Raw genomic sequence first — 576716 nt, 5'->3', positions numbered from 1 at the left:
CCCAATCCATCGCGCCTTCGAGCTGGAAGAAAGAAGGTATTTTATGCACGTCACCTCGCCTGCTGCAGCGCCACGCTGAACTCACCGGTCTTCGCAGCATCTTCACATTGCACCGCATCCTCCTGCATTTTCTCCGCCGCACTCTGGTACCTAAGGAGAAGACAAGAACAGCAAGGTGAGCCAAGGGAATACACAGAGGAATATCAGTTACCCCCCCATAGACTTACCTGATTTTACCACCGGGGTACTATTCCTCTTCACGGGTCGGCGCAGCTTCCACTGCATCTTTGCCAAACCCCGGCCCCTAAGGGGAAACAAAAGGACAGCAAGGTGAAACAAAGGGACGAACAAGGGGAACCCTCCTCACCACAATAGACCTACCTGATTTTCTGCCGGAGGTATTATTCCCCGAGACTTCATACTTTCTCCCAGCGCCTGAATAAGGGAGAAAGCAACAGGTTACATATTGACATTATTTTATCGAACTGTGTTGGAAAATACAAATCCTTACCAGAATACTACCGGTAGCCACAAGGAACTCTTCATTAGAGTCAAGCTGAAACCTGCAAGAATCGGACAAGAATGAAAGTCAGGCATTTGAACTCTTACAAACTTTATACTTACGGCGTCTTGCTGGGAATCTCGGAGTCAATATTGTTCTGGAACTCCTTCGAGCCAGTGAAGCAACTGGTTATCAACGCGCCCCTGCGCTCAATGCAGGATGGAGAGCTCATCTTTTCAAACCATCAGAAGAATATTCCTACCGGCCAAGCAAACGAAGCTAGGTGGGCCAGTCCAGTCCGTCATCTCGGCCCTACGCGTCACATTGGTGGAGACCGCAGCTGTCCAGTTCCGATCGACGCCTCTGTGGGAGCCAGGAGAGTGTAAAACATGTCTTATCTAGACAATTATACAAGACATACTCATCAATTCAATGTCTTGTATTTTTATGTGATCAATTCACAACTGAGTACTCTTGTACCGTCCATTGTTGGCCATCCATTTAGCTTAACTGACTCCGAGCGACCATTTTTGTCTGGTAAATGCAGCTTTGAATAGACTGAGCATGTACAATTACCATCTAGATGATTTAAATACTGTACTTCTGCAATAAGCATTAATTGTCTAATCGGCAAATTGGGTTCATCAGTCGCTTGATGACATTCCTTACGGGTCGGCCTCCAGAAGCTGCCCCTCAATAACCCACAGCGTAATCCAATCTGCATAGAATAGGTTCTTTCACAATGAGCGGTGATTTATTTTTCATGTCTAGTGTGTCTACTGACGCTAACCTGGCACCATCTGCAGGTTAGTACTGCATGGTGCCTCAATATATTTTGATTCAATACACCACAGATCCTATACCACATATATATATATTATTCGTGGTTCCGCACATGCAAATTTCTTTCCATAAATTCGGTCAGTCTAATTCTGGTTCTCATCTTCAGTCAATTTTGTTATTTAAATATATTTGACCTATACAAGCGCTCCCCGATCGAACGTGTTGCAATACGCAATCTAACATTGAATAATCTGTGTCCTTAGTGACTCATAGTACACCTAAGATGGTGGCCAGTATGGGCCGCGTTGCCGGTTCTAATACCGGCACCATGTATCCCTTCTTAATACTCAGACTGAGCTGCCGTCGGCTGGCTCCAGTGGCTAACTCGCAGTGGAAACAGTGGTAAGGATAGTTACATTGCACAGACCCCTAGCTTGGTCAGAGGGTCCTTACGAATGCACTTGACTGTCTAGACGGGCTCATTTAATGTTCTAATTAGTGCTCTTGTCCCCTGCATGGTCCGGATGACCATCCACCTTTTGAACACATCATCCAACTTGGATTTTCAGCCATATTCTGTAAATTCCAAAAGAATGGCTAACTTCCAACAGCAATAATATAGGTACGTGTTTTCTTACTAATTAGTAATTTTTGAACTCATGTACTAACTAGCATGGACTACACGATCGGCTCCAAATTAATACAGTGCTAATGCAACCTATTCAATTTGCAGTGGAGCCTGTAAATTCTGTCATCACCTAACCAAATCTCACAACAATTGGTAAGAGAGTTAAGCCTTTTCACTCACATGTTATAAATTAAACACTCCTATTTCACTGTGAACTGACTTTAGATATACCCAAAATCAGACGCTTTCAGATTTATTCCTTGTCCCCTTCAGTGACTTGTACAGAGAGTTCAAGATTGCAAGGTATAACTAAATGCTTTTATTTGAATACATGCCTAGCTGTATGGCCAACAATGGTATAACTGCTAATTCACCTGTTCTTTAATTTTTCCCAATCCATGGTAATGATTGCGAATTGGACAACATGCATATCCTTTTTTCGTGGTTTTTCTAAAAATTGGTTCACTTTCCACATATGTATTTCTTATGTATATTCCTTATAACAATATTATTTCCAAATGTTTTAAACTACGGGTCTGAATCTACCACCTCTTTTGCCCTTTTGTATGCTTGGATGTTCAATAAGTTGTATGATTCTCCGATTAAAATTCAAAATAATTTTTTGTGTGCGCAGTGTGATTGTCAAACAACCAGATTTCTGCTTAACCTACCAAGTGGGAACTTGGCAGGTCACCACTACTGCCTTCACCTGCATCCCAATCAAACTAATCAAAATTTCTAGTCTTTGCGCTGAACCTCGCGCGTCCTTTCTGCCACCCCTTTTCTACTGTCTTTTTTACAATGTTACTGGTGGTGCTGAATGTCGTCATGCAAACCAGTCTATTCAATGGTTCCTTCACCTGGCTTGTAAGGCATGCTTCTCTTGTGGTATTGGCTGCACGTATACGAGTGTGTTCGACTGCTTTTTTGGATAACATCTTTGAAGGAGAAGTTGTTGTAGGCCTTCTGAGTGTTTCTTGAGTGTTTCCTGTTCTGTACAATTTCTCTGAATTCGGAGGAATTGTCCATAAGGAAGATTTTGCTACAGTCCTGGAGATGGATGTGGATGCAGATTTTATTTGTACATCAATAATCAAGATGACACAAATAGTTTGGCAAAGTTTGTCTGTTTTAAAGTCAAGTATCTAAAACAGGGAGTACAACGAAGATCAGCAATCGCTCAATACTGTGACTCTACTTACTTCATAAACAATTGGGTTCTTATACCCATAACTGGCGTTTTGACCTGCGTTATTACCAACGTCATCCTACGTGGCAAACTACAAAAACCTAACTGTAGAACAGATTGGTTGTAAGTGATTAACTATGTATAAGTTCTATATCTATGTGGAGTAACAAAAGAAGGTGGTAGTATAATTAACATCAGGTGGGGAAACTAAGCCCTCTCCTAAAATGGCCACTATGAACATCACAAAAAGTACGACGTCCCATTGGCTACACAAGCAATAGGACCCCCAACTACGTGGTCCCCTACAATTGGTTGGCTTCTAACCCCTGTCAGTACTTTTCCACCTACGTTAGCAGCATGCAGACTGAACAACCAATACCAGCTTCCCACCAATTAGTCATATCATCCGTCATCCCCTCAATGGTCCAGTGTCAATTAGTGCTTCTATCACGTGACCGGACACCATGAAATTGAGCCTTTTCGTGTATTTGATTTTATTCTTCAATAGTCCTCTGACGTCTTTTGTTTTGCTTGAACTCTCTGAACAGGAGCTTCTGTTCTTTTATGTTAATTGTATCCAATGTTAGCCAATTCCAGTTTGATAAGACAATCCCTGACTTGTCTATATGTTTCTATAGAGGTATATATGTGTATATATATTTAGGCACTTGCTAAGGTCGAATCTATTCAAAAGCATGTGGCTAGCTTCATGATTGCTTTGCTGCTTGCATTTCATTGCATCTGTACACATTTAAACTAAGTATCTTCATCTATTTTGTTGCATAAGTCTCTTCATCTTGATCCCGAGATGTCACTTATCCTTGGTAATTCTTTGTTGTTATAAATCGTTTGCCTCTCTGGTCTGGTAATCTTTCTATATGGGTGTTAGTTCACTTTGTATGATGTCACTATTCATCTTTGCCATTTAGTTTCTCTGCTTCTTCAGGAATCTTGTTTAAATGGCCATCATATTGTCTTGTATGCAGGTATGGTTTCCTCAATGGGTACTTTACCTTCCATATTCTCTTAGGTATAGGTATTCTAATGGGTACTGCACAAAGTCCTCGCTGTTCTCGCTCTTCTCTTTGCTGGTTTAATCGTTCAGTATACGTCACATACTTTGGTTCATACATTTCAGGTAATGTAGGCAGGGCAGTTGGAGTGGGGTACTTGGCTCCTCCTATACAATTCAGTTTTGAGCACAACCCCCAATTTGTAAATGTGTATGTCCAAAACGTCTATAGCTTAGTGATCCCATGTCATGGTGAATTTTATTTGGCTGTTGCATAGATTAAACCACTTCACAAAAGTCATGAGTTGCTCTTCAGCTCCCATCCAGATGAGGAATATATCATCGATGTACCGTTGCCAGATTTGAATACATGCTTTGTGTGGGTTGGTATCTGCATAAATATGATTGGTCTCAGAATCTGCCATATAAAGGTTGGCCACATCAAGTGCAAAGGTGGCACCCATGCACACATCTCTGATTTGTTTTTATAATTTGTTCTTGAATAGGAAGAAATTCTCTATTATAGCTAATACACTGCATTCTAAAATGAAGTCAGTATGAACACTATTTGGGTACTCATTATTTTGTTGTAAAAACCAATACCAATAAATTTTCCCCTGTTCCCAATCCTAACCGGATGTACCAAAGAGATACTTGATAATCTGAACATATACTATGTATCTGTAACGCTCACCTGGCATGCACGGGGACATCACTCAGCCTGTTCTGACCTCTTACGACCTTGAACCCTTTCCTGGAGTCTACTCGACTGGAGACTGGGCCTGAAACACGGGATTGGTAGAGCGTAACTCCCTATTGTCTCTGTGTGCTTAAACCCCTTCTTCATCAGGGTCCAACCCTTCCCTTTGATCCACAGCTCACCTTGTTTTCTTGGAAAGTGTGCTCTCCATTCTGCTTTCAGCGCAGGGGCGCGTTGATTGATGCAGGCTCGTTGCTGCCTAGTTACTTCACTGGCAAGAGTCCGACAGGTAAGTATAATGAGTCTTTTGAACAGTTCTCTAACTTCATTCCTTTCCTTCCTGAGATGATGGCCGGGGTCCGGGGATGGCGACGTGCTGCTGAGATGAGTAGCGTTGAAGGTGAGTGAGAGCGCGATGTAACCCTTTCGTATTTGTATTGAACTGAGTTCTTTTTCTGTGTCTTTTAGGTGCCGCGATGTTTTCAGCGTGTGTGCCGGCTATGAAGAAGAAATGCGGTGAGTAAGCGTGGTATGCGGCGCCTCTAGATGTTTCCACGCTAACCTGGAGTGTCTTTACCCTCTTGCAGACGGATGAGAAGTTTCAGAGACAGAGTTCCCCCAGAGCGGCTGGGATTCAGGTAAGCGTTTGAAGCTCGTACAGTCTTTAAAAATAAGCGAAGATTTTCTGAATGCTTACTAATGCCTTTTTTCTGTTCTTTTCCCTTTTCCTTAGGAAGCAGCGTGCCGGGATGGGAATGACACCGCCGAAGATGCCCGCAGAACAGAAGAAGCGATGAATGATGGGCAGAAGCGCCGCAAGGTAAGGCTGTTCCTAACAGTGTTCTTGTTCTTGCAGGAGCTGAGCGCAGAAGAAAGATGCAGGCCTATTGAAGACCGATCCGAACACAGTGAACATGTTTCTCAGCCTGGCCGTGGTTTAAATAGTCTCTGGGTATCCCAGGTGTCTCTGGGCTGAACCACACCCAAAAGACTAGACTGCACATGCAGTTCTGGGAACCGAAATATGTGGGGGCCTCCATCTTGTCCCCATCAATGCACTACAAGTCCAATCCACAATGTTATCCTTTGGTAGTGAATGAGTCTGGTGCCACAAGCGCCAAGTCTGACTCCAAGTGGGTCTTTGGAGTGATGGAGAGGCCCTTGAGGGCCATGTAGGTGATCATGGCCTGGCTCCAGCCTGACATCTTGGGGGGCTGAGGACATGAGGGGCAGGAATCATGACAGCACTCTCCCTCAAGGCCCCTCTCAAGGTGGCTCTTCTGTCTGGTTTGTTTGGATGGTTTTGATGAAATCGTCTAAGCAAGAGTGGTTCATGTATGTACTCACAAGGCTCCAATGTCCTGTCTTGTGGACCATACCCTTTCCAGTCTACTAAATAGTATAATTTGGATCTGACGTACTTTGAATCCAGGATGTCCTTGACTTCGAATTCTGGCTCGCCGGCGACTACTACTGGCTGCGGTGGCGTTGCTACCCGGGTCCCAGGTTAAACAGGTTTAAGGAGAGACACGTGCAACACAGGATGAATCTGCATGTTTGACAGAAAAGCTAGTCTGACCGCCACAGGATTTATCACGGCGGTGACGGTGAATGGACCCAGGTATCTTGGACGGAAAGTTTGGGTTCCTTTAATGGACACGTGTTTAGACGCCAGCCAGACTTTGTCTCCCACTTGGTAGTTGGGGGCCTTTGCTCGTTGTTGATCAGCAAACTTCTTTTGGCGATTCTTAGCTTGAAGTAGGTGTTCAGCTGCCCTTTTAAAGGTTTGAGAAATGGTTGTGTGCAAGGTTTTAACTGCTGGCATTTCCAGGGTTGTAGGAACGTCCAACTCAGAAGTACGTGGGTGCCTGCCATACATGGTATAAAAGGGTGTCTGCCCGGTGCTGGTGTGTAGGGAATTATTATAAGCATATTCAGCTATCCATAATAGGTCGAACCAGCTTCCTTCAGCTTGGTGTAACATGCAACGCAGATACTGCTCGAGCGTCTGATTTGTCCTCTCAGTTTGACCATCCGTTTGGGGATGGTGACTGGTGGATAGCCGGATGTCGATCTGCGCCATAGAGCAGCATTTTCTCCAGAAGTTAGATAGGAATTGAGTACCTCAGTCTGAGACTAAAACTGAAGGAAACCCTTGGAGCCATACGATGCCTTCAAGAAATACCTTTTCCAGAGTGGAAGCATTTGGGAGCCCCTTAAGAGGAATGAAATGTGCCTTTTTTGAAAATAGGTCCACAACCACAAGAATAGTGTTAAACCCTTGACTGGGTGGTAAGTCAGTAATAAAATTGAGGGACAACGTGTGCCAGGGTGCTGGTGGGATTTCCAATGGTTGTAAAAGCCCAGCCAGTTTCTGCTTGGATGACTTGTTTTGAGCACACACTCCACAAGATAGGATGAATTGAATAATGTCTTTACGCCACGTGGGCCACCAATAATTTCGTTTTACCTTGGGTAGGGTTTTAGCGATTCCGGGGTGGCCCTCGATCAAGGAATCATGATAACCGGACATGACTTGTTCTCGTAGTTCTTGGTTTGGTAAGAATACACGATTCCTGAAGTAGGGCAACTGATCTTTTATCATGTAATGTTCTCCTTGTGCTTGTAATTGCTCCGGACTCATCAGTTTTTGGATTTCTTCATGTAATTCTTTCTGAGTTATGGTTGCTGTGATTTCTAGGAGCTTGTCACTCGGGACAATTGCTATTGGGTCAGGGGTCTGATACCCTTGCTCTTCCACCCCCATACAGGAAAGGGCATCGGCCTTCCCGTTTTTCACCCCTGGTCGAAATGTAATCACGTAATCATATTCAGCAAAAAAAAGAGCCCAACGTAGTTGTCGTGAGGATTGGGCCTTTGCCGTTTTTAGGTACTGGAGGTTCTGGTGGTCAGTTATTACGGTGATTGTGTGTCTGGCGCCCAAGAGATAGTGCCGCCATGCCTTAAAGGCTGACTTAATGGCCAGGAGTTCTTTGTCTGTGATAGCGTGATTGAGTTCAGAGGGTGTGAATTTACGCGACCAGAAGGCACAGGGTGTAACTGGCCCATTTCGGGGTCCTTTTGTGTGAGGACGGCTCCCATAGCCATGCTTGAGGCATCCGTTTCCACCAGGTATGGGAGATCAGGGCGAGGGTGCCTTAAGATTGGGGCAGATGTGAATCTTGCTTTGAGTTCCTGGAAAGCCTCCTCGGCTTCTGTTGTCCACTGGAACTTTTTGTTGCTTTTCCTTAGCAATGACGTGATGGGATGCACAATTTGCGAAAATCCTGGGATAAACCGGCAGTAGAAGTTTGCAAAACCCAGCATACTTTGAACCCCCTTGAATGAATTTGGGAATGGCCAGTTCAGGATAGCATATACCTTGTGTACATCCATTCGGATTCCATTCGGGCTGAGAATAAAACCCAGGAATTCCACCTCAGAGACGTGGAATGAGCACTTTTCGAGCTTGGCGTAAAGCTGGTGTTGACAGAGTTTCTCCAATACGGATCGGACGTGTTTATCGTGGTCCTGGTTTGATGCGGAATATACTAGAATATCGTCGATGTACACTAGAGCACAGACATCAATCAATTCCCGTAGGACATCGTTCATGAAGTATTGAAATGCTGCAGGCGCATTGCAAAAGCCAAAGGGCATTACTTGATATTTGTACAAGCTGTATTTCGTCCGAAAAGCAGTTTTCTATTCGTCCCCCTGTTTTACGCGAACAAGGTGATATGCCCCCCTCAGGTCTAGTTTTCTGTAGATTTGGGCATCTTTGACTTGATCAAGCATTCAGGGATCAGTGGCAGGGGGTAGCGTTTTTTTACGGTAATCTGGTTCAGTGCGCGATAGTCGATGCATGTTCTCAAGTCCCCCTCCTGTTTCAGAACGTAAAATAGAGGATTGGCTGCTGGAGACTTTGAGGGACGGATGAACCCGTTGGCCAGGTATTGGTCAAGATAGGCCTTCAGGTGCTGGTTTTCTGGTTCTGTGAGTGCGTAAATTTGCACACAAGGGATTTGTGCACCGGGTATCAGGTCGATTTGGCAATCGTATGTCTACGCGGTGGCCTGTTCTTTCTGAAAGACATCTTGAAAGTCCAGGTATTCACTTGGTAGGGTGCCGATTGCAACAGTCGCAAGCGTGGAGGTTCTGGTGTCTATTGGTTGTTTTTCTTGGTGATAACATGTGTGGGCACAAGTCTCGGGAAAGGCCAATTCTTTTGCTCGCCAATCGATTCGAGGATTGTGAGCTACCAACCATGGCATTCCTAAAATCAACCGGAACTGTATTGCCTTAATGAGGTCGAAAACGATAGATTCTTGGTGTCCATCCTGGCACAGAACGGTTAAAGCTGCAGTGCATTGGGATACTGGACCAGAAGCTATTTCCGTGCCATCGACAGTGATAACAGTGTCGGTGGTTGATTTAGGGCCTAACGGAAGCCCCATCTTTGCAGTAAGATCCTGGTCGATGTAATTCCCAACGGCTCCACCGTCAATGTACGCTCTTACTGCGTACATCCGAGATGGTTGTTGGTGATTGATCAAGACCACAGTGCAAAATGGGAGGTCTGTAGTTCAATTTATTCGCTCGACAAGTGGACCCCTACACTTGCCAGGCTATGGAGTTTTCCGATTCCTTGGTGGTATCTTCCTTGTCCGTGGCCCCTACCGTCCTCCTCAGTGGCTTCACAGGGCACTCTTTAAGGAAATGACCTGACCTTCCACAGTACAGACATAACTGCTGCTGTCTCCTTTTATCCCTTTCCGCTTTAGTCAAGGGGGATCTGACACCCCCGATTTGCATTGGTTCTCCTAAACTTTCCGTTGTGCGGGCAATATTGTCCTTTGAACGCACATACACAGGGCGAGGGTCCGGTCTGGTTCGATCTGCTCATCGGTCCTGCAACCTATGATCCAGTTGAACAACAAAGTCAATGAATTCTGAGCAGTCTTTCGGGGGGTTCACTACTTGTGCAAGAACATCCTTGAGGTCCCCCGCAACCCCTGATGAAATAAAGTGGTTATCTTCTCCACTGACCATGCTGCTTCAACTATCAGTCTATTGAACGTGGCTATGTATGTTAATAGGTCTTGAGTCCCTTGGCGTAGGGACAGAAGTTCGTTGTCTAAAGCCTGCCCATGAGTAGGACAAGCAAACAGCTTTTCCATCTCCTGCTGAAAGCCCCTGAAGTCATGCAGTAAAGGATCGTCTTGGGCCACAAAGGGTACAGACCAGTCCGCGGAGCTACCACTCAGGTAGGATAGCACAAAAGTGACCCGTGATCGGTCATTTGGAAAGGCCCCTGGTCTACAAAGGAAGTGCAGGTGGCACTGGTTCATGAGCATTGCAAACCTCTTGGGATCCCCCGTAAATCGTTCTGGCAGGGCCAAGAGAACTGCCCCAGGAAGGGTTATCTGAACGGGATTGGCTGTTGGTGCTGGCATCGTGGACATGCTTCCCGGCAATGGTGCATGCCCTGCTTGTGACTGGAGAAGTTGCTGGCTTAAATCATCATTGCGTTCTTTGGCTACTATCAGCTCTCTCCTCAGGGAGTTGGTCTCCTGCCTGGCTGCATGTACTTCGGAAAGTAGCTGCCCCAACATGTGGGCTAACTGGTCAGTTTCTGACGTTTCCATGATGCCTAGGTGGATTTTGATGTGAGGCTTTGTGTTCTGCAACGCTCACTTGGTATCCACGGGGACATCACACAGCCTGTTCTGACCTCTTACGACCTCGAACCCTTCCCTGGAGTCTACTCGACTGGAGACTGGCAAACACAGGATTGGTAGAGTTTAACTCCCTATTGTCTCTGTGTGCTTGAACCCCTTCTTCCCGGGATCCAACCCTTCCCTTTGATCCACAGCTCACCTTGTTTTCTTGGAAAGTGTGCTCTCTGTCCTGCTTTCAGCGCAGGGGCGCGTTGATTGATGCGGGCTCGTTGCTGCCTAGTTACTTCACTGGCAAGAATCTGACAGGTAAGTATAATGAGTCTTTTGAGCAGTTCTCTAACTTCGTTCCTTTCCTTCCTGAGATGATGGCCGGCTCCGGGGATGGCGACGTGCTGCTGAGATGAGTAGCGCTGAAGGAGAGCGCGATGCGACCCTTTCATATTTGTAATGAACTGAGTTCTTTTTCTGTGTCTTTTAGGTGCCGTGATGTTTTCAGCGTGGATGCCGGTTATGAAGAAGAAAAGCGGTGAGTATGCACGGTATGCATCGCCTCTAGATGTTTTCACGCTAACCTGGAGTGTCTTTTCCCTCTTGCAGATGGATGAGAAGTTCCGGAGACAGAGTTCCCCCAGAGCGGCTGGGATTCAGGTAAGCGTTTGAAGCTCGTACAGTCTTTAAAAATAAGCGAAGATTTGCTGAATGCTTACTAAGGCCTTTTTTCTTGTTCTTTTCCCTTTTCCTTAGGAAGCGGCGTGCCGGGATGGGAATGACACCGCCGAAGATGCCCGCAGAACAGAAGAAGCGATGAATGATGGGCAGAAGCGCCGCAAGGTAAGGCTGTTCCTAACGGTGTTCTTGTAGGAGCTGAGCGCAGAAGAAAGATGCAGGCCTACTGGAGACCGATCCGAACACGGTGAGTGTCACGCTGCAGGTGCAGAAAACACAAAGCATGTTTCTCAGCCTGGGCGTGACTTAAATAGTCTCTGGGTATCCCAGGTTTCTCTGGGCTGAACCACACCCAAAAGACTAGACTGCACATGCAGTTCTGGGAACCGAAATATGTGGGGGCATCCATCTTGTCCCCATCAATGCACTACAAGTCCAATCCCCAATGTTATCCTATGGGAGTGAGTGAGTCTGGTGCCACAAGTCTGACTCCAAGTGGGTCTTTGGAGGGATTGAGAGGCCCTTGAGGGCCATGTAGGTGATCGCGGCCTGGCTCCAGCCTGACATCTTGGAGGGCTGGGGACATGAGGGGCAGGAATCATTACAGTATCACTATTATTATGAATTACAGTGTACTAGGTTCACATGTGCATGTCTCGTCATTGTGACTTGTCATTTTGCTTTCACTTGTGAGACTGCATTCATTCTGATTTCAGGGCATGGGTCTGTGTGTGTGAGGCAATTGATTGTTGTCTCATGCTGACTGCATGTTACTGTTACTATTGAGGAGGCTACACATGCATTGGCACTGATGACTGATAGCTATGTTCTTTGTTCCCTTTTCCACAGTTACTGTGGCTGGAGAAGCGGGTTCAAGCTGTGACGTGGAGCTGCAACCCAGTGCCAAGACCTCCAGCCGTGCCCAGTTGTTTCCATATCTTCTGAGAGCTTTGTGGCAGGGGAGTGTACCATACATCTGGCAATGCTGCTGAGGGGGAGTCCCATGATTCCATCATTGTGGGACAGGGTAGTGGTGACATTGACACAAAGGGGACCCAAACCGTAGAGACCTCATTAGAGGTATCTGGGTTGATGGAGGAGAAGGAGAAGAAGGCCATTGCAGGTCTGCCCATGGTGTCAGGAGGAGGTACAGAGGGGAATGTGCAGTCTGCACACCTCGCCCTGAGACAGGAGGATGTGTAGTCCACTCTGGAGGGGCACAAATGTGTCCTCCAGGGCCATTTGCTGCAGCACTACTCACCTTCATCAATGCCTCCACCTAGACAGAGGAGGGACCTTTAGCTAATGTGGCCATCTGGAAGGAGGTGCTGCCCCTGCTGATGGGTAGCTTAAAAGCATCATATGCAGCTGGGCCACCTCTTGTAACAACACGCAGCAGCACTTCTTTCCGGTGGTCTCTCTGGACAGAGACTGAGGAATCCATGCCAGCTACCACCATGGCCTCCTGTGACCTGTCCAACCATTTCTCAGTCTGGATGTTCCTGGTGGAGGTGGAAGACCATTTGATGGCAGATGAGTTGGTCACTGACCCTGCCCAGGAGCCTACAAGGGAAAAGGCTTTGGAGGAAAACCAGGCACTTGAGGGCAGTACAGGTGCTGTACTCCCCAGACGCAGACTGTCGTCCAGTAGGAGGGAGTACATGTGCTGCAGACTTATTTCCAGGCAGCAGGAGATGTTACATTGAGAAGGCAAATCCTGGATGGCATTGCCAGAAGGTGGAGGTAAGGAGGCATAAATATGGTACAAGCTAGGCAGGAGGCACAACAACACCTGCAGGCTCTGGTGTTGATCCAGGTGCCCCTTGTGAGGCAACAGGAGGAAGAGAGACAAGATGCAGCAATAGCCAAGGCCAAAGCAGAGGTTGAGGAGAGGATGTCAGGGTCTGCCACCCTGGAGGAATCTTGCAGGGCAGCAAAGGGGATTGAGCATGGGATGATGGAGACCCTACAAGCCATCCATGAGACAACAGAGTCCCGTCTGCAGGAGGCGGCCGTGGAGGGAGAATTGTTCTTTGCTGAGGCACTGTCAGAGATCTGCATAAACTAGCCTGCTGATTCTTGTATATAGTTCAGTAGTAGAAGATTTCCGTTTTTATATGTATTTTTTCTAGGACTATTTATTTGTTGGCATTCTTACACAGTTTTTATTCAACGCTACCATTTGCCGGCTCGTTTGTCCATGTGCAAATTTTGTTTGTACATGATCTCCAACTAAGTATGTCCTTATGCTCTCATGTGGGTTTAGGTCACACTCTGTGGGTCATGTTGGTACTGGCATATTTGATTGGGGACATGTGTGCATGCTTCATTTGAGTTTGATGTTTACTATGATGCCTTCATGACTACTGCACATATGTGGACAATGGTAGATGTTGGGAGATGACATGTTTGGAGTTGCATGTTTTTGACGTCTTTGTCATTCACATCTGTCTGTTGGCTATTTCTTTGCTTTGCAGTACATGCATGTTGGTCATTATTGTGCATGGTGTGCGTGAGTGTGTCTGACATGTATGCTGGAGTTGGCATGGCACTTCCTTTTTACATGTGTTCATGGGTGTTGGGTCATGTTGGCGGTTGTCTGAGGTAGGACTGGTGCCATTGCTTTAATTGACTTACAGGCATATGTCCATGTGGACATCTGTTTCACACGTGTTTTCACTTGTGTATAGGCACCATACAAAATGTCTAATAAAAAAAAGAAAAAAGTAGCAAAGGGGGCATCTCAAGTGTAGAGGTAGCAAGAGATGGTTGCCTGATGCCATTTTTGGTGCTCTCGCATTGCATGCTTGTTGTTTGGCTATCAGTGTTCGTTGAGTATGTTTGGATTGTGTGTCTAATGGTGGTGATGTAGGCAGACATTTCAAGATGGGAGGTATGTTTCATGATGCTGTTTTGTGTCTGTATTGAGGATGGATGCTCATTTTCAAACATAATGAAACGTCTACTCCAAAAAACAGGCGCTCAAGTACATAGATTGATCATTATTAACATTGCAATTTATTATACTTGAATGTGATGCATGGAACCATTATAAGCATGTATTCATAAGTAGAGTGATGTTAGTAAGTAATGAGTGAATTACAATAAGAACTGCCAACTGCATGGCCATTAGTTTCTCCCTATGGGCTTTATCAAGGCAATTTAAGGACTTTGAATTATAAGATGTTTTCTAATCTCAAAATTACCATATGTCATTGAGGCCATTCTAATCACATGTCATAACATTTTTCAAAAGACTTTTCCAAAGTTGTAGAAATATAGGCACCAAAGTGATTTGAGGAAGGGGGTACAGGGAATGGAACACAAATAGAGAAAACAATAAGACAAAAAAGAAATAGGACATTATATTGTCACGATACATGAATGTGTAACCAGATAAATATAGTAAACTTATCAACATGATACATTGGATTTGTAATGGGCTTGCTGTGTGTGTGATGCGGTATGTAGAATGTTTACATGAGGGCGGTTCAGAAATGCAAGAAGAGGATGAGAGAGTGAGAAGATGGTTGGAGGAGCTGAGAGAGAATGGTCTTTAAGTAAACTAGACTTTAATAAAAGCTTATGGAAGCTAAGCATCTACTGTGTGTGCGTCCTACTTCATTTTGGCGTCCAGGACCCTTTAGCAAAACAACGTGCGTAATTCTTAGGCAATCCTGCTTTCACCTAAGTTTTTCAAATTACTGCTTGCCACTTCAGCCACACTGGTAAGAGCCTGCAGCACTATCTATTAGAAACATATTAATAAAGCAAGTATTAAAGTTAATGTTAAATGTTAAAGTTATTTGTACCGCGCACCGTCACCACCAGAGTGATCCACAGGCGCTCTGGTGAATCTGAATAGGAGCGTGTGAAAAAGGGGCTACTTGGGGTGTTAGTAGGGTGCAATGGGAATAGGAAAGTGAGAGTTGTCATGTCTGTTGGCAGCTTCAATTTGGTTTGCACTGTTCGCTGAGCTTAAGTGCCGTTTTCGGGTCGGTGCAAAATCCCATGTGCTGTTGTGCCGGGTTATGTGTTGTTACACTGTTGCTGCAATGTGGTGAAGATTGTTGTGCAGAGAAGTAGTTGTGTGAGTTTCTGTATGAGAAGTGTATGCATGAAGTTGAGGTTTAGAGTTGGGTTAGCAGATTTTGCTTACCTCTTTCTCTGTGCTTAACATCTATGATTATCCTGTGTGAGTGCAATTGATGTTTTTACCACCTATTTGGGAGGAATGTTCTGGAGTGGCAGTTACCTCTCCATTACTCTACTAGTGTTATGTGTACTTGGATGATGCAGGCGTGTTTCCCCACCCTCAGGTTAGCGAAGTTTAGGTTAGAGGATTCTGGTTCCACCCTGGCCCTCCCGTGTGGGAAACTTACCTACCTAAGTTTCCTCCCTATATTTACTTTGTGGCCTAGTGGTATGTGGGCACGGATGGTGGGGTGTCCCCCCACCCGCTGGTTAGGGAAAATTAAGTAGGGGTCATGGGTTCCTCCCTGGGATTCTTGTCTCCCGATGGGTCTATGCTTCCTAGTCATTTTCCATTGGTTCTCAAAGTGGTAGACAATGAGAAACAGCTATACTTGAGAATTCCTAGATAGTGAGAGAAAAGGGCTAGGTTTCACAAAATGGTAGACTGTAACAATTTTACAATTCTATCTCGATGTGACACCTGCCAAACTTCACAACTCCATCTAGATGTGACACCTGCTAAACTTCACAGTTCTATCTAGGTGTGACGTATGCTAAATCTCACAATTCTATCTAGATATGGTACATGCTAAACCTCACAATGCTATCTAGATGTGACACATGCTAAACTTCACAATTCTATCTATATGTGATGCATGCTAAAATTCACAAATCTATCTAGAAGTGGATCAGAAAAGAAAGAAATAGCAGCCGTTACCTGAAATCATCTTCCGGATTGAAGTGCATTATTCGTGCAAGCGCCACTGCGGCCTCCTTAGAAGAATGGTTCCTCCAGCATCGCAACGTTGCGTAGCCTCATCATTGTGCTTACATAATGTTCCTAAGCAACTAGTAAACACAGTATCAGTGACTCCGACGTGCACTCCAAAACACGTTGCATCAAAGCCTTACAAAATAAGAGGTTCCCTCTGTTTAAGAAAACAACATTCTAACTCTTAATCTTTCCTTTCTGCTATGAGAGGAAAGCCATAATAACAAAAAATAAAACACAATAACTATCACAAAAAAAGGGGAGGCCACAATGGAACCTTGACCAAATATATATACTTACAGAATTGCATGTGGTAATCCAGGAAGAGTGGCTGAATGTATGCCTCTCACATTTCTTCCAAATCCAGGGAATTCTCTGAATCCCTAGAAAAGGTGGAAGAAATGTTTTGAACATCATGCTGCAGCAGTATGCGGAACCAACTTCAGTGCTGAAATAAATAAATCCCTATTGATGCATTGCAAGATGAGGAAGCTGATGACTCAAAGAATATGAGAAATGTACACTAAAATTTGATAAACATTATCAAACAAAAATCAGCATAATTCTTGAAAGATGGAAATTCATGAAAAGATTGCAAAAAGAAGAGGAACCTGTGGAAGTTTACATCACAGCACTTAGAGGGTAGGCTAGAACCTGAAACTTTGGCCTGCAGTCTGGGGAGCGTTTAAGGGATCAGTTTATGTTAGAGTGTTGGGATAGCAAGATAGGACAGAAACTATGGGAAAAGAATTACCCTCCTCTGGATGAAGTCCTTAAGTTGGCCAAAAAAGCTAAACACACTACCAAGTATGTAAGGGCTCTCGAGAAGAAAGGCAAATTAAACAAGATGACAGAAGTACCCAACGTAAATGTGTTGACCATCATCAACAACTCATTTCGGAGTGAAGTCGAAAACCATAACCAATGTACCCAAACCATCGAAAGCACCCACCCAGAGACGTTGTTACAGATGTGATGCTGTGGGACACCTTGCAAGTAAAACGTTGTGTCCAGCTAGGGAAGTAAAATGTACAAGATGCAAACAAAAGTGTCATTCCACCAGCATCATTGAATAATGGTATAATCAAGCTGGGAATTCTGTGATGACTGTGGTGGAAGAAGATAAAGAGGATCTAGAGGTCCCTAATGATGTAGTTTGCATCAAAGACACCATGTTCGGATTATGATAGATTCAGGAGCAAAATACACACTTATGCAAAAGGATATCTGGAAGAAAGATTTCCCAAACTGCTCAATGCTGATGCAGACTTAAAACCACAGGCCTATTGAGCTGTAAACATAAAGACTCTAAGGTGATTCATGGCACAGTTCCAATTCATAGGGAGGACCACGTCAGGGAAGGTGTACTTGACTTAGCAGTCCATTATTGAGCTGGCTACAAAAAAAAGTCTAACTAGCAAGTTAAACCCCAATGAAGAAGAATATATTCTACTTTGCGATACAGAGACACTGCATCCACAGCTATTTAGCAATACAATTGGGTGTTTGAATGGTTTCATACATAAAATAAGGCTGACCGAATCCTGTGGTGCATAAAGTAAGATCTATCCCCATAGCTTGGCGTGAACAAGTGAAAAATTACTTAAGGAAGCTGAAACAAGAAGGAATAAAAGAGAGAATCGAATCGTCAAATGGGTATCACCCCTGGTTGTAGTGGCAAACCCCAATGGCAAATTAAGGCTCTGTGTTGATGTAAGGTCTGTGATGCCTGATTGTCATCCTCTTCCCAACATAGCTGAGACACTCTCAATGCTAGGTGAGGCATGTAGATTGTCCTCCTTAGAACTCACATCTGCTTACCATCGATAAAACTACACAATTCAAAACAATAGTCTGCTTTCATCACTCCAGAGGGTCTCTTTCAATTGGTTAGGATGCCATTCAGACTGGTGTCGGCAGAGTCTGTTTTCCAGAGAGTGATGCACCAAATATTTCAGGACAAAGCAGGGGTGATTTGCTTCCAGGATGACGTGCTTGTATTTGGTCCAGACCAAGCCACACATGACAATAGTCTAAAACAAGTAATGGCCAAGCACACACATAAATTCGATTTTAGATAGCAGAAAACAATGCAAGATGAGCACACACCTAAATCTGATTTTAGTTAGCAGCAAAAAACAGCGCAACATGGTATTGCAGTACCAGAAGTACAAAGGTGTCGGCTGTGGAAATGTGATCACAGGAAAGTTAGACAGAGTTAGTGTGAATGTCCATGTGGAGCTGGGAGAAAATGCCATTAGAGATAGGTTAGAGAGAAAGTCGGGAGTGGCACAGGCACAGAGTCAGGAGAGATGTGGCCGGAAACCAGAGTAGCACTCAATACTCACGTGATAGCCAAAGGGGGATCCCATAGACCCTGGGTGCATGGATGGGGTACCAAGCCTCTAAGCGCATGTTGCAGATTGTAGAATGAAAAGGGGCCCCCAAAGCTCAGCAAGGATCCAACAGGCACAGACAGGGCCACGATGTGGGCCTTTGGTGAAGGGGCCAGCACCTCCCCTTGGCCCTGATTGGCTATTGAGGTGATGAGGCAGCCAATCACAGATGCCCAGGCTCACATCAGGAGCATGGATTCAGTGCCCAAGAAAGGGCGGCCATCTTGGAGAGTAGCCTTGCAGCAGGTCAAAGCAAGATTCAAGTTGAAATCAACCTTTCTTGTAGATTATAAGTCACACAGAGGCATTTGTGACTAATGTTGTGGTGTGCACTTCATTCAGAATTAATTTTATAAAATGTTGCAAGCATCTCACACACACAGAGAAATTAAATGTGTAAAGTCCATAATTCGATCCAGGTAATATATGATTACGTGCCCAGACAATTATCAGTGCCCAGTTGAACTTACCTCAAGAATTAATGCACTGGATGAGCGCAGAGGTGAGAGATAAGCAGAGGAGTTGGAGGGAGCTGGATTGGCTGTTCCTTTCCAGCTGGGAGATGAGGAAAGAGACTTCCTCCATGGCCTCGGTGTGGGCCTTTGGGGAATGGGACGGCTCCCGCCTCCTGGTGGCCCTTATTGGTTACTGAGGTTGTGAGGGAGCCAATCACAGGGATCATCTCAACAGGTTTGTCATTGATTATCCATGGTAATAGAGAGATTCAGTAGCATTGATGTGATAACGCTATTGTGGCAGATCATTGTCATGTGAGAAAAAGAATTTGTAAGTGAACTCACCACTGTTCTGAGTTAAAAGTCTCCTGAAATAGGATTCAAGCTTCGAATAAACCTGTCATTTGATTTGTGTGAGCATACATGTTAAAATAGAAAGGATTTGTGAGGAAACATGGCTCACGAGAGCTCGACTCCTGATATTTATCATGCCATTCCTGAAGCCTACTTCATTCTACATAGGGACAGTAACACCACTCACCATGGGGGTGGTGTTGCTCTGGCTTTTAAGAAATCCCTAAAATGTTCTTCCATACCTATTAAGCATAACTTGAAGATGAAGTTGCTGTTTGTACGGCTCTGTTTCTCTTCCACTGTGACCATTTATATATTAATAATCTACTGTCCCCCTTCCTACAGCATTACAACTTCAATATCCTCAGTTGGTTGTCCTAAGGGATTATAACCTTCAGGTTGATGACTCATCCAACTTGCTTGCTGCCAATCTTTTGGCTCTAATGTCCGACATTCCTTTAGAACAAATGGTATCTACTTCTACCCATTCCCATGGCCATACTTTGGACTTAATCATTTTGAATGATAGGAGTGTTACTACCTACTACTCTACAGTGGCATGCTTTGACCACTATATTGTGGCATTTATGCTTATTTTAGTGTTTATTTCTCCTAGGAAAAAGCATCTTTGCTTTCCCTCTGAGGACTGGAAGCAGGTTGATTTTTCTACTTTGTCTGCCTCCATGAGTATTATGATCAGAGCACGTTGGATCCTGATATGGACCCGTTATTTGATTTTCAGACTGCCTGTGGGTGAGCTGCGGACGACTTGGCACCTGAAAAGAATCATACTAAGCCATCGAGGAGATTTGCCTCTTGGTTCTCTCTTGAGCAGCATTATTTGAAACGTCAATACAAACAGGCAGATCACCATTGGCTTCAAGCCTAAATGGATGAGGACAAAGTGCACCTAAAAACACTGAGAATTAAATGTCACAAAGCCATAAAAAATGCTAAAAGTGTATTGTTTTCAAACTCTATTTCTTCCTAAAGAACTTTTTGCTGTAGTTTCCGAACTCTCCTCCCCAGCAGCTGCTGCTTCTGTCATACCCGGTGGTCAGTCAAAATATCGAAGAAAAAAATCTCGACTAACAATAATCTCGAAAAAAAAGACCAAAACAAAAAAAAAGTTGAATTTCTCTTTTTTTAATTATATATTTATTTTGTGGTTCAGGATTAAAAAGAAAATGGTCAAAAAAAAAGGGGGGGGCTCGATTTCCTGTTTCTGTTGGTACAACCTCTCCATTTTTGGTTTTCTCATCAGCTCTTAATTTTTCTATGTCTACTGGGTTCATCTCTCCCATAATGAAGTGTCCCGTGGTCTCTCCTCTCTAAAAAACCTACCCTTGATCCTGCTCTGTCTGCACATTTTCGGCCTATCTCTCTACTGGGTTTTCCTATGAAAGTGCCGGAGGTGATAGTAACTCCCGAATTGAGAGATTTTTTGGAACAGTTACCAATTCTAGAAGCTTTTCAGTCCAGCTTCCACCCTGCAATGGGAAAAGGGTCAGCATTAATCTCGGTTTTGGATGATCTGTCTCTGATCCTTGATCAGGGAGTTGTAGGGATGCTTATTATGTTGAATCTCTCAGCAGTACTTGCCATATTGTGTCAATGCCTAAGAGAGATTGGGATTGGCAAGGCTATTCTCGAATGGTTTGGGAAGTTTCTGGATGACAGAATGCAAAATCCTTAACTTTTCCACTTTATCTGCTGTCCCGACCAATGCAGCGTGTGAGATGCCAAAGGGTTTGCTATTTCTCCTTTTTTTAATGTCCATGTCATTCCTTTAGTAAAACTCATTGATTCCCACGGCTGTCACCTTTATGCATATGCAGATGACACACAGGTGATCGTTCGTATTAATCGGGATTGCAATTTAGTGTCATCTAGTCTTAGAAACTGTCTCACTGCCATTGGGAATTGGATGATTGCTGATTGGCTCAAGTTAAACTCAGAGAAGACAGACATCATGATTTTTGGCAAATCTCCTACTGTGTCTTCTCTATGGTCAAAAAACTTCTGGCTCCTTGTGCCCTCTGCCGACCCTGCTTTCGATTGTCAAAAACCTGGGAGTGAAAATCTTCTCATCTCTTTCTAGGATTCTTGAGGTCAGTGGCAGGTGTAGCGCAAGCTATTCCTAACTTCGAACAGTGAGTAAAATGTTGAGTAAAATGTTGCCTTACATTCCAGTGAGTCTGAGATGCCAGGTGTTCTGTGCCACCATATCCGGCATTCTAGATTACTGTAATGCACTGTTTCTCTTATCCCAAATATTTCATTCAACATCTACAGGTTCTGCAAAACTCTGCTGCCCGCCTGGCTGTGGGCCTGTCCACATTTGCCCACACATCTCAGGTGGTACGTGAACTTCATTGGCACCAACTGGAAGGGAGAGTTACATTTTAATCTATCTTCATTGTTCATAGGGCTTTCTTGTAACATTTGCTCAGCAGACCTTTTGCTCCTTCATGTTCCTCGAGTGGCTAGGAGCACTTTTTGTGGCCAGGCATTTTCAGTGGCTGTTGTGTTCTTTTGGCACACCCTTCTGCTTTCTTTGAGGGCCACGGTTTTTCATTTGGCTTTCAGAAAAAGACGCAATACCTTTTTATTTGTTTAGTTAGTGGTTCGGTGGCCCCTCTAGTTGTGGGTACCTACCAGCGGACAGTGGATTTCTAATGCTAAGATGCACTCAGGTCTTTGTTGCTCTTTAGTAAATGCCCTTAGCATAACATAACATGCGGCATAAAGGGGTCATGTGCAACTAATGTGAAGAAAGTTACATACAGTTAGCCCAGCCATTAAGCCAGAAGTTAACTTACCGCAGTGGGACCACTATAACGTGCAACACCGGGTTCGGCTTGGATGTAATGTCTTTTGTGGCTGCTAGCCGCCATTTGGAAATCTTGTATAATATATGCGCTGCCAGTAACGTGCCATCATCATACATGCCTACATGTGTTAGACATGCCCGCGAGATGAAGTCAGTGATAAATAATAGGTCTGACTCATTATTCTTCAAGGTTTCATATGTCATTCAACGTCTACAGTTTCTGCAAAACTCTTCTGCCCGCCTGGCTGTGTGCCTGCCCACATTTGCCCACACCTCTCAGGTGTTACGTGAGCTTTACTGCTCCCAGTGAAAGGAGAGTTTCTTTTAAATCTATCTTCATTGTTCATAGGACTTTCTCGTAAGATTTGCTCAGTAGACCTTTTGCTCCTTCATGTTCCTCATGTAGCTAGGAGCACTATTTGTGTCCAGGCATTTTCAGTGGCTGTTGCGGTCCTTTGGGACTCCCGCCTGCTTTCTTTGAGGGCCACAGTTGACCATTTGTCTTTCAGAAACAAACTCAAGACCTTTCTATTTGTTTACTTAGTGGTTCTGTGGCCCCTCTAGTTGTGGGTACCTTCCGGTGAACAGTGGATTTCTAACGCCAAGATGCACTCAGGTCTTTGTTGCTCTTTAGTAGATGTCCTTAACATACCATAACATGCAGCATAAAGGGGGCATGTGCAACTAATGTGAAGAACGTTACATATATTTAGCCCAGCCATTAAGCCAGAAGTTAATTTACCGCAGTGGGACCATTATAAAGTTCAACGCCGGGTTCAGCTTGAATGTAATATCTTTTGTGGCCGCTAGGCACCATTTTGAAATCTTGCATAATATATGTGCTGCCAGTAATGCACCATCATCAGACATGCTTACATGTGTTAGACATGCCGCGAGATGAAGTCAGTGAAAAACAAAGGTCTGACTCATTATTCTTCAAGGTTTCACCGTAATAAGACATAGAGCATTGTTGGGAAGTCTGACTATCCTAATATTTACAACCCAATGGTACAGTTAATTGCAAATAGCAAAAGGCCACCATTGTGGTTGAACACTACAATTTATTTTTAAATGTTGCAATTGCTATACACAATAAAAAAAAAATATAATGCAATTGTATGTGATTTATGTATGTGGTGACATTATTTTGATCAGATCGAAGAGGTAAATGTTGTAGTATGAACACATCTGTTTATCTGATACAAAAAGAGACGGATGAGTGAATAATACCAATGGTAACTCACATTGAAGCCTGCTGACACAGACCAAAAGACATTTTAAGAGAAATCAAAAGTAATATCTTACCATATTTTAGAGAAAGACCTCTTTCTCATTCTGTGTATTGAGACCATGTGTACTGGAGCACAGTTTACATATATATTTGCCTTCTTTTCTTTGCAATGTGGTCTCCATGTCTCCTACTCTCATGGCAGCTTTCACATGATAATCGCCAAAAACCATACATCTTTCTTGTCAGCTATATGATGATTTTCATCCCAATGTTGTGCCAGTGGATAGTTGGGATCCTGGCTGACGATGGTGTTGAGATACTCCCAGATGTGTGTTCTTAACTCCCAAATGGTTCTGTCTACAAAATATGTTTTACAGACACAAAAAATAATGTACACAACACATTTACTGCAAAATTCAAAAATTAATTTATATGAATATCGGGCAAAGCTGGTTTCCCCAATTTGTGAATGTTGTTCCATGTATAAGTACACACAGAACATGGCCCACATTTGTAAAATCGTGAGACTGGATGTGACAGTGAGAGTGAATTACCATATTGTTTCAAGGGTGGCAAAATGTTCAGGCATAATTTAGTTAGTATGGTCAATGCTTTTGTATTTTCCATCTGAGGTTTAGCACCCAGGTAAGATTTGAGACATTCGCCTGAAATCAATAAATGCCAATGTTTTTTGGAGAATACTAAACAATTGTGTACTGTTCGAGTGATGAAACTGTTTTGATTCGGTACATCATATGATGTTGACTTCTTATCTCCCTTAGTAATTAGCTTATCCCTTGGTTTAATTCTAGCTTTGAATTCAGCCAATGCTAGATAATGATCGATGTAACATCTTTGTCTAAATCTCTAACACACTTTCTGAATCTCTTCATCTGTGAAAAGTGCATCACTACAATTTGAAACACAATGCTGTTGTATAAAGCACCTTACAAATGCACAATAAAATTACATTTTGTATAGCATGAATAAGTTCACCAACCGGAATATTTTTGATTGCATGTTTCTTGTTTTTTTTTCAAGCTGGTTGAAAAAAAAGTTGAGTTGACCTCTTTTGGTTTGTGAAAGGTCCCGGTGTGAATCCTATCATCCCTGATATAGTCAGATCAAGAAATGATATCTCAGTTGCATATATGTGTCTAACAAATTCCAAGCCAAATGTGTTTGTATTAAGGTGTAGTCTGAGCACCCCTGTTGGGTTCCGTCCCATAGAAATATAATGATGCCATTTATGTACCTGTCGAGAAAGTGTGTCATGTAGGAAAGTATGCGCATGCTCAAAATATGCTATAAATAAGTTGGCAAGCAAAGGGGCAAAAGCAACACCCATCGCTACACCTCTAGTCTGACAATAGTATTTTCCATCAAAAATAAACACATTGTTAGTTATAGAGAACTTAGTAATTCCTCTATGAATTCCATAAGTAAGTAAAATGTTGCTGATAGGGTCGAGACATGATAGTCTAGTGATTTAATAGCTAAATGATGCTCTATTGATGTATGTAATGATTTAACATCAAAACTGGCCAAATAAAATGTGTTTTACAATGTAATTTGATTAAGTAACTTGATAATGTGAGTAGAGTCTGGTGTGATGGATTTCAGCTTCAACACCATCGGTGCAGGTATTGGTCGATATCTTTAGGTGCGTTCTCTTTCATTGAACCAATCCCACTTAAAGTATGCCTAACTTTCGGTAAGTCCACACATTTCTTATTGACTTTGGGAAGGAAACCAATTGTTGGAAAATACAGGTGACTGTTAATACAGGAATGATCTATCTTCATCCAATAGGATGCCATTTTGTAATAATCTGATTGTATTCTCTCAGTATTGTAGGTAGTGGATTATGTGTAAGTTTCAAATAGCACCCTGGTGTCTCAAGTTGATTGTGTCCCATAGCAATATAGTTCAATCTGTCAAAAATGACAATATTTCTGCCCGTGTCTAATTCTTTAATTACAATGGATTCATGATTTGATAAATCCACCAATGCCTCACATTGCTCATATGTCACACTGTCAGTTGATGTTTGTTGACGTCTCTTGAAAGACCAGTCCTATATTCATGCAGGTCAAAAAGAACAGCTTCATGAAATGTCTCAATTGAACTTTCAGGTGCTCTTGCTGGATACGAACTTAGATTTATTTTTAAAACTGGAATGAGCCAAAGTATCTGAAGGCATTTGCAGAACTTCTGTAATTTGGGCACCATCAATGTGTGTTTTTTCATCTAAGGATAGAAGTAATTTTGTGTCTTCAATGTACTGTATTCTAAAAGTACTAGGTATGATCCTTTCTGGTCGATCGTCAACCAATAAGCCTTTGTCATGAAGGAATCTAGTAAATCTAGTACATTTGAAAAGGTCAATTTCTGTGTCAACCGGATCAAATCATTGTTTTGGTGCAAATGAAAGTCCTCTTTTCAATACCTGCACTTCAATCAGTTTTAAAGGTCTGTGGAATAGGTTCATGGTCAAATTTAACTGGGTCGTGTCTGATATTTTTTGTGTTCTGCCCTTGCCCGTGGGTGTCTTGTATATGAATCTTCCTCTTCTTCCCACTCTACCACTCCCCCTTCTTCCTCTGAACTTGTGCTGTTTGTTCTTTGATGTTTTAAAATGGGATCTGCAAATCATACATGTTATTGTTTTATCACAGATATGGCACTGGTCTCTGATCCAGTCAATGTGGTAGTGGTTGCACTAGGTCTTTCCCCTTCTCTCCCGATGTCTGAGCTTGTAGGGATGTATTGGGTGTACTGTCATATAAACATGCTGGTTTGGAAGTGTCATTGTATTTGGGCTGAAAGGTATGGACTCGGTTATCTCTATAGTACCTCTTGTCCACAAATGTATTTTCTTGTTTTTTGCAATTTGACTTCATTATGATGTTTATGTCAAATGTCATTTAGAGTTTTGCAATTTTTGGTTTTAGTGGCTTCTGGGCTTGACATGTCCCTGATTTCTTGTTTGAGTAACTCTATTTTTGCCTCAGTGCATCTATGATCCTTGTTGGCTTGTTCAATTAAAAGTTTAATCCAATTAGTAGCACTCATGTTCAAATTATCATCCGATTTCTCAGCAAGATCTAAGTCATTTGTTTCGGTGTCTGGCCAGATTTTACACTGAGGAGGGATGTCTGAGGTAAGTGTTGGCAGTGCATTCACCTCTCTGCCCATTCAATTCTCAGGATTTCTGTTTCTTGGACGTTGTGTTCCTTTATGCTTCCACAGCAGTTTGTGTGTCCCTTTGGCACTTGCTTGTCCGTGTGAATGTGCTCACACTTCATGTATGGATTGTGCTTATTGGCATTGGGGAGGGGGTAGGGATGTGGTCGCACTCTGATTCACTGAGCTACACACCTCCCATGTGGACTATGTCATTTGACCATCAATGGACCCAAGTGTAGCTGCTGTGACATCTTTGTTGGCTGTCGTGCAGCTCAGTGTGATCCAAGGTGAAGCTGTTTACGGGATGCCTGTCACGGATTCTCCAGCAGTACTTCCAAGAGATCATGTTGGAGGAGAATATCTGGCAGGTGTAGTTCATGGAAGACACAGGCCAAAGGAGTTGTGGAACGTAAGTGTTCTACAGTGAACTGGGCAATGGGTGCTCATGATGCATGGCTGCCAAGTGTTGTTGGCGTTACAATGATTATAAGGTTAATGCCACAATTGTACTGAACAGGGCCTGCAAGCCTAATTTCCCCTTGTAGGGACATTGTACGGGTGGGGGAATCCATTGCTGTTGGGTATGTGATAGTACCCTTTCCCCAACAGATCATGGGTTTGTGCCAGCATGCTGTTTCATCTACTCAGTAGCAAAAGGATCAGTGCATCTGTGGGAGTGCCATTGTTGTGTCCAAACATGCAAAGGGTAAGGGTGGGGGCATCCGGTGAGCTGTTGTCAAGCTAGTGTTGTGGCCAAATTACATGGGAGTGTTTGTGGTCTACTTAGGTGCTCTAGGGAATTTACATGGACCTCTGTAAGCAGGATGGTTCAATGGATGTTCTGTCAGACATGTCACATTTCATCCAACCCCTGGGGTCAGTAGTGTGCACTATATGAATTAATGTGGGCATTGGTGTGATGTGTGTTTGAGGTGCTTGATTATAATGTGGCACCTTGTTGGGACAAATACTGTGTGGGTGAGGAGTGGTCCTGGAGTGATGTGGATTGGGGTGCAATTTAGCTGTGGTATGTGGGTGTTGCCTTAAGTTAGAGGGCTGAGGTACAGTTTTGTAGGGGTATGTGGGTGCTTCCTTCAGTTAAGGGGTGCAGTTTAATAGGGTTACTGGGATTAGACTTGTCAGTCGGTTACTTTTTTCCATGGGTCGGGCACAAAGGTTGTTCGACACTGCTATGTACTGTTTGTAGTGCAGGGGTTTTGGAGGAGTTCGGGGTGCAACTCATCATTCTTTGCGCTGCAAGTTTCTGCATGCATTTAATTTAGCTCCCACAGCAATTATTTTCGTCCATGCAATGTTCTTTTTTGAGCTAACAACGTTGCATTCACTTAGCGCATTTTTTTGTAAATTAGACACTGTATCTTCGAATTGATGTTTTCTTTCACATTCCTATACATGCTGTGACATCAAAGTTGTTTGGTAATTTATTTTGGTGGGGAAGATTAGATATCTAGCACCGTGAGTGCTATACAAAAGCCCTAAACCACTCAACTTGTAAATACATGATCTTCTGGTTCTAACAAGGGCAGTGACATAATTTCTGGATTTTTATTTTCTTTTAAGAACAAGGATGTCAATTTTGAACAGAAATGACTTAAAATAACATATTTACAGATAGTGGAAGCATAGCGGAGGCATTTCCAAGAAGGGTGCCTGTACAATAGCAGAAAGATATATTTATTTATATTAAACTAATGTGACTTATAAAGCTAATGAGGAAAGTGCTACAAACTAAAGAGGAATACTATTTAAATAATATACAAAGTTACATTATTAAGCGTCATTGAGGTGGTGGGGTCAGGTAGGGAGGACGGGGGAGCTCCTACTTTAGTAAGAAAGTTACGTTTAAGCTGAGCTTCAAGGAGATGCACAGATGGGTTGGGTTTTATTGTTGGATGGGTAGTGGGTTCCAGTGGAGTAGGGCTATTAGTGAGAAAGAGAGAATGTGTGAGGAAGCACAGGGAGGGTATGGGATGGTGCCATTGAGTGCAGAGGAGGATCCGCCAAAGGGAACAAGATGGCAAGTAAACTGAGGTACAATCAGACAGGTTCTGAGGAGAAAGTCCATTGATATATTTGTAGACTAGAGAAGGAACTTGAAAAGAGAGTGGCTGGGTATGGAGAGCCAACTAGCATGTTTTAGTTTGTAGAAGTGGGAGAGGATCTGGGTAGTTTTGAGAGAGTGCTTGTAGTAAATGTGAGGGTTTTGTCTGAATGAAAGGAAGAACAAGGAGAAGGCTTCAACAGTAGTCCAGATTGCTGAGCACAAAAGTGGATATTAAACTCCAGCCATGTAATAATACTAGAATCTTTGTTCCCGACTGCCCTACATCTTTCTGTCCCACTACTGTCACCAGGTACTGGACATTCCTCAGGGGGCTCAACTATTAAAAGGTGTATCGTATATTCCTTCTCATTCACTTGCAGTGCCACATCTATCTTCTGTACAAATAAAAATAAAAACAGAGGAACACTGACTTCTGTGTAGATTATGTGGCCCAATGTCTTTTGTTTTTAAATTATTTTGTAATTGAGTACAATGAAGTATATCATCTAAGTAACCTATGAACAAATCCATTATTTCAGGGCAGTTTTCTAGTTACACATGATCTGAGAAACTCTGTTAGACCAATGGCCTGATGCGTCTCTTCCCTTTGTAATCATGGTATACGTTTCCTGAGGTTCCATTCAAAAAAGGCAAAGTTATGGGGAGTTTCAAAAATTGCATTTTAAGTCAAATTCAAATATGGAAAGCATCGCTCAGAACTACAGAAAAAATCGCTCGATTGATTTACAATACTGTTTGAGTAATGCCCTGATTTCACTGTAGACTCATCCATTCAGAGACTGGTAGGGGTGGAACTCACTCAAGTTGATTTACAGACAAATGACATAATTAGTCATGAGATTCGAGTGCCGTATGAAGATCAGGGACTGCAATCTGGGCTGAGTGGAGTTTGGAGTACAGAGCTGTGTGGTGTGCTATTTGAACTTCCACTGTTAAACGTTTGATCCACAAACTCAAAGAACTGCTCAGTGCAACAGAGCGGCTTGTGGAGCAGCTACAGAGTTAATGTTAATGTTAAAGGATATTTGTACCGTGCACTATCACCACCAGAGTGGTCCCCTGGTGCTCTGGCGGCTCTGAAAGAGGGAGAGGGGGGTGGGTTAGTGGGAATGAGGTGGAAAAGTGCAAGATAGCAGTGATGTGCTGTTGGCGGCCTCAGCCCGGTGGGTCCGTTGGCTAGGCTTTGGGTGTTTTGCGGGCGGTAGTCGTTGTCTGCTGTTGTGCAAGTCTATGTGTGGTTTGTTTTGTTGTTGCAGTGTAGTGAAGTTTGTGCAGATTGCTGCATTTTAGGCTTGTGGTTGTGTTTGGTTAGAGTTCGAGAGGTGTATGCAGAGGGAAGAAATTGTTAGTGGATTGGTTAGTTGTCATTGCTGTCCTTGCAATTATGTCCAGATGTGATGCTTGCTGCCATTCACTATTCCATCGGAGTGTGATGGTTGCTAATTTTTAATATTTTGTCTGGATGTGAGGCAGGCCAGTGATCGCGATTCCATTCAAGTACTGCACTTGGCATCATTCACAGTTTCATTTAAGTGCTTTTACATTCGCATTCCTGTCTAGATGCGACGCAGGCCAATGTTAAGAATTTCATCTAAGTGTGGCACATGCTAACATTCACATTTTTATCTAGATATGACACAAGCTAAGGTCAAGAATTCCATCTAAATGTGGCACATGCTAACATTCATAATCCTGCCAGGAAGTGACAAGTGGAGCAAGCAGTCTGGGCAGTCCAAGTGGTCCTGGTAGACCAGGCCGATGGGCTGGTGAAGTACCCTGGCCTAGCTTTGGCATCTTCCACATATGGGCATCTGGTGTCATCTGGTGTCATTGGACTCTGTGTTCACCGCATGGCTGTTCAATTCAAAATCATTTTTTTTTAATCATAAATTACATGTCAGTGTATATTATGCACTGGTGAGGCTATAATCCTGCTGGATGGCTGTTGTTGGCAAGTACGTTCCATTCAGATCAATACATCATGGGCCTCATTACGGATCCGGTGGTAACCCTGCCTGTGCTACTGGTGGGTTGCCGCCAGACCCAGAATAATTTACCGGCACATGACCTCCCGGTGCAACTGGCTCATTACGAGTCCGGCGGCTGGGAAGTCAGGTGCCTGTATGTTTGTTAATCCCCATTCCCATAGAGTCCTAGAGAACACTATGGGAGTGGAGATGTGGAAGCACCAGCACAGTTGCTAATGGTGCCAGTGCTTCCATGAAGGGTTTGCCTACCATGACCACTGCACCCAGCAGGGTCAGACCTGTCGGGCACAGAAGCTCTGGCACGCAACCACGTAGTTTGGCAGTCCAGAAACAAAGGTACTTGTGAGCTTACCGGCACCCTTTTTTCGGGACCGGCAATATTGTAATGAGGCCCATGTAATGCTTCCTGCGTTCGTTGTAATGCATAAAGTTTGTGTGTTTATTATATCACAACTGCTATGAACTATATATTCATCATTTGCAAAATCAAATTTGAAATGTTTTGTAAAGGATTCCAATCAGGCATCACTCACCAGATCAGGACCCTTGCCCTTAGCCTAGGATATAGCGCTCAATTATTAATTTTTTATTTATACAAATTCGGATTGAGCTGGCACCCAACCCGCCTCACACCCCTTTTTACAAATACCCTGGATCGCAATGGAACATGAACCAGGCTGGTAGGTGGGAAAACAATATTTATTTATTTTAAAAACAAATGAGATCACACCATTTTAATATTGGGCAGCAATCACCAATGGGGTGATAATTACAGAATAAGGATTTTAAACCCTTTGCAATTGCATAAAATGACACTCGAAATTTGTAATAATTAATTTAAATGTGGGGTTGAATAAATGAGGTAAATATGATTTATCACAGTATCGGTAAAGTAGTATCACTAGCAACTACAAGGCAAGGTATCAACAAAGGGCACACAGTTCAGAAAGGAACTTGAGAGTAAGAACACAGTGCAGCCAAAATCACACATTGAAAAGTTGCATTTTCCACTTTTTGCAGTTTTAAATGTCAAAACGTTTTTTTAAAAAAAATGGGTGAAATAGCTAGAATCTGAATGCAGTTTTTAGGCTGGGTGATAGATACACATCACAGGAATAATATAGAAGTGAAAGAGTGGCTCTAGCTGAATACCTGGATGAGATTTTCAATGTGGAAGGTTTTGTGAAAATAAACGCAGTTAACAGAGAAAGTTGGTTTGGAAAGAAAGGACAAGTTTTACTTAAACTAGATTATCAAGACTAGATTGTTAAAGAAAGACACGGAACGCCCCAAGGTTAATTTGCAATGTTAACCTTTTCACCCCGCTTTCAGCTCTATGTGGGAATTACTTAAATTATTCAAAATATGACTAAGGATCTATGCAAGACGGAGATGAATAGAAGAATGGCGCTGACGCTTAGAGATCAAGGACCGGATGCTCAGAGAATTCATACAGTTTTAAACAAGTTATGAGGGTATGGATAGGATTAATTAGAGAGTGGAAATAAGACAAAGTATCAAGATGTGGTATGCTATGTGTGGCTATGGGATGGGGAAATACTCACAATCAGAACTTGACTTTGGATTTTGGGGCAGCCAACCAGGTTCTGGACTCAAAGGCATTGGTCACAGCACGGCGGGCTCTCCTAACAGCAAACAGCTGGGCCTGTCTGGTCACTGGATAGCAAGGATACAGTTGGCATGCAGGTAGTGGGGCAAAAAGACAGTCTGGTCACAGGATACCCCCAAAAGGGTACCACAGCTTTCTGCCCCCTGGATATTGGGATTTTTTTGTGGGGTTTCAATGGTCCTGCCGGGATAGGGTCAGGTATGCTCTGGCCTGCCAGTAGAGTCTGGAATATTTGCAAAGTGAAGGTGGAATTGCTGGATACGCAAGTGCTGGAAAATTCAGAAGAGAGTCTGCTGTCCCCGTGAGCTTACATAAGGCGGGTGACCTCACAGGTCGTTGGGCAGAACTAAGCTAGACCTACCCCTAAGAACCGGATAGGTCAGCCTATGTTGGTCACCTCCTCCAGGAGGCGACTCCATTTAATGGGGTTGTGTTTTCTGAAGAGGAGAGGTCTCTGGTTAGAGTACTGACCTGGACAGAGGGTTTCAGGTAGGAGAGGCAGTCATTGTGGACCTGGAATAACACCTCATCCTGCCTGATGTCACAAGTCACCTCTTCCTCCCCGTAAGGGCAGGAAGAGTACACCAGGAAATTCCCCCTTGGCTGGTGAAGATCATGTCTGGTGGTATGTCATTGTCACTGTCATTGTCAAAGCAGTCATTGGGGATTGGTCCTATCAGTTTGTTTCCTAGATACATGGAAAAATGTTGGTCATCAACCGCCATTCCAATAATGGTACCTGCACACAGAGTGATACTCCTAGGGTCGATGTTATCCATCAATATTGGAATGGTGTTGTGTTCTATTTTGACTAATGATGTAGAGTTTAACCCCAACCCCTGCTGTTGGAGATGGGCATTGAGATGTACATAGGTGTCAGGATTTTGCAGTTTCTGTCCTCTTTTAATTTTTAATTCAAGTAGGAATTGTCGGGTCCATCCTGGGATGGTGACCTCCTCTCCAATTTGAACTACGGCAGCAATTGGGCTGACCGAAATGCTTTTCTGAATCATCAACGCCCATGGGATTGCCCCCTACTCGGGACCAGGCCGTGTAATTTATCAGGTCCAAATTAATTGCAAACCGATTGAAAATGTCACTGCCTAAATAGAATGCAACAGGGACATCTTGCACAACCCAACAATTATGTTCTATGTTTTTGTCACCTATAGACATTTTGAGCACACACATGCTAGGCAGGAGATGTTTGGAATTGGGAGTCTCCAGGCCCATTTTCCACTTATCAATTAATTTAAATGTGGGAATGGCTGGTTCTTTTGGGAGCTTTCTGAACATGGCTTTGCTGATTAAGCTCTTTTCGTTGTTCACGCACACTCGGGTGAGAACAGACTCCTTTCCCTCATTTAACTGAATAGGGAGGAACAGCTTTTCTCTAATTTTCTGAACGTCAGCTAAACTTTGAGCTGGTTTTTCATCACTTTTGACTGTAGAATTGGGATTTTCAGATTGTGAATCAGTATAACATTTCAAAGTATTTTCTTCCAGTGAGGAATGCCACTTGAAACTGGAAGGAAGTTTAATTTTCAGGAATGGAGAGGAGTTCCCATCACCAGTTTGTTGTCCTACAGCAATCACTATAACGTTGGGTATTTGATTATTCTGGCAATGAAACTCAATATGATCCTATTTTTGTTCAACCATGTGTCATGTGCCATTTAAACTAACTTGGTTGACACTCTGTTTTAATTTTACTCGCCTGTTAGTCCAGAGTACCTTGTTCACACAGTCTGTTAAGGGAGACAACCTGCAAAGGAAGTCACGACTATGACCAGGTGTTTCACCTTATGTCACCCAATTTTTATTTCCTAATCTGCTGTCCCCTCGACAGGAATTTAATTCCCATCAAAGTCCAGGAAGAGGGGTGAGATGGATTTGGTGTCTCTCCCCCCTTCCTGAATCGAGCTGCTCAAAGGCCCTTTTTGACAGAAGAGTGGTTTGGGATCCAGTATCCACCAGTGCAGAAAATGAATATTGCCCTTGCACTCGCACTGGGGCATAAAATCTCCCCTCCTTCTCCTCAAGCGGACAAAGGTAATGGCATTTTGGGCAAGCTGGGTGGTCAATTTCTTTATTTTGTTCTCCGACACGGTGGAGCTTTGGGCAATTTTCTGTGCTGGAGTCTTGGAACCTGTAATAAAAATGTGGCATTCTGAAATAGATGGGATTTTGGAATCCCTTTTTTTCCCTAGCTCTGTGCTGCCCCCTTTTACCTGGAGGCAGTCACTAGAACCAGTTTGTGGGGAGGATCCCTCCTTTACTATTTTTTTCTCAGAATGGCAATTCTGGGGTCCAGGGATGGGTGACTCCGAATCAGTCCCCACACTCACCCAGTCTTCAGTTAGATCTCTTGAGACCCATTTTCCTTTTGGAGGAATGCCCCCATCCCTGAAGGAGAAGATTTTGTTCCCAGAATCCTCTAAGGATTCTTCCTCTTCAAACTGGAGGACACTAACTTCCTCCACAAAATGGGCCTTTTTGATGTCTTTATTTCTCCTACCCACCCTCTGTTCCCTGGGTTGTAGATTTCCGGGGGCAAGAGATTTTAGTTCCTGTCCCGGGGTGTCCAGGGGCTGTCCACAGGTGAGGAAGGAAGCTCCCTCCAGGGCTTCACACAAACCCTCCCCCTGTGCCTCCTCCTCGGGTACCAGTGAATTATCAGGGCTCTCTCCCAGTCATTGTTCTGGGGTGCCAGATCCTTGGTTTGAGGGGTTCTGAGCCACCATTATCATCTGAGGGTACTGCTGAGCCCTCAACATGCGACCCAGATACTGGGTGAGGTTCTGTACCTGGTGCTACAGTTGGGACACCCGTTAGGACTGTTACAGTGGTCTTTGTTCATAATTAGGGGTTTTATAGGAAGGGTAACTATCACTTCTCCTGGGGTAACCTGGGTAGGGTATTGGGGATTTTGGTAACCCTCCACCCTTGGCCGCCCCTCTCCCGGATTGGGTAGTCTGGGCTCCTGAAAGCGCGGAAAGAAAGGAGGGCTGTCCTGCAGATTTGGGTTTTGTGGATACCGGGGAAAGAAACATAATCGAGGATTAGAGGGATTACTGCCCTGCTGAGGGAGAGAAGTTTCCTGGGGCGGTACTTACCTGGGTCAGGAGAGTCCATACATACCCCAAGATAGGCTTGTTGCCCTTGTATCTGGTACTTATATAATCAGGAGAGTTAGGGGTCCCATTGGTGGGGTTACCTCCCTGACTGCCACCTGTTGCTGATTGATTGGAAGGCCTTCTTTGCCACTGATTTTCTTAGATTTGGGTAGGTGCATTTTTAGACCCACATCCATTTCTAGGTCCAAAATGGGGACAACCTTCACCTCTGCCACCTTACCAGCAGCAGAGGTGTCGGTTGGTTTGAGGTTTTTTACTTGATTTTTATTTTCTGCAGGTTTTTGGACCTCATATATCTGGGTAGCCTGCTCTATTACCCAGTGCAGGGATATTTCATCATGAAAATCCCTCACCAGCTGGGTCATGAAGTACTATGGGAGCACATGGAAGTAGGTAGTTATAAACTCTCGGGTGGTTTGTGCAAAGGTGCATTTGAGCTCCTGCACAAATTCTCGTGGGGCCTGATCTTCTCTGCATTGTAAATTGTAGGCCACTTTGCAAGCCTCTTGGAGGTTTCTGTGGGTGGAAAAGTGCTTCAAGATGGCCGCCTTGTAGGTGGACCATCTTGAAAGGTTTTGGTCTTACAGTCTAGCAAAGAAGCTGGAGAACTCCGGAGAGAACGTCCATTTGGCATAATCTATGCAATTCTGTTATCTTTAAGTTTGCAAGTGTGCATCATTTGTTCATAGAGTTCCAATTGCTCCCAGACAGAATATTTTGCGTTTTTATGATACAGTGTTATGAAATTCCTAATAGCCTTGATCTGCCTAATGGGGTCTTTCACCAATGCTCTCTTTTGTTTGCTTGCCTTCTTTTTCTGCGTCATCTGATTCCACTCACCCTCAGACTCAGAGGCGCTACTGTTGGAGGATCCCTCATGATCTTCTAGGTGCTCCCTGATTCTGTGAGCTTGAGAGGGGCTCGGAGAATGGTGTGGCCTAGGTCCTTCTCCCCTGTGGTGTGCAGGAGAGTATTCTTCTGACTCCTCTCTGCTTCCAGGGTTGGCATGGGATCCCCCCGACTTTCCAGATTGGGTGGAGGTCTTCAGAATGCCCTTTTGGGGCCTTATTTCATGCTGTTTTTCTGCAAATGGAACCAACTGGTCCCTTTGGAGGTATTATTTCTGCAGATCTAATTCCCTGACTTTCTCCGCATAGGAGGCTTCCTTGTCAGAGACATCAGCCATAATATTGTGTTATCTATACAAGTTTGAGTCCCTTAGTCCAGAGGTTATCATACTATGATCAGGGGTGGCCCGGTCCCACTCTACTTGTTCTGGGTCCCTCCAGTTAGGATTAAATTTAGCATACTCTTTCTCCAACCTCTTTCCTTCTCAGCCACTACTTCTTGATAATAGGCGAAGGTCTGAGCCTTTTGCTCAGCTATCAGGGCTTTACTGGACTATATGACCCGCTCTTGAGCTGCCACCTGCTGGTGGAGCCCATCTTTCTCCTCACAGAGGGCCTCATTGTCTCTTTGTGCTGCCGGTATGGTTTGGGGACAATGAGACAATTTCGACAGATTTGCCTCCTAAATTTGCACATTTTTAGTTTGGGTGTTCTCTTCCAGAGAACCTTCTACCCGTCTGGTGTGCTCCAATAACTTTCCATATTCTATTTTTAGTTCATTTAGTTTTTCGAGGCCCAACTCTCTTTCCTGTAAATCTGTTTTTAAGTTGCTAACTTCCTGACATAGGGCATATTTCTCCTGATTTAGGGTGCCCCTCAGTTCAGCCAGGTCATTGCTGTGTTGCTTGATAGCATTTAATTTCTGGCATTCTTGATCAAATTCTGCTTGCGAGTGGAGTTCTTTTATGATGAATTTGCTATTCTCCTCTTCCAATTTTTTTATCTGATTTTGTAAAATGGTTATTTGTTCTGAGCAAGTTCTGTTACATTTTAGTTGTTGATACAGCTTCTGCAACCGTTTCCTGACACTACACTTTTAATGCATCTAATTGGCCGCCTTGTTGTATAGGCAAATCCGCATTTAGCTGTTTAATGTAATTTCCAGATTCTCCCTCAGCATCTTGGCTCTTTTCCAATTTTTCTTCCACTAAGTTCAGATTGATTTTGCGCAAGAGATCTATTTTTTTCATGCTTTGCCCGCATCTCTCCCATATGGAGATACATGTAGGCCATGATTCTGACAATATTAATTTGCTCCTCTTTAATTTTCAGAGTCATGTACAACTCGCACAAAGCTTGATATAATAGGCCACCGTCCTGCCACATGTCCGTGTCCATGGCCATGGCGGTGACCTGTTGCATCATTTCGTCTAGTCAGACTTTCTCATCTTGCTATGCCCACTCCCCTCTGACAAATAACTTATGCAGAAGGTGCTCCCGAGCCATGTTGATCTCTACTGTGGCCATTTTAAGAAAGTGTTCTTTCTTTATTACTTTATTTCTATGAGGGTAACCTGTATTCTGTTGCTTTTTGTCTAGTTTGGGTTTGATTTAGCTTTAATTTTATACACAGGCCTGATACTTAGGGTCTTTGATTTGGGGAGGTGCTTTCTATAGCGTGACACAGTGTTCCAACCACACAAAGTATCACTACCTTGAAGGTTACCCTGCTATGTTAAGCTGTCATGGGAGAATACACAATCCCAGATCCCGGGCGAGCCCCCAAGCTGTAAAGGATTTCATTTGGGCGTCAAACACCAGGCCAGAACCCTTGCCCTTAGCCTAGGATGCAGCGCTCAATTAGAATGCTTTTTCACTATGTTCTATGAATTCGGATTAAGCTGGCACCCAACCCGTCTCACACCCCCTTTTATAAATACCCCGTGTCACAATGGCCGGTAGGTGGAAATACAATATTTATTTATTATAAAATTCAAATGAGATCACACAATTTTAATATTGGGCAGCAATCACCAATGAGGTGCTAATTACAGAATAAATGAGGAAATACTCTTAGTTTGACCTTCTGTTATAACATATCCAACGCACAGATGAATAGCAGCAATGTTACTGTTCGGGTAGAAAGCACCCGAGTTAAGATTTCCCCCGGAAATTCTCCCTCAAACCGCAATTAATTTGAGGGGATAAAAGGGAGCAGCAAGGCATCAGGGGTAATAGGCAGCAAACAGAATTAAAATCCGACATTCCCTCACAAAATAAGAGGCAAAAAAGTTAAACCCTTTGCAATTGCATAAAATGACACTCGGAATTGGTAATAATTAATTTAAATGTGCGGTTGAATAAATGAGCTAAATATGATTTATCACAGTGTCGGGAATGTAATATCACTAGCAACTACAAGGCAAGGTATCAACAAAGGCCATACAGTTCAGAAATCAACATGAGAGTAAGAACAAAGTGCAGCCAAAATCACACATTGAAAAGTTGCATTTTCGACTTTTGCAGTTTTAAATGTCAAAACTATTTTTTTTTTTTTTAATGTGTGAAATACCCAGAATCGGAATTTCGTTTTTAGGCTGGGTGATAGGTGCACATCACAGGGATAATATAGAAGTGAAAGTGTGGCTCGAGCTGAGTACCTGGATGAGATTTTCAATCTGGAAGGAGATTCGGTTTTGGGAAAATAAACGCAGTTAACAGAGAAATTTGGTTTGGAAAGAAAGGACAAGTTTTACTTAACCTAGATTATCAGGACTAGATTGTTAAAGAAAGACACAGTACGCTCCAAGGTTAATTTGCAACGTTAAACTTTTCACCTCGCGTTCAGCTCTATGTGGGAATTATTTAAATTATTCAAAATATGACTAAGGATCTATGCAAGACAGAGATGAATAGAAGAATGGCGCTGATGCTTAGAGATCAAGGACATGATGCACAGACAATTCAGATAGTTTTCTACAAGTTACCAGGGTATAGATAGGATTACTTAGAGAGTAGAATAAAGACAAAGTAGCAAGATGGGGTATGCTATGTGTGGCTATCGGATGGGGAAATACTCACTATCAGCACTTGAGTTTGGAATTTGGGCAGCCAACCGGGTTTCTGGACCCAAAGGCTCTGGTCACAGCACGGCTGGCTGTCCTAAAAGCAAACAGATGGGCCTGTCTGGTCACTGGATAGCAAGGGTACAGTTGGCATGCAGGTAGTGGGGCAAAAAGCCGGTCTGGTCACAGGATAATCCCAAAAGGGTACCACAGTTCTTTCCCTCTGGTTATTGGGTTTTTAGTGGGGTACCTGGATCAATGGTCCTGCCTGGACAGGGTCAGCTATGCTCTGGCCTGGAAGTAGAGTCTGGAATCTTGCAAAGTGAATGTGGAATATCTGGATACACAGGCACTGGAAAATTCAGAAGAGAGTCTCCTGTCCCTGTGAGCTTTGTAAGTGATTTCAATCCGGCACTCCACCTAGCTCAAAACACCTAGCGTGACAGCGCAGCTGAAATCCATATTTATTTGTGTCTAAAATGTCTTTTATTCTGAACAATGTACCTCTCATATCACGCCCCTCTCTTGGATCCCCCCCCCCGGTCACACTGAACCAGGAATCAGGCTGGTTTGCAAAGTTAAAATATTTATTTATGTAGTTATAAATTAATCACACTATGTTTAATGGGTATACAATAATCACCAATGGGTGATGTTACACTAAGAAATCTCTTTAATGCACAAGGAGCAATAGTGGGAAAAACAATTCAGTACAGAAATAATACTTTTGCGTGGGTTCAGAACAGATAGCAGTGTGGTTACAATTTCCCCCTTCACACCCCTCAACCCACCAATAGACAATGTAAAGAGATAGGAGGAGAGAACGGGTTTCGGGAATGGCAGAATTCAAATAATTATCAATCCCACTTTCCCCCCAGCAACACAAGAGAAAACAGAATTGATTGGTAAACTGTCAAAAATGGTTTTTAAAGTTATCTTGGGAATGGATTGGGTAAAACACAAAATATGGTTTAAATTGCAGAAATTGTTTAAATTCTTATGGGAGCCACTTTCGATAGTTACAGACAAACACTAGCAATGATTTAATACTAAGAACCAATGTGAAGTCTTAAAACTGAGGTCGGGAGCAATCAAAAGCTGTTTTACACGTGTCCGAAATTCCCCAAAATGAAATTTGCAGCAAACTTTTCAGGGCATGGTAATTGTGATTACTGGAGAACTATATGGATTTGGAATGCGTTTAAGATGTGGATTAAAGCTGTGTATGTTAGCTACAAGCAGAAGTTGAAATTTTGTTTCTAGCACAACAATTGAAGGAGTTATGGACGATTTAGTGGAGGGTGTTTTTCTGAGATAGGCGCAAGAATTGGGAAACAGGAAAGCACTTTTAAAAGACAAATGGGATTTCTTACCCTAGATTATGACTATAGAAAAAGAGAATGCCACACATGAATCTCCATCAGTTCCTGGCTATGGAACCCTTCACGTGGTGGATACTCAATTTCTTTCTGGGATTCACTTTAGTTATTCACAACACTAATAACACTTATGATTTTAGAAAACAAATGAGAGAAACTCAGCGCAAGAAAAGTTCTGACAATACTATGATTCTGAATTTGCAGATAGGATGAATTGATATTGGGATGAGACTATGCAAAGTACATATGCTATGTGACACAGTTCTTTCTATAGATACTCACTAGATTTTTTAAACAGAACCGTCAGGATTCTGGTCAGGGATTCTGGTCAAGACAGACAGCTGAGCACACCGGATTGGACTGGGTCTGTTCACAGCACAGCACGGGACTGGATGAGGTCTGCAATGGCTCTGCTCACAGCTCGGCACAGGACTGGATTGGATCTCTTGGTTCTAATGATAATTCTTTTAGCAGGCAGCAGTACAGTACAGCCCGGCTGTTTGTTTGATGTTCCCCTTAGGTTGTGGGATTCTGCTTCTGGAATTTTAAGGCCTAGCTGAGAATGGTTCAGCTAATGGAATGGGCCTTTCTGCTTTGCCAAGTTTCTGGAGTCTGGAGCAAGGAACATGGATGGTTCTGCTCCAGGGTGCTCCGTCAGCAATCGGTTAGTGGGTGAATCTGTCTGTCCTGAGTGCTGAGCTGTCTCTATGTATGCTTATGATAAAGGGGTGTGTGTGCTGGTTTATCCTAAGTGTGCCCCTTTGCCAGGGATTGGGCAGGGTCTCCCATCTTCCTTGATAGGAGGAGAAGAACAGGGTGTCACCATGATGATGTGTGTTCATGAGGCCTAGAGTCCACCCCTAACCTATTGAACACGAAATCTTCTTTTGGTAAAATACATATTTCCATGTGTGCAACCTCTATAATAATCACATATATAGATTACATATTTTGTGTAGAAGATACTCTTCCAAACCCCTTCGCTGTAAGATCTTGTGTCTGATTTTTACAGAATTTTGCCCTTTTTATCCAGAACACAATGTCCAATTTCGGAGCAAATTTCTACAAATGTGTGCAATAAACATGGGCATAAGTGTATGAAGTTTCATGCTTCTATCTAAAATACATTTTGTGTAATATCACATTTTCCGCTGTTTCTGCCTAGAACATGTCACAGAGTTCTGGTGCCTTTTAAAACGTGCAGTCAATATTTACATTAACAATGCTGTTATTTTGTGTTTTTAACAATTTTACACAGTAAGTCATCAGTCTTTTTAAAATGTATCTTTGGTCCTTGTTAAGCAACAAATGGTTGTTTGTCTTCGCCTCCTCCTGTCTTCATGCAGTTCAGAAGCAGTCTCCTCCCAGTTGCTCCTAGGCACAGGCCATTTTATGACAATTCACACTTGGCAGTTCCTGTAGCTAGGGAATGTCCACTGTCTCCTTCCCCCTGCAGCCCAAACTCTCCTCCCACCGTATAATCATCACTTAGGTGTGATTTTGTGGTGGAGGGAAGCAGAAGGGAGAGGCCCTTGCCTCTGTGGGGGAAGCTGTTATACTGGTTTGGTAGCTTTTAGTCAGGCTTAAATTCAAATGTTATTCTGTTGCAATTTTTCTTTGCTTTAAACAAACTTCAAAACAAGCAGCTAGAACACTTATTCCAGATTCTAAACCATGGGATTAAACAGTTACAACATAGGTTACTCTCAGTAACAGGCCACTAAGTTTTCAACCATTTGATTTCAGTTGTACAAGTTCAAATTCTATCATGCAGGCTTCTGACAGCTGTCATCCAGGCGGCCGAGGGTACTGCGCCCAGATTTTGACAGATTCCACAGGCAGGCAACTTTTGCTGTGGATGTTTTTATGACAAATTCAGCTTTTCAGGACATTGTAAATCCACCATGATTTCTTGAACTAAGTGAACGGTAACACCCAGCAAGAATATTGGAGGTTTGAGGGTGTTTTTTACCGGCATTCGGCAGTTTCAGCAACTAAGAAAAAAGGATTTAGAGGCAAGATTTTGGATTTCTTTCAGCAAAGCACTGCTTTTCCTTCTGTGCCCCATTTTCACTTGTTGTGAAGCCCAGTGACATGTTTCAGGAGTGAGATCGTAGATGGTAGATTTGGCAGCCATCTTTTGTGTTACAAAGCATGATTTTCATAGGTTTTGGCACGCACAAAGGTTTGTGGCCATTTTTATGTTTCTGGCACCATCAGATCATATGGATGCCGCATGGCAGAGCTAAAGTGGGTTAAGACATCCCACAGAGCTGCCCCAGCCGACTTAAGTTTGACCGTCCGTCAAGGGGAAGTCAGGAGATTGGGATGTTCTTTCTTTCTTTGGTCCAGATTGAGAAAGTCATCTGCTTCTCCCATCAGTGCTGGATCGACTGGTTCTCCTCGCCGGTTCCGGATGGGAGTATGGAGCGATACTCCAGACCCCTTGTGTCTTTCCTCCCGGTCCCTGAATGGTCCTCCTTGGTACTTAGAATCCATGATTTCAGTACTATAAGACAGAACAGAGCGTAGTTATGGACATTTCCCCACCACTATTCATGTAGCGGGCAGATGCATACATTTGACAATCTTTCCCGCCTGTAATTCCTAATGATTTTGACAGGTGGAATGGTTTTAACAGTTGGAATTTTCTAGGGATCCGGAATGTCCCCTTCTGGGTTTCTGGAGGGCTCCTCTATTTGCCGCACAGTATGCCTAGGATGGCAACACTTCAGCTGGTTGATGTGGACCCACTTGTCTTCCCCCTCTGCCAAACTGCCTTTGGGTATGCAGATTTTGTAGGTGACTGGTGAGATTCTGTCTACAATTTCAAAAGGACCCCACCAAGAAGGGAGAAATCTGCGCTGTTTGGCTTGGTTCCTTTGGATATTGTACAAGTAGACCTGGTCTCCTACTTGGTATTCTTTTTTAGTTGTCTTTTGGTCATAGTGGGTCTACATACTGCCTGCAGATCTTTCTAGATTCTGCTGAGCATAGGCAAAAGCATGTTGAAGGTGTTTTCTCAGATTCTCAACATACTCATGAGTTGTGGAGGCATTTATCAATGTCTGCTCTTGGGTTCTGTAGAGCAGATGCTGGCGAAGCACCATCCTTCGTCCAGTCATCAGCTCAAACAGAGACAATTTTGTTGCAGAAGAAGGGGTAGATCTGATGGCCATCAGGACAAGAGATATTCGAATGGCCCAGAATTTGCCACAGCATTTTTTAATATGCTCACAATTGTCTTGTTGTATCTCTCAACTCCACCACTAGAGGCTTACCAGTAGGCAATGTATACTTTCCTTTTGACCCCAAGAATCTCCCGCAACTTTGTCATCACTTCGCTAGTGAAGTGGCTACCTCGGTCTGAATCAATCCTTTTGGGTAGTCCAAAACGTGAGAAGATGTGATTGATCATCAGGTCAGCTGCTGTTCTGCCTTGCAATTTGGGGCCGGGAAACATTCCACCCATTTAGTGAACAAGCATGTTACGGTCAACATGTACTTTCCCCCTAGAGGAGCGAATCACGGGCCTGATAAAATCGACTTGTAAATCTGACCAAGGCAGTGTAATCCCCCTCTTTTGGAGGGGAGCATGGTGCATGAGTGATGTTGGCTGAAATTGTACACACACAAGACCCCCCCTTCAAGTATTGGTCGAGGTCCTGCTCCATGTGTGGCCAGTATGCAACCTCTCACAAGATTTCTAGTGTTTTATGAAACCGCCAATGACCGGCTGTGGTTGCATCATGGGCGTGACTTAGCATCAGGCTTCAGAAGGAGGCGGGGTCCACCCGCTGGTCATGGCCAGCTATGGATCTCCTTACCAAAAAACCGTCTTGGATTCTGAACATTTTTGGACATTTCATCAACACTCTGAGGTCCTCTGTCCCTATGTAATCGGTATCCATCAGGGGGAAGTTCTCAGGGTCCTCAATGTGTTGATAAAACTTACCAATTATTGGATCCCCTTTTTGAGCCATAATTGAATCAGCATTTGGGGTCTCCTTACTCCATTGTGCCGCTGAGAGTTCATTGATAGCATTTGTCTGGGACCTAGTGATAGCAGTGACCTGGATTTCCCCCAACAGGGACACGATCTCAAGTAGATCCCCTTGGATGGCTCCGGTTTTGGCCAGCTGATCAGCTAGTTCATTTCCAGTTTTGTCTGGTCCCTCTACTTTAGAATGACCCTTGATCTTTTTCCAGCAGATGGTCATCCCATTCGAGGTGACCAGATCAACAATATTTTGTATACATTTTCCATGTTTCAATGGTTTATTGTTAGCACATGGCATGCCTCTGGTTTTCCAGTTAACCAGGTGCTCCACGAACCCGTTCCGTACATAATCTAAATCAGTGATTATAACCAGTTTGTGGAGTTGGTGTTGGCCAGCAGTGAGGATGGCTTGATGTACAGCCATCTGCCCTGCCACTTGACTACTTCAGGGACAGATTTTGTACCCAGCAGAGGGTTCTGGGGCAACATTCACCCATGCATTCCCTACGCCGGCCACAAGTTCCTTTTCTCCATTGTGGGCAACATGGTAGGAGCACCCAGCCGCATAGACAGTGGGCATTCCCTCACACTGGTCTTCTTCATAGACTTTGTGTGGGGAATTAAGGTATGCCTCCATGTTGTCCTTGATTTTAAGACTTTTGTCCTCGAGACAGTTGTCTCTGGCACAATCATGCAAGTCAGCCAGACCATGCGCGAGGGGACTTTTCTTGTTTTGACCATATCTGACCTCCACAGGAAAGCCTTGCATTGACAGAATCCAGGAAGTAATTTGGGAATTACTCACATTTCCGGGCCAGATTCTGTCACTTTGAAGATATTGCAAAGGTTGGTGTGGAGTCTGCACTCTGATGTGTTCCCCCTGGATGAATGGGTGGTCATTCTACAATGCCCACACCCTTGCCAGGAGTGCCTTCTGACAATCGTTGAATTTTTCCTCCACAGAGGATAAAGTCTTACTTGCATAGGAGATTACTTTATTGACCTTGTCATGCTTTTGATATAATACTGCAGTCAAACATGTATTTGAGAACCCTGTCTCCAAGAAGAACTCCTTGTTTTTGACAGGGTAAGCTAGGCAAGGCACTTGTGAGAGGCTTCTTTTGAGTTGTCTTAATGCCTCGGCTTGTTCTGGACCCCACTCCCACTTAACCCCCCACTCTTCAAAAGATGAATCAGGGTTCTTGTGATCTGTGCCTAGTCCTCAATGATCTTTCTGCTGTATTTAGTTAGTCCAAGGAGGCTCCTTAGTTCCCGCAGAGTTGTGGGGTCTTTTAATTTCTGGAATGCTTCCACTTTCTTTTCCTGAGGACAGAGACCCTGTGGAGTTATATCATGCCCCAAGAAATTTACACAGGTTTTGCACCACTGTGCCTTTTGAAAGGAGAGTTTTGCTCTGGCAGCCCTCAACTGTGTAAGGACATAACAGATCTCTGCTTTGTCTTCCTCCATAGTTGAGCTTTTTACTAGAACATTATCTACATAGGCCAGGTTACTCCTTTCACCCAGGTCGGGCATGGCCTTGTGTAGGAAGATGTTAAATTCATTGCGGGAGTTGATGTATCCGAAGGGAGTCCGGATCCAAGTGTACTGCTGCCTCCCGAAGGTAAAAGCTAGCTTGTATTTGTCCTCCCTACTGACAGGTACAGTCCAGTACCCATTAGTCAGGTCAATGCAGTGAATACCTTTGACCCCTGGATCTGGGCCAGCCTTTGGTCAATGTAGGGAAGAGGCCATCAGGAAGTATTGACCCTTTTGTTGAGCTCCCTTAGGTCAGCACAGAGTCTCCACTGGCCGTTAGGTTTCAAAATCCCCAGCACCGGATTATTGAAGGTGCTGTGGATTGGACAAATTATCCCACAGGACTCAAGGTTCTTAATTATTTCAGTAAGAGACTCCGTTGATCCGAGAGGCAAGAGATATTGCCTCACAAGCACTGGAGTCATGCCAGGGTCCGTGGGAATGGTTGTTGTGTGGATGTCAGTGCGACCACAGTCGTACGAGTCCACCGCAAAGAGATCTTGAAAATCTAAGAAACCTGTGTCAATTTTGCTTTTGCTCCAGAGTCTCACAGGCATCAGCTAGGTTGACTCTCTCTTCAACCAGCTGCCTGAAGCCTGGAAAGACGTCCTGTTGGCCTATCTCAGGGGCCTCCTCCAGCTGGGTGGAGAAGTCCCTGATCAAAGTGCTGATTTGGACTGATGGCTTTAGGTGGGGGAGGCAGTACTTGTGTACTTGAAAGATCACCTCATCCCACCTGAAGTCACAGGTTACATCTTCCTTACCATAAGGGCAGGAAGAGTACACCTGGAAACTCCCCCCATGACGGGCGAAGATCCTGTCTGGTATTGTGTCATTGTCGCTATCACGGTCAAAACAGTCCTTGTGGATTGGTCCTAACAGTTCATTACCTAAATCTATGGAAAAATGTCAGTCATCAACCGCCATTCCAATAATGGTGCCTGCGGCCAGAATGATACTCTTTAGGTCGCTGTCATCCACCTCTATTGGAATGGTGTTGTGTTCTATGTTGACTAGTGGTGTTGGGTTTACCCCCAACCCTTGCTGTTGGAAATGAGCATTGAGATGGACATAGGCTTCAGGGTTTTTCAGTTTCTGTCCTCTTTAGATTTTTACTTTCAGTGAGAATTGTCGGGTCCGTTCTGGGATAATGACTTGCTCTCCAATCTGAATTTCAACTGCATATGGCAGCAATTGAGCTGACAGAAATGCTTTCTCTGTGTCATCAAAGTCCATGGGATTACCCACTAATCGGGACCACGCTTTGAAGTTTATTAGGTCCAAACTTGGGAATGGATTGGGTAAAACACTAAGGGCCTCATTACAACCCAGGCGTTAAGGGGTTAACGGCGTCGTAAAAGGTGTCGGCGCCGTTAAACCCTTAACGCCTGATTACGAGGTCCCTTTGCGGATTGCACTTTAACGCCTGCTTTCAGCAGGCGTTAAAAAAACCAACCCGCAAAGGGACCTAGGAGCTAATTACGGCACTGTAATTTAGGGTGCCGTAATTAGCGCCTTCCCCATTCCCATTGAGCCCTATGGGCCAAAAATGGGAATGGGGAAGGGGCCATGGTGAATGGGAAATTACCGCCCCGCCAACCTTGGAATGGGGTGGTAATTCCGCCATTCACCATGGCGGACCCCGGCATGGACCATGGTGCTAATAGCACCATGGTTTAGCGCCGGGGTCGTAATGAGGCCCTAAATATGGTTTACATTGCCGGAATTGTTTAAATTCTTATGGGAGCTGCTTTGGATATTTAAAGACACTAGCAATGATTTAATACTAAGAAGCAATGTGAAATCTTAAAACTGAGGTCGGGAGCAATTGAAGAAGTTATTAACGTTTTAGTGGAGGTCATTTTTTCTGAGATAGGCGCAAGAATGGGAAAGAGGAATGCACTTTTAAAAGACAAATGGGATTTCTTACACTAGATTATGACTATAGAAAAAGAGAATGCCACACATGAATCTCCATCAGTTCCTGGCCAGGGAACCCTTCACATGGTGGATACTCAATTTCTTTCTGGGATTCACTTTAGTTATTCACAACACTAATGACTTATGATTTTAGAAATCAAATGAAAGAAACTCAGCACAAGAAAAGTTCTGACAATACTATGATTCTGAATTTGCAGATAGGATGAATTGAGATTGGGATGAGACTATGCAAAGTACATATGCTATGTGACACAGTTCTTTCTATAGATACTCATTAAAACGGAACCGTCAGGATTCTGGTCAGGGATTCTGGTTAGGGATTCTGGTCAAGACAGATAGCTGGGTACACCGGACTGGACTGGGTCTGTTCACAGCATGGCACAGGACTGGATCGGGTCTGCAATGGCTCTGGTCACAGCTCGGCACAGGACTGGATCTCTTGGTTGTGATAATAATTCTTTTAGCAGGCAGCAGTACAGCACAGCCCGGCTGTTTGTTTGATGTTCCCCTTAGGTTGTGGGATTCTGGTTCTGTAATTTTAAGGTCTAGCTGAGAATGGTTCAGCTATGGAATGGGCCTTTCTGCTTTGCCAAGTTTCTGGAGTCTGGAGCAAGGAACATGGATGGTTCTGCTCCAGGGTGCTCCGCCAGCAATCGGTTAGTGGGTGAATCTGTGTGTCCTGAGTGCTGAGCTGTTTAATTTATGCTTATGATAAAGGGGTGTGTGTGCTGTTTTATCCTAAGTGTGCCCTTTTGCCAAGGATTGGTCAGGGTCTCCCCTCTTCCTTGATAGGAGGAGAAGGACAGGGTGTCACTGTGATGATGTGGGTTTATGAGGCCTAGAGTCCACCCCTAGCCTCTTTAACACAAAATCTACTTTTGGTACAATATATATTTCCATGTGTGCAACCTCTATAATAATAACATATATAGATTACATTTGTTTGTGTAGCAGATACTCCTCCAAACCCCTTCGCTGTTAGATCTTGTGTCTGCTTTTTACAGAATGTTGCCCTTTTTGTCTGGAACACAATGTCCAATTTCAGAGCAAATTTCTACGGATGTGCGCATTAAACATGGGCATAAGTGTATGAAGTTTCATGCTTCTATCTAAAATACATTTTGTGTAATATCACATTTTCCGCCGTTTCTTCTTAGAACATGTCAGAGTTCTGGGACCTTTTAAAATGTGCAGTCAATATTTACATTAACAATGCTGTTATCTTTGTGTTTTTAACAATTTTACACAATAAGTTGTCAGTCTTTTTAAAATGTGTCTTTGGTCCTTGTTAAGCAACAAATGGTTGTTACGACCCTTCACACTTGGCAGTTCCTGTAGCTGGAGGATGTCCATTGTCTCCTTCCCCCTGCAGCCCAAACTCTCCTCCCGCCTTATAATCATCACTTAGGTGTGATTTCCTGGTTGAGGGAAGCAGAAGGGTGAAGCCCTTGCCTCTGTGGGGGAAGCTGTTATACTGGTTTGGTTGCTTTTAGTCAGGCTTAAATTCAAATGTTATTCTGTTGCAATTTTTCTTTGCTTAAAACAAACTTGTAATTTCAAAATCAGCAGCTAGAACACTTATTCCAGATTCTATGGCAGTTTGTCTTTGGAGCTCCTTACTTTGAGTGGATGGGAGGTGTCACTTCCAAAAGTAGCATGTAGGTTTCCCAGAATCTATTGTAGCAGGCTAGAGTCCAGACAGAAAGTCTGGACGAGCGTGTTACATTCTCCCCTTGTTCCATTCAGAGCTTCCAGATGCTGATCCCCGTGTGGGGATGCAATGTCCTTTGAAACCAGGGCAGAAAAACCTGTTTGGCTCGTTCCCCAGTACAGCCAATGCATTTTATTTATTTATTCATTTATTTAGTTTTCCTGAGCCCAAAAGGCAAGGCTGTTGGAATAAAACTTTATATTAGATAGGGGTTTTTCTTAAGCATTTATTTTTGACATTTTGTAGCATAAAAGTCAAGTGTTTTTTATGTACGGCTGAGAGTAAAGTTTCTGTTGATTTCCCAGATCTTGCCAGACACAGCTGATTTCAGTGAGAAATGCTTTCTTTTGATAAAGCACAACTTTAGTATGGCTGGGCATAGTTGGGCTTTACTGGATCAGAACTGTATATTGTTTAACAGATGAAAAGAGCATCATGACGAAATCATTTTAAATGTAAAGTATTTCCTTTTTCAAAGGGACATTTTTATCTAGCAGCAAAGCAGCACTGTATTGCAATTCTCTTCTTGGGTGCCCCTAAGAAAACATACTGGCAGCCTTTCTCGGTGTGCTCCCTGTTCCATCTTGCCCAATAGGTGCTTGTGAAAACAGTGCAGCCATCATTTGGTAGCTGCAAAATGCAGTTTTACTGCTAGGCAATGGTGCTCAAGGGAGCCAGCGCTGCCATTCTGCTGGTAACTGCTGAAGTGCAGCTTGGTGATGGAGGGGGATTCTGCTGAGTAGGTTAATTTACCCCACAATTTGAGTACCAATACGGTGTGGACAATTGCTCAGTGTTTTAAGCACTTGTTACAGAGATCTTTGATCATATTCCAGATCACAGTACCACCTTGCTGCAGGGTCTACTTTACTTTATGTGTGGTGGGTAAACTTTTGGGGAAAGTTACACCTACTGTGTACTTGTACAAGATCCCATTAGCTATTAAAATGAATATTGCATTGCTTTTTTGCACTTTGAGAGCTCTGTTCCTCCTGAAGAAAGTTGTAATGATTTGGACGGCATCCCACAGTGAGAGGTGAGAACGTAGTCATATTCAAGGCTGTGCAACCAAAGTGTTGAGGCTCATTTTCCAGCTTTATCGCCAAACAATACAATGAACATGGACAATTCATCTTATCTCACTGTGTCGTACTGTGCTGTGTTCTGTGAAAAGGTTTTACCCTCTCACATTTTGTGAATTTCTGTATCTTTTGCCTGCTCGTTCCTGTTATGTAGGCCATTCATTAGAAGAGATCGTCGACAGGTCTGTTGCAAGGTGCCTGTTTGTCGCTAAAACGGTTTGCTTTTTTGACACATTTCAGATATTCTTTTGCACCTGATGAATAACAACCCACAGGTCTATGCATTGGGTCTAGTTAAAGGTTTAAAATACAATGCAATGGAAAATCCCTGATCATATGTTTTAGGCCTGCATCACTTAGTTTTCTTGTGAAAAGGTCCCTTGATAATGGAGACAAATAGACTAAAATCATTCACATTTAGCAGAACATTTTTCTATAAAGTTTTTTTTTAATGTGCTTTGTATACTCTCCAAGTCAGGTCAAAAATATAGGGTTTTGTTTGAGTTTGGGAAAGTCAAGCACTCACAATTATGTCAACCTTGCTATACGACAAGTGAAACAGAGTTTGGTCAAGTGCAGAAATATTGCACACCGGACCCAAATCCCAATTTTACCACTTAATTAAAGTGTGTCATTCTGGGCAACTCCATTAACCTGTAACATTTACCAGTTCCTATGCATATCAAAGTTGTCTGCCCCCAAGAGGGACATACTTCTCAAGGCACTCTTAAAATAAACTTCACTCATAGTTTAACTGGTTATACTGTTGTTTCATATATAAAAAATAGTGACCATTGGTATACTGAACACCATTCATTTCTTTGTTCACTAACAGCAATACAACTTGAAATTTACAGCCCTCTTTGTATCTTCTTATCTCAACCGAAGTGCCGATATGTGTGCCTTCTGGTATTTTCAATCTGTATCCTCTATCTATGCTATGGTAATTGTTCCCTCCTCTTGGCTTCCGATGGATCTCCTTTATGCATACTTCAGAACGATAGGTTGCTAATCCAAGTTTGGTTTGTTTGCTGGAGTATGTGTTTATTTTGCATGCAGTCGCTGATCTGTTTCCTGCACTTATACTGTGCTGGTACTACTACCGCATGGCTATTGTTAAAGAGAGCCCTCTTCAAGTGACCAATCTCTGCACGGCTAATGTTTCCTTTGAAATACTTGTTTATTTTTCTCAGTTGAATAAGGAAGAAGAGGGCAAGAGAACTTAAAAGAAGGACCCTTGTTCCCTGCGTGGCTAGGGATTCTGGATCTCTTAATTTATTTAGTTTGAGGGGGGTCCTGAAGGTGTGTCCCCCCATGCCCCAAAGTTCCTTACGATTAACCGGTCTCTATTAGATATTGTTGGAATTACAACAGCTCAGTTACATCATATGACATCGTGCATGCAAGTTGATCTACACGTGTGTGAAGGTGCGTGTGAACCGTGCACTCTGTGTATTTCACTTTGGGACTTTGATAATTGGGACTGTGAAAAACATTAAAACATGGTTAGGAAATTGCAACTAGTAGGCTTTGCTGACTTTCTGATCTGCATTTGACCACAACGTTTTCGAGATTTGTATGTTCTGTACCACAACATAACAGTGGATGATTCTGCATTTGGCATTCTGCTTAGATCTGGAATTGTATTAGTGAATGGAAAATCAAATAATCATTATGCCGATATTTAATGTAATGTAATTCGTCATTTGTATAGCGCGTTTTCCCATTGGCATTGCCTCAAAGCATTGTAGGCCTTTGGGAACCGAAGTGCAAGTTATGGCAAATTCATCAGACAAGTTCAAAGTGAGAGTGTGCATTTTACCCAATACGAAGGTCGGTAGCAGTGGCCAAGTCCCTGTTAGCTATCAATGTCAAACTGGCATGTGGATGGGAGCTGTGAGGTAGTCTGGAGAGTATGTGAGTGTAGGAGACTCATTATGTGTCAAGCTAGACCGAATTTCTGTCGTGGGGGAAAGCTGCATTCTTAGGCACAGGTGTTGTGCAATGTGTATTAAACTAGTGTATGATAGCAGAGGCATGCGGATGGGTGGCCATGCCTTCGACCATCTTCCACCACCATCGAGTGTGATAGGTACCCGTTTGTCTTGGCTGGTTTTGTAGAAATAGTGTGAATGGTGTCCTGTGGCCTACAGGCAGTTCTTCTCTCATTGGCTCAGTACATTTCATGGCAGGTTCATTGCTGCCTCGGCCTATCTGAGAGGTGATTTAATAACCTGAAGTGTGGCATGGGTTAGTCAGGATGCGGGGGAGGGAGCCAGGTCTCGAGGGCCCTCTGGAAGGCAAGGTAATCCTCTATGCGGTGAATGCTAAGGGGAATGGTGTTCCAGATTGAGGGGGCTTGGATGGAGAAGGATGATCCCCCTGTGCTTGTCGATTTCAAGGGAGGATCACAGTGAGGAATGCAGTGTCTGATCCCAGGTTTCTATTAGGCTGGTAATGGGTGAGTTTCTGTTGAAGGTATTCTAGGCCTGTCTTTTGGACAAAGTCCTGGGAGTTTTAGGGATTCGCATAAAACCACTCATATTTAGAGGCTAGGTAAGAACAAAATAGTGGATCAGATTTCTGAACTTAATTTTAATGAGATAAGTTATTGTATCATCATTGTTGTCTTTCCAGAATTAACCTGGGGCATTTAGACACTCAAATATTTGGACACATGTCATAAAACCAATGAAGCATCATCTCATAAATACATATTAAAAATGTGAATATTCTCTAAAGAGAGCATTACTTATACATACCATCAATCTAAAAACATACCATGAATATCTATATTTGCAGCTAGAAATACCTTGTGTTAGTGCATCAAATATATAGTGGCTTCAAATCTATAGTGGCATAGTATTTCTAAAGTGCTTATTGCTTAATAACTTCAAATTGAGGTGTCAGTAGTTTTGCTTAGGTCCCTATACATCATTTGTAAAGACTACAGTGCCAAAACAGTTCTAGCATACATACAAACTAACAACCTCCAAATCATAAATCAATGCACTGTTACTAGCCAAGCCCTATACAAACCTTTCGCAAGTGCAAAAATGGCATTCCTTTTGTGAGCCACTTTACAAAACAGGAGTGCATTTTGAACCTGTCTCACGTTGTGCTCCCTTAGAATGGGCTTCAGCAAAGCTGATCCCACCTGAGCATAGTTTGGCTAAAGAATAGAAAATGCTCAACTGATTCTCTTTCCAGGGAGCATAAGAGACCCATATCAGAGTCACTTACATTCCATACGGTTATTAGCTAACGGTAAGATACCAAACCGTAATTTCAAGAACAGTGTGTGCATAATCACAGGGGCCATCTCATCAAGATAGACTTCATATCCAAAATGTGGTTTGCAACATATATAAAGACTAGCAAGGCTTCGGTTACTGCAATATGCAGAAGCTTTGTCACGCTAAAAAGTGAAGTGTGCTTAATTAAGCGTAGCCTTCTCGTCTGCTACAATACTATAGGGATTGTGCCACAGAGGCAGAAACCCAAGCACACTAAGTATGCACCAGGGTAAATCCTGTGATAGGAGGTCACATAAAGCACCCTTATATTTTCCCAAGATAGGTGAAGACCACAACCTTACCCAATAAAGGACAGGCCTAAAGGTGACATTATCACTTGGCTTTGGTCTACCTCAAGCAGTATGATGTTATTAGCCGTAATAGACGCATGGTGTAGCAGCTTTTTTAGAAATGTGTTGTCCGTTGTATCAAGTTGTATACATCTGACAAGAATCGAGATTTCTGAACTAAATATTGCTGCGGCTTTTGCCTTCATGTTCTAAATAGTGCAGGTGTGATTGCTCCTTTAACATGTGAGCTGTACAATTTAAGAATGCCAATGCTATTCCTTTCAAGAGTAAGGTTTGCTTTCTCCACCTGCTTAGACCATTTTGTGTTCCCTGTAAAACAAATGCTTAAATACTCATAATTATAGACCTGTTCTAGACTGCCACCATCTAGGGTCAGATCCAGGCGAGGTGGTTTTTTATGAGGTAGATGGAACACCATAGATTTACACTTCCCCATATTAATGGTTAGACCACTGTTTACATTCTTTGGCAAAGGCTATACGTTGTTTCCTGATGGCAACTGGAGTTAAGGATATTAAAACTGCATCATCCCCGAGCAGTGGAAGGTGAATCCTGGCGCCACACAATTTTGGGGTATCAGTTTCCAAGGCTGTGATAAGTCATACCGTGCCTGACACTTGTTTTTTTTTTTTTTTAAACTGTGTTTATTGGTTTTACTGAAACAAGGCAGGTAAAATTACATTTAACATTAAAACTTTCCCTCCTCCCACCCCCTCCCTCCCCTCTGGTCGGGTGAAATCTTAAAGACCATTGTTCCACTTATGCATTGAAGATGTCTGAAACCTTAACATTATGAGGGCACCATTGACCCATAAAGTCTGACTGCAGGTATTGCAATATCCCTTCCCATTCCTTTCCGAATGTGTCTCCAGTTCCTTGGATCTTATGTGTAATTTTTTCCATAGTTATGTGGGCCCACACTTTCCGAAGCCAAGTGCAGGTCAGTGGAGTATTTTTATTCTTCCAGTTCTGCGCTATAGTGGTCCATGCCGCTATAAGTAGGCCCATACAGCTTCTCCATTGTGATTTGCTGTATTGCATTGCTGTATCGTCTCTGATTCCACAGAGCCACACTCCCTCCCCCAGCAAACCCACATCCGGGAATATTTTACCCATTTCGCTTTTCACCTCTTCCCAGAAGGGTTTAACACCTTTGCAGTCCCACCAAATGTGTCTCCAAGTGCCCACTTCTTCACACCCCCTCCAGCATTGGTTAGATGAGTTTGGATACATTGAGTGGAGCCTCTCTGGGGTAAAGTGCCATTGAGTCATAATTTTTACCCACATTTCCCTTGTTTGTGCCGAGCGGGTCATTCTGGGGATTTGCTTCCATAGGTCTTCCCACTGCTTATCCGTTGGTTCTACCTCCAGCGTTCTACCCCATTTTATTCTATATGACCATTTAATGTCTTCTCCTTGTGTGTTTATGAATTTATATAGTATGGATACCCACTTTTTCTCCCCCGTATTGGAGATGATATATGTCTCGAACCCTGTGAGATCTCTGGTTGCTGCTTCGGTGATTTCCGGGGAGTTCAGCCAGTGTTTTAGCTGTTCATATCTATATCTATTACTTTTGGGGTTTTTTTCGTCTGTACTGCAGGATTCCAGTGATCTAATTTCTTTACCAATGAACATCTCGCCTATTTTGGTTATGCCCCCCTCCTCCCAGCTATCGTATGCCCCTTGTTCCATTCCCGGGGGAACTGTGGATTTCTGCATATGGGGGTAAAGGGTCCCAGTGCGGTGGTCATTATTCCTTTTCGTGTCTGGGTATCCCATACTTTCAATGTGGTCCTCATAATTTCACTGATCCCTACATTCTTATGCCTATGCTGTTTTTGCTTCCAGAGAAGTTCTACCAACGGGGTCCTTGCCACTGCTCTATCCTGTTTGGCCCAAATTTGTTGTGGGTTCTCCCCAACCCATTCCCTTAGGACTCTAAGCTGTGCCGCCTGAAAGTATTTTTTGAAATGGGGGAGCGCCATCCCCCCTTCCCTGGTTGGAGCGGTGAGGACCATTCTCGCTATCCTAGGCGATTTCCCTTTCCACGCAAAAGATGATACTATTTTTGCTAGGGTTTTGAAGAACGAGTCGGGGACACTCACCGGGAGAGCCTGGAAGTAGTATAACACCCTTGGGAGAATAGTCATCTTTACTGATTGTATTCTACCCCACCATGATATCTGCAAGGGATTCCATCTGCTCAATTCCTTACGGATGTTTGTGAGTAGCGACGGATAGTTTTCCCCATAAAATTGTTCTATTTTCTGAGGGATCACTATTCCCAGATATCTTATGCCTCCCTCTACAATCGTAAGGTCTAGTTTCTTTGCTTCCCTTTCTATATTTGCTCTGTCCCCTGCCAATATTAGGATCTCTGATTTTTTTCTATTAATCTTAAGACCGGATATGGCCCCATAGGTTTCTAGCTCTCGCACCGCGGCTGGAAGGGTGGATTCGGGGTTTTCTAAGGTAATTAGCATGTCGTCCGCATATGCTATAACTTTATGTTCCTGTCCAGCCATGTTGATCCCTTTAATATTTATTGATTCTCGTATTTTTATAAGAAGAGGTTCCAGGAATAGGGCGTACAGCAGTGGTGAAAGGGGGCATCCCTGTTTCGTTCCTCTTGAGATTATAATCTTATCCGTAACCTCACCGTTAATGACTATTCTGCTGGATGGTGAGTTGTAGTTTGCTTTAATGCGCGCGATATATTGTTCTCCAAATCCCATGTGCTGCAGTACTTTAAATAACAAGGACCACTCCACCCGATCGAACGCCTTCTCTGCGTCTACCGACAATAGTATCGCTGGGGTGTGGGAGATGCCGATTTTCTCTACTAGATGTGCGAGCCTCCTAGTGTTATCGTGGGTTTGCCTACCTGGGATAAATCCCGACTGATCCTTACTAATTAGGTTTGGAAGTAGTGGGGATAGCCTAGTCGCCAGGATTTTTGTATAAATTTTTGCGTCTAGATTAATCAGGGATATTGGCCTATATGATGCTGGGTTAGTTGGGTCTTTACCTGGTTTGTGGAACACCAGAACTTTTGCTTCATTCATTGTGGGGGTCACATTACCGCTATCCTTAAATGAGTTCAAGAGTCTTGTTAGTATCGGGGTCAATATATCTGAGTATTTTTTATAAAATGGGGCTGTAAAACCATCAGGGCCCGGGGCTTTGTTACTTGGGAGTCCTTTTATTGCTTTGCTAACTTCTTCTTCCCTAATGGGGGCTTCTAATGTTTGTTTATCCTCTTCTGCTATTTTTGGTATCTGTAGGGTCATTAGATATGCTTCTTGGGCGTTTATGTTAGGGCTTTCGGTGGAGTAGAGATCTTGATAGTATTGCCTCAGTGCTTCCCCCATTTCGTGTGTGCGAGTTTGGACATCCCCCTTCGCATCGCACATGGCCTTGATCGTCGTTTCTTTCTTTTTGGCCCTTAGCTGTCTCGCCAGTAATCTGTCTGCCTTGTTCGCCTTAATGTAATATCTCTGTTTCAGATATAGTAAATTACGTTCTGCACCCTTTGTACGTAACATCTCTAATTGCCCTTGTGTATGTCTTAGTGATTTTTTTAAAAGCCTGGTGGGGCGTGTCAGTACTTTTTCTTGTATATCTTCTATTGTTCTTTCCAATTCCTTTTCCCATTGAAACTTTTGTTTATCTCTTGTGATTTTCAACGCTATCATCTTCCCCCGCAGCACTGCTTTAAATGCATCCCAGACTGTACTTACTGCCACCTCCCCGGTGTCGTTCTGTGTAAAGTATTCCTCTATTATTTCCCTTATTGTCTCCCCTGTTGCTGGGTCCTGGATCAACTCCTGCGGGAGCTTCCACCTCCAGAGCCCGTTCTTTCTCCCTGGGAATGCCACATCTAGCCACAGTGGGGCATGATCCGATAGGGCGATCGTGCCCTTTTCCACCCCTTGTATTTTTCCCAGTAGTCCCACTGATGCCCATAAATAGTCTATCCTGGACATAGTATTATGGACATGTGAGAAATATGTGTACCCCCTCTGTTCGCCCTTCAATTCCCTCCAAACGTCATTCAGGGCCAAGTGGTCCATTCTTTGCCTCAGGTTCTTCGATGGCGCCCCTTGTCCCTGAGTATTCCCCGTGCTCCTATCCAAATGTGGATTCCATGCCAAATTAAAGTCCCCTCCCATGATCACTTCCCCTTTTGCAAATTCTTCCAACTTTGATAGCATATCTTTAATAAACCCATCCTGTCCTTGGTTAGGGGCGTAGATTGAGGCCAGTGTAATGTTATAGCCTTCCACTTCTATATTGGCGAAGGCGTATCTTCCATCTTTATCTACTTTTGTGTCCCGCATTTTATAGACCTTTCCTTCTTTTACCGCTATCAATACCCCCGCCTTTTTTTCCCACTGTCGTTGCTTGAGCCCAGATTGTGTATCCTTTTAGCCTTATTTTCTGCTTATCCCTTGTTCTTATATGGGTTTCTTGGAGAAGCAGTATATCAGCATTTCCTCTTTTAAACTGCCTCTCTAATTTCGCTCTTTTTGTTGGGTGGTTCATGCCTCTAATATTGTAGGTTAATATGCGTACCATCTCCATTTTGTTGTATTAGTGTGTCGATGCATCCTGTCTTCTTCTTTGCGTTTCTTGCCTCCTAGATTTCTCCGATCCATTCTCCTCCCCCCAACTTCCCCCCTCCCCCAACTTGTAACTTTAAACTCAACAAACTGTCCCCCGAGTAGGGTTAGGGTTCCTATTGATGCTGAGGCGTTGCGCCTCTCGCTCCCTGCCCTCCATACCCTCGGGGGGTATGCCATGGGGAGTCCTAAACCCCAGTAATCCACTTGTTATTTCCGACTACCACCCTGCCTGGGCTCGCCCGGGCCACCAACCGTGGATTGTCCCTTGGGTGCCGCTCCCCCGCCTCCCCCCCGTCCATACTCAGCATCCGGTTTCCATGTTGTCCCCCAGTTATGCGATCTTTCTATTTTTCTCATGGTACCTTCCTTCGGGTTTCCCTCCCTGTGCTTGTCTTTTTCTTCTTACTGGATTCCCAGCCCATTGGGTTTCTTGTACGATCTCTCCTGTATGAGGCTTTTCCTCGTTCCACCTCTTCCTCTTGTAGTCCCAGAGTGCTGAGGCCTTCTTCCAGTGTGGTGACCCTTCTCTGTTTTCCTTCCCAGGTGAATAGCAGCCCAAATGGGAAGGTCCATTTGTAGCGGATCTGTTTTTCAATTAATACTTTCACTAGTGGGGCCATTGCTCTTCTTTTTTGGAGGGTGACCATGGCCAAGTCTTGATACAATTGGATGTCTTGCCCGTTCATTTTGATATGTTCCATTTCCCTCGCCCTTCTTAGAATCTGTTCTTTCTGCGGATAAGAAGAGAGGGCCACCAGGACATCGCGTGGTCTTTCCCCTGGGGCTCCAGATCTTTTGGGTCCAACCCTGTGTATTCTGTCGATTCCGATAGCTTCAGCATCTTGCGTCCCCAATATGTCTCTAAACACTTCTTTTACCGCTTCTTTCAAGTCTTTATCTAGTACTGATTCCACCATGTTTTTGATTCTAATGTTCGAGCGTCTGGAGCGATTCTCCAGATCCTCACATTGTATTTCCAGGTTTTGAGTGAGAGATACCAACCGTTCCTGTGCTTCGCCTATTTGGCTCGTATCTTCTTCAAGACTTTGCACTGATTTTTCCACCATATCCGTTCTCTCTTCGAGGTTGTTTATATCCAGTCTTATGTCTTGGACCGCTTGTTTCATTTCGCTCTTCATGGTTGCAAATTGCTCTTGAACTGTAGACATGAACTTCTCTTGAAAATCCATGAACCATGATTGCATATCTTCCCTGGTCAATGGATGCTGTTTCTGGGAGAGTGTTTCTGCCTCGCCATCGGTTCCTTCCTGGGTTCTCCCTTTCGGTTGTGATGCTCCCTCCGTAGTCCACATTTGTAATATATCTGCGCCTTGTTTTATCGATTGGGGTGTCTGTTGGGAGGGGTTGCCCTTCCCTTTTGCTCTTGACATGGCGGAGTGTTTTATTGGAGGGTCTATGGGGTTCTGTACCCTTTTGTAGCCTTCCAGTAGTGTTTTCCCCTGTTCGGTTCCTCCGGCGTACTCCTGTGAGTGTAGGGGAGGGGGGAAGCTCTTGTTTTTCTGGACGTGGTGTCCCCTATTCCTCTTCTTTCCTAGTCGTCTCGTCCTCACCCCTGTGGCTATGAGGCTTATTCTTGCGTTCCCCCACTCCGCTATCCCCCCCCTTATGGGGGAGGCGACTCCAGCGGTGGACTCCCTTGTGCCCTGGTCGTGCCGTGCAGGGGGAGAGATCCCCAGCCGGTCCAATGCCTGGGTGCCGTTTCTAGCTGGGAATTCTTATGGAAGACCCTCTTCCGCGTGTCTTCCCGAGACAGTCTCGATCTCCGTTAGTGCGCCGCTCCCACCTCTCCCAATCCCTCCTGTTCCGTGTCTTCACAGCATTATGGAGGTGGGTGCTGGGTCACATTGTGCTGCCTCGGTGGATGATGGCTCATCTGCCGCCTCCCCCCCCCGGCTGGCTCACCTTTTCTGCTGCCGGTGTTCTGCTTCCCTTCTTCCGCGGGCGGCTCCGCTCCCTCCCCCGTGCCGCTCCTCCTCCTCGCCGCTGACACGATCGCGGGCGGATCCCTGATCCTCGGGACCGCCTGTCAGGGCTTGCCGAGGGGGGGGGGTGTCCAGCGGAGCTCCCGATCCTGCTCCCACGCTGGGCTATCCCCGCCGCACCGCCCTCTTCCGAAGCGCTGGTCTGCGCGGTGAAGTCCCGTACGGCTCCGATGGGGGAGGGGCCGGACCTGTTCTCCCGCTGTTCGCGTTCGATTTTCCTGCCGCGCCGCCGCCCCCACGCCAGGGGGGGGGGGACCTCAGCTGTCGGGGGGGCCGAGGAACGGGCCCTTACTGCCTTATGCGTGCTTTATTTTTGGCGGCCCGGGCGGAGCGCCGATTAACTGCGTCTCCTCGCCCCGGCGGCCATCTTGGATCTCTCCCTGACACTTGTTTTAACATCAAAATGAGCAGTGATATCCCCAGGAAGACAACATATGATGGCAGCAGTATTGTTAGAATATAAAATTTGAATTGCCCTAAGAATGTCAGATGATACTCCTGCGCCTCTCAGTGCTTCCCAGAGTTTGACTCTGGGTACATCGTCAAATGCTGTGTTGAAGTCTATAAAAGCCATGTACAGATCATGCTTTCTGAATACTGTGTATTTTTGACCAACATAAACAGGCTAAATGCCTGATCATCTGTACTCATGCACTACTAGAGCCCTGCTTGTAGATGACTTAAGGCCTGATTCTCCCAAATCCAATCAGACAAATGGGACAAAACTACCTTCACATATATTTTCCCCAATGCGTCAAGCAGGGAAATAGGCCGGTAATTAAAAGGGTCTTCTGTGCCTCCCTTTTTATGAATTGGTATAATTTCTGCATTGGTCCAGAATGAATACACCATGGACTCTGCAACCACAGCATTAAAGAGACGGAGAAAACCGGTGCTCTGACCTCAATATCTGCCTTTAATTGTTCTAGTTTTATCAGGTCCTATGGCCTCGCCAGCTTTTTGGCAGGACATAGCCTCCCTTATCTTGATCAGAGTAAAAAACTCGAGGTAGGCAATCATCAGCCTGTTGAATGCTCATGATGTTAAGAGTGGCACAATAAAGGGGGTCCTTATCTCCTTGTATACATTCGAGAAATGTCCATGCCAAGCACCGTCCATGATGCTCCTCTGGAAGTTGTTGATACTAGCATCATTACCTAAAGTGGCAAGTTTCCAAAAGGTTGCACTGTCTTTTCTATCGACTGATTGCATCAGTGCCTGCCATTTCTTAGTTTCATATTCTCTTTTGTTTAATGATTATTTGAGTCTTATAATTGTTAGGAAAGATTTCTCTTTAGGTATCTTTCCCTCCATACCCTCGGGGGGTATGCCATGGGGAGTCCTAAACCCCAGTAATCCACTTGTTATTTCCGACTACCACCCTGCCTGGGCTCGCCCGGGCCACCAACCGTGGATTGTCCCTTGGGTGCCGCTCCCCCGCCTCCCCCCCGGTCCATACTCAGCATCCGGTTTCCATGTTGTCCCCCAGTTATGCGATCTTTCTATTTTTCTCATGGTACCTTCCTTCGGGTTTCCCTCCCTGTGCTTGTCTTTTTCTTCTTACTGGATTCCCAGCCCATTGGGTTTCTTGTACGATCTCTCCTGTATGAGGCTTTTCCTCGTTCCACCTCTTCCTCTTGTAGTCCCAGAGTGCTGAGGCCTTCTTCCAGTGTGGTGACCCTTCTCTGTTTTCCTTCCCAGGTGAATAGCAGCCCAAATGGGAAGGTCCATTTGTAGCGGATCTGTTTTTCAATTAATACTTTCACTAGTGGGGCCATTGCTCTTCTTTTTTGGAGGGTGACCATGGCCAAGTCTTGATACAATTGGATGTCTTGCCCGTTCATTTTGATATGTTCCATTTCCCTCGCCCTTCTTAGAATCTGTTCTTTCTGCGGATAAGAAGAGAGGGCCACCAGGACATCGCGTGGTCTTTCCCCTGGGGCTCCAGATCTTTTGGGTCCAACCCTGTGTATTCTGTCGATTCCGATAGCTTCAGCATCTTGCGTCCCCAATATGTCTCTAAACACTTCTTTTACCGCTTCTTTCAAGTCTTTATCTAGTACTGATTCCACCATGTTTTTGATTCTAATGTTCGAGCGTCTGGAGCGATTCTCCAGATCCTCACATTGTATTTCCAGGTTTTGAGTGAGAGATACCAACCGTTCCTGTGCTTCGCCTATTTGGCTCGTATCCATTGACCCATAAAGTCTGACTGCAGGTATTGCAATATCCCTTCCCATTCCTTTCCGAATGTGTCTCCAGTTCCTTGGATCTTATGTGTAATTTTTTCCATAGTTATGTGGGCCCACACTTTCCGAAGCCAAGTGCAGGTCAGTGGAGTATTTTTATTCTTCCAGTTCTGCGCTATAGTGGTCCATGCCGCTATAAGTAGGCCCATACAGCTTCTCCATTGTGATTTGCTGTATTGCATTGCTGTATCGTCTCTGATTCCACAGAGCCACACTCCCTCCCCCAGCAAACCCACATCCGGGAATATTTTACCCATTTCGCTTTTCACCTCTTCCCAGAAGGGTTTAACACCTTTGCAGTCCCACCAAATGTGTCTCCAAGTGCCCACTTCTTCACACCCCCTCCAGCATTGGTTAGATGAGTTTGGATACATTGAGTGGAGCCTCTCTGGGGTAAAGTGCCATTGAGTCATAATTTTTACCCACATTTCCCTTGTTTGTGCCGAGCGGGTCATTCTGGGGATTTGCTTCCATAGGTCTTCCCACTGCTTATCCGTTGGTTCTACCTCCAGCGTTCTACCCCATTTTATTCTATATGACCATTTAATGTCTTCTCCTTGTGTGTTTATGAATTTATATAGTATGGATACCCACTTTTTCTCCCCCGTATTGGAGATGATATATGTCTCGAACCCTGTGAGATCTCTGGTTGCTGCTTCGGTGATTTCCGGGGAGTTCAGCCAGTGTTTTAGCTGTTCATATCTATATCTATTACTTTTGGGGTTTTTTTCGTCTGTACTGCAGGATTCCAGTGATCTAATTTCTTTACCAATGAACATCTCGCCTATTTTGGTTATGCCCCCCTCCTCCCAGCTATCGTATGCCCCTTGTTCCATTCCCGGGGGAACTGTGGATTTCTGCATATGGGGGTAAAGGGTCCCAGTGCGGTGGTCATTATTCCTTTTCGTGTCTGGGTATCCCATACTTTCAATGTGGTCCTCATAATTTCACTGATCCCTACATTCTTATGCCTATGCTGTTTTTGCTTCCAGAGAAGTTCTACCAACGGGGTCCTTGCCACTGCTCTATCCTGTTTGGCCCAAATTTGTTGTGGGTTCTCCCCAACCCATTCCCTTAGGACTCTAAGCTGTGCCGCCTGAAAGTATTTTTTGAAATGGGGGAGCGCCATCCCCCCTTCCCTGGTTGGAGCGGTGAGGACCATTCTCGCTATCCTAGGCGATTTCCCTTTCCACGCAAAAGATGATACTATTTTTGCTAGGGTTTTGAAGAACGAGTCGGGGACACTCACCGGGAGAGCCTGGAAGTAGTATAACACCCTTGGGAGAATAGTCATCTTTACTGATTGTATTCTACCCCACCATGATATCTGCAAGGGATTCCATCTGCTCAATTCCTTACGGATGTTTGTGAGTAGCGACGGATAGTTTTCCCCATAAAATTGTTCTATTTTCTGAGGGATCACTATTCCCAGATATCTTATGCCTCCCTCTACAATCGTAAGGTCTAGTTTCTTTGCTTCCCTTTCTATATTTGCTCTGTCCCCTGCCAATATTAGGATCTCTGATTTTTTTCTATTAATCTTAAGACCGGATATGGCCCCATAGGTTTCTAGCTCTCGCACCGCGGCTGGAAGGGTGGATTCGGGGTTTTCTAAGGTAATTAGCATGTCGTCCGCATATGCTATAACTTTATGTTCCTGTCCAGCCATGTTGATCCCTTTAATATTTATTGATTCTCGTATTTTTATAAGAAGAGGTTCCAGGAATAGGGCGTACAGCAGTGGTGAAAGGGGGCATCCCTGTTTCGTTCCTCTTGAGATTATAATCTTATCCGTAACCTCACCGTTAATGACTATTCTGCTGGATGGTGAGTTGTAGTTTGCTTTAATGCGCGCGATATATTGTTCTCCAAATCCCATGTGCTGCAGTACTTTAAATAACAAGGACCACTCCACCCGATCGAACGCCTTCTCTGCGTCTACCGACAATAGTATCGCTGGGGTGTGGGAGATGCCGATTTTCTCTACTAGATGTGCGAGCCTCCTAGTGTTATCGTGGGTTTGCCTACCTGGGATAAATCCCGACTGATCCTTACTAATTAGGTTTGGAAGTAGTGGGGATAGCCTAGTCGCCAGGATTTTCGTATAAATTTTTGCGTCTAGATTAATCAGGGATATTGGCCTATATGATGCTGGGTTAGTTGGGTCTTTACCTGGTTTGTGGAACACCAGAACTTTTGCTTCATTCATTGTGGGGGTCACATTACCGCTATCCTTAAATGAGTTCAAGAGTCTTGTTAGTATCGGGGTTAATATATCTGAGTATTTTTTATAAAATGGGGCTGTAAAACCATCAGGGCCCGGGGCTTTGTTACTTGGGAGTCCTTTTATTGCTTTGCTAACTTCTTCTTCCCTAATGGGGGCTTCTAATGTTTGTTTATCCTCTTCTGCTATTTTTGGTATCTGTAGGGTCATTAGATATGCTTCTTGGGCGTTTATGTTAGGGCTTTCGGTGGAGTAGAGATCTTGATAGTATTGCCTCAGTGCTTCCCCCATTTCGTGTGTGCGAGTTTGGACATCCCCCTTCGCATCGCACATGGCCTTGATCGTCGTTTCTTTCTTTTTGGCCCTTAGCTGTCTCGCCAGTAATCTGTCTGCCTTGTTCGCCTTAATGTAATATCTCTGTTTCAGATATAGTAAATTACGTTCTGCACCCTTTGTACGTAACATCTCTAATTGCCCTTGTGTATGTCTTAGTGATTTTTTTAAAAGCCTGGTGGGGCGTGTCAGTACTTTTTCTTGTATATCTTCTATTGTTCTTTCCAATTCCTTTTCCCATTGAAACTTTTGTTTATCTCTTGTGATTTTCAACGCTATCATCTTCCCCCGCAGCACTGCTTTAAATGCATCCCAGACTGTACTTACTGCCACCTCCCCGGTGTCGTTCTGTGTAAAGTATTCCTCTATTATTTCCCTTATTGTCTCCCCTGTTGCTGGGTCCTGGATCAACTCCTGCGGGAGCTTCCACCTCCAGAGCCCGTTCTTTCTCCCTGGGAATGCCACATCTAGCCACAGTGGGGCATGATCCGATAGGGCGATCGTGCCCTTTTCCACCCCTTGTATTTTTCCCAGTAGTCCCACTGATGCCCATAAATAGTCTATCCTGGACATAGTATTATGGACATGTGAGAAATATGTGTACCCCCTCTGTTCGCCCTTCAATTCCCTCCAAACGTCATTCAGGGCCAAGTGGTCCATTCTTTGCCTCAGGTTCTTCGATGGCGCCCCTTGTCCCTGAGTATTCCCCGTGCTCCTATCCAAATGTGGATTCCATGCCAAATTAAAGTCCCCTCCCATGATCACTTCCCCTTTTGCAAATTCTTCCAACTTTGATAGCATATCTTTAATAAACCCATCCTGTCCTTGGTTAGGGGCGTAGATTGAGGCCAGTGTAATGTTATAGCCTTCCACTTCTATATTGGCGAAGGCGTATCTTCCATCTTTATCTACTTTTGTGTCCCGCATTTTATAGACCTTTCCTTCTTTTACCGCTATCAATACCCCCGCCTTTTTTTCCCACTGTCGTTGCTTGAGCCCAGATTGTGTATCCTTTTAGCCTTATTTTCTGCTTATCCCTTGTTCTTATATGGGTTTCTTGGAGAAGCAGTATATCAGCATTTCCTCTTTTAAACTGCCTCTCTAATTTCGCTCTTTTTGTTGGGTGGTTCATGCCTCTAATATTGTAGGTTAATATGCGTACCATCTCCATTTTGTTGTATTAGTGTGTCGATGCATCCTGTCTTCTTCTTTGCGTTTCTTGCCTCCTAGATTTCTCCGATCCATTCTCCTCCCCCCAACTTCCTCCCTCCCCCAACTTGTAACTTTAAACTCAACAAACTGTCCCCCGAGTAGGGTTAGGGTTCCTATTGATGCTGAGGCGTTGCGCCTCTCGCTCCCTGCCCTCCATACCCTCGGGGGGTATGCCATGGGGAGTCCTAAACCCCAGTAATCCACTTGTTATTTCCGACTACCACCCTGCCTGGGCTCGCCCGGGCCACCAACCGTGGATTGTCCCTTGGGTGCCGCTCCCCCGCCTCCCCCCCGTCCATACTCAGCATCCGGTTTCCATGTTGTCCCCCAGTTATGCGATCTTTCTATTTTTCTCATGGTACCTTCCTTCGGGTTTCCCTCCCTGTGCTTGTCTTTTTCTTCTTACTGGATTCCCAGCCCATTGGGTTTCTTGTACGATCTCTCCTGTATGAGGCTTTTCCTCGTTCCACCTCTTCCTCTTGTAGTCCCAGAGTGCTGAGGCCTTCTTCCAGTGTGGTGACCCTTCTCTGTTTTCCTTCCCAGGTGAATAGCAGCCCAAATGGGAAGGTCCATTTGTAGCGGATCTGTTTTTCAATTAATACTTTCACTAGTGGGGCCATTGCTCTTCTTTTTTGGAGGGTGACCATGGCCAAGTCTTGATACAATTGGATGTCTTGCCCGTTCATTTTGATATGTTCCATTTCCCTCGCCCTTCTTAGAATCTGTTCTTTCTGCGGATAAGAAGAGAGGGCCACCAGGACATCGCGTGGTCTTTCCCCTGGGGCTCCAGATCTTTTGGGTCCAACCCTGTGTATTCTGTCGATTCCGATAGCTTCAGCATCTTGCGTCCCCAATATGTCTCTAAACACTTCTTTTACCGCTTCTTTCAAGTCTTTATCTAGTACTGATTCCACCATGTTTTTGATTCTAATGTTCGAGCGTCTGGAGCGATTCTCCAGATCCTCACATTGTATTTCCAGGTTTTGAGTGAGAGATACCAACCGTTCCTGTGCTTCGCCTATTTGGCTCGTATCTTCTTCAAGACTTTGCACTGATTTTTCCACCATATCCGTTCTCTCTTCGAGGTTGTTTATATCCAGTCTTATGTCTTGGACCGCTTGTTTCATTTCGCTCTTCATGGTTGCAAATTGCTCTTGAACTGTAGACATGAACTTCTCTTGAAAATCCATGAACCATGATTGCATATCTTCCCTGGTCAATGGATGCTGTTTCTGGGAGAGTGTTTCTGCCTCGCCATCGGTTCCTTCCTGGGTTCTCCCTTTCGGTTGTGATGCTCCCTCCGTAGTCCACATTTGTAATATATCTGCGCCTTGTTTTATCGATTGGGGTGTCTGTTGGGAGGGGTTGCCCTTCCCTTTTGCTCTTGACATGGCGGAGTGTTTTATTGGAGGGTCTATGGGGTTCTGTACCCTTTTGTAGCCTTCCAGTAGTGTTTTCCCCTGTTCGGTTCCTCCGGCGTACTCCTGTGAGTGTAGGGGAGGGGGGAAGCTCTTGTTTTTCTGGACGTGGTGTCCCCTATTCCTCTTCTTTCCTAGTCGTCTCGTCCTCACCCCTGTGGCTATGAGGCTTATTCTTGCGTTCCCCCACTCCGCTATCCCCCCCCTTATGGGGGAGGCGACTCCAGCGGTGGACTCCCTTGTGCCCTGGTCGTGCCGTGCAGGGGGAGAGATCCCCAGCCGGTCCAATGCCTGGGTGCCGTTTCTAGCTGGGAATTCTTATGGAAGACCCTCTTCCGCGTGTCTTCCCGAGACAGTCTCGATCTCCGTTAGTGCGCCGCTCCCACCTCTCCCAATCCCTCCTGTTCCGTGTCTTCACAGCATTATGGAGGTGGGTGCTGGGTCACATTGTGCTGCCTCGGTGGATGATGGCTCATCTGCCGCCTCCCCCCCCCGGCTGGCTCACCTTTTCTGCTGCCGGTGTTCTGCTTCCCTTCTTCCGCGGGCGGCTCCGCTCCCTCCCCCGTGCCGCTCCTCCTCCTCGCCGCTGACACGATCGCGGGCGGATCCCTGATCCTCGGGACCGCCTGTCAGGGCTTGCCGAGGGGGGGGGGTGTCCAGCGGAGCTCCCGATCCTGCTCCCACGCTGGGCTATCCCCGCCGCACCGCCCTCTTCCGAAGCGCTGGTCTGCGCGGTGAAGTCCCGTACGGCTCCGATGGGGGAGGGGCCGGACCTGTTCTCCCGCTGTTCGCGTTCGATTTTCCTGCCGCGCCGCCGCCCCCACGCCAGGGGGGGGGGGGACCTCAGCTGTCGGGGGGGCCGAGGAACGGGCCCTTACTGCCTTATGCGTGCTTTATTTTTGGCGGCCCGGGCGGAGCGCCGATTAACTGCGTCTCCTCGCCCCGGCGGCCATCTTGGATCTCTCCCTGACACTTGTTTTAACATCAAAATGAGCAGTGATATCCCCAGGAAGACAACATATGATGGCAGCAGTATTGTTAGAATATAAAATTTGAATTGCCCTAAGAATGTCAGATGATACTCCTGCGCCTCTCAGTGCTTCCCAGAGTTTGACTCTGGGTACATCGTCAAATGCTGTGTTGAAGTCTATAAAAGCCATGTACAGATCATGCTTTCTGAATACTGTGTATTTTTGACCAACATAAACAGGCTAAATGCCTGATCATCTGTACTCATGCACTACTAGAGCCCTGCTTGTAGATGACTTAAGGCCTGATTCTCCCAAATCCAATCAGACAAATGGGACAAAACTACCTTCACATATATTTTCCCCAATGCGTCAAGCAGGGAAATAGGCCGGTAATTAAAAGGGTCTTCTGTGCCTCCCTTTTTATGAATTGGTATAATTTCTGCATTGGTCCAGAATGAATACACCATGGACTCTGCAACCACAGCATTAAAGAGACGGAGAAAACCGGTGCTCTGACCTCAATATCTGCCTTTAATTGTTCTAGTTTTATCAGGTCCTATGGCCTCGCCAGCTTTTTGGCAGGACATAGCCTCCCTTATCTTGATCAGAGTAAAAAACTCGAGGTAGGCAATCATCAGCCTGTTGAATGCTCATGATGTTAAGAGTGGCACAATAAAGGGGGTCCTTATCTCCTTGTATACATTCGAGAAATGTCCATGCCAAGCACCGTCCATGATGCTCCTCTGGAAGTTGTTGATACTAGCATCATTACCTAAAGTGGCAAGTTTCCAAAAGGTTGCACTGTCTTTTCTATCGACTGATTGCATCAGTGCCTGCCATTTCTTAGTTTCATATTCTCTTTTGTTTAATGATTATTTGAGTCTTATAATTGTTAGGAAAGATTTCTCTTTAGGTATCTTTCCCTCCATACCCTCGGGGGGTATGCCATGGGGAGTCCTAAACCCCAGTAATCCACTTGTTATTTCCGACTACCACCCTGCCTGGGCTCGCCCGGGCCACCAACCGTGGATTGTCCCTTGGGTGCCGCTCCCCCGCCTCCCCCCCGGTCCATACTCAGCATCCGGTTTCCATGTTGTCCCCCAGTTATGCGATCTTTCTATTTTTCTCATGGTACCTTCCTTCGGGTTTCCCTCCCTGTGCTTGTCTTTTTCTTCTTACTGGATTCCCAGCCCATTGGGTTTCTTGTACGATCTCTCCTGTATGAGGCTTTTCCTCGTTCCACCTCTTCCTCTTGTAGTCCCAGAGTGCTGAGGCCTTCTTCCAGTGTGGTGACCCTTCTCTGTTTTCCTTCCCAGGTGAATAGCAGCCCAAATGGGAAGGTCCATTTGTAGCGGATCTGTTTTTCAATTAATACTTTCACTAGTGGGGCCATTGCTCTTCTTTTTTGGAGGGTGACCATGGCCAAGTCTTGATACAATTGGATGTCTTGCCCGTTCATTTTGATATGTTCCATTTCCCTCGCCCTTCTTAGAATCTGTTCTTTCTGCGGATAAGAAGAGAGGGCCACCAGGACATCGCGTGGTCTTTCCCCTGGGGCTCCAGATCTTTTGGGTCCAACCCTGTGTATTCTGTCGATTCCGATAGCTTCAGCATCTTGCGTCCCCAATATGTCTCTAAACACTTCTTTTACCGCTTCTTTCAAGTCTTTATCTAGTACTGATTCCACCATGTTTTTGATTCTAATGTTCGAGCGTCTGGAGCGATTCTCCAGATCCTCACATTGTATTTCCAGGTTTTGAGTGAGAGATACCAACCGTTCCTGTGCTTCGCCTATTTGGCTCGTATCTTCTTCAAGACTTTGCACTGATTTTTCCACCATATCCGTTCTCTCTTCGAGGTTGTTTATATCCAGTCTTATGTCTTGGACCGCTTGTTTCATTTCGCTCTTCATGGTTGCAAATTGCTCTTGAACTGTAGACATGAACTTCTCTTGAAAATCCATGAACCATGATTGCATATCTTCCCTGGTCAATGGATGCTGTTTCTGGGAGAGTGTTTCTGCCTCGCCATCGGTTCCTTCCTGGGTTCTCCCTTTCGGTTGTGATGCTCCCTCCGTAGTCCACATTTGTAATATATCTGCGCCTTGTTTTATCGATTGGGGTGTCTGTTGGGAGGGGTTGCCCTTCCCTTTTGCTCTTGACATGGCGGAGTGTTTTATTGGAGGGTCTATGGGGTTCTGTACCCTTTTGTAGCCTTCCAGTAGTGTTTTCCCCTGTTCGGTTCCTCCGGCGTACTCCTGTGAGTGTAGGGGAGGGGGGAAGCTCTTGTTTTTCTGGACGTGGTGTCCCCTATTCCTCTTCTTTCCTAGTCGTCTCGTCCTCACCCCTGTGGCTATGAGGCTTATTCTTGCGTTCCCCCACTCCGCTATCCCCCCCCTTATGGGGGAGGCGACTCCAGCGGTGGACTCCCTTGTGCCCTGGTCGTGCCGTGCAGGGGGAGAGATCCCCAGCCGGTCCAATGCCTGGGTGCCGTTTCTAGCTGGGAATTCTTATGGAAGACCCTCTTCCGCGTGTCTTCCCGAGACAGTCTCGATCTCCGTTAGTGCGCCGCTCCCACCTCTCCCAATCCCTCCTGTTCCGTGTCTTCACAGCATTATGGAGGTGGGTGCTGGGTCACATTGTGCTGCCTCGGTGGATGATGGCTCATCTGCCGCCTCCCCCCCCCGGCTGGCTCACCTTTTCTGCTGCCGGTGTTCTGCTTCCCTTCTTCCGCGGGCGGCTCCGCTCCCTCCCCCGTGCCGCTCCTCCTCCTCGCCGCTGACACGATCGCGGGCGGATCCCTGATCCTCGGGACCGCCTGTCAGGGCTTGCCGAGGGGGGGGGGGTGTCCAGCGGAGCTCCCGATCCTGCTCCCACGCTGGGCTATCCCCGCCGCACCGCCCTCTTCCGAAGCGCTGGTCTGCGCGGTGAAGTCCCGTACGGCTCCGATGGGGGAGGGGCCGGACCTGTTCTCCCGCTGTTCGCGTTCGATTTTCCTGCCGCGCCGCCGCCCCCACGCCAGGGGGGGGGGGGGACCTCAGCTGTCGGGGGGGCCGAGGAACGGGCCCTTACTGCCTTATGCGTGCTTTATTTTTGGCGGCCCGGGCGGAGCGCCGATTAACTGCGTCTCCTCGCCCCGGCGGCCATCTTGGATCTCTCCCTGACACTTGTTTTAACATCAAAATGAGCAGTGATATCCGCAGGAAGACAACATATGATGGCAGCAGTATTGTTAGAATATAAAATTTGAATTGCCCTAAGAATGTCAGATGATACTCCTGCGCCTCTCAGTGCTTCCCAGAGTTTGACTCTGGGTACATCGTCAAATGCTGTGTTGAAGTCTATAAAAGCCATGTACAGATCATGCTTTCTGAATACTGTGTATTTTTGACCAACATAAACAGGCTAAATGCCTGATCATCTGTACTCATGCACTACTAGAGCCCTGCTTGTAGATGACTTAAGGCCTGATTCTCCCAAATCCAATCAGACAAATGGGACAAAACTACCTTCACATATATTTTCCCCAATGCGTCAAGCAGGGAAATAGGCCGGTAATTAAAAGGGTCTTCTGTGCCTCCCTTTTTATGAATTGGTATAATTTCTGCATTGGTCCAGAATGAATACACCATGGACTCTGCAACCACAGCATTAAAGAGACGGAGAAAACCGGTGCTCTGACCTCAATATCTGCCTTTAATTGTTCTAGTTTTATCAGGTCCTATGGCCTCGCCAGCTTTTTGGCAGGACATAGCCTCCCTTATCTTGATCAGAGTAAAAAACTCGAGGTAGGCAATCATCAGCCTGTTGAATGCTCATGATGTTAAGAGTGGCACAATAAAGGGGGTCCTTATCTCCTTGTATACATTCGAGAAATGTCCATGCCAAGCACCGTCCATGATGCTCCTCTGGAAGTTGTTGATACTAGCATCATTACCTAAAGTGGCAAGTTTCCAAAAGGTTGCACTGTCTTTTCTATCGACTGATTGCATCAGTGCCTGCCATTTCTTAGTTTCATATTCTCTTTTGTTTAATGATTATTTGAGTCTTATAATTGTTAGGAAAGATTTCTCTTTAGGTATCTTTCCCTCCATATTTTATGGACCCCCAAACCTTTTGCTTTTGTTTTTGAACCTGTCTTGACTTTTTGCAGAGTAGTGAAGCCTTTTGCTCATTTTGTTATGGGGAAACTGATCAACACTTCAGACTATCAGATCTGGGAAAATATGTTTCCCTTCTGTCTTTTACTTTTGTACATTCTTGGTAACTTTTTAATAGTTCACACAGCAGCATACAATGCTGTAAGAGGATTCAATTCAACACTCAGCTAAGTCAACGCCTAGTCTATAATACTGAATGAAAACCCTTATTGATATATCTTTAGGTCCAGTTCATGCGTTCTGGATGACTACCCCTATATAACACCCCTCTCTTGGAATCCCCCTGACCCCACTGAGCCAAGAAGTAGTTCTGTTTTGCAAGTTTAAAAGGTTTATTTGATAAATTAAAATATATATATATATATCACACTTTATAATAAATTAATAATTGACTAGCACACTTAATCTGATATGATAAAGATTAACAACGGAGAATCTGGCACTAACACGCTTCTCTATAATCAATAAGGAGTTGACATGAAATGGATAAGGTAGCACACTGGTAAATAGGTACAGAAGTATAATGTGGTAGAGAATGCTTTATAAGGTTCAAGGAAATGCAAGGTTGAATGAATGAAATGCAGTATAGAAAACAACTTGATATGATTTCAGCAAAACAATGTAATCACTTTTCTCTGGCAATCCCCTTCCCCCCTTGATGCAAGGCAAGGAAATGGAAGGAAGCACACAGTTCTCAGAAATGCAATCAACTGTAATTCAGTTCAATCCAGCAAGCTTAGACTACATAAGTTTGAAAACACAGGCCCAAATTGCTTTGATATGTGCTGGCAATGAATGAGAAATATGCTGGAAATGCTTTTAATTCCCTTTCAGAGGTTCAGGGTGAGTGGTATCTAGTTAATATTAGTCCAGGCTCACACTAGCAATGATGCAGGGATAGTTAGCAGGTTAAACGAATTTCTGGCAAATGGAAGGCAAGCAGCAGCAGTTTTACACGTGAAGAAATTTGCAAATCGCGGTAAAATTCGCGGATGCGTTTTCCACGATTGCGGTAAAACTATAAGGGGTAGGAATGTGGTTCTTGGTGCGATTCGAAGCTAAGATTCTAAGCTTTCAAATGAAAGTTACTGCAAGTCTCTAGCACAAACGGTCGCGGAGATATGAGCGATTAAATAAAGGTCGTTTTTGGTTTTGCAAATTTTAAAAGCTCAAAATGACAAGTGGCAGATTTTGCAGCTAAAATGACAGGTGACAGATTTAGAGCTATCAGGCAGTTCTACTTAGGTTAAATAGATTGAATTAGATGAATTTAAACTAAAAGATTGGTTCTACACAGTTCAGCTGGGTACTCACACTATATTCTTGAATTAAATGGGCCTCGTCACGGATCTGGTCAGGGTTTTGGACTGGGCTCGGGTCTCTCTCTGGGCACAGCACTGCTTTCTCTCTGGGTACAGCACTGCTTTCTCTCTCTGGTCTGGTCTCTAGTTTGGCTTTCTGGAGGTTGATGAATTTGAAGTCTGGATCTCTGGATGTTGTATGGTCCGGCAGAGCGCGTTGCAGCAAATGGAATTGAAGGTCTCTACCTAAGTTTCAGTGGTCCATTTATATGTTCTGCAAGTGGGTGTGTGTGTTTGGTCATAACTAAACTCGCCCCTCTCACTTGTCATTGGTCAAATTTCCATTCCCCACTTGATTGGGGAATGAACTGTGAGTCAGAGGGATGTCATTTTATGGCTTGCAGATAGGACACTCCTCTGTCAGATTGCACACATTCTATATTTGATAATAAAAGACATATTTCACAGTTACACAGTTGTTTGAAATTACATACCCATGTCACCTATCACATGAGGTATACTCTGTCCCAAATCTGCTGTTTCTAGGAGCTTGCATTCAGAAATGGCACATATTTGACTTTTTAACTGATTTTTCAATTTCTGACATTGACCCAACTTTACATACATGTGCGCAGGGAGTATGGACATTAACTGATGAAGTTTCAGATTTTTAACATGCACACATTTAGAGTAATATCCTCTTTTCCGCTAAAACCCCCCTGAACATACCACCGGTTCTAAAAACCTCTTAAACTGTGGGCAGAAAAATCACAAGAATTATGGTATCATTTATAAAATTTTCACATGTCCGCTCTATGAATGATCCATCTTTTTAAAGTTATGTTCTGGCTCCAAAGGGGTGTGGTTTCCTCTCAGCACAAGGTAGAAATACTGGTTTATCCAGTTCTGCCAAGCCAGCTTGCTCTCACAGGCAGTGCCCCTCCCAGCTTCTGCCAAGAGGAAGCTACAATTTACGACTGCTGTAATAAAACCTTTACCTGAGTCAAGAGAGGGCTCATTGTTCAAGAGGAAGCCATTTATGATCCTCTCAATAAACCCTCTGCCTGGGTGAAGGGAGTTGCATTGTTCAGTCTCCTGCAGAGCACAGGTAATTCAATTATCAGATAGATGGCATATCCTTAGTGTGAGCAAATTGGAATCTCTTTAAGCTGTCATTTCTATTCCCCAGTTTCTGCATTCAAATAAAACTAAACATTTTCACATATGCAGCTAGAAGGCTGATTCTAAGTTTACAACTATGACATTTAAACAATTGCAACCTATGTGACACTCAAAAGTAGGTCACTCAGTCAATTTAAACCTTTAGATTTTTTTAGTGTCTTTCAGTCCAAATTTACTTAAACTGCTGAAATCCACAGCTCAGCCAGTCTTGTTATACACCTTCAAGTCACTTCAGAATATAACTTTACATTGGATCCACCTCTCAGTAAGTCTTTCTTTCGCTTGCTTTGGGTTCATTTATTCAGTTTTGCAAAAAGTAAAATCTGGTGTTGTTTTAAAATGCCGGCTTTTGGATAGTGGTGAGTACTGGTACTGCACCCCTTTTTGGGATTTAAGAAAATGAATTCCCAACAGTTATGGGTTTGCTTTTGGCCATTAGCATTGCCATTCCCAATGGTTTCAGACTACTGTGTGGGTAGTCCAATGGTGGTTTTAGGCAGTGTCCTTCTGTGCCCATAACATCGGCAAAAATGGGTGGCAGCCTATTCTTCATGCATTTCCCTGTGCATTTTCTGGGAAGCTCTGGCCATCATGATGTTTTCCATGTCAGTACTGCACAGTTTCGAGGTAGGGCTCGGATGCATGGGTAAATACATCCCACAAGCCCCCCTTCTTGCGGTGGCCATCTGATCCTTCTCTGGTGGGACCCGCAAGATCTGGGATGTAGTTCTCATCTTCTTCCGGTAGATGGCACAGTTCAGCATCTTTTCCTCCATCCGGTACTGATCGATCGGTTCTCCTCGCCGGTCCTGATGGGAATATTGGGCGGTACCCCGGGCCCGTTGCGTCTCTGCTCCCGGTCTCCGGATCGTCCTCCTGGGCCCGTCTCCAGGATTTCTTTCTCCTAGGACGACAAAGGAAGAGCGGCAATACCTATTCATGGACATTTCTTCCACCACTGTTGAGATAGTGGGGCAGCATATGCATTTCATCATAACGAAACATTACATTCTTATTTTGAAAAAAAAAACAGTATAACTAAGAGACAGTTTCATGCAAATCACAATATTTTAGAGACTAGATGTGGTATGTTTTATGGTTGGAACTGAATTAGTCTGAGACAGTACCCGCTAGGATTCCAGAGGATTCCTCCAGTTGTTGCAGAGTGTGCCTGGGATGGCAACACTTCAACTGGTTTATGTGTACCCACTTGTCTTCCCCCGCTGCCACAGGACCTTTGGGGATGTGGATTTTGTAGGCCACAGGGGAGATTTTGTCGATGATCTCAAAGGGTCCCTTCCATGTAGGCAAAAATTTGCGCTGCTTGGCCTGGTTCCTTTGGAAGTTGTATAGATAGAACCGGTCTCCCACCTGATATTCCTTCCTGGAGGTTTTCAGGTCATAATGGGTCTTCATGCTATCAGCTGATTTTTCTAGATTCCGCTGAGCATAAGCAAAAGCATGTTGGAGGTGTTTCCTTAAATTCTCTACATACTCATGAGTAGTGGAGGCATTTATCAGTGTCTGCTCTTGGGTCCTGTAGAGCAAATGCTGAGGAAGCACCATCTTGCGTCCAGTCATCAACTCAAATGGTGACATTTTGGTTGCAGATGAAGGGGTAGATCTGATAGCCATTAGGACCAGAGGTAATCGGATATCCCAACTTGGCCCAGAATCTGCCACAAACTTCTTTAATATGCTCACAATTGTCCGGTTATATCTCTCTACTGCCCCAGAAGAAGCTGGTCTATAGCAATATGCAGCTTTCTCTTGACCCCCAGTATCTCCCACATCTTTGTCATTACTTCACTGGTGAAGTGGCTACCTCTGTCTGACTCAATCCTTTGAGGTAGACCAAAACGTGAAAAGATGTGGTTAATCATCAAGGCAGCTGCAGTTTCTGCCTTGCAATTTGGGGCTGGGAGACATTCCACCCACTTGGTAAACAAGCATGTCACAGTCAACATGTACTTATTCCCCCTAGCCGAGCGAATCACAGGGCCTACAAAGTCGATTTGTAAATCTGACCATGGGAGTGTCATTCCCCTCTTTTGTAAAGGCGCCCGGTGCGTGAGGGATGATGGCTGAAATTGTGCACACACAAGACACCCCTTCAAGTATTGGTCGAGGTCCTGCCCCATGTGTGGCCAGTATGCAACCTCTCTTAAGATTTCCAGCGTTGTGTGAAACCCCCTATGACCGGCGGTGGCCGCATCATGGGCGTGACTTAACATCAGGCTTCGGAATGAGGTAGGAACCACCCACTGATCGTGGCCAGCTTTGGATTTCCTTACCAACAAACCGTCTTGGATCCGGAACATTTTTGGACATTTCATCAACACTCTTAGGTCCTCTTTCCCAATGTAATCGGTATCCGTCAGGGGAAAGTTCTCAGGGTCCTCAAGGTGCTGGTAAAATTTACCAATTATTGGATCCCCCTTCTGAGCAGTAATCAAATCAGCATCAGGGGTCTCCTTACTCCATTGTGCAATTGAGAGGTCGTTGTGAGCATTTGTCTGGGACCTAGTGATAGCGGTGACCTGGATTTCCCCCAACGGGGACTCAATCTCAATTAGATCCCCTTGGATGGCCCCGGTTTTGGCCAGCTGATCAGCTAAGTCATTTCCAGTTTTGTCTGGTCCCTCTACTTTGGAATGACCCTTGATCTTTTTCCAGTAGATGGTCATCCCATTCGATGTGACCAGATCATCAATGTTTTGGATCAACTTCCCATGTTTCAAGGGTTTGTTGTTAGCACATAACATGCCTCTGGTTTTCCAATTAACCAGGTGCTCCACGAACCCGTTCCGTACATAATCCGAATCTGTGATTATGACCAGTTCGTGGAGTTGATGCTGGACAGCAGTGAGGATGGCATGATGCACAGCCATCAATTCTGCCACCTGACTACTTCGGGGACCAATTTTGTATCCAGCGGAGGGTTCTGGGGACTCATTCACCCATGCATTCCCTACGCCGGCCACCAGTTCTTTCTCCCCGTCGTTGTCAACATGGTAAGAGCATCCATCCACATAGACAGTGGGCATTCCCTCACACTTGTCCTCTTCAAAGACTTTGTGTGGGGAATTAAGGTATGCCTCCGTGTTGTCCTTGATTTTTAGACTTTCGTCCTCGAGACAGTTTTCTCTGGCACAATCATGCAAGTCAGCCAGACCTTGCGCGAGGGGACTCTTCTTGTTTTGGCCATATCTGACCTCCACAGGAAAGCCTTGCATTGACAGAATCCAGGAAGTAATTCGGGAATTACTCACATTTCCGGCCCGGATTCTGTCACTTTGGAGATATTGCAGAGGCTGGTGTGGAGTCTCCACTATAATGTGTTCCCCCTGGATAAACGGGCGGTAATTCTTCAATGCCCACACCGTTGCCAGGAGTGCCTTCTCACAATCGTTGAATTTTTCCTCCACAGAGGATAAAGTTTTGCTCGCATAGGAGATTACTTTATTGACCTTGTCATGCTTTTGGTATAATACTGCCGTCAAGCACGTATTAGAGAACCCCGTCTCCAGGAAGAACTCCTTGTTTCTGACAGGGTAAGCTAGGCAAGGCGCTTGTGAGAGGCTTCTTTTGAGTTGTTTTACTGCCTCGGCTTGTTCTGGACCCCATTCCCACTTGACCCCTCCTTTCAGGAGATGAACGAGGGGTCTGGTGATCTCTGCGTAGCCCTCAATGAACTTTCTGCTGTAATTAGTCAGTCCAAGGAGGCTCCTTAGTTCTCGCAGAGTTGTGGGGTCTTTGAGTTTCTGAAGTGCTTCCACTTTCTTTTCCTGGGGACAGAGACCCTGAGGAGTAATCTCATGCCCCAAGAAATTAACATGGGTTCTACACCACTGTGCTTTCTGAAAGGAAAGTTTTGCTCCGGCGGCCCTCAACTGTGTCAGAACATAACGGATCTCCGCTATGTGTTCCTCAACAGTTGAGCTTTTGATGAGGACATCATCTACATAAGCCAGGTTACCCCTTGCACCCAAGTCGGGCATGGCCTTGTGTAGAAAAATGTTGAATTCATTGCCGGAGATGAGGTATCCGAAGGGAGTCCGGGTCCAGGTGTACTGCTGGCCCCCAAAGGTAAAAGCCAGTTTGTATTGGTCCTCCCTGCTGACAGGCACAGTCCAGTATCCATTGGTCAGGTCTATTGCAGTGAATACCTGTGACCCCTGGATCTGGGCCAGCCCTTGGTCAATGTAGGGCAGAGGCCATCGGGAAGTATGGACCCGTTTGTTGAGCTCCCTGAGGTCGGCGCAGAGTCTCCACTGGCCGTTCGGCTTCAATATTCCCAGCACCGGATTATTGAAGGTGCTGTGGACTGGACGGATTATTCCCCGGGACTCAAGGTTCTTAATTATTTCAGTAAGGGACTCCATTGATGCGAGAGGCAAGCGATATTGCTTCACAAACACAGGAGTCATGCCAGGGTCCGTGGGGATTGTGGTTGTGTGGATGTCAGTGCGACCACAGTCATATGAGTCTACCGCAAAGAGATCTTGGAAATCCAAGAAAACTTGTTTCAACTTTTGCTTTTGTTCCAGAGTCACACAGGCATCAGCTAGGTTGACTCTCTCTTCCACCATCTGCCTGAAGCCTGGAAAGACTTCTGGTTTGGCTATTTCAGCGGCCTCCTCCAGCTGGGTGGAGAAGTCCCTGGTCAGAGTGCTGATTTGGACCGGAGGCTTCAGGTGGGAAAGGCAGCCCTCATGGACCTGGAAAATCACCTCATCCCTCCTGAAGTCACAAGTCACATCTTCCTTACCACAGGGGCAGGAAGTGTACACCAGGAAGTTCCCCCCATGCCGGGTAAAAATCCTGTCTGGTGTTGTATTGTCCTCACTGTCACTGTCAAAACAGTCCTTGGGGATTGGTCCTAACAGTTCATTTACTAAGTCGATGGAAAAATGTCGGTCATCAACCGCCATTCCAATAATGGTGCCTGCGGCTAGAGTAATACTCTTTAAGTCACTGTTATCCACCTCTATTAGAATGGTGTCATGTTCTATGTTGACTAATGGAGTTGGGTTTACCCCCAACCCTTGCTGTTGGAGAGAAGCATTTAGATGTATGTAAGCATCAGGGTTTTTCAACTCTTGTCCCCTTTTAACTTTCACTTCCAGGGAGAATTGTCGGGTCCTTTCTGGGATGGTGACTTCCTCTTTAACCTGAATTTCAACTGCATAAGGTAGCAATTGAGCTGACCTAAATGCTTTTTCTGGATCATCAAAGCCCATGGGATTATCCGCTAATCGGGACCAAGCTTTGAAGTTTATTAGGTCCAAACTAATGGCAAAGCGATTGAGAATGTCACTGCCTAAGTAAAAGGCGGCAGGGACGTCCCGCACGACCCAACAATTGTGGACTATGCTCTTGTTGCCAATGGAGATTTTGAGCATACACCTGCTTGGCAGGAGATGTTTTGAATTGGGTACTTCCAGGTCCATTTCCCATTTGTCTATCAGTTTGAAGGTGGGAATGGCTGGATCTTTTGGGAGTTGGCGAAACATGGCTTTGCTGATGAAGCTCTTACCATTGTTCACGCACACTCGAGCGAGAACAGAGTCTTTCCCATCATTTAACTGAACAGGGATGAACAACTGCTCTCCAATTTGCTGAATATCAGCCAGGCTCTGAGCTGATTTCACATCTTTCTGGACTATAGGAGTGGGAGTTTCAGATTGTGGATTGGTATAGAATTTCAGAGTGTTTCCTTCCAGCGTGGAATACCACCTTAAACTGGAAGGAACGTTGATTTTCAGAAATAGAGAGGACCCCCCATCACCAGTCTGTTGTCCTACTGCTATTACTGTCACGTCTGGAATTTGGTTGTTCTGGAAGTGAAATTCTACTTGGTCAGATTTTTGTTCAACCATGTGGCAGGTGCCGTTTAAACTAATATGGTTGACACTCTGTTTTAATTTTATGGGTCGGCTAGTCTGGGTCCAGAGGACCTTGTTTACGCAATCTATTAGGGGTGACAACCTTCTCAGGAGGTCATTCCCTAGTAAACAAGGGGTGCCCTCTGGGGTCACAACTATGACCGGGTGTTTCAACTTGTGTCGCCCGATCTTAATGTCCAAGTCTGCCGTCCCCTCGACGGGAATTTCCTTCCCGTCAAAGTTCTGCAGTTGTCCAGGAAGAGAGGTGAGAGGAATTTGGTAATTCTCTCCCCTTCCTGCATTCAGTTCATCAAAGGCCCTTCTGGACAGAAGGGTAGCTTGAGATCCAGTGTCCACCAGTGCTGAGATTGTACCCTGCCCCTGTACTTGTACCGGGGCATAATATCTTCCCTCCTTCTCCTCAAGGGGGCACAGATAATGTACATGTTTGGACAACTGGTGGGCTAACTTTCTGGTTTTGAACATCGCGAGAGAAGAATTTTGGGCAGAATTCTGTGGAGAGTCTTGGGAATCTGAAAGAAAAAGTTGGCAACTGGAGATCAGAGCCATTGTGGGTTCCCCTGGTTCCGGTTCTGGGCCGCCCCCCCCTTTTTGGAGGCAGTCCCCAGGATGGGTTTGAACCAGGGGATTTTCTTGCTGTTGGTTCTGGGATGAGATGGTGGGCGGCGGTAGCTCAGTCTCCACATCTCCCCAGTCTGGATTTGCATCCCTAGGGACCCATTTTTCTTTGGGAGGAGTTCCCCCCTCTCTGAAGGAGACGATCCTTTTCCCAGGATCCTCTGAGGATCCCTCTCCCTCAAATTGGAAGATCTGTACCTCCTCCTCAAACTGAGTCTGTTTGGGTCTTTTGTTTCTCCTACCCCCCCTCTGCTCCTTAGGAGGCAGACTTTCAGGGGCAAGAGATTTTGTTTCCGGTTCCTGGGTTTCCATGGGCTGTTTACAAGTGAGGAAGGAAGCTTCCTCCAAGGCTTTACACCCCCCTTCCCCTTGTGCCTCCTCCCTGGGAACCGGTGAGTTATCGGGGTGCTGCCCCCGTCATTGTTCTGGAGCACCAGGTCCAGAGTTGGGTGCGTTCTGCGACGGCACGCCCATCTGAGGGTTCTGCTGAGCCCTCAGTATGTGACCCAGGTCCCGCGCCATGTTTTGAACCTGGCGCTCTAACTGGGAAACCCGCTCAGGCTGATACGGGGCCCTGTTTTCCCCCCTGGGCTGATCCCAGGAAGGGTAGCTATCCCTTCTTTGGTAGTACCCCTGGTTGGGAAGATTTGGGTACCCCTCCACCCTTGGCCTCCCCTCTCCCGGATTCAGTGGTCTGGGCTCAGGGAATTGGGGAAAGAAGGATGGATGATTTTGGGGTTGGAAGTCGGGTGGATATCTGGGGAAAAAGTTCTGCCCAGGGTTTGGTAAATTTCTGCCCTCCTGTGGGAAGTTTGGAGGGAAGTTCCCTGGGTTAGGTGCTTGGCTGGATCCCCCCCTTGGGCTGGAGGAGTCCACACATAACCCAGGATGGGTCTGTTTCCCTTGTAACGGGGACTTACATAATCAGGAGAGCGAGGGACCCCATTTGTGGGGCTGCCTCCCTGGCTCCCTGTCTGTGACTGGCCCGAGGACCTTCTGGGCCTAGCATTATTAGGTGCAGGTAGGTTTTTAGGCCCCCCTATCTCCAAATCCAAAACAGGGGTGACCTTTACCTCTGCCACCTTGGCAGCAGCAGGGGTGCTGTTGGCTTTGGGGTTTTTCTGGGCATTACTTTTGCTATCTACCGGTTTCTGCACCTCATAGATCCGGGTAGCCTGTTCAATGACCCAGTCTAAAGATCTTTTCTCGTGAAAATCCCTCACGAGCTGGGTCATGATATATTTGGGCAAGGCATGGAAAAACGTATTAATAAACTCTCTACTATCTGTGCGCACCCTTCTGGTGGTTTGCGCAAAAGCACGTTTCAGTTCTTGCACAAATTCTTGTGGGGCCTGATCCTCCCCACATTGCAAATTGTAGGCTGCCTTGCGAGCCTCTTGAGGATTTCTGTGAACAGAAAAATGTTTCAAGATGGCCGCCTTATAGGTGGACCATCTTGAATGATTTTGGTCCTCCAGCCCCGCAAAGAAACTGGAGTATTCCGGGGAGAAGGTCCACTTTACATATTGAATACAGCTTTGGCTGTCCTTCAAATGGAAAGTCTCCATCATTTGTTCAAACAACTCTAAGTGCTCCCAAACAGAATACTTAGCGTTCTTATGGTAAGGCGTGATGACGCTCCTGATCGCCTTAATCTGCTTTAAGGGGTCCTTAAGCAAGGCCCTTTTTGCCTTATTGGCCTTTTTGGTTCGGGTAACCCTTGTCCATTCGTCCTCGGACTCAGAGGCACTGCTCCCAGAGGTTCCCGTCTGTTCTTCCAGGTTTTCCCGGATTCTGCGAGCCTGGGAATGGCTGGCAGAATGTGGGGACCTGGTCTCCTGTGTCCTGCGCAGTTCAGAGGAGTCTTCAGATTCCTCCTTGCTGCCAGGATTTTCTGGGTACCCCCCCCCCCACTGACCTAACTGGGCAGAGGTTTTCAGGATGCCCTTAATGGGCCTATTCTCCCGGGGTTCCCCACTGAATTGCACCATGCTTGGGTGCCCATACCCAGATGCCCGCCCCTCCATTCCTGGATGGTACTGGCCTATGAGCCCCATGCTTCTGGCTGGATAGTAATCTGCCATCCCTGTGGCCCTGTGCTCATGTGCGCCAGGGGACACGGGGGTGGCAGAGTCCAGGGACTGAGAGGTATGAGGGCCTCTGGTACTAGGGCTCCTGAGGTTATGCTCCGGAGTTTCCATTTCCCAGCGAACCTCATCTCTATCCGCCCCTGCTCCCTGTTGCAATGCAAGAGCCTGCATTTGTGCCTTCAGTTCCTCAGTTAAGGCCTTACTCGACTCTATCAGTCTCTCCTGCATCGCTACCTGCTGTTGGAGCCTATCATTGTGCTGGCAGAGAGCTTCATTCTCTCTCTGTGTTTCCTGATTGGTCCTGGAGCACTGGGCCAGTCTTTGCTGCAGGAGGGTTACCTCCTGAGCTGTGTCCCTATTGGCCTGCTCCTTTCTTGCTAGAGCATCCTCCACCCTCCTGGTGTACTCTAACAAGTTCTGGTGTTCTTTTTGGAGGTCACCCAGTCCCTGGTGGGCCAGGTGATTTTCTTCCATTTTTCTTTTTAGATGGCAGACTTCCTGGCCTATGGCGTCTCTTTCCTGACTAAGAGCCTGCATTTGTGCCACCAGGTCGTCCCTTTGCCTTTGGAAGGCACCAGCATTCTGGTGCTCCTGATCAAACTCTGCCTGGGTATCCAGGTCTTTCAGAATTAGTTTGTTGCTCTCTGCCTTCACTCTATCTAGGTGGCCTTGCAGGGTGACTACCTGCTCAGCACATACCCTGTTGAAGTCCAGTTGTTGCTCCAGCTTTTTCTGGCTTTGCAGTAGGGAGTCCAAACCTTCTTGGTGTTCCTTCTGCAAGGCCAGAAATCTGGTATCCTGTTCTGACTTTTCCTTTTGCAGCACATCCATATCCTCCTTTATTTTAGTGATGTACAGTCTGCTGTCATTTTCTGACTCCTGGCTCCTCTGCAGCCTCTGCTCAGAAGAGACCAGGTCAGATTGGACCTTCTCTAACACCATCTGTTGCCTATTTGCCAGATTTTGGCTTTCAGCACATCTATCCTGCATGTCTCCCATATATAGGTACAGGTATGCTGCTATCCTGGCAATCTTATTGTGTTCCTCTTTGGCTTTAGGAGCCATATATAGTTCACTCAGGGCCACATGTAATGGACCCTGATCTCTCCATAAGTCTGACCCTGTTTCAGTGACCTGTCGTGTGATGGCCTGCAACCAGGCATCCTGGCCCTGCTCAGCCCATTCACCTCTCACAAATAGTTTATGTAAGAAGTGCTCTCTGGCTATTTTCATATCTACCAAGGTCGTCATTCTAGAGATTGGTCTCTGTCCTGACTTACAGAAGTTAGTATTTTATTTTTGCAGAACAGAACTTTTCTTGGAGTGTCCCTTTTGAGGAATGCTTCACAGCGTAATGCAGCGTGGTGATCCGACCGGATGTATGTATCCCGTCAGTTAGCACACTGTATTAAGCTGCACAAGTGGTAAATCTAACCCAACGTCTCGGCTCGAGCCCCCAATTTGTAAGAGGATTCAATTCAACACTACAGCTAAGTCAACGCCTAGTCTATAATACTGAATGAAAACCCTTATTGATATATCTTTAGGTCCAGTTCATGCGTTCTGGATGACTACCCCTATATAACACCCCTCTCTTGGAATACCCCTGACCCCACTGAGCCAAGAAGTAGTTCTGTTTTGCAAGTTTAAAAGGCTTATTTGATAAATTAAAATATATATATATATCACACTTTATAATAAATTAATAATTGACTAGCACACTTAATCTGATATGATAAAGATTAACAACGGAGAATCTGGCACTAACACGCTTCTCTATAATCAATAAGGAGTTGACATGAAATGGATAAGGTAGCACACTGGTAAATAGGTACAGAAGTATAATGTGGTAGAGAATGCTTTATAAGGTTCAAGGAAATGCAAGGTTGAATGAATGAAATGCAGTATAGAAAACAACTTGATATGATTTCAGCAAAACAATGTAATCACTTTTCTCTGGCAATCCCCTTCCCCCTTGATGCAAGGCAAGGAAATGGAAGGAAGCACACAGTTCTCAGAAATGCAATCAACTGTAATTCAGTTCAATCCAGCAAGCTTAGACTACATAAATTTGAAAACACAGGCCCAAATTGCTTTGATATGTGCTGGCAATGAATGAGAAATATGCTGGAAATGCTTTTAATTCCCTTTCAGAGGTTCAGGGTGAGTGGTATCTAGTTAATATTAGTCCAGGCTCACACTAGCAATGATGCAGGGATAGTTAGCAGGTTAAACGAATTTCTGGCAAATGGAAGGCAAGCAGCAGCAGTTTTACACGTGAAGAAATTTGCAAATCGCGGTAAAATTCGCGGATGCGTTTTCCGCGATTGCGGTAAAACTATAAGGGGTAGGAATGTGGTGCGATTCAAAGCTAAGATTCTAAGCTTTCAAATGAAAGTTACTGCAAGTCTCTAGCACAAACGGTCGCGGAGATATGAGCGATTAAATAAAGGTCGTTTTTGGTTTTGCAAATTTTAAAAGCTCAAAATGACAAGTGGCAGATTTTGCAGCTAAAATGACAGGTGACAGATTTGGAGCTATCAGGCAGTTCTACTTAGGTTAAATAGATTGAATTAGATGAATTTAATTAATTAATTTAAACTAAAAGATTGGTTCTACACAGTTCAGCTGGGTACTCACACTATATTCTTGAATTAAATGGGCCTCGTCACGGATCTGGTCAGGGTTTTGGACTGGGCTCGGGTCTCTCTCTGGGCACAGCACTGCTTTCTCTCTGGGTACAGCACTGCTTTCTCTCTCTGGTCTGGTCTCTAGTTTGGCTTTCTGGAGGTTGATGAATTTGAAGTCTGGATCTCTGGATGTTGTATGGTCCGGCAGAGCGCGTTGCAGCAAATGGAATTGAAGGTCTCTACCTAAGTTTCAGTGGTCCATTTATATGTTCTGCAAGTGGGTGTGTGTGTTTGGTCATAACTAAACTCGCCCCTCTCACTTGTCATTGGTCAAATTTCCATTCCCCACTTGATTGGGGAATGAACTGTGAGTCAGAGGGATGTCATTTTATGGCTTGCAGATAGGACACTCCTCTGTCAGATTGCACACATTCTATATTTGATAATAAAAGACATATTTCACAGTTACACAGTTGTTTGAAATTACATACCCATGTCACCTATCACATGAGGTATACTCTGTCCCAAATCTGCTGTTTCTAGGAGCTTGCATTCAGAAATGGCACATATTTGACTTTTTAACTGATTTTTCAATTTCTGACATTGACCCAACTTTACATACATGTGCGCAGGGAGTATGGACATTAACTGATGAAGTTTCAGATTTTTAACATGCACACATTTAGAGTAATATCCTCTTTTCCGCTAAAACCCCCCTGAACATACCACCGGTTCTAAAAACCTCTTAAACTGTGGGCAGAAAAATCACAAGAATTATGGTATCATTTATAAAATTTTCACATGTCCGCTCTATGAATGATCCATCTTTTTAAAGTTATGTTCTGGCTCCAAAGGGGTGTGGTTTCCTCTCAGCACAAGGTAGAAATACTGGTTTATCCAGTTCTGCCAAGCCAGCTTGCTCTCACAGGCAGTGCCCCTCCCAGCTTCTGCCAAGAGGAAGCTACAATTTACGACTGCTGTAATAAAACCTTTACCTGAGTCAAGAGAGGGCTCATTGTTCAAGAGGAAGCCATTTATGATCCTCTCAATAAACCCTCTGCCTGGGTGAAGGGAGTTGCATTGTTCAGTCTCCTGCAGAGCACAGGTAATTCAATTATCAGATAGATGGCATATCCTTAGTGTGAGCAGCAAAAGGGCAGCTAGGCCTGGGAACACAGCTGTGACTCAAGTTTCACTCCTGATGGGGGTAGTTGCCAGGCAAATTGGAATCTCTTTAAGCTGTCATTTCTGTTCCCCAGTTTCTGCATTGAAATAAAACTAAACATTTTCACATATGCAGCTAGAAGGCTGATTCTAAGTTTACAACTATGACATTTAAACAATTGCAACCTATGTGACACTCAAAAGTAGGTCACTCAGTCAATTTAAACCTTTAGATTTTTTTTAGTGTCTTTCAGTCCAAATTTACTTAAACTGCTGAAATCCACAGCTCAGCCAGTCTTGTTATACACCTTCAAGTCACTTCAGAATATAACTTTACATTGGATCCACCTCTCAGTAAGTCTTTCTTTCGCTTGCTTTGGGTTCATTTATTCAGTTTTGCAAAAAGTAAAATCTGGTGTTGTTTTAAAATGCCGGCTTTTGGATAGTGGTGAGTACTGGTACTGCACCCCTTTTTGGGATTTAAGAAAATGAATTCCCAACAGTTATGGGTTTGCTTTTGGCCATTAGCATTGCCATTCCCAATGGTTTCAGACTACTGTGTGGGTAGTCCAATGGTGGTTTTAGGCAGTGTCCTTCTGTGCCCATAACATCGGCAAAAATGGGTGGCAGCCTATTCTTCATGCATTTCCCTGTGCATTTTCTGGGAAGCTCTGGCCATCATGATGTTTTCCATGTCAGTACTGCACAGTTTCGAGGTAGGGCTCGGATGCATGGGTAAATACATCCCACAATGCAGTTCAGTGAGGATACTTTTGTATCACCCTAGTCCTTTAAACTTGGGATTTTACTCTTATATGTGCCTAAAGACAAGCAGGTAACAGCAGATACATTTTCTTACAATGTTTGCATTATACTGTGTACATTTGTGTTTATTGCGTATGGCTACTAAACATGGCTAAAATGACTGTGCCACAATAGTTTCTGCTTGTGCTTTGGCCATATTGTTGTTTGACCTTGTTTCTGCCTTCTCACATCAGGTAATCCCATATACGGTCATGCACTTGGACTGGGAAAGCTGCTGCTTTTGCTGACTAGTGATGCCTTTGTGTGTGCGTGGCTACAGAAGTGGGTGGGACTTTCTGGTCTCACTCCACCTCTGTATTGCCAGAAATTCTGGGTGTGTGGAATGAGTAAACCGAACAGTGGTCCCAGATTGGACCACTGGTGGATCTTTGAATGGTACAGAACATTACCCTTGGTGGGCTTGGGCTTGCTTCAAGCCAGGATTTAGGATAAGAGGACTCCTGCAGCCATTTCTTCAGATCAGCCTCAGAGCCAAGTATAGTTTGTAGAGGAACAACTGACTGAAGATCTATGGAGGACTCCCAAAGAGGTCTGGCATCCCTTCTTGCATTTGGCCCGATTAAGCCCTGCTGGACTACCCCGTCTTTGAAGGCCCTGAGTGGTGCTTCAACCCTTTGACTAGTGGGACCAACCAGTGTAGACACATTCTCATGGACCTGGCCATCCTGAGCCTTCAGAAATGTGCCTGGACCACCCGTGGACTGAGCAGTTCTCCAATGGGATACCTCGGTAGAATCGGCACTGTTAGGCATTCATTGCCAGAACTTCGGTGGTGGCCAGCTCGTGCCATAAATTGCCTTCCTGCAAAGATTCAGCTTCCCAGCTCAAGAGATCCTGCTCTGGAGGGTCTTCTTCAACCACAACTGGAAAGAAGCCTGCTGTTGCCCATGTGCGGTAGCAGTCACTGAAACTCACCTTCGTCCCGGCTGGTGAAATGGACTGAAGAGGTCTGCATTGGTACCTTCTGTATTTCTTCTTCACAAAGGGCTGCACTCTGATCCTGGAACTTACCAAAAGAATCCTTGCACCCGCAGCTCCTGGGCACCTTTTACTGAATCCACCTGCGCTAAAACCTACCCCCAGCAACTGCCAATTGACATACCTAGACATACCTAGTCATCTGGGAAAATTGGAGTCAGGGGGTAAGTCATTTCAACACATTCACCTCCCGCTGTTCTCATTAGAATACACCTTAGTTATTCCATTCTATCACTTTTTGATCATCGGTTCTAAGAGTTTGTATCTGAAAGAGAGGAATAGTATTTTACATATCTGTTATTTGTTGAAAATCCTCTGGAATATTTTCACCACTGCAAGAACTCTTCCTACATCTGTCCCCTCTCCTAAGAAGAGATTTCCATCATAGGCATTGGACTTATAAAGTTAGGGCATCAATCTTGTGTACTCACTTCATTCTACTGCATTACTAGTTACCTTATTTTAGTTGTCTAAGTTATTGTATACATTCCTAAAAACCTGAAGGTGACTGAATATATGTTTGATAATTGAGTATTGTGTGATTTTCTAGTGTGTGCTTTGGACCTATGATAAATAGAGTATGTTTGTACTTACCTATCTAAATTTAATTATTGTGTGCTTCACTGTGCAGACTCATTGTGGACCCCTGAACCCATTCACTTTCTCCTGAGACTAAGCGTTGACCACTCTCCACACTTACCTTGATTGTGTTTGCCTAACCTCCCAGAGTTCGCTTATTCACTATACCTAGGGTGGCCTCCTAAAATCTGTCTACCAGGACAGATTCTAGAAATCCATCTTAACAATAATCATGCCTTAATAGGCATAGCCTATCTCTATTGGTCCCTTAGCTATTCCTTAATTCAACTAGAATTAACTTTTTTTTGCCTCTCTAAACTACCCATTGAACCATTTTGTAGGAGTGATAGAGCGCTTCTCTGTGATTTCGTATCCCTTTTTGGCCAACAGATTATTTGCGATGACCATACCCTCAAATAACTTAGGGTAATACAGTGATGACTTCAAGGTTCGCCCAGCAATCCGAGTTTTAGAATGGACAGTAATTTCTAAGCAAGAATTCCAGACTCCTCTAATAGGGGGTGATGTTATCCGGGCAGCCGTCTTGAAGGGGCTAGTGACCGCTCTCCCACTCTCTCGCCATTCTATAATTTAGAGTGAATTAACCATTTGCCAATCTTTTACTAAGATCAACCAATAATCAATTTGTGCTGTTTGTCCCCTGCCACAAAGGTTGGCTGGACGGACAATCATTCACGGATCTCCCGTTACATGCCCTAGGCTCTAATCCATAAAAGGGTTCATCCTATTCCAATGATACATTTATAGTTACCTTTGCTTTTTGGGGCATCGAGATCTGGGACGTTCCTAGCCACATCCTCATCATCCTCTCAACCAAGGCTATCGTATCAAGTGAACACAAAAGGATGTGCATGAAGGTGTCAAAAAATAAATAACCATAATGTATTATTTTAATTACAATGTAAGAGTACCAGGTTGTAACAGCGCCTTGATTCCCACGAGTTGTGTGCGCTTAATAAGTGTACAAAATAAATAAATAAATAAATGACAAAGCTGCATCATAATCAGTCATATGTTCCACAGAACTGCATGTGCCTCAACAAAAGCACATTAAACATACAAAAACAATACTGCACCACATGATACATCATATAAGATTAAAAAAACGACGCAATAAAGTGCTAAGTGGTGACACATCATAACAACATACATCAATAATGTGCAATGTGCATACATCGAAGGATGACTCATCTCGTGACAGTTTATACACATGAACACGTGTGAATTCAGAATTAGGTGGCTAAATAATTCCCTCCTAATCATAGAGATCAACTATTCTGAAAGTTCCAGTCTACTAGTTGAGACAACTTCTCATTCTCTTGTCTTGTCTTCGGTACAGAGCTCTTACAAGGGCACTGCACGAGTTTTTCCTTCCCTAGTTTAAACCACTTCAGGGCCCCTGCTCGGGCAGTGTTTCCATCAGGACTGCTTCAGTGAATCTACAAACAGACATCACAATTCTCAGTAGCTATGAAGCAACTGACTGAAATAACCTAATTCCCAGTCTCCAAAGCATACCGTGCACTTACATAGAGATACCCCGGTTAGTCTCGGCACCTGCAGCTCAAGAACAAAACCTAAAAGTGTTTAAAGGGAGAAGGCTGTAATAATCTACCAAATCCCTGGATTCTGCACTTTGTTCACTCAAAATACTTGCAACAGCTTTGGGTTTCAGAGGTGACGCTTTGGAAGGAAGGGGGTAAGGGAGGGTGAAGGGCGGACACCCAAGGGTGTGGGTGCATTAGAATCCCATTCACTCCCGGTCTCACTTTTAGACTTGTGCTGTGTCCCACTGTTAGGGTTTCGCCTTTCCCATGCAGCCCCCTACCTTCCCGAGTCACCTCTGACACATAAAGCTGATACAGCCATCAGCAGAGAGGGTCCGGGGGAGGGGGGTTGATTTACTTTTTTGTGGATAGCTCGGTTTTGACAAAACATAACATTAAAGCACTAGGAGTTTAAGTACCGTCATCAAAAAGCTAACTTTGTTTCTTTGTATAAGCTGGAGTGAAATGAACACAAAGATATGCAACGCACGTTAAAGCCACATAATAGAAGGTACTTTGCAAGAGGCTCCTGTCACTGTTACCTGGTAACAGCTAGTAAACAAGTGTGATTTCTCCATCCTGCTGGTGCCCTGGAGCACCAGCTCCTTGCATGCAAATGGCTTCTTGGTAGGAAATCGGGTGCAGCACTTGCCGATCAATCGACCGTTTTTCTCGAGGAAACATTTACTACACATGTATAAGTCAGTTTCCTCCATCCCCTTCATAATATTATGCAAACCGAATGCATTTCAAAGTGAAGTTCGCGTTGACGCTGTACTTACAACCGAGTTTCATCATTAACAAAAGCATAGAGCACCTAATGCAAATTATATGTGCCCAAAATATTTCTTAGCACCATTGAGGGTCATGGGGCATATAACTACTTTGTATACATGAATATAAAATGGAAATTGACATTAGAAACTACTGTACGCAGCGTGTCCAGTGTGAGTTGTGAACTGTGAATGCTGTTACTGTGTTCTGCCTACCTCATTCATGAGTCATCCATTAATCGTCTATTTATTACATGCATTTACGTAGCGCTCATGATCTACATTTTATAATCACTATGCATGTCCTTCACTGAAGTCCTGTTAACATTTTTTGGGGAAAAAGCCAACAGTTTTGGCTTGTTATGCACTGCTATTACATGCCGAGGTACTCGCACCATTTTGCACCTGCAACCATCAATAGCCACTTAATACCACGATGGCAGTGCCTGGCAAGTGCCTCTCCCATGCCTACATAAAAGCCAAAACTGTTGGCATTGCCAATGCTTGTTTGATGTTGCTTCTAGCGGCAGTGTGCATCTTCCTACACACTTGTGTAATACTGTTGATATTTGTACAAAATTACTGCTGCACATCGCATTGATGAGAGACACTCTGAATGATTTTTTTATATATGGTACAGCTATTTCAAGATCCTTCCATCTGTTTTATTTTGCAGGACAAATGAATGTAATGTTCCTATGATTGTATTCAAAAGGAACATTTCTATACATATATTGACACATTTCTAGTAGTAAACTAATATTCGGCTCACCATTCGGCTCCGGCTGAATACTTTTCACTATTCAACCTAATACGGAATAGTTGGCCTATTCGGTACACCCCTAATATGGGTACATATGGATCATATACAGGTTAAGCATTTCATTGGGTTAGGACTATCTGATGTCTCCACCTGAGACCATCCCTATATTGATAAAAGGTAAAAATATATCATATCTACGCTAAGGGATTGGTTGGCATATTCTTTGAAGGGCAACATGACACTACAGATTTTGATTGGTTGGCTCCATACTAACCAACCTTGGACATTTGACAGGTCATCAAGATCTGAGCAAGCCAGTTTGTAGGGAGAGAGAGGACCATGTATTGTCCTTTGTTCATTAAATAAGATACCATCCCTCATCCTAAGGCCATGAGATTGTACAATTACTTGTACTTGACCTTGCAAGGCAGCTCACGGCTGTGTGTACTTTTAGGAAGTCTTTGCTGACCACTAATGAATGTCTAAATGGAATGAGCTCTTATTTAATAGCATTGAAGCCCATTTTAACGTGTATGTTGCCTTTTCTGGTTCCACCAGAGACACTCTTGAACTATGTTTCATGGAGCTTATCGGGTTACTATTCTATTGTACCTGGTAAACAGAAATGAAACAAAGGGTGCAGTAAAGGGCAAACTTTCCTAAGGTGTCATACATAATGCAACGTGCAATAGCGAATGTGCTGTGTATGAGGGTATTTCTGTTGCTATGAACGTTCTGGCGGACCTGAAGGCGGAGGGGATGAAAGAACACATAAAGCAACTCTCATCTTCATCCACAGACTGGGGGTCTCATCTTGGTACAGCTTGATACCGTGGAGGTGGATCCTGGCGCTGCATCCTTCAACTTTAGCTGCAGACAGGGTGACAGCTTCTTCAATAAAAGGTCCTGTAAAACATTGTGTGTGCCACTTCCTAACAGAATTCCTGCAGAGCACTCTATCTCCTGGAAAAAGCTGGAGAGGTCTAAGTAAAGTGTCCTGGTTACTTCGTTCATTGCCTTCATCTGCGTTTCTTGTACCCCCTTGTCACGCCTGTACCTGTTGAGAATACATTTAAGAAACTCTGACATATCTGTAAAATAATGGTGCATCTCCCTCCCCAATACAATAGCATCATTCCCTGCATTAGTGTGAGCCTGTGTGGGAGGAGCAATAGGCGTACGCATCCTGCGTCCTATCACCAGCTCATGTGGATTCAGGTGATGGTCAGAACCTGGCTGATTACATTAGGCAAATAGGGCTAATGAAAGGCAATGTAGCCAACTCTTTTTCAAGGTCTCTTTTAGTTTGGTAATTTCTTCTTTTAGGAGGCCATTACCTGTGGGTGATAGGCAGACGAGAATATGTGCCTTATCCCCAAGAGGACCTGTGGCAGCATCATCAGAATGGAGCTGAAGAGTGGTCTGCTGTGGCTTGGCTACATTTTGACCTGGTGATGCATGCCGAAGGGATCTGTGTCACGTAAGTGGACACAAGAAGAATTAGCAATGTGTGCTTAATTACGGACGGTTAAGGGCAGAGAAGCAAGGAGGCAGAAGCACACGGGCCGAGTTAGCAATCTAGGACCGGCCACTTCACTACTACTCATAACTGCAAAGAAAGCAGGTCTAAGTTACTAGCTGAATGGGACTATGAAATCCATGGAACTGCACAGGTACAGACTTTATAGTTGGGCTATCAACTCGGACAAGATCCCAAGAAGCCCTTGTAAACGATCAGAGATCTCTAATGCCACCCTGCACTCAAAAAAGGGGAAAAATGACACTTCGGGCCTACTTGGAAATAAGGATAATAAAAATGCAAAACAGCCAAAAATCACTGGCTTTTTATCAAATGCCTCCCCCAAATCCCTGGCGATAAGTAAGGAATTGACTCCTCCTTTACCAGTGGGATCACCAAACAATCTTGAAAGTAATGCTTCCCAACACTCCTTCACAATTGACAATGGTGGCTCGCTAGTGAACTTGTGTGTGGATTTTAGACGTAAATCAATGGGTAAAGACCCAGATGAATATAACAATAAAATAGGCAAAAATGTGTCTGCAAGTCCCATTTTGGCAAAGAAGGTACTTTCGAAGAAGACCTGGTAGTAACATCCAAGAATGATTTGTCACCAATAACAGAGATACCAATGACAACTATTAATGTAATTTTGGCAAAAATTGAGGAGCTCTTCTCTCTTTGTTCCACCTTAGCAACGGAACAACAAGAGGTGAAATGCATAAGTTCCAAAATTGTAGATTTGATCCTGGAGTATAGCATGGAACCAAATATCCACCCAGAAACACTGACGGGCAAAAGGACACAACATCAGGTGCAAATGCGATAGGGGAGGGGTACACCAGCACTGTGAGAAGGCTGAACATAATCTGGATTTGTGGATTAACTTTGTTGCCCCACAGTAAAATGCATCTTTGGCATTTTCTACCTTGCCTCATTGACTATTATTACAATAAATGACCAGGATGCCATAAAGCTACTCAGCAATGAGATCTCAAGCATGAGAAGTCCACGTAAAACTCATAATAAGCGTGCGAAGCACCAGATCATTAAAAAAACCTGCATGATGACTTGGACGAGCAGAGTTTCCAAAGGGCACCTCCGGAGTCAGTGATCCTGGGATTATGGGGCAGGCCGTATCTGTTTCTATGTGTCAAAGTTCTGTAATAGCAAAAGATTTGGGCAATGGGATTATTATACAAATCGAACTAAGTGGGCCAGTTGGACAAATGGCTAGGTAACAAGATTAATGGCCTTGGTATTGATCAATATAAAGACTCTGTAATTAATATGGGTCTAGGAATGGATGCTTGTGTGGAGAAAAATTCTAATTTACATTCAAATACAGAAATTACTTTTAACACTACACCCTGCCCACCCTCTCCTTGCCATACTATTAGTAAGTCACATGATTTGTGTCGTAGTCACTCTGCTTTTTGGCAGGAGTTGACCTAAAATGTGTCTGGCATTTCCCTTTGGGGATTTTTCTTGTAAGAATGGTCCGAACCTCGGTTCTTTCCCTTCATGCATTTATCTTTATCAGTTGCCATTGATTTGGGATCATGCGTCTTAGCCTTTTTGTGTACTTGAGTGCTCACATACCTGTCTGAAACCTTCTCAGGCTCCACATGCTTGGTGTCACAATTGTCCCCTAAATACTGGTGTAACTCACCTCACACAATTCAAGGATATTCTCTCATGTGTCCGAATTAGGTGTGCCCAGAACTGAGACAACTTTCTTACCTATGTCCCATCCACACCAAGAGTCTAAGGACTAATGTGTAAATGCCCTAAAAGGTTTATTCCCCACCTCAGATGATTGGATTACATTGCTTAGGATGTGGTGTCCAGGCTGTCCTTGGGTGCCACCACCTGAGATACTTCCTTCCTCACTGGAGGTTTTCTGAGTTTCCCATTCAAACGAAATTGCCTCATCATTTAGTAATGCTCTGGGATTTCTCAGCAATGCAGTTTCTCTAACCCTACTGCCACGTGGGACACCCAACCTCTCACATAGCTTGTTCAGACAGCCTGTTACCAGGACATGCACTATGTTCATGGAGAGCCACATTGTAGTAATTAAAGACATACCTTGGCAGTGGATCTAACATCTGGCATCACATTAATGTGATGAATTGGATCCTGACCTGCAGAAATATCATGATGAATAATAGATATACCTCCTTCGCCTTTTGTTGTAACATAGGACAGCAAAGAATAACAGTCTCAAATAAAGAGAATGTCCAATCAAGGTTCTATAAAAATAGATATACTTTCATAAAGCAAAGGCCAAAATACCTTCAACTCTCTCTTCCTAAATATCTTCCTTCCTGAGCTCTTCGCTCATCCACCTCCAACTCCCACAGGGTCAGCCGCTTCTCCAAGCAACGAGTTGGGGGTAGAACTCTCTCCGCAGCAGGGGCCTCCCTCTGGAATAGCCTTCCTGCCTCCCTGAAACTTGAGGAGAACCATCTCCGGTTCCGGAAGCACCTCAAAACCTTCCTCTTTGCCTTTGCTTTCTCTCCCCCTCTCCCCTGTTAATATTACTGAAACTGCACTGAATCTGCAACGGGGCCACTCACCTATCCCGGTCCATGGCCCTGCCACTCTCCCCTGCACTGCCTCCCTGGCAACCCCTGCACTGTGGGACTGTCTCTGTATCCCTACAGCCCCCCTCCCAGCACTTATCTGCACTTATCTTGCACTTGCCACCAGCTGGCCCTTATTATTTATCTTGTTTCTACTAAACCTGTACTGCACTTCTCCTCTCCCTTTCCCCCTTGCACTTTTCCCTTCCCCTCGACCCTGCACTTGCGCGATCTGAATGACACCTGGCCTAGTAGGATTTTTGTCTGTCTCCCCTTGTTCCCCCCTCCTGCCTAGTCGCGCCTTGAAACACTTGTGTATAGGCACGTTATAAATGCCATATCATATCATATCATATCAAAGCACACCATCTGCAAAATAACTAAATAGAAACACACTACAAAACCCCACCCCTGTGGAAAGTACAGAGACTAAGCAAAGATAGGATAATGCAGCACTTTGAGTAATGAATATGGGGCGTTTGGCAAGTAAACGACAATGTTTTAAAAAAGGGTATGTTACTTGCAATAAAAGCTGCAAAAGTGACCTAACGAGTCTCTTGGCCCAAATGGACCAAGGGGGCAGTTATGCGTCAACAGTAACTTGTTTCAGGTCTTTGGCAGGTTGAGTGGATCAAGTTTAGTTCAGGTACGGTTGGATCAGGTTGGGTTGATTCACCAAATATCTGTATCATATACCTATGCCAACAAATGTTTTTTGCAACAGCGTTGATATACAACAAAACTTCAGGGCATATTATTTAATTCATTTAAATTTTGTAATTTATATGTTCAAACATGTAAAAAGATAAATGGGTTTCAACCGAAAATATTTAAAAGCAGACAGAAAAACATTGAAACTTAATTGCATCAATGCAAACAATATTATATTAAAGTGTTTGTCTATTCTAACACTGATGATTCATAAAAATAAATCTTCACTGTCAATTCCTACTGTCAAATACATGCTCATACTGTGTATTTGATCACTTACTGTCACTCCCCAACTGTTTCCAAAATCGCTCACATTTCTGATAATTTCTAAATGTTAATTGAAATAGTTGTTTTTTTAAACATAGAACTCTAATTTGGATATAAAATATGTTCCTATACAATAGTATATATCTTTCCTATATGATCTATTTATAAGAACACGTTTAACTTTATATTAAAAAGAGGTTTGAATGTTTTTGAATTGTTCCTGGTTTAATGTTATGTATGTTTTGTTGAAAAAAGATCAGCAACCACTTATCACACCAGTAATTAACATTCCTTTGCTAATGTATATCACAGTGGTATTATACTGGCCTTGATAATATCCTAATATAGTGTTCTTCAAAGTACCATATATTGTTTTAAACAATAGCAGATAATAATATCTTGAATTTCCTTTTAAGTTCTGTTTCCATCAACATTCATTCAATTCTCCTATACAAGAAATAATTCCCAACTTATTAGCATTGTTCCAAATATCTATAGTGGTTTTTAAAAAAGTAAAATCCTTTACATATAATCTAAATGAACAGACGTTCTAAGTATAGCTGCATACCACCTCTGTAGGCGATATCGAATAAAGCAGCTTGATAAGTGGTACCTCGAGTGGTTGTCGTTTACGCTAACCCGGCACCATTTTGATTTTCATTATAAAGAATGTGCAAGTTGTTATCTACAGTATGTATAATTAGAAGCCCTGTTAGACTGGATCATTGAATAAAATCAATATTAAAGATATTCCTTAAATGTGTCAAGTGGGATAGGTTGTCATCTCTGCATGGCGATGTTCAATAAATCAACCCCATAACTGCTTGCTCATGTGTTTGGAATGTACTTTATTTTTTTATGTATTTGATTAGCATAAAGCAGCCAAATGAGTCTTTTTTATATATGAAAAGAAAAATGTGTACCAGAAATAAACATAATCATAAAAGCAATTCCTAACTACATACATAAAACAAACATTAAATACACTAAAACAATGAGCAACATAAGTAGATGTTATCGTAAAAAAAATAAATCACTTATTGTGTACCTTGAAAAAAATGTGTCACTTTATAGTGAAAATATCTAATGTTTGTTAAAAAATATACCACATTTTGGTCATAAGCGCAAAGTCCCTCTGACTAAAAAAGTATTCCCAAATAAGTTCAGGACGTCCTTTAAGAACGGAAACATTGCAGATAGCTAGTAACGTTCTTCTCCTAACTACGTTTAGACTTTCACATCCTAGCATTAGGTTTTTGAGGTTTCTCTTATAGTGCCACCACAGAGTCTGCACACTCTAGCATGATTTCCCAGACCCAACCTTGCTCCTTTTACCTCCAGGATGTCAACCAGATTGAATTTAAGGTGCAAGCATTCACATATAATTCCGTTGTTTGGATAATCGAGCAGATAGAGTGGTAGAGGGGTTGCATCGATGGCCCGTTTGAACAATCGCTGAAAACATGGATAAGGCGTGTGAACAGGATCTTAGGGACAGGTTGCTGGCATCAATATCCAATAACATCAGACCAGAGCCACCAAAAACACTATTTGCAATATGTGCATTAGAAATGAGGTTCAACAGTGTTATCAGTGCTATTCATTAACTTCCATTATAAATTCAGGTGACATAAATTACCTTGACTGTGAATACTGTATACACCTAGCTCAGCGTAAAGATATTCCATAGACAGGCTGCTGGGCTTTGTAGTTTGGATTTTTAGACACTCCCTTCTCTATTCCTGATTTTTAATGCCTTGTATAAATCCCCAAACTTCAGCATCATACAGAAGAACAGGAAGTATTTTTGCCATATGCACTTGTATGATTGAGTAGAAGGACTAACCGCTGTGAGTCTGAGGGGAACAAAGGATGGTGCGAAGTTACTGATGCACTTTTATCTCAATTGTATTTCTCCTGGGTTGCCAAGAGAGTTTTTCATCAATGGTCAAGTCCAGTCTTATAGTGTGACAGTTTCAAGGATGCGTTGCCCAATCTTCAAAGTGTAACCGTGCCTGGAGGGCTGTGCACTAGTCTTGAAGACCATGATCATTGTTTTGTTGAGGTTAATAGCCAAACCATTGTTTTGGAATACAGATTAAGCTTGTTGAGCTGCCACTGGAGACCTATGTCTGCATAGTCTAGCAGAAGCAAATCATCCACATAACAAAGCCACTCAAAGATTCCACTCCAAGTGGAAAAATAATTTTAGCAACACGGGTGCAGTAGGTCTCCAAGATAAAGGTTGAATAGCGTAGGGGCTAGAATGCACCCATGCTTGAGGCATAGCCCAGCTGGCATAGTGCTGGTAAACTCACCCATCTGGGACAGTTTTACTTTAACAATGGTGTTGGAGTGTAAGGCGATGAGTATTTTCCAAAAGCCCTTGTATATACCCCGATTAATCCATTTTTGCCATAGTGTCTCCCGCTGAGTGCTATCAAAGGCAGAGCTGATGTCGATGATTGCAACATAGACAGTTTGCTTCAGTATTTGCCATGAAAATTCTATAATAGACATTAAGGACAGAAGATTCAATTGATTATGCAAACTATTGTGAAATCCAGTTTCATTAATGGGAATTTTGTTATTTTCGGTGACCCAAATATTCAGCTCTGGTAATAGGGGCTGCACAAAAATCTTGAAGGAGGCATCCATCATGGCTAGGAAACAATAGTTTTTGAGGTTGTTTTATGTCCCATTTTTGTGTACCGGAATATTTTACTTTCAAGCCAAGTGGAAGGTAAAATACCACAGTGGCTGATGACGGAAAATAGCACATGTAGCAGTTTTCCCCGCCAGGATAGATTAAGCTTGATCAAGGCATTGCAAAGCCCATTAGGGCCAAGGGCTTGTGATTTTTTTATGCAAATTCATGATTGCAACTATTGTTGCTACCTCTCCATTGTAGACCCATCTATCAGTTACATCAAAGGATTTGTGTTCACAAGATGCACAGAGTCCAATAGTTTCTCTAATGTTGTTTGTCCCATTCCAATTTAGGAACCACCCCCAATCCCCAAAAAGAGACTGGGCAGCATATGGTGGCATTAACATTTTCCAAAAACTGTGGGTATCATAGTTTTTCTTTTGCTATGATGCCTCAGCCACTTTTGGCATAATGCCTTCCTATTCGTCACAGCCTTATTAAATTCTGAGCAGCCAGTATAGCTTTTTCCAAAGTAATCACAAGTCTTGTTTTATCAACCTCTTGGCATCTGTAAGAAAAGCCTGGATTCAATAGCAGACACAAACACAATAGATGCAAGTTTTGAAAAACCTTTATTTTGGTATTTTGGTTGGGTTGGTAGAATTGGGTTGGTAGAATTCCTAACTAGCTCTAACTCTAAAATGGGAGTAGTCTCAACCATTAAACAAATAACAAACAAGTCCACATCAGTTTAGTCAAAATAAAAAGGCTTATGCTAAAAATAACTTGCTCTCCTTCCCAAATGTCAAAGGTGTTAAGGGAATACAGAAAGTAAAAAAGGTGTTTTAAAAGAAATGTCAGAATGGCTTAGGTAACAACTCCCTTTCCCACCTTTAGCAGCACGGGTCTCGAGAGTTTCTCAAAAAGGATAGGTGGATCGCACAGTTCTATCAGTCTTCACACTTTGGTTTACTGGAACGATTCAACAGTTCAATCTTGGGCTTCAAACATTTTACAGTTCAATCAGTTCCTTAGACTTTGCCGCTTTGCCACAATTCAACAAAGGCTTCCCTCTGCCGGGCTCGAGCCTGCCTCTCTTTTCACATTCACCTTTACGTTATCACAATTCAGCACAGGCTTACATCCGCTGGGTTCAAGCCTGTCTTTCTCTTTGTGGGGTTTCCGTTCCCCACTTTCCTTCACACTTAACTTTCACTGTTCCACAGTTCAGTACAGGCTTCCCTCTGTTAGGCACGAGCCTGTCTTTCACTTTGTGATGGCTCCCTTCTTCTCGTTTTGTCCTGATATCTTTTTACTGTTGAATACTTTTGAAACTGCAAGGATTTTACATAAACCTCTGCATGACCACTTCGACCTCTCTTTAAAGAATTCAACAATCACAATCTTCATCATCTCACAATACCAATGCTTCTTGGTACTTGTAGTTTCTTATTCTCATTAATTTGCCCTCTTGGCCTCTTTCTAAGATCATATACTTTCCCCTCTTGGCATTTTCAGAGTTCACATACTATGATTTTCACTTATTCAACTTTCATTCGGGATCGCAATTACTTTCTTGTCTTTGGTTCCCATTTTATAACACTTCAACTCAGAACATTTCACAGGGACTTTCGAATGTGCGATTCCACCTCGTAGGACCGCTCTGTTACGTTGTATATTTCTTCATAACTCAGCAATTGTCCTTTCCATTAGGTGTTTTATCGGCATATGCACAACCTTCACCTTTTGGTTACAGTTACATTTGCTTTTAACACAAACCAGGCTGTTGTTGCCTTTGATAACTCACCAGTCGTGAAATTGGACTTCTTTCTTCAATGCCTTTCATGTAGCAGTCATGGTCATTATCAATGCCTCCTGTACTCATTCCCAACTCCGTCGTCCATCTGGGAGGATAGCAGGCATTTTTTAAGCACCTGAAAGGTTTCTCCTTTCCGCTCACTCGCTTTTAGTCTTGGAACTCTTACAGCTTCCCAAAAGTGTGGAATTCTCAAACGGCTCTCTTCCGTTCTTCGTATCTGCCGATCAGCTCCTTGGACTTCCTCCTTCCATAGCCTGGTTCGCATCTGCCCCGAAAGAGGTGCTCCTTCTTGTAACCAGCCTCACACAGAGTGTGCCTGTGCGCGCCACCTTTTATCCTGACAGGGAGTGTTAACAAGTGGCAGGTGTGTATAGTTAGGATTACGTACCTAACTCTGCCTGGTCTCATTAAAGGGACAGAGCCATTGCAAGTCAGTAGAGGTAATCTTCCTGGCCTCATTTCTCATCTTCCTGGGCTCAGTATAGTGTTGTCAATGTGAAGTGGGGAGGAATTATGAGAGCTGTAGTTTACCAGTAAATAAGCAGGGATAGGTGTTAGATGGGTTGTGGAAAAAGCAGGATGTCATATCTCACCATAAGGTGCCTCTCCCCATTCCCCGAGGACCCTCTACCCAGGTGATCCTCCCTTGCTTGTCTACCCCCAGGGTCGGGATTCAAAAGCGATGTCCTATCCCTGGCCACCTTATTACAGAATCCTCGGAGACTAGGTTGTGAAACACCCTCTGGTTTTTCGCACATCTCATACTTCCTGGTCAAAATGATGTGTATGTCTTCTCTGATTGTTGAAAAGTTTTTTTATCAGAGCATCTCTTAGATCAATAATATATGCTGTGATGCTACACATTCCTTCAGCATTGCACTCCATGACTGTCTTGGAATGAATGGTCAGAGGACGATGGCTTTCAATCAGAGAGAAATCAAATGTTCCATGGTTAACCGGTCCATTGTTGATGAAGTGAGGGCTATACAGAAATCTCCAGCTGGTAGATTTAAGATGTGTAGTAGCGACCAATGGTAAGATATGGCATTAGCTTGTTCATATTGGAACATTTCCAACTAATTCAGATTTTTCCACAAATTCATGTTTACTTCACCAACCTTATATAGGTGGGACATCGTTTCCAGTGGTCCGAAAGTAGCAAACAATGAGAAATTATCACTCTCCTCGCAGAGATAATGTACTTCATGGGAAAATAATGTGTATGATATAAATATATAATCAATGGCGGATGCTCTATTAGTGGATGTCCTAGTGAAGTTACCCAGGCTATACCACTTGCATGACCATTCATCAAACAAATGCCATAAGAGCATAAAGGTTTGACCCATTCAGTGCCTCAGGGGTCATAGGATTTTTGTTTAATAATGCAGTTGGGTATGCAGTCAAAACAGCATAATGTCCATAAATCCTATAGTTAAAATCACCAAGCACTAGGCATTTGTGACAAGCCAAATGCGTCTCGAAAAGATTGTTTTAGTGCTGGGCAAGTAGGAGATTGGCCTTGCATCCAGCAGGGTCATACATGTTAATAATTAATAACGAATGATGGCTGCCATCGGGAGAAACCAAAAAAGAATACTTGCAAGAAACAAATCAGATGGAAAGTCCAAATGTACTAGGTTAAATATTTTCTTGACACTAATTAATAGGTCTCCATTGAGTCAACCCAAGTTACCTTTGTGAGACAATTTATGAATTGTGTGTCTCCCATCTATCTCAAACTCTTCAATGAGTCATATTTCTTGTAGAGCCACAATACTTAAGTTAACAACATACATGAGGCCATCAGTTCCAAATAGGTGAGTATTCTAAGAGAGTACCTTAAGATGTTTAATTAGGGTTGGATCAGATGATTGAAATGGAGAAAAGAAAAGTAGGAAGCCATTGCACGTTATTATCTCAGAGTCACTAAAGCCATCAATTCCTTTAGCGACTTGTACAAACCTATTGCTATGATTGAATTAAGTGATATTTTCCAGCCATAGTCTTCCCTCCCAAGCTGAATGAGAGAATCGCTCTTCACTATCTGTCTGCATTGCATATCAAATGGGTGGTCAAGCCTATTCTTAAAATGATGGGGGTCACAAGGCAGCTTGATTACTTCATGCGTACAATCCTAACCATATCGAGCAAAGTCTCCTTCATAAGATTAAATAAAATCCAGGATGGCTTCGGAGGAAAACTAAACTCAAGAAGTAGCAAACTCGGTATGCTCCAATAGCTCAACTGTCTCAATATCATAGGATGTGATGGTACATAAGAGTAACATTTTATAACGTAAGTGTAAAATTGTTGAACGTTTAGAAAATATTCATTCCTTAAAACAGATTTTGAATTTGAAGAACTCTCTTATAAGACAGGGCCACCAAGTTCTGAGCTGTTACCCCCTTTTTGTCATTACCAATCCAGAGAGAGGATGTTTGCTTATAATTGGTATTCGTTTTGTATGAGTGGCACTCTGTGCAGTTTAAACGAGTAGTATTCCGGTTTTGCTTCTTACACTCTATTGGGTTCACATGGGTTCATGAGGTCATATCAAGCACCTTGGAAGTTACATCCTGTTCACAATTGAATAAGGTTCCAGTGCTTCGAGTACAGAAATATCATTATCTGAACTTGTATTCATGGTTGTGACCAGATGTTGTGAATCTTTGTGTTGCAGCTTTGTACGACAGACGTGGGCATGTTTTGGCATAGGTCATAGATTCCCAGTGTTTTGTTAATGCTCTTACTCTTAGGCTGTTTTGATTTCTTGTTTGTATTGGGATTTTCTGTTCCCTTGTGGCTTTTGTCATTACTGCCTGGCGCTCCGGAGCGAATGATGTCAAAAGTCCTTGGTCATTACTAATGAGTTTGACGGAAAGAGAGTTCTAATTCATAGAAAGCAAAGGAGGAAATGCCAATCTTATTTGTGTGTTACTCTGAATATTCTTGTTACTTTTGCTGATTGTCATGAGCTTGCCAAGTTTTTTGTCTCGCTTTTTTGGCTGGATTACAATGGCATGGATCACACATGTTCAAGTGACGTCTCTGGTGTTAAAACATCTTAAACCAATTTCGAAGTCTCACAGAGCTCTTTTATTGATAAACTAACTGAAAGCTTGGAAGTAGTGCAATCAAATCGAACACTATTAAGAGTGAGGTTTTTTTGTGGACTGTCATAGCTTCAGTTGACGTCGCCAATGGATTAATAGAATTTTCAGGTGCAAGTGGTACAGATTTGTCATGTACTGATGTAACATGAGATAGAATTAAACAAAATGCAAGCCACACTAGCCAATGGTCTATGTGGGGTTAGCTGTTCAATTATGGTGTTTAATAGGGTGGTATGATCTGACAAGGTCTTGTAAAGTTATTTGCTTATTTAACCAAAGAAGACAGAGATAGTCAAGATCTTGCAATTGTGGACATGAGATGCAGATGTTTTCATGTCTTACCATACTGTGATCTCTATTAATGGTAACGTCAGTATCATCGTCACAGAAATAGTCGAGTTTAGGATTGGTAATTGAGGGGTAGCTAGCAGGCTTTTGTTCATCAAATCATGGTCAGTTAGATGCACCAAGATATAATTATCTAGTGTAATCTTGATTGTGCACTCCGGTAGAGCTTGCATCTTATCGGGCAATAATGAGGGCGACTTCTTAACATTTGGGTCAATGATGTGATCAAGGAAAGTTTTGTCATGCACAGGCCCTACAGATGTTAGCACACTGCTGAGTGAAATCCCTATGTTCAAATGTTCAAATAATTGATCATGGTGGTGAATTTATCAAAAATGTAATGGCCTAGGCTGTTCGAGGAGATGTTTACCAAAATTGGTGTTTCAGAGCTTACAAGGGTGGAAGCATCAATATTCAAGGGTTCATCAGAAAAAGTAGCCACTATAGAATCTGTCAACTTGCTGACCAGACAAGCAAGAGAAATGGAGAATCGTTCTTCAAGATTAGTGCTGGAAGGGGCATTGATTACTGTGCCAGCCTCAGTCAAAGAGGAGAAATAAGGGATGATTGTAGATGCTAGTTTGGGTAGGGGTGAGCAATTATGACATGTGTTGGAGTAACATGTGATGGATCTACCTTGTCCAAGAAATACTTAACGTTAGCTTGGAATGATTGGAGCCAATGAAAGGATTTACCCAATGTGTATTTTGAGCATGAGAAAGGTCAATGGCAATAACAAGCATACACCAGAAGCCTTTGGAACAGTGTTGTATACCCCAAAAGTGCACAGAACTAAGATAGATTTGTCAAATGTATGTTTGCTATGTGCCCTCTACTGGCTAAATGCCAGTGGTCATGGAGCATAGTCTAGGAAGTGAGCAGGGCTGGGCTGTGGCATGAGGTTCAACACCTACAGCATGTGGGGTTTAATCAAGGGCCCTAAACAAACAGAACTGAAGGGCATACTGGAAAAATTACCTGCCAGCTTTAAAAAACCATCACACTGAAAATGGGCCTATTGAGGCAGACTGTGGAGGTTTCTACAAGCAACACAAGGAAACGCTATGTAAAAAAGCCAAGCATTGGAAATCAAAAAGGCCTATCTGTCATTACAAAAGGAAAGGTTGACATGAAAAGCAACCTTTTAATTCACAGTGGCAGAAGAAATTCAAAGGCACCTTTTAAATAAAAAGAAGGAATTTCAAACAATGACACTAAAATGGCTTTTTGGATATGTGTTTGCAGTTTTAAAGACATCAGAAAAATGTTCCCCTGCTAACATAAAGATGTCAGGGAAAAGACTTGGTGTGTGGTGACAAGATGCAATGTATTAAAAGATATATTATGCTTCACATGCAAAATACCGGCAACAATTAAAAAGAAAAGTCCACTTTGTTTTGATTAGTCGCCTGAGGCAGACCCTTTTGCTTGTTGTTGGGCAGACTTCACAAAGGACTCCCCCAGTGCAGGCCTGTTGGTCTGGAAAGGATATCCCTTTGAGGCTAATGCATCCCAACTATTTACGACCTGCAGCCCACCAACTTCAAACAATAGAATGGCAAATGGCCTAGCGAGTGCATGACTGGAATGTAAGGAGGAGTGTGAAAACAAGGGCTGCAATCAAGGGTAGCTGAACTCTGGAAAGAAATACAAGAAAATAGAAGGTTTCAGATCGAAATGGTGGTCAACTTCAGATAACAGGAGTGGATGCCAGATGTCAGCAGAGCTTCATGACATCACAGGGTTGGCCTGGCGCATATCTGCAGTGGGAGATCTCCGTGTAGCTGATACATCCCAAATATTTATGACCTTCAGCCCACCAACTTCAAACAACAGAATGGCAAATGGCCGGAAGAAAGCAGAGCAAAGATGTGCATACATATGCAGATTTTCCTTTACTTTAAATGGACTATCACAAGTGATGCATTTTCTCCACAAACACACGTCACACTGCATCCATTCATGTATCATGTAAGATGTGATTCTGGCTGCTGTGAAAATTCCCCAAATTTAAGAACTGGCAAGCTGGTGGAGGGTAAAATTAGGTATTTGGAGAGTAGTTTTCATTGTCATAACTATCATGCGTTTTGTATGAATGGCAGAAAATGTACACACACCCGTGCAACATGGTGCAGACCTGGCTATTGTGTCATTTAATTCTCCATGATTAGTTGAAGCAGAATATATATACATTATAACAGTTACTAATAAATTGTGAACTATTGACATATAGTTACTTTCTGGCTAAAGTTCACATATGAAAAAAAGGGGAATTTCAAATGGGGGTTGCCATATTTCTGTTCTTGACTCCTGAACCCTTACACAGGGGATGGGCTTGGTGGTTGGAGAGAAACAGGGAGGACCAATCAAAGGTATGAAAAGTTTTGCATATTGAAATCTTGATGGTATCATCATTGGTATATAAAGTGGATGCACTATGAGGTAAGGGGAGAGCTGCTAAAAAATCACCAAGGGGAGAGCTGCTAAAAATTACCAACAGGAAAGATGCAAAAAGATTGCCAGGGAACAGCTGCCAAAAATCACCAAAAGAGGTCTACTAAAAATGTCACCTGGTGGAAATATTGCTGGGGAGACCAGAGAGGCAGAGGCTGTGATTCTTCACTGGAGCCAAAGGGAGAGAAGTGTTGCGGGATCCAATTGACTTAAGTGCTGGCTTGAATCCCATTTTTCCCCTACAAGCGAAGCTGCTCAGTCCCTGAGTGCCCAGCCCAGAGATTTCCAAAAGTAAGTAGATTGTCCAATAAAAGATCAGCGGGGGAATCTATTTAATTAACCCATTCCCCTTCATTGATGGGTTCTTTTCCATTAATAGATCGGGGAAATCTGTGTAGATCCTTAGCCTATTTGACTGAACATAATGTAATTAGATCACATTTAGCAAAACAATCCAGGGTGATTTTTTTGTCAACATTCTAATTTAACAAAGCTGATTCCCAGTGTAAGATGAAAACTATAGCCTTTAATTTAATTAGGTAATCCCATTTGTCCTGTTGACCCTGACTTCCTTAAAGAAGAGGAGTGTCCTTGTCCCTAAACTAAAACATTCCCTAGACTGCCAATTTCCCCAATACAGGCCTCTAAGTGGAGGGGTTCTGAAAATCCAAAATTTCTAAATCATCCCAATTTTTACTGTCCAACTTCTCCAATGCAGGCATTTAAGTGGAGGGGGGGTGAAAATCAAATAATTCCTAAATCATCCCAATTGTTACTGTCCAACTTCCCAACACTGGCATTAAGTGGAGGGGGGGTGGGTGAAAATCAAATAATTCCTAAATCATTCAATTTTTTACTGTCCAACTTCCCCAACACAGGCCTTTAAATGGAGGGTGCCTGAAAATCCAAAATTCATAAATCATTCCAATTTCTACTGTCCAACGTCCCCAACACATGCCTTTAAGTGCAGGGGAGGTCTGAAAATCCAAACTTCCCCAACACATTGTAGGGGGGTCTGAAAAATAAAAAATTCCTAAACATCCCCATTTATTTTGTCCACCTTCCCCAACACAGGCCTGTAAGTGAAGTGGGTCTGAAAAACAAACTTCAAAAACTGTCCCATTCCCTAGACCTGGCCTTTGAATAGAGACCTGGCCTGTGAATAGTTGGGTGTTGCATGCAATTGATGCTTGGGTTTGTGGGGCTAGGGGGAGAAATGCTTGCACAAGTGAGACCTCATGTATTCAACATTGTGAACTAAACTGCTAGCCTTTTAAGCATGCAGGAACATCAAAATTGCTCAGCACTGTACATGAAATGTTATTTTGTTCATTGAGCAATGGTGAGTACTCCTTGAATTGAAATGTGTATAAAGTAAAGTATTGTGATTGGAGTTTTCCCAACAAATGTGTGATTTATTTATGTGAAAAGAAGTTTTATTGCGAGCCACAGTGAAGGTGGTGTGTGTTGCTTTATTGTGATCTCCATTACCTGTAATTCCAATAAATATAAATATATACGTTTAGTACACCGGCCTGTTTCTTGGCTCATTGGTGGCACAGGGGGAGGGATACAAGGGGCATGACCTGAATCTTAAATAGGGCTGAACAAAGAATCCTTTAAACAGTTTTGTTGGGTGACACATTTATTGGGGAAGAGTAGGAACTCCACGTGTTGAGGGTGGCCTCTCAATAAACTATTACAAATGGGGGGCTCGTCCGGGATTTGGCTAGTTATTTTTGACTCATGACAAATGCATTGCACTGTCTTGCGCTCCACTGTATTTCTGGTATTTCTTTTCATTGCCTGTATTCTTCTTCTAGGTTCCTGTTGTGTTCTGTGCCTTGTTGACTGTATTGACTTTGTGTTTGCTATCTACGGTTCTTGATATTGTGTTGCTATCCACGGTTTGGGGCATCATTTGGTAATTGCCATCATTCTTCACTTCTAGGTTCCCTGTTGACCTCTGTGTTTTGCTTTTGATCATGTATTGCATCTGCTTTCTTTACTTCCAGGTTTCCTGTTGTGCTTTGTGCTTTGTCTTGGTTCTTTACTTCCTCTGCATTTTCGACTTCTAGGATTTCTGTTGTGCTTTTTTCTTTTTGATGGTTCTGCACTGCATCTGATTTGTAGATCTGTTGTTCTTGTTCTTTGTTGTTCCCCCCTCCCTTTCGTGTCGCCCCCTGTGCCTCCTCCTGTATGCTCCCCTGCACAACCTCGCCTTCCTCTGCTTGGGTTCCCCTCTCCATGCTCCCCTGTTTCCTCCCCGCAATCCCTATGTGCTCTCTGTCTCACTTATCTTTTCTAACTGCTTTTCTATTGACTATCCTATCCCTCTCACTAAGCCTGGCAGGAAGAAGCTCAAAAGGGACATCCTGGTCTCCAACCCAGGCCTCCATATCGCTGATACCTATACCAGTGCTTCCTGCAGACAGACCCTTACTGACTTCCCTCTCCAGGCCTATGGACCCCCATATGGTCTCTGCTCTCTGCCATTTTTCATCTTCTCCCATTAATGGTGGCACCGGTGGGCGTCCCTCATGGCCCCCTTCCATTCCGCTAAAACCATCAGGCTGCACCTTCTCAACCTCCTTTCCTCTCCTACTATCCCTTGTAACCTGCTCTGCTGCATCCTTCCTCCGCCACCGCTTTGGCACCCTTTTCTTCTTCTCTGGCCATCTTGTTGCCTCCCTCCTCTGCCACCCCTTTGGTACTCTCTTCTCCCTCTCTGTCTACCCTGCTTTTTCTTCCTTCCTCCTCTGCCCATCCTCGGGCACCCCAAACACTTAAGCAGGGTGTACCTCTGGCCTGTACACCTCCCCAGAAGTCATTATAATGTGGCAACCTGTTCCACAGCCCTACTCTCAACTCTCGTTCGGCTGTCAAACAGTCCTGTGACATCTGCCATCTCCTGGAAGAGCTTGATTTGGATGTACCTGGTTTCACCGAGACTTGGTTCACGGCAGCTCTCTCACAAGTTTTAACACTCTCCTTCCCGATGGCTACAAGATCCTCTCCAAACCCAGAACCACCCGTCCTGGTGGGGGTGTAGCCTTGATTTTCCCAGAGGTGATCTCTGTTTCTATCATTCCAATGCAGCACTACTCCTCCTTTGAATGCCTGGTCTGCAGGCTCTCTATCTCTCCTGGACTCTCTCTCACTGCGGCCACTATTAATAGGCCGCTTGACCATGTTGCCCTTTTACTCTCTGAGTGGGCTGACCTCTCCTCCTTGCTCCTTGCCTCTAACTCTCCTCCTCGGAGACTTGAATATCCACCTAGATGATACCAGTCCTTCTTCAGGACTCTTTTGCAACCTCTGCGATTCTCGCGCTCTCTCTCTTCTTCCCTCTTGCCGACTCACTCTGCAGGGCACACCCTGGAAGTTCTGATCTCCTCAGACCTCACCTTCTCTAACGCTCTCACCACTCCTCTCTCTTGGAGTGATCACTTTCTCCTTTCTTCCCACCTCTCTCTCTTGCCCGCAGGTCATGCTGACTCCAGCAATGCCACCTAACTTCTCGTTCATCCAAACCATGAAGCGTGTGTTAGTTGAGGCTTTTGCTGCTACTTTCTCTCCTCTTCCTGCACTTTTGACTGGCCCACACCCTGACAAAGCCCTCTCTAACCTTCATCTCTCTGTCTCTAACACTCTGGATCTCCTTGCCACTGTCATGAGGATCAGCTTGGAGCCCCAATCCAAGTGCAACTCTTGGCAAGATATCGAACTTGCCGCCCTTAAATGCACATCTAGGGTGGCGAGCAGAAAGTGGAGGGCATGTGTGCACCCCCTGACAAACTTGCCTGCCGCCTGCTCCAAAGGCAGAACAGACTCTCTGTACACTCTAAGAAGAGAGCCTACAACCAAGCCTGCATCTCTCCGGCCACTAACAACTTGGCTGATCATTTCAAAATCTGCAAAGAGCTGGCCAATCCTGCTGCAGTCTCTACTGCTCCAGTTCCTTCCCAGGCCTTGGCCTCTCATTTCACTACTAAAACTCAGGTCATCCTGTCCACCCTCTCTTCCTCTAGCTCCTCTTCCTCCCCCTCTACCACTCCTGGTCTGCCAGAGGACATCTTTCCTCCTCCTTTCTCCTCCTTTCCCCTGTTCAACCATGCGATGTTTCTAGACAAGTCCATCTATGAAAGTCTCGTCAAAGCAGGTTCTGCCCTGCTCATCCAGAGCAATCAAAGACCACATCAACACCATTGCTGCAGCCTTGGCTGATTTTTGCAATCACCCCTTTGCCATTACAACTTTCCCCCACCCCCTTAAGTACTCTCTTGTGCACCCCCTTCTAAAGAAGCCCTCGGCCGATCCTTACGCCTGATCTCCATCACTCCTTTCCTGGGCAAAATCTTGGAAAGGTTGGCCATTTCCCAGCTTAATTTAGATACTGAATCTGTTGGTTGCCTCCATGATCACCAGTCTGACTTCAGAGCTTCCAGAAGCATGGACACTGCTCTCCAGAACACCTGTGAAGACTTGCTCTCCAATCTTGACTCTAAACTCCCTTCTGTCCTCATTCTCTTCAATCTATCCTTTGAGTTTGACACGGTCAACCATGACATCCTGCTCAATCATCTCTGCTCCAACAACGTTGGTATTACTGATCAGGCACTGGCCTGGTTGACCACCTTTCTCTCCTATCTTCTATCTCCCTCTCTACTTGTGGTGTTCCCAGGGGTCAAACCTCTCTCCCTGGCTCTCCAACCACTACCTGGCACCTCTTGTACACTGCATCGCTACTTTCTGCTCCAATTTTCAATGTTGTGTGGACGACACTCAGCTTTCTTTCAGGCTCCCTTCAGCCAACTCTGATTCTTTTCTCATACCAGACTGTCTGGCCGCAATTTAGGAATGGGGTGCTACCAATGATCTCTGCCTTAATGCCAGTAAGGCTGAGGTCCTCCTCATTGGGACACGCACTCCCTCCTTTCCTCTCTCCCTCTGGCCACCCACTCTGGGCCTTCTTCCTGCTCCTTCCTGTGAGGCTAAGAACCTTGGTGTCATCTTCGATTCCACCCTCTCCTTCTCTCCTCATATCTCTGACATCTCTAAGAAGTCAAAATATCAGCTGCACCTCCTCAGAGGTATTCTTCCTTTTCTCACTTTCCCCATAGACTCTCTGTCTTCAGAGCTCTGGTCCTCTCTAGACTGGACTATTGCAACAGCCTTTTCTAAATCTTCCTGCCTCTACTCTTCAACCTTTACAACTTATCCAGAACAGGACTGTGACACTTTTCCTTGGCCTCAAGCCCAGGAATCATATCTCTCCAGCTCTGAAATCTCTTCAGTGGCTCTTTGTGGCTGCAAGGATCAACTTCAAGACCCTATGCATCATCCACAAGGCTTTCTGGGGACTGGGAATACTCTACCTCCAACTTTCTCTTCCAAAACATCTTCCTTTTCGAGCTCTCCGCTCATCCACCTCCAACACTCTGAGGGTCAGACGCTTCTGCAAGCAGAGATTTGGGTGCAGATCTATCTCCTCAGATGGGGCCTCCCTCTGCAACAGCCTCCCTGCCTCTCTCAAACCTGAACAGAACCACCTCCAGTTCCGGAAGCAACTCAAGACATTCCTTTTCACTTACGCTTTATCTCTTCCTCTCCCAGGCTGATGCACCTGACTGTTCCGCACACTGGTCAACTGGTCACCCTCTGAACTCAGGCCCATCCTACTGCATGTCGAGTTGCCCTTGCACTGCCTCCGGGCTCCCCAGCACTTAAGGGTCTGTATCTACAACCCTACAGTCCCCTCTCTCTTCACGTATGAGCCACCCATTGGCTGCACTTGTGAGTTTACTGCACTTCCTCCTTCGCCTCCACCTGGCACTTTTCCACTTCCCTCTTCCCCGCACTTGCGCAATCTGAATGACACAAGACCCAGTAAGATCATTATTTTATCCTCCCATTGTTTCCCCCTCCTTGTCTTGTTGTGCCTAGAAACACTTGTGTACAGGTGCGTTATAAATGCCACATCATATCATATCATTGCAACAGACTATTCATTTTGAGTGAACACATGTAGATTAGGGGAGTTGGCAAGCTAAAATGATGCAAGAGATTACATCAGAAGGAATTCACATTTGGCCTGAAAGTGGGAGGTTACACAAAGCATTAGAGGGATTTTACAGGACCCAAACTACACGTGAGGAACAGATTCAAATAGAAAAACTGCAAAATGAGTTAAAACCCCATTTGCATGCCAGTGCAGAGCAAGAAACAGGGTTTGCAACACTCCAAGACACCTATAGTTAGGAAACTGTAAACCACATTCAAGGCTGATTCAATGATCAGACGGGTAATAGTAGGATGAAATAGTGGCTCCAAGAAAATCATCAAGGAACTGAAATATGAAAATAACCAGTTAATCATAAAAGGGTAAAAAAATAGGTATGGGTGCTCCTCTGCTAGAAATAACACAGCCAATTGACCTGTTCTTTGGGAAGGTACCACTCGAGAGTCTGCAGCCACATTCTAGCTCACAGTACCTTTCACAAGGTAGAAATAACCATTTGCATATCAGTCTTTGTCCTGCACACTTGGGCAGTACAGCACCAACATGCTAAGGCAATTCTCCTCTGAACAAGAGTACCAACAGCAATCTCAGACATGTCTTTTGGCCTAGTCGGGCCTCATCAGTGAGGTGGAGTGTTGCCTTCCTGAGTACAGTGAGCAAATGGTCCACATCTGGATGACCCTAGGAAACAGAATGAATTTTTAGGCTTAAACACAACAGAAAATGCGACTGGTGAAAGGAAAATAAAACTTACAGTAGGACAATAGTGTCCTACTTCAAAAAGTAAACCAATTAAAGATGGATACAGAAAAGATTCAGCCTAGGTTCCAGGAACACACCAAAGTGAGAGAAGAAAATACAGAACTGTTAGAGCATTTTAGGTGTGCAGAAGCTAACTTATTTCAGGTAACCCATGATAGATATGCTCAGGAGAAAGAAGTAGTCTGTCTCACAGAGAAGTGATGGAAGCAGGCACACATTTAACAACAAGTTCAGAGGGAAAACCAAGTCATCCGCGAAGAGGTTCAGACAATGAGGAATAGATTGGCTGGGCAAAACAGCATACTTGAAGCCAGCCAAGCATGAGTGTCAGAGCTAAAAGGTCCACTCTTTGAGTACCAGAAGGAAATCTGGACAGAGAAAGGCAAGAATGAAAAAATAAATGAGGAAATTAGGAAATACAAACAGGCTCTGAGGCACCCTGACCAATCAGGATATGGGACAAGGCTCGCTGATCAAGGTGAGGTGCCCCTGCCATCAGCGGCTCAGGCCAGTCATTTGCAACCTACCAGGTACAAATGGGAACTGAACTCATGTGAAGAACAGGGGAACATGAGGCAGTTGGACTTACTCAGGTTTAGCCCAACTGATCCAGAAGGCCAGTCCTTGTCTCGGGAGGATAGCTCAGGAGCAATGTGCACGCCTTGGAAGCAAGACGACACGGAGCACCACAGGTTTGATTTCCGGGTCCGCGCTTAGAAACCTCTGGGTATTAAGCGTGTTATAAGTAACCTATCATATCATATCTTGTCTGACCCTGATGAATATTCAACTCTACCAAATGGAAGGGGGCCAAACCAACATGTCCTGGGAGATTAAAAGGAATTAAAAGGAATACAGTAGGTACTTCAGACCATGAAAACTCCTATGATGAGAAAGTCATGGAGTTAGTTGGGTGAAGATGAGACTACAAAGCGACCACCTGGCCTGCTTTGCTGATGGAGAAAAGCCAGACCCTCAGCCTAGGAAGGGCATTCTAATAGAAACTCTGTACATTCAGGGCAAGGGGGAAATTACTCAGACTCCATGGTAGGAGGGATGATGACACTGTATTCTATCCTGAGCCCAACAGGGGAAATCAGCCTGAGAATTCACGGCAGCACAGGCAAGAGGGGTCCAGACACAGTGGCATTGGGAGATATTCCCAGTCTCATGGAGATATAGAGTGCCTAGAAGACAGCATGGAATGGAGTACTAGAAGCAGCTCTGAGTCAGAAGGTCAATAGACTCAGGTACAGAGGAAGAAAAGTACAAGGAAACAGAGCAATGGTTTTGTTAAAGACCCAATGAGACAAAATAAGGCTATGAAGAGCGTCCTGACCCCATAGCACAACTTTATGAGCAGATGATGGCATATTTTCAGATCAGGAATTATGTGAACTGCTTTGCATTTGCGAAATTCACATTTTCACCTGAGTTCTTCAGTTTCTTTGCCAGACTGGAGGACCAGGATCATTATTAATGGTCCACCTATAAGGCAGCCATTTAAAAACATTTCTCTTCACACAGAAAGCCGCAGGAGGCTTGTAAGGCTGCATATAATTTGCAATGCGTGGAGGATCAGGCGCCTAGGGAGTTTGTCCAGGAGCTGAACCGCACATTTGCTCACACTTCCTGACGAGTGAACACACATAGTAGGGAGTTTGTTACCACCTATTTCCATGCACTACCCAAATACACAATTACTCAGCTGGTGTACGACTTCCATGAACATAGGACTCTGGATTGGGTAAGTGAACAAGCCACCAGGATATGTGAGGTCCATAACCCACTTGAGAATCAAAACACCCCCAGAACCCCTAAACCATCTAATCCACCTGCTGCTGCGAAGGCGGCAGAGGTGAGAACTTCCCCTCCCCTGGACATGGAGATGGGGGGCCTAAAAGTAACCATCCTGCCAACAAGCAAAATGAAAGGTAGAAGTGACCCCCCACCCCAGCCCAATCGAATGGTAGTCAGGCAGGGGCACAGAAAAACAATCCCTCAGACCCTGCCCCTATGTAAGCCCTACGTACAAGGGTACCAAAACAATGCTAGGATATGTATGCACTCCCCCAGCCTAGGGTGAGGAAGAACCAATCAGATAAGTACTGCCCCAGGAAACTTCCCGCCAAACTTTCCTCAGGAGAGAAGTATCACTCCACTTTCCAACCTGAATTCTTTCATCAGATACCCCTCAGACCAGAACTTCCAAAATAATCCTCCTCTCTCCCCCTGATTCCAGGACAATAGATCCGTGAACCCAGGAGAAGAGAGATTCGGGATGGAACATTATGGGGGAAATTTCCAATACCCGAGCGACTTCGGGGGAAGGGACAGTTACACTTTTCAGGAGCTGCAGAGGTATGATTCAAGACCTCGATACCACCCAGAAAAGGCCTCGCAGCTGAAGCGGCAGGTCCAGCAACTGACAGACAATCTGGGGCACATATTGAGGGCTCAGTCCAACTCTCAACCTAACCCTGCTTTTCATAATTCCTCCACACCCAGGGCTGATGCCTCGATGGGGGGGGATTACGGGAGGAAATGTTACATAAACCTCAGGTTCCTGAGAAGTCGGCCCATGTGGAGGGGAGATGCCAAGTCCGAGAGGAAGCTTCCTTTCTCACCCAGGCAGAACCCCTAGAAACCTGTCAGCCTGAAAGTGACTCTTCAACCCCAGGAAAATTAGAACCCAAAGAGCCAAAGATGAGTATGAGAGGCCAAAGAAGAACCCACGCTGTGGAGGAGCCCAATATTATCCCCTTTGAAAGAGAATAGTCCCCGGAAGACTCAGGTAAGTGGACCGTCTCTTTTAGAAATGGAGGGGATCCCTCCCAAAGAAAAATGGTCCCAAAAGACCCTGAGTGACACAGGGTAAGTATGGTGACCAACCCAGACAAGAAACAATTCTACTACAAACATTTGAGCCAGACAGAATGGAAACAGAGGTGTCCTCTCCCCAAAACAGGTTCTGAGAACTGCCTCCAGGTAAAGGATGACATTAAAGAATCAGGGGAGAAAGAAGATTCCCCAAATCTACCTAATGTTAGTTGCAAAATCTTCTTCACAGATTCCCGATCTTAAACACAGAAAATCGACCCAAGATCACAGTGTCAGATTTCAATATCAAGAAAATGTCCACCGGAATGGCAAATAACTCACACTTTCTTTGCACCCTAGAGGAGAAAGAAGACTGATTCTATGCACGGGTCAAGGTGTATGGTCAGTGTGAATTATCAGCTACGCTAGACACTGGATCTCAAGCCACCCTCCTGTCCAAAAAGGCCTTTGACCAACTAAACTCAGGATGCGGGAGGGTCACCAAATTCCCCTCACACCATTTCCCAGACAACTCCAAATTTTCAACAGGTATGGCATTTCTGTCACAGGGACTTCGGATCTGGAAATCAAAATTGGGTGACATTGATTTAAACATCCAGTGATAGTCGTGACTGCAGAGGGCACACCTTGTTTACTGGGGAACAATCTCCTGAGGAGGTTATCACCTCTTATCAAATATCTAAACAAGGTCCTCTGAACCCAGACCAACCAGCCTATAAAATTAAAAATGAGTACCAATTATGTAAGACTTAATGGTACCTGTCATTTAATTGATCGACTTTCTGAGAAAGTAGAATTCCATTTCAAGAATAACCAAGTCCCAGACATCACTGTCATCTCTGTGGGAGAACAAACTGGTAATGGGAACCATTCTTTCATTCTTTAAAATCTTCCTCCCAGTTTTAAGTGGCAATCCACGCTGGAAGGGAACACCCTAAAATGTTACACCATTCCAAAATCAGAAGAAACCTTGAGTCCACTGAAACCAGACAAGGACGTACCCATTCAAAGTCTGACGGACATTAAAAAAAGAAGGTGAACAGTTATTTTTCCCCATTCAGATAAATGAGAGGTAGGAAACAGTGCTCGCCAGAGTATGCCTGAATAATGGAAGGAGCTTCAGCAGCAAAGGATTATTCAGGAAACTCCCAAAAAGATCAGACCATTCCCACATTTAAATTGATTGACAAATGGACAGGAGGTCTGGAATCCCCAAATTCCAAACATCTGCTGCCTAGCAGGTGTATGCTAAAAATGTCTATCGTTAACAAAAGAATAGAGCATAATTGTTGGGTCCTGAGAGATGTCCCTTCAACCTTTTATCTGGGAAGTGACATTCTCAACCGATTCGCAATCAATTCGGACCTAATTAATTACAAAGTCTCGTCCCCATTGGGGGGTAACCCCAGGGGCTTTGACAACACTGAAAAAACATTCCCGTCAGCTGAATTGCTGCCTTATGCAGTTGAAGTTCAAGTGCGAGAAGTGGTTACCATCCCAGGCATGACAATTCACTATTCCCCTCAAAATTAAGCAAGGACAGGCCCTCAAACATCAGGACGCCTATATAAATTTAAATTCCCATCTTCAACAAGGTTGGTATTTAAATCTGACACCTCTAATAGACCTAGAACACAACACCATTAAACCTCTGGTGGATAACAGCCACCCTTGAAGTATTAGTTTGGGTGCAGACACATTTATTGGAATGGCGGTTGATGCCCAATATGATTCTATTGATAATGAAATAATGGGACCAATCCCAAATGACTGATTCGACATCAGCTATGGTATTCCGCCAGAAAATAATGTTACTAGGCATTTATTATTATTTATTATTATTATTATTATTATTATTATTAGGGGAATTTCTTGGTGTAAGCTTCCTGCCCCTCTGGGGTGTAAGAGGTGACCAATAACAACAGGAGGGAGGAGGTTAGGTTCAAAGTCAAGGACCACTAACTCAAATCCCTGGAACCTCGTGCCCAGGCCAACACCATCAAAAGAGACGGCTCCACCCAATTGGAGGATACCACTGAAATTGCCAAACCCGAGCAAAGGCTGAATCATGCTGACACCCTCTGTGAGACCGAAGAGCTAAGACAAAAGCTGAAACAGGTCTTCCTGAAATTCCAAGATATCTTTTCAGTGGACTCATATGACTGTGGATGCACCTCTATTCATTCAACCCGATACTCTTGGACCCCTAGATGGCTCCCGTATTTGTTAAGCAATACCGGTTACCTCTCGTATCCATGGAGTCACTCATGGAGATAATTAAGAACCTAGAATCCCATGGGATAATTCCTCTGATCCACAGTACATTCAACAACCCGGTACTGGGTATACTCAAAGCAAAAGGCCAATGGAGACTATGTGCAGACCTCAGGGAATTAAACAAACAGGTCCACATGTCAAGATGGCCATTTCCCTATATCGATCAGTGGCCGGCACAGATCCAAGAGTCAAAGGTGTACACCGCCACTGACCAGTCCAATGGCTACTGGACAGTACCCGTGAGTGGGGAAGAACAGTACAAGCTTGCCTTTACCTTCGGGGGCAGCAGTACACAGGGACCTGAACCCCCTTTGGGTACATCAATGCCGACAATGAGTTCAACATCTTTCTACGTACGGCCATGCCCGACATGGGTGAAAGGGGAAATCTGGCCTATGTAGATGTCCTTCTGATCAAGAGCTCAGCTGTGGAGGAACATATCGCTATGTTCTCACCAGTTGCAGAAAGCGAGAGCAAAACTGTCCTTTAAGAAGGCACAGTGGTGTAAGACCCAAGTGAACTTCTTAGGGCACAAGATCACCCCTGAGCCTTAATGAAAGTGAAAGACCCTACTTCTCTTCAAGAATTAAGAAGCCTTCTTGGACTCATTAATTATAGACAAAAGTTCATTGAAGACTATGCAGAGGTCACTCGACCCGTGGTCCATTTATTAAAGGACCGAGTCAAGTGGAAGTGAGTTCTGGAAAATGCAGAGGAAGGTAAACAACTGAGAAGATGCCTTTCCCAGGCTCCTTGTTTGGAATACCCCATAAAGAACAAGGAGTTCTTCTTGGAGACAGGGTTCTCAGATGCTTGCCTTATAGCAGTGTTGTATCAAAAGTATGACACGGCCAACAAAGTCATCTCGTATGCGAGCAGGACTTTGTCCTCAGTGGAGGAAAAATTATAGGACTGCGAGAAGGCACGCCTGGCAATGATGTGGGTGTTGCCAAATTACTGCCCATTCTTACACGGGGAGCACATCGTTGTTGAGACTCCTCACCAACCCTTGCAATATCTCCAAAGTGACAGAATCTGTGCAGGTAACGTCAGTAATTCCAGTATTACTTCCTGGTTTCTGTCCATGCAAGGCTTTCCTGTGGAGGTCAGATATGGCAAAAACAAGAAGAGCCCCCTCATGCAAGGGTTGGCGGACTTGCATGATTGTGTTCAAGAAAACTGTCTCGAGGATCAAAGTCTAATGACCAACAACAACATAGAGGCGTACTTAACTTTCCCGCCCAAGGTCTATGAAGAAGATACATGTCAGGGGATACCCACAGTTCATGTGGATGGGTGATCCTACCATGTGGATCATAACAGGGAAAAATAACTAGTGGCTGGTTTCGGGAATGTCTGGGTGAATAATACAACAGAACCCTCTACTGGTTACAAAATAGGACTCCAAAGTAGCCAGGTTGCAGAGTTGATGGCCGCTCATCAAGCCATCCTCAGTGCAGTGCACCACCAACTCAAAGAACTGTTCATAAACACAGGCTCTGATTATGTCAGGAATGGGTTTGTAGAGCACTTGATTAGCTGGAAGATTCAAGGCATGCTTGGTGCCAACAACAAACCATTAAAGCATGCCAAATTGATCCAGTCAATTGATGATCTGGTGACCTCCAATAAGATGACCATCTATTGGAAACAATAAGGGGTCATTGCAAAATTGACCGGAGCTCTGCAAGGGTTTTTCATAGACACTAAATCCTTGCTGGGGGAAATCTAATTTGCTGATTTTACCAGGTCACATACTTGTGGTAGTAATTAACTCTTGACTGCCCAGTGGAGTAAAGATACCCCAGATGTAGATTTGATCACAGCACAGAAAGAGGACATGGCCATTGGGAAATGTCATTGACATATTGAAGACCCTGTGAGTGTCCCTCTAACAGAGTCGGATTATGCTGGTAAAGAGGATCTCCAGGTGTTCATGAAGTTCTCCAAGATGTTCCAGATCCAAGACGATTTGTTGGTCAGAAGAGCTGTGGTACCTACCTCATTCCGATGCCTGATGTTGAACCACGCTCATGACGTGGCCATTGCCGGTCTTAGGGGCTTTCACAGGACTATGGAAATCTTGCATGAGGTTGCCTAGTTGCCACACGTGGGCCAGGGCCTCAACATTATTCTAGAGGGGTGTCTTGTGTGAGTTCAATTTCAACCCAGTTCACTCACACACAGAGCCCCCCTACAAAAAAGAGGAAAGGCACTGCTGTGATCAGATTTGCAAGTCGATTTCATTAGGTCAGTGATTCACTCCTCTAGAGGAAAGAAGTACATATTGACTGTGACATGCTTGTTCACAAAGTGTGTAGAATGTATTACATCCCCGAATTGTAAGGCAGAGACAGCTGCCACACTAATGATCAACCACATCGTCTCCCGTTTCAGCCTCCCGCAAAGGATTGAGTCAGATCAAGGATTCTAGGGGTAAAAAGAAAACTCCACATTGCCTATCGCTGGCATCCAGTGGTGGTAGAGAGATACAACAAGACAATTGTGAGTATCTTGAAGATGTTTGTGGCAGACTGTGGACCCCGATGGGATATCTGATTATTGCTTGTCCTGATGGCTGTTCGGTCTACACCATCTTCTGCAACAAAGATATCTCCATTTGAGCTTATGACCAGATGATGAATGGTGTTACCCCAGCATCGGCTCTAGAAAAAACTCAGGAGCAGACACTGATAAATGCGTCCACCACTCATGAGTACAATGGAAATTTAAGGAAGCTCCTCCAGCATGCTTTTGCTTCTGCTCAGCGCAATTTAGAAAAGACGGCTGAAGTAATGAAGACCTATTATGATCTAAAGACCACCAAGAAGGAGTACGAGGTAGGGGACAAGGTTTACATGTACAATTTTCAAAGCAATCAGACCAAGGAGCAGAAATGTAGTCCATCTTGGTGTTGTGCCTTGGACATTATAGATAAAATATTACCTGTTGCCTACAAGATCTGCATCCCAAAAGGAGAACAGACAGAAGAAAAATGGGTCAACTTCAGATAACAGGACAGGATGCCAGATGTCAGCAGGGCCTCATGACATCACAGGGCCGGCCTGGCTCATATCTTCAGTGGGAGATCTCTGTGTAGCCGATGGATCCCAACTATTTTCGACTTGCAGCCCACCAACTTCAAACAACAGAATGACACATGGCCATAATGAAAGGAGAGTGAAGATTTGCATACATACGAAGATTTCCCATTAGTTTAAATAGACTATCATAACTGATAACTTTTCTTAGCAACCACAAGTCAGACTGCATCCATTCATGTGTCACTGTCAAGACAATGTCAAGGCGATTATGTTGAAATAAAATCTGTCCACATGCGACTTAGGGAAATGCAATGGCAAGCTAAAATGTTTATGGCTGCTCTGAAAATTTCCCGAATTTATGAATTGGGTGCTGTTGGAGGGTACCATTAGGTATTTGGAGAGTAAATTGCATGTTCATAACTATTATGCCTTTTGTATAAACAGAGGAAAAATGACACACGCCTGTGCAACATGGTGCTGACCCAGCTGTTGTTTTATTGAATTTCCCATGGTTAGCTGTAGCTGAATATATATACATTATATCAGTTACTAGTAAATGACACATTTTGTCATAAAGCTACTTTTTGGCTAAAGTTGACATACGAAAAGAAGGTGAAATTTCAAAGGGGTGGATACAAACAGTGGATAGAACAGGAAGGATCAATCAAAGGTATGAGAATGTTTACAGGTTACTGCCCATATTGACATTTTGATGGTGTCATCACTGGTATATAAAGTGAATGCACTATGATGGAAGGGGAGAGCTGCTAAAAATTATCAACAGGAGAGTTGCAAAAAGATTACTAGCACAACGCATCCCAGGACAAAGCCCAGCACCCACAGCATTTCGCTGTCTGCCCAAGTGAAAACGCCAGTATCAGCACCATTAACATTGTGCCGTTGGGTAAGACACCGCTGCCGCCATTAAGAGCCATGAGCCAAACCCCCCAAAAATGGCTGCCAATATTGTTGTTATCTGCGTTGCCTAGCAACGCGTCGAGCAGCCTTGCCCAGTGATTGGCCCTGCTTTTCTTTTTAACACCAGCGTCATCGCCGGATGGCAAGAGCCAGCCCTCCTTTCTAAGGCCCTCATAAGGCCGTTGCCTGTCTCCTCCCTGTCCACAGCCGCATCGGGGCTGCGAGGAGGCCCCCGCAGTTATACCCCTACTCTAGCCTGGCTAACTCTCTATTTGTCTGGTACTTAGTATTAAGTTGCCAGGTGGCTCATACATTCTTACTCCACTGCAGCGACTTCCCTGGAACTGCCACCCCATCCCACCCGTAAGGACAAACAGCACCCAACGCCAGGCTATGACTCCACCCAACAGACGCACGTGAAGTAACACTTCCTGTACTTTATTTTTATCAAGACACGTGTTGTACCTCTACGCTATCCGTGATTTGCGCTTACTCTCTATAAGAAGTGCCCCTTATTGATTTAGCATGCATTATTCATGAAAGCTACTAAAAGCGAAATAGCCTATGTTTTCTTGATGTCTATTGTCAGAGATACCAGTTATTGATTTAGCATGCATTATTCACAAAAGCTACTGAAAGCGAAATAGCCTATGTTCTCTTGATGCCTATTGTCAGAGCTACCAGCTACTGATTTAGCATGCATTATTCACGAAAAGCTACTGAAAGCAAAATAGCCTATGTTTTCTTGATGCCTATTGTCAGAGCTACCAGTTATTGATTAAGCACACATCCATTCAGTGCTACAATACCTACTTTGCGCTCACACAATCGCATGCCACCTGAGCCCAGTCCACCACCACCACTGTCTAGCACCTCCATGGAACCTGCCAGACTCAGCATCTTCACAGTAGCCTTCCTACTCCACAGAATCTGCCCTACATCCCCTGTAAACCAAAAGGCAGACATGTAACTTCTCACTAGCAATCCACCTTACACAACCTCACCATACTACACATCTAAACCTCATGATCCTACCGCCCTCCATCTCACACCCAATCTGCCCAACACCAACCACAGAAACCCCCACACAAGCTAAACCATTCCCAAAACCCTCCTCAACCCCCCATACTGAATCTCAAATGTGCACTCATAAATGCTAGATCCCTCATAGCACATGCTCTGGAAATAGCAGATCTCATACTAGCTAACAACCTAGACCTCCTTGCGATCACAGAAAAATGGCTACATCCAGCAACTGGTCCTCACCTCATGCTTGCTGTTCCGGATAACTATAACATCACTAGAACAGACAGGACTACCAGCAAAGGGGGAGGAATTGCTACCATCTCCAAAACACAACTTGGCATACAGGAATTCATTTTGCTGCCATTCCCATCAGGGGAGCTCATGTCCGTCAAACTGCCATCTCTGCCCAAAGCACAATATTAATTTACAGACTTCCAGGTTTAATCTCGACCTTTGAAGAAGACATCTCCAACTTACTCTCACACCACACTAAACACACTTCTAAAATCTTACTCTTAGGAGATCTAAACCTAGGATACAATGACCTAGTAGATTCAGTCGCATTAACCATAGAACAATCCCTTCTCAATTTAGTATTCAACCAACTCATATCTCTCGACTGGGTAGCCAACCGAAACTGCAACCTGAAATGACTCTCTAATACCCCATGTGCATGCTCAGACCACCACAGCATTCAGTTGGAACTAGAAGCCCTCACCCCCCACACCTGGACACTGCCTGCCCAAGCACCTCCAGCCACTACAAGGAATAATAGGTCCATCACCTTGGAGACCCTCTGCCCCTTCATCCAGCCCATCATCAATCCCACCACCTCCACCGAAACAGACCCAGAAACTCTAGTCAACATGTTCAAGAAGAATCTATTGCTAGCTCTTGACCAAATAGCCCCCCTCAAAACCAGGAAAGCCAAACAACCCAGCCACATAAATAAATGGTTCACTCCATAATTAAAAGCACTGAGGAAATCCAAAAGATCATTAGAAACTAAACGGGTAAAGAACCCACCTCCCCAAAACATGACCCGCTTCAAAACAGTCGCAACCAACTACAAAACTGCCATCATCAAAACAAAAAGCGATACTTTTAACAACAGAATTTAAAATGCCAGCTCAAATGTGAAGGAACTCTTCACAATCCTCAGGCAAATGGAATCACCCATACCTCCCCAGTCCACCTCTCACAAAGACTCCACCTGGTGCGCCAACATACAGAAGGCACTATTGGACAACGTAGCGCTACTCTAGAACAACACTGAAATTAAAAGAACTCTCCTAGCCTCTAAAGGCATTAAGACTGCCCTCCACAGTCAGCGCCATAACAACACTAACCTCTTTGAGTTCTCACCTGTCACTGCTACACAGGTAGAATCCATAATTGCTAGTCTCAAACCTTCTAAATGTGAAGGAGACATACGCCCAGCTTCCATCATCAAAGAAGGAGCCAAAGACTTTGCCCCCTTCATCATCTCACTGATCAATACCTCCTTTGCCTCATTTACAGTTCCCTACAATCTTAATGACACCTGGGTCAAACCACTGATCAAGAAACCCCCTCTAGATCCTGCCATTCCCACTAACTACCACCCCATCACCACCATCCCATTCCTGCTAAAAATCCTTGATAACGTGGCATACATACAAATTCAGAACCACCTTCAATCTCACAACCTTCTAGGCCTCTGTCAATCTGGCTTCAGACCAAGACATGGCACTGAGACAGCCCTTCTTGATCTGAAGATCCAAATGGACGAGGCAAAAGACAATGGCCACCCCTCCCTCTTCCTACTCCTGCACCTCTCCGTGGCCTTCGACTTAGTCAATCACAGCATCTTAACCTTGCACCTAACCACTTCAACTGCCTTCTCACCCAACGCAGCCAAATGGATCCAATCCTTCCTATCTGAAAGATCCGTGAGGGTCTTTTCAGACACTGCATCAGCAGACCCCTCGCCCATTACCTGCGGAGTCCCCCAATGCTCCTGCGTCTCCCCCATGCTTTATAACATCTTTACTAAGATGATATTTGACCTAGATGACATGAATGTCCCATATACCAACTATGCTGATGATACTCAGATCCTCATCACGATCGCTGGCACCTACAAGACTGACTCCTCCCGTCTCAATGAAATCTACAGCAAAATCCAAGACTGGATGAACAAGCATGGCATGTGTCTTAACAACGATAAAACCGAGCTTCGACTAATTGGCTCCAGACAGCGCCAAAATACAGCTCCTTCAACATAGATGGAAATGTTATCAATGTCTCCAACAATGCCAAAACCTTAGGGGTCTACCTAGATTCCACCTTGTCACTCTCAAGTAAACTCCATAGCCTCTTCATCAGCTTACACCAATAAACTAATAACAGCCGACCATTCCTGTCCACACAAAGCTGTATCGCACTGGCCAGAGCCATAATACTATCAAAAATCGACTACTGCAACTCCCTCTATCCATGCACCAGTAAACTAAACATCCATAAGCTCAAAATTCTGCAATATAATGCTCTTAGAACAGCTCTCAAAATCCCACTTTCCGACCACATAACCCAAGGCAGACATGCGGCCAACTGGCTCTCCATGAAAGATAGAATCACCTTCAGAACACTCATGATCACCCACAAATGCATCAACAATATAGCTCCTAAATAACTGACTGACAACAAATTTGCATGGAAAACTTCCTCGAGACCCACCAGAGACAAATATGCCCACTGCCTTAGCATTCCCAAATTCAGACTCCAAAATTCAGGTGGAACTAGTTTCCCAGTTCTAGCTGCCAAAACTTGGAACTCCCTACCCCCGGCGCTTAGAGATGAACATTTATTCCTAGCATTCCGATTCAAAGTGAAATTCTGGATCCTCTCCCCGTCCACCCCTTCCTAAGTGTCACCCTCACTATGACACACTGCTTGTATATTAATGTAAAAAGTAAAATGTCTACCACAGTATCTCTTTATGCAAGCTACTTGTAACCTCGTCCTCTTACTGTAATGTACTATATCTGTATATGCTCCTGTACTTATTGTACCTCATTATGTATAACCTTTCTGTAACACTTCCTTTAAGTCAAGTGCCTAGCTACCTCAGGGTTTAGCGTGCTATATAAGCAAATCAAATCAAATCAAATCAAACTTATAAAAGGGGAATCTGATTAGCAGATAACCATTTCAGAGATGACAATACCCGTATCATGTTATTGATTTAATACAAAAGACTTCCATCTAATATCTCTTACCACTTACACGACACATACAAACCACCCATATAGATGGTTTCCACGGGCACAGCTGTTAGCACATCAACACTAACAGAGCAACGACTAAGCTCTCCTATCTAGCCCTGCTGCACTCTCCCAGCACCTGACCAGACCCAAAGCACTGTAGTCTATCAGACCTTGGCCATGGCCGCTCGCCCATAAAAGACAAGGGGCACTGACCCATCACTATCCTCGCCCATTATGGAGGAGTCAAGCAGCCCAGTATAAACACTGTATGCTCCCTCAGCTGCTTTATGCAGCAAAGGGAGCACTACTCGGTGGGCTTAAGCTGCCAAAGGGAAATGTAGTTTCCTTTTAACAGTCCATTTGTACCCTAGTGCAAATGCCCAATGCGCGTTTTGCTTCCCCAGCCTTGCATGGCCCATTTTGGTTGCATGCTGGGGAACTGCATGCCTGAATTCGTGAGAAGGTGGTCTTGCGCCTCTCACAAATTCAGGGCTGATGGGCAATGTGATGGAGGTGCTCTGGCTCCACTGCACATGTGCAGGAGCAAGGAAGCACTCACTGTTTCCTGTTGTATGCTGTGTGGGAGCCAGAAGGCCTTCATCTTCGAGGCTGAGAGGACCGGAATTCAGAGTAGGGCTTCAGGTAAGAAAATTAAAACGAAATGATTTGTATGTACATGTATACAAGAGTTTGTGTGTAAGTAGATACGTGAATGCGAGAGTGCATATTTTATGGGTGTAAATGTGAATGAGAGAGCATGTGATTCTGTATGGGTGCACAGCACGGGTGAATTTGAGGGTGATATGATATGATATGATATTTTATTTATATCATGCTCATACACAAGTGTTTCAGAGCGCTACCAAGCAAAGGGAGGGGAACAAGGGAGAACAAAAAACAGCGATCTTACTAGTCCCAGTTACATTAAAAACGCGCAAGTGCATGGAAAAGGGAAAAGGGGAAAGTGCATGGAAGGGGGAGAAGTGGAAAGTGCGGAACAGAGGAGAGAGCAGAAAATAAATGAATAAGTCCAATAAAAAATAAATAAATAAAGGCAGTGAAAAGTGGTAGTGCAGCCAGCAGTGGCAAGTGCATGATTAGTCAGATAGGGTATATCTGATAAGTGCAGAAGAATCAGAGACTGTATGGGGACAGATACAGATCCCAGTGCAAGGGGTGGCCCGGAGGCAGTGCATGGTGAGCAGGTACCTGGGCCTGAAGGGCAGAGGGTGGCCAGGTGAGCGGTGATGAGAGAGAAAAACAGATCAGCAGGGGAGAGCGAGGCAAAGGGAGAAGTGAAGAGGAAGCTCTTGAGGTGCTTCCGGAACCAGAGATGGTTCTCCTGAAGTTTCAAGGTGGCCGGTAGGCTGTTCCAAAGGGAGGCCCCTACCGAAGACAGAGATCTGCCCCCAGCTTGTTTCTTTGAAAAACGGCTGACCCTGAGGGAGTTAGAAGTGGAGGAGCGCAGGGCTCGAGAGGGGAGGTATTTACGGAGGGATAGTTGAAGGTATTTTGGACCCCGGCCCTTGTGGATAATAATGGGTTTTAAATGGAATCATTGCATGCACTCGGAGCCAATGTAGGGATTTCAGAGCTGAAGAGATACAATCCCAGAGCTTGAGGCCAAGAACAAGCCTTGCAGTCCTGTTCTGGATTAGTTGTAAAGGGCAGAGAGTGTAGGCAGGTAGATTTAGAAAGAGGCTGTTACAGTAGTCCAACCTAGAGAGAACCAGAGCTTGGGAGACAGTGAGCTTCTGAGGGAAGGAGAGGAAAGGCAGAGTACCTCTAAGGAAGTGCAGGAAGAAGTTTGACTTTTTAGAGACATCAGTGATGTGTGCAGAGAAGGAAAGTGTTGAATCAAAGATGATTCCGAGATTTTTAGCCTCGCAGGTAGGAGTAGGAGGACGGCCAAGGGAGGCCAGCCAGAGAGTGAGGGTAAAGGATGGTGAAGGTGTGCCAATGAGGAGGATCTCAGTCTTGTTGGCATTTAGACAAAGATCGTTGGCGGCACACCAATTTTGAATGGCAATTAGGCAATCGGAGATGAGGGAAGGAGAGGAGGTGTCTAAGGGAAGCCTGAAAATGAGTTGGGTGTCATCAGCATAGCACTGGAATTTTGATCAGAAAAAGGAAATGCAGTAGGCGAGAGTTGTCAGGAATGGTTGAAAAGCAGGGGGAGAGGTTAGACCCCTGCGGAACACCACAGGTAGAGAGGGAGATGGTGGATAGGAAGGATCCAAGTTGTACCTCGGAGGATCGATCAGAAAGGGAAGAGGTCAGAAAGGCCAGAGCCTGATCGGTGATACCAGGTTGACACAGAGACGATTGAGCAGGATGAAAAGGTTGACCGTGTCGAAAGTAGAGGAAAGATCAAGTAGGATGAGGACAGAGGGAATGTTGGAGTCAAGGTTGGAGACCAGGTCTTCACGGATGTTCAGGAGAGCAATTTCTGTGCTTCTGGCAGCTCTGAATCCAGATTGGTGGTCATGGAGAGAGCAGACAGAGTCAGAATGAAGGTTAAGCTGGGAGATGGCCAGCTTTTCCAGGAGCTTCCCCAAAAAGGGAGTAATGTAAATTGGGCGATAGTTTGCTGGACAACAGGGATCAGCTGTGGGTTTCTTGAGGAGAGGATGCATAAAGGAGTGCTTCATCGGGGAGGGGAAAGATCCAGAGGCAAAAGAATGGTTACAGGAATCGGCAAGGGCCGGAGTGAGGGTCTCAATGTGGTCCTTAATGGTTCTAGAGGAACAGGGATGGACCTGTTTTGATGAGGCTTTCATAGATCAGACTTGCCTATCAACCTCATCCGTGGAGAAAAGAGTAAAGGAGGAGAAAGAGGGAGGGGGTGGCTGAAGGAGGGTCAGCAACCCGGGTCAGAGAGGGGAGAGGAAGGGGGGCAGAGGAGAGGGTGGACAAGATGTCCTGAGTTTTGGAATTGAAGTGAGAGGCAAGGGAATTTCAAAGAGCCTGGGAGGTAAAAGGTGGGTGGAGACTGCAGCAGGGTTGGCCAGCTCCTTGAAGATTTTACAGAGTTCGGCCGAGTTGTTGGATGGCACAGAGACACGGGCTTGAATGTGGCCTCTCTTCTTGGAGCGGACAGCAAGACGGTATTGCCTTTGAAGAAGATGACAGGCCAGTTTGTCAAAGGATGAGCAGGAAGCCCTCCATTTCCTCTCTGCCGCCCTACACTTGCGTTTAAGTGTAGCTAGGTCAGAGTCGTAACAGGAATCATACTTGGCTTTGGACTTCAAATGGTTCCTCATGACAGAGGCAAGACCATCAAGAGTAGCAGAAATAGAGGAGTAGAGCAAGGACTGGGCTGTGTCAGGGTGTGAGTCAGCCTGAGGTGGGGGACGGGGAATAAGGAGGCATCAAAAGCCTCGATTGACACATGCTTCATAGGCTGCATGTCCGAGAAGGTGGGTGGCAATCTTGGGGAGGGCTTGGCTTTGGGAGCGGAGATGGACAGGTGCGTAGAGAGGAGGCAGTAATCACTCCAGGAGAGAGGAGTGGTGAGGAGAGTAGATAGGGGGAGGCAAGAGGAGATCAAAACATCAAGTGCCCCCTTGTGACTGTCTTTTTTTAATATAATGGTTTTGTAGCTTGAGTCGGGCCGGAGGGGAGGATAGAGAGGGACAGTGAATCGCAGAGGTCGCAAAAGAGTACAGATGAGGAGCAGGGAGAATCAAGATGGATGTTGAGATCCCCAAGGAGGAGGAGTTGAGTGGTTGAGGCCAGGAATGAGGAGGAGAGGTGTGCCCACTCAGAGAGAAAAGAGGTAATTTGACCAGGGGGCAGGTAGAGAGTAGCAACAGTGAGAGAGTGGCTGTGAGAGAGAGAGAGCCTGCAGAGAATGCATTTGAAAGAAGAGTAAGTCTGAGTGGGGATGATAGAGGCAGGAATCCACTCGGGGAAGATCAGGGGTACACCCCCTCCAGGCCGGTTGGATCTGGGGGTGCAGAGGATCTTATAGCCGCCAGGGAGGAGAGTGTCAAAACCAGTAACAGAGCTGGCTGTGAACCAAGTCTCAGTAAGACCAAGGACATCAAGATCAAGTTCTTCAAGGAGGTGGCAGATGACAGAGGAGTGTTTGACAGCAGAGCAAGAGTTGAGAGTGGCCAGATGAAGAAGGTTGCCAGCCTTAAAAACCTTCCAAGAAGGGGTACAAATTAGGGGTACACCCTGTGGAAGTGTGGGGGGAGCTTGAGATGGGGCAGAGGCTGACGGAAAGGAGGGCAAGGTAGCCAAGGGAGGAGAGTGGGGGACAGCTGCAGATGAGAGGAGGTTGATGAGGCGAGGGAACCTTCTATCAAACAGGAGGAGATTAGCCTGAGGGCCTTGCACCATGACAGTGCCATTCGGGTAGACATTAATGATGACTCTGGAGCAGTCAAAGAAAGCCATGAGGACCTCCCAGCGGGTGCCACCATTAATGGGAGAGGAGGAGATAGGACAGAGCACAGAAATCATATGAAGGGACCATAGTTCAGGCGAAGGAACGAAAAAGAGAATGTCAGTGAGGGTTTGACTGGCAAAGGCACTGGAACAGGTATCAGCGATGGGGATATCTGGTTGGAAGCTAAGATATACTTTTTGAATTTCTTCTTACCAAACTTAGTGAGAAGGGAAGGATAGTTAATAGAGAAGCAGTTAGAGTAGATAGGAGAAACAGATAACGCCATGAGCAAGTAAAGAGATGATGGCAGTAGGAGAAAATATGCAAGAAAAGCGGTAAGGAAAAGTCACAGGGCTAGCATGTTAAAATTATATGAAAAACAAGCCAAATTCCAGTTACAAAGCACACTCAGATTTGACTTTCAAAAACAAACCAAATTTCAGTTACAAAACCCACCCAGATTTGACTTTCAAAAAACACCCAAATTCCAGTTACAAAACACACCCAGATTTGACTTTCGAAGGCAATGCCAAGGCAACCCAGGTGAGAGAAAGGAGGTATGAGTTAGAAGCAGGTGCTAAGATATGGGCAATTGCGAGCATAAAGAGAGAACCAGTTGGAGCAAGACAAGGGAAGAGTGAAGATCATTGAAGGGAAAAAGAAAGGGTAGGCAAAGGAGTGAAACTAGCCCATGGAGGTGGACGTGCAAGAGACCAGGTAGTCCAGGATCATGGCTGAGTGGACTTGCAGTGCCAGGGAGGGTCAGGTAGTGGCAGTAGCTTCATTTAGCATCCGGTAGTGGACAGGGAAGCTGGCAGGGGCCTTAGATGTGGGCCTTAGAGGCAGTGGGCCGGCTAAAGCCTGCCAGTCCCCTATTGGCTGTTTAGTAGGACCACAGAGCCAATCACGGATCCCAGAGACAAGAAGGCAGCTCCCCCACTCTGAATTCACAGAGCAACCACAAAGATGTCGGCCATCTTTGACATCAGCCCTGAAGATCGAAGAGGCAGTCCTAAAGTGGCATCCAGTGAAGCAATTTCGGGCAAAGGGCCAGTTGCACAGTGTAAATGATACTTCTGTGCTGCACTGTCTTCAATGCAGCAAAAATAAAGTGAATGAAAACTTTTTGCAGTTTTTTCAAATGTTTCGCCTTTACACATTACAATTGCTGAGACCCTTTCCCAAGAGTAATGGTGGACTTTAGCTGCACCTTCCTTCAGCAGTGAGGTCTGTGGCAGTTTGGGAAGAACACTCCAAGAGTTGCAGTAGAAAGTGAGTCTGGACACACTGTGTACTACGAGCAGGGATGCGGAAAAGAATGAATGAATAATGAATACTGTATGAATGTTGAGACGTGTTTGTGAATTTGAGAATGGATGAAGAATAAATGCTATATGGATACTGTTGCATGTGTATGAAGGTGAGAGTGAATGAAGAATAAGTGATGCTGGGTGAATACTGTTAGGGAGAATTCTCTGTTTAGGCTGAATTTCCTAACCTAGTGAGTCCCCCAGCAGCTTTTCTGGATTTCTGGAGTTTGTTTTTTTCATCCTGCCAAGAGTGAGACTCTTTTCCTCCCACTCTTGGACATGATTTGTGGGATTTCTTTGAATATTAATGTGTTCTATGGGCTATGGGGTCTTTTACTCCATAGGGTCTCATGTATTTTGCTATATGTGTTACACAGCACCCTCCGTGCCGTAACACTGGGGTGTCCTAGGTGACCCCCACCATAGACTCCATACCCTGGGACTGACTACTGTCTCCCAGGGCCTGTAAAGTCACCATTGGCTTTACTAGACCTAAATTTACTAACAGAACTAGTACAAACCATCCTATTGTGGACGTACTGGTAGGGGGGATTCGATTACCCCTGGGTCTGTTGTTCGATGGGGCACTGTCCCATCCCCCCTCGTCGAGTTTTGGCTGGTGGCAGTGGATACTACTTTTTATATTCAACCGCGAATATTCCTATGGGATTATTCCCATTGTTCAAGGCTAATACTATTTCACATTAGTCTCTAAAATACCGCCGGTTTATTTATCTTAAATAAATTCACTGGTTGGTATTTTCTGCCAGAACTCGGTTTTTAAAATCGCGTATGTGTTCGCCTCTGTAACTCCAAACCAAAGGTTGAGCCCTTTGTTCCACTTTTGGCGGGCTTCTACACAGAAACCCTCCAGAGTGGTGCCATTCTGTCTGGGTACCACAGGGGGTGTGGGAGGGGGCTTAGGCACCCTGGACTGAGTTGCCTTGCCAACTCAAGTCGCACTCTGGTGTGATTGGCCCAAGTGGTGAGCCGCCCCGCTCACCACTTAGCATGTTTGAGTGACAGCTAGGCTGAATGAATGGGGGTTTTCTGCATAAAAGCAGGGCTTTTGGGACTGGAATTTCAGAAGTCGCCACAGAACCTAAGAATCCGACGAGGGTAAAGCTGAGCCGACCTGCAACGACGACACCCCCGGTGGAGCCCTGCTGAACCGACTCACCACTTCCCAACGACAGAGGAGATCTCCCTGCTGGAGAGTCTTCTTCCCTTGACTGGTGGGAACAACCGGTCCCTTCCTTTTTCTTCGCTTCCAAGACGTCTAGTGGTCGAATTGCCCGTGCTGAGCACCCCGGCAACCGGATAGCCACTAACCACTGTACCGCGACCAAAAGGTGGTGCCTTGTGACGGAGCACTCCGCGGCTGGTCTCTTCCTTGGTGGTGCAACGATCTTCGCTTTCCTCTACGACGAGATCATCTCTTCTTCTGGCAAAGTCCCGACTTGCATCCACCACCAGGAACAAGTGCCCCCGCCGGAGCTGTCTCTTCACTTTCAAGGTACTGTGTCCGCCTGGCTTCCCTTGTGACGGTTAGCGTGAGGTGTCTTAAATCCTTACCTTTCCACTGGGTCGCCTCCAGACCTTCTTAACTTTTGTTCTGAAACTGGTCCAACCTTTCTGTGACATTTTGCTACAAAGACTTGAAGTGCATTTCCACTGTGATACTTTTTGGGACATATCGCCTTGCCTCTCTCCGAGTGGGCCTGGCCTCTGAACTTTGTGATCTACAGTAGACCCTGCCTTACTTGTCTTGCATTTGCTTCGTAAAAGTGTTGGTATGGAGTTGGTTTCTAACCCTGCCTTTTCTCTCCCTTTCTAACGAATATTATAGTGCCATCTAGGTGAAAGCATTCACCTCTGTCTGCAAATAAGTAGTGCCGTTGAACCTAGACTTGTCGAAATATTGTTAGGGGATTGATCTACTTATAGTAATTGTGATTGAAGTTGTTGGCCATATTAGTGCCAGTGTGTTTTTCGTAGATGTGTTTTTAAATAAATAATTATATATCTTTACACCAAAGCTCTGAACAGTGTCTGTTTGTTCTACTGTGTAAATTGCCCTATTTTGTATACTCTAAATACTGCCTAACTCATCTTGAGAGAAGTCTGGCTGCTCAGCCACAGCTACCAGGTAAATCTGGGTGGTACAGACTGCTACCAATTGGGTTTACTGCTAACTCCTGTAGTCTTAAACTTTTTTGCAGTGGTCCCAGAGGGAACTGTACAGGTTTCTGCCTAACACTGGTGTACAGCGGTGGGATTTGTATTGAGTATACAGTTTAGAGTGCTTTTCAACACTTTAGGATAACTAACCACAAAGCTTAGCACTAAAAAGCAACTTTCTAAAAACATGTCTACTATGGAAGTTTACAGTCAAGAGTCCTTGTCAGGTGAAAATACTGAGAGTTTGAGAGCTCTCTGTAGACAAGAGAATCTTGCTGTAAGAGGCAAGAAAATAGAACTAATAGCGAGATTGCTGGAAAACCAAAGTCTGGGTACTGGTTCAGAGGAACCAACTTCTCCAGCAAATGTAGATAACAGTAATGGTGTTGATCTAAATCAAAGTTCTGATGATAGTGATGAAGAGGCTGAAGAGGAAGGCGAGGCTAATGAAACTGTCTCCCCTTCTCCTCTGTCTGCCTTACCAGCTGTACCTACTGGGCCTATAACAGGTCCCACACTAAGTCCTCAAGTCCTTGAACTAGATAAAATGAAAATAGACTTGGAATTCAGAAGGATTACTGCTCAAACTGTACAGAAGCACCAAGAAATGCAACAAATTCTTAGGCTCAGAGAAATGGAGCTCAAGCATGAGTTAGAAATGAAAAAGTTGTCTGTCGAAACTGCTTCTGTCTCTGACTCCTCTAGAAGTTCCAGTCCCAAAAGACCCCGGATGCCTAAAGAATTAATTGGTATGTATGAACCAAAGTTGGATGTGTTGGATTGGCTGAGTTTGTTTGAGTACAATCATGGGCTCCAGTACATTACAGGTAATGAGGTACTTACCTGGTTGTTCTCTAGGCTCCCCCCTGTTGCAAATGATGTGGTAATGGAGTTGGGGGAGGAGGATAGGAAAGAGTATTAAAGTGTGAAACTAGCTCTGATAGCTAGATTTGGGAAGACCCCTTCCCAGTATCTTAAGAGGTTTAGAACCCTCAAAAAGAATGATGGTACCCCTTGGGCTACCTGGGTGAGTGAGTGTTTGAAAAACTTAGAGGGATGGATTAAGGGTTACAAGGTGAACACTTATGAGGGTATGAAGAATCTTTTTATGTTGGAGTCTATTTATGATGCCTGTTCTCCTGAGCTCAGACAGCACTTGGCTGATTCAAAGGAATTGGATTCCAGGAAGCTAGCTAAGGCTGCTGACTTGTGGGTTGCCAACAGGGCTACTCATAAGGATTCTGGGGCAACTCAGAAAAAGGATGAGGGAAAGCAGCCACCAAAAGGGAACCAAGAGATTTCTAATACCTCCCAACCCAAAGAGGGCCCCAAACAACAAAATAACCAGGGTAAACCTCAGGGTAAACCACAACAGGCTAGTGGTCACAAACCAGAAGGAGGTCAGGCCAAGCCACCATTCCAGAGAGCATTTGGAACATGCTATCTCTGTGGGGCCACTGACCATATCAAAGGAGATCCAAAATGTAAGGGTAAACCTACTGGGATCAGCACAGTCTCCTTAGCCTTCACTCCTGAGGAGGAAGTCCAAATGAGAAGTGCTCACTTTGAAGTTTTTGCTGAAGAACCTTGGGTTCTTCAAGCTAGTGTATCAGTAGAGTCAATGGATCTGGTTAGTAATCAGAATAGGAGTGTGTATGACTCTATACCAGAAAACTCTAAAGTTTATTATATGGACAGTGTTCTTGTCAATGGTCAGGATACTCCTGCCAGGAGAGACTCTGGGGCCAGCAGAACAGTAGTGGACGAAAGCTTTTTCAGGCCTGAGGATGTTGCTAAGGCACCCAAAGGTCCCACTAAGATGTCTGGAGGCCCTGTCCAAATGGTTCCAATTCTACCAGCCCTCATTCAGTGTAATGACATGACAGTGTTGATTCCTGTCAGTGTTCAGACTGAGGTGCCTGGGAGAGTCCTGTTGGGGAATGATCTAAGAACTCTAGGAGTAGTATCTAGTACCCCCAGGCCTCCCAGTATGGAGACCCAGAACCAAACCAAACTGGCTAGAGAGGCCACCTTAAGGAACCACTCTAAGCCTGTGGGAACCTCTACTGAGGAACCCCACTACAAGCCCTGGTGTTGGTAAGTTGACCTCTGACCCAGGCAAATTTCAGGCTAACATGTTAGGGAAATGGGAGCCCCAACCAAGCTCCATCATTGTTCCCACAGTTATAGAGTCTGTGACTCCCCCTGCTTCTGAGGAAGAGGTGGGTAGACCTACTGGAACCCTAACTAGGCCTAAGAACTGGTAATTCTTAGTGCTGGTGGAAAACCAGAAAAGAAAAGTCTAAGGCTAAAAACCTTCAGACTGTTGGACCTTTCACAGAAGACTCCAACCCAATTCCTAGACTTAAGGGGGAAACTCCTAAAGTAGGTAAAGGTAGATCTAAGAGGGAGGAGAAGCATGTACCTTGCTTATCTCCATCCCCTCCAACCAAGAGGCCTAAAACCCAACCTTCTCTCAACAGAGAGGTAGGGAAGACCTCTGGAGGCCCCTCTAGAACTAAGGAGTTTCTTTATAAGGACTCCTTGAAAAAGCCTATCATAGGTTCAGTAGTTGTATCAACTTCTGAGGGACTGGTCAACCAGATCCCCTATAAATTTAAGAAGACTGATGTTCCTAGGAAGGTTTGTAGGTCATATAGCTTACAAAGGAAAAACTTGGAACCCATTGAACACAGGTCAGAGTGTCACCACCAAAATGCTGATGGTCTCTCTAGGATGTATGTCATCGACTAGAGGTATGAGATTCATCCAGGAGTGGATGAAATCCTCCTGTCCCTTAGTCTGGGGGGGGGGGGCGAGTGTTAGGGAGAATTCTCTGTTTAGGCTGAATTTCCTAACCTAGTGAGTCCCCCAGCAGCTTTGCTGGATTTCTGGAGTTGGTTTTTTTCATCCTGCCAAGAGTGACACTCCTTTTCTCCCACCCTTGGACATGATTTGTGGGATTTCTTTGAATGTTAATGTGTTCTATGGGCTATGGGGTCTTTTACTCCATAGGGTCTCATGTATTTTGCTATATGTGTTACACAGCACCCTCTGTGCCATAACACTGGAGTGTCCTAGGTGACCCCCACAATAGACTCCATACCCTGGGACTGACTACTGTCTCCCAGGGCCTGTAAAGTCACCATTGGCTTTACTAGACCTAAATTTACTAACAGAACTAGTACAAACCATCCTATTGTGGACGTACTGGTAGGGGTGATTCGATTACCCCTGGGTCTGTTGTTCGAGGGGCCACTGTCCCGTCCCCCCTCGTCGAGATTTGGCTGGTGGCAGTGGATACTACTTTTTATATTCAACCGCGAATATTCCTATGGGATTCTTCCCATTGTTCGAGGCTAATACTTTTTCACATCAGTCTCTAACATACCGCCGGTTTATTTATCTTAAATAAATTCACTGGTTGGTATTTTTTGCCAGAACTCGGTTTTTAAAATGGCGTATGTGTTCGCCTCTGTAACTCCGAACCAAAGGTTGAGCCCTTTGTTCCACTTTAGGCGGGCTTCTACACAGAAGCCCTCCAGAGTGGTGCCATTCTGTCTGGGTACCACATGGGGTGTGGGAGGGGGTTTAGGCACCCTGGACTGAGTTGCCTTGCCAACTCAAGTCGCACTCTGGTGTGATTGGCCCAAGTGGTGAGCCGCCCCGCTCACCACTTAGCATGTTTGAGTGACAGCTAGGCTGAATGAATGGGGGTTTTCAAGCATAAAAGCAGGGCTTTTGGGACTGGAATTTCAGAAGTCGCCACAGGACCTAAGAATCCGATGAGGGTAAAGCTGAGCCGACCTGCAACGACGACACCCCCGGTGGAGCCCTGCTGAACCGACTCACCACTTCCCAACGACAGAGGAGATCTCCCTGCTGGAGAGTCTTTTTCCCTTGACTGGTGGGAACAACCGGTCCCTTGCTTTTTCTTCGCTTCCAGGACGTCTAGTGGTCGAATTGCCCGTGCTGAGCACCCCGGCAACTGGATAGCCACTAACCACTGTACCGTGACCAAAAGGTGGTGCCTTGTGACGGAGCACTCCGCAGCTGGTCTCTTCCCTGGTGGTGCAACGATCTTCGCTTTCCCTAGACGAGATCATCTCTTCTTCTGTCAAAGTCCCGACTTGCATCCACCACCAGGAACAACTGCCCCCGCCTGAGCTGTCTCTTCACTTTCAAGGTACTGTGTTCGCCTGGCTTCCCTTGTAACGGTTAGTGTGAGGTGTCTTAAATCCTTACCTTTCCACTGGGTCGCCTCCAGACCTTAACTTTTGTTCTGAAACTGGTCCAACCTTTCTGTGACATTTTGCTACAAAGACTTGAAGTGCATTTCCACTGTGATACTTTTTGGGACATATCGCCTTGCCTCTCTCCGAGTGGGTCTGGCCTCTGAACTTTGTGATCTACAGTAGACCCTACCTTACTTGTCTTGCATTTGCTTCGTAGAAGTGTTGGTACTGAGTTGGTTTCGAACCCTGCCTTTTCTCTCCCTTTCTAACGAATATTAGAGTGCCATCTAGGTGAAAGCATTCACCTCTGTCTGCAAATAAGTGGTGCCGTTGAACCTAGACTTGTCGAAATATTGTTAGGGGATTGATATACTTATAGTAATTGTGATTGAAGTTGTTGGCCATATTAGTGCCAGTGTGTTTTTCGTAGATGTCTTTTTAAATAAATAATTATATATATTTACACCAAAGCTCTGATCAGTGTATGCTTGTTCTACTGTGTAAATTGCCCTATTTGGTATACTCTAAATACTGCCTAACTCATCTTGAGAGAAGTCTGGCTGCTCAGCCACAACTACCAGGTAAATCTGGGTGGTACAGACTGCTACCAATTGGGTTTTGGGCTAACTCCTGTAGTCTTAAACTTTTTGCAGTGGTCCCAGAGGGAACTGCACAGGTTTCTGCCTAACAAATACTCATGCATGTGCGCAAGGCTCTGGGAGCAGGCTGCTGATTCGATGGGGAACGCAGGCAGAATGGCAGAGGAGTGGGGGGAGGGATGGCAGTTCTTACTGTGCAATAGCCTGATTTACTGGGCATCACGTTGATGCCCAGTAAAACATGCAATGCAGGGGTGAAGGCAGCATACTGTGTGTACCTATGTGGTACTGGCCCACATTGGTGGAACCAGTCTGAACAAATCTTCACTGTGGCATTGCATTTTTGACTGGGCATCCAGAGAGAAGGCAGGATGATGAGTATTCCTGCATGGGAATGGCCCACATTCGTGAGTACAGTATTGACATATGTCTTTGCTATGTCATGATATGTTGTACTGGTAATGCCAACAGGAGCAGGTTCTTATATGGTAATACTGGCATACATTGGCACAACTTGCATGAATATTTATGAGCACAGCCAGCATGAAAGGGAGTTGGAAAATGATCCTGTGCAATGTTGGTGACGTATTGTATCTATTGAATGTTTATATGTATTACACTTCAAAACCCATTGCAACTTTTGGCTTTTTAACAATATGTTCACAGAAAGTGTGCTGAAAATGTACGATTTTAACCCAATTTTTTAAAATGTTATGTGGGGAAAACTTCCCCGAGCCCTCCTGGCTTGGTTCAGGAAAACATGTATGCCCCTCCAATAAGAAAGGATCCAGCTGCCACTGGATCCTTGGCACTTCCCTGTGGAGAACATGCACGCAGGTGTCTCTGCCAAACCCACGGAAAGGAGATTGGCACAGAGGAATCCAATACTTCACGCCATACAAAAGCATATACATTATATTACCCCAGGCCTCATAACAATCAACTTGGGATGACTGGTAAACACATTGAGCTCCCTCTGCATCAGTATCACAGCAAGCTCCACCCATCCTCTCACAATGCACAGCACAGCAGTTTGCTCAGAATAGATGTGTGTGTGTTAAAATAGTGTCAGCCAGTTACTGCTATGATTTGTATTATTATTATTACTATTAACCATCACCAAGATGGCTGCTTCACTCTATATCCAAGACAAGAGGACATGGTGTGGTTAGGTAAATTACCAGGAATGTTCAATATCGGATTTCAGATGTGGCTTCAAGGTCTGGGAAAGAGGACAAGGCCCACTTTGCGGATGCTAGGGTCTGAAAGTAGATGGTTGAACTGTTGGAAGAGGAGTGAAGACACCTGCTGGAGCTGTAGAGATATAACTGACAAAATGGAGATGCTATTTGTTCCAGCCATTGCACGTTGCAAGGGATTTGGAGTGATTGGTCTTGTTTACTCGCAATCAGTAGATGGCGGATATCATTTATTATTTGGCTGCTTTCTTGTGGTCTAGCACAGGTTGGGGTTCATCCTTTTGAACGTGTTGGGGCATGTGAATAATGAAAATGGGATGCATATGTAAATTCTTGTGAGTGAGAGAGTGTGTGAGCGAGCGAGTGAGATAATGTAAAGAGCACACAGATTCGAAAGTATTCACTTTGAAGACAAACATGAAGTGTGGTGAAACCTATTGAGAGTTCAAAGGTAGAACAGCATGAGCTGACTAATTTGGCCTGGAGAGCTAATGTGCAGTTAGCATTAGTCTGGATGCCATTGTCTTTGGCTGCAGAAGTGGGAAAAGAAAAGGTCCGAGAAAGGTTGTCTAGATGGTAAATGGCCAATGCTGTAGGCAACAGCTGGTGAGGAAGAGGTCCGTTGTATGGCTATTCACCATCCACTGATTGGTGTGTACTTGTGTTGAAGAGCTCGAACCAGGATTTGAACATACTTAGGTAGGAGCAGGAGTTGTGGCCAAACGTGTGACGCAAGGTGATGAAAGCTGAGCATTAGTGTTAAAGAGGAGGCGTCTGAAGAGGGGAAGCTGTGGATTGGCAACAAGTACGCTTTTTTTATTTGGATTGCAAGCAGGAAAGGGCAACATCCCGACTGCAAATGGTAAGGACGGGTCAGATAAAGTCTTCTTTGCAAACATGGAATCCCACAGCCATGGGGTGGAAAGGAGAATGCAGCGGTCAACCTTGTTTAAATTTCATAAAACACTAATGAAAGAGATGTAGTCCTCTTCAAGCATGTATAAAGTAGGTCACCGAGGACAGTGGAAATCACTACTTCTGCGCCACAAAGAGGATAGAGTCTGACCAAGTTGGTGCTAGGGGACTTTTTATCCTCAATGCAAGTTTGAGTTTGCTGGGACACAATGCTATCTTGATATTTTGTCAGGGAATGGATTCTGGAGATAGGACAATAGTTATTGTAGACAGGAAGCACAAGAAGGGATTTGGAAGAAGGGATATGACCGTGGCGAACATAAAGGATGACATTATGGAGACAAAGAAAAGCAAAACGTTGTTGAAAAGGATTGTATGAACAGGATGGGTGGGCAAGGATCACAAGTGTAGCCAGAAATCCTGCTGGCAGTGAGGAGGTTTACCAGTTTAGATTTGAGGACTGGACTAAGAGAAAGCAGCCCTACAGCTGTGACAGGATCGTGAAATCTACGTTGGTGAGAAAAAAGTGTTGAGAGCATTTTCTGTAGATTTCTTGACCTTTGTCAGTGAAGGACATGGGAAGCGTTTGACGCAATAAAATGGCATTAAGCGTCCCCACAGCTGCAAAGCATTTTCAGAAAGGACAACTGATATCTCTTTCCATCGCTGTAATGAGCCACATCTGTTTCCAGTGCTGCCGCCTCTGGGCTTGGTAGTTGCCGCCTGAAGACACTAAAGGCTGCATGCAAATGAATGATATCTTTAAGATAACAATTCCCTCCGTTTTGTTATGGAGAAGACATCACAGCCAAAATCTACGTGTCTATGTTTCTAGGCGATTTTAAAGTAAGTACATATTGCACATAAATGCAGATGACCGTCATTTTTGGAATCGTTAGTACAGTGTAGGTGGCCGCACACTTTCTTACTGGAGGCACAGCCTCACATGCCTAGTTACTGACTTCGAAGTCATTATTCCTACTTGTGCAAGATTAAGTGGTTTTGAAGGGATTTAACGACACTTGGGAAGTGTTGATTGTGGCAATGTTCTCCTCTGCCCCGCGGGTGTTGTTTTTAGTTAGGAAAGCAGGGTTGATGGAAATAGACACTGGAGATTAATGATTTCAAAGGCGCATTTGTCAGTAGTCTCGAATATTCCACATATACAATGCATTGCCTCAGCTGGGCCTCAAGTAAAGGGCAGACCTAGTTGGGCAGTAACAAAGCACTGTAAAAAGTGGAGGTACACCCAGGGCTGCAAGTAGGGTGCAGGGGGTAACAATGGCACAGACAGGGCTTTAAGTGTGCCAGGGCTAGCCAGGACTCAGCCCTGGCAGTCTCCAAATATTGGCCTTGAGCCAGGGCTAGGCCAGGGTTCTCCGAACTGACCCCCCTCACCAAATGTCTTTAGAAATATGAGGGGCAATACTTCTCTTTGCCAGTAGATGTCACCGCTAGTAATTTTTAGAATCACAACATCAGTTAAATATATTTGAAATTAGGTACTTTTCAAACAGGAAAGGGAAATTATAACAGAATACAGTGTTTGATTTGTGCCACACATTGTATTCAAGTATTATCATTAGACTGCCTTCAATTACTATGTACGAATAATGGAAATCTTTCAGAAGAACTGTCGGACTGCATGGTGTACTGACCACTTTTGATTGTATGCTATATTTCATATTTGAACATATTTATTTTTGTCAAAATTTGTACACACATCAATCATATTTAAATACACCTTTTAAACCAGAATGTATTGGCTTTCATTGCACGTATGTAAACTCGATTGGCTCTGTTTGGGCACTGCTTTAATTACACCTGGGATTTGAGGCTGTGCAAGACATTTAGTAGGTCCCCGCCCCCAGATTTTGCATCTTTACGCATTAGAAAACCCACCCTCGATTTCTTATCCCTCTTAAAGCACTGGGTGCAGGGATTTGTAGTTGGGCATAAGGGAGGGGAGAACCCCCAGAGGAGAGGATGTAAGGTTGAATGGACTGAACAGTGATTGGTGAAAGTTTTTTTTTTAGAGTAGGGTCTTCAAGTCCCCACTGTTGAAGTAACTCCCAATACTGCATTTCGGTGTCTTTCCAAGGTACAGTAGTACTGGCCTCTGGTATGTCTCAATCTGCTTTTTCTGGTGCAATGCATTGAAGTAGGGATCCTGTGCAATGTTAAGCAAACTGGAAACATTCCATGTCTTCCCTGAAACCCTTGTGGAGGTTGTCACAGTGAAACGTGACTTCAACGCTACTGAAGCCACTTGTTGCCATGATAACTTTGTTGGAGGGTTCACAGAACACATGCTAGATTTGTTGCCTCTCCCTAACCCCCGCCCCCCAGGAGACTGGGAGCAGCTTTTCTTAGCCAAGAAATGCAGTATTCAATCATCACCTACGTCAATATGGCCAATCAGACACAAGAAAAGGGCTGGTTGCCAGTGCCGGATCATGCATTAGTCCAAGTAGGCACCGGCCTATGGGTTCCGCTCCTTTTAGAGGCCCGGCGACGACGGATCAAAATAAAGCAGTGCAGAAAATTACCAACGTCTTAGGAGATCATTTGAGATTGGAGGGGTGACATTTTGACTGCCTAGGGGCCTCCACAGGATTTAATCTGGCACTGTTGGTTGCTTGGAAAGTTAACATTAAAATATGTTTTACAACATTGCAATGCAATTACCACTGTGGGTGACTATTTCGAACAAATGATAACTCAGCATTTCCGTTACATGTGCCTCCTCAATGCAGTCCACCACTTCTGGCGTATAACAGCCATATTAATACATTACACGGCCTGCGGTAGCGGCCGTGTAGTTATAGTTAAGTTGCTCTTCTCATAGGAAGAGCACTTTTTGGGCGGCTTATAACTTTGCTCACCCTGGATGAATCCTTACCAAACTTTGCAAAAAAAGTATATGGCCCGCTTTTGGTAAGTTTGGTGAGGTTTCGTCAAGGGGGGGCAAAGTTATAGGGGGGTTCCATATTTTTTTTCCATAGACGCAATGGAAGAAAAAAATGTTCATGCCTACAGCTGAAACGGCTGGACAGATTTTCACCAAATTTGCGACACGAGCGGCTGCTTGGTCCCAAAAGCATGCTTTTGTAAATTTGGTGTAAATCCGACCAGTAGATTTTTTAAAAAACAGGCGAAATATGAGGCCAAAAAATGTGTGATTTCCCTGTTCACTCCGCAAACAGGACCCCGATTGGTCCGGCAGGCCGTGTGAGGTCCGCGGACATGCGACGCACCCACTGATTGGCTGGTTGGAAGGGTGATGAATGCCACATTTTACGCCCGCCATGTTGTATCTGCGGATATCCGAGGATAGCGCAGCAGCGAACAGGGCTGGGAAACATGTTTTGGGGCATTCATTGTTGGGAAGAGAGGCTGAGAAGGATGGAGGAGTGAAAGATGTAGTTATTTAGGTGCCCACTGGTTGCAAGTACTGTAATATTATGTGTACAGAAGTGCACAGTACTTCGGGCGGCTGGTCAATGTGTGTGGGTTTTGGCACTTGTAGTAAGTACATTTACTTTCGAGCACTTGTAGTAAGTACATCAGAAATTCTTGTGGATCTTCTTGTGTGTTTATGGTGGATCTCACCATTCCCGCACAGTGGTCCAATCCCTGCCTTATTCCTGAGACACTGTAAATGTTGTGAGGATTGTTTGCTGCATTTCTATGAAAGAGTAGCATTTTCAAACCAAACTGGTCTGCGCCGTTCAAGTAAATGTTCTCCACAATTGGTGGCAATTGCAACAGAATATTGATTGCTACATTTGCAAAGAAATTGATATGATATGATATGGCATTTATAATGCGCCTATACACAAATGTTTCAAGGCGCGACGAGGCAAGGAAGGGGGAAGAGAGGGAAGACAGACAACGATCCTACTAGGCCAGGTGTCAATCAGATTACGCAAGTGTATGGGAAGAAGGAAAGTGTGGGGGGTAGTAGAATAAATAACAATAAGTAAAGGTATGGCCAGCTGGTGGCAAGTGCAAGGGTAAGTGCAGACATCAGGTGTCAAGTGCTGGTAGTGGGACTCTTTGGATACAGGAAAAAGTACCCAAGTGCGGAGGTTGCCAGAATGCAGTGGAGGTGTGCAAATGGCGGGGGAGGGGACCTGTGCCTGAGATCAGAGGGTTGCCAGTTAACCAGTGCAGTCCAGTTTTGTTGGAACATTTTAATGGACCTGACAGTTCTGTGTTTGAGTCATTTTCTGGAGCTGCACTTGTTTTTTTTTGAAGACATACTTCTCTTTGGTTCTGCTGTTGGATGTGCATTTGTGGTTTCACTACATTGTTTTGTGGTTGTACTATTTGATGGAGTAGCAACTGTTTTCATTTTCATTGGTGATACTGTTGGCAGATCTCTTAAAAGTTCTGTTTGCATTAATTTTCTTTAAACAGGTTTTCCTTTTTGAGGAACAGGGTACATATCCAGATGGGGTGTGTAGAGTGCATGCAGTCTGTTGTACTCTACGATGCAAGGAATGTTAGCTTTGACTTTGTTTGCATCAAAATTGACTAGAAATACTCCTTCAAGTGTACGTAGCCATGACAGTGCTATGTAACTCATACCTTCTTTAAAGACTGTGCTGCCAATGTCAATCAATGCTTGATCTAGGGTTAGACATTGCGATTAATGAGCAGTGACTGCATATGTAACAGACAGAGAAAACTGTTCTCTGCATACATACATGTCTTTAAAAAGAAGGAATCGGGCTGATGAGAGTGCTATCCTTTCAACTTCTGAAAGTTTGTCAAAGTGGATGTTGACAAACTGAATGTTGTTGTCTCGTGGATATGTCTGGAAGCCAAAAACTGTACCAAGTGCTCCATTAACTAAACCTTGCTCCACATCAAGGTTACGTTTTAGCATTACTCGACAGTTCAAACAAAAAGTTAACATTTTCTCCAAAATAGCTGTTTTGGAGATCGAGTTTCCTAAGCTATTTATTGGCCGATTCATGGAATAATTAGCGCGGCGCAAGTGGGCAAAAACGTGCGAATCGCAGTGGAATAGCGAAAATCGCAGTGCAAGTGCGAAAATCGCACGAAAAGCAGCGCACATCGATTCATGGAAGTCCGTGCGCGAGAAAACCAGTGGATGTGCGATAAAAAAGTGCGCGGCGCACGTTGGCGCACAGGCCATCTAACAGCGTGCGCCAGGTCACAGCGAAAATCGCACAGGCCAGAGCGAAAATCGCACATAGCGCGGCGCACGCAACAAAAGTAGGCGGAACACGGGCGTAACACTCGGAATGGGGAACAACTTGCCAAAACGTGGGCGTCACGGGGGAAGTACAGGGCACAAGTGCGCGGAACGCCCACACGCTCGCCTACAACACGTATTCATGGAATAGAATAGGGCAAAAAATCGCACGCACAAACACGACCGCCACAAGAAAGCGGGCGGTAGCGTCGCTGCGGCTGTAAGAAATGTGCGCCAAAAGGTGCGCCAACAAATAGCACCTATATACTGCCATGATGAATGTCATATACTGTGGCCCTCCAGGACAAATGACGTGCAAAGGGGTACCCACAAACACGGACCCGCTGACAAAAAATACGTGTGCCTGTATACCGGGGTGCGCGGGAAGTGTCACACGCGATTTGGCCGGGTACGTGGATTTCAGGGGTGCGCGGGAAGTTCCACACGTGATTTCAGCAAGGTATGTGTATTTCAGGGGTGCGCAGGAAGTTCCACACGCGATTTCAGCAGGGTACGTGTATTTCAGGGGTGCGCGGGAAGTTCCACACGCGAATTCTGCAGGGTACGTGCATTTCAGGGGTGCGCGGGAAGTTCCACACGCGAATGGGCCAGTGCGAGCAGGGTACGTGTATTACATGGGTGCGCGGGAAGTTCCACACGCAATTCCATCAGGGTACGTATATTTCAGGGGTGCGCGGGAAGTTACACACGCGATAGTCCCAGTGCGAGCAGGGTACGTGTATTTCAGGGGTGCGCGGGAAGTTCCACACGCGATTGGCCCAGTGCGAGCAGGGTACGTGTATTTCAGGGGTGCGCGGGAAGTTCCACACGCGATTGGCCCAGTGCGAGCAGGGTACGTATATTTCAGGGGTGCGCAGGAAGTTCCACACGTGATTTCAGCAAGGTATGTGTATTTCAGGGGTGCGCGGGAAGTTCCACACGCGATTTCAGCAGTGTACGTGTATTTCAGGGGTGCGCGGGAAGTTCCACACACGAATTCTGCAGGGTACGTGCATTTCAGGGGTGCGCGGGAAGTTCCACACGCGAATGGGCCAGTGCGAGCAGGGTACGTGTATTACATGGGTGCGCGGGAAGTTCCACACGCGATCCCATCAGGGTACGTGTATTTCAGGGGTGCGCGGGAAGTTACACACGCGATAGTCCCAGTGCGAGCAGGGTACGTGTATTTCAGGGGTGCGCGGGAAGTTCCACACGCGATTGGCCCAGTGCGAGCAGGGTACGTGTATTTCAGGGGTGCGCGGTAAGTTGCACACGCGATACCAGCAGGGAATGTGTATTTCAGGGGTTCTGGGGAGTACTACACGTGAATTGGCCTTGTGGGTTCTCCCAGGTGTACGCTCCACAACCTCCACGGCCCCTGCAGGCAGCCCACACCACGGGGGACTACCCTGCACCCCTGCTCATGTCCCGCAGGCAGCCCATCCACCATGGGCATGCCCCCAGCCAACCCACATGTCACCTTGCACTACTGATCAACAATGCATGTCTCCCACCACCCCCACCGCCCAGCAGTGCAGGGGCAGCCTACACCAGGCCCCCACTCATGTCTCCCACCACCCCCACCCCCCTGCCACCATGGGCAGCCTCCACCAGGCCCCCACTCATGTCTCCCACCACCCCACCCCCCTGCCACCATGGGCAGCCTCCACCAGGCCCCCACTCATGTCTACCACCACCCCCACCCCCCAGCATCCAGGGTCACCCTCCACCAGGCCCCCACTCATGTCTCCCACCACCCCCACCCCCCTGCCACCATGGGCAGCCTCCACCAGGCCCCCACTCATGTCTCCCACCACCACCACCCCCCTGCCACCATGGGCAGCCTCCACCAGGCCCCCACTCATGTCTCCCACCACCCCCACCCCCCTGCCACCATGGGCAGCCCCCACCAGGCCCCCACTCATGTCTACCACCCCCCCACCCCCCAGCAGTGAAGGGGCAGCCTCCACCAGGCACCCACTCATGTCTCCCACCACCCCCACCCCCCTGCCACCATGGGCAGCCTCCACCAGGCCCCCACTCATCTCTCCCACCACCCCCACCCCCCAGCAGTGCAGGGGCAGCCTCCACCAGGCCCCCACTCATGTCCCCCTGCAACCCCACCCCCCAGCATCCAGGGTCACCCTCCACCAGGCCCCCACTCATGTCTCCCACCACCCCCACCCCCCTGCCACCATGGGCAGCCCCCACCAGGCCCCCACTCATGTCTCCCACCACCCCCACCCCCCTGCCACCATGGGCAGCTTCCACCAGGCCCCCACTCATGTCTCCCACCACCCCCACCCCCCTGCCACCATGGGCAGCCCCCACCAGGCCCCCACTCATGTCTCCCACCACCCCCACCCCCCTGCCACCATGGGCAGCCTCCACCAGGCCCCCACTCATGTCTACCACCACCCCCACCCCCCAGCAGTGCAGGGGCATCCTCCACCAGGCACCCACTCATGTGCCCCACCACCCCCACCCCCCAGCCACCAGGGGCAGCCTCCAGCAGGCCCCCACTCATGTCTACCACCACCCCCACCCCCCAGCAGTGCAGGGGCAGCCTCCACCAGGCACCCAATCATGTCTCCCACCACCCCCACCCCCCTGCCACCATGGGCAGCCTCCACCAGGCCCCCAATCATGTCTCCCACCACCCCCACCCCCCTGCCACCATGGGCAGCCCCCACCAGGCCCCCACTCATGTCTCCCACCACCCCCACCCCCCTACCACCATGGGCAGCCTCCACCAGGCCCCCACTCATGTCTCCCACCACCCCCACCCCCCGGCAGTGCAGGGTCACCCTCCACCAGGCCCCCACTCATGTCTCCCACCACCCCCACCCCCCAGCAGTGCAGGGGCAGCCTCCACCAGGTGCTCACAATCCCCAATCATGTGCGTTATGGACAGCCTCCACATCCAAAAAGCCCTACCAAGTAACCCATTCACCCACATGGAAATGGAAATCACATGTTACACCCCCAATGTTCATGAAGCTAATGAACCCATGTCCGTCACACACAATGGTTGCAATATAATGGGAAAACACACAACATGACATGCATGAAACCAATGAGATGATACCACACAGTGAAGTATGCTAACAAAATTGTATTTAAAAAAATTAAGAATGCTAAAGAAAGAAAACTAACTACAATGTGAATGAGAAAAAAAAAACATGCATGTCCGTATAAAAAACTACCAAGGGTCCATGAGCCCAACTGAACAAAGGAAACCTACTAAAAAACCTACCTAAAAATCAACTATATACAAAAAGTGGAGCAGTGTCCGTCGACTCCAAATCATAATTAGAAAGAAAGGAAACCTAAAACTAAAGAACTATATACAAAGGCGGCGGGCAAGTTCAGCGGCTCACTCCGTGGTGTCCCGGGCCAGGGCATCATCGAACTCCTGTTCGATGTCCCGGAGGCGGTCCAGTTCCATGGCCCCGAGGGTCCGCAGGGACGACGCTGTGTCCTCCTCCAACCCCTGCGGATTGCCTCGAGGCACTCGGCCCGCCTCAGTGCCCTCCGCATGGAGTTCTCCGCCCTGACCATTGTGAGCCGCGCCTCTTCCGCCCGCCGCCGCTCCGCACCTATGCGTGGCCCAACCGCTGCCACACAGAAGACACTCTCTGTCCTGGGTCCCCCTGCCCTCCGGCCGATGGCCGCCCCTCCGATGTCGAAAGCCCAGAGCCTTCATGTCTCCCACCATGTTGCTGCTGCTGCTGCTCTGCCTCTGCCCGTGCACTGCCTCCTGCTGCCTGCACATCCTCCGCCGGCTGGGGTGCACTTGTTGATGTGGCCACCCCTGCTGGACCTCCGACTCCCGACTGTGGCAGGGATGCCTCCTCCACCAGCCTGGCCGCACCGTCAGAGGCAGCTCCACAGGGCACCCAGGTGACTGATGGGTGGGAAGATGGCACAGAGGACGACTGGCACGTAGGGGGTCCAGTTGAGGAGGGGGTCGGAGCAAGCCACATCAGACGGAGGAATCCGGCCTGGGTGACCGGTCCCAGCAGGCTGACGTGGTCAACGAGCCAATCGAGATGACGTGCAGTCTCTCCATGAAAAGACTGCAGGTCACCTCGCATGGCCCGTTGACGCAACGCCACACCAGCCAGGACAGGCTCAACCCGGACCTGGATGGCCACGTCCGCAGGCAGAGGAAGGCCAGTTGACGTCAGCTCATCCCCTGCCTGAAAACGGGTCTGGACGTAGGCATCCCTGCTGGTGCAAGATGATGCAGGGACAGGATCGGGGACAGGATTGCACACAGGCACCTCCGCGGCCGCCTTTGCTGCCTCCTGTCCCTGGTCCTGTACTGCACCACTAGCACCAGTGGGATCCCCACCTCCAGACCCCGTCTCTGGTGCTTGGGCGGCCCCCTCCTCCACCAAACCCCCCACCAACCTGGATGACTCCGTGCCATCTTCCCCTGTTGGGCCCTGTGGGGTCCCAGCTGCCCCTTCTGCTGCCGAGGAGTCCAACTGCAACCTCCGCCTCTTGGACCTCCCCCCGGCAGCTGCGGCCAGGGACGCGGCACCGGACTCCTCACTCCCCGGCGAGATGACAACACGGGAGGGGAGCCGGGCCTTGCGTCTCCGGCTGGCGGTGGGATCCCCGCCGCTGTGCTCCACAGCACCTTCTCCGCCCTCTTCATCAGTTGACGCTGCAGACAGGGAGTAACAAAACACAGGCATCAGGGCACTGTACAATGGACACATACACGCATGACAGTTGCACATGAGTGGCATTGGCAAACCTCAGACATGTCATCACAATCCCCAACACACATGCCATTGCAACTAGCACACATGAGCCATACCACAGCCATTTCGCAACTGCCACCACCATCCCTACACATACAACAGCATCAGCAGCCAAAGGGGAGCCAGACATCACATGCAACACAGGAAGTGCACCACACATGTACACACACCACCACACTTGCATGCATGTCTACACCTCTGCCAAGTGTCGCACTGTTCAGACGGGCATCCATGTCACATCTGCCAATCAGGCTTCCACATACCGCTGTCACATGCATCCATGTTGCATCACTGTTGCACCCTTGACAAATACACACACATGCACATGTACACAGTGCTCATACATGCAGCCGAAAACAACATACATGCCTGACATCACGGACATGTCTACTTACATACACATTCATCCAAACATGTGTGCACGCACAACTGCATTTGCCATGCAAGCCCACACACACAAGCACCATCCATGTCTCACACATTACAGCCCTCGCATGTGTCAGCCCCACGGCCCTGTACACCCCCACCCATACTCGACCCCATACAAACAGATGTGCAACCGGCACAATGGCGAATGATCACCACACGCACTGCTCACAACCAGGATGCATGTACACTCACCGCTCGACTCCAGACGGGTCTGCTTCTCTAGGACCTGGACGTTAAGCGCTGGGGATATGCGTTCCAGGACCCCCATCTGTTCTTCCGACAAGTGGCCCCGGCGCCCCTTGGCATCCGCTGCCTTCAAGAGGCGCCGGGCCTTGTTCAGGGTCCTGGACCTGAAGTCCTCCCAGCGCTTCCTGACATGTTGTAAGTCCCGGACTGCCACCCCCTCCGCGTTGATGGCAGTCACGATGTCAGTCCAGATCCGATTCCGTCCTTCCTTGTCGGCGCGGGAACTTCCAAAGAGGGCATCATACTGCTCCAGGACTTGCTCCACCAGGACACCAACTTCGGTGGCACTGAAGCTGGTGCCCCTCTGCCTCTCTGGCCGGGGGTTGTCAGTGGTCACAGATGGTGTATGCCCCGACATGACAACCCCAGAGGCAGGAGTGTGTGGGCAACTGAGTCCTGGGGCTGGGCTGTGGAGCGATGGAATTACAGTCGGGAGTCTTCGGTTCCAGCAGGGGTGGTCACAGCAACAGCACCCCTGGCTGATGTGCAGGCAGCAAATGGCAGTGCACGTGGCCAGCAGGCAGTCAGGCAGCAGCAGATGGCAGGTGGGAGCGTGCTCGGGGCTCTGGGGGGCAGTAGTTCGGCCTTCTGGGCAGGAGCGTGGTCTTCCGTGTGCTTACGCGTGGCCAGCTTGGTACGGAGTGATTTGGCACGTGAAAATCCTGCACGTCAGCGTGAAAACCGAGGAAAGGCCCTTAGCGCGTAAGCGCGTCAGCACGCATACGTGAATCCATTGGACCAAAGGCCCTCAGCGCGTAAGCGCGTCTGTGACGTGACCCGCATGGGTGTTTCCCACACAGCACGTGATGACAGAGCACACGTGGAAAGACTGCACGTCAGAGTCTCATCGCGTGTAATTGGACAGCACGTCAGAGTCTCATCGCATGTAATTGGACAAAAGTGCGTGTACACGCGATTGGCCTATGTACGTGTATATCAGGTGTGCGTGGACACTTACACACGCAAGTACGTCAGCGCACCTGTATCCCGGTGTGCGCGCCAATTTCCACACGCTATTGGACTGGGCACTGGATTTCAGGGATGCGCGGGTCACACGCTCGCCTACAACACGCGCAACGCATTAATTTGCGCGCTAACAAAATAACTAGCTCAGACCCAGGATGAACATACCGTTCCTAGCAGCAGTGGGCGTGGCCTACCAAAGGAGGAGGATGAGGATAGTCAGGGCCAGAATATTCACACCCAGAACCAGCCTTTTCGGGATGCCTAATGACCAGGTGCATGGGAGGTACAGGTTTCCACCACACATCATACTGGACCTGGTGAGTGAGTGGGAGGACGACCTCTCATCACCCACCCTGTGCTCCCAAGCACTCAGCCCCCTGGAGAAGGTCCTCAATGTACTGCACTTCTTAGCCACTGGATCATTTCAGCGGACAAGTGCCATTGTGGGTGGTGTATCACAGGCCACCCAGTCACGCTGCCTACACCAGGTCTTGAACATCATCACTGCACGCCCATCAGTCCGCAGGCACATATACCTGCCCAGAACCCCTGCAGAAAGGCATGCTGCCGCCCTGGATTTCTACGCTGTGGCACGATTCCCCAAAGTGCTAGGTGCCATTGACTGCACCCATGTGGCTCTACGTCCCCCCAGGGCATCTGAGCACATCTATAGGAACCGCAAGCACTGGCATTCCATCAACGTGCAGGTAGTATGTAATGCCAAGGGAATCATCACCTCAGTATATGCCAACTATCCTGGGTCAACCCACGACAGCTTCATTTACTGAATGTCCACCCTAAGCCGGGACCTAGAAGCTGGCCGGCATGGCGGTACATGGCTGCTTGGTGAGTATGAAGGCCACTGCACATGCATGCATGTCAGATACTGAGCAAGGTCACAACCCCACCAATGATACCAATCACCACCTCCACAGGGGACAGTGCCTACCCTCTCAGCCCCCACATGATGACGCCAATTCGGAACCCCACCACGCCACCCCAGGTAAGATATAACGCAGCCCACATTACAACCCGGGGCATAGTGGAGCGCACATGTGGAGTGCTGAAGTCACGCTTTCGCTCCCTTGACCGTTCTGGCGGGCAGCTGTTGTACGCTCCCCCAGTAGTGTGCAGGATCATAGTGGCAGCATGTGTCCTGCACAACGTTGCAACACGCCGGGGCCTGGCCGTGGACATGGTGGTGCCCCCCCATCCCCAACCACATGCACAGCCGCTGCGCATGGGAGGGGAAAGGGCACGGGGGGAGGCAGCCCGTACACGATAGTGGCTGATTACTTCACATAGAAATCACACCCCTGTGGAGTGCACACTGCCCTGGCACATTCCATCTGACATTCAATGATGACTCAACCTGACACTGATCCTGAATGTCTGGAGAAAGAACCGTGAAAACCATATCAGCCTGAGATTGTTCACCTGGAAGTGTCACAATGTTTGCATCCCTACCCACACTGACATCACCAATGCAGTTTAGTGAAGTTACACATTCAAGCAGCTGAAATTAATACCCACTTGCAAAATGCAACAAGAGGACAGTGCCATGTCAGCCAACCCAACCCCAGCACCGCCACACGACACACCGTGCCATGTCATGCTATTTGCACGTAAACAAAGTAATCCCCACAACATGACACTAGTGTCACAATGTACAGTGTCCCTATTAGAAACTTGCAACACCTGAAATGCTCACAGTAATGCCGGACCAACAACAAACTTGAGCACGTACTACCATTAACATGACATCACTAATGTATAATATTAGTAGTCTCACCAACTGGAAATGCCTGCACTCCCACCACTCCCAACTGTGCAGTGTTGGCGCCTGTAGAGTTGTAGGTGCACTGCTGCCAACATGGACCACATCTCCAGACTAGAGGTCCTTGTGTAGACATGAGGAAGGGACCTGCAAATTGGGAGGTAGACACAGTAGATGAGTTACACATCAATGCAACATGCAGTGTACAACACAACAGCAATATGCACTAGGAATGTATACACAGTATTGACTACAGACTGCCCACACAGCTCATGGGAGTCCAACGTCACTGTGTAATTCACTGTCACTTGGGCACACCCTTTGCAAGCCCATGGAAACGGGAAGCAGGAGGGGTGTGTGTGACTCAAACCCAAGCATCTGAACCAAATACATTACAAGCCTGCATGTGCCCAGCCACAATGCAGCGTATGCCCACAGGAACCACGGAAGCCAACAAATCGTCCCAAAAAAATTGGGAATAAAAGAAATAAAAATAAAAATAAAAAAAAATAAAAATAAAAATCAAAAATGGCCATTGAAGGGCCCGGGGGGGTTGGGAGGCCACCCAGGAGGTCCGAGAACAGGATGCACACCAGAACCCACCTGCGTGGATCCTGGGAAAAAAAACACCTCCATGGGCTCATGGCCCACACGGCTACCCTATTGTGGGAGTATCACTGCTGCCGCTATTATCACCCTGTGCAGCTGCATCCGGAGGTGGTTGCACTATGGGAGGCAGCCCACGCAAGGCCCTAGTCTGCTCCTCCATGGCTGCAAGCATGCGGGTGTGGTAGGTCTGGTTCTGGAGGATGAGTGTGCGGAGGTCCCCATGCAACAACTCACGGGATGCCTGGACCTCCGCCCTCGTTGCCTGCATCTCAGCTGAGAGCGTACGGGTGAGACGCTCCAGCTGCTGTTCTGTCCTTTGGTGTGTAGAAGCCTCAAGCTCAACAAGAGTCATCCTGAGGTGAAGGAGCTCCTGCCTCAGGGCTTCCCTGTGGCCCTGGGACTCAATAGAGATGGCCTCCTGCAGAGTCGCCAGTGCCGCCCGCCTGTCCCTGTTGGACCCCAACATGTCCTCCCTGTGTGACTGGCAGATGGTGTCGGTTGCCTGCTCTAGTCGCTCCATCAGCCTTTCAGGGGGTACAATGGAAGTGGCCACCCTATCCATGGCCTGAGCCATCATCTCAGATGATGCTGCCTGTTGGGTTGCCATACCGTAAATGGATTGCTCCCATGCAGTATTGCCAGGTGCCGTACGGCCACCACGTCGGCGGGCACCACACCTGTCTGGGGCAAGGCGAACTGCGCCTTGCTGTGCCGGCACTGCCTGAGGCTGCAGGACTGCATTCCCCCTCTGATCTGCTGGCCCAGGAACAGGATCAGATGTCGCGGAGTGTGACCCTGCATCCGTAACCACCAAAGGCGTAGCTGCCAACACTGACATCCCCATTGAGGGTTCTGACCCTGGTGCAGGTGGGTGAGACAGAACAGAATCCCTCCCTGGAACACTCACCTGCAACGGCACGTAGGTCTCATCCGAATCAACACCTGAGTACAGCTCGGGGGAGGTGCAGCCAGAGACACCCCTTGAGAGCAGGACCTGCAGCACTTGTGGGTTCTCACCCACCACCACACCACGTCCCTCACTGGTGGTTGGTCGGCCCTCGGGCCCCTCCTGGGTCTGCACCATCTCCACAACCTCAGCAGTATCAGGTGCGTCTTCCCCTGCAAAGACATAAAAACAAAGAAATGGAAACAGGCATTAGCACCATGGCACACAATGAGGGCTGAGAAGCAAGAGAACCAGTACTTGTTTGACACATGTCCCACATGACTAAAACCCTCCCATGCATGCACCCTCACTGCGTATGAAGGGCAGGCAAATGGCACACACTGATGACACCAAGATTGAAGATGAACACATTTTCTGCATGCTGCCTGGCAGTGGCATCACACATTGGCCTGTGATTGGCAGGTGAAACACACATGCCATCACACAGATGGCATGTACCATTGCTATTGAGTGAAGATGGAGAGGAGGGCAGCACCTATGGAAGTGGCCACCCTGATGACACCAAGATTGAAGATGAACACATTTTCTGCATGCTGCCTGGCAGTGGCATCACACATTGGCCTGTGATTGGCAGGTGAAACACACATGCCATCACACAGATGGCATGTACCATTGCTATTGAGTGAAGATGGAGAGGAGGGCAGCACCTATGCATACTGTCCAGTTCCCGCATGTAATAGCTTTTCTAATTCTAACAGGTCAGATTCTTCACCTGGAGCTGCCAGTCCGAAATGGTGCAATTGCACAGGGACATGTTTGAACAAATGATATCCAGGTAACAAAGTCACTCCACTTTACCATAGCCATGTCAGACATGTGACTAGAGGACTGCGACATGCCTAGTAAAAGTGGTGGAATGGAAAATATCTGACTAAATGAACAGTGCTAAATTTTGCAACAATGTTGTGGCAAGGTGACACTTCAAGGGCAACTGGCGTGCAGTTGGCCTACATGTCTACTGCTGGCAGAAGGGATACAGCTATGGCCAAATACAGCTGCGCAGGATGTATTGCATGAAGCACATGGATGACCCATACGACTCAGGCGCACACACTCTCACCTGGCACACAAACAGAAGCCCTCACACACACCATGCACATGGATGACACACACATGCATGTGCACTCACCGGACAATGCCTCGTAATCAGGGAGATCTCCCACGCCTTGGATCTGTTCCTCCGTGACGTAGGTCCCAGTGACTGACTCATGTGGAGTGAGTTCCATGTCTACTACTGGAGACCCACCTCCAGTCACTAGAGTTGCGGCATGACTTGAGGCCAGCTTACTCTTTGCCCTGCGCTTTAGGTCATTCCAGTGCTTATAGCAATCATTGGCTGTGCGCCTCACGATTCCAAGGGCACTTACGATGTCCGCAACGGTCTGCCAGTGTGCCTGGCGTTGTGCAGGTGTGGTCTTGGATCCTACAACAATGACCATCTCGTTGTCATGTGCGGACACATACTCGACAAGTGCATTCAGTTCGTCATCCGTGAAGCTGGGCTACCTGGACGGGCCGGACTGTGTAGCCGTGTCTGGGGCATCAGCCTGTGCCGGACGAGCACTCTTCCTCTTCCGCTTGGAAGGTGGTGGTGATCCTGAGTGTCCTGCGCCGCTCTGGACACTAGGGGCAGGAGCCCTGGTGGACTCTGTATCAGGAGTGTGGGATTGCACACTCAGCATGGGAGTTGGTGCAGGCATTGGCTCTAGTGTGATGGTGTCAGGGGGAATATCAGCAGCATGGACTAGGACCGACACTGCCCGGGCTGGGTGTGTGAGGGCTGGGGTGGATGGAGCCGCAGCTGCCCCTGCAGCCTCTCCGCCCTGCCTACTTGGTGCAGCAGATGACCTTGCTGCCCCAGATGCACGTGGCATGGTGACATCAACGTGCACCAGCGCACGTGTCATAGGCCTGCTGACCTGGAAGTCAGCCATGGAGTCAGCCAGGTCTGGTGCCACAATGGGCTTGTCCAACAAGGGCTGAGCATGGATGGTGTCAGCCACATCAGCCTCAAAGGGAGGGGGGGGATTATGGGTGCCCTTGACTGGTCCTCCACACATGGGGGGACAGGCTCACCCTGCAAGTAACGACCACGTCCCCTAACGGATCCACCACGGCCACCACTTGTGGCTCTTCCACCTTTGCCACCCTTACGGAATCCTCGCCTCCCAACCATGGCACTGATGTTGATGTGCGTATGGGAGTGGCTGTAAAATATTGTCCTGGGCAATTGGGGGTCAAAGGGGTTGGGTACCAGATGGTAATTGTACCCTAGTGCTCTTGCAAGGCTGATTGTAACCCCTGGGGAAAGATGACGGGTCACGCTACGCACAGGAGCCCCAAAAAAGGGAGATGACGTGCACGCAACCCCTCCTAGACCACGTGTGCAGAAAGAAAAACCTGCACTACGCTGTGGCACCCAGTAACACAAAAATGAACGTATGCGTGTCACACGCAGCCTAGAATGACCTCTGAAGGGGTAGGCTACACACGGGGCAAGCACAGATGTTAGATACGTGCGTGACTCACCGTCTGCCAGGTAAAAGAGCGTGAAAAAGGAGCGCGTTTGGTTGGCAACACCCCCGCCAAAAGAAGATTTGTACGCTGTCTGAGGAGACAGGACAACAGTAGAAGGGAACACTGTTTGAGGGAACAGGCCCAGGTAAACCAGTAAAAGAGAAAAAAGAGAAAAATCTGTCAGAGGTAACAGGGAATACGAACTTGAAACGCCGTGAAGTAAATCGCGTGTGAACCGACAAGAAGTACAGAATTCACCCACTCGCTCTCCACGAAAAGCACGTACAAGGAAATGGTGTTCTACGCGTTCCTTTTATACAGGCCCACACGTCCAACGTCACTTACGCGGCGTGTACGCGCTAGGGCCATTTCCACCAATTACACGCTTTGTGACTTATGCGTGTACGGCCATTTTCACCAATTACACGCTTTGTCACTTCTGCGTGTACGGGCATTTCCACCAATCACACGTGATGAGACTCTGACGTGCAGTCTTTCCACGTGTGCTCTGTCATCACGTGCTGTGTGGGAAACACCCGTGCGGGTCACGTCACAGACGCGCTTACGCGCTGAGGGCCTTTGGTCCAATAGAATCGCGTATGCGTGCTGACGCGCTTACGCGCTAAGGGCCTTTCCTCGGTTTTCACGCTAATGTGCAGGATTTTCACGTGCCAAATCACTCCGTACCAAGCTGGCCACGCGTAAGCACACGGAAGACCACGCTCCTGCCCAGAAGGCCGAATTACTGCCCCCAGAGCCCCGAGCACGCTCCCACCTGCCATCTGCTGCTGCCTGACTGCCTGCTGCCCACGTGCACTGCCATTTGCTGCCTGCACATCAGCCAGGGGTGCTGTTGCTGTGACCACCCCTGCTGGAACCGAAGACTCCCGACTGGAATTCCATCACTCCACAGCCCAGCCCCAGGACCCAGTTGCCCACCCACTCCTGCCTCTGGGGTTGTCATGTCGGGGCAAACACCATCTGTGACCACTGACAACCCCCGGCCAGAGAGGCAGAGGGGCACCAGCTTCAGTGCCACTAAAGTTGTTGTCCTGGTGGAGCAAGTCCTGGGGCAGTATGATGCCCTCTTTGGAAGTTCCCGCGCCGACAAGGAAGGACGGACTCGGATCTGGACTGACATCGTGACTGCCATCAACGCGGAGGGGGTGGCAGTCCGGGACTTACAACATGTCAGGAAGCGCTGGGAGGACTTCAGGTCCAGGACCCTGAACAAGGCCCGGCGCCTCTTGAAGGCAGCGGATGCCAAGGGGCCCCGGGGCCACTTGTCGGAAGAACAGATGGGGGTCCTCGAACGCATATCCCCAGCGCTCCACGTCCAGGTCCTAGAGAAGCAGACCCGTCTGGAGTCGAGCGGTGAGTGTACATGCATCCTGGTTGTGAGCAGTGCGTGTGGTGATCATTCGCCATTGTGCCGGTTGCACATCTGTTTGTATGGGGTCGAGTATGGGTAGGGGTGTACAGGGCCGTGGGGCTGACACATGCGAGGGCTGTAATGTGTGAGACATGGGTGGTGCTTGTGTGTGTGGGCTTGAATGGCAAATGCAGTTGTGCGTGCACACATGTTTGGATGAATGTGTATGTAAGTAGACATGTCCGTGATGTCAGGCATGTATGTTGTTTTCGGCTGCATGTATGAGCACTGTGTACATGTGCATGTGTGTGTATTTTACAAGGGTGCAACAGTGATGCAACATGGATGCATGTGACAGCGGTATGTGGAAGCCTGATTGGCAGATGTGACATGGATGCCCGTCTGAACAGTGCGACACTTGGCAGAGGTGTAGACATGCATGCAAGTGTGGTGGTGTGTGTACATGTGTGGTGCACTTCCTGTGTTGCATGTGATGTCTGGCTCCCCTTTGGCTGCTGATGCTGTTGTATGTGTAGGGATGGTGGTGGCAGTTGCGATATGGCTGTGGTATGGCTCATGTGTGCCAGTTGCAATGACATGTGTGTTGGAGATTGTGATGACATGTCTGAGGTTTGCCAATGCCACTCATGTGCAACTGTCATGCGTGTATGTGTCCATTGTACAGTGCCCTGATGCCTGTGTTTTGTTTCTCCCTGTCTGCAGCGTCAACTGATGAAGAGGGCGGAGAAGGTGCTGTGGAGCACAGCGGCGGGGATCCGACCGCCAGCCGGAGACGCAAGGCCCGGCTCCCCTCCCGTGTTGTCATCTCGTTGGGGAGTGAGGAGTCTGGTGCCGAGTCCCAGGCCGCAGCTGCCGGGGGGAGGTCCAAGAGGCGGAGGTTGCAGTTGGACTCCTCGGCAGCAGAAGGGGCAGCTGGGACCCCACAGGGCCCAACAGGGGAAGATGGCACGCAGTCATCCAGGTTGGTGGGGGGTTTGGTGGAGGAGGGGGCCGCGCAAGCACCAGAGACGGGGTCTGGAGGTGGGGATCCCACTGGTGCTAGTGGTGCAGTGCAGGACCAGGGACAGGAGGCAGCACAGGCGGCCGCGGAGGTGCCTGTGTGCAATCCTGTCCCCGATCCTGTCCCTGCATCATCTTGCACCAGCAGGGATGCCTACGTCCAGACCCGTTTTCAGGCAGGGGATGAGCTGACGTCAACTGGCCTTCCTCTGCCTGCGGACGTGGCCATCCAGGTCCGGGTTGAGCCTGTCCTGGCTGGTGTGGCGTTGCGTCAACGGGCCATGCGAGGTGACCTGCAGTCTTTTCATGGAGAGACCGCACGTCATCTCGAATGGCTCGTTGACCACGTCAGCCTGCTGGGACAGGTCACCCAGGCCAGATTCCGCTGTCTGATGGGGCTTGCTCCGACCCCCTCCTCAACTGGACCCCCTACGCGCCAGTCATCCTCTGTGCCATCTTCCCACCCATCAGTCACCTGGGTGCCCTGTGGAGCTGCCTCTGACGGTGCGGCCACCCTGGTGGAGGAGGCATCCCTGCCACAGTCGGGAGTCGGAGGTCCAGCAGGGGTGGCCACATCAACAAGTGCACCCCAGCCGGCGGAGGATGTGCAGGCAGCAGGAGGCAGTGCACGGGCAGAGGCAGAGAAGCAGCAACATGGTGGGAGACATGAAGGCTCGGGGCTTTCGACATCGGAGGGGCAGGCATCGGCCGGAGGGCAGGGGGACCCAGGACAGAGAGTGTCTTCCGTGTGGCAGCGGTTGGGCCACGCCATAGGTGCGGAGCGGCGGCGGGCAGAAGAGGCGCGGCTCACAATGGTCAGGGCGGAGAACTCCATGCGGAGGGCCCTGAGGCGGGCCGAGTGCCTCGAGGCAATCCGCAGGGGGTTGGAGGAGGACACAGCGTCGTCCCTGCGGTGTTCGATGATGCCCTGGCCCGGGACACCACAGAGTGAGCCGCTGGACTTGCCTGCCGCCTTTGTATATAGTTCTTTAGTTTTAGGTTTACTTTCGTTCTTATTATGATTTGGAGTCGACGGACACTGCTCCACTTTTTGTATATAGTTGATATTTAGGTAGGTTTTTTAGGAGGTTTCCTTTGTTCAGTTGGGCTCATGGACCCTTGTTATTTTTGTACATAGTTCTTTGTTGCATGGAGATTTTTTTACATTTGACTTTGGACAACATTTTTTAGGATTTGGATTTCCAGTTTTGTGTTTTTATACGGACATGCAGCTTATTTTTTCACATTCACATTGTAGTTAGTTTTCTTTCTTTAGCATTCTTTATTTTTTTCAATACAATTTTGTTTGCATAGTTCACTGTGTGGAATCATCTCATTGGTTTCATGCATGTCATGTTGTGTGTTTTCCCATTCAATTGCAAAAAATGTGTGTGACGGACATGGGTTCATTAGCTTCATGAACATTGGGGGTGTAACATGTGATTTCCATTTCCATGTGGGTGAATGGGTTACTTGGTAGGGCTTTTTGGCTGTGGAGGCTGACCATTACGCACATGATTGGGGATTGTGAGGACCTGGTGGGGGCTGCCCATGGTGGCAAGGGGGTGGGGGTGGTGGGAGACATGAGTGGGGGCCTGGTGGAGGCTGCCCATGGTGGCTGGGGGGTGGGGGTGGTGGGAGACATGAGTGGGGGCCTGGTGGAGGCTGCCCCTGCACTGCCGGGGGGTGGGGGTGGTGGGAGACATGAGTGGGTGCCTGGTGGAGGGTGACCCTGCAATGCCGGGGGGTGGGGGTGTTGGGAGACATGAGTGGGTGCCTGGTGGAGGCTGCCCATGGTGGCTGGGGGGTGGGGGTGGTGGGAGACATGAGTGGGGGCCTGGTGGAGGGTGACCCTGCACTGCCGGGGGGTGGGGGTGGTGGGAGACATGAGTGGGGGCCTGGTGGAGGGTGACCCTGGATGCTGGGGGGTGGGGGTGCAGGGGGACATGAGTGGGGGCCTGGTGGAGGCTGCCCCTGCACTGCCGGGGGGTGGGGGTGGTGGGAGACATGAGTGGGGGCCTGGTGGAGGGTGACCCTGCACTGCCGGGTGGTGGTGGTGGTGGGAGACATGAGGGGGGGCCTGGTGGAGGCTTCCCATGGTGGCTGGGGGGTGGGGGTGGTGGGAGACATGAGTGGGGGCCTGGTGGAGGGTGACCCCGCACTGCCGGGGGGTGGGCGTGGTGGGAGACATGAGTGGGGGCCTGGTGGAGGGTGACCCTGGATGCTGGGGGGTGGGGGTGCAGGGGGACATGAGTGGGGGCCTGGTGGAGGCTGCCCCTGCACTGCCGGGGGGTGGGGGTGGTGGGAGACATGAGTGGGGGCCTGGTGGAGGGTGACCCTGCATTGCCGGGGGGTGGGGGTGGTGGGAGACATGAGTGGGGGCCTGGTGGAGGCTGCCCATGGTGGCTGGGGGGTGGGGGTGATGGGAGACATGAGTGGGGGCCTGGTGGAGGGTGACCCTGCACTGCCGGGGGGTGGGGGTGGTGGGAGACATGAGTGGGGGCCTGGTGGAGGGTGAACCTGGATGCTGGGGGGTGGGGGTGCAGGGGGACATGAGTGGGGGCCTGGTGGAGGCTGCCCCTGCACTGCCGGGGGGTGAGGGTGGTGGGAGACATGAGTGGGGGCCTGGTGGGGGCTGCCCATGGTGGCAGGGGGGTGGGGGTGGTGGGAGACATGAGTGGGGGCCTGGTGGAGGGTGACCCTGGATGCTGGGGGGTGGGGGTGGTGGGAGACATGAGTGGGGGCCTGGTGGAGGCTGCCCATGGTGGCTGGGGGGTGGGGGTGGTGGGAGACATGAGTGGGGGCCTGGTGGAGGGTGACCCTGGATGCTGGGGGGTGGGGGTGCAGGGAGACATGAGTGGGGGCCTAGTGGAGGCTGCCCCTGCACTGCCGGGGGGTGGGGGTGGTGGGAGACATGAGTGGGGGCCTGGTGGGGGCTGCCCATGGTGGCAGGGGGGTGGGGTGGTGGGAGACATGAGTGGGGGCCTGGTGGAGGGTGACCCTGGATGCTGGGGGGTGGGGGTGCAGGGGGACATGAGTGGGGGCCTGGTGGAGGCTGCCCCTGCACTGCCGGGGGGTGGGGGTGGTGGGAGACATGAGTGGGGGCCTGGTGGAGGGTGACCCTGGATGCTGGGGGGTGGGGGTGCAGGGGGACATGAGTGGGGGCCTGGTGGAGGCTGTCCCTGCACTGCCAGGGGTGGGGGTGGTGGGAGACATGAGTGGGGGCCTGGTGGGGGCTGCCCATGGTGGCAGGGGGGTGGGGGTGGTGGGAGACATGAGTGGGGGCCTGGTGGAGGGTGACCCTGGATGCTGGGGGGTGGGGGTGCAGGGGGACATGAGTGGGTGCCTGGTGGAGGCTGCCCCTGCACTGCTGGGGGGTGGGGGTGGTGGGAGACATGAGTGAGGGCCTAGTGGAGGCTGCCCATGGTGGCAGGGGGGTGGGGGTGGTGGGAGACATGAGTGGGTGCCTGGTGGAGGCTGCCCCTGCACTGCTGGGGGGTGGGGGGGGTGGTAGACATGAGTGGGGGCCTGGTGGGGGCTGCCCATGGTGGCAGGGGGGTGGGGGTGGTGGGATACATGAGTGGGGGCCTGGTGGAGGCTGCCCCTGCACTGCTGGGGGGTGGGGGTGGTGGTAGACATGAGTGGGGGCCTGCTGGAGGCTGCCCCTGGTGGCCGGGGGGTGGGGGTGGTGGGACACATGAGTGGGTGCCTGGTGGAGGCTGCCCCTGCACTGCTGGGGGGTGGGGGTGGTGGTAGACATGAGTGGGGGCCTGGTGGGGGCTGCCCATGGTGGCAGGGGGGTGGGGGTGGTGGGAGACATGAGTGGGGGCCTGGTGGAGGGTGACCCTGCACTGCCGGGGGGTGGGGTGGTGGGAGACATGAGTGGGGGCCTGGTGGAGGGTGACCCTGGATGCTGGGGGGTGGGGGTGCAGGGGGACATGAGTGGTGGCCTGGTGGAGGCTGCCCCTGCACTGCCGGGGGGTGGGGGTGGTGGGAGACATGAGTGGGGGCCTGGTGGGGGCTGCCCATGGTGGCAGGGGGGTGGGGGTGGTGGGAGACATGAGTGGGGGCCTGGTGGGGGCTGCCCATGGTGGCAGGGGGGTGGGGGTGGTGGGAGACATGAGTGGGGGCCTGGTGGAGGGTGACCCTGGATGCTGGGGGGTGGGGGTGCAGGGGGACATGAGTGGGTGCCTGGTGGAGGCTGCCCCTGCACTGCTGGGGGGTGGGGGTGGTGGGAGACATGAGTGGGGGCCTGGTGGAGGCTGCCCATGGTGGCAGGGGGGTGGGGGTGGTGGGAGACATGAGTGGGTGCCTGGTGGAGGCTGCCCCTGCACTGCTGGGGGGTGGGGGGGTGATAGACATGAGTGGGGGCCTGGTGGGGGCTGCCCATGGTGGCAGGGGGGTGGGGGTGGTGGGAGACATGAGTGGGGCCTGGTGGAGGCTGCCCATGGTGGCAGGGGGTTGGGGGTGGTGGGAGACATGAGTGGGTGCCTGGTGGAGGCTGCCCCTGCACTGCTGGGGGGTGGGGGTGGTGGTAGACATGAGTGGGGGCCTGCTGGAGGCTGCCCCTGGTGGCTGGGGGGTGGGGGTGGTGGGACACATGAGTGGGTGCCTGGTGGAGGCTGCCCCTGCACTGCTGGGGGGTGGGGGTGGTGGTAGACATGAGTGGGGGCCTGGTGGAGGCTGCCCATGGTGGCAGGGGGGTGGGGGTGGTAGGAGACATGAGTGGGGGCCTGGTGGGGGCTGCCCATGGTGGCAGGGGGGTGGGGGTGGTGGGAGACATGAGTGGGGGCCTGGTGGAGGGTGACCCTGGATGCTGGGGGTTGGAGGTGCAGGGGGACATGAGTGGGGGCCTGGTGGAGGCTGCCCCTGCACTGCCGGGGGTGGGGGTGGTGGGAGACATGAGTGGGGGCCTGGTGGGGGCTGCCCATGGTGGCAGGGGGGTGGGGGTGGTGGGAGACATGAGTGGGGGCCTGGTGGAGGGTGACCCTGGATGCTGGGGGGTGGGGGTGCAGGGGGACATGAGTGGGGGCCTGGTGGAGGCTGCCCCTGCACTGCTGGGGGGTGGGGGTGGTGGGAGACATGAGTGGGGGCCTGGTGGAGGCTGCCCATGGTGGCAGGGGGGTGGGGGTGGTGGGAGACATGAGTGGGTGCCTGGTGGAGGCTGCCCCTGCACTGCTGGGGGGTGGGGGGGTGGTAGACATGAGTGGGGGCCTGGTGGGGGCTGCCCATGGTGGCAGGGGGGTGGGGGTGGTGGGAGACATGAGTGGGGGCCTGGTGGAGGCTGCCCATGGTGGCAGGGGGGTGGGGGTGGTGGGAGACATGAGTGGGTGCCTGGTGGAGGCTTCCCCTGCACTGCTGGGGGGTGGGGGTGGTGGTAGACATGAGTGGGGGCCTGCTGGAGGCTGCCCCTGGTGGCTGGGGGGTGGGGGTGGTGCGACACATGAGTGGGTGCCTGGTGGAGGCTGCCCCTGCACTGCTGGGGGGCGGGGGTGGTGGTAGACATGAGTGGGGGCCTGGTGGAGGCTGCCCATGGTGGCAGGGGGGTGGGGGTGGTGGGAGACATGAGTGGGGGCCTGGTGGGTGCTGCCCATGGTGGCAGGGGGGTGGGGGTGGTGGGAGACATGAGTGGGGGCCTGGTGGAGGGTGACCCTGGATGCTGGGGGGTGGGGATGCAGGGGGACATGAGTGGGGGCCTGGTGGAGGCTGCCCCTGCACTGCCGGGGGGTGGGGGTGGTGGGAGACATTAGTGGGGGCCTGGTGGGGGCTGCCCATGGTGGCAGGGGGGTGGGGGTGGTGGGAGACATGAGTGGGGGCCTGGTGGAGGGTGACCCTGGATGCTGGGGGGTGGGGGTTCAGGGGGACATGAGTGGGGGCCTGGTGGAGGCTGCCCCTGCACTGCTGTGGGGTGGGGGTGGTGGGAGACATGCATTGTTGATCAGTAGTGCAAGGTGACATGTGGGTTGGCTGGGGGGCATGCCCATGGTGAATGGGCTGCCTGCGGGACATGGGCAGGGGTGCAGGGTAGTCCCCCGGGGTGTGGGCTGCCTGCAGGGGCCGTGGAGGTTGTGGAGCGTACACCTGGGAGGACCCACACGGCCAATTCACGTGTAGTACTCCCCAGAACCCCTGAAATACACATTCCCTGCTGGTATCGCGTGTGGAACTTCCCGCACACCCCTGAAATACACGTACCCTGCTCGCACTGGGACTATCACGTGTGGAATTTCCCGCGCACCCCTGAAATACACGTACCCTGCTCGCACTGGGACTATCGCGTGTGGAACTTCCCGCGCACCCCTGAAATACACGTACCCTGCTCGCACTGGGACAATCGCGTGTGCAACTTCACGCGAACCCCTGTAATACACGTAGCACGCTCCCCCAGGCCCGATCGCATGAGATACTTCACGCTAACCCCTGAAATACACGTAGCCCGCTCCCCCAGGCCCGATCGCGTGAGAAAGTTCAGCGAACCCCTGAAATACACGTAGCCCGCTCCCCCAGGCCCGATCGCGTGAGAAAGTTCACGCGAACCCCTGTAATACACATAGCCCGCTCCACCAGGCCCGATCGCGTGAAAAAATTCACGCGAACACCTGAAATACACGTAGCCCGCTCCCCCAGGCCCGATCACGTGAGAAAGTTCACGCAAACCCCTGTAATACACGTAGCCCGCTCCCCCAGGCCCGATCGCGTGAGTAAGTTCACGCGAACCCCTGTAATACACGTAGCACGCTCCCCCAGGCCCGATCGCGTGAGTAAGTTCACGCGAACCCCTCCCCCAGGCCCGATCGCGTGAGTAAGTTCACGCGAACCCCTGTAATACACGTAGCACGCTCCCCCAGGCCCGATCGCGTGTGGAACTTCCCGCGCACCCCTGAAATGCACATACCTTGCTCGCACTGGGCCAATCGCGTGTGGAACTTCCCGCGCACCCCTGAAATACACGTTCCCCGCTTGCCGTTTGCTGTTTGCCAGCCCGGTGAACTGGTCCAGGGTTAGCGCAGCCCTTTGCGATGATTTAGCGATTTTGATGGCTTTTCCTTGCGCGAGGGCGTTCTTCTGGGCGTTACTGGCGCTGCAGCAGGATCGCTGCGATTCTCTGCACCACGGCTGGTTTGGGAGCCTAAAATCCATGAATACGCTGTGCGCGGAATTCGGTTTTAGCGCACGTGCCTGGCGCAGACAATCGCACGCGGACACTCTGCGCCAGCCGCTTGCGACACTTTTCTGCGAAATTCTATGAATTACCCTCTTAGTCGTGCCGTGGCTTGTTGACAAATAGGTAGTGTCATACCATACACTTCTAGTTTGTCTGTGGAGGTAATTTGCAATATTGGTTGCATTTCTTTTTTTTAAATTTCTTTCTTGACCAACAAATAAAACATAAAACAGTCCAAATCAAAATGGCCTATACTAACAAAACCTAATGCCTGCCCTATATCTTGTACAAAAAGTGTGAAAAGCAAAATATGTATGTAAAGGAAAGTCAGTGTTCAAATTTAAAGAAGAAGTGTGGCTGAGTCAGCTCTCCTCTCCATGTTGGGCCACATGGAATAAGGTGATCCCTGTAGTCACAATGGAACACTCTGGCTCAGCTGCTTAACACAAAGGCAGTTCAAAACGTAGATTGAGGCCTGCTGGCCTGCCACGTTAAAGTTTTACTTTCCAATTTCCAAAACACAGTTCACCATAAAGTTCGTGTCAGACCCCCTCTGTTGGGCTCAGACCTCTTAAAGCAAAGGTTCACGTCGGACCCCCCACCCCTGCTGGGCTCAGACCTCTTAAAACAAAAGTTCACCATGGTCTCCCTCAATCGGGCTCAGACCTCTTAAAACAAATGTTCACGTCAGTCTCCCTCAGACTGGCTCAGACCTTTCACAGCAAAACAAAACACTTGCAGGGATTCCCTTCCCCCAGCTTAATTCACCTCATTTAGGGGTTCCCTTCCCCTAACTTATTACACTTCCGGTCTCCCTCAGTCGGGCTTTGATCGTTTCCTGATATCGAAGACTTTGGAATATGCGTGGCTTTTTCTACAGACTTGCGTGGGGCCACTTTGACTTTCCAACTTTCAACTCACACTCTTAAGTTGTTTGCCCCAGTGCTTCCTGGTTTGGGTAGTTCAATGTCTTATGCATCAAATTTCAACGTTCAACTTTTTACTTTCTCCTTCTCCCCAGGTTAATTTTCATCACCTCACTTTTATAGTTCATTCATTTTATCGCTACAAACTTTTCACCTTTCACAGAGGCTTTTGAGTCGGCTACTTCCTTTCAACGGACCACTCTGTTACTCAGTATCGCTGACTTTACTGCTATCGATACTTCAAGGTTTGTTTGCAGCTCTGCCTTTCTTTGTGTCTCACTCACACGTGTGCAGCATTCAATTGTGCAATATAATGTTGCCCTTCCAATCTTTCTTCAGCACACAACGGTCTCTCATGTCTCTCACCAACTCGCTGGATGTGTGCATTTTTCTCTTGTCTTTACTGTCTTCCAGTTTGCGAGTCAAGTTTAGTACCACAGGTTTGACCTTGCCTCCTCAACTCTGCTGTTCACCCGGGAGGGTCACTGGTGTCCTTGAAACACAATGCAGCCTTCTCGTTTGGGGTTTGGCCTTATCCACATGTCTTTCGCTGCCTTTTGGAGGCAACAACCTCCTGCAAGGAACTCCTGTGGTTCTCCACCCATGGATCTTGTCCCTTGGGCCGTTGCTCTGCTCCAGTAGGTTCACATTCACCCTGGGAGCTCTGCTCGTACTCTTGTTACACCTTGCTCAGAGTGTGTCTCTATGTTCCACCTTTTATCCTTGTGAAGAGAGCTAATTGTTATCAGATGTATGCACTTAGAGTCAAGTGCCTGACTTTGCCTGACCCAATTAGCTGGACATGTTCAATGTAATATGTAAGAGTTAGCATTATTACTCTCAGTCGCCCTCTTCCTCGGCCTAGTATTTGTGTAGAAAAGGGGGGGTTGGGACATCGGAGAATCCTATGAAATAGCAGGGATCTTGGGTACAGGAAAGGGAGGAATATTGCGTCCCACCATCAGCTGTCCCACCTCTACTCCCCTAAGATTCCTCAACCAGGTGATCTTACCACACTGGTCCACCCCCAGGACCAATGGCCGTGACCTGCCCACGAAGATGACAAGTCCCTGAGGGCCAGCCTGTGAAACACCCTTTGGTCTCACAGAAGGCAGAGGAGAAAAGGAGGGTCTTGAGCTGCTTCCCGAACTTCAGGTGGTCCGGCTCAAGTCTGTGAGGGGCAGGGAGGTCGTTCCAGGGGGAGGCACCTGCTGCCGAGAGAAATCTACCACCCACTCTCTGCCTGGAGAATTGTCTGACCCTAAGCGAGTTGGATGTAGCTGAGCGAAAGGATCTAGAAGGAAGGTATTTTGGAAGAGAGAGTTGGATGTAGTGCGGGCCCCGGCCCCAGAAAGCCTTGTGGACAGTGCAGAGGGTCTTGAACTTGATCCTTGCAGCCACTGGGAGCCAGTAGAGATATTTCAGAGTTGGGGAGATACGGTCCCTGGGCTTGAGGCCAAGGATAAGTCTTGCAGTCCGGTTCTTTATTAGTTGCAGGGGGCAAAGAGTAGAGGTAGGCAGATTGAGAAAGAGGCTGTTGCAATAGTCCAGCCTGGGGAGAATCAGGGCTCTGGAGACAGTGAGCTTCTGGGGGAAAGTGAGAAAAGGTAGAATATCTCTGAGGAGGTGAAGTTTGAAGTGAGCCTTTTTTGCAAGTTCTGTGATGTGAGGAGAGAAGGAGAGAGTGGAGTCGAAGATGACACCAAGGTTTTTTGCCTCATAGGAAGGTGAAGTTTGAGGGCCCAAGGAGGGTGGCCAGAGTGAGAGAGGGAAAGCGGGAGCAGGGGTACCAATGAGATGCATCTCTATCTTGCTGGTATTAAGGCAAAGATTGTTGGAGGTGAATCAATTGTGAATCGCAGAAAGACAGTCAGGAATGAGGAGGGAGGAGAGGAGGCTGCCGGAAGCCTGAAAGGGAGCTGAAGGTCATTCACGTAACACTGAAAGTTAGAAGAGAAGGTGGATATCAAGTGGGCCAAAAGGGACAGATAGAAATTGCAGAGCCAGGGTGAGAGGATAGAGCCCTGGGAGACACTGCATGTGAAGGGAGAGGTGGTGGAGAGAAAGGACCCAAGTTGGACCTTGCAGGGTTGGTCCAGGAGCAAGGAGCTCAGCTGCACCACGGCCTGATTCGTTATGCCCAGGGTCACACAGAGTCTGTTTATCAGGGTGGCTTGATTGATCATGTCGAAAGCAGAGTAAAGGTCAAGGAGGATGAGGACAGTGGGTGAGCTGGAGTCAGGATTAGTGAGCAGATCTTTCTGGGTGTTCAGGAGAGCTGTTTCTGTGTCTCTGGCTGCTCTGAAGCCAGACTGATGGTCATGGAGGCAACAAACAGATTCAGTGCGGAATGTAAGCTGGGAGATGACCAACTTTTCTAGGAGTTATGCCAGGAAAGGAGTGATAGAAATAGTTTGCAGGACAGCTAGGATCAGCAAAGGTTGTTTTTAGGAGGGGGTGCACAAGAAAGTGCTTGAGGAGAGAGGGGAAGATCCAGTGGAGAAAGAGTGATTGCAGAAATCAGCCAGGGCTGGGGCGATTGTGGCGATATGGTCCTTGATGGTTCTGGAAGTGCAGAGGATCACCTGTTTGAATGACACTTTCAAAGACTTGTCTTGAAACATCATCAGGTGTTATCAGAGAGAAGGACAAAAAAGGAAGACGAGAGGGAGAGGCGGCCAAAGGGGGCCTGAGAGAGGTAGAGGGAGAGGAAGAAGAAAGCGAGGACAGGATGTCTTGAGTTTTAGTGGTGAAATGAGAAGGCAGGGCTGTACAGAGAACAGGAGAAGTGGAGACTGCAGTAGGCTTGGCCAGCTCCTTGCAGATCGTCCGTGTTGTTGGAGGCCACAGAGATGTGGACTTGGATATGAACCCTCTTCCTGGAGAGGACAAAGAGTCTTTATTGCCTTGGGAGCAGGCGGCAGGCCAGTTTGTCAGAGGAGGCCCTCAAAGCCCTCCACTTCCTCTCAGCCACCTTTCACTTGCATTTGAGATAGTGGCCACAGTCAGAGAGAGGCCAGGAGAAATATAGAGCCTGAAGACCAGGCATTCAAAGGAGTAGTAGGCCTGCATAGGAATGACAAAAGCAGGGACCCACTTGGAAAGATAATGGCCACTCCACCTCCAGGCTGGTTGTTTCTGGGCTCCCAGAGGATATTGTAGCTCTCAGGGAGGAGAGTGCCAAAACTCATGATAGAGCTGGCCGTGAAACGTGTCTCAATGAGAGCAGGGGCATCCAGGTCAAGGCCTTCAAGGAGGTGGCAGATGTCAGAAGAGTGTTTGACAGCAGATCAAGAGTTTAGTGTAGCAAAGTGGAGCAGGTTGCACATTTGAAAGACTTTTGGGGGGTACATGAGTGATCATTGAGATGGTAGAATGGGCCAAGAGTTGGCAGAGCCAGTAGACGGAGGTGGCATAGGGGTCAGAGCATAGGAAGAGGTGGGTGTTGGAGAGGCGGTGGAAGAGGGAGGTGGCAGAGGAGCCAGAGATTGTGTTAGAATGGGTAGCAGGAGAACAGAAGAAGTTGATATCAAGAAGGACGAGATTGGGCTGAGAGCCCTGGACCAAGATGGTACCATTTAGATAGACATTAATGATGTGTTTGGAGGAATGGAAGGAGGCCAATAGCACCACCCACCGGGTGCCACCATTAATGGAAGAGGAGGAGAAAGGAGAGAGAACAGAGACCATATGAATGATCCATAGGTCTGGAGAGGCAATGAGAAAGAAGATATTGGTGAGAGTCTGTCTGGAGCAAGCAGTGATGTAGCTATCAGTGATACGGAGGCCTGGGTTGGAGACCAGGATATCCCTCTTCAACCTTTTCCTCCCAGACTTAGTGAGAGGGATAAAATAGGAGATAGAGAAGCAGTTTGAGAAGATGTGAGAAATTGAGAGCACCATAGAGGGTGTGAGCAGGAAAGAGGGGAGAGTGAGAGATGAAAAATAAGCACAGAAGGAGGCACACAGGAGGCACAATCAGGTAACATACCACAAAGGGGATGCAGGAAACTAGCGTGGATGGAGTACGGGGGAGGCAACAGAGATCAACAGCCAGGGGGCAGTGGCCACAGCACAAACCAATAGGCCCAACAGTAACCAACAGTAGTCAGCAGTAGGGAGTGCAGAGATAGAGCAAGTTAAAATGAGTTTAGGTTGACATACGCGCACTGCAAAAAACACTCTGAGTCAACTTTCCCAGAAGAGGGAGAAATTCTCAGTTTTTAACACAACAGCAATGCAAAAACACCCACATTTCACTTTACTAAAAAGAGGGGGGGAAAGGCTTGGTTTTTAACAGAACAGCATTATAAAATGTGACTTTCCTAGAGAGATGAGAGAGTTGGCCCAACAATACCGTTCACCTTTATCCTTAAGGGTGGTGAGATATGAGAAGTAAGAGTAATCAGAGGGGTGGGTCAGTTTAGTTGGGTGCATTGATTGCTTCCTCCCCTGTCCACAGAGCTATTGTAAGTCGAAGTAGGTTGTGGGCTACAGGCTTCCTGCTTCCGCGGCTGACACTGGCGGACACAAACTGAATCTGCTTATGTAGTAGGTGGCCTTTGCCTTGGGTTCTTTAGCCACAGGGAACTGCCACAGGCAGTGGGGCTGCCCTGAGAGTGAAAGTTAAGTAGGGCTTAGTGCCCAATGAGTGTCAGAGTGAGCAGAGGGAGGGAGAGGCAGGATGAAACAAGGGGTGGAGAGGGGAAGAACAGAAACAAGAGGCCGTGAGGCAGCAGAATCAATTGCACAATTCAACACAATTTAGAGCGGCAGATGGAAAGCTGAAAAACTTTTGAACAACACGACAAGAACGCTCACCTCATCACTGTGTGCTTAGGCCAGCCAGCAAGTTTTAGTAAGTGCACGCATGAAAAGGAAAGAGCAGTTGAAGAAAAGTGCAGCAATTAAAAGCTAAATTGGGGCTGAAGAAACTAGAAAAAGTCAGTCTGTAGGAAGTAGAAATAACACACCTCACAGATGCACAACAGCACTCAGGACTAGCAAAATAACAAATTCACATGACAACAACAACAGATGAGATAGGGGAGGATTCCAGGGAGCACTAAACAACTCACAGAAGGGGCAAGGGGGAGGATTTGGAGGATTAGGATTGTGACTTAGGGGTGCATGATGGACATGCGGAAAGATGGGACACCTGTCTAGAGATTATCACAGTCCGCCTCCCTTGCAATATTAGCTCCATATTACACACAACGGACACCACAGGGATTGTATGACCCAAAACAGACTGCAGCCCCCTGCCAATGGATGCCCCTGGGTTTGCCCACCCCCAGCATGCAGGACATATACAAATGAGCACTCCCACACAGGGACAACCCATACAGTAGCCCACACCTAATGCAATTCAGGACATTACACAGCAAGCTCCAGTGCAGGCAACTTCAGTACTATAGGAACAGCATGCCCTACCACAAGGAACACTTGCACACTACACTAGGGCCAGTGTTATAAACACCTATACTTTTGCTCTTTTAAGAAACACCACCTATACACAATAGGACAGCCCATAGCAAGCATTGATATGCTCAGTTCTCGGGTAATTGTAAGGGTTCCAGTCACAGAATATGGACCCCCTCATTATAGGAAATAATAACATTGCTGAACCATTACTGTACAGTACTGATACACCAGTGAATATATTAAGGGGGGTTCTCCTTAAACAGCTCAGCATGAATATTTAATTCACTGACAGAGGAATTGTGCGTTCAACACCAGGCAAGCATTACAACAGAGTAGCCACAGTGCTACAGACACCTTGCAACACTAAAACAATTAGAGCACTACTATTGCATGAGAAGCTATTTGCATATGCAGTTACCATGTTGAATATTGGTAACCAGGAATGCACAATGTGATATTTAGCATGTCAGTAGAATTCCTAGTTAGACCAGCAGAGCCACATGAGGAAGCCCCAGGAACAATTTATTCAGTGATCATGAGGAAAGACACACTCATTGTAACAAGCACAGATGAGGAAGGGATGGAGTGGATAAGTGTACTATGCATAGACCCTACACTAGCACTGAAGGAAATTACTGATGAACAGCTATGTGTATGTTTGAACACAGATGGGGAAGTAGTCTTTGAAATTGGAATACATTGTCATTTGGTAATACAACACAGGAAAGTCCCACAGACAGTAATGACAACAACCACTCCATCAACACAAACACATGAGGACTTAGCGCAGGTGCCTAGTAGACTGAGGACAAGCAATACACATGACGTGGGGTGACTGACCATCATAGGGCCAATAAAAATGAAAACCTAAAAACAGGTACCATATTCCCTAGAGTAAAGCAATACCCCTTATACAAAGAAGCAAGTGAGGGAATGTATGATTCGATCAAAGCACTGCTTGAAAAAGGCATCACTGTGCCTTGAGATTCACCTTGCAGCACAATTATATATGCATTGAAGCATCAACTGGGAGATCATGGAGATTCATTCAGGATCTCCACCCTCTAAACAACATAGTGGAAGCAGAGAATACATTAGTCCCAAACCCTGCCGCAATACTATGTAAACATACCTGAAAATGCAGTCTACCTCCCTGTAGTAGATGTCAATAATGCATTCTTCACCATACCATTACTCCCAGACCCACAAAACATAACAGCGTTTTCCTTTAATGGAAAAGAGGTTCCAACACATTAGTTTGCCCCATGAGTACTGCGAGTCCCCCATTGTCCTTAACAGGGTCTTCCAGATGTACTTAAGGAACATCAACATGTACAATACACTGCTACAGTATCCAGATGACTAACTAGTGTACAGCACCACAGGAGAACAGTGCAGAAAGGACACAATACAACTTGTCTAGATGGTCATATGATATATGCAACAGGATGAAAGATAAGTACTGATAGAGCCACAGCAGTGAGAAACACACCACAGCCCAACACAATAAAAGAGATATAGCAATTCATAGGAGTATACAATCATTGCTGCACATGGGTGTTGAATTATTTAACATGTTTGACCCCTATTGCAGACACTTAAGGAGGCTTAGAAGATTAAGGATACAGTTGTATGTACATATGAAATAACAGCACGCTTTGAAGAATTCAAAATAGCAATCAGCAGTGCACATGTATTAGCAACACCAGATTACAAAAAGCAATATGTCTTATTTTCACACTCAAATTGCCAAGTAATGACAGCAGTACGGACCCAAACATCATCACAGAGACACAAACGTTTAGCATTCAATAGTGGTCTCCTAGACCCAGTAATGCAAGGACACCTCACAAGTGAACAAGCATTAGCAGTAGCAACATTCACAGTACTGAAATCTACCACAAATGTCATGGGATATCCACACATTTTGTATGTAAAACATGCAGTATTTCCTAATCTTAAGAGAGACAAATCCACACTCACCACATAGAGAGCAAGTGGGCATGTGATACTTCTAACAAATACAGCTATCACCATAGTGGGATGCCACACAGTTAACTCTGCAACTTACATTGTCAAGCCAGTAGGACTAGATTACAAGGTTCATGATTGTGCAGTATATGAGGGAGAGAGGAATTCAGCCAACCTCTATTGTGACAGGAACCACTTTGGGGAGCTGTAGCCAAACCGGTTCAAGGTAGAAGGGCGAGTGTTCTAGGATAAGTCTCAAGAGGTGGTGGTGACCATGTATGGTGTATACAATGAGCACACACAGCAAAGCAGTCAAGGAACACACTTAGACAAAAAGGTATAAAATACTTATTTATTTATGGCCACAATAGCACAGTGAAAAATGACTACAAACACTCAATACTAAAAATGTGTTGCATGTATACAATTACTGGTATAGGGCAAAATACATATCAAACCCCTGAAAAGAATGGTACAGATTAGTATTGGCACTACAAGTCCACAGAGAACTTCAGAAGTCCAACTCTAAGTTGTCTGGGGCCTTGTGCCCAAAGGTTCTGCAAAGTTTCCATGCAGTTTGTAAAGCTGGATAAAAATGAAGGTAGGGTCTCTGGGGTCCAGAGAACAGTTCTGAATGTCAAGGGATGAGTTCAACTAGCTAACACACATGTTCCCAACTTTTAGAGTGCTTGTGTGAACAAGCAATGGCAAAGCCAAAGTGTTAGAAATGTTTTAGAAAAGTTATCAAACTTTTAATGGGGAGTTACGGGGCAGGTAAGTATCACTAAAACTCACCTCCTGTACTCCAATTCGTCATGAGACTTGGCAAGTTGGTTGAAGAAGATCCAAGGTCACTTTTCCCATCATCAGCCTCAGCCCTTGATCCCCAGGGGTTGCAGATTCAAGCAGATCTCTGGTCGGTGTCTGAGGCTGGTGCAAGGACTCCCAGTGGAAGAATACAGCAAAACTCAATGCAGGACCCCTCTCAGTACATGAATGGATACAGGTAATCTATTCTGGATGACGGCCACTGATGCATGGTGACGCAAAGGGATTCACTTGCCACGGTCAGACTTTCACTGCTATCACGGGTCCCCCTGATGCTAGGACCTCAACATTTCAAACAGGTAAGTTTTGTTGTACATGCTGAGGATCCCCCAAGTTCAAGGGCCCAATTCAGATTGGTGACATCTGTAGCATGGTAGCCCAAACTCAGAGCTGATCAGCCAGATGGTGGTCCTGGGGCACTTCCAAAGGCTCTTCTTTGTAGGACTCTGAGCTGACATTGAGATTGGATGTTCCCTTCAATCTTAGGATTGCAGCTCCTTCACAGGACTGCTGGAGATCTTCCACAGGACAGGGCTCTACCAGGGAAGCAGCAGAAGTTGGTCGCCAAGCCTTCTTCCGATGGGTACATGGTCTCCTTGCAAGTATTGTAGCTGGACAGGAGTCTTGGCTCCTTCAGTCTCTTCCAGGATCTCTCTAGAATGGGTGCAGGGGTCTTCTTCTTATCCTAAAAGCCAGGTAAGAGCAGCTGCCCCCACCAGCCAATGACAGATCTGGCACACACACGCACACACCCCAGCAGTGGTCCAATCAGGACCACTGGTGCCAAATCTCATTAATTCCACCCAGACACACTGGAACCAATATGTGGATTGGGACCAGACAGTCCCAGCCCACTTCCTGGCAGCAAACACACATAAACCTCTGCTTTCTCGGGCACTGGAAGTCTGGAAGTCCATATAAGAACGTTCTTGGCCTCACAGGCCAGGAGGAAAGCTAAAAGACAAGATGGCCAAAGAACAAAAGTGAAAAATCCTGTGGCAGGGCCATGCTTGACCACTAGCCACAATTAGTAGCCAAACACAGTAAATGTGGTAAGGCTAAAATGAAATACACAAAAATATGTAAAACTCACTGCTGCCACCAGCTTGTCCATTTAGCAAACCTAGAGCAAACAAAAATCCTCTGAGTGTCTAGGGCAAAACAAAAAGTGTACCCCATTGTACTGCATTGTAAGATGCATTGTACAATGATAAAAAAAAGTTACCACAAGTGATAACATGTTACAAAAGTTGTATCAAAGTAGCTAGACTAATGGGAACAATGTTTCCCAGTACTGACAGCCTGAAGGGCATGTCAGTTTCCCAATAACAGATGATCAAAAGCCAGTGTAGTCAAGCCTGCTCTGTAAAAAAGAACAGGTCAGACACACAAATAAAAGCAACATTTTGAGTGTCCATAGAAATGTAGGAAGGGTGCAGTAAAGAGGAATCTTTCCTAGCAGTCACCAACTACAATGTTCCTAAATTCAGATTGCAGAGTGCTGTGTTTCAACTGGAAGATGCACAACTTCCTCTTCTAGAAAAGAGTGCATCACCCTGTCATTGATATCACCATTGTCCTTGGGGAAGTGTTTGTTGAAGCTGGCTCTTCATTTGGTTATGTTATGTTATGTTAAATTATGTTACTTGGCATTTATATAGTGCCTTATGTATCATTGGTATGATCTCAAAGCGCTGGTAGGTTGAACGCCCTCAGGAACCGTAGTTCAAGTCAGTAGAGAGAGTCATAAGGTGTGTGGGTGCACCGGATATGTGTGCAGCCGGTGTGGCAGTTGCATGGTAGCTTTTTCTTAGCGGTAGGTGTGGTGTTTGGGAGGTCAGGTACATGTGTTCATTCTGGAGGGTTGAAATCCAGACTGATTTCTGCCTGTGTTAGGCCTAAGGAGATGCTTAAGCGAGTGGTGTCTGCTCAGCTAGTTGTGTTTAATTAGGATGATGAGGAGTATGTGGCGGGTGTTAGTATGAGAACAGCTATGCCGAATGTGTCATACTATCGCTGTGTTCTAGTTCAGTGGTGGTGTATAGGAGAGAGTAAGCGTGGTAGTGTGATATGGTGGTCATCAGTAATGCACTTGAGATTGAGCACTCCATCTGTACCATCAATTCTATCCATTTTATTTACTCTGTCCGTTCATTCCACTTTGTCTGTTCATCCATTTAGTCTGTTTCATCGATTTAATCTACTAGTCCTTCCATCCATTCCATCCACTCAGCTCTTCATCCACATGATCTACTTCATCCATTCCGTAGACCCATTTCATTGTTCCAATCCATTTAATGTGTTCTATCCGTTCCTTCCTTCTGATTCATTCGATCTGCTCCATTAGTTCCATCCACTCAATCCGTTCTATCCGCTCTATCCGTTCCATTCACTCCAACTGTTTCATCTATTCGATGTGTTCCATCCACTCCGTATGTTCCATCCAATCCATCCGTTCCATCCACTCCATCTGTTCCATCCACTCCCTCTGTTCCATCCACTCCATCTGGTCCATCTACTCCATATGTTCCATCCACTCCGTCTGTTCCATCCAATCCATCTGTTCCATCCACTCCATCCGTTCCATCGACTCCATCCGTTCCATCGACTCCATCTGTTCTGTCCACTCCATCTGTTCCATCCACTCCATCTGTTGGATCCACTCCATCTGTTCCATCCACCACATCTGCTCCATCCGCTCTGTTTGTTCCATCTATTTCATCCTTTCCATCTGTTTGATTAGTTAAAACTACTCATCCTTTCCATCTGTTCAATCTGCTCGTTCGTCTCATCCATTCAATCCACTTATTTGTTCTATCCATTCCATCCCTACCATCTACTCTGTCTGTTCTTACAACTCTGTCTGTTCCATCCATTCCATATGTTCCATCTGGTCCTTCCGTTCCATCCACTCCTTCCGTTCGGTCCACTCCTTCCGTTCCATCCACTCCTTCCATTCCTTCCATTCCGTCCACTCCTTCCGTTCTGTCCACTCCTTCCATTCCATCCACTCCATTCGTTTGATCCACGCTTCCGTTCCATCCAGTCCTTCCTTCCATCCATTTCATCCATTCTATTCACTTCATCCATTCCGTTCACTTCATACGTTCTATCCACTTCATCCGTTCCATCCGTTTTATCTACTGCATCCGTTTTATCCGCTGCATCCGTTCCATCCGCTGCATCCGTTCCATCCATTTCATCCGTTCCATCCACTTCATCCGTTCCATCCGTTCCATCCCCTTCATCCGTTCCATCCACTTCATCCGTTCCATTTGTTTTGTCTAGAGCATCCGTTCCATCCACTGCACCCGTCCATTCACTTCATCCGTTCCATCCACTTCATCCGTTCTATCCACTTAATCCGTTCCATCCACTTCATCCGTTCCATCCACTTCATCCATTTCTTCTGTTCCCATCTGCTCCTTCTGTTCAACTTCCATTCGTCCCATCTATTCGCTTCCTCCGTTCCATCCCCTTCATCCGTTCCATCCACTTAATCCGTTCCATCCACTTCATCTGTTCCATCCACTTCATCCATTCATCCACTTCATCCGTTCTATCCACTTCATCCATTTCTTGTGTTGCCATCTGCTCCATCTGTTTAACTTCCATTCGTCCCATCTATTACTTTTGTTCCATCTATACCATCTCTTCCATTCATTCCAACCAGTCCATCCACTCCGTTCCATCTGTTTCGTCTGTTCCATTCACTCTGTCGGTTCCATCCGTTCCGGCCAGTGCATCCACTCCAGCTAGCACCCTGTTCCATCTACTCCTGCCAGTCCGACCACTCCGTTACATCTGTTTCACTCCTGCCAGTCTGTCCACTCCATTCCATCTGTTCCATCTGCTCTGTCTGCTCCATCCACTCTTCCGTTCATTCCGACAAGTAGACTTAGTTCAACAAGCTCTCTGTTCCATCCGTTCTATCCGTTTCATTCACTCTATCCATTCCATTCATTCAATCCGTTCCATCTGCTCTATCCGTTCCATCCATTCCATTCGTTCTATCCACTCCATCTGTTCCATCTACTCTGTAGGGTATTTTCTGTAAATTTGAGGCCTAGCAGTATTTTCTTACTGCCAAAAACAAAGGTAATTTAGCAATGACTACTCCTTGCATTTAGATTGGGTTTGGCTTTATGGTGGTATATTGACTATGCATTATTTCAGTACACAGATACATTTTGTTGGTATGCATTTTGTTGTGGTATAGTGGCATAATTTTCTTTTCTATTTGTGGCCCTAATATACAAAACCCCCTTTTTCTGGCTTTTTCTGTTCATGTGATCACTAGAGGCCTCAGACCTACATTATTCAGAAACACCACATTTTCATATAGCGTGCCACATATGGCTGTTATCACTGATTCATCTACACCAGTGAACTATGTTTCCATAAAGTATTCACAATAACATGTGGTATTATCACTAATTTATTTACATTAGTGAGATTATGTTTCCAGAGGCCTCTCTCTGCTGATTCATGTACGCTCAGCAGACTATTGTATTATATTCCACTCAGAAGCCACACACACATACCTTGAGTGGAATCACGCACACAGCTATTTATAATTGCTCATGACATTGCTTCATCTGTATAGGAAACTTGGCACATTAAACATCATTCCTTCTCTTGCAGAGTATTTTTTTAGAGGCACCACATGAAAAACAGAAGCAAGAACACTCTTAGGCAGACTGTGTGTTATCACAATTTCATTTCAAAATGATACATTACCAATCTTGTGAGACAATCCTCTCTGAAATAAACATAAGAGAAACAAATGCAATAAAACCACGAATTTCACTTTACATTTGCAACAAGAAAGAGAAATATTACATAATTTGCCTTGCAACATTATAACGTGGCAGTTAAACACAGGGGAATTCCCTATCGCTACTCTGCTGCCTGATAGTACATCATTCGTACGGCAGTCACAGTAATCTCACTCCATTTGTATAATTACCAGTTGTTTGTAGCTTTTCAGCACGCAAAATCTCCTGGCTTGTCGCCTCCGAGCAGTGACCTAGGGCTTTCTTTTTTCTTTAAAGCACACAGCGGGAACATGCAGTTCAATCTGCAATCTGCAGTTCTCAAGCCATTGCCAAGTGACCAGGAACCCCCAGTCTTTGAAGGTCAGTATTCCAGCTCCTCACAGCAGCAGAATGAAGGCTACCTCACTGCAACTCCGCAAAATGTCTTCTCTCCTTCATTCTCTCAGAGCTACCCCAAGAAACCTCTGTTACATCCCCCAGGCTGACGTGTCACCAATCAAATTCACAATATCATATCCTCCTTCCTCAACAATAGCTCGCTTTTACAGTAGGCAACTGTATCTAACTGATTTCCTGGTATGCAGAGTGATTTCCTGCAAAGGCAGTGAACAGAGCAAAGAAAGAAAAATCTAAATGCACGTTTAAAAATGAATCTCAGCCTGCCTCATTTTTACACATGGAGAACACATTATAATGTTATTTGGTTAGAATCGGTGTTAGTATTTGTAAATTAAGTTAATCAATAAGGTATCTAATGTGGTCTCCTGCAAGTGAGGCATTTCAAGTGAGAAAAAAAATGGTGTGCATTTAAAATCTGTAGCCTATCTTCATTTACATGTCCATATGTTACACTGGCAACACATGGCTTGCTGTACCATATTACAGCAATATTGTGATCCCATGCAGTGGCGCTGCACTCCAAAACACGCTAAATTATACTACATATACCCTCCTTTTTCTGAGAATTTGGCCATGGTCCAAGCCACAATTGGAAGAAACCCAAGTTGCTCCCTTTCATCTTTTAAAATGTAGCAATCCAACAAAATGAATATTCACATGTGAAAAATGAAAATTAAAAATCACTGTTTAACCATTATAATATCAAACTTCAACTCTGAGTCCATCAGTTCTTATAAATATTTTACATATTTCTTCCCAATGGAAGTGTCCATAGTCCAGTGTCTTACTTTTATACTTGAAGTCAATCACAAAACAATAAAATAAAACAAATAGTTAAAATAAAGAATTAACATAACAGATTAAAATAATTAATTAAAAAAATAAATATGTGGAACTCCATACTCCAGGACACTTGTCTGCCTCTGATATGTCCCGACCAGCAATGTCACACCACATCACTTGGTTCAATCAGGGTACTCTTTCATCCTGGCACTCTTGGATCCTTTTTCCATAGGAGTCATCTCTTTTGGCATTCCGGTTACTTTGTCTTCACCTCCACCCGGAGGCAGGCATCATTTGATCTTCATCCAGGGGACTCCAGGACTCCATCGTCTCCTGTGTCCTCCGGTCCCGTGACCTCCAAGCCAAAATGTGTTAATCAATAGTCTAAATCAAATAGAAAAGAAACAAATTAAGTACATAGCACAATACTAACTTCACCCTTTTGCCAAAAATAAAACATACTTTGCAAAACATTTCACCTTTTTCCTCTCGCCTTCTGAAATTAAGCACATGTTAGAGAGAAAACAAACATACATACAGCATTGATCATTTCCAATCTATTAACTGTGTAGAACATAACCAGCTTCAACCCTCTTTCAATGATCACCACATATAGTTTTTTATATATATGCATTCTATTACCATAATCACTTCTACTTTTATTTTTCTGTCATTGTTCTATGAATAGACTCATGTATCTCTTTTGATGTATTGAAGGGGCTTTATCTGTTTTTATGCGCTCAAGCCTTTTAATCTCGTGCCTGGGGTGCCAGGGTTTAATTTGATTTACATGAACAAACTGTTCTGTTGCTGTTTCACCTTCAGTTTTCAAAATTTTGTACACCATGGGAGAGACCTTATCTATAATTCGAAATGGCCCCTGCCAGGCTGCTAGAAATTTGGAATTTTTCTGCTTACCTTTTCCAAAATGAAATGTATACACCTGATCGCCCACACAATACTCTTTCACTGATGTCTTTTTTATCATAATATGACTTTGCACTGTCAGCAGCTCTTTCTAAATTTCGCTGTACAAAAGCAAATGCATGTTGTATATGCCTCCTCAGTTCATCAATGTATTCATGAACTGTGAATGTGCTCACAAGTGTCTGCTCCGGTGTTCTGTAAAGCAGGTGTTGTGGTAGCACCATTTTCCTACCTGTCAAAACCTCATGGGGCTAATACCTGTTGCTTTGGCAGGAGTTGATCTGATTGCCATCAAAACCAACGGTAAACGTAAATCCCAGCTGGAACCTGCTTCTGCTACAAACTTCTTTAATATGTCCATAATGGACCTATTACAGTGTTCAACTTCCCCAGAAGAAGCCGCTCTATATCCAATAGGTAGTTTCCTTTTCACACCCAGTATTTGCCATATCTTACTCATTAGAGCGCTTGTGAAATGACTTCCTCTGTCTGATTCTATTCTTTGTGGTAACCCAAACCTTGAAAACACATGATTCACTAGTAATGTAGCTGCTGTTTGCGCACTACAATCTGGTGCAGGAATACACTCAATCCATTTTGACACCAAACACACCACACTCAAAATATAACGGGTCCCCCTGCTCGACCTCTTTACAGGCCCTACATAGTCTATTTGCCAATCTGACCATGGAAGAGTTAAGCCTCTTTTCATTAATGGGGCTCTATGCATTGGTGAAGCAGGTTTAAATTGGGCACATACTAGACATCCTCTAGTATATAATTCCACATCTTGGGACATATGTGGCCAGTAAGCATAATCTTTCAGTATCTCCAATGTTGTTTGTGAGCCTCTGTGGCCTGCAGTTATTGCATCATGTGCATGGTGCAGCATTAGCCCTCTGAATGAAAGAGGCACCACCCACTGTATTTGTCCTGTTATGGACTCTCTAATCATGAGTCCATCCTGAAGTCTAATTCGTTTTTTATTCTTTAATAGCACCCTCAACTCTTCTTTTCCCCTACAATCATTTTCTGTTAAAGGGTTTTGTTCAGGATCTATCAAATGATTATAATAGATTCCCAAAATTCGATCATTCTTTTGTTCCTTAATCAAATCTTGATCTGGTGTATCATAACTCCATTGTACCACTGGTTGATCTATCTCCTTTGGTGTTTTAGAGCGTGTTACTGCATCAATTTGTATTTCACCAAGTAAATGTTCAATAGGTAGCAATTCTCCCATCACAGCCCCAATTTTAGCCAGGTGATCTGCCTTATCATTCCCCTCCTTATCCTCTCCTTTAAATGCCCACACATTTTCCTCCAGTATATTGTTAAATCATTCTCTGATACCAATTTGTCTATGGTTTGTATCATTTTTCCATGTTTCTTGTTGTATGTAATCATGCCTCTCGCTTTCCAGCCAGGTAAATACTCCACAAAGCTATTTCATGCATAGTCAGAATCAGTCACCAGGACTATTTCACTAAATTTATTATCAACTGCAGTAGCAATTGCTTTATAAATGGCTGCCAATTACGCTACTTTACTGCTCCTAGCTCCAATTCTCATCCCTATACTGGGGATGCCTTGACATTTCAACCAGACATTTCCTATTCCTGACACTAATTGTTTATTACTGTCATTTTCAATGTGAAAAGCACAACCATCAACATATACAATTGGCAAATCCTTGCATGTTTTTTCATCAAAAGCTTTGTGTGGTGATTGTTCAAATTCCTGTAAATTAGGTTCCACTTCCATTTCATTGGATACCTGTTCAGCTGCACAGTCATGCAGATCTGCTAAACCTTGAGCAATTGGGCTTTTTTTATTTTGGCCATATCTCAATTCTACAGGAAAACCCTGTAATGCCAGCGTCCATGAAGTGATTCTGGACTGTGCTAGATTACCTGACCTAATTCGTTTACTCTCTAAAAACTGCAAAGGTTGATGATTTGTCTCAATAATCACCTTTTCTCCCTGAACAATGGGGCAGAAATGTTGTAGCGCCCACACAGTGGTCAATAGGGCCTTTTCACATTCATTGAATTTAATTTCAACTTGGGAAAACGCCTTACTTGCATAGGCAATGGTTTTGTGATTCAAATCATGTTTTTGTGATGACACTCCTGACATACAATGTTCAGACAAACCTATTTCTATAAAGAAATCCCTATCCTTTATGGGGTATGCTAAACATGGTGCCTTTACAAGACATTCCTTTAATTTAGCCACTGCCTCAGACTGCTCTTTTTCCCATTTCCAGGGTGTATTGAGTTTTAGAAGTTTAGCCAATGGTTGAGTAATTTCAGCATAATTTTCAATGAACTTCCTGTTATAGCCTGTCATTCTTAATAAACATGTTATCCCTTTCACATTTTTAGGGTCTCTTAGTTTTTGTATGGCCTCTATTTTCTTCTTTTGTGGGTTTAGTCCATGTTCAGTCACTTCATGGCCTAGAAAATTGACTTTTTTCTTGCACCATTGTGCTTTTTGTAAAGATACTTTGGCGCCTGCTTTCTGCAATTGGCCAAGAACATGTCTTATTTCATCAAAATGGCTTTTCAAGGTTTCCTTTTTTATCAGGACATCATCCACATAAACTGTGGTTCCTTTTTTCCGCTCCATCAGGCATAGCTTTTCTCAAAAATATGCCAAATTCACTCCCACTATTGACATACCCGAATGGAGTTCTAACCCATGCGTATTGAGTCTTATCAAATGAAAATGAAAATAAATTCTGTATCTCCTCTGCCAATAGCACGCACCAATATCCAGAGGTGAGATCTAACCTGGTAAACACTTTTGAACCATGTACCTGAGCTAGGCCCTGATCAATGAATGGCAGTGGCCATCTGGATACTGGCACTCTTTTATTTAACTCCCTCAAATCTGCACATAGTCGCCATTGACCATTTGGCTTTAATACACCTAAAATAGGTGTGTTGGATGTGCTATGAATAGGCCTGATAATTCCCTGAGACTCCACATTTTTAATAATCTCTGCCAATGACTCTAAACATGCCAGTGGTAATCTATAGTGGCGCACAAATACTGGGCTTCTGCTACACCCTTCCGGTAGCGTGGCCACATGTAAATCAGTTAGACCGCAATCATAAGCATCTTTTTACAAATACATCTTTAAACTTCATAAATATCTTCCTCAGTTCATTTCTATCCTCATCGCTGTCACATGCATCCGCTGATAAAATCTGCTCCTCTACCATTTTGGAAAATTCTGGAAACTGTTCTGGTAGGGGAATCTCGGCGCTTTCCTCTAACTGTGTGGCTGTGTCTCTCTGTAAAGCTGCCACTTTAAAATGTTTTGGCGTATCAGCTTCCACTTCAATGGGCTAATTTTCTATTTAATTTTCATTTAAGTTAAATGTTATGCAATCCTCTTGATGACAGCACACTGCCTCACTTGAATCATAAGGGTGCACAGAATGAATTTTAAATATTCCTTTGGGCTGAGAGTCCAGGTATTCTGGCAACTCACCCTTGGCATCTACATACTTTTCAGGGATATTTCCAATCACCATGTTATTTAAATCTGCAGTATAATGTGATTTTTGTATGGCCATTTCTAATGGGGAGTTTTCGTCTAAATGAATATCTTGACAACCTTTATTATGCACCATAATTTTTATAGACCCTTCACCAATATCTACCAATGGAATGTATTCATAATCCAGGCCTTGCTGTTTTATGGATTCATTCAAGCACACAAATGCATCAGAATCTTTCATCTGCTGTCCATTTTTGCATTTCAGTGTTATTGCAACCTGTTTGGTGAATGCAGAGATAATAGTATCCTTCCTCAGCTGTAATTCAATTGCATATGGGACCAGCTGTGCGCAATGATAAGCTCTTCTTTTATCTTCGAATTTAGGTGCCGGCCCACCGAGGCGTGACCATATTTTTTGATTAAGGAAATCTAATACCATACACATTCTGTGCATTATATCATTGCCCATGTAAAATTCATTTTGTGTCCCACTCACTATCCAAACATTATGGTGAATTGTCTTTTGTCCAATAGAAATCTTCAGCATGCATCTTCCTGCAATTCGGTTTTCAAAGTCTGGACTGTCCAAACCAGAGACATATTGGTTTGTAATTCTAAATTCCGGGATCTCCTCCCTCTCCATTATTTTTTGCAACAATTTCTCATTAATGAAACTCCTTTCCTGTTCAAGCGCTAAAGTGGCTTTTGTTGTTTTAGAATAGTCATTTATACCAATGTGAACCCATGGTTGCTCATCTTCCATGTGTATTTCAGCAAGAGTGGTAATGTGTTTTTCTGAATCCACTTTAGGAGCAGTATTCTGTTTGCATGTCTTCTCTTATAAATAAAAACGTAATGTGTGCTCATCTATGGCAGTCTGCCATTTTTTTCCTTGGGTCCAAGTATATTTGTACAGGTAGTTTTTCATTTTCACTCTGCATTTTGTCTTGACACAATAATATGACAGTGACGGGATGCAGCTATTCTGGAGATATACCTCCACTGCATCATTTGTTTTGGCAACGGTGTGACATTCATTTATGTTGCTGTTTTGTGATTTTAATTTCTTTGGTCTCAATGGTTTTTTGGTTAAGGTCCACAGTACTCCATTCACCCCATCTATGAGAGGAGACAATCTTTTCAGGCAATCTGTTCCCATTAGAAATGGAATTTCACAAATGGATGTGACCAATACCTCCTGCTTCATTCTGTGTTTACCTATCTTTATGTCAACCTCAATGACGCCTATAATAGGCACCTCATCCCTGTTAATATTATGCACTGGACCTTGATTTTCCTTCACTGTGATCTGATTCTGTGGGGATCTCCCTTCATTGATACTCTTTACCATGACTTTAGACATAATTGTGGCCTGTGCGCCAGTGTTATTGCAAATGTATTGCATTTTTCTTCTACAGTGATGGGAGCATAATACCTGTCTTCCACTTCCTCTAACACACATAAGAAGTACAAATTCTTACTGATTTCAGGGCTCACCTTTCTCAGGCATTTTTCACTTTTGGCTAAGCAGATTGGTAAATGGAAAGACATGTTTCCCTCCTTTTTTCCAATTTCTGTGTGAGAGACTTTATTCATTTGCCCATGTTCAGAGGTTTTTTGGAGTATGGCCACCGTTCTCCCATCCATCCAGGTATCATCAGAGACCGCATTACAACCCTCCAACTGAACATGTGTAACAACATCAGTTGGCAATTTGTCATTGTCTAATTCTGTGCATTTGTGATTATTTAGTATGGTACCATCCCTTTTAACTTTAAAAACATGTGGCTCAAAGAATCCTTCAGGTGATTGACTTGTACCCTCCTTTTGAGTATTTATTTTTACTGCCTGTGTTTGGGTATTGTTCTGATTGCCCAGGGAAGGAGTTATAGCATCGCCACTTACTCCCTATTCACTGGTATTCCCCATGCATGAGTCATTTTTCTTAAATTTGTCTCTTTGTTCTTTTGGAATTTCAGGTTTTCCTATTTCATTTGTACAGGTCTCCAATGTTTGATTTAGCTCTAGGTTAAACCGTACCTCTCTTTTAGATGTATTTGCAATGTCTGTCACATGTTCATTTACTGGTACTTTCACTTTTAAATCATTAGGCATCTCAGAGTCATTATGCATAATTACATCAGAACAATCTATTTTCTTGGCACTGCAGATATCATAAGTACTTAGTCACTTTTCAGAAACCCCCCGGTCATTGCTATGGCCTTCTGCCCCCTCCTTTGATGACTGTTTTTGTGCTGTACAGAGCTTTCCTATTTGCTCAGGTAACATTTTCACTTGGACCTCGAGACACTGGAATCTTTCCATCTCTCTAGAATCTTCTCTCTGTGGCCTAGATCGATATTGGTTGTTTTCCCCCTAATTGAATCTATTCTGATACCTCTCAGGTGAGTGATTTCTATTGGGATTGTTCCTGAACTCTTGATTCATATGTGGAGGGGATTGGGTTGCACCCATCCTCTGGTTGTAATCCCCTGGTGGGTAATCATTGTACTGACGTGGAGCATAATTCATATTCTGCCTCATGTCCTGTCTCTCATGTTGTGGGTATTGACCCCTATGTTGATTCCCATTATCAGCAAATCAATCCACATATCAGGGTCTATCTTGATTACCATATATCATGGTATTGGGATCAAATCTGCTCTGTGTCCCCAATGTCTGGTAGGGACCATCATTTCTTTGATCCTGATTTTGTCTCTGGTTATTGTTCATACCTGACATATCAGGCCGATAGCCTGCCCTGGGCCTATCTCCTAGGTACCTGGGGCTGATGTAGCTCTCCCTATTACTAGGATCATGTGATTGAAACATTGGTACAGGAAGTGATGATCTTTGTTGATTACCCCTTTGTTCAGGTGTCAAAATGTTTTTACCTGGACTTTGAGCAGACTCAAGGGGTATTTTGGCTGACCTGATTTCCATCACTGTTGCTGAGGGTTCTTTAGATTTTGGTCTAGTGTCTTTCATTTTATCACTTTTCTACCCTGACAATAGAGTACTTCATATAGTTTTGTGCTTTGGTGCACAATCCACTCAAGGGACTTGTCACGATCAAATTCACGGACCAGTTTGATATAATGTCTTTCTGTAACCCATCGAAGTATGCAGTTTTAAACTCATTAGAATTGCGGTCAAAAGATACATCAAAGCGAGAAAATGCTCTTTTTAAGTCTTGTAAAAACTGGTGAGGGGATGTATTAGGCCCAGCAGTAATTGTGTAAGCAACTTTCTTTGCCTCCTGCAATGACTGGAAAGGAGAAAAATGACGCCTAATCTCTTTTTCAAACTATGCCCATGTCATATTCTGCTGCTCAATCAATCCTCTTATGATACTGGCCGTGGGATCATCTAAAGTTAAATGATAATACTGCCTGTATTGTTCCTTATGTATTTGGAGGGCTTTAAAAATGTCATGAACGCTTCTAAGTGATCCTCTATGCAGCATTCCCCTCCCTATTTAAATTCTTTGATCAGGGCTTTAAATGGATTTCATTATCTTTATGGGGCTGCTTGTTGCAATGCATGGAATAGCACTACTTGGTGACTCAACCCTGGTTCCAGGTGTATGGGATTGGTGGCGGCTCCCAATGGGAGTATCAAATCCCCCAAGGGCGCTGCAACCAAGTTCAGTCACCGGCCCATTCATTGGGGCACTAGCTCTTTGGGTAGAAATAGAATTCACCTCAACTCCATTGAATGTGGTGCCCTGCCACCTCTCCTGGGATCTGGGAATGCATATTTGCTGTTCCAAGTCCTTACACTTTTTAAGGAGCCTGTCTGCTTCGTTTTGCAAATAGTTGTTTTCATCACTCATTTAATTAATTACCTCCTGCATGTCGCACATTTGCATTTGGCATTCATTAAATTTGTTGTTTCTCTTTTCTCTTTCTTGACACATTTTAACCATTTCCTGTTCTGCATTTTGGAGATCACTTTCTTTTTCATAATGTTCTTTTTGTAAAATCTGCATTTCTGAAACCATCTCATCTTTATCTTGTCTAATGTGGTCCACCAATGCCTTTAAGTGTACCAATTCTTGTTCACTATCCTCAAACTGTTTCTTGCTTTTGGACAATTGAATATCAAAATCTCTGCATTTTAACTGCATGTCTTTCTGACATCCTTCTAATTCTGCTCTTAACATTTCCTCCTTTTTACTTGCCCCATCTAGGTCAGCCTTTAACCTGTTAATCAGCTTGGTATCATGTTCTTGCATTCGCAGGGACCTATTCAAAATAAACCAAATCTTGGCGCATAGCCGTATCAAAAAATATTTCTCTGCATGTTTATCGGCTGCATTTAATAACCTTAGAAGGCAGACCTGAATTATGCTGCCTTCTGCAAAAATATTGTCTAGTTTTTCTTTCTACACCTCACCATGAATGCGGTCATGCCATTCTTAGGCACTGTTCGATGACCACTTCCCATGTGCATATAATTTTGCCTCTAAATATTGCACTAGCTCTGAGAATGTGGCTTCCATTTGAGACATTCTGAAATTCGTTTTTAGTGACACACTGCTATTATGAAATGTGTTCCCTTTAATGTACAGATGGCAGTGTGAGGCACACTTGCCACACCCAGTAGGTGCTCTAGAATCACTTTCCCGGCCTGCAATGCACCATAAATATGTAGGGTATTTTGTGTAAATTTGGGGCCTAGCAGAATTTTCTTACCGCCAAAAACAAAGCTAATTTAGCAATGACTACTCCTTTCATTTAGATTGGGTTTGGCTTTATGGTGGTATAGTGACTATGCATTATTTCTGTACACAGATACATTTTGTTGGTATGCATTTTGTTGTGGTATAGTGGCATAATTTTCTTTTCTATTTGTGGCCCTAACATACAAAACCACCTTTTTATATCTTGATCTGTTCATGTGATCACTAGAGGCATCAGACATACATTATTCAGAAACACCACGTTTTCATATAAAGTGCCACCTATGGCTGTTATCACTGATTTATCTACACCAGTGAACTATGTTTCCATAAAGTATTCACAATAACATGTGGTATTATGACTTATTTATTTACATTAGTGAGATTATGTTTCCCTTGGCCTCTCTCTGCTGATTCATGTACGCTCAGCAGACTATTGTATTATATTCCACTCAGAAGCCACACACACATACCTTGAGTGGAATCACGCACACAGCTATTTATAATTGCTCATGACATTGCTTCATCTGTATAGGAAACTTGGCACATTAAACATCATTCCCTCTCTTGCGGAGTATTTTTTTAGAGGCACCAACTGAAAAACAGAAGCAAGAACACTCTTAGGCAGACTGTGTGTTATCACAATTTCATTTCAAAATGATACATTACCATTCTTGGGAGACAATCCTCTATGAAATAAACATAAGAGAAACAAATGCAATAAAACCACAAATTTCACTTTACATTTGCAACAAGAAAGAGAAAAATTACATCATTTGCCTTGCAACATTATAACGTGGCAGTTAAACACAAGGGAATTCCCTATCACTACTCTGCTGCCTGATAGTAGATCATTCGTACGACAGTCACAGTAATCTCACTCCATTTGTATAATAACCAGTTGTTTGTAGCTTTTCAGCACGCAAAATCTCCTGGCTTGTCGCCTCCGAGCAGTGACCCAGGGCTTTCTTTTTTCTTCAAAGCACACAGCGAGAACATGCAGTTCAATCTGCAAACTGCAGTTCTCAAGCTGTAGCCAAGTGACCAGGAACCCCCAGTCTTTGAAGGTCAGTATTCCAGCTCCTCACAGCAGCAGAACGAAGGCGACCTCACTGCAACTCCGCAAAATGTCTTCTCTCCTTCATTCTCTCAGAGCTACCCCAGGAAACCTATGTTACATCCCCCAGGCTGACGTGTCACCAATCAAATTCACAATATCATATCCTCCTTCCTCAAGAATAGCTCGCTTTTACAGTAGGCAACTTTATCTAACTGATTTCCTGGTATGCAGAGTGATTTCCTGCAAAGGCAGTGAACAGAGCAAAGAAATAAAAATCTAAATGCACGTTTAAAAATGAATCTCAGCCTGCCTCATTTTTACACATGGAGAACACATTATAATGTTATTTGGTTAGAATCGGTGTTAGTATTTGTTAATTAAGTTACTCAATCAGGTATCTAATGTGGTCTCCTGTAAGTGAGGCATTTCAAGTGAGAAAAAAATGGTGTGCATTTAAAATCTGTAGCCTGTCTTCATTTACATGTCCATATGTTACACTGGCAACATATGGCTTGCTGTACCATATTACAGCAATAATGTGATCCCATGCAGTGGCCCTGCACTCCAACACACGCTAAATTATACTACAACTCCTTCCGCTCAGTTCATTCACCCTTTCCATCCATTTCATTTGTTTATCCACTTTATGCATCCACTCTGTTGTTTCCACGCGTTCAATCTACTTTTCCGTTTCGTCTAATTCATCCGTTCTTTATATTTCATCCGTTCGCTGTATTTCATCCGTTCCTTTACATTTCATTTGTTCCTTACATCTCATCTGTTTGTTACATATCATCAGTTCCTTACATTTCATCTGTTCAGGATACTTCTTCTATCCCCCCTCTTCTTCCATTCCATCCAATTCTTCTTACATTCCATCCAGTTCTTCAGTTCCAACCACTTCTTCTGTTCCATTCACTTCTTCTGGTTCCATACACTTCATTCCATTTCCATCCACTTCATTCCAGTTCCATCCACTACACTCTGGTTCCATCCACTTCATTTGGTTCCATCTACTTCATTCAGGTTCCATCCACTTCATTCCTGTTCCATCCACTTCTTCCGTTCCATCCACTTCTTCTGTTCCATCCATTTCTTCCATTCCATCCACTTCTTCCGTTCCATCCACTTCTTCTATTCCATCCACTTCATCCGTTCAATCCGCTTCATCCATTCTATCCACTTCATCTGTTCTATCTGCTTCATCCGTTTTATCCGCTTCATCTGTTTTATCCGTTCTATCCGCTTCATCCGTTCTAACCGCTTCATCCATTCTATCCGCTTCATCCGTTCTATCGGCTTCATCCTCTCCATCCGTTCCATCCACCCCATCCGTTCCATCCATTTCATGTGTTCCATCCACTTCATCCGTTCCATTCACTTCATCTGTTCCATCCACTTCATTTCATACACTTCATCCTTTTCATCCACTTCATCCGTTTCATCCATTTCATTCGTTCTACTTAGTTTATCCGTTTTATTCGCACTGGCCATTTTAGTTTTCTGTTTGTTTGATCGGGTCACTATGCTGGATTTGTATCTTTCATTCTACAACCTTGGGTTTCTGTTTATTGTGGTTGTTTGTTCTGTTTGTGCTAAGAGTCGATTTTTAAGGGAAGAGCCAGGTTTTTAGTAATTTGCGGAAAGACATGATGAAGTGAATTGTGATTGGTGCCAGGACCTGCAGTAAGTTATACTCTGTAGATGAACTCTGGTTGGCAGTGGCACACGCCTTTCTGTACAAGCACAACTCTACTGACATAAAATGTGAACGATACTCCCTGGACAAATGCTTTTGGAGAGTGATTGATCAGTGTTAGGGAGAATTCTCAGAAATGTGCTAATTCCCTCCACCTTAGACACTCCCAGCAACTTTGCTGGATTTTGAGGACTTGATTTTTGTAACCTGAAGAGAGTGAGACCCTATTTCCCACTATCTCATGTGTTCTAATGTGATTTGGTACTCTGTGTGCAGTGACACAGGGAAGTCTTTCACATTTCCCAAAAGGTTTAAATACCTTCTCTGGGATACACAACTGTTTCCCAGAGTAGTAAATTGAAATTGACTTTACTTAAAATTGTAACTTTCTAGACCCAGCACACACTATCTTACAATAGGGTGCCGGAGGGGTTACTTAGTATCCCCTTTGTCTAGCTTCTCATGTAACATGTTTTTGTTACCCTTTCCTCACTGCCTGGTGGCAGTGGTTTACTTTTTACAACCATTATGGGATTTTACCGCGGGCTGCGTTTGCAGCCACGGTAAAGCACGTATGGGTGTCATTTTTGTCAAAATGGCCCGGTCTTCTTTTTTCGCCATTTCTTTGTATAAAGGTCCTTCTTGAGATTTACTCTGGGCGTCAAACCAGGTTTGGTCCCTTTGTTTGTTTCGTCTTTGGCGGGTTTCACGTGTGAAATCAGCCTCTGGCTCCAGGGTGTCTGGCGGGGGCAGGAAGCAAGGGAGGTTCCTGAAACTCCCTGTGCTTAGTCTCCTAGGAGACAGGAATGCACTCTTAGGTGATTGGCTGGCTGGCTATCCGGCAAGGACTGACAGCTAGGCTGGAATGAATGGGGGCAAACTGCATAAAAGGCTAGGCTTTTTGGTTTGAAGGAGAGTAGACCACTGGACGAAGGAATCCGAAGAAGAGCTTGAAGAGGACGTCTGCTGCAACTCCTGGACCGTTGATTTGCCCGGTGAAGCCCTGCTGCTGTGCTGAAACTCCAATTCGCATCAACAGAGAAGCTCCTGCAAGAACGACTTCTCCCTTTGAGTTGGTGGTTCCAATCATCTCCAAAGTAAGCCACCTGGACATCCTCTCAACGCTGGTCGAGTATCCACTGCAGTCACTGCTGGAACCGGATGGATAGCCAGGGAGAGGAACACCAGTTTGTGTGCATTGTTTTTAAGCTGGCCAAGAGCTCCAAGAAGATCCTCCGGACTCCCAGGAAGCAGGACTGACGGGGCCTGAGCCCCCTCAACAGAGTGCAGGACCCCAGAAGTAAGGAAAGCCCATCTCAACAGCCAGGAATCGCAGTGTTGCTATTTGCGGTAGATGCGAGGAGCTGAAACAACGAACAGCCACTTGTTTGAAGTTTGCGGGTTGCGAGCAGTGACCATCCCATTGCAGTGCCGGAGTCCCCAGAAGTCCTGCCTCCAGTCCCCACGACTGGGGCCCAGGAACAGTGAGATCTGCAGAGCTGCACAGGACCAGAAATAATCTGCTGCACTTTTTCTTCAACCTAAAGGTACTGTAAAGTCTAAGAGAACTTACCTCTTGTTGTGTAGCCAGTTGTCCTCATTGGAGACTTAATTGGTTAGATGTGTAGAGTTGCTGCCAGCTTCTTTACTTCACAAGCCTAATCAGCTTGTGGCCCTAATTTGATTGCTTCTATTTTACCAAGACTGTTTAGACATTGGAACATACTTTCTATTTACCTGAAAGAAGTGCTTCAGTTCACCTTGACTTTTGCAAATTAACATTGGCCTCCATTGTATGGAAGGCTGCATGTTTGATGAAATATGCCTGCCGAAACGTTATTGGGGCAGAAGGGGAGTGTGGCATTGTTGTAATCATGTATGTGGCACATAGTTCTGGTCCCTAGACCTGCAAATAGATTCCCAGAATGCCTGATGAAGTTGGTGAGTTGTCTATTCTATGTTCTCTTTCCAGGATGTTTCCCTTCAAAAAGAATTCCTATGTTCAACAGAAAGAAATTATTTGCTCACATGTGTTTTAGGCTGTACATATTCTTTAATATCAAATCTATAATTTAAATGGTGGTTTGGGGTCACTGTATATGGGCTGGCTCCTGTGAACAATTGGCCAGTATGTTGTAAATCTCACTAGATAAAAAGTCACCAGTCCTCCCCTGGTTGTTGCCCAAGACGGAAAACTAAGTTACTATGGACTATCAATCATCTAGACGTGTGCTGCCGGCAAGGCTAGCTTTAGCTCTTCAACAAGCTGACCTCAATGATAAAGAGACAAGACTACTGCAGTAACAAAGCTTACCATAGGTGAGTGCCAGCAAAGACAACAGCACAGTTGACCTCACCTCCCCTGCAACATAAAATGTGTGTGGTATCTGATACCCCTGTCCTGGTTACTGCACTTTGCTGAGTGCATCTGCTTCTGTCCATCATCATTGTAAATACCTGAAATGCACACACTACTGCAGCCAAGACTCTACCATACTGGAAATGACTAAATCATTGCCCAGCAGCGAGGAACACCCGCCCGTCACCCCACCAGTCCCTCGATGACACAAACATTGCTAAACCTCCAAATGATATGCCCTAAAGACTCTGAATACTACACCAGCATAGACATCTTTACATCATTATAGACTAATCTGCACCAGTGCTGTGGAGAATACTATGTTCAGGCAAAGTGGGTAACACACACTGCAAGAGACTTTCTGAATCTGCATTACTTACTTGAAACCATAAACAATATCTTTACACCATTAACAATATATACAATCAATGTTCATAATATGTCTGTGTGGGCATGATCTTATTCAATGTAATGCCTTTTTTTTGTCCCACACCCCTCCAGAGAGATGACCTTCACTGCTTATTCACACCTACCAATAGTTGAGTTAAGTAAACCATACATAAACCTTGTTGCCTAGGTTTGGAAAGGCCATACTCAGGATGCAAAGGAAGTGACCACTCCCATTGCCCCCCCTCCCTCCTGCTGGGCCCCTGTGGGGAAATGTTAATCCCCCTCCACCAAATATATCCCCCACCCGCCACTGACCTCAAAGCATTCAGCATTCTAGTGTCTCCTAAAGGGGCGTCCAACCCCCATCATCAAACACTTCCTGACTACTGTTCAACAGCACATCCAGGGAAGGTAATGGAGCAAGCACTTGTTCCTTGCACCCCACTAACTCGCTGACTGCATCTCAGGGTACTTTAACGCTCAAACTCTTTGCTTCTTGTCTCTGCCCCATTCCTTGCTGTGCTTCTTCCTGCTTTTGCTCCTATTCCTTCAATCACTGGAATGCTCTTCCCATGGCCATCAAATCCCTCTCCTCAATGGAAATCAGCTCAAACTCCACCTGCTAGTGATGGAAGCAGCCCCCCTCCCCCAAGTCCTTCCACCCATCAATCCAAACCGACCGCCCTGTTTTTGGAGAGTACTGTGCATGACACAACTCCTGTTTCACCCCATTCAAATCCCACAATTCATTCCCCGCAGTTATGTGTAGCAGGATGCTCAGTGAAAGCCCAACCTCTGTACTTTACATAATTAGGCTTAGTAGGTTTCATAGAAGCACAGGTCCACTTACATTGCCATTCTTACATTAAAGTAGATGGGGACCCTCAAGGTGCATTTCTCTGTTGCAGAGCATAGATGTTCACATTCAGAAATAGCACTGGGCGTCACATCCCTGTGCATGGCTGAGCGTAGGGGCAGTTCTCCACTGTCACCACCTGGCAAGTGAAGAGCCATGTCATACCTTCAACACACAACGCTATGGGAGGTGGCAAGCACCGCAGCTGGAGCAGCACGGTCATGAATGTAAGTCTGATTCATGAAAGGGGAAATGGGGAGAAATGCTACAGTGCTAGGACTGTGGGGAAGAGCGAGGTGGGGTCAGCCACCACATGCAGTAATAATTCCAATTAAGTTGTTTACACCAATATAAGGAACTAGTATGTAACTGTTAATTGTACACTACTTTAGCAATGCATTTTAAATTCAGCTGGTTATTGTAAACATAGTGGCATATCACAAGGCATTTGCTCATCTGTGGGTATAAGAAGCAAGGAGAGGAGCAACATGGCAACTCGTTTTAGTTCACACTTCCATATGTCTCATGACTCTGACAGCAGATTATTCCCAATGGCAAAGCCTGGAAGCTGTACAAAGAAGGAAGAGAAGGAAACCAAGAAAGAGTGTGCATCAAATGACTTGTTTTCACAACACATCCCGATGCCAGTCAGTTAAGGTGCCAAGCGCACCTGTGCTGGCTGTGAACGTCCTAATTGCGGAGCTGTGATTGAAGGCACGAGGCTATTCGCAGAAGCAGAAGTCTGACTTTTCTGTGACAACATTACAGCACCAGAAACTTACTTTTTTCCCAGCATGACCTCCTAAAACATTATCATTATTTGGTGAGTCAGTAACAGTTGTTAAACAAAATACTCCTGCGTTTAGCCGCCCACGTGCAGGGCCGTGTTCGCATTGTGTGTGATTTCATGAACATTGCAAATCCTAGGTTTTTGCACGCTGCCAGAGAGATTGCAAATGTTGTGGGCAGTATCAATGCTGGACAGAAATGGCTGAGAGACAGAGCACATCCAGTCGCCCGAAGTCTTAATTATTATGTACGATTAACCAGAGGCGGTTCCTTTCTGTGCCCAACCTCAGGTTCCTGCAGCCGGCGCCAGACGATTACTGGGTACACGCTGATTGAGCTGGAACCCCGCTACAGATCCTTGCTGCCGTGTTGGCTGCAAGACCTTCTTAGTGAACACATGGCCGCAAATTATCCATCAAGCCCTGAGGCACGTCTGCTTTTACTTGTAGATGCTGTCATGTGAAGGTCCATAGTCGAAATTGCAAAAACGCAAAATTGGCTCACGGTATCCCGAATAGGATGGGATCACTTTTTAAATGTATTTATTTATTTATTTATTTACGTAGGTGTGATTTCTCTAGGGCACCATGGGGTTGAGTACTGCTTCAATGCGCCAAGGAGGAGAGGACTTATATCATTGTAAAAAAAAAGGCAGAGGATTAGGATATGATTTCCGACCGCTCTGCCACGTCTTGGCTCAAGGGACATTTGTACGGTGACCAGATTTAAAAAGTAAAAAACCAGGACAGTGCAACTAACATAAAAGTAGGCCGCGGTACTCTACTTAGTTTTGCTTTGTTTTGCTTAAGTTTTCACTGGATGCCAAAGGACTTTAAAGATCATCTAAAGAACAAGACTACACTGCCCAGAAGGCTTGTCTTACGTCAATTGGGGAGTTTCTATATAAGTGTGCGCGTGCGCGCACCCAAGCAAGTCCCTGGAAGTCGTGCTTGGCCGCTTAGCCGCTGAGCCGTGGAGCCACGGTACTAGATTCTTAATAGATAAACATTCCATATTTTTTTTGTTTCTAGTTGTGCATGTGAATGAGCATATCTAACTAACTCTGTTGCCATTGTTTCTCATGCCTTGTGAATCAATTTTGGATTGGTTCTTGGTTATCATAATCATAAGGGTGAGAGCAAGAGTACAAGAGTGTCAACAGTCTTGTTCAGCACGGTTGTGGGCGTGTACATCGGCATGCAACCATACATACTAAAAACTAATGTGCCGGACATGTCTAAACCACCTCTTACTCCACCTATTATGGATACACATAAACGAATGGACAAATTTGCACGGTCTACTTCAAGTAAAACTATCACACTTACCCCTCTCTCGAAGGCTCCAACCTCGAGCAAAGACATCTGCCTGTTTTGCGCTCCCGTGAAGATCGCAGACACACCCTTCCTAAAGACTCTTGTCAACACTGACTCATCTAAGGTAATTCCAGCAGGTTGTGAGAACTTCCAAGACCCCAATATACAAGGTGTTTCTGACATCACCATATTACAGGCTATGAAGTCACTGGAGAAAGAAAAGTCGCCAGGCCCTCCACTAACAACAGTGGAAGAAACCTCAGAAAGTGAGAAAGTATTTTCAGATATTTCAATCCACGCAAGTATTAGAGAAGTGAGCTCCTCATATACAGTGTCTCCAGATTATCATGCGTGGTGCTCAATGGATCTGAACATTTCAATGGCCGCTTCCTACATTCAACCAACTCAAAGGCGACGCTTATCGACCAAAGAGCAAATCAAATCACCCGTCAATAATGGATTAATTGAAATCGCCATGGTGGCAGTGAATACAACTATACAAAGTCTATTAAAACTATTTGAATCCCTCGGGTCTAAAATCAATCAACAATCCTTAGAAATTCAACAAATAGCCAATTGGATCTCAAAACATCCTTATAAACAACTTGCATTATCACTATAGAATCATTCTAATGAAACAATTGAGAATATGAATAATCAAAATACAAGGACGCGCCTGGCTACAACAAGCACAGCAGTCCAGACTCTACCAATATTTACCCACATTATACGTCCCATTTAACCGGATGAAGTGACTACAGTTGACCTAAACTCGTCATGGGTGAATGTGGAAAATTAACCTACTGACTGTTCTCAGAATATGAGGAAAGAAACAAATGATGTCTTTAACAAACGTGCCCGCATGAAAGTTCGAGCTAGACATCTAATGACTAAACCTTATCAAACAAGTACCAAAGTAAATAATTGTTACAAAAGTGCTGCCAACATTAGAAACAAATAAATACACGACCAATACGGAGGTCTTTACATACCAAACGGAAACCTTGGCAGAACAACAATTGGACCATTCACCTCTAAACCAGTTGGTAACCATTCTTGAAACAGATGCGGCAGATAGTTTGGCCGCTCACAGACCATCTCCAGTTTTGGATAAGCACATACAACCCCTGATGTCAAACACCAAACGGCAGGTGCCAAAAGAACAATGTTAATGTTAATGTTAAAGGACATTTGTACCACGCACTATCACCACCGGAGTGGTCCCCTGGCACGCTGGCGGCTCTGAAAGAGGGGAGGGGGCGAGTTAGTGGGAATAAGCTGGAAAAGTGCAAGAGAGCAGAGATGTGCTGATGGCAGCCTCAGCCCGGTGGGTCCATCGGCTCGGCTTGGGGTGTTTTACGGTCGGTAATCGTCGTGTGCAGTTGTGCAAGTCTATGTGGGGTTTGTTTTGTTGTTGCAGTGTAGTGAAGTTAGTGTGGATTGCTGCGTTTTAGGATTGTGGTTGTGTTTGGTTAGAGTTTGAGAAGTGTATGCAGAGGGATGAAATTATTAGTGGATTGGTTAGTTGGCATTGCTGTCCTTGCAGTTATGTCTATGTCTGATGTTTGCTATCATTCACTATCCCATTGTTGCTAATTTTCAATATTCTGTCTAGATCCGAGGCAGGCTAGTGATCACAATTCCAATCAAGTGTTGCACTTACCATCATTCACAGTTTCATCCAAGTGTGGCACATGCTAACATTCACATTCCTATCTAGATGTGACACAAGCTAAAGTTAAGAATTCCATGTAAGTGTGGCGCATGCTAACATTCATAATCCCGTCTAGATGTGATGCAAACTAACATTAAGAATTCCATCCAGGTGTGGCACATGTTAACATTGTTACACCTGTCTAAAGATGAAGCGGGCTAATCTTAACATTTCTGTTTAGGTGTGGCACTAGTTAGCAATGGCTAGTGTGTTAGTGCGTAATGCAATGCAACATTTACAGTCAGGCCAAGAATGGAATTAGGCTTGTGGTCACAAATCTCTCTATAAATGCATGGCGTAATTGTATGGCAGTCTACGTTATGGAGAGGTGAGGTAGAGTGGCAAGGGCTTTCTGGAGTAGAGTAATTGCTCTACACCCCACCCATGCCACACTTACAGTTTTGTTGGTGTCTGTTGGCTGCTGGCTTCCTTTGCTTCCCCTGCGGACACCTGTACACACGCCTTGGAGCCGCTACTGTAGGAGCTGCCCTTTGCCTCGGGGCCCTTAGCCGAGGGGGCTGCCGGGCAGAGGGCTGCCCGGGGAAGGTCAGTTATGACCAGGTGGACGCACCAATCAGGGGAGGTGGGCGAGTTGGAGGGGGGAGGGTGGGACTGTGAAAAGGCCAGACACAAACAAAGCACTACACCCCACAGACTGTACCCTTTGGATGCAGCCCTGAACAGAAAAAACAGGCTCAGAAGCCAAAAGAAACATTAGACAGACACCAGATTAGCACACAGTGCTCACCAAAAAATATAAATACATAAATGATTAAATAAATACATTATTTCTAAAAATATATATATATTAGAAAAAACACTCACACCACTCCAAAAGAGTGCATAAAGCATGCCAAAAACAGATTTCAATCATTGTGAAACTACTCACTCAGAATCAACCAGCCCCTAAAGGTGCTTCCACACTGGTTTCTCCTGCCACATCCTTCCACATGGCAGTCCTCAAAGCAAATGGAAAATGGCTGCTGGAGCCAAGCCACAAACACACCTGACTTTTCTAACCAATAGCAAGTGGGGAGGGTGGGACTGGGAAAAGGCCAGACACAAAGGACTACACCCCACAGACTGCACCCTTTGGATGCAGACCAGAACAGAAAAAAACATGCTTAGAAGCCAAAAGAAACACTAGACAGACACCAGATTAGCACACAGTGCTCACAAAAAATATAAATACATAAATGATTAAATAAATACATTATTTTTAAAAATATATATATATTAGAAAAAACACTCACACCACTCCAAAAGAGTGCACATAGCACAAGAAAATATAAACATTATAAATGACCAGACTGCAATTATCAAAGCAGCAGTAGATGTTTACCTTTTACAACAAACAACTGAAACGGCAATTGCCGCTTCCACAAAAAATGCTGCTCCGAGAGCACCTCTTCTAAGCATCAGAGAAGATCCTCATTTTTCTACGAGTCAACAAAAGTTATCAGATTGCAACATTAATACTAATGGAAATGTAGCTTTCCTTGCGAAGACACAACAAAGAAGTGTTCCACTGCAACAAAATAAAAACAATCAAGGAAATGCAGAATCCAAGTTTAAAAATCAAAAAATGGAAAACAAAAAGAATAGTTATTCAAATTATCACACTTTGATATTGAAATGTCGCAACGCCCCTTATGAAAAATACGATTTGTGCAGGACAAGCATCCTAAATATATTTAATGATGTACAAGAACTGGAGGACATCACGTCAGCTGACATCGTTCAGTTTGAGTTTATATGTGATATAAATCTATCCTTCTTATGGATTAAGTCAGGCTTAGTCCTGAACACACTCTGGAGCTGTGGAACTATTCAAAATGGGCTTCCTCCTGCACAGGACCCAGACCAAGCCACTCAAAAGAAAACTTCGGCACTACAAACATCTTTAAAATTTACTCCAATAGAATGCCAATGTTCTCATTGCAATTTGGCTCCAAAAATACACACAGGAGAATGTATTCAACTACAAGCATAACCATTAATTCAAGAGAATATAAAAATTGTGTCATTAGCAAGCTGGAATTCTAGAGGAAATAGTCATTTGCAATGGGGACAAAATACAGACATAAATGAGGTTGATACCGTAGCCCTACAGGAGACATGGATGAAATCGACACCAGTGTGGGATGATCATGATTTGATTCTGCTACCTGCGATACTGGCCCAAAAAGGACATCCAATGGCCGGCTTGCTAGTTGCAGTAAAAATCAGCTCAGGTCTTAAATTGCAACCATGGGTAACTCTTAACAATTTTACCCAACTTGTCAGATTTCAAATGGTATTCAAGAACTTGCTCTGATTAATTTTGAAGGCAAGCGTCCCCAGCCAGCACGATCCTCCCCGCAATGAGAGACAATGACGGACTCTCCCAAGTCGGGAATGAAGCCAAGACAGAGTGCGGGTGAGCTTAAATGGGAGTTTATCAATCAGAATAGGGCATGCAAAGAACTCTGCAAACTCCGAGAGCGCTCTGTCTGACAATAGCAAAGACAGGCGTATTTATTTACAAAAAACATCATCAGTACCTACATACTATAAGGGGCACAAGTTCACTGGGATTGGGTGGCGATGACTAGCTATAGGTGCTGCTGCGATGTGGTTGGCCTTGGCTGGAGGACGTCACTGGTCAGCCTCGTGGGTTGGGCTGGGCCTGGCATGTCAGCTGAGTTCATCCGGGCGGTGTTGTTGTGCCATTGTGGCCAGTGTCAGAGATGAATGTCTTTTCCTGACTTATTTGCCCTATGCCATGCACACCGCAGTCATTCAGTCATTGCAATGTTATCTTCATTAGTAAATCTATCAATAGGTTATTCTACAGGTTAATGCAACACAGGAGGAATGCACCTTGTGAGGGGTTTGATGGTGATTTATCCGTGCATGGTTACCAGTGTCCTGTTTGACCGGTACCATAGGTCGTGGGGCTAAGTCTCCGGGCATGGGACGGGCGGTACATGTCTTTCTGTCTCGTTAGAAGTTATTATGAATGGGCTGTTGTGTGTTACCACAGTATTGGGTGTCTTCGTTGCACCGGGTCATAAGTCTGGGGTGTTCCGGGGGGTTGTGGGGTTTACGAGGGGGCGCCTTGGATTTGTGTGTTCAAGCGGAGGTTTACTGCTGGGCTGTAAATAATGCAGGTGGCAGGCCGTGGCCTTGGGTGCTGTAGCGGGGACTACAAATCTTTGAAGCGGCTCCAGCCTAGTTGGGGGAGGTGGAGCAGCGTGGCGCAGGCCTTAGCTCTCTTATTTGGCAGACTTTGCAGGGTGGGGGGGGAGAATGGCCTTGCACATATTCACGAAGGTATTTTTCTCGTGTGTTGCCGACTTTTGATGAGAACATCATAAACATTTGAACATTCTTATAATACTCATTTGGATCACTTGAAAACATACATTTCAACTCACTACATGTCTCTCGAATATAGCCAGTCTAAGCACCTTACTAGTACATTATATTTTAACAACTACAGCATTTAGTAATATGCACATATATTTGCATTACGTGAGGTAGTAGTGTGGTTGGTGGAGCATAGAGGACGAGACCCGCCATTGTACGCGGCGGTAATGGCATATAAGGGCTGTAGATATGTACACATGACTGGCGCATTTGCCGCGTCTTTTCACACGAGCCTTATGTATAGTTGCATTCGTCCTCCCCTGCACTCTAGCAGCATTAGTTCAGTTATGGCGCGGGACCGCGGGGTGTACGGTTTTCAATGAAACATATAGAGAATAATCCCCCGGAATGCTTTTTATCATTTGCACACCCCTGCAGGGGTGTGAGTCCTTCATTGCTGGTGTCATGTAAACATGCGTTTCTTACAATAATTACACAATTTTACAGGTTTCTTTAGTAGAAGTAGTTTTATGGAAAGGATACATGTATTACAAATAGTTATTGACATTCGTATTTGGGTATTTTTCTGCTTTCATCGGATGACCATTCTACAGTTCTCCCCATCACCCAGGCCTCGCTGACCGGGTCATGCTGGGAGCAGTGATACACTGTGGACGGTGAAATGTTACAGTGTTAGTATCTTATGCTAGCTCATGTCTGTTTTGTTCGTGGGAACGGGCTCACAGCGGATCAGCCAGGGTGCTGCAGCGACAGGGATAATTGAAACTCTCCGAGGGTGGGGCCGCGCTACAGTGCGCTGAGCTCACACCATCTTTGATAGGCAAAATGGTTTCTGGGCCTAGCTAAATTCAATACGTGTGGGCAATGTCTTCAGCAGGTGAACCCTCCACCACCTGGGCCCGGGTGGTCTGAGGGGATGCCCAATGAGCCATGGCCCTCACCTGGGGAGGGGATGTAGGCAAGGAGGGTTTTTTGGACCACTCCTCCCCTACAATTTATATAGAAATCCAGCGCTATATCTTTCTATAAAGATCTATCTACCTTGTTCGAACTTATAGCAAAAACAAATGAGATAACAATGACAATATTGGTGGGAGATCTTAATCTCAATTGCATTGACCGAACAAATGGAAAAAAAAACCTCAAGAGGTCACCAAATGGAATATGAGGATGGCTAATGGCTTTCTACGGGGTGACGTTCCATCGCAGCCCACATGGCAGAGAGGCATTTCTAGGAGTACCATTGATTATGTGTTCTTATCTGAACATCTATTCATGACGGTGCAAAATAAGAAATAGTAAAACAAACATCAAGTGGTCATCACATGTTGATATTATCTTGGCCATGGAATGATATACTAAATATTCAACAGCAACAATGGATTACCCAGATATTAACTATTAATAATGCCAAATCTCGCTTCAAATGGTCTCCTGATAAGCTATCTTCTTTGAAGACAGACCTTAGTGTTCAACAATCATGGCTCCATTTTCAATCTTATGTAGGCGTATTGTCATCTTTCAAAAACCTGTATAACGCTAATATCTGCACGAAGAGACATAATCACACCTTTGATCTTCTAATAGAACAAGCAGAAAAAATCTATAGAAGTGAACTGAGATCTTCTTATCAGCTCCCCATAGTCGATAGAATACAAGCACGTAAATCCACAAAATGCAGATACAGAAATTGGGTACGAGCATATAAAGCTAAAATGTTTCTAAAAGATAGTGAAACTTGTATGCTCACAGTATCTAACAAAAGCGCCTCACAAATTTGGACTCAACTAAATGAAAGATCTCGGCAGAAGAAAGTCCAGTCCCAGTTAAATGGCATGCCAGAGAATCTATGGGTAGCACATTTCCTTGAATTGTATGCCGATAAGAAATTTGATGCTTACAAATATAACATTCAAACAGCGTCACCGTGGATCCTTGAATGCTCAGAGGTGATCGTGGAAGATTTATACTCAAGTCATCACACTCACATGCTGCTGGCCCAGATGGCCTCACAAACCATATGATGAAAGAACGTCCTAAGCTCTGTGCCATCATTCCTAACAACATTTTTCAAAATATCCTCTGCACACAAAAGATACCAGACTCATGGCGTTTGTCTCTTATAGTTGCCATATTTAAAAAAGGGGATCGAAGAATTCCATCAAATTATCGACCCATTGCTTTATTGGATACCCCGGGAAAAATGTTCTCTCGTTTAATCTTGAGAGATTTCAATAGATGGACAGAAGCTGGTAATCATCGAGATTCGAACCAAAGAGGATTTGTGGCAGGAATGGGTACAGCAGTAAACTTACTAACACTCAATGCCTTGAAAGAACAAGCTTATAACACCAAAACATTGATATATTTTACATTCATCGACCTTAATTCTGCTTTCGATTCAGTTTCGAGAGTAAAATGAATAGAAAAATTAATCAAAGCAAAATGTCCCACAAGTCTAATTGATATCATATATATGTTACACTCTTCCACATCCATACAAATTAGACTTTCTGTTATGGGTCTGTTATCAGCAGTGATAAGAGCAGCAAGAGGGCTGAAGCAGGGATGTATCCTTGCTTCAGCCCTATTTAATTGTTTTATTCATGATGTGAGAGAAGGTTTTCTCACTGTTAATTCAGACTCACCTAAAGTGAATAAGGTAGCGGTGCAAGCCCTATGGTATGCAGACGATCTTGTCTTAATATCAAAGACACCCATTGGACTACAAAAACTATTAACTGCTCTCACAAAATATTTTGATGATAATGAACTAACAATGAATTTTAAAAAATCACAAATCGTTTTGTATACCCCATAACGCACCAACAGAAACAAATTGGAATGTAGAATCAAAGACATCAATTTAGATATTGTGCCTAATTATAAATATCTAGGTCTGCATTTCGATGGTAGTCCTTCACAAGATTTGCAATTGACCACCATGAGAAATAAACTAAGCTCAGCCATATCTCAGACTAGGCTAATTTATATAAATTTGTCAAATTCTCGATTACGGCCGCAATTTTGTTTTGGTGACAAAAAATCTCTCCTTCATTATTATATGGCCTGGAAAAACAAGAAATTACAACAAATTATCTCAATAAATTAGAAGCCAAATTTTGGAAGACAAATATTAAATGTCCCACAGTCTACTCCTGGACCTTGGTTGAGCTATGAGCTGGGCCTTACATGTTTAAAAACCAAATACCATTGACAATTGTGTGCCTCTTTCGTAAATGTATTCTCTATCCCAAAGACGGGACATCTCATGCACTGTTGTCATCATATATGCTTCTATCGACTCATGTTTTTGTTTAGAAGTGGACCAAATATGTTTCTAAGATCATGGCTACAGCAGAGGTCACTTTAGAAACCTTGATTATGAACCCTGACAGAGCAAAAAAGAAGATCTTTTTGCAAGATTGGATAGACACATGGTCATCTTGTCTACAATATAAACATTTCAATGTACAATTGTTTGGTCAAAAGATGGGAGTCCTTGAACCATACCTGTCCAAATCGCTGTCCCCACAAATACGATTGGCCATTATGAAACTACGGCTGAATTTGTGGATTATGCGTGATGTCATGGCTCAATGAAAACAAATCAGTGCTGAACATAAATTTTGTAGATTTTGTACCAGCTTGTTAATGAAAGAAACTATTGAGCATCTTATTACAGAATGTAAAGCTTTAAATGATTTGAGAAATAGGTTCTTTGAGAAACATACCTTCTACTGCAAATGTGTTGCCTGAATACAGATGGGCTATGAATTTGGGTTCTTCGAATATGAGCTTAAGAATAGCAACGGTCAATTTTCTTAATGCTTTACATCTCAGAGATAATGACAATAATGTGTATACAAATGACAAATAATCAATCTCTTATTGTCACAAATGTGAGGAATGTAACTAACAGAACGTAGCAATATTTACAGATTACGGTTATATTATATGTAAAGTAGTAACATGTTTTTTATCAATCATCATGAATTCTATTCCTTAGAAATGTTTCATGACCCTTGCCCCTGGCCCTCACTGGCAAGTCAGCCTTTCAGTTAGGGCCAGGTCAAAGGTTTTAAAGCCTCATCCAAGACTCTCTTGGAGTCAGTCCTGGCGCCAGGCTCATAACCATTATGAAGACCAACATTATAATGGGACTATTTACTTGGGACTATTAAACTTGGGGGGGGTCAGCCAACATGGAGGCACACACATAGCTCAGTTAAAAGGAACTGAGCTATGTGGTCTAGTCTTTTTGGTGTGGCAGGCCTTTGACTACTCTATCTGGACTACTTTGGGTTTGGCAGGCCTGGGACTATTTTACCTGGACTACTTTACCTGAGACTATGTAAAGTGCACCCAAACAGCAGAACATGCTTTGTGTTATTCTGCTTTAGGCAGCGTATTGCTCACCGTGTCCAGTTCTTTGATGCCAGCATACCAGAAACCAAGGACCTGCAGAGAGAGAAAGAACACTACGAAACTTACCTGGAACAGAATCCTGTCTTCAATCCATCGCTGACTTCAGTTCCACTCACCTGAAGGTACAAACTCCATCATCCGGCACTGCATGCATCCTGGAATACCATAACCTGAAAAGAGGAGAAAAAAAGACAGCATTAGTAAGCGTTTACTCACGTTTCCTCCTGAATGAAGAAAGCCACACAATTCTTACCTTGGTAGTCATCTCCTGGTCAGTATCATTGCTGGAATATTATGGCGCTCAGCGAGGAACATCGCAAACTGCAAGGAGAGAAAAGACACAGGTTAGCAATATAAAAGGCGAAACAGTGCCGCGCATCGTGCATTACTCACCGGACAGCATCGCTCACACCGTGCTTTCACCTACCGGCCCATGCTGATCTTCAAACTGCATGACAACATCAAAATACCTTTCAATACCTTAAAGGAAAGAAGCAAGACATTATTATTCAAACTAAGAGGAATATAAGAACTGCATATAAAGACTGTAAAGCAGCAAACCTACGGAGTCGCAGCAGGCCTGGATTCCCACAGAGGAGCTTGCACTAGTGAAGTAACTTGGTCGCTGCTCGCACCCCACATCTATGCGCACTTGCCACGAGGAGCAGGACGGAGAATCCACCTTTTACAATATTAAGGTAAGGAGAAGGCCCAAGGGGGTGGAAGGAGTTGAGGCCAAGGGAGGTAGGAATACATAAAGACAATCTGGTATTGAATCCAGCTCTCCTATATTGCAGACCCATCTTTAACCAGAGGCCTTACCAAGGGACCGGTAGAGGGTTCGAGTGTGAAAATCATCCAACCAGGGCTGGGTGGCGTCCCCGTGGATACCAGTTGAGCGTAACAGAACGCAACGCCTCAATAATATTAATCCCCTGGGCGTCATGGAGACTTCAGAGACTGACCAGTTAGTTCAGTTGTTGGGACAATTACGCGCTGAAGTACATTCAGTCAGGCAAGAAACCAACGCTCGCTCTTAGAAGGGATTTGATTGTTACTAAGGATCATACCGACGAAATAAGTAGACAATTGCTCCAATCACAGGCAGGACAGACCCCATTGCCTGGTAACATTCCGCCAGCACCTGTACAAACTTCTTCCACCAATCCAGTACAAATAACCCTCCCTGGGGCAGTTCCTTTAGCTCTACCTGAACGATTTACAGGGGACCCCAAGAAGTATGCAACGTTCATGAACCAGTGTCGTCTTCATTTCCTTTGCAGACTTTGGGCTTTTCCTAACAAGCAAGCGCAGGTTGCTTTTGTCTTGTCATATCTGAGTGGCAGTGCTGCGGATTGGTCGGTACCATTGGTAAGTCAGGATAACCCGTTGTTACATGACTTTGGCGGTTTCCATATGGAAATGGAAAAACTCTTTGCTCATCATACCCAAGGCCAAGCATTAGACAACAAACTTTTGTCACTCCGTCAAGGAAGTCAAGACTTGCTTACATATATAGCAACATTTAACAGACTAGACGTTGAAGCTGGGTGGCCTGAGGAAAAAAGGACCACACTATTTCATCGGAGTCTACGAGGGGAACTAAAGGATGTCCTTGCTCAAGTGGTTAACCCACCTAAAGACTATGTAGAATTCATCAACCTTGTGGTTCAATTAGATCACAGATTACAAGACCCAAAAGCGGACCGTATAAGGTTAGACACTCGAGCTGTGTATGTCCGGTCAAAGGATAATGTTCCACGTACATTGGAAAACCCGGTAGAACCCATGCAAATCGGAGGTGTACAGCCCCCTTTAACTAAAACTGAAAGAGACAAGAGAAGGCAACAGCAATTATGCTTATATTGCGGAACATCAGGCCACTTCCTCAAAGAATGTCCAGTGAAACCACCAAGGATAACTGTTGCAGCCACAGAGAAGGAAGATAATAACAAGGAGTCAGAAAACGACCAAGCCCGGCAAGAGTAGAGGTCCACTTGTCGAGTGAGAAGGATCAGCCACAGACCTCACACTTTGCATTACCAGTAATTTTGTTTAATCACCAACAACCGTCTCGGATGCATGCTGTCGAAGCATACATAGACAGCGGAGCAGTTGGGAATTATGTAGACCAAGATCTGGCAGCAGAGATGGGGCTTCCCCTATGCTCTAAGTCGACTACTGGAAAAGTTACTACTGTTGATGGGACAGAAATAACTTCCGGACCAGTAACCCAATGTAGAGCAGCACTAACCCTACTGTGCCAGGATGGACACCGAGAATTTATTGCATGCGATCTCATCAAAGCTCTTCAGTTTCGACTGATTTTAGGGATTCCATGGTTGGTAGCTCACAACCCTCTAATAGATTGGCGTGCCAAGAAGTTGGCCTTTTCCGATGATTGTGCTCGCACCTGTTATTACCAAGAAAAGGGGAAAACAGACTTAAGTACATCTGCTACTCCCAGTACGGCGGCGATTGTACTAGGTGTGACTAGTACTCTACCAAATGAATACCAAGATTTTCAAGACGTGTTCCAGAAAGAACAAGGCAATACTCTACCACCGCACAGGCCCTACGATTGTCAGATCGACCTCATACCTGGTGCGCAAATTCCTTGTGGTCGAATCTATGAACTTACTGAACCAGATAACCTCCATTTGAAATCTTATCTTGATCAGTATCTGGCAAATGGATTTATCCGCCCATCTAAATCACCAGCAGCCAGTCCCTTATTCTTCATACCAAAGAAGGAAGGAGATTTGAGGACTTGCATCAACTATCTCGCATTAAACCAGATCACAGTAAAAAACCGTTATCCACTGCCCCTTATTCCCAAATTATTGGATCAAGTCAAAGACGCCCAAATCCATACCAAACTGGACCTTGGGGTGCGTACCATCTTTTTCGAATGAAGAAAGGAGATTAATGGAAAACCGCCTTTCGTACCAAATACAGCTTGTCTGAATACCAGGTAATGCCTTTTGGACTTTGTAACGGTCCTGCTGCATTCCAGCATTTTATGAATGATGTTTTGCGGGAGTTAATCAACTTTTGCGCCATGGTTTACATTGATGACATCCTAGTGTATTCTGCTACAAAAGAAGACCATATCAGGCATGTCCGCTCCGACCTTACTAAACTCAACCAACATAAACTGTATGCTAAACTCGAAAAATGTTCTTTTCATGTCACCGAAGTGGAGTTCCTCGGTTTTATCCTCACACCAAATGGTATCAGAATGGATAGGCACAAGGTAGATGCCATTCTTAACTGGCCATCACCAACTTCATTTAAAGGAATCTAGAGTATGTTGGGCTTTGCAAACTTTTACTGCCGATTCATCCCCGATTTTTCCCAAATAGTGCATCCAATTACATCACTATTGAGAGAAAACATTAAAAAGTTCCATTGGACCGAAGAAGCAGAGAAGGCCTTCCAAGAACTTAAGAAAAAATTAACTTCTGCTCCAGTTCTACGGCATCTTCGCCCAGACCTCCCTTATAGAGTTGAAACAGATGCCTCTAGCATGGCTATGGGAGCTGTTCTCTCACAAAGGGACCCAGGATCTAGCCAGTTACACCCTGTGGCCTTCTGGTCATGAAAATTGGCTATAAAATCAGCTTTCAAGGCATGGCGACACTATCTCCTTGGTGCTAGACATACTGTCACGGACATAACTGATCATCGAAACCTGCAATACCTAAAAACAGCAAAGGCTCAATCATCCCGTCAACTGCGGTGGGCTCTTTTTTTCACTGAATATGACTATGTGATCACCTACCGGCCAGGAGTCCGAAACGGAAAGGCTGGCGCCTTGTCCCGCATGGGTGTTGATGAAAAGGTATACATAACTCCAGATCCAGTAGCCATCATTCCAGAAGACAAACTCCTGGGTCTTATGACAACATTCACACAGGGTGAACTCAAAAAACAAGATCCAACTCTTAATGGATCCCACTTTCTCACAAGAGTGGTGTACTCAAGGAGAACATTACACCATTAAAGACCAGTTACCATATTTTAGGAACCGTCTATACTTGCCAAGTAAAGATTTACAAGAGCAGGTTATTTCAGGTTATCACGACACCATGATTGAAGGTCATCCTGGAAATGCCAAAACTCTAGCTAAAGTAAAACGAAACTATTGGTGGCCCACATGGCATAAAGACATCATACAATTTATCTAATCTTGCGGTGTGTGTGCACAAAACAAGCCCCAAAAGCAGAAACCAGCTGGTCTTCTCCAACTATTGGAAATTCCTCCCGCACCATGGCATACACTGTCCCTTGATTTCATTACAGATCTACCTCGCAGTCAAGGATTCAACACCATTTTAGTAGTTGTAGACTTGTTCTCTAAAATGACACACTTTATTCCTTTTAAGGTTCTTCCAAATGCATCCAATTTAGCAAAAGTATTCCTGGAGGAAATCGTATGGCTACATGGCTTTCCATCGGTCTTGATCTCAGATCGAGGTAGTCAGTTCATATCCAACTTCTGGAGGAAATGCTGTTCAATGCCCCAAATTGACATTCGACTATCCACAAGTCACCATTCTCAAACAGATGGCCAAACAGAAAGAACAAACCAAACCCTCGAGCAATACTTACATTGCATGTTACATCAAGTGGAAAGAAATTGGAAGGACTTGTTATCGATAGATGAATATGCCTATTATAATTCATTACACACCAGCACTGCACAAACTCCTTTCTACACTATGGGCCTGATCACGACTTTGGCGGTAACCCTTAAATCTGGCATTAGTGCTATTACCGCCGGATTTAAGGGTCCGCCAAATCAGGACTTCGGCAGATTTCGCCCCAGCTCTGAGCTGGGGGGAAATCCGCCGAGAATTCACACTGTTATCACCGGCGAGAAATCCGCCGGCGGTAAGAGCGAGAATTTTCCCCATTGAGCCCAATGGGGAATGGGCCATTCCCGAATGGGCTCAATGGGGAATGGGGAATTACATTACCGCCGAACTCGTGATCCGGCGCTATTAGTGCTGGGGAGTTTGGCGGTAGGGCTAATACCGCTGGTGGTAATACCGCCGGCGTTACCGCCAAAGTCGCTATCAGGCCCTATATATGGTAGACATCCACGTACTTCAGAATTGGATCTCCCAACCCCTTTGGAAATGCCAGCGGTTAAAACCCTACATACGACTATTCAAAGAAGCAGCAGAACATTTACTCCAAGCCAAGAACAGGCAAAAGAAATGTGCTGACCAACATCGTAGTAAAGCCCCCGACTATCAAATTGGAGACAAGGTCTGGTTAGCATCAAAATATGTGCCCATAAAAGGGACTCAGACCTTTCGTCCCCGATATCTGGGACCTTATTCTATTGAATCCATAATAAATCCAGTGGCAGTTAAATTAGCCCTATCACCCACTATGCAGATTCATCCTGTGTTGCACGTATCACTCCTGAAACCGGTACAGCCTGGTACTCTGGTTACAACACAACCAAAACCAGCATTAGTTGACGGAGAACCAGAGTTTGAAGTAAAAGATATCCTAGACTCAAAACACACCAGATCGAAACTATACTACTTAGTTGATTGGAAGGGATACAGCCACCAGGAAAGATCATGGGAACCTAGAAAATACGTCCATGCACCTCGCTTAATTAAAAAGTTCCATCAGAATTACCCAGCCAAACCAGGACCAGGCAGAAGTGCCACTGTGAGAGGGGCCTTGGGTGGGAGTGCTGTCATGGCGGCAGGCTCATAACCATTATGAAGACCAACATTAGAATGGGACTATTTACTTGGGACTATTTAACTTGGGGTGGTTCAGCCAACATGGAGGCACACAGATAGCTCAGTTACAAGGAACTGAGCTATGCGGTCTAGTCCTTTGGTTGTGGCAGGCCTTGGACTACTTTACCTGGAATACTTTGGGTGTGGCAGCCCTGGGACTATTTTACCTGGACTACTTTACCTGAGACTATTTAAACCGCACCCACACAGCAGAACATGCTTTGCGTTATTCTGCTGTGGGCAGCATAACGCTCACCGTGTCCAGTTCTTTGATGCCAGCTTACCTGAAACCAAGGACCTGCAGAGAGAGACAGAACACTACGAAACTTACCTGGAACAGTATCCTGTCTTCAATCCATCGCTGACTTCAGTTCCACTCACCTGAAGGTATGAACTCCATCATCCGGCACCGCATGCATCCTGGAATACCATAACCAGAAAAGAGGACAAAGAAAGACAGCATTAGTAAGCGTTTATTCACGTTTCCTACTGAATGAAGAAAACCACACAATTCTTACCTGGGTAGTCATCTCCTGTGTAGTATCATTGCTGGAACATTAAGGCGCTCGGCGAGGATCATCGCAAACTGCAAGGAGAGAAAAGACACAGGTTAGCATTATAAAAGGCAAAACAGCGCCGCGCATCGCGAATTACTCACCGGACAGCATCGCTCACACCGCGCTTTCGCCTACCGGCCCATGCTCATCTTCAAACTGCATGACAACACCAAAATACCTTTCCATACCTAAAAGGAAAGAAGCAAGACATTATTATTCAAACTAAGAGGAATATAAGAACTGCAAATAAAGACTCTAAAGCAGCAAACCTACGGAGTCGCAGCAGGCCTGGATTCCCACAGAGGTGCTTGCACTACTGAAGTAACTTGGTCGCTGCTCGCCCCCCACATCTACGCGCCCTTGCCACGAGGAGCAGGACGGAGAATCCACCTTTTACAATGTTAAGGTAAGGAGAAGGCCCAAGGGGGAGGAAGGAGTTGAGGCCAAGGGAGGTGGGAAAACATAAAGACAATCTGGTATTGAATCAATATTGCAGACCCATCTGTAACCAGAGGCCTTACCAATGGACCGGGAGAGGATTTGAGAGTGAAAATCATACAACCAGGGCTGGGTGGCATCCCCATGGATACCAGGTGAGCGTAACAAAATGTATACCGTACTTATCTGATGATAAGATTGTGATGTTATGTTTTTCCTTTTATGAAATTGTAAAATTGAAAAAGTTGATTGACATAAGCTAAATCAATAAAAAAAAGTAGGACTAGCCCTTGAAAGTGGCAGTCAAGGCAGTACACTTTAGTAGCGGTTTGAGGAGTAGGGGGTTTAAGTGTTACTATTCAAATAAACCCATATTATAATTAATTTATCACAAACTAACAGTATCTTAAGCTGTAAAATGCAGCATTTAGTCTGTGCATTCATGCCTGACAGCTATGAAGAGATACTATCAAATCCCTGGACCACTGCAGTTTCCAATGGAAACAATCTTGACAGAACTCTGAATTTCGGGACAGTCCTGGAAAAACTGTGATGTCTGGTCACCTTAGACTTTGTATTCCCTTAACTTGGTGACAATAGCTCTCATTACCACAGGCCTAACACCCTCCCTGTAACAGAACACGTGACCTGATGCCATTTCATCCCTATCATAAAAAACCAAACCAAATATAATTCATCACTTATCAATGTACGTCTCTATGCGGTCACACTTACATGTAAAGGAAACTGTACAAATCAATTTTTACATTTTTTTATTGTGCACTTAGTTTATTTTTAAAGAAAAACGTTTTGCACATTTAAACAATGATTCACATCTACAACATAAAATTACATATCAATATTTCACCATATGGATATCATACAAAATTCAAAATAAAACTAAAATTAAATCGTTAAGAACAATCCCTTATAGAATCAGCAAATTAATGATATGTGTGTTCATTTTAAATATATTACATTCCAAGCATGGTTACATTCCAAGCATAGTCTAGGTAGCCCAGAATTGGTCCCCACTTACATTTTCTGGAGAGTTGACAAAACCTCCATACCCTCTTCTCTAGAGGTCTGTCAGAGCCACACATAAGGTCAATATATGCCTGCTCGTCTCAACCTTACATAGACAATCCCTACAAACCATATCTTGTGCTTCTACTTTCCTCCATTTACTGGTGAATTCTTTAGTCCATAGTATATTTAGGTGAAGTTGTATTGGGCTTGACCATTTAATTAAATAACTATGCAGTTTACCAGACTTGAAAAACCTGAGATGCAAATTTCCTATACCTCCTAAGGCCATATAATGTATTAATGCCCATGACCAAATCCAATTCTCGTGCTTTTTTCTTTATTATTTTGTTAAAGTCAGGGCAACTCTTAATCATTTCCAAATTAAGTCCCAATTCGATCAAGTATTTCTTTGCGAACGGATTAAGGTCTGTTAAGTTATTCAAGATACAGCTTGTTTTACGCAATTTGGAATATAGCATCACCATTTTGACCAACCGTAAAGAGGACAGAGATTGCAAACCATATTGAAGTCTCAGGGCTTTGACTGGAACACCTTTGGGCAGGTTGATAGTTGAGCATTATAATTTTGCCTCAAACTTGTCTAGCCAGGTCGTGTGTGCAGATGGTAAGACCTCTAAAGCATAAGGGATTGCAGGGAATATACTGGCTTTATACATTTGTACATTTTTATATCCTTCAATGTTTCGTACACCTGCTCAATATAAACTTTTATGGCCAACCATCTCTTGCAAATTTTTGTATATACGAAATCCTCATAATGAGATGCCAAGGGTCTTACCCATATGGGAAAACCTGAATACACAATTTCCTTAACATTCACTTGAGCTAAATTTTCCATGTACCAATGAGGTTTTCTGGTTGCAACTTGAAATCCCCCAGACACATTGTTCTTGTTTTCATTTTATTGATGACCATTAGATTTTCTTTTGCATAAATAATTAAGGCATCCAGCATTCGCTGTAGGCCAATCTGTGTCTGATCGATTATTATAATGTCATCAGCATATGACACACTAATGATTTTGACACTATTAATGCTGGAGGGGGAATTTCTTGTAGATTTAAGGGCTGAATCCATATCTGCTGTATAAAGGTTGCACGCAACCGGGCCCAGAACATAGCCGTTTTTTGTTTTTTTCAAATTTGTTTTTATTGAGCGTTTTTCAAACCAAGAACATTCGGTCCATGACACCGCTCAAAACAAGACACAATACCCCCTCCCCACTCCCTCTTCCCCAATCGTGCTCTCAGGAAGCGGTAGAGGCATTTATGTCTCTTGTGTCCAGCGTTTACGTGAAGAAAGAACTTCAGTTGGTATTAAACCGACATTTATAAGCCTCAAGGAACGGGCCCATTCCATTTCTCTGTTTGGTAGGTGGTCATGCAGAAGGCTCATTATGTTTTCCATTTTGTAAAGGTCTTTAGCTTTCTTTGCCCAAGTAGCCTCTTTTCGGAGAGCTGGGTGTTTCCAACTCATCGTGATGCAGGCCCTTTGCTGCTAGTAGTAGGAAGTGGGTCATGTGAGGAACCTTTGTCCAATGCTCTTCTTACTGTTCCAAGCCAAATAGGACCAGTTTGGGGTCTAGGTCTCTGGGAGCCCTTCAATTTTTTTTATCCATGCTAATACTTCTTTCCAGAATGCTTGTGACTTTGGGCATGCCACCACATGTGCCAATAGTCTGCCTTGGTTTCACATCCCCTCCAGCACATGGGGCTCGTTTAGGCAAACATCCCATGAAGTTTATATTGGGCCAAGATTGAAGTTTTGTGAGCCGACTTGCATATCATGGACCATTGACCGTCTGACATCGGACCCAGGTCTTGCTCCCATCTTTTATATAGGGTTTCTGTCTTGTTCCCCTTAGCCTCATTAAGAGCCATGTAGAACCCTGAGATGAGTCCCTTCGTGTGGGAGGACTCGCTCAGGATAGTTTCCAGGGGGGAAAGATCTCTCATGAGGTTGTCCTTCCATTTCTTTGCCGTCAGGATGCCCTTCAGTTGGAGGAATTTAAACACATTCAGCGCCCCCCTCTGTAGGCCGGCCTCTAGGTCCTGAATTGGGATGCACCCCTTGGGTATTATTAGCTGGTCCACCCTTTCCAGCCCTGCCTCGTACCAGTCCTGGAACCGTAATGGATCCATTATACTGTCACATATCTGTGGGGCCCACATGTAGCTCATAGGCGATGGCCATGTTGTGAGCCCTCTCATCTCACTCTTCCACCACCATAGTTTCAGTAGGGAACCCATTGCAAAATGGTTGATGACACTTTTTTGGAAAGCGTTCTTTGGGGCCCATAACCATTCGCCTTACGATACAGGTCTCATTTTGTGATTTTCGATGGCCACCCATTGTTTTTGCTTGTCTCCACGTAGGTGGGGAACTAAGACCCTGAACTGGGCTGAACGATAGTACGTGTATATATCAGGGAACCCCGCCCCCCCTTTATCCTTGGGCTAGGTCAGCCTAGCGTATGATATTCTTTGCTTTTTTCCTTGCCACAGGAATTTGAGTAATATTTTCTTTATTTCTGCGAAGTGGGCCCCTGGTATAACAATGGGAAGCATTTGGTATTGTTACATTAACTTAGTAAAAACACTACCATTTATATGGCGTTTATATGCCCCAACCAGGATATTGTCATTTTCGCCCATCTGGCAAGATCCTTTGTTATTTCAATCACCAGAGGAGGTATGTTAGCATCGTACAATTTTTCGAGGGATCTAGTGATGTTGATACCCAGGTATCGCAGGGTTTGCTGCACTGCCGGGATGACTCCATTAGTTGCAGTGTCTCTGTTGCAGTATTCTGTATCCTTTTTCCGCATATCTACCAAAATTTCAGATCACATTCAGTACCGTTGGGACATCAGTTTGCAGATTTGCCAGATAGAGGAGGATGTCATCCGCAAACATCGCTAGCTTGTATTCTGTCTCTCCCACAATGACTCCTCTAATAGTCTTTTCACCTCTAATATTGTTCCCCAGCGGTTCCATAGACAGGGCATATAGGTGCGGTGACAGGGGGCATCCATGCCTGGTTCCACATGAGAAGGCGATTTCTCTCGACACTGTGTTATTGACCACCACCCTTCCTTTCGGGTTTCTGTATATGGCTTACATTCCTCTTATCACTGTTTCCCCAAACCCCATGTTGTTCTGCACAGCCCACAGGAACCCCCACTCTTCTCTGTCAAAAGCTTTTTCAGAGTCCATGCTTAAGTCCAGGGCTTGATTACCTTCTAGGGACCTTGTGTGCTCCATAATGTTGAGAGTTTTCCAGATTGCGTCCGACCCCTGCCTATCCTTTAAGAAGCCTACCTGGTCCGGGTGGACCAGGCAGGGCATGATGTCCTCTAAGTGGGACGCAAGCGGGACGTAAGCACTCTGGTGTATATTTTTGCATCAATAAAGGTTTGCGAACTCTCCCGCTATTTCCTGCGGTGCATGGGTCAAGGACCCCTCTCTTGTTTGGATTACTTTAACCCACCTGTCTGCCCTTTGCGCCCTTAGTCTGGAGGCAAGCATTCTGTCAGCCTTATCCCACTTTTTATAGAAGGTCTGTTTCAGGAACCTCAACTTTCTTATTACATCCCCCTCTTCCAGAGCCTTCAATTCCTCCCGTTTCCTTTTAAGGGTTCTCAGGTGTTCTGCTCGGTAGGTTTCCTGTGCATGCAACCTTCCCTCTATTTCTGCAATTTCCCCCCCCCTCAGCTTCTCTTTAAGCAGTTTGCGCTCCCTCTTCTGCCTCACCCCCTCTCTAATGAGATATCCCCTCCACACTGCTTTACCCACCTCCCCTAACGTATTTGTGCTCTCCTCCCCGTTATTATTGATTTGGAAGTAGTCCTCTATCTCTTTACGGAGCTCTTGTACGTAATATTTGTCAAACCATAAAGATTAATTAAATCTCCATCTTGCATTCCTATGGCCCACCCCCTCCAGTTCTAGGAAAGTTATCACCATATCATGGTCAGACCAGGCGACCGGCCGTATAGTGCAATCATGAACCCTGGATTGATTTTCTTTGTCGACCAGTAAATAATCAATCCTCGTAAAGATGTCATGCACCTCTGATTTAAATGGATATCCCCTTTTCCCCGGGTTGCAATGCCTCCAGATGTGCACTAGCCCCTCCCTCCTGAGAGTGGCTGCAAATCTGTCATGGTCTTCCCTTGTAGCACTTTTGCTCTTAACCTTCGTTTGTTGCCTATCCATAAGGTGGTCCGCCCACGTATTAACATCTGCTCACACCATTACCAGGTCGCCCCCCATCACCTTCAGGGAGGCTAGTGCACTGTCATTAAATGAGCCCTGCCCTTGATTGGGTGAGTATACCCCTACTAACATTAATTGGGAAGGCTCCCAATGTGCCCCAAAGTATTAGGCATCTGCCTTCCGGCGAGCGCTTCACTGTAGGTAACTCTAGTCTGATTCTTTTACTAAGGATGATCCCCACTCCCCCTTTTTAGTTTTCCCCGATGCCCAGAAGGATTGACCCACCGATTTGCCCCTGAGCACCCTCTCCTCTCCAGCCTTTAATCTGGTCTCTTGGATAAATAAGATATCAAGCTCCGCTCTGTCAAATTCTCTCACTACCAGGGATCTCTTAGCGGGTGAATTGAGCCCCTCTACATTTAGCGAACCTACTTTTATAGTGGTCTTCCCTGGACGGACATGGTTACTTCCCGTTTCCCTTACTTTGGATCCCATTCCATCAAGTGATGGCGCTCTCTTATGTAAGTGTGCTGTTGGATCGTCCCTCGTTCCTGCGCTTCCCCTTTCATTTTTCCCCACCCACTGCTTCCACCCTTCCCCTTGCCCCCTAAACCTTGTTTCCCCTCCTCCCCCCTTTTAACCGTGTAACAAATTGAACTTGAGAACTGGACCGGTGCCATTCCCGGTAGCACAGGTCCTTAATTTGGAGACGCGCTCTTTTAACTGCGGGAAACCCAGGGTTATAACTCCGACCACTATGAGGCTAAATTCTGATCCTACCTTATACCTTTTACCTTGTTCTCATGACACCTCTAACGCAGCTATGGTTGAGGTTGTCCCAGTTTACTTGCTGCGGTTCCCATGAGTTCCTCGATGCCTCTTGTCTCACAGGGGTTTCGTTGGTGAAATTGGGTTCGGTTTAAAGAACTTTCTTCCACCTTTCCCCCTTTTCTGCCTCTGTGGCAATCCTGCTCTACCACTCTTTTGGAAAGAGTGCGGGCTTGAGGAGCCTGCGGGACCCCTGGTGACACTGAGGTTTGCCAAATTGTTCAGGGCTTGTTTCGCCTCCTCCGGTGTTGTAACCCTATAGTCCGCTCCTTTATACTCGAAGGTCAATTCAAAGGGATATCCCCATCTATAGCTAATAGATTGTTCTGTCAGCCAGGTTGTAAGAGGCCTGCATGCTCTCCTTCTTGCTAGAGGGAAGTTTGACAGGTCTTGGAAGATTTTAATTTGGCGATGTTGAAAACAATGAATTGCTTCTGTTTCGCCCTGGTTAAGATTTCCGTTTTTTCTTTATATCTCAGGAATTTCACTATTATAGAGCGGGGCCCTTTTCCGTATGCTCTCCCACCTCTGTGCGCTCTTCCAATGGATACTTGTTTCCCGCCTCTTCTTCGAACAGTTTACTATGTCCTGGACTGTCTTTTCAACTTGGTGGGGGGTTTCTCCATCCTTTTCTGGAAAACCGAGAACCCTCAGATTCAGTCTTCTTTCTCTATTTTCCATGTCATCAATCTTGAGTGCCAATTCCTCCTCTTTTAGCTCAATGTCCGTCATTCGAGCATTTAGGTTCATTTCGAGTAAGTCCATATTAGTTTGGTTATGCTCAAGATTTTTGACTTTACCCTCTATTGTCTCGACTTTTCATTGTAATTCAGAGATAGAGGTTTGGATGTTAGAGTGCAAACCTTTTATTTCTGTCAAGATTCCTGCTATGTCTTCTTTGGTGGCTGCTATGGCCATTGTATCTGATTTTTTAACTGAGGACTGCTGTGACTTAAGGGGTACCTTTGGCTGAGTTCCCCCTGTACCCACGCTCTCCTCACCTGAGCTTTCCGAGTCGATGGTATCTTGCAGGCCTCGACGTGCCAGGTAGTCTCTCTCCTTCTTCTGGTGCGTGGGCTTGTCACGGAGAGAAGCCACTGTGGCCGCTGGGTGAGAACAGCGGCACAGTGACCTCCTTTCCGGAACCAAACCAGAAAATACAGGGAAAAACCCACTAGGGGAAAAAAACCCTGATAAGAGGTGCCAGGACTTGTTTCAGAAGACCAGTAGTCCACCGATGAAGAGGGGGAAGCGGAGGATCTCCAAAACACTCCAAACACTGAAGGTGTGGCCACAAAACGTCCAAATCCACTGTAGCGGTCGGCTTGGAGAGCAGGCGGAGAAAAACAGCTGCTGAGAAGGCCGGACTGAAGGTAGAAGCCAGAAAGCACTGCGGAGGGGCACGGGAGCACAGGAGATACCCCGTGAAGACTAAACTCAAGAAACTAGGTGAGAGGACGAGAGAGAGAGAGAGAGAGAGAGACAGAGAGAGAGAGAGAGAGAGAGAGAGAGAGAGAGAGAGAGAGAGCACGGGAAAGCAACGGAGGGCGATGAGAGAAACAAAGTATGGTGTTTCCGGGGACCGGACACCGGAGAGAAGTAACCAAGTGGGGAGAAGAATTAACCCCTTGTAAATTCCAAAGCGAGGTGCAGAGGAAGAGCGAAGGACCCAGAAACGAAGTAAACAACAGAGAGGGGTTGCAACGCAACGACCTGCCGGGAGGCGGGGATTAAATACTCCCGGCAGCGTTGCGTCCCGCGTTAGGAGCTGCGGCTGCAAACACAGAAAAGGGACTAAAGTAACCTTCCTCTGTGTCCTCTCAATCTCCAACGCGGAAGAAAACACCAGTCACGGCGATGGCCGCGACTGCAAGTGACAGTATGCCCCCCCCTAGAGTGCAACCACCCAGGCCTAACCGGGTGCAAGCGATGGAACTTGGCCAACAGCTGAGAGGCATGTACTTGGGAAGCTGGCTCCCAGGAATCCTCCGACCTTGGGTAACCCTTCCATGACAGGAGGTATTCCAACCGACCATGAAGGAATCTGGAATCACGAATGGCAGAAACTTCGTATTCCTCCTGGTCGGCTGTAGTGACAGGTAGATTCCGGCGGAGAGACCGGCGATTGGGATCTGAATAGTAGGGTTTAAGAAGAGAGACGTGAAAGACAGGGTGTATGCGTCTGAGAGATGGAGAGAGTTGTAGACGATAGGCAACAGGATTGACCTTGGAGAGAATGGGGAAAGGTCCCAAGAAACGTGGAGACAGTTTAGAAGGTCTTGTCCATCTGGGAAGGAATCTGGTGGACAACCACACTTTGTCCCCGGGTTTCCATGAAGGAGCTTCCCTGCGATGTTTGTCGGCTTCAGTCTTATTCCGTCGTCTGCAATCCGCCAAACTTAGCAATGCACTGTCCCTGGCCACTTTGAGATTTCTTAGCACCTCTTCTGCAGTTGGAGAGTTGGAGTAACTGGGCACCTCGGGCATTAAATAACGCGAGTGAACACCGTAGGTACAATAAAAAGGCGATAGACCTGTGGCAGTGTGCTTGGAGTTGTTGTACACGAATTCCGCCGTAGGGAGTAGAGAAACCCAGTTATCTTGGCACTGGGAAATAAAGCATCGTAAGTACTGCTCCAAGGTTGCGTTGAGTCGCTCCGTTTGGCCGTTCGTCTGGGGGTGAAACCCAGAGGATAGGGCCCTTTCCATTCCCAATCGAGTACATAAAGCCGTCCAGAATTTGGAAATGTACTGGCTTCCTCGATCGGATATCATCTTGTCGGGGAGGCCATGATGTTTAAAGATATCTCGGGCAAAGGTTTCTGCCATTTTGGTGGCAGAAGGGAGTCCTGGAAGAGGAGAGAAATGGGCCAGCTTGCTTAGAGAGTCCACTGTCACCATGATACATGTGCATGACTCGGAATCCGGAAGCTCCACTATGAAGTCCGTGGAGATGAGTCCCCACGGGCGAGTCGGCATCTCCGCTTGGGTGAGAAGTCCTAGGGGCTTCCCTGAAGCATATTTGACCCTGGCACAAGTTGGGCAGGTATTTACGTAGTTGAACACGTCTCTCCTGATGTTAGGCCACTGAAATGATCTCGAGATGAGTTCCAACGTACCATTCCCGCTTCGGTGTCCACCTAGACGTGAGTCGTGACACCATTTAAGGATTTTCCGGCGCAGCGACCCCTCAGGAATATACCACCTCTTTTTGTAGAAGACCCAGCCGTCCTTGTTTTGGAAAGGAGAATCTACGGAAAATGAGATATGAGGAGCCTCTTGCGCAACGGCAGCCTTGACCTCCTGAAGGAAAGAACCCACTGTGGCTAAGATCCGATTTCTGTGGAACAACGGCTCAGACCTGACCGTTACCGTTTCCAAGTGGGAATCTTTGCGAGACAAAGCGTCAGCCAGACGATTGAGAGACCCAGGGATGTACGTGATCTGGAAGTCGTACTGCGAAAACAGGTAGGCCCATCTAGCTTGTCTAGAGTTCGAACATTCCATGTTCTGTAAAGCCTTGAGGTTCTTGTGGTCAGTGCGAATGAGAAACCGATGACGGGCACCCATAAGAAGGTGCCTCCATTCCTCACAGGCCAATTTCATCGCCAACAATTCTTTCTCCAGAACCGAGTAGTTGAGCTGGCTGGGAGAAAGAGTCTTAGAGAGATAGGCGACAGGATGCTCCACCTTGTTGAAGGACTGAAGCAACGCTGCTCCGACAGCGATAGCAGAGGCGTCCGTCTCTAGAATAAATGGAAGAGTTTGGTTTGGATGCTGCAGAATCGGGGCAGAGCAGAAGAGGGTTTTTAGATGACAGAAACTTCTTTCCGCCTCAGTAGACCAGGAAAAGGGATAGGCCGTCTTCTTGAGTAGGCGGGTGATGGGAAACACCACCTCCAAAAAATTTGGAATGAATCTCCGATAGTAATTCGAAAGACCCAAGAACCTCTGGACCTCCCGGACCGAGGTCGGGGCCGGCCAGCTAAGAATTACTTGCATCTTGTCAGGATCCATGGCGATCCCTTCCTCCAATAGAACATAACCCAGATAATGTACCGAAGGTACCGCAAATCTGCATTTCTCCTCCTTGACCAGAAGATGGTTTTCCTTGAGACGCTCCAGAACTCGTCGTACTTGTGCTATGTGTTCTCTCATGTTAGGGGAAAAAACCAAGATATCATCTAAATAGATGATGACCGAGATGGAAAGCATGTCGGAGAACATCCGATCCATGAACCTCTGAAATACCGCTGGGGCGTTCACCAAACCAAACGGCATTACCTTGTATTCAAATAAGCCCAGAGGAGTACGAAACGCAGTTTTCCATTCGTCACCTTTGGCTATCCGCAACAGATGGTAAGCGTTTCGAAGGTCCAGTTTGGTAAAGACTCGAGCACCTTGCACTGCCTCAATAATATCTATGATTAGGGGCATCGGATACCGGTCACGGACTGTCACTGTATTTAGACCCCTGTAGTCGATGCAGGGTCTAAGGTCGGTGGAATCTCTTTTCTTTATAAAAAACAAAGGGGCTCCTGCTGGAGATTTGGAAGGTTGGATGAGACCATTCTCCATGTTGGTATCCAAATATTTCTGAAGCACTTGTCTCTCGGTCTGGGTGAGAGCGAACATCCTTCCAAATGGCACCAAAGCATGGGGCTCCAGGTCGATAGTGCAGTCCTCTGGCCGATGGGGTGGAAGTCTGGCATGGAGGCACTCCTGAAAAACGTCTGAAAAACCCGAACAGAAATTGGGTAAGGCATGGATACCCACATGGTTGTTGGGAAACACCTTGACTGGTTGAAGATCAGCTCGACCTTCCAGAGAACAACAGTTGGTTGCGCAATATGGGGAACTGAAACTTATTTGGTTCTCGGTCCAATTAATCAGAGGATTGTGTCGTCGGAGCCAGGTAATGCCCAAGATGATGGGAAAATGGGCAGCCCTGATAATATCAAAACTCAGAACTTCCTTATGTTGGTTGATCGTCAAGGAGAGTTCCTCAGTGGTATGGGTGATAGGACCTGAGGACAAAGGCGAACCGTCTACCCCTTCCACCTTCTGACCTTCTGCCTGGGGAATCCGACGGAGACCCACCTTGTCTGCCCACAGGGTGTCAACAATGTTCCCTGCCGCGCCACAGTCCAATAGAGCCAGTGTCTCCTCCTGATGGTTTCCGAGGTTGAGTTGTACTGGAATGACCATTAGCCTGGAGTCCTCCTTGGATTCCGAAGAGGTCACTGACAGAGAGACATAGGGACGATGAAGATTTCTTGAAGACCCTCGGTCGCTTGTCCCTACTGACGCCGAGGGTAGTCGTTTCCCGACCTCTTGTTTGACAGTTCTGCGCAGTCTCTGAGAAGATGCTGCTCTGATCCGCAGTAGGCACACAGTCCATTCTCTCTTCTGCGACGTCTTTCAGCAGCGGACAAGGGCGCCCTGGTAGCACCGATCTGCATCGGTTCTTCAGTAATGATGTTAGTAGAGCGACCAGGGAGAACGGGTACAGAGGGGTCTGAGCTATGGCCAGGAGTCCTTTGCTTACGACGTTCCACTCGTCTCTCTTGAAGGCGATACTCTATATGAAGGGCAGCAGAAAGTAGGTCTGAGAAAGTAGGAGAACGAGGAGATCTGGCCAGCTCGTCCTTAATTTCCTCCTTCAGTCCTCTTCTGAAAATGGCATACTGTGCTGTCTCGGGCCATCCGGCCCCGGCTGCTAACGTCTTGAAAGAGGAGATGTATGATAACACGTCTAGCGAGCCTTGCCTGACATCCAACAGGTCTTCGCAGGCTGTAAAGGAGAGCTCTGGTCGTTCGAAGGTGTGCTTGAGAAGATTCTGAAACCCCGGATAGTCCTGCAGAATGGCGTTTCCACTAGTCACCAAAGGGGTGGCCCAGGATAGAGCGTTTCCCGTCATGTTGGTTGTTAGGAAACCCACCCGGGCTTGATCTGTAGCAAAGGTACGGGGTCTGAATGTAAAATGAACCAGGCATGCTTCAAGAAACTCCTTCACCTTCTTTGGGGAGCCATCAAATTTCCCCGAGGACAGTGCCATGGGTGGTAATTCCGAGGGAGTAGGTTCCCTAGCCGCAACCATTTGTTTAAGCAAAGCGTTCTCAGTCTTGACCCCTTGCAGCTCCTGGGACATCGCTTGAAAAGCCTTCCATAGCTCTTGGACCTGTTCCTCAGCTGACATCGTGATACTCTTTGGCGTTGCAAACTGTGACTTAAGGGGTACCTTTGGCTGAGTTCCCCCTGTACCCACGCTCTCCTCACCTGAGCTTTCCGAGTCGATGGTATCTTGCAGGCCTCGACGTGCCAGGTAGGCTCTCTCCTTCTTCTGGTGCGTGGGCTTGTCACGGAGAGAAGCCACTGTGGCCGCTGGGTGAGAACAGCGGCACAGTGACCTCCTTTCCGGAACCAAACCAGAAAATACAGGGAAAAACCCACTAGGGGAAAAAAACCCTGATAAGAGGTGCCAGGACTTGTTTCAGAAGACCAGTAGTCCACCGATGAAGAGGGGGAAGCGGAGGATCTCCAAAACACTCCAAACACTGAAGGTGTGGCCACAAAACGTCCAAGTCCACTGTAGCGGTCGGCTTGGAGAGCAGGCGGAGAAAAACAGCTGCTGAGAAGGCCGGACTGAAGGTAGAAGCCAGAAAGCACTGCGGAGGGGCACGGGAGCACGGGAGATACCCCGTGGAGACTAAACTCAAGAAACTAGGTGAGAGGACGAGAGAGAGAGAGAGAGAGAGAGAGAGAGAGAGAGAGAGAGAAAGAGAAAGAGAGAGAGAGAGAGAGAGAGAGAGAGAGAGAGAGCACGGGAAAGCAACGGAGGGCGATGAGAGAAACAAAGTATGGTGTTTCCGGGGACCGGACACCGGAGAGAAGTAACCAAGTGGGGAAAAGAATTAACCCCTTGTAAATTCCAAAGCGAGGTGCAGAGGAAGAGCGAAGGACCCAGAAACGAAGTAAACAACAGAGAGGGGTTGCAACGCAACGACCTGCCGGGAGGCGGGGATTAAATACTCCCGGCAGCGTTGCGTCCCGCGTTAGGAGCTGCGGCTGCAAACACAGAAAAGGGACTAAAGTAACCTTCCTCTGTGTCCTCTCAATCTCCAACGCGGAAGAAAACGCCAGTCACGGCGATGGCCGCGACTGCAAGTGACAACTGCACTCCAATGTCCAGTGCTCTTCTGTACTTTTGCAGCTTTTCGATAGTCCCCTCCAAGTATGTGGGGGTTACACAATTCGCTCTAGTCTCCAGGTTAGGCTTGTCGCCCGGCGGGAGCCTCTTAATTTCCCCACTCACTGTCACAATGCCCCGGTGGGACCTTGACATTCACTCACTTGGATGGGAGTTTCCTATACCTCCTGGGACCCCCTTCACCACACGACTCTTTTGGGGCATTGTGGGCGTTAGCGTCTCTTTTGGCTCTTCCAAGTTGGGCCCCCCTCCTACCCTATTATGGAGGACCTCCCACTTTGGCACCTTCTCTGGTCTGCTGTTTATCACCTACTGTTGCCCCTGGGATTCCTTATTAATATGTACTCTATTTGTGGGGGCTATTCAGGCCTTTATTTCACTGCACTGACACTCCTCAGTAATTTTGGTGTATTTCCTGAAAGTATTAGCCCCTGCAGTCTCGGTGGATTCACTCAATACGGGTGACCCCTGCTTGGATGAATCCCTGCATGGGGTGCTGCTGCTTACCTTCACCTATGCCACCCAGTCCTGTGCTGGGGACCCAGCCTCTTATTGCACACCTCTGGCTGTGGGGAGGGGGCCGCGTGCACTCACCCAACTTTTGCTAGTGTAGAGCCTGCGCCTCTTCCTGGGGACCCCCTCCGTGCTCCTGCTTGCTTCTCTACACTGGGCGCCGCTCCTCGTGATACTTCCTCTCAATTGTTCCGCCCTTCTTGGCCGCGTAATATGATCAGTCTCTGGTTGGGGACCGCAACTCCCAAACGCCACTGTGGTGGAGAGAGGGCCCCGCCTCTTGTGGCTCCCCCGACCGCCGGATGCACATACCAGCCCGGACCTCCTCCGGGGCTCACTGCCAGCTCTGCAACACCCAGAACTGCGGCGCTGACAGAGTCAGGGCCGACGCTGCACCCCCAGTGGTACTCTTCTTGGTGTGGGTGGGCTTCCACTTCCCTCAGGCCGCATCCGCCTCCTCGGCTATGGGGACGGATGCTGTCCCCACTCCACACATCCACGGCCTCTCTTCTCGCTGTGGCCGTACGAACCCTGCTGAGCATCCAGGTCCTCCTCCTGGCTCGGCTTCCGGTCCAGCCCGCAGTGGCACCCGTTCTTCACTGGTCTGGGCCTCGGCTTCTTTTCTTGGCCTTGCACCACCCCACATCACCACATTGCCCCGTGGCGTGCCCCCACTGTGGGCCACAGGGCGCTTATGGGGCACCTCCACTGGGCTATTTTCTGGTCCTCTCTCACTCCGGCAACCCTGAGCCAGGTCCGAGCCCCTCGGATCATGTTTGCTGTTGAATTGACTGTCAGGGGCACCACGGGGCTGGTCGGACCGCTTCCCTCGACTGCGACGCTTCAGGCCCTCATCGGTAGGGGATGGGCTGTTGATCCCTGTCTCGGTTTTACGCTCCTCTTCACTTATTTTCGGGCCACTCTCACTCACCATGACCTTCTACGCTTATAGAGGGTATTGTTTGGTAGTTTTCCTTTCCAGGACCGCTCTAAATCATCGCAATTGGCACCTAGAGGCTAGAGCTGAGCTTCAGGCAGCCATTGCCTTCTGCGCCCCCTGGTGGTCTCCACAGCCCTGTTTTAACCCCTGATGGGTGGGTATGTATTCCGAAAGACAACCCTCTGAGCTCAGTCGTACCGCTACAGATGTATTTGTGTACAACGATTGAATATGATAGAGCAGAACGGGGTCTATGCTCCATTGTTTCAATTTGGACCAAAACCTTGTTCTGGACATCATATCAGAGGCTTTTGAAAAATCAACATAAGAGCAATATAGTCTGTTTTACCCCTTAGGTCTAACATCCCTCAGTAAATGTAGCATCTCAATATTGGACGTAGTGTTGTATTTCTTTCTAAAGCCTGTTTGAAAGATACTCAAGCTGTTTTTTGCTTCCAACCAGGTAGTTAGATGATCCAATAATGTACTAGCAAACAGTTTCTGGCTGTAATCCATCATCCCCAATAAGCGGCAGTTTTAAACTTTAAAGTTGTGACCAATATGGATTATCTCCAGCTATCTGGTATTTTACTGGTCTTGATAATATAACCAAAATTATTTTCTAACAGCCTCGCCCACAGAGTCGCATTGTCTTTGAATACCAGGTTAGGGATACCATCAGGCTCGGAAGCCTTATGATGCTTTAGATTTCATTATCAATCGTTCCAAATTAATCTTGTCTATCTCAGCCCCACCCTGGCCTCACACCAAGTGCTCCGATGGGTCATACTGTGTCATTAAATTTACTCAGGGAGAATACAGAAGTTGAATGTGTGATCTCCAACTCATCTGTGAGACTGGGTTAATTTCGGTCTGGAAGAGGGATTTGCGAAAGCTGTTATAATTGTGCCAGAATCTTGCCATATTGTGCATTTTTGGCCACACAAATAAATCCTGCCAATCAATGCTTCTTATGGCTGCCTTGTGCATTTTTTGCCAGTGTCTATACTTTGTAGCCAAATTGGTTCACATTCTCGGTCTGTGGGATGTTTTTACCCATGCATCCAAGCCCTACCATAAAACTGTGCAGTACTGGCATGGAAAACATCATGATGGCCAGAACTCCCCACAGAGTGCACAGGGAAAACATGAAGAATAGGCTGCCACCCATTTTTGCCTCTGTTGTGAGCACAGGAGGGCACTGCCTAAAACCACCATTGGGCTACACACACAGTAGCCTGAAACCATTGGGAATGGCAATGCTGATTGCCAAAAAGCAACTCAGAACTGTGGGGAATTCATTTTCTTAATCCCAAAAATGGTTGCAATATCGGTACTCACCACTATCAGAGAGCCGGTGTTTTAAAACCACCAGACTTTTGTGTAAAACTCAACAGAGGAACCCAAACCAGACCAAGGAAAGACTTGCTAAGAGGTGGATACAATGTAAAACTATATTCTGAAATGACTTGAAGGAAGTAATTATTCAATGTATAGGTACAAATTGTAAGTTTGATTTAAACTGGGAACTAAAGTGACATTTAGCTGAATTCGGCCTGACAACTACCCCCGACAGGAGAAACCTGCTCAGCCACTCTTCCCAGGCCTAGCTGCAACCTGCTTCCCCACCAAAAGGAGTTGACACCTCTCTGATTAGATTAGGGGAGGGGCACAGCAGGAGGTTGAACAAAGCCTTGTCGTGGACTCAGGCAAATGTTATATTGGGGGGGCCGTAAAGTGGCTTCCTCTTGGGAGAAGTGGGAGGAGAAGTGCCTCTGGGAGCCACCCGAGCTCGAGGCGGGGGCAGACAGAAGCTTCCTCCATGTGCTTTGGAACCTAAACCACACCCATCTGGGCCAGAGCATAATTTAAAAAAAAGATGGATAGTTCATAGTACAGACTTGTCAGAATTATATAAGTAATATCCTTATTCTTGTGATTTTTCTGTGCACGTTTTAAGAGGTGTTAGGACCCTGTGGTGTATTCTGGGGGGTTGCTAGCGGAAAATAGGGTCTTACTCCAAATGTATGCATGTTAAAAATCTGACACTTCATCAATTAATGTCCATACTCCTTGCACACATGTGTGTAATTCTTGGTAAATGTCCGATACTGGTAAACCAGTCAAAAAGCACAAAATGTTGTCATTTTTGAATGCAAGCCCCCCGGAAGATGAGAGGCGGACAAGCATGGACCATAAGGAATATATAATGTGTATATGTAATTTCAACAAATTGTGTATCTGGGAAATATGTATTTGAATCAAATATAGATTTGTGGGCAAATTGACCAGGGGAGGATCCTCTGACCCATAAACAGACCTCATCATGATGACACCCATTTCCTTCCCCCAATCATGGGAGAGCGGAGAATTGGGCCAATGACAAGTAGAGAGGGGCAGGCTCAGTTATGCCACGCACACACCCACTTCCAAAACACATAAAAAGAGACTGCTGGGACAGGTAGAGACATTCAATTCCATTTTCTGTGGGACGCTCTGCCGGGAAACTCCACACTTCACATCCATCAATCTTCAGAGACCAGAAATTTACTTCAGAACTTAAAGCAAGGGCCTAAACCCACAAACTGAGAACTCTTCTCAGCAGGCCTCAGCATCCTTAAAATCATCTGCAAACTATTCCACAGCCCGGCGAGCTGTTTGAATTCTGTGCCAAGAACTTTTGCCGGAATCGCAGACCAGACCCAGACCGCTGTGAGCAGAACCAGAGATCGGGATGGCTGTGAGCAGAGCCGGTGCCTGATTGACCCACCGAGCAGAGAGAGCCGGCGCTGGACGTGTTGACCAGATCCGTGACGAGGCCTATTTCAAATTTATATTGTGAGTACCTAGCAGAACTGTGCAGAACCAATCTCTTAGTTAAAATAATCTAATCCAAACTATTTTAACCTAAGTAGAACTGCCTCCTAGTAATCCTGTCATCTGTCATTCTAAAGCTGCGAGCTGTCATCTGTCATTCTAAAGCTGCAAGCTGTCACCTGTCATTTTGAGTTTCACTTCAAATCCGAAAATCTACCTTTATTAAATCGTCCGTATCTCTGGAACCGTTTGGGCTAGGAAAGAAATTCAACTTTCATTTTAAAGCTGTGATTCTAGGCTTTCCACCGACTTCCTACTCCCTATACTTCTTCCGCAATCGCGATTTACGCACTCGCGAAATTTACCGCGATTTGCGATTTTGGCTCAATTTCTCCACTTGTCAAAATAGCAGCTCCATTCTTTCCTTTGTTAAAATCCATTTGCAACCTGGTAATAACTCGTAGAGCATTGCTAAAGTGAGCCTGAACTGATACCAACAAGCATCTCTCACTCACCCTGAATCTCTAGAGGGAATTAAAATCAGTTAGCACATTTTCCCATCCATTGCCATCACATTTAAAAGCATTTTGGGCCTGTGTTTCAAACTTCTGCCTGTTTCCTCTAAGCTTGCTTGGGGGGGAACTGAATTCCGTATTGTATTTGATTGTATTCCCGAAGACTGTGTGTGTTACTTCCATCTCCTTGCATTGCATATAGTGGGGGGGTGAATTGCCACCAGGGGAAAAGTGATTACATTGTCTTTTGTTGAAGCCATATCAAGTTATTTTCTGTACTGCATTTCATTCATCATTGCGTTTCCTTGAACCATATAAAGCATTCTTTCCCACCTTATTCCTCTGTTCCTATTCATAAGTTACCTCTTGCTGATTACTGCTCATATTCACAAGTGTAATATCCATTATCAATGTATTTATAGAAGTGTGATATATATATATATTGTTTATATTTCGCAACTAAACCTTTTAAATTTGCAAAACAGACCTACTTCTTGGCTCAGTGGGGTCAGGGGGATTCTAAGAGAGGGGCGTTATATAAGGGTTGTCATCCTGAGTACATGAACTGGACCTAAAAATATATCAATAAGGGTTTCCCTCAGCATCCCAGACTAGGCATTGACTTAGCTGTTGACTTAGCTGTAGTGTTGAAGTGAAGCCGCTTAACAGGTCTGGTACATGGAGATAGCGTAACATTCTTTCTTGTTGCAGCCCAGTCCCTACAATATTGTTTCTTTCTTTCCACAGTAACTCTATCGAAGGGTTTAGAGCACTTGCATTACCTTTGAGAGAGATGGAATCAACCCATTTTCAAATCCCAATCTACGGCCCTTAGTAAATATTCGAATCCGTGGAAGTTATGGTTTAAGGTCCCATTCACCATTTTAATATCCTTATTATCCCATTGAATTCTATTACCAGCAAAATGTATTGTTGTCTTGGAACATTTCTCTACAGGCTTTGGTGTATTTTTTAACTTCATTGACCAGCATAGTGTGCCATGATCACTGATCTTAGTATCCACAATAGTAATTTGGGTACATTCACCACTCAATTCCGCATCTACTATCACAAATCAATGAATGATGCTACAATGCCATTAGACCAAGTGTACTGAGGATTGGTGTCACTCCTAGGTGTTATTTTAAGAAACTCTCGGTTATAGAAATCGAAAGATTATACCAAGAAATGTTCTTCCCCACCGTGGTGACTTCAAGCAAATGTAATGACCTCCTATTGAAGTCACCAGCCAGCAAAACATGACCATGGGCCTCATTACAACTGAGGCGGTAAGGGGTTAACGGCGCCGGTAAAGGTGCCGGCGCCGTTAACCCTGTACCGCCTCATTATGAGGTTCCCTCGCGGGACCCGATCTGGGCGTCTGGTCAGACCAGACGTCCTTTGCGGGTCCCGCGAGGGGACCAGCATGCTAACAACGGGCATGTAATTAACGGGCCCGTTGTTAGCATGCTCCCCATTTCCATTGAGCCCTATGGGGCTCAAATGGGAATGGGGATTGTCCGGTTCCGGGTTCCCTGAATGGGGAAATACCGGGCCCTCCAAAGTCGGAATGGCCTGGTATTTCCCCATTCAGGGACCATGGACCCGGACACGAGTTTGGAGGCAGCCATGCCCATATTAAGGGCATGGCTGCCTCCAAACTGGTAATGAGGCCCCATGTGGTGATTTCTCAGAACAACAAGAAATATCACTTATTACTATATTCTGTATAAACATGGTCTGAGCACCGCCCGGTGGGTTATTAATATTAATGAACAGAATTTGCTCTAGTGAGAGTGCAGAGATCTGTAATATCTCCAATTCGTATTGCTGTTCCATAGCGGCAACTCAATTTTCAAGATGTCCGATGACTGTATAACTTCCAAGTAAGGAAGTTGTTTGAAGATGGATAGGAGCACTGTTCTATTCAAGAAAGGGCTATATGACGTGGGAGCATTCTCTTCTAAGATGATCCAAGTGCCCCTATCTTCGAGGGCACTTGGATGTATGATGGGCAATACAGTCTTTAATTCAGTAGGCTGTGAAGAGGTAGGATCTATTTTTTGCTCCTTCTGAGCACTCTCATCAGACCCAGTTGATGAGTTGGACGGATTGATTGAAGGTAACTCCTTGTTCTTAGGTAATTTCCCTTTTTTCCATCCAACTTGCTTAATTGCTGATTTGACGACAATCTGTTTACACCTTTTTCCATAGGCCTCTGCAAATATGCCTGGCGTATGGTTCCATCAGACGCACAATTTTGGAACCAAGTGCCTTTACATATGCTCCTTCTGCCCTCCTTTTTGATTTTGCTTTGTTGGGACAAACTCAGGGTTATTCAATACCGGTAGTCTGTATGTGATCGGAGGTGAACGTTTATTGTTAAGCATATTTTTTAGGTTAGTAGGAGGAGGGCTATGCACTTCTTCAAAATCCCAACTGATTGTAGCCTTTTTTGTATTTCTTCCCATTGATATTTCCTTTTCACAGCCGGTTTTACTTTCTTAACGCGTTCCTTTAACAATAATTGGCCCAACCTGTTATTATTTGTCCCATATTCCCTAAGTTTGCCTTTTGCGGTTACTTTGGACTCAGTATTTTATTATCAGAGATGTGACAAGATCTGACAATTTGAAAGTAATTGCTTTGCTGGCACAAAGTTCCTCCACTATGGTGGCAAGTATTATTTCCTGAGCATCGATCTTACTCTCCAGTGCTGCCAAATAGTCCTTGATCCCAGCCTGATCACCCCTAGTCACTTTGCTAGAAATGTAAGACTCACTTTCACCATCAGAAACCGTTGAGCTTGAGGAGTCAGAGTGTGTGGCAAAGACTGTCATATCCGGTGTATAGGATAGATTTATTACGGCATTATCTTCCAGGCTTTTTTCCCCAGAAAGAAGATGCTCACCCCCATGGAGGCCCTTTTCAGGTTGGTAACCAAATTCATCAATGAGTTATTATTATACAATTTCTGGGCCAACAATTTCTCATTCTCCTCTTGAAATGTTACTGAAGAATGTCCAGGTGCATCTCCATCTGTGGTGCCCAAAAATGCTGTAATTTTGGCTTGTGATAGTAAGGTGTGTTTAGAACTTTTAGCCAGGTCGTTTATGGCATGGCTTCGCAAATTATTACGTTTATGGCAGACGCCTGCATTGCCACCAATTTAGTAGAGCAAAAAGTGCGATAATAGCTTACCTTACCAAACCGCGTGGTGATCAAACTTCAAAGATGAGGTAGAGCACCTCTCTCCACTCCCCCAGGTCACCAAACGCAAAACACTCAGCACCCACTCAATGCGCATGCTGACGTGCTCGAGTTGGGTTTTTGAAAGCTGAGTCTCGAGTTGGTCCCAGGGGAGGTCAGGCTCAATAGGTGGATGTCAGGAAGCTCGATTGCCTCCAGGCAAGAGCAACAGAGCGCTGCACCATGAAAAGCAGTGAAGTACCAGGTAACGCTGTGGCAATGCTTTCCAAAGCAAAAGACTTGCAGCAGTTATTTGTCAGGAGGGGAAATAGTGTCCGAGCACACAAGACACTCAGCACCCACTTGACACGATACAAATCAATACATCACAGAATAATCCAGTCTCTTAGGCACTCTTTTCCTCACCCTTTGGAGATAGCAAGGACTAGTCCCAGTTTTGGGTATCAAGTTGTTATCCCTATTTATTTATATAATTTGTTACATGCCAAAACACGGAGGTATCACGGCGTGCGTTACATGGGGGGTGTTTATCTGGTTACAGTGGAAGATACAAAGCAGGCAGGATTAGTTGCATAATTAGTTACCGTACAGTCAACACAAATCGGGAGCCAAACAGTCTCATTACTGGCCAAGCATTTCATGATACAGAGATAATGGTTAGAATTTATTGAATAGTCATGTTTTGATAAGACTCTTAAAATGCGTGTGGGAAGGCTCATTTATAATGTGCATAGGAAGGGAGTTCCAAATTTCCGGTGCAGCAACTGGGAAGCTGGTACCCCCTGCCCTGGAGCTCCTGAACCTTGGGATGTACAGGTGTGTGCCGGAAATCCGATCTAAGGGCTCTAGTTGGTCTTTTTTGGGTGACACTATTATTGAGGTCTGCGGGGGCATCATTGGTAATACATGTGTGTGCAATGATAAGAGACCTGAATAGGATTCTAGCTTGGATGGGAAGCCAGTGTGCTTCTCTCCTAATGCGGGAAATATGGTTGCTTCTTTTTAGTCCAAAGGCTGCGTATAAGGCTTTGTTTTGTAGTAATTGCAATTTGGCCAGGTTTGTGTTTGTGGTTCCTAGCAGGAGGATATTGCAATAATCTAGTTTTGATAGTATGAGGGCTCGTGCTAGGGTCAGGCAATTTTGTGGTGTGAGAAATTATTGGCTAAGTGTGATGAGTTTGGCCGTGTGGGCAATAGCAGATGAGAGTGCACTAATATGTTTGGTCATAGTAAGTTTGGAGTCTTGGTAAACGCCCAATGTTTTCATCTGTTTGAGTACTGGGATGGGTGTTCCATCAATGGTACTGGCCGAGTAGTCGGAGTGAAGGGTTTTCAATCTGGTGGTGGGACCTACAATGAGGATCTCAGTTTTTTCATTGTTGAGACACAGACTGTTTTTGGTCATCCAGTTTTGAATGATGGCATAGATTTTGTTAATGGCTGCAGAGTCGTGTTCATGGTCACCCATGATCTGGATGAGGATCTGGGTATCGTCAACAAAATTGGTGTAGATGACTCCCATGGCATCGAGCGCTGCAAATTGGAGTTTAGTGTAAGCATTCTATAAGGTCAGAGATAGGCACAAGCTCTGAGGAACCCGTAGGGGTACTGGGATAGGGTCCACAGTATTGTCACCAATGGCTACTTTTGAAGTACGATCCAATAGGAATGACTTGACCCATAGAGTTGCATCTGTATAGAAGTTGACATTTTCTGACAGAGCAGTGCACAAGTGCGGCGGATAGATCGAGTAAGAGGAGGATGCACAGTTTCCGCGCGATGCACAGTTTCCCCGTGTCTCTTATACGGTCCATCCTGATTTTTAGGTCTAGTAGGGCCGTTTCTGTACTGTGCTTGGGCCAGAAGCCTGACTGTCTAGCTCCTAACAAATGGTTGCTAGATACTCTTGGACTTGGGTGTAGGCTATTTTGTCGATACTATTTTTAACAGGAAGGGAACTGTTGCAATGGGTCGGTAGTTAGTGGGTATGGCAGGGTCCAGAGAGGGTTTCTTCAGGAGTGGAGTAACCCAGGCTTCTTTGATACTGGCAGGGACAGAGTTGGTGATGAAGGAGGCATTAATGAAGTTGGTGTTGAGGGGAGTTAAGGTAGGGGCACAGAGTTTGACTAGGCAAGCCAGGAAACTATCAGCTTTGCAATTGGAGGGTTTCAACGTGGAGATGGTGTTCAGGACCTGGTCTTGGGAGACAGTGATGAATTTGAATTGGGGGGTTGTTGTTTTTCCAGAAAAGGAGACGGGCGCAGAGGAGGGGGCACTTTTAAGGGGCAGTAGTTTCCTTTTCAATTGTATTTTCCCTTGTAATGTATCAAGTGTAGACGCTAGTGCATTCGGGATGGTGGTGCACCAGGCTTTGCTTGAGTTAATGGGGATGGTGGAGGGGATGGGAGCTTCCACTTCTCTAAGTATAGAGAACAGTTATTTTCTGTTGGAAGAAGCTTTGTTAATACACAGAATTTGCTTTATGGGCTATGACAGCTGATTTATATCTTTTGTTGCCAAGAAAGCATTAATGGCCCAGGATGGAGTCTTTTTATCTAAGTGCTCCAACATGCTTTTTTTTCGTTGAAGAACAGTGAGCTCTTCATTGAAACTAAAATGGCATAGTTTGGCATTGCAGGGAATTTTAGATGGGAGTAGAGTTACTACATCAATGGTTGATTTCAGACACTTATGGTAGATAGAAGAAATGCTATGTGGATTGGTATTTGATGTTGGGTAGGTATCAAGGTTATCAGTCAGAATAGGAGCAAGATTTTCTGCAGTGAGTCTGCAGGTGTTTCTCACCGCAATAGGACAAGGTATGATTTGCGGTGCACTTTGAGTGTTGGGAGTCCATATGTTAAAGCTTATTAGAAGGTGGTCCGACCAGGTGATTTCGGTGATGGATTCTAGCGATATCCTGACATTTAAGGTCAGGATCCAATCTAGGATTTTTCCTTTGGAATGAGTAGGGGAGTTAACCATTTGGATAAAATGCCTTTCTTGGAGGGCTGTGTAGAATGTGGTAGTTTTATGGTCCATTTTGTCATTGAATCCAAGGTTAAAGCCTAGGTGGGCTGGTGTACATTGGTCAGGTGCCCCCGCTTCTGGAGGTAATTCTGATCTTGACCCAACTTCCCTTAAGGAATCAAGGAGGTTGAAGATAACCATTCACAGTGAATACAATCGATTCCATGCAATGGCAGGCAATTTACCAGTGAGGAAAACATGTACAGAAATATGTAGAAAGCAGAAAATGGCAGGAGATCGGTTGAGTCCAGGGGGTGGCTACAATTTAAGACATTGAAAAGGTGTTTAAAGAGTTGTTAGGAGTTCCCTAAACTTCTTATGGTCTTCAATAGATCTGAGAGTGCAGGGAGCAGACTAGTTCCTCCTTGGTGAATTCGGGTTACAGTTTTGTGTGCCATCCCCGTATCTGAAAGTGGGTTCCTGGGAAGCAAATCTGTGTGCAGTTTCTGATGCACACTATCTTGTCATGGACATCTGCAATCTTGTCGAACACGCAACACTGCTTAATCCCAAGCATCTCTGCTAGCGACTACTGCGGATACAGAATGAAATGTGCAAGCCTGGCCATTTTAATCTGGACACTGAGGCAGAAGATGACCAACGACAATTGACCCTTTGATGACTCAGTTTTGGGGTGGTTAACATTATAGTACTACAGCACCACTTATTTTGGTTTTAGATTGTACCCTAAAATGATCTATTTAAACGATGATTTATCCTTTGGGCCTTTGTAGTGTAGCATTCAGCATGAATAGGCATTTAAAGAAAATAGCAGATCAGCTAGTGGGCCCCTGAGAATGCTTACCAGTGTGCGCAGACCTGCAGGCCAGTCTACTCATGTACCTTATGGGACATAGACATGAAAGAGCATGGCTTGTGACTGCACTGCATTAACATAGACCCTTGTTGCCTTTACATCATTGATGAACAGGATTAAATCACAGTACATGTCATGATGGCGGCCTCTGTAGTGGTGGCAGGGTTACTGCCACATAAGAGATGAGGGGGGGGATCTTTGAAGTAGGTCTTTCCTGGTCTGATAATGAAACACACGGAACTCGTGATCTGGTTTCTGAGCCCTGTGCTACGCATTAGGGCAGGGGTTGTTTTTATTCCCTTTACTTGATGAAATGTCTCTCATCAACATGGGCATTCCATCACCCTCCCCAGCAACGGGTCACTTGACCTGGTAACTTTCCCTCCCTCCTTTATCATAAACAAACCAACTTTCTGGTGCTAAACTTAAAGGTAAATTATACTATAGCAGTCAATACACCACAGAATCATCCATTCCCTATATGCTGTTCTACTTGCTCTCTGGGGATAGCGAGTGTCAGTCCCAGCTATGGATAACAAGTCATTATCCTTAGGTGGGCTGGTGTCCACTTGGTCAGGTGCTCTTGCTCCTGGAGTTAACTCCAATCTTTACCCATATTCAATTGAAGAATCGCTAATATCTAGCCCATAACCCTCGACCACCTAATTCTGTAGGGTTTCTTGCTTGGCGGTATGTTGGCCTGGCTCAATTATAGTAACGCTCTAGATGAAGCTAGAATTCTGGGTGATTGTTTGAGAATTGTTCATGGCCATGGTCATCGCCCGTTTTACCACAATTTCCACACTCTTCTTTGAGTTATGCAAAGTTGGATTAGTTGCATATTATTTTGGTAACTAAGGAGGCATGCTGGAGTGAGGCACTGATTCTAGAACACATTAAAGGTTCATCTACAATGCCACGAGGCAATATTTTAATCAAACCTTCCAGTAGATTTGTCATATTAGCCACTCTTACATTTTACTTGCTTGGATTTAAAAATCTGTTGTAGGGGGGGGGTGTCCAAAAACGTTCAAAATCTGGATAGACTTAAAACGCTGGACTGATTTTGTGCCCGGCGAGTTTCGGCCAGGTCCCAAAAGCATGATTTAGCAAATCTGGAGTTAATCCGTCCTGTGTTTTATTTTTTCAAAAGCGGCAATATGTAGTTAAATCTTTTTTTGATACAACCTTAGTGCCAATCTGGCCACTGCACATGGCCACCAGGGGAACGGCATGGGGTTAAAGTGGGCACTGGGCCTGGCCACCGGTAATGCATAATGTCTACTATAAGATGGATAGCGCTGCCTGCATCAACCCGAGGGATTGTGGCCATTACCCATGGCTGCAATCCATGAACAGTGGCCTATGGTCACATTATTGTTCAATAGTGGCCACTGGGCCACCCTAAAGGCCCTGGATAATGTTTACTGTGGATTTATTAGTGCGACAGGCAACATGGCTGTATTTCATGGCCGTCGCCAGTGGCCATGGCTGCAAGTAATGAGCAAAGGCCACTGTGCCACAATTGGGCTAAAGTGGTCACCAGGTTGCTGGCCCGGCCCAATCTCTACTACAGGTTGCTTTGCAGGGTCGGCAACATTTCTGAAGCCATGCCCCAGGGTTTGTGGCCATGTCCCTGGACCGTAGCCCACAAACCTATTGTGGTATAGTGAGAACTGCACCAGGTTGTAGGCTTGTTCCAGTAGCTATTGTGGGTGACCTGGTGGGGCCACTGTCATGGTTGAGCCTCATGCTCTTGGTAATTCATACCTGAGTTGCATCCCCAACATGTGTTGCTAAAAGTGATACACGTCTGTACACGCTGAAAGAAATATTTGTGAGATGTAACTAATATATGTGAAATGATTAATAACTTCCATAGAATGTTGGGACATCATTAATTATATATATTTTTAATTTATTTTATTTATTGTACAATGGTTATACAACAAAATCACCAGCACATAAACTAATTACAAAAGAGCAAATTCAGAAAACGCAATACAAAATTGATTTTGAAAAATGCATCCATTTCTAAAATTTCTACTACTCAAAAATTAAAGCAATACATAAAATACAATCTAATGTCCATGTATTATACATGTGAGTAAGCTATACAGTTTAGGCAGTGCAATTAAACATAGTGCCCCTTTCCAAATTAAGTAGGCCGATGCGGTTACTACAATGAACGTACCAATGTAAATATTTGTCTAAAATTGGTCAGATTCAATAAAACCCAGCTGGCTCATAGTAACAAAATAACCTTTAAGATATGCATCAAGTAAAACCGGGCAGCTGGTAAGAACATGCTGAGAGGGTTCTATGAAAGAATTACACAAGTGACACAATGGCCCTCATTACGACCCTGGCGGAATTCGGAAAACGATGGCGGAAATGCAATACCGCCATCGAATAGCGCTCGGTGCGACTATGACCCGTCACCGCAAAGTACGATGCCATTAGCGACACCGTAGTGAACGCCAACGCAAACTGCACCAAGCACGCGCGCGCGCGCCATGCCAAACCGTAAACACCACCATGGCGCAAGGGTACGCCAATTCCGACCCTAGCGGACATGTACCTAACGCCATCAAGCATGGCGGAAAGTACCATTCCGCCATGGTGAGAAGTACGGCATCGCGAATCAACCGTAAACGGCCCCACTGAGTGCCCGTACACCGCTCCCTGCCCACAAAGTACAACTCCCCATAGGTGCAATGAAGTCACAATGCAACCATTGAAATGTACAAGTCACCCATGCATGCCAACGAACAAATGAATCTCAAGAGGGCCCAATGGGAGCTGCAGGGCACAGATGGCACGAATACAGAAGCCATACAAATGGACATGACCTCAGTCTCCCACCAAGAAACGCACGCAAACACAGGCACCTGTGACCAGCAATATTCCGATAATCACATCATTCCACCTATCCAACTGGCTGACCGGCATCTGTTACACAAAAGCTAATCCCCCGCCCCTGAGCATGACATCATCAAAACAGTCATAATGGCAGCCCTCATCCCTGACCTCACTGGGCTTCGTAGGCAAACGCGCCCAGCACAGTACCACGCAACTATACCCCGAAGCTGGAACCCAATGCAGATCTCCTCACAATACATCGCTCCCCAAATGGTAATATGCCACATCACTTGCAAAGAAGAACGCTACACGGGCCAAATCAGAATAGAAATTTAATGCACATCAAAATCACCAAGCCCATACAGCCATCAGGCCATGAACTCCAAAACACATTTCACCATTGTGGGCTGCATCCGCAAGAAATGACCAGCCACTACTTGTGTGACGCCCTGTTCCCTCATGGTACACAGAGCCACATTCACGTACGAAAAGGCAACATGGAAGCGCACAGAACCGCAGGGCCGTCCCAATGGGGAGGCACTAGTCCAGCTGAAAGGCCGAAATGTTGCTCCGAGCCACTAGTACTGCGTAAGGGCATGTGGCCCATTGGCGATCGTCCCATAAGATCGTAATGCTGCTCCACTGATTAACACGAAGCAGCAGGTGTCGGGAGTAAAACCCATCTGCAGGAGTGGCATACAGATGGCAGTGGCAAAAGGGGAGGAGATACCTGTCAACCAAAAGAAAAGAAAAAGAATAGAATGGCCATCAGTACTACATTCCAACAACTCACTGTAATGATCACACTAAATCCACAGCCATATGCATGCTAGCCCACTCCAAAGGATCATCACCACCCCAAAACCACTTGCGACTCATAACTATCTATATCGAGGTGTAAACACCATCACAAACGAGTGTACCTGTGCATGCGTCTGTGAAAACAGAATCCATCTGATGGGATTGTTAACGTGCATGGACACAAGTGTCTGAAGGCGCGTCGAGACAGGGAGGGCTCAACAAGGCCAGATAGACGATGGTCCCACTATGGCAGCCCTGCATCACATAGCGCAAGGGAGGCGGACAGATTCCAAGAAGCCCTGTACATGGCAAACTCTGTATCAAATCATCTGCCCATGCATCCATTCATCATTCCCTCATCCCGTAATGAAAACGCCTGAATATTTACTCACATAACATTAGAAATATCCATTGAGTCTGTGCGTTATGCAGCCTGCAAAATCCACAGTGCCCCAGCCCGTAATTCCAGTGTAGTGAAGTAACATGTATTTGGGAACGTCCGGCCTCATCGCCCACGTCGCTATTGCGCATCCCAAACCATTCATATCAATCATTGCATTCTCGCCATGGCCCCTGTCTCAAGGACATTGTACAATAGTACGTTATATTTGCAGTCAGACCTGTGGGCATTTCCTCGCCGCTAGCTGGAAACCGAAAGCGCCGCCCTTCGAATTCCTCATTTGCAACATCACGTCGAAGAGGCATCTGTGGCCGTTTGAAAACACTAATTAATCCATCGAGTGCGGCTGTGTGTGAAAATGGCAACTGCCTTCACCCACGAATGGGACGCCCCGCCCGTCGTTGCAACTCGGTACAGTGATGCATGAGGGCCCACCGTTACTCGAGTACTACGTTCCACTGACCCTTCACAACTCTGTTCGCGACTGTACAGATAGTATGTGAAACAATGGGACCACAGCAGAATGAACATATCAACCAATGTTACACGGCCATCGGGTACAAATACATGATTGCAATAGCAAGATGCCATTCCACGAATTGCAGCGTTGTGCGCGGGACGTGCTCGGCCAAAGGGGAGAGCAGTTTGCACAGGTGGAATGAATCACCACAGGTGGAGGCCATTCAGCCTGAAAACACATAAATTGCACAGCCAGTCTCCTCCCACAACCACACCGAAATGCTACCGGCAGGACTCGCGATGTTGGCCCTGGGGGACCTGATAGCACTGCAAGTACTCCAACTCCAAGAAGAAGACGAACACCAACTACAACCGGCCGCACGGAGGAGACGCAGGAGGAGGAGGAGGCCAAGGCAGGGCCAGCAAGGGCCGCCAGCACAGCCACTACCACCACGCAGGCAGCCCGCAATCCCACGCCTCCGAGCACATCCGTTCAACCTCACTGATGAGCAGATCCACACCCTCTACCGTCTGGACCGGGACACCATAGCCGCCATTGTGGACATGACACAGGCTGACCTTGTCAGCATGATAGACAGCCCAACCGCCATCCCACCCCTACTGAAGGTGGTGTCTGTACTCCACTTCCTGGCCACAGGCACCTACCAGCACACAGTCGGACAGTTGCATGGCATTTCTCAGCCACTGTTCTCACGGACACTATTGCAAGTGCTCGATGCCCTCCTGCAGCACGCAGACGACTACATCTCTCTACCACGCTCGGAGCAGGAAATTACCAACACAAAAGTTGGATTCCATGCACTTGCCGGCATACCGGGTTGCATTGGTGCCATCGACTGCACCCATGTGGAATTGGTCGTCCCACATGCCATGGAGGCCCAGTACCGCAACCGAAAACAATTTCATTCTCTGAATGTACAAATGGTGTGTGACTCCAACAGGATCATTACACATTGTTGTGCCCGATTCCCTGGATCAACCCATGATTCTATGGTTCTGAGGAACTCTACAATACCACGCTACATGGAGCGACACGCAGGGAACAGATCCTGGCTACTCGGTGAGTCTCATTACATGCATGATAATGTGGGGTATGTGATTCGGCAATGACCTGGCAGGAAGGGGGAGGGGGGTGTGCGTACGTAGCAATGGCATTCCACATCATACGTTTCTCGTCCACATACAGGTGATGCTGGATATCCACTGAAGAGATGGCTCCTCACACCAGTCCGGAACCCACGGGACCAGCATGAGGAGGACTACAACCATGCCCACTCACGTACCCGTGTAGTCATTGAACAGGCATTCGGCCTACTGAAGGGTCGTTTCCGCTGCCTCAGCAGGTCTGGCGGGGCACTCCTGTACCGCCATGAGAAGGTTGCAAAGATGGTGATGGCATGTGTCATGCTCCACAACATGTGCGTGCGTAGAAATGTGCCCATGCCCCCTGACGCAGAACTGCAAGCACCTGATGATGGTCATGATGAAGGTGGGGATGTGGCAGCACCTCAAGGAGTCTGCGAGGCACCGGAGGGCCGTGACATTCGTCAGCATCTCATTGGTGTATGCTTCTAGCACTCACGCCTGGTGGCTGATACATGGACACGGGACTCGTGGCACTGTGTGTGTCTGGGACATGCACAATATGGACTGTACGCCTATGATGGCCTAGTACACAAAGATCAATGTCCACACATCTCATTGGTTGATCGTGCACTTTTTATGGCATATGTGATATCATGTTGTACACCCTATCGACCCGCCACCCAAGTGAGCCCAACACACCCCCTCCACCCTCCTACCTCCCCCCGAACACCAGTGTCCAAAGATGCTCATTGTCAGTGGGCAGTCGCTATTGCAAGCCCCCTCTGCGGGTATCAGGGGCACCCCTGCCTGTGGAGCGCAGGTTCCTCCCAGATCTACGTTGGGGGCTGCCCTGGACGGAACTTGCAACGGATGATGTCTCTGCCTGCTCACGTCCATGCATGTCCCTAAGGGTTTGCGAGAGCTCAGTGAGCACACGGCGCACTGCGGCAAGTTCGGCACATACGTCCTTGGCCGTCGCATGCAGTTCCCCCCTCAGGCTCTCGGTGCTTCTCTCCATTTGTGCCCTTAGTGTCTCTGTGCTTCTCTCCATTTCTGCCCTAAGTGTCTCAGTTGATGTTTCTATGTCTGCCTTAGTGCCCCCACATTCATCGGCATGGTCCTTGAGGAGCGTGGCCAGTTGCTGCTGTTGCACGATTAACTGGTCGAGGGACTGTTGCCTCTGCTGGGCCATGGCCATTTGCGGGGGTGTCACAGAGGGGCTGTTGTCCTCATGTTGCCCGGCCACAGGGCTTGTGGGGGATGGCCAGTCGTCGTCTTGTGGGTGCCCCTGCGTGGTATCCTCATTTTGTACGGGATGGGACAGACAGGGGGATTGGGACAGGTCATGGATGGATCTGACTTCGACATCCCCGTCTTCTGTGTCGGAGCATGCTGCCATCAATGGGGTGTCACCTATGGTGCTGCTGCCACCGGAGGCAGTGCCTTCTGTGGCATCCGTTGGGGGGACCTGTGGTGGTGGTGTTGTGGGCATGCTGGCTGCTGGGGTGCCTGTTGATGTTCCCTCCTCTGTGCTGCCACCTGATTTGTGCTGCTGCCGTGTCTTGATGCGTGCAGCTGAGGTGGAGGGTCTTTGGCCGTTGGTCTTGGCCCTCTTTGCAGGTGTGCTGGTAGGGGTGTCCTGAAGCTCGTCGTTTGGATCGGACCCTGTGGTGGAGTAAAGGAGGGCGAGGGTTATTGATGGGTCTGTGGGAATTGGAATGGCATTGTATCACATGCATTGGGGTGGTACCTGAGGGTGATTTGGGTCGGGGCCTTGGAGGTGCTTTCATTTGTGTGTGGAGTGAGGGTGCAGTTGTTTGGCAGCCTGCAGTTAGGGTGTGCCTGCTGCACGTGTAGTGCGTGTTTTAGGGGTTTTTAATTATTTATGTATTTATTGTGAGTTTTAAAGTGCGCTATCAGGCCGATGTGTGTGGACGTTCTCCTGGACATGTGTTTCTGTTGCACTATGTGGACGCATGGTACTTCACATGGATGGACTTTGTGGATTTGGCATTGTTTTATTTGGGCCACCTACCTGAATCTTCGGATGTCTGCACTCCTTTCTCCATCCCTCCGACTCCCTCTATGCTCTCCATTCCGATGGTGGAGGCACAGATTTCTTCCCAGGGGGTCAACTTGATGGGTGATTCAGGACCTCCCCCGGTGGCTGTGGCAATGTTGCGATTGGCAGAGAGTATGCTGCGGACGCGTATCCGCAGGTCGTCCCATCGCTTACGGCATTGCTGTGGGGTGCGGGGTGCGGTCCCCACCGCACTTACCCGCTGTGCCACCAGAGCCCATATGGCCTTCTTGTTTGCAAGTGCCGTCCTGGTCATTTGCGTGCAGAAGACGACGGCAGCATTCTCCTGGAGGGTCTCTGTTAGCACGGTGAGTTCCTCACGGGAGAAGTGGACCTGCCGCTTGCGGTCGCACGCTTTCTTCGCTACTTTTCCCATTTTTCTTGGTTTCGCTAGGGTGGATGACGGGTTGGGGTGTGTCTCAGGGTGGTGATTTTAGTGGTTGTGTGGTTTTAGTGGTTTTATAGGGGTACGGCGGGATGTTTCCCGTTCCGGGCCCATGTTTTAACTTCCGTTTCCGTATATTTCCGGTCACCGTACTTTCCGGTAGGCGCTCACTGCGGTGTCCGCTAAGATGGGTGGCGGTATTGCACCTAGGGCGCCGTACGGCGGCGGTGTGGGCCGTTTTGGGTTCATTTCCGCCATCGCGGACTTTGCACTTCCGCCATGCCGTGGTGCTCGTGCCCGATGGGTCGGAATGGGCCGCACTTTGCTCCTTCGTGCAATGGCGGAAACGCTATTTACGCTGTGGCGTTCCGGTCAGTCACTTTCCGCCAGGGTCGTAATGAGGGCCAATCTGTCTTGTTGGTTGGGAGTATTTTGAACCTTAGGTAAACAATACATCGTGTTAATTGCGTACTGCAAGGTTTAGCAAAATAGGATCATAGGACATTAGGTGTGAAACATTGGGTTGCAAAGAGTCTATGGGCCTCATTACGACCCGGGCGGTAAGGGATTACCAGTACCAGTAAGGGCACCGGTGCTGGTAATCCCTTACCGCCCTATTCCGAGGTCCCTTTGCGGGTCCTCCCTTAACGCCTGGTTTTACCAGGCATTAAGGACGGGAAGGGCCCTGGTGAATGGGGAATTACCGCCCCCGCCAACCTTGGAATGGGGAGGTAATAGCTCCATTCACCAGGGCGGAGTCTGTGGGCCTCATTACACGGAAGGCGGTGAACCAGGGTGCTATTAGCACCCTGGACCATGCCGGTAAATTAACGGCACCGCCTTGGCGGTAAGGGGATTTACCGCCCCATTCCAAGGTCGGTGGGGCGGTAAATCCCCCTTCCCCCATTGCCCTTCCCCATTCCCATTTCTGCCCCATAGGGCTCTATGGGAATGGGGAAGGCGCTAATTACGGCACCGCAATTTTGCGGTGCCGTAATTAGCTCCGAGGTCCCTTAGCGGGTTGGTTTTTAACGCCTGCAAAAAGCAGGCGTTAGAGCACCAACCCGCTAAGGGACCTCGTAGTACGGCGGTAAGGGTTAACGGTCACCGTTGCCATTAACGGTGACCGTTAACCCTTACCGCCGTCCGTGTAATGAGGCCCTGTATGGGTTTGGAGGCAGCCATGGCGCTAATAGAGCCCTGGTTACCTCCAAACTCGTAATGACCCCCATATATTTTTTTATGCAATTCAGACAAGCACATACATATCAGTATCCCAAAGGCAAGTTTTTTTTTAAATATGCACTCTCTTAGGGCAGTCCACAGTCCACCAGGGCCATCTCAGAGAGTCGTATAGAATCTGAATGTTTGTTAAAAGTTTTACATAAGTCTACCATAAAAGCATTTCTACAGAAAGGCGAAAGATGTTTAGCAATGAGACCCAGTAGATAGTCAGGCTGAGATGGAGCTCTATGCAGAGTTAGTAGAAGTTTACAAGGATGAACCAAACACCCAGACCTCGAACATGGCCGACCTAGCTCCACCCTCAATGCTTCCGGTAAAACAGAGGAAGGAACTCTAAGGGCCTCATTACACGGTAGGCGGTGGACCAAGGTGCTATTAGCACCTTGGTCCATGCCGGTAAAATACCGGCACCGCCTTGGCGGAAAGGGGATTTACCGCCCCATTCCAAGGTTGGAGGGGCGGTAAATCCCCTTTCCGCCATTGCCCTTCCCCATTCCCATTTCTGCCCCATAGGGCTCTATGGAAATGGGGAAGGCGCTAATTACGGCACCGCAATTTTGCGGTGCCGTAATTAGCTCCGAGATCCCTTAGCGGGTTGGATATTAACGCCTGCAAGAAGCAGGCGTTAATTCCTCCAACCCGCAAAGGGACCTCGTAGTACGGCGGTAAGGGTTAACGGTCACCGTTGCCATTAACGGTGACCGTTAACCCTTACCGCCGTCCGTGTAATGAGGCCCTAAGAATAGACCTTATGAGCTTTCCGTCAAGAGTTTTGAGTCACTTTGTTTTGGTTTCTGGTACGAATACAGCTCCATGTGATATTCCTGTTATGATACACGTTCAATGGGCGATTCATTCTTCTATATTAAAACCGCTGTGCATACAGGTGGATTTTCTTAAGACCAGTCATGTTTTAATGATCTTAGGTAAGAACAAATCACAATAGAACTCACAACTGGCTCGATATTTTATCAGAAAACCCTATGTAAATATAGCTATCAACCACTTCGAGGGGCATTGCATTGATTCTCAAAGAGAACTGAGTGTTTCGCTTTTGTTCAACTCAAAAGTTTACAATTTTAGTTTTACTAATATTGATGATTAATTTATTTGAGTTGGCATATTTAACCAAAGCATCAATCGAGCACTGAAGACCAATTTGTGTATGGTCCAATAGTGTTGTATCGTCGGCGCCATAACTGAAATGTATACATTACATGAAAAAGGCGCAGGTATGCAACCCTGTGTTAAACATAAATTGGTGCAAATGGATTGTGTCAATTGACCATTCTGGTTAACTCGTATTGTTACAGTGGTGTCCGAGTACAGCGCCATGATGAAATGCAGCAATTGGCGATCGATGCCCCAAGCACTCAATTTACAACCAGAGGCGGCATGATATACTGTAGCAAATGCTTTGGAGAAATCGATAAAACGCTGGTATAAACTTTTACCATCCTTGATTGATGCTTTAGAAGTGGATTAAGATTGGTAATAGTAGAGCTTCAAAAACTTTAGAACTGCTATCCAACATAGCAACGAGGTGGTACTGAGTGGGGTTACTTCTAACATCTTTCTTCAACATTGCAATGAGAATAGAAGTCCTCCAGCTGAGAGGGCTGTTAGCAGAGGCTAGAATTTCACGAAAAAGGCCATCCACAATGCGCAACCAGAAGTCCGGATTAGTCCTGATCACAGCATTAGCAATCCCATCAGAGCCTGGGGCTCAAGAGTTTTTGAGACCCTTGATAAGAAGTTGGATATCCAAGATGTCAAAATGAAGACCCCCCACTGTACTCATATGGTTTAGTTGGGTAAATCAGAGGCTGACAAGTAGCATCATAATAAAGAGCCGTTATCGATTCTACCCAAGCAGCCTCAGATACCGCTTTCTCATCATGCTGGTATATAGCAGCTCAGGGTTTCCTAATAAGTGACCAAAACCTTTTATTATCATTGCTCTGCAAAAGATTACATAAAAACATCAAATTAGCATTTAACATGGGAGCTATGTGGGTAATGAGCCAGTTTTTATATCTGGTAGAAAGATTGCTGGGACATGTATTTTTCTCTTCAAGTGTTAGCTTCACATCTTTTTGGATAGAAGTTCTGTTTCAACAATATAACCTTTTTTTTTTATTTTGAATTAGCACTTCAAATAAGTCCTCACGGGCTGTCATATGCTTCCCACCTTGTTTATATAAAGATACATGTTTCTCCAATATGTTCATCAATAAGCAAAAATTCCATATGTGTCTACTTAGCCAAATGGGTATAGCAGTATCATAAGTTACAAAGAAACTGGAAAGCCTTTTGACATTGCAATCAATCCAGACAATACAGTTACACAGTCTCATTACGAGGTTGGAGGAAGCCATGGCGCTATTAGCGCCATGGCTGCCTCCAAACTCATTCCAAATCCGCCCTGGTGAATGGAGCAATTACCGGTCCATTCCAAGGTTGGTGGGACCGGTAATTCCCCATTCACCAGGGCCCTTCCCCATTCCCATTTGAGCCCCCATAGGGCTCAATGGGAATGGGGAAGGCGCTAATAACGGTAACGCAAATTGCGGTACCGTTATTAGCACCAGAGTACCTTTGTGGGTCCCGTCCTTAACGCCTGGAAAAACCAGGCGTTAAGGGAGGACCCGCAAAGGGAACTCGTAGTGGGGTGGTAAGGGATTACTAGCACCAGTGCCCTTACCGGTGCCGGTAATCCCTTACCGCCCACCTCGTAATGAGGCACACAAATACTGGTCGTGACTTTAGTTTCAGTATAGGTTAGATTGATAGGAGCAGTTAAGATTATTGACCATATTAAAGTAGCGTGATCGCTAATGGTATTGTGCCGAATGTCAAGGACACTGAATCGCTCCCAAAGAGATTGATCAACACACATATAATCCAAACAGGAGGATATAGAGCAATTGGTCCATGTTGTGAGGGGAAATATTGCATATTGATCTTTAACATTAAGAAAAAACAGATTGTGAGTAAAAACAAGCGTATCCCACTTCAGACAGCAGGGGGAATAAAGTTCAAAGATATCTGGTTCTGTCAAGGGCAGATCAGGTGTCACTCTAGCGACTGGGTGAGTCTTAAGTGAGGGAGTATAAAAAAAGTCACCTGCAATTACTACAGAGCCATTTGGACATAATTCCTCAGCCAGTTAACAGTTTGTCAGGGGTACAAAACATGTTTGCAATGTCATAATCAACAATTGGCTTAAATACATTTAGTACAAGTATAGGCTAGCTTGCATTTCCCGGAAAAGAAACAACTGAGGGTAATGGATATAGGCACTTAGGATCGGACGGAAATGTTTTTATGTCAAGATGAGATTGTGCTCCAAATGCCAATCCACCCTTAGGGCGACCTCTGGCAGACTGAGTGGCTTTGTGACATAACCTTTGATACCCTTCAAGATGGAAGATGAGCCATGTTTCTTGCAATAAAAAGACCTCACTGTTATTTATATGAACAATGCCGTCAGGATGCTTTAAGAAAGAGATATGGCCTATAGATATACAACACAACCAGTTTATGTGGTTCAATTTAGTAGTGAGTCAATTACCATTCACTGTCAGTGTATCGGGAAACCACTGAACCGTTTCTTGCTGGGCCAATACAGGTGCCTTTGGGCACATCAGAGATGCCCTAAAACTAGATCTTTTGGAAGCTGAAACTTCAGGGACAATACAAGAAGAATGTTTCATGGTCGTGGAATAATAACCGATTACACTACTAGTGTTGGCAATATATTTCCTACAGACAGTAAGTTCAAAGCCTAGATTAATTAATGCGGCGGTGCAGGAACATAACAATGGGCCTCATTCCGACCCTGGCGTTAACCAAGGCGCTATTAGCGCCTTGGTTGACGCCGTTATCTTTCCGACTCCGCCATGGTGAATGGCGGAATTACCGCCCCATTCGAAGGTTGGCGGGGTCGGTAATTCCCCATTCACCAAGGGCCCTTCCCCATTCCCATTTTTGCCCCATAGGGCTCAATGGGAATGGGGAAGGCGCTAATTACGGCACCGTAAATTACGGTGCCGAAATAAGCTCCTAGGTCCCTTTGCGGGTTGGTTTTTTAATGCCTGCAAAAAGCAGGTGTTAAGTGCCAACCCGCAATGGGAACTCGAAATAGGGCGGTAAGGGTTTAACGGCACCGGTCTCGTTAACGGTGACCGTTAACCCTTACCGCCCTACTCGGAATGACCCCCAATGATGCAACAGCTGGGGAGATCAATTCAATTAATGCCCAATTATATGGGCTACCAACACTCGGTAGTTCGATATGGATGGAGCATGTAATTAGAGCTAATGTCAGCAAGAATTGGTATTTGAGACCACAAATCCATTAAAAAAGTATGATTTTAAACATGTGTTATCATAGCCAGGATTAGTTTTGGACAGTTTAACCCATCCACCAATAAGAAGCAGGTCTCCAGGGCACGTAGACAGGGGTAATTAGGAACACGAGGAATAGTGAAATTGGTGGAATGAAGAACCTCATTAGCAAGAGTGGGAATGATAATTAGCGCTAACTCAGCCTTCGAAGATGCAACCTGCAAGGGATGGATAGAACCTTGGTAAATGGTGTCCATGGAGGTGCTTTGTTGAGTGATGGTGTGAGATGCTAAAATGTTCCCTGTCGCGGATGATCCTAGCTGCATCAAACCACAGTGAAAATCGTTGGGGGACATCCATGTATCCAGGTGACCATGCAGGAGAGCCTGCCATGTCGTGCCATCTCCTTGGTCTTTCATTATTACCACTCTCTTTGGCAAGACAGAGTTACTGATAGGTTAAGGTTTGAATTGCTGCATATTGGTTGTAGTTGGGCCAAGCTGCCCAAGATGGCTTGGGACACGCTTCATATGCTTCCTCCTGTGTGTCTTACGGGAGCCATATCACAACTCTGACGTTTCTTCTACTGGGGGATTAGTTATATCAGTTGCAGGTGAGGAGGTGTTACCTGATAGGTCTTTTTGGTTATTCATCAAATGGAGATCGTTACATTGTGGCAAACTGGGTAATACAGACAAAGGGCCTCATTACACGGAAGGCGGTGAGCCATGGCGCTATTAGCGCCATGGCTCATGCCGGTAAAATACCAGCACCGCCTTGGCGGAAAGGGGATTTACCGCCCCATTCCAAGGTTGGAGGGGCGGTAAATCCCCCTTCCGCCATTGCCCTTCCCCATTCCCATTTCTGCCCCATAGGGCTCTATGGGAATGGGGAAGGCGCTAATTACGGCACCGCAATTTTGCGGTGCCGTAATTAGCTCCGAGGTCCCTTAGCGGGTTGGTTTTTAACGCCTGCAAAAAGCAGGCGTTAAAGCACCAACCGGCTAAGGGACCTCGTAGTAAAGCGGTAATGGTTAACGGTCACCGTTACCATTAACGGTGGCCGTTAACCATTACCGCCTTCCGTGTAATGAGGCCCAAAGAATCTATAATAGTAATTACTTCGTCAATATCACCTTCAGAACCACTTTAGCCAAAATTTTGCGTTGTTCTTCTGCGATAGCAGAACATAGTTTAAACAGTGCGTCAAGTTTGGTCATAAAGTTAACACCGGAAGTAGATGGGAGATATGGATCATTAGAAACTTTTATGAAAGATATAGCCTCAGATAGTAAAATACATCACCTAATTAATCTGAAGAATCCGATGACGAGATTAGCCTTTAAATATTGAGGCTAATTTATAGGCTGGATCCTATAATGTTGTCGAACCCAGCAGTACCATTCTTGAGTGCTATCGCGCCAGCTAGTGAGTCCCTGTGGAAACCCAGGCACATGAAAATGATTATTATCGATGGAAATGGAGCCAGGGCTTAAATTTCCTACTACATCTCAGACCAATTTTTTGGAACAAAAAGAAAACCAGAGATTTCAGGTTGTTTCATGGTGGGTGGGCACAGCTTTTCTTTTTTGGCTTCGAAAGTTCCAAGGGGCAGCCAGCAGTGTTTGGGCTACAAACACGCTTGCCCCCATTTCTCATTGCGCTATGTAAAGTATATTTATGCTGTTTACCAGTTTTCATATTAGCGCCCACTCAAGTCAAACAAAAAAGGCGTAACAGGAACTACTCACCACAACAGTGTGAATGATGTGATAGGGTCCAAATGGGCGGACTGGTCAAAGAAAAAAAAAGAGTCCACGTGCATGCCCTAGAATGCAAGCTCTGGACAAAAGGGGGGCTGCCCCACCCACCCACAGCAAAACTGCAGTAAACACTTTGCCACACTTTGCCACACTTTGCCACACTTCACTTTGGGAAGCAGTTAATAAAGTATTTCCTTAAAGGAGCCCAGTCAATTTCCAATATCCAGCATCAGGAAGAGTAACTGGCAACTCAACTGCTCTCTCCAGTGGGTAACAACACTGTAAACACTTTGCCACATCATTAAACTTATTTATTTATACAAACCATTGACATTCATTAAAAAAAGTTCTCCAATAAAAACCTTTGAAAATATATCTTAAAAACCTGTTAAATTCAGTCACAAAATGTTGCTAGATGGATGTTATGGTATAGTTACCCCAATAAAAATCTGTGAAATTCAATTAAAAAAACGTGACCGTTATGAGGTTTCTCTAATAAAAACATTTGAAACTCAGGGAAAGAACATTGCTACCATAACTTACTCCCCCACATGCACAGCTCAGACTAACCCTGAAGGACATTAAAGTTGACATCACAAATGGCATCACATTTCATGAAAAGTTATTTTGTGTAGTGACAGTAAGCCCTTTAAGCACTACCTGGAGGCACTGCATTAAAAACATGACCATCATACTTAGAAGGTGCTACATATGCAAGCCTTCACCTTGCAGAATGTTCTGAAATTCGTTTTCGTAGGGATTGGCCTGACCATATTGTGTCCACATGCAACAATAAGCAGGACCCAGACAGATAAAATATTGTCATCCTTTTTATGTGTGAGGACAGACTTTAATCTTTGTTTCATTCTCTGGTCATAGTATTTGTTTCCCACGTACTAGATGTAACCTGTCTCTGGTTATCCACCACATTTCTGGTCATTCTTGTATACTTAGACATTGTGTTAGGTAAGATTTTCATAGCAATGATAAATCTTCCTGACCTTTGTCAACCCCAGAACCTTTTTGCTTTAATGGTGGATTATTTTACCATATACCTCCGTGAGTGGGAACCTTTTTTCAAACTCACAGAATGTTTTGCTCTTTTTAGACCCTCCAATGTGTCTTTTACATTTTATCCTCTTTGACAACTTTTGGCACATACTGCCTATTGTTGCTGGGTTGCCCTTGGGGCCCCGCTTTCAACTTTTTGTGGCTAACCCTGTGAGAACTGCAGTCCCCAAGGGTAGAAATGATCTTTGGATCCCTTTTACATTTTATTAGGTGAGACCAGCACCCCCCCACCATATGTGGAGTGCTGGGGAGATACAATGTATGCCTTTTCTCTTTTAAACTGTAACATTTCTGTTACAGGGACAAGCTTGCCTTTAATGGCTGGTGGCAGTGAACCTTTCTACTAATTTGGTGCACCTTTACAGCGGGCCGGTTCAACATCGCTGGTAAAGGCACCCATGGGCGCTCATTTTACCAAAATGACCCCTGTCTTTTTTTCTTGCCATTTCAGTATTCCTTGTGCTGTCTTGTTCCTCCCCCTGACCTCCAGGGTGGGAAAACCCTTTGCGTCAATGTTGTCTTCACTGGGAGAGCTCGGCCAAGCCCACCAGGCTCCAGAGTGTCTGTGAAGCCAGGAAGCGAGGGAGGAGATCATCACTCTGGAGCCATTTGTCTTCCAACCTGATTGCAAGAATCCAGTTCAAACTGTGAGGCTGGGTGTCCTGAAAGCACTGTCAACCCCCCAAGTTTGAATGTTGCATGGCTGTTTGATTGGCTGGGTTCCTGCATAAAAGTCAAAACCTGGAAGCTGAAGAGGTAGTCAACCACAGGAACTGAAACTGAAGAAGATAATGAAGAAAACAGAGCTGAGATGATTTCCAGAAACTGGAGAGCCTGCTGTGTAACCGGAGCCTGTTGTTACTCTGCCTTCCATTCGACCTCAGGATCTCAAAACGGATGACCCTGACCCAGAGCCTAGTGTGACCCACTAGACTCAAGAAGACCTGCATTTTGAGCCATCCCACATCATGCTGGAACCTTGCTGGGCTGGAATACCCCAATACCCTGGGAACTTCAGCTATTGTGCGGTGTATGGTCTTCCAAATTCTGAATCTTGCTGAAACTTTGTGGGTATCCTGCTTGACTTCCAGAGACATGAATCAAGTCCAAAAAGTTCCCTCACCAAAGTAAACAATGTGAATCTGCTGGCGATATTCAGTCTTCTTCTGGCTCCTGAAAAAGGTGTCAATTCCAGAGAGCCACATCCAGCTGCAGGGAAACACTTACCTGGAGCCTTTTTGCATGATCCCTGATGCATGCATCCTTTCAAAGTCCGGTCTTCCATCTTCTAGACAAAGGAATCCATCAACTGGGTTTTTGGCTGCAGATCATGAAGGCTTCCTGCTGCAACTCTTCTTCTGTGCTGAGGTACTGTGCTGGCTGGGGTATTTACATAGCTTACATCTCTTGTGATGCCTATGTACTTCGGGGTGTTTCCTGTGATTGGTAGTCCTCTTGTCCAGTTCACCCAGGCCCACTGCTGGAATCCTCCTAGGGGGCCTTCTCTGAAGTCCCTGGACCCTCAACCAAATTTAATGTGAAATACTTACTTGTTTGAACAGTCTTCCTCAGGAACTCTGACTTTGCCTGCAACTGAACCCTATCTCGCCCTGCCTAGAGCTGGCTCCTAGACCACTAGGATCCCTCTTCTGCCTCTGAGAGAACTCATACCATAGAAATGGGAAGGGCTGGATATTTAAATGGGTCTGTCTTGAAAAGTCAAACAAGTGTTGCTCTTAGAGTGAACAGTTGCAAAGGTTCTTACTTACCTTGAAAGTGTTCTCCCTCTTGTAAAAGAATATGTAAGGTTATTTTACTTACCGTAGAAATGTTCTGCCATTCTGAAAAGTATATGTAAAGTTTTGCTTTCCTTAGAAACTGTTTCACCATTCTAACAGAAACTAGATAGTAGATGAATTTACTCACTTGTGAATTGGGTCCCCCTTTCCAAAAAGTAATGCTTTTGGTCCACTGTACTATTCCTGTTAGAATATACATTTATGAGTGTCTCCAATTGGGTCTTGCTTCCCCTGACTTTCTGTTAGCCTGTCCAGAACATGTCGGCCTTAGGTTATACTGATCCTTAAGTTGCTGATAGCTCCTTTTAAAAGTATATGGATTTTACCTGCCTAGAATAGCTGTTTGCCATTCTTGAAAAGTGTTCCTTAAATGTAGCTGACCTTGGTATGCGTGGTGCAAACGTCAATTAGTGTAAAAAGTTCTTACTGTTCTTAGACTGTGTTCCACTGGTCTGAAAAGTATTTGTAATTGTATATTACATCCCAAGGTCCAATTCCCCTAGAATAACTGTGTTATCCTGAATCAGAGTTATAGGTGTTTCTATTCCTGGAATAAGTGCTCCACTATTCGGAAAAGTGTATTGTTCAGTTGGTTTACTAGGTGATTTCTTGCTGAATGTCATGGTACAACTGCCAGGGTCTATTACCCTTGTATTACTGAAAGTAATCTAAAAGTAACTATTGGTTTGACTTCCCTAGATCTACTTTTAGATATTCTAAATATGTTCTTCTGCTTTGGTCTGTGTACCGTCAAGCATAGTGGTATGTTTCTTTAAATGTGTTTGTGACTCTATGGCCAGTACTTACCCCAAGACTTAACTTGGCCTATTTGTATTTCAAAGAAACCTTTATTTAGTATAATACTTCTGGTTGTCAGTGTTTCTATTGAATCCTTTTTGTACTGTAGGTTATATGTACTTTCCTTCATCCCTCTCTCCCTCCTACCTAAGATACGGCTGGCTGTTCTCTCTATGCTACCATATACTCAGGTGGTACGGCCTTATACTAAGAGTGAAGTCTTGTACTGTCTCAGTTGAATGGTTTTACTAAGCCCTTAGTTGGACTTCAGAAAAATCTGTCCTAAAACCTTGGCTCCAAGTTTATCATGAGTCAAGGTCCTGATAGACTTGGACTTCTAATTTAACTGACCCAATCTACCAGATAAAAATACTCTTCTTCTTTGGTCCATGCTACTGCCATTGCCTATATTAATGTATGTTTACATTGCTATATTATCAAAACAACTTCAGTAGACAGTTTCTGTTTGAAAAAGTAGATTTTGTGATACTGGCTGATTTCCTGGCTGTAACGGAAACTGCACTGGTCCCCGGGCCACCTTCTGACATCGGGCCCAGGTCCACTCCCCCGCCAGTCACACTCCAGCACTGCCTTCCTGGCAATCCCTGCACTTGGTGATTGTTTTCTGTATCCCTACGGTCCCACTTCCTGCACTTACCAGCGGATGTCTGCACTTACCCTTTCACTTGCCACCTGCTGGCCGTACTTCTATTTATTGTTATGTTATTATTGCTCTGGACTGGGGAGTCTCCCGGCTGGGCCCAAAGAGTCAGGGTTTGCTCCGAAGTACTTTAAGATGAGATAGCTGCTCCTTTGAGATGGATGGGAGTGCAGATTTATTACTCCAACACCAATCAATAAGGACAACTCAATGGTTTGGCAAAGGGAGTCTGTTTAATGATAAGTACAAAAAACGGGGAGTCATGGAAATCAGCAGTGATGCGATCGTCCGTCTGGCTTCAACTCCAACGAACTTCATAAAAACAACATCATCTATACTAAAAACTCATCATAGCTGACGTGTAACACTCCAAAGTTAATAAGCATTTCTATTGGTTCGGAAAAGTTAACTTTAATATAGACGCTTTATCTGTATATTGTAATGGAGTGAGGGGATTGGGTAAACACTGTCAGGTGGGCGTCTAAGCCCTTCCTTCAAAAATGACTACTGTAGACGTCACTAAAAGTATGACGTCCCATTGGTTCTACTAACTATAGGACCCTAGATTATTTGGTCCATTGCGGTTGGGTTGGCACCAACCCCATGCATACATTTCTACTTTGCTAGCAGCATGCAGAATGGACACCCAGGTGCAGGGTGCCCCCTCTGCTACCCGGCCTTCCTCCAATTAAGGTTACAATCAATCATCACTTCAACAACAATGCATCAATTATGTTACTGTGGTTCAGAAAACACACAGAGTTTGCAGCCTTGAGGACAACCTTCGGCGAGTTGGATGAGTTATAGACTAATAGTTCTTTTGTGTTATAGTTGGTGATAGGGGCTGCGGTTTATGGTTTTGGCACTGAGGCTGCCCATTGTTGGTAAGTACTAGATCAAAGCTATTAGAACACCCTTTAATGGCCCACGCCCTTAAGACGAAATGAAAGAAGAGTCAAAGTAAAATCTCTTGTTGCTTGAACTTTTGTATTTGCACAAGTTACAGAATAAGATGGATTGTTCATTTGTTTCTCTCAATATAAAGCAAAGAGTATGTCTTGTTAAATTCACAAGTTCAAAAAAATAGCAATGATATTGCCTTACTCAGGGTAGGTTAAAGAAAAGCAATCTGCACGTTGCGTCACACTTAAGAATTCCTTGTTGGTTTCACAGGTTCAATTCAACTTGCTTAAAGTGGTTCTTGAGTTGTCAAACAACATGTTGCATCACATATTTGAATTGTAGCAAAAGAAAAATTTCCTACTGAATTGTGGTGGTTGTGATTATCCTTCGTGATTTTTGATATATGTTACTTCACATATATTATTATTAGTATTGGAAAATATTCTTTTATAGAAGCCCTCGACATGTGTTTCTCCAGATAAAATAGTCTGGATCCTCAGGAGGGTTTTTATCAAGAAGAGAAGTAACGATAGCTGAAAACTAAATACAATCCGTGAGTCCTTTGTTAGTGGTGAGGTGAAGAGAGAGAGTGAAGGAGGGGAGAGATGTTACTGTGGTTATCCTCGAAACTGCAACTTCCAACTGAGAAAGTTCTGCTATCTTCTCCTGGGCGGATGCCACGCGTAGGTGTGAACTCCTGCTTCTCCTCGCTCGGATGGTCACTTGATGCAGACACTGTGAATTTGCCTAGTTTCACTCGATTTGTGCATTTAAGTCTTATTCGGCTTGCCACCTGCCTACGCTTCCTTATCTTGACCTTTAGGAGCCCGAATATTCCGTTCTTAAGTTTCAATTAGATGTAGCTACTGTTCGCTTCTTCTATTGGTATGACCTTGGCTCCTTTGGCATGAGTTGCAATTCAGCTGTTTATCCTTGTTCTGCTAGAATATGAAGCTTGTCGTGCTTGGCCTCTAGTAACCTAAGTTGATTCTGCTTTTAATGCAAATTGGACTCGCACTTATATTACTGTGCTTTGTTTTGAGGCACATTATATAAACATGGTGCTTGCTGCTCTTTTCTCCTACTAAGCATAGCAAGCCGCACTGGTTTCTTAGCTTCTTGCATTTCAAGCATATGCACAGGCGTTAACTAGTTGGATATCTTCATTCTTGCTTACAGCTTAAGCTCCTTCATGTTTCAACATCGTTCTCTTTTAGGTTCACAATATCTCTATTTGTTGCATTTTGTCTCTTTGCATCATTCTCTGGTCATCATTTCTTCTGTCTTCAAGTCAGTCCGGGCACTTGTGACGTCACCATTCGTCTTTAATTAAGGTCTTTTTAATTTCTTCCGGGACGGTACTTAAGCAATCTTCATTTCGCCTTATTTGCTGGTAGGGTTCTCTTAATGGATACCTTACTGCCCATGGTGTTCTTGCTATAGGTACGTCAATAGGTGCTGTTCTTCTAATGGGTACTGAGCAGAGCCCTACTGTGACTCTCTGCTGGTTTATTTGCTCATTATACGTCACATATCTCGGTGTGAACATTCCTGGTACTTCAAAATGGACGATTGTAGTGCAGGCTTTATATGGGACCTCCTCTACACTCCCTGATTCATCGACCACTTTCACTTCCTTCTCTAGATCCATTTTGTTCTGTTCTTATGTATTCTCCTTCACTTCTTCTCTTAGGTTCATTCCTTCTTCATCTTCTGGATCTACACATGATGGCCTGAAGAAGTGTCTCTTTGGAGTCCATGGGCCTCATTACACGGTAGGTGGTAACCATGGCGCTATTAGCGCCATGGTGTCCGCCGGTATTTTACCGTGTCCGCCTTGGTGGATGGCGGAATTACCGCCCTACTCCAAGGTGAGCGGGGGCGGTAATTCCCCATTCACCAAGGCACTTCCCCATTCCCATTTTTGCCCCCATAGGGCTCAATAGGAATGGGGAAGGCGCTAATTACGGTACCGAAATTGCGGTACCGTAATTAGCACCAAGGTCCCTTTGCGGCACCCTACTTTAACGGCTGGTAAAACCAGTCGTTAAGGTCGGGTCCCGCAAAGGGAACTCGTAGTAAGGCGGTAAGGATTTACTGGTACCGGTGCCCTTACCGGTACCGGTAAACCCTTACCGCCTACCGTGCAATGAGGCCCCATATCTTTATAACTCCCTTAAGGCTTCCTGCGTTTCTTACATGTTCGTCCTTGTTCCAGTTCATTAGTTGGCATTGTCCATTTGGGCTGCAGTAAACCAATCTTCCCACATAGTTTCTGTGCTTCTTGGATAGAGAAATGTTGTACCTTCTGGCGCATGCCTGCTGGCCTTCACAAAGTCTCTTATTTCTTCATCAGTCAGGTCTTTGGGCTTCCATCCTGGCTCGACATCAATCATGATCTTCATCCCTATAGCTTTCTTCGCAGTCTTCTGGCATTGCGAGATTATTATTTTGATAGCACAACATCCTAGTAATATCATCACTAGCAGGGCTCCTAGAAACTTGAATATGTCTGCCATCCATTGTGGGACCCATGAGAACAATGATCCAAACCAGCTGTCATCATCAACGTTGCCGGTTTCATCAATCATTTGGTTCTGTAATTTTTTCAGCATACCTATGGCTTCAGTTAAGGTTCCATTCTCCTCATCATGTGATGGTATGAATGTGCAACATGATTCTCCTATTTTAGCACCAACTCCTCCAACCATAGCTGTGATCATATCAAGCACATATCTGTTCTGGAGATTCATCAGTCGGATGGCTCTTAATTCTTCTTTAATCGCACTAAATCCTATTATGGTCATGTTAATGGTCTGTAGTAACTCCCATCTGGTTATCTGCAACCATTTATTATTTGCTCCAACCTGAAATCGTGGCATGAAAATTGTTGTGAACACTGATGAGGTGAGGCTAAGCAGCCTGTGTTCGTATGGATTGCATGAAAGGCTTCTTCTGATATGGCAGAGAAGTAATTCTCGCTCTTCATTCGAGTTGTCAGTTCCACAGATCTCTTCTTCCTCAGGTGAGCATCTGCTTTCGGGAAACTGTCAATGTTCACGTCACTTTTTCGGGATCACCAATGCTGGAACATGGACGTTCACTATTGTGCATATGCCTCCCCGGTCTCTTGGCAGTCTGTTGTATGCTTTGGATCCACACACCCAATAATGGTCCATAATCACTACAGTTCCATGAACCATTCCTGGAGCGTCAAAAACTTGTCCACAGTTGTGATTTTTTCCCATCTTCCTTGTGCTGTTATTTCTGAAACAGAACTTTGGGATTTCTAGTGGTACTATCTGCAACAGTCCTCCTCTGTCTTCGACCCATGTGAGTAGGTTTGCAAGTTTTGGCCATAATGGCTTGCATCCATTTCGCACTATGTTGATGGTTGGCTCGTAGTGACCGAAGACCATCCATGTACACTACTCCTTTCTCCCATCCGTCTAGTGAAAGCACTGTTCCCCAGATTTGCATTTGGCCTCCATTCTTCCATCTCTGAGCTTCTTCCAGAGTGTTTCCTTGGACATTTAGCTTCTGGTTTGCTTCTCTTCTAATCTCAGCTCCTTTAACTCCAGGCTTCTCATATCTTATCACAATGTGTTTTGTCTTTCTATTGTTTCTTGTCTTTATGTCCTGGACATAATCGTCTTCATTTGGATCAGTTGCTTCAGTTGCCCATTTCAGAGAGGCATCACTACCCATGAACTGGCCTCTGGTCTTGCACATTGCTACGTGTGACAAACAGTGTGCTGTCTGGACATCAATTTCTACAGCCACGAAGATCTTGGACTTCCCCATGCTGTATGGTAGGAGTGCACATACAAACATTCCTCTCCAACTTTTTTCATGTGTTGGTACCAAATGTTGTTTCCCAGATGTGCTGTGCTGTCCAGGTAATCATTTAGTTCATTGTCATCTCCATGCATGCTTCTCTTGATTCTTAGTGTTTTTCTGTAGTTGTCTATTACTACATCCCTGAAGGCATCTGTATTGCTTTTTCTTGCTGTAGGATGCTCAGGTATCCTGGTCCATGGTGCAGGTCTTCTCATCTGCGCCATTTCAGTTGATCGAATTCTAGCTGCCTTCTCTTGTTCCTCGTACAGTTTCATTTCTCTGGCTAGGAACATTCATTGGTTTGGTGTATGTCTGTACTGTGGAACCGGTGCTTGTTCCTTTCATTGGGACATATATGTGTTGCAATACAGTTTCTGTGGTTTTGTTCTTCAGTTCCTCTTGCGGCTTCCTTGCTCTTGCTATGTGTGGAAACAATGAGTCTACTATCGGTTGCGTCCATGTAGAGAGTTTCTCCGAGTTGGCTCTTGTTTTCTTAAGAGTTTCGGGGATGATGGTTTCTGTTGATTTTTCTCTTAACTATTGTTTTCTCACAACGTCTGCTGTGGAGTTTCTTATGGCGGGTGGTCTCTTCTTCTCTGCCGTTTGTGTTTGTAGTTCTGTAGTCATTGTGCCTGATTCATGGAACATTTTCCTATTGGATTGTGCCATTATAAAACACTTCCATGACTCTGGCCCATTGACACTAGTCCTGTTTCGAGTGCATTCAGTGTTTGCGTGCATGTAGTTGTCAGTGATGTTACTTCATTCATCCCTTGCCGAACCTGTCTCCGGCTCTCCTTTCCATTTGTTACCACAAGGGTGTGTGTATCACAGCTATTCACATTCATTTTGAGTTAATTCATTCCACCATCAGATTTTCTAGGCACTGGAATGATTATATAAGGTCTGGGTGTTTTTGTGGGTCTTATGCGTACATCATTAGGTGGGTGCACTGAATTTGGAACGCTTTGTACACCAATAAATAATGCAGTTCTGATCATTAATGACAATAAAATAATGATGAATATGATGCATAGGTACATTATGCCCCTGTAAGTCAGGCGGCAGCTTTTTCTTCCAGAGAAACGGGGGTGCCTCTCTTCTTGTGGGAGGACCAGGTTGCTGTTCTGGGCCCCCAATCTCGAGCATTCGACAAAAATGTCAATGTTATTATTTCCTTAACCAATATTGTCTTTATAATACTGCGTCATGAGTGTTGGGTGTTCCGCAAGTGTCCCCCCTCACACGGGCGATGAATTGTCTCTTAGCTCAGGATACGGTTCCTTTGCTAGACTATGGGAATAATTAAAACAAATAACACTTCAATGAGTCCTCTTTACTGTGCATGTTCAAAATAGGGGAGCTCCCAATCCACCCCCCTGATTTGCTTCAATCCAGAGGACATGGTGTATGTTGGTCAGATACAAAGAATAAGGACAGAAAATATCCAATACAAATGAAGTTCTTCACGCTGCTTGCCCGATCTGTCCCTCAGCGAAAGCTTTTTAGAATCTCCTCTGATAGCTCCTCTGATGATTACAAAGTTCCACTTGAAATATGATTCCATGCAGGAGCATTCCCATCTGTGCAACATTAGTTGGATCTCTGATGAAAGTGAGGACGTCAGCATCAATTGGTCTCTCCACTAGCTCTGAAAAGTCAGTGAGTATGCGAAAAAGGATGTTGTGTGCCAACCTGCTGTCTTCTAGTGACAGGGACATCTGTTGTGTCTTTGTTGAGGTTCAGGATTATATGTTCTTTCCTTGATGTAAACAATGTCTGCAATGTCCGGTCGCATGGAGTGCAACAGGAAGGATTATCTTATTTAAGAGATGGCTCAAATGTTCTGTATTTGCTGGATCTCAAAGAAATGTGAGTGTGTTCTCCCATTGTTGGACAATCTTCGATTATGCGAAAGAACAGTGTTTTGATGAGCTCATCTATTTTCGCCTGTGTTGGGATCATTTGGTTCTTCCTTACTGTACTCAGGGAGTAAAACAAATCATTCGGCTATGACAGTGAGCAGTTGTCTTATTATCCTTTCGTTTTTGGGATCTTGTAAAAAAGTCAGTGACACTGGTAAGCCTTCCTACCAATGGTGGGTATGACTTTAGCACTAAGTCAAAGTAGGTGATTGGGGGCCTCATTACACGGTAGGCGGTGGACCAAGGTGCTATTAGCACCTTGGTCCATGCCGGTAAAATACCGGCACCGCCTTGGAGGAAAGGGGAATTACCGCCCTATTCCAAGGTTGGTGGGGCGGTAATTCCCCCTTCCCCCATTGCCCTTCCCCATTCCCATTTTTGCCTCATAGGGCATAATGGGAATGGGGAAGGTGCTAATTACGGTACCGCAAATTGCGGTACCGTAATTAGCACCCTGGTCCCTTTGCGGGTTGGTTTTTAACGCCTGCTACAAAGCAGGCGTTAAAGTACCAACCCGCAAAGGGACCTCGTAGTAAGACGGTAAGGGTTAACGGTCACCGGTACCATTACCGGTGACCGTTATCCTTTACCGCCTTCCGTGTAATGAGGCCCTATGTCTTTTGTGATGTTACTACTGTGGGACACCATAAGTGATTCAGAACAGGGTTATTGTGCAGAAAGAGTCAGGATATTGGTTTTTCTTCCAGCTTATATGTCCTCGATCATAACTTCTCATGTTCTCCTTTCTTCATTAAGACTGTCCTGTTTTGTGGCTTACGCATGTCATTTTCTTCTTCACCCTGCAACTAGGATGCACAGAGTGTTCGATTCTTATGTCCCCTTTTTTGCTTAGAGGATGTGTCCAATTTTAAGCTACAAATTGCATAGTTCCTTGTCTTTGTCTGGCTGATTATGCGTCCTTCTTCCGCGTCATGGATCTCGTCTGCACGTGCTGTGGTTCTTCCCCAACGCTCGTCAATTCCTCTCGTTGGGGTGCAGACAGGGGGCCTTCTCCGAAGTACGGTTTGATATCTCCTGTTGACTGGGCATCACATCTAGCTCTGTCTTGGGGTTTTAGGGGAGTTCTCATTCTTCTTCCTGTGGCTATCTCGTGTGGCGTAAGATGATGGTCAGAGCCGGGTTGGTTCCGAAGAGCATACAATGCCAGTGGAAGGCAGTGTAACAATCCCTTCTTTAGAGTGAGCTTCAACTTGGCTATTCTTTCCTTTAACAAGCCATTGAGCTTCTCACAGATCCCATTACTTTGTGGATGATACGCCGACGAGAATTTGTGCTTTATGCCAAGCTGTAAGTTAATCTGCTTAAATACATTATTGACAAAATGATGGCCGTTATCTGATCTCATGAGTTCGCAGACCCCCCATCTAGGGAAAACATCCCTCACTAAAAATGTGCCCGCACAGGTAGAGTTTGGGTGTGTACATGGACCTGCCTCAATCCATCTCGAGAATGGACACACCACAACAATTAAGTATCTGTACCCATCACATACTTGAATCATGTCGGCGTAATCGGCGTGCAAGTGCTGAAAATTTGGCCTGCCAATGACTCCTCTCATTATTTTTAATGTGTGCCCTGCTGTAAATTACTGGCAAATTAAACAGTTCACCATGAAAAATGCAACGTGCTCCATTAAATTCGGTATGAACCAGTCTTCCACGAGTGTTGCTGCTAGATTCTCTTTAGTCATATGAGCTGGGTAATGTAACTGCTCCAACATTATTTTTAATAGGGCTACTGGCATTACTGGTTTACCACTGCTGTCTTGTCGCCACAAGCTGTCAGAGCAGTTTAAAGAACACCCTCAATGTTTCCAGAGGTTCTTCTCTTCCTGTGGTGACTTCCCTTGGAGATCCATTAGTTGTGTTTACATACAATTCTTCATAATTTGCACAGTCATGCATTGGCTCTCCTTCAGTGACTGGCTCTGCTATAAACATAGCTAGGTTCATTATCTTACATTGGACTTTCTTAATCAATGGATTTGATATGATTACTTCATAAGCAGAAGCTCTCTCAGATGTCAATGTGCCCTTTGGTTTTTCTAGAATGGCAAATAGCGAGTGCTCGACGTACACAATGTCATGGAGCATCCATTACAATGGTTGTGGCCTTTTTCATGTTGAACGCTGCGGCAGCGAAACTTTGTTTGCACGGGAAGTGATCTCTCATCACTGGGTCCAGATTCTGCTGTAATATGCCTGGGGCTTGTACCCCAACGAGGTTCTTTGAGCGAGCACTGCCATCATGACGCTGCCATTTGTGTGTGAAAACAGGTAAAATTCCTCTGCATAATTTGGAATCCCTAGAACTGGTGCTGTGCAAATAGCACTTTTGTGTTCAGCGAACCCTTTTTCCATGGACTTGGACGATTCAATCTTCTCCTTCGTCACTTGGGCCTTCATTAGGGCCTGAAGTAAAGGCTTAGTGTAAGACCTGTAGTCAAAGACTCATGCCCTGACATAATTGCATAGGCTTAAAAAGCTCTGCATCTGCTTTATCGTGTGTGGTTTAGCCATGTTCAATATGGCTTCAGCCTTTTCTGGGGTAACCCTTTGGCCCTCATGTGAGATCAGTTGGCCTATGTACAGCACTTCTTGTTGACAATATTGCAACTTTTCCTTGTCAACTTTATATCCTTTCCCAGCCAGTACAGTCAATAGCTCAATAGAATCGTGCCTGCATTGCTCTTCTGTTGTACTGCAAATTAAGATGTCATCCACGTACTGCAGGACGACACTTTCTAATGCAATGTTGCTCAAGTCCATCTGCAGGACTCTGTTGAAAATGGAAGGAGACTCACTGTACCTCTGTGGCAGCCTTGTGCTTTTTAGACGCATCTGTCTAAATGTGAATGATGTCAGATCTTGTGAGATGCAACAGGATTGAGAAAAATGCATTTTTCAAGTCAATCACTGTGAAATATTTTGCCTCAACAGGTATATTACATAGGATTGTGGACGGGTTAGGGACTAGAGGGAACTCGGCCTCAACAATATTGTTTATTGGCCTTAGATCTTGCACTAGCCTCCAAGACCCCCCATTACTTTTTTTCACAGGATACACTGACATATTACATGCTGACTCTGACGTCACTAAGATGCCTTGGTCCATCATGGCAGAAATTGTTTTAAAAATCCATCCATCTGCCTCTCTGGATTTGGGATATTGTCGTGCCTTGGGTAAAATAGCTCCTGGTTTCAATTTAATTCTTACTTCTCCAACCCCCTTCAAGAGGCCTACATCATAGGGTCATGTAGTCCATACTGAGACAGGCACCTGGGCCATGTCGCCATCAGAATTTTCAGGATACTTTAGTGCCAGCATCATTCTCTGGGCCATCTCCCTTTTAATCATTTTAACCCAAAAGGTGAGACTCACTTCCACCATTGTCTCTCCCATATCTATTGGTTCTTCAAATAGATCGTCATCGGTGTCGTCAGTCACTCGATATCCTTCTTCAATGGCTATTATCACGCACCATTGTCTGCCCTTGTCATCGTAACCGTCAATTAAGACTACTTTCCCTCATATTACAGCTGTGTGTATCATCAAGGGAAATATTTGTCCCTCTTCCTCATGCATCAGTATTTTGGGTCTGAATAAGAACTCATCAGGGGTTCTCATGGTTTTGTCTGCCAGGCCTGGTAATCCTGCCATAAGCACACGCATACCATATGAGAATATTTCTAGCTCTAATGGTATGGCCCTCATGGCCATGTGTCCTGAGTGTGCCCTAACTATTTTGCATATGTATGTTTGAATAGTGCATTCCTGGAGTTGAACATACTATGCCCTCCTCCATGAACAAGATTGTCATGTTTAACTTCATCATTAAATCTCTTCCCAAAATTTTCACTGGGGTCTGACGTGAATATAGTAAAGGCACATTCATTTCACATTCTCCTATAGAGACTGGAAGTGCATTTGTAAAGGGAACACGACTTGTTGCCCCCGTGAAACTCTGAGTATTTATGGCCTCACCAGACAGGGAAAACTTGCCCTCACGAATACACGAGCGTGTTGCACCCGTGTCAACGAGAAAGGAATATTCCCTATCCCCTATAATGACATCCACCTTTGGTTGCCTGTGAGGGTCTTGTGTCACTGATAGGATAGAACACATTAGGGTTTCCAGTGAGCTGTCCTAGTTCATATACAAATTTGGTGCTGCTGGATTTCCTCCATGAGCAGTGTAATTTCTCATTCCAGGGTTCATGGCCTGCCCTGAGCCCATTGGTTGTGTCTGCTGCTTTGGTGCCTGTTGGGACTGTCCTTGTGGAAAAGACCCCATTCTCTGAGGTTGTGCACCCTGTTGCGCTCCTGGCGCTTGTTGTTGCACTGTGTGATTCTATGCAACTCCCCGCTGAAAGGCTGCAGGTGGATTCACCATACCTGCTCCTGTCCCTTGGCCATTCTGCATCATGCCTTGGCTTCTGCATGTGCGCGCCAAGTGCCCTGTCATTCCACACAGCCAACATACTGGTGGTGGTCGGATTTTTTGCCCGTTTCACATATCTTGATTACCATTTTGCATATTTTGAAAACTTCCTTGATTATTTTGGAAATCTCCCTGATCATCCTCTTCCCCTAAATCCTCTTCCCGTGGATAAAACCCTGCAATACCCTGATTATTTTGCTTTGGCTAGCCACCTGCTGCATACTCGATTCAGCTGTGCTAGTTATCATGGCTCCCTCAAGAGCATATTTTGACAATTTCTTTGCACCAATTTTGCTTCCTCACCTTTTCGATTTGCTTCCTTTTTGTGATTCTTTTCCTGCAGCAACCTATAATAATGTGCAATGGTCAACTGTATTTCTGCCCAAGGTTTAGCTTCAATTCCCACCAGTTTCTTGAGCTGTTTCTGTACCGGTTCTGGCCGTCCTTGGCACAATATATGGTAAAATACATGTATGGATTTTGTCCAAGATTCATGAGCCTCGAGCATCCATGCGTCTTGAAAATTCTGTATATAAATCATCAGATCATCAGACTGTTTCTTTTTCCGCGTCATTAAAGCTCCCATATCGGAAGTATCTGGATATAGCACTCGTAGCGCTTTCCATACAGTGGTTCTACAATTGTTAAATGGAGCTCCGTCATGCGAGGTATTAATCGTGTTACACCAGGGTAGCCTGCTCGTGCCCACACAGCGTCAGCTCTCTCACCAAGTATGGCGATTAGGACACCCTTAATATCCCCAATAGCTAACGTGTTCCCTCCTGTCGTCTTTTCTAACTCATGTATCCATTGTCCGCTCCCGACGTCAGTTTTTTTAAGTTTTCTCGATCCATATGTGGCCATGAAATATATTGCAGTTTTATTCCCACCTTCGCAATCAACAGAAATTGGAATGTGTAGCCCTCTCTCTCTTCTCTCATTGTTCTTCTGTCTATTTCAGGGGTAATATTTCCACATCGCCGTCTACCTGGCAATGCCCTTAGTCTGTCCACATAGGGCGGAGAAGACACCCCCCTCTGCCCATGAGCTACTTCTTCATATCGGTCAGGCTGTGTGGCTGACTCTGATGCCCTCGGTGCAGACTCGCTAATGTCTGACCATCTTATTCCTTTTCCCCTCGGAAGTCATCTTTTGCTCCTTTCCTCCTCCTCATTTTCCTCACGCTCCTCCCTTTCAGAGTCAGACATTGTCTGTCCCCAATTCGTGCAACTTCTTGCATCGTCTTGGTTCCTACTGATTTCTAATCTATCTAGGGATAATTCCCTATTCCCACTGCTTCGGGTGACATCCTCAGTGTCATACAGCTGACTGCTCTCTAGGCACTCATCTTCCCCCTCCCCTTGGGGTATTTGTTCTATTCCCATTTCATCATATATTCTATTGATAGTTTCTCCGATGCTTCTGGTGTCGAAGTCATCGTCAATATTTGCCCTTGACGTGCCTGGTACTGAATCGTACTCAGGAAAACATTCTTTGATGTCTTCCCAATCTACCACTGGAGCAGGTTTTTTAACCTCTCTCCCCAGATATTCAAGATCGCATGTTCTCTGTCTTCGCTTATGTTCTATGTCCTCATCGAACTCCTTGCGTTTCCTCGCCTCTTCTCTGAAACTATTTTCTTCCTTTCTCTTTTCATTTCTACATTCCTCTGCCCTTTGGATTGCCTCATCTCTTTGTCTTTTTATTCTTTTCTCATGTATCCTTTGCTCTTCTTCTAACCTTTGCTGTTTCCGTCTGTCTTGATCATTGGCTGCTCTTGGGTTGCGATCGAGCTGTCCCTCTTGCTCTTCGCAATATAGCTGTTCTCGCCTTTGTCTGTCTTTCTTTCTTATCCTGTTGTCTCTTAACTCCCTTTCTCTGTGCATCACCTAACTTCACATCATCAATGCCTTTGCAATCAAGTTTCAATAAAATGTGTCCTCCCATCCATTCGTCTTTTGTGAATGCTATCTCATCAGTTCTACTTTCGTTTCCCTTCCATCGCTTTCCTTCTCTCTCCTTGTCGAGATGTACTTGTCTGTGCCTGATCTCTTCTTGCGCCATCACGTCTCTCCTTGTCTCATGGGACTGCAGAAGTAATATTCTTGCCCTCATCCTTCCTTGATTTTCTTCACTACAATGTGTAGGTGACTCATATGCGGGGTTGCTGTACCCCGTGGCTGCTTTGAGCTCTCTCAGTGGGTATAACCCCTCATCCTTACTTTCTTCAATTTTTGTTTTGGGTGGGGCAGGTGGCGCAGTCATCCCCCTCTGTGCATATATTAAGTATCCAGTCTGCTGGCGGCTCTTCCTCCTTTCCCTGTTCAAACATTTTCCACAACTCGAGAACAGCAAGGTGTTTTTCTAGCTTTTTGCCTGAATATGTGGCATGCAAATATGTCGTCATATGTTGTAAGACGGCTTTAAATAAAGACCCATTTTGTGGCCATGGCATAAACATTTTGTGGGCAGTACCTTTAACCCACTCTGTAGTATATTTCTTTAGCTTGGGTGCGTGTTTTGGCAGCTGCTTGCATAAGTGTGCCAATGGAGTCATGTCTTCCATGCTTAAATCTGTTCCCTTTCCTCTTATATAACACTTGTCCATGTTTTCGTGTGACTTAAACAACTTCTAACAATATGAGCGAGCACCAAACACTGCAAGCACCAATCCAAATTTTCATAAAAATGTATTATCTTCCAATTCACTCAAAAACATTAATTCACATGCGATTTCATCTCAGCTGTTAAATTGCACATAGTTTGGATCTGTTTTTTCAAAGAAAGAATTGTAGACCTATGACGTCACAACAAAAAACAAGTACAACAGACGCTTGACAGACTAAACAGACACCAGCTGAACACAAATATCTCTGTCTCTAATCATTAACCCTTCATGGAGTGTAAACATACCCCTTTCAGAACGTCTTTAAACATTGTGGTAGTCTAATCGTTCTCCAATATGTGGGACTCTGGGTACACGTTTCTTCAAGCCGCTATAGTAAAGCATAGGAATAAGACGTATCCTCTCACTTCTCGGGTGCCTCACCCGGTATCCTCTCACTTCTCGGGTGTCTGCCCCGGTAACCTTTTTTTTACTTCTCGGGTGTCTGCCTCGGTAATCTTTCACTTCTCGGGTGTCTGCCATGGTAACCTTTGACTTCTATATTCTTGAGTCATTATCCCCTTATATATATACAGTCTTCTCTACTTCTAACTATATTTTGTTTTTTTCCCACCTCCCTCCGTTACCTTTTCCCTTTACTTGTTCTAAGGCATGCACTATTTGCCAAAGCATTCAATTTTTGTTTCACTCACCGTTCGCATGGTTCCTCTCTGGACTCTCGGGATCACTGCCTTCGTTACCGCCTTCTTCAGTTTTTCACCCGCACAGCTGCCCATAAGAATGGGAAGGGATGTGTGGGGAACATGGGTCCCTTCACGCCCTGACTGCAGTCTTTTTATGCTACCATTGTCTACGGGGAGCTTCACGGTCTACTCAACCGAATGGCAAAGGACTTGTGATATTGCCGAAGACCTACAGTTACTTTATGTCAACGGTCAATAGGTGTCTTACTTAATCAATAATCGATAGTCGATAAACCATCAGATCTCTGCTACCAAGTGTACTGGGGAGTCTCCCGGCTGGGGCCACAGAGTCAGGGTTTGCTCCGAAGTACTTTAAGACGATATAGCAGCACCTTTGAGATGGATGGGGGTGCAGATATATTACTCCAACACCAATCACTAAGGAAAATCCAATGGTTTGGCAAAGGGAGTCCGTTTAATGGCAAGTACAAAAAACGGGGAGTCATGGAAATCAGCATTGATGCGATCGTCCATCTCGCTTCAACTCCAACGAACTTCATAAAAACAACATCATTTATACTAAAAACTCATCATAGCTGACGTGTAACACTCCAAAGTTAATAAGCATGTCTATTGGTTCGGAAAAGTTAACTTTAATATAGGTGCTATATCTGTATATGTCAACGGAGTGAGGGCATTGGGTAAACACTGTCAAGTGGGCATCTAAGCCTTTACTTCAGGAATGACTACTGTAGACGTCACTAAAAGTATGACGTCCCATTGGTTCTGCTAACTATAGGACCCTAGATTATTTGGTCCATTGTGATTGGGTTGGCACCAACCCCATGCATACATTTCCACTTTGCTAGCAGTGCACAGTATGGACAGCCAGGTGCAGGGTGCCCCTCTGCTACCCGGCTTTCCTCCAATTAACGTTACAATCAATCATCACTTCAACAACAATGTGTCAATTATGTTACTGTGGTTGGCCTCGAAATTGCATCTTCTGACTGAGAAAGTTCTGCTATCTTCTCCTGGGCGGATGCCACGCGTAGTTGTTAACTTGTGCTTCTCCTTGCTCTGATGGTCACATGATGCAGACACTGTGAATTTGCCTAGTTTCTCTCGATTTGTGCATTTAATTCTTATTCGGCTTGCCACCTGCCTACGCTTAATTATCTTGACCTTTCGGAGGCAGGATATTCCATTCTTAAGTTTCAATTAGATGTAGCTACTGTTCACTTCTTCTATTGGTATGACCTTGGCTCCTTTGGCATGAGTTGCATCTGCTGAGTTTCGAATCAGCCGTTAATCCTCGTTTTGCTAGAATATGAAGCTTGTCGTGCTTGGTCTCTAGTAACCTAATTTGATTCTGCTTTTAATGCAAAGTGGACTCACACTTATAATACTGTGCTTTGTTTTGAGGTACATTATGTAAACATGGTGATTGCTGCTCTTTTCTTCTACTAAGCATAGCAAGCCACACTGGTTTCTTAGCTTCTTGCGTTTCAAGCATATGTACAGGCGTTAACTAGTTGAATATCTTCACTCGTGACGTCACCATTTGTCTTTCATTAAGGCCTTTTTAGTTTCTTCCGGGACAGTACTTAAGCAATCTTAATTTTGTCTTATTTGCTGGTAGGGTTTTCTTAATGGATACCTTACTGTCCATGGTGTTCTTGGTATAGGTACGTCAATAGGTGCTGTTCTTCTAATGGGTACTGGGCAGAGCCCTACTGTGGCTCTATGCTGGTTTATTTGCTCATCATATGTCACATATCTCGGTGTGAACATTCCTGGTACTTCAAAATGGACAATTGGAGTGCAGGCTTTATTTGGGACCTCCTAAACAGCTCTTATCCCTTGTACTGCACTCTCCTCATCTCCCTCCCCCCGCACTTCTCCTCCTTCCCCTTCCCATGCACTTGTGCGATCTGAATGTCACCTGGCCTAGTAGGATCCCTGTCTGTCTCCCCTTGTTCCCCCCTCCCTTGCCTCATCACGCCTTGAAACACTTGTGTATAGGCGTGTTATAAATGCCATATCATATCATATCATATCATAACAAATCATACATGGACTAGTCCATGAGTGGCCTATCACCTTTCATATGTTGGTAACAATAACCTAAACACAACCCTTTGTAAGGACATTTTGTCAGGATTGATACAAATGAGTGATGTCATATGTGATGTCATCAATGATGCCATATGTGATGTCAATTTTGATGTCCTGGATGTTAGTCTGAGCAGTGCATGGTGGCTGTGGGAGTGGGATTTATGTTTGCATAGGTTACCATCACTGGCACAATTCTTTGTTTTTCTCAATTTTGTGCTACAACCAAAGTGTTTTCTCTGAAAATCAAAGATTTGTATAGGAGAATCTTAACCATGACATCCCTTTAAGAAAGATTTTTCATTGATATATACATATCTGTATGTATTATAGGGCAGCGATAGCCACCCTATTTTTAAGGTGAGTCGGACTACCATAGGAACCCGTTAAAATTCTATTGTTAATAACTTTTGATTTGAGTAGCAGATTTGACCGAAACGTCGACAGTGATTAGGGATTCACAGCCCCCGTACTCCGTGCAGAATTATTTTAAATAATTGAAGGAGAAGGGGTGCCCCCTCAGGAATTTACCCAAAACCAAATGTTTTTAGAAATTAAACTGTCCCCATCTTGTTTATCTCTTGATGCGATAGTACCGCTACTTCCGCACTACAGCCGGAGCTGGAGCTCCCTCCTCCTACTGCAGGAGCAGTGCCTGCCAGGAGGCTGGCCCCCACCTGAAGGTAGGCAATCTGCCTCACGCCGAGGTCCCTACAAGCCCGCTTCACTCTTCGAAAAAAAAAAAAAAAAAAGAAACGTTTTTTTTAATCATCTGAGCCCTTCCACAATTCGCCATTATAACGTCTGTGTGTTCTATGACACTCATTTCCCATTGTGTCTGGCTCCAGCATCTCGGAGCTTAATTGTCGCCATAGACGACCACGAGGACTCCAGCCACTTGAAAATGGCCGCCGAGCATTCTTGCTTGTAGTCTCCACATGAGGAAACTCTGCATGCCCAGTGCCGAATCCCGATTGGCCTGTAGCCACCATTTCTAGCCAATAGCATGCCGGCAGGCTTCTAAGCCGGCCCACCACCGAAAGCACACAGCCAAAGGCTTCCCCCTGTCGTGAGCCTGTCAGGAGACGGAAAGTGCCGAGTGCCAGAACCCCTGCTCCTCCTGGGACCCATCTACAACATCCTGACTATGCATGCGCCTATATCAGGGTAAGCAGCTTGCAAGTGCTTATGCCCAAACTGCTATTGCAACCTTATTGCACTGCCTACGCCACTAGACTGTGGTTTACACTATTGTAAAGATTTGTTTAAAGCCACTCCTTCCTGCTGCCTGTGCCCTGGACATTGACATTTGCACACTGTTGCCCAGCCTCACAGTTATCTGACCTCCTGTGGGCTTTCATACCGCACTACGTTTGCATTGCTTATATGGACATATCCACTGTGCCTCTGTGAAACTTAGTCATTGCCTATGCTGATCTATGCCCACTGTGCCTCTGTGCAACTTAGTCATTGCGTATGCTGATCTATGCCCACTGTGCCTCTGGGCAACTTAGTCATTGCGTATGCTGATCTATGCCCACTGCGCCTGTGCAACTTAGTCATTGTCTATGTTGATCTATGCCCACTGTGCCTCTGGGCAACTTAGTTACTGCAGGCCACTGTGCCTCTGGGCAACTTAGTTACTGCAGCCCACTGTTCCTATGTGCAACTTAGTCATTGCCTATGCTGATCTATGCCCACTGTGCCTCTGGGCAACTTAGTCATTGCGTATGCTGATCTATGCCCACTGCGCCTGTGCAACTTAGTCATTGTCTATGTTGATCTATGCCCACTGTGCCTCTGGGCAACTTAGTTACTGCAGGCCACTGTGCCTCTGGGCAACTTAGTTACTGCAGCCCACTGTTCCTATGTGCAACTTAGTCATTGCCTATGCTGATCTATGCCCACTGTGCCTCTGTGCAACTTAGTCATTGTGTATGCTGATCTATACCCCCTGCGCCTGTGCAACTTAGTCATTGCCTATGCTGATCTATGCTCACTGTGCCTCTGGGCAACTTAGTTACAGCAGCCCACTGTGCCTCTGTGCAACTTAGTCATTGCCTATGCTGATCTATGCCCTCTGTGCAACTTAGTTATTGCATATGCTGATCTATGCCCACTGCGCCTGTGCAACTTAGTCATTGCCTATGCTGATCTATGCCCAGTGTGCCTCTGTTTATTTTAGTCACTGCAGCCTACTGTGCCCCTGTGCAACTTAGTCATTGCCTATGCTGATCTATGCCCACTGTGTCTCTGTGCAACTTAGTCATTGCCTATGCTGATCTATGCCCACTGTGCCTCTGTGCAACTTAGTCATTGCGTATGCTGATCTATGCCCACTGTGCCTTGTGCAACTTAGTCATTGCTTATGTTGATCTATGCCCACTGTGCCTCTGTGCAACTTAGTCATTGCCTATGCTGATCTATGCCCACTGTGCCTCTGTGCAACTTAGTCATTGCCTATGCTGATCTATGCCCACTGTGCCTTGTGCAATTTAGTAATTGCTGATGCTGATCTATGCCCACTGTGCCTTGTGCAACTTAGTCATTGCCTATGCTGATCTATGCCCACTGTGCCTCTGGGCAACTTAGTCATTGCGTATGCTGATCTATGCCCACTGCGCCTGTGCAACTTAGTCATTGTCTATGTTGATCTATGCCCACTGTGCCTCTGGGCAACTTAGTTACTGCAGGCCACTGTGCCTCTGGGCAACTTAGTTACTGCAGCCCACTGTTCCTATGTGCAACTTAGTCATTGCCTATGCTGATCTATGCCCACTGTGCCTCTGTGCAACTTAGTCATTGTGTATGCTGATCTATACCCCCTGCGCCTGTGCAACTTAGTCATTGCCTATGCTGATCTATGCTCACTGTGCCTCTGGGCAACTTAGTTACAGCAGCCCACTGTGCCTCTGTGCAACTTAGTCATTGCCTATGCTGATCTATGCCCTCTGTGCAACTTAGTTATTGCATATGCTGATCTATGCCCACTGCGCCTGTGCAACTTAGTCATTGCCTATGCTGATCTATGCCCAGTGTGCCTCTGTTTATTTTAGTCACTGCAGCCTTCTGTGCCCCTGTGCAACTTAGTCATTGCCTATGCTGATCTATGCCCACTGTGTCTCTGTGCAACTTAGTCATTGCCTATGCTGATCTATGCCCACTGTGCCTCTGTGCAACTTAGTCATTGCGTATGCTGATCTATGCCCACTGTGCCTTGTGCAACTTAGTCATTGCTTATGTTGATCTATGCCCACTGTGCCTCTGTGCAACTTAGTCATTGCCTATGCTGATCTATGCCCACTGTGCCTCTGTGCAACTTAGTCATTGCCTATGCTGATCTATGCCCACTGTGCCTCTGTGCAACTTAGTCATTGTGTATGCTGATCTATGCCCACTGTGCCTTGTGCAATTTAGTAATTGCTGATGCTGATCTATGCCCACTGTGCCTTGTGCAACTTAGTCATTGCCTATGCTGATATATGCCCACTGTGCCTTTGTGTATTTTAGCCACTGCAGCCCACTGTGCCTCTATGCAACTTAGTCATTGCCTATGCTGACCTATGCCCACTGTGCCTCTGTGTAACTTAGTTAACGTAGCTTACTGTGCTCAGGCTATTTTAACTTAGTCATTGCAGCTCACTGAGCCTATGCTACCTCTGCCCATCTGAAGCTGCCTACCCAGCCCACTGTGTTTACTGGAATTGTAGTTCCACATCATGGTTAGCACACCTTGCAGCCTGCTATTGCATTCACTTCTAATGATCCTCCACCATAGACAGGACAGTAGCTTCCCCATAGTGTTCATGAGACCCCTAAATAACTCTACCATGACTATCCTCTCTACCAATACCAGTATGGAACACCTGGATCTGAGTCCCTCCACTGAGTTTCCTAGCAACCCATGCAATCTACTCTGCAGAAATTCCAGGCTTAGAGCTAGATTCTCAAAACTCCATGAGCCTCTGACTAGAACCCTACCTCCTACTAACAAAAGATCTAACACCCAGAAGGCCAATATCGCCCATCTCAATAACAGGAGACTTCCTCCTACCACCCATACTAAAATTGAACCGTCTTCTCTGATAGCCCCCCCCCTCAAAGGAGGATTAATAAATGCCAGATCCCTGACAGCACATGCCACAGACATCCACGATTTGATAGTGCTTGATAACTTGGACTTCATCGCTATCACAGAGTCTTGGCTGCACGACGCAGCAGGACCCCTACTCTCCTTAGCCATCCCAGAAGACTTTACTATATTCAGGCAAGATAGAACTAATATGCGCGGTGGCGGTATTGCTATAATCGCAAAGACTAGTTTAGGTATGAGAACCTCACCCACAATAGCATCCGATTCATGTGAATCGCTTACCATTAAACTTCCACTAGCTGGCTCCCAAACATTGACTATCCACCTCATCTACAGACCACCTGGTCCCCTAGGGACATTTGAGGAGGATCTCCACAACTTACTCTCCAACAACCTTAAAACCTCCTCCCAACTACTTGTCCTAGGTGACTTCAATTTGGGCTTCAATGACCCTTCAGACAAAAATGCCACCATCATTGCCAATTCCCTCTCCAATCTGGGCATGATGCAAAAAACTCTAGAACCCACTCACAATAAAGGAAGAATCCTCGATTGGCTAGTAGATTACAACTGCACCGCCAATATCAAAGCCATTATCCCTCAACCTTGGACAGACCATTTCTTCTTGTTATTTGAATTATCTACCTCCAGACCACCTCCATCAGTTTCTATCATGGCCCCGCCTTGCCTAACAAGAAATAAAAAGAGCATCACCAGAGATAAAGTGATCCCGGCTATTCTACCTACCCTCAACGGATTAGAGGATCATTTAGACCCAGAAACATTAGTCAATGAGTATAACAAAATTATGTTAACCACCCTTGACAACATCGCACCTCTGAAACTCAGACAAAGTAAACCCAAATCACACCTAAACAAATGGTTTACCCCTGAACTAAAGGATCTGTGACTACTTAAGAGGAGTTGCGAAACAGCATGGAGGTTGACCCCTTCAGTAGATAATAAAACAAAACTAACAGAAATCTCCTCCCAATATAAAAAAGAAATCCATTTGGCCAAACAGAACTCTTTCAATAAGTGTATTTCCAACGCCAATTCAAGTATGAGGGAACTATTCACCATCCTCAAGGAACTAGAGTCACCCATCCCCATTCTGGATATATGCACCAAACACAAAACGTGGTGCTCCGACATTCAGCAAGCCTTATCAAATAAAATGTCCTTACTCCAAACAAAAATGGCCAAAAAGAAAGCCTCCCTTACACAACCATCTAAGAACAACAATTCCACCATAGACCGTGCCCCAAAGGCTCAGGACCCAGCTATACGGTTCATGTTCACTAAAACTTCTATCCTTGAGGTGGAGAAAGCCATCCTCTCTCTTAAGCCGTCAAACTGCCAGGGCGATTCCTGCCCTGCCCAGCTTATAAAAGATGCTGCTAGGGATCTCTCCCTGTTTATTGCCAAACTTGTTAACTCCTCATTTACGTCCGGCACGGTGCCCACCAATTTAAAACAATCCTGGGTACTACCACTGCTCAAAAAGCAAACGCTAGACCCTCTAATACCCATGAACTACCATCCCATTACGATAGTCCCCTTCCTACTTAGAATCCTGGACAAGATTGCCTATAATCAAATCCAAAGTTTTCTGGAACAACATAAACTTTTAGGAGAGCGCCAATCAGGATTCTGTCCCCAACACGGCACAGAGACTGCCCTCATTGACCTAAAGGCTCAAATAGATGAACTAAGAGACAAAGGAAAAATGGCTCTCCTCTTGCTGCTGGACCTCTCGGCGGCATTCGACCTCGTGGACCATGGGGTACTTTGCAGCCACTTAGACTCTGCCGCACATTTCTCCAGAGAGGCCATAACTTGGATTGAATCCTTTCTTAGTGACAGGACCATGAGGGTGTTCTCCCCATCCGCAGCGGCAGACGCAATCCCTATCCAGTGCGGAGTCCCTCAGGGTTCGTGTGTCTCCCCGACTCTTTACAACATATTCACAAAGCCCCTTTTTGATGATCTGGACCATCTCGGTATCACCTACACTAACTATGCAGATGATACCCAGATTCTCCTCCCACTTTCCGGGGATTACAACAAGGATTTGGCCTTGGTGAATAGGGTGTATATCATCTTCCAGGCATGGATGGCAACCCACGCTCTATGCCTGAACGATGATAAAACAGAGTTGATCATCCTAGGGACACATTTTAACATCAAAAAACTTAGCCAGGACTATACCTCATTTGAAATTGATGGAAATATCATCAAGGTATCTAAAGACGTGAAGACACTTGGCTTCTATCTGGATGCCACACTTTCCTTCGACAAGCAGGTGAAGTCATTGGCTTCGGCCACCGCCTATACATGCAAGCTCATCAGAGCAGGTAAGCACTTTCTCTCTGACAACAACTGCCTTATCCTAGCGAGAGCACTCATCCTCTCGAGGCTTGACTATTGTAATGCCCTCTAAATTGGAGCAAACAAATCTATTACACACCGAATCCAAATTCTTCAAAATAACGCCCTACGAGCCGCCCTCAGTGTATCTAAAAGATCGCATATTTCAAAGATCAGGCGTCAAAACAACTGGCTGTCCACCCAAAACAAAATCCATTAAAAGTAGTGTCCCTGGTTCATAAAGCCCTGAACAATGCCGCACCAAGCTATCTCTGTAATAAACTCACTAAAAGAAACCACACGCGCCCTGCCAGAACTTCAAATGCCAATAGCCTCATTATTCCTAGATTCAGGTTATCTAAGGCGGGGGGCAGCAGCTTCCACGTTCAAGCGGCCCAATTATGGAACTCACTGCCAAACCATCTACGTGAGGAGCAGCCTTTTCCGAAATTTCGAAGCAACTACATTAATCTGCTGAGGTCTGCCAATGATTAGCCCATTGGCGCCTACTTATCCTTACACAACCCTAGCTTATATGCATCACTATCCTGTTCTCCTTTGATCCTGTGGACCGCCTCACTCTGCCCACCTGGCCGATGAGCTTAGCGCCTGTATATATACTGCCTTTATTGTATTCTGTACTAATTTTTCATGTATTTTGTGTGTAATTTGCAATTGCCGCCTACCTGTGATTTATTGTATTTTGTATTTGTATACTGTATGTAACCCATGACCCCACCCTGTAACTTAAGCTTCGCATTTTCAGTACTGTTGCGCCCGGCTACCTTCGGGTCGGGTGCGCTTTATAAGTGAATAAAACAAACAAACAAACAAACTGCGGCTATGCCCGAGGATAACGGGAAATGAAAAGTAGTTAAAAAGCTATTTGCAGGTTAAATTATTGCAAATGACTTTAGTCTAGTGGTGGGAAGGTTGCTGCGGGGTATGGGAAGGGAGGATGGGCTGCCTTCTGGACATGTCGAGGGGTGATGGGCTGCCTGCGGGGAATGGGGAGGGTGGATGGGCTGCCTGCGGGGCATGGAGGGGGTGGATGGTCAGCCTGCGGGGCATGTCCAGGGGTGATGGTCTGCCTGCGGGGCATGGGGAGGGTGGATGGGCTGCCTGCGGTGCATGGGGAGGGTGGATGGGCTGCCTGTGGGGCATGTCCAGGATTGATGGTCTGCCTCCGAGGCATGGGGAAGGTGGATGGTCTGCCTGCGGGGCATGGGGATGGTGGATGGGCTACCTGCAGAGCATGGAGAGGGTGGATGGGCTGCCTGTGGGGCATGGTTAGGGGTGATGGACTGCCTGCGGGGCATGTCCAGAGGTGATGGTTTGGCTGCAGAGCATGGACAGGGGTGTAGGATGGACCCCTGTGGTGTGGGCTGGCTGCAGGGGGTGCATGTGGCTCCTCACCACACTGCTGCGTGAATCTGGAGGTACATGAGTGAGCTTTCAATGCAAATTCACAGGCACGAGCGGGGTACGTGTATTCGGGGTACGCGAGTGAGAATTACATGCGATTTCGCTGGCGCGAGTGGGGTACATGTATTCCGGGGAACGCGAGTGAGAATATCATGCAATTTGGCAGTGTATGCCCTCCCGGGGTGCCCGACCCATGCCCCACAGGCAGCCCATACCACAGCCCCCCCACACCCCTGGTCATGCCCAGCAGGCAGCCCATCTACCCTGACCATGCCCTGTAGGCAGGCCACACCACGGGAGACCACCATACATCCCTGACCTGACCATGCCCTGTAGGCAGGCCACACCACAGGGGATCACCATAGACCCCTGACCATGCCCTGCAGTCAGCCCATCACCCCTCCCCATGCACTGCATGCATCCCAACACCACAGGGGGGACCCCTGCAACCCGTGATCATGCCCCGCAGGCAGGCCATCCATCCTGACCATGCCATGCAGGCAGCCCACACCACAGAGGACCACCCTACACAGAACCCGTGTCAATTTCTTGGGGCATGAGATAACTCCTCAGGGTCTCTGTCCCCAGGAAAAGAAAGTGGAAGCACTCCAGAAAATAAAAGACCCCACAACTCTGCAGGAACTAAGGAGCCTCCTTGGACTAACTAATTACAGTAGAAAGTTCATTGAGGATTACGCAGAGATCACAAGACCCCTGATCCATCTTTTGAAGGGGGGTCAAGTGGGAGTGGGGCCCAGAACAAGCCGAGGCGGTAAGACAACTCAAAGGAAGCCTCTCACAAACACCTTGCCTAGCTTACCCTGTCAAAAACAAGGAGTTCTTCTTGGAGACAGGGTTCTCAAATACATGTTTGACTGCAGTATTATATCAAAAGCATGACAAGGTCAATAAAGTAATCTCCTATGCGAGTAAGATTTTATCCTCTGTGGAGGAAAAATTCAACGATTGTGAGAAGGTACTCCTGGCAATGGTGTGGGCATTGAAGAATTACCGTCCGTTTATCCAGGGGGAACACATCATAGTGGAGACTCCACACCAACCTTTGCAATATCTTCAAAGTGACAGACTCTGGGCCAGAAATGTGAGTAATTCCCAAATTACTTCCTGTCAATGCAAGGCTTTCCTGTGGAGGTCAGATATGGCCATAACAAGAAGAGTCCCCTCGCGCAAGCTCTGGCTGACTTGCATGAATGTGCCAGAGAAAACTGTCTCGAGGACGAAAGTCTTAAAATCCAGGAAAACATGGAAGTCTACCTTAATTCCCCACACAAAGTCTATGAAGAAGACCAGTGTGAGGGAAAGCCCACTGTTTATGTGGAAGGGTGCTCCTACCATGTTGACAACAACGGGGAAAAGGAACTTGTGGCCGGCATAGGGAATGCTTGGGTGAATGATGCCCCAGAACCCTCTGCTGGATACAAAATCGGTCCCCGAAGTAGTCAAGTGGCAGAGCTGATGGCTGTGCATCAAGCCATCCTCATTGCTTTCCAACACCAACTCCACCAAACTGGTCAAAATCACTGATTCAGATTATGTCCGGAACGGGTTCGTGGAGCACCTGGTTAACTGGAAAACCAGTGGCATGCTATGTGTTAATAACAAACCATTGACACATGGAAAATTAATACAAAATATTGATGATCTGGTCACCTCGAATGGGATGACGAGCTACTGGAAAAAGATCAAGGGTCATTCTAAAGTAGAGGGACCCGACAAAACTGGAAATGATCTATCTGATCAGCTGGCCAAAACTGGAGCCATCCAAGGGGATCTACTTGAGATCGAGTCCCTGTTGGGGTAAATCCAGGTCACTGCTATCCCTAGGTCCCCGACAAATTCTCATAATGAACTCTCAACTGCACAATGGAGTAAGGAGACCCCAGATGCTGATTTGATTACGGCTCAAAAAGGGGATCCAATAATTGGTAAGTTTTATCAACACATTGAGGACCCTGAGAACTTTCACCTGAGGGATACGGATTACATAGGGAAAGAGTACCTCAGAGTGTTGATGAAATGTCCAAAAATGGTCCGAATCCAAGATGGTTTGTTGGTGAGGAGATCCATAGCTGGCCATGACCAGTGGGTAGACCCAACCTCATTCCGAAGCCTGATGCTAAGTCACGCCCATGATGCGGCCACAGCCGGTCATAGGGGGTGTCATACGACACTAGAAATCTTACGAGAGGTTGCATACTGGCCACACATGGGGCAGGACCTCGACCTATACTTGAAGGGGAGATTTGTGTGTGCACAATTTCATCCAACATCCCTCACAACCGTGCACCCCTCCAAAAGAGGGGGATGACACTTCCTTTGTCAGATTTACAAGTCAATTTTATCAGGCCCATGATTCGCTCCTCTAGGGGGTACAAGTACATGTTTACCGTGACATGCTTGTTCACTAAATGGTTGGAATGTCTCCCGGCCCCAAATTGCAACGCAGAAACAGTAGCAGCCCTGATGATCAATCACATCTTCTCACGTTTTGGACTACCCCAAAGGATTGAGTCAGACCGAGGTAGCCACTTCACTAACGAAGTGATGACAAAGATGTGGGAGATACTTGGGGTCAAAAGGAAACTACACATTGCCTAGCCTCTAGTGGTGGAGTTGAGAGATACAACAAGACTATTGTGAGCATATTAAAAAAGTTTGTGGCAGATTCTGGGCCAAGTTGGGACATTCGATTACCTCTTGTCCTGATGGCCATCAGATCTACCCCTTCTACTGCCACAAAAATGTCTCCTTTTGAGCGGATGACTGGACAAATGATGATGCTACCCCAGTATCTGCTCTACAGAACCCAAGAGCAGACCTTGATAAATGCCTCCACAACTCAAGAGTATGTTGAGAATCTGAGAAAACACCTTCAACATGATTTTGCCTATGCTCAGCGGAATCTAGAAATATCTGCAGACAGTATGATGACCCACTATGACCTTAAGAAAACTAAAAAAGAATACCAAGTAGGAGACCAGGTCTACTTGTACAATTTCCAAAGGAACCAAGCCAAACAGTGCAAATGACTTCCAAGTTGGTGGGGTCCTTTTGAAATTGTGGACAGAATCTCACCAGTCACCTACAAAATCTGTATCCACAAGGGCAGTTTGCCAGAGGTGAAGATAAGTGGGTCCACATAAACCAGCTGAAGAGTTGCCACCCCAGGCATACTTTGCGGCAAATAGAGGAGCCAACCGGAAACCCAGAGGGGGACAGTCCGGATACCTGGAAGAATCTGATCGTTAAAAACATTAGTAAATACAGGCCGGGAATATTTAAATTGTATGTCAAATATATGCATCTGCCCCACTACATGAATAGTAGTGGGGAAATGCCCATAACCATGCTCTGTTCTGTATCATAGCACTGGAACCAAGAATTTCAAAGTACCAGGGAGGACCACTCGGGGTCCTGGAGGAAAGACCCAAGGATTCGGAGTATCACTCCATACTCCCATCCAGAACCGGCCAGGAGAGCATGTCTATCCAGCACTTATGGGAGAAGCAGACGACTTCTCCATCTGGACCAAAGAAAGAAAGAATATCCCAATCTCCCAACTTCCCCTTGACGGGCAGTCAAACTCAAGTCATGGGGGTGTCAGGTGTCTTGACCCACGTTTGAACTATTATGCTACAACATTTGGTGCTGTGGGCTTAGAAAATCCAAGATGGCCGAAAAACCCACATTTGCACCATAATCCAGGAAAACCGCGCAGTTTTGCGCACACCAAAATGGTTGCCTGACCTGCCACCCACCAGTGCGAGCGTGATGGGCCAGAAGCGCCATGAGTGAAACGTGCCAAAGGAGAAACCGCAGTGCCTGTTAGCTCAAAAAGTGCTTTGAAATCACATTTCTTTCTCTGAAATGCAAGCTCAAAATGCCTATTTCAAACATTGCAAGATATTCAATAATCTTACTGAACACCAGCAGACATCTGGTAGAACAAAGTCTCGTGTGCATACCAAATCGGGAAAGATGAAGAGCCTAAAATAATGTTCATAACAAAATTGGCTGAACTGTGGATGTCAGCAGATTAAGTGAAATTGGACTTAAAGCCTCTAAAATCGAAATGTTTAAAATAAATGAGTGATTTACTTTGGAGTGTCACATGGGTTGCAACTGTTTAAATGTCATAGTTTTGAACTTAGAATCAGCATTCTAGCTGCATGTGTCAAAATTGTAAGTTTGATTTGAATGAAGAAAAATGGGACAAAAGTGACATTTGGCTGAAGCCTGGCTTAAAGAGATTGAATTCTGCCCGGCAACTACCCCCGACAGGAGTTGAAACTTGCCCAGCAACTGCATTCACAGGCCTGGCCTGTCTTCTCCTGCCCCCGCCAAAAGGAAATTACACCTCTCTGATTGAATTAGGGGAGGGGTACCTGAGACTGCAGGAAACAGAACAATGAACTTTCCTTGGCTCAGACAAATGCTAAATCAGGGGGTCGTAAATGGCTTCCTCTTGGGAGGAAATGGGAGGGGCACTGCCTCTGTGAGCCAGCTGAGCTTGGAGGAAGTGGACAAACCAGAAATTCCTCCATGTGCTTTGGGAAACCACACCCCTGTGGGCCAGAGCATAATTTTAGAAAGATGGATAATTCATAGTACATAATTGTCAAAATTATATCAATAATCTCATGATTCCTGTGATTTTTCTGTGCACATTTTAAGAGGTGTTAGGACTATGTGGTATGTTCTGGGGGTAGTAGCGGAAAATAGGCTATTACTCCAAATGTACGTATGTTAAAAATCTGACACTTCATCATCTGATGCCCATATTCCTTGCGCACATTTGTGTAAATTCTGGAAAAGTGTAGAGGTTGTGTTCTGGATGAAAAGGGCAGAATTCTGTCAGAAGTGGACACAACATCTTACAAAGACAGGGATCGGATGGTTTGGTGCTACAGAAAATATGTTAACTGGACATATAATATCAGAAAAATTGTACATAGATAAATATGCATTTAAGTCAAAAATAGATTTGTGTGCAAAGTGACAAGGGAGTGTTCTTTCTGTATGCCATAAAAAGGATGCCAGATGACTCACAATTCAGTTCCCCAGTCAGGCGACAGAGAATCCTATAGCCTATCAGGATCCTCAGGGCGTTGGGCATAGAAAGTCAGCCTTCCCACCCACTTTCAAAAGACATAAAAAGAGCCACTGAGACCCAGGTAGAGACTGCACTTTCCACTTTCTTGCGAAGCACTTTGCCGGACCAGACAATATCCAGAAGGACCATAGACTCCAGATAGACTCCAGAACTTGAAGCAGAGAGGCCTGAACCAAAAGCTGAATCCTTCTCAGCAGGCCTCAGAATCCAGCCACCTAACCAAACTATTCAACAGCCGGGCGAGCTGTTTCATTCTGGCTAGAAACTTGTGCCAGAACCCTGAAAGCAGAGCTGTATCCAGACCGCTGTGCAGTGCCAGAACTTTTGCCGGAACCAGAGACCCAGACCATACCGCTGTGCAGTGCAAGAACTTTTGCCAGAACCAGAAACCAGACCAGACCGCTGTGCAGTGCCGAGACCAGAACCAGAGATCCAGAACCGCCGACCAGACCAGACCGCTGTGCAGTGCCAAGAACTTTTGCCAGAACCAGAGGTCCACACCAGCAGAGCAGAGAGAACTGCAGTCCAAACCTGACCAGATCTTGACGGCCTTGTTCAAATTTATAGTGTGAGTATCCAGCCAGAACTGTGCAGAACCAATCTCTTAGTTTAAAATAATCTAATTCAAACCATTTCAACCTATTTAGAACTGCATAGAATTGTGTGTCCATTCTGTGATTTCAAACCTGGGAAAGTATCATTTGCCATTTGAATCTTACTTTATTTCTGAAAATCTACCTCCACAAAATCGTCTGTATCTTTTGAACCGCGTGTGCTAGGAACTAAATTTAACTTTCATTTTAAAGCTAAGATCCTTAGCTTTCCAACAATCCTACAAACTCATTATTGTTTTTCTGTAATCGCGCTTTACGCACTCAGAAAAAGTGCTGCGAATCGCAATTTGAATCAAATTTCTCCACCTGTCAAAATCGCTGTCTTTTGCTTGCAACTGCTGAAATCCGTTTTCAACCTGATAATCCCTCATGAATCACTGATAGTGTTGACCTGAACCAATCTTAAGTAGCTATCACCTACCCTGAATCTCCTATAGGGAATTAAAATCATTTTTAGCATATTTTCACTTCATTGCAAATCACATTAAAAATATTTCTGCATGTTTTAAAAGCATAACGGTTGCTCCAAGCTTGCTAGGGGGGAACTGAATTGGTATTGCATTCGATTGTATTCCTGAAAATTGTGTGAAAATTATGTGCTCTCCTTCCATCTCCTTATATTGCATAGGGGGGGAGTGAATTGTCAAAAGAAAAAGTGATCATATTATCTCTTGTGGAAACCATCTCCGTTTATTTCTGTGCTGCATTCTTTTTCTTCATTGCATTTCCTTGAAACCATAAAGTATTCTTAGCTACCTTATCCTTTCTATACCAACTCCTAAGTAATTAAAAAAGTGTCCTAGTGTAATATTATCCATTGTTCATCACTGTCATATTTATAAGTGTGCTATCAAATATTAATTTATTTATAAAAGTGTGATATATATCTTGTTTAATTTTTCATTAAATCTTTTAATTTGCAAAACAACCTACTTCTTGGCTCAGTGAGGTCAGGGGGATTCAAAGAGAGGGGCGTTATACAAGGGTTTATCATCCAGACCTATGAACTTCATAAAAATATATAAATAAGAGCTTCCCTTGGGCATCCCAGACTAGGCACTGACTTAGTTGGAGTACTGAATTGAAGTCATTTAACAGAGTGGGGGCTCGTCCGGGACGTCTGGATTAGATCTACCACTTGTGCAGCTTAATACAGTGTGCTAACTGATAGGATACATACATCCTGTTGGATCACCACGCTGTGTTACACTGTAAAAGCACCCCTCAAAAGAAGGACGCTCTAAGGAGGTCTGTTTTGCAAAATAAAATACAAACTTCTGTAAGTCAGGAAGGAAATCAATTTCCAGAATGACGACATTGGTAGATATGAAGATAGCTAGAGAGCACCTCTTACATAAACTGTTTGTGAGAGGTGAATGGTCTGAACAGGACCAGAATGTGTGGCTGCAGGCGATCACACAACAGGTCAATGCGACTGGGTTAGACATCTGGAAAGATCAGGGTCCCTTACACGTGGCCCTGAGCGAATTATACATGGCCCCTAAGGCCAAAGATGAGTACAACAAGATTGTTAGGATAGCGGCATATTTGTATTTATATATGGGAGTCATACAGGACAAATGTGCTGAAGGCCAAGATCTGGCGAATAGGCAACAGATGGCATTAGAGAAGGCCTAATCTGACCTGGTCTCTTCCGAGCAGAAGCTGCAGAGGAGCCAGGAGTCAGAAAATGATAGTAGGCAGTATATCATTAAAATAAAAGAGGACATGGGTATCCTGCAACAGGAAAAGTCTGACCAGGATACCAGATTTCTGGCCTTGCAGAAGGAGTACCAAGACGGTTTGGACGCCCTACTGCAGAGCAAGAAAAATCTGGAGCAACAACTGGACTTCAATAGGGCATGCGCAGAGCAGGTAGTCACCCTGCAAAGCCACCTAGATAGGGAGAAGGCAGAGAGCAACAAACTGATTCTGAAAGACCTGGATACTCAAACAGAATTTGAGGAGGAGCGCCAGAAAGCTGGTGCCTTTCAAAGGCAGAGGGACGACCTGGCGGCACAGATGCAGGCTCTTAGTCAGGAAAGGGACACCTTAGGCCAGGAAGTCTGCCACTTAAAAAGAAAAATGGAAGAAAATCACCTGGCCCTACAGGGACCGGGTGACCTCCAAAAAGAGCATCAAAACTTGTTGGAGCACACCGGGAGGGTGGAAGATGCTCTGGCAAGAAAGGAGTAGGCCAGTAGAGATGGGACTCAGGAGGTAACCATCCTGCAGCAAAGACTGGCCCAGTACTCCAAGACTAACCAGGAAACACAGAGAGAGAATGAGGCTCTCTGCCAGGAAAATACTAGGCTCCAGCAACAGGTAGCCATGCAGGATAGACTGATAGAGTCTAGTAAGGCCTTGACTGAGGAACTGAAATCACAGGCTCTTCCGTGGCAACAGGGAGCAGGGGCTGATAGAGATGAGGTTCGCTGGGAAAGGGAAACACCTGAGCATAACCTCAGGAGCCCTAGTACCAAAGGCATTCACCTCTTCCAGTCCCTGGACTCTGCCACCCCCATGTCCCCTGGCGCACATGAGCACAGGGCCACAGGGATGGCAGATTACTATCCAGCCAAAAGTATGGGGCCCATAGGCCGGTACCACCCAGGAACAGATGGGCGGGCATCCGGGTATGGGCAACTAAGTACAGTGCAATTTAGTGGGGAACCCCAGGAGAGTAGGCCCACTAAGGGCATCCTGAAAACTTCTGCCCAGTTAGGTCAGTGGGAGGGTACCCATCAAATCCTGGCAGCAAGGAGGGATCTGAAGTCTCCTCTGAGCATCACAGGACACAGGAGACCAGGTCCCCACATTCTGCCAGCCATTCCCAGGCTCGCAGAATCCGGCAAAACCTGGAAGATCAGACGTGCACCTCTGGGAGCAGTGCTTCTGAGTCAGAGGATGAATGGACCAGGATTACCCGAACCAAAAAGGCCAATAAGGCAAAAAGGGCCTTGCTTAAGGACCCCTTAAAACAGATTAAGGCAATAAGGAGTGTCATCACCCCTTATCACAAGAACGCCAAGTATTCTGTCTGGGAACACTTGGAGCTTTACGAGCAAATGATGGAGACTCTCCATTTGAAGGACAGCAGTAGCGGCATCCAGTATGTGAAATGGACATTCTCCCCAGAATACTCCAGTTTCTTTGCAGGGTTGGAGGACCAAAACCATTCAAGATGGTCCACATATAGGGTGGCCATCTTGAAACATTTTTCTGTTCACCGGAATCCCCAAGAGGCTCGCAAGGCAGCCTACAATTTGCAATGTGGGGAGGATCAGGCCCCACAAGAATTTGTGCAAGAATTGAAGCGTGCCTTTGCGCAGACTACCAGAAGGGTGCGCACGGACAGCAAAGAGTTTTTAAATATACGTTTTTCCATGCCTTACCCAAATACATAATGACCCAGCTAGTGAGAGATTTTCACGAGAAAAGGTCACTAGACTGGGTCATTGAACAGGCTACCCGGATCTATGAGGTGCAGAAGCCCATAGGAAATCAAAATAACGCCCAGAAAAGCACCAAACCGACCAGCACCCCTGCTGCCGCCAAGGTGGCATAGGTTAAGTTTACCCCCATTTTAGATTTGGAGATGGGGGGCCTAAAAACCTGCCTGCACCGAATAATTCTAAGCCCAGAAGGCCCTCGGGCCAGTCACAAACAGGGAGTCAAGGAGGTAGTCCCACAAATGGGATCCCTCACTCCCCTGATTATGTAAGTCCCCATTACAAGGGAAACCAACCCATTCTGGGTTATGTGTGGACTCCTCCAGCCCAAGAGGGGGATCCAGCCAAGCACCTAACCCAGGGAACTTCCCTCCTAACTTCCCACAGGAGGGCAGAAATTCCCCAAACCCTGGGCAGAACTTTTTTCCCAGGTATCCACCCAACTTCCAGCCCCAAAATCATCCATCCTTCTTTCCCCAATTCCCTGAGCCCAAACAACCTAATCCGGGAGAGGGGATGCCAAGGGTGGAGGGCTACCCAAATCTTCCCAACCAGAGGTACTTCCAGAGAAGGGATAGCTACACTTCCCGGGATCAGCCCAGGGGAGAAAACAGAACCCCGTATCATCCTGAGCGGGTTTCACAGTTAGAGCGCCAGGTCCAAAATATGGCACGGGATCTGGGTCACATGCTGAGGGCTCAACAGAACCCTCAGATGACCATGCCGGCGCAGAATGCTCCAAACTCTGGGCCTGGTGCCCCAGAACAATGACGGGGGCAGCACCTCGGTAACCCTCCGGTTCCCAGAGAGGAGGCACAAGGGGAAGGGGCATGTAAAGCCTTGGAGGAAGCTTCCTTCCCCACTTGTAAACAGCCCCTGGAAACCCAGGAACCGGAAACAAAATCTCCTAACCCTGAAAGTCTGCCACCCAAGGAGCAGAGAGGAGGTAGGAGAAACAAAGGACCCAAACAGACCCAGTTTGTGGAGGAGGTACAGATATGCCAATTTGAGGGAGAGGTATCCTCAGAGGATCCTGGGAAAAGGATCTTCTCCTTCAGAGATGGGGGAACTCCTCCCAAAGAAAAATGGGTCCCAAGGGATCCAAATCCAGACTGGGTAGATGCGGGGACTGAGCTAGCGCCACCCATCATCCCATCCCAGAACCAACAGCATCAAAATCCCCTTGTTCAAACCCATCTTGGTGACTGCCTCCAAAAAGTGGGGGGCGGCCCAGAACCGGAACCAGGGGAACCCACAATGGCTCTGATTTCCAGTTGCCAACTTTTTCTTGCAGACTCCCATGACTCTCCACAGAATTCTGCCCAGATCTCTTCTCTCACAATGTCCAAAACTAAAAAATTAGCCCACCAGTTGTCCAAAAATGTGCATTATCTGTGCCCCCTTGAGGAGAAGGAGGGAAGATACTATGCCCTGGTACAATACAGGGGTAGGGTACAATTTTGGCACTGGTGGACACTGGATCCCAAGCTACTTTTCGGTCCAAAAGGGCCTTTGATGAACTACATGGAGGAAGGGGGGAGAATTACCGTATTCCTCTCACCTCTCTTCCTGGGCAACTTCAGAAGTTTGACGGGAAGGAAATTCCCGTCGAGGGGACTGCAGATTTGGACATTAAAATTGGGCGACACAAGGTGAAACACCCGCTCATAGTAGTGACTCCAGAGGGCACCCCTTGTTTACTAGGGAATGACCTCCTGAGAAGGTTGTCACCCCTAATAGATTGCGTAAACAAGGTCCTCTGGACCCAGACTAGCTGATCAATAAAACTAAAACAGAGTGTCAACCATGTTAGTTTAAACGGCACATGCCACATGGTTGAACACAATCTGACCAAGTAGAATTTCACTTCCAGAACAACCAAATTCCAGACGTGACAGTAATAGCAGTAGGACAACAAACCGGTGATGGGGGGTCCTCTCTATTTCTGAAAATCAACCTTCTTTCCAGTTTAAGGTGGTATTCTACACTGGAAGGAAACACTCTGAAATTCTTTACTAATCCACAATCAGACATTCCTACTCCAATAGTCCAGAAAGATGTGAAATCAGCTCAGAGCCTGGCTGATATTTAGCAAATTGGAGAGCAGGTGTTCATCCCTGTTCAGTTAAATGATGGGAAGGACTCTGTTCTTGCCCGAGTGTGTGTGAACAACAGTAAGAGCTTCATCAGCAAAGCCATGTTCTTCCAACTCCCAAAAGATCCAGCCATTCCCACATTCAAACTGATAGACAAATGGGAAATGGATCTGGAAAAACCCAATTCCAAACATTTCCTGCCAAGCAGGTGTATGCTCAAAATCTCCATTGGCAACAAGAGCATAGTTCATAATTTTTGGGTTGTGCGAGACATCACTGCCGCCTTTTACTTAGGCAGTGACATTCTCAATCGCTTTGCCATTAGTTTGGACCTAATAAACTTCAAAGCTTGGTCCCGATTAGCGGATAACCCCATGGGCTTTGAGGATCCAGAAAAAGCATTTAGGTCAGCTCAACTGCTGCCTTATGTAGTTGAAATTCAGATTAAAGAGGAAGTCACCATCCCAGAAAGGACCCGACAATTCTCCCTGGAAGTGAAAGTTAAAAAAGGACAAAAATTGAAAAACCCTGATGCTTATATTCATCTAAATGCTTCTCTCCAACAGCAAGGGTTGGGAGTAAACCCAACACCATTAGTCAACATAGAACATGACACCATTCCAATACAGGTGGATAGCAGCGACTTAAAGAGTATTACTCTAGCCGCAGGCACCATTATTGGAATGGCGGTTGATGACCGACATTTCGCCTTTGATTTAGGAAATGAACTGTTAGGACCAATCCCCAAGGACTGTTTTAACAATGACAAAGATGACAATACAATACCAGACAGGAACTTTACACGGCATGGGGAGAACTTCCTGGTGTACACTTCCTGCCCTTATGGTAAGGAAGATGTGACTTGTGACTCCAGAAGGGATGAGGTGATTTTTCAGGTCCATGAGGGCTGCCTTTCCCACCTGAAGCCTCCAGTCCAAATCAGCACTCTGACCAGGGACTTCTCCAACCAGCTGGAGGAGGCCGCTCAGATAGCAAAACCAGAAGTCTTTCCAGGCTTCAGGCAGATGGTGGAAGAGAGAGTCAACCTAGCTGATGCCTGTGTGACTCTGCAAAAGAAGCAAAAGTTGAAACAAGTTTTCTTGGATTTTCAAGATCTCTTTGCGGTAGACTCATATGACTGTGGTGGCACCGACATCCACACAACAATTCCCACGGACCCTTGCATGACTCCAGTGTTTGTGATGCAATATCGATTTGCCTCTCGCATCCATGGAGTCCCTTACTGAAATAATTAAGAACCTTGAGTCCTGGGGAATAATCCGTCCAGTACACAGCACCTTCAATAATCCGGTGCTGGGAATATTGAAGCCAAACGGCCAGTGGAGACTCTGTGCCGACCTTAGGGAGCTCAACAAACGGGTCCATACTTCCCGATGGCCTCTTCCCTACATTGACCAAGGGCTGGCCCCGATCCAGGGGTCACAGGTATTCAATGCAATAGACATGACCAATGGATACTGGACTGTGCCTTTCAGTAGGGAGGACCAATACAAACTGGCTTTTACCTTTGTGGGCCAGCAGTACACATGGACCCGAACTCCCTTCGGATACCTCAACTTCGTCAATGAATTCAACATTTTCCTACACAAGGCCATGCCTGACCTGGGTGCAAGGGGTAACCTGGCTTATGTAGATGATGTCCTCATCAAAAGTTCATCTGTGGAGGAACACATAACGGAGATCCGTTATGTTCTGACACAGTTGAGGGCCGCCGGAGCAAAACTTTCCTTTCAGAAAGCGCAGTGGTGTAGAACCCATGTTAATTTCTTGGGGCATGAGATTACTCCTCAGGGTCTCTGTCCCCAGGAAAAGAAAGTGGAAGCACTTCAGAAACTAAAAGACCCCACAACTCTGCGGGAACTAAGGAGCTTCCTTGTTCTGACTAATTACAGCAGAAAGTTCAATGAGGGCTACGCAGAGATCACTGGACCCCTGGTTCATATCTTGAAGGGGGGGTCAAGTGGCAATGGGGCCAAGAACAATCAGAGGCAGTAAGACAGCTCAAAAGAAGCCTCTCACAAGCGCCTTGCCTAGCTTACCCTGTCAAAAACAAGGAGTCTTTCTTGGAGACAGGGTTCTCTAATACATGCTTGACTGCAGTATTATATCAAAAGCATGACAAGGTCAATAAAGTAATCTCCTATGCGAGCAAAACTTTATCCTCTGTGGAGGAAAAATTCAACGATTGTGAGAAGGCACTCCTGGCAACGGTGTGGGCATTGAAGAATTACCACCCGTTTATCCAGGGGGAACACATCATAGTGGAGGCTCCACACCAGCCTCTGCAATATCTCCAAAGTGACAGAATCTGGGCCGGAAATGTGAGCAATTCCCGAATTACTTCCTGGATTCTAACAATGCAAGGCTTTCCTGTGGAGGTCAGATATGGCCAAAACAAGAAAAGTCCCCTCGCGCAAGGTCTGGCTGACATGCATGATTGTGCCAGAGAAAACTGTCTCGAGTAGAAAGTCTAAAGATCAAGGACAACATGGAGTCATACCTTAATTCCCCACACAAAGTCTTTGAAGAAGGCAAGTGTGAGGGAATGCCCACTGTCTATGTGTATGGATGCTCTTACCATGTTGACAACGGGGAAAAAGAACTTGTGGCCGGCGTAGGGAATGCATGGGTGAAGGAGTCCCCAGAACCCTCCGCTGGGTACAAGATTGGTCCCCGAAGTAGTCAGGTGGCAGAGTTGATGGCTGTGCATCAAGCCATCCTCACTGCTGTCCAACTTCAACTCCACAAACTGGTCATAATCACGGACTCGGATTATGTACGGAACGGGTTCGTGGAGCACCTGGTGAATTGGAAAACCAGAGGTATGTTATGTGCCAATTTCAAACCCTTGAAGCATGGGAAGTTAATTCAAAACATGAATGATCTGGACACCTCGAACGGGATGACCATCTACTGGAAAAAGATCATGGGTCATTTCAAAGTAGAGGGACCAGACAAAACTGGAAATGACTTAGCTGATCAGCTGGCCAAAACCTGGGCCATCCAAGGGGATCTAATAGAGATTGAGTCCCTGTTGGGGGAAATCCAGGTCACTGCTATCACTAGGTCCCAGACAAATGCTCACAATGATCTTTCAACTGCACAATGGAGCAAGGAGACCCCAGATGCTGATTTGATTACGGCTCAGAAGGGGGATCCAATAATTGGTAAGTTTTACCAATACATTGAGGACCCTGAGAACTTTCCTCTGACGGATAACGATTACATTGGGAAAGAGGAAATTAGAGTGTTGTTGAAATGTCCAAAAATGTTCTGAATCCAAGACGGTTTGTTGGTAAGGAAATGCCAAGCTGGCCATGATCAGTGGGTGATTCCTACCTCATTCTGAAGCCTGATGTTAAGTCACGCCCATGATGCGGCCACAGTCGGTCATAGGGTGTTTCATACAACACTTGAGATCTTAAGAGAGGTTGCATACTGGCCACACATGGGGCGGGACCTCGACCAATACTTGAAGGGGTGTCTTGTGTGTGCACAATTTCAGCCAACATCCCTCACACACCGTGCGCCTCTCCAAAAGAGGGGGATGACACTGCCATGGTCAGATTTGCAAGTCGACTTCATAGGCCCCGTGATTCGCTCCTCTAGGGGAAATAAGTACATGTTGACAGTGACATGCTTATTTACTAAATGGGTGGAATGTCTCCCGGCCCCAAACTGCAAGGCAGAATAGGCAGCTGCCCTGATGATCAACCACATCTTTTCGCATTTCGGTCTACCCCAAAGGATCGAGTTAGACAGAGGTAGCCATTTTACCAGAGAAGTAATGACTAAGATGTGGGAGATACTGGGGGTTAAAAGGAAGCTACACATTGCTTACCGGCCAGCCTCTTCTGGTGCAGTAGAACGTTACAACCGAACCATTGTGAGCATCTTAAAAATGTTTGTGGCAGATTCTGGGCCAAGTTGGGATATTCGATTACCTTTTGTCCTAATGGCCATCAGATCTACCCCTTCATCTGCAACTAAAATGTCACCGTTTGAGCTGATGACTGGACGCAGGATGGTGCTTCCCCAGCATTTGCTCTACAGGACCCAAGAGCAAACGTTGATCAATGCCTCCACAACGCATGAGTATGTTGAAAATTTAAGGAAACGCCTCCAACATGCTCGTGCCTATGCTCAGCAAAACCTAGAAAGATCAGCCGATTGCATGAAGACTCACTATGATTTGAAGACTACTAGGAAAGAATACAATGTAGGGGACCGGGTTTATCTATACAATTTCCAAAGGAACCAGGCCAAACAGCGGAAATTTCTGCCTACATGGAAGGGACCTATTGAAATTGTAGACAAGATCTCCCCAGTCGCCTACAAGATCCGCATCCCCAAGGGTAGTTTGGCGGAAGGGGAAGACAAGTGGGTCCATATAAATCAGCTAAAGTGTTGCCATCCCAAGCACACTGGAGGAGTCCTCTGCAATCCCAGAGGGGGCAGCTCCAGATTAATACAAGTCCAACCCTAAAATATTCCACATATAGCCTATAAAATTCTATGATTCTTGAATGCAAAGGTCTCCTGATGTATAAAATGTACATGTTCGCCCCACCATTAATAGTGGTGGGGAAATGTCTACGAATATGTTTCTGCCGCTTTGCTTTGTCATCCTAGGTGAGAAGAGAGAGAGATAAACCATGGAGACTGCCCAAGAAGGACGACCCAGGAACCGGGAGCCAAGTTCCGAGGGGCCCAGGGTACCGCCCAAAACTCCCATCAGGTCCGGTGAGGAGAACCGACCGATCCGCCCTGATGGAGGAAAAGATGCTGAACTGTGCCATCTGCGGAATCAGAAGACGATGATGCGGACATCCCAGCGCGTGGATCAAAACATCCTTTGCACCCGACTCCCCCTCAACTCAAAATCAAAGTGCAGTCGGGCGGGGGGGCTTGTCAGGTGTCTTGACCCACGTTTGAACTATTATGCTACAATATTTGGTGCTTTGGGCTTAGAAGATCCAAGATGGCCGAAAAGCCCACATTTGCGCCAGAATCCAGGAAAACCACACAGTTTTGCGCACACCAAAATGGTCGGCTGACCTGCCACCCACCAGTGCGAGCATGATGGGCCAGAAGCGCCATGAGTAAAATGTTGTGCCAAAGGAAAAACAGCAGTGCCTGTTAGCTCAAAAAGCACTTTGAAATCATATTTGTTTCTCTGAAATGCAAGCTCAAAATGACTATTTTAAACATTGCAAGATATTCAAAAATCTTACTGAACACCAGCAGACGTCTGGTAGAACGAAGTCTTGTGTGCATACCAAATCTGGAAAGATGAACAGCCTAAAATAATGTTCATAACAAAACTGGCTGAGCTGTGGATGTCAACAGATTAAGTGAAATTGGACTTAAAGCCACTAAAATCGAAATGTTTAAAATAAATGAGTGATTTACTTTGGAGTGTCACATGGGTTGCAACTGTTTAAGGGGGTAATTCATAGAATTCAACGCACAAGTGGCGCACGCGGCTGGCGCACAGTGTGCGCGTGCGAATCCCTGCGCCAGCCGCGTGCGCCAAAATCCATTTCCGCGCACAGCGTATTCATGGATTCCAGCCACCAAAACCAGCCGTGGCGCACAGTGGCGCAGCGACCCTGCAGCAGCGCCAGTTACGCCCCCAAGAACACCTCTCGCGCAGGGAAAAGCCATCAACATACCCAACCCAGCGCAAAGGGCTGCGTTAACCCTGTACCAGCACAGCAAGCGGGCTACGTGTATCACTGGGGTGCGCGGGAAGTACTTCACGCGATTGGCCCCGTGCGAGCAGGGTACGCGTATTTCAGGGGTGCGCGAGAAGTTCCACACGGAATTTCATCATGGTACGTGTATTTCAGGGGTGCGCGGGAATTTCCACACGCGATTGGGCCCGTGCGAGCAGGGTACGCGTATCTCAGGGTGCGCGGGAAGTTCCACACGCGATTCCATCAGGGTACGTGTATTTCGGGGTGCGCGTGAAGTTCCACACGCGATATCAGCAGGGTACGTGTATTTCAGGGTGCAGGGGAAGTTACACACGCGATTTCCGCAGGGTACGTGTATTTCAGGGGTGCGCGTGAAGTTCCACACGCTATATCAGCAGGGTACGTGTATTTCAGGGTGCAGGGGAAGTTACACACGCGATTCCAGCAGGGTACGTGTATTTCAGGGGTGCACGGGAATTTCCACACACGATTGGGCCCGTGCGAGCAGGGTACGCGTATCTCAGGGGTGCGTGGGAAGTTCCACACGCGATTCCATCAGGGTACGTGTATTTCGCGGTGCGGGGGAAGTTTCACACGCGAAATCAGCAGGGTACGTGTATTCCAGGGGTGCGCGGGAAGTTCCACACGCAATTCCATCAGGCTACGTGTATTTCAGGGTGCAGGGGAAGTTACACACGCAAAATCAGCAGGGTACGTGTATTACAGGGGTGCGCGGGAAGTTCCACACGAGATTCCATCAGGGTACGTGTATTTCAGGGTGCAGGGGAAGTTACACACGCGATTTCAGCAGGGTACGTGTATTTCAGGGTGCGCGGGAAGTTCCACACGCGATTTCATCAGGGTACGTGTATTTCGGGGTGCGCGTGAAGTTCCACACGCGATATCAGCAGGGTACTTGTATTTCAGGGTGCAGGGGAAGTTACACACGTGACTTCTGCAGGGTACGTGTTATTCAGGGGTGCGCGTGAAGTTCCACACGCGATATCAGCAGGGTACGTGTATTTCAGGGTGCAGGGGAAGTTACACACGTGACTTCCGCAGGGTACATGTTTTTCAGGGGTGCGCGTGAAGTTCCACACGCGATATCAGCAGGGTACATGTATTTCAGGGTGCAGGGGAAGTTACACACGCAAAATCAGCAGGGTACGTGTATTTCGGGGTGCGGGGGAAGTTCGACACGTGATTCCATCAGGGTACGTGTATTACAGGGGTGCGCGGGGAGCACCACACGTGAATTGAACGTGTGGGCCCTCCCAGGTGTTCCCTCTACACCCTCCACGGCCCCTGTAGGTGGCTCACACCACAGGGGCCTACCCTGCACATCTCCTGCAGGCACCCCATCCACCATGGCCATGCCCCCCAGCCAACCCACATGTCAACTTGCACTACTGCCCACCAACGCATGTCCCCCTGCAACCCCAGCCACCAGGGGCACCCTCCACAGGCCCCCACCCATGTCTCCCACCACCCCCCAGCAGTGCAGGGGCACCCTCCACCAGGCCCCCACCCATGTCTCCCACCACCCCCACCCCCCAGCCACCAGGGGCAGCCTCCACCAGGCCCCCGCCCATGTCTCCCACCACCCCCACCCCCCAGCAGTGCAGGGGCACCCACCACCATGCCCCCACCCATGTCTCCCACCACCCCCACCCCCCAGCCACCAGGGGCAGCCTCCACCAGGCCCCCACCCATGTCTCCCACCCCCCACCCCCCAGCAGTGCAGGGGCACCCACCACCAGGCCCCCACCCATGTCTCCCACCACCCCCACCCCCCAGCCACCAGGGGCAGCCTCCACCAGGCCCCCACCCATGTCTCCCACCACCCCCACCCCCCAGCCACCAGGGGCAGCCTCCACCAGTTCCCCACCCATGTCTCCCACCACCCCCACCCCCCAGCAGTGCAGGGGCACCCACCACCAGGCCGCCACCCATGTCTCCCACCACCCCCACCCCCCAGCCACCAGGGGCAGGCTCCACCAGGCCCCCACCCATGTCTCCCACCACCCCCACCCCCCAGCCACCAGGGGCAGGCTCCACCAGGCCCCCACCCATGTCTCCCACCACCCCCACCCCCCAGCAGTGCAGGGGCACCTACCACCAGGCCCCCACCCATGTCTCCCACCACCCCCACCCCCCAGCCACCAGGGGCAGCCTCCACCAGGCCCCCACCCATGTCTCCCAGCACCCCCACCCCCCAGCACTGTGGGGCACCTGCCAGCAGGCCCCACCCATGTGCAACTCATGTACCCCTGCACCCCCACCCCCCAGCACTGTGGGGCACCTGCCAGCAGGCCCCCACCCATGTCCAACTCATGTTTCCCACCACCCCCATCCCCCAGCCACCAGGGGCAGCCTCCACCAGGCCCCCACCCATGCCTCCCACCACCCCCACCCCCCAGCCACCAGGGGCAGCCTCCACCAGGCCCCCACCCATGTCTCCCACCACCCCCACCCCCCAGCCACCAGGGGCAGGCTCCAGCAAGCCCCCACCCATGTCTCCCACCACCCCCACCCCCCAGCAATGCAGGGGCAGCCTCCACCAGGCCCCCACCCATGTCTCCCAGCACCCCTACCCCCCAGCACTGTGGGGCACCTGCCAGCAGGCCCCCACCCATGTGCAACTCATGTACCCCTGCACCCCCACCTCCCAGCACTGTGGGGCACCTGCCAGCAGGCCCCCACCCATGTCCAACTCATGTTCCCCACCACCCCCACCCCCCAGCACTGTGGGGCACCTGCCAGCAGGCCCCCACTCATGTCCAACTCATGTACCCCTGCACCCCCACCCCCCAGCACTGTGGGGCACCTGCCAGCAGGCCCCCACCCATGTCCAACTCATGTTTCCCACCACCCCCATCCCCCAGCCACCAGGGGCAGCCTCCACCAGGCCCCCACCCATGCCTCCCACCACCCCCACCCCCCAGCCACCAGGGGCAGCCTCCACCAGGCCCCCACCCATGTCTCCCACCACCCCCACCCCCCAGCCACCAGGGGCAGGCTCCAGCAAGCCCCCACCCATGTCTCCCACCACCCCCACCCCCCAGCAATGCAGGGGCAGCCTCCACCAGGCCCCCACCCATGTCTCCCAGCACCCCCACCCCCCAGCACTGTGGGGCACCTGCCAGCAGGCCCCCACCCATGTGCAACTCATGTACCCCTGCACCCCCACCTCCCAGCACTGTGGGGCACCTGCCAGCAGGCCCCCACCCATGTCCAACTCATGTTCCCCACCACCCCCATCCCCCAGCCACTAGGGGCAGCCTCCACCAGGCCCCCACTCATCTCCAACTCATGTACCCGTGCACCCCCACCCCCCAGCACTGTGGGGCACCTGCCAGCAGGCCCCCACCCATGTCTCCCACCACCCCCACCCCCCCAGCAGTGCAGGGTCACCCTCCACCAGGCCCTCGCCCATGTCCCATCCATGCCCCCCTGCACCTGGGTCCCACCAATCCTCAATCATGTCCTTAATGGCCATCCTCCCCTGCCAAAAGGCCCAACCAACTATTACATCCACCCACATATCAAAGGCAATTACATGTTACACACCCAATGTAAATAATGCAAATGAACACATGTCTGTCACACACAATGGCTGCAAGTGAATGTTAAAACATCCAACATGACATGCATGAAAGCAATGAGATGATACGACACATTGAAGGATGAAAATATAAATGTATTTAAAATCAACTTGAATGGAAATGAAATGAGAAAAACCACAAAGCAAAACAACCAAAAGAAGATGAATGTCCATGAAAAAAATCAAAAACACACAGCACAATCAAAATAAATGGTGTCCAAAGTCACAGTCAGAAAAGAAATCCAAGGGTAAATGATAAACAAAAACCATTGCTCCATGGCGATGAAAAAACTCCATAAAAAAGAAAAATCTATTGAAGAACTATTTACAAGATAATCCCGGGTCCATGAGCCCAACCAAATGAAACCTAACTATGACAACTAACTAAAAACTGAACTACATACAAAAACGTGGCGCATTGTCCAATCGCAACCAAATAAAAAAAAAAATAAAGGAAACCTAACACTAACTATATACAAAGGCGGCGGGCAAGTCCAGCGGCTCACTCCGTGGTGTTCTGGGCCAGGGCAACATCGAACTCCTGTTCGATGTCCCGGAGGCGGTCCTGTTCCATGGCCCCGAGGGTCCGCAGGGACGACGCCGTCTCCTCCTCCAACCCCCTGCGGATTGCCTCGAGGCACTCGGCCCGCCTCAGGGCCCTCCGCATGGAGTTCTCCGCCCTGACCATTGTGAGCCGCGCCTCTTCCGCCCGCCGCCGCTCCGCACCTATCTGCTGGCCCAACCGCTGCCACACAGAAGACACACCCCGTCCTGGGTCCACCTGCCCTCCGGCCGATGCCTGCCCCTCCGATGTTGAAGGGCCCGAGCCTTCATGGCTCCCACCACGTTGCTGCTGCTGCTGTGCCTCTGCCTGTGCACTGCCTCCTGCTGCAAGCATATCCTCCGCCGGCTGGGGTGCAGTTGTTGATGTGGCCACCCCTACTGGACGTCCGACTCCCGACTGTGGCAGGGATGCCTCCTCCACCAGCCTGGCCGCACCGTCAGAGGCAGCTCCACAGGGCACCCAGGTGACTGATGGGTGGGGAGATGGCACAGAGGACGACTGGCGCGTAGGGGGTACAGTTGAGGAGGGGGTCGGAGCAAGCCCCATCAGACGGAGGAATCCGGCCTGGGTGACCTGTACCAGCAGGCTGACGTGGTCAACGAGCCATTCGAGATGACGTGCAATCTCTTCATGAAAAGACTGCAGGCCACCTCGCATGGCCCGTTGACGCAACGCCACACCAGCCAGGACAGGCTCAATCCGGACCTGGATAGCCACGTCCGCAGGCAGAGGAAGGACAGTTGACGTGAGCTCATCCCCTGCCTGAAAACGGGTCTGGACGTAGGCATCCCTGCTGGCGCAAGATGATGCAGGGACAGGATCGGGGACAGGATTGCACACAGGCACCTCCGCGGCGGCCTGTGCTGCCTCCTGTCCCTGGTCCTGAACTGCACCACTAGCACCAGTGGGATCCCCACCTCCAGACCCCGTCTCTGGTGCTTGCACGGCTGCCTCCTCCACCAAACCCCCCACCAACCTGGATGACTCCGTGCCATCTTCCCCTGTTGGGCCCTGCTGCCGAGGAGTCCAATTCCAACCTCCGCCTCTTAGACCTCCCCCCGGCAGCTGCGGCCTGGGATGCGGCACCGGACTCCTCACTCCCCGACGACATGACAACCTGGGAGGGGAGCCGGGCCTTGCGTCTCCGGCTGGCGGTCGGATCCCCGCCGCTGTGCTCCACAGCACCTTCTCCGCCCTCTTCATCAGTTGACGCTGCAGACAGGGAGAAACAAAACACAGGCATCAGGGCACTGTACAATGGACACATACACACATGACAGTTGTACATGAGTGGCATTGGCAAACCTCAGACATGTCATCACAATCCCCAACACACATGTCATTACAACTCGCACACATTAGCCATACCACAGCCATATTGCAACTGCCACCACCATTCATACACATACAACAGCATGAGCAGCCAAAGGTGAGCCAGACATCACATGCAACACAGGAAGTGCACCACACATGTACACACACCACCACACTTGCATGCATGTGTACACCTCTGCCAAGTGTCGCACTGTTCAGACGATCATCCATGTCACATCTGCCAATCAGGCTTCCACATACCGCTGTCACATGCATCCATGTTGCATCACTGTTGCACCCTTGTCAAAAACACACACATGCACATGTACACAGTGCTGATACATGCAGCCGAAAAGAACATACATGCGTGACATCACGGACATGTCTACTTACATACACATTCATCCAAACATGTGTGCCCACACAACTGCATTTGGCATGCAAGCCTACACACACAAGCACCATCCATGTCTCACACATTACAGCCCTCGCATGTGTCAGCCCCACGGCCCTGTACACCCCCACCCATACTCGACCCCATACAAACAGATGTGCAACCTGCACACTACTGAATAATCACCACACGCACTGCTCACAATCAAGATCATGTACACTCACCGCTCGACTCCAGACGGGTCTGCTTCTCAAGGTCCTGGACGTGGAGCGCTGGGGATATGCGTTCCAGGACCCTCATCTGTTCTTCCGACAAGTGGCCCCGACGCCCCTTGGCATCCGCTGCCTTCAAGAGGCGCCGGGCCTTGTTCAGGGTCCTGGACCTGAAGTCCTCCCAGCGCTTCCTGACATGTTGTAAGTCGCGGACTGCCACCCCCTCCACATTGATGGCAGTCACGATGTCAGTCCAGATCCGAGTCCGTCCTTCCTTGTCGGCGCGGGAACTTCCGAAGAGGGCATCATACTGCCCCAGGACTTGCTCCACCAGGACACCAACTTCGGTGGCACTGAAGCTGGTGCCCCTCTGCCTCTCTGGCCGGGGGTTGTCAGTGGTCACAGATGGTGTTTGCCCCGACATGACAACCCCAGAGGCAGGAGTGGGTGGGCAACTGGGTCCTGGGGCTGGGCTGTGGAGCGATGGAATCCCAGTCGGGAGTCTTCGGTTCCAGCAGGGGTGGTCACAGCAACAGCACCCCTGGCTGATGTGCAGGCAGCAAATGGCAGTGCACGTGGGCAGCAGGCAGTCAGGCAGCAGCAGATGGCAGGTGGGAGCATGCTCGGGGCTCTGGGGGGCAGTAGTTCGGCCTTCTGGGCAGGAGCGTGGTCTTCTGTGTGCTTACGCGTGGCCAGCTTGATACGGAGTGATTTGGCACGTGAAAAATCTGCACGTCAGCGTGTAATTCGAGGAAAGGCCCTTAGCGCGGAAGCGCGTCTGCACGCATACGCATTTTCATTGGACAGAAGGCCCCTCAAGCGCAAGCGCCCCTGTGACGTGATGCGTACAGACGTGCCTGGGCATTTCAGCGCGCGTGAAAAACTGCACGTCCCGTGTAATACGAGGAAAGGGCCATGCGCGTAAGCGCACATGGAAAACTGCACGTCCGCGTGTAATACGAGGAAAGGGCCATGCGCGTAAGCGCGCGTGGAAACTGCATGTCCGCGTGTAATACGAGGAAAGGGCCCATGCGCGTAAGTGACGTGACGCGCGCGTGCGTTTCCCTCAGCACGGGTTAAAGGGGAGCGGGCCCAGCAGTTCGCTGTACGTGCCTTTCATGGAGACCGACTTGTGTTGCTGCTTCCTGTTGTTTCGCGCGCCATCACAACTTCACAGCTATCAAGGACGTATCTCTTCTTTTGGCGGGGGTATTGGCTATGCGTGTTTTTCTGCATCGCGCTAGTCAGACGGTGAGTCGCACACGCTCTTTTTCCCACTGCGGGTGCCCCTGTATATCGCACCCATTTTCAATGTCATAGTAGCCTGCGTGTCCCACGCGTACGCGTTATTCGTGTTACTGGGTGCCACCGGGTTAACATACAGCCTTGCAGGTGCAGGGGGGCTGTTAACATCTTGCTTCCCACCCCCTTCATCCCAATTGCCCAGGTCAATTGTGGTGTACACCTTCCATTGGCACCACTCCATCTGTGCCAGCACTACTACATCTGTGCCATGGTTGGGAGGCCACCAAAGGTGAGGGGCGCCTCAGCTGGGCGTACTCATCGTGGCGGGCGTGGTCGGGGACGTGGCCGTGGTGACCAGGGAGTAGGGGGACTCCAGGGTGTCCGGGGCAGCCACAGAGGGGGAAGAGGCAGGGGTGCGCCACTTGAGCACAATGTTGTGCCATGTGTTGGTGCAGCCATGCCACCAGCCCCTGTGGTTCCGGGGGATCCAGCTCCTGCATCTGGCACTGGCACCCATATGACCCGGCAGTCGGTTCCATCGACTGCCACGGGCCTAAGGGTAGTGGTAGCTGCAGGTGCAGCTGTGGACACCGCCACCCAGGCTCAGGGTCTGCCAGTGAGGCTGCGTTGGCACTTGAAGAGCCCTTGGTAGATCTCCAACAGGCCAGGGGGGAAACCATAGGGGCAGGCCGGGCTGCTCAGACCAAGACACGTGTCCCTGGGGCAGTCATGTCATCTGCTGCCCCGAACAGCCGGGTGTTGGCAAGTGCAGGGGCAGGTGCACCCAACAGCATCCCGGTTGTGAGTCTGCCAACCAGGACCGTTGCGGCCAACGACCCTACCACAGCTGATGTTGCTGCGCAGGGTCCATTAGTGGGCACCCAGCTGCCACTGACACAAGTCAGGCCTTTGGTCATCCCTCCACCTGCCACTCCCTTGGCTCAATCCACCGAACCCACTGGCCATACTGGTCAGGGCGGCATTAGCCAGCCAGGGTCTGCGCCACAGTCCAAGAGGAGGAAGGTTGCACCTGCAGCACAGGCTGGGACCCCACACACAGCCACGACCTCCTGCACGTCGAGGAAGAAGCCTTTCTGTAAGCAGGAACTGGACTTCCTCGTGGACTACGTGCGGGGCCACAGCCGTGACATGCTAGTGGGTGCCAATAGTCAGACCACGGCTGCCCAACGTGACACCCACTGGAAGCATGTTGCGGAACATGTCCGTTCATTCGGCCATGAGGTGCGCACAGCGCAGGAGTGCAAAAAACGTTGGAATGACATCAAGCGCAGCACTAAGGCCAAGCGTGCCTCAAATTACAACTTGACTCTGGTGACTTGCAGTGGGCCTGCACCAGAGGAGGTAGAACTCACTCCGCATGAGGCTCTCGTTGCGGAGTTCATACCACCTGAATTGGTCGAAGGAGTGGGAGAGAAGCTGGACTTTGATGCTCAGTCCAGTGAGTGTTGATGCGTGTTTGTTGAGGATGTGTGTGTTTCACTTGTGGGATGTGTTGTGCATGATTGCTGCTACATGTGACGTGTACATGGTTCTGATGTGTAAGTAATGCAATGCTACCCTCATGCATGTCTCCTCTGCCTGCATGCGGGACTCCATGTAGGCATGCTCCCTTGCCCCTCCTCAGCCACTCTGCACCCCAGTTCCACCTTTGCACTGGTCTGCTTCAATCTTGCCAATGTGTACTTTCTTGTTCATGTGTCCTGTGTAGATGCTAACTTCCAGCGTAGAATCTGCCAGACATATGCTGTGTGGTACAGCCTTAGTACTCGATGGAGGGTATCTCACTTGTACTGTGCATGGGTCAGATGTCCCGCAGGGACATGAGTGCCCATTCATGCTCCATGAGCATTGCACGCATGCCCCTATGTGTCCTTGACTGGATGATCACTGTAATATAAGTCCTTGGTTGCATACATTGCCTGCCATCTCATCAGCCTTCCCATGTCAACTGTGGCTCAGTCCTGCGTTGCACACATGTTTAGGCTCTGACAATCTGTGTGGCTCACAGGCCTCAGCCTGTTCAATGGCCAATGACTCTGTCCAACTCTTGTTGTGTCTTCTTCACACGTGGGCGGCCTCCGGAGTTTCCATCATGTGTCCTGCCCACTGTCCCAGCATCATTTGCAGTGTTGTAATTTGAATCACATTAAGCTGTTGATGCCAGTCAACACTGCCTGTCAATACACAAGTGTATGTTCAGCCTTTTGATACCATGCTAGGCATCCCTGCTTTGGTACTGGGGTGGAGGGGTGCTTGGCTTCTAGACATGGTACACATTGAATGCACAATGCACGTGATGTCTGAATTTGACATTGCACTGCCTTCACATTTCCTGGAACACACCATGTAGTGCTTGTACATGTAGGTAGTGAGTGGCGTACACATTTTCTGCACTGCATAGACCCACTTCCATGGAAACTGCCACCTTTCAACAGGTCTGATCACAGAAGCTATTCAAAGTATACCCAGCATGCATGCCAGGTCATATGTTGTGTGTCACATGTCTGCCGGATGCCTTTGCTGTCGGTGTGTGTGTGTCGTGTGCTACTGACATGTGTATTGACCTTTTTCTCTCTATTTTTCAGGTGATGACGCAATGGAGGCAGAGGAGGGTGTTGTCATGCCAGACACAGGGTTGGTAACGCCACATCAACCCAGCACTAGTGGGGGTCGTGGGGTGGTAGGCCACGAAAACCTCCAAGTGCTGCAGTCCATCTTGTCTCTGGCTGCCTATGAGTCCAGCCTCGATGACGACTCTGACGTCCATGTTGAGTTGGATGAGCATCAAGTCCATGTGTCAGGGGTGAGTGATTCTGATGTGGACAATCCTCTGTCTGCGACACCTGCACTGAGGGATCAGACAGTCTTGGTTCCTCCGCCCGTGGTGGATCGGGACGCAGGGTCACCCTCCACACCAGTCACTGATGTGCCTGGGACATCACGTCGACGGGGGCATGTAGTCGTGCAGCCGCAGGCGGTGCCAACACAGCGAGGACCCCCGGTCCTTGGGTCCCGCAGGGGTCAAGCCCGGCAACGCGGTCGCCGCGCGCAACCGCTGTATACTGAGTGGGAGCAAGACATGACTGCCAATTCCGAACGGCAGGGGGCAGCAATGGAGAACATCGCTGAGAGCATGGAGCGTGTGGCCCGATCTGTGCTCCCCACTGCTAGGCAGGTGCTTCTCCAGCAGCAGGCGGCACGGTCCACGGCCTGCTCGCTCAGGCTGGGCATGGCGGCCTCAGACAGGGCACGCCAGGCTGAAATGTCGTCTCTGCGTCAAGCAATTGCTGCTCACGCAGAGGCGCACATGGGTGCCCTGAGGGAGGAGTATGCTTCCCTCAGATCCACTCTGGGTGTCCTTATGATGTCCCAGAGGCAGCAGGCAGAGGAGAGGTTTGCACAGCTTGAGCGTACCATCTCGGCTGAGCTACAGGCTTGCCGGGAGGTGCAGCGGTTGTCCAGCCAGGCCTTGCAGGAGGAACTCCGTGTTACACGTGCTACCTTGCAAGAGGAAGCACGTGTATCACGGGAGGTTCTGCATGCAGACCTACATCACATCGCCACACAGAACCAGGCTCACCCGTCCGGCAGACTTGCTGCCGATGAGGGGCAAGCTGCGGCTAGGCATGGCCAGGCTACTGTGCCACATCCTCCTTTCCAGGATGAGCCAGACTCGGACGACCATCTATCTCCCACATAGGTCGTGCTGTGCAGGCGTTGAGCCCATGGAGGATTTTTTTTTGGCTCAGCATCATCGCATGTAGGTTTTCCATAGATAGTGTAATTAGTTAATAGTTGATTTAGTTTAAAATTGCTAGTCTATTGTGCTTTCATGTGTGCAGAAGCAGAGGCACAGTGATTGCAGACCCACATCCTAGAACTGCTGACATGTTCCAAGGAACTCCAGGCAAGGTGAGCATCACAGGGGGGCCACGACACAGCAAAGCTTGCACCAGGCGAGTTGCACATGCAGGCTTAGTCACAGCACTGAGGGTGAGCTTAGACGAATATTGGTGTTGAAGCACACAATGCAGCTCAGATGTGTTTGTGGACTGATGGCTGCTGATAGTAGGGTTGTCTGGGACACATGCAGGGGCAGTGGCACATACCCTCCGGTACACCAAGGTCCATTGAGCCACTTGTATCAACCATGTAGCCTTCCGAGACATGGAAAGGGGCAGCTCACAGGGACATACAGCAAGGGACATACTCGGGTGCAGTGCATGTCTTTTCCACGTACTTCATGATAAATGCACTGCCAACTTTGTTTCGGTCATGGTGGTACGCAATTTGCTTTGTAGTCATGGCTTGCTATATGGGTCTGTCTGCTTACCCAGGGAACATTGCATGTTGTGTGAATTGTGACACATTGGTGTTCCATTTGCCACGCACCCAGCAGCGGCTGCCTTACTGCATTGACTGTGTATGACCCGTCACAGGGGTGATGTTATATATGGGTACGAAGCATCAACCACGGATTGTCTGTTTGTAGAGTAGTCTGTTGCTATGGGGCATGTTTGGTGTTGTGTTTTTGTGCAATTGGCACGTACAGGTTGTTGACTGTGTCTCTCTTTGCAGCATTGCAGTGCTCCTGTAACCGGACTTGAGAGTGCGCAGGCAGGAGGCCAGCACTCAAAACCAGAGCTAAGTGTCTTGTTGTTTTTCTTACGAACTGCTCTGCATAGGCTTGCTGGGGAGTGTACTGATGAATGGATGTATGTGTGGTTCAATTTGGTATGTTTTTTTCTCCCTAATCACCCGTGATCCTATGCAATTTTGAAACCTGTACCCTCTACCCGGTGTTCCTGCTTCCCGTGCCTATCCAGGCAACGTTCCCTGACCCTCTTTCCCCACTGGGGTTGCGGATGCCTGTGTAAGCCCAGAACTTGCAGGCGCCAAAACCCTAGAGGGGGTGGTTGGTTCATACCACTCCTGAGCCTGGACTACAGAAGGCCATGACAATGATGTCCAAGTTTGTTTGGATTGTGTATGTGTTCATGCAGGTTGTACTTTTTCGTGCATTCCCTAGTTTCATGTGTCATTCCTCCTCCCCTCTCCTGCCGCTCATTCCAGTCATCCAATGTGTCAACACCTGTCCCGACTGCATATCCCTGAACCTCATTCCCCACCAGGCTCTCAGGGGCCTGTGTGAGTTTGACCTTGCAGGCATCCGGGACATGGTGGGGGTGGTTGTTTCGTGACACTCCCGCGCCTGTACAGGGGACCTGTGACAGTACACATCCATTCATGGTGCATCATCCTATGTCATGTACCACACATGTCTCACATCCTGTCGTGACATTGTTTTGCTGTGCTACCTTGGTTGTTGCATCATTGTGGTAGTACTTGGCCTTTGTGAGGTACTGCTACGTCAAGTCATCTACTGGAGGGTGTTCGGGTTCGTTTTTATGCCTTCGATTTTGTGATTTTGGAAATGAGTGTGGATTCTGAGGGTTCAGGCATCTTTTTACACACAAGGTGGGAGATGGTGACGAAGGGTAAAGGTGATCCTGTGGCCAGGTAGAATTGAGGTTTGGAGGCTCCATGACCCAGGTGTAGTTGTTCAGTGGGTCATGGTCATTTGTGAGGGAGGGGGGGTTGTTGTTGATAGTTGCCTTGCCCTGCAGTGTGATGGGAACTCTGACATAGTAATGGTGGTATCCTATGTACATGTTGTGTTCTGCTGATCAATGCCTGTTCATGTGTTGTGTTTTCCTTTCAGGTGCGAGGGGATAGTTGTGGTTTGACATGCTGGGGTGTACACATGGTGGATGTTCACATGTGATGTGTAGGGAACACTGATGGTCACTTGAGTGCACATGCATATGTGGAGTGCATGTCCTTGCAGAACCACACACTTGCACTCTGATGCACTACATGTACTCCCACCCTTGCATATCCACGTGTACACTGTTTGCCTTCTGGTGCCCACTGTGTCCCGGCAGCACATGTTCTGTGACCGATCATGGATCCAGTACATGCCTAATTTGATGTTTGACGTGGTCTGTCACTTAGATGTGATGCTCAGGGTGTGCATCACACACAATGGCTGTTCACTGTGCTGTGCGCTGAGCAGTGTGATGCAGGAGTAGGACACTGCACACATGAGCTGCAGTGTTGATTTTGCAATGCATAATGTGCATGTAGACAGGCATTCATTGTGATGTTACGTCTACGACTGTTGTAATGCATTTGGAAATGACTTATTTTGGGTGGGAGGTTGTTGGTCTGTCATTTCATCTGATTCCGGGTCAGGCAGCAGTGTCCGATGCCACTGTGCATTTAGGACATGGCAATGTGTACCTTATCGTTACTGCGTTGGTGTATGGGAATTGCGTGCCATGTCATGTTGATGTTTGGGAGGGTTTGAGTGACATGACAGTGATGGCCATGGCCTGGTTTGCAGGTGTGTGTGATGCACACCTTGCATGTCCGTGTCATCCGCTTCTCAGAGCAACTAGCTGGGGGTAGATTTCTCTCCGCAGCAGGGCCCTCCCCCTGGAACAGACTTCCGGCCTGACTTGAACTTGAGGGGAATCATCTCCAGTTCTGGAAGCACCTCAAGACCTTCCTCTTTGCTTCTGCTTACTGTCTGCCTCTCCCTTGCAGAATTCTCCACTGGAACTGCACAGGAGCTGCAACTGGGCCACTCTCACCGACCTCGGTCCCTGGCCCAGCCACTCTCCACTTGCACTGCCTCCCTGGCAACCCCTGCACTGCAGTACTGTCTCTCTATCCCTACAGCCCTCCCTTCCCAGCACTTGTCTGCACTTACCTTTGTAGTTGCCACCAGGCGACCTATGTATTATTTTTTTGGGCTACTTCTCCTGTACTGGACTCCCCCCCCCCACCCTTCCCCTTGCACTTTTCCCATTCCCCCTACCCCTGCACTTGCACGATCCCAATGACACCTGGCCTAGTAGTACCGTTCTCTGTGTTCCCTTGTTCCCCCCTCCCTGCCTCATTTCGCCTTGGAATACTTGTGTATGGCCCATATCATGTCATATGTCATATGTGTGCCTTTTGGTCACACAGGATAGCTTGTGTTTAAGTAGCTAGGGATGCAGACGATGTGGCACTTCCATGGCAACTTTCTCAGGGTGGTAGGGTTGTGACAGTTAACTGTCTCTTTGTCATCATCGATTGTCACCTGGTATGTACCAGGCCTGTGTGCACTCCGCAGGGGTGGGAGTTTAGGTGAAAAAGGTGGCCACAAGCTGGGTCCGGGCTTCCTCGCCACGTGCCCTGTCCCCTCCCATGGGCAGCGCCTGTGCCTGTGGTTGGGGATGTGGGGGCACCACCATGTCCACCGGGACGCCCTGCCGTGGTGCAACATTGTGCAGGACACATGCTGCCACAATGATCCTGCACACTACTGGTGGTGCATAGAGTAGTTGCCCACCAGAGCGGTCAAGGGAGCGGAAACGTGTCTTGAGCACTCCGAATGTGCGCTCCACTATGCCCCTGGTTGCAATATGGGCGGCGTTGTATCTTACCTGGGGTGGTGTGGTGGGGTTCCCGATTGGCGTCATCATGTGGTTGCTCAGAGGGTAGGCACTGTCCCCTGGGGAGGTGATAATAGTTGAGATTATTAGGGTTTGGATATTTGTCTGTGTGTGACTTGCATGCATGAGCAAGGGCATTTGTACTGACCTAGGAGCCATGTTTTGCCATGCTGCCCAGCTTCCAGGGCCCGGCTCAGGGCGGACATTCTGTATATGAAACTGTCATAGGTGGAGCCAGGGTAGTTTGCATAGACAGAGGTGATGATTCCCTTTGCATCGCATACCACCTGTACATTGATGGAATGCCAGTGCTTGCGGTTTCGGTAGATGTGCTCAATGGCCCTAGGTGGACGTAGGGCCACATGGGTGCAATCTATGGCACCGAGCACTTTGGGGAAGTGTGCCACCCTGAAAAAATCCAGGACAACGGCCTGCCTTTCTGCGGGTGTTCTGGGCATGTATATGTGCCTGCGGACTGAGGGGCGCGCTGTCATGATTGCCAGTACCTGGTGTAGGCAGCGTGACTGCGTGGCCTGTGAGACCCCCCCACTATGGCAGTGGTCCGCTGAAATGACCCAGTGGCCAAAAAATGCAGGACATTGAGCAGCTTCTCCAAGGGGCTCAATGCTTGGGAGCAAAGGATGGGGGATGTGAGGTCATCTTCCCACTCCCTGACCAGGTCTAGGATGATATGGGGTGGAAACCTATACCTGCCATAGACCTGGTCGTCAGGCATCCCAAAAAGGCTTGTCTGTGGTGCGAAAATGCGTGCCCTGGCTATTCTCCTCCTCCTGCGGTGTCCCATGATCAGTGCAGCGACAAATGGGGCATTCATCGTAGCTGTATATACGCGTTTGTTGTTTGCGCGCACTTTTATGCTGTGCGCGGGGACGCTTCCGCCTGCCTTCATGTGGCAGACGCGTTGACGCCTGTGCACGTCTTTTGCCGTGCGCGGGTTTCCCGTATTCGGATACGGTCCGAGTGTCATCGCGTGTGATCGGAGGGGAGTGAGCGTACACGCAACTGGCCTGGGTACGTGTGTTTCGGGGTGCGCGGGAAGTTCCGCACGTGATTAGCCTGGGTACGTGTGTTCCGGGGTGCCGGGAACTTTCACACGCGATTGGTGGAAATCCACGTGTGTTCTGTCATCACGTGCAATGAGGGAAACACCTGCGCGCGTCACGTCACAGACGCACTCACGCGCTAAGGGCCTTTGGTCCAATGAAATCGCATATGCGTGCTGCCGTGCATACGCGGTAAGGGCCTTTCCTCGTATTACACGCGGACGTGCAGTTTTCCACGCACGCTTACGCGCATGGGCCCTTTCCTCGTATTACACGCGGACGTGCAGTTTTTCACGCGCGCTGAAATGCCCATGCACGTCTGTACGCGTCAAGTCACAGGGGCGATTGCGCTTGAGGGGCCTTCTGTCCAATGAAAATGCGTATGCGTGCAGACGTGCTTACGCGCTAAGGGCCTTTCCTCGAATTACACGCTGACGTGCAGATTTTTCACGTGCCAAATCACTCCTTATCAAGCTGGCCACGCGTAAGCACACGGATGACCACGCTCCTGCCCAGAAGGCCGAACTACTGCCCCCCAGAGCCTCGAGCATGCTCCCACCTGCCATATGCTGCTGCCTGACTGCCTGCTGCCCACGTGCCCTGCCATTTGCTGCCTGCACATCAGCCAGGGGTGCTGTTGCTGTGACCACCCCTGCTGGAACCGAAGACGCCCGACTGGGATTCCATCGCTCCACAGCCCAGCCCCAGGACCCAGTTGCCCACCCACTCCTGCCTCTGGGGTTGTCATGTCGGGGCAAACACCATCTGTGACCACTGACAACCCCTGGCCAGAGAGGCAGAGGGGCACCAGCTTCAGTGCCACCGAAGTTGGTGTCCTGGTGGAGCAAGTCCTGGGGCAGTATGATGCCCTCTTCGGAAGTTCCCGCGCCGACAAGGAAGGACGGACTCGGATCTGGACTGACATCGTGACTGCCATCAACGCGGAGGGGGTGGCAGTCCGCGACTTACAACATGTCAGGAAGCGCTAGGAGGACTTCAGGTCCAGGACCCTGAACAAGGCCCGGCGCCTCTTGAAGGCAGCGGATGCCAAGGGGCGCTGGGGCCACTTGTCGGAAGAACAGATGAGGGTCCTGGAACGCATATCCCCAGCGCTCCACGTCCAGGTCCTTGAGAAGCAGACCCGCCTGGAGTCGAGCGATGAGTGTACATGCATCCTGATTGTGAGCAGTGCGTGTGGTGATTATTCAGTAGTGTGCAGGTTGCACATCTGTTTGTATGGGGTCGAGTATGGGTGGGGGTGTACAGGGCCGTGGGGCTGACACATGCGAGGGCTGTAATGTGTGAGACATGGATGGTGCTTGTGTGTGTAGGCTTGCATGCCAAATGCAGTTGTGTGGGCACACATGTTTGGATGAATGTGTATGTAAGTAGACATGTCCGTGATGCCACGCATGTATGTTGTTTTCGGCTGCATGTATCAGCACTGTGTACATGTGCATGTGTGTATATTTGACAAGGGTGCAACAGTGATGCAACATGGATGCATGTGACAGCGGTATGTGGAAGCCTGATTGGCAGATGTGACATGGATGCCCGTCTGAACAGTGCGACACTTGGCAGAGGTGTACACATGCATGCAAGTGTGGTGGTGTGTGTACATGTGTGGTGCACTTCCTGTGTTGCATGTGATGTCTGGCTCACCTTTGGCTGCTCATGCTGTTGTATGTGTATGGATGGTGGTGGCAGTTGCGATATGGCTGTGGTATGGCTCATGTGTGCGAGTTGTAATGACATGTGTGTTGGGGATTGTGATGACATGTCTGAGGTTTGCCAATGCCACTCATGTACAACTGTCGTGTTTGTATGTGTCCATTGTACAGTGCCCTGATGCCTGTGTTTTGTTTCTCCCTGTCTACAGCGTCAACTGATGAAGAGGGCGGAGAAGGTGCTGTGGAGCGCAGCGGCGGGGATCCGACCGCCAGCCGGAGACGCAAGGCCCGGCTCCCCTCCCAGGTTGTCATCTCGTCGGGGAGTGAGGAGTCCGGTGCCGCGTCCCAGGCCGCAGCTGCCGGGGGGAGGTCCAAGAGGCGGAGGTTGGAGTTGGACTCCTCGGCAGCAGAAGGGGCAGCTGGGACCCCACAGGGCCCAACAGGGGAAGATGGCACAGAGTCATCCAGGTTGGTGGGGGGTTTGGTGGAGGAGGAGGCCGTGCAAGCACCAGAGACGGGGTCTGGAGGTGGGGATCCCACTGGTGCTAGTGGTGCAGTGCAGGACCAGGGACAGGAGGCAGCACAGGCCGCCGCGGAGGTGCCTGTGTGCAATCCTGTCCCCGATCCTGTCCCTGCATCATCTTGCACCAGCAGGGATGCCTACGTCCAGACCCGTTTTCAGGCAGGGGATGAGCTCACGTCAACTGGCCTTCCTCTGCCTGCGGACGTGGCTCTCCAGGTCCGGGTTGAGCCTGTCCTGGCTGGTGTGGCGTTGCGTCAACGGGCCATGCGAGGTGACCTGCAGTCTTTTCATGAAGAGACTGCGAGTCATCTCGAATGGCTCGTTGACCACATCAGCCTTCTGGGACAGGTCACCCAGGCCGGATTCCTCCGTCTGATGGGGCTTGCTCCGACCCCCTCCTCAACTGGACCCCCTACGCGCCAGTCGTCCTCTGTGCCATCTTCCCACCCATCAGTCACCTGGGTGCCCTGTGGAGCTGCCTCTGACGGTGCGGCCAGGCTGGTGGAGGAGGCATCCCTGCCACAGTCGGGAGTCGGACGTCCAGCAGGGGTGGCCACATCAACAACTGCACCACAGCCGGCGGAGGATGTGCAGGCAGCAGGAGGCAGTGCACGGGCAGAGGCACAGCAGCAGCAGCAACGTGGTGGGAGCCATGAAGGCTCGGGGCCTTCGACATCGGAGGGGCAGGCATCGGCCGGAGGGCAGGAGGACCCAGGACAGAGAGTGTCTTCCGTGTGGCAGGGGTTGGGCCATGCCATAGATGCGGAGCGGCAGCTGGCGGAAGAGGCACGGCTCACAATGGTCAGGGCGGAGAACTCCATGCGGAGGGCCCTGAGGCGGGCCGAGTGCCTCGAGGCAATCCGCAGGGGTTTGGAGGTGGAGACGTCGGCGGCCCTGCGGACCCTCGGGGACATGGAGGAGGACCGCCTCCGGGACATTGAGGAGGAATTCGATGATGCCCTGGCCTGGAACATCCACAAGTGAGCCGTGAAACTAGCCCGCTGCCCTTGTACATAGTTTCTAGGTAGTGTTAGGTTTCATTTTTGTTTTTATTTTATTTGGACCTTTCAGACATTGGCCACATTTTTGTATATAGTTTATTTTATTAGTTAGTGTAGTTAGATAGGTTTCCTTTATTTTGTTGGGATAATGGACCCTGGATTGTTCCCATGTACATAGTTGACAGTTGGATTGTATTTTTTTTCTATTTTTAACCATGGAGCAATGGCTTTCTTTTTTATTTCCCATTGGATTTTGTTTTGTGGACATTGACTTTGGACATTACTTTGGATTTTTATTTTTGGTTTTGCTTTTTTTGACGGACATGCTTCTTTTCATTTTTGTACATTCACGTTTCTGTTTCTTCATTTTTTATTCTATTGATGTTTCCTCTAATACATATTATTTTTGGTGAACTTCAATGTGTGGTATCTCATTGGTTTCATGCATTTCATGATATGTGTTTTGAGATTCACTGACACCCATTGGGTGTATGTGAGGGAATTGTGTTTGTTTCGGAACTTGCAATTGGTGTTCTGTGATGTAATTGCAAATTATGAGTGGGTGGATGCAATACTCGGGTGGGTGTTTTGCATTTGGAGGCTGACCATAGGGACCGGATCTAGATTGTGATGACATGTTGGCTGGGGAACATGAGTTGCACATGGGTGGGGGCCTGCTGGCAGGTGCCCCACAGTGCTGGGGGGTGAGGGTGGTGGGAGACATGGGTGGGGGCCTGGTGGAGGCTGCCCCTGCACTGCTGGGGGGTGGGGGTGGTGGGGAACATGAGTTGGACATGGGTGGGGGCCTGCTGGCAGGTGCCCCGCAGTGCTGGGGGGTGAGGGTGGTGGGAGACATGGGTGGGGGCCTGGTGGAGGCTGCCCCTGCACTGCTGGGGGGTGGGGGTGGTGGGAGACATGGGTGGGGGCCTGGTGGAGGCTGCCCCTGGTGAGTGGGGGGGCAGGGGTGGTGGGAGACATGGGTGGGGGCCTGCTGGAGGCTGCCCCTGGTGGCTGGGGAGTGGGGGTGGTGGGGAACATGAGTTGGACATGAGTGGGGGCCTGGTGGAGGCTGCCCCTGCACTGCTGGGGGTGGGGGTGATGGGAGACATGAGTTGGACATGAGTGGGGGCATGGTGGAGGCTGCCCCTGCACTGCTGGGGGTGGGGTGATGGGAGACATGAGTTGGACATGAGTGGGGGCCTGGTGGAGGCTGCCCCTGCACTGCTGGGGGGTGGGGGTGCAGGGAGACATGAGTGGGGGCCTGGTGGAGGCTGCCCCTGGTGGCTGGGGGTGGGGGTGGTGATAGACATGGGTGGGGGCCTGGTGGAGGCTGCCCCTGCACTGCTGGGGGGTGGGGGTGGTGGGAGACATGGGTGGGGGCCTGGTGGTGGGTGCCCCTGCACTGCTGGGGGGTGGTGGGAGACATGGGTGGGGACCTGGTGGAGGCTGCCCCTGGTGACTGGGGGGTGGGGGTGGTGGGAGACATGGGTGGGGGCCTGGTGGAGGCTGCCCCTGCACTGCTGGGGGGTGGGGGTGATGGGAGACATGAGTGGGGGCCTGTTGGAGGCTGCCCCTGCACTGCTGGGGGGTGGGGGTGGTGGGAGACATGGGTGGCAGCTGGTGGAGGCTGCCCCTGGTGGCTGGGGGGTGGGGGTGGTGGGAGACATGGGTGGGGCCTGCTGGCAGGTGCCCCACAGTGCTGGGGGTGGGGGTGGTGGGGAACATGGTTGGACATGGGTGGGGGCCTGCTGGCAGGTGACCCACAGTGCTGGGGGGTGGGGGAGGTGGGAGACATGGGTGGGGGCCTGGTGGAGGCTGCCCCTGGTGGCTGGGGGGTGGGGGTGGTGGGAGATATGAGTGGGGGACTGGGTGAGGCTGCCCCTGCACTGCTGGGGGATGGGGGTTGATGGGAGACATGAGTGGGGGCCTGGTGGAGGCTGCCCCTGCACTGCTGGGGGGTGGGGGTGGTGGGAGACATGGGTGGGGGCCTGGTGGAGGCTGCCCCTGCACTCCTCGGGGGTGGGCGTGCAGGGAGACATGAGTGGGGGCCTGGTGGAGGCTGCCCCTGGTGGCTGGGGGGTGGGGGTGGTGGGAGACATGGGTGGGGGCCTGGTGGAGGCTGCCCCTGCACTGCTGGGGGGTGGAGGTGGTGGGAGACATGGGTGGGGTCCTGGTGGAGGCTGTCCCTGCACTGCTGGGGGGTGGGGGTGATAGGGGAAATGAGTGGGGGCCTGGTGGAGGATGCCCCTTGTGGCTGGGGGGTGGGGGTGGTGGGAGACATGGGTGGGGGCCTGGTGGAGGCTGCACCTGGTGGCTGGGGGGTGGGGGTGGTGGGAGATATGAGTGGGGGACTGGTGGAGGCTGCCTTGCACTGCTGGGGGGTGGGGGTGCAGGGAGACATGAGTGGGGGCCTGGTGGAGGCTGCCCCTGCACTGCTGGGGGGGTGGGGGTGATAGGGGAAATGAGTGGGGGCCTGGTGGAGGATGCCCCTGGTGGCTGGGGGGTGGGGGTGGTGTGAGACATGGGTGGGGGCCTGGTGGAGGCTGCCCCTGCACTGCTGGGGGGTGGGGGTGATAGGGGAAATGAGTGGGGGCCTGGTGGAGGATGCCCCTGGTGGCTGGGGGGTGGGGGTGGTGTGAGACATGGGTGGGGCCTGGTGGAGGCTGCCCCTGCACTGCTGGGGGGTGGGGGTGGTGTGAGACATGGGTGGGGGCCTGGTGGAGGCTGCCCCTGCACTGCTGGGGAGTGGGGGTGGTGGGAGACATGGGTGGGGGCCTGGTGGAGGCTCCCCCTGGTGGCTGGGGGTGGGGGTGGTGGGAGACATGGGTGGGGCCTGCTGGCAGGTGCCCCACAGTGCTGGGGGTTGGGGGAGGTGGGGAACATGGTTGGACATGGGTGGGGGCCTGCTGGCAGGTGCCCCACTGTGCTGGGGGGTGGGGGTGGTGGGAGACATGGGTGGGGGCCCGGTGGAGGCTGCCCCTGGTGGCTGGGGGGTGGGGGTGGTGGGAGATATGAGTGGGGGACTGGTGGAGGCTGCCCCTGCACTGCTGGGGGGTGGGGGTGCAGGGAGACATGAGTGGGGGCCTGGTGGAGGCTGCCCCTGGTGGCTGGGGGGTGGGAGTGATGGGAGACATGAGTGGGGGCCTGGTGGAGGCTGCCCCTGCACTGCTGGGGTGTGGGAGTGGTGGTAGACATGGGTGGGGGCCTGGTGGAGGCTGCCCCTGCACTGCTGGGGGGTGGGGGTGATGGGAGACATGAGTGGGGACCTGGTGGAGGCTGCCCCTGGTGGCTGGGGGTGGGGGTGCAGGGAGACATGAGTGGGGGCCTGGTGGAGGCTGCCCCTGCACTGCTAGGGGGTGGGGGTGCAGGGAGACATGAGTGGGGGCCTGGTGGAGGCTGCCCCTGCACTGCTGGGGTGGGGGTAATGGGAGACATGAGTTGGACATGAGTGGGGGCCTGGTGGAGGCTGTCCCTGCATTGCTGGGGGTGGGGGTGATGGGAGACATGAGTTGGACATGAGTGGGGGCCTGGTGGAGGCTGCCCCTGCACTGCTGGGGGGTGGGGGTGCAGGGAGACATGCGTGGGGGCCTGGTGGAAGCTGCCCCTGGTGGCTGGGGGGTGGGGGTGATAGGGGAAATGAGTGGGGGACTGGTGGAGGCTGCCCCTGGTGGCTGGGGGGTGGGGGTGATGGGAGATATGAGTGGGGGACTGGTGGAGGCTGCCCCTGGTGGCTGGGGGGTGGGGGTGATGGGAGACATGAGTGGGGGCCTGGTGGAGGCTGCCCCTGCACTGCTGGGGTGTGGGGGTGGTGGTAGACATGGGTGGGGGCCTGGTGGAGGCTGCCCCTGCACTGCTGGGGGGTGGGGGTGATGGGAGACATGAGTGGGGACCTGGTGGAGGCTGCCCCTGGTGGCTGGGGGGTGGGGGTGCAGGGAGACATGAGTGGGGGCCTGGTGGAGGCTGCCCCTGCACTGCTAGGGGGTGGGGTGCAGGGAGACATGAGTGGGGGCCTGGTGGAGGCTGCCCCTGCACTGCTGGGGGTGGGGGTAATGGGAGACATGAGTTGGACATGAGTGGGGGCCTGGTGGAGGCTGTCCCTGCATTGCTGGGGGTGGGGTGATGGGAGACATGAGTTGGACATGAGTGGGGGCCTGGTGGAGGCTGCCCCTGCACTGCTGGGGGGTGGGGGTGCAGGGAGACATGAGTGGGGGCCTGGTGGAGGCTGCCCCTGGTGGCTGGGGGGTGGGGGTGATAGGGGAAATGAGTGGGGGCCTGGTGGAGGATGCCCCTGGTGGCTGGGGGGTGGGGGTGATGGGAGACATGCATGGGGGCCTGGTGGAGGCTGCCCCTGCACTGCTGGGGGGTGGGGGTGGTGGGAGACATGGGTGGGGGCCTGGTGGAGGCTGCCCCTGCACTCCTCGGGGTGGGGGTGCAGGGAGACATGAGTGGGGGCCTGGTGGAGGCTGCCCCTGCACTGCTGGGGGGTGGGGGTGGTGGGAGACATGGGTGGGGGCCTGGTGGAGGCTGCCCCTGCACTGCTGGGGGGTGGGGGTGGTGGGAGACATGGGTGGGGGCCTGGTGGAGGCTGCCCCTGGTGACTGGGGGGGTGGGGGTGGTGGGAGACATGGGTGGGGGCCTGGTGGAGGGTGCCCCTGGTGGCTGGGGGTGCAGGGGGACATGCGGTGGTGAGCAGTAGTGCAAGTTGACATGTGGGTTGGCTGGTGGGCATGGCCATGGTGGATGGGGTGCCTGCATGACATGTGCTGGGTAGGCCCCTGTGGTGTGAGCCACCTGCAGGGGCCGTGGAGGGTGTAGAGGGAACACCTGGGAGGACCCACACGTGCAATTCATGTGTGCTGCTCCCCGCGCACCCCTGTAATACATGTACCCTGATGATATCGCGTGTGGAACTTCCCGCGCACCCCTGTAATACACGTACCCTGATGGAATTGCGTGTGGAACTTCCCGCGCAGCCCTGGAATACACGTACCCTGCTGATGTTGCGTGGGATACTTCCCCCGCACCCCGAAACACACGTACCCTGATGAGATTGCGTGTGTAACTACCCGCGCACCCCCGATATACACGTACCCCGCTCAATCGCGTGTGTACCTTCCCGCGCACCCCCGAAATACACGTACCCCGCTCAATCGCGTGTGTAACTACCCGCGCACCCCCGATATACACGTACCCCGCTCAATCGCATGTGTAACTTCCCGCGCACCCCCGAAATACACGTACCCCGCTCAGTCGCGTGTGTAACTTCCCGCGCACCCCCGAAATACACGTACCCCGCTCAATCGCGTGTGTAACTACCCGCGCACCCCCGATATACACGTACCCCACTCAATCGCGTATGTAACTGCCCGCGCACCCCCGAAATACACGTACCCCGCTCAATCACGTGTGTCACTTCCCACGCGCCCCCGAAATACACGTACCCCGCTCAATCGCGTGTGTTGCTTCCCGCGCACCCCCGCAATACACGTGCCCCGCTCGCACAGGCCCAATTGCTGTATGTTGCCACTTTTGTGATGCGCTGGGACTCTACCGCCTGCCTTCGTGTGGCGGACGTGTTTCAGCTTGTGCGTGTCTTTGGCTGTGCGTGGCTTTGCCCTATTCGATTCCATGAATACGTGTGGTTCGAGTGTGGGCGTTCCGTCTGCTTCCCTGCAGTACATCCCCAGTTACGCCCTTATTTTCGCGCGTTGTTCCCCATTCCGCGCGTTACGACCCGTGTCCCGCCCACTTTCTGGTGTATGCGCCGAAGTTGTGCGCTTTCACTGTGCGCGTCGCGCACGCCTTTCGGGATGTTGCAGTGACTTGTGCGCCAAGCACGGGTTTGGCGCACATCCCGAGGTGAACACGTGCAGGGACTTCCATGAATCGCACTCATGCGTGTGCGCCTGTTTCTTTGCGCTTGCGCCTGCTTGCGCAACGATTTTCGGCGCACGTTTGTTCCATGAATCAGCCCCTAAATGTCATAGTTTTGAACTTAGAATCAGCGTTCCAGCTGCATGTGTCAAAATTGTAAGTTTGATTTGAATGAAGAAAAATGGGAACAAAAGTGACATTTGGCTGAAGCCTGGCTTAAAGAGATTGAATTCTGCCCGGCAACTACCCCCGACAGGAGTTGAAACTTGCCCAGCATTTGCATTCACAGGCCTGGGCTGTCTTCTCCTGCCCCCACCAAAAGGAGATTACACCTCTCTGATTGAATTAGCGGAGGGGTACCTGAGACTGCAGGAAACAGAACAATGAACTTTGCTTGGCTCAGGCAAATGCTAAATCAGGGGGTCGTAAATGGCTTCCTCTTGGAAGGAAATGGGAGGGGCACTGCCTCTGTGAGCCAGCTGAGCTTGAAGGAAGTGGACAAACCAGAAATTCCTCCATGTGCTTTGGAAAACCACACCCCTCTGGGCCAGAGTATAATTTTAGAAAGATGGATAATTCATAGTACATAATTGTCAAAATTATATCAATAATCTCATGATTCCTGTGATTTTTCTGTGCACATTTTAAGAGGTGTTCGGACTCTTTGGTATGTTCTCGGGGGTAGTAGCGGAAAATAGGGTATTACTCCAAATGTATGGGCCTCATTCCGACCCAGGCGGTAAGGGGTTTACGGCAGCGTAAACAGCGCCGACCCTTACCGCTTGATTCCGAGGTCCCTTAGCGCCATGGAGGATTTAACACCTGCTTTTAGCAGGTGTTAAAATCCATGGCGCTAAGGGACCTTGTTGTTAATTACGCCACCGTGATTTACGGTGGCGTAATTAATGCCTTCCCCACTCCCATTATGCCCTATAGGGCAAAAATGGGAATGGGGAAGGGTAAATGGGGATTGGGGACTTACCGCCCCACCAACCTCGGAATGGGGCGGTAAGTCCGCCAACCACCATGGCGTAAACATAGTTTACGCCATGGTGGTAAAGGTACGACCCAGGCGGTAACTTACCGCCTGGGTTGGAATGAGGCCCTATGTATGTTAAAAATCTGACCCTTCATCATCTGATGCCCATATTCCTTGCGCACATTTGTGTAAATTCTGGAAAAGTTTAGAGGTTATGTTCTGGATGAAAAGGGCAGAATTCTGTCAGAAGTGGACACGACATCTTACAAAGACAGGGATCGGATGGTTGGGTGCTACAGAAAATATGTTAACTGGACATATAATGTCAGAAAAATTGTACATAGATAAATATCCATTTCTTTCTGTATGCCATAAAAAGGATGCCAGATGACTCACAAATCAGTTCCCCAGTCAGGCGACAGAGAATTCTATAGTCTATCAGGATCCTCAGAGGGTTGGGCATAGAAAGTCAGCCTTCCCACCCACTTTCAAAAGACATAAAAAGAGCCACTGAGACCCAGGTAGAGATTGCACTTTCCACTTTCTTGCGAAGCACTTTGCCGGACCAGACAATATCCAGAAGGACCATAGACTCCAGATAGACTCCAGAACTTGAAGCAGAGAGGTCTGAACCAAAAGCTGAATCCTTCTCAGCAGGCCTCAGAATCCAGCCACCTAACCAAACTATTCAACAGCCGGGCGAGCTTTTTGACTCTGGCTAGAACCTTATGCCAGAACCCAGAAAGCAGAGCTGTATTCAGACCGCTGTGCAGTGCCAACATTTTTGCCAGAACCAGAGACCCAGACCTGACCGCTGTGCAGTGCAAGAACTTTTGCCAGAACCAGAGACCAGACCAGACCGCTGTGCAGTGCCGAGACCAGAACCAGAGATCCAGAACCAATGACCAGACCGCTGTGCAGTGCCAAGAACTTTTGCCAGAACCAGAGGTCCAGACCAGCAGAGCAGAGAGAACCGCATTCCAATCCTGACCAGATCTTGACGGCCTGGCTCAAATTTATAGTGTGAGTATCCAGCCAGAACTGTGCAGAACCAATCTCTTAGTTTAAAATAATCTAATTTAAACCATTTCAACCTATTTAGAACTGCATAGAAATCGTGTGTCCGTTCTGTGATTTCAAACCTGGGAAAGTGTCATTTGCCATTTGAATCTTACTTTGTTTCTGAAAATCTACCTCCACAAAACCATCCGTATCTTTTGAACCGCGTGTGCTAGGAACGAGATTTAACTTTCATTGTAAAGCTAACTCCTTATAGTTGTTCCTTAATCGCGGTTTATGCACTCAGAAAAAGTGCCACGAATTGCAATTTGAATCAAATTTCTCCACCTGTCAAAATCGCGGTCTTTTGCTTGCAACTGCTGAAACACGTTTTCAACCTGATAATCCCTCATGAATCACTGATAGTGTTGACCTGAACCAATCTTAAGTAGCTATCACCTAGCATGAATCTCCTATAGCGAATTAAAATCATTTTTAGCATATTTTCACTTCATTGCAAATCAAATTAAAAATATTTCTGCATGTTTAAAAGCATACCGGTTGCTCCAAGCTTGCTAGGGGGGAACTGAATTGGTATTGCATTCGATTGTATTCCTGAAATTGTGTGGTCTCCTTGCATCTCCTTATATTGCATAGGAGGGAGTGAATTGTCAAAAGAAAAAGTGATCATATTATCTCTTGTGAAAACCATCTCAGTTTATTTCTGTGCTGCATTCTTTTTCATCATTGCATTTCTTTGAAACCATAAAGTATTCTCAGCTACCTTATCCTTTCTATACCAACTCCTAAGTAATTAAAACAGTGTGCTACTGTAATATTATCCATTGTTGATCACTGTCATATTCATAAGTGTGCTATCAAATATTAATTTATTTATAAAAGTGTGATATATATCTTGTTTAATTTTCCAATAAATCTTTTAATTTGCAGTGAGGTCAGGGGGATTCAAAGAGAGGGGCGTTATACAAGGGTTTATCGTCCAGACCTATGAACTTCATAAAAATATATAAATAAGGGCTTCCCTTGGGCATCCCAGACTAGGCACTGACTTAGTTGGAGTACTGAATTGAAGTCATTTAACAGGGGGCTCTGTGGGATGATTTAACCCACTTTTTGCTCCGCCATGCGGCATCACTGTGTTCTGATGGTGCCAGAAACATCAAAATGACCGCAGAACCCTTGTGCGCGCCAAAACCTCTGAAAATTGCGCTTTGCAAAGCACAAAAAGATGGCTGCCCAATCTGCCATGCATGTTGTCAGTGGTGGAACAGAGATCTCACTCCTGAGACATGTCACTGGACTCCACAACATGTGAAGATGGAGTACAGAAGGTAAAGCAGTGCTTTGCTGAAGGAAACCCAAAATTTTGCTTTAAATCACTTTTTCTTTGTTGCTGACACTGCAGAATGTTGCTACAAACACCCTCAAACATCCAAAGTTCTTGCTGGGTGCTACAATTCACTTAGTGTAAGAAATCATTGTGAACTTACAATGTCCTGAAAAGCTGAAAGCATCAAGGGATTTCCACAGCAAAAGTGGCCGGTCTGTGGATCTGTCAAAATCTGGGCACAGCTGTCAGGGGCCTGCAGGATTAAACCTTAAACATGTATAAACTAAAATCAAATGTTTGCAATCTAAGAGGCCTGTTATTGAGACTAACCCATCTGGTAATTGTTTTGATTCCATGGTATAAAATCTTGAATAAGTATTTAGCTGTGATGTGATCCCACAAGTTTGTTGTATGTTAAGGGAAAATTCAACAGAATTAACACTAAAATAAGCTTGCTAAAGCTACCAAACCGGAATAACCAGAATAACAGCAAGGCCTCTCCTTCCAGCTCCCTCCACCAGGAAATCACACCAAAGCGATAATTATAGGGTGGGGGAAGAACCTGGTCTGCAGTGGGAAAGGAAACAATGAAGAGCTGCAAAGCAGGAAATACGAGGCGTGAGGATCGTCGTAAATTGACTCTGCCAAGAGCTAACAGGGAGGAGATGCTCCTGGACTGAAGGGAGAGAAAAAGAGGCGGACCCAAACAGCCATCTGTACCTAAACATTCACAAAGAACATTTTGTTTAAATATATATAACATGCCAGTTAAAATTGTCAAAAACACAAAAGTAACAGTATTGTAAATCTAAATTTTGGCTGCACATTTCAAGAGGCGGCAAAATCGTGTGACATATTTTGGAAGGAAACGGCAGAAAATGTGATTTTACACCAAATGTATTTCTGCTAGAAGTATGAAACTTTATACACGTATGCCCATGTTATACGCGCACACTTGTAGACATTTGCTGATAAATTAGACATTGTGTTCTGGATGAAAAGGGCAAAATTCTGTGAAAAGGAGACACAAGATCCCACAGCTACGGGGTTTGGAGGAGTAGCTGCTGTGCAAAGTATGTAATCTGTATATGTGGTTGTTATAGAGGTTGCACATGTGTAAATATGTATTGTGTCAAAAGTAGATTTTGTGTTTAAAAGGCTAGGGGTGGACTCTAAGCCTCATAAACCCACACCATAAAGGTGACACTCTTTTTCTCCTCCTATCAAGGCAGAGAGGAGATTCTGACCAATCCCTGTCAAAGGGGCGAGCTTAGGCTAAACCAGCACACACACCCCTTTATCATAGCATAAATAGAGACAGCAGAGGGCAGATAAAGACAGACAGATTCACCCACTATCTGAACGCTGGCGGAGCACCCTGCTGCAGAACTTTCCATCTTCCTTGCTCCAGACTCCAAAAACTTGGCAAAGCAGAACCCATTGCATAGCTGAACCACTTTCAGCTAGGCCTCTATTTTCAGAATCAGAACCAACCCCACAAACCTAAGGGGAAGCATCAAAATACAGCCGGGTGGCGCTGTACTGCTTGCCTGCTGAAATAATTATCATCAGAACCAAAAAGGGGAGGTCCAATCTGTTAAAATGGATTTCTGAACTCGGACCTGGAGGGGCAGAGGTTCAGAAGGCCAGCCTAGTTTCTTGGAACAGGGTAAACTCTGGACAAGCCAGACCAATCAGGGTAGCGATGACGGCGGTCAAGACTAAGTCTCAAGAGGGGTGAGGGTGACGGAAAGACCTCAATGAGCACACAAAGCAAGGACACTTACAAATGACTCCAGACAGGTGTTATATTAAAAATATAGACACATTTATTACAAGGCCTTTGTAACATCGACCATAGCAAAGAATCACAATAATACTAAAGTAAACCAACACATCACAATCAATAAAATATATATACAAGACCGAGGGGTCTAAGGAGTTAGGAGCATGTAATATGTAAACCACCTAGATGGGGAGGAAAACAGGCAGTGCAAGTTCGACATCTGAAATACACCTAATTAGGAGGAAGTCCGAGCCCTACGAAGAGAGGAGCCTTTTGCTCAAAAGTACCTGCATGTGCTGGTGCCAATGAACAAAGGAGGGCCTCTTCGAGGATATCAGGCATTTCAGGAAGGTGAATGAAGCGGTGCAGAACAAGTACCCACTACTCAAGCAAGGCCTCACTTGTGGGCAGAGGCAGGGTGAGAGTGCGGGATAGAGTCGCTATTTCGCAACAGCGGTAGAAAAGAAACGGGCTCCTGCGTGAGGGGCCACCGGTTGGGGTATGGACTACTCACCGGTCCCCGACGCAGGCAGACGCAGACTTCTCCAGTTCAGTTCACGGTGCTGGCAGGTTCAGCTGCGATGATCAGGATGTCTTGACACTGTGTAGATTCTGCGTATCAGGATGCAGGGTCGAGGGTGTCCCAAATGCAGTGGACGTGCACAGGTTGTTACCACAGCAGGGCAACACGGCAACTGCGTTTACTCTGGTCCGGGCGCACTTGTCTCACTTCAGACCTGGGAATGCCAAGTGTACGAAATTCAGTGAGAGGGTGCCGAGGACCCAGAGCAAGCAGTAAACCAAGCATCGAGTGCTTCCCCTGAACGGTGGCGGTGACAGAGCAAAGCATGCTGCGTAAACTGGTCAGCCCACTGGTTGGCCCAGGGACACTTCCGAAGAGGCTTACTTGCAGGGTTTGATGAAGGTGCCGGGAATAGTTGATCCCACTATTCCAATGGGTCAAAGCGCCTTTGCAGACCTTCTAGGAGGATCAGATGCAGAGGGGTCTCATAGGACGACAGCAGTTCAGGGTGCCAAACCTTCAGCGGGTCACCAGCGGTTCCTTGACTAAGCTTCTTGTTGCAGGATACTTGGCTCCTTATCCCTTGTTCGGTGTGAACTCAGGAGATCGACATGGTAGTGGGGTTTCCAGCCTCCTCTTATCCAAAGGTCCCTTCGCGCCAAATCGGAGGGGACCCAATGGGAGATCTGCTCACAAACACTCACACCATACGTGGACCTATCACGGACCACGGTGGTCCCAGGCATTCAGGACACTCCAGACTCTCTGGCACCCAGGATGTGTATTGGGAGCAGACATCCCAGCCCACATCCTGCAGGCACACACAAGGCATGCAGAAGCCCGCGAAAGCTTTGGGGTTTCGCAGGAAAATGCATGACCAAATAAGGACTGCCCCGGGTCGGCTCGACCTGGGGGAAGGTGAAGGGGCAAGACGGTCAGTGGGCAGGACAAAGAACCTCGTGGCATGGCCATTTTGGAGCCAGGTCCCTCATTTGTGCCAAACGCGGTAAGCACGGATAACATGGCGAAAAAGGGTTCAAAACACAATAGAAACGATAGCTGCCACCAGTCCCGTCCGTGACAAACAGTTCATAATAAGTCCAGCGAGAGCTTCTAGGGCCTTTGGAATGACTAGAGACCCAAGAGCGCGGTAATGTAAGTTACGGTGCACTCTTGTTTCATGTTGCACAAAAGCTGCAACATGAGGAAAGGACTAAGGGAAAACGAAGCCTCCCAGTACTGACTGTCTTAAGGTCATGTCAGTTTCCCCATAAGAATTGAGCGAAAGCCCAGAGGAGTGCGAGAGAAGGCTGCGCTTCTCTGGCAAAGTCTAGATCAGGGTTTGAGGGTTGCCACATGAAGGGAAAATTACATACAATTATGAAATCTTTCCTAACACAATACAGTCCTGTGCTGTGCTGTGACCAGAGTGCCTTGCAGATCCAATCCAGTCCTGTGCCATGCTGTGACCAGAGTGCAGTGCAGATCCGATCCAGTCCTGTGCCGTGCTGTGACCAGAGCACCTTGCTGATTGCAGATCCAATCCGATGTGCCCAGTTGTCTGTCCCAGAACCAGACTCCCTTCCCTGACCAGAATCTCGACGGACCAGAATCCTGATTCCCTTCCCTGACCAGAATCTTGATGGACCAGAATCCTGACGGTTCCGTTTAAAAACATATCTAGTGAGTATCTATAGATAGACTGTTTCACTAGCATATGTACTTTGTCTAGTTAATCCTTATCTTAAACCCATCCTATCTTGTATTCAGAACCTGTGTTGTTAGGAGCATTGTTGAATTGTCTGAACTCTCTATCCCATCCCTCCTATCTTCCTCCTGTGCTAGTATTGTTAAAACTATCTTTGCACTGATCTTTTCTCATCTGAAGAAGGTGAGTCCCAGGCAGGTAGTCATTCTGATCAAGTGGCTGTGTTCTTGTGGGGATTTGTTTTGTTCATAGTCATCCTCTAGTGTTAAAACTCCCATTTGTCATTTTAAAAGCGCATTCCCGTTTCCATTCTTGCACCTATCTCGAAAAAACGACCTCCACTAAAACATCCATAACTTCCTCAGTTCTCGTGCTAGAAACACAATTCCAGCTTCTGCTGGTAGCTAACATCCACAGCTTTAAATCACATCTAAAACTGCATCCCAAATCCATTATCGTGATTATTGCGCAATCAAAAGTTTGCTGCGAATTTTGTTTTTGGGAAATTCTGACACATGTAAAACAGCTTTTGATTGCTCCCGACTTGAATTTTAGGATTTCAAATTGTTTCTTGGTATTGAATCATTGCTTGTGTTTGTGTGCAACCATCGAATGCGGCTCCCATAAGAATTGATAGCAATTTCAGCAATTTTGACCATATTAGTGTTTTTGCCCAATCCATTCTAAACATAACTTTAAAAGCCACTCATACAGCTTGACAGTCAATTCCGTTTTCTCTTGTGTTTGCTGGGGGAAAGTGGGATTGTTATTTTGTTTGAATTCTGCCACTCCTACATACCTGCTCGCTCCTCCTATCTCTTTACATTGCCTATTGGGGGGTTGAGGGGTGTGCGGTGGAACCCTTAGCCACAGCGCTACTTGATCTGCACACACACACAAACGTATTATTTCTGTGCTGAATTGTTTTGCTCATTATTACTCCTTGTGTATTAAAGAGATTATTCACTATTACATCACCCCATTGGTGATTATTTTGTACCCATAAAAACATAGTGTGATTAAATTGTAAATACATAAATAAATATTTTAACTTTGCAAACCAGCCTGATTACTGGTTCAGTGTGACTGGGGGGGTTCCAGGAGAGAGGTGTGATATGAGTGGTACATCGTTCAGAATAAAAGAACCTTTAGACAAAAATAAATAACGATTTCAGTTGTGCATTAAACGCTAGGCATTGACTTGGGTGTGTGCCGGATTGAAATCACTTACAGTGGCGGGGATGTGTCCTCTACCAGCCTGGCCGCTGGCTCAGGGGCAGCTCCACTATGGGCCCAGGTGATACTTGGGTGGGAAGATGGCACAGAGGACGACTGGCACATAGGTGTTCAGTTGAGGAGGGGGTCGCAAGAAGATCCAGCACACGGAGGAACCTAGTGCCGACGACCAATCCTAGTAGTTCAACACGCCCAAACAGGTATTTGAAATGACGTGCATTGTCCTGACGAGAACCCTGCACGTCACCCCGAATACAACGTGCGCGCAACGCCAAACCAGCTAGGAGAGGCTCAATCCGGTCACAGATTGCCACATCCACAGGGAGAGGAAGGCCAGTTGTTGTTCGCACATCCCCTCCTTGAAAATGGGTCTGGACAAAGGCATCCCTGCTGGTGCTGGATGATGCAGCCACAGGATCTGGGACAGGATTACACACAGACACCTCTGCGGCGTCCTGTGCTGCCTCCTGTCCCTGCCCCTGTATTGCACGAGTGAATCCCCCCTTCCAGGCCCCGTGTGTGGGGCTGTCATGGCCTCCTCCTCAACCAAACCCCCCACCAACCTGGATGACTCCGTGCCGTCTTCCTCCGTAGGCCCCTGTTGGGACTCAGCTTCCCATTCTACTGCCGAGGAGTCCACCTCCAACCTCTGCCTCTTGGACCTTACCTCGGCAGCTGCGGCCATGGACGCGGCACCAGACGCCTCACTCCCGGAAGATATGATTACCTCAGAGGGGAGCTGGGCCTTGCGTCTCCGGCTGGCGGTGGCATCCCTGCCGCTGTGCTCCCCAGCACCGTCTCCGCCCTCTTCATCAGTCGATGCTGCAGAACACAGGCATCAGGGCACTGTACAATGGTCTGATACACACATGACAGTTGCACATGAGTGGCAGTGTCAAACTTCACAGATGGCATCACACTCCCCAACACTCATATCATTTGAACCCACACACATGCACAAATTATCAGAAATTGTGCTCCAGGCAGCAGCATCCATTCACACAAAACTGCATGAACATCCGAAGGTTGGCATGACATCACAAGCAACATGGGGAGTGCTGAACACATGCACACATGCCACCAGACAGACATGTATCTGTACATCTCCACCACCTGTCACAGTGCAATCATCAGAAACTATGTCACATCTGCCAATCGGGTACCTACATGCCTGTGTCACATGCATCCATGGTGTCTCACATTCACACCTCCAAACAGACACACACACACACGTACAGTGTGCACATACATGAAGGCGTGATGAGCATCCATTTGTCACACCCCAAACATGGCTGAGTACATGCACAGGCATGCAAACAGGTGTGCATTTTCACATGCAGTTGTGCCTCATGCTTTGGAACACATACACCATGGATGTGCATCACACATGACTGCAGCACAGTCTTGTTCCTGTACCTACACATCCATACATGGGCCATGTCAAACATATGTCCAAGCTGCACACTCCTGGCACTCCTCAACATGCACTGCATCCAATGAGAACGCATGGACACTTACTGCTCGACTCCAGACGGGTCTGCCTCTCGGGGACCTGGAGGTGAAACACTGGGCGAATGCATTCCAGGACCCTCATCTGGTCGGTGGTAAGGCGGATCCGGCACCCCACTGCATTCGCTGCATCCAAGAGGCACCGGGCCTTCCTGAGGGTCCTGGACCTGAAGTCCTCACAGCGCTTATGGACGTGTTTCAGGTCACGGGTTGCCACCCCCTCCGCATTGATGGGACCCACGATGTCCAACCAGATCCTCTCCCGTCCATCCTTGTCGGCGTGTGGTCGTCTGAAGAGGGCATCATCATTTGCTCCTGCAGGATGCCAACTTCTCCTGCAGTGAAGATGGCAGCCCTCTGCCTCTCTGCTGGGCGGTCACCACTGCTCCCAGATGGAATTTGACCTGACATGGCAACCCCCGAGGCAGGTGTGGGTGGGCAACTGGTTCCCGGTGCTGGGCTGTGGAGTGATGGAACAGCAGTCGGGAGTCTTCTGTTCCAGCAGGGGTGGTCACAACAACTGGACCCCTGCAGATGGCTGATGTTCAGGCACCAAATAGCAGGGCACGTGGCAAGTAGGCAGGCAGGCAGCAGCAGATGGCTCGTGGGAGGTGGCTCAGGGCTCTGGGGGGCAGGAAAATGGCCTTCTGGGCAGGAGCGTGGTCTTCCGTGTTTTGTTGTGTGGCCAACTTGATACAGAGTGAATCCGCATGTGAAAAAACAGCATGTCAGCGTGTAATTCGAGGAAAGGGCCTCAGCGCGTAAGTGCATAAGTGACGTGACGCGCGCAGGCATTTGTCAGAATTCTTCTTCTCAGACTTGACCCCGTAGTGTAGAAGAAGAATTCTTCCCACTAATTGATCACTTTGAATGTAGAAATAAACATACAAAGCGATCTATTAATTGAAAGATGGATTCCAACCGAGGCCTCGTGGCTGTAGAAAACAAACAGCAAAAGATATAGGATTAGAACAGTTCTGATTACGGCTTAAGAAAGCAGTTCACGTCTGTTAATCCCACTAACCTGAATAGTAATGATAGACTTGGAAGGACTACCACAAAGAGGTTTTAATGTGGTATCCAATAGGTATTCTGTAAGAGAATTAGGCACTTTGATACTACGGTTCACTGAGAACAGGTGAACAATACTATAGATAACAAGATAACAAAATTCAGCTTACCCGCAGGGTTCCACAAATTGGGCACGGGAAGTACGGACGTCCTTATTCCGCTGGCGGGTCCAACCAGGAAGGACAACAAAAGACCAATAAGTGGAGGAAAAAAAAAACTCCGGACTAATTTCCGTGAAGAGAATGTTGACTCAAGTTGTAGCAGGAGCTGTCCTACTTTTTATACAGATGCTGCTCCGGTTTGCACTATTCACGTGGAGGTCTTCTGATTCATGCGTTACAGCGGAGGTTCCCCCTCTAAGCAGCGGAGGCTGTCCCACGGTGCAGCGGAGGCTGTCCCAGGGTGCAGCGGAGGCTGTCCCACGGTGGAGCTGAGGCTGGCCCACGGCGCAGCAGAGGCTGTCCCACGGTGCAGTGGAGACTGTTTTGAACAAAAAAGTACCTGAACGTAAGTACTTTAACAGATGCAAAGGAAACGCTAACCAATTAAGTGGTCCAATTTCCATCCGGGTCAATAAACCATACGGGCAGAAACAGGAACAATAGGAGAAATACCAGACGTAATCTAGGGACGATAGCGAGAGTTCATAACCAAGGAGACAAAAGTTTTACCTAAGCAGACAAGATTAATCCAATATGCAAAGTGAAGTCCAATAGCCGGGTCAAAACACGAACGTAGTCAGAACATGAAAAAAGGCCAGAAACCGAACGCCAAAAATGCTCGATCAGAAGCACTAGACAAATGCAGAGGCTCGGCTAAATAGCCAAGGTCACATGATTAACGTTGTGATCTCAGATGAACGTTGCCTCTCCTTAGCAACGAATCACCTAGCTTCCAGGGTAACCTCCATTTGCTGCGGCGAGCCGCGCTCTGTGCTAATAAACCCCGTCACCCAAGGTTTGTCGTTCGGTTGCTTCTCCTTGTTATTTTCGCCAAATGAAGAACATGTGACCCCTCTTGCAACAGTCTATGCATGACAGCGTTTCCCTCGGCACGGGTGCATAGTGAATCCGCATGTGCAAAAACAGCACATCCGCGTGTGAATGTGTGTAATTTGAGGAAAGGGCCTAAGTGCGGAAGTGATGTGACACGCATGGGTGTTTCCCTCGGCACGGGTTAAAGGTGAGCATGGCCCAGCAGTTCGCTGTACGTGCTTTTCGTGCAGACTGATGCATGTGTTTCTACTTCTTGTTGTATCATGCGCCATCACTTCACAGCTTTGCAGCGGATCGAGGACGTACCTCTTCTTTTGGTGGGGGTCTTGTCTATGTGTTTTTTTCTTTACCACGCTAGTCAGACGTTGAGTCGCGCATACTAGTTTTTCCACTGCGGGTCCCCCTCTGTATCACTTACCCGTTTTTGAGGTCATAGTAGCCGGTGTGTCCCACGCATATGTGTTTTTCGTGTCTCTGGGTGCCACCGCGTACTGCGGGAGGATAATTCCACACACGTGGGCTACTGGAGTTGCATGCATGGTTTTATTGCAGATTTGGGGTGCCTGAGCATTACGTGACCCGTCATTTTCGCACCGGGGTCACATACAGCCTTGCAGATGAACAGGAGTGCTGTTTACATCTAGTACCCCACCGCCTTCACCCCAATTGCCCAGGACAATTGTCATGTACACCTCCCATTGGCAGTACTACATCTGTATATATAACAACAAGGACCGTTTTGGGATTGCCTACTGTGGGTTGCCCAATTCAGTAGTCACACTTAGGAAACACACAGTTTCTTAGTTAAAAAAGATGATTCGAGTGAGCACGTGTCTCTAGCTTGGCTTCCAAGCATATGTGAGTGCACTGTGTCGTGCTAAAAAACACATGTTGGGCCACATAAAGAGTGGGCCATGTGTCTGCTGCTTTCTAGATGAAAAGAACTGGAGTCTTTAATGGGTTTTCTCTGTCAGGCAGGTGCAGAAGTGTTAAAAAAGAAGAACAAAGGATATTCTTCAGTGAATCTTTCTCTCTCGATTCTTTCGTAAAGGTGGGACCCTAGGGGTTAATTATAGTCCAAATGCACTGACTTTGGGTGATCTTATTGTCCTCTAGGTCAGGTCATTTCATAGCCGACCGGTTTCTGTGGTAAGGGGTGGTTTGACCACATTCATCAGGGCTTGAATTGTGGGCATGTAGGTGAATGCCCTCTTCGTTACTATTGCAGCATTGTCTGCATTAATATGAGTTCTCTACCCTATCCATGTAGACAGTAGTTTTTGCACGGAGGGGTGAGGCGGCCTGTGACCTGCTGCTCGTGTCTGGTGGGTCTGGCAAGCCGTGCTGCAGGCAGCACGGCCTGCCAGACCCACCAGACACGAGCACCAGACACGAGCAGCAGGTCACAGACAGCCTCACCCATCCGGGCTTGCAAGGATGGTTCGATGTGACAGCAATTTACATGGGACATTGGACTTTCGTCATATCTGTGGCCAGTCTGCTGCTGTACTACTTGTGTTTACACCCCTAGTGGGGATTATGGATGTTTTCTCCATGGCATGTCTGCAATCAATTTTGGTGAGTACATTTCTGAACTGTGCATTTCTTGAAGTTGATTGTGATGTTTTTTTCATTTCTTGCCTGTATACGTGCTTGATGCACTTCATGCTGTAGACGGTAGCCTGCACCCTTTAGCTGTCAAAGTCACACTGATGGTGGGAGGGGCCCGGGTGTTGACAATGTCAAGTTGGTACGTGTTAAGTTCAGCCCCTGAGGATTGTGGTAAACGAGGAAGCATTAGGAATGTGAACCAAGAAGCACAACTCACAGTCCAGTCCTCACCTGAGATGTCCACCTAGACTACTTCTCCGCTCTGTTCCATTTGGATGGCACGTTGTATCGGTCTTTCCTCTTGTACTTGGCTCCTGCATGATGGTGCAGTTTTCCTACTGCTCTTTTACTCGTTTTTCACACTCTGGTGCCTTTAGTCCCTGTTTTTCTTCCTGCTACTGTCCTTGTTGCAGATCTATCTGCCCGTCTCTCGGGCAGTTATTCCCACGTACTCCTACGCTCCTCGTTTTGCCTCAGTACACTTCTGTACCACAGCATCTCTCTCTCTCTCGCTCCTCCTGTCTTTTATCTATTACATCCATTCCTTTATGTTTACTTTGGCCTTTTACCAATGCTATTCAACTGTTCTGGCTCTTAACTTGCTGTCAGCTGTTTCCGGCTATCTCGCATTCACTGCGCCTTTCCAGACTTGTGCTGTCTCTGTCTTTCTTTGTTCACGGTATAAAGAATTGATTGGGTTTCAGCTCAACCATCCAGTTGTGCCAGCCTCCTTGGTTATTTTCTACTCAAGTTTCAGCTCTACCCATCAGTTGTGGCATCCTCATTGATTATTCCTACCCGTCCTGTTCAACCAGTGTTCAACTGTGCAACCTTGGACGTTATTCCATCATTCAGCTTGGACATGTACTTGGCCATATTCTATGACTTCAAGTCATCTATTGGAGACTCTTCCAGGGTTTTTTGGTGCCTAGAGGCTTTTTCCCTGGTTTGGGGGTTTGGCTCCTTGGAGTTCTCTGCGATTTGGTATTTTTACCAGTCAATGTGGCCTCTGAGAGGGCTAGACCCTATTTAAATGAAAGGAAGAACAAAGAAACCAAGGGGAAGGGGGATCCGGAAGCCATGTAGACTAGAAGGAAGAAGCTAACAGACCCCAGAGACAGTTCTTTTGAAGGTCAAGATGATGAGGAAATGAGGGAGCGGCTTTTGTTGGGCACTCTCTGACATTGTCATTGTGGGGTACTATGTACATGATGTGTTCTGCGGTCAATGGCTGTTCCTGGGTTGAGTTTACTTTTCAGGTGTCAGGGGATTGGTGTGATTTGACACACTGGGGTGTCCACATGGGCAATGTTCACATGTGATGTGTACAGGACACTGAGGTTCACTTCATTTCACATGCATGTATTGAGTGCATGTCCCTCATGACACACACACTTACACAATGCGCCACCACACATACAACCACCCATCCATCCCCACACATGCACACAGATTGCCTTTTCTGCCATGCTGTGTCCCTGCAGCGCATGATCACTTACCATTTTGGGATCGTGTACATGCGTCATTGGGTAATTTTTGTTGCTTATCCTTTTTTATATGATACTCAAGGTGTATCCCCAACACAATGGCCGCTCACTGTGCTGTGTGCTGAGCGGTGTGTTGCAGGGGACACACACAGCACAGGGTTTTGGGATTTGCGGATTTGGATTGGCCAATGTGCATGCCAACAGGCATTCTGTCTTTTGTTGATGGTACCGCTGGTGGCATGCATTTGTGCATGACTTTGTATGTGTGGGAGGTTGTTGGTCAGTCATTTCATCTGATTCCATGTCAGGTGTGATTGTCTCAGGCCTCTTTCCATTTATCACGTGGCACTTCGTATCTAATTTGTCATGTGTTGTGCTTTTGGTTTGCTCTTTTGCTGTTGCATGCCATGTCATGGTGTGGCCAACGAGGGTGATGGGGGTTGGGAGGGTTTGGGTGACATACCAGTGACGTGACTTTCATGGCCTGGTTTGCAGGGGGGTGGTGTGATATGCACCTTGCATGTGTTCCTTTTGGTCACACCAGATTGGTTATGTTTAAGTAGCTAGGGATGCACACAATGTAGCATTTCCATGCAAACATTCTCAGGATGGTAAGGTTGTGACAGTTGACTGTCTATTTGTCATCATCGATTGTCACCTGGTATGTGCCAGGCCTGTGTGCACTCCGCAGGGGTCGGAGTTTAGGTGAAAAATGTGGCCACAAGCTGGGTCCGGGCTTCCTCGCCACGTGCCCTTTCCCTTCCCATGAGTAGCGCCTGTGCCTGTGGTTGGGGATGTGGGAGCACCACCATGTCCACCGGTATGCACTGTCGTGTTGCAAAATTGTGCAGGACACATGCTGCCACAATGATCCTGCACACTACTGGGGGTGCATATAGTAGCCACCCACCAGAGCGGTCAAGGGAGCGGAAGCGTGACTTGAGCACTCCGAATGTGCGCTCCACTATGCCCCTGGTGGCATTATGGGCTGCACTGTATCTTACCTGGGGTGGTGTGGTCGGGTTCCGTATTGGCGTCATCATGTGGGTGCTCAGAGGGTAGGCACTGTCCCCTGGGGAGGTGATGATGGTTGTCATTAGTTGGGTTTGTGTATTTGTCTGTGAGTGACATGCATGCATGTGCACAGACATTTTCACTCACCAATGAGCCATGTGTCGCCATGCTTCCCAGCTTCCAGGTCCCGGCTCAGGGTGGACATTCTGTATATGAAACTGTCATGGGTAGACCCAGGATAGTTTGCATAGATAGAGGTGATGATTCCATGGGCATCGCATACAACCTGTACGCTGATGGAATGCCAGTGCTTGCGGTTGCAATAGAGGTTCTCAGTGGCCCTAGGTGGAAGTAGGGCCACATGGGTGCAATCTATGGCACCAAGCACTTTGGGGAAGTGTGCCACCCTGTAAAAGTCCTGGACCACGGCCTGCCTTACTGCATGTGTTCTGGGCATATATATGTGCCTGCGGACTAAGGGGCACGCAGTCATGATTGCCAACACCTGGTGTAGACAGCGTGACTGCGTGGCCTGTGAGACACCCCCAACTATGGCAGCTGTCCACTGAAATGACCCAGTGGCCAAATAATGCAGGACATTGAGCACCTTTTCCAAGGGGCTCAGTGCTTGGGTGCACAAGGTGGGTGATGTGAGCTCATCCTCCCACTCAGTAACCAGGTCTAGGATGATATGAGGTGGAAACCTATACCTGCCATAGACCTCGTCATCAGGCATCGCAAAAAGGCTGGTCCTGGGCAAAACAATGCAGGGCCTGGCTATTCTCCTCATCCTGCGGTGTCCCACGATCACTGCTGCAAAAAATGGGACATTCATCGTAGCTGTATATACGTGTTTGTTGTTTGCCCGCACTTTTATACTGCGCAGGGACGCTTCCGCCTGCCTTCGTGTGGTGGACGTGTTTACACCTGTGCGTGTCTTTTGGTGTGCGCGGGTTTCCCCTATTCGATTTCATGAATACATGTTGTTCGCGAGCGTGTAGGCATTCCATGTATTTCCCAGCAGTAATTCCCAGTTACGCCCTCATTTTCACGCATTGTTCCCCATTCCGCATGTTCCGCCCCCTGTTTGGTGTGTGCGCTACTCGTTGGGTGCTTTCACTGTGCGCGTCATGCATGGCATTCAGGATGTCGCAGTGACATGTGAGCCTGTGTGTGCCACGCGCGGTTTCAACGCAGCTCCCTGGAAAAACATGCACAGACTTCCATGAATCGCTTGTGTGCAATTTGCACACGTGCGGTGGATTTTTCGCGCTTGCGCCACCGATTTCGGTGCATAATTATTCCATGAATCGGCCTCAAAGATGGTGTGAGGAAAAGGTTCCATTAGTTTTCCATTCCCCCTTTAACTAACAATTTGTAACTGCGGCTATAAAAAAAGGTCAATGAACTCTAACCGCAGTTATAGTAAAAAAACTATTCTATTGTATCTGTGTATTTATATGTGCTAAGAAGTCCTCAAAAGGGCTGTTTTTGGGTACACTGGGTGTAGTATTTTAGCACATTTAGAGTAGTGTTTTGATATTTTCAAGGAAAACCGCATTTCCTTCACCGGTTAGTTGTACTCCATCATTGTCTATAGAAATTGGGTATGTAGAACTGTATGTTGTTTGAAATCCATAATTGGGTGTGGTCTCTCATGAATGCTGAAACTACTTTATTGACATTTCTCCATGATTTTTCAATGTTACCATTAATTCTGGTGGTCCAGCTCCATTGTTTCAGAATCAGATTGGAAAAGATAAAGATGGTGTGAGGGCAAAGTTTCATTTGTTTTCCCATGTCTTATTCCATCATTAAAGTAAGGAACTCACCTCGTACATTCCCCAAATCGTTACCTCTACAATTAAATAGTATGACGGCTGGCTGCCCTGTTGTTCTGTTGTTCTCAGAGTGAACAATTTTGGGAAAACTTGGAATCAACGCATTCCCCACAATCCAAACCATTTAATTGTAAAATCTCTCACACCTAGGTCCATATTAACATTTAGTTTCTCACAAAAAGTCAGTAACCAAAACAGCCAACTGTCTTCGATCAGCCACATAGTTTTCAAACTAGCCATGATATCTGAAGTCTTTCTCTGTTTCCAGGAAAATTATTCCTAGTTTGAATTTCTAGTAATTTGTATGAGTAGAGCATGTATGATGTGTGTGTTTTGGTGTTTGTAATTGGTTGATGTTACTGTTGTAATTCTGTTTTTGCCTGTGATAGGTTACACTCAAAATGTGTCAGCAATTTTAGTATTTTGGTAAGTAAATGTTGTCCTCTTTTTGTAGTTTTGATTTTGGAAAGTATAAAAGCTATCACTTTATGGAGTTTTGCCCTTTTGATTGTAGAGCTCTTGCACTATGCTCTCATTGTTTGTGTCCAACCCTTCATTTTCCTGTTTTTTACCCTTATTCACCCTATCTAACCCCAATCTTCGATGTCCTAAATACTATGTACACTTTATCATCAGCTACTTTAAATAACTTCATTTATTGTATTGACACCTTTTAAGTTCCATTCTATCACTGCTGTGTCTTTTGTTATTTATATTCCATACTCAGATATTTTCTGATAGCCATGGCTATAATAAAGATGAATGATTTGTGTGTTGAGGATCGCGCCTAACAACAGCAATGACTGACATGTTTACCAGCGCTATTCAGCACCCATCTAGTGCATGGTGTTGCTACCAGCCAGTAAACTGGCTATATTCTGCCAAATGGCGCATTGTGGTAGTCGTGGCTATCCGACATCTTGGGGTGGCGTATCATCATAGATGAATTGAGTGTTTTCGGGGATTGGGAGTAGAGGAGGTCCATGGGGAGTGGAGGGGGACTGGTAGGTGTGTCAGGGACACTTGTTTGGAGTTTGTGATAGTGTCAATACATTTTTGTCTCTTCCGAGTTTTTTTTGTGTAGTCGCGGGTAACTGCAAACAGCCTTGAAGGGGCTTTTCAATAACTGCGTCTATAAAAAGCATGTGCGAAGGTGCGTCAATGGTTTTCATCATTTTAATAGTTGTATCTGTAGGCACCGCTATGGTTATAGCCGTGTCTATTAAACCATACATTTTCTGTGCAATAATCATATTGTTGTGTGGATGATACAGCACATAATTTCATTTGTGTGTGTGTTATTGTATGTGCGTAGGTGTTCTCTTGTTTAATTTGATGTTTTGAAGGTTGGCCTAGTTTGTTTTTGAGTTTGCAAAATATGTATGTGTAGTCACGGCTACAAAACAAGCTCTGCAGCCGCATAGAGTAGCCGCGGCTATGAAAGATGTGGGGTGTGAGAAAAAAGATTTGTGTGAGTTTGATTGTTTGTTATTGGTTGTTGTTACTGTTCTATTTGTGTAGCTCTTTGTAATTGGTTGTAATGAAAATGTGTCATCCAGTTTAGTAGTTTTATTGGTATAGAGTCCTCTTTTTTGGGTATTTATTTTGAAAAGTATAAAAGCCACTATCTTCTGCAGTGTTATTGATTCCAGAACTCTCACTGTGCACATGGCAGGAGTGTGGCTGATGTGAAAATAAGTGTTAATAAATATTTATATATTTGCATTAGTGTTTGTTTTATTTATGACATCATATGTTATTTATATGATATGATATCTTATTTATAACACGCTTAATACCCAGAGGTTTCTAAGCGCCGACCCGGGAATTGAACCTGTGTTGCTCCGTGTCGTCTTTCTTCCAAGGCAAGCATGTTGCCGTTGAGCTATCCTCTATCCGCTATCCTATATTACCCACTAATATCAGGTGGTGTTCATTTAGTTTTTTCCATCTGCTCTGATTGTGTGGTTGTGTGTCAATTATCTTTTATTGTATTTTTTTACTTTCACTAATATAGACCTATAAAATTAAATTTGTCAATCAACAGCATTTATATGCAGGCATTTCCTTTTTGTATTCATGTTAGTGATGTAGAATATTTATTTGATTGTATTTGTTGGAATTTCAATACACTTTCAGCTATGCAGTACTCTTAGCTGTTTTTAGTTTTCTGTGAGGTAGTACAATTGATGGTGTTTTGCAAGTTCATTTTAGTAATTTTGTTATTTGTGTATTTTGTTGTAGCAGCATTGTTCTCATCATCCCAGAGAGCTTGCCTTATGAAAGGCCAACCAATGTTGATAACAGTGGTACTGCTGAAGATGAGAACAATACATCTGTAGCCAGTCCATGAAAAGCCTCCTTTGTGAACCTTTTTAGCATGTCTGATGATTCTTCAAATGGAGTGCTCCAGTGCTGCAGGTGTTTTAAGAATCTGGCTGTTGGTGGCAGCACCTTTAATGTGTGCAGGTTGATTGTGTACAACCACTGCTCACAGCTCCAGTGAAGAGGGAAGACAACATGTAAGTCAAAAAAGGCTGCATCATAGTATGGGGCAGACCATTCAGAAACATGTGAATGCCCACGTCTTGGTGGACTTTCTCCACTGCATACAAGTTATGAGTGTTATACAAACTTGTGTATTAAATAGTTTTTCTTAAAGTGTGTGTATTCTTTAACTAATTTGTTTTTCTTTTTTTACAAATAAAACGATATTATAATTTTTTTGAACATAAATGAATAACCATGGCTACGGTACCACCCAATGTGGTGTTGAATTTCAGAGGTAGGGTTAACCGCACCAACGACAGGGGATGGTCATAGCTGCAGGTTTGTTGGACCATACCCACGGCTAAAGGGCTCAATATTCAAAAAAGGTATGCTGTTTGTACCAGAAAGGTTCCTTTCTATGAATTACCTATTATGTACATATAAATAATAATCTATGTGACTTACCCCCCAAATTTTCATATTGTAACAGCGGCTAGGAAAAAATTCAATTAACTCTAGCTGTAGCTATGAGTGATGATTTCTTTTAGAAAAAGTTTTTGAATGTTATGTAATTTTATTTGTGTATTTATATGTGATAAGTAGTCCTTAAAAGGACTGTTTTGGGCAAAACTGAGTGTTGTATTTTAGCACATTTGGCATGCTCTATTTATCATTGTGTATCTTACATAACTCCTTGTAACTACCATCGTATCACTAATGTCTCTTTATTCATTCATATTACATACTCAGTTAAGAAAAAAACTTCATATAGCAGCGGATACATAAAAAAGGGTTGTCATTGTTGCATTGAGGATCACGCTTAGGAACAGCAATGATTGGGGATGTTTACACACAGCTATCCCATATCCACCCTGGTGTGTTGGGTTGTTACCCTCGGGTATACGTGGTGCTCTGTATACACATTTGTGTGGGTAGTCATCTTGTAAAGTTTTCTTAAGATATATTGAGTACACTTTTTTTACTCTTTTTGTAAACATTTATTGTAACATTTTCAAAACTTTTTATTCATTAATACATTAAAGTGTAACTAATTTAAAAAGGTAAATAAATATGCAAACAATGTTTGTTATAAACATGTTTATTTGGGGGAATGTGGTTGTGGGTATTCTTTTTCTTTTACTTTGAACACATGATACATTTTATTCCTTAGCCCGATTATCTGGATTATTACTGTCTTGAATTGTCTTAAAATGTGTATGTCCTTTTTCATTGATTGTACTTAATTAATAGTTGTTTTATTTATTTTAATGTATCCATGATTCGTTTCATGGGTAGTTCTTGTGATGCTTCTTGTTTAATTCATCTTGGTACTTGAATTACCTCTTCATGTGTTTGAAAATATTTGAAATATTTGTAAACAATTGAAGACATAATACACTTTAAAATATTTGTGCTGGTTATATAGACATTTAATAGTAGTTATATAAACTATATCTATTTGGTGACTGATATTTGTTCCTTAACATATTATTGTTAGTCCCATTTTACATAAATATAAAGGATGGGCTCACAAAATCCTGAATGTGGAGTGTTTTCTTCTGGTTCCTTTTCTTGAGCATCTTCTTTTTTAATTTCTTTCTCTGCAGGAAAATTGTCCTTCCGCCATTCCATGTAGTTTTCGATTTTACTGTGGTAGAAAGGAATACTGTTTGTCATTTTAGAAATCAGAATAAGCAATGGAGGAAGAGTCCATGCGTAGACAAGGTGGAATTTCTTATATTTACTTTCTGATTGGTTGTTTATTGTTTGTGTGGTGGGCAGCTGCCAATCGGATGTCATGTACCTCAGATGCTTTTCAACTGTTGAACCTATCAGAGAATGTACTTTTTTGTGATGTTTATATATGCCAATAAAACTGTAAGAGTTTTGGGGTATATTTATTGTTTCATTGGATATTTGAAACATAGAGGCAATTTCAGACGGAGAGGAATTTCATTGTTCAGAAGATTGTGTAGAATTGAGAATTCTGAGAATGGGGCTCATAGTGATGTTGAGAATTTAGGTGATGTGTGGTCAAAGCATTGGCTTACAATGTTTTTTGGTTCTATAATATTATTTCAGGTGGTGTGTTTGAAATGAGAGGTCAATGCTACAATTGTGGAGAAATATTTTTGACAGGGTGCACAGATTTTTTTTCTCTTCGGGATAACAACATTAACGAATCATCTAAAGAAAGAGCACAGAGAAATGTTCCAAGATTTGTTTTAATTGTAATAGAGGTGAATAGTATTTCTCTGATTGAAAATATATGTTTTGGTTATATATTGGTTAAAGAACCCAAAGGTTCTTTTAAGAGCCACCCAGAGAATTTAAGTTGGAAAAAGAAAATACCTTTGATGCTTTTTTTAAATAGCCACGGTTATGGCAGCGGCCAATGAAATGCACCCTTTCAGAGTGGTTATCGCCATGGGTATCACTGAGCCAATGGGATGTCATGTATTTTTGGCAGTTCCATTCACAGTTCCATCCACAGCTATAACTATTGCCTTTGCTGAGTGAACAACTGTACCAATTCTTGTGCATTGATCATGATATTTCTTGGATTTTACATTACACAATTCAACATGTGCTTTTGATTTTATGCTCTCATGTGTACCTTTGTGTTGTTTGAATTTCACCCCTTGTTAATATGTCTTTTTGAATCTTGAAAAATGTTACGGGTAGGCACGGCTACTAGTGGTTGACCAGACCCATGGGCTATCTATACTCCAGTTGGACGTTGTACTTTACGGTTGCCTTTGGTAGCCACGGGTATGAAACCACTGATTATACCCATGGTTGCTGTTTGTATTTTGGTGCAATGATCATATTATGTTATGGATGTTTTAGCAGAGATGTTTACATGTCTTTATGTTTGAATATTCTCACCTCAAAGCATATGTGAACTCCCGTGGCTGTGGGAAGGTCCTCTCAGTGTAACCAGGATTTTAGCCGCGGTTACATAATTTGTCAAAAAAATGGCCAAAAAATTGTTTTATTTAATTGTGTTTCTACATGTTCGACAAAGTATTCTTTAGAAGGATTGTTTTGGGGTGTATTGACTGTTATAGGTTATAATAAACATGTGTGGGCATTTTACTTGTTTGCATTGTACAGTCTTCTTTTTGTGCTATTGATTTCTGAAATCTATGAACCACATGTTCTGTGTTTGGCTATTGTGAATATCTATTCATTATTTGGAGCAGATGAAGGTCAGTGATTGTGTTTTTTTCTATGTTTCATGTATAATATAAATTGTTGTTTATATAAGAGAAATTAAGTATGTTTAGGTTTCTGATTTAGTAAAGTGCATAAATATTGTTTGGAAAGTATGGTTTTTTTCATATTTTACTTCAGTGTTTTCGGGAGTGTGATCAAGCAGTAGCTCATGTTATGCTATGGTTATGTATGAGAACAAATATATTTCCACTTAAAGGTTGTTTCTCACTGACATTGGAAGATGTGAAATGAAGAGGGGTGCATAAAAAACCCTAGCATCAACCAAGTAGCATAACTCTACCCTTGACGAGTATTGCAGCTGGATAAGTGCTTTGTAGTTGGATATTAAGGTGTTTCCTGTGACCCTATATTAGTGACTTTCTACTGTGTTAGAGTTGTGGAAGCATTTGAATGTGGCTTTAAATAAAAGAAGTCTTATGAGGCAGTGTACCGGATGAAAGCTAACCTCTTTATGATGTTCAACACTGTTTGCTTTTTTGTCGAGATTTCCAGATTCTGGCATCTTACTGGAAACGTTAATTTCAACTAGTAAGTCTACAGGGAACAGTTCTTCTCTTGAGAAGTAGTTTGGAATTTGTACTCTGAAGTTATGGCTAGAGATGCCACGTATTACTAAAGCCTTTTGGCGTTTCTGGTTAAATTCACCAGGTAATTGGTTTCTGAGAAATTATGAAGCAAAGTGAAGAAGGTCAATTCATGGCGGCTAAGTGGCTAAGGCTTCATAGTTTGTATTTCAGCTCTTCTGCTGTAAACCATCAAATGTATTTGCCTCTTTTATATAGGTATGACCTTGCAAATCACATGGTTTATGCATATATTTCTTTTAATATGTGCATGCTTTATCATGAATGTTTAGTTTATGAAAGGAATGGTTACTGTGGTAATAAGATTAGCTCACTTTTCATTCAGGCTTATCATCCCAAAAAATGTACTGTGCGAACCACATATATATCACAACCTGACAACCTCAGTGCCCACCTAGTAAAACTCTACTTTGCTCATCTTATTTGTGCTATGTGAGTTGCTCAATACTCCCACAGATTACTAAAACACTTAGAGCAGAAGTCTACATGGGGAATACTTTTATACTGCAGTATTTCCACTCTCATCTAATTGTTGAATTGTGTAGCTCAGCTATGTACAGTTTCCTAACCAACATATGTGAAATTGACTGTAACATTTTGGATTAATTAATAGTAGGTTGCTACATCAAACCAAAGATGTGAACAGATTATCTTGCAGCACCTTTATGTATGTGAATTAATGTGTTATGCTATTTTATGCCATGTTTACTGTGCTCAAGGCTAAGATGCTCACTTTGCACCTTCAGTTTATAGTGTTGAATGAATTTTGAGGGTGAACACCATGTGCCCTTCCATGAAATGTGTGTGAAGGAGTGCCTTTTGTCAAATAGGCTGACATACCTTTTATAGATTATCGTCATATGATTGGAAAACGTGTGTGAAGGATTGCATGTAGCCTAAATTAGATGAGCCAAGTAGAATTCCAATGGGTGTCAACTGTTTTTCTCAGTTTGTGATGCATATGTGTGGCACAGTACATTTTGAAGATGTCAAGCCTGAATGAAACCTGAAATAATGGTATAGAACATAGTGACCACATTCTTCACAGTCTAGGAATTCATGATAAGGGATGCACATACGAAGTGAAAGATATGCAGCAACTATGGGATTTGCCAGGTCATACCTATAGAAAAAAGCAAAGACATTTGATATGGGAAATATATTTTTCTCACACATAACCATAGCATAATATGTATTAATGCTTGAACACTCTTCAGGAAAGACTGAAATAAATATGGAAAAACCTACTTTCCAAGTAATACCTATAAACTATACTAAATTACAAGCCTAAATATACCAAATACATTTATATAAACTACATATAATATTATATAATGAAAATATAAAAAAACAATTTCACTGACCTTCAACATCCCACATTATTTCTTTACAGCTTTTTTCAAAAATGCCATCAAGCAAGCAACAACAAAGTGCAAAAAAGGAAGAATGGTTTGCAGGGAAGTAAACATTTACAATATAATATTTTAAAAAGTTGTGCTGTCAAATCTGTACCTACAAATACTGTAGATAATACAACAATACCTGTTATCGATAATACTCTTTCAAATCTTCAATTTTAAATAGGAGATGAGCCAACTGAACAAATGAAAGAAACCCAGAATGTGTTTAGTGAAAGTAATAAAAAAAAATTATCAAGTCTGTTTGTAAATAAAACCCAAAGATTTTTATAAGAAAAGCTAGGAAATCTGCTATCCATTTGAAACAGAGGAATACATATATATATATAGGAAAATGTATCACTCTCGAATTCTGACAAATCTTTGGAGAAGTGTGAAACCAACATCTAGAAATGTTGTAATGTGTTTTTTGCAAAAGAAAAACGTAGAAGTAATTTTAAAAGCTTTTTATATGAAAAGAAAATTGTTGATTTTTGTATAAACCTAAGAAATTACTTAAGGTGACTACAACATTCCATAGAAGTATAGACACAGTTCATGTACTTACAAGTGACAACTTTTGTGACATGTTTGGTGGAGAGTGGAATGACGCTTCTCATACAGAAAGATTTTTTAATGAGGAGAGTTACATCAAGGAAATAATGTGCCTCTTGCTATTGATGAGAGTGGGCTTAGCAATGCAGTCCAAAAAATTGTGATTTCTAAAAAAGAAAAAATGCTAAGGTTTGATAATACAGAAATTGAAAGTTTAGGTCAGTCTAGAATAAAACTTAAAAAGCAGAGTGAGGTACGGACGTGCAATTTTCTGTACAATATTGATGCATTTTCTTGTAAGTCTTAAAGAGATTTGCACAAAAATAATAATTTTCAAAGACAGATGAAGATGCTACAGAGAAAAGATAACTGTTAGGTTTGTGAAAAACATTTAGGGGGAAATTCATAGAATTCAGCGCACAAGTGGCGCATGCGGCTGGCGCACAGTGTGCGCGTGCGAATCCCTGCGCCAGCCGCGTGCACTAAAATCCATTTCCGTGCACAGCGTATTCATGGATTCCAGCCACCAAAACCAGCCGTGGCGCACAGTGGCGCAGCGACCCTGCAGCAGCGCCAGTTACGCCCCCAAGAACGCCTCTCGCGCAGGGAAAAGCCATCAATATACCCAATCCAGCGCAAAGGGCTGCGCTAACCCTGTACCAGCACAGGAAGCGGGCTACGTGTATCACTGGGGTGCGCGGGAAGTACCTCACGCGATTGGCCCTGTGCGAGCAGGGTACGCGTATTTCAGGGGTGCGCGGGAAGTTCCACACGCGATTACATCATGGTACGTGTATTTCAGGGGTGCGCGGGAATTTCCACACGCGATTGGGCCGTGCGAGCAGGGTACGCGTATCTCAGGGGTGCGCAGGAAGTTCCACACGCGATATCAGCATGGTACGTGTATTTCAGGGTGCAGGGGAAGTTACACACGCGATTTCAGCAGGGTACGTGTATTTCAGGGGTGCGTGGGAATTTCCACACGCGATTGGGCCCGTGCGAGCAGGGTACGCGTATCTCAGGGGTGCGCGGAAGTTCCACAAACGATTCCATCAGGGTACGTGTATCTCGGGGCGCAGGGGAAGTTTCACACATGAAATCAGCAGGGTACGTGTATTCCAGGGGTGCGCGGGAAGTTCCACACACGATTCCATCAGGGTACGTGTATTACAGGGGTGCGCGGGAATTTCCACACGCGATTGGGCCCTTGCGAGCAGGGTACGCGTATTTCAGGGGTGCGCGGGAAGTTCCACACGCAATTTCATCATGGTACGTGTATTTCAGGGGTGCGCGGGAATTTCCACACGCGATTCCATCAGGGTACGTGTATTACAGGGGTGCTCGGGAAGTTCCACACGCGATTGGGCCCTTGCGAGCAGGGTACGTGTATTTCAGGGGTGCGCGGGAAGTTCCACACGCGATTGGGCCCTTGCGAGCAGGGTACGAGTATTTCAGGGGTGCGCGGGAAGTTCCACACGCGATTCCATCAGGGTACGTGTATTACAGGGGTGCGTGGGAATTTCCACACGCGATTGGGCCCTTGTTAGCAGGGTACGCGTATTTCAAGGGTTCGCGGGAAGTTCCACACGCGATTTCATCATGGTACGTGTATTTCAGGGGTGCGCGGGAAGTTCCACACGCGATTCCATCAGGGTACGTGTATTACAGGGGTGCGCGGGAAGTTCCACACGCGATTTCATCATGGTACGTGTATTTCAGGGGTGCGCAGGAATTTCCACACGCGATTGGGCCCTTGCGAGCAGGGTACGCGTATTTCAGGGGTGCGCAGGAAGTTCCACACGTGATTCCATCAGGGTACGTGTATTACAGGGGTGCGCAGGGAGCACCACACGTGAATTGCACGTGTGGGTCCTCCCAGGTGTTCCCTCTACACCCTCCACGGCCCCTGCAGATGGCTCACACCACAGGGGCCTACCCTGCACATGTCCTGCAGGCATTCCATCCACCATGGTCATGCCCCCCAGCCAACCCACATGTCAACTTGCACTACTGCCCACCAACGCATGTCCCCCTGCACCCCCAGCCACCAGGGGCAGCCTCCACCAGGCTCCCACCCATTTCTCCCAGCACCCCCACCCCCCAGCAGTGCAGGGGCACCCACCACCAGGCCCCCACCCATGTCTCCCACCACCCCCACCCCCCAGCCACCAGGGGCAGCCTCCACCAGGCCCCCACCCATGTCGCCCAGCACCCCCACCCCCCAGCAGTGCAGGGGCAGTTTCCACCAGGCCCCCACCCATGTCTCCCAGCACCCCCACCCCCCAGCAGTGCAGGGGCACCCACCACCAGGCCCCCACCCATGTCTCCCAGCACCCCCACCCCCCAGCAGTGCAGGGGCACCCACCACCAGGCCCCCACCCATGTCTCCCACCACCCCCACCCCCAGCAGTGCAGGGGCAGCCTCCACCAGGCCCCCACCCATGTCTCCCAGCACCCCCACCCCCCAGCAGTGCAGGGGCACCCACCACCAGGCCCCCACCCATGTCCAACTCATGTTCCCCACCCCCCCACCCCCCAGCACTGTGGGGCACCTGCCAGCAGGCCCCCACCCATGTCCAACTCATGTTCCCCACCCCCCACCCCCCAGCACTGTGGGGCACCTGCCAGCAGGCCCCCACCCATGTCCAACTCATGTCTCCCACCACCCCCACCCCCCAGCACTGTGGGGCACCTGCCAGCAGGCCCCCACCCATGTCCAACTCATGTTCCCCACCCCCCCCGCACCCCCCAGCACTGTGGGGCACCTGCCAGCAGGCCCCCACCCATGTCCAACTCATGTTCCCCACCCCCCAGCACTGTGGGGCACCTGCTAGCAGGTCCCCACCCATGTCCAACTCATGTCTCCCACCACCCCCACCCCCCAGCCACCAGGGGCAGCCTCCACCAGGCCCCCACCCATGTCCCATCCATGCCCCCCTGCACCTGGGTCCCACCAATCCCCAATCATGTCTGTAATGGCCATCCTCCCCTGCCAAAAGGCCCAACCAACTATCACATCCACCCACATATCAAAGGCAATGACATGTTACACACCCAATGTAAATAATGCAAATGAACACATGTCTGTCACACACAATGGCTGCAAGTGAATGTTAAGACACCCAACATGACATGCATGAAAGCAATGAGATGATACGACACATTGAAGGATGAAAATAAAAATGTATTTAAAATCAACTTGAATGGAAATGAAATGAGAAAAACCACAAAGCAAAACAACCAAAAGAAGAAGAATGTCAATGAAAAAAATCAAAAACACACAGCACAATCCAAAAAAATGGTGTCCAAAGTCACAGTCAGAAAAGTAATCCAAGTGTAAATGATAAACAAAAACCATTGCTCCATGGCGATGAAAAAAATCAAAAAAATAGACAAATCCATTGAAGAACTATTCACAAGATAATCCCGGGTCCATGAGCCCAACCAAATGAAACCTAACTATGACAACTAACTAAAATCTGAACTACATACAAAAATGTGGCGCATTGTCCAATCGCAACCAAATAAAAAAAAAAAATAAAGGAAACCTAACACTAACTATATAACTATATACAAAGGCGGCGGGCAAGTCCAGCGGCTCACTCCGTGGTGTTCCGGGCCAGGGCATCATCGAACTCCTGTTCGATGTCCCCGAGGCGGTCCTGTTCCATGGCCCCGAGGGTCCGCAGGGATGACGCCGTCTCCTCCTCCAACCCCCTGCGGATTGCCTCGAGGCACTCGGCCCGCCTGACCATTGTGAGCCGCGCCTCTTCCGCCCGCCGCTGCTCCGCACCTATCTGCTGGCCCAACCGCTGCCACACGGAAGACACTTCCCGTCCTGGGTCCTCCTGCCCTCCGGCCGATGCCTGCCCGTCCGATGTTGATGGCCCTGAGCCATGATGCCTCCCACGTTGACTCCGCTGCTGCCTCCGACGCCACTGCCTCTGCCTGCACGACGGCATCCAGGCTGATGGAATCCACCGACGCCGTCGTGCACGTGCCCTGCCTGATGATGCAAGCACATCCTCCATCTGCTGGGGTACAGTTGCTGTGGTGTCCACCCCTTCTGGACCTCTGACTCCCGACTGTGGCAGGGACGGGATCCCCACCGAGCTGGCTGCATTGGTCAGGGTAGGTCCACAGGGGGCCCTGGTGGCATCTGGGCCGGAAGACGGCAAGGAGAACGACTGGCGTATAGTCTCCACAGAGGAGGAGAGGGCCACCAGATTGGCCGACACATGCAGGAAACCCCCGAACATGGACGATCCCAATTGGGCCACGTCGGCACAGTGCTCTTCGTGATGACGTGCGTGCTCCTCCTGGGAAGCACGCACGGCATCACGAATCACAGCCGTGCGCATCGCGACCCCAATCAGGACCTTCCCCATACGGCCAGGGGTCCCCTCATCTGCAGGTGGAGGGGAGTCAGATGACATGGACATCCCCTCTACCTGCGGACGGGCCTGGGATGGGGCATCCCTGCTGGTGCATGGTGGTGCACCCACAGGGTCAGGGCAGCGACATGCACAGGCCCCTCCACGGTGACCTGTGCTGCCTCCTGCCCCTGCCCCTGGACTGCACCACTTGCACCAGCAGGGATGCCCCCACCAGGCCCCATGTGCGCCTCAGTGGCGGCCTCCTCCTCCTCTGTGGAAACCACAAACCTGGATGGCTCCTCACCATCTTCTGCCGTAGCAGGCCCCTGTGGGGGCTCACCCACCCCTTCCGCTGCAGCCGTGGGGACATCCCTGCCGCCTTGCTCCACAGCGCCGTCTCTGCCCTCTTCTTCACTAGCCGCTGCGTAGAGGGAGACATAGAACACAAGCATCAGGGTACTGTACAATGGTCCCCTAGACAGGAAGCATTAGCAGATGAGTGCCACTGTCAAAGTACACTTCCATCATGTCCCTCCACGACACATGTGTCAGTCCAGGCAAAACACACACAGTGACAGTCATGGTGCATGCCATGGACATTTCCATACATGTCCAATGGACTCTCGAAACATACAATGAAGTGGAACTCACATGCATCATGGGTCATGCCTATCACATGCACACACTTCACCTCAGTCACATCCATCTGGCCCCGTACACCCCAATCACAGTGGATACAAGGATGACTAGGCTGCATCAGTGAATCTGTACATTGTCACAGACATGTGCCATGCTCTCATGTGTACAATCTGCATAGGGCTCCCCATGTCGCATTTAAACACATGCAACAACCGTGCGGTTCACACATTACTGGTCGCACATGCATTACCATGATGTCCCTGCACACATACATGCGTACATGGCCTATGTCACACATACAGGCAAGTATCAGACAACCAGCACACTGCAACATGCCCTGTCTCACACAGCATTGCTTGGCCACTTACCGCTCAACTCCAGACGGGTCTCCCTCTCAAGGACCTGGGCGTGGAGCGCTGGGTGTACGCGTTCCAGGACCCTCACCTGGATGGAACTCATGCGGCCCTGGCCCCCCTCCACGAGGCGCCGGGCCTTTATGAGGGTCCTGGACCTCAAGTCCTCCCAGCGCTTCTTGACCTTCTGGATGGTGCGGGTTGCCACCCCCTCCGCGTTGATGGCAACCACACAGTCGGCCCAGATCCTCTCCCGTCCTTCCTTGTTGGCGCGGGACGATCCGAAGAGGGCATCATACTGCCCCAGGACTTGCTCCACCAGGACACCAACTTCGGTGGCAGTGAAGCTGGTGCCCCTCTGCCCCTCTGGCCGGGGGTTGCCACTGGTGCTAGATGTGGATGTGCCCGACATGGCAACCCCAGGGGCAGGAGTGGGTGGGCAACTGGGTCCTGGGGCTGGGCTGTGGAGCGATGTTATCCGAGTTGGGAGTCTTCTGTTCCAGCAGGGGTGGACACAGCAACTGGACCCCTGCAGATGGCTGATGTGCAGGCACCAAATGGCAGGGCATGGTGGCAGCAGGCAGGCAGGCAGCAGCAGATGGCACGTGGGAGGCTGCTCGGGGCACTGGGGGGCAGTAATTCGGCCTTCTGGGCAGGAGCGTGGTCTTCCGTGTGTTTTCGCGTGGCCAGCTTGATACGGAGTGATTTGGCACGTGAAAATCCTGCACGTCAGCGTGAAAATCGAGGAAAGGCCCTTAGCGCGTAAGCGCGTCAGCACGCGTACGCGATTTCATTGGACCAAAGGCCCTTACAGCGTAAGCGCGTCTGTGACGTTTTGCGCACGGTCGTTGCCCTGGCAGGGCTTGGAGATCCCGCGTGCCTTTACACTGTTCTGTACGTGCTTTTCGTGCGGTGCGTGTGTTTTCCATCCGTTGGGGTTCACACGCTATTACTTCACAGCGGGTGTTGGCTACGCGTTCTTCTACACGCAAGGCAGACGGTGAGTGGTACCCCGCTCCCCCAGGCCCGATCGCGTGAAAAAGTTCACGCGAATCCCTGAAATACACGTAGCCCGCTCCCCCAGGCCCGATCCCGCTCCCCCAGGCCCGATCGCGTGAAAAAGTTCACGCGAACCCCTGAAATACACGTAGCCCGCTCCCCCAGGCCCGATCGCGTGAAAAACTTCACGCGAACCCCTGATATACACGTAGCCCGCTCCCCTAGGCCCGATCGCGTGAAAAACTTCACGCGAACCCCTGAAATACACGTAGCCCGCTCCCCCAGGCCCGATCGCGTGAAAAACTTCACGCGAACCCCTGAAATACACGTAGCCCGCTCCCCCAGGCCCGATCGCGTGAAAAACTTCACGCGAACCCCTGAAATACACGTAGCCCGCTCCCCCAGGCCCGATCGCGTGAAAAACTTCACGCGAACCCCCGATATACACGTGCCCCGCTCGCACAGGCCCAATTGCTGTATGTTGCCACTTTTGTAATGCGCCTGGGACGCTACCGCCTGCCTTTGTATGGCGGACGTGTTTTGGCTTGTGCGTGTCTTTGGCTGTGCGTGGCTTTGCCCTATTCGATTCCATGAATACGTGTGGTTCGAGTGCGTGTGGGCGTTCTGTCTGCTTCCCTGCAGTACATCCCCAGTTACGCCCTTATTTTCGCGCTTTGTTCCCCATTCCGCGCGTTACGCCCCGTGTCCCGCCCACTTTCTGGTGTATGCGCCGAGGTTGTGCGCTTTCACTGTCCGCGTCGCGCATGCCTTTCGGGATGTTGCAGTGACTTGTGCGCCATGCACGGGTTTGGCGCACATCCCGGGGTGTACACGCGCAGGGACTTCCATGAATCGCACGCGTGCGCGTGCACCTGTTTTTTTCCGCTTGCGCCTGCTTGTGCCTGCTTGCGCCTGCTTGCGCAAAGATTTTCGGCGCACGTTTGTTCCATGAATCGGCCCCTTATTGTATTGTACATTTTTCATGCAGTTTTCCATCAACTGTTACATATTTTCATCATATGTCATGTAAACATTGTACATCAATTTCTTTTTATATCATTTCACGTTGAACCTTTTTTCATAATATTTCCTTTTTTGAGTCGTATTTATTTTATCTTTTCACATTCAACCTGATTTCATAATGATTCCCTCCTTGTTTTGATATCCTCGACACGTGTTTCTCCATCTTTTTGTGATGGTTCATCAGGAGGGATACATATTTATGTATGTAAATTTGTAAACAGCAAATGAAAATGAAAAGAAAAGTGATTGTAAAAATGTTTGCGAACTTGCTCATACTCATATTCTGTAAATTAACTAGCAATCCTATTACTGTTTTAAACAAGTGTAGATCAACATTTATAGACAAGGGCATATAGTACTCACTTTAACACCTGTGGCTATAATGAATAGCTTCTTAAGTTTTCAGAGCCAAATATTGTCTGTTGAGTTACGGTAAGTAAACTTTTTTCTTTGGTTTTATGTTTTTCTCACTTTCTTAATAATGTTTGGTGGAGCAAAATCAAATTATTGCTGCTTATTTTAGTGCCTTGAATGCTTTTCCAAGTTAACTAATATAAATGCTATTCCTTTGCTGAGTTTAAATTTATAAGTAACGCTTAGCTGTTTTTGTTGTAGCTACTATCCTCCGCTACATCGTTTTCACTCGCAGCATGATAACCACAGTGAAAACAAAGATGGCCACTATTTATTGTGTACATGAAGACGCGGTCACGTTTCCAATTGCGTCATCACACCACCTTCCATCTTGCTCTGGATAATATTTTCACTTGCGGCATGATGACCGCTTTGAAAATGAATACGGTCACCAATTAGTTTAAGATGTGACGCAATGGCATTTCCAACTGCGCACTCGTTTCATTGTATCATCCTCCATCTTTCTTTGAGATGAAGTCATTATTTTAATATGCGCTTTTCCTCAATTTGCGCTGTCTTAACCCTCATTCTACTTTCATGGGATTTTTTTTACATTGACTCATTGTAATATTAATGATATGTAAAATGTTAAACCAGTTTGAAATATGTTAGTTTGCCTATTTTTAAGAATTGGTATATACAATATCATCTGAACAACAGTGAACATACTATCACAAATAATGGTTCATTTCTGTATCAAAATCTAACCCTGAATTGCAACTGTTCAATAAACAGATCAATACTGCTTCTATGTCTCAGATGTTGGTCTCTGTTACCTCCTCTAGGCATCATACACATTTTTTCAATTCCAAAATATGTTATCTCATCCATTTTTCATGTCCATGTTCTTTTCGAAAGTGATATGCCAGAGGGTATCTAAGGTCTTTGTTGCTAATGGATCTTAAATATTCTGCAATTCTGTTTTTTAATGGGCGGATTATACTGCCAATATACAGTTTCCAACAGAGGCATTTTTTACCATAAATAACGGATTTTGTATTGCAGTTTATGAATTATTTGATATAACTTTCATTTTGTTTGATTCCGAGGCTGTAGTTTGCTATAAACCCGACCTTACTTATTTCAACTCCTAGGTTTTTTTTGTGGATTTGCTTTGCAATAGTTCTCTCCATCATTTTTTTTTAAAGCTTAATTGAGTTGATTGGTTTCATAACCTCTTTCTTTGAATTTTTGGGTCATGATTGTAGCATGCTTTTGTGCAATTTCGTTTGATCATTAAGAATTCACTGTGCGGTATGTTTTTTGTCACGTGGTTCGGATGGTTGCTCCTAACGTGCAGAATACTGTTTCCAGATGGTGGTTTGACATATAAAGTTGTGTGAATTGTATTATTTTAATGTATAATTCCAAATCAAGAAAGCTAATTATGTCAGTTCTTGCTTGCAGTGTTAGTTGCAGATTGTAATTGTTGTTGTTCAGATAGTTCTGATATTCAAAGATAGATTCTTTGGTTCCATTCCATATGATTCAAATGTCATCTATGAAATGAACCCAATGGACTACTTGTTTTTTTTCTGTAAAAGATGGATGTTGCCAGGCATGTTCTAACTCGTAGTGTCCCATATAAAAATTTGCGTATGCAGGGGCACATTTTGCGCCCATAGCAGTCCCTTGTTTTTGTCTGTAGAGTTGTTTGTTGAACAGAAAAACATTGTTATGAAGAGTGAAGTTAAGCATTTCAATTATCATGAGGTTTTGTTTTTGGAATGAAATGGATCTGGTTTAAAAAAAATAATGCATGGTCTCAATTCCTTTATTATGTCAAATGTTGGTGTATAATAAAGTGATATACTTGTCATGTGTGTAGGTGGCCTAAATAAGGAAGCATACAACGTTTAAAAAAAGTATTCCAATTCAATAAAAAAAGGAAAATAGCTTACTTTAGGTGTTAGTTTGTTCATTGTTTAAAGATCTTCTATTTGCAGTGTGGAAATTTTGAGAAAAGTCATACAAACTATTGTTTTTTATGGTAGTTTTTACAAAATTGTCATTAGCTTGTTAAGTGTGTAGGTGTCCAAAAAAAAGGACGAGCACCAAATTAAAAAGTCAGTATTCTAATGGCAATGCAGAGATAATTATTATATTTTAAGATGAAGTTTGATTTCATAAAAGTGTATTCCACACTGCACACAACTATCTGTGCAAATAGAAGTTTTAATAATAATTCCTAGTTTTTGATAATTTCAAATATGATGTGTACATTTTGAAATGCCATTATTAACTTCTCATGTGTGTAGGTGGCCAAAGAAAGGACACACTCAGATTTCAGAAGAAGAATGGAAATGTCATTTGTGAGGTTATAAGTGTAGCTTTTGGTAACTGTTTATATGTTTTAACACACAAACGTTTTATTGTCTACCTATTATTTGAAATATTGGTATGACTACACTTTAAAAGATGTATACTAAAAAGAAAATGTAACAATGTTGGCATGTATGAATACAATTATTTGTAAAACTGAAGACATAGTTAGGTTATATGTCTTGGTTTCCTGGTTAAGGTTGCGTAAATTAATCTGCAAATGTGTCATCATTTAATGTTGAATAATGTTTGCACAGTATTGAAACATATCTTTATTGTAGTGGAATGACTTAATAGGTGCATAAACTATTGACATTGTAGGCATTTCTATTTAGAATTTGCTAATGCAAAACCAAGTTTATAGTTACCTAAATGGTTAGTGTAGTTGAGGTAATCATAGAGCATTTATGTGTTCTATACTAAAATATAGATACACCTTCTCAGTTTTCTTTTCAACATGTTTATGTATAGAATTGTTAACATTTGTTTTTAACCTGTCATATAGATATGCTTGTAGAAAGTGACATAGTATATACATTTTATATATATATATATATATATATATATATATATATATATATATATATATATATATGTGTCTTCAAAGCTCTGATGACATCAGGCAGGGTGAGTAGCACTCTTCACATCTCTAGAATTAGCGAAGTCCGGACATCAAAGTTGAAGTAAAAATAAAAATCCTTATCAATGCCTTGCAAAGTGGCACAAAATTATTTAAAAAGCCATCCAAATTTGGCTCTCCCAAAATATATATGTATATATATTTATTGTTCAATATTTCAAAGAAGTGAATAGAGTTTTTATTTCTCTCCAATGAGAACTTTGTTTCCACTGTAGCATGATTAATGAATACAAACGTTATTGGTTGTGTACTAGAAATACATTCAGTATTCACTTAGTACCATTATGAACAAAAAACATCAATATTCTTCTTTTTATTTGATTATGAAATACATTTTATTCTGTTTCATGATTAGTCTCATCCTACAAGGAAGATGACACATATAAAAGGTATTAGGTAAGGCATCTCATAAATATAATATATATGTACAATGCACATATGTATACACACAGATTTGTATTTTTATTCATATTATTATTCATAGCCGTGGCTACAGCATCATCCAATGAGATGAAGGTATATGCAGGCGGGCTAAGGTGAGCAACAACTGGAGTGCTAATATCCATGGCTACAGTCCCATACGTTCGGATTATAGCTGCGATTATAAATGAAAGGTTGGGGGTTCTAGTCTCTCAAATTGCATAAAATAAATTACATAGATATTGTAATATATTTTTGCAGTCTGTGTTCAATTTCATCTATTTTTGCAACTTAAAGGGTGGCCCTTCAAAGGGCTGGTTTGGGGAAAGGAAAGAGGGGGTGGGACAGCGAAGGAAAACAAATAAGGTTGAAATATATAACAAAAGGAATTCAAATGAATGGAACATATCCTATTGGGGTGTTTTGATCGTTTTTATTTTTTTAATATTTTTAAAGGAGCGAAAATAAATTGCCACTTAAATAAAAGCTAGAGATGACAGTTATTCTGGTGTTAAGATATTAACTTCTCCCAATCCTTAGTTGTGCCACCTCCCAGGGCTACCCATTGGTGTCATAGTTCACTCATGACGTTCATAACTGAGACATTGGGAGCCGGTAAGATTAGAACAAGTTGAGGCTTCATTTAGTCTCAGTGATATCCCACTAGTGGGTGCAGGTGCTGGAGGAGGTGCTTATTTTCGTGCACGCAATGCATGATCCCCATGCATTTCAAGTTTGTGGTGTTTGTGAGCTTTCCAATATGTGTCGTCCACATCATCCCAATCAACTCTCACTAGATGATTCATCACCACTGATGTTCTAAGGCTTTGCAACGGCACATTTGATGGTCCACGTCTTGGAGTCTTCGTGCACAATGTGCATTGTAAATCCTCATATATCAAAAGAGAGGGAACTACAACCACATATTGATACCAATGCGATTGATTTGTGCAAAAAAAAGGTTTAGTATAAAACAGTGGGTTTGAATAATAAACAAATCCCAATAGAGCGATTTTCTATGCCAAAGAACACAAATACAAATCCGTAAGTATATGAAACTTGGAGTTTTTATTGTTCCAAAAACTTAAGCACACAATAGAAAGAAATTAATTACATACTATAAATGTATTCAGTAAGACATGATAGCAGCTCCAAATACATTTGTCATACCTTAAAGTGTTGATATGTGTCATGAGTGTGGAAAAGACCACACTTGAATCATGGAAGAAGAGAAAAGAACCAGTGCATATTGGTGGATAGGCAAGACCCAGTGTTAAAGATTTGTGGACGACCTGGAAGTTGGTCATAAAGCGGTTATAGTTATCTAAATGGTTAGTGTAGTTGAGATAATCATAGAGCATTTATGTGTTCTATACTACAATATAGATACCCCTTCTCAGTTTTCTGTTCAACATGTTTATGTATAGAATTGTTAACATTTGTTTTTGACCTGTCATATAAATATGCTTGTAGAAAGTGACATAGTATATAATTTTAATATATATATATATGTCTTCAAAGCTCTGATGACATCAGGCAGGGTGAGTATCACTCTTCACATCTCTAGAAAATAGCGAAGTCCGGACACCAAAGTTGAAGTAAAAAAAATCTTTATTAATGCCTTGCTAAGTGGCACAAAATTATTTAAAAAGCCAACCAAATTTGGCTCTCCCAAAATATATATCTATATATATTTATTGTTCAATATTTCAAAGAAGTGAATAGAGTTTTTATTTCTCTCCAATGAGAACTTTGTTTCCACAGTAGCATGATTAATGAATACAACCGTTATTGGTTGTGTACTATAAATACATTCAGTATTCACTTAGTACCATTATGAACAAAAAACATCAATATTGTTCTTTTTATTTGATTATGAAATACATTGTATTCTGTTTCATGATTAGTCTCATTCTACAAAGAAGATGACACATATAAAGGTATTAGGTAAGACATCTCATAAATATAATATATATTTACAATGCACATATGTATACACACGGATTTGTATTTTTATTTATATTATTATTCATGGCCGTGGCTACAGCATCATCCAATGAGATGAAGGTATATGCAGGCGGGCTAAGGTGAGCAACAACTGGAGTGCTAATATCCAGGGCTACAGTCCCATACGTTCGGATTATAGCCGCGATTATAAATGAAAGGTTGGGGGATTCTGGTTTCTCAAATTGCATAAAATAAATTACATAGATATTGTAATATATTTTTGCAGTCTGTGTTCAATTTCATCTATTTTTGCAATAAATAAAATCTAGAGATGACAGTTATTCTGGTGTTAAGATATTACCTTCTCCCAATCCTTAGTTGTGGCACCTCCCAGGGCTACCCATTGGTGTCATAGTTCACTCATGACTTTCATAACTGAGACATTTGGACCCGGTAAGATTAGAACAAGTTGAGGCTTCATTTAGTCTCAGTGATATCCCACTAGTGGGTGCAGGTGCTGGAGGAGGTGCTTATTTTCGTGCACGTAATGCATTTCAAGTTTGTGGTGTTTGTGCGATTTTCCAATATGTGTTGTCCACATCATCCCAATCAACTCTCACTATTTGATTCAACACCACTGATGTTCTAAGGCTTTGAAAAGGCACATTTGATGGTCCACGTCTTAGAGGCTTCATGCAAAATGTGCACTGTAAATCCTCATATATCAAAAGAGAGGGAACTACAGCCACATATTGATACCAATGCGATTGATTTGTGCAAAAAAAAGGTTTAGTATAAAACAGTGGGTTTGAATAATAAACAAATCCCAATAGAGCGATTTTCTATGCCAAAGAACACAAATACACATCCGGAAGTATATGAAACTTGGAGTTATTATTGTTCCAAAAACTTAAGCACACAATAGAAAGAAATTAATTACATACTATAAATGTATTCAGTAAGAAATGATAGCAGCTCCAAATACATTTGTCATACCTTAAAGTGTTGATATGTGTCATGAGTGTGGAAAAGACCACACTTGAATCATGGAAGAAGAGAAAAGAACCAGTGTATATTGGTGGATAGGCAAGACCCAGTGTTAAAGATTTGTGGACGACCTGGAAGTTGGTCATAAAGAATACAGAGAGTAAGACAGTATGAGGCAACACCATGAGAAAGGTGCATCTATAAACAAATAAGGCAAGTTCAGCAGTTATAGGACTAAATTACATTCTATGCAGTTATAATTCCATTTCTTCGTCCAACTTCCAGCCTCATCATTTAGAAACAACTAGAAAACAGTACATTTTCTTATGGATGGCTAGAAGCCAGTAAACTTCCTTTTGTATAGTATTCAAATGTCAAGGCAGCAGTTCTTGGACGTGAACCCCCATTAGGTCTGCCAACCCGGGCAAGGGAAAAAAGGTTGGAAAGTTGGAATGAAAGTCCACAGTTGGTGAGGGTGGTCGTGGCTATGGGACCACTGGTATCCCCTTGTGCTGTTGTGTTTTGGTGGCAAGCAAAGGAGGTTAAGCCACCTTCTTCGGGGCGTAGTTTGAGGACCCTGTTGGGACTATGTGAGATGGTTAGTGGGTTGTGTGTAAGTGGTGGCAAAAAATAGGGATACGTCGAATGAAGAACTGAAACCAATAGTTTGCTAGACAACCAAATGACCCCCCAAATACGGCAGACAAATCTTACTGTGAGGGGTAGAGAGACCCTTGACTACAATGTTGGTCCCCACCACAGAGGCTGAAACCGGGCTGACAAACTCAGTAAGGTAACCGTCATGAATGCCCAGCTATTCGGGCAGGGACAGTGCATTGTCGCTTGATGACCTCAGCCTCCTTTTTAGAGCAGTGATCTTTGACTTTAAAATATCGGCATCTGCCTGCCAGGATTTTGATTCCTGTGGTTTTCTTCCTGGGTGGCAATCGACAAGGGACCCAGATGACATCTTCGTCGCTGCTGCTGTTGTTCTCATGGTCAGATATATTCAAATGTCCAACTGGGGAGAAAATGTAAAATTAGAAAACTGACAGCATTAAAAAGACAATACCACATAAATGAAAAAGTTGTTAAAAAAAAAGAAGAAAAAAGAAAAACAAAAATAGATAAACTGAACAAATGGCAAGGGAAGGGAAAAGACAATTAAGGTAAATGTGGGTAAAAAGAAGGAACCATTAAAGGATTAAAGCACCAAATGTACTTTTAGTTTCTTGGTAAACCTTTCAATAACAAGCACTAGTGCAAAGATCAATGTAAACTTATTTTTTTGCGGGATGGGGTGATTATTCACAGGTACGCACTGCTGTTCACTCTGATTGGTCACTTTGCATGCATGGATTTCTTCAAAGGGCATGGGCGTATCCGTGTCAATTCTTCACAACGTGTGATTGGACCATTCTTTGATGCAGATAAGAATCACCTGTAGACACGCAGCGCAGTGTGTGATATGATTTGCTGGTTCATCAGGCGAGAAGAAGTGTATCCACGTTGAAGAAGCTTGATGTCCCACTAGTTGATTTCACAGGTGTGGATTTTATCACTCGGCATGGGGCATAACCACGTAAATACTTTGCAACGTGTGATCGGTTCTTTTTTTAACGCAGCCAGAAGTCATGTGCAGACATGCAGCTGCAGCACGTGATATGATTGGTTGGTGCTACATACGTAAAGAGAGCTAGATGCGTCAATGATGCTTGACATTCCGTTGGGTGATTTTGCATGCGTTGATTTCATCGTACTGCATCGGTGTGGCCATGTCAATAAACCGCAGTATGTGATTGGGACATTTGTTGATGCGGCTAACTGAGGGAGCGCAGCCCAAGATCCAATTTGCCATGGGAAACAGGCACAATGTCGCATAGCTGTGTGAACAGTTTCAAAGTGATTGGGCCTTCAATGGAAGCGGCTACGGCCACATGTAGATGTGTTTTCTCATTGAATTTGGACAATTGGTCAATAATTTAGACGCAACCACAGCATTGCGCTTGAGCATACCTGCATGTAAGAAAACACATTGTGGTTCGCTATATCACATAACTGTGGCTATAGTCCTCTGCCAATCACCTGTTTCCTGTTTCCTGTCATTGCATTTTCTCTCTTGTTGGGTGAACTTCTTTGTGAGCCTTCAAGAACTTAACTTAAAAGCAGTACCTTGATTTATCCATTCCTTTTTTTCCTTGCTTCCTCCTATGCATGTGTCCTTTGTCTTGTGCTTTGTAGTTTGTCATTTTTTGTTATTTTAGCTTGTTATTTAAAAAAAAGTTTTTGGGATTAAGTGGCAGAGTCCTTTTTGTGTTGTTTATTTTTATAGTTTTTATTTTTTCTTCACGGTCCTGCATTTGAAAATGACTATGACCAGCAGTGATGATGAGGTGGTGTGGGTGGCTTCAGATTTACCACCCAGATGAACCAATATGCACAAAAAAACATTGCTGATAGTTGGAAATATTTCTGCGTAAAGGACCAACACAGCAAAAAGGTGAAGGAGGTCATCATTTCTGTTGTGAATTTGTGCGGAGGGGTCCTTCGAACAAGCCAGCGCAAAGTTTAGGGACATCCACGTTAATTCAACATTTGTCTGTGTTCATTAGTATGAAGTGGATGATTCATATAGGAAGGCTCATGTGAAACGTAAGGACAAAGCACATGGAGCAAGATCAGAACAGTTGTATTTAGCATTTGCGCCACAGACTTCCAATACAATTGGCAGCTATTTTCCACCAACTAACACCCATCCTCAATCCATCCTGCCTGCACCTGATCTAATTTTATTGTGATGTGCAAAACCTGTCACAGCTTGATCGAGGTGGGAGGTGGCACCATAGACACTTTGGGCAAGGCTCTTTTAGAATATGCGACCAATTGCCAATGCTAGGTATATTTTTAAGTGCAATTATTTTTTACCCCAAAAATGTTCTTTTTTTTATTACATTTTGTTAAATGTATGAATCCTAGTGTTTTTCACTCCCCAGTTCCTGCCTCTTTTCTCCTTACCCCCTCAAAACACCAACTTTTCAGTTATAAAAATAGAAAATAAAAACACATGGGGGCCGATTCATGGAACAAACGTGCGCCGAAAATCTTTGCGCAAGCAGGCGCAAGCAGGCGCAAGCGAAAAAAAACAGGCGCACACGCACGCGTGCGATTCATGGAAGTCCCTGCGCGTGTTTGCCTCGGGATGTGCGCCAAACCCGTGCATGGCGCACACGTCACTGCAACATCCCGAAAGGCGTGCGCGACGCGCACAGTGAAAGCGCACAACCTCGGCGCATACACCAGAAAGTGGGCGGAACACGGGGCGTAACGCGCGGAATGGGGAACAACGCGCGAAAATAAGGGCTTAACTGGGGATGTACTGCAGGGAAGCAGACGGAACGCCCACACGCACTCGAACCACACGTATTCATGGAATGGAATAGGGCAAAGCCACGCACAGCCAAAGACACGCACAAGCCGAAACACGTCCGCCACATGAAGGCAGGCGGTAGCGTCCCTGCGCATTACAAAAGTGGCAACATACAGCAATTGGGCCTGTGCGAGCGGGGCACGTGTATTTCGGGGGTGCGCGGAAAGTATCATACGCGATTCCATCAGGGTACGTGTATTACAGGGGTGCGCAGGAAGTTCCACACGCGAATGTCCAGGCTACGTGTATTTCGGGGTGCGCGGGAAGTTACACCCGCGATTGAGCGGGGTACGTGTATTTTGGGGTTGCGCGGGAAGTTACACACGCGATTGAGCGGGGTACGTGTATTTCCGGGGTGCGCGGGAAGTTACACATGCGATTGTGCGGGGTATATGCATATCAGGGGTGCGCGGAAAGTATCACACGCGATTCCATCAGGGTACGTGTATTACAGGGGTGCGCGGGAAGTTCCACATGCGAATGTCCAGGCTACGTGTATTTCGGGGTGCGCGGGAAGTTACACACGCGATTGAGCGGGGTACGTGTATTTCGGGGTTGCGCGGGAAGTTACACACGCGATTGAGCGGGGTACGTGTATTTCGGGGGTGTGCGGGAAGTTACACACGCGATTGAGCGGGGTACGTGCATATCAGGGGTGCGCGGAAAGTATCACACACGATTCCATCATGGTACGTGTATTACAGGGGTGCGCGGGAAGTTCCACACGCGAATGTCCAGGCTACGTGTATTTCGGGGTGCACGGGAAGTTACACACGCAATTGAGCGGGGTACGTGTATTTCGGGGTTGCGCGGGAAGTTACACACGCAATTGAGCGGGGTATGTGTATTTCGGGGTTGCGCGGGAAGTTTCACACGCGATTCCATCAGGGTACGTGTATTCCAGGGGTGAGCGGGGAGCACCACACGTGAATTGCACGTGTGGGTCCTCCCAGGTGTTCCCTCTACACCCTCCACGGCCCCTGCAGGTGGCTCACACCACAGGGGCCTACCCTGCACATGTCCTGCAGGCACCCCATCCACCATGGCCATGCCCCCCAGCCAACCCACATGTCAACTTGCACTACTGCCCACCAACGCATGTCCCCCTGCACCCCCAGCCACCAGGGGCACCCTCCACCAGGCCCCCCCATGTCTCCCACCAACCCCACCCCCAGCACTGTGAGGCAACTGCCAGCAGGCCCCCACCCATGTCTCCCACCACCCCCACCCCCCAGCACTGCGGGGCACCCTCCACCAGGCCCCCACCCATGTCCAACTCATGTTCCCCACCACCCCCACCCCCCAGCACTGTGGGGCACCTGCCAGCAGGACCCCACCCATGTCTCCCACCACCCCCCAGCAGTGCAGGGGCACCCTCCACCAGGCCCCCACCCATGTCCAACTCATGTCTCCCACCACCCCCACCCCCCAGCACTGTGGGGCACCTGCCAGCAGGCCCCCACGCATGTCTCCCACCACCCCCACCCCCCGGCACTGCGGGGCACCCTCCACCAGGCCCCCCCCATTTCCAACTCATGTTCCCCACCACCCCCACCCCCCAGCACTGTGGGGCACCTGCCAGCAGGCCCCCACCCATGTCTCCCAACACCCCCACCCCCCAGCAGTGCAGGGGCACCCTCCAAAAGGCCCCCACCCATGTCCAACTCATGTCTCCCACCAGCCCCACCCCCCAGCAGTGCGGGGCACCCTCCAACAGGCCCCCACCCATGTCTCCCACCACCCCCACCTCCCAGCAGTGCTGGGGCACCCTCCACCAGGCCCCCACCCATGTCTCCCACAACCCCCACCCCCCAGCACTGTGGGGCACCTGCCAGCAGGCCCCCACCCATGTCTCCCACCACCCCCACCCCCCTGCAGTGCAGGGGCACCCGCCACCAGGCCCCCACCCATGTCCAACTCATGTCTCCCACCACCCCCACCCCCCATCAGTGCAGGGGCACCCTCCACCAGGCCCCCACCCATGTCTCCCACCACCCCCACCCCCCAGCACTGCGGGGCACCTGCCAGCAGGCCCCGACCCATATCCAACTCATGTCTCCCACCTCCCCCACCCCCCAGCAGTGCGGGGCACCCTCCACCAGGCCCCCACCCATGTCCAACTCATGTTCCCCACCACCCCCACCGCCCAGCACTGTGGGGCACCTGCCAGCAGGCCCCAACTCATGTTTCCCAGACAACATGTCATCACAATCTGGATCCCTGGTCCCTATGGTCAGCCTCCAAATGCAAAACAGCCACCTGAGTATTGCATCCACCCACTCTGAAATGGCAATTACATGACAGAACACCAATTGCAAGTTTCGAAACAAACACATGTCCCTCACATACACCCAATGGGTGTCAGTGAATCTCAAAACCCATATCATGATATGCATGAAACCAATGAGATGATACTACACATTGAAGTTTGATAAAAAATATGTATTAAAGGAAACATAAATAGATTCAAAAATAAAGAAACAGAAATGGGAATGTACAGAAATGAAAAGAAGCATGTCCGTGAAAAAAAGCAAAAGCAAAAATCATAATCCAAAGTAATGGTGTCCAAAGTCACTGTCCACAAAAGAAAATCCAATGGGAAATAATAATTGAAAGCCATTGCTCCATGGGTAAATTGTGAAAGTGAAATAAAATCCAACAGTGAACTATGTACAGACGAACAAGCCAGGGTCCATTGTCTTTATTTTATTTTATTTTATTTTATTTAATATTTATATTGCGCCGGTAGCTCGCGAGCCTCGGGGCGCAGAAACAAGGACACGAGAACGGACGGAACAGATAGTGATTAGACAGAGCAGACGGGACAGTCACATAGAATTAAGCTAACTGAGGCATATGCCGTGATGGCCGTTTATTTGAAGATATGGGTTTTTACCTGTTTGCGAAAACGCGAGTAGTTGGTTTCCAGTCTAAGGTGGTCTGGTAGGTTGTTCCAAAGGTTGGCTGCAAGGGTTGGAAAGGCTCTACCTAAGCCACTTTTGAGTTTGTGAGGTGACGTAGCAATTTTAACAAGTTGGGATGATCTCAGTGTTCTATTAGGAACGTATGGTTTGATCCTAGTTTTTAAGTAGGTTGGTGCCTTTCCGTAGATGCATCTGTGAACGATGGTTAAGGTTTTGAAATGCACCCTATCTTCGATTTTCAGCCAATGAAGCTCTCTTCTGGAGTTGCTGCTATGTTCTGTTTTAGTTTTGAGCTTGACAATTCTTACCGCGTTGTTCTGTACAATTTGGTAGCTTTGTAGGCATTGCTTGGAGGCACCCAGGACTAGAGCGTTGCCATAGTCAAGGCGCGATAAGATGGTGGCTCATGCTATGGTCGCACAATTTTCCTCGGATATGAAAGGTCTGATGGCTTTTATTAGACGGAGGTGGTAGGCACAGTTTTTTTTGATGAACTGTACTTGGGCGTCCGCACCCAACGATGCTTCTAGCAGCATACCTAGGGTTTTAACCTTGCTTAGGACCGGAATGGGGGTATCTTTAATGTGGAAGGATGTGTAGGATGCGGGTAGCTTAGCACGAGCAGAGGATGAGCCGAAAATCATGAGTTCCGTTTTTTTTCCGTTTAGGCACATCCAATTGGTGTCCATCCATTGCTCCACGTGGTTGTATATCGTGGTAAGTTGCTCGCTATCTTTCTGATAATTGCCACTTAGTTCGAATACAAGCTGTGTGTCGTCAGCATAGTTAGTGAAATAGGTGTTTATGTGGTCTAGAACAAGGCATAGGTATTTTAAGTAAAGATTGAACAGTCGGGGTGACATACTGGCCCCAACCAAAGAAATGAAACCTATCTAACAACACTAACTAATAAAATAAACTATATACAAAAATGTGGCTATATACCAAAAGGTCCAAAAAAAATAAAAAAACAAAGGAAACCTAACACTAACTACATAACTATTTACATGGGCAGCGGGCTAGTCCAACGGCTCACTGGATGTTGTCATGGGCCAGGGCATCATCGAACTCCTGTTCAATGGCTTGGAGGCGGGCATGTTCCCTGGCCCCGAGGTCTCGCAGGGATAAAGCAGTGTCCAGCTCCAACTCCCTGCGAAGACCCTCGAGGCACTCAGCCCGCCTCAGCGCCCTCCACATGGAGTTCTCCGCCCTGACCATTGTGAGCCGTTCCTCCTCTGCCCGATGCCGCTTCGCACCTATCTGCTGGCCCAACCGCTCCCACACGGAAGCCACTCCCATTCCAGGGTTCTCCTGCCCTCCGGCGGATGCCTGCACCCCTGATGTTGATGGCCCCGAGCCATGATGCCTCCCACGTCGAGCCTGCCGCTGCCTCCGACGCAACTGCCTGTGCCAGCACGACGGCATCCAGGCTGATGTAATCCACTGACGCCGTCGTGCACGTGCCCTGCCCGATGATGCCGTCACATCCTCCATCTGCTGGGGTCCAGTTGCTGGTGTGTCCACCCCTGCTGGACCTCCGACTCCCGACTGTGGCAGGGATGGGATCCCCACCGAGCCGGCTGCATTGGACAGGGCAGGTCCACAGGGGGCCCTGGTGGCATCTGGGCCAGAAGACGGCATGGAGAACGACTGGTGCATAGTCTCCACAGAGGAGAGGGTCGCCAGATTGGCCGACACATGTAGGAAACCCCCGACCATGGCCGTTCCCAACTGGGCCACGTCGGCACGGTGCTCTCCGTGATGACGTGCATGCTCCTCCCGGGAAGCACGCACCTCATCACGAATTGCACCTGTGCACAACGCGACACCAATCAGGACCTTCTCCATACGGCCGGGGGTCCCCTCGTCCGCAGGTGGAGGGGAGTCAGATGACATGGACATCCCCCCTACCTGCGGACGGGCCTGGGATGGGGCATCCCTGCTGGTGCATGGTGGTGCAGTCACAGTGTCAGGGACAGCGACATGAACAGGCCCCTCCACGGTGACCTGTGCTGCCTCCTGCCCCCGCCCCTGGACTGCAACACTTGCACCAGCAGGGATGCCCCCACCAGACCCCATGTGCGCCTCAGTAGCGGCCTCCTCCTCCTCTGTGGAAACCACCAACCTGGATGGCTCCACCCCATCTTCTGCCGTTGCAAGCCCCTGTGGGGGCTCACCCACCCCTTCCGCTGCAGCCGTGGGAGCATCCCTGCCGCTTTGCTCCACAGAGCCGTCTCCGCCCTCTTCTTCACGTGGCGCTATGTAGAGGGAGACATAGAACACGAGCATCAGGGTACTGTACAATGGTCCCCTAGACAGGAAGCAATAGCAGATGAGTGGCACTGTCAAAGATCACTTCCATCATGTCCCTCCACAACACATGGCTCAGTGCAGGTAAAACACATGGAGTAACAGGCATGGCGCATGCTATGGATATTAGCATACATGTCCAAGGGATTCTTGGAACATACAATGTTGTTTTGGAACTCACATGCATCATGGGCCATGCCTATCACATGCACACACTTCACCCTAGTTTCATCCATCTGGCCTCGTACACCACAGACACAGTCGATACAAGGATGACTAAGCTGCATCAGTGAACCTGAACATTGCGACAGACATGTGTCATGCATCCCTGGCATTCACAAGTCACAGACACACAGACATGGACAGAATACATGTACATGGCATCAGCACCCATCCCTCACCCCCACCCATGTCCAGGAACAGAGACTGGCATGCTTTGATGTGGCCATTCCCTATAGGACAACCCATGTTGCATTTGAACACATGCACCAACCGTGTGGTTCACACATTACTGGTCTCACATGCATGACATCCCTGCACACACATGCATACATGGCCTATGTCACACATACAGGCAAGTATCAGACAACCAGCACACTGCGACATGCCCTGTCTCACACAGCAATGTTTGGCCACTTACCGCTCAACTCCAGACGGGTCTGCCTCTCAAGGATCTGGCCGTGTAGCGCTGGGCCTACGCGTTCCAGGACCCTCATCTGGATGGGACTCATGCGGCCCCGGCCCCCCTCCACGATACGCCGGGCCTTCAAGAGGGTCCTGGACCTGCAGTCATCCCAGCGCTTGTTGACATGTTGGTAGTCGCGGACTGCCACCCCCTCCACGTTGATGGCAGTCACGATGTCCGTCCAGATCCGAGTCCGTCCTTCCTTGTTGGCGCGCTTACTTCCGAAGAGGGCATCATACTGCCCCAGGACTTGCTCCACCAGGACACCAACTTCGGTGGCAGTGAAGCTGGTGCCCCTCTGCCTCTCTGGCCGGGGGTTGCCAGTGGTGCCAGATGTTTCAGTGCCCGACATGGCAACCCCAGAGGCAGGAGTGGGTGGGCAACTGGGTCCTGGGGCTGGGCTGTGGAGCGATGGTATCCCAGTCAGGAGTCTTCTGTTCCAGCAGGGGTGGACACAGCAAATGGACCCCTGCAGATGGCTGATGTGCAAGCACCAAATGGCAGGGCATGGTGGCGGCAGGCAGGCAGGCAGGCAGCAGCAGATGGCTCGTGGGAGGCTGCTCGGGGCTCTGGGGGGCAGTAATTCGGCTTTTGGGCAGGAGCGTGGTCTTCTGTGTGCTTACGCGTGGCCAGCTTGATACAGAGTGAATTGGCACGTGAAAATCCTGCACGTCTGCGTGTAATTCGAGGAAAGTCCCTTAGCGCATATGCACGTCAGCACGCATATGCGATTTCATTGGACCAAAGGCCCTTAGTGCGTGAGCGCGTCTGTGACGTGACGCGCGCGGGTGTTTCCCTCATTGCACGTGATGACAGAACACACGTGGATTTCCACCAATCGCGTGTGAAAGTTCCCGCGCACCCCGAAAAACACGTACCCAGGCCAATCGCGCGTACGCTCACTTCCCTCCGATCACACGCGATGACACTCGGACGTGCAGTTTTACCACGTGTGCTCTGTCATCACATGTAATGAGGGAAACACCCGCGCGCGCCACATCACAGACGTGCTCACGCACTAAGGGCCTTTGGTCCAATGAAATCGCATATGCGTGCTGACGTGCATACGCGCTAAGAGCCTTTCCTCGAATTAAACGCAGACGTGCAGGATTTTCACGTGCCAATTCACTCCATATCAAGCTGGCCACGCGTAACCACACGGAAGACCACGCTCCTGTCCAGAAGGCCGAACTGCTACTCCCCAGAGCTCCGAGCACGCCCCCACCTGCCATCTGCTGCTGCCTGACTGCCTGCTGCCCACGTGCAATGCCATTTGCTGCCTGCACATCAGCCAGGGATGCTGTTGCTGTGACCACCCCTGCTGGAACAGAAGACTCCCGACTGGGATTCCATCGCTCCACAGCCCAGCCCCAGGACCCAGTTGCCCACCCACTCCTGCCTCTGGGGTTGTCATGCCTGGGCAAACACCATCTGAGACCACTGACAACCCCCGGCCAGAGAGGCAGAGGGGCACCAGCTTCAGTGCCACCGAAGTTGGTGTCCTGGTGGAGCAAGTCCTGGGGCAGTATGATGCCCTCTTTGGAAGTTCCCACGCCGACAAGGAAGGACGGACTCGGATCTGGACTGACATCGTGACTGCCATCAACGCGGAGGGGGTGGCAGTCCGCGACTTCCAACATGTCAAGAAGCGCTGGGAGGACTTCAGGTCCAGGACCCTGAACAAGGCCCGGCGCCTCTTGAAGGCAGCGGATGCCAAGGGCGCCGGGGCCACTTGTCGGAAGAACAGATGAGGGTCCTGGAACGCATATCCCCAGCGCTCCACGTCCAGGTCCTTGAGAGGCAGACCCGTCTGGAGTCGAGCGGTAAGTGTACATGCATCCTGATTGTGAGCTGTGCGTGTGGTGATTTTTCAGTAGTGTGCAGGTTGCACATCTGTTTGTATGGGGTCGAGTATGGGTGGGGGTGTACAGGGCCGTGGGGCTAACACATGCGAGGGCTGGAATGTGTGAGACATGGATGGTGCGTGTGTGTGTAGACTTGCATGCCAAATGCAGTTGTGTGGGCACACATGTTTGGATGAATGTGTATGTAAGTAGACATGTCCGTGATGTCACGCATGTATGTTGTTTTCAGCTGCATGTATCAGCACTGTGTACATGTGCATCTGTGTGTATTTTACAAGGGTGCAACAGTGATGCAACATGGATGCATGTGACAGCCGGATGTGGAAGCCTGATTGGTAGATGTGACATGGATGCCCATCTGAACACTGCAACACTTGCCAGAGGTGTACACATGCATGCAAGTGTGGTGGTGTGTGTACATGTGTGGTGCACTTCCTGTGTTGCATGTGATGTTTGGCTCACCTTTGCCTGCTCATGCTGTTGTATGTGTATGGATGGTGCTGGCAGTTGCGATATGGCTGTGGTATGGCTCATGTGTGCGAGTTGAAATGACATGTGTGTTGGGGATTGTGATGGCATGTCTGAGGTTTGCCAATGCCACTCATGTACAACTGTCATGTGTGTATGTGTCCATTGTACAGTGCCCTGATGCCTGTGTTTTATTTCTCCCTGTATGCAGCGTCAACTGATGAAGAGGGCGGAGAAGGTGCTGTGGAGCACAGCGGCAGGAATCCCACCGCCAGCCGGAGACGCAAGGCCCGGCTCCCCTCCCATGTTGTCATCTCGTCGTGGAGTGAGGAGTCCGGTGCCGCATCCCAGGCCGCAGCTGCCGGGGGGAGGTCCAAGAGGCAGAGGTTGGAGTTGGACTCCTCGGCAGCAGAAGGGGCAGCTGGGACCCCACAGGGCCCAACGGGGGAAGATGGCACGGAGTCATTCAGGTTTCAGGCAGGGGATGAGCTCACAACAACTGGCCTTCCTCTGCCTGCGGACGTGGCTATCCGGGTCCGGGTTGAGCCTGTTCTGACTGGTGTGGCGTTGCGTCAACGGGCCATGCAAGGTGACCTGCAGTCTTTTCATGAGGAGACTGCAAGTCATCTTGAATGGCTCGTTGACCACGTCAGCCTGCTGGGACAGGTCACCCAGGCCGGAATCCTCCGAATGATGGGGCTTGCTACGACCCCCTCCTCAACTGAACCCCCTACGTGCCAGTCGTCCTCCGTGCCATCTTCCCACCCATCAGTCACCTGGGTGCCCTGTGGAGCTGCCTCTGACGGTGCGGCCAGGCTGGTAGAGGAGGCATCCCTGCCACAGTCGGGAGTCGGACGTCCAGCAGGGGTGGCCACATCAACGACTGCACCCCAGCCGGCGGAGGATGTGCAGGCAGCAGGAGGCAGTGCACGGGCAGAGGCACAGCAGCAGCAGCAACGTGGCTAACTTCCCGCGCACCCCTGGAATACACGTACCCTGCTGATGTTTCGTGTGAAACTTCCCCCGCACCCTGAAATAAACGTACCCTGATGAAATCGCGTGTGGAACTTCCTGCGCACCCCTGAAATACACGTACCCTGCGAAATCGCGTGTGGTACTTCCCGCGCACCCCTGAAATACGCGTACCCTGCTCACACGGGGCCAATCGCGTGTGGAACTTCCCGCGCCCCCCTGAAATACACGTACCCTGCTGAAATCGCGTGTGGAACTTCCCGCGCACCCCTGAAATACACGTACCCTGCGGAAATCGCGTGTGGAACTTCACGCGCACCCCTGAAATACGCGTACCCTGCTCGCACGGGGCCAATCGCGTGAGGTACTTCCCGCGCACCCCAGTGATACACGTAGCCCGCTTGCCGTGCTGGTACAGGGTTAGCGCAGCCCTTTGCGCTGGATTGGGGATTTTGATGGCTTTTCCCTGCGCGAGAGGCGTTCTTGGGGGCTTAACTGGCGCTGCTGCAGGGTCGCTGCGCCACTGTGCGCCACGGCTGGTTTTGGTGGCTGGAATCCATGAATACGCTATGCGCGGAAATGGATTTTAGCGCACGCGGCTGGCGCAGGGATTCGCACGTGCACACTGTGCACCACTTGTGTGCTGAATTCTATGAATTACCCCCATGGTGTATATGTGGATCAAAGACCCTTAATTGATCTTTTCAATACAGTGGGCCTCTTTTAGGGAGAATTCTCATAAATGGCTAATTTCCCTTACCTAATGAGTCCCTCCGCAGCTTTTCTGGATTTCTAGGATTTATTGGTAACAGTGCGAGCCTTTTTCCCACTCTTGTTTTGCTGTGTGTGATCTTGGGCTCTGGAGCCTCAACCTACTCCATGAGCACCCTTTTTGTGTGTGTTACACAGCACCTTCAGTGCAGTGACACAGGGTTGTCTTTTAGACTTCCCACTGACTCCATTTTTCTGGGACTGACTACTGTCTCCCAGAAACATGTAAAGTTGCCATTAACTTTATGTAGTCTCTTTAAACTACAGACCCAGTACACCCCATCGTACATGAGTATTGGAAAGGGTTTATTCCTATCCCTTTTTCTCTGTTCCTCTTGGAGCACTGCTTCACTCCCTTTACATCAAGACGTGGTTAGTGGTAGTGGTAACTACCCTAATTTTTCTACCACGGTTATCTTATATAACCATGGTATTGTTTTAGGCTATTATATTAGCCTCAAACATAAACATGCTTGACAAAATACATTTTTTTTGGCTCCGGCTGGGTTTATTCGCCATTTCTTTTTGTTAAAGTATTTCTCGTATTCTTCTCTGCGCTCCAAACCGGGGTTGATTCCTTTGTTCGCCGTCTTTCGCGGGCGGGCTTCTACACAGAAGCCCTCCTTAAGGCGCCTGAAAGTCTGGGTAGGCAGGATTTGAGGGAGGGGTCTTAGGACCCCTGCCATGGGTTCCCTTGGTAACCCAAGTTGCACTCTAGTTTGATTGGCTGGCTGACTTTCCTTGACAGGACAGCCAACCTGCTTTGTGATTGACAGCCAGGCTGAATTAATGGGGGAAAACTGAATAAAAAGCAGGTCTCTGGGACTGGAAAGGCAGAGTCGCCACTGGAACAAAAAAAACAATGAGGAGCGGATAGAAGAGGACCCCTACCATGACTGAACCGCCCGGTGAAGCCCTGCTACAGGTCCGAATCTTCAGAATCCGACGACAGAGAAGATGCTCCAAGAAACTTCTTCCGTTGAGCTGGTGGACCAACCAGCTCGCCCAAACTGCAAGCCAGGACCCCTCCTCTGGTCGAATTCGCTGTACAGAGCTACAGTGGGCCGGATAGCCAGGAAGTTTAGACCGTGCTTGGGTTTTAAGGAGCGCACCTTTTATTTGTTGCTTTGCTCTGCTGCTGGTTTCTTCCCTGGGTAGTGCAGGTCCCTCCAGTCTTCCTACTTTGTGTCAGTCTGACAGTCACTTCAGGAACCGTGAGCCTGCTGGAACTACAAGGTACATCCGCCTCAGCTACAGCTTCCTCTCCATTTTAAGGTACTGTGCAAACCCAGTTGTTCGTTTCGTTCAGCCACGGGGAAAGTGTGTGAAATCTTTCTCCAATCCCAGGACTTATCCTTCTCTTCTCTTTGAACTAACTTTTCTACCCATCAATCTTGTCCAAAATCCGTGGCACAAACTTTACCACGAAGTACCCTGAACCGTGTGATCTTGAGCAAAAGGCAAAAGACTTTTGTCCTATTGACGTTGGCCGTAAGCCTTTTCTTCCTGATCCTATCACTGTAGTTACTCTTGCTCTATTGCCCTGAGTACTTACCTGTTGGTGTGGTTCAATTTCTATTAACTTTGTCTTTCCCTCTCTTTTAAATTTCTGGAGTGCCATTTTGCTCCTACTTCATTTTGTGAGCTTAACTTGTCTGGGATTTAAGGGAAGTGGTGTGGTGTATTAAGAGTGTGATTTTTTAAACTGCTTATAATAGTGTAATGTTATACAACTGAAGAGTAAAATAAATGTATATTCTTTTACTTGAAAACCTTGAGTAACCGTTTGCCTGAATCATAGTAATTGCTGTCCTTTGTGTAACTATTTGATACTGCTCACTTACACTTGAGATAAGTCTGGCTGCTCAGCCATCGCTACCACTTTACTGTGTAGTACAGGCTTGTACCAAAGGTGAATTTCTACTGTTACTTGTAGTTTTAATTGTGTGTGGTGTTCCCAAAGGATACTGCATAAAATTCTACCTAACAGCCTCATTACAAGGATGGCGGTAATCTGGCAGTGCTATTGGAAGTTTGCCACAGTCCCCGTAACACTGAATCTGCCGCCTGATATCTCAGTGCCACTAGGACATTACAAATGCCGGCAGACTGGGATATCAGGAACCGGAATTGGAAAATCCCCATTCCTGTGTAGTCACATACGAATCCACAGGAACGGGTTCACAGAAGCACCGGCATCGTTCCTAACCCAAAACGTTGGTCAGTATATGTAACAAGGTATTGGCTCCTAGCTTGATCTTAGAACAAATATTGGACACTATCTCTCTGGTGTTGAATTGTTTGCAATTTTTCATTTTATTTAAATGTTTGTGTTCAAGAGTTGTATTACTTTTTGGAATGAGGGTAGTTCTAAAGGAATCAGGTTCATCATCTCAACAAACCAGTTCCATGTGTTTGTGAAAGAATAGTGTTATATATCTCCCACATATCTTATGTAGATCAAATGGGTTATCATTTGAATAAAGGTCATTTTAAGTCAATTGTGTCTGTTTAATTAATATGAATCTTAAGATTTGCAACTACTTTCAATAAACTTGTTATGATGCCTTATCCATTTAAGGTCATAAACATTCATGTAACTGTGATAAATAAACATGTTGTGGTTCTAATAAAACCTCTATGTATAAACATGCTGTGGTCTCATGCCCAGTTTAAAGGTGCATGTTGCTGTTGTTACCATATCCGTAACAAATCACAGCGAACATATTTTGCAGTCTCCCAGGAGACGTGGAATCCCTTTGGGGTTCCATAGCATTGTATATGTATGTGAACATAGCACGGTATATGTATGTGAACATACTCCCCTGGTGCCAAATTCGTCTGCAGCAGGAGGGCATCTATATTTTACTATTTGAGAAAACTGACATTGAATCATGGCAGTTCCTCACTTCAAATAGATTTCAGTTAAATTATGAACTATGGCAGACACCAATCACTAAGGCTTCTCATTCCAGATTTCAATTTGGCATTTCACAGACCTCCAGAGATCACACATTGGCAGAAAAAAAGTCGTATTACTTTGAAGCCTCGTAGGGTTTGCATTTTCATTATCAATCACATATCAAATATGACTTTTACTATATTTCCCTTTCAGTGACATAGCTTGTAAACAGGATTCCCAAAAATACATTTCAATTTGGGATTCAAGTAACTCTTTAGGCATGTGTCTACATACTTTGGGGTCATTATACTCACTTTTCATTTGGCTTCCAAATGGCCAGAATAGGTAGGGACATCAATTGGTTTCAGGCAACAACGAGAAGTCAAGCTTCCAGTTTGTCCACCTGCACCTAAAATCTCTCTCTTCAAATCTAAATCTGACTTGGGAAAGGCCTCTACATTCAGCCTCATCTCAAAAAGCCCTCTTAATGAGAATTTCCATCAGCTACTTCTAGATGAAGTTCCAATCAGCTTTTCTCCTGTCGAACAGGATCTCTTCTTTTCTAAATTCTGCCAAAACTCTCCCTTTTTCCTATGTGTTACAGTTTAAATACCCAGCAAACTCTGCCCATGTAGCATCATTTTATGCAGCATTTTTGGATTAGTGAGTGGAATGAAAGGCTCCCTCCAATTGCTCATTCTCATTAGGGTCCTCCACAATTTGCTTACTGAATTATGTGTGTCATAAGGGCATGTGTTAGCTGTGACATCACACTCCCCTCAAGAATGTGGAATCAAAATTGTATTGGAGTATTTATTTTTTCTTTTAGTCCATTTTAAGACATCTGGTGTTAATAAGAATTATATATTCAGATCTGCAAGAATATTCGGAATCAGGAGACAGCTTTTATGTTTTTTGACTGCATGCATAACAAAGTCATTAAAATATGAAAATGTATTCATAATTTGTAGATTTAAATGTATCATTTTAAAGTTATATGATTTGTGTTTCCCAATGGAATCTAAATCTGTATCTGGTGGTTGAATCAGACTTAGGGTTCCAAACTTATAACTAAAAAAGTGTGTGCTCACGTGTTACTCCAATGCCTCATTTTGAGCATCACTTTTCTGTACAACTTAGCATGAATTACATGTATTGGTCACCCCTGGTATCATCCCAACCATTTGCTGTCTTGAAAACAAAATCCTTTGTTAGTAGGCTGCTTCAATGAAACTGACACATTGGGCCTCATTAGGAGTGTGCCAGTCATGGCAACAACTGTGCCTGTAAGATACCGGGACCATTGTTACCGGACTAGCACACTCTGAGTCCTGCATGCGGGTGCCGTCCTGCCCGCCAGGTCTGACATGGTGGGGGAACGGCCCCCACCCGCAGACTTTGACCGATGCACCGGCACTGTTGCACACAGTGCCGGTGCGTCCGTCCTCCATATTCCCATGAGTACTATGGGACTCGAATGGGAATGGGGAATTGTTTTTCTCCAAGCGCAGCACTTGCCAACAGCCGCAATCCCATACAGATGCGATGCAGGCCAACCCTCACCATTCCATCTAGGTGTGACACCTTTTGACCTTCCCAATCCCATCCAGATATGGTGGAGACCAACATCTACAACTCCATCCAAGTGTGACACTTGCCAACATTCACAATCTCATCGAGATGCAATGCATGCCAATCATTCACAAATTCTCTCTAAGTGCGGCACATGCTAATATCTACAGTTCTAAATGTGTCACTTGCTAGCTTTCACAATTCCATCCAGATGCAAAACATGCTAGTATTCCCCATCTTTGCTAGATGCGGCGCTGGCTAACTCTCACAATTCTATCAGAGTGTGCCATTTGCTAACATTCACAAATCTGTCTTGATGTGAGGCAGGCCGGCTCTTGCAGTTCTATCTATGTGTGGCACTTATCAACCTTCATAGTCTTATCCTGATGGTGACGTCTGCTAACATTCACAATTCTCTCTAAGTGTGGCACATGCTAATATTCACAGTTCTAAGTGTGTCACTTGCTGATTTGCACAGTGCTGAGGTAAGGTAATGTAGAGTGGCAGAGCTTTGTGGAGTAGAGTACTCCCCACCCATGCCACACTTACATTTTTGGTTGACGGTCTGTCCCTGGCTTCACTGGCTTCTCCTGCTGACACCTCAGGCACAGTTTGGAGCCGCCAATGTAGGAACCGCCCTTTGCTTTGGGGCCCTTAGTCGCTTGGGCTGCCAGGCAGGGGGCTGCCCTGGGAGGGTTTTTGATATGGGGAGGGGCCAATCAGGTCACCTGGGAAGGAAGTGTGGGAGGTGGGATTGGGGCTTGAGAAGGTGGAAGCATTGGGAATGGTGGGAAAAAGCAATGTGCGCACTGAATGAGCATTTTTTTAAGTATTAAGAAGGCACATAGTGGGATTTGGAGGGCCCTGGGCTCCAGTAGACAGCAGAACTCACTTTAGCCACATGGTGCGTTGTAATGGTCCCGGCGAGGATGCTGCACACCTTGTTGCTGTTTGCATGGGGTTCCTCAGCCAGTTTGGTCACGTGGAAGGTCTGGGAGGCGGAGTTGGGGCTTTGGAAGGAGGAAACATGGGGAATTGTGGGCTAAAGCGCTGAGCACTGTGAATGTGCATTTTTTTAAGTATTAAGGAGGCACATAGTGGGATATGGAAGGCCCTAGGCTCCGGTAGGCAGCACAACTCAACTTAGCCGCATGGTGGGTTGTAGTACTGTCCGCGAAATACAGAAACTCGTTTGCATTAGCTATTTTTTGAGTAAAGGGTTTGATCTTGCTACATTTAAAATGAATTACACGATATTTCAATGTACATCCATTCTGCATATGCATTATTAAATTGAGAGCATTACATTTAATTAAATAATACATAGCAACTCCTTCATTAGCCTGTCCATCTACATAGATGTTTATGATGACATCCTGTCTCCCGTACTTTGAAGATCATAGGGAGAACTGGCCAATGTGCCTTAAAGTGTTTTAAGGATATACTGTTTATTGCACCTAGAAAATGTATTAGTGTTTTTTAAGGCTAGCCTGTGTCGCTAATTATTTGTCACAGCCACAAGAATTGACAGAGGATGGCACTACCTGAACAATATGTCTCTAGGTGCATGTAAATGCCCCTTTCTGGTGGACACTGGCTGCAGGCATGGCTACCCACACACATCGGAATACATCAACAACTATGACAAGTTCGGTCTTGCTGGTCAACATATTGGGCCTCATTACGACCCTGGCGGAAGACCATGCCGGTAAATTACCGACTCCGCCATGGAAAAAGGGGGAATTACCACCCCATTACAAGGTTGGTGGGGCGGTAATTCCCCCTTCCTCCATGGCCCTTCCCCATTCCCATTTTTGCCCCATAGGGCTCAATGGGAATGGGGAAGGTGCTAAGTACGGTGCCGCAAATTGCGGCACCGTAATTACCACCAAGGTCCCTTTGCAGGTCCCTACTTTAACGGCTGGTCTACACCAGCCGTTAAGGTCGGGTACCACAAAAGGACCTCGTAATTAGGCGCTAATAGATTAACGGCGCCGCAGCCTTTTACGGTGCCGTTAAACCATTAGCACCTGGGTCGTAATGAAGCCCATTGTTTCTGCCTACTTACACCAGACTATGCCTGACCACCTCTGCCATTAGTATGCAGCCAAGACCTATGACAAATTCGGGCCAGCTGAACACATAACGAGTCTCATGCACTCACGCTTTCTCCTGACCTCTCTCAGTACTCATTCACATGCCTGATCTCATAGGATGCTTTTTATCAGAGCCTGACAGCCCTCCTAAGCCATATAATGGCCAAACGCACATACACATTCTAAACCTACTCTGTGATTTCCCACACTTTGGACTTCGGTCCTCAAGGGCGTTCCCACCACTAGCGCATTGAGACTGTACTAATGTTAACAGGCACTTTATAAAATGTCAACTACAATACAATACAACAACCCTCACCCATCTGTGCTAACTATGGGCCTCATTCCGAGGTTGGTGTGAGTCATGGCGCTATTAGCGCCATGACTAGCACCATTACCGGTACCGTGTCTGCCCTCGTTCAATGGGGACTTACCGGTCTAGTCCGACCTTTGCGGGACCGGTAAGTCCCCATTGAAAATGTCAATCCCCATTCCCATTTGAGCCCCCATAGGGCTCAATGGGAATGGGGAGGGTGCTAATAACGGTACCGTAAATTACGGTACCGTTATTAGTTCTGAAGTCCCTTTTCAGATCCCATCCATAACGGCTGGTAAAAGCAGACATTAAGGACGGGGCCGCAAAGGGACCTCGTAGTAGGGCGCAACGATGTCCTTAACGGTGCCCAGTATCCCTGAAAAACATTAGCAACATGGGATTCCCAGAGATATTTGTACCACTAGGACTAAGGATAAGAACTGGAATTTTTTTTAACACATATTTTACATAGAACAATAGTCTTTTAGAGAAGGGATGTTGCAGTATTTTCTTCTGGGCTGGGTTTCTTCATCCTAAATCCCCTTTTTTGGCTTTAGCTTCTTTTAATGTCCTCTTGTCACACATCATTTTAGCTTCTTCTTTTAAGTGAATCACTCTGGTTCTGGCAATGCTGTTTTTTTATTTGGTGATGAGGTTTTTCAACCACTATCCATACCAAATAATCCATTCACCAGACTGGAAGAATCCAGTGTTACTCTACTATTAGAGAGAAGTACAAAGTCTGGTTTAGTATGGGGCATGGATACAGAAGATATATGTTCTTCCTAATATTCCTTTATGCCATAATTTTAATAAGGTAATCCAAGCATTCATCCTTTCATTTAAACATCTTTACTCACCCTTCTAAGGCAGATTTAAATTTCAGAGGCCACCTCAACTACAAAAACTACACAAGTGCTAATGGCGATATGTCTCTCGGTGGCGGCCTGACCCTTTCAGTAATGGCACTGTCACCCTCGTTAAGAGACCCTCACTGTGCTTGGGCCCTTAACTTGGCAGAGGGCTCTTACCTACAGCATCGGCCTGCCACCTCTGGGCATATCGGCTCATGAATTAATTTCATTGGTGAAGAATATGAGCTCTATTTTCTTCTGTATAGTGACTAAATGCTTTTCTTATCTCATGAGTTATCCATAAGTTGACAAAGAACCTCACTGGATGTCTGCCATGGATAGAACCTCAGAGTGTTTATGTGTAAAGGTTCAGTGGAAGTCCCTTTGCGATAACTTTGTTCTTCCATAAATATGATAAACATGTAAGGGAGATGAGTATTATACAAATATATTTCCATTTGGTATGCATGCTTAGTGGCAAGTATCATTCAAACTGACATAAATAGATTGTTTCTTTCTTGATCAGGCAGTGGGTTTCAGTCCAGAGGATCTGGTTGACTCAATCAATCAAAAGCAATAGACTTTGAAGTAAATCATTACCCTGTAAGAAAGGTGTGCCTGATTAGACATCACTACCAACAGATGTGTGAATTGATGTCACACTATTTTCATCTGTACTTTGTGTATTTCCACAAGGAGGGATTTGAGGGTAATGTAATAATTTTCAACACTTCGTTGTTTCAAAATGTCAAGAATTTCTTAAGAAATCAAGCTTGCCTGAAACCCTGTATTTACAAGTCACACTGTCCCTGATAGGCCTGGAAAACTTCCAATATTTCCTTTCCAACATACAGAGAAAGTGTCAATTAGTGGACAGTTCTGAATGCATCTTTCCCCTATTTGTGGATTCATTAGTATGACTTTGGGACGCAACCATGTCTTCCTCGGGATCAAGTTGAGATGTCTTGGTTAAATAAATACATTTGGAAATCATACATGCAACAGTGACTTCCATTCTCTTCACATGTTCCAGGTCAATGTTTTTGCTTGTGGTGATGTTTCTAGAAAAATGTGGTGATGAAGCGATTTCCTCTTTTTTTTAGGTTTCTCAGTGAAATGTATTATATGGGGCATCTCGTGTATGGGGATTTCTGGGGTAATCTCATGATTTTCTTTTAAATAATTTAACACTCCTTTAAGTATGATTTGTTGATCTTTTTGTTGAAGGTATGCCATCTTTGAGAGAGAAAACTCTTGGTTTTAGCTACACTAAGTTCTCTTCATCTTCAATTTGGAGTTGTAGAATTGTTGTTTGCCTTTTTATAATTTCATACAAGTTGCTCTTAGAGGTTTTTCTAAAGTAAAACATGTGAATTATAGTTGTTTTAACATAAATTGCCATTCCACCCAAATTGTGTACCATGGATAATGCTTCTCATTTGAGAGAGTTAACTTTTGGACATAATGGGCATGTAGATGGACAACAGAATGCAATGCAAAACTGTGATCCTTGGAAGAAGGCCTGGTGGGACCTAAAACAAGAGGCTCTCCACCTTCCAACCCTCCCATCTCCCTTGGAATATGCAGTCACATACAGGTACAAATGGTAACATATGCTGCTGAGATTTTACATGACAGTGATGGGCTGCAACCACCATTGTGAGGAGACTAAACTCCTTCCTTCTTAAAGGGCATTAGGCACACTAGTCTGTGATTGAAGGGAAATCAAGTATGCCCCTTTCATCACTATGAGCGAGCTACTAATGATCAAATATGAACTTGCAGTTTCTATGCAGGCAAACATTATTTAGTGGGGCACCCAGCATACCCATCAATGTTCACTGCCAGTACTGCATATATAAATTAGGCCCTGACTGCTAGACATAAATATCTATATTTGCACCTTACGAGATGTCTTTGTATTTTTTGGCTTAACTTTCTGTCTGTAACTTCAAGTCCAATAGCTATCTTGGATTGGTTACATCACTTCCTGCTGCCATCCTGGATTGGTAACATCACTTCTTGTGGGTATTTTGGATGGGTTACATCACTTCCTGGAGCCATCTTGAATAAACCCAATCTCCAGCTGAAGGCCACAATAGACTCCTAATGGAACACCATTCAGGAATAAATCACCTCATCCCAGCAACGCCAAGGACAAAAACAGAGAGACCAACCACTGATGGACTAAGCGATCAGGTGTTTAGAGTGTGTGACATCACTTCTCCCTATGAGCATCCAACTAGGGGTATCCCAGCTAAGGGCGGCACAATGAAGTGTGAAAACCAGTCATTGACCAGCCTCTTTGCTTCTTAGCCTATGCGCCTTTCCTTTGCGGTGTCCTGTTAATTGCCTGTAAGTACCCATTATTGCTTCTACTCAGCTCCACCCGCACCATACACTTCTCAAACTAGCTCTTCCTCCCCTTCTACTTCTCTCTCTTCCGCTCAGAACCATCTCAACTCTCTTCCCATCCCTATCATCTCTTTCCCTCGACACCACCACTCTTCTCGCTCCAATACTCTATTCATAAAACCTACTTGAACCCTAACTTTCCTTAGACTTTCTCTTTTCACATCTTACCAGCAAGACAACGCATAGCAACACAGGTTCAAATCCCAGTCTCACACTTAGAAACCGGTCCCCATAATTAAGTGCATTCTAAAAAATAAAAGAAAATAGTTATTATCCACCTCCATACCTCTCTATTTCTCATACTCAACGTCGCTATGCTTCTACATCTCACTCTCTTTATATTGCTCTTTGAAATGCACAGTCTGTCTGCAATAAAACCTCTTTTTCCTTTTTAATTCTCCTTCTTGTGTCCTCATTACCCTTAGTGAAACCTGGATCTCTCCCTCTAATTCTCCCTCATTTGAATACACTTTCTCCACAATCACACCCACCTATGCTTTGGCATACATATTACCTCTCTCTACCGGCCACCTGGTCCAGTAGTTCAATTCTCTGACCACATCTCCCAAGTAATTGACTCTCTCCCTCCTGATCACCACCTCATTGTCATTGGTGACTTGAACCTCCCCTATAACTCTACTGCTCTATCCCATGGATGTTATTTAGGGGTCGCCAGGGGTCTCAGCTGCAACCCCTGAGGTCTCCCTTGCTACCCCTGTGGCCTTCCTTGCTACCCCTAAAAAAGAGAATTCTAATTTCTTTTTGTTTTATTTTTTTCATTAAATTGAGGATCCTTGGCTGTGGCCAGCAGCATGTGACTCTTTGGATTAGCTGGTTTTCTGATAGCTATAGCCATTAAGATAGTTCAGTATGGTCAGCGCTTGCTGCTGCAATGTGTGTGTGATCTGCAGGTTGCAGGTTCGACTTCCAGCAAGGTCAACTCAGCCTTTCATCCTGCAGAGGTTAATACATGAGTACCAACACAGGTAGGGTATTATTGTTACATTTTAAATGTTAAATGTTAAAGGTATTTGTACGTCACGAACGGAATTAGTGCTGAGGCGCTCTGGTGGATCTGCAAAAGGAAAAGGTGGGGTAGGTTAATGGGGTGTGCAGGGAGTAGGATAGTGAGAGGGTTGGTGTTCAGTTGGCAGCTTCATCTCGGTATACACCGTGCGATGAGCTTTGGTGCAAGTATCAGAGCAATGTCAAACCTAGTGTGCTGTAGGGGTTGTTTATGTGTCATTGCAGTGTGATGAAGTGCATGCGGCTTGCGGTGTGAGAGGTGGTTTGTGAGATTTTTGAGTGAGCTACGTATGCAGAAAGTTTGAGCCTTTTGGTTAGTGGGTTATATGCTTTGCATCCGATCTTCACAGTGTGACAACATGCCTGGATTTCGTGAATCCTGCATGGTGAGACAACTGCTTCAAGATTTGAGGGTCCTGCTGGTGGGAAAGAGGTCTACGCCTAGCAGATCAATGGAGTATAGTACCATACACAATTGGATTGAGAGACAGTTGAGTAGTTCGGTAGCTTCCTGAAGCACGGCTAGATTTGGGGTCCTGCACGGTGGGAGAGACCTACGCCTAACAGAAATTCAGGTTTTGCACGGCACACTCCCTGTTGTAATCTAAATTATGTGTGGTGTTTCATTCTGATGAGCAGTGTATATTAATGTCAGGTTCCTGTTCTCCTCCTAGGGATTCGGAGCAGGGGCTGTGGTCTCCTCATCCCTACTATCTTGTGAATATGTGTGCCGAAACTTCGGGTGTGGTACGGGCCAGGTCGTAGTGAATAACTCGTCTCAGTGCTTCCGTATTAGTATGTCTGTGTGTTCAGTATTTCGTGTCCTCTTCTTGTATTGTGTTGTATGTATATTTGCTCTTTATAAAGAGCTTAAGTGTAAGTCCTATATAAATAACACATCATAATCATTTGGCCATGGACATCTGCGTGCATTGACAGTGATTTGGTAATATGAGCCTATATGCACTGATATTAATAATACATATTGTGATCCATTCTTGTATGAATGTATATCACTTGACAGTGATATCGTAACAATATTTTTCATAGTGTAGTAAGAAACAATGCTATGTGATGCCACTTCCTATTTTGTCAAAGGGTGAAATGTTGTGTTCCATCGCTTCCTGTGATGTCAGTGTGGGGTGGGGTCAAATGACATCACCTCCTGTAATGTCATCATATGTCAAGGGTCATATGATTTCACTTCCGCTCCCCCTGGCATTTTGGTGAAATTACATCCCTGCTCTATCCACTGACTTTAACTTTATTCTTCTTAACCACACACTTACTTCTCTCCACTCTCTGCCCACCAATTCAAATGGAACCTCCCTTGACCTTATTCTCATCTTCGCTCAACTGCTTCCAATATCTCCACTGCTCTTTCTCCCTCTGATCACTCTATCATTGTTGCCTCAATCTCCACTCCTTCTTCTTCCTCACTGTTTCCATCTACTACAACTAATAAAAAGCACAATTTTACCTCCTACAAAATCCCTGACTACCTCTCTGACCTACACCATTCTCTCTCCTCCTATGCTAAACTCACCTCTCTATCCACTAAAGAAGCCTTCACTAACATTAACACTGCTCTCTTCACTTCTCTCACTACCCTCTTACTACACTCACTACTAAATCCTCCCCTCCATGGCCTTGGACTACACCTCTCATCCACACCATAAAAACATCAATGTGAAAAAGGTTTAAAACTTGACAAAGGTCAAGACACTCCCCTGATCTCCAACTCTATCTCACTTCTCTTCAAAATTACTCCTTTACCCTTGACTCTGCCGAAGGTGACTTCTATCTCTCTCTCTCATTCCATCTCAATCCTCCCAACCTGGGGGCCTCCGAAAACCTCCCAACTCCAAAACTCATCTCCATCTCTCTTTCCGCAAATGATCTTGCTCTCTACTTTGCTTCTAACATTTCTAGCATTCACAATACCCTTGCTACTTAACATCTATCCCTTCCTCCTGTTGACATTTCTCCACCAATCCCACCCTTCTCTCGTGCTACTATGTCTTCCTTTGCCCCCACCAACCCTGATTAGAATGTTGCCCAAACTCCTCAAGGCTAACCGTTCCTGTGCCCCACTGACTCACTGTCACCACACATTGTGAAGCACATAGCTCCCAGTGTTGCAACATCTTCCTTCCCTCCTCAATGTCTCTCTTGACAATGCCACATTTCCCCTATCCTATAAGACAGCTACTGTCACCCCATTCCTTTATAAACCTGGTCTATATCCTAACTGTCCTGCCAACCTTTGCCTTGTCTCTCTTCTACCACACTATTCCAAAATCCTAGAGGGAGTAGTATTCATTGGCTCACTGAGTTCCTAGATACTCATAACCTCCGGGACCCTCCTCACTCACCCCCCTTTATGTTGGAGTTCTGCAAGGATCTGTTTTTGTCCACTTATCTTTACTCTCTATACTATTGGTGCACTGTTCTCCTCTTACAGATTCTCCTATCAACTCTTTGCTGATGATACTCAGATCTTCTTCTTCTTTCACTCCTTATCCGAAGAACCATTGTCAAAAATGTCAAACGGTCTCGTTGCCATCCAATATTGGATGGCACCTCACTCGCTCATGCTCAACTCAACAAAGACTGAAGTTCTCTACTTCCCAGACAAATAGGCTATCTCTTCATCCCCCCCAAATCTTCTCCTCTCTCCTGACTACTTTCCTTACTCTGCTTCCCCTCATAACTTTGGTGTTATCTTCGACCCTTCGCACAACTGATCGCTCTTCATCTCCAAATCTGCACTGCAAGCAGGATCAAACTCCTTGATATCAGATAAATGTGTCAACTTCCTTTCAATACTGCTGAACAGCTAATTTCCTTTGGTTGGAGGCAGAGGATTTACATTTTTAGATATGTAGCTATTTTGTAACCTTGGTGCACCATGTAAAATACATTCAGAGGCCTACATTCAGAAATGGTGAATGCATGTGATACAATTGTGGTCTCATATGGTCTCAATCTGCATGCCTTTACCTTCCAGGGCATCATCAGTGGTGATACCCACATGGTATCAGTGTGTGAAAGGTGTCTGAATTTAGCACAGATTGGGTAGCCCCAAATGTTTGAATAAATGCAATCCCATATTTGTGACCAACTGCCAGAACCTCTCTAAACTAGGAGGTTCTGCTTCATTTACCTATTGATAACCTTTACGTGGAAAAATACACTGACCCATGAATTATATGTGAGGCATTCCTAACGCCACCTTCATTATGCTTGGAAGCGTTGCTCAGCGACAGTGGAATCCAGATGTCCTTATGACTTTCAAGATCAAAATGGTGCTTTCCTCCTCTGAATTGATGGAACCATCCTTGTTTACAGCCTCTAAAGATGTACCTCTAGAAATTATGCTGAGCAGGTAACAGCACTAATCTCAAACACAAAGAGGCAAAGGCACTGGCATGGAGTCCCACTTGGAGCCAACCAAGTCAGATATCTGCTTCTACATAAACTAACAAACTACTAATGGCCATTCCACCTTCCTGTGATGCTCATATCAAAATAATGATCTCCTTACCTACTTGGTATTGCTGGAGCCTACCAGTGCTTCTCCACCCCTAACCTGCACCTCTAACAGAGTAGGATTGTTTTCAATGTCCCTGCTTTCAAAATTCCATCTTCAGCATCCTCTATTTTATTTATCTCATCTTTTAGAGTGTGACCATGTGTTGTACTATCATAAAATACATATGTTAAATTTGTGTATAGATATTTATATATATTAACAGTAAACGTATCAAAATAGTCTCTTACAAATATCGTTATTCAACCTGACCAAAAACATTTAAAGGAGAGCACCCTTCATATAATCTTCCATATGAAGAGATGTATTTCAGAAGCTTTGGATAAACAGAAACATCCTTGCACCTCCAGGAACCTCACTTGGAGCCCTTACTTTTAAATGGAGCAGAGCCTTTGACAGCTGCAGCTGAGAAATAGCAAGGTTCAGTGATCGCGATAGGCTATTGACATCATTGGCTTTGGAAATGGACTTCGACTCAGCATCTTTGGCTCAACCTCTAACTTTGGACACTTGATCTTTAAAGGGAACTCTGAGAGTATGATCACAAGGGTTATAACCATGTAGCATTTATCCTCCATTGTGGCCAGCTCCCACTATACCAATCAGCCAACACTTAGCCACAAACACATTTTCTGTGGTAGCCCAGGTTTGACGAGAAAGCCCCTCCCCCTGTCTTCCTGGAGCACCTGTGGGTGAGTTGTGACTCCACGAGGGTTTTTTGATCCCCCTAGACCCAATGGCTAGAATCTAATAAATCCTTGCACCTGGAGCATAGGGACTTCTTTGAGCATGCTTACCTTTTGATGTGCATACTTATTTACTTTTCTGTGGACTAAACATGTCTATATTCAATGAAATATTGTCCTCTCTGTTCCACTCTTAAGTGAGTAATACCAAAGACCTATCTCAGGCCAGTATGTCAAGGATAATTACTATCTTCTGCCAGAAAATGGTTTAAGAAATATTGCACGCTTCTTGATTTCCACACATGAACATGCCCCACAAATCGTCCACCAATGCTACCAATGCCAACCCCATAAAACACTGCTCGTTTTAGGGCATTCTTCCAAAGACTCTGCAAGGAAAGACAACTTGTCAAAATATGTCTAAGACTCCAGGAAGTCTTCCCAGCACAAACAACATTGCCGACATTCTCTCAGTATTCCTGACCAGGCTCCCACTATTGCATTGGTCATTACAATGTCACATTTCAATTTTATATAGTCCCAGGTCAATGTGTTCCCCACAAGGTTTTTGGTTGTATCTCAGCGTATTTTTGCAATCACAAACTGAGCTGCATAATTCTTTGTGGCCAGATCAACAATTAGCTGTTCACGATTCTACGTGACCAACCTATCCTTCATGTACTTTTTATATTTGCCAAGGTACCAACCCAAAGCATGGTCAGGTGCATGGGGAAGCCACTTAGCAAATGAGGATCATATCTTCACTATATTGCTAAATGGCGTACGTTTTGCCCTAGAGAAGATCCCTTCATACAGCATACCCATCAGAGCATTGGCTGGGGCATTTGCCAATTTCCAAGCCAAAGTCCAAAAACAAAGTTGATATTTGGTAAGAATTGGCACAATCTCAAATTTAAGGTAGAACATTTCAGGGAGGCAGTTCAACAAACTCTTCAAAATTATACCTTCTAATTTGGCAAACTCAGCTAGATGTGTGAGTGCCCAGTTTTCAACCCTGTATAGAAAGATGGATTATATTTTAGTACAACTGGATTACAACACTGATGTAACATCTACCGCCCTTCCGAGCGAGGGGACCAATGGAGCCAGTTGCAATTGCATCTTTTAACTTCACTTGCTCTTGGTGCTCCTCTCCTCTTAATTTGTTATCCAAATTTTTGACCAGGTATTTATACTCAGAGACTCTTTCAACTGGTACCCTGTCCATCGTCCAGCATACCTTTTTTGCAATTTTTTTTGTAGGGCGAAAGACAGGTTATACGTCTTAGCAAAGTTCACTACTAAAGAATTATGGTTAGTATATGTTTTAGGTGATCCAAATTCTACTGTAGGCCGCCTGGAGTTAAGTCCAGGAGGACCAGGACATCCGTGTAACCAAGCCATTGCAGTTGAGTATCAGCTAAATTTGGTGGAACAAACAGCAGGTTGGCAATATCATCTCCTAAATAAGACAAGTATAGATCAAACAGCATTAGTGCTAAAATACAACCTTGCTTGACAAGGTTTCTGGGCCGAAATCGAATTTGTTGTTCTGCCATGTTGATCCAAGCAGACCTTAACCTTAGTTTGATCATGCAAAAAGAAAATAATGTTTAATAATCCTAAAGGAATATCCCAGTCAGATTATATCTGAAACAGTATATTACTAATTAGAAGTTCTTTTTATCTAGAACCCCATTAACAGAACACTCAATTTACCTGGTGCTGTCATTGTCACTGTCAGGGACAGTACTGTTCGGGTTAATGAACTGCTGGCAACAAAGTTTCAAAGTTTCAAGGCAGCATAACAGAGTTGTTGCATGACCATGTTCTGGTAAACATAACAAAAGTCCAAGAAGCTCAGGTATCTGGACGTTTTACTCTATTTCCAAGCTCTCTGCCATCCTGAATACTGATAATCGAATATGGAGCAAATATGGTTATACAGTAACCATATATTGCTACACTGGTTCCAGATAGGAGCTTGTAACTTTATAGTGTGGCTCATTTTAACTTTCTAAGTAATCGCTTCATGGGTATGTACTAACAATAAAAATTAATATGACCATTGTCTCTGGATCATTTGTGAGAATACACACTGTTGTGTATTTAAGTCTGTTTTGAAACCAGTATAGTTTGTTTCCTTTTCCACAAGCTCGGTGAATGAATGCCACAGCTTGTGTCATGCAGTTGGGACTACGCACCCTGCAATGCTGACCTTGTTGATTATGGATGCCCCAAGATATTTTATAGCCATGTGTAAGTCTCTTATTCGTGAGGAATTCTGATGATATTCTTCAGATATGATGTGGGGATTAATAAAGGTCCTTGTGTAATGCAAATTTGTTAGGGTTCCATTCGTTAATATCCCCGCAATAATATAGCCATACAAGAATGGCGCTTTTTCTTGCTGCAATATTAATCCATGGAACCTGCGCGGGACACCCCTGCAATCCCCATATTTTTTTAAAGGGAGCGGGGGACACCACCACAACCCCTGCTCCCATTTACCCCATGAATTATCCCCACAAATAATGTTGCCTATGGCCTTTCCCGGCAACCATATATATGGCGACATTATTTGTGGGGATAATATTACCTCATAGCTTTTTTAGCTGGCATTATGTCTTATCGTTGCTGCTGTTTGTGGAGGTGAGGTTTTGTGCAGGTATCTTGGACACGCAGTTTCCTTTATGAAATTCCCAGAATTCAAAGTGAAATATCTGAACTGGTTCAATGGGCTGCAAATTAAACATAGTGCTAATGTGACAAATATGTAATTTCACAAATAACATTTTTGAAGATGTCTGTCTGGGACAGCAATTCCTGCAGATATATAATATTGTTGCCGGTACACACATAGAGCCCGCTTTCTTTTTTAGTTGTTCAACCAGTTCAAGTGGATTACAGTCAAGTTACCTGTGCCCACCTTACCGGCCAATATCTATTTCTCTTGGCTCTCCTTTGTTTTCTTGCCTTTGGTGCCCATCCCACACGTTCCATCAAACAATTATTGTTTGTCTTTCTTTCTCTTTTCTTTTCTTATCCTTTTCACCTTCCCCATCTACTATCTACTCCTTTGATGTCTTAGTTCTCAGTGCTTTTCAAACAAGGTGTTCTCCTGCCGGATCCTCTGAGGAATATGAGCTACGACCTTGTGTGTTTTTCACTAGGTAGGCATTAGCCATATACATCATTCCACCCGTACCCCTTCCAATCTGCACTCTCAACAATGCACATCAACAGCCAACGTGCATCTTATGTGCACACTTTCCCAACATAGACAACATAATTTACATCCCACTTTTCACCAAAACCCTGCCACCATTTGAATAGTCAAGCAACCCCATGCTCATTAATGCACACTCAACAGTTCTTTATGCCACAGACATTGCTGATCACACCACCATACTCAGTCTGGATGTTTCTTTCATCTCAGAAACCTGGTCCTCCCACTCAAGCACACATATCATTCAAATTCTCATGTACTGAAGATACAGCATCCAGCAGATAGATCACTCTCCAGGAACACCAATCATTGAACTGTGCTGTTAGGATAGCTCAGCGGGATGAGCACTCACTGATGAGATCTATGTGTGATCTGCAGGTCACATGTTTGAATCCTGGTATTTTAACCATCTGAGGTTTTTAACTGAGTACTGTTAAATGAGTACCAACACTGATTTTGTAATAATAGTGTATGTTATAAAAGAAATGTAAATACAGTGGTTTGGCAAAAACACACTTTAAATAACAAATTATTATGATTCTGCAACTCAATTGACACTTCCTGCTCCCATCCCCACACAAGGCACTTTCCATCTGGTCTACAGACCAACCCAGACAAATAAGGACTTCCTTGACAAGATCACAAACCCCATCACAACATCAGTCTCCACCAATTACAACACCTGCCAATGATTTAAACCTGCCAAGAGTTATGTGTGACATCCTTGAAACAATGAACAGCAAATAGCTAATCACAGTAACAACACACAAAAAGGGCCACACGTTGGACATTCACCCAACAAGCACATCCAACCCCTACCACTGGACTCAACAGGGCACGATGCCATACCTATAATGCTACATAACACACTTCCTTCCCACCACAGTTAACCCAAACTGGTGAGGCTTTCATAAAATCCCAATCTCGGAAAGCCTCACCACACTGAAAGCTCTCTGCTCCATAAGCAAGATTGTCATTTTCACACTCAGGAGAAATCGCTACTCATTGACCATATGAAAAGCCTGCAAAAAGATAAAACCATCAAAGCCATCAAGCATTCTATTAACCACCAACAGGAACTCAAAAGACAAATGCAAAGCAATGCGCTACTTCTTCTTGGCTAAAGTAGCCAAAGTCAGGCAATACTTTGACTATGTTGTGGATTTCTGCTTTCTTATTTCTAATTTAGATTCTGTGGTCAGATGGATTTTCATTTGTATTCCTGTGTGTCACATTTGACCTATTCTAGTTTATTTTAAAATAGTCTGGAATAGTTTGTCAAGAACCCTTTATGTGAATGGTGTATTTGACATTTTATATTCGATAATGATACATTCAAAAATGTGCATTTATTTTCTTGTATATTTGTGATTGTTTTCTTATTCTGTATATATTTAGGTGGGCATTGATTAAACTACACGTTGGTTGTGATGATACTAAAATAGGTGTTAAATCAATTCAGGTCCGAAAAGTGGCCTCTTCAAATATATCAGCAGAAATACTACTCTACTAATGATGCCCTGGTGCCATGCTTAAGTAAAGCGGCTCTCTTTCTACGTAATAGACAACACATGGACAGCATTAAGCCCAGCCCACCCCAGGGCACTCCAAAATTCACACATTTCAGGACCAGTCTCCGAATAACAAACTCACACACATGAGGTTTACCCAATATGAGACCCTCAAGGAACAATGTGTTGCCCCTTGACCACCAGATGTTCCACCTTTACCTCTCTTCATCCAGAACTCTCCCTGTCTTTCTCTGTATCCCCCCCCCCCCCGCCCACCTCATATTTTGGCTCAGCGCTCACTTGCTCTTTGCAAGTTGTTTTTCTTCTTTTCTGGGGCTATTGAAATAGTGGTTTGCCTTAGTTATAGCTTAACGTAAATGTTAAATATTTGATATGTTCTGGTTTTGTCACTCATGAAATATGATGAATATGATGCATGTGTGAAATGTATTCAATACACTTAGCAGGATATCACTTAAATGACATATATTCCTCTATAAGTGCACAGTCTAGTGGCTGACAACACAAACCATTTGCATAAATGGCAATGGCTGACAAAATTCGTTCTGAGTGACACTTGTGAAACTTTCCTGTGACAACTATCATGACATGTCAATGTGTCAACTCTGATGTGGGTCACATTTGCAGTGATGCATATTACGGTGAAAACCGAGTGCTACATTCACAGACTCAACTATTTTGTCCTATATATAGGAGCAGACAAATACCTGCAGGTAAATAGAGGACCACAACAAACAATTTCAGTTCTCTTCTACATCCACACGAGAAAATGGGCCAGGATAACACATAGGGCCTCATTCTGACTGTGCCGCTCCGATAACAACAGTGCGGTAAGCCTACCGGCTAACCCACCAGCACAGTACGACTCTACGGGAGGATGACATCCCACCTGCCAGGGTCAGACCTGGTGGGTGGAACGGCACCTGCCCGCAGAATTACACGGAAGCACCGGCACCATTATTAACGGTGCCGGTGCTTCCGTGGTCCCGATTCCCATTGAGTCCTGTGGGACTCAATGGGAATGGGGATTTACACCTTACCGGCACCTGACTTCCCAGAATGCTGGGGTTGTAATCCCCCGGCGTTACCGGCAAGCCAGGCACTGGTAAATATTGCACCGGCAGGGTTACCACCGAACTTGTAATGAGGCACATAGTCTTCCCCAACCAATTGCGGTCAGTCATGATGTACATGCAAACTTCAAAAACCCTCAAGAGTACAGCAAACTTAAGGTTGAGTCTTTTGTTTCTTTAGTTGGGGATTGGTGTGGGTTTTTCTTTTTTACCTCTGATCACTATTCTTGTTGCTGAATTTTCCACTATCGGTGGCCAGTGCTACACGTGTCAGGTGTTTAGCTGTACAGTACTCTAGTTTATCCTTGCAGTGCTCAAGTTTATCCTGTCTGGGGAGGATAGCTCAGGGGCAACGCGCTCGCCTTGGAAGCAATTATAATTATAATTAACCCTCCATCAACACTCTCTAAAAGAGCCCCAAATCATACTTGTTTCCCCACAAGTAGTGCAGCCCCCTGTAATAACTTGGAAGCTGATGAACACCCGAACCAAGTTATAAGTAGATTTATTGTAGTTCAATGCCAGGAACAAAACATTGGCATGTCCTTTCCAAGTCAGCATACCTCCAACTGCCAAGCATAGAATCCCCCTTCAGATAACAACACACCAACACTCCACTCACACTGACATCACTACATTCCATTTAGCCATGATGTCATCCACTCAGCTATCAAGACACATTACAACACCCACCACCTACCCTGCTATCGCTTGTTTATCCTAATATTCCTATCCTCTGCTGAAGACATTTTGCAACTTCCCTTTCTCCTCGCTCCTTTTGCACTTTTGAACCTTGTAAGGCATCCTGAGGTCCTCTGGAAGGCCCAACTCCTAACGAAAATTCAAATAAAATAAACATCCAAGGACTTCTTACAGTTTCCTTCGCTCTGCATGGTTTCTGGCAAATTGCTCCATACGAAACTGATCGGAATGAAGTCGCGGCAAGGTTTTTCTCTTGACGGATAAATGTTTAAAGCCGTCTCCATTGGTTACCCATTTTATATGTTGCAAAAAACAGCTGTGCTAAATTATTTGGAAATAATTCAGACAGCTGGTGATCCAGTCTTTCTTCAAGTTAGCGAACAAATTAAGCCGTGAACATGCTGGTTTTACCCTTGGAATAATCTCTGATAGGATATCCAATTTTAGAATGTTTCTTTTTACTTGCCAGCAGGTATGTCAGAACTGCCTTAGGTTCATATTTTGAAGAACAGTTCGCTGTGGGCCACATGCGGTGCAAATATTACTCCCGCCACCAATTTTACATTATTTGCTGAAATTATTTCTCGCAATAGCCATCATTTATTTGTTCATGAATATAAGAAAAGGCATTTACTAGTGCTGTACTTAGCGAAACATAATGCCATTCCTTTTAATCTTCAGAGTACATTTGCACTCCATATGGAGATTAGTTTCAAACTTTGGATGTTTTCGAGACACATGAATAATTTAGGACTGTACGTTGTGCGTTGGGTGACCTTATGTCTGCGTTTCTTACCAGATGATCATGTTGTAGGTGTGAACACCATGCGGGTTGCTTACGTTCGGAGTCATGCACTGCAGTTTCTGGCCTTCCCAGCTTCTGTAGAGAAAGATGCCTTCAGTGGCAAGCATGTCTGATGCATGCAGTGATCTCTGCCCTCCATTAGACGCCCATTGTTATACATCATTCTTACACTAGCCTCTTCTCATATTGACTCTTGCCTCCTCTTCGCCCTCTCCAGGAAGCCTGTTAAAACATTTTACATATTGGTTTGTCAGTATCCCCAAAATTATAAGGGAGACTTAGCGCAGTTTGCAATCTTTTCACGCTATCCATGATGATATGACATGAAATGTTATTTATAACGTGATTAATACCCAGATGTTTCTAAGCGCGGACCCGGGGATCACACCTGTGTTGCTCTGTGTCGTCTTGCTATCCTCCCATACTGCCAGAACCTCCTTCTGGGCTGATGACACATTGTTGTGAGTATGGCTGTGAGGTGATCAGACTTGGAATTCTCAGGAGAATACAATGCGAGGACGAGAGGGTTCCAGGAGAGGCATTTGGTGAGATACCATGACCAGCATGGAAGCACTGTGTGCCTTGTATGATGCATCCTGAAATCAACCCCCTGCTAAAACATACCTGAGATGTGTAACTGTGTTGCTTCGCCATACTCAGGCAGATATGTGGAGGTCTTGACATTGAGAGAGATTCAAAGTAAACATAAAAACACCATACTAAAGATAACTTCAAAAGGAGCAAAGACTGTTGGACGAGAGAGAAGTGTTGTGGGAAATGTGGGTAGGTGGATAAGGCTGACTAGGATAGCAGGAACAAGAAAGGGTGTAGTAAAACTGTGCATCTTAACAACACTGATAGACTACCTGAGTAGATAAAGTAATCCTGCTGTGGAGATCTGTGTGTAGCCTGCAGTTGCATGTTGAAGATGGATCACGATAACTTTCTTCATGAAATTGGTTAAGCAGGGATCTATGGGGTTTCTGTTTTGGATCCCTGAGAAATTCCCACAGAATTGCAAGTACTTCTTGTGTTGCTGTGTGGATTTTAATGTAATGTGATTCATTGTAATGTACAGTGGTCTTGAATAGCACACCTCTACCACTTTTTGCCTTCTCTTTGCAGTGGGGAGGGTGGGTGGATTGAATTGCACTTGATGGGAGACAGGTGTAGGTGGGCACAGTTATACACTTATCTTGACGTATAAGTAGTCAATCCGCCTCTTAACTGTCCTGGGTAACACCGCTTATCTGAGTTCCTGGATCACTGTGGGTATACTGCTGTAGGAAAACAACTTGGTCAGGAAAGGCTTTGATGGCAACGCCTTCTCTTGCAGGCCTCATGCTCCATCAGATTAAACAGCTGGATCCACCTTGTGGAAGGAGTTGTCATCAACAGGTGCCAGAGCTATCTGACAGTCTGTGAGTCAGCAGAATCCAGACAGAGCCAGGGGCGTGGCGTGCTTTGGATCATGATCTGAGGCTGTGCCAACCATTTACTGCAACATCACCACTAGTCTGGAGGCATATGAGCTACCACGTCTGATCCGATGCTGAGATCTGTTTGTCCCAACTAGCAGATCCCGGCATTGATCTGTTCCTGAAGGCCAAGAGCACGGTACCAGATGTGCCCAGGGATGTCACTCACGATCCAGAACAGGTTGAAATGCTGAGAGAGTAGAAGACACGTGTAGAAGGGTGGAGTCCTGTACAAGGAAATCAAGGTTGGAGACACAGGGGGTCATTACGAGGTTGGAGGTAAGGGATTACCGGCACCGGTAAGGGTGCCGATGCCGGTAATCCCTTACCTCCGTATTCCGAGTTCCCTTTGCGGGTCCTTCCTTACCTCCTGCTTTTAGCAGGAGCTAAGTACGGGACCCACAAAGGTACCTCGGAGGTTATTACGATACTGTAATTTACGGTGCCGTAATTACCTCCTTCCCCATTCCCATTGAGCCCTATGGGGCAGAAATGGGGAAGGGCAAAAGGTGAATGGGGAATTACTGGTCCCTCCAACCCTGGAATGGACCGGTAATTACTCCATTCACCATGCCGGATTTGGGACGGTTTCGGAGGCAACCATGGAGCTAATTACTCCATGGTTAGCTCCAAACCCGGAATGAGGCCCACAGTGTTACTTCACCTGGTGCGACCACAGTGATTATGCCAAACTGTATCGTATGCACTCAATGACAATGACATGTCAGCAGTGACAGAACCTTTGAGTTGGTCCACTCAAGTTTTTTCTAGCCCAGACTATATGCTGACGTAGAATATTATTCAAAGCAATGTGCCCAGTGTGTCACCAAGAAGACAGCGACCTGTCCTGCAGCATATTTACATCACTTGCAGAGCTATAGCCCATGGACTTTGTCTGCATCAACTTCATCAGTTTGGAGATGGATCAGGGCTGATATAGAGAACATCTGGTGGTGAAAGATCACCTTTCTTGGCACATGCAGGCATTCCGCACCACATATCAGCATGCCACCACAGTTGCCTGCATGCTGTGAGAAAAGTATTTCATGCACTACAGTAGGCTGGCAAGGATTCCTTCCCATCACAGACCTGATTTTGAGTTGACATTCATTAAATATATGCAGAATCTGTTTAGCATCAAGATGACCCATAAGACTTCGTTCTACACTCAGGGGGATGCCCAAGTGGATAGATTCAATCAAACTCTCTTAACAATGCTTAACACCCTGAGGCTGGAGGAGAAAACCAGGTATAGTCAGCATGTGGCTACCCTGACCCATGCTTACAACTGTATGAAGAATTATGCTACTGGATTTATGCCATATTGCTTGATGTTAAGAAGGGAAGTCTACCTGTAGAACTGTGCTTTGGTTTGTCTGCAGATGGAACAGGTAGTAAGAACTACACCAGCTAAATTGCAGTGGCCTGTCTCGCTGCCTGGCACTGCCCGGGGGGTGGGGAACAGCCTTATTCACTGCTGCCGCCACCCAGGCTGCTCTACATCGCATGCCACTCCCCAGAAAAGAAGAGGCATGCCTTTGGACTTTTGCTGGCCCTTGCCACAGCAAGCCCGTTCTAAATTCCCAGGCCGCTCCCAGCAGAGGCATCTTGATTGATATGATATAATAGGTTATTTATAGCGCACTTAATACCGGGAGGTTTCTAAGCGCAGACCCGGGGATCGAACCTGTGTTGCTCTGTGTCGTCTTGTTTCCAAGGCAAGCACGTTGCCACTGAGCTATCCTCCCGAGACTGTTATGGCATTTATAATGCACCTATACACAAGTGTTTCAAGGCACGATGAGGCAAGGGAGGGGAAACAGTGGGAAGACAGACAACGATCCTACTAGGCCAGGTGACATTGTGATTGCACAAGTGCAAGGGAAGAGACGAAGGGGAAAAGTGCGGGGGGAAGGGGAGGAGGCTGTGCAGTAGATAGTATAACAGTACAATAAATAACACAATAAATAAGAGTGCAGCCAGCTGGTGGCAAGTGCAAGGGTAAGTGAAGTCATCAGGTGCCAAGTGCTAGTAGGGGCTGTAGGGATACAAAAACAGACCCGAGTGCAAGGGTTGCCATGGGAGCAGTGCAGGTGTGCAACTGGTGGGGAGGGGACCTGGGCCCGAGATCAGAGGGTGGCCAGGTAACCAGTTCAGTTTCAGATTCAGCCAGGAGATCAGAAGGGGAGAGTAGGAGAGAAAGCAGAAGCACAGAGGAAGGTCTTGAGGTGCTTCCAGAACCAGAGATGGCTTTCCTCAACTTTCAGAGAGGCAGGGACGCCGTTCCAGAGGGAGGCGCCAGCAGAAGGACGAGATCTACCACCAGCTTGCTGCTTGGAAAAGTGACTGACCCAGAGGAAGTTGGAGGTGGATGAGTGAAGAGATCGAGAAGGAAGATATTTAGGAAGAGAGAGTTTAAGGTATTGAGGTCCCAGGCCCAGAAGGCCTTGTGGACAATGCAGAGGGTTTTGAACTTAATTCTCTCCGCCACTGGGAGCCAGTGCAGAGATTTCAATTCTGGAGGGATACAATCCCTGGGCTTGAGGCCAAGGACAAGTCTCGCAGTCCTGCTTTGGATGAGTTGCCGAGGGCGGAGAGTAGAGGCAGGCAGATTTAGAAAGAGGCTGTTGCAGTAGCCCAGCCAAGAGAGAACCAGAGCTCTGGAGACAGTGAGCTTCTGGCGGAAGGTGAGGAAAGGAAGAATACCTCTGAGGAGGTGCAGCCGGTAATGTGACTTCTCAGAGACGTCAGAGATGTGAGGAGAGAAGGAAAGTGTGGAGTCGAAGATGACCCCAGGGTTTTTAGCCTCACAGGTTGGAACAGGAAGAGAGCCAAGAGAGGCCGGACAGAGAGCGACAAAAAAGGAGGGAGCAGGTGTGCCTATGAGGAGAATCTCGGACTTACTGGCATTAAGACAGAGATCATTGGCGGCATACCACTCCTGGATGGCGGACAGACAGTCAGTGATGAGAGAAGGAGAAGAGGTGGCAGAAGGGAGCCTGAAAATTGTTGAGTGTCATCCGCATAGCACTGAAAGTTGGGGCACAGAGCGGCAATGTGGTGGGCAAGAAGTGCCAGGTATTGGTTGAACAGCCAGGTAGAGGTTAGACCCCTGGGGAACACCACAGGTTGAGATAGAGATAGAGGAGAGGAAGGACCCAAGTTGGACCGTGGGAGGGTTGATCCGAGAGGAAGGAGGTCAGCCAAGCCAGGGCCTGATCGGTGATACCCAGATTATCACAGAGATGGTTGAGCAGGATGGCATGGTTGACCGTGTCAAAGGCAGAAGAGATATCAAGTAAGATGAGGACACAGGGGGTGTTAGAATCGAGGTTGGAGAGCAGGTCTTCACGGATGTTCAAGAGAGCAATTTCCGTGCTTCTGGCAGCTCTGAAACCAGACTAATGGGCATGGAGACAACCAACAGATTCAGTGTGATGATTAAGCTGGGAGATTACCACCTTTCCAGGAGTTTGCCCAGGAAAGGAGTAATGGAGATTGGGTGATAGTTAGCCGGGTAGAAAGGGTCGGCAGAGGGTTTCTCAAGGAAGGAGAGGGTGCACAAGGGAGTGCTTCAAGGGGGTTGCAAGGGCTTAGCTGGGGGCAGGCCCTGTTTGCTGCAATTAATGCTGTGCCACTTCTGAAATACACAGGCCAGCCATGACTCTCTTCAGGGGCCCCCACCCACAGCTGATAATGTGCCAGGCTACCTCTGGCATATGCAACCCAGCTAAAAAGGGACTATCGGGCCCCCTTCATTTTTCTGCTGCTCTGCCTGCACCTTCTAAAGACTGAGGAGCAAGCTGAGAGACCTTCTGCAGCACAACCTGGCCAGGCTGTTTCTCAAGGAAGGATTTTGTATGCATTTTTTAGGTAATATAAAGTGCACTTTATGAGGACTTTTTAATACATTTTTAAAGGACTTGTTTTAGTTTTGTAAAACACAATTGCATAGGACTAATAATGATATTGTGTTTTAGTGGGTAATCTGTTACCACTTACTTCTTTTTATAGAAAAACAGAAAACTGCTGGCGGAATGGAGTTGACATCAATATCTAGATATATTGCAACCAATCACTAAAATGATGTACACCAGCATTACTTTGTCTGCCTTTGTAGTGTTGTTTATGTATTCTAACCTAGTGTTTCTTGCTAGTTGATTGGGGGAATTCCTATACCTATTGCCTTTCCTGCTCAGTCCTTTTCCTACCGCGGCACACCCAGGGTGATCCATAAACTCGAGTATGCAGGGAAGCTGCAGACAGATAAAATGAACGTTAAGTACATAAAAGTCGAGAATAATGGATACGTATGCCTGCCTAAACATATCTGCTTCAAAGTACAAAGGCAAGCATGAAACCTGTGGTGTTGATGAGTGTAAACTAGAGGTCCCTGAGTGGTGGTGTGATTTTATGTGATTTGTGGTACACTGGGGTAAATATTTTATTCAGATGGGCACACTCAAGATCTATTAGATGCAGCACTGAGCTATGAGGAGAACAGCTGTTGTGGAGAGGAGTTAAGAAATAGAGATAAATATGTAGCACGCTGCTCTTAGGTTAACTGTTTTATGTGGGTTGGCCTTGTGTGTGTATTGCATTGGTTCTATTAGATTAAGAGGTGAGTCAGCCATCAGGTGATAGTAGAGGTGGTTTGGGACTCTTTAGGAGTCCTCTCCTCTCATGGGAGGTTTGACTAGACTAAATCAAGATCTAGGGCCTCATTACACGGATGGCGGTAAGGATTTACCGGTACCGGTAAAATACTGGTACCGGTAAATCCTTACCGCCTTACTACGAGGTCCCTTTGCGGGTTGGGGGATTTAACGCCTACTTTTTGCAGGCGTTAAAAACCAACCCGCAAAGGGACCCAGGGAGCTAATTACGGTACCGCAATTTGCGGTACCGTAATTAGCGCCTTCCCCATTCCCATAGAGCCCTATGGGGCAAAAATGGGAATGGGGAAGGGCAATGGTGGAAGGGGGAATTACCGCCCCGCCAACCTTGGAATGGGGCGGTAATTCCCCTTTCCGCCAAGGCGGTGCCGGTATTTTACCGGCATGAACCATGGCGCTAATAGCGCCATGGCTCTCCGCCATCCGTGTAATGAGGCCCCTAGTCTGTTGTTGGGCTGAGGACGAGATATTGGGCCTCATTATAAGTATGCTGGTCCGGTAACAACAGTGCCGGTAAGCTGCCGGCACCGTTGGTACCGGACCGGCATACTCTGAGTTCTGCGAGCGGGTGCCTTTCAGCCAGCTAGATCTGACCTGGTGGGCAGACCGCCACCCGCTCGCAGACCTTGACGGATTAACCGGCACTATTTTAATGGTGCTGGTGCATCCGTCCTCCCCATTCTCATTGAGTCCAATGGGACTCGAATGGGAATGGGGAGCAATATTTTTCGGCGCCTGGCAATGGGCAATTACTGGGACCACCCGGAGTGTAATGCCCTGGTAAGTCCCCATTGTAGGGTGGCGGAAAAAAAACGACTCCAGCGGCAGCCGTGCTGTTTTTACCAGCATAACTACCACCGGACTCATAATGAGGCACATTGTCATGTTGTATGTAATCTGTCCAGATAACGTGTCTTTTGTTTGATGGGGAGAGATTGCAGAATCTGAGTCTGATGTGAAAGGTTTTCTTCATTTAAGCGTGTGCGCAGGAGTAATGGAAGCTTCAGTGAGTCTATTTCATCCTCATTTGTAAGGTTGGAGTTCTGGTTGGTCTTTGGGTTTAAGAATGTGACGGGTGTTATGTTGTGAAAGCCTGATTGTTCCTTCTTTTTGTGAATAGTTCCAATGTGTCTTTGAGTCCTGTCCAGTTGTGTTGGTCTCTGGTGGGTGATGTGCTAATTTCTCAGGTGTGGTCATGTGAAGAGTCGAAGTGTGAGAACTACATTGTGCCAGCTAAACGAGTAAACACCGTTCACATGGAGGAGCACATGGGGCAAATTAAAACGTCCTGCTTTTGTTGTGTTCCTGAGGCAATTTTGGTCGCCTTCTTAACAATCTGCCAATATAAATATCATGCCCATACCACGGGTCATGGCTTTGCAATGCATATTTCAGAGTCTAAAGGTCCTAGTATAGAGGTGTGCAATCTGTGGCTCTCCAGACGTAATGGACTATGACTCCCATGACAACTTACCATTGACTATACTGGCTTGTCTTGATGGGAGTTGTAATCCAAAACATCTGGAAAGCCAAATGTTGCCGACACCTGTCCTAATAAGACTCATGTTTGGAATGGCCTTCAACCTCTGAATTCCCCAGAACCAACTATTAGAAACCTGACACTTTTGTCTTTAGTAATCGTGCAGTCAGTGGGCCTCATTACGACCCAGGCGGTAAGTTACCGCCTGGGCCGTGACTTTACCACCATGGCGTAAACTACGTTTACGCCATGGTGGTTGGCGGACTTACCGCCCCATTCCGAGGTCGGCGGGGCGGTAAGTCCCCAATCCCCATTTACCCTTCCCCATTCCCATTTTTGCCCCATAGGGCATAATGGGAGTGGGGAAGGCGTTAATTACGCCACCGTAAATTACGGTGGCGTAATTAACTCCATGGTCCCTTAGCGCCATGGATTTTAACACCTGCTAAAAGCAGGTGTTAAAAGCGCCATGGCGCTAAGGGACCTCGTAGTTGGCGGTAAGGGGTCGGCGCAGCTAACGCTGGCGTTAACCCCTTACCGCCAGGGTCGTAATGAGGCCCAGTGATAGTTAGATATTAGCCCTGAGTACGTGGACCTCAACCATTATACAGGTTTCACTAGAACATGTATGGAGTCAAAGTTGTATGGCATACGACTCTCAGGCATCTTCAGGTATTTTAAGTTAAAGTGACATAGACGTGTTATAGACCATGTTCTTCATCTGCAGTAAGCAAGGCATGATTACTCAATACCTGGCTAACATGATCTCCCTTCTACAGCGCCCTGATGCCTTTCGGGCGACTGTGCGCTTTAGAAGTGAATATAACATAACAAAACATTACTAACACTGTTGTCTGTTTTGCCTTAAGCCCATGTCTAACCAGAGGATGCTTCTAAATTCAGTTCTCTGCTCAGCCTACACTACTGACCATCAACATTCCCAGTATTGGTGAACACACCGTACACTCTTTGACACTATATGAAAACCTTTGTTGGAGTGAGCCGCGTATCGTGAAATTAGTCTATTTGTTCCCATTGGCAACAGATCCAAAGATAAAGTAATGGCACCTCTTTATCTCCTTCTTGGTGCATCTGTGTGCAAAGTTTTGGCTGAACACATGGTGAGGTATCACGCTCTACTGTGCTTGCCCTTTAATACACCAGTACAGTCTGGTTGTTCATGGCGTGTATCAAGTACCTGAGGCGTTTGAGCTCTCGTATTAAAAAAAGGGAGCTGTCTGAGAGCCAACTTTGAATCTCACCAATGATTCCCATTTTTTATGATTTAATAGCCTCCATTTATTTCCATGTTTTGATTAACAGGTGTGATATGAAACTAAAAAAATGTCATTATCCCCTCGTACACCTGTTTTTCCACATTTACCTTGCTGTAGTAATACCAGCTTCCTTGTCCCTTGGTATTTGACCATTTGTTAAACTCATGCTGAACAACGGGTACCATCGCAGGGATCTTGAAAGTTAGCCTAAATTGAATTATTAATTCGAATCCCGAATCACCATTTTTTTCACTGGATTCGGGATACGCTGAATTTCACAAACCTTCCCGAACTTTTAAGAGATTTGAGTAAACGATTTTGGACAGGCAGAATCACCTGTATATGTAAAAGAAAAGGCCAGATGGAGCTCATTAGAAGGTGTTGGGAATCTTTCAGAGAGGGAGGAGGGTGGAGTGGACTTGTGTCTGTTGCTGTTTGACACCTGAAACATTTACCTTTCTTTTCTAGGTAAAGATTTTTGGGCTTACAAATAAAATATCACTGGAGGGGGAATATGCAATGTGCCGCCTTCTTTGAAGGACTGAACTCACACACAACAGAAGCAGCTACATTTCTTTGGGCCATCAGAAACATGTGGGGGTGCTGAAATAATGATGTAGGTAGTGATCAAAGGTAGTGCACATTAGTGGCAGGGTGAGTGGCTGTGTACACCATCTGCATGAGAGCAGTATGATTCAAGAGGAACTTGATTCAACAAGTGTGAACATTTCAGCTACTTTCAGCAACTGATCTATTCATTTTATTTTATTTATTTTTTATATTTATAGAGCGCACTGCAGCCCTCGGGCATTGAGGCACTATGAAGGACATGTAATAAGACATGATTCAGGGTTACAAGAATGCGGCCCCACAAAAATACTTGGTGCAGAATGATAAAATACATAGTGAACAGTTACATTCGGCATTACAGGGAGGCATACAGTGAGTGAGTGCATCCGCTTATGGCTATTCAGACATCTGTTTAGACAAAGAGCCTAGTCTTGATGGTTTTCCTGAAGGCAGCGTGAGAGTCAATCTGACGCAATTCTGGTGGGAGATCTGAGGTCAGGTGCAGGAGCATAAACCACTACCAAGGATGCCAGTGTCAATAATGTTTGAGGCAAAAAGCACCACTCATTAAGATGTCCTCAGAGCAAGTGACAATAAGTTAGAAGAAGAGTGGAAGGGGCCATTGAATGGTTCACTGCAAAAACAGTAACGGCTGCCAGTGCTGGGATGTTATTTTATGGTATGTTATGCAGCTGTTATGCTATGCCAAATTAAAACCACGATGGTCTTATAGCACATAGTTTGTATAGGAAGTAGGCATATTATGTCCCTGCGTGGGATGACCAGACATTCGTAGAGAAGTGGGGGTACAAAAGGGAACGGGAACGCAGGTACAATTTTTGGCATACATATGGATGGGTGAGTTAGTCAGGAAGAGGTGTGTTTGCAATAGAATGTGTGCATGTGGGCCAACATGATGGCCTTATGTCAGCAATTGAAAAGAGTGGTGTTCAAAATATTGATATAATAATTTGCAGTTTTCTTGTAAAACCAGTTGAATGCTGAAGTGACTCGATGTGTGATGGCCCAAATTGTGCTCAAACAGCCCAATCAAACGAGAAGTCCTTGATCTGGATTGGCTTTATCCTTGTACCAGATAGGTCCAGGCTGCCAGATCTGGGAAGGAGGGAGTCTCACCCATCTAGGTCTGCATAACAGATGAATATTGAAGGAGAGGGATACTGTATATGAGTGCCCTATAGTATGACAGCAAGATTCTCTTGGCAGTACAAATACCCCACAGTCGCCCCTAACTGTGCAGCTGCTGTATATGCTCTATGACATAGCACACAAAAGAACAGGGCAATACTAATACATAACAATCAGTCCCAACTGCGAAGCTGCTTGTGCCCTATTGTATAGTACTCTGAAGCTCAGCACAAAGCGGTACCAATCATAAGTAACGTGTAGCTTCCATATGTGTCCTTTGATATAGTACTCAGAGTAAAAAAGACAGATCAACCACCTTAACCTCTGACTGTGCAGTTGCAGTGTGTGTTCTCTGTGATGCAATTTCCTCTTAAAGCTATGAATAATTATGCGCTACAATCTTAAACTAAAAGGTCAATTGACCAATGAGGCTATTTCTCTGGAAATGTTAACTCTATGACCCCAAAACGCGAAAAGAAAACTCATGTGGAACGATTGGATGAAGACAAAGAAGGAGAAAGCAGTGTATCGTATGAATCATCAATCTTTTGGCGACATACGGGCCATCAACGAACTCCCACAATATTTGTCCATATTCCCTGATCATAAAATTCGAGATCACCATATGAAAATTCGTCTGAACATCGTACCAACATGATTTAAACTGCCCGTGTCTAGGCAAATACCCCTCACGGAGCAATACAGCTTCTTTTGCCAAGAACTCGAAATTCCTGAAACGCTGCACCATCTCATAATGGTATGCCCAGCTCTCGCCCAAAAGAGAGCCGTTTTCGGTGCCCTCTTTGAAAGTTCTTGACAGCAGGTCGACGTCGTAACCAGATGGACTATGTTGATGAACAGCCAAGCAAACAAACTCATTTTTACAATCTCCCAATTTCTTTACAATGTATTAGAACTTGGCAGCCTGACAACCTGAAACAGTTATACACATGATTTACTGCTTTGATGCCTATTTTTAATGATAATTCTTTTTTTTTTGCCGCCTACCTGATAATCAGTTTGTGGTAATACTTGAATTAACGACAATATTCGTAACATGTATAAATGAAAAGTTTATATTTAAACTATATAATTTTAATTAAATGCAACATTTCACTCCACATCCCATGCAAAACCAGCTGAGAAGTCTAAGTGGGGGCTGCACAATATAAAGAGAGGTGGATGTTTATGGTTAGGGAGTGTGATTGGCAGAGTTGAACAAATACATACCTTCTGTCTGCCCCTAAATGAAAAGTAGGTAATGCCTGTGTTCTGTATTTATTTTATTTTATTTATTGGACATTTGTATGGCACCTATACACAGGTGCTCCCAGGCACCGCATGGGAAATCATAAGAATACAACAACAAAGAAATGAAGGAATGGTTATATTGGCCGTGTGGCAATCCTACCATGCAAGTGCTTGACAATGTGATAAGTGAAAAGGCGTGGGGGTAGAGGGAGAAGTGCAGAGTGGGGTACCCACATGGGTGGGGACGTACAAGTGCTGGTCAGGCCAAGATGGCAAGTGCCAGGGAATAGAGGGGGGCAGAGAGGAGAGGAGAGGAAGAGTGCAGGGGACTGGGAGGACTAAGTTGGGATAGTCTGGGAAAGGGAGCCCGAGGGCAAGTGCTGGCAAAGTTTGCTGGGAGGGACTGGTGGGGGGGTGGTCTGGTACCTGTATGACTCTGAAGGTACCAGGCCCCAGTCGCAGCAGCAGGTGGAGAGTTTAGCGAGGGAGGGGGAAGAAAGAGAAGTAAAGGAAGGTCTGGAGAAGTTTACAGAACTTAAAAAGATCCTGCTCAGGTCTGAGGGGTGTAGGGATGCTGTTCCAGAGGAAGGCACCAACCGAAGAAAGGGATCTACCTCCCACGCTCTGCTTGGAGAAACGTTTGACCTGCAGAGAGTTGGAGCCAGAAGACCAAAGGTTTCTGGCTGGGAGGTATTTCAGGCGGGAGGGTATCACTACATAATATCCCCAACAAAAAGTATTGCCGTAGATACGGCTGTTTGCTTCGCCATGGGTGATATTTTTGTTAGGGATATTATGTGGGAGCGGGGGTGTCCCCCGCACATTAAAAAAATATGCTGGGGTTGCGGGGGTGTCACCCGCAGGGTCCATGTGTGAATTTCGCTGCAAATACATGGAGATATTTTTGCATCGCAATATTTTTTTCAGCAGAATTAACACATGGAACCACCAGGACAGCAGGATGTAGATAGGTCCCAGGCCCCAGACAGCCTTGTGGATGATGCAGAGGGCTTGAGGCCAAGGATAAGTCTAAGCCGGTCAAGTGGCACAGCGAGTAGAGCGCCCACTTTGACACCCGTGCAGAGCCTGTTAACGCAGGTTCGAATCCCGGCGGGGCCAAACTTAGCCTTTCATCCTTCCGAGGTCGATAAATGAGCACCACACACCGTGGGTAATAATAAGCAGCGCTCAGATACCTGAGGGTTTGTAGCGCTATATAAAAGCCTAATTATTATTATTATTATTATTGCAGTCCTATTCTGGATTCATTGGAAGGGGCAAAGGGAGGAAGGGGGAAGGTTGTGGAAGAGGCTATTGCAGTAGTAAAGCCTAGCGAGAAACAGGGCTCTGGAGACATTGAGCTTCTGGGGGAAGGTGAGAAAAGGTATAATGCCCCTTAGAAGATGAATCTGAAAATTGGACTTCATGGCAAGGTCTGTGATGTTTGGAGGGAAAGAGGGAGAGGAGTCAAAGATGATCCCAAGGTGTTTTGCCTCACAAGTGAGTGAGGGGAGTGGACCCAAGGAGTCTAGCCAGAGAGTGAGGGGGAACTAGGAGCAGGTGTCCCAATGAGAAGGATCAATGTCTATCTGGCATGGAGGCAGAGATCATTGGCAGAGCACCATGCCTGAATAGCAGTCAGGCAGTCAGGTAAAAGGGAGGAAGAGGAGGAGGTAGGGGAATGCAGCCAGAAAAAGAGCTGTGTGTCATCTGTGTAACACTGGAAATGAGGGGAGTAGGTGGAGATCAGGTGGCCTAGAGGGGCCATTTAGATGCTGAAGAGCCATGGCGATAGGATAGATCCCTGAGGGGCACCAGAGTAGTGAGTGAGGTGGAGAGAAAAGGACTCATTTGCACTTGGGAGGGTCTGTTAGAGAGGGAAGAGGTAAGCCACGCCAGGGCCCTGTCCGTGATGCCTAGGGTTTCATAGAGATGGTTTAAGAGGATGGAGTAGTTGATAGTGTCACAAGCAGAGGAAAGATCAAGCAGGATAAGAACAGAAGGAGTGTTAGAGTCCAGATAGGAGGGTAGGTCGTCTTGGGTATTTAGAACAGCAGTTTCAGTGCCTCTGGCTGCCCTAAACCCAGACTGGTGGTCATGTAGGCAGCCAACCATTTTGGTGTGGAGGGTCATTGAGGGGACGACCAGCTTCTCTATGAGTTTTCCCAAGAAAGGGGTGATAGAGATAGGTAGAGAGTTAGCCGGCAAAAGGGATCAGGAAACAGCTTTTTTAGGAGAGGGTGCACAAGAGAGTGCTTGAGGGGTTTATGGAAATAGTCCGTGACAAAAGAGGGGTTGCAGAGTACAGCCAAGGCAGTGGAGAGTGTGTCAATGTTGTCCTAGATGGTTCTGGAGGAGCAGGGAAGTACCTATTTACAAGAGACTTTCATAGACCGGACAACTGTAGAGATCTCCTCTGGTGCAATGGGGAAAGGGGAGGGCAGTATGGGGGCAGAGGTGGTCAGAAGAGGTGAAAGGAGGGAGGTGGGGAGCAGATGTCAGCAAGGACAGGATGTCAAGAGTTCTGGAGGTAAAGTGGGAGGCCAGTGCAAAGCATCAGCCATGGGAGGGAGGAGAAGAGGGGACAGCAGTATGATTGGCGAGTTCCATGCAGATTTAAAGAGTTCAGTCATTTTATTTGTGGCTCCAGAGATGTGAGCTTGGACATGAGCTTGTTTCTTGGAGCAGATGAAACCACGGTATTGTCTTTGGAGTAGACATCAGGCCAGTTTGTCAGGGGATGAGTTAGCAGTCTGCAATTTACACAGTTTCTTTTTAAATCATTTAAGTCAGAGATATACCAAGAGTTTCAATTAGAGGAAGGCTTCATGCGGATCCTCGTGACAGGGGCAAGGATGTCCAGAGAGTTATTGATAGAGAGATGAAGGGTATTTAGGACAGAGTCAGAAGGAGAGTCCAAAGAAGTGAGCGGGGGAGGGATGATGGAGGAAGCAAAAGCTGTGACTGTCATACGCTTCATCAGTCGAATGAAAGAGGAGACTGGCAGTGTGGGGAAGGAGACTGGGGCAGGGGAGGTCAAGGAAGGAAAAGAGGAGAGAGTGGTTGGGCCAGGAGAGACGGGTAGTGAGGGTGTTGGAAAGAGGGATGTCTGTTGAGATGAGATCATCCAGGATGTGCCATGCAGTGTGGGTTTGGCAATAGCGGAGGATAGTGAGGTAGAGAGTGTGGCAGATGTTACAGAAGAGAATGGTGGTCACATCAGGGGAGTCGAGATGGATGTTGAAGTCCCCAAGGAAGATAGGTTTGGGGGGAGTGAAGAAGAGAGGGGGAGAGGTTGGCCCATTCCAAGAGGAAGAGGGAGGAAAGACTGTAGATGGTAGAGAGAGTAAGAGAGAAAGAAAGGGAGACAGACAGCCTGCAGACTAGGCTTTCAAAGGAAGAGTAGGATTGAGTGGGGATGATACAGATGGGAACCCACTCAGGGAAGATCAGAGCCACTCCACCACCAGATCGGGATGGTCTGGGGTTGGATATGCTTAAAGTACCTAAGGCAACAGTAAGGGAACCTCACAGCACTGGTGAGCAGGGAGGTACTCTTTCTGGCTGCAAGCGAGCAATGGAAACACCAGTATGCCATAAGCACAGTACTGAAGACAGCCCTGAACAGCTATAAATTGCCATTTCTATAGTGGGGGTAAGAGTTACCTTGAAGACACTTCCAGGTTTAGGGTGCCTTTCAGTAAGCAGGTCCTCTGTTGAGGACACAGCCCGGAGGCTGATGTCCGAGCAGTTGTTGTGCATTGCCAGCAACATTTGAAGGATACCTGGATTGTTGCAGAGACTGGAATTGCTTGGCTCCTCTGGGAATAATCTGCATATAAACCACCCCTTCCCAACTCCATTGGTTGAGCTGCAGTTGAATATTGTGTAGTAGAATAGTACAATGTCAGCCAATAATCACAAGCAGCAGACCAACATTGCTACAACAACTACTACAAGAATTCAAACTCTGATTGGTGTGGTGACAACTAGTCCTTCAAATTATATCTCTGGATTAGCTGTGTGTGCCACTTCACTGCAGCCAGCCCAAACTCCAACTTCCCTGAAATGAAAGTATGGCTCAAGTTGGGATATTGCCAAAGCCACCTTGTTGCTACAGACTAGTACATACATCCACGTTCAGCACGGGCGGGGGGTGTTGATGAGGTGCCAGTTGAACTGACTGACACTGAATTTCTAGCAGAATGAGGAGAGGTTCTTGAGGGTGGTTGGACTTGCATCTGTCAGCAATAGGCCAGAGGTAGCGGACCCATTCCCATCTACCCATGTTCGATAAACATAATGTTTAACAGCCTAGCACATCCAATGCATCCGCCACTGCTTCTACTCACATGGCCTCCGATTTCAATGATGGCAATGAGGGTGATGATGATGATGATAATGATGATGATGACCATATTGTTGACTACAACTCCACTTCTCATAACCATAAGAGAACACTGAAAGAAGTTTTCAAAGCTACTAGCACTGATACTGAGTCCAATCCCAGCCATGGCCCAGAGGTAGCGTTGTTGGAACATACACATCCTGAAAGGACACCTACTACCACCACAAGCTTGCATAGGTCCGCAGACCTGTTTGAAGGGGGAAACCTGACAGAGGCTTATGTGGTTTTCCTCACAGGAAACAAGGCCTAAGGTCATATCAGTTCTTCACTGCATCATCTACTAACCCCACAAAAAACGTTATTTAGAATCTTGTTGAACTGCTCGGGTAATCCATCCATCTATTTATGGAGGTAGGTAAATTCTACATGCATAAGAGAGATTTTACCTCAGACGTAAGATTTGACCATTATTTTAAAAATGTCTTTCAGAAATCCTACTCAGGAAAATTAGGATATGAGCTTTTTGCTATTTCTTGTGTGGTATTGCTGTGCATTGGAAGGGCCTCTAGATATTACATGCTATATTTGACTATCAAAGAATTTATCAGTTGTCTGTTTTAGATGGATTTAGGGGTCCCATAACATCCATGCCCAGCTACAACAATGATAAGCCAATGATAGGGAGGGTGTTCAAGGGTACTCATCTTATATCTACCCACAAGGTTTCCTCACAGACGTCAGAGGTGTCACAGAACTTCATTACATGATGATTGACTCCTGGTCAGAAACACTTTCTAAACACACAGGCCTGTGTTTTCACAATACCCTGGTATTCAGTGGTGAAGTGAGAATGGGCTAGCTCTAACACTGCCTTGTAAAAAGGAGGAGTGGCCAGCAATTCTAATCCTGTTACACCATCTCCCTTTAATGTTATTTTCTACTTGCTAAAAAAAAAAACGATTCCCTTCTGAGTGAGGGACCGTCTATTATTGGAAGGATGTTTCAAATGCTGATCTCAGAGAAGGATCATTACATTGGGCTGCAGGAAACAGATGGCTAAGTGGAAGATGATCAAGTGTCTCTTATTTTTTAGTACAACTAGGTTCTGGATGGGCATAACCAGATACATTTCAATATGAGGTAGCTCTTTCACCTCTTCCAAGCAGGGTTAAAATAAATGTCACTAATCAGCTGAGCCTGAGCCCCCTGACCCCTCCTGGGCCACACATTTATTTCTATCTACACCATGACTGTAGAGCAACACTTTCACTACCATTCTGTACCCTTCATCTACTACTCCAACCCCATAATATATCCCATACTTCAGGGCTACTCTGGACTTTGCTGTGATTCAAGCATAGGTCCCATCGTCGAGATATCGCTTTAGTGACAAGAACTCTATCTAAAATGTATATACAATTAATGGGGTCTAGCTTTATACATTTTGTGGCTGCAAGGAGAATATGTTTACTCAATAATCACACTCAACCTCTTTAGTGTTACATTATGTTAAATTAATCTTATGCATTCCATCATTCTTCCATGGTTTCTTAAACTTACAAATCCACTACTCATGATTAAAAAAAGAATGTTAATCTGTTGTATTTTTTGAAGAATCGACTAGCTATGTGTGAATAATCCTATTGCCAAACAATATAAACATTCATTGTGTTGGAACAAAATACAACGGAACATCACCAAATATTTTCCGCCCACTTCCCATCCTTTCTAAATATCTTATTTCATAATCCGAATGAGCAGACAAGAATGTAATGCATATTTTGTTACAACATGGGTATGATAATTGTGTTGTTAGTTAATAAAAATGAACCATGGAATGGAATAAAAAACACACGGATGTGTACTTTGTAATAGACACATGTCCATTTTAATATGACTGCCACAATGAAGAGAAATGTAGTGAACATAGTCCTTCTTCAAATTGTACAATACCAGATATATATGTGTAGAGGAGGAGCCAAGTACCCCCACCTCAACTGCCTCTCCCATATTGCCTATATGTTGGGAGCCGCATGTGAAAATCGTGCAGTACCAGTGAAAATACCAATATCTAGGAGAATCCTGGAGGCAAGGTTCCCATTGAGAAAACTATACCTGCAAACAAGAAAATATGATGACTGTTTTAATGAAATCCCGGAAGAAGCAGAGGAAATGAATGATCAAAACGAATGATGGCCTCACACAGAGCAGAACTGATGTACATAGAAGAGATGCAGGGACTAGAGAATGCAGATATTCTATAAGGCATCAAGAAAGTATCAAGGATAAGTGACATCTTGGGATCCAGGTGAAGAACTTATGCCATAAAATGGATGAATATATCAAGTTAGCTAACATGTGTACAGATGCAAAAGAAACGCAAGCAGACAAAGTATTCTTGGGAATAGCTTTATAGTGAATAGGTTGCGGCATGCGCCAATATATTCATATATGCATAAAGAGTAAAGGATGGATGTTTCCACTACTCTTCTCAGTGTGTCGCAGTAATAAAACATATGAATTAAAAGAGAATCTCAAAAAGGCGAGGCTGGATGAACCATGAAGCCAAGCCAAGAAGCCAATGTTTTATCAAGCTGAAGTCAACTCGCATTGGCTACAAATCGTGTGAAAGAACAAGCTCCTGTTCAGAAGGCATGAACAAACAAGGAAGACGTCAGAGGTCTATTGAAAAATAGTATTTTAAAGACAGTCAAAGTTCAATTTGATGGTCTTCAGTCACGTGGAAGGATGAAGTTGGACGAGCAAGATGTTCGCACCTATGCATGAGGGCAGAGTGTGCCTTCACTCCCCTGATTCTCCACAGTACAGAACAAACTCAAGGCTGAGCTTCAAAGTCTTAATTGCCAGCAGACCACTGAGGTGATGATGGATTGATATGGTGGGAAGCTCTGTTTTAGCTCTGTTTTAGACGACAAGCTCACCAGCACCTGGAGGTTTTTTAGCAAGATTAAAGTAAAAAACATGATTGAAAGGGATTGGCGCATTTAACAATTGGTGCACGCTCATATTACATTATTTTTCTGAAACTTATTGTTTTTTTAAAAACTGTGATAATGGCAAATGAATATTGATAGTCAAGAGTGATGAGTCGAAATGGAGACTGTTACTCCACTTGTGCAAGCAATTGGCGAAACATGCACCCAAGCTTAAACAGTATGGTGCGGAATGGGTCTAGGGAACCGCAGATAAAATGTTTATGCTGTGGCCGCAAGGAGGGTCACCTTCAAAGGTAGTCCTGCAGCATATGATGACATATTTGCATGCAGCATATACAGGGAAAAATCTAGACAAGCAACTAGCGTGCTTAGAACTTTTGAAAATGTACCAGGAGGAAAGAGAAGAGCCGCCTCCAATAGATGGGATCCTTAATATATGAAAAGAGGGGGGTGAGGAGTCTTCTGCTCCCCCCGCCCTGCCTAAAATGACGGGGAAAACAATTAAGACGATGGGTTATACCCATTGAAGGAGGCAACAACAGGGTATAGTAACCCGGCATATGAGTCACCTGCGCAAAGCAGTGACGAGGGCTCAGAGAGAAATACAGAGAAAGATGGAATTCCTAAGGTCCTGAGGGACCAGGAGAGATGCGACAAGGAGAGAAGTGATTGAGCAAGCACATCTTTAGATATAGGAAGTGAAATAAAGAGATGGAAGGGAGAAAGAAATAAAGCTGATGAGTTAGCACTTCTACAGAAAGAATGGATGGGTGGTCAGATTTTGGTAATACTCGATGGTAAAGGCATTGAGGATATAAGACAAAGAGAAGATCAAGATGAGCAAGATAAAAAGGATAGAGAAAGGGAGGAACTATTGAGAGAAAAAGAGACAAAAGGGGAAGATGGACAAAGAAGAGAGCAGCTATATCAAGATGAACAGTTGAAGAAGCAGGAAAGAGCAGAGGAACAAATAAAACAAGATAATAGACATAAGGCAATCAATGAGCGGGAAAGGTTAGAATGGAAAAGAATAGAAGATGAAAAACAGAAGTTAAGGCATACGAGAATGCAAAGACAAAGGGACGAGATGATACGAAGGGCAAATGAAAGAAGGGATATGAAGAAAAAAGAGGAAGACAGGGGGAGGGAGGAAGCAAGAAAGCTCAGAGAGCTTGATGATGACATAGAGCGAAAAAGAAGTCAAAGAGCACAGTGATCTCGATCGCTTGGAGAAGGAGGTCAGGAATCCTGATCCAGAAGTAGCATGGGAGGACATAGAGGAGTTCTTCCCGGAATACGAGTCATTTCCAGGCCCATCTAGAGTAAATCTAGAGGACAAGTTTGACTCTAGAATCATTGGGGAAGCGATTGATAAAGTTTATCATGACATGAGAGCTCAGAAAGAATTAAAAGGGAAGGAAAAAAAATATCGACTTGAGAGTGCACAGTTGTACGATACAGAAGGAGCCTCATGTAGTACGAGGCCCAACAAGTTGTCTTTAGATAGACAGACTCTACACAGATATGAGGAGGAGAGAAGATATACGAGTTGGGCACAGGAAATGTCAGATGAAGACAGAGACTCCTTTCATGGAGAAGCGAGGGGTGACGTATGTGATCCGGAGGGTTGTTTTACAATGGATAAGGAAGTGAGATGGTCAGATTTAAATGTGCCTATACCTCCTGCATCAAAATCATTGACGCAGTCAGATCAACATAAAGGGCAAGCCCGTGGTGATAGGGGGGAGTTGACACCTTATGTGAGCAGATTAAGGTCGCTGCCAGAAAGAAGGCGGTGCGGAAATATTGTCCCTGCCGTGAATAGACAGATGGTGGGAGATGAGAGTGAGTTTGGGGTTTCATAGTTTTCCTTGCTAGAGATAAGGGGAGCTACACCACAGTATATACCTTGGTCCAAAAATGGACAATCATCATTTAAGGTGTAAACTCCTGAGTTTAACTTCTGGCACTGGGAAATGGATACATGAATTACAGGAGGAAATACATTGGCTATCGGGGACATTTAGGGGCCGATTCATGGAACAAACGTGCGCCGAAAATCTACGCGCAAGCAGACGCAAGAAGGCGCAAGCGGAAAAAAACAGGCGCACGCGCACGCGTGCGATTCATGGAAGTCCCTGCGTGTGTACACCCAGGGAGGTGCGCCAAACCCGTGCATGGCGCACAAGTCACTGCAACATCCCGAAAGGCGTGCGCGACGCGCACAGTGAAAGCGCACAACCTCGGCGCATACACCAGAAAGTGGGCGGAACACGGGGCGCAACGCGCAGAATGGGGAACAATGCGCGAAAATAAGGGTGTAACTGGGGATGTACTGCAGGGAAGCAGACGGAACACCCACACGCACTCGAACCACACGTATTCATGGAATCGAATAGGGCAAAGCCACGCACAGCCAAAGACACGCACAAGCCGAAACACGTCCGCCACACGAAGGCAGGCGGTAGCGTCCCTGCACATTACAAAAGTGGCAACATACAGCAATTGAGCCTGTGCGAGCGGGCTACGTGTATTTCAGGGGTTCGCTTGAACCTTTTCACGCGATCGGGCCTGTGGGAGCGGGCTACGTGTACATCAGGGGTTCGCGTGAACTTTTTCACGCGATCGGGCCTGGGGGAGCGGACTATGTGCACTTCAGGGGTTCGCGTGAACTTTTTCACACGATCGGGCCTGGGGGAGCGGGCTACGTATACGTCAGGGGTTCGCGTGAAGTTTCTCACGCGATCGGGCCTGGGGGAGCGGGCTACGTGTATTTCAGGAGTTCGCGTGAAGTTTCTCATGCGATCAGGCCTGGGGGAGTGGGCTACGTGTATATCAGGGGTTCGCGTGAAGTTTCTCACGCGATCGGGCCTGGGGGAGCGGGCTACGTGTATTTCAGGGGTTCGCGTGAAGTTTCTCACGCGATCGGGCCTGGGGGAGCGGGTTACGTGTATTTCAGGGGTTCGCGTGAAGTTTCTCACGCGATCGGGCCTGGGGAGCGGGCTACGTGTATTTCAGGGGTTCGCGTGAACTTTTTCACGCGATCGGGCCTGGGGGAGCGGGTTAGGTGTATTTCAGGGGTTCGCGTGAAGTTTCTCATTCGATCGGGCCTGGGGGAGCGGGTTACGTGTATTTCAGGGGTTCGCGTGAAGTTTCTCACGCGATCGGGCCTGGGGGAGCGGGTTACGTGTATTTCAGGGGTTCGCGTGAAGTTTCTCACGCGATCGGGCCTGGGGGAGCGGGTTTCGTGTATTTCAGGGGTTCGCGTGAAGTTTCTCACGCGATCGGGCCTGGGGGAGCGGCCTACATGTATTTCAGGGGTTCGCGTGAACTTTTTCACGCGATCGGGCCTGGGGGAGCGGCCTACGTGTATTTCAGGGGTTCGCGTGAAGTTTTTCATGCGATCGGGCCTGGGGGAGCGGGGTACCACTCACCGTCTGCCTTGCGTGTAGAAGAACACGTAGCCAACACCCGCTGTGAAGTAATAGCGTGTGAACCCCAACGGATGGAAAACACACGCACCGCACGAAAAGCACGTACAGAACAGTGTAAAGGCACGTGGGATCTCCAAGCCCTGCCAGGGCAACGCCCGTGCGCAAAACGTCACAGACGCGCTTACGCTGTAAGGGCCTTTGGTTCAATGAAATCGCGTACGCGTGCTGACGCGCTTACGCGCTAAGGGCCTTTCCTCGATTTTCACGCTGACGTGCAGGATTTTCACGTGCCAAATCACTCCGTATCAAGCTGGCCACGCGAAAACACATGGAAGACCACGCTCCTGCCCAGAAGGCCGAATTACTGCCCCCCAGTGCCCCGAGCAGCCTCCCACGTGCCATTTGCTGCTGCCTGCCTGCCTGCCTGCCTGCTGCCACTGCGCCCTGCCATTTGGTGCCTGCACATCAGCCATCTGCAGGGGTCCAGTTGCTGTGTCCACCCCTGCTGGAAGAGAAGACTCCCGACTCAGATAACATCGCTCCACAGCCCAGCCCCAGGACCCAGTTGCCCACCCACTCCTGCCCCTGGGGTTGCCATGTCGGGCACATCCACATCTGGCACCAGGGTCATCCCCCGGCCAGAGGGGCAGAGGGGCACCAGCTTCACTGCCACCGAAGTTGGTGTCCTGGTGGAGCAAGTCCTGGGGCAGTATGATGCCCTCTTCGGATCGTCCCGCACCAACAAGGAAGGACGGGAGAGGATCTGGGCTGACTGTGTGGTTGCCATCAACGCGGAGGGGGTGGCAACCCGCACCATCCAGAAGGTCAAGAAGCGCTGGGAAGATATGAGGTCCAGGACCCTCATGAAGGCCCGGCGCCTCGTGGAGGGGGGCCGGGGCCGCATGAATTCCATCCAGATGGGGGTCCTGGAACGCGCACACCCAGCGCTCCACGCCCAGGTCCTTGAGAGGGAGACCCGTCTGGAGTTGAGCGGTAAGTGGCCAAGCATTGCTGTGTGAGACAGGGCATGTTGCAGTGTGCTGGTTGTCTGATACTTGCCTGTATGTGTGGCATAGGCCATGTACGCATGTATGTGGGCAGGGACATCATGGTAATGCATGTGCGACCAGTAATGTGTGAACCGCACGGTTGTTGCATGTGTTTAAATGCGACATGGGGAGCCTTATGCAGATTGCACACATGAGAGCATGGCAGTCTCTGTTCCTGGACATGGGTGGGGGTGAGGGATGGGTGCTGATGCCAGGTACATATATGGTGTCCATGTCTGTGTGCCTGACCTGCGTGTCTGTGACTTGTGGATGCCACGGATGCATGACACATGTCTGTGACAATGTACAGATTCACTGATGCAGCCTAGTCATCCTTGTATCCACTGTGATTGGGGTGTACGGGGCCAGATGGATGTGACTGAGGTGAAGTGTGTGCATGTGATAGGCATGACCCATGATGCATGTGAGTTCCATTACATTGTATGTTTCGAGAGTCCATTGGACATGTATGGAAATGTCCATGACATGCACCATGACTGTCACTGTGTGTGTTTTGCCTGGACTCACACATGTGTTGTGGAGGGACATGATGGAAGTGTACTTTGACAGTGGCACTCATCTGCTATTGCTTCCTGTCTAGGGGACCATTGTACAGTACCCTGATGCTTGTGTTCTATGTCTCCCTCTACGCAGCGGCTAGTGAAGAAAAGGGCGGAGATGGCGCTGTGGAGCAAGGCGGTGGGGATGCCCCCATGGCTGCAGCGGAAGGGGTGGGTGAGCCCCCACAGGGGGCTGCTATGGCGGAAGACATTGAGGAGCCATCCAGGTTGGTGGTTTCCACAGAGGAGGAGGAGGCCGCCACCGAGGCGCACATAGGGCCTGGTGGGGGCATCCCTGCTGGTGCAAGTGGTGCAGTCCAGGGGCAGGGGCAGGAGGCTGCACAGGTCACCGTGGAGGGGCCTGTGCATGTCGCTGTCCCTGACCCTGTGGGTGCACCACCATGCACCAGCAGGGATGCCTCGTCCCAGGCCCGTCCGCAGGTAGAGGGGATGTCCATGTCATCTGACTCCCCTCCACCTGCGGACGAGGGGACCCCTGGCCGTATGGAGAAGGTCCTGATTGGGGGCGCGATGCGCACGGCTGTGATTCATGATGCCGTGCGTGCTTCCCAGGAGGAGCACGCACGTCATCACGAAGAGCACCGTGCCGACGTGGCCCAATTGGGATCGTCCATGTTCGGGGGTTTCCTGCATGTGTCGGCCAATCTGGCGGCCCCCTCCTCCGCTGTGGAGACTATACGCCAGTCGTTCTCATTGCCGTCTTCCGGCCCAGATGCCACCAGGGCCCCCTGTGGACCTGCCCTGACCAATGCAGCCAGCTCGGTGGGGATCCCGTCCCTGCCACAGTCGGGAGTCAGAGTTCCAGCAGGGGTGGACACCACAGCAACTGTACCCCAGCAGATGGAGGATGTGCCGGCATCATCAGGCAGGGCACGTGCACGACGGCGTCGGTGGATTCCATCAGCCTGGATGCCATCGTGCTGGCAGAGGCAGTGGCGTCGGAGGCAGCAGCGGAGTCAACATGGGAGGCATCATGGCTCGGGGCCATCAACATCGGAGGGGCAGGCATCGGCCGGAGGGCAGGAGGACCCAGGACGGGAAGTGTCTTCCGTGTGGCAGCGGTTGGGCCAGCATATAGGTGCGGAGCGGCAGCGGGCGGATGAGGCGTGGCTCACAATGGTCAGGGCGGAGAACTCCATGCGGAGGGCCCTGAGACGGGCCGAGTGCCTCGAGGCAATCCGCAGCGGGTTGGAGGAGCAGATGGCGTCGTCCCTGCGGACCCTCGGGGCCATGGAACAGGACCGCCTCCGGGACATAGACGAGGAGTTTGATGATGCCCTGGCCCGGAACACCACGGAGTGAGCCGCTGGACTTACCCGCCGCCTTTGTATATAGTTCTTTAGTTTTAGGTTTCATTTGTTTCTTCTTATGATTTGGAGTCGACGGACACAGCTCCACTTTTTGTATATAGTTGCATTTTAGTTAGGGTTTTTTGTAGGTTTCCTTTGTTCAGTTGGGCTCATGGACCCTTGGATGTTTTGTACATAGTTCTTCATTGGATTGTTTTATTTTTTTATTTTTGATTTACTCTCCATGGAGCAATGGTCTTTGCATTTATTTTTATCTCTCGGATTGATTTTATTTTTAATGTGACTTTGAACAACTTTTTTTTGGATTTGGATTTGTAGTTTTGATTTTTTTGGACGGACATGCAGCTTATCTTTTTTTTCATTGCCATTGTAGTTTGTTTCATTTCATTTGCGTTCAATTTATTTTAATACAATTTTGTTTTCATACTTCACTGTGTGGTATCATCTCATTGGTTTCATGCATGTCATGTTGGGTGTTTTCCCATTCATTTGCAACCATTGTGTGTGACGGACATGGGTTCATTTGCTTTATGAACATTGGGGGTGTAACATGTAATTTCCATTTCCATGTGGGTGAATGGGTTACTTGGTAGGGCCTTTTGGCTGTGGAGGCTGACCATAACGCACATGATTGGGGATTGTGAGGACCTGGGTGCAGGGGGACATGAGTGGGGGCCTGGTGGAGGCTGCCCCTGGTGACTGGGGGGGTGGGGGTGGTGGGAGACATGGGTGGGGGCCTGGTGGCAGGTGCCCCACAGTGCTGGGTGGTGGGGGGGGGTGAGGAACATGAGTTGGACATGAGCGGGGGCCTGCTGACAGGTGCCCCACAGTGCTGGGGGGTGGGGGGTGGGGAACATGAGTTGGACATGGGTGGGGGCCTGCTGGCAGGTGCCCCACAGTGCTGGGGGGGGTGGGGGGTGGGAGACATGAGTGGGGGCCTGGTGGAGGGTGCCCCTGGTGACTGGGGGGGTGGGGGTGGTGGTCGACATGGGTGGGGGCCTGCTGGCAGGTGCCCCACAGTGCTGGGGGGTGGGGGTGCTGGGAGACATGGGTGGGGGCCTGGTGGAGGCTGCCCCTGGTGGCTGGGGGTGATGGGAGACATGAGTGGGGGCCTGGCCTGGTGGAGGGTGCCCCACAGTGCTGGGGGGTCAGGGGGGGTGGAAGACATGAGTGGGGGCCTGGTGGAGGGTGCCCCTGCACTGCTGGGGGGTGGGGGTGCTGGGAGACATGGGTGGGGGCCTGGTGGAGGCTGCCCCTGGTGGCTGGGAGGTGGGGGTGCTGGGAGACATGGGTGGGGGCCTGGTGGAGGCTGCCCCTGGTGGCTGGGGGGTGGGGATGCTGGGAGACATGGGTGGGGGGCCTGGTGGAGGCTGCCCCTGGTGGCTGGGGGTGGGGGTGATGGGAGACATGGGTGGGGGCCTGGTGGTGGGTGCCCATGCACTGCTGGGGGGTGGGGGTGCTGGGAGACATGGGTGGGGGCCTGGTGGAGGGTGCCCCTGGTGGCTGGGGGGTGGGGGTGCTGGGAGACATGGGTGGGGGGCCTGGTGGAGGCTGCCACTGGTGGCTGGGGGTGGGGGTGGTGGGAGACATGGGTGGGGGCCTGGTGGTGGGTGCCCCTGCACTGCTGGGGGGTGGGGGTGCTGGGAGACATGGGTGGGGGCCTGTGGAGGGTGCCCCTGGTGGCTGGGGGGTGGGGGTGATGGGAGACATGGGTGGGGGGCCTGGTGGAGGCTGCCCCTGGTGGCTGGGGGTGGGGGTGGTGGGAGACATGGGTGGGGGCCTGGTGGTGGGTGCCCCTGCACTGCTGGGGGGTGGGGGTGCTGGGAGACATGGGTGGGGGCCTGTGGAGGGTGCCCCTGGTGGCTGGGGGTGCAGGGGGACATGCGTTGGTGGGCAGTAGTGCAAGTTGACATGTGGGTTGGCTGGGGGGCATGGCCATGGTGGATGGGGTGCCTGCAGGACATGTGCAGGGTAGGCCCCTGTGCTGTGAGCCACCTGCAGGGGCCGTGGAGGGTGTAGAGGGAACACCTGGGAGGACGGACACGTGCAATTCACGTGTGGTGCTCCCCGCGCACCCCTGAAATACGCGTACCCTGCTCGCACGGGCCCAATCGCGTGTGGAAATTCCCGCGCACCCCTGAAATACACGTACCCTGATGGAATCGCGTGTGGAACTTCCCCTGCACCCTGAAATACACGTACCCTGCTGATATCGCGTGTGGAACTTCCCACGCACCCCTGGAATACACGTACCCTGCTGTAATCGCGTGTGTAACTTCCCCTGCACCCTGAAATACACGTACCCTGCTGATATCACGTGTGGAACTTCTCACGCACCCCTGGAATACACGTACCCTGCTGTAATCGCGTGTCAGATTTCCCCTGCACCCTGAAATACACGTACCCTGCTGATATCGCGTGTGGAACTTCCCACGCACCCCTGGAATACACGTACCCTGCTGTAATCGCGTGTGAGACTTCCCCTGCACCCTGAAATACACGTATCCTGCTGATATCGCGTGTGGAACTTCACGCGCACCCCAAAATACACATACCCTGATGGAATCGCGTGTGGAACTTCCCGCGCACCCCTGGTATACACGTACCCTGCTGATTTCGCGTGTGAGACTTCCCCCGCACCCCGTAATACACGTACCCTGATGGAATCGCGTGTGGAACTTCCCGCGCACCCCTGAGATACGCGTACCCTGATGGAATCGCGTGTGGAACTTCCCGCGCACCCCTGGAATACACGTACCCTGCTGTAATCGCGTGTGTAACTTCCCCTGCACCCTGAAATACACGTACCCTGATGATATCGCTTGTGGAACTTCAAACGCACCCCTGGAATACACGTACCATGCTGTAGTCGCGTGTGAGACTTCCCCTGCACCCTGAAATACACGTACCCTGCTGATATCGCGTGTGGAACTTCACGCGCACCCTGTAATTCACGTACCCTGATGAAATCGCGTGTGGAACTTCCCGCGCACCCCTGAGATACGCATACCCTGCTCGCACGGGCCCAATCGCGTGTGGAAATTACCGCGCACCCCTGAAATACACGTACCCTGATGGAATCGCGTGTGGAACTTCCCGCGCACCCCTGGAATACACGTACCCTGCTGTAATCGCGTGTGTAACTTCCCCTGCACCCTGAAATACACGTACCCTGCTGATATCGCGTGTGGAACTTCATGCGCACCCCTGAAATACACGTACCCTGCGGAAATCGCGTGTGTAACTTCCCATGCACCCTGAAATACACGTACCCTGCTGATATCGCGTGTGGAACTTCACGCGCACCCCAAAATACACGTACCCTGATGGAATCGCGTGAGGTACTTCCCGCGCAGCCCAGTGATACACGTAGCCCGCTTGCTGTGCTGGTACAGGGTTAGCGCAGCCCTTTGCGCTGGAGTGGGTATATTGATGGCTTTTCCTTGCGCGAGAGGCGTTCTTGGGGGCGTAACTGGCGCTGCTGAAGGGTCGCTGCGCCACTGTGCGCCATGGCTGGTTTTGGTGGCTGGAATCCATGAATACGCTGTGCGCGGAATTGGATTTTAGACTAGCGGCTGGTGCAGGGATTCGCACGTGCACACTGTGCACCAGCCGCGTGCGCCACTTGTGCGCTGGATTCTATGAATTACCCCCTAAGGGTCTCCTGATTGCCATCCTTGGTGAGAGAGCTGATGATGTTTCGTCCAGAGCAGGGTATGCTGGTGTTACTAGGGTTAACAATGCTCTTGAAGGAGCACCATTCCATAACTGCAGAGCGGCAGTCTGGAAAGCGCTTAGAGTACTGTATCCAGACACGTCCGATATGGGAGCTATAATGAGGAAAAAGATGCAGGAAGGAGAAGACCCGCTTGCTTACATTTAGAATTTTCAAGAGCAGTGGAGCTTGAAGACACGGGAAGCCTGAGTAAAATCTATACCTGTGTTCAATCATATACTGTGCCAAGGGCTGCCAGACCCGGTACAGAAGCAGCTCAAGAAGTTATTGGGTATGTAGGCAAAACTCTGGTCAGAAATTCAGCTGACCATCGCACATTATTGCAGACTCCTGCAAGAAAAGAATCGCAAAAAAAAATGATATCAGGAAAGGCAAAGAGGTCAAGTTAGTGCAAAACAAGATATCTAAGTGCGCTATTGAAGGGGCGATGATAACTAGTGGAGACGGATCGAATTCGCAGCAGATGACAAACATGTTGCAGGTGAATAATCAAAGGCAGTTTGACCAATGTAATAATGGGTTTATACCATGAGGAAGGGGAGGTTTTAGAGGAAGAGGTTTTCAGAATAATCAGGGGTATTTTCAGAACAATAAAGGTGAGTTTTAGAACATGCAGAATGATAATCAAGGCATGCAGGGAGGACAAATGGGGAGACCTCTGCCTATATGTTGACACTAATGACAGGTCATTTGGCTCGCATGTGTAGAAGTCAAGGGTTTGTGCAGAATGGTCAATTTTTCAAGTGGGGGGACTTCAAACCTGCCTGCGTATTCACAGCATAGTGGAGATGGGTTTTCTCAGAGTCAAACAGTGCAACAGGCACAAGCGCTGAGAATGCAGCAAGATTTGCAAACGCAGCAAGCAGCATTGAATCCGTCGCAAGGGCAGTTGCAGCTTCACCTATGCAGATACAGAAAAGCACAAGCATGGGGTAATGACTACTAGGATAGGAGGTGTCACTGTAGAGGGAGGGAATCATTTTATTTATTTATTTATTATTTTATTTATGTGTTTGTAATGCGCCGTAAGCCCGCAGGCATCAGGGCGCAGAGACATACAACAGGCACAGTAAACAAACAACAGGGGTGCTGGAAGAAATTCTGTCTATATACGATTTACTTGAAGAGGTGAGTCTTGAGGTGCTTCCTAAAGATTCTATAATTAGGTTATAGGCAGATAGTCAGAGGAAGTTTATTCCACTGCTGAGCCGCCTGAACTGAGAATGATTTTCTGGCACCAGTCACTCGATTAGCTGGCGGCACTTGCAGTCTACCAAGTGCTTCCGATCTCAGAGTCCTGTTAGGGCTGTATCTTATGAACTTAGACCTGAGGTATGTCGGAGCCACTCCATACAAGCATCTGTGCACTAAAGTCATGGCTTTGAACAGGATTCTGTCCTCAATCCTGAGCCAGTGAAGTGCTCTCCTTCCTTCTTTCACATGGTCCCTTTTGTTAATCCCCTTCACTGTATCGCATTTCTCTCCATTATCCAGCATTTCACAATGCATTTCCTGGTTGCCCCCAGCAACAGTGAATTGCCATAATCCAGGCACGACAGAATGATGGCCCTGGCAATGGTGGCCAAGTTCTTTTCATTTAGAAAGGGGCAAATGGCTCTCAAGAGCCGGATGTAGTAGGCATTATTTTTATGCACGTAGTTAGTCTGAGCCTCCGTGCCCAAAGTGGCCTCCATGAGTTTTCACTTGGGTAACTACCTTAATGCATGAGTCTTTAACAACAAACTCATCATATTCTACTCCTAGCTTGGCTCTCTCTTGTCAGCAGCCAAATATCATCAACTAATTTTTTGCTATTTAGACAGATCCAATTTTCTTCCATCCACTTATCAATTATACCATATAATGCCATGACCTTAGCCTTATCTGTTTGGTAATCACCCTCTAACTCCAACACCAGCTGTGTACTTTTACAAGTACAGGCAGGAGGCTGTATCCACAATAGGACAGCTCACTGGGAGATTTGATGTGTTCAATACTATCTGTGACGCCAAATCCTCACAAGGAACCGAGGGTAGACGTCAGTAAAGGAGGCAACCATTTTTTGTTTTTAGTAGACACGGGTGTAACATCCTGTGTATAAAAGAGGGATAATGTTCAATGTCTGGCAATGCCATGAATATGCAAGGGTTCACAGGGGCTACAAGCAGAGTGCCTTTTACTGAAGACTTACCAGTCTCTATAGGAGAATGTGACATGTCGGTGCCACTGGTGTATTCAAGGCAGACACCTGTCACTATATTAGGTTGAGATTTGATGACTAAGTTAAATATGACAATTTTGTGTACTGATAAAGGTATAGTGTGTTCAACACCAGGAATGCATTATTTAAACATGAGCTAATTCATTATGGCATTTTTAGGACAAGTGACCATAAGAGCAGTTCCCTTGGAACCTGAAGTGTTTCATTATGGTGTATGCATTAAGTTGACATCTCTACCAGGCTTAGTAGGCAGAACTATGAGAATACCTGATGATTTTCTATTCAGGCCAAAGATACCTATGGATGATGAGGAAGGGCAAATATTTCCTTTAGAATTACAAGCAGCCATAGTGTGAGGGAAAATGGCTTTGCATGATGGGAATGATCATGATGGCAGACGATGGTGCACAGTGATTGCCATTGGGGAGGGTTGCAATTTGACTGACGTCATTGATGAGGACATATTTGGAGATCATCCATCAGATGATGAAGTAATATTTGAGATGAGTATTATTTATCGGGTGAGAGTAACTAAAGGTGAGGTTCCCCAGAGAATGATGCTGGCACAAAAGCGCCCCGATTATTTTGAGGAAGACATGGTAAAAGTGCCAGTCTCATTATGGACTACAGGCCCTTATGACACAGTCTTATTGAAGGGGTTTAGAGAAGTAAAGATTAAATTGAAGCCAGGAGCAATTTTACCTCAAGCACGACAGTACCCATGTCTCGAGAGGCAGATGAAGGTATTTTTAAGATGATATCTGCCATGATGGATCAAGGCATCTGAGTGACTTCAGAGTCACTGTGTAATACCACGATTTATCCTGTGAAAAATGGAAGGGGGGTCATGGAGGCTAATTCAAGATTTATGACCGGTTAACCAGATTGTAGAGGCTGAGTTCCCTCTAGTTCCTAATCCTGCTACAATCCTATGTAATATACCTGTTGAAGCATGATATTTTGCTGTGATTGATTTGAAAAATGCATTTTTCTCAATCCCCTTTCACAAAGACTCGCAGGATCTGATGTAATTTACGTTCAGACAGACTAAGTTAAAAAGCAAGAGATTACCTATGTAGTGAATTGCATAATTTGTCATAGGTTTACCGCTGGGCACACACTGCGTACAGTTATACGAGGTACCCGAGACCTAATGGCCCCTTTCAGCATTTGCATATCGACTATGTCGATATGCTGCAAGTATGTAATGGATATAGATACATGATTGTAGTAGTTTATCCCTTTTCACAATAGATTGAAGCTGGTTCATGTACACACCCAGATTCCACAGGTGCAGCAAAATTCTTAGTGTGAGAATAAGATGGGAAATATGTGAAGTATTAAGATCAGATAATGGCCCTCATTTTGTTAACACAGTCTTTGAGCAGATTGGCTTGTTGCTTGGTATAAAGCACAAGTTTTCTTCGGCTTATCATCTACAAGGAAATGGGATCTGTGAGTGTCTCAACGGCTTGCTTAAAGAAAGAATTGCCAAGTTGAAGCTTACCTTGAATAAAGGGTGGTTGCTTTGTGTACCACTGGTATTATATGCTTTGAGGAACTAACCAGGTTCGGACCACCATCTCACCCCCCCATGAAATAGTGACAGGGAGGCAAATGCGGACACCCCTCACACCTCCATCCAGAATTAGAAGTGATGTTCAGCCAATGTCAGAACTGCTAGGAATGGAGCTATGAGACTATGGGCCTCATTACAACCCTGGAGGTAGCTGTGCCTGTAAAACTAATTAATTGCTGTATCACATTTCCAAACTGACTTTAAAATGAGGTCTTGGTATTCTGCCTCTGTCCTTTCTCTTTAGGGGCCATTCACCAGTCAGCACCGGTCCACAACCTGTACCTGTAATCGACAAAATTGGAATACATCAAAGTAACGATACTGTATACAAATCAGGTACAAACAGAATTTCCTCTAATGTCTCTTCCGAATCTTGGATTAATTGATGTACAGCATTAATTCACCAACACTACAACATGAGACATTGGCACTTCACTGATGTAGTTTCACCTTCTGTTCAAATTTCTACAGAGACACCCAGATGTGATCTTGATTGAAAGTCTTCACTGGTCACCTATGCGACTGGTCTTGTTGCCTGATACCCACCCCTGTGTGGCCTGAACCTGAGCACTTGGGATTGAAGCACCGGCAGGTAAGCCTCCCGACTGGTGCTGAGAGTTTTCATTGATTACATCAGTGCCCCAATACTATGGGCACCCGCAGTTTTACCCCACTCACATGATATCTATACATTCTTTACAGGGTCCCTAAATAGGAGCCCTGATGAAGGCAGACCTATTGCAATAGATCACCGCCGAAACGTGAAGAATACAGTGAATTGAACTGAACACACATATCCCTGTCCTCTGGAACCAATTTCTCTGTTCCAACCAACAATCCTCACGTTGGCAAGGATAAAGATATCTTGTACCTAATGACCCTGCAGCATTAACTGCTTTGTATAAACAATTGAAGGAGGGACAACTAAAAGCTCCCAGCATGGGACTTATGATGCAATGTATTTATTGAACTAACATCATGCGTCTGATTTTTCTGCATCCCATCCCTCAATACATGTTCTTTTAGTGAATTAACTAAATAACATTGTTTTTCTGCTTCTTGGTTTTGTTTCTGTTATATGCTTGTCTCACAATATTCCTTTGTACCTTTTGAACTTTTAACTATATGTACCATGTGGATGTATTTATTCTCTTTTATGCCCTTGGTTGAGACTATAACCATGTTGATTTTCTGTTATGCGTTTTGCTAAAAATATATGATTTATACCCTTTTGGAATTAGGAGTTGACTGTCTGTTTTTCCTATCCACACAGTTTATTTGTTAACCTTTGCAACAATTACTTAAACGCCTGTCCTTGAAACACACAGCAATTTCATTAAGCGAGTGGAAATCTATGAATAGCGGATGACTTAGTCCTTGGATTTCCGGAATATGGAAACCTAACCCTCTTTCTAAACAAATTAAAATCAGTGGACAGATTTAGAGATTCAAATATCTGTTCACCTTACATGTCTGTGGTTTAAAACAGTATCAGTAAGGGTACATTCTTTCGTTTAGATGTTGCATTTTATCTTGCGGCCAGAAATGGGCAATTACCGGGTCATTACGGCCTTGCCAGACCCGGTATTTGCCCATTCCTGGGCACCAGAAAAAATTCTTCCCCATTCCTATTTGAGCCCCAATTGGCTCAATGGGAATGGGGAAGCCGGATGCACCGGCACCGTTATCAATGGTGCCTGTCCATCTGAAATGCTGTGCTCACAGGTGCCTTTCATTCCACCAGCACAACTCAGATTTTACTGATCCAGATACAATGGTACCGGCAAGCTTACAGGTACCGTTTTATACGGAACGGTTAGCTCATAATTAGGCCCTATCTTATTTGTATGACTTCAAGTATCTCTGTCATTTCAGATCAGCTACGTTGAAAGGGTGTGGAGCAGTACAGAACACAGAAGGAGATGCTTCAACAAGTGGATTTCAAGAACTGTAACGCTCACCTGATTCCCGTAGAGGCGCCGGTCTTGACTGGGCGTATACCGTATCTTCAAAGGTGATGTGTAACACACGGCTGGCTCTTTGGGCTGGACCTCTGGGCACTGTATGTCTGACTCGAAGGGTAAGATGTCTGCAGATAGAAAATATGGGATTAATGAACTGGGTTATTGAATGTCTCTCTCTTCTTCCCTTTCTCTTCTCCTGTAGAACCCCGAAGGTTAACGCTCTCACCTTAGGTAAGTGAACGCCGTGCTCTCCATCTGCCTCGGGGCAGGGTGCTGTAACCAGTTTCTTCACTGGATAAGGGGAGCAGGCCTCTTGACTTCAGAGGACTGCTGTCCGTCGTTTACTGCACGAACGGTAAGTTTCGAGTAATTCTAATGTCTTTAAAGTCTTTAGTAATGATGTCTCTTGTTTTGCAGGGTTCCGGCGATGGTGGATGACGGGCTGAAGTGAGTTGAAGATGGAGCCCGTGTGATGATTAGAAGCGCCTGGAAGCACGTAAGTAAGCGCTTGTTGCCTGCTTCACGATGCGCTCTAACTGTCTTTTTATTTTGCAGGTACAAGTTCGGAGCAGCTGCAGGGTGCCGGAATACCCACTGGGTTGGATGTGGAAAGGAGTAATGGCACGTGAGTATTAAAGTTCCCCAATGTCTTTAAACGCACCTTGTTTTGTCTTTCAGATGCGGGATGTAGCGCCGAAGGCCTCCGGAGCATGCAAAGAGTTGGTAAGCTTTTGTCTTTCAGATGCCGGAATGCAGTGTGAAGACCTCCGGAGCGCACGAAGAGTAGGTAAGCCTTTGTCTTTCAGATGTCGGAATGCAGCGCGAGGCGTTGGTGACAGCCGATGGACCAGTTAAGTGAAGAGCTGTCACTGAAGACCGTAATGCTAACCTGTTCTTTCTTGTCTTTATAGGTGTTGCTGAAGACTGGATTCAGGATGGTAAGCCTTTTTCCTTAGGCCCAGGATCAGATGCAGAAGACACGATGAGCGTTCTGCTGCAGAGGATGCAGAATAACACAAAGCAAGATTCATCCATCGGGTGTGGTTTAAATAGCCTCCTGTAGTGCTTAGGGGTCTCCTTCCACAGCCACGCCTAGGTAAGAAAAGAGTTCCTGCTTTCCAGAAGAGTTCCAGTGTTCTGAACCTAGGGAGTGGCTCCTGCCCCACCCAACAGGAAAAGTAGTTCCAAACAGAAGAGGATCAGAGGCTCAACTGGCAGGCAAGTAAGCAGCATGGTCTGCTGCAGGTAAGTCCACCCAAGCATTATGAGCCCGGCGCTTCCAGCGCTGGGACTGGGCATATTTATGAGCCTGGTGCCACTGGCGCCAGGACTGGGTCCAAAAGGTCCCAATTGGGACTGGTTGGCACTCGGAACCTGGGTTATGGATCTGCTTCCAAGGGAGTTGGGAAAACCCTGACCTTTTGGAAGCAGAGATCATGACAAGAACTATGTGTTCCTAAAGTGTTCCCCAGAGATGCGATCCTAATCCTCACCCATACGAGAAAACAGTCCTTTTATCATGGAAGACGTCACGCCGTCTGCAGTCAATGTGCAGGGCAGACATGCTTGGAGATGTAAAGATCTATGCTGGAGAGAACCCTTTACCCCTGCGCTCTTCGGGTGCAAGCACTGGGGAAGAACCTCAGCACGTGCAGACTAGGTCTATGACGAGGAAGAAGGATGCAGAAGCTGTCTAGTGAAGACAAAGAATTTGTTGGACTGTGGCTTATTTCGAACACTCTTTTCAGTCATTTGGGGAAGAGTTAAGGGAAGATATCTGTTCTTCAGCCACAGGGATTTGTGAGATTGGACTGAGGCAATGTTAAGCCTTGATGAGAAGAACAATATGCCAGATCTTCATTTAGTTTTCGACAACTCGAAGAGGGTACAGTACCCTGATTCACTTCTCACTGAGTTCCTGTTTGGATTTTCTCATGGTGGTACCCAATGAAAACAGTTCATGGATCATATTTGAAGTTTTTCTTTTTGTGTTACGCACATATCCTGCAGTTGTGGGGAGAACTACTAGCGTTCATGTTTTCCTGCAAGATCCTAAGAATGGTCCAATCGTGAGGAGATTGCTCACATCGATTATTGAGCAAGTTTTGCAGCTTCCTGAGCACAGTGGGGAAAGTGCAAATGCCCCTATCAGCTGACAATGCACACAGACTGGTCAGTCTGGCATTTTACTACTTGATTGAAGAGTGTCCACAGCTCGTTAATAGACACACAGATGTGCGTACGTTCCTAAGGGATCCGAGAAATAATGCCGCATTAAATGAGATTTTGAGAGACATCATAGTGCAAGTAGATACTTATTCTAAGAGAACTCTGAGATCAGAGTGAGACATTCCTTCGAGGGACAGATCGAGGGATTGTTGGGTAAAAAAGAACCCTTGTTTCATGCTGAAAGAAAATCATCATGTCGAAGAGTGAAAGGCCGATTCGAGGGGTCCACTGGGAATTCGTGTTCACCATCCAGTAAACAGTTGGGTGACCAAAGAAGTTTGTCAAGTGAGATCAGCAGTATCCAGAACCAGTTCATAATGGTGTCATATTAAAGGTTTAGTTTTTCCTTCCTTAGGCAATAAAAATGGGCAGCATTAGTAGTAATATCATCATGCCAGATTCAGAGAGACGTCCACGTTGAGTAAAAAATCGATGCTGTACACTTTCATATCTCTGTAGTATTTATGCTTGCATTCTGTTCATAATAATACTGCTTTCACTCACTGTGCAAGCAGCCTATTACCTAGATGTGAATGGAGCACAAACTCCTGAGAATCTTCCTAAGAAGAAGGAAGTTATAAACCTGGCAAAACTTACTGAAACTGCACTGAATCTGCAACTGAGCCACTCACCGCTCTCGGTCCTTGGCCCAGCCACTCTCCCCTGCACTGCCTCCCTGGCAACCCCCTGCACGGCGGGACTGTGTCTGTATCCCTACAGCCCCCCTTCCCAGCACTTTTCTGCACTTATCTCGCACTTGCCACTAGCTGGCCCTTGTTATTTATCCTGTATGCTCTTAACCCTGTATTGCACTCTCCCCGCTCCACCTCCACGTGCGCGATCTGAATGACACCTGGCCTAGTAGGATCGTTGTCTGTCTCCCCTTGTTTCCCCCTGCCTCGTCGCACCTTGAAACACTTGAGTATAGGCGCGTTACAAATTCCATATCATATAATATCATCATAACTACTAGCCAGACAAGACCCTATGTAGTTATCCCTGTTCCAAAGAATGATGAGGAATCACCTAAGTATGAGGTAAATGTTACTGACAGTTAGTCACATGGGAAGAGGGTCTTAGAGATTATTTTTGGACACCAGAGACAGGCTTTACAAGGGAAACAAAAGAAATGGGTGTTGAAAGGTGAATCTATACATAAATGTCATGTAACCACACCCAGTCCACTGACAGATGTGCCTATGATTGGTCCAGCTAGAAGGAGTTATGCTGACATGTTGTATGAAATAATCATGGCAGATCATAAGAGAAGAATAAGACCTAAGATGGATATTGGGGAAGATGACTTTGAGTTCAATGATTACCTGTATAGTACAGCACATTTGGGAAACAACATATGGTATCAACATATGAGGGAAGTGGGAAGAAGAACCTCAAAGGAGGAATGCTTTGTATGTGCACCCCTACCTTATAGTATAGGGAAATCTAAGACCTTCACAGCTATTGAAAAAGACGTACAGACAGCACATTGTCTTAACCACATAGCACTTTTCCGAACAAGAGGCCAGTTTATGGGTCGAGGTGCTCATCTCAAATGGGCAACTGAATGGACAAATCCAGATGACGTTGACTATGTCCAGGACACAAAGACAAGAAACAGAGCTCACACTATGAATCATGTGATCAGATACGAGAAGCCTGGAGTGAAAGGAGCTGGAATCAGATGGGAATTAAACAAAAGACTGGAGAGTCCAGGAAAATCTGCAGAAGAAATGTGTAGATGGAAGAACAGACGCCAAATGCAGATCTGGGGATCAGTACTATCAGCAGATGGATGGGAATATGGAGTTGTGATCTGCAGAGTCTGGGTGGTCATTGGTTGTTATAAACCTGCCATTGACATAGTGAAGAATAGTTGTAAGCCACTATGGCCAAGACTTGCTAAACTACTGACCTGGGTCAAAGGCACTGGAGGACCCTTATAGATAGTGGCTTTGGAGAGTGCAAAGCTGTGATTTTGAAATAATGGCCCAAGAAAAGTTGGAGAGAATCAGAACTGTGGTCAAATCTTTGATGCACCAGGAATGAGACTTGGAACAGCAGTTATCATGGATCACTATTGAGCTTGTGGATCCAAAGCATGCATGAGGCTACCCAAGGATTGGGGAGGATGATGTGCACTAGTGAATGTTCATGTTCCAGCCTTAGTAATTCCAAAAAGTGACTTAAACCATGACAGTTTTCCAAAAGCAGATGCTCATCTGAGGAAAAAGAGATTTGTGGAGCTGACAAGAAGAATGAAGAGAGAAAACTATTTTTCAGCAAAAGCTTGTGATGCTGTTCCCTATGAGCATAGACTATTTAGCCAGACAGCTGCAGTGTTTTCGTTGATCTTCATGCCAAGTGTCCAGGTTGGAGCAAATACCAAATGGCTGCAGATTACCAGATGTGAATTGCTACAGACAACCAACACTACCATAAAAGGATTCAATGCTATTAGAGAAGAGCTGAGAGCCATACAACTGATGACTCTCCAGAACAGATATGTCTTGGACATGATCACAGCTGTGGATAGAGGTGCTTGTGCAAAAATTGGAGAATCAACCTTGACAGAGGCCATAGGTATGCTGACAAAACTCCACGGCCAGATGATCGATGAAGTAGAAGACATTACTGATGACAGCTGGTTTGGATACCTCTTCTCTTGGGTTCCACAATGGATGGTAGAAATTTCTAAGTTCCATGGAGCTCTGATACTAATGATATTGATTGGATTTTGTGTGATCAAGATAATAATCTCCCAATGCAAGAAGATAGCCAAGAAAGCCATAGGGATGAAGATCATGATTGATGTTGAACGGCCAAAGACTTGACAGATGAAGAAATCAGAGACTTTGTGAAGGCCAGTATTCATGCATGTATGCGGGAAGATGCAGTGCAGCCTCATGACATGGAACAAGGATGAGCATGTGATATCAGCAGGATGCCTGAAGGGAGTCATAAGATATGGATCCCAAAGAAGTTCTTCGTCAGACCAAGATTTCTGGATGTGAAGGATGATGAGAGAGTGGTCGATAAATTGCCCAGAGGGGGGAGTGTAGAAGAGGAGTCAAGTACTCCCACCATGCCACCTCACCCATATTGCCTATATGTTGGGAGCCCAGATGTGGAGATCATGCAGTACCCGTGAAAATACTTATACCTAGGAGAATCCTGGAGGCAAGGTTCCCATTGAAAAAAACCATACCTGCGTACAAGAAAATATGATGGTTGTTTGAATGAAATCCCGGAAGAAGCAGAGCAAATGAATTATCAAGGCGAATGGTGATGTCACACAGAGCAGAACTCATGTACATAGAAGAGATACAGAGACTATAGAATGCAGATATTCTATAAGGCATCAAGAAAGTATCAAGGATAAGTGACATCTTGGGATCAAACTGAAGAAGCTTATGCCATAAAATGGATGAAGATATCAAGTTAGTTAGCACGTGTACAGACACAAAAGAACCGCAAGCAAACAAAGTATTCTTGATGCTGGCTTTATAGTGAATAGGTTGCGGCATGTGCCAATATATACATATATGCATAAAGAATAAAGGATGGATGTTTACAATATGTGTTATAGCAAAGTTGGACTAAAAAAGAAAGGCCTCTTCTCAGTGTGTCGCAGTAAGAAAATACATGAATTAAAAGTGAATCTTGAAAAGGCGAGGCTCGATGAACCATGAAGCCAAGCCAAGAAGCCAAGGTCTTATCAAGCGGAAGTCAACTAGCATTGGATACAAATCATGTGAAAGAAAAAGCTCCTGTGCAGAAGGCATGAACAAACAAGGAAGACGTCAGAGGTCTATTGAAAAATAGTATTTTAAAGACAGTAAAAGCTCAATATTATCATCTTCAGTCACGTGGAAGGATGAAGTTGGATGAGCAAGATATTCACACCTATGCATGAGGGCAGAGCATGCCTTCACTCCTCTGATTCTCCACAGTACAAAACAAACTCAAGGCCGAGCTTCAAAGTCTTAATTGCCAGCAGACCACTGAGGTGATGATGGATTGATATGCTAATTGTTGGTAAGCTCTGTTTTAGACAAGCTCACCAGCACCTGGTGGGCCAATCTGCGTGCTGCTAGACGTAGGTGGAAAAGTACCGAAGAAAGTGCCAACCAATTGTAGGGGGCCGCGTAATTAAGGGTCCTATAGTTTGTGTAGCCAATGGGATGTTGTGTATTTAGTGATGTTCATAGTGGCCATTTTGAGAGGAAGGATAGGTTGACTCACAGCTGCAAAGAAACCTATCACTTTTCTTCACTGTCCCATATCAGTATAGAACAAATACTTAGAGATTCACTAACAGCCTATCACAGTTGCCATTAGGTTTTTGTAGTTTTCTACTAGGATGATATTGGTAATGATGTAGGTCAATTTCAATGATGATGAGTTTTTGATATACAAGCTCAGTTTTTTATGAAACTCGTTGAGTAAGAAGATCGAGCGAATTCGTTGGTGTTCTTTGTACTCCCTGTTTTAGATAATTGATGATAAAACAGTTATAATTTTTGCCAACTACCTGAGTGGTTTTGATTATTGGTGTATGAATACAATCTGCATCCCCATCCATCTCCAGGGTAATTGCTACTCATCTTAAAGGGCTGAGGTTATTCAGTTCATATGTGTAATTCAAAATTACGCCAACAAGCCGAGATGTGACCTACCATGCGGCAATAGTTATCATGCTTTTATATCCTATAAAAGAAAAATCAAAATGAAAAGTATGTATATCTAGTATTCATTGATCTCCTGGATGTTAGTCTTAGCAGTGCACGGTGATGGCGTAAGCTATGGTTGCTTAGCTTACCATAACTGGTGAATTTCTGGAGTTTTTCGTTTGTACTTGTAACCATAGTGTTCCTTTAACAAAGTGTTTTCACTGAATTTCACAGATTTTCATTAGTACAACTTAACCATAACGTCCCTTTAACAAGTTTTTTCACTGAATTTCATAGTTTTTACGAGACCCTCCTTAATTTGCTACAAGTTCCTAATATCATACTCACCCCAATATATCATTATTTTCAGTCATTCTATGAAGTTTCAAGGACAAATTGGTGCCATTCCCCACCTCCTAGTAACATTCTAAACACTTCTATCAACGTTCTACAACTTTTCACACTGATTTTTGTTCGCTGTCATTCACAAATGTCTCCCTGAACAGCATCACGTGACCTTACGTGCCCGTGATGACGTGTATGCGAACGGGTCTGTTCTTCGCGAACGGTCCGGGCTTCACAAACATTTGGAAACTGCATTTTAAGCCAATTTAGGAAACTTCAAGCTTTACCCTTCGACAGATCCTAGACCCATTCTCATGCATTTTTCATATGCAATCCAGGAAAAAGCACCTGCTTGGAAGAGTATTGGCACGCCTTCTATTTAACTTAAACAATGGCATCGGCCATGGTCATCCATCCTCCCCAAGAGCCACCACCACCACAACCACCACCAGCTAGATGGCATGGACAAGGAAAAAGGTGCAATGATGCAGAGAAGGATCAAGAGGACCAGGAAGAAAAGACAGAGGAAATGCCTAACTCCAGCACCCAGAGAGAATCATGGGTGTGGCAGTTCTTTAAGACCATACGAGAGGAACAAAATGCTCAGGCTACACATGTTTAATGCACATACTCAGTTGGGCACAACACAGGCAGTACTCTTTTAGTGCCATCCCCATGCACCGCCACACCCGCTGACACCACCCAGGTACTCTGAGAAAGACTGTTCCTTTCTCAGAAAGTAGTAGGTTGTCTTCCTATGCCTCCATTCCCTCAACTGCTACTGCCAGTACACAAGCTACTCCTGTGGGTCAGAAAATCCCACCAGCTACCTTGCAAGCCATAAAAGAGGCTGTTGATCCATATCTTTCCAAGACAATACTGCTCTGTATAAATTGCAACACACCGCTCTGGAGGAGGGAGCAGTTTCACAGTGCTTTCGAGGATGTAATCAAGGAGCATGAAAAACATTGCCCTCTACCTTAGATTTAATGTATGCCCAATGTCTTTCCCTGTCCACCTACCTCTCCATATCTCTGATTGGTGCCCTTCCCTCATTTCCCTCCGCCAGCTTACTTCCTGACCTCTCCTACAAAAAAAATACAAAAAAATAAAAAATGTAAAAACACCAAAAAATAACTTACCTTTAGGAACCACCTTACACAGTTAAACAATAGAACTAAAAAAAAATCGTGTTGACTCCATATACTTTACATTTTTCAGTAAAGTAGTTAAACTCAATAAGATTCTCCAACGTTTCCATTTCACATTTTGTACTATGCTAATGGAATTGTATACTGGAGAAAAAGAAAAAAGCACAGAAACAATTTTCTGTCCCAAATACTTTTCTCTAGCATACAATAAAGACCATAATCCATGGACCTTCATGATATGATATGATATGATATATGATATGGCATTTATAATGCGCCTATACAGAAGTGTTTCAAGGCGCGACGTGACAAGGGAGAGAGAACAGAGGGAAGACATATCCAGCGATCCTACTAGGCCAAGTGTCATTCAGATCATGCTAGTGCAGGGGAAGTGGAAGAGGAAAGTGCGGAGTGGGAGGTGGGAAGGGGACAGAATAAATAACAATAAGAAGTAGGGCCAGCTGGTGGCAAGTGCAGGGATAAGTACAAACATCAGAAGGTGTCAAGTGCTGGTGGGGGACTGTAGGGATATAGAAAACAGTCCCCAAGTGTGGGGGTTGCTGGGGAGGCAGTGCAAGTTTGTAACTGGCGGGGAGGGAACCTGGGCCCGAGATCAGAGGGTGGCCAGGTAACCAGTACAGTTTAGCCAGAAATTCAGCAGGGGAGAGGCGGAGAGAAAGCAGATGCAAAGAGGAAGGTTTTGAGGTGCTTCCAGAACCGGAGATAGTTCTCCTCAAGTTTCAGGGAGGCAGGGAGGCTGTTCCAAAGGGAGGCCCCAGCTGAGGAAAGAGATCTACCACCAACTTGCTGCTTGGAGAAGCGACTGACCCTGAAGGAGTTGGAGGCGGATGAGGGAAGAGCTTGAGATTGAAGATATTTAGGAAGAGAGAGTTGAAGGTATTGAGGCCCCAGGCCCCAGAAGGCCTTGTGGACAATGCAGAGCATTTTGAACTTAATCCTTGCAGTCACTGGATGCCAGTGTAGAGATTTCAGTCCTGGAGGGATGCAATCCCTGGGCTTGAGGCCAAGGACAAGTCTTGCAGTTCTGTTCTGGATGAGTTGCAGAGGGCAGAGCGTAGAAGCAGGCAGATTAAGAAGGAGGCTGTTGCAGTAGTCCAGCCTAGAGAGAACCAGAGCTCAGAAAAAAGTGAGCTTATGGGGGAAGGAGAGGAAAGGAAGAATACCTATAAGGAGGTGCAGCCGGTAGTGAGATTTCCTAGAGATGTCAGAGATGTGAGGAGAGAAGGAAAGTGTGGAGTCGAAGATGACCCTGAGGTTTTTTGCCTCGCAGGTGGGATCAGGAAGAGGGCCAAGAGAGGCCGGCCAGAGAGTGACAGGAAAGGAGGGAGTGGGTGTGCCGATGAGGAAAATCTCAGTCCTGCTGGCATTAAGGCAGAGATCATTGGCGGCACACCACTCCTGGATAGCAGACAGACAGTTAGAGATGAGAGACGAAGAAGAGGTGGCCGAAGGTAGCCTAAAAAAGAGCTGAGTGTCATCCGCATAGCACCGGAAGTTGGGGCAGAGAGCGGCATTGCGGTAGGCAGGAAGTGCCAGGTATTGGCTGAATAGCCAGAGCGAGAGGTTAGACCACTGGGGGACACCACAGATAGAGATAAAGATAGAGGAGAGGAAGGACCCAAGTTGGACCTGAGAGGGTCGATCAGAGAAGAAAGAAGTCAGCCATGCCAGGGCATGACCGGTGATACCCAAGTTATCACGGAGACGGTTGAGCAGGATGGCATGGTTGACCATGTCAAAGGCAAAAGAGAGATCAAGCAAGATGAGGACACAGGGGGTGTTGGAATCAAGGCTTGAGAGCAAGTCTTCATGACTATCCGCGGTCTCCGCAGTCCCTTTTCCAGGCCATGCATCATTAAAAGACCCGTACTGCACTTGCACACCATCCCACAGGACAGGCCGTCTACACTTTTTACTTTTTTGTTTGTAACACACCCTCATTGCATGCTTTTGAACAGTCACAGATCCATCCACCAATCACTTCCAAAAACTCTAAATATATCCCTATCAACATATTAAACTTCCACACACCAACTGCCACTTAACAATGTTCTAGAAATCTTTTGCATCTGCATTTCCCTTACTTATACAAACACATTGTAAACACTGCTGCTGTGATTGCACATATGCATTGTGCAGTAAGAGAAGTGCATGATGGAAGGGGTAGCCACGTGCTGATAAGAGCCCAGAAGGAAAGTACCAAGTGATGCCAAGGTGGAAGGCCACTGGATAACTCCTGGGGCAGAGGAGTCCCAAGGGTGGGGTACACAGCCGCCAAGCGGTAGACCCGCAAGAGCAGTGGTGAAGGGGTGGGGAGGTGTACTGGTGTCGACTAGATATACGGCCTGGAACCTGTTAGGTTCATGAGGGACAAGGCCACCAGTCGCAGTGGTATCAGTTAGCATGAAAGGGATTGAGGGAAACAGGAACAGAAATGCAGAGTTTCGAGAACTTTCCAGAAATAAGGAAGTCCAACTGAAGTCTGAGAGGAGCAGGAAGGCTGTTCCAATGAGAGGCACCGGCCTAAGAGAGAGACATGTCTACTGCTCTCTGTTTAGAAAAGCGTTTGACAAGCAGAGAATTGGATTTAGAGGAGTCGAGGGCTCTAGCAGAAGAGTATTTAAGGATACAAAGTTGGAGATAGGATGGTCCAGGGCCCCAGGAAGCCTTGTCAATGATACATTGGATCTTTATTTTCACCCTTGCAGCCACCATTTTAGGTGGCTGCAAGGGTGAACACATTTTAGGGCTGCAGCGATACCATCCAAGGGCTTGAGGCCATGGATAGGTCTTGCAGCCCTATTCTGGATTAGCCTAAGGGGGCGTAGACAACACAGGGAGAGGTTTAGGAAGAGGCTGTTGCAGTAGTCCAGCCTAGAGAGGACTAGGGCTTAGAGATGTTCAGCTTCTGGGAGAAGGTAAGGAATGGTAGAATGCCTGTAAGGAGGTGAAGCTGATACCGGGCCTTTTTTACAAGCTCCAAAATGTGAGGAGTAAAGTAGAGAGAGGACTCAAAGATGACCCCAAGGATTTTTGCATCACAGGATGTTGAGAGGCGAGGGCCCAAGGAGGTTGGCCAGAGGGAAGGAGAAAAACAGGGCACAGGTGTCCCATAAGAAGGATCTCTGCCTTACTGGCATTGAATCAGAGATTGTTAGCCACACACAATGCCTGGATGGCAGTCAGATAATCAAGGATAAACGACAGGGAGAGGAAATTAGTAGAGAGAGGTTTCAAGGAAAGCTGTGTGTCATCAGCATAACACTGGACATGAGAAGAGAAGGAGGAGATCAGGTAAGCCAGAGGGACGAGATAGATATTGATGAGCCACAACGATAGTATAGCACCCTGGGGTATGCTGCAAGTAGAAAGTGAGTAGAAGCACCCCACTTGCAGCTAGGAGGGGAAGTTAGTGAGGAAAACAGGTCAGCACATCGAGTGCACAGTCCATGATGCCAAAGGTATCATGTAACTGTTTAATGATGATAGAATGGTTGACCGTGTCAAAGGCGGAGGAGACATCAAGGAGCACTAACCTCAATTGCAGTACGATCATAAATACTATAAACACTTCAATGATATCAATCATCCATATTACAAATATGGTATACTTCCCCTATAATACATCTAATAACTATACACATACTGCTACACTGTATGTGACCACTGACCACAACCACCACAATAGAATGAAACCACATAGCAACGTTTTTCCACTCCGCCACCATTTCCAGGCCCTCCTTCATCCACAAAATAACCACAAATATATTTTCCAGACTTCTTTTCCTATCCACGCTGTCCGTGGACAAAGGCCATGCTCCACCCATCCAATATGGCAACCATTTCTAAAATTATGATGCACCTCACATTTTCAAACATCCAATCAGATGGTGCCTCTCTGCAAACTTTGGTGACAACTCGTCAAACAGTGCCAAAGTTATGTTATATAAACATTTCTCATAAACAAATATCACCATTTCTTATTTTGACAGAAATGGCAAAAACAATTCAGTGACAAGAAGAAAACTATCCCAAAGAAGAAATGAGTGAGGATAAAAGCTCATTGAAATAATAATTTCTTGTTTTCTTATAATACATAGATTACTTAAAGAAACTACACCACAGATTAATTATGCAGAATCCCACCAATCAGAAATAATATCCCAAACCCCAACTGTACAGAATTAAATAATCAAAATTGGATGTACTTAGCAATGACCTTAAAGAACTTTTAAATCATGTTAATAATAATGGTATTACAAAATATTCATTATCACTCTCCTACTTGTACCTGTCCTCTTTGCCCCAGCACTCACCCCAAATAAATTCACAAAACTTACATTCCCAGATGATGACTTTATGGACATTCCAAACCCTCCTATTTGTGTTTCCTATTCTGAAACCCAATCCCTTTCATACATACATTTATTTTTTCTACTATAAAGATCTTGTATATTATTGTGTAATACATTCCTATTTCTTTTTTAAAACCCCAATAAATAGTCTGCGAACATCTCAGCTATTCAGAGGGTCCATTTGCGCAAAGGGGGCATCTGCTGACATTGAGCCCTGTCCGTGCATGTCCAGTCTCGCATGACGCATTTTAAATTAGTCCACAGACAACGTGCCCGTTTGCAGACATCCCTGCACATGCAACCAGCGTCTCACGCCTGCCGATGTCCATGGACACCCGCCGCTGCCAAGGACGCTCCACAGACATCATTATGTAACTGCAATCGTGCGGCATGCCAATGTGTCTACGAACAGTGTCTGTGACTGTGGACGGTTTGAAACTGCATTTTCGGCCAATCTAGAATGTTTCAAGTTGAATACTACCCTTCCAGAGCTCCTAGACCTATTCTTAGTTGATCTGTACACTTTTTTCAAGTTCTATTTTCAAACATATAATCTGGGGACCGTTGCGAGGTCCGCGGACGGTTCCTCTGAAGGGGCCCACCCATTACTTTTAGTCATTTTCAATCTGGCAGACCAGGAGCGAGCATCCTTTGAGAGCTACTTCCAGGAGACTTCCAGGAGTTCAAGAATGGCATCTCTCAAGACCATCCCACATTCCCAGGGGCCACCGCCACCATGACCACAGGGACAACCTGGACAGGGGAACATGCACAATGATGCGGAGGAGGATTACAAGGAACAGGAAGATGAGGTAGAGGAAGTTCCTACCACCAGCACTCAGAGAGAATCATGGGTGTGACGGTTAAGACCATTGGGGCTGTACCAAAAGCTTTGGCAGCCAAGGTTGAATGCATTGAGTGCAGTGTTGCACTCGTTTGCGGACAACCTGGGCAGTACGCTTTTGTGACCACCTCCATGCAACATCACAGGTGCTCTAAGTAAGGCTTTTCCTTTCTCAGGGAGAAGTAGGTTAAATCCTCTACCCCATCTTCCTCAACTGCTCCTACCACCACACATGCTACTCCTGTGGGGCAGTGGATCCCACCGGCTGTCTCGCGTGCCATACAGAATTCTGTTGAAAGTCAGAATACTCTGTTTGTACTGTGGCACACCACGAGAGAGCACGAGAAACACTGCCACCTACCTTAGATTTAAGGCATGACCAATATCTTTGCCTGTGCACCGGCCCCTCTGTATCTATGGTTTCTGCCTCTTCCCTCCATTCCCTCCCACACCTTACCTCCTTGCCTCTCCTACAAAAAACAAAAAACACAAAAATATAAAAGACAGAAAAACTAAAAAAGTTTCCTTTAGGACTCACCTTTCACAGTTAAAAAAAAGTCTGCCTAGTTTTCTCACAGTACGAAAGTCTGCAGATATCTGGAAAATACCAGCTGGTGTGTGGGGGAATTAAAATCAATTAACTTGTTTTTCATTCAGAAATGTTGGCTCTTAAAATAATCTTTTTTTATATACTGCACGAACAAATATTCTACTGAACTTAATTATTGTTTCTAACTTTCACAAAAAATTACCTCACAAAAAAATGTTAGTGCATTTTGGATATTCAAGAGAAAAATCTGATTTCTGACACCAGTCAAATGCATTGCATCTCCTCGAATAATATTTACACCATCCAACTTGATATTTGCATTGTCAAGAGATGCCATTCCTAAACCAAATAAAAAACCACATACACCTTTATTGACATGCTGTCTAGCTTTTACCAGTTCACAACAAAACAAGTCTGGACGTCTCCATATTTGACTTTCATGGATTTCAGAAAAAGTTATCTTCACAGCTAGAAACGGTCCCATTAGGATTTTCAACATGTCCTTCATGGCAAACTGAAAAGATCCTGCAGTCACATAGCCCAAACTGCTGCCTCCACAATGCACAATAATAATATCTGGATGTTTAAAGTGAACCATACTCTGAAAAATGGTAATAAAGTCGCCCACTTCAATCCACAATTGGCATCCCATGAAACGTCCACTTCTTCCAATCCAATTGTAGCAGAAATGCCACAAGATTCAGTATAAACCTTCAATGAATGGATAGAAGAATCTCCCACTAGCCACAAACACTCTGTCTTCATATCAACTTCATTTCACCCCCCACCCTTTCAAGGCACTCTTTTGGCCACCAAATAACCCGACATCTGTTTTCCCACATGTTTTCTCACTGCGCTGTCCGCGGTCAGCGGTGAAGTTCGCAGACTCAGCCGCACCTGCAAACCTTTTTTTACCTATAAAACAGCTCCATATCAACTTTATTCCACCCGCAACCCTTTCCAGGCTCTCTTTCGGCCACCAAATAACCTGAAATCTGTTTTCCAGACTTTTTTTCTCACTGCGCTATCCAACATTGTGACAGTTCCAAAAAATATATCGCAGCTCATGTTTTTGAACATCCAATAAGCAGGCATGTACGATGTCCACAGATGTCAAGCCGGACCCTGATTGTTCCAGAGGCATCTGCGGACTCCAAATGAGTCAGGACTGGAGCCAGATATTACTAATTTTGTTTTACCTTTTTGGGCATTATTGATTACTGAACAGATTTACGCCAAAGTTTTAAAAGAGCATGCTTTCGGGAACAAGCCACTGCTCCTGGCATAGAGTTAGTGGAAATCCGTCCAGCGGTTTGGGCTGTAGGAGCGAGCAACACCTTTTTTCCAGTGCGTCTATGAGTATTTCCAAAGATTTTGGGACCCCCCTATAACTTTGCTTCCCCTTGATGAAACCACAACAAACTTCAGAAAATCATTTCGAGGGGGCGATATACATTGTTTACAATGTTTGGTGAGGATTCATTCGGGGGAGCAAAGTTATAAGTTGCCCAAAACGTGCACTTTCTATGAGCTGAGCAATTTAACCATAACTACAGCCGCTACCGCAGGCCCTGTAATACTGGAAACTATCCATAATAACAATATACTAATGCAGCAAACAGACACAGTTCCATTTCAATATGACCACAGCAATGGATAGGAGAGGAGTGGATGAAGCCCTATCTCCATTTGACCCTACTGGGCATGTGTGGATTCTTCAGATTAGCTTAAAATACCTGAAAAATTATCAAGGTTTTGTAAATATACCAAATTAGAAAAACTGAAATGGAATAACAAATAGAGAAACACATTTTCTGCATTCAATATGTCAGGCAAGTATATATGAATGAAATAATGTACTGGCACTATTTTAAAGAACACATATATAGTAACATAGTTTTTCTATTTGGATCAACAGATAAAGAAAAAGAGGAACTATGACAAATGGTTTTCTTTGATTAAACTTCACCAAACTTGAAAAAGGTAAGACTCAATATGTAAAAGAACTAGGATAAACAGATATAGTATCAAAAAACGAAAAGAAAATTAAAAACACACTTACTTAAAGGTATTCCCGCAAAATGGAAATAATGTATAGGATAATATAGAGTTAGGGTACTCCACTGCTTTAAATGTATAACATTAAGAACAACATCTAAACAAGTGAGCAATAAAATAGTAGAACATGCATAAGCTGATTTAAGAGCGAACCTGTGATTGGAAAGAATTGATTGATACTTAGTCTCTGTCGTAAATTCATATCCAGTACTCCTTTCTCTTTTTTGTTATTGTTTGCTGTGTTTCAATGTTTTTTTTATTTTTAGTGTTAGACTTTTATTTATAAACAAATTATATTTACAAACAATTATAAAGAAATCCCTGAAGAATCCCATAACTATGGTTGTGCTATGTTAACACTCGACTGTTAAAAACACGTGTAGGCCAATGATGAGCATTTGAAGTGTGGTTGAAATACACAACCAATTATATGGAGTTGTACGTACAATAGTACTTGCTCATTCATATTGGATTGCATTCAAATTGAATGTAAAGAGCTACACAGATTAATCAGAACAGGGGATGGTCCTACCATACAATACATACATACATACATACAGTTACCGTACAATAAGTATGGTAACTGCGCTGCTAACACAATTATGAAAAGGTCCTAACACGTATAGTAATGGCATGTTGTTATAAATGGTACTTATCTTATTCGGCAGCAACAAAGAAAGAGGAGGATTGTCACATTGAAGGGACTCATATAGCGGAGGACAGAGCCTGATTGGACAAGGAGCTGTTTCAGGCAGACTACAAGAAAGCAGGGATTCATGGGATTCAATAGTCCATTCAGAGACATTTTTCGTAAGAGCACAAACTAACAACCCTTTTAGTTCAAGAAAAGGGGACATGAACAAAATGTTGATGAGTTTGTTAAAATAAAAATGTTGAATTTGAAAGTGCTTATTGGCAGAAATAAAGAAAGAAAGCATAATGCTCGCCTCCTGTCTCGCCATAGAAACATAATTTTTAAAGTGCACATGCTGAATTTGATATTGTTCAAAGTTTTGCACGGGAGAGGGCTTGAGAATCTAAGCAGTAAAACATTAGGGAATCAAATTGCCTGGAATCCCTTTGTTGTAAACAGATTCAATCACTATTTTAGGTCCGCCTCTGTGGGCTACCCCCCTGTGATGCTTAGTAGGATGTTGAATCCCAAAAATGTGTATAACTTCATATGAGTTATACTCCCCCCTGGTCGCCTGTGATGTTGTGTGTGCCCCCCCTCATCGCCTGTGATGCTGTGTGTACCCCCACTACCCCTTGCCCTGGATGTCCTCCCTCCTCCCCTTCCCCCATTCTTCCAAGACCGATAGTGCCCCCTAGTTAATGTTTGCATCTGCATGCTGCTGCTGCCCTGCAACATGGGATAGGCACCATTTATTTGCCCATTGGTTGACTTTCGCATTTGAGCGCTGCTGCCAACCTGCAACATAGGGGAGGCACCATGTATTTGCACTTTGATTGACTTTCGCATTTGTGTGCTGCAGCCGCCTTGCAACATGGAGTAGGTACCATATATTTGCCCATCGATTGACTTTCGCATTTGTGTGCTGCTGTCGCCCTGCAACATGGGGTAGGCACCATGTATTTGCCCATTGATTGACTTTCGCATTTGTGTGCTGCTGTCACCCTGCAACATGGGGTAGGCACCATGTATTTGCCGATGTGCTTCTGCCGCCACCCTGCAACATGGGGGCACCATATATTTGCCCATCGATTTACTTTCGCATTTGTGTGCTGCCGCCACCTTGCCACATGCGGTAGGTACCACGTATTTGCCCATTGATTGACTTTCGCATCTGTGTGCTTCTGCCACCGCCCTGCAACAAGGGGTAGGCACCATGTATTTGCCCATCAATTGACTTTCGCATTTGTGTGCTGCTGTCGCCCTGCAAGATGGGGTAGGCACCATGTATTTGCCCATTGATTGACTTTCGCATCTGTGTGCTGCTGTCACCCTGCAACATGGGGTAGGCACCATGTATTTGCCCACTGCTAGACGTTCACATCTGTGTGCTGCTGTCGCCCTGCAACATGGGGTAGGCACAATGTATTTGCCCATCAATTGACTTTCGCATCTGTGTGCTTCTGCCGCCGCCCTGCAACATGGGGTAGGCACCATATATTTGCCCATCAATTGACTTTCGCATTTGTGTGCTGCTGTCGCCCTGCAACATGGGGTAGGCACCATGTATTTGCCCATCAATTGACTTTCGCATTTGTGTGCTGCTGTCACCCTGTAACATGGGGTAGGCACCATGTATTTGCCCATTGATTGACTTTCGCATCTGTGTGCTTCTGCCGTGGCCCTGCAATATGGGGTAGGCACCATGTATTTGCCCATTGCAGGAGTTTCACATCTGTGTGCTGCTGCCGCCCTGCTACATGGGGTAGGAACAATGTATTTGCCCACTGACTTGACCTTGCATATGTGTGCTGCTGCCACCCTGCAACATGGGGTAGGCACCATGTATTTGCCACTGATTTTGACTTTGCATATGTGTGCTGCTGCCACCCGGCAACATGTGGACATGCCAATGGAAGTGATCACCTTGTACTTCTTTTTTGCACTTGCCGTATGATATATTATTACCTTTTGCACGTTCCACAATGTAAGTCACCACTTGCGCTTTCTCTTCTGTAACCTGAATCATTCACTGTAACCGTATTCTTAAGTAAAAGCGCCTAGACACCAATGGGTTTTGTGTGCTATATAAGTGTTAAAATAAAACAAATAATAAATACATTATGACATGTGGAAAAGCTATTACTTTACGGTAAGAAAACTAAGAGAAGGTACCCTCATGTATTTCACATGAAGGTAGCTGAACACAAAATTGAATTACTTAGTGCATATAGAGTAGTCAGAGGAATGAATCTTGACTATGCTGAAACTTGCGAAGAGATAAAGTGCAGAAGTACAAAAACTGGTTACTCCATCATCCTCACATTATGTTACACCATGATGGAGAAACCATGTTGAGGATTATGGTGTTGGTCTCTAGCTAATAGAGAGGACTGTAAACAACTAGAAATCCAGACTAATCCGATTAGTGGGTTGGAATTGGAAAGTGCAATTTTTGAAATTGTACTTTGTCACACACTCTAACTCTGCCGAATAACGAGTATGAGGATCGGGAGTGGGGGGTGCCCTACTGATTATGAGGAAATTGTAATAATAAGTAAAAGTGCAAGTTAATCTTGAGCACCTGACCATAACAGACTTTGTACCCTACTACTAAAAAAGCCCCCCAAAATGTGGACAAATATATTCTAACATTTATTTATCCACATTATAATCTATAGGGCAACACCAGCCTCCTGGAAATTGTCTTACATGTTTCCCATTTTCAAAAAGGGTAACTTATGAACCCCTGCAATTATAGACCTATCACATTGCTAGACTTTGCTAGTAAAAAAACCGCTTTTATTCTGAAAGAGTTGGTACTATGGGCCACATCTACAAGTTCCAATCGGGTTATAGGAGACATTTAGGGACTTCACGTATTAACAAAACCAAAATGAAAATTATGAAACCATCATCCTTGCAACTTAAGATAGGATTTACATGGTACCTGGATGGCTCTCCTTTTAAGGTTGTAACTCAGTTTGCATACCTTGGCATCCCAATTATAGCCAATGGTTGTAAAATGACTTTGAAATAAGAGATCCTTGCCAGAGCGGTTAAGATGATTCCCAGACTAAAGAAGCTGAATTTTAAATACAGCAGATTTTCTAATCTACCTGCTCTTAAAGGCTATAATGGGAAGGTTATACCCAAGGTTGATCACATTCTGCAGACATTGTTGGCATTTAATGTAAATGACTGAGCAATGCTGGAAGGAAATATCGGGTGGCCCATTCTGTGCTCACCTGCGTCCCTGGCCCCGTGTTACGTTTTGAGTTGGGTTGCTGTCGCTTAGGGCTAGGGTAATATGGAACTCTTCATGCCTATCTAGAAAAGTGGTGTGTCTGCCGCAGAATTCATTATACCAAGACCTGAATAAAGTCTGGGCAACCAACGGAGGCGACGGCTAGCAAGCTGGATGGAATATTGCTGTAGATTGGAATCTCGATCGACACATTAATAGGTTGTCACCTGATAGTCAAGAAACAACTATTGGATCATTACTGGTTACTGAGAATACAAGAGCGGTCCACCAATAAATTATACAGAGAGTTGAAGCAAGTGCTTACCCCCACGCCTCACAAAATGTCCCATGCCATTGGAGAGCACAGTTGCTTTGACTACGGTTACATCTTTTGTATACTAGGGATATCATTCATATTAGAGATATCAAGGAACATCCATCCCCTCTCTGTTGCTTCTGTGGCTTAATGGGACTGAAACATTGAAACAAATACTAGAATTGTGCTCAGCCCTAGTTAATCAGCTGACTGATCTCTTAGGCAAATTCCTCAATATCAGTGACTAGATGCAAATATGGGATTGCATGTTTTCCGCTGGCATTTTGATCTTTTCTAAGACAAATTGCACTTATTGACAAACTAATGCCTGCCGTGAAAAATCTGTATATGGAAAATGTAATTATACATTTTAATCTCATATTTATCAAATTGAATAATGTAAAACATATATAATTATCTTATTATCACCACATACAGGGAATTGAATGATTTTGCATTAGTAATGTGTATTTTGTCTTTTACAATGTTTTTGTCATGTTAATCTTTTTTAAAGGTTTGAATAAATCAAAAAAATAATGTAAAAGAAATTTCGAAAGGATAGCGAGTATGCTGAAATATTTGATGATGTTCAATTCAATTACTTCCAGTAAAATTAATGTATATATTGATTGGTAATAGGTTTACCTCTACATATCTAGAGCAGTTTCGAGTTAACATAATAAATTAACTTAATGCTTTAAAATGAGTAGTGCATTTTTAAGTCTAATACACATGGAAGAATGATTAAATGCTTTAGACCAATAGAGACTAAGGACCTACCTGTTGCCATAATGTTGACTTCAACATTGTTAAGATCAAACCCGGCTGTGTCACTGGTAGCCTAGTAAGGAGGTTTTGCCAGTATGGAAGTCCTCGGCACCTTTAAGGGTGGAGGCAGTGGGCATGTTAAAGCGTTTGACTAATATGTCACAACACAGAGCAGGATCAACACCTGAGCAAGCACAAACTGATCACATTTTAAGAAACATTTTGTTAGTGATATTTTCAAAGGTGGGAAGAGGATAAGGAAACATAAAATAAAGTAAAGCAACACCATGATATCAATATCTCCTAGTCCTGCAGGCAATTCATGATACCATTTCCTGTGGTGAGGTGGATGGAAAGTCTGTGCTGAGCTCGGTGCTGTTTATTTGTTGTACAATGTTCTCTATCGAATCTGTGAAGAAGTTGCTGATTACATTGCATGTCTCTGTGGAATAAGGTGTTGCATGTTCTGGTGGGACATTCATACAAAATTAAACAGCTATGAAGTGAGCTCTAGTCTTGTTGGAAGCGTTCGGTATGATTGATGAGTAACTATTTGTCTGGGCTCTGGTGATGAGGTCCCTGTGCAGAAGTGAGAGCTTTCAAGGTTGTGAGGTCTTCCAACATTGGTATAGTTCTTTAGATTACATGTTTAATGCAAGTGAGTTCATGCATGTACTTTAGAGAGAAGGGAAACATCAAATAGCAGTAGGTTATACAGCACAAGTGTAAATTGCTTGCAAAAAATGATTCAGCTAACTCATGTTCAGTAAAAAGCATCTCTGCTCAATGTGCATGACACACCTGGTTTCCAACGTCATTTGCTGTGAGCTTGCATTGAATTTACAGAATATAACTTCTTCATTTAAGGACATAAAACAACGACAACAACAAATAAATAAAAGAGAGGGTTGATATGTCTGGTTAGAAAATAAAACAGTTGTCATAAAGTTTCAGCTTGGTAATCTGCCTCTCCTGATGACAGAGGTCCCAGAATTTGAGGCACTATGCCCTCCTCTCACTTCTGTTTCAGAATTATCCCTTTCTCCCAACGAATCACTCATCTTCCATCCATCCCTGTCCTCTAAAGTGATTCTGTCTCTCAATGTATAAATGAATTGCTCTGCTAGCTTGATCGTGTGTAGTTCCTTGATCTTGTGGCAAAGTTCCCTGACCTGCACATATTACACACAACTCAATCCTTCTCTCTCTAACGACGTGCCTCTTGTTTTAGTATTCTTTGTATTTAGATAGTGTCTTCCTGGTCCTACCTAACACTTCATCATATTTATTTGAATGTTCTCTTCTCTGGCAACCAAGCAGTATTTCGCTTGTAGGTATGTGTCTTGCCTCACATTAGAATAAAACGTTCTTATTCTCTACTTGAGTATGGCATGAATCTGAATGCCATTACAGCCTCTCTCAGGACCTCCTTTCAGTTGAGAGTACTAGCTGCTAAACGTTATGCATGCCCCTTCACAAAGTGATTCATCCTTTCTATCAAGCTATAGATGGGGGATGATATAATGCTACCCTATAGTGTCTCACATTATTTTTTCTGGGAGCTCCTGCATCACAGCAGACAGGAACTGGCATGTCTATAAAGATCTCTTCAATGTCTATAAGAATCACTTCAGATAAGCCTTCGATTTCAAAGATCTTTTCAAGGAAAGCCTTTACTGTGCTAGAGGCTACTCCTATTGTTACTGCTTCCCACGCCATTCATTTGTATTTGTTTTCTATTAGTACCCAGGAAGGGTCAATAAGATTTTAACAATCAATCTGATTGGTCTTTGCCGGGGTGTTATCTGACCGGGAATCCCTATGCCTACTTAGTTCCATTGTGCTGCCGGCGGGGGGTGTGGCAGCCACTCTGCCAATGAGGAGGCTTGGAACGGGGAATCCCCGCTTCCGAGCCACCACATGGCTGGAGGCTGCCATCTTCCCCCGCCGGGGATCGAGATAAGTGTTTTCCCTCCCCCCGCACCTTGCCCCAATCCAAACAATCCCCTCCCTGCCTTCCAAACCTCACTTTCCTTCTTTTTGGTCAATTTCCGGAGCAGACACGCTGGGAACACTTCTGTCCCCAGCGCGTCCGCTCCTGATCCATGACAGGCCATCATGGAAATGAAGAAGGGGCTACACGTTGTCCCTTCTCTACTTTCCATGGTGGCCATTTTCTTTGTTTACATTTTCCCTTTTTTTAATGGGTGCCATGAAAAGGGAGAAGGGACTACTTGTACTCCCAGGTCCCTTTTCAAGGCGGCCATTTTGTTTGTTTACCTTTTTCCATTAATTTTGAATGGCCGCCATGGAATCCAAGGTGGCCATTTTTTTACCTTTTTCTTTTTTTCTGTTCCGAAACACCAGGGCGCTTTGGAACAGAAAAAAAATGATCTTAGTACCGCTGTAACTATGGGCCCTCGGGCTTTACCTGAAGTGGTAATGATCCCCTACTCAGGACTATTGCTTAATTAAAGCTAGTGTATGTGATTTGGTGTTTCCTAATGATTTGAATGGTCCTCTTATGTCAAGTGCTAATTTTGACCACACCTTGTTGGGTATTGTCACAGGGACGAGTGGTTGTTTTGTAACACTAGCCTTGTCACTCTATGCACACCATCACTTTGTCATGATATGACCAACGTAGCCTTCATGCACAAGGCCAATAACTGTCTCTCTCATATCAAGAAGTGAAATCACCCCGCATCCCCTGGTTATGCCCCATTCTCTATCCGCCACTTCATCAAATACTTCTTTATATTGCGGAATGCTGTCCATAGCAACTTTATGTTGAAGCATATGCTGAGGATAGTGACCTCTTCATCTGCCTCACTGCTACTCATCCAGCCTTTGTGAGCAATGGCCAGATGACTCATTGCCACCAGGTACCGTTGGTTTTATCATCAAAAGGCTTGATCAATCTTGATAGGCAATACTCCACTCTTTTCACTGGGCACTTATGATTATTTTTTTTTTAGTTTTTTTTTCATTTGTAAACACGCACATGACGAATTCAATCGTATCTGGGCGCAGATGTAATCTTTATGCGGCAGCTGGTTCAGATCGAGTTCAATTCTAAGGTCTAACAAAACAGATAGGTCTTTACAGCCTTGCTGCGATTTTACTCAGCCTTTATGTTTTACTATATATTTTCTACTACACACTGAGAGATACAAAGTGATGCTGTAGATAGTCCCCTGTTTGGAAGCATGTAATGGCATGTACTCAGGGTTCACAGATAAGGGTCTTGAACTGGTTTACACGCAAATACATTGCGGGTGCTTGTTCTTCTGTTGTTGAGTAGTTTTGCTCAGGACCCTGAGTGTCTGGGAGGCAACTGCAATCATCCTTACCATCCTGTCTTGGTTTTGGGCCAACAGCCCACAACCCTTTCTTGCTGTCATTGTCTGTGATGATGGTCCTAGCAATGAAGTCAAACATCTTAAGTCAGTCTATTGTTGACCATCCTTTCAAATTTGGAATTCTTCTTCAGTAGTTTGATCAATATATTAACGTATGTTACTGAATTCAGTGCAGGGAAAATAGTGAGTGTTAGAGGAGAGAAACCAATGGGGGCGGGGCCAGACCCAGAAGCCACTGACTGCTCTCTGTGGGGAATCCTGTACATCTGTTAGCTGCTTGCTGTGCTGCCCAGCAGTGCCAAGTTGCTTGCCAAGGCTGGGAAAGAGGTGGTCTGGGAGGGATGGGGTAGTGGTCAGGAGCAGAAAAGGGACTAAAGCCACTGGGGTCAAAGAGAAGAGTTAGTGTGGGCATGGTGGGGCAGTTAACAGTTGGTTGCATGGACAGGTGTTTGCGTGCAGAATTAACAGCAGTCTAAAAAATGTGGGTAGCAGCACTTGGCACAAGCAGAGTTGAATTGTCGCAAACACTGCCATTAGATTCACAGAAAAATGTAAAGCAAACAGAGACATGAAACAGCTTGTGCCCACGGCCTCCATAAATTGGAATTTAAATCACCAGAACACAGGCGCACAGAGGGTAGTAGAGCCCCCAAGGATCTCATTGCAAGATGTACGTTTCACAGCGTGTCTTGGGGAGTACAAGACAGACATAACCACCCCCGCCATGAGCAACTGGCAGGGCATTTACTCAAAGCATCTCATGGAAATGCACTATGAAACTGAGAGTGAAGCCTGAGGATTGGTAAATTGTGGGGCGGATGAGACACAGACACATTCCTTCAGCATCCACTGACACCAATGGCCTGATTCACAAACGCGCTTTACAATGACGCAATCCCTTGGAAAAACGGTGTGTAAACAGGCCCCAAGAGTGCTGATGAAGACAGAACCAAGAGGAACTACACATACAAGAGGCCGTTTCTGTCCTCTGTTTTGGATGCAAACATATATTTTATCCCAGGCGGCGAAGGTAATCAGGGACAAAATACAAAAATCAAAATTAATATCTCACAACTCGATTTTACACTAAAAAAGGAAACCTTTTCTTTCTCATTTACATTTTTCTTAGAATTAAGTTAAGGCAACTTTTTTGAAACTTGAGCACAGGATTTGCATTTTGAATTATTCCCACAGGGGGTGGCCTCTGTCTCTCCCCTGCTTTAGTTCATGCAAGTTTATTGAAATCTGTAAGAGACTGACAAGGACCGCCATCTTTCCTTACACCTCCCATCCAATGCATATTCCAGGCTCTGTCACCCTGCCAGTGTCTGCCACCCTTGTTACAACTGCAGGGACATAGAGAGTGTCGTGTTTCAAGAGGTCTGTAACTTTGGCAGACTGCACTATTGGGTATTTCGCCTCTCAGGATCATTTAAAGGTGAACATACAAAGGCCATCGGACTGAGAAACTGGAGCGAACATCTGCAGTTTAAACAGCAACGAGCCCAGTGAAGGAAAGCCCTTGACAGTCAATTCCTGCAAAAAGCTAACAGAGCGTTTCTAGAATGATGGGTCAGCATGACTTAAATTAAATGGCCCCACAGAGAATAAATAGCAATAAATGAATACAGGATGTATGAAAAAAAAAGAATTGTGGCAACGTTAGTTTAGCTGAATCAATAAATGTTTCGGTACTAGCCTGAATTTAATAAATGAAAAAATGAGAATCTATCGCCAGCATAGGAAAATAAAAAGCAAATAAACATTAAAAGGGTGTTGTTAAACATAGAAGTTAACATTATTAAAAATAAAATGTATTGAGCAGAATAAAGTTATGATTTGTAAGGAAAGGGAAAATACTAAGTATAAATGAAAGGATAACTATGTTGTAAGGTCTGAAAAGAGAGAGCCTGCTCTCTGCCAAAGCGTTTGGAGAAGTTTGAAAATTGACTTGGTGTAACTCACTTGCTTAGAGACTCACTAGGACTATTTCATGATGAAAGCTGTGTTGTAGCATCAGTCATTTTGTATAAGCGAGTGAAACTGTTAAAGTTGGGAGAGATATATTTAAATGTTCCTTTTACAGGGTTATTTTGTTTCCATTCTGGTATATTGATACGTTATCCTCTTTTGAATTGTATTGCTGCTATTGTCTATGGATGTTGGGGTTTGTGTGGAGAATATACTGGCAATTTTCCAAATGCTTAAGGGCCACTATTGGGTGGTTCCAATTTTATTTCGGCAGTCTTTTTTTTCTTTTTGTAATGGTGGATATCCAGGATTGGCAGACGTGTGATATAAACAGTTATGAGTTATAAGGTCCCAAACCCGCCATGCCCGCAATTATAACAGTAGGAAAAACATTACTGTGCATAACAGTAACACAATGTAAGAGGTTGTCCTCATTGCCACACAATGTTCTGTTTGTCATGCAGCATTGTGATTAGTTTAGTTTAGTTTAGTTTAGTTTATTGATTTGTATTGTGCACCAGACCCGAGGGTATGAGGGCGCATGAGCAGCATGGTTATTCAAAGCTTGGTTACATGTTGCTTATGCATTGCATTACAGAATTACAGTGAGACAATGAGGACATGAATACAGTATGGCAGGAAGGAGATAATGCAGTACATATATTTAAAGAGTTACATATATTACATATATTTTACAAATTTACATATAAGCATACAAAGCGGAAAGCAGCCGTGTGGTGTTAGAGGTGTTAATGGTTCGTATTCTTTATCCAATGAATGTAGTTGTGTCTAAAATGTGAGTAAGGTTGGGGTGTTCTGAGAGATGGCGGTAAGGAGTTCCAGTGTTGAGGTGCTTTCACCTGGAAGCTGTTGCCGCCCATTTTGGTGCTTTTGAACCTGGGGACAGTGAGCAGGCTGGCGTTGGAGGTTCTGGTGGGTCTGTTGGGGGTGTGTTTGCGAATTCTGTCTGCCGGGTAGCGTGGGGCATCGTTGTTCAGGCATTTGTGGGTGAGCGATGCTACTTTAAGCAGGATTTTGTCTGTTGTGCTGAGCCAGTTATGGGATTTCCTGATATTGGAAATGTGTTCCCTCCTGGGAATGTTGAGCGCTGCCCTAAGAGCGTTGTTCTGAAGCATCTGAATTTTGTTGGTGATTTGCTTGCTGGCTCCTATGTAGAGGGCATTACAATAGTCCAGTTTGGATAATACCAGGGCTCTGGCTAGTGTAATGCAACTCTGGGTGGAAAGTAAGGGTTTGGCTGCTCTTATAAGTTTAAATGTGTAGGCTGTGGAGGGTGCCATCGAGCTAACCTGTTTTTGGAAGGTTAGGGAGGAGTCGAGGTATATTCCTAGAGTTTTCACTTCTTTGGAAACCTTGATTAGGTTCCCATCTATGATGAAGTTAGCGTAGTTGTGGTCGAGTTTGGTTAGATTGGAGGTGGAACCAAGGATGATGAGTTCAGTTTTGTCATCATTCAGGCATAGACTGTGCGAAACCATCCATGCCTGGATGATGAGATACACCTTGTTCACCAAGGCCAAATCCTGGTTGTAATCTCCCGTCAGCGGGATGAGGATCTGTGTATCATCGGCGTAGTTGGTGTAGGTGATACCCAGGCCATCTAGATCGTCAAACAAGGGCTTCGTGAACACGTTGTACAGAGTGGGGGAGACGCAAGAGCCCTGTGGGACTCCACAAGTGATGGGGATGGGTTCGGCGGCGGCAGAGGAGGAGAAGACACGCATAGATCTGTTGTTGAGGAATGACTCAATCCAGCTAATGGCTTCTTGGGAGAAGTGGGCAGCTGAGTCTAAATGATTGCATAGGATTTTATGGTCAACTAGGTCAAACGCCGCGGAGAGGTCTAGCAAGAGTAGTAATGCAGTTTTCCCGTTGTCTCTAAGGGCGTCTATTTGGGCTTTCAGGTCTATCAGGGCGGTTTCAGTCCCATGTTGGGGTCTGAAGCCTGATTGTCTTATGCCTAGGAGGTGGTTAGTTTCAAGATATTATTGGATTTGTTGGTATGCTGTCTTGTCTAGTATTTTGAGCAGGAATGGGACGGTGGTAATCGGTCTGTAGTTGGTCGGGATGGACGGGTCGAGGGAGGGTTTTTTGAGGAGAGGGAGGACCCAAGACTCTTTGAGGTTACTGGGGACTGTTCCTGAGGAGAATGAGGCATTGATGAGCCTGGTGATGAATGGCGAGAGGTCTCTTGCCGCATCTTCAATGATTTGTAGGGGGCAGAGGTCGCCTTTGCAGTTGGAGGGCTTAAGGCCGAGAATGATTTTTTCTACTTCGGGAGTAGAGACTTTGGAAAAGCTGAAGCGAGCAGTGGTGGGTGTGTGGTGTGAGGGTGGAGGGCTGGCGTGGGCGTTGAAGGGGTTGGTGAGTTTGGTGAGGGAGTCTTTCTTGTTTTTAATTTTGGTTTGAAGGCGGGTGACTTTGTTGTTTAGTGCATTTTGGACGCTGGTGCACCATTGTTTGTTCTTATCGCAAGTATCTGGAATTATCACCGGTGTTTCCAATTCTTTCAGGATAGTAAATCATTCTTTGGTGCTGGAATTGGATTGTGAGATTCTTTGGTTATAGGAATCTTGTTTGGCCGCTATGATTTCTTTTTTATAGTTGGCCGTTATATTGTTGAGCAGTAGTTTGTTATGGTCTGTCGGAGATTGTCTCCAGACTTGTTCCAGTTTGCGCTTTTCCAATCTAAGGGTTTTAAGATGGCTGGAGAACCATTGGTTGAGGTGCTTTTTTGGTTTGCATTTCCTGAGTTTTAGTGGTGCAATGGCGTCTAAGGCTCTGCGCATGGTGTTGTTATAGCCTTCTATGAGGTCATAGGGATTAGAGTCTTGGAGTTGGCTGAGCGTAGGAAGAATGAGCGGGATCAATTTTTCCACTGTAATGTTTTTTTTGCTTCTCGTGGGGATGGCTGCAGCTAGTGCCAAGTTGGTTTTGGGGCTTGAGGCCTCGAGTGAGAAGGAAAGGAGATGGTGGTCAGTCCAGGATTGGGGAGTGTTATTAGTGATTGACACAGCACAATTGTAGTCTGCTATCCAGTCAAGGGTTCTCCCTTTGTTATGGGTGGGGCTGGATACTTTTTGTGTGAAGCCTAGTTCAGACATGGTGTTACTGATGAGGGAGGCTTGGTTGTCTTTGGGGTCTTTGTAACCTAAGTTGAAGTCTCCTAAGAGGAGGCATTGTAAGGAGTTTTTTAGGTTGTCGGTAAGGATGGCACTGAGGTCTTCCTCGAAAGATCCCAGAGGTCCAGGCGGTCTGTATAGTAGGTGAATGGATATTGTTTGGGAGTAGGCAGTGGGTAGCTTGGCTGTAAGTGATTCGCATGATGGGAGGTGTGTAACGGATTTAAGTCTGATGTTAAGTCTTGGCAATGATGGCCAAACCTCCGCCTCTAGCTTCAGTTCTGTCCGCTCGGATGATGGTGGAATCAATAGGGATGGCTAGCGAAAGGGCTGGGCCTGCGGCTGCATGGAGCCAGGACTCTGTTATGGCTAAGAAGTCTAGATCTTCAGCTAAGATAAGATCAGCGATGTCCGTGGCGTGGGCAATTATGGAGCGAGCGTTAATGAGGGCACCTTTCATAGGTGGGGTAGTGGTTTTGGCAGGGGTGCTGGTGGTTGCTGTGATGAGCGCTTTGTTGTTGGTTGTACTGGTGTTGAGGGGTTTGAGTTTGGTTTTTTTTAGCGTAAGGTTATCGCAGGTGCTAATGGAGGTTCGGTTTGTGTGTTTGGATATTTTGGAGTCCCTAGCTCTGGGCTCATGTATTTTGGGAAGTCTGGATCGTAATCTGGTCAGCCTGTCCGTAAGGCAGGGGGGAGAGAGTAGGGTAAGCATGATAGTGGTGCTGGGCTCTGTGAGGATGGGTGATGTAGTGCCTAGGCTGATCAAGTTGAGGGGTGAGCTGGGCGGGCATGTGGAATTGATAAGGTGGAGAATGATTCTCAGTAGTATAGAGTAAAGGCCCGGGAGGAACATTGTGTATGGTAGGTGAGATGCAGTGTGTGCATCTGGTGTTTGGGTAGAATAGCAAGCGTTTGCAGATTAGCACAACACTGAACACAGATGAGCTAGATGCAGTTATAAAGCGCAGGGCACTTCTTGACTAAACAATGCAGAAACACAGATGGGCTAGATGTAGTAATAATGCGCAGGGCACTTCTTAACTAAGCAATGCAAAAACACAGATGGGCTAGATGCAGTTATAAAGCGCAGGGCGCTTCTTGACTAAACAATGCAGAAACACAGATGGGCTAGATGTAGTAATAAAGCGCAGGGCACTTCTTAACTAAACAATGCAGAAACACAGATGGGCTAGATGAAATAATAAAGCGCAGGGCACTTCTTTACTAAGCAATGCAAAAACACAGATGGGCTATGTTAAGACGGATTTCTGAACTCTGTCCTGGTGGCGCAGAAGTTCAGAAGGCCAACCTAATTACTTGGAACAGGGTAACCTCTGGACAAGCCAGACCAATCAAGGTAGCGATCGCGGTGGTCAAGACTAGGTCTCAAGAGGGGTGAGGGTGACTGAAAGCCCGCAATGAGCACACAAAGCAAGAGCGCTTACAAACTACTCCAAACAGTTGTTATATCAAAAATATATACACATTTATTTTAAGGCCTTTAAAAACAATGACCGTAGCGAGAAAATCACAATATCACAATATTAAACCAACACATACCATATCAACACAATATATATACAAATACAACAGTCGCTAGCGTTGTAAGCACGAAATGTGTAGTCCACCTGAAAGGGAAGGAAAACAGGCAGTGCGATAACGCTTTAGACTCAGTTCGCCTTCAGAGGCACCTAACTAGATGGAAGTCCGAGCCCTGCGAAGAGTGGAGCCTTGTGCTCAAAGTACCTGCCACGCCGGTGCCAACAGGCAAAAGGGGAAGCTCTTCGGAGGATGTCAGGCAGTTCGGGTTAGTGCACAGCAGAAGGAGAACAGGTTCCGCAACTCAAGCGCAGCCTCCACAGCGAGCAGAAGCAGAGCGCGAGTACGGCAAAAAGGGTGCTGTTTTACACAGCAGGAAAAAGCAATGGGATACTGCAGGAGGGCGACCAGATCCTAGCTATACTACTCACCGGTCCCCGAAGCAAGCAGGCCCAGGCTTCTCCACGTTAGTTTCAGCAGCTGGCAGGTTCAGAAGAGCCGGGAATGCCTCGTCGTCGTGTAGAGCAAAAAGATGTCCGAATCGAAGAAACCTGCACAGTTTTGTCACCACCGCAGGGCAACGGAGCGGCCGTGTGTATTCGAGCCAAATGTACACTCCTCCCTTCAGACTTGGGAACGCCAAGTGTACGAAGCGTGGGAGAGTGACAAGGACTCGAAATACAACACAACCTGGCGGCGGTTACAGAGCAGGACTCCCTTGTAAGCTGGTCAGTCAACTGGATGGCCCAGAGACACTTCCGAAGGCTTACTTGGCAGGAGATGATGAAGTCGCCGGGAATAGCTGTTCCTGCTATTCCAAAGGTCGAAGCACCAGTACAGGCCTTCTGGTTCGATCCAAGGAGGAAAGGGTTTCACAGGACGACAGCAGTGCAAAGGAGGATTCCTTCAGCGGGTCACCAGCGATTCCTCGGTCCAGCCTCTTGGTTGCAGGATACTTGGCTCCTGTATTCCTTCGTTCGTGAGAACTCAGGAGATCGACATGGTAGTGGTGTTTCCAGCCCCCTCTTATCCACGGTTCCCTTCGCGCCAAAACGGAGGGGAGCCAATGGGAGATCCGCTCATCAACACACATACCATACGTGGACCAATCACGGACCACGGTGGTCCCCGGCATTCACACCACCCTAGACTCTCTGGCACCCAGGATGTGTATTGGGACCAGACATCCCAGCCCACACCCTGGAGGCACACAAACGACATGTAGAAGCCCGCGAAAGCAACCACGTTTCGTGGGAAAGTACATGCCCAAATAAGGAAGGCCCGGGGTCGCTTGACCTGGGGAAGGTGAAGGGAGCAAGACGGTCAGTGGACAAGACAAAGGAGCCTCGTGGTCTGGCCATTTTGGGAGCCAGGCCACCATTTTGGGTTCAGTGCGAAAAACGCGCTCAGAACGCCAAAAGGAGCTCAAAATACACAAATCGATCGCTGCCACCATTCCAGTCCCTGAATGACTTGCATGATCAAATACTATCCTAAACGAGTATCTAGGGCCTGTAGAAGGCTAGAGACCCAAGAGAGCTGTAACTTAGCTTAAAGTGCCCTCTTGTGTCATGTTGCACTAAAGCCGCAACATGATAAAAGAAACTACGGGAAACAGCGTTTCCCGGTACTGACTGTCTTAAGGGCATGTCAGTTTCCCCGTAAGAAAGGAGCGAAAGCCCAGAGGAGTGCGGCAGAAGGCTGTACTTCTCTGGCAAAGTCAAGAACAAGGTGAAAAACAACAGCAAAAAGTTTAGGGGTTGCCACATGGAAGGAAAATTACCTACAATTACGAAATCTTTCCTAACAGGCTAGATGAAATAATAAAGCGCAGGGCACTTCTTTACTAAGCAATGCAAAAACACAGATGGGCTAGATGCAGTTATAAAGCGCAGGGCACTTCTATGCTGGTCAGTATGGTCTGGTGACAGCAGTAGATAGGGGTGCATGTGATTACAGCAGGCTTCATTGTAAGAGTGCTACAATCTAATAAATAGGTTGGTATGGCTCCACCGTGGCTACCCTGCAATGACGTTAAGGCGATGAAAGCCATTTTATTGGTTGAACACACTGCATGCTTTAATCTTTCAGGCAGCTGATTTAGCCCATTAATCCATTGATGATCACCTCCAACCAGGACAGGCAAATCTCAAAATCCTGTCTGGAGCTGTTGCAGTGCAACCTCACCTGGCTGCCTAGGGCCTATCCTGGTTGTGTCTGCCTGTTTACCTAAATTCATGTGGTGCTGCATGGAAGGTTAAACGTTGAAGGTTCATGATGCCCACAATTTAAGTCTATAAGCAGTGCCAGATCTGCTGGCGTCACAACCCGACCGCTCTGTCTCCTGTCCTTGTTGGAACCCAGCAGTACAACGAGAGTGTCTGGAATCAGACATTAGCAGTAAAAAGGGGCATAGGAAATGTCTCAGCACTGGTCATATGCTTACAAATTCCTGGAAATGCCCACAAGTAAAAACTGCAAAAATATAAGTAAAAGGATTTATTCCCTGGCTGTAGGATATGCACTTCCATATTGTGTCTGTTTTTACTGTGCTCACCTTTACATGGGGCTACATTCAGGCAAGTAATTTAGTGCAGCCCTGTAAAAAAATAAACAGCAAAATGGAGTGTAGTAACACATATGTACAAGATTATTTATTTGAAAATATTAGACCAGATCCCCACAAACTAAGGGAAATGAAAAATCATAAAAGACCCCCTCGCCCTATCGACTCTTTGGACTACAGTCAGCCAATTCCGATGCCTTCTTTGATATCAGCAAACTATCAGTGGTAGTTGGATGATTCCCCTCTGTTCAAGTGAATATTTCTGGGTCTTGAAGATCTGTTGGGGGTCATGACAGATGCCCGCAGGAGGAGCTTGGGGGAAATCTAGGAAGCAGACTCTATCAAGAGGTCCTGGTGCAGGAAAGACTGCAATGGATAGCCCACTTGAAGGAAGTTGATGCCTATTTGTCAATCCCTACAATTACCTGCACAGTTCTGCAAGGACAAGCTGTCCTAGATCAGTTCCTTGGCATCTCACCTCAGACCTGCACTGAGCAAATCTGGTCCCACATCTTCAGCGCTGACTCCTGGACCTCTCTTGCTCCCTCCTAGTCCTGCCGCATGTCGGTGTTGACACTGCCACTCTCCACCTGGAGTGCATGATCATGTGAGGATTCACATGACCGCTTCTTGATCTGTGCTATGCCCAGCCTCCCTGCCCAGGACAGTTTCACCTGAGGGCTGCACTGAGGACATCATGACCGTGGGCATACAAATGATATCCAAACAAAAGTGGATTATGTCCAGAACTTTAAAGAGGGTGAATCAAGAATCCTTGAGGGACTGGATACCAGTGATTACTCAAGAAGAAATATTACCACCTCTGAATGTGGTGGAATTGACGGATTCCCTTCTGGATACTTTATCCAAGGCTATTGATGTAATAGCCCCCATTAAAAACAGGAAGGTCACTAGCCACTTTAAAAACAACTGGTTCTCAGAGGAACTTAAGATACTCAGAGCAGAAAAAAGGAAAATATTTTATAAGTGGAGAAAGTCGAAGGATGAAGAAGATAGGACAATCTATCTGGGAGTGGCCAATAGATTCAAACTTGCTGTCATAAAAGCAAGAATAGAGACATATGAAGCTAGTATTCAAAATGCTCAATACGACTCCAAAGACATTTTTGCAATTCTCAGAGAACCCAAGGAGCCGGATGTTATACATCAGGAATCTATGAATAAAGACCAGAAGTGGTGCACTGAAATCCAGGAAGCCATGATAAACAAGACAAAAAAAATAGAAAGTGCCATTGGACAAACCCTGATTCTACGATTAAAAGACCCCCTCGAGACTGCCCAGGAAAAAATATGTTACCTCGCAGTCTTTACCTAAGTTCAACTTCAGAAGCATCTCGGAAGATGAACTTTGTATCATCCTAGGTAAACTTAAGCCATCCACCTGTAAAGGTGAGGAGTTCTCTGCTACGGCTATTAACCAAGCTTTTGATTAGCTCTATTACCAGGATTGTGAATGCCTCCTTTAAAGAGGGTTGGGTTCCTACTAGACTGAAGGGCTCCGGGATCTCCCCCTTGCTAAAGAACCATGATCTTGATCCTAAAATTGCCACTAACTACCGGGCCATCTCTAATTAGCCCTTCATCCTGAAGATAATGGCTAGGATGGCATACAAATAACTTCTCTGCCACATATGATATGATATGGCATTTATAACGCGCCTATACACAAGTGTTTCATAAAAGACCATCCTATCCTGAATGAGGGTAAGCCTGGATTCTGGCCAGGATTCAGTACTGAATCAGCTTTGCTGGAATTTAAGTCCAACATGATGACCAACATCAATAAGTGCACAATAATGTTGCTGATGTCCTTGGCTTTATCAGCCGCATTTGATTTAGTGCATCACCCTCTCCTTTTGGATAGTTTACAGAAGGTAGCAAATTTCAGTGAGCAGGCAAAGGACTGGATGCAGTCCTTTTTATGGATGAGAACCATGTGGGTTTGCAGCAAACAACCGGAGGCGGACCCCTTCTCAGTTAATTATGGTGTCCCACAAGGGGCCTCACTCAACCCCGTTATATACAACCTTTTTACAGCCCCATTCTTTTATATGCTAGAAGAAAAAATAATCTGCTTATCAAACTATGCAGACAATTCACAGTGTCTGATCCTCCTCACGGGTGATTATGAGAAAGATTCTAAAGCAGTGTCAGAGGTATACAACCTCATACATGAATGGATGGATGTGAGTGGGAAGGTGTTGAATCATGGCAACACTGAGCTTGTGATCATCAGCTCCAGACCTAGACTTGTTAAACTCGCTTAAGAGTATGAATCCTTCCGCATTGCAGATCATGTTATTCCAAAAAAGGATAAAATAAAAATTTTAGGAGTCACACTTGATCAGACCTTGGGCATGTCAGCCCACATCAATAGTTCGGTATCAGAGTTGGCTTATTATCTTAGACTTCTTTTGCACATTCGCCCTTTTTTTATCAAAAGGGTTGCGAAACGATCGCTCGAGCCATCATCTCCTCTAAAATTGATTATTGTGGTTCCCTTCTCATAGGAGTAGGAAAAACAGAGCTGGCAAAACTCTAAGTGGTGCAGAATAGCACCATTAGAGTGATCATGGGCCTACGAAAGTTTACACATGTGTCAGAGGTGAGGAGAAAATTGCATTGGCTTCCCATTGCAGAAAGGATTGAGTTTAGGCGGCTCACCATTACTTAGAAGTCTATTAATGGATACCTCCCAGCTAGCTTATATCTCGAATATACTGATAGATAAACCAGAGGTGCGTACTCTTTGCTCAAATAGTAAAAAAAGGTTGAGAATACCAAAAACCTGACTGGAAATGGTCAGGAGAGGTGCCTTCTGGGCTGAAAAATGTAACTCTTTACCATGAGAGGTGAGAAACTTCCCGACACTAGATGCTTTCAAGAAAAAACGTAAAACCTACTTATTTAAATAAGGGGGGCTGATAGGATCTCTGTAACCTGACTAATTGGTATAGATTATCTTTGGCACCCGTATGCCTCCGGGCCACTTGGTTGTGCCCAACAAATAATATGATATAATAATATAATAATAATATCTGCTCCTCCATCTACGGTGCTCCCGCCCAGACTTCTCTTGCTCCCTCCCAGCCATGACATCTGCCGGTGTTGCCGCTGCCACCCTCCAACTGGCGTGTGTGGTCATGTGAAGGGTCATGTGACCACTGCTTGTTCTATGCTCCACAAAACCTCCCCACAAAGGACAATCTCACCTGAGGGCTGCACTGAGAACATCCTCTCCTCCATCTGCTGCGCTGCCACCTGGACTTTTCTTGCTCCCTACCAGTTCTGATGCCTGTGGGTGTTGCGCGCAGTCACGTGAGAGGGTCACGTGATCTGTTCTGCCCCACTCATTCCAGCTTTCTAGGGCGTCCTGCCCTGGGTGTCCCAACCTAAGGGCAACCCATTTAAATGCAATATCCTTCCTTGTTTGCCCCTGTTCGCAGCAGGGCACACATTATGTTTCTCCCATCTGTTTCTTGGATCATTGACCTGTGCTATCGTACATCTTGTTTCCTTTATTCTAACCTTATTTTCTACTCTTCTTGTTTTCATGAACAAATCTGTGCTCATCACTAATCACTCCAAACAACATGTTTCACAGGTTGTCTCTCATTCTTATCTGACATTTCCTCACGTTTCTGACTTTACTCCTTCCTGCTTCAACATTGGCCTATTGAATGCTCACCCGCACTATTGTTTCCAAAACTGATCTCCTTTTTGATCTTTCTTTTTTTTCTATTTGATTTGCTTTGTATCACAGAGACTTAGGTTCATCGCAATGACACTGCTACTGCAGCCACTCTGACCTCTTGCTGTTGTTCATTTTTGCATTCTCCTCCCCCCTTCACTCTCCAGGTGGCACTGGTCTCGTCTTCCATCCCTATTGCATCTCTGTCCCCTCTACTCTTCCTCATCTTTCCTTCTCTTCCTTTAAATTTAATTTTATATACTTATCTTCCCCAGTTCCTCTTTCTATCCAGACTATTTATCGGACCCCTGACTCCCTTTCCTGATGGACTTGACACTGGGCCTCATTACGAGGTAGGAGGTAGCCATGGCGCTATTAGAGGCATGGCTGCCTCCAAAATCGTTCAGACTACGGTCTGGTGGATGGAGCAATTACCGGTCCATTCCAATGTCGGTGGGACCGGTAATTCCCCATTCACCAGATCCATTCCCCATTCCCATTTGAGCCCCCATAGGGCTCAATGGGAAGGGGAAGGCGGCAATAACGGTACCGTAAATTGCGGTACCGTTATTGACCCTGGCATCCCTTTGCGGGTCCCGTCCTTAATGCCTGGTAAAACCAGGCGTTAAGGAAGGACCCGCAAAGGGAACTCGTAGTAGGGCGGTAAGGGATTACTGGTGCCCTTACCGGTGCCGGTAATCCCTTACCGCCCACCTCGTAATGAGGCCCACTGTTATTGTTCATATTTTCTCATCTGATTCTCCACTAATCATAGCTGGGGACTTTAATATTCATCTTCCTCAGTCAGAATCATTTGACTTCTCCTCCAACACATGTAAAAGGAGGTGTCCTTGATTTCATCTTTATATACACAGACCTTGTCTCTATCAAGTCTATTTCCTCTCACTCTTCTCCTCCCACCAATAATTTCCTGGTCCGCACATCGTTTCATCTTCCCAATCATATACCTGCCCCTTGCCTTCCTTAAATATCAGGCTTTCAACATCGTGATCTATGAAATTCTGATTCTCTTTACTTACTACTTCTATCCTGGCATAGCTTACTTATCGTAGTCACACGTTCCTTGCCTACCTCAACACTTGTTATCCTAGAATTAAATTAACTTTAGAAGTAGGTTCACCTAAAATACAATTTTTATATGTCAAGGTGACCCTTACAAACAACAAACTAGTCACATCAATCTACAGCAATCCCACCGATGTGAAGAACACACAGCATTATGCCAGCTTTCATCCGCTTCACCTCAAGGACAACCTACCACTCAGTCTATTTATGAGAATTGGCTGAATATTTTCCAATGACTGTGACCATGAATTAGCAACAGGCAAATAATGGAGAGACTCAAATCTAGAGGATACCCCAAAGCAGTACTTGAGAAGGGTTGAGTGAGGGGCAATGCTTTGAGTAGGAGGACCCTACTAGAACCAAAGGTGATCAAGACGGAACCATACCTGATGCATCTTATGAAATATTCTAAAGAGAGTGAGCAAATGAATAGGATACTTAAGAAAAATTGGAAAATCCCTAAACTAGACCAAGAACTTACTAAACTATTTCCTAAACCCACGATAGTAGTATGCACCAGAGATATTCATCACTTTTCCATGTCTACACTGCAGTCACTGCAATGACATCCAAAAGGGTGACCATATCAGACATCCTTTTGCAGGTCAAAAGATTGGGTTGAAAAACTTTGCCACCATGTCATCTACGGTTTGATTTGCCATGTGGAAAATGTTACATAGGTCAAACCCCGAGAAAGATCAAAAAAGAGAATCACGGAACACAAGTCTAACATAAGGGCCAATAACCAGAAAATCCCCAGTGACGAGACATTTCTCCACGATGAGACACACCATAGCTCAGTTAAGATATGTAGTACTAGAAGTAGTAAGGACTCCATCAATAGGCAGCAATCCAAGTGAATCATTACTAAAGAGGGAGATGTTCTGGAAACACAAACTAGACACTGTTGATTGTCCCAAGTCCCTTTTCTCTGAGAGACAATGTTCACTATGCCCCTCTTCCTTTTGAAAAATGACATGTTTATCAGATGCTAACTGTTACAAATTCAATAGTTTTCACCTCTTAACACTCATTAGAAAGTCATATAAAGATATGGCAAGGATTGGACCCCTTTTTAAGAACTCACCATCCGAGTGGATTGCGAGAGGAGTCTGTGTCAGAGTTGTCGGAGAACCGATGCTATAGGAATCCCCCTGGAACTCCTCTCCCAGGCCGCGACATAAAGTCTCAGTCGGAGAGAAGAACCCCAGGGAAACCCTCCGGGGGAATAAAGCCCTGCACGCCTGGGAATCGTCTGCTTCACGTATTTATTCTAGGCAGAAGGCTGGTTCCAAACGGTGATGTTTATCCAGGGAAAGATGAGAAATAGAAATGGTAAGTTGTTGTAAAGCGAACGGTAAGTGAGGTAAGTGAAAGTAGAGACTGGACTAGATACCCTAAGTGTAGATTAGTGGGAAACGGATGCTAGGACCGAAGATCCGGATGCAAAGGTAGTTCCACTATCAAAGAAACAAAGTTAGATCTAGACAGGGAGAAATGATAGTGACTGGGTATATATTGGTAGCATGTACCGGTAGAAGCGTATCTTTACCTCAGCCGGGTAGGAATTGGAGTGAGCGCGCGAATGAGGCGTGTGTGTATGTGAACGCGTTTGTTCCCCGAGGTATTGTGTAGAGGCTTCCGATCTGGGGGTACTAGTCACTCTTTTCTAACAATTGGAAAAAGAAACAGAGTTAGTAGCTCAGGGTATGTAAGAAAGGACAGAGAGACAAGACTAGGTCCGTACTTACGAAGCGTTGTCGTAGAAGAGTAGCAACGCATCGGCTTGCTGGAGAGGACGCCAGGTAAACTGTTCGCGGAGTAGGGGGCGGAGACCAACTGCATTTCGCAAGTCGAGCATCTAGACCGCTACACGCGGACTGAGCCGCCATCTTGGGAGAAGAAATGGAAGCTGCATAGCGTCGAGTCCACCGATGCCAGAGGGACCAGCACTTCCTGATAGGCGTGACACTAACTCTGACATGTTTCACCTCATGATGTCCATTAGATCAGTAAAAGATTACGGATGTGATGAGTCTATGGTGAGTATAGACAACGAGAGCAGACATTAATATGTAACTGATTTCTTACTAGAATCAACTGTGTAGAATAATAGTATCATGCCTATAACACCTGTCTGTCACCCCTGAGTTGGGTGCACGCAGAGATGGAGGACTTGACACACTATAGAATCACCATGTGATGCTCGATATGAGAATCTAGATCTTATATGTGATTTCCAATTGGGATCTGACACTCTGTTAGAGAACAAATCAAGGTAAACAAACTATATTGGAGAACTTACTAACGTATCCCATATTACAGGGATGAAATAATGGCATTAGATTCAGATAATTGTTAATTAAGATGATGCAATAAATCTCCAGATGATAAAGCACTGTGATGTTAATGTGTTCCAATATTGAGTACTGAGCACAAAACAAATGCAGTACAGAGCATAATACTTTTGTGTTGGTTTGGAATAGATAGCACTTTTATTAGACGTTCCCCCTGCAACACCCCTCAACCCCCCAATAGGCAATGTAAAGAGATGGGAGGAGAGAGCAGGTATTCAGGAATAGCTCAAATCAAACAAAATATCAGTCCCACCGTCCCCCTTCAAACACAAGAGAAAAACGGAATTGACTTTGCAGCTGTCAGAATGGCTTTGCAATTGTCTTTGGAATTGACTGAGCAAAAACACCTAATGTGGTCAAAAATACTTAAATTGTCATAAATTCTTATGGGAGCCACTTTGAACAGTTGCACACAATCACAAGCAATGGTTGAGTCATAGGAAAACAATGGAAATCTCAAAGTCCAAGATGGAAATAAATTAAAGTTATTTCACACATGTACAATTTCTCAGAATTTGCACATCAGGCACGGAATTGGGTCAGCTAGGCCGGTCAGCGGATTTGCACAGGATCAGCCCTCCTAGTCTGTGGGTATTTCAATCAGCTGGATAGCGGGTTCCTCAGGCAAGCCTAGTGGTAGCAAGCCAGAGTGTTTCAGGATACTAGTTCAAAAAGGCCTTTTCACACCACAGAGCTTCACTGGGTTGCAACAATAAGTTTGAAGATTTAGGCCTTGCAGAAAGTCAATAGTTCTCTACTGCTTGCAAGAGTCTTGGCATCTGGATCTGGAAGATGTTAAAGCTGGATGTAGAATGCTGGATCAGAGTGCTTCGCCGGAATCCGGAAAGTGAGTGGATCTGTGAGTCCCTACGTGTTGATCACCTACTGCCAGACGGTTATCCACCCTGTTATTTTTCCCCTTGTACTATTAGCATGCCCTACATTTTGACCACCTTCTAATGCTCTTTCACTATGACTAGACCAAAGCCCTATTCACCTATGCACACCGGCTGAGAGCTTCCTGCATTCACGTATAACTGACCACTCAAGATTAACATCACAATTCCAAACCTGGTTGGCAGGATGATTGCTTGGTCACCACAGCACTCCCAATTATCTCTTCATACATAAATAAACTGTCCCTAACACTACTCACTCATTCTTATCTTTTTTCCTCCTCTGTTTCTACTCCTACAGGATTATTTATAAGATAGGCAGTGGCCCACTGTATATGTAAATCAGAACTGATTGTATGGCATGACAACCAATTAATGTAACAACATAATCATGCATGTTGCTAATGCAGGCAAAGGATTACCAAGTGGTAAGAATTCAGATTTATCAAGTTTGCTAACATACCAAAAGAAATTACACTGGGATCCTACTGCATGTTACTAGTGCATGAAAATGTTTATCAAGTGTTAAAAATTGATATTGCTAGCATCCAAAAAGTGGGTATCAACGATACCAGGATATTTAGACAACTAATGTAATGTCACACACAATGTTACTAACACACAATTACCTGTGATTTGGAACATAGTAATTTCTTTTTACTGTTGTATAATTATTGCTAAACCTTTATAAAGCCTGCAATGGGGTGAAACATTAGCACGTGCCACCATTTGGTTAATGTTGGCTTAGGAAGATTTAGAAACAAACTTGGATGACCTATGCTTGTACCATAGGACCCTAGGGTGTTTTCAATTAAGAATAACGAAATCCATTTGGTCATACACGTTTGCTTTGATTTGTATTTGTCATGGCACAGAACTATACCTAACTACAGTCATAATTTAATTTCTCAAAATGTTTTTACAAGTTAGAAAACACAACTAAGTTTCTTGTTTCTGGAATAAATATATCTTCACTAGAGAATTAACTAGTTAATATATATTTGGAAAAAGTATGTGGTGGTTCAAATATCGTTCTTCCTCTATAAACCCAGTTTATTTAAAAGAAAACTCATAACCCATTGTACAACCAAAATCTAAATACAAATTGCACAATCAAAAATAGGAAAATAGATTGATAAAATCAAAGAGGGTTTTAAAAAAGAGAGAGATTGTTAAAATCAAAGAATTTGGATCAGTTTCTAAATTTAAAATCAGTGTGTGTCTGATCTTTTAAGTAATACTGGTAACTATTTTTTCATTGATAAAATAAATGTTATCTATGAAGTCTTGGGTAATCAAACTATGAATGTGTGTGCTAATGATGTAAACAAATCCATAATTAGGAACTGCAATCTTGTAGCATACTTCCCTTACAGGATTTTCCTATGTTGGTTGTTAGCCGAAAACCTACTTTTTATGCTAATGATTTGACCTCAGCAAAAATCGTCAGCAACTGCACTGGAAGTTTCTACCACATTACTCATTCTTCGCACCAGAACCTCTATACATTTGATTGAACCCATATAAATGTAATGCCTGCAAACCATTTTATATACGTTTTATATAAATGTGTTAAAAACCCAGCTGTAATGTATATAGTATTTGATAGTGATGTATCTAAACAACAACAAATTTGACTGATCCCCAGTAAAATTGATGACTGCCAAACATTGTAAATACATTTGATATGATTTTTATATAAATTTGATAAGAATTCCAATGAATTTGATACAAAAACTGTATGCAGATTAAACTGAGCCCCAATACATGTGATGACCCACACTACATGTAATATTCATTTTATCTGAATTTAATATAAAATTGATAAGAACCCCAATAGATTATATATAAAAATATAACCTTAAGCCCACTCCTACAGTTTGAATGGGTCTGTGTGCTAAATAGGTATATGTGTATGGAGTGGGTATCAGGTATGATGCTATTGCGGGTGGGGTCACACAATATGGATATACCGCTTCTATTTCAGGTCTTGAAAACACGTGCGCTCTTTAGACTTCTAAGGGCTAGTTGGCATGGTGTCAAGGAAGCTGTAATTATGAACAGCTACCATTATGATGAGAAGAAAACAGCCCCCAACAGCTCCACTGATCCCAATGATAGTTATTTACTGTATTGCCTTAGGAGAAGATACAACAGTCTTGGTGCAATGGACGACTCACAGGCTTTGAGGGTGGACCGTGACAACATAGCTACACTTTCTGTGGGTAGTCAGCTGCCTCTCATTACCACTGTGATAGGGCGGTCTGTTCGAGATGTCATTAAAAAACTCAGCTCGGTTAAGCCAAAGATATGCCTAATTTGCAAATGTCTACCGGGCTGATGCGTTGATTCTCGAGCAGCCCATGTGCGTAGAGCCTGTGCTATCATGTTTAGACATGCAACATGGTGAAATGGAGTCTTAAGACAATGGATGCAAGTCCATGATCATGCAGAATGATGGAGTTGAGCTGGGGCGGGTGTCACCCCGACCCCCTGAACATTTAGGGAATACAGAAGGCATGGAGAATTGATATTGGACGTTGTGTCAGCTTGTGGGTATATGTTTAAAGCAAATGTTTGTACATTTTAGGGGTATGACACCTAACCAGGAGTTAAAACAATGCATTTCATTTTTTTCCTACAGCTTCTAGCTGATAAAAAGGAGAGCAAAGCTGTAGAAGACACTATTTACTGTGTGTGCTGCTCAAATCAAATTGAAAACCAGGGGAATTTCACTAACAGACTGTGTAAGCAATATGTCTCAAGAAAGGATGCTGATAGTGTTAAAGACGATGCAGTTACACAGTTGCGACTTCGGCTGTTATCCGAGCCATTCAGGGCTTCCCAGCCATAGTGGTGAAAACATGTTCAAAACAACACTTTCACTAATGGGGCTCTGGGCATGAAATTGATGATCAGCAGCAGGAGGCTTATGAATGTTTGGAAATATCCAGTATAAAAACAGTGTTATGTAAAATAAGATGCATGTTGAGCATTATAAGTCTTGGAAGAACGTCTTGTACAGCTGTCAACCCAGCTAAGGGTTGGGAAAGAGGCAGAACAATGCGTGTCTAAAACATTGTGGGCTATACAAGTGGCGCATAAGCCCCTCTTGAAAATGAAGCTGTCTAGATGGGGGTGTCCCCTGTGTGTTAGAAGTATTATTGAAGACACAGTTTGCAAGTGGAGGGTTAAAGTAATTACAACAGACAAATGTGCATGCTTCCCCATAAACTGACCTATGAAGATTGAGAATGTAGATAATTTCCATGTATTTACGCTTATTTGCATATTTTAAAAAATGGACAGCTGTTGGGAAGCTGCCAATTTAATGTGAAATCCATCACTGCATGCGTACAGCAATTCATTTTTGACTTAACTTAAAGAGCATCTAGGCAGTATATCCCCAAGAATGTTGTGTTATTTGCAAACACCACCGTGGGCATACAAACATGAATTAAACAATGTTCGCAAATATATGTTCCAACAGATGCCGCCTTACAATGAACATCTACTGGTGAAATCACTACAAAGGCGGTTTCAACAATTTAAGAGTATCTGTGGAACTTTAATTGAATCTGGCAGGAGTATGACAAGCAACATCATTTTCTAGCCATTAAAGGATATTGGCTGTTTGATAAAGAGCGTTATGCATTTCTATCAGCCACTGCTATTCTGTGTATATTTGCTTATCGATGCAGTGAACGACAGAGTGTGTATGAAGTAATGAGCATACTACAGAATTTGGAGCCCAATTGATAACCGTACAGCAGCAGACAACCCCAGACCTTCAATGGGAATAACAATCTGATGATGTAAATCTGAATAAATATCTGATGTTGTAAATGTCAATACAAATCTGTTGTTTGTAAAATGTAGTTGTGTATTTATGTCCAATGGTTATGGGGTGAACATATCCCACATAAAGCTTTCCAAAATATATTACAATGAAGGGGTGTTGGTATTTATGGAGATGGTGAGGGCTTATATCGTAAACTGAGAACTGATGGTGAGAATGTGACAAGGACCGCTGCCAAGACATGGCCTTTGGAACAGGAGTCCTATGCGCTACACAAGCCAGTCTGAAAACCAAATGACTGGGGTATCTATCTGATAACAATCACCAATGGTAGTCTGATCTTATGGATATGAGCCAGTTCCAGGGAGAAAATGATGGCTTCCGATATATTCTAGCCGTCATCAATGTCCTATCAAAACATGCCTATGTTGCGGCTTTAAAAGAGAAGTTGGGACCCTATGTAGTGGCAGCTTTTGAACACATATTTAATAGTGGGCAAGTACCTGCTAAAATAGAGACAAACACTGGTAAGGAGTTTGTAAATAAACCGCTAAATATACTTCTAAAACAACCCGGGGTGCACCATTTCAAAACACACTCCAAAGTTAAAGCCTCTGTTGTAAAATGGTTCATACAAACTTTTAAAACATGGATCTAGCTTTTCTTTATAGTTCAAAACACCCATGGATTCTAGAACTGTCAGCTCCAGAAATGGCAGCTTAACTGCTGTGCTCCTGTGTCTGAACTTTTTTCCTAGATAATATACTTGATATCCTGAAAATGTCAACTCCTAATACTCCAGAGGCAAAGAGACAGAAAGGAGGTGGAAATGGTGACAATGGAAGGAGCAGAGAAGATAAGCTCTTTGATATGCTGAGTAAAATGACGCTGGACATTGGAGAGATAAAGACAGCTCTTTTAAAGTCAGAGGAAAAATGTACTACAGTTGTCAAGAGAGTGGATTCTGTGGAGGAACATCTGAATGTGGTGGATGAGAAAGCTTTGAAGCTTTTAGACCAAATCAGAGAACTGAAGGTGGATAATGAAAAGATCTCCTTAAAATTATCAGAACAAGAAAACTTCTCACGAAGGAATAATCTTCCCTTTGCTGGCTTTCCGGAAAATGCAGAAAGAGGTAATGCCATTGACTTTCTGAATAAGAACCTGCCAAAATTGCTGAATCTGGATGCAGCTGTGTCATTGGAAATAGAGAGAGCTCATCGGTCTTTGGGACCTAAACCAGCCCCGGGTGAGAAGCCAAGGCATATTATTGTTAAATTCCTGAGATTCCCTGTGAAGGAGATGGTGTTAAGGAAGGCTCGGGAGTTGAAAGATCTTGCCTGGGGTGGCAATAAAATAATGGTGTTTGTGGACCTGAGTAAGGATGTGATGGACAAGATGAAAGCTTTTATTGGGGCAAAAATAAAAGCCCGGGAAAAAAATCTAAATTATTACATGATTTATCCTGCAATCTTAAGGATAGTGGTGGATGGTCGTTTACACTCTTTCACAGAAAGCAAGTTGGCAGAGGCTTTTCTGATGGATTTGGATATGGACCCTATGGAAGGAACATCTTCAGCTTTGGAGTCCAGTACTAGGCTGAGGAAGAAAAAAGGGAGACCTGATTTACATTAGGTTATAATCCTGTGTAATCCTTTGTTAAAACAGTTTTCTTTTTGCCTCTTAATTTGACTTTTATTTTACATTTGCAATGTTTTTTTTTGCTTTGGGAAAATTACTGCCGCTACACTTCGTTATTCGCAACGGAATTGGAATGTTTATTACATTGAAAATATAACATGATTGCCGTGAGCTTTCCGTGTTATTATTGTAAGAAAAGCGCCTTACACGCTTGTTACGTTGCATGCGATATGGCCCTTGAGTTCACTTCCTCTTTATACCACGCCCCTTGGCTGTGTATGTATATGGATACACAATCCGGGGTGGAACACGCTGCGATCCTTCTGTGTACCTGCACAGTCATTGACAGTGAACGAGTGCATAAATCAGTTCAGCGCCTACAAAGGTAGGGATTTACACATTTTGGCATTTTAAAAGGGACCGCTTCTCTGCGTGTGCTCTTCCAGCACTTGAACATCTGGGCCTGGTATGCGGTAAGCTTGCTGCTCCCGTGATGCTGCCTTAGGTTGTGTTGTGCTTCTTGCGCTTGCCCCGTGGCTAGTCCTACAGAGTGTTTAAACTCCATTGTTAGTGCTCTTCGTGGCCCCCTGATCTGGCAATTTGCGAAGAAATAATCAACTGATTATAGTACTCGATACGGTCGGGGATTTGTATTTTGGAGGATGATGCAACAGTAACTGGAATTAATGATCTGCCAAACGTATTCTTTGCACAGAACCGTCTCATACATTGTTTAAAACTGCGAATGAGCAACTTTTCCACTCCTCAGTCGTGCTACTGCAGGATGTGGTGTGCACTGAGTTCTGCCCACCAGAATGCTGACCCCGGAGATGGCTGGTAGTATAAAGCAAAACCTCTACATTACAGCTTAATTACTGTGAGTTCTTATTAAGGTTCTGTGGGTTGATCGGAAAATACACCTACTTGTGTGGGACTGGAACAGTGTCTCAGCTATAGAGATTTACCGTGATGGTTGGCAGCAACAGGATTCAGACTTCCTCTGACCCCCATAGTATGCATGTGGAAAAAGTGATATACAAGGCCCTTCAGCCATCCATTGGGTTAGACTTACTTCAATCTGCTTCCATATTGGGAGGCCCTATTATCGTCCATCCACCTTCCAAGAGGCGTGAACCTGAAGGGCAGTGGTAGTTGATATTCCCCGGACCCTTCATCGTTTTTACTACACCTCTGCACCTTCCTAGGGTGTTTTTTGACTGTGTTGCACTATGTTACGAGACTGCTACATGGATGCTTTGGTGCCTTGGATCAAGATTGTGGGTGAATGGATGGGTGCAGGTCTGGAGATTAATTATCAGGAAGCCCATGGATGTTTTTTTTTTTTTTTTAACTCTATTTTACACAGCAGCCATTTCTTGTTCCCGCAGGTGGTTCAGAGCGAACAACTCTAGCTGCACTCCACTGTTGGCAATCAGGGTGCTGATCAGTGGGGTGTTGGAAGTTGTAATGTGTCATTTTATGTGGTGGCAGCAGTATACTCCCGGCACTACAAATGGATACACCCTTTTCTGTGGAGGTCATGGTTTCTGCATTCCTTATTGTATGGGCTTCCATGTAAAGCATCTCTGTGGAACGCCCTGTTGACTTCGAACAGGAATGCTTGTGATGTTCTCACGTTTTGGCAATATACTCGGAGCTGTGGATGGGTGTGGTGCTAACTGTGGCCACTTTGTTGTGATGTTGATATATGCCTCAGACCTGCTCGTGGGGAACATTGGAAGAAAATCCATATGGACGAGAACATTAATTAATTGATCCTGAGGGCCACAGCTACTCTTGTTGGGGAATGCCCTTATTACATATATGCTGGTTCAGTCCACTTTGTGACTGAATATGTGTTGGTTGCTTAATTGTGACTGTAGGATAATTTAATGACACTGGGGAGTGGGGTGATTTAAGTTTTTTTTTTTTTCTTTCATTGATAGTTTCAGCTGCTGCATAATATGACCTGGGTTAGTTGTATGTTAATATGTATTTCTTTGTTCCACTGGGTCTCCTTTAATTTTTGCTGTGGGGTATAGAAATTATACACAAGCCTGCTTTAAATATAGATGTTTGAAATAAAATTTAGTTAATCGGAGATTATTCTTTCAGTAACTGAATGCATTGGTGAAGCATGCTTTCCTGTGCAACATTGGAGGTATTGGATAATGTGTGGGGAAGTCATTGTGACAGACATGGGTACAAAACACTAGATCCTACATTAACTTATGCTTGGAATGTGGGGTAATGTGCTTGGGTGATGTCTGCCTGGCATGGTTTAGGCTAGCATGGATTGTTTCAACACTCTAAAGTTAGAACTCTATCATTTGTATTATTATGCGGCGGTGCATTTCACCCTGAATATGTGTATAATTCTGTTGATATTGGAATAGTAAAATTGATTAGGGTATGAGAGAGGGTTGAATAGCTGGGAGGTTTACTTTGATGATGGTTAGTATACTCTGGAGTGTGGTGTTGAGTTGTTTCCCGGTTACATTGTTGGTCAGGGGTTGTTTGTGGGAATTTGTCAGATGCTGTTTCAGGTGTGCTTGTGCCAGTTTGCTTAATGGGGTGTGGGTAGTCTTCATTCGTTTTATTTGGTGGAAATGTGGAATCATACATTAATAGGGGAGGAATATGTTGGTGATGGGAATTGAGGATATAGGGAACATAGGGGTTTGGGGTAATTGTGTATATATGTTGGGATTCATATAGAATGGGGTTCTGGAGGGTAATGTGGATGTCTATATTCTATTATTGTGATTTTTGTAGTCTTTCAAATAGTAGGGCATGTGAGTGTGGAGGTTGGGGTTGTTGTATATATTGGAATCGGACTATGATACACTGGGTATTGGCATACAGGGTTAATAAGGGTATGGGAGTTCAAATAAGTTTGATTATCGTAGGAATAATATTGATCGTCATACTTATATTGTTCGGGCATGGAGTTTTGTTTCTGGTGGGTATAGTTCAGAATGTTGTATTTGATGTATATAGTTACGCTTATTTTGGGTCTGATGTTTATCGGATTGGAAATGTAATTCAAGGCATTTACTTTATGTTTGTTTGTCTGTATGTGTGTCTTTTGTCGTTGTGTCTGCCCTTTCCTCACGTGTTACTTTTTATTTTTATGACCCTGCTTTTTGAACTTGAAGGAAACTACATAGCTGTAAATAAAAAGAAAAAGTGATTTATGGTTGCTCTAACTTTTGTGTCTTGGAATGTTAAGGAGATTGGTAAAGCTGTGAAAAGGCGCAAGGTTTTGGCTAGGTTATGGAGAAGTGGAGCGGATGTGGTTTTTCTTCAGGAAACTCATTTGGATGAACAAAATGAACAATATTTCATCAATTCAAGATACTCTAGGGTGATCTCGAATTGTTACGATTCTGTATTTTGTTTAGAAAGGGCCTTCCAATTAAGATTGAAAATTCAGTTATGGATGAGGAGGGTAGAATCATATTACTTGACATACTCCATGATGGGAATAAAATTATGATTGGTACTGTGTATGCACCGTGCTCGCCGGCAGCATATTTTCTCACCCAATTGGGTCTCCTGCTGGATGGTATGGAAGGTGAATCGTTGGTGTTGGGAGGTGACTTTAATATAGTGTTGAATAGCAAGATGGACCGGAAATCAGAATGTAGATATTACAATGAGAAAATTAGTGAAGAATTAAAGGCGTTTGTGTTTAAATACAAACTTGTAGATATTTGGAGGGAACTTCATCTCGATGAGGAAGAATTCTCCTTTTATTCACCTGTCCATAATTCTTACTCACGGATTGATTATTTCTTTATTAGTGTTACATTGAGTAGTCAAACAGTGTCCACAAACATATTGGAAAGGGGGATCTCTGATCACACCTTATTGGATTTGCAGTTACTTTTGGAAAATGTAGGTGTCAGAACAAGAAGGTGGAGAATGCAGGCTAGCACACTAAAAGATGGCTTGGTTACAGAGGGTTTAGATACATTTATTGGACACTACCTTGAAGAAAATATAGATTCGGCTGGCATTAAGTCTGTTTGGGATTGTTTTAAGGCAGTATTAAGGGGGGAACTAATAAGTAGAACTGCACATGCAAGGAATAATAATCAGGCTATGATGAGAAATCTGGAGTTGGAGATCAGAGACTTGCAAAGCATTTGTGCTAAGGATGCCAATCATCTCATCAAACAGAAAAAGGAGGGGCAGGTTGAATCAGGCTTCATTGATAGACCTTGTGGGTATTTTAAGAGGAAGAGGTCCACATCACTTCCATGCGGTGCTCTGAAACTTGTCAAGAAAAGAAGCATAAGGGCCAGACATCAAACTAAGAAGAAGCATGTTAGTCCTTAAACAAACAAGGGTGGTGATACTTCTAAAGAGCAATGGCCTTCTTACATGGTTCCTCCGGGGAGAGTGTGAAATTGGAGCTGGATCTCTTCAGAGTACCACCAACCCAAACCAGCAGTTGTTTCATGGACGTGTCACCCCTGGCAGCACTATTGCTGCTAGCCCCCATAGGATTTGTTGTACCGGGGTCAAATAGCATGTATCTGGGTTTGAATGACACATTGCTGCATCTAACTTGCAAAACAACAACTGCTGATGGCTCCAACATCATGGCTAGAGCACGAGTGGCTACGATCGCATTCCCCATAACCACTGTGTTTTTTCAACCAGGTGGACATAATACTGGGAGATCGAATGAATAACACAGAGTTATGATATGTACGCCTACAGGGCCTATGTATGGAGCATATTTAATTATAGCCCAGATGCCTTGGAAAACCAGCTCTCAACTTTTACCTTAAAGTGAACCTATCCTGAAACATGGACGCTTTTTCTCTCATCAGTGGGATACTATACAATCTAGTCATCATACCAGCTTGTTTGTTCATTAAACATGTGACTGTCTCCACAACCATTAGAATAGCACACAAAGAGGCGTTGCAAATATAGCATAGCCCTTAAAGTCTTCATCATTCGTACCGGTAGCCGGGGAACCAATCAAGACCACCTGTTCCTGTGACCTCCCCAGAGAAAAAATTATGATGGGGATTGTCTAAACAGCATTGCTCACAGGCACATACACTCGAAACCACTTTCAATTCAAACACTGCAACATGAACTATGCAGCATTGCATAAGGATGGTGTCTTCATCCCGGCCACAGCATAGGCACCTAACTTTGGACTTCCAAACATAATCTGGGAGTAGATGGGGCTGGTGTTTATTACAGGGAAGCACATGCATGATGCAGCAGTTCCATTCCCATGCAATGACTATGCCCATGGCTACACTCTACTGGCCTTCAACCTAAGACCTGACAACGCATCATATGACCATTTCAACCTATTAAGGAGTAGGAACATACAAGCTGATATGAAGGAAATTTAGCAGTTATGCTTGGTAGCGTTCCCGAGATCAATGCACAGTGAAACATACTCTTCCATATATAATGGATAGTCTACAGGTGAAAGGATTCCTGAGTAACAATAGACACACCAGGAAAACATTTCAGGGTGTGTATGACAGCGATATATGCCACACGTAACTGCCCCACAGTTGCCCTGTTAACCGGGAGGTGAACACCGATCCACAGACTCAGGATGAAACAGATTGGATAGCTCTGTGGCTGGAGGGGGAAATGCTAACAGTGTTTGATAGCTTGGCACACTTTCTGCAACACCGCATGTACACCAGTGTTTTAATGGATTATGTGAAAAGCACTGCAAAGTATTTTTGTTATGCCACCATGCCAGTCCAAGACTCACTGTACATTCATTTTCAGTCAAATGTCAGAATGGCGATCACTGTCAGTTGTTTTGAAAATGGACTCACAAGCAAAACAATCAAATGGTGATGATATTCATAAATAATGATACGCCATTACACCATGTGTATAGATCTCCTAGACTTTGTACCCTGTGTCTGAAATGCAGACATATGTGTTCTATTTATTCTAGTGTGAATAAAATAACTTCAACAAGTGTTGTGCGTTACTATACATAGATGTGGTAATCAGTCCGTTTCATTACTTGTAAAAATATTTATTTATAAAAGTCATATTTAATACAGAAAGGAGAAATGACATCAGTTATACTTGAACAGTTATATTTAATACAGAAAGGAGAAAAGGCATCAGTTATACTTAAAACAGTATGGGCCTCATTACAAGTGAGGCGGAACGGGTTAACAGGCTCCGCTAAAGGAGGCGGACCCGTTAAACCCGTTCTGCCTCATTACAAGCTCCCCTCATGGGACCCAGTAAATAACGCCTGGTCAAACCAGGTGTCCTTACCGGGTCCCGCGAGGGGAAGAGGGAGCAAACAACGGGCCACTTGTAATCGGCCCTTGTTTGCACCCTCTCCCATTCCCATTGAGCCCTATAGGGGCTCAGATGGGAATGGGTAAGGTACGGGCCCGGGTTCCTGAAGGGAGGAATTACCGGGCCCTCCAAACTCGGAATGGCCCGGTGATTCCCCATTCTGGGAACCCGGACCCAGACCCGATTTCGGCGGCAGCCATCACGCCAATAGTGGCATGGCTACCGCCGAAGTCGTAATGAGGCCCTATGTCTAGACGCTTCAGAGGTATAGATGGAAGGGTCAGGATTGTATTGTGAGTTCACAGGTATACAGTATTTAATGCCCATGGTATGCCACCTCATTTCAGGACTGGTCAATCAGGATCTGTTTATAGGGGTGGTTGGCCTGGATGTCCCTACAGGAATGTGTTGTTATTGGGTAGCGGGTCAACAGCTTATAACCTCTCCAGAAGGAATGGTTGAGTAAGATTACCTACTACTGGTATCAGGATATTTAAATCTTCAACCACCTGCAAGAACTCGTTCTAGTCGCTGGGGACATTTTGTATAGAAGTTGGCTGTTGACTATTAATACCCTGTACTAGATCGGGCAGGTTTGATCCCCTTATAACCTTTCATCCGTTGGTAAATTCTCCCCTATCAGTTCACTGGCTAAGTGTATTGACCACGTAGGCCACGACCGGGTCTACTGCCTGTGGAACCTTCACACTGTTCGATTCACCGAGTGGCATGTATAATGTTAGTTTTTGTTTTTTTCTGCATCGCTGTGCCTAGCATGATTTAAGTATGTATGCAGAATGGTTGCATATAAGGCTGCTTTATCATAAGCCTTAAATCAGGCCTGTTTAAAACACTTTAGAGTCAAGACACATGATTGCAACCTTCCGCATATCCCAATCCTCAGTGGGTGCGGGTGCCAGGCTTTCTAATTGGCGTTTGTCCACCAAATACATTTTGTGAGCATGCTCCATCACTGACCGCTGAGCAATCTGGTGATTAGCAGTAGGGCTATGCCTACGAGACATCCTATGACTCCACTTTCCTTTTAGCCCATATGGATATCTGCTTATTAACCAGTTTCTTGATGACACCCTTCCTTGGTGTTGTGTTATGGGGACGTGTCCCTTTCAAGTGTTCTGGGCAATCTCAGAAATAGCATCCACCAGGTTGTCAGAGGCCATAGCTAAAATGGCCTTGCATTGCTGGGTGGTGGTATATACAAGTGTTTTGAGCAGCGCAATGTTTCTCTGTATGTATGCCGACATGTTTTAAGCAGGAACAGCTACTCACATAGTATTGTAGCTGGGGTGTTTACTAGATGTTTTAGATGCCTTTTTTAGAAGTTTTGTAGACAGCGGATAGACCAGGTGTGAAAATATCAGTGCACAATATAAAACCCTCTAGAGTACTGGTTTTTAAATCAACCAACAGCTACCCGCCAAGTTTACTGCATCTTCAAAAGTCTCCATTACGAAACACGTTCGGATAGATACATTTGTCAAGATAGTTGTTTTTTATTATGGAAGATTTTAAATAACACATTAAAACTAGTGTTTAGTGTTCTGGATCTGTTGCTCCTACTGTTGTTGAACAAGGTCTGCACGATATAGCAAATGCCGGGATTGCACCTATGTAAATACTGAGTAAAGGCTTTTTCTAGTTCAGAGCTCTGACCACCGCCTGTCATTAAATCATCGAGGATGAACATATTCACCATGCTCAGTGATAGTAGGTGATCATCATTGAGACTGTCCGACATACCTTCTACAATTGGAGGTGTTTAAATTAGTGAGAGCTGTTAGGGAGAATTCTCATAAATGTGCTAATTCTCTTCACTTTGCTGGATTTTCAGGACTTGATTTTTTTACCTGGGGAGAGTGTGAGCCTTTTTTCCCACTCTCTCATGTATTTTGATGTGTGTTTTACTCTTGTGTTCTTTGATTATGGGGTTTTAGACAACTCCATAGGCATCATTTTTTCACAAAGCACCCTCAGTGCAATGACACAGGTAAGCCTTTTAGGCTCTCCCAAGTTTTAAACACCCTCTCTGGGGTAAACTAGTATTTCTGAGATAAAGTAAAGTGAAAATGACTTTACTAGTTTTTTCAAATTCCTAGACCCAGCACACACTATCTTACAATAGAGTGCTGGAGGGGTTACCTAGTATCCCCTATGTATAGAAACTCATGTGGCAGTCAAATGCTACCCTTTCCTATTGAAATAGCTGGTGGCAGTGGTTTTACAATGAACTACCATGATTTTTCCATGCGGGATCCATGTTTTTCAAGATGGCGTCTGAGCCCCCTTTGTTTAAACAGGTCCCGGTCTTCTTTTCTCGCCGTTTCTTTTTGGAAAGGTCCTTCTAGTGTTTGTCTCTGCGTGCCAAACCAGGTTTGGGCCCTTTGTTCCTATGCCTTTGGCGGGCTTCAGGACTGAAGACCGCCTCTGGTGCCTGAGTGTCTGCGGTGGGCAGGAGGTGCCAGAAACTCACTGTGCTTAGTCTCCTAGGATACCCAAATGCACTCTGGCGTGATTGGCTGTCTGACTGTCTGGCAAGGACAGCTACCCTGCTGGGTGAGTGGCAGCTAGGCTAGAATGAATGGGAGGAAAATGGATAAAAGGTGAGTCACTTGGTTCAGAAGGCAGAGTCGACCACTGGAACAAAAGAACCGAAGACGGGCTGGAAGAGGACGGCTGCTGCAACTCCTGGACCATTGGTTTGTCCAGTGAAGCCCTTCTGCAGGTCCGAATCGCCAAGTTCATCTCAACAGAGAAGCCCTTCAAGGACGACTTCTCCCTTTGAGTTGGTGGGACAAATCAACTTGTAAGCCACCTGGACACCATTCTCGGAGCTGGTTGTATTTTCCTCAGAGTGCTGCAAGAAACTGAACAGCCAAGGAGAAGGACACCAGTTTGTGTGCTTGACTACAGCTACCGGAATTGAAGATTTGCCAGTTTGCAAGCTTTGTGACCAGTCCCTGTACAGTGCAGGAGTCCCCCAATGTCCACCCTCTTGTCCTTACGACTGAGGCTCAGGAACAGCGAGATCTGCAGGAACTGCCAGGAACAGAAGTCTTCAGCTGCATCTTTTCCTACAAAATAAGGTACTGTGAAAAACTGACCGAGAGAACTTACATCTCACTGCAAAAGTGCGTGAAACTTTGGCAACTTGCAGGCCTAGTCAGCTTGTGACCCGACATATGAATCTTTCTTCTATGAACTACTTCTGAGAACTGTGTAAAAGACTTTTCCGTTTAACTACCAGAACCGTTTTTACCTGTACAAGACTCTAGCCCATTGACTTTGGCCTACCTATTGCTTCGAATTAACTCCTCTGGTGAACGCAAATTATTTGCACTGTTTAAGAGTAACTGTAATATTCGTTTCATTGTCTTGTGCCTTTTTGCTCCTACTTCAAATGCTCTGAATGCCATTTTGCTCCTCCTTCAAAGTAGTTTAAATGCCTCAGAACCTGATGGTGTAAAGTAATGTAGTATATTTTTGTGTGATATTGATTGCCTCCTTTTAGTGAATGTTGTCTAACTGACTGTGGGCCTGATCACGACTTTGGCGGTACCGCCAGTGGTATTACCGCTGGCGGTATTAGCCCTACCGCCGAACTCCCCGGTGCTAATAGCGCCGGATCACGAGTTCGGCAGTAATGTAATTCCCCATTGAGCCCTTTCGGGAATGCCCCATTCCCCATTGGGCTCAATGGGGAAAATTTGCGCTCTTACTGCCGGCGGATTTCCCGCCAGCGGTAATAGCGCAAATTTTTGGCGGATTTCCCCCCAGCTCAGAGCTGGGGCGAAATCTGCCGAAGTCCTGATTTGGTGGACCCTTAAATCCGGCGGTAATAGCGCTACCGCCTGATTTAAGGGTTACCGCCAAAGTCATGATCAGGCCCTGTGTAATAAATTAAGAAGTGTTTTACCAAGAAACCTTGAGTATAAGAGTCTATTTGAGCACTTGTAATTATAGACCTCTGTGTAACATCCTTACAGCTCACATTCCCTCTTGAGATAAGCCTGGCTGCTCAGCTTGCTACCAAAAACTGTATAGTACAGACTTATACCAAAGGTTGGTTTTGCTTACACCTGTAGTCATAGTTGTTTGTAGTGGTCCCAGAGGGTACTGCATTCACACTTTGCCTAACAAAAGTGTACAAAGGATAATCTCAAAATGGCATTAGGAATAACAACTTTTAACAGAAACATTTTTCACAATTGACGTAATTGTTAGTACAATCACAACACACTTCTATTCTCATACTTGATCCGTTAGTACATTATAGGACATATAGAATATATAGTTATCTATAAGTGAACACTTTATAATTGATCATTCCATAACTCATAGCCCCTCCTAGGAAAAACCCTCTACAGATAATACATTTGAATCTACCCTACCATTGGTTGGCATTCTACTACATTTGTCGATAAGAATAACAGGCTTCGATTGGTCAGTCATCTGTTAATTCAACCTCGAGCGCATTTATTATTGCCAAATTACGTGGTGAGGAAGGAGACATGGGTGAAACACCATGATCCAGTTTAAAGAAGCTACTCCCCTCTGTTCCCAGGCCTGAGGTCTTATTTGTCAGTCTTGTCCTTGGCCTTGGCGCATTGTCTCTGTGTCTGGCTGTACTAAGAAAATGTCAGGTGCACTCTCTAATTGGGCCTGAAATAAATTACTATTGTATGGATCACGTGGTAGAGGACCACTGTTCGGAGCTCAATTCTATTTATATATTGGATATTCTAGTTTCCTAATGAGTGTATATTTTCCTTTGGCAGCCACTCGGGTTGCTGTTTATTCATTTGTTATGGGGTGAATTGGTGTGGTAGTCACTTGTACCTGACATTCAACAAGGATATGTGTATTTCTCACTGTTACCAACTATAACTAATTATCTTTAATAATTGTATGTTGTTTGCTCTGCAAAATGTTATCTGGTATGGTTTCACTTGCTAAGCAGGACTCCCCTCGGCACACCGACCTTGGTGTCTGGGGACACTTGTTTTAAGTGATTTTATGTCAGGCTGCAGTATTTCAGAATTGAGACCTAGCAGAGATTGGTCTGAGCAATGTTGGCACTTCTGTTCATTCACTGCCATGTTGTGTTCTTCATGTCTTGCATTTCAGTGTTCTTCAAGTCTACATGTAAGTGTTCTTCGTATCTACATGCAAGTTTGTTTGTGTCTAAGTGTAAGTGTTCTTTGTGTCTCTCTCTGCCTGCCCATCTCTATACTACATATGATGTTTACATATGAACTACTTGGCACCCTACTTGTGTTGCACAATCTGCTCTTCTATTAATGTCAGCTATATGTCCCTTAGTGTTTTGTTATGTCTTACTGAACCTTTTTCAGCTCATACTTTCATTCAAGATTTGAAGCCGATGGATAGGGGACAGTTGGGGCTGCTGGGGTCGTGGCAAGTACCGGTGCAACTCTCATCTCCATTACCAAAGTAGTCTGGTATCCATAACACCTGGTAATCAGTAGCCATAAGGATTTGTCAAGCCACCTGGTAATAACATCCTTTTATCAAACACAATGCTGAGGGACTTATGCAGAGTACTCAGGATAATTTCCCTTTGCTTTATGTTGTGCATGAAACACAGGGGTTAGTATGAAGTTAGATCCCCTAGGAAACAGCTCATGGCGGAATTGACACCCCCAGGGGCGCTGACAAAGATAACACTATAGGTATCATGATACAAAACCCTCTCTTGCAATTGCTTCATCACACTGTACAGCTTAAAGCATGCAGGAGCTGTTGTGAATGCTGCTATGAATATATTGATATTATCAGTGGTTTTTGGGTATTCCTCAGCATATCGCCACCACAAACACGCTGTTTCATCACCTATGAATATGCACCTGCTCACGTCATAAGTATTATCGAATAAATAAGCATGAAGCTCATTGGGGTCTGTGATGATGACTGTGTTTGACAAAGTAACTCTTTGTGCAAACTTTCCCCATAGCAAATTAAGACATAGGGCCTCATTACGAGTATGGAAGCAGCCATGCCCTTAATAAGGGCATGGCTGCCTCCATACCAGGTTCCAGCTCCGGGTTCTGGTTCTGTGAATGAGGAATTCCCCATTCCCATTTGAGCCCCCATAGGGCTCAATGGGGATGGAGCTAATTACGGGCTCGTTAATAATAGGCCCGTTATTAACTCCTTGGTCCCCTTGTGGGACCCGGAAAGGACGTCTGGTTTTACCAGACGTCTGTTCCGGGTCCCGCTAGGGGACCTCGTAATGAGGCATCCCGTAATGAACGGTGCCGATCCCGTACTGGCACCCTTCACTACGGGAGCACCAGCCTCGTAATGAGGCCCATAGTTTTGCTAACAGCAACTGAACAGGGATGTCCTCGATATTTTCCACATGCAAACTTATGCCCTGATGTTTGTATGGCGGAAAGTCAGTGGCTCTTGATACTCTTGTAGGAACATTTGTTTGAATGTATTCACAGATGAGTGATAGGGTCATTGTTTTAAAACGCCATATCTTGTGTATGTGCCCCAGTCGATAGCCAAGTTTTAAAGTGGCATGTAACTCGATTGTACACCATGTGCCTATCAGTACCTGCTCTTTATCCGTGTGTTTACACCCGGTCTGTTTTGTCTCGACATGTACGACAAAGCGGGAACTTAAGCTTGCCACCACATCTTTAGGGCAACAAAGGTAAGCAAAAACCTTGGGGTGGATAGGCATCATACCTGATCAAACCAAAATACAGATCTATGTCTCCAGAATTGTCACAGAAGATCTCTGGGTGTCCTAAAGGACATGCTTTCTCATTGTTCACAGCTGGGTATAGACTGGTGCAATCTAAATAGTGTCTTTGCTCGCCCTCTGAGATGCAATGGTGTAACTTTAAAGCATTCATACACCCTAAAGTTCTATGTGTTAATTCCACCGCAAAAATATTGTGATGCAAATATATCGCCATATTTTTGGGGCGAAATTCAAACATGCACCCTGCGGGGGACACCTCCGCAACCCTTGCTCCCACATAATATCCCCAACAAAAATATCACCTATGGCGAACCAAACGGCCATATCTACGGCGATATTTTTGTTGGGGATATTATGTAGTGATACCCACCCTACAGTGTTTCGGATTTGTATGGAGACAGACAGTTTCTTCTCTTTAAGAAAACTACCCACATTTTGGTTGCTTTGTACCATTGCTCACCACTGATGTTCCCAGGTACTGGAAATGCAAACTCCCTGACAGAAGAACGTCTGATTCAACAAGGTGCATCTATACAACTGCCTCAGTAGTACCTGTTGGAGTATTGAAACCCCTGGCAGGAATATTCAGGACACCCATGATAAAAACAACTGTTGAATTTCCACACCCTGAACCAAAGCATATCCATCCAGATAGTAATTACCATAGCATTTCTCACCGCTACCAGTTAGGGCTTATTGTATTGCAATGTTTTTGCTCTCTGCTATGTATAATAGCCATTCAATAGCCGCTACAGAATAACATTTCTGGTGCCTATGGTACGACTCCTGGGGGAACATCACATTGTTTAAGGCATTAGATACAACTGTCTGTAGATCTGTATACATCAACTAGCCAGCGTGACACTTTTAAAAGGATCTACATTTGACACATGTAACCCTCCTTTATAAGTGTTTCTTGATGGGTCGTTTTAACAATCCCATCCCTGAACAGATTACATGCCTACATTAAAATGTAGACATCTTTACAGTAAGCCCTGTGTGTAATCGCTTGTTGCCACAATAATATAACTGTTCCACCTGTTGAACACCTAAAGGTGGGTGAAATCAGCCACAAGGGTTGTTTTATAAAGGTGAATAACACCCCTTCACAAGCCCATAGAGCTATATGCTTCACTAACTCCAAAAGGGGAAATAGAAAGATGTCTGTGAATAATAATCACCAAAAGCTTAAAACCCCTTAGTCCTCTTTTCAAACAAGAATGGTAACTGATGTGTATGATATTCCTGTAATGTTGTAGCGAATAGAAGGCAAATCAGTAAATCATAAAGAGTTAGAAAAATTAACTTTGTTGAAAGGAATACAAGTCCCATAATTCCCTCAGTACTGGGACAAGGAAGAGGAATGCAGAGGAACACCACTGTGGGAGCGGTCAACCAATTAGTGTAGATGACCTACACTTGAAGAGGACTGAGAGGCTTAAAGAGCCCCCTCAGGTGCAGATAACAGAAGTAGTAGAGCAGCAGAGGAGGAAGAAGCAGCACGGGCCATGGTTGCAGCTGAGAGTGAAGCCGGAGGCGGGAGAAGACGCCGGAACCACGTTGATAGCTCAAGCAGTGGCGGGCCCTGAGAGAGTCTTTACCTTGAACCTTCCCTGTTGCAGAGGTCGCACAGCAGGAAGAGTAAGGAAGAGATGCTTGCCCAAGAATTTTTGTTGTGCAGAGTTTGTGCAGCCAACGGCAGCAGTAGCAAAGGAAGTGTGTCTTCTTTAGAGGATCCAGATAGCTGGGTTGGACCTGACCCTCTTTGGAGCAGAAGAAGCTCAATTTCCCAGTGGCATGAGTGGAGGAGGACAAGAGAAGGCTGTCCGCCTGACCGCAAGTTTCCACAAGCACAGAAGACGTGTGAACACCAAGTGGAGTTTAATCGAGTGACTTAGCCAGTGAGTTCACAGCTGTCTGTGTGTTCGTGGCAGGCTGTTTCAATCTTAGTTACTATAATTTTGAACATCTATCTAAACAGTTTTGTATGACAATATTAAGGTTTGAATTAAACTTGTTGCCCACAATGGAGGTTCTGGCGATTAGGAGTAAGAGGGAAAAGGGGTCTCAAAATTGTCGGTATTGTCTGCAGGAGGATGAATCACTAAAACACTTACATCTGAATTGCCTAGCCCTAGAAATGCTGCAGAACATGAAATTGGCTTCTTTTAGTAAGATAAGGGCCGAAGAACTGTAGATTAGGATTTTAAATACCAATTACATTTTTCTTTAAATTAGGCTTCTTGACTTTTTAAGTGTGATTGTAGGGCCCGACAAAATGTGTTAAGTGTTTTTAAGTTTTATATTTCATATGGTGTTTGTAAATGTAAGTGCTTGTTATGTGGTGTTTTGTCCTATGTTAAATGCATGAAGAGTTCAGCTGATGAACTATAAACACACAACAATAAAGATTTTAAGAAAACAATAATTTTTAATACCAAAATATACGAAACCAACAAGAGGTATACCTGTTCAAGCAAATTGACTGTGTGAATAAGTCTATGAGATTGTTGAAAGCACAAAAAAACCCTGTGGGGGAGCTCTAGAAGATCTAAAAGTTTACACGCAATACCCAAGCCAAGAGTGTTTTAACAGCCAGGAATACCAATATTACAAACAATGCTCAAGGCAACAGGGGAATAGTGGGATCCTTAATGGTTGAAATACTTGTTGCTTATGTGCTATGAAACACAAACCAACAGGTGATCGAAACCTATATTGCCAAAGCTAAGATAGAAGACAAATGAGACTATCTTTTGATCAATATTTGATTGTTGCTGTAGAGGGGAAAGAAAGGTGGCAAACAGGCTGCCCTTCTGGAGAAGGGTATCCAGAGGGAGAGGAGCATAGTTTCATAGGAATCTTAAAAAGCACTAATGTGATTCCGTATTTCTCCAACACTTGTTTAAAGTTTGATGCCAAAGAAGTCTTGTGAAGTTGTTGTTATCCTAAATTGGAAGTTACCACTTAAGCACTTTCTGTTATGTTTGGTAAAGAAGTAGATGGGCAGGCGAATATACCCGTATTGCAAGAAACTGTTGCCTAAAAAGCCCTGGCAAAGGAATCACCAGGTACTAGTTGATGAAAGAGCTGAAATGTGGTTCTAATAGAGACAACTAATGTTAAATTGTGACATAAGAAGAAATTGTGAAATCTTGTTGAGGAACAGTTACAATTCTTTTGAAACCAAAGCTGTGGCAAATCACCTTGACAAAGGCAATTTTTGTTATTCAACTAAAAAATACAAAGGTGAAACCTGTTCTTACTCCAGGAGGAAATGGAACAGACGATTTCCTTTGGAAACCAAAATTGTGGCAAATCATTCGGACAAAGTCAATTATTGTTGTTTAATTGGAGGAGACAAATGTGAGACAGTTCCTACTCCAGGAGGAGTTGGAACCTACTAATACTTTTGGTACCTTATTGAAGCAACAGAAACTTATGTTATCAAGTATTAATGTTTAAGAACTGTATTGCAACTTTGTGTGAAACTGGATTTCCTTGTTTCTTTTGAACTGTGGAGAAAACCCTTGCTCAGATCTGGGGAAGGGAAACTCATCCAGGTTATGATAAGAGACATTGGGCCTCATTACGAGGAGGGCGGTAAGGGGTTAACAGCGCCATTAAAGGTGCCGGAGCCGTTAACCCCTTACTGTCCCATTACGAGGTCTGCTCCCGGAACCCGCTCAGGACAGATAGGGATGACTATTGCCTTTTGTTTTTCTCAATCTCTCAGCACATTTTAAACTACATATCATCAGGTTCTGCTTACCATCTTGTCATGATGTATGGTTATGGGGGAATTTGTCCTAAACTGGTTCCAGGCTTTTCAGTCCCACAGACAACAACATGTTCAGATTGGAGCTGCTAGGCCCTCTTCCCTTTTGTTACACTGTGTTGTCACACAGGAATCAATCTTTTCTCCACTAATCTTTTGCCTTTCAATGGACCCATTGAAAATGAAACCGCAATGCGTCACTGAAGCATGGGCAGTTGAAGTATTTTCAGTTAACAAACAAGCCAAGTACATCCACCCTGTTTCCCAGAGATTCAAGTATATTCATGATGTATATAAACTATATTTTTCAAAATCTCTAATTGCAAAATCAGTACAGTTGTGCTTTGAAAATATATGCAATGATATGAGATATGATATGATATGATATGATATATGATATGGCATTTAAAACCCGCCTATACACAAGTGTTTCAAGGCGCGACGATGCAAGGGAGGGGGAGAAGAGGGAAGACAGACACAGATCCTACTAGGCCAGTTGTCATTCTGATCGCGCAAGTGCATGGGAAGGGGGAAGGGGAAAGTGCGGGTAGGAAGGGGAGGGGACAGTGCAGTACATGGGATAATAGAATACATAACAATTAGTAAAAGTAAGGCCAGCAGGTGGCAAGTGCAAGGGTAAGTGCAGGCATCAGGAGTCAAGTGCTGGTAATGGGATGGTAGGGATACATAAAACAGTCCCCAAGTGCAGGGGTTGCCAAGAAGGCAGTGCAGGTGTACGACTGGCGGGGGACGGGACCTGGGCCCGAGCTCAGAGGGTGGCAAGGTAACCAGTGCAGTTTCAGTTAGCAAAGCTGTGTGTGTGTTTACAAATAGACACACGTCTATTGTCTTTTGAGGATTAAATGCACACGTGGGGCGTAAATGGTGTGTTTCCTGTGTAGTTTGGGATGCATGTCTTCATCAAAAAACTGTGACACTAACTTCCGTCTGACAGCCATGCATGTATTGTAATGAACCATTGAACATGTTTACCAAATGTGCCTTTAATGCATGCATAATGTCATGGAACGTTACTTCGTGGCTTGCTGCATTTTCTAGGCTTGACATTCTCGCACTTAGGCTAGACACAGGACTGTATGTTTTTAGGCACCCTGGCGCTGAAAATGAGGCAAATGTGCCGTAGTCCAGGAAATCTATCTTTGACAATTGTGACTTTGGTACCGGACCCAGTGAAAATAATATGCAGAGCAGACCTATCTCACAGAGATAGCTCCTCTTAGGTGCCTCGCGTCATTACACCCAAAGTACACATTAGCACCACACCCTGAGACAGTGCAATTATGGCCTTTCAAGGATCTGCCTCACTCTATCCTCCCCACCCCAGATCCCCCCTTGTGTCCCTCGGCTTTCACCTTTGTACAGCCATCTTTAGCTCTCATAATTCTGACAGTTGGTTCCGAAGTCCTAAATGAATTCTTTGGGAGATTGGAAACGAATTTATGCATGTATTGTGGCGGGGACCCTGGGGACCCATGATGACTGATGTTGGAGGCTTCCTGCTGCCTCACTTTGCTTACTGCAGCTCATTGCTGTAATCCGTGGTAAACTCGTAATTTAATCTGTGAGTTTACGACGCTGCAGCAACTTTTTTGAAAAAAACAAAATTACTTTTAAATTTAACATCATTTAAAACTGCAAGTTGAGGATCCCTCCTGTTGGACAGTGTGTGTCCTTTCTATGATTCTCCACAACCTTTGCCAACATCCTTGCCACCTTGTAGCCTTCTGCCTCTTTGTGCCTTCCAACATGGCCACATACATTGCCACCTTACCTGTTTTTCTCGGCCTGGCTTGCTCTCTCTCCCATTGGTTGCAAATGGCTTGGTAAACCAACTAGAGCAACTGGGAGGTGAGAGCCGGCACCATCACCTAGGGCACACAAAGAAAACCCCTGTCTGCTTCCTGTCGGCTACCAGACGCTACTTGAGGTATTTTCTGGGCATCCCTGTTCTTGAAATTCCATGATCCTAGACCTCACTTACTATGAAATCCAGACTTCCAGAACACTCCTCCATAACTATGGGTAAATTCCCTCCTCTGGACACACTTCTACCCTTCTTTGACTCTGTTTCCTTCTCTGCTTGTCCCCTCGTTGCACTTCTGATTGCGCTGCCTGTTTGCACCCACTGCTAGCTTCTGAATCTGGTTGCTATTCAAATCTGGCTGTTCATGCATTCAGCTTAACTTCAAATCTGGCTGTCTCATGCATTTAGCTTAACTTCATATCTGACTGCCTCATGCATTTTGATCTACTTCAAATATGGCTGTCTCATGCCTTTAGGTTAACTTCAAATCTGGTCTCATGCATTTAGATCCACTTCAAATCTGGCTGTTTTATGCATTTAGCTTAACTTCAAGTCTAGCTGCCTCATTCATTTAGATCTATTTCAAATCTGGTTGTTTTATGCATTTATCTTAAATTCAAATCTGGCTGTTTTATACAAACCAGCTGCACCATTTGTTTCCCCCTCTGCTGTTTGCTTGTGATGTCTATTTGCCTGCCTGTTTGCCTGCCTCTTGTACTTCGCTCCCCCTCCTGCTTGCCTCTTCTTCTCTTTCACCACACTCACCGTTTCTCATTCTTCTTTTCCTCTCCCTATCTCTTTCTCCCTTGCCCCTTACTATCTTCTTTGCACTGACTCTATACGAAATGTCACCAGACACATTACGATAGTAGCTTGTTTGTTTTCCTCCCCTTCCCTCCTTGTTTGTTACCCCCCAACCCCACCAGCACTACCTGAAATGTTGTCAGGCCTAGTATGATAGTCGTTTGCTTTATTCCTCTCCTCCTCCCTCCTCCCCGCACCTGCACATTTTGCCAAATGTCCGGCTCTACCAGAAACATTGTCAGGCCTAGTACGATAGTTGCTTGTCTGTCTCATCTCCTAGTAATCTTTGCCATAGCTCTTACTCTATCCGAAATGTCACTTGACCTAGTACGATAGTAGCTTGTTTGTTTTCCTCCCACTCCCTCCTTGTTTGTTCCACCCCTCCCCCTCCTCCAGCATTACCTGAAATGTCATCAGGCCTAGTACGATAGTCACTTGTTTTGTTCCTCTCCTCCTCCCACCTCCCCCTGCCCAGCACCTCGTGTCAATTCTCCATCTCTACCAGAAATGTCATTAGGCCTAGTACGATAGTTGCTTGTCTGTCTCATCTCCTATGCCCCCCTCCCCTCCTTATCTTTGTCATAGCTCTTGCACTATCTGAAATGTCGCCAGCCCTAGTAAGATAGTAATTTCACATTCTTAATGTCAAAAGGCCTTGTAAGAATGTCATTGTATTTCCCTTGCTCCCTCCCTTGCCTTGAAGCGCTTTGAAACATATTGTGTAGAGGCTGTAGGGGAGGATATGTCAATAGTATCCTCCCTCCCACTGCATCTCCCACCCTGGTGAAGACTCATGACTCGCCGGCAGCCCACCGGCCCCCGGGCCCAGGTGGCAGGGCGGCTGCAGACCGACACGTGAGGCTGCACCAGCACGTAATGTGACAGAGCACAGACGCCATCTTGTACTAAGCCAACTCCATTTTGCTAGAAACGGTCAGATCTAACCCAGGCAGAGCCAACGTGCACACTGAAAGCTGCAGCTTGACCCCCACTCGACCACGCTCACAGAGGCCCACACTTCCCCCACACACCACTGCATGGCAGATCCGCTGAGGACTCATTCTCACGAGCCACCAGACACGAACAAACAACAAAATAAAACACTGTAGCTGTTAACCTTCCACAGTTCATCATTGCCCCAGCCATGAACGGGAACATTAGGAAGTAACTGAAACCAGCCCAAAACCTGCATGCCCTGACCCTGTACCAAGCCCCCAACGTTAGACTGTGTGGCGCCCTACACCCCTACCTTCCCCGAAAACCCTTGTGATGTGCAGAAACCATTTATGTAGTATATGTCATGTTGTCTAACGTTCGCTGCTAACGTGAAGAGGAATGGGTAAAGAGTAATACGCAACAGATATTGTTTATAAATGTAAAGATGTGCGAAGACTGGCTAGCTGATGACAATATACAATAACATGTGTTACCCTCTTTATACATACACCTGCCTAACACTAACTCATGTTCGTATGTCAACAATAGATGTGAATTGTTGTGCTAAAGGGTATGGGCCCCAGGTAGTATCCCTTCTAATGCAAATGCATACGAGTCCTCTTAGAGACCCCACGTGTTGTTATTCGCCCCTCACCGACGGGATAGTATACTGCCTTGTGCAGGATGCCACGCACAGAGCTGCAAGGCCATCTCCCCCTCCTCCCGCCCAGGCCCTCTAGAGATAGCTGGTGTTCAAACAGCACAGTCTCGCCTCCCCTCCCGACCCTGCTAGACCCATTTCAAGCATCCGCCTCCCCCATGTCAGAGGCCGCCACAGTCTGACTCCATGACTTACGGGCTACCTGGTTCTAAATCCCACCGTCTTTCAGGCACTAGTTCCATGCCCCCCACGGGCCAGTGGTATCTCCGCTGACCCCAAGTTAATGGCCCTCAAAAGGGGGGCGCCCTCTCTTGTACCAACAGATCGTAATACCATCCCTCACCAAATCTACCAAGACAGGATGGCCAAGTGACCCCTCTCATGCCCCTGACTATGCACATGGGACCAGATTGTTTGGATCTAAGGTATCCACAGAACTGATGTATTGGGACACTTCAGATTGCATATTAATGTTTCTGTCTGCGTATTGATCTAAGGTCAGTGCAAACTAACGGAAGCATGAAGTGTGACAAATGGGTGTGAATGTGTGGCCAAAAGGGCAAATGCTAGTTTAGTTACCAATCATCGTTACAAGGCATGTCCGGCCAGGCACTCCACCCTGATGAGCCCATCTGACCTTCCAACCCCACGTGGCGCAGCACCTACATCAGCTAATCCTGGAGTAGCAGCTATCTACTGTGTATTCCCCCTAGACATCACCACCCAATCCCCACGATTATGTGTCCCCTATAGCTTGTGTCACCCATGACGTTTTTTGGAAATAAGTAGGCCTGTCTTTGCTATTGTCAGACAGAGCGCTCTCGGAGTTTGCAGAGTCCTTTGCATGCCCTATATTGATCTATATAAAGCTCTTTTGATCTCCTGGGGTGTGTCCTTTATTGCTTCTCATTAAGGAGGGTGCATTTCTGGGGAGGCTTACATTCAAGGCGCTATACAAATAAACTATCAATCAATCAATGATATGGTATGATATGATATGGCATTTATATGGCATTATACAGAAGTGTTTCAAGGCGCAATGAGGCAAGGGAGGGGAAACAGACGGAAGACAGAGACAACGATCCTACTAGGCCTCATGACATTGAGATTGCGCAAGTGCAGGGGTTGGGGGTAGAGGAAAAGTGGGGGGGAAAGGGGAAGGGGCGGTGCAGTACATAGGATAGCAGTAGAATAAATAAAGACAATAAATAAAGTGTGGCCAGCTGCTGGCAAGTGCAGGGTAAGTGCGACATCAGGTGTTGTTGAGTGCTAGTAGGGGCTGTAGGGATACAGAAACAGTCCCTGAGTGCATGGGTTGCCAGGGGGGCAGTGCAGCTTCAGGTTCAGCCAGGAGATCAGCAGAGGAGAGGAGGAGAGAAAGCAGAAGCAAAGAGGAAGGTCTTGAGGTGCTTCTGGATCCGGAGATGGTTCTCCTTAAGTTTCAGAGAGGCAAAAAGGCTGTTCCAGAGGGAGGCCCCAGCAGAAGAAAGAGATCTACCACCACAATAAATATGTATGGGATTTATAAATAAGGCTTCCGGTTATATGGTATTTATTTTTCTTCCATTTCCATATGTATATTTATTCATATTTATTTTTGGGCCTTTTTTTCTGTATTTATCCACATTTATTTGTTGTCATATAAAAAGATAATTCGCAAACAGTATTTTTCTGCATTTATTCTAATACAATATGAATATTTCAAACACACATGCAGCCATAAAGGAAAGAAATGCTAGCTCCAATAACAACCAGTAGTTGCTCTTGTGACTGCTGCTGCCTTAAGATATAAGCTGTCAACAATTAGAAAGAGTTTAGTGCTACTGTTCTTCAACTGTTACACTCTCCATGCTGACAATTTACAATGTGATTGGCCTGCGATATATGATATGATATTTATTACGTGCTTAATACCCAGAGGTTTCTAAGTGCAGACCCGGAGATCAAACCTGTAGTACTCCGTGTCGTCTTGCTTCCAAGGCAAGCACGTTGCCCCTGAGCTATCCTCCCGAGAGACATCATAGAGAACCGGACAGAAAGGCCTGTTTTTTCCATTTTTATAAATAAATACAGACAAAAATCAGATTGGATTCCATCTGTATTTATGTGTAAAAATCAGTAAAAATGAAAAACCTAAAGCCGTATTTATAAAGCGCAATATTATCTAGTAAGCAACAGAGTGCTATGCATAAGGGATGCCCACAGGGGGATAGAGGTAAAGGTGAGGGGTTCGCAGTGCTGGGATGCATGGTTGTAGTAGGAGAGCATCGCCCACTCAAATCTTGAAGCCATCACACCACCATGCTCTGACTCGTTCTAGTACCACCTTTCAAGTGCTGGAAACTAGCATCACGGACAAATACATGTTATCACGAGTTGTTCTGTTTTCCCTTCATCAGATCAGCATTATGTCTGATCCACTGATAGTTACGACGCATGCATCCCTGACACCACACTCATATGCCACCTTTCTCCTTTCTTTACTCTCACTTGTTGAGCCCTCTCACCTTTCCCCTTTTTCCTTTTCCTCCACATACCAACGTCTGATTACTGCAGGTGGGGGCACGGTATGCCACTCAATCCCTGGCCAATAAGACCGCTACTGTGGTGGTGGTGGATCAGTGCAAAACCTTCCTAACATAACACATCATTGGAAATTAGTTCCACAATCCCAACCTTCTACTTTTTTTTTACCCGCTGCATTCACCCTTTCACACCATCCATTTTCGCACTAAGCCTCTCTCGACTCAGGCTTACAGTCCCGAATTTGCATTCTGGAATTGAATTTATGGCCCAACGTGTGGATATGAACAGCAAATTAAGCCACCAATCTTTCAGGATTGCCGAGCACCTTCTCAAACACCTCAGGCATATAAGCGCCAATTCATATACATCTACCTTGGAAAAACATTCCAATGACTAAAGTTCCTTTTGTCACGCCCTTCCCTATCTCTGGACAATGATGGTCAACTAATATCAGACTGATATGCATCCATGCTACCACAAAACATTCTTCCCCTGCTGCGTCAACCCACTCTTAATTTGGAACATCTTTTTTCTCCTTGCCAAGCATCTAATCTTCTCTGGCTTAGTCTTATCCTCCAGCAGGCTCGGGAGGCTAGGTCAGGGCCAAAGTGCTCACCTTAGAAGCAAGACGACAAGGAGCAACAAAGATTCGATCTCCGGGTCCGCGCTTAGAAACCTCTGGGTATTAAGCGCGTTATAAATAACCTATCATATCAGCCTAAGGTCTGGATTCCCCTGGGTGGAGTCACAATACCCCATCCCTCAGATGAGCCAAGGTGCTCCGAAGCTTCAACTGAGGTGTTGTGAAGCAGAATCCAATAATAGAAACAAAATATAACTTAACGATGGGCTGGAACTGCTGAGCTGCTCCACCAATCTGAAAAGTAATCTTCAGAGGAGGTCTAAAACCAGTATAGCTCATGCCGGATACCCTCTCTTTGACATTGAAAGGTGATCCTCATTTCAACCCTGGAACAAATGTACAGGACATGCATCGTATGCTGCATTAAATAAAAGGTCCTCCTTGGATCAGTCCCAAGACAAGGATAACTCACAGGGGGCAACACAAATGACCATGAGAAAAGGAATGAAGTATCCATTTTCCCTGTTGCCACCTTTACCTTACCTCTGTCTATTTATGTTCCCCATTCCTGTACCTGACCTGTATGTGCAACAGTGCCTCAATGCCACCGGGTTGTATGTGCGCTTTACAAATTAAATAATTAATTAATTAAATAAATAAATAAATAAAAGCACCTCACCCAGGGCACATCCAGTGAATATTTGAATGGTGACTGTCACTGCAGGCCTCTAGTACAACGTATGCAGCAGATAGCTTTCACTACAATACTCAATAAAGAGTATTCACTGTAGAGCCACCACCCCAAGCCTGGACTGATACAATACTTGAGTGACATTTACTGCATATCACTAAAACAATGGCACATCACACAGGATAGAAATGCTGCACTGCAACACGGAAATGTTGTTTTCACTAAAGTGCTGAAACAAATGCGCCCGTCACATTACAGGGCCCCACTACTGAGAGACAGGCCCACAGTGCAACACCAGGACAAGTGCAGAGGACCAGACACCTCCAATATGGTCGTGAAAGGTGACCTTGACTGCAATACTGAAACATGCGGCATGTAATGCTGGAAAATAGACACATGATGGCAATAGCTGGAAATAATGTGAAGTCCTGGATATTTGGTGCAAATACCTTGCACGTGGTGTGGCTACCCGATCATATGATGGCAATATCTTGTAAATGATGCACATGGCCTTATGATGAAAATATTGTAAAGTGTATGAGGACCTGGATATTTAATGCCAATATCAAATATATCTGGACTATGGATTGGAAGAGATACTTGACATATGATGTGTGTCTGGGCATATGATGGCAACATCCACAAAATGTGATCATTTTGGTGTATGATAACAATACATGCGTAATTGTTTGTGTAAATACGAACAACATGGCAGAGCCTAATTTATCCTAACAATACATATTTCATGATAGTTATTGTTTTATAATGCGCTCAATAGCAGCAAGTGTTTTCTAGGCGTGGGATCGGGATTCGAACCTGTGTTGCACTGCGTTGTCTTGCTTCCAAGGCAAACGCATTGCCCCTGAGCTATCCTTTCTCCCCAATGGCAAACAGTCTGACCACCCGGGCATATAATGGCATAGCTGTTAAATCATGTGAGTAACTTAACATTAAATGCAAATGCTTCAAAGTGGTGTAAGCAACTAAGCGTTCGCCCTCTTCGATGCTGCCCAATGCATTACCACATCAACATTAATATAACTACAAAAAAGGCCACCTCCTTAGCCCTACCACACCCCACGCCCAACATCAGCTGCTATGCCAGACCCAGGGAATTTTTATTTTTATGATGTTGGGCTGTCAATCCCCCCTCAGTTAAACCCATGCCCATGGGTCACCGCTAAACCCATAGATCCGGAGCCGCCGTCAGGATTCACACACTTTCGGACTACACCCATCCATACTATAAGATTTGCATGTGCCTCTCCCTCTCTCCCACTAACAACCCACCTCCCTCCTTTCTTACAGGGCTACATACAGAAATGCCACCACAAAAGGCAGATAGGTGCTTATTTACTTGCTTTAATTAAAAATCAATTTTTACAAGGATCACTCTTTTCCTTAATAGTTGTGCAAAGTTAAATCAAAATCAGAGTCTTAGGAAGGGGGGAGCCTGAGAGTCAGGCTGAAAATTGTTGGTAAGTGGTCCTTGGTTTCCAGTCTCCATTGTTTCCTCCAGTCTTCTTGTAATACAAGTCTTATAAGTTAGATTCTCCTTCTACCCCCTTTAATTTACTTGCGAGTTAGACACTTTTCAAGTTTTTCTGGTATTTCATGTGAGGTCTAGTTCCAATTTCTCAAAGAATTTTGTGACAGCAATGACACATGTGGTCCTTTCCCCACTCAGCAGACTTGACCACCATTCGTCTTCGTCATAAAAGTTAGGGTCTGAGAGGAGGTGCCCTAGATAGATCTGATGCTGTCTGGTTAGGGCTTTGCACCTTAGTAATAGATGTTTCAAGTTTTTCGTTGTTTCTTCGATTTTACAGAAGTGACACTGATTGTCGCTTGATTTACTCCTTGTTGCAGCCACCTCCTTGGTCTTTAGCAGGTTTAATCTGATCCGCATGAAGTTTTCTCTCAAACTTTTGTTTGGAAATTTTTGAATTTATTTTGGTGATTGGTTTATTTTGTTTATCAGTGGAGGGATGTTATTTGTCAGTTTGTTTTTGTTAGCCAGGTTTTGCGTGGTTATCCAATCTTGCGGCAACAGTTTATTATTGACTTTGGTTGGATTGATTAGAAGCTCCTCCTCTATACAACAGATCTGCTCCAGTGAATGGTGAATGTCAGCGACCCATCTTGACATAATCTTTGCACTTTTTCCCTCCAACTCCTTTCTGATAAGGCCAAAGATGTGAGGACTTGTTTGGTCAATTACCTTCTTGTATAGCATGATTTTATTGCAGATCACGATTGATGAAATTGTTTCAAGACTTAGTTCCCTCCGAATGGATGCCGTCTGTGTTGATTGGGGAAGTGCCACAACCTTTTGCCAAAACTGTTCTTCCAGCTTGTCCTATAGGGGTTCTGGTAAGTTTGGCATTGCTTCCACCCCGTATGTTAGACTAGGTATAACTTTGGTCTTGTAAAAATTCAACACAGGTATGAAGGAAAATCTTCCGTATTTCCTGTTTACAGCTTTGGTCTGTGTAATCAGTGATATTAGTTTTTCCTGTAGAGCTTCTTGCATCGGTAGTTCTCTTCAGTTTGAACTTATAATTACTCCAAGATATATGAAGCTTCTGACTTTTTCTAGCCTGGTTCCATCAGTGAACCTCTTTGGGTTTTCATTTTTCTTCTGGCTAGCCTCGAAAGACATTATTTTCGTCTTAGAGTTAGTTATCTCCAGGTCGTTCTCCTTGATAAAAAGAGACAAGTTGTTTAATTTCCTCTGGAGACCAACTTGCGTTTGGTCTATGATGATAATGTTGCCTCCATAGATTATTCGAGATAGAGGTTCGCCACTGAAAGTCGGAGGAAAAGCTGTTAGATCGTGGTCACGGGTCTTGTAGTCCGCGATATAGGCATTGTACGACACTGGAGCCAAGGGGTAGCCCTGTTTTACTCCGCGAGCAGTGGGGATGGGTTTTGTCAGTTGCCCTGCTCGACTAAGACACACTTGAATTGATGTTTCTGAGTATAAGGCCTTTATCTGAGCCAGTAATGGCGATGGACAGTTCCAGGAGGTGAGTTTGTTACACAATTTGGTCCGGCCAAATGCTTGAACCAGGTCAACGAATCCCAGGAAAACTCTCGGTTTGACTTCCAGAACTTTGTTTTTTATTATACCGAGGAGGAGAATATTTGCAGTTTGCCCTGTCGATTTAACAAAGCCTGTTGGAAGGGATTGGTAGTGTTTGTCCAATCCTGGAATTTATCCAGTACAAACTAGGCGAAGATCTTCCCTATAGTGTTGAGTAATGCAATTGGGTGATAATGTTTGGGATTATCCCTTGCCCCTTTCTTAAATATCGGCACGATGTTAGCGCATTTCCACGATAGGGGAATCGATCTGGTTCTCTGACGGTTTAGGAAAGCTTTGCTGATAAATAGTGACCAGGTCACTGCTTGTTTTTTCAGTTCAAAGTTTGTCATCCCATCCGGCCCGGGGGCTCTGAAGAGATTTAGATTCTTCATTTTGGCTAGTATTAAATCTGGATTGTGTGGAATATCCCATGGATCGTTGTCTGTCACAGTGTTGTTTTGACAGTTGTCATTTGGAGTTTTGTACAATGATTCAAAATGGTCAATCCACTTTGCTTCGGGCTCGCTGTTCTGTAAAGCTTCATTTGTTGATTTCGCAGTGGATTTTATTAAGGACCTGTATTTCTACCGCAGATAGCTCGTAACATTTCCTGAGAATCTTCTTGGTGCATTTTGATTCTGTGATTTCTGACCCAAGTTTTGTAATCTTTTTCAGCTTGAAAAGCGTCCATTTTTATCTTGATTGAGGTTGACTTGTTTGCTAATCTTTTCAATTTTCGTACCATTCTTCGCTTGCAGACGAGCTCTTGATGAAACCTGTGGATGGTTTGCTTTGTGAGTTTGGTTGATTTTAAGTCCGTTTTCTTGAAAGCCAAAATAAGAGGGCGGTAATCTATTGTGTTTTTGCAATTTATGAGATCTCCGCAGCCAATATTGACATACCTTTTTGTTAGTTGGACGATTCCGGCTTCTGTCAATTTAAGGCAAAATGCGCCGCAGCCTACCTCCACTTTGAAATTGATTGTTTCTGTTGATGGCTTTGGAGATTTCCATAAAATCAGCAGTAAATTGTGATCACTATGGATTGTCCTAATTACTTTGAAGGTATTTGTTTCAGGGAGCAGGTTTCTAGAGATATAAATGTGGACGATAGTCCCCGCTTGGTTGTCTCTCTCCCAAGATGGTATGTTGTCAATTGCTGTATACAATATTAGGTGGATATTATGAAGATCATTGTTCTTCATTAATGAATCCCATGACCACCCTCTTTTTATTGAATCTACGAATTGTATGTTGTTGACTTTAGAATCACCTGCCCTTTGCAGATTATGTTTAGGTCACCGCCGATCAGAATGTGTTCTACTTCATGCTTCTCAGTTGTCGTTTCGATCAAATTTTCCAATTCATTTAAGAAGTCCATATCACTGATAGCGTTTGGATTCCAGTAGATGTTTATAAACATCAGTTTTCTTTTTATCAGTTGTACACTTGGAATTGGTTGACAGTTCCACTGAACTAGTGATGCTAGTATACATTTTGTGGAATGTAGCGATGCAATCAGGTGGAAACCGCTGCTGGAGCAAAAGGCTGTTAGCAAGTCTGACATTGGACAACCGTTGAGGCCTTTATAGGCAGGTGAGAAATGTATTTCGAATCCATCTAGAAATGGTTTATTTAAGAGCCATGTTTCTTGTACCATAATCATATCATAATCCCCCAAATTGACGTTGCTTTCCTTTGTCAGGTGGACGAAGCCTTTGGTGTTCCAAGAAATAATGGATGTGTAGTCCTGGCGGTCACCTCACAATAGTTCCCTCAGATGGGGCTCTGCAATCTTGTCTTTTGATTGCTAGACGTTGTTGTTTGCTAAAGATGATGAAATCCAGGTCCACTTACTTCCCCACGCTCGGCTTCCTTTGAGTTCTAGTTCAGTCACTACTTTTGTTCCAACCTTAGGTTTCATTCGATTCTGGTCGAAAGAAATTTTCATGGTTGGAATAGGGCCTTTAGGAAAGCAGTCAATGTCTCTTTCTTCTGTTGGGGAATCAGGATCACTGATGTTAGGACAATAAGTGCCATCTGTTTTTGAAGTGGTCAGAGGTTCATATAAATCTTTTTCCTCACATGATCGCGATTTCATAGAAGGAGATGTTTTTTTTATTTTTTCAAATCTGCTACGTTTGTCGTTTTGGTAATCTGAAAGAAAAGTGGGTATGCGGGAAGAGGACCTTCGTCTATCAATGTTCCTGGGGCGCGATCGTGACCTGGAGTGTCTCTGGGATGATCTCTCGTCATAGTTATTTGCGTGAGCTTGTTCGCTGTTCACACTACTAAATTCTTCAAGCACGTATCCCCAAGTGTATAGGTCGTCGACAGCTTTTCTTGTCCAATCCTTTACGGTAGAAGATTCAATAAACCGGAAGACGGTATTGTTTCGCCCACCAATACCAGGTTCCACAATGTTTAAGTCTTCTGATCTCATCCGTTTTAAACATGGTATGTTTGAGAATAGTTCCATCACTGCCCTTCTATTTAAGATAAGGTTGTCCCTTTTGTGCGACACTCGTCCAAGTTTGAAGGTTTTCTCAATCCCTTTTTTCTCACCTGCGGTGGTGGTCAATTGAGGGTTCGCTCAAGATCATGCGAATGGGGCTTTGTTAAAAACTGAGACCTTTCCTGTAGCGATTGTCTCACTCTGTAGCCCTCTAGTCCGTTTAACCTTTGAATCGTCCTTTTGTAAGGACGTGTATAATGACTGGTTTCAGATTTTGAATTTGTGTTTTTGTTCAAGTTTTCTTGATATATTCCTGATCTGTAGTTTGTGGTTTGATTGTTTAAGTTGTCTGGTTTGAGCTCCTTTAAGGCGTTTCTGGATTTATTGATTGTTTAAATTTTTTCTTTTGTCTTCCATTATAAGGAAGGTTGTCACCAGAGATCCTGTCGTTGCTTTTTTTTTTTGCAGTATTTCTTTATCAGCAACTACCTCTAAGTCAGCTTTTTTCATCTGAATAAAGACTCATATTTATCATGTCATGTGCATCATCACAAGGACTATTTCCCGTCGTGGGTTGGGTAGTTCCTGATTTAGATTTTGAAGATTTGGAAATCCCCTTATTCGAATAAGGTGAAAAAGGTTTTTGAATATTCAGCAGCACTACTCTCCTACCGTTGTTCTTTGGAGCTTTCTCAAGGATTTGTTTGCTTATCAGCAAATTTGCTGCCGGATTTGTGGTCAAGGGTATGTCTGTAATTGTCAAAGCTTTTTTTGAAAAAATGCCGAAGGATGCTACCTCACCCGACTGCCTCTTTGAGGAGGTGCTTGCTGTAAGATCCCGTTCTACATCGGGCTCCGATCTTATCTCTGAACTTTTTGACTGATGTATACATCTGTTTCTAGATGAAACTCCCCTAGAGTGTTTATTTGTATTGACGTTTTGCTCTTTTTCATCAGAAGATAGTATTGTTGCAGGGACAGTTAACTTTTTTCTTGTTAATTGAAGTTTTTGTTCATCTTCGTCACCAGTCAGATCTATTTTTCGGTTATCTGTGTCCAAGGTGGAAGTATAAGAATCTTTAGGACACTCATTTGTTTGAATTCCCAGTGAAATTACTGATTTAGCTGCTGTGATATTGTTGTTTTTTTGGTTGACTTTTGAGGATATTGGCTGAATGTTTGCAGAAAGGGTCGCTGTTGATCGATCCTTTGTATTCAAAGGTTCTTTTGATTTAGCCAAGATGAAACCTTCTAGCATCAAAAGTTTAAAATTCATTGTTGCAGTTAAGTTTGTGTGATCCTTTAAAGTTTCAGCAATTGACTCTATGGAGCTAGTGCAATGGTAACAGCTGACATAATCTTTAAGAGGTCAGGTTTTTTCCTGGGGAATCTTTAGGTTTGAGGTTTTGGAGTTCTAACAATCGTCTGCTATGGGGGGGCTGATAAAGGATAGATATTTCCTCGAAGTAGCATCAAAAGATTTTGAAGATCCAGTCTCGAAATCGAAGAATAACCAGTAAGCCCACAGGAGCTCCGAGAGTTGTGATGTCTTCATTGCACATTTGTTTACTTTGGCCGAGTGAATCGATTACGTTGTCAATGGACCTCCAATGGTCACACTCCATAATGGGTTTTTGGCTTGTGTATGTGGGAGTTGCCTTTGGTGTCTTGCAGCTTTCTGAATGAGCTTGCAGCCCCTCAGACAGTGTAGAAGCTTGATGTTGTAAATCATCTTTTTGAAGCGGGGGCCTTGGGCTTCCATAATGCCATCTGACAGGTTGTTGGGGATTGTTTGTAATTGTGCCAGTGAGAGAATCGGAGAATCCTTCTTTGAAGTGCTCAGCTGTGCGATTTGGTTGAATCTGAATGAGTGATTCACTAAAACCTTCCAGGATTTCAACATCTAAAAGTTCACCCGCAGGATTACAGGATAATTGGCCTTTTGTTTTGGAGTAGTTTAAGACTGATTTACAAGATATTATTTCCTCTTATTGAGTCAAATATAATCCATCTTTTTTGTGTTCTTTTTTTTTTTGGTTTTATTGCCTTTGCCCTCTTGTTGATGTAATGTCTTCGGGTAAAGAACATTTTTTTTCCATCAGGCTTTGAAGCCATTTTCTTTGAAAGTTTTTCTAGTCCAGAGTCTGATTCACAGAAATCAGCTGAAAACATTTCTGGAGGGTCAAGTGGTAGCTCTTCAAACAGTTTGTCCATAATCCACCAAACACAGGCATCAGAATCCCGGTCGAGATCAATGTCGACCGGGCTGACCTGAAGAGTTTCTTGGAGCTGTACCGATGAGATGGGAGACAGATGTAGAACCTCGTCTTCCGATTCAAGGTCAACCAGGTCGTCAAGAGCGTTTTGGTGGATTTCAGCCCTCGAGGTCAATTGAAGAATCGATGTTGTGGCAGGTGAGTCGAGTTTTTCATGTTTTTGAGAGGCTACAAGGTCCGCAGGAAGACTTGTTGATTTGCAGACCCTCTGCGGGACCGTTGAGCCTTCCTGTTGAGTCATTTCCATATTCGATGAAGATGCCAAAGGAGGCGCCAAAGGAGATGTCAAAGAATCCATAGATTTGTCGGGTTTCGAATGAGTCGAAACAGGACCAAGACGGTCCAACAGGGGTTCGACACAGCCCAACTTGAATTCAGCAGGTTTGGACACGTGCAAACTATTAAAAACAATGGGCTGTTCTGTGAGCGCAGAAGCGCTGACAATTGCTCGTGGTGTTGTAAAAAGTTTAATTGGGGGTCGAATAGAGCCCCCGGATTTTGATAAACGTTCCATTTTTTATGAAGCTGTGCTGGTAGTTGGGACTGTTGTACAGGAATTGGGGTGAATTCTCTTACCTGTGATTGGAGAAGTCAGGGGATGTAACACCGCAAGTGGCCTTTGGTTATAGTTGTGTCAACGATGTGGGCTGGGTGGGGCACCAGACACCGCAATACAGCACTTCTCAGTAGAGGTCCGGACAGAAGTCCGGCCAGTTGTTCTGGCCAGTTTGTAGACTCTGCCCCAGCTGCCATTGACTGCCAATGACTGCAGTCGTCTCCGCAGTCAACTCTGCGTCCGCTTAGAGTTGAATGTTTTGAATGTTCCGCCCACCAAAAGCAAAAAAACAGCGAAAAAAGACTCTCCACTCCTCGCAAGCAGACTACCAAGGACTGCAGTCTTCTCCGCAGTCAACTCCGCATTACATTACATATGATGGCAATATCTTGTAAGAGCTCTATGTGGGCTTATGATGTCAATAATAAATATTTAAAGGCAATAATGAGTAAAAGGCAGCAATACCTGGCATACGATGTGTATTAAATGGCATATAATAGCACTTTTATGATAAGCCAAAATGGAAACAAAATAGCAGTAGCCACAATATGCCAGCATGTTAATACATATAAATGGCATTTCATGTCAAAGATATTGGAGTACCAGAACATATGATGGCAATCTCTTTATATATATAAACCAGAAAATCTGTTAGTTTGTCCCTTATACAATTCCCCATTGTTCCACAAATCTGCACCAAATCTCTTCTTTACATATTAAAATCAGAAAATATGTTAGTTTGTCCCTTATACAATTCCACATTGTTCCACCAATCTGCATATTGCATAGTTACCTGTTAGGACCCTCCGGACATTACTGGCTGCATGACATTTGCACACTCCGTCCCATTCCCCAGATTCCAGCACCTTCACACATGAGACGGTTGCCTGAAATTGACAAAACATCAATGTGGTTGTAGAAGGATCTGACAAAGCTCATGTTAAGCGACTCGATGCGAGGAACAAAACTCAAGGGTCACTATAGGGGTCTCATTACAAGTGAGGCGGTAAAGGGTTAAGGGCGCCGGTAAAGGTGCCGGCGCTGTTAACCCTGTACCGCCTCATTAAGAGGTCCCCTCGCGGGATCCGCTCTGGACGTCTGGTCAGACCCAGGGATGAGACCACAAGCTTAGCAAAACGTTGGTTTGAGTGAGTGTCTTAAAGACCACAAAATGGTATCCTTCCCACTGGCTATCCGGTTTTCCACAGCACTCTGCAGAAAATTCGACCAGGAGGGGACGGTGTGCCAGCGGCTTACAAGTTGGTTGTTCCCACCAAACTCAAGGGAAGAAGTTAACCTTGAAGGGCTTCTCTTTCAATGGAGTTTCAGGCAATTCAGACCCACAACAGGGCTTCACCGGTTGTCCAGGAGTTGCAGCAGTCCTTTTCCTTCAGCTTGTCTTTGGTTCTTTCGTTCCAGTGGTTGACTCTGCTTTCCAAGTCCCAGAGACCTGCTTTTAAATGGTTTTCCCCCATTAGGTCCAGCCTGGCTGTCACAACCACAGCAGGGTAGCTGTCCTTGCCAGACAGCCAGCTGGCCAATCACGCCAGAGTGCATTCAGGTCTCCCAGGAGACTAAGCACAGGGAGTTTCGGGCACCTCCCTCCCATCCTGTCCAACACAGACACTCAGGCGCCAGAGGAGGGCTTCAGCACTGAAGCCTGCCAAAGGCCAATGAACAAAGGGACCAAACCTGGTTTGGCGCATAGAGACATAAGAAATACCTTTCCTAAAAGAAATGGCAAAAAAATTTGACCGGAGTCTGTTTTTACAGATAGGTCCTGGGCGCCATATTGGAAAACATGGCTGACCCGATTTTTAGCTACCTTTGTTCGCGGTCAGGAAGAATCATGGTAGTTAGATCTAAACCACTGCCACCAGCCATTTTTTTAGTAGGAAAGGGTAACATTTGATTGTTACATGAGTTTTTTGACTCAGGGGAAGCTAGGCAACCGCTCCAGCACTCTATAGGAAGATAGTGTTTGCTGGGTCTGTAAATTTAAATAGACTAGTAAAGTCAATTTAACTTTACATGCTCTGGGATACAGTAGTGAGTACCAGAGAAGGTATTTAAACCTTGGGAAGTCTGAAAGACATCCCTGTCTCACTGCACTGAAGGTGCTGTGTGACACACAGAAAAAGATGATGCCTATGGAGTTGGTTTAAAACTCCATAACCAAAGAACACAAAAGTAAAACACACAACAAAATATATGGAAGAGTGGGAAAAAGGTCTCATATGCTTCCCAGGTAGAAAAATCAAATCCTAGAAATCCAGCAAAGTAGCTGGGGGTCTCAAAAGGTAAAGGAAATTAGCACATTTTGAGAAATCTCCCTAACACTCGCCACCCCCAGACTAAGGGACAGGAGGATTTAATCCACTCCTGGATGAATCTCCTTACTGCAGTCGGTTAAACATCCTGGAGAGACTATCAGCATATTGGTGGTGACACCCAGACCTGTGTTCAATGGTAAAATCAAACCCCTGCATGCTGTTCGACCATCTCAGTAGTTTAGGGGTTTCCCCTTTCATTTGCATCAACCATCTCTAGGGTTGGCGGTCAGTCTGAATCACAAAAGTAGATCCATACAAGTATGGTCTAAACTTCTTCAGTGACCACACAATAGCAAAACATTCTCTTTCAATGGTTGCCCACCTTGTCTCAGGTTCCTTCGGATTCCTGCTGATGAAGCAAATAGGGTTCTCCCTACCTTTCTCATCCAGCTGACTCAGAACTGCACCTATACCTGTATTTGAAAAATCTGTCTGCACAATGAAGGTTTGGTTATAGTCAGGAGCTCGTAGGACTGTAGCTTGACAAAGGGTTTCTTCAGGCCTTCAAATGCTTGAGTGCACTCCTCATTCCACCTGACCTTTTTAGGGAATTTTGGAGAGGAGACCACATTCAAGGGAGAAGCTATGGTCCCATAGTTCTCTATGAAGTTCCTATATTAACCAGGGAGGCCTGTGAAGGCTCTCACTTGGGTTTGAGTAGTAGGGGTGGCCCAGTTTTGTAGAGCTTGTACTTTGCTAGGCAATGGCCTTATTTCACCTCCTCCTACCTCATGTCCAAGGTAGGCCACTTTACTCTGACCAATTTAACATTTACTAGCCTTTAGGGTCAGATGGGCCTGCTCAATAGCCTGCAAAACATATCCTAAGTGGTCAACATGCTCTTTGCAAGTAGGGCTGAACACTGCAATGTCATCCAAGCATGCCCTGCAGAAATCCTCCATCCGATTCAGAACTTGTTTAACCATCCTTTGGAATGTAGCGGGTGAATTCTTTAGTCCACAAGGCATTACCTTAAACTGGTAGAGGCCTGTTGGGGTTGAGAATGCAGTTGTCTCCTTGGCATGGTCTGTCAGTGCTATCTGTCAATAGCCTGAAGTGAGATCAAATGTACTGAGGTACTTGGCTGAACCAGGTTTGTCCACCAGTTCATCTGTCCTTGGTAAAGGGTGGGCATCAGTCTTTGTGACTGCATTAAGATCTCTATAGTCCAACTGGACTAGACCATGGACTGGTAGAGGGCTATATTACCCCACGATCAAGCACCTTGTTGACCTCGTCCTTTATGTGGGATCTTACATGATCTGACAACCTGTAACCTCTGCTTTTAACAGGTAATCAGTCACCAGTATGAATATCATGCTGGCCTCAAGGGGTCAAGCCTGGTGATAGTGAAAACAGGGATGCAAAGTGATTTAACAGAAACTTGCAGCCTCCTGTTGTTCAGGTGTCAAATAAGAAGAGAGATTACCTCCTTCTATTTTCTCATCTAAAGGCTGGCCTCTGAGTAGGTCAGGTAGATGTTCACTCTCCTCCTCTTGAGCTGAAGCTAGAAGTAAAGTTCCCACTTCTGGTCTTGAGACATAAGCTTTTAGACGGTTGGTGTCAAAGACTCTGGGAGCCTCCTTAGGATTGCCCAGTCCACCAGGTAGTTGACCTCTCCAAGTTTACCCACCACCTTGAAGAGTCCTATGCATTTATCCTTTAAGGCCCTCTGCCTTGTAGGTACCATAATAAGAACTAGCTGGTCTTGAGAAAACTCAACCATGTTGGCCTTCTGGTAATGCCAATGCTACAACAGAGCCTGACCTGCTTTCAAGTTATCTGATGCTTCTGCCATCATGGGTGACATTCTCCCCCGGAGACCTATCACATAGTCAGTGACTCTCACTGGCTTAGGGGTAGGAGCACTCTCTAACCCCTGCTTAATTAGGGCCAAGGGGCCTCTAACTGGATGGCCATAAAGAAGTTCAAAGGGACTAAATCCAACTCCCTCCTGAGGGACTTCTCTATAAGCAAATACAAGGCATGGCAGTATAAGGTCTCACTTTCTTCTAAGGGGTTCCTCTAAAGCACCTATCATGTTCTTCATTGTACGGTTGAACTTATCTACCAATCCATTAGTCTGAGGATGGTAGGCAGTTGAGAACTTGTAAGTTACTCCACAGTTTTTCCATATTGCCTGCATGTAGTGGGACATAAAATTGGACCCCCTGTCAGAGATAACTTCCTTAGGAAAACCTACCCTGGTGGAAATACCAAGTAGGGTTTAGCCACAGCCTGAGCTGTAATAGTTCTCATAGGTATGGTTCAGGATACCTGGTAGCATGGTCTACTACAACCAGGATAAACCTGTTTCCTGAAGACGTTGGAGGGTTTAAGGGACCAACAATGTTGATTCCTACCCTCTCAAAAGGGACTCCCACCACTGGGAGAGGCACCAAGGGTGCCACATTCTTGGCTCCACTCTTTGGCAAGTGTGACAGCTCCTACAGAACCTATCTACATCAGACCCCAACTTAGGCCAGTAGAAATATAAAGAGAGCCTTTCTTTGGTCTTCTTAAAACTTAAGTGACCAGTCAAAGGTATGGGCTAACTGTAGGAACTCAAGTCTGCTTTCAAGAGGCACTACAAGTCTTCTGTAGTCTCCTGGATAGACTCAGTCGGTTCACTGTAGAAGAGGCCATCTTTCCAGTACAACGTATACTTCCCTGGCTCTTGCCCATCCAGCTGGGAAGTTGCCTGTTGGCAAAGACCTTCAAGAGTAGGGCACTCTCTTTGACCTCTGCTAAAGTCTGCCCTACACCGTCCACCTTCTGCCAGTAAAGAATGCAGCTCAGGATCGTCTGCAGGATCCAGATCTCCAACAGGAGCAAGGTCCTCTTCCAGCTCTGATTCTTCAGCAGCTGATTCAACCACACAAGGTTGTTCCACACACTCAGCCTCAGCTGGTGCAAGAGTCACAGGTGTGAGTTTGGACGGTCCTCTCGGGCATGTCCTTGTTGGTAGCACAGGAGTGCTGGCTGGTTTCTTCCTGGAGGTTTTAGGTTTCCCTTTTTCCTCCTTCTTCTTTGAAATTGCAGTCAGTAAGTCCTGTGGACTGGGAGTTATAGTTTCCTCTATAATCGCCTCTTGAGATCCCCTTAAGGTATTCTCTCTGGTCTTCCTGGTCTTCCTAGTCTGCTCCTGTTTCCTTTTGCTGGGAGGCCTGGGGGTGCTTGATACAATTCCAAGAGTTTTTAAGTCATTCCCCAATAGGACTCTCCCAGGTACTTCACTCGGCACACTTACAGGTATCTTGATGGTCATGTCATTGCACTGGATGAGAGCTTGTAACTGTGGAAGCATTTGGACAGGGCCTCCAGCAAGCTTAGTTAGGAATTTGGGTGCCTTAGCAACATCCTCAACCTTGAAAAATGATTAATCAACTGTAGTAATGCTGGACCCAGTGTCTCTGATGGCAGGGGTCTCCTGGCCATTCATAAGAACATTGGGCCTCATTCCGAGTACGGCGCTAACCAATGGCGCTATTAACGCCTTGGTTGATGCCGTACCCGGACCGGCAGCGCCTTGGTGGATGGCGGAATCACCGCCCCATTCCAAGGTTGGCGGGGCGGTAATTCCGCATTCACCATGGCTCTTCCCCATTCCCAAATGAGCCCCCATAGGGCTCAATGGGAATGGGGAAGATGCAAATAACGGTGACCGTTCATTACGGTCACCGTTATTGGCTTGGAGGCCCCTTTGCGCCCTCGACTTTAACACCTGCTCAAAGCAGGCGTTAAGGGCGAGGGCGCAGAGGGAACTCGGAGTATGGCGGTAAGGGAATACCGCCACCGGTCTCGTTACCGGTGACCGCTATCCCTTACCGCCATACTCGGAATGAGGCCCATTGTCTTTTTATTATACTCTTTAGTATTGTCTGGAATGGAATTGTATAAATCTAAGTTATGTTGTTCCCACAGACCCAGGGATACTAAAGAAACACTGGTTGAGACTTTCATGTAAGTGAAAGTTTCCACTTGCCATTGGTACTTCATCCTCTGGGGAGAAGGCTAAGGAGACAGTGTGGACCCCTGTAGGTTTACCCTTACATCTGGGATCCCCTTTCACATGGTCAGTTGACCCACATGCATAACATTTACCAAATGCCTTTAAGAATGGGTGTTTGTTCTGACCTCTTTCTGGTTTGACACCAGGAGGTACACTAGCCTGATTCAGTTTCCCTTGTGGCTTACCCTTGTTATGTTTGGGGCTCTCTTTTGGAGTGGAAGTATTAGAATTCTCTTTGGTATCTTTCTTGTGCTGCTTTTCCTCATCCTTCTTCTGAGTTGCCCCAGAATCCTTGTGAGTAGCCCTGTTGGCAACCCACAAGTCAGCAGTCATTGCTAACTTCTTTGGATCAATTTCCTTAGAGTCAGCCAAGTGCTGTCTCAGCTCAGGAGTCATGCATCATAAATAGATTCCAACATAACCAGATTGCTCTTACCTTCATAAGTGTTAACTCTGTAACCCTTAACCCATCCATCTAAGTTTTTCAAACATTCAGTCACCCAGATAGCCGAAGGGGTACCACCATGCTTTTTGAGGGCTTTAAACCTCTTAAGATACTGAGAAGGGCTCTTCCCAAATCTAGCTATCAAAGCTAGCTTCACAGTTTCATACTCCTTTCTGTTTATAACCCCCAACTCCATTACCACATCAGTTGCAACAGGGGGTTGCCTAGAAAAAAGCCAAGGAATCAGCTGATTCCCTGTAATGTCTTGAAACACATGGTTATAATCATAAGCAGTCAATGGTAGGCGGAAACCTGTGCAGTTCCCTCTGGGACCACTGCAAAAGATTTAGGACTACAGGTGTTTGGCAGTAAACCCACTTGGTAGCAGTCTGTACCACACAGATTCACTTGGTAGCTGTGTCTGAGCAGTCAGACTTCTCTCAAGAAGAGTTAGGCAGTATGTGGAGTATACAAGATAGGGCAATCTACACAGTAGAACAAGCAAACACGGAACAAGGCTTCGGTGTAAAGATATAAGGGATTTATAACAACATATCTATGAAAAACACTCTGGCACTAATACGGCAAACAACTTCAATCACAATTACTATAAGAAAAAGATCAATCCCCCTAACAATAGTTCGACAAGTCTAGGTTCAACGGCACCACTTATTTGCAGACAGAGGTGTATGCTTTAACCTAGATGGCACTCTAGTATTTGTTAGGACGGGAGAGAAAAATAAGGCAGGTTATGAAATCAACTCGGTACCAATACTTTACGGACAAATGCAAGGCAAGTAAGGCAGGGTCTGCTGCAGATCACAAAGTTCAGAGGCCAGGCCCACTCGGAGAGAGGCAAGGCGATATGTCCCAAAAAGTGTCTCAGTGGAAATGCGCTTCGAGTCTTTATCGCAAATTGTTATGGAAAGTTTGGACCAGTTCAGAACAGAAAGTTAAAGAAAGCTTGGAGGCGACCCAATGGAGAGGCGAGGATTAAGACACCTCACTCTATCCGGCAGAAAGGGAAGCCAGGCGGACACGGTACCTTGTTTGTGGAGAGACAGCTCTGGCGGGGGCAGTTGTTCCTGGTGGTGGATGCACGTCGGGTCTTTGCCAAGAGAAGAGATGATCCCGTCGTCGAAGGAAAGTGGAAGATCGTTGCACCACCAGGGAAGAGACCAGCCGCGGAGTGCTCCGTCACAAGGCACCACCTTTTGGTCGCCGTACAGGGGTAGTGGCTATCCGGTTGCCGGGGTGCTCTGCACGGGCAATTCGACCACTGCGTCCTGGAGCGAAGAAAAAGCAAAGGGGACAGGTTGTTCCCACCAGTCAGGGGAAGAGACTCTCTGGCAGGGAGATCTCCTCTGTCGTCGGGAAGTGGTGAGTCGGTTCAGCAGGGCTCCACCGGAGGTGTCGTCATTGCAGGTCGGCTCAGCTTTACCCTCGTCAGATTCTTAGGTCCTGTGGCGACTTCTGAAGATCCAGTCCCAAAGCCCTGCTTTTATGCAGAAAACCCCCATTCATTCAGCCTAGCTGTCCATCAAAACACGCTAAGTGGTGAGCGGGGTGGCTCACCACTTGGCCAATCACACCAGAATGCGACTGGAGTTGGCAAGGCAACTCAGTCCAGGGTGCCTAAACCCCCTCCCACTCCCCCTGTGGTACCCAGACAGAATGGCACCACTTTGGAGGGCCTCTGTGCAGAGGCCCGCCAAAAGTGGTACAAAGGGCTCAACCTTTGATTTAGGAGTCACAGAGACGAACACAGACGCCACTTTAAAAACCGAGTTCTGGCAGAAAATACCAACCGATAGATTTATTTAAGATAAATAAACCGGTGGTATGTTAGAGATTAACGAGAAAAGTATTAACCTCCAACAATGGGAAGAATCCCATAGGGTTATAGTCGGGGTCGAATATAACAAGTAGTTTCCACTGCCACCAGCCAAAACTCGACGAGGGGGGACGGGACAGTGCCCCCTCGAATAACAGACCCAGGGGTAATCGAATTACCCCTACTAGTACGTCCACAATAGGATGGTTTGTACTAGTTCTGTTAGTAAATTTAGGTCTAGTAAAGCCAATGGTGAATTTACATGCCCTGGGAGACAGTAGTCAGTCCCAGGGTATGGAGTCTATGGTGGGGATCCTCTAGGACGCCCCAGTGTTACGGCACGGAGGGTGCGGTGTAACACACATAGAAAAACATATGAGACCCTATGGAGTAAAAGACCCCATAGCCCATAGAACACATTGACATTCAAAGGAATTAACCACATTTATGTCCAAGAGTGGGAGAAAAAGAGTCTCACTCTTGGCAGGATGGAAAAAACAAACTCCAGAAATCCAGCAAAGCTGCTGGGGGACTCACTAGGTTAGGAAATTCAGCCTAAACAGAGAATTCTCCCTAACAGTCAACCAAACCGGAAATTCAAGCTTAACCTCATACATATTTACTGCATCTTTGGGCATGGGAGGCCTCTTAGGACTGGAAGACTAGAGGACTCTGAAAGAGAACCAGTTTCAAGAGACAACTTTGTCATTTCAAGTGCATGATTCAATTCCATTTCCCTGAGTTTAAGTTCTTGGTGTTTGCTTTCATATTGAGCTTGGATTCTCTTAAATTCTAACTCGTCTCATTTTTTCTAATAAGACAAATTCAGGACTTAGTGTTGGACCTGATGGGGTCCCTGTGGTCAAAGGTTGAGCTGGGCTCTGACATATTATCATTCTCATCAACATTTTCCACATTTGCTGCAGGGGTGGAGTTTCAGACCCACTCCTCAGACTTTGGTATTCTAACAGATTTTCTATCAATTCAACCGTCTTGCCTTTTGCAGAGAGGAGGAGGAGGGGATAGTAGAGAGAAGTTTGAAGGAAATCTGTTTGTCATCGGCATAACACTGGAAATGGGATGTGAGATCTGAGGGATAGCAAAGGGGTGGGAGGAGAACATCTTCAAACAGTGAGTGGGGCTGGGTCAGGGAAAGAAGACCCTTAGGGAGGCAGTCAGACAATGCCTTAGGGAAGTCACAATTAGCTCAAGAAAGAGAGAAGACAAATAGGGGTCACCGATTGGTAGCGACTAACACCCTGTTATGGACGCCTGGGCTAGGGAGGTTGAAAACCAGTAGAAAGTAGTAAGAGGGGAAGTCTTAGCATCAAACTGCCCCAGGCCCGGTTGGACATAAAACAATGCACAAATTCCTCGACCAAGTTATTTTCATTTCTAATAAACAATCTTGGAACTTGACTTGAGCATCCGGAGCTGGTATTTGTGGCGGACACCCCGTCACAACATACATACTCCACTATTCGCTCATACATTTCTTATAGTTTCTGCCAGAGAAACCAGGCAGTCAGCTGGCAGACAAACCTCAAATTCACGCAACCAAGGGCCTCATGTATACTTCGGCAGTGCAGTACAAAAGGGGTGACAATAAGATAAAGTTCATTTTAACATTTGTAAATGTGCACATGGGTATTTGGACTTCATCAGGATTATATACTGTGTTGATCGTTTTGCATTCATATACAAAGCACAAAAATCGTAGAGGAAAATACAGAAGAATTACTATTTAAAGTAGTATAAAGCTCAATATCTTTGCAGCACTCAGGGCCCTATTCTCAACATGGCGCAGGAAACAGGCAGATGAAGATCTCGACAGCAGTTTCGCTAAATAACAAGGAAATCGTTGTTTAACGAAACTGCTCCGACATTCAAAACAAAAGCACGTGCTGCCTGGAGCCCTGCCAGTGGAGTGACGGCTGTGGCAGCCTGCCGGTTTCATTGCGTGCTTCAGGCAAGCGTCATACATATAGCTTAATTTTTACATGCACACAGACGCAATGGCAATTTTAGCAGACTAATACAATGCAAATCTAGGTGATATTTCTTATTTATGGTGCAATTCAAATCTATTTGAGGGCAACTGACTAAAGTACAATTTAAATCTAGAACACAACCCTGCCTAGTGCTGCCTTCTGTCTCTCACTTTCCTCTCCACCCTCTCTCTCCTACTCTCAACTCCAAAATCTGTGGAGAGTATGATAGCCAATTTCTCACCCCCCTAAGAACTGCTTCTTGTGGCACTCCTCCGTACGGCACCAATTGTGTGCCGTAGTTCAGCGCCAATTTCGAGCACTTGCTATATTGGAGGAGTGCCACAAGAATAACCATGCAAAGGCATGATTAACGAGAGTGCCGGTTGCTAGGTCGGTTTCCAGCCCTTCCTAGCAACTGGCACCCTTATTCCAAAAGTGGCGCAATGATTCCGACTTCAGAATATTGCACCACCTTTAGAATAGGGTGTAATTACGAAAATGTCGTTAGCCCTTTTAACGACATATTCGGCAATTACAAACCAGTTGAGAATCGGGCCCTCAGTATTTTGCAGTGAATTTAAAGAAAGGAGCCAGATAACCTCATCTCACAATGCATGAAACCAATTAAAGACTTGACAACGTTATTGGTGTTCAGTGTCATGACAAATCTCATTAAGTTGAGCTGAACATGAGGAAAGGTGTCAAAAATGCTTTGTATATTAAATCCATTTGAATACGGCTGATTCCAGGATGAGCCCATGAATATATGCTATTCAGAGAACTAATTACATCTAGTATTAATATGATGCTGACCTACTATTTTGTCGAACTATGATTGCTCATGCACGCTCTATGGTGGAATCGCATATACCAGAGGGTATAGGTGTGTACGTTTTACACTGCTTTTTAGAAACTGGAGAACATTTAAATACCTCAGTAGGGAAGGAACATAAACGAGACTTTATGATAGCATGAGGAGATAACAAGCGCTGGATTTGTTTTAAGGTCCTCTCTTAATAGCCCTAAATCGGCATATGCAAGTGGCTTCTTTTTTCCGTGGTGTGAGGTATCGAGCATCCCGCTTTTTTTCTTTTCCTTGTCATATATTGCTTTTCACTGCTTTGCTTTGGTGAAGCATTCATATGCATTTCGGATGGATCATATTTCCCCAGTGTCTGTCTTTTAATGGCCTTTTGTTGCTAAATATTACTAATTTTACACACACGATACACCAAACAACATAGTTTATGCATTTTCCACTTTTAAATTTAATTTTAATTCCAAACATCTGTTGTTTTACTTAATATGAATGGACACACCAAACTCACATTTGAAAAATTCGGTTTGCTTTGCTCGAAGCCATATCGTGATCATAAGGTTCAATGTCTGGGACCTAGTTTGTTTTATAAAGATATTGCTCTGGTGTTTGTAATTTTAGGATACATTTTTTTCACATGGGGTTTTGTCGCCATCGTTTTGGGATTCACACTGAATTGTATGTACTGAGTCCAGGGGTCTGCAAACTGCGGCTTTCCAGATGTTTTGGACTACTACTCCCATGATCCCTCACCGTCCACTATGATGGCTACTTCTAATGGGAGTTGTAGTCCAAAACTTTTGGAGTGCCAATGGTTGCAGACCCCTGATTTAGATCAGCAGAGGACCAAGGAGCAGAGTATGTGGTCATATATTTTCATTATAGGTGTGCAGGCTTGTCCATGATGTCAGATATTGTATTTGAGATCTTATTAATAACCTCGGCACACTCATTTGAGATCAGGCACGATGATAGCAAGTGGTTGAATTTTGCCATCACCAAACTTTGGGCCTCATCTGGAGTAGTGTGGCATAGCGGTGGTAAATCTGCCAGAATACCACCCAACGCAATTACCCCTACCGCCACTTGGTCCGGCAGTATTACCGCTGGATCACAAGTGGTGGTGGCGGTGTAAGTCCCCATTTGTTTGAGTCAGTAGGACTCAATGGGGCTTTTTCGGCACAAACAAGTGATTGGGCGGTGCAGTAATGTGGCGGCAACACTATTACCGCTGCATTTTTACCGTACCACCCAATTTTCCTTTGTGTTTCCAACCCTAGCATGGTAGACAGAATCATTCACACTGATCTCTGAGGCAAAGGAGAGGGTGGGGAGGGTCCTCACTTTGACTCCACTGCCACACCCACTGCATCCCCCCATATCAGTTTCTACCTAGAGCATCCCTGGCAGAGATCCTCATGGACTCATAGACTATCTCACCCACTGCACCAGGTTTTTCTAAATGGAGGTAGAGAAGACGAAGGGGAAATGTTGATTGGTTAGTGTGGCGGTGGGGGCGTCTAGGTTATTGAATTACAATGGCATGGAGACTGCTTAGAGTATTAGATGCTTTTCATCATAATAATGTGATGCATTTAAAAAATAATAATATGAGATACAGGCTGCTGGGAACTCACTAAGGGACATTTCCATCTATTTCCTTTGTTTACTCTCATCCTCATCATCACTGGCTCAGTTTTCTCCTTTGTCTGCATTGGCATATGAAACTTTAATTAAATATTAACGACCATCCCCCAGGCAATGATTACTTGGCCAAATGTATATGGACTGTACACGAGGGCTGCCCTGCTGATTGCGCTCGCCTGAATTATAAGTTCAGTGATTCAAATTGACATCCAGCTGAACAAACGCCAGGCAGAGGGAAGAGGACGACGGTGGAGGGAACGGAGGAGGTAGGGCTGTCCCCTCACTGGGAGAGGGCCGAGTAAGGAGACGCTCAACGGGAATGGTGTTTCCCTGCAGCGCCGAGAGCAGGCTCGTGCAACCGGGCTTCGATGAAAACAGCCTGTGGGGAAACAGCATCACGCCTTCAGCAGTCTAGATGACTTCACAATAGGGCTAAGAGTCCCGGCATCTGTTTGTTTGTAACAATGTTCACATTGGGCCTCATTACACGTTATGCGGTAAGGGATTACCGGCACCGGTAAGGGCACCGGTGCCAGTAATCCCTTACAGCCCTACTACGAGGTCCCTCAGCGGGTCCCGTCCTTAACGTGTGGTCAGACCACACGTTAAGGACGGGACCCGCTGAGGGATTTCAGAGCAAATAACGGTACCGCTAATAGCAGTGCCTTTATTTGCTCCTTCCCCATTCCCATTGAGCCCTATGGGGGCACAAATGAGAATGGGGAATGGTAATTGGCATGGGGACCTACCGGGTCCTCCAGGGTCGAAATGACCCGGTAAGTCCCCATACCGCCTATCCGGACCCAGAAGGCGGTAGTGGGTAGCCATGGTGCTAACAGCGCCATGGTTACCTCCTACCGTGTAATGAGGCCCATTGTCTCTGGGATCATGAATGGGTGTCAAGAGTCAATGAAGCAATGGGTATCAGCGGGAACACAGACCACACGTACTTTACGGGGCCCGTAAAGAACGTGTGGTCTGTGTTCCCGCTAAGGGACCTCGGAATTGGGCAGTAAGGGATTACCGGCAACAGTCTCCTTACTGGTGCCCGGTATCCCTGTCAAGACCGGTGGGGGGGTCTGTACTTCCGCTCTCTATATGGTAGAGGAGAGGCACAGAGGACCCCAGCCAAGATTCTCTATTATGGTAGCGATGGACGAGCAATCAAGGCCTAGCTTCTCAGGAGGTGATGCAGGCTGGTTCTTAAGTACAGTGTATCCCCAAGCCCCCACAAAGGAATGTCCACACACTGTATTACTGAAAACACAGTCTTTATATAATTAATATTCAAGGGTTATGTACACTTTAATTTAATTTAATTTACATTTATAAAGCGCTCACACAGCCCGCAGGCATCGAGGCGCTGTTACAGGAATTGTTTGTTTTTCTTAGTTGCGTAGTTGTGGTTTTTTTTGTCTTAGTTACGTATTTATAACGCGCTTAAACACCCAGAGGTGTCTAAGCGCGGACCCGGGGATCGAACTTGTTGTTGCTTCGTGTCGTCTTGCTTCCAAGACGCGCACGCTGCCGCTGAGCTATCCTCCCGGGGCACTTATCACAACAACGCACTTTGTGCTCAGGAAAATCAATAATGGTAAATATCTACAATTCTAAAGTGGTACCACTAATATTAGACCTCATTAAAGTGCATTCATAATACTGTAAAAATGGCACGCAGATCAATAAGAAGGAAACCAGCAATAGAGAGAGGAGAGATAACAGATGGTTGAAACAATAGGCAGAAGACTGGCCCTTGCTACTGGACACAGTTCTGTGTGGAGATCCCCCCACCTGGGCAACCTGTAAAATAAAGAGATATAACACAAGCCCAGTCCATATATTGTTCAATAGTCTTATTCTCTCCTACAATATTTTTACCCCCCCAATGTACCTGGTGGAGTCGAGTTCTTCGAGGAGGCGTCGACAGATCCTTCTTGAATGACCCCCTTTAAAGCAGGAGTCACGGATCGTCGAGAGGCGTCAAGAAGCGTCGAGGAACTCGGTGTTCGGTGTCGGGGAATCGACGGCCCTTCTTGGATGTCTTCCTTTTCAAGCGGGAGACACGGGGCGTCGAACGTCCGACAACAAACAGGGTAGAACGGCGTCGATGAGGCGGCAGGCTTCGATCCGAGCGGTGCTCGTCGGCGTCGAGACGTCGGCGTCCTGCGAGGAAGAGGCGTGCGGGGCACCTCGGCAACACTAGTTCTGGACCGCAAAGATTGTGAATGACGGTGGCCCAGCAAGGGCGTCGAGTCGCTCGAGTCTTTGGAGTCGTGAGGTGGCGGGAAACCCACCGGCGGATTCTCCTCGGCGCGTTGGTCGTCCTCGACTTTCTCCGGCAGGACAAAAGCGGTCGACGATGCGTACGAGGGAGTCCTTCGAGTCAAATGTTCGTAGGCAAGGAGCGGACGGCTCCGGTCGTCGGCGGCACGGCGTCAAGTGGTTCCCACGGCTGGGCAACACAACTTCGACGGGCCTCCAGCGGTTCCACAAACCTGCGAACCCTGGTCGACGGCAATGGACTTCGACGGCGTCGATGTCCGGGTGCTTCACTTCGATCTCCTCGGCGGTCCCCTTCTCCGGTCGGCAGCCTTTCGATGGTCTGGCGTCCAGGGAGCTTCGGCGAAAGTTCAGCGGTGCTCGATGGTCCCTCGGAGCACGGGAAGAGGGCGCCTAGCCAGGTCCTCTCTCGGATCAGTCCTCGACGAATTCGGCAACCTTCAGATCTGTCGAAGCAAATGCAGCAGCAAGTCTTCTTCTTCCAGCTGGACGTCGAGGATCAGCAGTTCCAGTTACTCTTGAGTGGAGACTCAGCTTCTGGACGCTTCTGAACAATTTCCAGTGGTGAGAGGTCCCCAGATATACTATTCTGTCTCTCATCCACACTGCTGGCACACACACAGCAGCCAATCACACAGAAGGGCATTCATGCAGTCAGTCAGCCAATCAGGCACACAGTGCATTCAGGCCACACTCCTCCCTTTCAGACACTCACAACAAGGAATGTGGATTGGGGCAAGTACCCAGCCATTCAACACTACACACTGCATTCAGGCCAGTTTCGGGCAGGGCTGTCTCAGTCTTTGTCTCACATGCCAGAAACCAGACAACCACAACAAGGAGTGTATATTGGTCACCCACTCCATTCACCCAGGTCCCACCCACAGGCGGTACCCACAACATACAGTCAATGGGAAGGCTCCAGTCAGTCTAGCTGGGCCTTCACAACAACACCATATGTGGACCTTCCACCCAACAGCCAGTCAGGGGGAAGGGACAGAGTCAGGGCGTCCCAGGACTTTGGGAAAAACAAGATAACAGGCAATAGAAAGCAAGAGGCCACAGGGGCCATCTTGTTTTCTATCAGGAATCAACTGATCCCAATGGCAGGGCCTGGGTATCCCAAAATGGAGGACACCCAGAGCACCTGTCAAATTCAGCATGGAGCTGCCACCAGCCCATACCCTGCTCTGTGGGCCACCCACAGGTGCCCAAAAACATACACTAGGGGCACAGGGTTGTACCCCTACCCATGGGTGCCATAAGGGTATCCCATGGGTCTGTTCACCAAACCAAAAGAGAGAGCTGCACTGCCAGGAGTCCCACATGGACTCCTGGGCAGAAAACACGACAGAACACACGATAAAAAGCAGTAAAGGACAAGGATTCAGAGGCCCTGTCCCTCTGATGCATTTCCAGCATCACAGTCGCCCCCCCCAGACTGAGGTGGAGGGTGCCTAATCTCCCACGGGATAGACACCCTCATCCAGACGGTCAACATACCTTCTGGAAAGGCCATCTGCATTATCGTGACTCTTCCCTGGTCTCTGCTCTATGGTGAAGTCTAGCCCTTGTAGGCTAATCGACCACCTGAGCAATTTCGGATTCTCACCCTTCATCTGCATAAGCCACTTCAGGGGCTTATGATCTGTTTGGACCTTGAAGGTGGACCCCGTAAGGTAGGGCCTAAAACGCCTAAGGCTCCAAACTATACTAAAACATTCCTTTTCAACAGTAGCCCACCTAAGTTCTCTACCCTTGAGTTGTCTACTGATGAATATGATAGGATGTTCTCTCCCTTTGTCATCTAACTGGGACAAGACAGCTCCAATTCCGGTGTCGCAGGCATCCGTCTGGACGATAAAGGGTCGGCTGTAGTCAGGCGCACACAATACAGGTGCCCTACACAGACCTTCTTTCAAGCCATCAAAGGCCCTCTGACAGTCTTCGGTCCAATTAACCTTCCTAGGCTGTTTGGGCGAAGTTAGCGCTGTCAGGGGTGCAGCTATGGTTCCATAGTCTGCCATGAAATTGCGATAGTACCCAGTGAGGCCCAAAAAGGCTCTCACCTGGGTTTGAGTAGTGGGAGTCTCCCAGTTCTGTACGTCCTGTACCTTACTGGAAAGAGGCTGGATTTGACCCCCTCCTACCTCATGACCAAGATAGGTAACTTTCCCCTGCGCTATCTGGCACTTGGTGGCCTTGATAGTGAGGTTAGCCCTTTTCAAGGCCTGCAACACTTTATCCAGATGTGTCAAATGCTCTTCCCAGGTGGAACTGTAGACGGCAATGTCGTCTAAGTAAGCCACACAAAAGGCTTCCAGCCCACTGGGCGCATGGTTGACCAATCTCTGGAAGGTGGCAGGGGCATTCTTCAACCCAAAAGGCATGACCCTAAACTGGTAGAGTCCCTCAGGGGTGGAGAATGCCGTCTTTTCCTTGGCATGGTCCGTCAGAGCTATTTGCCAATAGCCTGAGGTGAGGTCAAAGGTGCTCACAAATTTGGCAGCACCTATGGTGTCCACGAGCTCATCAGCCCTGGGCAATGGGTGCGCGTCAGTTTTGGTGACGGCATTGACTCCTCGGTAGTCCACACAGAACCTCCAATCCTTGGTACCCGCCTGGGAACTTGCCTTAGGGACAAGGACCACTGGACTGGACCAGGGACTGGTTGAGGGTTCAATAACACCCAGATCCAACATCTTGGCGACCTCAGCCTGGATGTGGTTCTTGACGGTATCTGACATACGGTAGCACCTGCTTTTGACAGGCACACTGTCACCAGTGTCAATTTCGTGCTTACACCACGGTGTAAGGCCCGGTGTCAGTGAAAACAGAGAGGCATACTGCTGGAGCAAAGCCCTGCAGGCCCTCTGCTGCTCTGTTGTCAAATCTGGAGAGAGACGTACTCCCTCCACTGAGCCATCCTGAGGGTTGCTATGCAGCAAATCAGGAAGGGGCTGAGAAAACACGACAGAACACACGATAAAAAGCAGTAAAGGACAAGGATTCAGAGGCCCTGTCCCTCTGATGCATTTCCAGCATCACAATCCCTTACCGCCCAACTCAGAATGAGGGCCTTTGTCACCGATGACCGCCGTACTGTCCTACTCTGTGGCACTTTCCCTCTCTCAGCAGCAGCACTATTTCCTAAAGGTGATTAAAGAGGCCACATGGTAGAGGCAAGAGACAGCTGTGCATGGACACGGGAAAGTGGATCGGCTGCGGGTTATGGGAGGACCCTCCTGGGTATCAATTGCGTTGAGAATGCCCTTTGTCTCCGAAATGTGGCAAAGTTAGAGCAGAGGATTTGAGAATGTATGACTTTTTTGTCAGGGGCCAGATTCTCTCACATTTGCACAGGTGCCAATATTATCTAAAAACTTTGCACCAGGGTAAAAATGAACAGGCTGTTTTTGACTATATATGCTGCATAACATATACAAAAAAAGGTGTCTACCACATTTCTTTTCATTTTACGAAGCAAACATAGTAAATTAAACAGCCTGCTCCAATTATACACTGGGGCACAGAAATGCATTTTCGCTATATTTCTGCACCAAATACGGAATGGTATTAGCACTAGGGCAAACTGTGCCCTGATGCAAAAATGCATCAAAAGTGTATCTTTTTAGCACTAGGGCAATTTTAGCCCTAGTGCTTTTAATATGCCAAACTGCGCTTGTCGAGGTGCAATGGTTTTCTAATGTGTCCCAGTGTTTTTAAAAATAGTGCAAACTTTGCCCTAGTGCTAATACCATGCAAACTTTGTACTGGCACTAGTACAAAGTTTCTGTATTCTGGACCCAGAGCTCCCTCCTTCCCTGCTCTCACCCCTGCTGCTAATAGGATACAACGTCCTGGGGTTTCAAAGTCGTGTACCCTTGAAATGGGCCTTTGTCGCTCCATTCTGTGTAAGTGAAGGCCCCCACTGTAGCCCTCCATTGCCTAAGAAAATACCTGATTAATTGTTGTCAGCGATATCTTGACGGTGCACCCAGGAAACAGCAAGAATGCTATTCTGTCACTGCTGCAGCTGGCCTTCTGACCACATCCTCTGGCTTGCCCTCTCAACAAAACTCCTGGGCCACTCTGGTACAGTGACATACCAAGACTGGGACTGTGAGCCTCAGTGCCGCCCTATTGAGCTGGGCCTCTCCTGGTTTACGTAGCCCAGGGCTTGCTGTTCTTCTTCACTGTGCTGCTACAGGCATATGCAGCTTGGGGCTTGTTGAACTCCAAACCGGTTGCCTGCTGCTGCTCTTCCTCCTGGCAGCTCCTGCGTTTGCTGGCTGGAGACCTGTAAACCAATCAGAGGCCCTTAATGTTTCTGGAACCCACCCTATGGATCGACAGGCCTACCAGGTCTCAATTCACCTCCAAGAGCCATCTGCAGAGACACTGGGCATCCATGCCGCACTGGCCAGGCTGCTAGCATTTATGAAAACCGTAAGCCAGTCATTTAGTTTAAACTGTGTATAAAGTGTTTTTGCAGTTGCCAATTAGGTCAGAAAATGTATATATTTATTTGAATAGTCATAATTAGGGCTTGGTTTATAAAACCAAGAGCTGGAGGTAAATCAGCCACCCCACTGGCAAAAAACAGACAGTATTACTGGCACCGGTATTACTGGTGTCGACGGTAATGCCAGCAATTCCCCCATGGAGTCCTATGGATTGGACTACATTTTTGCACCAAATACGGAATGGTATTAGCACTAGGGCAAACTTTGCCCTGATACAAAAATGCATCAAAAATGTTTGTCTTTAGCACTAGGGCAATTTTAGCCCTGGTGCTTTTAATATGCCAAACTGCACTTGTCGAGGTGCAATGTCTTTTTAATGTGTCCCAGTGTTTTTAAAAATAGTACAAACTTTGCCCTATTGCTAATAATGTGCTAACTTTTCACTGGCACTAGTGCAAAGTTTCTGTAATCTGGCCCCAGAGCTCCCTCCTTCTGTGCTCTCACCCCTGCAGCTAATAAGATACAAGGTCCTGGGGTTGCAAAGTCATGTGCCCTGACAGCAGGGTAAGGGGTTGCCCTTGAAATGGGCCTTTTGTCACTCCATTCTGTGCAAGTGAGGGCCCCCACTGTAGCCCTCCATTGCCTAAGAAAATACCTGATTAATTGTTGTCAGCGATGTCTCGCCGGTGCTCCCAAGAAACAGCATGAACGCTATTCTGTCACTGCTGCAGCTGTCCTTCTTGCCACATCCTCTGGCTTTGCCCTCACCCACCATGTGCCCTCTCCACAAACCTCCCGGTCCACTCTTGCATACCAAGAATGGGACTGTGAACCTCAGCAATGCCCTATTGAGCTGGGCCTCTCGCGACTTACGTGGCCCAGGGCTTGCTGTTCTTCTACACTGTGCTGCTACAGGCAGATACAGCTTCGGATTTGTTGAACTCTATACCAGTTGCCTGCTGCTGCTCATCGTCCTGGCAGCTCTGGCATTTGGAGGCTGGAGACCTGTAAACCAATCAGAGGTGATTCATGTTTCTGGAACCCACCCTGTGGATCGACAGGCCTGCCAGGTCTCAATTCACCCTAAAGAGTCATCTGCATAGAAACTGGGCATCCATGCCGCACTGGCCAGGCTGCTAGCATTTACGAAAACCTAAGCCAGTCATTTAGTTTAAACCGTATATAAAGCGCACCCTTCATGTATTTTAGAAGTGTTTTTGAAGTTGCCAATTAGGTTAGAAAATGTATATATTTATTTGAATAGTCATGATTAGGGTTTCGTTTATAAAGCCAAGATCTGGAGGTAAATCAGCCACCGGACTGGCAAAAAACAGACGGTATTACCAACACCAGTGTTACCGGTGTAGTCTGTAATGCCAGTAATTCCCCCATGGAGTCCTATGGATTTATCTGCCATTATCAGCACCTGTAATATGCCAGTAATCTCATCATATCAGGCGCCGGTAACAGTAGGTCTGTTTGCCGGAATCCCGCCTGTTTTACCGGTAGGATACAAGCAAACTTATCAATATCTGTATCCCTACAGCCCCCTACTGGCACTTGTCCCCTGATGTCTGCACTTACCCTTGCACTTGCCACCAGCTGGCTGCACTTTTATTTATTGTCCTTATTTATCTTACTGTTATCCTATGTTGTGCACTTTTCCCCGTCCCCCCTCCCCTGCACTCGCACTATCTCAATGTCACCTGGTCTAGTAGGATCGCTTTCTCTATCCTCCCTCTGTTTCCCATCCTTTGCCTCATCGCGCCTTGAAACACTTGTGTATAGGAGCGTTATAAATGCTACATCATATCATACACAGAAATTACCAAAACTGGTGTACAAAAAAATGATGCTTTGCCCTCCCACATACTGTGGCAAGGCTGGAGATCCTCTTTCTAAATACCAGAGCTAAGGGCAGCCCATGTCTTTATTGAGTCCTTGTCCTAGTGCAAATCATGTGTTAATGTCCTTTTCTCCCATTGCTTTAAGGGAATTGGTGCACCTCTTCACCTAACCCTGCCATCCCTGCTTCCTTGCCTTGCCTCGACTACCCTACCCATCAGCACAACCCCTCGGCGGTCCGAGAACCCAGAGTTAATGGGATCCAGCAGAGACAGGTAGGGTTGGGTAATGGTGAGCAACAGTGTTGACAGTGAAAGATTTGTTTGCTGTTACCTTGGCAGTCTGAACCTCTCTGCACTCTGCAGTTTGAAGCTCTCAGCTTAAATGCCATCCCTGCTACATTCCTCAGCTAACTCCACACCCAACTAGAAACTCCCTGGTTGTTTACCCTATGTACACCACTCTGCTACTTACCAACTATGTAAATCCCATAATTACACATACAGAGGTGATGCTACCGGAAATATTTTTAGACCTTCAGAATGATTTTGTATAGCGTGTTTTCCCAGAGAAGCTTCTGCCTTTTCCATTCTCTTTCAAGTACTCATGTGATTTTCGCTTTTGAGAGGGCCAAAAGCAATTCAATTGTTTCTGCAATTACAGTCAGTCGCCTATGAACCCCCACACCCCACCAAAATGGCCATTCTCCCACCTGTTCATTGGTGCACCAAATCAGCTTAATAAACGCAGCATTTTTGGTTATTGGCCGTCAATGGGCAGTTGGGGTATAGATGTTTTTTTTCTGTTTGCTTATTTTGCATTTTGGAAACTTTGGGCCCAATTCTGAGGTGCAAAAAGAAAAAGAAAAGTGTTGCTCCATGCAGGATCGACTCTTTTTCATAAAAGCACCATATTCTGTTAAACTAAGAACAATTAAACTAAGAACGTGGCGGCTGTTCCGATTTACAGGCCCTAGTGATCATAATTATTCAGGGCAGACGCCGCAAGGGCATTTTCCTTTGCAGAACCCTCCTTTTGCATGTTAAAAAAAAAAAGTTAAAATACAGCACATTTCTACACACATTTTTCCTTTGAAAGCTAGCCTTTCACCCGGAATGGCAACACCACTTGTCCAATTTACTGAAGGCTCAATGAGACTATAGTAAAGATGAAAAGTGGCAGACTTTTTAGAGATCCTCTGAGTAACACTGGTGCACACGTTGCTCCCACAATGAAAGGTGTTCTGAGTTTTTGCAGCTGGAAAGCTCCCCTCAAATCCTTCCACTCTCATCAGAATGGTGTTGCTGTTAACTAGAGGGGCGAATGTCGGATTTCCACTCCAGTTTTTGCCACAGCTCAACGAGTCATCGTGGTGGGAGGCACGTTTGTTACAGGCATTTAATCGATGGGGACCAGGGGCGTTGCTAGGGGGGGGGCTAAGGGGGATATAGCCCCTGATCTTTTGGTTGTAGCCCCGGATAGAATCTCAGGAGCTACAGCCAAAAAACTAGCTAGCCCCCAGTCCCAACAGTTCCGACATCAGTGTAGCCCCGGGTCTATTCGAGACCTAGCAACTCCCCTGATGGGGACCCGAGCCGCAGGGGTTATAGATACGAGGAAACATTCTCACTGTCATCGTTTCTATAGATCCTAAGAAGTATGGACCATAGAAACCAGGGAATGGACTAAAGGGTGCTTGATTTCATCTGAAAAGAGTAGATCGTGAATATGCTTATGCATTTATTCCATAAAAGTACATAAGTAACAGGAAGATGACAAGTTACAAAAAATAAAGTAGACCAGAAAAAGGCACACAAGAGCATCAGAACCAGTGAAACAGAGTAAAGCAAACCCATACCATAGCCAAAGCTGCCACAGAGACTACCAGTTACATTTACTGTGATTTGTATGCATATTTCTGGTTTTTCACCTCTTATTTTCAAGACATTGAGATCTCCTGCTCTCCTGGCAGTCTTTGAGGATGCAGTCAGAGGTAGCATCTCATTCAGGGATGTGGATCCAGTTTCATGATTTCAGCTCCCATGTTAGGATGATTGGGGAACCAACTTTCCCTTTTTGCTATATTAAATACGAGTCGCTCATCCCATGTCAGCTAAGTTAGGCATCTCCGCTTTTTGTTTAAGATCTTATCAGACTGACTTCAGGTGTTAACAATATTTAAAACATCTGATTCTCCAATATTATGGTTAGGCCAGAAAAGGAGACCAGGAACATTAGCATTTTTACATGATTTTACAGTATACTTATTACACTCATGTGAGTGAGTGAGTGAGTGAGTGAGTGAGTGAGTGAGTCAAAACTAAATCAGTAATGCATATAATGGTAGAGTGAGGCTTTACAAGTATAGTTTGAGTGTATCACCTTCTGCATGTGTTCCCCTGTGAGTTCAGTATTTTATTTCAACTTTTACTTTCTGTTCCTCTATCAGAGCCAATCAATCTGAATTAGATCTATACAATGCATATAATTGATTATTTACAAGCGCTTAATACCCAGAGGATTCTAGGGTATCAAACCTGTGTGGCTTTGCATCATCTTGCTTCCAAGGCAAGCGCATTGCCCTTGAGCTATCCTCCCGTGTAAAATGGAACGGCGCGCAAGATATATATCTGAAATAAGGGAGTGATGCGTCTTCAACCGGGGCACATTAGGCAAAAACAAGGGAATTATCTGATTGTCGGCACAGACACTTTAAGAGATTTCAGGAGTGTTAGACATTTTTCTGGACTTGGGGCTAGTGCTAAAAGGCTGTGATCCATTTATGGAGTGGACAGGTCAAGAAGTGAGTTGGGCTATGCCCCAGCTCCTTGAGAGCATCCTTTTCTCTGCCTCCCTTTTGCTTTTCTTCAGAAGGCATTGTATATAGTCCCTTCACTTTATGAGACTATGGTGGAGAGGAAGACGCAGTCCCCGTCTCCAACCCCATTCCTCCTGGAGCATTTCCTTAGGCGCTCAGACCTTCTTGAGCTGAGGGAGTAGCAGTGGGAACTTTAGAAGCCGAGTCCGCGACCCTATGACCTGGAGCCTCAGACATGGTACATGTTTCAGCCTATTTACCACAAATGATCGACTGTGTTCTTTCTCTTACACTTTTCTTCTTGACCCTTCTGGTTGACATAAACGTGCATGGCTGTGTGGCAGGTTAGTTAAGAGGACAAAGAGGGGGCGAGGGGTGGCAGCAGGAGCACTCCCCCACACAAGCCCTCTTGTTACTGGCATGATTCCTATCGAAGAGAAAAGTAAACTCTGTAATTTAAAGCTAGAGGTAGAGAAATACTGTGAAAGGTCAAATGTCAGACAATAGTGCACAATAGTGCAAAAGGTGAATGCTATTTATTGATAAACCTGTGCTCATTTTCATGAAGATTTACTTGATTTGCAATGTGAATGTTGGAGAGTAATCTGTTGGGAGCCATGTCTCAGTAAGCACCAGGAAGCCGAGGCTGCAATCTATGATAGTGCCACGGATGTCTAGTCATTTCAAACGTACACAGGGGAGGATCGTTCAGCACACAGGTGGGGGGGAGAGGGTTGTTTCAGATAGTAGACGCGCAGACTGGGAGGCTGGAGCCTCTGCCTCTTTTGAGGTTGTATCTCAGTGTAGTCAGGGCAATGTTTGTAGGCAGAGCGCTGAGATCTCGTCGGGGCTTGTCTTTTCAGCTTCTGGGTGAGGTATGCCACTGCGTGGCTGGATAGGCACTGGTGGGTGATGGAGAGTCTTGAAATGTATTCTCTCTCTGCCAGGGAGCCAGTGAACGGATCTCCTGGCTGCCGAAATGTTTGCATGTTTACCCATGTCCATAGCTGCCCAGAGGGCGTTGTTCTGTATAATTTTCAGCAATGTATTCAGAGTACTGGGGCAGGCTTGCAAGGCGGATGGTATGTGTGGGGTTGTTGCGCTTATCGAAGATAGGTAGAATGGGGAGAGGAAGAGACTCAGCATGAGTAGCATGTTTACTGCAGACTAGGCAGACAGAGTGGTTGTGCAAGTCAGTGGCGGCACATATCTTTACTGGGACACGGGCTGGGCATACATGAGAAGGCTTCCCTTCGCTGTGTAACAGATGAGTGGATTGGCAGGACCCCAGTTTGTGACTTGCCTGCAGGGTAGGTGCACAGTGATCACAGCAGAGACCGCTAGAGACCACCCTTGGCCATATGGGCTGGCCGGCTTCACCATCCAGCTTGATGCTGTTGGATGCATACGGTGGGCAAGTGCCCAATCAGAATGTTTACTGCAGGGAGCAGTGAAAAGGCCATCCATACTTGTTTTGACATCAGCGGCCATCTTTGCATGTTGTTCGTCGTCCATCTGCACAGCAGACCCTGATGGTGGTGGAGGGCTGGGCGGTCCTAGAGGGGTCTTCTGCTGATGTGTACCGGCAGAGACCACCATTGGCCTTAAGTACTGGCATTGTGGACTGGCCGGCTTCACCATGCCACGTGATGCCATTGGATGCATATAATGAGACTGCACTTGAGTTGCTATAAGGGTGGGCTGTGTAGTAAGAGTACAAGACCCTGGATGTGTTGGATCACTGGTACAGGGTGACAGAGAAAGGGAATAGGAGTATGTCTCCTGAAAAAAAGGGTCAACACCTAAGGATATTTTGAGTGGTTGCAACAACTTCAAGCAAGGACACTGTATTATTGTAGAAGGGAATGTAATAAGTGTCTGGGATGTTTCTACTTCAGGGTTCCAAGTGTCATGTCAGGCTTCACTCTTGTTATGTTATATTATTTTATGTTATGTCTAACATTTTGTTGAGTGCAACTGTCACAATCTAAGTGGCCTGCTGGCCCTATTCATCTGCTGAAGAGTTATGGGGCAGCTGGGAAGTTCCAAATCCCTATACTCCAGGTGCCTTCTTAATGTCTGGGAGAGGCTATTATGTTTGTTTGCAACTAAAGATGAATTACATTCCATGGATCTACTTTTTTGTATTCTGTGATTTCACCAAGTACTGCCTGATGGAACCTACCTCTATTTGTGATGGAATTACCTTTGCTCTGTGAGTACAAGGATGAGTATTGGATAAACCCCATACTTCTACAGGATTCCCAATCATAAAGGTTAAAGGGGCACATCTAAGAGAAATTCCTCTTTTTCATTTTGTGATCACATGGGACAAGGGAACGCTTTGACTCTTAGAAGGTGTATGTATGCGAGCCAGTAGCAACCCAAACAGCATTAGTTCAACAGTTCCACAAAAAAAGAATGTGCAGTCAATGTTCGATAGAAATATATGTGCTTTAATTAAATAAATCAATAACACAACTATTAAAAACATGTTTTAAAAAAACACCCCATAAAAGAATAGAGAAGATTCAGAATAGAAATGAATAAACAATTTGTCAGGGAAGAAAACCGGAAAGAAGTGCAACAATGTGTTCAAAAGGACATTTCTTGCTGGAAAAATGTGCACAATAACTGGGGGAAAGCGTCACTTGAAAGTACCTGATTCAAATGTGAGGTCGTTCAACAAGGTCGAACCAGACTTCGTGGTGCTCTAGGTGCGGTTTGAACAAGGCTCTGGTCTGACGAGTCATACAGGTTCCAGCGGCAAGCTGTTTTCGAATCGTTTAGAAGTAGGTGCTTGTGCGGTTCAAAGGCAGTTGTTTGTGCACTGTAATTTGAATTGCCCACCTGGGTCGGTTTAAAGGTTGAGTCTGTTCGAGATGTTGTTAACCTTTGGTTCATGTCAACACAATGCTCCAGCTTTTTGAATCAAGGTCTGGCAGTTCAAAGCTAGGAACCTAATGGTGCGATGCAATGTTTGAAAAAGCAGCGGTTTGAAGTCATCCATAGAGGCAAGCTGGTTGTTTGAGCAAAGAGGTGATGTGCTCTGGTTTGTGTGATGCATCGGCAAGCCAGTATGATGGTGCAAACCAGCATGGTTTAAAGTTTGAGTGAGCTCCAAAAGCAGCACCGTCAGATCATCTTGGTTCAAGTGCTGTGAAAAGGGTTTGAATGTGGGTCAATCAATTCAATAGGATAAAAGCAGGGATTCTGGTTTTTCAGGATCCCAGGATCCTGTGAGAACCACTGAAAGGGGCTCTTAGGCAAGGTGTGTCATTCCCAGTCTCTCTTCTCCCATCCTAGGGAGGTTTGCATACATAGTGGTAGGCTTTGGTCCTCAGCAAGACTCACCCTCAATCTGCCTTGGAAGTCGGTAGGTTGAAGATCTTGCCTATGACTTGGAGCACTTCTTTTTCACTTCAATGGTTAATGGCTTTGAAAATGAACAACACTCGCAAGACAGGTCCAAATAAACTTCTCTGTGAGGTCTGGATGGTCAAAAAGTGATTCAAAGAAGGGGTAGTTGACCTCCTACTTTATAGGCAATCTTCCACAAAGCCTGCTTTAAGGGGTTGAATCCCTCTCCTTGTGACAAGTGATGTTAGACTAAGTTCCTGCGAGTTTCCTTTTTATTCAATTTTACCATGGACTTGGCTAGACACCAGCCGGCTTTGTACTGCGCTAGGCCCACACCATGTTCTTGTAACCCTGGAAATCATGAATTTACCAGGCCCACAATAACAAACCACCACACATGCTCATCATATGTGCACTTTACATGATGATTTTTAGATCTGTTAGCAAAACAACAAACACTTCCATTTACCTTGGTTATGGGTGAGGAAACAACAAATGTCCACAATTTACACTGGTGAATGTGATAAAATGAAGCACATTTCAAAACACATAGAGTTTTCCTGTTTGTTCTGAGAAACCCTGACCCTCAATAATGTGTTTAACCCGGCATGAAACAAGTTCACCATTAGTTGTATCCTAGCCCTGCCTTCTGTTGGGTTAGTGAGGAGATTCAGAGACACCCTAGCTGATGCTTTGTCTATGAAAGCAAATGCATTATAGATATAGCTTCAAATCCCATTTACACCACTGCCCTTACCTAAGGTTGGGTTAGTATGGGATTAGATATCATGGACTCTCCTGTATAGCAGAAACACCCCCAGAATTATTTTACACTCATTCAACTACCTTATTCCCTGGGTACATGAGAAATAAAGGGAGTTATGCCTTTTGGGTCAGTTTGACACCTTGTCAGATTACCCTACAAAAGAGTCCCTGCTAATGTTGTCCCTTTTAAAACTCACTCTAATTCACTTGTGACTCTGGCGAACCCAGCCGTTTGGTCTGTCTGCAACCTGGGCTCCACTCGGCAGCAGCCCCCACCTTCCACCTGACAGGATCCCAGAACAAATTGCTGCTTTGGACTCTGTCTCACTGACAATTACCAACATATATTGTCAGCCTTTTAATAGCAGCTTTCAAGGCCTTGGTCCCTCGACTGTGCTTGGAAAAGCACACCAAACATGCTGGCCCAGCTTTCTAACTCGATGCAAATAGAAGTGGCAAAAGCTCATCACACACCCCCTCAAAGGTGGCCCTTGGAGCTCTTTTTCTGGTAAGCCAAATAAGTCTTTCAAAATTATGTAACCACAAACACCAGGCCTTGCTATAAGTCAGGGTTTTTTGAAGCACAGCCCAGTTTTAAAGTTTCAGCAGCCCAAGACAGTCCACAAACTCCATCAAAATCCAGCCCCAAAAAAGACCCAGCCTTTCCTCTCATAGCCACTTATATCTCTTCTCCACAATCCAGCCCTTTCTGGTATTTCACATATGGATTCTGAACATCTTTTCCCTCTTATTTGGTGATGTCAGTTGTTAAAACCCTTACCCTTTCATGAGGTCACGTCCAACTTTATCACATGTTGGAACTTTCAAGCACATTCCAGTACCTTCTGGCACCCATCACCCGCTTTCTAGTTCAACTGAGGACCCCAAGTTTTTTGCAAGTAGCATTCCTGCTTGTTCATCGCTCACCAGGAAATGCCACACATTTCTTCCTCCTCCTGCATGAACAAAAAACATGTTCATTTCCCAAGGCCTCCTCATTTTGTTACACCACACACAGCATCTTGCCTTGAAAACAGGCTGAGCTTATGGCCCTTGGCGGGTAACAGGTCATGCAGTGGATGGGATGCAGAGTAACTCTTAAGACCAAATAATCAAATCAACTCAGGAAGGTGGCAAAGTTTGTTTACTGTTTTATTATCAATTGTCTAAAACAGGGAGTTACAACGGACATCAACGGACATTGCACAGCATTCTCTCGAAGCATTTGATAATGAACAATACTTTTATAGTAATAATTCATCATACAAGACATCATACTACGTGGCAAATAAGTGAAAACATACAGGGGGTTGTGGTTGGCTCAAGGGCAACGTCTAAGTATACTTTCTATAAGGGGTCACAGTTGTGATTGGGCATCTACTGACAGGTGGACAACTCATGCCCACCCCTAATGCAAGTCATCTTTGATTGTTATTAGATACACAGTACATCATTGGCTCTCAACCTATAAGGCCCTTTGTTATATGGCCCTCTACAATTGGTTGGCACACTGGTGCCCTTCTGGAACATTCGGCTCACTAGCAGCATGTAAGCTAATACCACAGCTGCCCGGAGGTGGACTGGACTGTACCTCCCCAACCAATTGGCCCAACATCTCTCATCACTCATGCCTTCTGCCATGAAGATTGTCTTTGAACTTGGCCTTGCAATGTATTCTCGTCTCTGAAAATATAAGGGCGTGCAGGCAGACCCTTATCATAGTTCTGGAACTGCATGCCCAACTTTTATTTCCAACCTTGGCTCACGTGACAGGAGACTGCAATTCGGCCCATTTTGCAGCATTTAATTTTATTAAATCTCAAATCTACCTTAGCTAGCATAGCTGATAATAATCATGCTGCCCTGCTCATGTTACTTGACCTCTCCGCAGCCTTCGACCTAGTTGATCACAGCTTACTGGTGTCAAGACTCTGAGAGGTCGCCAAGTGCTCCGCAAATGCATCCAGATGGATTGCCTCCTTTATGGGTCCCAGAATGGTAAGGGTTTGCGTGGGCGATAGCCTATCTGCTCCAATTTCTCAGGCATGCAGAGTTTCGCAGGGCTCCTGTCTATCGCCCTTGCTTTTCAATCTATACATTCGTCCTCTTCTTGACCTCTTAAACAAACTAGGCGTGTAATATACGAACTACGCCGATGATACTCAAGTGGTTATACAGCTGAGTGGCCTTTATAGCAGCGATTCTGCAACCATCAACAAAATATACAAAGCTATACAAGACTGGATGGCCTGCAATTCTCTTGCCCTCAATGATAAAAAAAACTGAAATTCTCATTGTGGCATCTAAAAACACTAGGGCGAAACTAAATCCCGACTATGCTAGCTTCCATATTGCTGATAACACCATTCTCGTTCAGAAGAAGGTTAAGACATTGGGAGTTGTTCTTGACGAAGATCTCTCAATGAAATTTCACGTCTCCAGCATCAAATCAAGTTGTGGTCTCATAAATAAGAGAATAGGGTATATTCGCCCATTCATATCACAAGAGAACTGCGCTCTTATTTCTACCGCACTAATTAATTCTAGATTGGATTACTGTAACTCCTAGCGGGCACCAAAGCTCTCAACATCCAATCATTACAAGTGGCTCAGAATAATGCTGGGCGCAATATCTTCATTCAGTCCCGTCGCACACACCACCTTCAGGAAAAAACTTCATTGGCTCCCCATTAAACACCGTATAACCCACAAGATACTAACCACGACTCATAAATGCCTCAGTCTCAGCAGTCCCACTTACCTGTCAGACCGTATAAGCACTAAGCCAAACATTAGGAACCTTCGGTCATCCTTGGCCATCATTCTCAAACAGCCCAAAATTAGGACAGCTAAATTTGGTGGCACAACTCTTGATGCACAGGGACCCCTGCTCTGGAACAAACTTCCAGCCCAGATGCGGCAGGTTCAGAACTACTCCGTATTCAAACGCGCAATAAAAAAACCAACTTGTTCAACATGGAATAACTCCTTGACCTTGCTCCTTCTCTGCTCTATACAGGTTTCTCTATATGTTTGTCTGTTCTGTTAAGTTTCTATGTGCGCCCTGAGGCCTACAGGCATGTTGGTGCTTTATAAGAATTAAAAATAAATAAATAAATAAATAAAATTAATCAATTTAGCACTCATGGTGTTCTTTCTTTGCACCTGAACAAGGGATGATTCAGCGTCTCACGTTCACTGTTCTTCAAGGATAGATAACCAGTTCTTTGGCAGCTCCAGCCAGACAGCCCTTCTCGATTCTTCCATGCTGCCAGCAGATTCTCTGCTGCGACACAGCTCTCAGCCCTTCTCTTCATCAAAATTGTGACACCGATGTCCAGCTTCTATGTAATGGCAGCTCCACCTATAGTCTATTTACTACATATAGCCAGCTTCTATGATCACTTAGTGTACTTGCGTTGCTGCATCTGTACAGTTATCGAACAATTCCCTTTTTCTGCAGTGCTCTTCACACCTGCAATCTTTGTCTCGCATATTAAAGTTTACTCTATTCTTTACTTTGTCATCAGTTTATATAAAGTCCATACATTCTCTTTTTCAGCTGGTCTTCTCAGTGTGTCACACTCGTTTCTTGTGACATCAGCAACTTCTCTTTCTCTCATTTTCATATTCCTTCGGGGATCTCCTCCAAGAGATTGTCATCTCTTCGGGAATACATTTGATAGGGTTTTCTTAATGGATACCTTTTCTCGAATATTCTCCATGGAATAGCCACAAAAGCTGGTGTCAGGCATGGCACGATTTCTGGTTTCCAGCATATAGGTGGGAGGGGGGCAGGACTTCCTGCAGGGAAAGTTGGCTTCTTCTCGATAAGTCTGCTCAGCTTGCAAATGTCTGCTTTATTTTCTGAAACTACTTCATAGCCAGTGAAGATTGTGCGCCTGCAGCAGTGTTAGTACACACAGAGTATGTGGCCTACAAATCTACCCCCACACAAACCACCCCTATATTAGCTGTTAGTACCCCAGGTCACCCCCTTTCAGTTCCTAATGCTACATGGCAGTACTGTTATTAGGGCCTGAAGCCTGTAACCTAGCCCCTTCAGTTTACCTTCAATACCCCCATATTAGTACTAATATACAGTATCACACACAGCACATGCTGCAATGTTAGTACCTGTTCACAATCTCCCTACAGTGCCCATTGACTTGTGATGTCGTACCTAGAGTGCCTTGGTCTTGTAAGCGACTTCAATTCAACACTACAGCTAAGTCAATGCCTAGTCTGGGATGCTGAGGGAAACCCTTATTGATATATTTTTATGTCCAGTTCGTTACTTTGGATGACTACCCTTATATAACGCCCCTCTCTTAGAATCCCCCTGACCCCACTGAGCCAAGAAGTAGGTTTGTTTTGCAAATTAAAAGGTTTATTTGAAAATTAAACAATATATATCTATCACACTTTTATAGTAAATTAATATATAATAGTATAATAGCACACTTGTGAAGATGATAGTGATCAACAACGGATAATGTTACAGTGGTACACTCTTTTTAAAGGCTTAGAAGTTGATATAGAGGGGATAAAGTAGCTGAGAATGCTTTTATGGCTTCAAGGACAATGCAATGATGAATGAAAATGCAGTACAGAAAATAAACTTGATATGACTTCAACAAAAGACAATGTAATCACTTTTCTTTGACAATTCACCCCCCCCCCCTTTATGCAAGGGTAAGAGATGGAAGGGAAGCACACAGTTCTCAGGAATGCAATCAAATTTAATTCAGTTCCCCCCTAGCAAGCTTAGATGAAAACAGGTAGGAGTTTGAAACACAGGCAAAATCCTTTTATGTGGTTGCAATTAAGTGAAAGATATGCTAAAAATGCTTTTAATTCCCTATAGGGGGTTCAGGGTGGGTGACAGCTACTTTGTATTAGTTCAGGATCACTTTAGCAATGCTCTATGAATGATTGTCAGGTTGCACACGAATTTCAGCAAGGAAAGCAAGGACAAATCTTTTTACACGTGGCTGAAATTAAGCAAAATGTCAAATCGCGGCAAATTTAGTCGCGTGCGTCGAGCACGATTACGGAGGCACTATAAGGAGTAGGAAATCGGTTCTAGGCTCGTTGCTTAGAATCTTAGCTTTAAGATGACAGTTAAAACTCGCTTCTAGCACAAACGGTTCCGGAGATACGGCCGATTTAGTCAAGGTAGTTTTTGGGATTTTAAATTTTAAAGCTCAGAATGACAGATGACAGTTTTCAGGTTTAAAGATGACAGAATGACACGATTCTAGGAGGCAGTTCTAATAGGCTAAAATAGTTTGGATTAGATTATTTTAAACTAAGAGATTGGTTTTGCACAGTGAGTACTCACACTATATTTTTGAAATAAGCCGTCAAGGTCTGGTCAGGTTGGACGGGCCTTCCGGCGGGTGGTTCTGAAGTCCCGGCTATCTGGGTCAGCTCTGCTCTCTGGGTCTGTCAAGCACAGGTTCTGCTCACAACGGTCTGGTTTGTGGTTCTCTCTGGTTCCGGATACAGCACTGCTTTCTGGATACTGCTACAGGTTCTTGCAAAAGTTCTTGGCAAAGAATTCAAACAGCTCGCCCGGCTGTTGAATAGTTTGGTTGGTTTTGAGGCCTGCTGAAGAGGATTCAGCTTGTGGATTCAGGCCTCTCTGCTACAAATTCTGGAGTTAATTTCTGGTCTCTGGAGATTGATGGATTTGAAGTCTGGATCTCTGGATGTGAAGTCTGAAGTCTCCCGGCAAAGCATCCCGCAAGAAAGTGGAAAGTGAATGTCCCTACCTGGGTTTCAGTGGCTCTTTTTATGTGTTTTGAAAATGGGTGTGTGCCTGGGCCTACCTAAGCCTGCCCCTCTCACTTATCATTGGCCAAGCTTTCCTCTCTCCCTTGATTGGGGAGCTGGGTTGTGTGTCATCTTTATGGCTTACAGAAAGACACTCCCCTTGTCAATGTGCACACAAATCTATTTCTGATCCAAATACATATTTATCTATGTACCATTTTTCTAATATTATAGGTCCAGTTAACATATTTTCTGTAGCACCAAACCATCCGATCCCTGTCTTTGTACGATGTCGTGTCCACTTATGACAGAATTCTCCCCTTTTCATCCAGATAACGACCTCTAAACCTTTCCAGATTTTCCCCAAATGTGCACCAGGCATATGGGTTTCAGATGATAAAGTGTCAGATTTTTAACATGCTTACATTTGGAGTAACAACCTTTTTTCTCGCTACTATCCCCAAGAACATCCCACAGGGTCCTAACACCTCTTAAAATGTGCACAGAAAAATCCCAAGAATAATGATATCATTTATATAATTTTGACCAGTCCGCACTATGAGTTATCTATCTTTTTAAAATTATGTTCTGGCCCAAAGGGGTGTGGTTTCCCCCAAGCACATGGTGGAGTTTCTGGGTTGTCCACTTTCCCCAAGCTCAGCTTGCTCTCACAGGCACTGCCCCTCCCAGTTTCTCCCAAGAGGAAGCCACTTTACGGCCCCCCCAATATACCATTTGCCTGAGTCCAAGACAGGGCTTTGTTCAGTTTCCTGTAGTCCCCAGGTGCCACTCCCCTAATTCAATCAGAGAGGTGTCATCTCCTTTTGGCAGGGGCAGCAGGATGCAGCCAGGCCTGGGAAGAATTGTTGAGCCAGTTCAACTCCTGTCGGGGGTAGTTGTCAGGCAGAATTCAGCTAAATGTCACTTTAGTTCCCATTTTTCTACATTCAACCCAAACTTGCAATTTTTACACTATAGAAAAGGAACATGAGGAGGAAGGGGACATGAGGAGAGAAAAGGCCACAGAAAGGTAAGATGAAGGAACCCTTCCTCAATTCCAGTGCTGCTTCCCTGAAGCTAGAATGCTGATTCTAAGTTCAAAACCATGACATTTAACAGTTGCAAACTATGTGACACTCAAAAGTAGGTCACTCATTTAATTTAAACATTTCGATTTTAGTGGTTTTAAATCCAATTTCAATTAAACTGCTGACATCCACAGCTCAGCCAGTTTTGTTATAAACATTGTTTTGGGCTCTTCATCTTCCCAGATTTTGTATGCACACAACACTTCATTCTGCCAGATGTCTGCTGGTGTTCAGTAAGATTTTTGAATATCCTGCAATGTTTGAAATAGGCACTTTGAGCTTGCATTCAGGAAAACAAAGGTGATTTTAAGGCGCTTTTGGTCTAACAACACTGTTATTTTTCCTTTGACACCACCTTTCACCCCTGGTGCTTCCGGTCCATCATGCTGGCACTGGTGGGTGGCAGGTTAGACAACCATTTTGGTGTGCGCACAACCTCGCAGTTTTCCTGGTTCTGGGATGGAATGATGGGCGGCGACAGCTCATCCCCACATCCACCCAGTCTATTGATTTAGTTTTGTTCTGGGATAGAATGATGGGTGGCGACAGCTCATCCCCACATCTACCCCGTCTAATAATTCAACATGGGTCAAAACCCTTGACAGTCTGCAGGAAGAGAAGGGGACATGAGGAGAGAAAAGGCCACAGAAAGGTAAGATGAAGGAACCCTTCCTCAATTCCAGTGCTGCTTCCCTGACTGTCCTGACTGTGCTCGTTTCTCAGCTTCAAGGGCTCTCTGGTGTGCAGCCCTTTACTGTGAGGCCTGCCTTTGTCATGGAATTGGCTCTTTGATGTCAGGCTCTCTGGGCACCTCCAACTGGGAGATCACAAGCTTGGCAGGAGAGGTATTATATTCCCTGGCAGAGAGTCAATGGAAGCATGCCTTCTACACTTTTATCTCATTCACTGGAATTCAGACAGGCAGGTGCATGCAGTACACATGGACTCCCATAGATTTCTGAAGTTACAGGCATGATACTGGTACGCTACAAATCAGTTGTGGCTTTAATAATTATGTGAACTACCAACCACCATACCCAACCAAGTATGAGTTACATGTTCAGATTATCCTGCCACCTAGTGTGTAGTTTATCATAATTATGATGGTTGTGTAATAGTGGTGGCTTTCATTGCAGCTGTCAAACCCTGTGACCTCTGAAACTGCTCTGTGCCAAGCTTTACACTATGATTTCTGCCTGGAGTTTGAGAAAAGGGCAGTCTGGTTAGCGCACCACCATTTCTATGATGGAATTACCCACATAATTGTAACTTTGAATACAAATCAAAAAAGCTGAGGCTTTGACACCAATGCCAGATGGCAATGAGTCACACTGCTGATGTCATGCTCCCTAACTACAATTCTATAACGTGTAGATTAACATGAAAAATGCACAGACAATAAGAAAAAGATAGAGTTCATGAAAAAGAGATGCAGGTATGTGCTAGTCATTTAAACCGAAGGGCATTTTAAATGGACTTCAGTGAGGAAATGAAGTTCGGAGTCATAGAGCATAAGAGTGAGAGGAAATGAATCTGTGAATTGCTTCGAGTGCCTGAAGCAGCCATTGATGTTAACCTGATGGCAAGAGCATGCGAACTAGTGTGTATCAAAAGGAAAGTAAATAGACAGGAAATAATTTAAGCATGCATGGGAAACCGGGTAACGCAAGAGAGTTCAAATATTTTACCGCTTCAGGAACGTCAGGTGAGGATATCGTATAGTTGTTTTTTCTTACCAGCTAAAGATCACAGTTTCTCCGAGCAAGGGCATCTCCCAGAAAACAAATAGGGGCTCGTTAAGAGTTTGGTGGTATTGCTTGTGGTATTACAGCCAACCTTTCCCACATGCATTAAGCATGCGGGGAAAGTGAGGCGTCCACATGATTCAGCGTCATGCGGTGCCTTCAGCTATTTCCGGTTTAAGCCCCAAAAGGACGTCAGGGACATGGGAAGTGACCACATAGGTAATTACAGCATCCGGAAATGGTTTTCCATGAAACATTTCCTCCATTCAAAACCAGGCCATTTTAACGGGTGCGGTATAAGTGGGGTTAATCCAGTTACCGTAACTTGCTTCAATGCACCTCCAAACTCTGAATGACGCCCATAGACCTCTGTTTCTTTTACCTGTATGCATAACCGGCACCCACATGGAAAGCTCTTCCATCGGCACGTAACCTCTAAAGTCAGTTAAAGATTGCGAACGCCAGTTAATTGCAGCTCCATAGCTTAATCTGCTTAATTATTGATTAATCGCTGCTTAATTATGCCCGAGCGGTATTGCAATGTCACTTGCCTTTCTCACTGCAAACCGCCTGCTGTTGAACTCCCTTCAAATGCGTTTCATGAAAATGTCCCTATGCCGTGTTTCCGGAGTTGCGGTCAGAATTGTTTTTGCGTCGTGGCATTCGGTGTCTTTGCGTTTGAAACTCATTAAATGTGCATTGCCTTTACAGGCAGATGCATCTTTTAGAGATGGAATCTATTTCCATCTGAACGATGCTCTAAGGGAATGAGGAAATTATTAGACTCTCTTCGAAAACATTCTCCACCTGTTATCCAAATATTTTAACATGGGATAAATATGAACGATGACATCCCCTGAAGCCACAAACGGAATACATGTGACATGCAATCTAAAATGGAATAAGGATCTCCAAAAAGCGGAGTCTAGAGTTTAAATGTATGCACAAGTCGCAAGATGAGGCAGTGTGGTATTTCAGCTAGGCACCCTGTGTGCTGTGCAAAGGATGGCCAAAACATGGGCAAAGCATGCCTTACCTGCCTGAGTTCCTGACCAGAAGAGGCGTGGCCTGGTGGTTCATGCAAGACTTCTCCCATTCGAGTGGGCTACATACTGATTAGTTCATGGTTGATCTCTCTCACTAAGGAGTGGTTGGTTAGGTTCATGCAAGACTTCTCCCATTTGAGTGGGCTACAGACTGATTAGCTCATGATTGATGTCTCTTCCTAAGGAGTGGTTGGTTAGGTGCATGCAAGACTTCTCCCATTTGAGTGGGCTACAGACTGATTAGCTCATGATTGATGTCTCTTCCTAAGGAGTGGTTGGTTAGGTGCATGCAAGACTTCTCCCATTTGAGTGGGCTACAGACTGATTAGCTCATGGTTGATCTCTCCCTAAGGAGTGGTTTATTAGGTTCATGCAAGACTTCTCCCATTTGAGTGGGCTACTGACTGATTAGCTCATGATTGATGTCTCTCCCTAAGGAGTGGTTGGTTAGGTTCATGCAAGACTACTCTCATTTGAGCGGGCTAGAGACTGTTTAGCTCATGGTTGATCTCTCTCCTCCAGGAGTGGTTGGTTAGGTGCATGCAAGACTTCTCCCATTTGAGTGGGCTACAGACTGATTAGCTCATGGTTGATCTCCCCCTAAAGAGTGGTTGGTTAGGTTCATGCAAGACTTCTCCCATTTCAGTGGGCTACAGACTGATTAGCTCATGGTTGATCTCTCCCTAAGGAGTGGTTGGTTGGATGCATGCAAGACTTCTCCCATTTCAGTGGGCTACAGACCGATTAGCTCATGGTTGATCTCGCTCCTGAAAAAATGGTTGTGAGGAAGCACTGGGAACAATCAGATTCATCTGTCACTTCGAGAGTTTCTTATTGGCTGTCCCTAAATGCAACTGTGTAGGACTAGATAAGAGTCTAGGGAATTAAGCTACACCTCACCAAAAAGACCCTACAAGAACAAACCATGTATGTAGTTCCTTGTTTCGTTGCATTCAGGCAATGTGGCATAACTGTTAAGACTGCTCTCTTTGGGGATGGTATAAAGAGTGATGTACACATGGCTGGGCCTCTTCTGTAATAGTACAGACCACTGTAATATATGTAGATAGATTCCTTGTTAAGTCACCTACTGTCTTCTGTGTAAATTATGTAATGTTATTTCTGTATATATGCATATCTGTAACCTTGTATAAATTGCGCCCTGATGCCTCCGGGCCTGATGGTTTGCGCGTTATAAATAAAATAAATACAAATACAAATGCCAATTAAGCAATAAGCCCTGAACTGGGGGTGCATTACTGCATAGATTATTCCCCAGGGGCCCATATTTACAAGCCCATGTGAACAAGGCCCTTAATGAAGGGCCCAGGGCATTACCTGATGTGGTGATGCCCCCCTGGCGAAGGGCTTATTGCTATTAGTACTCAGCCCGTTAGACTGGGGTACTAATAGTGACTTTTGTAAAGTTGCGAGACACCTTCGGCGCTGTGCAACTGAAAAGAAAAAAATATCTGCCACAGAACCTAGAGAAGGGACTATATATAGTCCCTTCTCCCTTTCCATGTTGGCCATAGAAAAAAGTAAACAATAAAGATGGCCTTCCATGGCGGTCATTAAAAATAGAAGAAGTTAATTGTCGTTGCAGGGTACTAAGAGGTCATAGAATGGAATGCTACACAGAGGATATCTGAGCGATTAAGAAGTATCCACACGCAGAGGGAATATGTTGAAGTAATTTAGGAGGAGAAATATTGAATTATAATGTATTGGGTAAAACAAACATGTTGCTGAATTTTCTTTAGGCATAGCATGTGAGGGGTTTGTAATTTGGAAGGGAACTTCTTATTTCTTTTCATATAAGCTGTATTAAATACCCCTTCAGGAAATATTTTTTTCGTTTTAACACTTACGCTGGTCCCTGCTGGGTTATAGGGTTAGTATCTACTGACAGACATAAACACTCTTTTCAAACAATTTTGCTTCTATTCATTTAAAATTAAATCCAACCATTCTTATCCTTGGTATATTTTTTAATTTATGTTATCTCAATACTGAACACATAAGATGCTGAAGATGACACTATGAGTTTTCTCTACCCGTTTAGATGCAAATAAAACCCATCTTCAGGAGAAGGTAACACTTGTAGTAAGTCCTTCTGTATATGTACATATCAATGTTCACATTTTCTGTTTTGCCTTCACCCCAACCTACCACTTTTTGGAGTTATAAGGGAGACACATCTTTGTGTTTATATGAGGCAACATATTCTGTATTCCTGCTGTGCATGTTTGTGTATGCGCGGCTCAGGAACGGCCTCTAGAAAAACTAGGGTCCCTTTCTCATTTTTAAGTGTCTCTCACAAAGGTACCCATAACAATGGAACATCTGGAGACGGATTCTTCACAAAGGATACCCCTATTTGTTTTCTGAATCTGTGAGTATGAATGTATATCTTCTCTGACAAATGGCTTCCAACCTCATCACTACAGCCACACCTCTAAAGTGTGATATGTCTACTTTACGACGGTCAATGCTACCACAGTTGTTTTTCTTTTGCTCTTCTCGTAGGACACATATTGTTCTGATTGGGCAGTTCTCTTCCTAATGATGGTTACTTTGGTACCTGCATCCCTAAGGACAGCTTTAATGTCTCTATTTACTCAGACAGGGTTATCGTACCGCAACCAAGATTTTGTAGCAATAAGGGTTTGCCTTGAGAGTGGGGTCAGTTTACGAAGAAACAGGCGTGGCGGGGGAACAAGAAAGGGCAAGGAACCTCAACTTTAAAAAACAGGGGTCACAGGGCTGCCCCCCGGGGACATTTAGGAAGCAGGGTCACAGAGGTCTCCCCCGTGAAAACGCACTACCTTAACCAGACAATAGAAACAAGTGAGCCTCCATATTACTGTGGGAGAATGGAAGCACACTGGGTAGCGCAGAAGAGTTTTCCTGGGGGCACAACCAGTAATAAAATGACAGGCAAGGAGAGCGCAGAAAGGACATTACAGATGACAAAAGTGGGGGCTGGGCCCATAGACAAGCAGGAGTGGTGGGGAGCACAGGAGGTGGGCCGGGTAAGCACAATAAAAGATCTGTGATAAGAAGGCCCTGATCCCTATTCACAAGGACCTCTTCTATGAACATATGGGTACCCATATTGGCACATCAATATTCCATGAACAGACTCCAAAATGCCCTAGGAATTAGGGTATACTTATCGTATTTGCTCACCACTGGCCCTCCCCAAACTAGATTCCCAAACAAGTGGCCTCATTTTCTGTTTGGGCTTACCAGAACAGGTAGGTTCCCCAATCTTGTGAAATTAATGTAAACCTTTTGGACTGTGAAAGTTGTTTTATATACCGTCACTACAATACTGTGCTTCCAAGGGCCTGTTATGTTAAGCATTTTTATAGTAAGGACATCACCACCAAAGTGGTCTTACTGCATCAAGACTTGTCCGATTGAATGTGAATTGTCACCTCAGTCAGGAACTACTAAACGATGTTTTTGTGTGCTTTTTTTGTAACGCGGAAAACATCTCTAGCCATACTGAACTGCATCTGGGCACAAAAGTTGTAGGGGTATACATGTGTAACCAAAGTAATCTGACTGCATTCTAAGAAATCTCTATATCCACACTGATCATTTGTATAAGTATGTTTTCAAAGATTTCCAAAATTGTATTAAGCATACCATGCTCCACGGAAGGGAGTTCCACAGTCTAGGACAGTAGACTGAGAAGCGTCTGTCCCCCTGAAAACATATCTGGTGAGAGGAATAGTCAACAGAAACCTATCTGAGGAGCAGAGTGATCAGATTGGAACATACCATGTCAGGTTATCTGCAAGGCATTTAGGTGCCATGTTTTGTAAGCACCTAAAGACCAAGCATAGAAGAGGAAACGGAAAAAGTCGACTGGGAACGGCAAAAGAGTGAAGATAAGAGACAAGATGGATGGACAGGTATACAGGAAAATAAAACAGAAGGGCACATGTCAATGATCACCGAGATGCATGTGAAGATATGATTGTTTTGATTAAACAAAAACTAATTTAAAGAGGATTAAGGCTGCCCATCATTGATAAGCAATATTCATGGAGGCTGTTAATATCACAATGTTGCAGTGGTATTAGTTTAAAATAGGATATGGATGTGTCCAAGAGTGTCTAGGAGTTGTGGGTGCTTCTAAACCAGACACTCGTAATGCACGCCCTCCCATTGAAAACTCGCAGAGGGTATGACAGTGGTAGGCCCCCTGACAAAAGTGTCAGAGCGAAGAGAAGGCCATATGGAGAATGACATGGACGATACCAAGAAGATCGTTAAAGGAAGAGGTGTAGGGGATCCTACACTTCTGAGCCAAAACCAGGTTGGCCACTGGAGGGTGTGGAGGGTGTGCAGATGTGCATTGTGAGAGGGTGGGACTGTTTGATACTTGGGGTGAAATGATGTTCTTCTTAGTTCCTGTAGCAAACAATGTGTATTATACTTGAGTAGTATTTTACAGAATTCAAATTATGTTCAAACGTAGTAAATGTGTTCATGGTAACAAAATAGCATAAACCTGTAAAAAGCTGCTTCAATCATATATACAGAAAAGTTCATCTTTTTAATCAGCCCCTGCATAAAGTGGCCATATGTGGAGGGATTATCTTCCATCTAGACTTCGCTATCTCCTCATTGGCTCAATAATTTTCAGTGGACGCAATGGGTACATCAGGGAATTCTAGTTGTGCTACATCAATTTATCAGTTTGTGGCACATTGTTTGATTTGATGTGGGCAAAATAAGTTGCACTGTCTGTCAATCAATGATCAATGAATCATAAGGTGGCACATACAATTCCATTCTCCATGGTCTAGTAAAGGAGGCAGGGTCAAGGAGTGAAAACTTTCAGTAAAAAGCAGCATATTTTAATTACAGAACAACAGAGTTCTTAAAATATGCTTTTTTATTTAAACGTGTCCTGAATTCTTGGTTGGGCCTGAATCACAGCTGTTATCAATTTGTTAACAAATTACACTTCTTAATGTTCTAATGTTGTCATACGCAATACAGTAAGGGGTTGAACCTTACTGTATATATGATTGGCACAGCAGGGATACTGTGCACTTACTTTTTAACCAGAGGCAGCTCTTCCATCTTGCCCCATGGCAATTTAAATGATCCATCCAGGGATCAAATAAAACTGGTTCGGGACACCTTCGCGTTCAGTACTGTTTTGTATTTCTTTACAAAATATGAATAAGTACCTTAATTGAAACCTGGGGGCTGGGGCTAGGACAAATTCTTTCTGTATACAGTTTGGACCACCTTTTCCAATTTATTTCATTTCAATATTTGTTGGATTTTGGGTCATGGTAACTTCCTTAGCAATTGTCTAGCCCAATATACTTTTGAATATTCTATTGGCGTCTCTTTTCTGAAAGGTGTGCTACAGAACAACGCACCTATTTTAATTTCTTTCATTTGAGTTTTGGGATGGGTTAATGTGGGGCGAATGCCCTCCACTTATAAGCCGATGTCAGCCACCTGCAGAGAGTCTGGTACACTGGTCTCTTGCATGATGTTCTAACCTTTTTACAAGGGCAATGTCTTTCTGCCTAGGATGAAAAATGTCATTAGGCCTTGACAAATGCGCCAAGCCTGGAGCTCAGTAGTTATGAAACAGTGAAACTGCAGACCTTCCAGTGCCTTCTGTGCGGTTTTAGACTGTTTAAGAGGTCCCATTTTGAAGGCAACCATATAGTTATAGGTTGAGCATTGCAATTCCTGATCTACGTTCTCCTACTGGTTCAGCTATAAAAATTGCTGGATACACCGTGCTGCACCGAACAATTTTGATTGCAGGGTTTGAGATAATTACCGCATACAATGACGCTCTTTGTGTGGTCATTGTACTTTTGGGTTTCTCCAAAATTGCAAATAATGCATGCTCTATGAACAACATTATTGAACACCCCATGGTTATACTTGAGGCTTTTTCAATCGCAAATGCTGGTGTGGCTCAGGTTTGCTCACAAGGATAATGTCCTTTCATGACTGGATCTAAGATTGCACTATAATAAGCCAATGATTTATGACCAAATCCTCGTGTTTTTTTTCTGTGTAAGTACTGCTGTAATGACTTCTCCATCTGAATGAGAGAATAAGTAAAATTCTTCAATATAGTTTGTAATCCCTAACACAAGAGTTATGCTAATTGAGTTTGTCTAATTCATGAAATCCCTCAGTCATTTCTTCTGTCCATATTAATTTTTTTTTAGCCATCTGTGCCTCTAAAAGTCCTTTTAAAAGTGGACAAATATATATATACTGTAATCAAACACCCAGGCCCCGTAATAATTGCATAGGCCTAAAAATGGTTGCATTTGTCTCACTGTTTTTGGCTGTTCAGGTCTCACAGTAGCCTCTGCCCTTTCAGGTGTCACTTTTCTTCCTTCATGTGAGATCATCTGTCCTATATGCAGTACTTCTTCTTGACAGTATTGTAATTTATCCTTATCTACTTTGAACCCTTTCTCTGCCAGTAATAGGTTTGGCAGAGTCTTCTCTGCAGCTTTCTTCTGTCTCACTACACACTAAAATGTCATCAATGTATTGAATAATGGTACTTTCAAGTTGAACATTACCCAAGTCCATCTGAAAGACTCTATTAAAGATTGATGGTGACTCACAGTACCCTTGTGGCAAACAAGTGTGTTTTAGGCGAATCGTTCTGTATGAAAAGGAAGGCACATCCTGTGAGTGTTCATAAAGGGAATTGAGAAAAATGCATTTTTTAAATCTACAACAGTGAAATACTTTGTTTTTGATGGGATATTGTACAGCATTGTTGCAGGATTTGCTCCTAAGGGAAACTCTGCTTTGACTATATTGTTCAGAGGGCGAAGTTCCTGGATAAATCTCCATGACCCCCTTGTTGATTTTTTGACAGGGAACATGGCCGTGTTACACGGGGAATCAGATGGTACCAAAATGCCTTGCTTTATTAAAGTGGATACAGTTTCGAATAAACCTTCATCCGCTTCTCCGGACATCGGATACTGTTTTACATGTGACAGAATTGCTCCTGGGTTAAGCCCACCTCATATGAACTTGTGGTCCATAAGATACTTGGTACATTTTCTAAATCTTCCTGAAAAAATGGCAGCTTCCATTTTGCCAATGCCATTCTCTGCTGTATTTCTACATTCTCTACTTTGATTCAATAAGTGAGAATTATGAAAAATACTAACTCATCATTCGAATAGTCATACCTAAATAGCTCCTAGTCTGTCAAACCTATATACTTCATTAAAGGCTATCACTGTTCTCCATCCCCTTCTTCTGTCGCCTGTCCCATGAAGCATCACCCTTTCTACTCTAGTTATTGCTGCTTCTAGTTCTAAAGGGATCATTTCTGTTACTCTTACCTGGTATCCACGGGGGCGCCACACAATGCTGGATGGGTGACTGTGCGCTATTTCGAGCTTTCTCTGATTCGTTATGTGCCTGGTGGGGGTAGCACCGATGACAGGAGGATGGAGTAATTAAGCTTAGGTCTGCGGTGGGTGAAACTCCCACCTCCCTCTGACCCCGAATTCCCTTCCCCTGGGGTTATTTCTCACCTTGGGTTTATATGCGTAGAGTTCTCCGTCCTGCTTCTCTGTGCCGGGGGGCGTTGTGAATGCGGGCGTTCAATTGGACCTACTTTCTTCACTGGTCTGTGGGCCCATGCATTGGGTCCAGACCAGCTGTGAATCTGACTCTTCTTGCTGTCTTCAGTTGAGTTATTGTTTCTTAATCTGTCCCTTTAACCTCCCTCCGTTTTGTCCTTCTTTTCAATGTTGTATTTTCCGACTAAGCAATGTCTCTAATAATGGCTTTTGTCTCTGCAGGGATGGTTGCGGTTAAAGTTCTTGACAAGGTGCCAGATGAAAATGAACTTGCAGCGCTGAGTGGTGATGATTACAGGTAAGTGTTGATGCACGCAGCGCAGCGCTGTATTGGATTTATTGCAAGTTTGCTGACCTGTATTCTCTCTCCTCTTTCTCACCCGTACAGGTTCATGTGATGTTCCGGAGTGGTGAGCGAGCAAAGAACCGATGTTTCCAGGATCCGCTGCTTACCCAGGTAAGTGTTGTTAGTAATGCTGTCCTTGTTTCTACCTCCTTTGCAGGTTGCGGTGAGGTTCCAGGGTGGCGAGCGAGTGAAGTGCGGTCTGGTTTCTGGATCCGCTGCACACTCAGGTAAGTGTTGTTAGTAATGCTGTTCTTGTTTCTTCCAAGTCGGAGATGGAATCCAGATCAATGGCTTCGGGATCGGGCCGGTGATAAACAGGTAAGCAGTAGCTGGACACACTGAGCGTTATGCTGCAGGAGTGCAGAATAACGTGAAGTGTGTGTTCCAGCCTGGGTGTAGCTAATATAGACAGCCACACCGGAAGGCCCCGACCACACCCAAAACACTGGTCTGCATAGTTCAGTTCTAGGAACAGAACTGTGTTACAGGCCTCCATGTTGGGTTTAAACCCATGACTGATACTTGTCCTATTCCTGATAACGAGCCTGGTGCCAGAGGTGCGAGGACTGATTCCAAGAGTTCTGATTACAGTGTTTAAAGGCTCTTGGGGTCATCCTTAAGGGCTGTAGTCTCACTGTTGCTGGGGGGATGTTATGCTTGAGGGGGCGATGGGCATGAACCGTGACAGCACTCCCCCCTAAAACCACTCTCACAGTGATCCTTCCGTCTGGTCCTGGCTTGGTTGGATGGTTTCGATGGAAACGTTTTACCAAACGTGGCGCAAGGATGTGATCGCTAGGTTCATATGTCCAGTCTTGAGGGCCGTATCCCTTCCAGTCTATTAAATAAAATAACTTGGATCTGGTGATTTTTGAGTCCAGGATATCTCTCACTTCGAATTTGGGTTCTCCGTTAACCAACACCGGATTTGGTGGTGACTTGACCCGAGTTCCGGCTGAACAGGTTTTAGGAGTGATACATGGAATAATAATAATAATAATAATAATAATAATAATAATAATAATAATAATAATAGATGGATTTGCATATTTGATGGTAAGGCTAGTTTTACAGTCACAGGGTTTATTATGGCTTTGATGGTATACGGTCCTAGGTACCTGGGATGAAATGTTTGAGTTCCTTTTATGGGCACATCCCGGGATGCCAACCAGACTTCATCTCCGACTTGGTATTCTGGAGCCTTCCTTTGATGTTGGTCAGAGAACCTTTTCTGTCTTTCTTTAGCTCGAAACAGCTGTTCTGCTGCTCTTTAAAAGGCCTGAGTGATGGTTGTATGTAAGGTTTTTACTGCAGGCATTTCCAAGACCATGGAGGGATCCACTTTGGAAGTACGTGGATGCCTTCCATACATGGTGTAAAATGGACTCTGTCCAGTGCAGGTGTGTAGCGATTTCTTGTAGGCATATTCGGCTATCCATAGTACATCTTTCCAATTCCCTTCAACCTGATGTAGCATGACCTTAGGTATTCTTGCAGTGTCTGATTCATCTGCTCAGTTTGACAATCAGATGATGACTAGTGGATAGACGGATATCAATTTGGGCAATTTCACAACTTTTCTTCAAGAAGTTAGAAATAAATTGACTACCTTGGTCTGAGATCAAGATGGACGGAAAACCATGTAATCGTACGATTTGCTCGAAAAACACCTCTGCCAAACTGGATGCGGTTGGTAGGCCCTTGAGTGGAAGGAAATGGGCCAATTTGGAGAATAGATGAACTACCACCAAGATGTTGTTAAATCCGTAGCAGGGAGGCAGATCTGTGATGAAGTCGAGGGAGAGTGTATGCCAAGGTGCGGGTGGAATTTCCAAGGGCTGTAGAAGGCTTGCAGGTTTTTGTTTCTGGGATTTATTCTGTGCACAAATGCTGCATGATAACACAAACTGCGTGATGTCTTTTCACCAGGTCGGCCACCAATAGTTCCTTTTCACCTTAGCTAGGGTCTTGACAATTCCTGGATATCCTTCTACCAGGGACTCATGATAGCTGGAAATGACATGTTCCTGTAATGTCTTACTCGGTAGATACAAGACGTCCTCTGAAGTATGGGAGTTAGTTCCTTGTCGTATGGTGTTCACTCCGGGTGGTCTATTCTTCTAAAGCCTCGTTGTTCATTAGGAGCTGAATTCCTTCTCGGAGATCGTCCAGAGACAACGTTGTCGTAAGCCCTAATAGCCTTTCACCCGGAATTATCGCTACAGGTTCTGGGGCTGAATATGCATTTTCATCGATACCCATGCGGGACAGAGCGTCAGCCTTTCCGTTCCAGACTCCAGGACAGTACGTGATCACATAATCGTATTCTGCGCCGAATAAGGCCCATCGAAGTTGACAGGATGATTGAGCCTTTGCTGTCTTAAGATATTGAAGATTAGGATGATCTGTGATTACCGTGATGGTATGCCTTGCACCTAAGTGATAATGTCACCAAGCCTTAAAGGCTGCCTTGATTGCTCAGAGTCCCTTATCTGTTATCGCATAGTTAAGCTCAGGCATAGAAAACATATGTGACCAAAAGGCCACATGGTGCAGCTGGCCAGTCTCGGGATCTCTTTGGGAGAGAACAGCCCCCTTTGCCATGCTGGAGGCATCAGTTTCCACTTCGTACGGAAGATCTGGGCGGGGGTGTCGCAGCACCGGGGCTGAGTTAAATCTTTTCTTGAGTTCCTGAAAAGCCTTTTCCGTCTCCACTGTCCATTTGTTTTTACGTAATAAAGAAGTAATCGGGTGTACAATCTGGGAGAAACCAGGGATGAATCAGCGATAAATATTCGCAATGCCGAGTATGCTCTGAACAGCTTTGACTGATGACGGTGATGGCCAGTTAAGAATGGCATCCACTTTATACATATCCATCCGGCCACCTTTGGGAGTGAGGACGAAACCAAGGAACTCAACTTTGGTGACATGGAAGGAGCATTTTTCATGTTTGACGTATAAATGGTGCTGCCGGAGTTTGTCAAGGACGGAGCAAACATGCCTGACATGGTCCTGCTTAGAAGTGGCGTACACCAAGATATCATCAATGTAAACCAGGGCACACACATCGATCAGCTCACGCAGTATGTCGTTCATGAAGTACTGGAACGCTGCAGGAGCGTTGCAAAGCCCAAAGGGCATCACCTGATATTCGTACAGGCCATACTTGGTATGAAAGGCGGTCTTCCATTCATCTCCTTTCTTTACACGCACAAGATGGTATGCCCCCAGAGGTCCAAGATTTGGGCATCCTTGACTTGGTCCAGGAATTCTGGGATAAGGGGTAATGGATAGCGTTTTTTTATGGTCACTTGGTTTAATGCTCGATAGTTGATGCACATTCTCAAGTCCCCCTCCTTCTTGGGTACAAAGAAGAGGGGTGAGGCTGCTGGGGACTTGGATGGTTGGATAAAACCGTTTGCTAGGTATTGGTCCAGATAGGATTTCAAATGGAGATTCTCAGGTTCGGTGAGTGCTTAAATCCGACTACATGGGATTTGCTCACCAGGTAAGAGGTCGATCTGATGTTATATGGCCTGTGAGGGGGTAGAGTATTGCCTGCTCCTTTTGGAAGATGTCTTGATAGTCTTGACATTTGCTTGGTAACTTGTTTGTTACACCAAGTACCACCGCCTCTTTACATTGGACAAGTTCCTTCGGATCTGACAATGACATTACCACCTGGTAGCATGTGTAAGAACATTCGTTAGAGAAGGTCAGATGTGTTGCACAACAGGTGATGTTGGGATTATGAGCCACCAACCACGGCATCCCTAGAATCACCTGGAACTGAGGGGCCTTGATAAGGTCGAAGGCAATGGCTTCCCGATGTCCGTCTTGACACAGAAGGGTCATTTCCGCTGTGCATTACATCACAGGACCTGAAGATATCTTGGTGCCGTTGACAGTGGTGACCTTCTCAGTTGTCATTTTGTGACAAAGGGGAAGCCCCATCCTTGTTGCCAAGTCTTGGTCTATATAGTTACCATTTGCTCTGCTGTCTATGTATGCCTCCACAGCATGCATCTGAGACAGGTGTTGGTGACTGATCAAAATCACAGGCAGGGCAAGGTGCGAGGTCTGTGGCCCCTTCCTTTCACTCAACAAGCAGTCCTCTATGCTTGCCGGGCCTGGAAGTTTTCCGACTCTCATTCTCCTTCCTCTTTATCTGTAGCCTCAACTGTTCTCCTATGGGGTTTCACAGGACATTCTTTGAGGAAGTGACAGGATTTCCTGCACTACAGGCATAACTGCTGTTGCCTTCTTTTGTCTCTTTCAGCTTTGGTTAACGGACTCCGTACCCCTCCTATTTGCATGGGTTCAGAAAAGTTCTCTGATGAACACGAAATGTTCTCCTTTGGGAGTACTTACAAAGCACAATTGTCCATTCTGGCTTGGTCAGTTCTTCGATCTTGTAGCCTGTGGTCTAACTGTACAACCAGGTTGATGAACTATGCACAGTCGGGCGAACAACTTCTCCATCTCCTGATGTAACCCTCTGAAATCCCGCAGGAGTGGATCATCCTGACTCACTAATGGTACTGACCAATCCGCGGCACTGCCACCCAGGTATGATAATACGAAAGCAACCTGCGACTGATCGTTAGGAAAGGCTCCGGGTCTGCAAAGGAAATGGAGGCGGCATTGGTTCATGAACACTGCATACATTTTTGGATCCCCAGTAAAGCGTTCCAGTGGGGCCAAGGGGACTGCCCCAGGAAGGACCACCTGCACTGGGTTGATGGATGTGGCTGGAACTGACCGCATGCTACCTGGCAACAGGGATGGGCCAGCCTGCGGCTGAAGTAATTGTCTGGCTAGCTTATCGGCTAGATCCTTTGTAACTATAAACTCCTTCCTAAGGGCGTTGGTTTCTTGCCAGGCGGAGTCCACCTCGGCCCGTAATTCCCCCAATAACTGGGCTAGCTGATCTGTCTCTGACATTTCCATGACCCCCAAGTGGATCTTTAATTGAGGCTTTGCGTTCTGTTACGCTCACCTGGTATCCACGAGAGCACCACCCGATGCAGGATGGGCGACTGCGCGCTATTTTGGGCTTTCTCTGCTTCGTTATTTGCCTGGTGGGGGTAGCACATATGACAGGAGAGTGGAGTAATTAAGCTTAGGTCCACGGTGGGTGAAACTCCCACCTCCCTCTGACCCCGAATTCCCTTCCCCCGAATTCCCTTCCCCTGGGGTTATTTCTCACCTTGGGTTTATATGCGTAGAGCTCTCCGTCCTGCTTCTCTGTGCAGGGCTGCGTTGTGAATGCGGGCGTTCCGTTGGACCTAGTTTCTTCACTGGTCCGTGGGCCCATGCATCGGGTCCAGACCGGCTGTGACTCTGACTCTTCTTGCTGTCTTCAGGTGAGTTATTGTTTCTTAATCTGTCCCTTTCTCCTCCCTCCGTTTTGTCCTTCTTTTCGATGTTGTCTTTTCCAACTATACAGTCTCTCTAATAATGTCTTTTGTCTCCACAGGGATGGTTGCGGTTAAAGTTTTTGACAAGGCGCCGGATGAAAATGAACTTGCAACACTAAGCGGTCAAGATTACAGGTAAGTGTTGATGTGCGGAGCTCAGCGCCGTATTGGATTTATTGCAAGATTGCTAACCTGTATTCTCTCTCCTCTTTCTCACTCGTACAGGTACATGTGATGTTCCGGAGTGGCGAGCGAGTGAAGAACGGATGTTTCCAGGATCCGCTGCTTACCGGTAAGTGTTGTTAGTAATGCTGTCCTTGTTTCTACCTCCTTTGCAGGTTGCGGTGAGGTTCCAGGGTGGCGAGCGAGTGAAGTGCGGTATGGTTTCTGGATCCGCTGCGCACTCAGGTAAGTGTTGTTAGTAATGCTGTTCTTGTTCCTTCTAGGTCGGAGATAGAATCCAGATCGATGGCTTCAGGATCGGGCCGGTGATAAACAGGTAAGCAGGAGCTGGACACGGTGAGCGTTGCGCTGCAGTAGTGCAGTATAACGTGAAGCGTGTGTTCCAGCCTGGGCATGGCTTACATAGCCAGCCACACCTGAAGGCCCCGACCGCAATCACAACACTGGTCTGCATAGTTCAGTTCTAGGAACCGAACTGTGTTACAGGCCTCCATGTTGGGTTTAAACCCATGACTGATACTTGTCCTATTCATGATAATGAGCCTGGCACCAGAGGTGCCAGGACTGACTCCAAG

This window comes from Ambystoma mexicanum, chromosome 5q (assembly GCF_040938575.1).
Source record: "Ambystoma mexicanum isolate Mex_15411 chromosome 5q, UKY_AmexF1_1, whole genome shotgun sequence".
NCBI lineage: Eukaryota > Metazoa > Chordata > Amphibia > Caudata > Ambystomatidae > Ambystoma > Ambystoma mexicanum.
Note: the sequence above shows the minus strand (reverse complement) of the source record.